The 576,716-nt window shown below is 40.8% G+C and overlaps 3 protein-coding genes and 1 long non-coding RNA gene across 20 annotated transcripts; 2 read left to right on the top strand and 2 right to left on the bottom strand.

The window, feature by feature from the left end:
• The first annotated feature begins 153,032 nt into the window (after positions 1-153,032).
• KCNH7 (potassium voltage-gated channel subfamily H member 7) lies at positions 153,033-484,872 on the top strand. Of its 8 annotated transcripts, none has more exons than XM_065560720.1 (18): positions 153,033-154,287; positions 156,292-156,522; positions 340,794-340,949; positions 364,530-364,562; positions 371,254-371,682; positions 379,339-379,359; positions 379,879-379,902; positions 382,911-383,125; positions 415,885-416,199; positions 425,423-425,822; positions 431,274-431,473; positions 446,211-446,463; positions 448,898-449,112; positions 457,967-458,066; positions 475,692-475,955; positions 479,825-479,993; positions 483,332-483,524; positions 484,551-484,872. In XM_065560720.1, exons 1-18 carry the CDS (start codon positions 154,212-154,214, stop codon positions 484,815-484,817), a joined length of 3,561 nt encoding a protein of 1,186 aa, XP_065416792.1. In that variant the 5' UTR covers positions 153,033-154,211; the 3' UTR covers positions 484,818-484,872. The 8 variants fall into 8 exon arrangements, with proteins under 8 accessions (XP_065416792.1, XP_008176675.2, XP_042716720.2 ...); XM_008178453.4 differs by having other exon boundaries at positions 415,885-416,310; positions 446,220-446,463; XM_042860786.2 differs by having other exon boundaries at positions 415,885-416,310; positions 448,898-449,103.
• Positions 484,873-490,451: 5,579 nt separating this feature from the next.
• On the bottom strand, positions 490,452-494,148 carry LOC135974120 (uncharacterized). The gene is made up of 2 exons (XR_010591295.1): positions 494,015-494,148; positions 490,452-490,761 (listed from the first exon to the last, which is right to left on the bottom strand). It is a non-coding gene; the product is annotated as an uncharacterized LOC135974120 (long non-coding RNA).
• A 4,052-nt stretch (positions 494,149-498,200) lies between these two features.
• Positions 498,201-518,785, bottom strand: GCA (grancalcin). Of its 7 annotated transcripts, none has more exons than XM_005290357.4 (9): positions 518,555-518,736; positions 514,122-514,295; positions 506,942-506,998; positions 505,812-505,881; positions 504,738-504,781; positions 504,299-504,446; positions 501,747-501,860; positions 501,258-501,316; positions 498,201-500,363 (listed from the first exon to the last, which is right to left on the bottom strand). In XM_005290357.4, exons 1-9 carry the CDS (start codon positions 518,576-518,578, stop codon positions 500,337-500,339), a joined length of 717 nt encoding a protein of 238 aa, XP_005290414.1. In that variant the 5' UTR covers positions 518,579-518,736; the 3' UTR covers positions 498,201-500,336. The 7 variants fall into 7 exon arrangements, with proteins under 7 accessions (XP_005290414.1, XP_042716728.1, XP_005290413.2 ...); XM_042860794.2 differs by lacking the exon at positions 518,555-518,736 and adding an exon at positions 518,092-518,207; XM_005290356.5 differs by lacking the exon at positions 518,555-518,736 and adding an exon at positions 517,642-517,950.
• On the top strand, positions 518,786-571,156 carry IFIH1 (interferon induced with helicase C domain 1). Of its 4 annotated transcripts, none has more exons than XM_042860793.2 (16): positions 518,786-519,035; positions 538,296-538,452; positions 541,365-541,547; positions 548,513-548,596; positions 553,127-553,347; positions 554,619-554,832; positions 557,412-557,629; positions 559,149-559,265; positions 560,049-560,172; positions 560,292-560,519; positions 562,676-562,932; positions 565,218-565,367; positions 566,774-566,935; positions 567,871-568,061; positions 569,789-569,882; positions 569,981-571,156. In XM_042860793.2, exons 3-16 carry the CDS (start codon positions 541,418-541,420, stop codon positions 570,161-570,163), a joined length of 2,373 nt encoding a protein of 790 aa, XP_042716727.2. In that variant the 5' UTR covers positions 518,786-519,035; positions 538,296-538,452; positions 541,365-541,417; the 3' UTR covers positions 570,164-571,156. The 4 variants fall into 4 exon arrangements, with proteins under 4 accessions (XP_042716727.2, XP_008176681.2, XP_065416794.1 ...); XM_008178459.4 differs by lacking the exon at positions 518,786-519,035 and adding an exon at positions 530,858-531,750; XM_042860792.2 differs by lacking the exon at positions 518,786-519,035 and adding an exon at positions 537,432-537,563.
• Positions 571,157-576,716: the final 5,560 nt, after the last annotated feature.

Raw genomic sequence — 576,716 nt, 5'->3', positions numbered from 1 at the left:
AAATTGCTTTTGCCCCAGGCACCCTGAATTCTCTGGGTGACCCTGGTCCTAGGGTCCAGTGTGGCTCCAGCATAAGTTATATAGCATGCGCAAGGGCTGCTCTAACTTATGACAGCCCATCCTGGGCTGCCTATGGGTTGCTCTGCAACACAGAATCCATGTAGTGCTCAGCATAGCTAACCCCCTGCCACCCGCACCTTACCACATACATGCCTTTTACATAGGGGCTGTGAGAGGGCACTTGCACGGCTGCTTATGTCAGCTCTACACTGCTTCTGCTCAAGGGGAACTCTGTCCTGGCCTGTAACAGCCTCTTTACTACTACAGAATGATCTATAGGGTCCAGATTGGCCCCACTGTGGCTTAGCAAAAGTATTCTTTAGAAAAATAAACCATTCTAAAGACTGCCGCTAAAGTGCCAAGAAAAGACAACAAACTTACAATTACTGAATAAAACATCGAGAATTTTTAAATGCACGGGCTTTTTAAAATTTGTGTCTGGGAAAGGAGTCTCTCCTCACCTGCCAGTGAAGGTTTAATAGCAGAATGCTGTGGTGAGATTACTTATTACTAAGAGGATGTTATTTTTAACACAATATGCTACTATACATTTAATAGGAAATTAAGAAATATTATAAATAAGTAAAACTAAATGACAACTGGCAAAATAAATGAGTAAAGTACATTATATGATACATTATCCTTGTTTGTACATTTGCTCATTAATTCGCAAAATTTAGTAATTCACTATGGATCCCACAGTCAGTCATTGGTGTAAATTAGCCAGGTTCTACTCTATTTCACACTCAAAGCACTTTCATTATGGTTGGATAATGGTTATATCATCAATAAAGAGTATGAATCCAGTTATGTGGAGACCCCAGCTTAACCTTTCCATATGCTATTGATATTTATAGAGCTTCTGACATAATCAATTAGCCTGAAAACTGGTACTCATGGAAGGTAAACCCCATATAAAGGAACCACTGCATCTGAATTTTCATTAACGTTTCAAATAAATGTGTATGTAGAAAATATAAGCAAAAATAGTCCATGTGTAATGTACCATAATCCCACAAATTTGCAAAAGACAGAACAGGCTGTGAGAAGGACTGTTTTTCAGTGGTGTCTTCTTTACTAAGTTCTGCAGTATGATCTACAAGTACTTTAGTCTTCAATGTGATTTTTGGAAATACAGTGAAAGTGATACAAGAAACCAGCTTTCTTTGTTAAGGTGAAGTTGCCCCAGAAGTATCTGCAAATTTATCAAAGCCCCATTGTGCCTTTCTACTGACTTCAGTGGTGTTAGGATCAAGCCCTTAGAAAGTACAATTTTGCTGCATACCTTTATCAGATTTACTCTGTTAAACACTCCATTTTTGTTGTTTTCATGAGTAATGGCTTGAGACATGTTTCACACCATTGTATTATTTCAACTGCAGCTTCCTACACCCAGGGATCTCCCCTAGATGTTGAGTTCCCCTGCATCCTGTCTGTGCCCTGCCCCTAGAAACTCCCCTCTCCTTCCCATTCTTGAGCTTCACTGATCCACGTGCTTTTTTTTTTCAAGAGGGTGGCATAATTGTTTATTTCAGGGTATCATACCCATAGAATCTTTGGCACCTGGATGTAATTTAAAATACACAAACAACTATTAGGGCCTGATTCTCCTCTCATTTGAACCACTTCTCCACCTTTGTAAAGCTCTTTCATTCAGTGGAGTTAATCTTGATTTACACTGGTGAGAGAAGAGAATCAGGCCTAAAATAGTAATGTAGCCTTTGAGCTACTAAGGAGAAACCAAATATTCTCCCATGTTCCCTTTATTATATAGAAATTGACTCAGCAGAATTCCTTAGGTCATATATTTACCGTGGAAACCATTTTACTGCAGGGTCTTGCTCATATTTGTAAAACCAAATTATAGGATTGCATAGGGAAAAATCAGGATAGTTCCCCTACTTTTACCATTCTTATTTTTATTTCAGAAATTAGCTAATTGTTTGCAGATTTCTTTTTTTCTTTTGTGTGTGCTTGGAGGGGAGTGGGTGGGGGGAAGGGTCAGAGGAGAGTGGCAAGAAGATGTAGTTGCATTATGGGAAAGCAGCATATATCAGGATAAAATAATAAAACAAAATATGTAAAGAAGAATGCCTGTGGGAGCAAACCAAACTAAATTCCCAGTCAGAGTGTTTCATTTGAACAGAGACAGAGCAAGGGCCCAATGCTGCAATTAGATATTAGAAGATATTAGAAGTACTGATATACTTTAAACTGAGTTCCAAATGTGAAAATGTGTATGGAAAGGACTTTTTGAGTTTACTTTGTATTCAGCCCCAAATGTAAATCATACCTACCTGAATATATCTCTGGGGGAGATTAGTGCTCAGAAATATGAGGGAAAAAGAGTGGAAGAGGGCAGTCATGAGGACATGTTGGGAAAAAAATGCATTCGAATTCCCATGAGAAAAGCAACCTGATGGTAGTTATGGTTGTTAGAAAACACTTCTCTGTTATTTTTGTTGTGTTCCTATTTTTGAATCCTTGTTACACATCTGAGGATCAGAAATGTGTACACGGGCAGGTTGTAAACCATTGAGAGCACTGAGTGTTTCTACAGTTAGTCAAACAAATCAGTTGGCTAGTGCTAGCTCAATTTGGCAATTTAGCATCTTGGATGCCCTTCTGCTATTGTGTTACCTGAAAGAATAAATAGTATGGCAGGAGATGTAATCTCATCACCTACCTCATGCTTAAATCCAGAGTCATAAAACAGCTTGCCTTTTTCAAAGTGACTTTGCCTTCGCTTGTTTTGTCAATCCTGAAATTCACTCATGTACATTCCCAAGACTTTCTAAGGTATATGTAGGTCCCATCTGCAGACCAGGAGTCAGAATGAGACTATTGAATCCCCAGAACAGACTCATAGAAGCTTCCCTATTATAGTGTTTTCAATTACCTAATACTTTTCAAACCAATCATTTTCCTGTGAAAATAAATATTCAATATACTTCTCTTGTATCTCTGTGTCTAGTTTATGATCTTGTATAGTGCCTATCACCAGCTTTTTGAAACACTTCCCAGAGAAATGAGATCTGTTATTTGTGTCCCTAGTGGATTTCATGGAATCTTTACTGTTCCCCTTTCCTTGATTATAGGAGGATTTGCTTGGCAATGAATGGTCAGACTGGAAGAAGGCAAAGAGTCCTGTGGCACCTTAGAGACTAACAGATGTATTGGAGCATAAGCTTTCATGGGTGAATACCCACATGCGTCTTACAAAGTGGGTATTCACCCACAAAAGCTTATGGTCCAATACGACTGTTAGTCTATAAGGTGCCACAGGACTCTGTTGCTTTTTACAAATCCAGACTAACACAGCTACCCCTCTGATACCGGAAGAAGAGACTATTATAAGTTTCCCCCTTTACTGCTAATGGTACCTTTTGTGTTGTTAACTTATAAATCTAGGTCCTGATCCAGTTGCCAAGGTGGCTACACTTCAGTGATAGGGGCAGATATTCCTGTGAATTTGGGCTTCAGTCCTGCTCCCATGATAGTAAATGGGAACAGCTTCCTGCTAAGTAGGACTAGGCTCTTGGGGTAAAAATCTGGTCCCACTGCAGTCAATAGCAATATTCCCATTGACTTCAATAAGGCCAGGATTTCACTCATAGTCTTCAAAGTGCTTTGGTATCCTTAAGAATATGAGATGCTGGTAAGTTATTAATTATAGGTTATTAATATATTATTGGAGAGAAACTAAAGAAATTATTACACAGAAAAAAATTCCTTAAAGCATGGAGACCTGTTGGATGGGAGACATAATACAAAATACTTAGAGTAAGATGACGGCTGGCAAGGAAAGTTACATTTGCTGCAGGACCAAATTTAGAATTATCCTGGCAAAAACTAATATATCCTAATGTCATATGTTGATTAAAATATTGCAGTTTTGCTCAAATTGTAAAGCTAGAAAATGTAGTACAAGTATGGCATCCATCTTATCATTCAATAAGGGATGTTCATGCTATAAGATGGTGTACTAAGTAAAGAGCTGGTCTTGTGAAGCACGAGTCAGTAGTCTAGTCCATTTTGTTTCAAATCACATCCCACGCATTTAATGCAGCTGTACTCTTTTATTAAAATGGGAAAATATATTGTTTATAAAGGCTACTCTTGACAAATAGAAACCAAAGCAAGGTGCAAAAATCTATTGTTCCCATAACCAGAGATACACTGTGAAATGGAATAAAGTGATAAATATGTAGTATAATTGTTTGTTGTTGCTATCTATCTGTGCCTAGTGGCAAGGAAGTCTAAATGAATTACAAAGAAATTTTTAATAAAAGAACAAAAAATAATGGGTTCTATAACCTGTGAGAACTTTGGATAAAAAAATCCCCTGAAACTGAAATTCTCTTTAAAATCGTCTCAGTTTCTCTCTGTTCTTTTTTTCCTAGCTCTTACTTAAAAGCCTCTGGGTGATTTGTCCTATTCCCTGCCCAATAACAGCCAAACCATTGTTTTAGGGAAGATTTTTTTAATGTTGTATATTTTATTTTATGTTTTTTTTCCCTAGGACATCTCATCCATACATTGCAGAAAATGTGAACATAAGCAGCTGCAATATGAGATGAACTTTGAACACCAAATAGGTAGGCCCTAGAGGGGAGGAACTGAAATATGAGCTGCTTACTCTTGAAGCCCTTTAAACCCTCCAATCTGTTTTAAATTATTTTGGTGCCTCTATTTAAAGGTTAAATTTTTGTTGTTGTTGTGAGCCATAGTTTAGTAATACAAAACCTGGGCAATATCAGCATAGAGTCAATTCGCAGATTACACACCCAAGGTCTTTTCTGATCCTGCCTAAAGTGAACCAGCATGTTTATACTTAGCAACACATTTTGACATGAATGAACTTTTCACGACTCTTCTTATAAAATAAACACATGCATTCAGCAGGAAAAATTTTTTACTAGCTCGACCATCATGCTTACATATGTTATTGGTAGACCATACATCTAAATCTGAATATAGTTGCAGATATACACAAACAATATATATTGTTTTCTATATATATATAACAGTCACAGTAACACTGTATATTATACATCAAACCTTTTCCACTGAATTCTTTATGTTGCATTTTTAACATTTAATATTTCATTAAAAATGAAACATTATTTTTTCCAGTTTTTTCATGCAAGATCTTGCCACCCAAAGCATTTTTAATGTTTTGCTTTTCTTTCTACAGCATTTTGTTTCAGGGCACTCATAATTTGAGCACTAAGGTTTAGATGTCAGCATGAATGCAGTTTCGATGGCTGCTTTTTGCCTTTGCCATTGCCACTTTGAGTTCAGCTCTAGTAAGTGCCAATGGGAAATTCCTAAAGGCCAAGCCACTTTCAATAAATTAGCATCGAGACACTGAGTCTTTGTATAGCATTTAGGTGTAACTTGATTCAAAATGCATATTTGGGGATTTCTGACAATGCTGTCTATGTTTTTTATGCAAATAGAAAAAGCCTTGGAATCTCTTGAATTTATATGATCAAAGATGACCAGTGTGAATGTATCTGGAAGCATTACCAAATGACAGAAATACCAGAGACGGTTACATTACAAAGATGAAAATAGACACTTTTTTGAATTACGCCTTCTAAAGAACACTCCTTTTTGACAACTCATTAATTTTATGTATTTTTAATCAAACTCATTCTGAGACATTGCATTTGACATGATACTCATAAAATGTTACAGTAGGCTGGAGACTCAGACATCTAAAATATAACACTTAAAGGGTTTATTCTGCTCTCAGGGTGCAAGCTAAGCTCTGTTAGAATTAATAAGAGAATTACACACATACACATTAAGAGGTGAATATGATTTTAGTATTTTAAGAAAGTAGCATGGCATATTTTTCTTTCAATGGGTGAACTATAACTTGGAGTTTAAACAGATCTTTTTGATTCAAATCATGAACGCCATCGCTTGCATGCTGTTGTTCTGTGCTGCTTACTCTAAGTAACGGCAATCCACTCAGTGAAGACAAGGCTTCACAAAATAACTATCATTGCTGTAGGTCAGCAAGTCCAACTCAGTATGAAAGTCCAAACAAAGAGCCCAAGAATTGCTCTGGGAACTCCAGAAGTATGTGAAGATATATTTATAGCCAAACAGAGGATTTATATTAATGTAAAATTATAGTGTATTTTAGCTTTTTTGTATCTGTGCTTCCCAGGATGAGGAAAATAAACTTGACTATGAATTCACGCTCCAAAGCAATTCAATTTTTGTAGCATTTTCAGATTTTTTTAAACATTTTTCTTTTGTGTTGTATTTTAACATTTTTTTGTCAGATTCTTGTCACATAAATTTAGGCTTTGACTATTTTAAGTTTTCAGCTTAGCTAAAGTTAAGAAAAGCAATAGGAACCATCATCTCCTCTTAATGCTGACATAGGTCCTGATCCCTCCTTCGCTTCAACAGGATTTGGATCAGGCCCATCAGTCCACTATAATGTCAAGCAGAATGATAGCAATGTTGTGGAATCACCCTGGGAGAGTATTAATATTTTAAAAATGCATAAAAATACAACTTAAATTAAACAAAGGGAAATTGCAAATTTTGAAGAAAATTATCTGTTTTGCATCCCACATTTTTCAACATTTATTCCTAAAATACAAATCTGATATTACTTAACACCAGTTTTACTGTGGTATTATTTCACTGACATCAGTAGAGTCACTCCTGATTTATCTCACTGTGACCAGAAAATCTGGCCTATAGTTGGTTTATATTTTTGAAATAAAGAACAAGTAAAATTTAAAAGAGAAAGGAAAAGAAAAGACTTTGCCACACAGACTGTGACAGTGGAAGTTACAACAAATTTTGTTCTTATCTGCAAGTTATCTGCCAAAAAAAAAATCTGTTTCTAGTTTGCTTAGGGTCTATTTTGGCCCTTGGAATTAAGTGAAGTGGAATTATGGCAACGTAAATAAGGATGGAGTCAAGAGACTAATTATTTCTATAGAATCAATTCTCTATCCATTTTAAATTCAGCATAGGAAATTTCTGTGAAACTTGCCAAAAACATGGGTGAAGCAAGATTTGAGGTTAGTGTACCTCATTCATTTGTGAGTTCTCATAGAGATGTTATCCATCAGGCACAGCCTATTACAACCTTTCCTACTCCAGAAAAACCTTTCAGAAGTGCACTTCTTTGCTTTATTTTTAAAATCAAATTTGTCTTTTCATTAAGTTTGAGCTCTATTTATTTACTATGAAAAAATTAAGGCCTCTTAATAATAGGACTTGTTAAATTGGGAAACGCTGGAGGTTCAAAAGGAGGCTTTGGCAGGTATTTAGTTTCAACATGATTATTCATTGTGGATCTAATTCAAAGCCCATTGACTTCAATGGGCTTTGGAACAAGCTCAATATCTTCAAGAACTGGAGGAATTTTTCCTTAATTTCTGTTTAGCAATGTTACAGTCTCTTCTGTTTAATTTTTTTTATTGCTTACTATAATTATGTCTTTTTTAAAAATTTCCTATTTAAACCATTGCATGGTTGTCATGGAATTGTTGGTAATGTGTGATTACATTATGTTGTCTTTTGCCAGGACACTTGTAAATGAGGCATTATCCTCAGAGATTTTCTTGGCTGAAAATGTGAGTAATTAAAAATGTAAACAAATATTATCCATTGCATATGCCACAATAATAAATACTTCAGGATAATACAAGTTAATGACTCTTTAGGGATCTAGCTTAATTCTGCTACAGCATGTTTTATAGGTGTACAAACAAACAGTTAAGCATTTAATATTTTAGGCATGCATATTGTATTTACACAGTACACTTCTCAATTCCAAAAAGGCAGCATTAGTGTAAGAGCAACAACAGCAGTAGCATAAAGGCTGCTCTAGGACAAACAGGGAGGGAACATTGTATGGTGTCCAAGCCTAGAAAGCTTCAATGCTTAGGGCCATATCTTGGTCCCCTGTGCAAAGCCTGAGTAAATGAGCATAGGGCATGGGATCACTGCAAATGTGGGGAAAATGCAATTCCTCTCCTTTCTTCTTTCCACCTGTGGAGTCCCAGCTCAGACACTCTGCAACCTATGAGGGCATTGCAGACATGAAACAGCATAACTGTGAAGCCAGTGGACATCAGCCGACCCCACCATTCCTCTTTGTGGTTTATCTCCCTACAGACTATGTAATGAGAAACTGTGTGGTTCTGGTGCTTTAAGGGTCCTCCAGAGACATGGGTTTGGGGAAGAGGCCAGGATTTGGCTTCCAGATAGTTGGTATATTTTGGTGGAGGGTGACTAGGGTGTGAATTCAGTCTTTCTTTCTTTCTTTCTTTCTTTCTTTCTTTCTTTCTTTCTTTCTTTCTTTCTTTCTTTCTTTCTTTCTTTCTTTCTTTCGCTTCTGAAAAACCAAATACCAGAGAAAGGCATGGTCTAGTCCTTTGAGCACAGTACCCAAATCCTAGAGAAATGTAATGGTATTTGGTGCCAAACTCTTAGCCACCTTGGAAAATCCTACCCAGAAACCCTAGAGTTCTAATCCTCATTCTGCCTCTGATGCCTTCTGTCACCTTGGCACAATTATTTAAACAATCTGCTTTAATTTCCCCATTTGTAGAACAGGAATCACAGTACTCACTTCCTTCCCACCTTATCTTTTTTCTAAGCTTCTCTCTTGACTTTATTCTTATTTTCGTGCCACCCCTCATGCTTCGAACAGCATCTCACTTAATGGTTGCTAAACTACCTCCCTAAATTGCCATTAAAAACTCCTAAACATTCATATGTTTAGGAGGCAGTTCAGTTATAATGTCCACTAAAAGGTCAGGGATCCTAGGAAACTGCAAAAGGACTCTACGGTGAGTCATTCATACGTCAGGTGTTTAAATCTTGCATGAAGGTGCAGTTTAATTACTGCTGTCATATCAGCTGGTGGATCTGATGAGCTCCACTCCTGATTTGGAGCCCCTTTCTCTTTTGAGCAGAATGAACTCTGCAGTCATCCAAGTTTAGGCAGACAGCTTAGGCTAAAGCTTTGGTTGTTACAAAGATGGATTTCTTGTAAAGCTGGACCACAAGGAAGTGATAAGTTTGGATGAGCTAGTGTGGGTGAATGTTCAGATGAGTTCACCTATATATTTTAACCAATTATGGGTTTCACCCCACCGAAAAAATAAGGATCTTGGACTAAAAAGTATAAGGGTTTTCTACATTATTTACATAAATTCTTATCTGAATTGCTTGGCACACTAAGTAGATATGTCTTTTTTTCTGAAATTAGTCATTCCAGTATTGTATTACCTACTTTCCTTGATAAGCTCCTTTGTCTTATCTGCAGGAACATATCACTTTGTGTGTCCATGATGTAAGATGTAGGCTGTCCGTAGTGGTTCACAGAAAATGCTATCTTTACAAGACAGGATTTTCCAATGCTTTGATTTGAGATTTTCTCTCTTGCTTTTAGGCTTGTTTGTTTACTACGAGTCTTATTTTCAGTTACTCTAAGGCCCCTTTACACTACCAAAGTGAGATAAAGGAGACAATTACTCTGCAATTATGAGAATCAGGCAGTCAGTATCTTGTATAGCAACAGAACTATATTCAAAGATCCTAAAGAGCAATCAAAAACAAAGAATGAATATGATTTCACTATCTATTCTGTATTGTCATTTACCAAAAACTCATGTTTTAAAATAACAATCAGGTACACAACTCAGTTTAGTAAAGGCTATACTATACATGCTGCACAGTATGGTAAATGAAATTCCTGAAGATAGTTAATGTGCACAGTGATTTCAAGTCAGTTGGTATTGTGTGTTTGCTGGCTCATTTGTTTTGATTAATTATTTCAGTGGGGAGGAAAAAACTTAAACTCAAATCAGAGAAATAAATCATTATTTAAAAAATTCTCTCCATTGCAAAAGCCCATTTTTATTATGTCTACTGTTTCTTTAAGAAGCACACAACCTACAAACCACCACTATTTGTCCTCCCTTTGGCTCATTCTCTCACACTTTGTAAGGAAAATTTGTCATATTTGTTAGATCAACATAAAAGTACCTGACAGGCCTGTAATGTTGTTTTCATTTTTTGTTTAAAGTGGCTTCTTAGCAAATGGGACAATGATTGAAACTACTAACTTCAACATTCTAGAATTGTTGGGTTGATTATTAAATATTTTATCCTCTGTATCCCTGTATTTTTCCCATACTTTGTCTCTTGCCAGCAACTTTACTGCACAGTTCCCAGGGCTACTTTCAGTATCTGACCTCACGTCAATCATAACTTTTCCTCTTAGCCACCAATGCTTTCTTCCCTTTCCATTCTCTTCTGTGCTACACAGGAGCTGCTGTGGAAGAGGCAGTAGCAGGAAACAGCAGAAGAGGTGGTGTGTGTGTAAAATAAATATAAAATGTAACAGTTGAAATTACATATCTTTCTAACTTGGCTTTGGGTAATTTACACCACCGCTAAGCCTGTGGGAATGGAAAGCCTGAGTGGTGAGTTTAGCCATAAACTTTGTTTGGTAGGTTTACCTTTTGTATTCTGTGTAACAGGTTTCTTTCCAGAGTAGTAGCCTCTGGCATTTGTTTGGGGAGATGAGACTTCAGTGACATATAGTACACCGTGACAAATTAAAAAGACAAGGCTGTCTTACAAAACTGTGATCTAGCTGAAATGAAATATTTCTAGTCCAGATAATGCAACGACAACACAACATGGCAATTCAATAAAATTGCACCGATCTTATAGTGTGTCTTCAACATAACTGCGTTTGTCACCATTAATGTCCTGTTGTGTTGTGTCTTTCCGAGGTGGGGATAAGGACCATCTTTATACAAATATCTCCAGGGCATATAGCATGTTGTCTGATAGAAATATTTTCTATTTTTCCCTCTGCTAACCATGTTAGTGGCTGGTGTAAACTGAACCCAAAGAGCAAGTATGAGCTAAGGAAAGCACGCCAGGATAATTTCTTTACAATGGAAGTAGGAATGCCCTCTTACTTTCCTCTTTAATTTCGGGTTTCACTCTTGTGTCAACACATCCCCAATCTGATTATATAAAGATTTAAAACTCAAAAAAGGAAGCTGCTTCTCTGGTTTTCAGGTGTCCCAGGCTCCTGCTGTGCTATCATTAGCAAAAAATGGGAGGTACATTTCAAATTTCTCTATTGTAGAAGTTGCTGTACCATATTTCAGAGAGATGCCAGAAAAGGCCCATTGTTTTTCCAGTGGGTCTCCAGTGTGCATTCCTACAAATCTTGTGCACACAGAATCATCATTAGTACACACCTGTACAAATTAAGTCCTCAGGCAAGTGATGTTTTGCATGCACAAATCTGTCCAAGACCAGAATTAGGCCCCAGAAGTCCAGATTGCAACAGTGTCATTCCCAAAAAGCTTGTGCTTATATTTAATGAAACTGAAATTCAAATCTAGTTTAATCAGACTGGAATTAGTGAGACTGGATCAAATTTTGTAACGTGATTTTAAAATTAGTTAAAATGTGAAATTTTAGAAAGTTTCGGTATTTGTCATGGGATTTTTGTGAAGCAAAAATCAGGAGTTTTTCAGGTATACCTGGGAAAATTGAGAGAAATTATTTTGAATGCTCCTCACTGAGGGAAAGGTTTGATTGTGTTAGTGGATGGAGCAGAGAGACTAGATAGATGTAAAAAAATCACATCATGGGCAAAATTGGCAAATAAAAGAATAAAGATAAAATTTCAGAGGTTTTGAAATCTCTGAAATGTGTTTCAGAGATACAAGTAATATCCAAGCTAAGAATCTATGTAATGACAAGTAAAATAATACTCAATAAAAATAATCCTCTTCAGCCCTCCCTAAATGCAGGCTCATTTACTTTCTACCACATTACAGTTCTTCAGAGTGTATTGTAGGAGATATCACTATTGGAAATTCAAGTGCCTAAACATTCGCCATGCTCTTGTATTCTAAGAACTCCCACTGCCTCAAATGTACGAAGACACACATTTTTAATGAACCAAATGGACTGGTGTTTGTAACTGAGATAAGGTGTTGGGAATGGGTAATAGAAAGTCCCTGCTGAGTAAATGTAAAGTACCCACCTTACGAAATGTGAAAATAACAGGGTCTCATAGATAAATGACAGACAAAATAATCCTGTCAGTTGTAGTTTGTATTCAGTACCTGAGCATTTGTTCGGAGGTTACACATTTTTAAAACCAATATCTTTTTTTAGAAACCTAGTTATATTACTGTTCCATGTGAAATATTGTAACAACAGATGGTACGAATTTACCAGGTCTTAGTGCAAAATATTATATTGATTATGCAATTAAAGATTGTATCATGCTGCATATGCACAAGGGGACCGAATTCAGGTTGCATAGGCAACCTCAATCGTGTCATTTGCTAACTTTTGAGAGGTTGACTATGCAACCTTAATAATGTTCTTAATATTTTTTGTGTTATTTTTATTTTTGAAAAAGAAGCAAACTGAACCCCCCCTCCAAATTTTCATCACATGGTATCATATGGACACCCACATATCGTCAACAGGCTTGGAGCCTTTAGATCTACTGCACAGACATCTGCTGCTTGAGCTAATGGGGTTACTAATAGTATGTTGTCATCCTCTATGTGGATCAGCACTAGAGGAGGATGAGAACCACACTTTGCCATGAACTGTATTCAGAATAGACCTGAAAGCCAGGCCAGAGCCTGGAACATCTGTGCAATGTGTTCATGATGCCCTAACCAAGCAACCAACCAACCAAGAATAGAGATGGTTAAGTTGTTCAAGGAGAATTCAAACAGATTTTGGCCACTTATATATATAATTGTAGATATAATCTGACCAACCCTAAGCTATGAAGGTAGGCAGCCACATTTTTCAGTACGTCCTGTGGGAAACACATATTGTAGCAGTGGTTTACAGGGCCTCCTCTTTAAATTCTGGGTTAAAGAGTCAAACTATGGGTAAAAGTCTCTCATCTGATTCTTGCTGAGAAACTGTTATACTCAAAGTCATGCATTCTGCAATTGTTGGTTCAAATTAATTTCTTCTCTTCTGTTGGCTGCAATTCTGTCAGGATTGCACCTGCTTTTACCAGGCCTGACTTTGGCCCTGTTCTCTCTGACCAGTGCTGGCAGGATGGCTTATATCTTAGACGTGCATCAGGCAATGAGCCACACCCCTTCTGCACACAGCTGCAACATGTTACAGCAATATTTACCTATAACATTTAGTCACACTGGTGTAAGCAAAGTGTATACCGTCTCCACACTAGCTTCACATATGCTGGCATGGAAGGGAGTAGCAGGAGCAGGCCAGAGGAAAAGAAAAAACAGGACCCACTATTATATGCATGATGGATCTAAATACACCAGACCAGCACTCTAGGTGCTAGTCTAGCCCCTGGGCTGCACTCATAGCAATTTGGGGACGGGAGAATGTGTCAGAGGCTGTTCTGCAGCCCTGCATCTTGATCCTGCCCGTGGATAAAGAATTTCATCTTCATGACCCCTATCCAGCTTTACCCAGGTAAAGCCCAGTCAGTCTGAGTTTTTGAGTGAAGTAAACATCACCCCTTCACTTTGGGGAAAGGAATATATTTTTCTGTATGTAAGGTGCTGTAAAAATGTACAGCAACATATAATTTGTTTGTAATAAAACAATAAAAGCAATAAGCCACAAAATAAGTCTGTTCAATATTGGCCAAAAGACAGCTCAATCTGATATAAATTGAATAAACAATTTCATATAAATTCAATTAATTAGTGTGGTCTTAAGTGTGCAAGCAGCCTATTTTGTGAAATTATGAACAATAACTGGTTCCAGAACTGCTGTTATATAATTGCCTAAAGTCAGAGGATAAAAGAGAGAGAAAGCTGAAAATCCATTATGCTCATGTAACAGTCTTACTAAAGCTAATTAGCTGCTATCTAAATTTTCACACCTCTATTTCATGAGCATCTTTGCTTCCCACAAAAGGAAAAAAAATAAACAAAAATAGTATTAGAAACATAAGGATACTAGGCTTGATTCTCAGGTCTGCTCTAGTTACTGTGTGCCACTCATGCACAAGATCTCCCTAAAGCTAGATAAATTGACCCATGGGTATGTCTACACTGGAATTAAGAACCCATGGCGGGCCTGTGCCACCTGACTCAGGCTTGCAGGGCTCAGTTAAAGGTCCGTTTAACTGCAAGGTAGATGTTCAGGCTTGGGCTGGAGCCTGGGCTCTAGGACCCTGCCAGTTGGGAGGGTTCTAGAGCTCAGTCTGCAGCCAGAGCCCGAACGTCTATGCCACAATTAAACAGCCCTTGTGCACCGGCCTTGCAAACCCAAATCAGCTGGCATGGGCCAGCTGCAGGTGTCTAATTGCAGTGTAGACCTACCCTCTCTGAGGGTTCTTCTTGTGGAAGGGAAGGCATGTAGCCCCAAAGCACATTCTATTATATCACAGTTCCAAACGTTCTCTCATAGGTTAATGTAATCATGGAGCTGAGGGATATTTTTATTAATGCCTGATCTGTTTGATGTCACACATTGTATTGATTAAGTATATGTAGACCCTGATGGCTTGAATGTTTAACTGTATTGTGAAGCAACTAGCAGATGTTGGATTTTGTTTGTTTGTTTGGTGAATAGTGCAGTATGTGTTAGCCTAAGAGTATCTTGGAAATGGAGCCCTTGATTAGGAAATGGAATTTTATAATCCCCTAGTAATTTGTTATTGACCTCTCTATACAGTTGTGCAATATTTTAGGGGGCATTTTAAGGTTATAGAGGCATCAGTGAGAATATGCAGAGGCACTTCTTGAAAAAAACCTGTGCTATCAAGGAAAAATATTGGTCTTTTTGTAACCAATGTCTGAAATTATGATCTCACCGCTGGACAACACTCATGCACACTGGGTGTGAGGCAGTGCATCTTGAAAACTAGTGATGCTATTGCTAAGGTTTCCTGTGTCTGTCAGGAAGTCCTTTATTGTATTGAGTGCCCCAAAAGAAGACACACAGTGATTCTCTGTTTTCTGGTAAAATGATATTGCAGGGCTTTATTAATTGTTTCACTAATAATGTTACTTATATTATGACATTCCTATGCAGCTTAACACACATGGGTAAAACTATTAGAACCTTAAAGAAACGCATTTAGCATGTTGAACTTGATTATATGAGGGGACAGCGATTACCCTACAGCTAAACTTTTTATTAATTTGCAGTAGGAAATTTCCACTTTGAAATTCATAGGCATTTAGAAAATTAATCCTTCATGAACAGAAGATAATATAGACAGTGAATTGAGCAGAAGGGAGACCTTTTCACTGAGGACACATTATCCCCAGGAGGTCTGAATGAAGAGCTCTATCTAAACCATTTTATATAAGAATCCTTTCAGTAAGGACGTTCTGCCATTGGCCTCCTTCTCCTCATTATGAACCAATAAATCTTGCATTTACAAAGCCCTGTTTATCCTGGGATCAATAAGTGCTTTCTAAAAACACCACACCTGAGCTAGGATGCAACCACTACCATACAGAAAACAGCAGGGTAGAACACATCAACATTTCTATTGTCAGCAAAAGATAAAGTTACCCTTTTTTATTCCCCAGCTGAAGAAACACTCCAGTTCCCGCACAGGATCCCACTAGGGAAGACTGCTTGGGAGCAATGCTAAATCAAGCCATTCTCCAACTGCTCTGACCATGTCTTATCCCTGACTCCTTTGTTTCTGGAGCGACAATAGATACCTGTAGGGCTCCTAACTTATATACATTGCAACTCCTCTGTATGCATGTGTGTGTAACCTGGCCCCAGCTGAATTTGGAATTTAGGAGCTGAGTGCATGGAGTTATGCTGGCACTCTTGTCATTTTGCAGTTAGGAGTAAATCCAAACCTCATTAACCCAGATCTCAATGGGATACTATTAAAATCCATGTGGGGAATCCTCCCCATGAGGCTATGGAGCAGCAGTAGAGATTCTCTTCAGCCGCTATTTCAGTGATTAGAATGGCGTATAAGAAGCACCAGTAAAGATGGGCTCTTCACACAGCTCCTAGATCCTGTCGTTCCCTAGCACAGGGAGACTGAATGGATTCCACTTGCACTGACCCTACAGAGGTGATAGCAGGATTTTCCCCAGTTTTTTTTTTATTTTGCAACATTTCATTACTTCCTTACAGCACTTTATTGTACGTATATAACACATATTAATTTATTAAAAATGAGGAAGTTAAAAAACAGGACACAATGAATTTTTTAAATAAAAAGCTGATAAATAAGCATGAACCAATAAAAATCAAGTTTTTAAATGTTTAATAGTGACTATAATTGGAAGTGTTTGGTTACATGTATTAAATGTCACAAGTGTTCACAATTATTGGTTTAAATTATTTCTCTATCAATTTTCTTACCTCTGTGAAATAGAAGTCCAGAACATTTTTAACCTAAGTATATACATTTATTAAACAGATAAATGTTGTGATTATCTTTGTTGTATATAATTCCTCTTGAGGGATTCATTTAATTGAACATACCTTTCAAAATATAATCTATGGCTTAATTAAGCTTAGCAAATATAAAATTTGAAATCACATACCCCGTATTGACAGGAAAGTTATTGCTTATTTTTATTTTTTCCTACAATGCTGCTAATGATATTTTACTCAGACCCCTCACTGCATATATGTAGCCCAAGTATATCCAAAAAAACGCTAAGTCTTTGATTTCACTGTCAGAGCTCAGAAGTCAATTCTTCATATACTGTAAGTATCTCAGTAACAAAATAAGAACTTATTGATGCTAAGTACATTTCATTGCTTGTAGAAAAGACACACATCATTGTAATGTGTGAAATTTTAATCAGAAATGTTGTGAAGGATAAAGGTAAACTGACTGCTATAATTAATGTGTTCTGCCACAGAGATTTAACTGGCACATTTGTGAAGTGTGGGCCTATGTTAACTATTCCATTGCTTAAGTTCTGCCATAGCTAAAGAATAGTAGTGTGTCATGGTTTTACATTTTCCTGCTTTCTGACTATTCAAGCTCTTTCCTAACTTAGCACTAGCACTTCAAACACTAACTACTGCATGCAGTGCTTACTATTGTAAATAGTCCCAGTGACATTAAAGGGACTATGCTCGGTAGCATATATTATATCCGGTAGTAAGTGTTTGCAAGACTGAATCCCTGATATGTAGCCTTCTCCCCCTCTACTTTACAATTTTGAATATTTTGTTCATTTATAATTCAATTTACAACAACATGTGGCCATTGTCTAAGCCCGCGGCCATAACCACACTAATAAAACAAATTTTAACATGTTGCCAATAGAACACACTCCAGTATAAATACTATCCCCACCGTAACAATGACATAGGATTAAGGAGAATAATCTTCTAAAAAAAAAAACCATCACATTTAATCCATCTCTGGAAAAAGCCCAAGGCGCTGATTCTGCCACCCTTACTCACAGAGAATGGAACCATATGGTCCCATTGGAGTTGATGGAATTGGTTGGGAGTATGGTAACACTCAGCCTAAGTACGAGTGGCAGAATCAGGCCCTGAATGAACAAATGGGCTCTGTACCTTGCCCTAAAGGTTAACAAACTGGGCTGGGTCAGATCAGTGGGGTAAGGAAATGCCAGGGTTGAGGGACTTCGAGAGAGAGAGTACTCTGACACCAGTTCCTGAAATTTCAGGTCTAGGGACTCTTTGGGAGAGTATTCATTTAACACTCATTTTCTTCTGTACATGTTGAAGAACATACATTATTTTTATATTCAATTTATATTTCATCTTACTTCCACAAGCTGAGTGCTATGTATAACTAATTACTTTAATAAAGCAATGGCAGCCTTGAAAAAGACATGGAAACAGTGTTAGTACTTAATTTTTTATTCTGAAGCAATAGAAGGGTTTATGGTATAAATCACATTTGTTCTAATGACTTACAGGCCTGATCTTGCTGTCCTCAGGCAGTCAATGCTTCTCATGGGAGCTTTCCCTGACCCAGGATGGCTAAATCGGGCCCTTAATGGATATTTTATTTTCAAACGAAATTAATTTTTTTAAATCTTGCTTTTTCAAACAAAAATAATCATTAATATTTTTTGTCTCTTAAAATACGTCTGCATCAGCATTAAGACACGTCTCTAACCGGCATGGATTATGAATATGCAAAACAAATAATTAAGATCAAACTAAAATAGATCATTACATTACATTTACTGCATCAACCCTGCTTTACAGACAATGACATTATTTATCAATAAGATGCTATTAAAAATTAGACACTAAAGCTTCGTTTCATTTTAGTCTTTTGCAGTGTCAATCTACCTGAAAAGATCTACTGTAGAGTCCTCTTACAGTGCCAGTATGGTTGAGCAGCAAGCAAAAGACATACCAGAAAGGGGAAGACAGATATGCCACTTAAATTAAATAGGAAATGAATTGGCCAGCAAGTTGGCATGTCTGCTGAGACAAATCATAGACAACATGTCTCTCAACAACAGAACTTATTTGTTTTCTCTTGCCAAGAGATTCATCACTGCCCAGGCAAAACAGGCAAAATACATTAGTGTCATGGTAAACTGATAAAGAGAAGTGCCTCAATCTAGCATCCTCAATGGTGAAAGTCTTAGGGCTGTATTGATCTGTGTTATATAAATCTTGTTTTCTGTCTGCAGAAGTGAATCAGGAATGACCCTTAAGGTTAACAAACATTGTAATGTCTTTCAGCTGGGGCAGATGCCTATGTGTTCCCCACATTGTGTTTGGTCAAGTCCCATCTTGTCATTTTACTGCCAAGGAGCTTAACTAATTGCTGGCAATCATAAGACAGTTTGATGGAAGCAAAGAATTCCTGCAATTGTTGTGCCTCTCTCTTTTTTTAGTCTTAACAAGCACTCAAAGCCATGTAGCGGAAAACAATCAACACTGAATTAGTCAGCAGGAGTCTTAGCTGAGTTGGAACTTTATGTAATTGGCATGTCATGCTCTTACATAGCCAGGAGCAGGCCTGATTAAGTTGATGCATTTTGTTTCAGAAACTTTTACAAAAGAAGCTTTACCTCCTCTTGTTTTGGTTGCATGTCATAGTATGTGCTTAACATGATTTCCTTCTGGTGGGCATAATCATAGTACAAACATAGGGCTTTTGTAATGGGGAAGTGTTGCTACACTTGAATGTGAAGCAGTATCTGAAAATAGTGCCAGTATTAAGCAAAGTTTATGTATTGATGGTTAGCTTTTAAATAATGCACCTGCAGCTTATGTTTAAAGGTGTACAAATTCATTCATATTGCATAACTATATTGAAAAGAACTCCATTGAGATACGGATTTTTGTATTATTATTTCATGTATGGTTTCATATTTTATGCTAAGTTTGGTAAACATATTCCTATCAAGCAGGAAAGTGTTCTTCCAATCGAAACGCTTCTTAGAGACGTTAATTAGCCCTCCCCATCTGATCCAATACCGTTTTACTATGTGTCTCCCTCTTCCCTATAGGATAGATTTAGCCCTTACATGGAATGCTAAAAATGCCAGCCTTTATGGGAAAAGAAAGGAGCTAATGCTTATCGTTAAAGCTAAAGGCATGCCAGCTGTATTCTCATGTACTAGTGTCCCTCTTGTCATAACCTTAAATCAAATAATATAGTTGAACTTGGCATAGATTATTCAAGCTAAAAGAGAACAGTTTCTGAAGAAGTACTCTCTGCTTCTACTACGTCATAGCTGACAATATAAAGACAAGATTCAGAGAACTACTAGAGCTTCCCCCCCCCTTTTGTCATAGAAAGGTCAAGCCAGTTTTCAACATTTTATATGTATGTCATTCTCAATATAGCAACAGAATCTCTTACAGAAAACAATGTAAGTAAATGTCTCTATGAAGCTACTAGTCACCTGATCAAAAGCCAATGTTGAAAAACACTTCTAATGACTGTCTCTTATGCATCAGTGCACCTACTAATGAGCTGCCAGAAAAGGCTTTGCAAAGCTTTGCTAAGATAGAACAGGAATGTGAAAAGCCTGAGATATAACTTCCCTGCTGTGATCCCTGCCTTTCTACTAACAGGGAGCCCAGGCTCTGAGCTACTAATGAGCATGCTGGATAGTGTGTCCAAACCAATGCTGGCTATAGACAATCCACCTGTCTGCTTTCAGATACAGAGTATGGTGCATGACAGTAAGACACCCTGTTGTATTTTTTCTTTAAATAATTTAGATATTTATTGATTTTTTCACATTTTTATTTTGTCTTTGCATTGACCTTATTCTCAATGGCAACTATCACTCTGGGAAAGAAAGCAAGCAAGTTTCAAGGAAGTGCCCCCCGCCCCAAGGAAATCGGTGCCATTATGTCAGATTATAGCAATCCAGAATTTAGAATTAGTTCCTCTGTAAGCATAATTATGCATCCCAGTGTTGATATGTACAAGATATAAAAACTGAAATAGAATACATTTTAAAATCTTAAATCTCCTTTATTTAAACAAGAGGACTTCACAGTAGAGAAGAACATCTGTTTGACACTAAAAACAGTGCAAATTGCATAAATTAAAGCCCATATTTCAAAAGGCATCTCACTCCATATCTTTATCCATAGACAAAAGCCAGCAGGATACTGGTATAAAACATTTACTTAACTCTGTTTGCAGAAATTCCCTATAAATGGAATAGTTACCACAGGATACCTTTCAACTCCAAGCTGTTCACAGAACATGTCTTGATGATACTTTGGTCCCTTTGGGTTTTTCTAGAGGTTACCCTGCCAGTTAACATTTTATTAGCCAAACACACAAAATTGTAGAAGCAATGTAACGTTGCCACTTAGCAGTAGCCAGTCACTTTTACATGGAAAGAAAAATAGAAACATAGCAACTGGATTCAGTAATAATTATTTGAATTATTTCCTGCATTCTCAGCAGAAAACCTATTTAGTTCACACAAGTCTGCATGAGCTGTTAATTTCAGTTAACATTTTTTCTGTTTTCCACTGTTTGCCATCAATGACCTACATTTGGACATAATGATCAGTTCCTAGCTGCAACATAGTATGATAACACAGGTAATGATTATAGTATAGATCCTACATAAAGTCTTTCTAAGTATGTTGAGAAAATATCTTAGAGATCTATTCTGTTCTTGATACATACGTCTAATTCCCATTGACATTAATAGGACTTGTGTGCACGTTGAGTGTGTGTGTGGGGGGAAACACTTTAATTTCAAGGGTTAATACCCACAACAAGCTGGTATTAAAATACCACTGACTATTATTAGCACATTCTAACCCATACCAATTGGACATTATTTTTTCTGAGTGGCAGCATTAATTTTATGTTCCATGGCTTTTGTTTCAGTTAAAATTTTAATGGTGTTTAAACTTTTTTTTTAATTAACATCCTGGATTTCCATTTTCAAATCATTTCTTAGGAGGCTCTGAAATACTTACCAGTCCAAATTTTGGATTAAAAACATATTTAGTTTTGCTTATTTTTAAATTGTCTAGGTTGCTGGGAGTTTTTTTCTTATAATTTTTTAGGCATTTCAGCAATTTAGAAAATTTTGGAGGGACTGACCAGGGTGCAATGAAAGAAATTAGTCAGATATGTGCATGTGGTTAAAAGCTGGAGTACCCTAATAAACATATTGTACCAGATATGTCAGAGTGGCTGTGCTGCACTTTATACAAGACCTGGTGTGTGCAGGGGGGAGAGGTAGAGGGAGCTGTTTCTAAAACACGATTCTGTTCTCCAGATCATTCCCCTGATGGGGCCCCCACTGGTCCCTGGTAGAACAATCTAAGACTGCTCTAAGATATGCTGGCTAGAGTGGTCTTGTAGGAGCCGATTTGCTGGCTAAGGATGGCTGAAGCATGGCGCATGCCACCCTCTTATGCTCCCATCACACCCAGAGAAGTCCTTTACATTGTGGGAGCAGCGAAATAGTGGCACTGATCTGGTTATGTCTGCTTTATGCTTTCCAGGGATCCTCCCATCTACTTGCCTGCGAGGGCAGTTCTCCGTCCTCTTTGTACCATTACAGTAGTGCAAAAAGGATGTAGCTGGGACCAAGATCTGGCCTCATGATTGCAGAATCCTTCTACTTACACTGGCAGAGTAGAGAAAAACCCAGTGGAAATAAAATGGGTTGCACAATGGAATGGTTCAAATCACTTTACTCCCTTCTCCTCGAGGCAGGCTCTGTTGGGAATAACTTTACCTTTCCCCAGACTTGTGAGGGGAGTATGGTTGCAGAGGGAGGAGTGGAAGTTCTGATATAGGCTCTCTTCATTTTCTCTGCTGTGAAACTGGAGCAGAGGGCAACCAGATTAGAGTTTCTACTTTCTGTTAATTCACTGGCTTGATATCCATCTTGGCAGTTCCAGAGCAGTGTAGGGTGGCATTAGTGTTTAGCGAAGGCCACATACCCTGGGGCCCCTGGAAAATAGAGCCTGCATACAGGACAGAGATGTTTGTTCTCCTCTGTTTCTATGCAAATATTACCCTATTAGAGCCTATCAGGTAAGTCACACAACCCCTCTCTCACTTTTCCTGTAATAACCATGTACACTCCTCAATACATCAGACTCAATGTCTGAGGCCACACATGTAACTGAGGTAAAGAAGCTGTTGAACCATTCACCTATCATCTTCCTCAGTTTGATCAACAGATCACATACAGTGCAAGAACCCACTGAGGCTGCTGCAGTTCTAACGCTACCTCGCCTGAACCTACAGCTGGTCAAAACATTTCAGACTAAACAGTTTTCCATCAGAAAATACAGTTTCATCAAAATCTAAACATTTAATGGGAATTTAATGTTGATTTGGAGAACATTTTCAAAAAGGAAGAAGTCAATGTTTTGATAAGGTAAAACACTTCATTTTGACTGTTTTGATTTGTTTTATTGACATTTATACTACATGAATAAAGTTGCAACTAATTTACTCAAAATGACTATCAAAATGAAATGTTTCAATGGTTCCAAAATTTCAAAATATATTGCCTGCCTGCAGAAAATCCTGTTTTCTGACTAGCTCTAATTTGTGGGTGATCTCTCATAGTAGTCAGTGTTCTAATTGAGTGGGTGCTCCCACTCAGATATTCCTGTGAAGAAATAACTGTTAATTCCAACAACTTTGCTTCATCAGCTAGAGAGTTTGGCTTTTTCAAAATGGCTGAAACATTTATGAATTTATGACTCAGAGGAGAAGACCTCTCCAGGGGTGCTGGAACAATTTGTGGGGTGCAGATAGCCATTGAACCAAACTGTAAAACGTGTATATGATGGAAACCACTTCAAGCCAGGGGGTGCAACAGCACCCCCGGTGCCCCTAGTTCCAGCATCTATGGACCTCTCTTCTTGAGAACAACACTTTACAGGGAGTTCCAAGAAGGCCATCAAAAATGGTTGAGGCAGGAAAACAAGTATACATGTAAATTTACTAAGCCATAAGGAGAGGGTTTGTAGAGTATGATAACAGTCTACATATTTAAAGGGTGTAAACGTGAAAGTCTGAAAAAAATTAAAGAAAAAAATGTAGACTAAATATCAGGAAAAATAGACTTCCTGACTGTGAGCTGTATTAGACAGTAGAATAGTCACCAAAGAAGTGATGGGAACCTAATAGTGGGGGACATTTGTCACTTGACTAAGAAGGCCAGCTGAATGACCTAGTAGGTTTTACTCTTTTCCATCTTTATCTTCTAAGATTTTAAGCAGATAGATAATAGGAAAACAAAAGGAGTCAGAATGAAGAAGCTTCAGATTCAATGCTCCCTTAACATGATTATTTTATCTTTGTTGTAACTTGCAGTTTTCTGTCATCATATCTTAATCTCTTGGTCAACTCTGGGTATTATGTCAATTAGTTTCTGACTGACTTACCTTGGCTGCTGGTAAAGTGAAAGTGTTATAGCAGACTTTATACATGATGATTTATATATTTAGGCATTTTATGTCAATAATTACTGTACATATTATAGGACCACTTCATAAAATTACACATCTCCATAAAATAACTGCTATGGATTATTTAATTTTGAACTTCTAAAGACAAAAAATGGAGGTAGTTACAATAACCATTATTTTCAATGTTATGTAGTTAAGTGGTTTTACAAAAAAAATTAGCCTTCCAAATTACATAGTTATAATGTATTAATGGTAGCATAACATGACATTATATTATACAGCATCATTTCATGGATATTATATAAAGTTAGACATGTTAGACTCTCTTGTCCTTATAGTTATTAGAAGACACTCAGTTTTTCAAACCATATTCTGCGTAACACTATTACTTAGTTTAACCTTTGATGATTCCACTCCTTATCCCCTTGGGCAGATGCACAGATTAGTATCTTTGCCTCCATTCCTTCTTCTGGAATGGTGGTGGTGATCTAGTTGCCTGTGGTTTCCTCTGTGGACCCTTGATGTTCTCCCCTTTATCTTTTCACTACAAATAAAATATATTCTGCTTTGAGGGCTGCAGGAGCCATCGTGCAGCCCATTGTGTACCCCTGATATTCTCCTCTTTTGTGTTTCACTACTAATAAAAGATATTCTGCTCTGAGGTCTGGAGGAGCCAAGGTGCAGCCCAAAGAGTGGATGAGAGTGCGATGCCGTTGGCCTGTCTTCTTTGAAGGATCACTCTTCGGAGTTTGCACATAACAAAGGAATCTATGGTATTTAGACCTTTTGTGATATGATTGCAGCATCTCCTGCTGTTGGTCCATCTGCACTATCTGGGGAGAATGCAAGGACAAACACTGGCTCCTGTGAAATCAAGAGGAAAACCAAAAATTTTATCCCATTAAAAAAAAAAAAACCTTGATGGTGCAGAAAACCACCAGATATCCCAGTGGCTTACAACAGGGATGAAGCTGTAAATTATTCCTCTTCTGCTACATTACCTGGCATTTCTTTACATAAACTTATTCACTCTTCAATCCATCTAATGCCTCAAACTATTCAGACCCCTCTGTATTTTTAATTTACCATTTTCTGTACTTATTCTGAGCCTCTGAATTTTGGCATCTGAAAATTTTAACATGTCTAGTTAATTTTATCCACAAGGTCACTAATGAGTATATTGAATAACACTGATTCCAATACAATCCTCTGAAATGCACCAACTGACATATGCTCCCAGTCAGTTGCAAGTATGTCTATAATCTCATTTTGTTTCCTGACTGTGAGACAGTTGTTTTTCAAACATATTTAATTACTGTTACCCCGATATAGATCTCCAATATTGCAGTGAATTTCTGTGCCAAAAATATTGCTAATATCTGGAAAAATTAGTATTTGTTTATGTTATTCCCTTTAGGCAGATACCTTACAACTCCAAGCGCATCAAAGATGATTATCAGGTTTGTCCAGAGACTCATGCAGACCAGTATTCCAGGATCTCCTCCTCTCCAGTTGCCCATAAAATCAGTTCCACAGCTAGGTGTTAAACTACTGTATATAGCAGAGAGTTAGACTAACAGTTCTTTCTTATTTCTCTTTTCTAGGATAAGACTATTATTTTTAGTTAATTGCATACGTAGGAATGCGCAGAGCACAAGAAGATATGGCCCATACCCGTTGCAAAATAAACAATACAATATAGACATATAGGGCCTAATTCCCCACTGTGTTCCAGTTGCTTTTCATTGCTCGCCCAGAATAAAACAGGAATAAAGTGAATTTCGTTGTAGGCAGATTCTCCTGTGTCAGGCAAATGGCCAGGAAATAGCTGGCATAGCAGGGCCTCTCTGATGCCCAGTGATGTAGGGCTGCCAGAATACCTGCATGGAGTTGTTGGTAACTGGGTTAGATTAGATAAATCTGAATCTGCTCTAATTTATGCTGGTGACTACCCATGATGATTTAAAGTCAATTTAGTCATCCCCTGGATTTATGCTTACAGGCTTTTGGTCACATTGGCCATAATGCACAGAATGAAGACAAGATGAGAAGATCTCTAACTAAAACATAGGGATTTCTCTGTTGGATCAGACCAAAGATTCATCTTGTCCACTATCCTGTCTGTTGCAGTGGCCAGTACCAGCTGATTCAGAGGAAGGTGCAAGAACATCTAAAAAAATCCCCCCCACCCAGCCCCACCATGAAGGTTTCAGCCTAATGCCTACTAATTAGAGATTGACTTAAACACTGAGATTTTATATCCCCTCAAATACTCTTTTTAACATTAACAATTAAAACTCAAGATGTTCTTGTTATCATATATATGGCCAATCCCTCTTTTAATCTTGTTAAGTTCTTGGATTCACAAGTAGATGCGAGTAAATAATTGATTTTTTTCAGTTCAGTGGCTGAAGTAACAAATCCCCCCAAACAGTTTGGTTCATATTAAAAAAAATGGTTTGATTTGAACAAAAATTTTTGAAGATTGAGTCAACAAAATGCTGTTTTCAATCAACACTTCTTGGATGAAATGTCAATTGAAGTCAATAGTTTGATTCAACATTTCATTTAGAAAATATCAATTCAAAACAAAATGTCAAAACATTTCATTGAGAAAATGTTGAAATGAAATGGAACCCAAATGTGCTAATAGTTTTGGTGACCTCAAAAATGCATTTTTTGGTGAATTTCCTATTTGCAAAAAAAAAAAAAAAAAAAAAAAATAATTCACCCAGCGCTACTCACACTCTGCAGCAATGAGTTCCACAGTTTAATTACATATTGTGTTTATTTTAATTGTTTTTGAATATGCCACCTTTCAATTTCATAGCATGTCTACTCATTCTTGTGTTATGAGTCAGTGTGAATAGATATTCCCAGCCTACCTTTTATATACATTTATCGTTTTTAGTCTCTTTATATGAGAGTTTTTCCATGCCCCTAATCATTCTAACCATCTGTCTCTGAAACCTCTCTAATATTGCAATACTGTACCATTTTTGAGATAGGGTGACCAGAACAACACATAGTATTCTAGATGAGGATGTATTATTGATTTATATAATAGCATCATCAATTTTTCCATATTATTCTTTATCTCATTCCTTATGCCTGATATCTTTGCTTTTTTTTTTTTTTTACCACAGCTGCATATTTTTGACCTCCGTTTCACTGAGCTACCCACAATGACACCCAGGTCTATTTCCTGAATGATAGAGTTAATTTAGAATACAGGAAAGTGTATGACTAGTTCAATTTTCCCCCTCCAATGTGCATTATTTTGCACATATCAACATTGAACTTCATCTGCCATCATGTTGCCTATTCACCTAGCTTGGTTAAGTCCCTCTGAAGTGGCTCACAATTTTCTCTAAAATTGACAATCCTAATTCAGTGCAAAAATTTAATAAGAAAACACTTCAGTATTTCTTTTGTTGGTGAACTAACAATACATTTCACAGAAGAAGTGGGTTTAAAAGAGAGTTAGATTTAAGGGAAATTGATTACTTGGATACACCAGTAAAGGGAAGAATTTCCAGGCATAAGGGACAACATGGAAGAAGGCATAAAAAAGTGTGAGGTACCCCACAATACAGCTAAAAACATACAAACACTGCCCGAAGAGCTTACAGATTCAGATATCATTTGTGCAGCAGACAAAGAAAGAGATTTTAGAAGTGGCTTTTTGGGATACGCTGCAAAGTATATCTTCAGTCTTTTCTCTTCTGCACTACGGCAAATCCTGTATTCTATATTCAATTGTATCTAAATCTTGGCACCCATATTGATTCTAGCATGAGCAGTAATCCTGCTTGGCACACAGTGCAAGAAGTATTTATATTTAAATATTTATTAGTAAAGACACCATATATTTCAGTGTCTTATAAATCCCAGGCACTCATGCTCACCGTAATAATAAAGAAATAGTGTGATGTTAATGAAAATTTGTATTACTATATTCACTGCCAGAAGAGGACCTCAAAGTATGTTACAAACATTAACCAGATAAGCACTGCAACTCCCTTTATAAGTAAAGGAGGGATACAGAGGTGAACTTGATTCACTTCTGTGGTGGAACACAGCAACTACCTAAATTGTGTAGTAACACCCTGAGGTCCTGGTCCTGCAGTATCATAGAATCATAGAATATCGGGGTTGGAAGGGACCTCAAAAGATCATCTAGTCCAATCCCCTGCTCAAAGCAGGACCAATCCCCAACTAAAGCAGTAGCGTCTTCTAGCATGGATCCCTGGAGCTGTGCAGAATCCCACTGATGTCAATGAAACCTCATGCAAGTGTAGAGAGACTATTAATAGATCCTTATGCAATGCAGGAGATTAAGAGAATAATTGAAACTTCAAAAGGAAATCCATTCAGATATCTTCACCAAAACATATTCCTTCAACTCACTGGTGTAAAATGATCCTTATTTATCAGCCAAACACTGATGAATCATACACCATAACTGCGTGATACTGTACAAACTGATATAGACTATCAGAAATAGAACCACCTATGAATTTACTTTACATCATTCATCACCTGAATGATTGGCATTTATGCTTTACATCATCAATGTAACTATGCTCTTACAATTAATGTTTTAGAGCACAGTTCTGTGACAAATGGTGGATTGTATGTCACATTGAATAGACAAGGCTCTGCTTATGAGTTCATAATAAGATCCAACCTCGGGGAAAAATAGGGTCAAACCCACATCTTTTCTACCACTTCAGGGTGTGCAAACAAGTTCTGACATACACTAATTTGTCAGCCTGTTTCAAGCCAACTTTGTATAGGTTCAAGCAGTTTTAATCAAAACCTTCACTCATATCAGAGTAAGTAATGGAACTGAAAAATTAACCCATTTTTGGCAAGATTACAAGAATCCTCATTTTGATTCTAAGTGTCTTTTATTGAACCTAAATGTGTCTTGTTATAATAGTGATTTGCTGCCAATATTCTAACAAGTGTTTCTCCTTTTAAACTCGAATAAAGCTATGTCCTATGATTGCATATGCTTGCAGATAGGACAAGTAAGGGCTCTTTTTTTTTACACTATGCAAAAATGCTTTCCCATAACTATAGCCAAGGAAGGAGGAAATGCCACTTGGCAAATAAAGTTATACTAGGTGCAGTTTCTGGAACAGTTTATATTTTGTTCCTGAGAAATATACTGAGTATATATGATAGTATAGTAGAATTGGCATGGGGGGGCGGGGAGGGTGGAGACCTGATAGGGGAAAGAGGTGTTGATCCCACAGGAATTTATTTTTAAAATATCTGCCATTTAGGGCAATCTGGTCAATTCAAAGGGCAAACAATTTACTCTTCAGCAGTACCTATATCAGCCTCAGGGATGGACGTCATTCCTGATGGGGATAATTTAGAAGTATCCATAGAGGGGGGGGAGCAGGCAGAGGAGTAATCTTCTGCTTGGTGGCAGAATTTTAACAAGGGTCTCTGGTGAGCCCTTTTCAGCACATCATGGTTTTATTGAAATATTCTTCTCAAAATACTGAACCACTGACAGCTCCTGTAATCTTGCCAAAAATTGAGTAAGGAATAAAAATAAAATGATAACTTGAAATGTGTGAATAATTTTGATTTGATGATAACATCTATTGGAATCAAGGCCATAATTCAAAGCTGACTTGAAACACGTTCACATAATTCAAATTACACTAAATATCTCAAACTTTTTAGGCGTTGCTCTGATATGATGAGAGGAGGCTATGTTACAAGCTCATTTCAAACTTTCCTCTGATCTAACTGAAGATTAAAGACATCTTAGGTCCTACAACCTGAACCAGGGTAGGTCAAAGGACATACTAGGCTAGTGCCTAGTTGACTGGATAAGGTGGGCTGGGTGGTTAAGGTAACAAACTACAAGCAGATGAAATGTGTAAGCACCAAAAGAGAGAGTAGACTTGCTCAGGGTGACTTCAGAATACATAACTAGAGAGTAAAATTTAGCAAAGGAACATTTAGGCTGAATTTCCTGACAGTATGGTCTATTACACTGCAGACTAGAGTCCCCTAAGGGAAACAGTTGAAGCCCCAACTCCAGGCAGGACAAACACTGGCAGGACAAACTAGACAGGACAAAGCACTGAAGATACTATAGGGATCATTGATAATCTGGTGGAGGGTCAATTTCATACTAGGTCTATTCCACCTCTAATTTCTATTTCAAACCAATGTTTCTTTACAAAATAAACTAGAGGCATTATCTACAGGAAGCTCAGCTGAATTACAGAAGACTTCTCTTGTATTTGCTCTAGCACCTCCCTAATGTTTTAACTAGACTAGGTTTACCAAAGACACTAGCTGAGTACTGTCCTCCATTTCCAATGTGTTTCCTCCCTGCCACCACTAGTGCAACAGATGTTTGCTTTTATGTGAAGTAGGCTCTATTTTACCATTGTTTTCATCATACTGCTGTTCCTGCTCCTGAACTCTTGACCGTGGCTGTCACTTAATGACAGCAAGGCTGCCAGTGGAATCGCTGTCCGTAGTGTTAAGTGATCTATAAATCTATGATCAAAGAACTATAGTCAGGAGAAAGTAGGTGGCCAAAGTTGAAGGTGGCCAAACCATTTAATCAAGACGCTGTGAAAATATTGTCTTCCACCAGGTACAAATGAGGCTCAGCACCACTATCATCAAGGAGACACAAAAATTCTCTTTTAGGATGCACTAGGAGAGTGACCTGGCTGAGGGTTTCTGATGTTGCACCGAGTTTCTTAGGTGCATTTTGACACAAATGCTACAGCTTAAAAAAAAATTACCAAAGAATCCAGTAACCAAAAATGCCTGTGTTCTCACTACATGTACCTTTGTTGTGGACAAAAGAAGGCAATAGCAGAGGTAGTGACTGTTTAATATTTGCTTTTATTAGGAACCATAAGAGCAACTCGTTTCCTAGTCACCTGTGAAGCACACACTCTTACAGTCCCTACAGAGGTGCCACTCAAACTCTGAACTGGACACTGTAGTGAATTGGACAGGAGACAGATCAGTGAATCTTACAAAATGCAGCACTTAATTGGTATCACTACTCTGAATACCCGACTGTAGCATTTTGCATTGGAGCTTTGACAGAGACAGGGTATATCATGAGATGACTAGTTTATTGTACTGACTGGCTGGAAATGAAGTATTTTGTGACAAAGCACACAGAGTTTTTAGGTATTTTTTAATGTTTGAGATGAGTTTATTCTCATTCATTCTTTTTGGAGTCCAATGAGTGAAGTGACAGTGGTCTCCACCCAGAAGCCATAAGTTACCCCTCAGGGCATTTCAGGGTCTTTGCCTATATTTCCTTCTCAACAGGACAAATCCTCACGATAGATAGGGCTGTTGTGTGCCACTCAGGACATTTTTAGAGCAGTTTAGTATTGCCAGAGTGGCCAACTAGGGATTTCCTTAGTGTAGGAGAATCCCTTGATGGCATAAAGCCAGCATACAGGCTCTAAACATATATCTCCTAGAGCCACAGTGTAGAGGGTATGTCAGGGTGTATCTGGGAGGGTAAAGGCACGTTTGGAGCACTCTGTGCTTTGATGATCTCCAACTGATTCAACTTTCCCTTGGGTCTAATTTATACCAGGGAATAAACGAATTCCCAGCAATCCCATGGATTAGAGGAAAATGGCATAAAGACTCTTTTGCTCCTCTTCCCTTGGGTCCTGCACAGCTCGGCAAGACTGGACACTATGTACAGTCTCCCTTGTCTTGATCTTGCAGCCTGCTCTGAGCACACAAACACATACAAGCTCATACTCAGCATGAAAGCATGATTAAAAACTCTTGTTCTGATATTATGTGTTTCCATAACTCCACAGGCTCCAGTACAGAGTGAGCTTCATTTAGTTTATAGTGGGTTTGGGTATAATATTAGAGTTTAAGTACATGCCATCTTCTACCTGCCTAAGGAGGTGATTTCAGGGTGGTAAAGAAGATCAAGCCTAACGGGTGAATGTGAATGGAATTTCAGCATGTGAGCTGAAATTCCAGGAGCCCGAAGGAGTTTGTTTGCAAGAATCTGAAAAAAAGATTGTTTTGTTCTGAAATAGCTAGAGGCCAGACTGGTAAGAGTCTCAGGAAAAAGAGGGAAGGGTAAATGAGGTAATGAGGGACCTATTCTGCCATCAGTTGCTGAACACACACAGCTATTTTCCATTAAATTTAAATCAGAGATCCTCAAAATTGGCTGTCTAGTTTTTCCCTCTTTCACATACACGTTGATTTTAGTTTTGTCCTGCTACTAAACAGATCATAGATAATGCAAATGGGTGAGGAACAAAGAATTGTATCTAGGCTCAATGAACAAGTTATTCCTATTTTCTTTTCCTAAGTATACAATATTTATTACATTATATGCATGAAGCCAGATTAATTGCAATGTTTCAGCTGAAATGTTGGTCCCACCGAAGTTAGTAAATCTGATTAATGCTCCTGTAGCAACTTAAACTCTGTCCCCTTGCATTACAAGAGGGCCTCTCAATTCATGAAGGCACAGTTTATGCAGTACTACAAAATACATTGAAGGTTACAGAAATACATACAGTTTGACTGTACATCAAGAGCACACCAATGTTACATTAGAATTCATACACGTCAAGGGACAGAGTTAAGATTTTTGTCAGAAAATTATCCCGAAGAACCTGGTAGATGAGTATTTGCCCATCTATGCCCTTTCATACCTTTCTCATTTAAGGCCTCAAGAATGCTCCCAAATGTCAAATCCATCTGCAATTCCCTCATCAAGCATCCCATCCTGACCATGGTTGCAGTTACAGAACCCTTGATACATCCTATGTCTAACAAGCACCTGGTTCTAACATCTATCTGACAAACTTAGGCCTGGTCTACACTAGGAGGTTATGTCGAATTTAGCAGCATTAACTCGAATTAACCCTGCACCCATCCACACAACAAAGCTATTTATTTCGACATAGAGGTCTCTTTAAATCGATTTCTGTACTCCTCCCCGACGAGGGGAGTAGAGCTAAATTCGACATGGTCATGTCGAATTAGGGTAGGTGTGGATGGAATTCAACGCTAATAGCTCCGGGAGCTATCCCACAGTGCACCACTCTGTTGACGCTCCGGACAGCAGTCCGAGCTCGGATGCTCTGACCAGCCACACAGGAAAAGCCCCAGGAAAATTTGAATTCCTTTTCCTGTCTGGCCAGTTTGAATCTCATTTCCTGTTTGGACATCGTGGCGAGCTCAGCAGCACTGACAACGATGCAGAGCTCTCCAGCAGAGGTGACCATGCAATCGCAGAATAGAAAGAGGGCCCCAGCATGGACTGATAGGGAAGTCTTGGATCTGATCGCTGTGTGGGTCGATGAGTCCGTGCTTTCGGAGCTGCGATTGAAAAAACAGAATGCGAAGGTCTACGAGAAGATCTCAAAAGCCATGACGGAGAGAGGATACAGCCGGGATGCAACGCAGTGCCATGTGAAAATCAAGGAGCTGAGACAAGGGTACCAGAAGACCACAGAATCAAACGGACGCTCCAGATCCCAGCCCCAGACATGCAGTTTCTACGAGGCACTGCATTCCATTCTAGGTGAGGCCGCCACCACTACCCCACCACTGTCCGTGGACTCTGACGATGGGGTATTGTTGACGGCCACTTCCTCGAAGCTGTTCGCGGATGGGGAAGATGAGGAAGGAGATGAGGAGGACGAGGCAGTCGACAGCGCTTTTAACGCTGATTTCCCCGACAGCCAGGATCTCTTCATCACCCTCACGGAGATCCCCTACCAACCCTCTCAAGGCCGTAACCCAGACCGTGAATCAGGGGAAGGATCAGTAGGTAAGTGTTTTAAACATTTATTTTGAACAGGATAGGAGTGGTATCTTAACAATGGGTTTTTCATGATTAGTTTGCCCTAGGCGCTTTAGTTTTTAGTCCTTGCCAGTGCAGCTACTGGAAAATTCTGTCAATATGTCCGGGAATAGAGCAGAAATCCTCCTGGGACATCTCCACGAAGCTCTCCTGGAGGTCTTGTGAAAGCCTTTGCATGAGGTGCCTGGGGAGAGCGGCCTTATTGCATCCTCCATGGTAGGAAACTTTTCCGCGCCAGGCTAGCAGCAAGTACTCTGGGATCATTGCCTCGCAAAGCATGGCGGCATATGGCCCTGGTGTTTGCTGACATTCACACAGCATGCGCTCTTTCTCTGTCTCCGAAATCCTCATCAGAGTGATATCACTCATGGTGACCTGCTTTGAATTAGGGGAATGTTAGTATTGGGACTGATTGCCTGTTCCTTTACATAACTGTAACCGGTGGTTTACAGCCACGCGGTGGAGGCAGGACAGGAACTGGCCAACGCTAGGAGCATTGCTTGGAACATGAAAGGAGGGCACTGCTATAAATTAAGCTTTAAGCAGCCAAAAGTCTACGGCTTACCATGTCCGCCTGCTAGCCGAATTCCGTTGTCTGGCCCCGATCACGTGATCTGTACAGCAAGACCCCAGGCACTCAATGGGAAGGCCGAAAATTCGACCTTGTACTGAGTGTGCATGTGATAGGTGCTGTGCATGGTCTTGTTCACAGAGAAAGACTACATTGATTGTTCACAAAACTGTATCTTTGTGAGGAATTCACTCCCTTTTTCCCATCCCACAGCTGCGAGTGTCTCCCGAGCTACCCCGGCATTCCCTCCCAGAGGCTGGCGCAGATCAGGCGACGAAAGAGAAGGACATGGGACGAGATGTTCTCAGAACTTATGGGCTGCTCCCGAGCCGAGGCGGCACAGCAGACCCAGTGGAGGGAGAACATGTCGCAATACCAGCGATCACACAACGAATGGGAGGACAGGTGGCAGCAGGAAGACCAGCAGGCGACTCAAACGCTGCTTGGACTAATGAGGGAGCAAATGGACACGCTCCAGCGCCTTGTAGATGTCTGCAGGACCGGAGGCAGGAGGACAGAGCCCCGCTGCATTCTATCGCTAACCGCCCTCCCCCGCCACAAAGTCCCATCCCCCCCTCACCCAAAGTCCCAAGAAGGAGGGGCTGCAGGGGCCATGAAAACAGTCACTCCACTCCTGCAGACTGCTCAAGTAGCAGAAGGCTCTCATTCCCAAAGATTTGATAAGTCCTTTCCTTCCCTCCAAAAGCACCTCACCCAAGCCCCTTCAGTTTCATCCCCTAACTGTGTAGTTGTTAATAAAAAATACGTTTCTGTTAATTACTGTTTCCGTCATGTTCTTTTAGAGGAGAGTGTGTTTGAAGGGGGGGAAGAGGGTTGGTAATTGGAGAGGACAGTCACCTTTACCAGGGTACAGACACGGGGGCAGGTTCAGCAGAAGGTCACACACACATTGCAGTCACTAGGCACCCTGGTCAGTCTGGGAGGTGGTTTTCATGTTCTGTGTGGGGGGGCCTATGTGAGTTTGTGGCGGGGGAGGGCGGTTACAGATCTTATGCAGCGGTCCTTAGCCTGGATGACAGAGCCACGCAGCAGGGGATCTGTAACCGCCCTCCCCTGCCACAAAGCCCCCACACACAGAGTCCCGAAAAGGAGCGGTGGCAGGCTCCGTTGAAACAACCAGTCCACCACTGCGGACCGCTCCAGGAGCAGGAGCCTGTCATTCCTTGAGTTTAGAAGCGTCCTTTCCATCATTACACCCGCTCCCCACCACAGTCTGCGTCCCAGTTTCAACACTTTACCACGAAATCCTTAATAAAGAAAATGATGTTAATGAACAAAGTTTCATTTATTTTATTTTTAAAGGTGTGTTGGACGGGGGGGAGGGGGTTGGTAACTGGGGAGGATAGTCAACATTAACTGGGTAAAGAACCGGGAGGAGGTTCAGCTTCTGTTTAAACAAACTTCATAGTCACAGATTACCCTGCTCACTCTGGAACCTAGCTTTCAAAGCTTCCCGGATGCACAGCGCATCCCGCTGGGCTCTTCTAATCACCCGGCTGTCTGGCTGGGCGTAATCAGCAGCCAGGCGATTTGCCTCAACCTCCCACCCCACCATAAACGTCTCCCCCTTGCTCTCACAGAGACTGTGGAGCACACAGCAAGCTGCAATAACAATGGGGATATTGGTTTCGCTGAGATCAGAGCGAGTCAGTAAGCTTCTCCATCTCCCCTTCAGACGTCCAAAAGCACACTCCATCACCATTCTGCACTTGCTCAGCCGATAGTTGAAGAGTTCTTTTTCACTGTCCAGGGCGCCTGCATAGGGCTTCATGAGCCAGGACATTAGAGGGTAGGCTGGGTCCCCGAGGATCACTATAGGCATCTCCACATCCCCAACAGTTATTTTGTGGTCCGGGAAGTAAATACCTTCCTGCAGCCGTCTAAACAGACCAGAGTTCCTGAAAATGCGAGCATCATGAACCTTGCCCGGCCATCCAACATTAATGTTGGTAAAACGTCCCCTATGGTCCACCAGTGCTTGCAGCACCATTGAAAAGTAGCCCTTTTGGTTAATGTACTGGCTGGCCTGGTGGTCCGGTCCCAGGATAGGGATGTGAGTTCCATCTATAGCCTCACCGCAGTTTGGGAATCCCATCGCAGCGAAGCCATCTATGATCACCTGCACGTTTGCCAGGGTCACTACCTTTGAGAGCAGTAGCTCAACGATTGTGTTGGCTACTTGCATCACAGCAACCCCCACGGTAGATTTGCCCACTCCAAATTGGTTCGCGACTGACTGGTAGCTGTCTGGCATTGCAAGCTTCCAGAGGGCTATGCCCACTCGCTTCTGGACAGTCAGGGCTGCTCACATCCGGGTGTCCTTGCGCTTCAGGGGAGGGGACAGCAATTCACAAAGTTCCAGGAAAGTTCCCTTACGCATGTGAAAGTTTCGCAGCCACTGTGATTCATCCCAGACCTGCAGCACTATGCGGTCCCACCAGTCCGTTCTTGTTTCCCAGGCCCAGAATCACCGTCCCACAGCATCAATATAACCCATTGCTACCATGATGTCCATGGCGCGGGGTCCCGTGCTTTGTGAGAGGTCTGTGCCCCTCTCAGACTTAATGTCCTCACTGCACTGCCGTAACCTCCTCGCCCGATTTCTCAGCATCTGCCTCTGAAAAAGGTGGATGATAAGGTGCGAGATGTTGACAATGGCCATAACTGCAGCGATGATCACAGCGGGATCCATGCTCGCAGTGCTGTGGCTGTCAATCACCAGAAAAGTGCGCGAACTGATTGCCCGCCGGTGCTTTCACGGAAGGAGGGCGGGAGTGAGGGTTGAATGACGACAGTTACCCAAAACCACCTTCGACACATTTTTTTCCCCAGCAGGCATTGGGGGCTCGACCCAGAATTCCAGTGGGCAGCGGGGACTGCGGGAACTGTGAGATAGCTGCCCACAGTGCACCGATTCCAATGTCGACGCTTGCCCCGTTAGTGTGGACTCACAAAGTCGAATTACTGTCCTTAGTGTGGATACACATGTTCAACTTTGTAATATCGGTTCCACAAATTCGTTTTAAGTAAAATCGAACTACTCTCTTAGTGTAGACATACCCATAGTCCTGTCCACCCTCAGGTGCTGAGTACGCCTCTCTCTCACATCTTGTCCAGAGCCAAGACCATCTCTTTGTCCCTCCCTCCCAGCTATCGAAATCCTGTCATACTCCCCTCCCAACTGTAAATCATTCCATCATCATCCATCCCAAAGTGCCCATCTCCCAACAAAAGAGAAGCACCCAGTGCTGGCCTGCCATCTCTCAGAATGCATGTAAGGCCTCAGTCCAGCAAAGCACTTAAGCATGTGCTTAACTTCAAGCATGTGAGTAGTGTCACAGACGTCATTAAAACTCTTCACATAATTAACCACAAACAAGTATGGCCAAGAACCTTCAGTGCTGATTCTGAGTCCATGCAAATCATGTAGCTTCTGGCTGTACGTGTCACATATCATATGACCAGAGAGGCTGCCATAGGCATCACCTGAGAGCTACTGTCAGGGCCTGCACTGTCTGCTTCCAGTAACTCCTATAGCAATAGCAGCTGCATCCACCTTCTCTAGCCATACAGAGGAGTCAAGACAGATCTTGCTGCCCTGTGTAGAGGCACAAAACTGATATTACTCCATCTCCAGGAGCACCAGAAGGGGGAACAGGCAGAGCTCAGGAGATCGGGCAGATGCAATGGGTGCAGAGAAGGAGGCACAAAGGATATGAGTGGGTTGGGCAGTAGAGGGCAGTGTGCATGTTTGAGGGTTTTGACTGAGTCCTAGGGAGATGCGAGATGAGGCAGTGTTTTAATGTGTAGTAGAGGTTGGTGTTTGAGGGTTAGAGTACATGTGGAAAGCGCGTGCTGGTTGGGAATTTTTCAATGAAATGTTTCTTTGCTGAAAAATGCTGATTTGTCTAAAAAGAACTAAACAGGAGCCATAAAAATTTTTAGGAAAAAAAGTTTTGAGATGGTAGAAATGTCCTGTGTCAATATTGTCGAACCAGAAAGTTTTGCCTCATAGAGTTGAAATGACTTAGTTACACTAAAAAAGATTTTAAAGAGAAAAAAAGGTTGAAATCAAAACCAAATGTTTTGATTGACCCAAACCAAAAAGTCTCAGGTTATCTTTTTCCAAAAAAATTTGAGATGGGAAACATTTTCAAAATTTTGAAAGTTTTTGCAGGATAGGAAAACAGTTTGACATAAGACATCAGTGGGAAGGTGAGTGATAGAGTGGAGGAGTAGTTATTGGCTTCTTTCTTTTCCATCAAAAGTAGTGTCCCATAGGCCTCTCTCAAACTTCCTCAGCAAATTGGTAGAACCAGCCCTGAGACCCTGTCTTCTCCACAATCACAGCAGTCCTAGATTTCAAAATATGTTATTGTTCTCTTTCTCTCTCTCTGAGTTTACTGTTTTGTTGATCTTAGACATAGGAGCTAAGGTTTTAGTGCCGAACTAGAAGGGATATTTAGTCATGCTTCTCTAAGGCTAAAATAGAATTAGCATATGGAAATGTTACATACCTGGGTTTACTTTACATTACATATCTAATGAAATGAACAATTTACATCTACTCCTTTCATTAAGCATGTAAGTAAAGTGATTTGGTACAAAACAAGGGGTTCATTTTAAGGCTATTAACTTTGACAGTTCTAGATGACAGACTATAAAACTCTATAATCTCTAACCATTTTTGTTATCTGTCTATGGTCCCCTTCTGTTTCAGCTGTATGTTTTTTTGAGATTTGGTGATCAATATTGCAGGATGTTGTCCATTTAGAAATGATCAAATATTACCAGCACTTCATTCTGAATTATGCCATAATGACAGTGCCACGGGATTAGTTATTCCCTCCTGAGAACAGGCAAGAGTGTCTTTGGAAATAGTCAAAGAACTGAAAACATCACTCATATTCCCACCAGTGCTTATTAATTTTTCCTGTGGATACTCAGAGATTGTGGTAACTTGAGATGTGTCAGACCTGACCACAGGGACTATTTTCTTTGAAACTTAGGACAGAACAGACATGCTATTTGCATCCCAAGTTTGACCCCTACATTGCATAATGAGAAGCAATAGCATGTTTATTGGCTTCTGAGAATGAGACACGGATCTCGTTTCCACCTGCTCATATTTGGATCACCCATGTTTAACAGCTCATCTGGCTGCTTCAGGCTTTGGCTACGGGCCAGCTCACAATGATAGCTGGGCACAACTATGTTATAATTTCAAATGACAATTTGTGACAAGCTGCTAGCAGTGTGATAGTCCTCCTTCCATGGTCCATGCCTACAGATTACTGTAAACACTATGAGACCAGGCTCAGTTCTTCTCTGAGTTATACCTGTGCAACTACACTGACTTCAACAGGGTTTTATTGGTATAACTGACAGCAGAATTTGTCCCATTGTCTTCAGCTAAATAAGACAGAAAGGGATAGGGGATAATATACTAGAAAGAGCTAAAGAGTTTCAGTGAGACTCATTGCGCAATCAGTGGAAAGCCTTCTCTATCTAAGGTGGCCTCATTATGACCAATGCCTTAGACAAACCATTCTTTGAAATATTTCTACCTTGACTTATTATCAGACTAAATGATCACTGGTCTTGCCTATCATTTCTACTTAGTTTTATCAGTATTATTAATCACATAGTGCCAACAATGTGCTTATCCCTTTACATACAAATAGGGTGACAAGGTCCCTGGCTTGAAGAGTTTATAATCTGGATCAGAAATTCTCAGATATTTTCGTAGTGTGGACCACATCTTAATAAATATATTGTGTTTGGAACCACCTCCACTCCCATTCACAATCACATAACTTATTTGTTATGTAGTAACTACAGGGATTATTTACATGGAAAAGTAATATTAGTAAAGTAGTGCTGTATTATTATTATTACTAACATTTTTAACACTGATAACAAGAGTAGACTACCCCATGGGACCAGGCACCTCTACGCAGGCTATGAGCAGTCACTCCAGGGACCACACTTTCGAAAGCACTGATTTAGAGAATCTTACTGTGATGGGTTCGGTCACAGAGATCGCCTTGGGACTGTCACCTGATGTGCTGAAATTACCTCTGAGCCCAATTTCCCTGCCAGCTTGGGACTTGCAGAACCCTGCCTTGTTGAGCCAGATGTGCTAGCCTCCTGCAACCCAGACCCAGGATCTGGTCCATGCCCCCAAAGCTGCAGACTTAACTGAAAACAGCTCAGCACCCAGACACCCAGTTCCCAATGGGATCCAAACCCCAAATAAATCTGTTTTACTCTGTATAAAGCTTATATAGGGTACATGCATAAATTGTCCACCCTCTATAACACTGATAGAGAGATATGTACATCTGTTTGCTCCCCCAGGTATTAATCGCTTACTATGGGTTCACTAATAAACAAAAGTGATTTTATTAAGTATAAAAATTAGGATTTAAGTGATTTCAAGTAATAACAGACAAAACAAAGTACGTCACCAAGCAAAATAAAGCAAAAACACGCAAGTCTAAGCCTAATACATTAAGAAATTGATTACAGGTAATACCTCACCCTCAGAGATGTTTCAATAAGCTTCTTTTACAGACTAGACCCCTTCCTAGTCTGGGCCCAATCTTTTCCCCTGCTACAGTCCTTGTTAGGTCCAGCAGACATCTCAGGTGGTAAGCAGGGGTTTTCTCATGACTGGCAGCCCCTTTTGTCCTGCTCAATCCCTTTTATAGCTTTGGCACAAGGCGGGAAACTTTTGTCTCTCTGGGTCCCCACCCCTCCTTCTAAATGGAAAAGTACCAGATTTAAGATGGATTCCAGTATCATGTGACATGGTCACATATCCTGTGAGACCCCAGCCTCCATTCTTCCTGGGCTGGCCCACAGGTATACAGGAAGGTTTGCAAGTAAACAGAGCCATTTACAGTTCATAGATTCTGAAGCACCCTTAATGGCTTTTACATAATATGTTTATATCAGTAATACAAGTTTATATCTTATTCTCCTAACTCTAGACATAGAAATAAAACATGCAAACAAATAGGATGAACACACTCAGTAGATTATTAGCTTTGTAATGATACCTTACAAGAGACCTTTTGAATAAAGCATATTCCAGTTACATCATATTTATATTCATAAGCATATTTTCATAAAGCATATGGAGTGCAATGTCACACTTTCTTTGAATCTTCGACTATGTAAATAGTGGACCTCAATTTATTTTTTTTCTTATACATGTAAGATATGTTTAAAACAGAGAGAGATGAAGCATATCAAAATAGCAGTATGCCATTTGGAGGCTGGGGCAGAATGTATTAATAGAATTTTAAAAGGAGAACACAGAAGTTATGGGGTTTATCTTATAGGGAGGTCATATTATGCACCATTGTACATTAATGTAAGCACATTATAATAGAATAATAGCTAGTATCCTAGATTGCTGGCAAGGAACTATTTACATGTTGAGAATTTGAAACTAAAAGCCACTTTCAGCAGCAAAAAGCTAAAAAGATGAACTCTTTTTTGAACCTTTAGAAACTTATGATGCAAGCAACAAAATAGAGCAGGAAAATAGCACATTGATCTTCAATTAAGGGACAAAGAAAATGTGCTCACAGCAAAACTTGAGGAGTATATAGTGTACGCAACTTATGAGAAAATTTCTTGAACAGGAAAGGCAATGCTCTGATGTGGCATAAGCATTTTTCTCAAACTTTTGTTTCTAAAATAAATTAGTAACAAAACTGTTGTACACTGCCAGTACAGACAATTTGTTCATCAAAATTTGTTTCACTATATGATATAGCTCAAAGAACAGTTTGTATTTGAAACACCTGTGATTACATGATGCTTAAGATTCAGAAGGCCATACAGTTATCCCTGAGATATTGGTCCTTGGTGCCATCTTGTGTTGATACTGTATGCTTCTCAGTGTTTAAAGAGGCTGATATTCATAGTGCTATGCTGTTCTACATCTACCTCTGAGAAAAACACAGCTCCATCTGTTCAATACCCAAGAATGACTAATTTTTTTTAAAAATAGACCTCTGCCACCACTGCCCTAGCAGCTTGATTGTGAAAATCAGTGATTTTCAAAGATTTTTTTTTTTTAGTAAAAAGGCCTGTAGTGTGAAAAGTGCTTTTTACTAAACTAGGAGGGAGAGGTAATGCTATTGCATTTATAGAAATACCTCCCATTAGTTACTGACCAGTTGGCATAGCTGTATGTCTTTTTAAGTTCTGTAAAAAAAATAAAAAAATCCTGAGCATGCCAATGTTTACTTTATAACACAGGATATCTTAGAAACAGATATAGTTTCTGTATAGAAAATATACAGCAGACAAAAAGGAGACACACAAAATGGATGCCCACATTTTCAAACTTCAGTGCCTAAAGTGAGTGAAAGTGTCCTAAAGTGTCTTACTTTTCAAAGGTGGTGAGCACCTGCAACTCCTATGAAGTAAATGAGTGTTGAGAGTTTGAGTTTAAAAATCAAAGCATTTATTTCAGTGTTAGGGATTTAGGTAACTAATTTACGGCACCCAGGTTTGAAAAAGGTAGCGTGTCTTTAAAAAGGTGATTTTTTGGTGATCAATTTAGGGAAGAGCAACCAAGGAGTGTAAAACAAGAACTTATCTGGATCTTTGCTGTGTACTCAAACTGATTTTACTGTATGTAGAGCTGTTCTGAAGCATGAAAGAGTTGGGTGACATTTTATTTGTATGTGCTTTTAATATCTGTACACTTCCTACTTTTAACTAGGCTGGAAAGCAGAAATACTGTAGTGCAAGCTGAGCTATTCTTGTGGTACTTCAATATGACCCAGGCCAAGAAGTACTAAAGATCTCACAAGAAAACCAAATCTTTTGAAATTACCAGGATGAATTCTCACTCAAATAGGATGAGATAAATTTATCAAAACTTCTGAACCAAGCCTTCAAATCTTTTGACATTCACCCATAAAGTACAGTAGCTTCTATAACATTTGCTACCTTTACTCCCTGTGAGCATGCTTCACTTCCCTCATTGAACCAGTTATTAATCCTTATTTTTCCCTTTCTGAGCACGTAGCTGTGGCCCACCTCTAACTTTGTTAAGTTGCGTTACTTTTTAATCACATCTGCTGCTCATGAAAGGTGCTAGATTGATAACACAGGAAACTGAAGTCTTTATCCAGAGGATGAGAGCAGCAGACATGGCACAGCACAAATTTCTTTATACTCCCGTCTGTATTTAGATTAACACAAAGCACAATCAAGCACTAATCTAGCTGCCTTTGCCATATAGTAAAACAATAGCCACATACACCTCTACCCCAATATAACGTGACCTGATATAACACAAATTCGGATATAACACGGTAAAGCAGTGCTCCGAGGGAGCGGGGGGGCTGCGCACTCCGGTGGATCAAAGCAAGTTTGATATAACGCAGTTTCACCTATAACATGGTAAGATTTTTTGGGTCCCAAGGACAGCATTGTATTGAGGCAGAGGTGTACTACAGTCAAAAACAAACCTAGTAGCTTCCTCAAAGCTAACAAGTGGAAAAAACATCAACACTCCAGGCATTGATCCCATCCATCAGTGCATAAATCCCAGGCCTCAGCACACCTCTCTCTCCCCAAAAGCCTAGGAAGAGATATGGGCTTTGTAGCCTTATCTCCTGCCTATATGCTTTTACCTCTGACCTGTAGGGACCAATCTTAAGAGTGAGAATGTAGTTCAACCTTCATGTACATTTGATCCTTGGACTTTCTGCTGTGTATCAACTAGCCCTAATTATGGTGTCTGAGGTAGACGACATTCTACTCTTAAGTAAACAGAATCCATCCAACTTTTACATGTGATACCAACTATTTTCTATCAGTACAGACCTAGCAAGCTTCAGACCATTGATCTAAAAGAGAAGCATATCTATTAATTATTCTCTCTCTCTGACACACACACACCCCACCAACACCTTGGATTGAATGTAAAAATGCAATCACATTGTCACATGCTGTTATAAGCACGCATTTGTGGCTTATATATCCCTGCGGTCTGATTCTCTATTGTCTTGCACCTACTCTAGGTATAAATCACTGCCAAGTCTGAATTGCAGAATTTTACACCCACTTTGTCAAGGTGTTCATGATTACAAAAAGGGCAAGGTGGAGGAGAACCAGAGCCAAGGTTTTTTCTCTTTCACTCTCATTCAGTTACCTGATTCACCTCAATGGAATTGGTCTGGTCTTATGAAAAAGGTCTAACAGTGTAATCTGCTGACAGTTAGTAAGTGGCACTTATGTAACCAAATCTCCGCTTTAGTCATGAGGTAGATAGGTACCCACTGATTTTGAGCTATTCTAATAATTTTGGACAATCACTATTAAGATTAAGAGTCATCAGTCCACCTGGAGCTGCATTTCTTGTAATAAGACATATACATGGCTCAGCTACATTAATGCATCTGTTAGTCACAAAGTGTTACATGCAAGATGTTTTTAGAAAAATCTGACACTCATACTGTAATGAAATATGTTATATACTGAAATGCACATTCAATGCCTTCATTCTTCTGATGATGCATCTCATTGAGCCTGATTCAAAGCCAAATGGAAATCTTTGTATAGTTTCAGAGGGCTTTGCATCAGGCCCTTAAACTGTCAAACAATAATTAACCTATCTTTCTAATAGGGAAGATTGTTAGGCTTTGTGTATGGCCAGCTCTCTTGCCTTCTATCTAACCCCGTGTGCTTTTCCTTTATCCAAGCTAAGAAAACTTGCATTTGGATTTTGTGAATAATATTAATTAGCATTTCACGTGCTAAAGATGAATTTGAAAGTACACTTAATTATAATCAATTACAAGATTTTATCCAATAAGTGTTTGCATGCTTTTTATTCATCTTTCATGCATTGCAAACAAAATGCTAGAAGTCTGTGCATTATTATTTTAAAATACCCACCATCTCTTAAATGCCTTTACAGAATATACCATTCTTCTGATTTCAAATACTTCATTTCTCATGGAACACTCGAATAAGGACCTAGCTGGCCAGTAAGGGGTGAGTTCTTCACTATAAGCCGGCTATGTCTAATTATAAAAGATGAAGGCTTTGAAAATTTACATAATTGCTAGCTCTGGTAGGGGTCGGTAACATATTTGCATTAGCTACTTATGCTTCATACCAACACTTTTAAGCACCACTTATCAAAAATAAGTCTACCAAGTCAGAGGTGCTTAGGTGTCTAAATATTGTAACCTGTTAAATATAGGTAGTACCTCCTATTTATATCACTAAGAGGTACACAGGCTTTAAAAAAATAAAGGTGTTTGCTTTGTTTTGTTTGGCACTTAGATACGAAGGTAATAGGTACTTCAGAAAGATCACAGATAGGAATTAAAATGTTCTATTCCTTTAAAATAAATTTGTTTTAGCTACCAAAAATGTTTTGGTAATGTTCAATTTAATTCATACCTTAGGATATTCTTCTGTTTACTGCTATGTCTCAATCATTAATCTTTCATTCTAGATACAGGAATTGGTGTAATTTTGTTCCTTAACAATTTACAGGACATTAGCAGCTACCTATTCTTCTGGTCCAATTGTAACTTTATAATACTGAAATATCCACTGCATTTGTCCAACATTAATTTTCCCCTTTTCGTATAGTAGGAAAATTCCACTGGACTTACAGCTACATGACGTACAGACTATACAACACAAAACAATAGAGCAGCACGTACATTTCAAATTCTTTGTGCTTAAAAAAAGAGCAAGATTATGTTACAAACACATCTCTTTCTTATTACGCTCAACGTCAGCAAGCACTCTTTGGGAATCCTGACACTGAATGTTTCTTTTCTCTCATTTTTATTGTATATAGTCATTTGATGGTTTTTGAACTCTGGATCAATTTGGTGACACTGTGGCTGATCTTATTTATCTCTGCTTTGCTTGGCCTCTCTTTCGTTCTGAGGCTCCAGTCTCCCATTTTCCTCCAACGGTTCATTAGACTTGATCTCTTTTAGTCTTTTTACTCTCTCTCCTTTCCCCCTCCCCCCACATTGGACTCCAGGTTGCCTTATTCCATAGGTTCCCCTATAGGTTAAGCCTAAACTCTTATCCCCTCTTCTCTAACTCACAGTCAGTATTTGATTCTGTGTTTTTTTTAACCCTCTCTATAAATAACTAGGCCTGGGTACAGCCCTAACAAGTATTAAATTTTTGAAAGATTGAAGTCCCCCATGAGAACCAGAGACTGTGATCTGGAAACTTCTGTTAGTAGTCCAAAGAAAGTCTACCTCATCCTCCTGGTCTGGTAGTCTATAGCAGACGCCCACCATGACATCACCCCTCTTGTTCTCACCTCTAAACTTAAACCAAAGACTCTCAAAAGGCTTTTCTCCAGATTAATACTGGAGCTCTGAGCAATCATACTGCTCTCCTACATACAGTGCAACTCCTCCACCGTTTTTCCCCCATCTGTCCTTCCTGAACAGTTCATACCCATCCATGACAGTACTCCACTCACATGAGTTATCCCACCAAGTCTCTGTTATTCCAATCACATCCTAGTTCCTTGCCTGTACCAGGACTTCCAATTCTTCCTGCTTGTTTCCCAGGCTTCCTGCGTTCGTGTACAGGCACCTAAAATAACTAGCCGATTGCCCTACTTTCTCAGTGTGAATCAGGAGGTCTCCCCTGTTTCACCCTCCTCCTTGTGTTTCCTCCCGGTATCCCACTTCCCCACTTACCTCAGGGCTTAGGTCTCCATCTCCCTGTGAACCTAGTTTAGAGCCCTGCTCACTAGATTAGCAAGCCTGCCTGCAAAGATGCTCTTCCCTCTCTTGGAACAACATCCCATGGTCAAAGAATCCAAAGCTCTCTCTCCGACACCACCTGCATAACCATGCATTTATTTCTACAATTTGATGGTCTCTACCTGGGCCTTTTCCTTCAACAGGGAGGATGGACGAGAATAGGACTTGTGCCTCAAACTTCTTTAGCCTTCTTCCCAGAGCCACATAGTCTGCAGTGACCCACTCACAGTCATTCTTGGCAGTATCATTGGTGCCCACATGGAGAAGTAGGAAGGGATAGTGGTCCGAGGGTTTGATCAGTCTCGGCAGACACTCCATCACATCCTGAATTCTAGCTCCAGGCAAGCAGCACACTTCTCAAGTTTCCCAGTCTGGACGGCAGATGGATGACTCCGTCCCCCTTAGGAGGGAGTTCCCGACCACCACCACTCATCTCCTCCTCTTGGGAGTGGTGGGCATGGAACTCCCATCCCTAGGACAATACAACCCATGCCTTTCGGTCGATGGGGTCTCCTTCTGATCCCTTCTCTCAGATGACTCTTCCAAACCATTCTCTGCCATAGTACCTGTGCAGAGAGCCTGAAAACGGTTTCTTACCTTTATCTGCACTGGGGGTACATGGATTCTCCTCTTTCTTCTTCTGGAGGTCACATGCTGCCAATTTTCTTCTTCTTAGAGCAATAGATTTGTTTTACGCAATAAGGAAAAACCGTTGTAAACACTTTCGTTAAGTTATAAGGAAGACTAATAGTAATTAAATATGTTCAATGCACTGTTTTATTTGTGCTTCTTTCTGCTCAGTCCATATTACTGCTTGTTTCTCTTCTGCTGTTATAATATTGGGATGATTCCTGCACTCAGTTCTCAGGCAAATCTCTCACTGACTTTAATGGAACTTTTGCCTGAAGTGTGAAATGTTTTGCAAAACTCTAATCACAAAGTGTTTCAAAGGAGCAACTTGCCCGCCTTACAGGTCTCCTCATATTCAATACGTCTGTTAATGATAACTGCTCAGTCTCCAGTTAATTTCACTTGTCAGGTAGATCATGAGCTACTTAGCACAATTTTGGAGAAAATGAGACCCTGGAACAAATTCACCCCTGGTGTAAGTGGGCAACACTCTTCAGTGGAGTTTATGTCATTGGCAACTTTGGCCCTCAGTTTTGGGTCTTTCTGAATCTAAGATGTTTGCAGTGTTGTTGTAGCCTTGTTGGTCCTGAAGAACTCTGTGTAAACTCAAAAGTTTGTCTCTTGCATCAACAGAAGTTGGTCCAAGAAAAGATACTACCTCACCTGCCTTGTCTCTCTGAATCTAAGCTGGATATTTTGAGTTAACACAACAACAGTTGCAAAAAGAATAGTAGCATCATACAGAAAAGCTCCAAATCTAATCTACATACAGAAATATGGCACAGAATAAATAGAAACACAGTAGGGGAACAATGAAAATACTAGTTACTAGGGTAACCAGAATGGACACATCTGGATAATTGTTAACTTTACCATGGCTAACTGGTTTTGAAACTATAGCTGATGCTAACAGGACTTAAAATGGAGATCTCTTACTGTGCCCCCTGAGGATCACACAATACATACACCTTGGTGTGATGAGTTTTTAGTCACTGGGCATATTTTAGGCAGGGCCGGCTCCAGGCACCAGCTGAGCAAGCAGGTGCTTGGGGCGGCCAAGGGGAAGGGGCAGCACGTCGGGCTCTCGGAGGGAAGGACCTGCTGCCGAATTGCCACCGAAGAAGAAAGCGGCGTGGTGGAGCTGTCGCTGATCGCGGCTTTTTTTTTTTTCCCCGCCGCTGGGGGCGGCAAAAACCCTGGAGCCGGCCTGATTTTAGGTGCCCACAGTCCAAAAACAACATGATGTCTATCAAGTTAAGTGCATCCATTAGACTTTGCAGGTTCAGGGCCTGAATTGCCTTTCACTCCCTTGTTAGTATTAGGATGCAGATCATTACAAAGTCAAAAACATTTACAGAGCAGTATCACATTATGTCACCTCCTAGAGAGTTTCCTTACATTAACATCTTCAAAACTCAGCTCTGTTAAAAAAAAAATAAGGGGGGAATTTATAAAAAGATATTTCTTTGAAGTATCTAGGTTCTTCCGAAGATGTGGCAGCTTCAAAGGAGTTCCCAGCAGAGTGATAGAAGTTCTAGTTTAAACTAAAGGTAAATTGAAAGATCCTAAGTACTTGGCCGGCCCAGGGAGGACTCAAATTGGCTGGTTTGGTAGAACTGTCACACAAATATACCGCTTCTCTCCTCCCTCCCCCAGAATAAGAGCCTGGTTATGCATTGCTTATGCAATTTTCAGTGGGAGTTTTGCATACACAAGGATTTGGTGTAATTTTTTTAAAAGGTAGAAACTGCCTGCTATGCAAAAGCCTCAAAAGGAACTTCCTTATATTTAAGGTGTGTAATTTTTTTTTTGATTAACATTTCTGTTACTCGTTTTAGTAGAACTCTGGCTCTGAGAGCTCCCCCGCCAATAGCAGGGTTGCTACACAGGACATTATCTAGCATTGTCCAGTCTAGTTTTACAAGTCTTAGGAGCTGGAGCTTGCCATAGTTCAGTAGCTCTCACTTTTGGGGATTTCCCCCCCAAATATTTAGCCTATAGTACCTTTTTTTCCCCTCCACTTCATAACATTACTGTAAATGAAAGCCCTTTTATGATCCTCAACAACCCATATTTATTTTTATATTGATATTTATTTTAACTGAAGTTTCATCTTGAAATTTTCAGCTTTGTACAGAATGTGGCGTTCATAATGGAGATACTGACATATCTGTATCTATACTTTGGCTATATCCACAGGGAATTAGGGAGGCCAGTGGTGAAAACCAGAGATTGAGCATCAGGATAACTGGATTCCTTTTCTGGATCTGCCATTGACTCACTATGTGACATTGGGCATGTCGATAAAGCCTGTATTGCAGTTTAAGCCACAGCTCTCAGCAAGGGGGTGAGGAGAGACTCTACCTTAGCCCTGGGTGAAATTTTGTATCCGTTGAAGTCAACGGCAAAACTCCTATTGACTTCAGTGAAGCCAAAATATCACCCATTGTGCTTAGGCAATCGTTACTGCTACACCCTTTAAAAGGATGCCAGGTGTCCACTGGTTGAACTTAGCCCCCATACAGGTTTTTAGCACTGCCACCATCAAGGATAAAGACTGTGGCTGCTTCTCATGTGTGAGGTAAAAGGGTAAAGTTTAATCTAGCATTCACCCCTTTCTATGCCTCAGACTGCAAATCTGTAAAATGGGAATAATAATTCGTCTCTACCTCACAGGAATGCTGTGAGCTTTATTTAGTTTTGTGCAAAGTACTGGGGGAGGGAGAAAGAGAGCATGTATTGGAAATTAACTAGTTTAAGGATAATTAATACATTATTTTCTGACTGATAACATGGTGTTGAAGAAAGTGCATGGTACAGAAGCTTTGTCAGATCCTCAGCTGAAAAACACTAAAGAATTGCAAAGTACTAGTCGTACTGAGATGCGGATTAATACTGTAATACTGTCACTCCAGCTTGTTACCCTTCTCAAGTAGTGATTAGATTAAATTTGTTTTCTATTCAAAACTCATTTTCAGAATTGGAAAATGTATATTAACAACAAATATTCTTTTTCAAGGCTAGCACTTTCTGGGCCTGATTCCCTTCTCACTTACAGTTTTACACCAATGTAACTCCAGTGACTGCAGCAGTCGTCCCTGATTTCCACCAGTGTAACAGAGAGGAGAATCAGGCCTTATATATTTCTATTCCATCTGAAAGAACATTTTCTGATGTTAGTTTCCAGTGGTACTGGTCTTTCCAGTACAAACATACGGTACAAAATTCTGAAATGCATGAAATGTTCAAAAATCATGTAATTTTACCTGTTATATTGTTCTGTTTGTGTAAGTAAAGTTGCAGGTATTTAAAATTTGTGTTAGGGAATAGGGCTCTGTATTTCTGTTATTTAGAAACCAATAGGCTTTAAGGGTATATTATTGCATGTGAATGGTAAGCTGTAGTTCATGACCTAGATCTAATGGTTACTTTATCAGTTGCAATGGACAATTAAGTCTCTGAGTAGCGAAACTGACATTGAAGAGCAGATTTTGCCTCCAAGCAGATTTCAGGATTTAGATTTCACTATATCATGTTCAGAAAGGTCAGAGCTCCGGCCAGATGACCAGTATAGAAGTGCAGATGGCACTGTATGTCACCTGACTGCTATGGGCCTCAACAACCTGCTGCAGGGGGCTGGAGTTCACAGAAAGGTTACAGACATATACAACTGCAGTGCATTACGGGTTTGTGAGCAACATGGTACTCCTTTTACTGGGCTGCATGGAATACAAGAAATGTATACAGTAACCAAAGCCAGAGCTGCAATGACAGATTACACTCACAGACACAGCAGGGATGTCGCTCAGACAGAGAGCTTCAAATCCTTACTTCTGATCACTACCCAATATATAAATACATGGTTAATAGGTATACTCTTCACCACCCCAGTTACATAATCTTCCCTTTTCCTTCCCTCCCCCGCAAAATATTAGGGACTCAGTTTTTAAAATGATTAGCAAATATATGTGCAAAATACATGTTTATTTGTGCAGGTGACAAATAGGTGATATTTGTCTATGCAAAACAGATAACTGCACGCAAGTGACCAGCACTGGTCATTTCATTTGTATAATTCCCTGCCACAGTCAGACTTTCTTGGCCTGCTGCCTCTCTATACAGTTGACCCTCTTTCTGTGCCATGACCCAATTTGCATGCTCAATTGTGGTATATGTGCACACACTTTATGGGGGGGAGGGATAGCTCAGTGGTTTGAGCATTGGCCTGCTAAACCCAGAGTTGTGAATTCAATCCTTGAGGGGGCCACTTAGGGATCTGGGGCAAAAATCAGTACTTGGTCCTCCTAGTGAAGGCAGGGGGCTGGACTCAATGACTTTTCAAGGTCCCTTCCAGTTCTAGGAGATAGGATATCTCCATTAATTTAATTTAATTTACACATTTTGCAAGTGCAATCATGCATCTAATCATTAAAAAACAAAACAAAACAGATGTGCTATGGCCCTATTTTGAAATTTCTACAAAATAGCACAGAATAGCTTGCCTCATTCTAAAAATTGATTCAAAGGCGATCCAGCCAAAGTCTGAAAGCTACCTCAGCTAGTTTTGTGGCAATTTTTAAGGAGAGTTTAAAAAGAAGAGCTATTATTTGAGAGCTTCTGCAAGATGACCCATCACAAGTCTCACTACCTGATTCATACTGGCTATAATTTCACGTTAGGAGTCTGGGGAAACCAATTTTCATTTTAAAAAAAACATAATCCTGGCCAGAGTTGGATTAGAAATGTCTATCTTTCAAAAGCGCTGGACAGGTGAAAGATTATTCTTAGCTGATTACTCTGCACTCATCAAAAACAGTTGGTTCACAGTCTCAGAGCCCCCCTTCCCCAAAATAATGAGACTGGCTTAAAAAATGGGTGATTTAAAAAAAAAACTTTGGGGTCTTTTTCTTTGCTCTCTGGGTTCTGAGCCTTTAGGGCATATTTGGGTCACATTTTCAAGATTTTCTCTCCAAGCACAAGGGCTACAAACTTCGAGATTCTCACTCATTTGCTTATATCCAGGACCTGTGGCTCTAAGTAAAAGACCAAATATCAAGAGACTCATGATAATTCATGAGAGTTTAGAACACTGCCTGTCAATCCCTAGCCTCTAGGGAAGACACACACTGGCAGGTCAAAATGAACGCTTTCAGGACCAGTAAGCTTTTGTAAACCATGGTCCCAAATCTATGCTTACAAATAAAAAGGTCATGCCCCTTAGTTCCACACAGCCCATCTGCACTCACTCACCAACACTCACCTGTCCTCCACACCACCTACAATGGTCCCCAGTTGCACGAAGGATCAACACTGATGGGGACTGTCCCCTGCCCAGCAGCAGGTGTCCTGTGCTTTGTGAAGAGGGACAGTGTCTGACTGTGCTGGTCAGGGAAAAGCTAGTTGTCTGTCTGTCTATAATGAAAGTTATATCCATTGTAGCTAGTGTTTGTAGCATAGTATCCTGAACTGTAACTCAGCCAGTCCTTCCAACTCTCCCCACCTCAAAACCAATTGTTTTTGATGAGTGCAGAGTAATCAGCCAAGAATAACTGCCCATCTTTCACTTGTCCAGGCAGCTAAGATTTTTCACCAGATATCCCAAGTCTCCTCCTCTCTCTATCAGCAGTCCCAGTCCTCTACAGCATCCACAATTCCCATCCCCTGCCATTTTCCACTTCTCCACAGTACCCTCCATTCCCTATTTTCACATGTCCTTTTTCTCTCCTAGCAAGCCCAGATCCCTCCTTTGTTCTAGCCATAGCATCCCTCACATCCCAGCTCCACTAGTAGCTCTTTTCTTGCCCTCTTTAACCACAGCCAACCTCTCTCCTCCAAGAACCCTAGGACTGTATTCTGATCCCAGTCCTAACAGAATCTCTCTTTATGGTCTTTGGACCAGACCACTCTGCCTATAATTATCATCGCTACATAGGTTATTTCATTAATAAAAATACACCACTATTTCCCCCTTTCTCGCAATACTTCACAGTAGGGTTGTTTCTCAGAGTTGTTCCAAGGGTGTTTTTACTCCCAGAGAAGAAATGTTATAAATACATTTTATAACTTTTATAAATAAATTCCCACCCTGAAGCTTATGGAACACTATATAAACAAAAACTGGGTAAATCTTACTCTTCACTACAAACCATGTTATACTCTGTAAAATCACTCTCTGACTGCACATGAAGTACTGCAGCAACAAACACTCAGATTTGGGAAGAGGCTCACACTACAGGCCTTCAGTGAGCACTGTTGGACAATGATTTGATGGTCAGAAACTAATATTGGATTGTTCAGAAAGTCACATTCACTTTCATGTAATTAAATGCATGGAGTACAGTGACATCTATAGGAGATTCTGTGTTGCTACAATAAAGCTTGTTTTTCCTTGATGCTTTGTGTATACATAAGTTATTTCACAACAAAAATCTCTGTTATCTAAAATATATCAGGAAAAGGTAAATTAAACATCAACATTTTAAAGCAGGTGAGGTCTCTCCTGGGAGTTAAAATGAACTAGAACACATTCTGTAAAATACACTCAAACTCAGCTGTAAAAGCTGATGGGAAAGAGAACAATTGCTATGGTAACCATATAATGGAAATAAAAGAACATGGAAAGTAAGGAAACAAGAGAAGGAGAAGAGTACACTGTAATGACAGAGGAACACGAACATTTTGACTGAAACTTCTATAGTAAATACTACTTAATGCACTGAATGAGAAAAACATGCACATGGAATTCAAAACGTGGTAAATGAACGGCCCTATTGTAAATGCTGCATTGCTCTGTACCTTTCTGTCGATCTTTGAACAAGATGCTATTGGGGTAACTCTCATATTGAACAAGTGCCCCATTTGCCCCTCCTACAGTGAAACCTGCAGGAAAGGGTGGAGGGGGAAGAAGTCTCTGAAGTTTCCCCTCAGAGAGAGATGTCTCCATTAGTTGCATCAGGGATTTGAGGTTTGCTGCTTTGAGGACAAGCCATGGGCTGGTTCCCAATCTCCATGGATCCAGAGATACAAGTAGGAGGCCATGGCTCTTACACAAAGGCCTTGTGACCACCAGCTCATTGTCTTTGTGGCCCTGCTAGATCTGCTCTGAGAAGACTCTTGCAGTTGGCAGTGTTCACAAAGAACCCCCATTCGTGGATCAGTGGATGCACTCCACATTTTCACCAGAGTAACTGAATACAGAATTTGGCCCCACATCATGTCTTGCTTAAGCAAATGGAAAGGGCAATATTTTCTACTGGTTATTTCCATTATTTCTAACTCCAACATAGCAATGAAATTAGCATGCAGCAAGTTCCTCTAGGAAGCAGTGGTCCAGGAGGGACGTGTGCAATAAAATCACTCCAAAAGGAAACAGCTCATTCTTTTACAACTTATGTGATACAACTTGCTGCTATGGCAATTAGCATTAGTCTTACCGATTGGACAGATGTTATAACAATAGCCTTTGTAGTTCTTCACATTGATCTAAAAAAGGACTCAACTCCATCCATACCGCCACTCTTATTTCCTACTTTACTCCTCTTGCTTGTTCTTCCCAAGCATCCCTCCAAACTGCCTGCTTATATCTTTATCCCAAGCCTCAGATTCATACCTTCTTCCATTATGCCTGCTAATCTTAGAAATCTCATCCTCTGCTCATTCACCAAAAGGCCATCCCTAGTGTTCTTCAAATTTCTCTTCACAAAGCACTTTATGAATGAAATAATTCATCATCAAGATTATGGCACCATGTCATTCCTGGTACTTTAGACTCTGCACTATATTATCTGCATCAGGATTTGAAAAATTCACTTACCCACTAGTCAGTGATATATAGAAAACTTTCCTCTGTGTGTTTGTGTGTATTGATATATAGCGGGAATAAATAAATTTCTGCAATTCCTTCAAATTCTCCTTCTCTCCTGCAGCAGTCAGAAAGAGTGGGAGCTTCAGACACCTACCAGCCAGAAGTTGACAAGGAAGACTGAGCCACTGAGGAGGGTTTAGGGGCTGCATTCTCCTCATAGGAATTGCAGCACCCTTCCTCATCCTATCAAATCTGGGTGAGTGGGTCAGCTTCTCAGTAAGCTTTGCTCTTATTTCACACTGGTTACTACAGTCCTGTTCCCCAAGATCTACAAAACGCTGCCCACTCTATGGGGTTAAATGTCTCATGGCAAAAAACCAAGGCCCAGAACATCAATCATGGTCATTCTGGCTGGCGTGACAGTCCTCAGTAGAGTATGTGCATTTGATGATGATGATTGATGATGAGTAGAGCTGTGCAGGAACTGGAATTTCATTCCCACAGAAAATTTCACATTTCTGAAATATTTATTCCAAATTGGAACACAAAGAAACAAAATGGAATTTTATGAAAAGGTACTGTCCAAGTTCCCTGAGTTCTGAGGCTTCCCAGCAACCCACTAGTCAGGATACCATGAAGCCAGGGAGCTGTGGAGCCCTGGGCCCCAAGCTCTTTGTCAGGTGGGCTGCCAAGGAGCTGCAGAGCCTGAAAGCATGGGCAGTCAGGCAGCCCAGGCTGGCAGGAAACCAGGTTGGCCAGCCAGTCTATTTTCCACCAAAACTTTCAGTGGAATCAACAAGTTCCCAAAGAACATTTCTATTTCATCAAACCAACATCTTCCAGTGAAAAACTGTTGAGGCAGAAAGTTTCTGACCAACTCTATTGGTTAGTAGATACTGGATACATTTGTCTAGTCCTTCTCTGCACTGGAATCAAAATATGATCTCTGTGAGGTAGTAACAGCATCTTCCCTAGAACCCAGATTACTTCAAACTTATAGTTCTGTCACTAGTTTTCCTAACCTCAGTAGGACTAACATTAGGTGTAAGACTGCTCTCGTGAGCATGGTTTGCACAATCAGACCAGAAATTTGTACAAAGCTGTCTTTAGGGCTTTTACTCAAATAACAATCGTACTGTGAGCCTAGGAGTCCAATAAGCAAAAATACCATTTCTCTGAAAGGGGCCTTATCATTTAGTCTTCTTTCAATGTGATTTATTATACAACATGCTCTTCTAGCCTCCTCTATAGGCTATACCATTTAAATTAAGTATTACAAAATACACATCCTGTAACTGGTAAAATCCATTCTTCATCATACACCAGTTGGTCATTATACATATAAACATCCTTCTCAAAGAAGTGACTTTACATCTCCTCACGCAAACCTTTTTTTAAAAGAGAGAGAGAGAGAAGGCATTTTAAGGTACAACCTGAAAATCATAATATAAGAATCATCCATGAAAAATGGAAAAAAAAGTTTAAAATTCTCCATATAAAGTAAAATACAAAACTTTGCATTTTAAGTATGTTGCTATTAAAAGGAAATCTAATTAAATTCCACAGCAATAAGTACATTGTGAATTTCTAGTTGCTATGGTAACAGCTTATTTTTATTAAATAGAATACAAAATTATCTTCAAATACACACTTTGTTGGTATGCAAGTGAAGGGTGCCCCAAGGTAGCCTAAAGAACATTGATGGGGCTGCAATAAACGGCTTTAAAAAAAAAAGAAAAAACAGCTTGTATTTGAGGATATTAATTTAGACAGGTATTTTTCAGACAATCACTTTAAAATAAGAGGTTTCAGAGTAGCAGCCGTGTTAGTCTGTATCCGCAAAAAGAACAGGAGTACTTGTGGCACCTTAGAGACTAACAAATTTATTAGAGCATAAGCTTTCGTGGACTACAGCCCACTTCTTCGGATGCATATAGCTATTTTTATTTTTATTTTTAAAATAAGAGAACAGGGAATAGGATAGAACCCCTGCAGAGTCCACCATTAGGATTAGTTATTAGGGGAAGAAATCTGGAGTTTGAGCCCTTCAGAGGAATAGAGAATGAACAGACCTCAATACAACATTCTTCCCCAAAGATGAACTGGCATTTAGAGGCAGATAAGGAGGGATAGATTTGCTCACTGTGTCACCTCATTAAAGCATCAGATATTTTTCATGCCCACCCTGTACCCTCCCCAGCCCCTGCCAACTAGCAAATTCTCTAGGAAGAATCCTCAGCTAGCACAAGGAGAAGCCTCCAGAGAAATATTATCATTGCCTATTATATCTACAGCAGATACATATATATTATTAAAGTAGTTCACCACTGGATGTCATTGTTATTCCACAGAAATACAGCTAAGAAAAATTTCTTTAGCAGTAAAATCTTTAGCTCTTCAGAAACATGGAACAGCGTATCACAGCTTCAGTGTATACAAGCTGATTCAACATCATTATCCTGATTTCCAAACACAACTTAACTATTTTTAAATTGATGCATATGCTGTGTGTCCTATATGCAGCGTTTAAAATAGCTGACAAAACATTGCATCAAAGAGCACCATAAATTTGTACGGTAAATTATTCATATGCTAAGGTGTTTTGTGGATTTTTAGTGTATTCTGGTTTGAGCTGAACTTGCTAAGTTTGGTGGCTGATAGATTTATTTCCATTTTCTACCCCCAGGACTCTAGAAGCAGGAAGAAAAACTTGTTTATGGCCCCAATCCTGCAACAGTACTTCATACAGCTGCAACATTCTGCTTGCACAAATCAACTGCAGGAATGGGGTCTGTGTCTGTTATGTGTCCCCTTCTGAGCTTGATATACAGAGGATGCAAGCCTGTTCTAGCTGTCATCTTGAGAGCCTGGTACTGTAGTGCAAAGAGAAGACAGGGGCAGCTTCTCCCACAGAGCCGCTGCAGTTGTTGAATGGTTTAGTGTACCTGTAATAGAGGCATGACACACAGGAGTGCTGGGTCTTTATTTCATATCTGTAGTTGAACGAAAGCTTATACCCTTTTCACAGGACAGTGAGGCATAGCCATGAACTCCAGTGGCTAGTGTTACAGCGTCTACTTGTGTGCTTCAATCATAACAGTTTGTAGCCACCAATTGCAGTGAAGAAGCATTTGTATGCTGTCCCATCTACAGGAGCGAGAGAAGGACTTGATTCCTGTCAGATTTTTTCCACTGGACCTCAGCTTCTTTAATTCCTTCCCAGTTCCCATTGCCAAGCCTCAGATACTGTCTGTCTCAGTTTGTCTTGCTCATAGAAGGCTAGATTCTGCGAGTCTCACCCACATGGAGTCAGGCTTTGATGGAATGCTTTGGAACTGCTCACACACACAGAGTTATGCACATATTTAGTGCCTCACTGAATTGGATTTGGACTGAAATAAGGGAGAGAAGAATAAGACCCAGAGTGTGCAGAAACTTCCCTCTGGATTTAGTTTTGAATATAAAATGTTTAGATTCAGCTTTGTATCTTTTGGTTCCACTTCAGCAACAACACAGAATCAAGTACCAAAGCATGATATTAAACCTATGTCCAGTAGTCATTTTCTGGGTATGTAAATGTATACGGGAGATAAATCAGAAGTGGTATACATTGACTATGTAGCTTGGCAAACAGGTATTCAGTTTTGTATCAAACTAGTCAATTGCTGACAGATTTGCGTGGATTGGGAGTGTGTGTGCAGAGAGAGAGACCACAGTAGTTCATTAATCCTTCTCACATCTTCCTTATTCACCCTGGTATTCAGAGGTGTAAATTAGAGAGGCAGATGTACAATCTGGGAAGTTTTCCAGTTTCCTTTTTTAGAAAGTGAAGCATTTAGCACTGTGGGCACTCAGAGATTTTTTGGTCTCTCACAAAGCCACCAGCAGCTGAGTGGCATAATTGGGTGGGGCTCACAGCTCTGTCAGAGAGCCATCATTAATAGAGTCTACCATAGCATTCTTGTACTTCAGTAAGCAGGAGGCCAGGATGCAGGGAGGAATAGAAAAGTTATGGTTTCTCTTGCAGCTACTGGGCAAAGGTGACTTCAGTGATCTCTGGTGGAGGAGGAGGTGGCAGATTAAGAGGGGTTCCATTTCTTGTAAGGGTAGAGGGGCTTGGTATTTCAGGGATCAGGAAGGAAGGAAGGAGTTGGTTGGTTGGGAATCAGCAGAAAGGAAATCTGGATCAAAGGACAGAGAAATCAGAATAATCTGGACTCTGTCATTTTCCTCCCCCCCATGCCCTGTTTACTCATGGGGGTCCTGGACTAAAGCCCATTAACTCAATGACAGTCTATTGACTTCAGTCAGTTTCAGATCAGGCCCAAGGTGTATATATGTGCCATAAAAAGAACAGGAGTACTTGTGGCACCTTAGAGACTAACAAATTTATTAGAGCATAAGCTTTCGTGGGCTACTGCCCACTTCTTCGGATGCATATGCTCTAATAAATTTGTTAGTCTCTAAGATGCCACAAGTACTCCTGTTCTTTTTGCGGATACAGACTAACACGGCTGCTACTCTGAAATATGTGCCATGTTAGCAGTGCACATGGCTGCAATGAAAATTACTCTTGGGTTCATCACCAACCTTTATCATTGGTCTCATATTCCAGCTTTTTAATTAAAAATAAAATCTTCCCTCTTTCCATTACATTTACTTGCTCTTTTACCTCCTGTGCTGAAGTAGCAGAAAGTATGTGTAAATCTTCCCTATGCACTCCCAGCTTTACCAGGACCATCCCATACTCCTGTGATAAAATATTGATACCACCCTGCCCCATCATGTATTCTCTGTCATATATATACATGCATGTGATTTGTACTATCCACCATCATGGGTCACCTCCAGTGCTAAAAGCATAAGCTAGATTCTTCACTGGCTTATACCTTGCCTTGTCATTAACACCTGGTGAAGTGAGTGCTCATTGGCTGTAAAACGCTACTCTTCCAGTTCAATAGTAAAACATAGGCATACACATCTATACAGGGTGCAGGCAGCAGAGAATTAGATTCTGGAATGGGAAGATTCCCTCATTTACAGTGGTGTACCACAGCATTACCTTCTAGTTCTGAAAGATCCTGAGATATTGTACTGTAAAATCATGACATTTTTAACATATGGAGAAGCTCTTCTAGGTCATGGTCAAAAATGTTTCATATTTGACCTGCAGGCTGGACTGTTGCAATTCACTGTACATAAGTAGGAGCACTTCAATGTTTCAAGAGATTACAGTTAGTCCAGAAAGCGACAACCCAAATCTTCATCAACATCAGTCACTGAGAGCACTTACCCTAGTGCTCCACATTCTATGTGGACTCCACATAGAATACTGGGTTGTAGTCAAGAACTTAAAGGCCCTCTTGGAAATGGTCCAGGATGCATCAGAGAGCATCTTGAACCTTTCTGACAGCTGTATTCCTAAGGAATGCTGAAGCTATCAGCCTCATAGGAGAAGCTTGTGAGAGTAACAGGACTCTCTCAACAGCAGGGCCCAGGTTTGGAACTCATTAATGGAAGAGAGAAGAATGACTACAAATCTCAGAAGTAACGATAAAACTTCTTCAATGTAGTATTCCCACAGATGGAACTCAAAACAGATAAGAAGAGAGAAGGAGGGGAAAAAGGGAAGCAGAACCAAGAAGTAAGAAATCTAAATTATATTCCTAGCTCAGTCAGAGACTTCCTGTGGAACCCCAATACTCCATCACTCTGTGTCTCAGTTTCCCATCAGTAAAATGGGATAATAATACTTCCCTACCTCACAATTGTTTTTCAAATTTTATTAAGTTTTTCAACTGGCAATGCTGACAAGTTCAAGTATGGCATGTCCATGGACAACTGTAATAGTAGCTAGTGATCAGTTTGCACCCTAAAGTATAAGATTGGAAGATATTTCTTATAAATGTAGGGTGGGATTTCCAACCATTAGTTGTGAGTGGTACTTGTGTCGTAAGTCACTTAGGTGCTGTTGAAAATCGAGCCTGAATGATTATAACATGAGGATTTTTATTTTGGTTAAGGTAACTACCTATTCATATGTGTTTGATCTTTCACTGAATCTTGCTAGCTTAGAGAAAGAATCATTTAGCATCAACACTGCTGTCCCTCTAATTCCAAGTATTTAATTCAGGTCTCAGCTAGACTACGCCTCTAAATGTGCAAGCATACAGTGGTCTGTCATGGACAATGGGTTTGTGTTCTGCTAAGCTTTTTTTGCTTGAAGCATAAATGGGACAAACATGGTTGTAGAATGTGTTCAAGAATATGTTACAGCAAAGGTTGCAGTCATTGTTACTGCCTACTCATGGACTGGGCTGCCGCATGATTCACTAACAGTATTGCTCCATTCAGATTTGACCATTCAAATTGCCCTTACAGTGCCAGCCAACTGTGGATTGCCACGGCCAAAGCTGTAGTATGGCTAGACCCTTCCTTACACTTGATTCTAACACTTTTTCTAATTGCTTGCTGTTCTTTTGAGCTGCTACTAGATGGCACTCAATACCCTCTTATTTTGCAGTTGTAGTGTTTTAGGTTTAGGATATATAAGACAGGCTGGCTTGTTTATTGTTCACTTTGTTCTGCCTATGGTTTTGCGGTATGTTTCTATTTTAAAACTTTTTACTTTGTTGGTTTCTTTCAATAATGTTTTCCTGCCTAGACATTAAATATTCCTTCCAAATGGAAAAAAGCAACTTTTCAATTATCTTACCGTTCTCCTTGTGTTCCATTTGCCTAGCTCAGCACAATGAGTCCCTTGGAACTCATCAAACTTTCAAGAGGTCTGTGGTCTTTTCAAATAAAAGAACTAGTCCACACTACTTTTTCTAGTAAATTATTACAGCACTTTAGAAATTAATTTGCACTTTCTTCATATTTCATTATTTAGCAATTTTAGAGCACACCTGATCCCAAAATAAAAAATGTCAGGGGAAAACTGACAGCGCCTGTAAATGTCTTTAAAATATTTTCAGCAAAAGCTTTTATAGAATGGAAGAGTCGGTACATTTCAGAGGCAATGGGCCAAATCATACCCTCCATTTTGACATGGCAAATCCAGAGTAACTCAATTAAGGTAATGAATACAGTTGGATTTTAAGTGGTGTAAGTGAGAGCACAAGTCAGCACATAGTGAATGAGAGGAGAAAACATCTACACCACATACTACCACTTGATTTAAAAGAAATCATCAATGCTGTTCTTGGGAAGTATTTAAATCTTGGACCTGAGGAAGTCAGCTGGAAGAGTCATTAGTTCCAATGGTTCTGTAGCAATCAGAGCTTTAACAGTAGAGAGGGATAATACCTAATGAATAAAATACAAATATGTCCTGGTTTTAATTTGATATGTCAGTTTTTTTTTAAATCTCTGAACTCTTTTATTTTGACCATACTTTCTCCACATCCAGCTTTCCCAGCTCTCCATCACCAAAGTCCTATACTAGCCCCCATTAGCAGGAGCTCTCAGCCTTTATGCTCTACAGGCTAATTAAAACAACAGTAGTATCTGAGCCTTTCCCCACTGTCTCCCTGATGCCAGAGCATTTCACTGAGGCATGGAGCTACACATGTAGGACTTGTACACTACGTGCTGTTTTAAGTGCAGATGTAGCCCTTGACTGGAGAAGCACAAAAATGGAATGCTCCCTTAGCTCCTATGCCAACAGTTCAGCCAAACTCAGTGATCGGGACCAGAAAGTACATAGTGACTGCAAAATGCTGCCATTCTGATTTGGTAGTGTTTTATACCAGCTCTGCACAGGTGTAAAGAAGAGCACAAGGTCAAGTGTACAAGAGAATAGGCCCATATGTCTTCAAGGGATTTGATCATGTGAACAGCAAGTTTTAATTGAGATTCTAAAGGAAAAAGAAGGGAGCGCACAAATGAAAAGAAACAACAAGAAATACATTTACAAGGAAAGAAGCAATAGATTATGAGGAGCACACTGTGTATAGAACAACTTTCTGTTGTTGCAGCACCTGAGCTCCGCAGGAGTGGAACTGCTTTCCTCCTCAAAGTATAAACTTGTGAAGACAGAAGAGAAGACATTTTCCATCTGTAGCTCCCCCACACTGGTATGCTCTTGCCCTAGATGTAACTCAGTGTTTATCTATGACATTCTTTAACACATGGCTGAAGATCGCTCTCTGTTCTCTTTTTATTTATATACCATCCTGCTATGCTTGCACTTATGTTGGATAGGGATGTTGGTGGATTTTTTTCACTCTAATCCATTATGTTTCTCATTGTTATTCTACAGCGTTCTGACAGTACAAAGGAGATAAGCTGAGAGCTCTCTTGGCTGTCTTGCCCTGCCTCCTTCTGAGACAGCTCCTCCCACTTTGTGGGTGGTGCTGATTACCTGGGCCCCGGCAAAGAGGCACTTGTAGTCGGCTTACTTCTCTGCAGCTTACCATCCCATCACCCCAGAGTTCTGTACTGTTCTATTCTATGTTCTGTTATCACACTCATCCCTATAGCATCTGTGCACTTTCCAGTAGTGCATTAAGCAACATGACTAATATCTGTCTGTGTTTTGTTCTCTCATCCTCTCCCGATGGGGAGAAAAGTGTGCAGTAGAATGTTTTATTTTGGAATTGTTTTAAATAGAGTAATGTACATGTATACATGTACATATTAAGTTTGTTATAGAAAGCAGGTCTAAGAAATTCACCCTGCACTTAGAACAGAAGGTGGTGAGGTTGTGATAGGGCTTAGTTCCTATGGGAGTTCATTCTAGAGTCTGGGCCCAGCCCTAGAGAAAGCTCTGTGCCCTGCATAGATGAGATTTACCCTTATTGTAGAAGTTCCATTGTGCCAGAGGAGCAAAGTTGATGGAATCCAAAGAATGAACTGGGTCTGTTGTCCCAGAGGCCTTTGCAGAATGTACACCAAAACATTAAAGGCGCCTTACTGTTGTTATAATTCAGATAGTTTTCAGGCCTATTGCACAAGAATTTGACTTTGCTGTCGAGTCAGAATATTCATTACCAATGATTGAAAAACTGATATCTATGGACGGAATCCTGCCAGGTCCTCCGGAATGCCTCCTGAACCCCCATTTAAGTCAATACACATTGAAACTGAAGTTGAATGCACTCGACACCTTGAAGGCTTGGGCTTGCAAATATTAATCAAGTCAAATGTTTATTTTAAAGAGATTAATTTTTAATAAATATGTTTCAGAATTCCCTCCCAGTTAATTCCCATCCATTGGGAGAAATAACTGAATTACTTAACAGGGCATGACTACTTTATAGGGTTTTTCTCTAAGTGTGTGAGTGAGTGGGTCGATGTGAAGCACTTACTGCAGGGATGCTAAGTCACATGAATTTTGCATTTAGTTTCTGACATAGTGAAGCCTATGCTTATTCTTAGCTCTTGCAGGAGTGCCTGAGTCCAGATCCTGTTCTTGAGAAAGTTCTCTCTCCCTCATTCTCTTCACTGGCTAGGTCTAAACACGTGGGAAGCTCTGAATATTAGGACCGAAACCTTGAATTGGACGCTAGTCTCTAGGGAGCCAGTGCAGAGAGTGCAACACTGGGGTGAATTGCTCACAGAGATTCTGGTACCATTTGTTTAAAATCATCATCAGTGGGAGTTTTTTGCCTAGGGTGACTTTCAATACTTAAGTGTAAAAGTCGCGCAAAGGAGATTCCCTCCCCTCCTCCCCAATGGAAAATTTTTCATGGAAAAAATTGATTTTCAAAGAATTTGTATTAGAAATTTCTATAACGGTGCTTCATGGGAGTTGTACTCCAGGTGCCTTGAGCTATCATGTCCCATGAAGCACCATAGTCCGGTTCCCTCTTGGTGATCTTCTGCAGTGAATCGTAGGAATCGCTGACCGTGCTGCATCATGTGTGGTGAAATTTGGGTGGAAAGTCTAACTCATAGCGGGGAATGGGGTCATGAGGTGCCCAAACTGCATCTCAAGAGGTACCAAGGCAGCATTTCCAAATCAAATTTTTTCATGTTTTGGATTAATTTTTTTGATTTTTGCTGAAAATTTCAGTTTTCATGTGTTCGGTTTTTTGATGAAAGCCAAAGTTTTCTGTGGAAAGCACATAACTTTTTTCCCCCCACAAGAAGTGACAGAAAATATTTAACCAGCCCCAGTGACAAATACATAGATCACTCTGGGCAGATGGAAGCGTGAATTTTTGCTGCTATAGCTATTGGACATGTAATGGAAAAGTCCAGAGGACCCAGAGACCACAAACTGACCTAATCAGATAGCAGATGCCCTTAACAGGAGAAAGTATATTCTCTGAAGCTCTTTCTTCTTTCTACCAGAGGTGCCTCAGTCTTGCCTAGATTAATCTTTACCAATTGCTCTTCACCCAGGTACTGATTTCAGCTGGACACGGAGAAAGCTAGGAGATGCTGCTGTGTACAGGTGATATAAAGGAGATGTAGCTCTAGGTGGCTTTGGTGTACTGCTGGCACTTCAGCCTGTGTTGTCTGATCAGTTCTTTCAATGGATTCATACTCCGCACAACACTGCCAGCCACTGTTGTGAGGAATGCAAAGAACCTGGATTCATAGGTTTGCCACTTACTATTTCATGGCTTTACCTCCTCACCAGTGAAATATGTTTCTATTCTTTGATATGTTTCTAGTTCTAATTTACATTAGTTCATTTTATTAGTGTTTCTGATCATATACTCTCCCATATTTCATTTATCTTTTGCCATACTTCAGGTAAAACCTCTTTCATTTAAGGTTTGGGCAATAATACACAAATTTGTCAAACACCTCCCCCAAATTATGTCATTCCAAACAAACATCTTAGCTATGGGACATGTCCAGGTGGTGACAGTTCCTGCATTACTCCTTTGCTATCAACTAACTATTGAAGGAAATGCTGCTATTTCTTCATACATCTTTTTCAGTTTAATTGTTTTGAGATAGCACTGCAGTTTGGAGAACCTTTACTACCCTAGTGTTTTTGTGTTCTACCTCAAGAGAATTCTATACTAGAATGTCTGACTGATACTGCCACTCTCTCAAAACTGCAGGTTTTTACTCATCCTCTGCTAGAAAGAAAAAACATATTGATGGAACTAATGATATCCAAACCACAATCATTAATCCTTATAAACAAGTATTATCTGGAAAGCCATTGTATAGGGCATTATATATATCCACTCACAGCAATACTTCCAGAAGACAGTAATTAATACTGGTGGTATTTATGTTTTCAGGTTTTAGGGCATTTTATCAGAACCTATTAGCAAGTTTCATTGTCTGCCTTATTGTCCCAGGGGCACATGTTGAAATAATGTTGTTTTTTTAGAGGCACAAACATCTCTTTTTATTGCCTCATTTAACCCTATGAATATCATCAGTACATTGCTTGGAAATACTCAGCTTTATCCTAAAGGTATTACTCTTTTGAGTACTAGATATTTAAAACAATATGTTTTACCTCTCCTGACATCTACTATCTTAGATATTAAGGCTGGGGACTGATTGGCTAAGCAGCAGTTCTGCAGAAAAGGACGTGGGGACGGGAAGCTGGATATGAGTCAGCAGTGTACCTTTGTTGCCAAGAAGGCCAACGGCATATTGGGCTGTATTAGTAGGAGCACTGCCAGCAGATCGAGGGAAGTGATTATTCCCCTCTATCTGGCACTAGTGAGGCCACACCTGGAGTACTGTGTCCAGTTTTGGTCCTCTCACTACAGAAGGGATGTGGACAAATTGGAGAGAGTCCAGCAGAGGGCAACAAAAATGATGAGTGGGCTGGGGCACATGACTTACAAGGAGAGGCTGATGGAACTGGGGTTATTTAGTCTGCAGAAGAGAAGAGTGAGGGGAGATTTGATAGCAGTCTTCAACTACCTGAAGGGAGGTTCCAAAGAGGATGGAGCTAGGCTGTTCTCAGTGGTGGCAGATGACAGAACAAGAAGCAATGGTCTCAAGTTGCAGTGGGGGAGGTCTAGTTTGGATATTAGGAAACACTATTTCACTAGCAGGGTAGTGAAGCACAGGAATGCGTTACCTAGGGAGCTGGTGGAATCTCTATCCTTAGAGGTTTTTAAGGCCTGGCTTGACAAAGCCCTGGTTGGGATGATTTAGTTGGTGTTGGTCCTGCTTTGAGCAGGGGATTGGACTACTAGATGACCTCCTGAGGTCTCTTCCAACCCTAATATACTATGATTCTATTTTGGTTCAACTCACTTGGTTTCTAATGTCCTGTCTCTCAACAATTCCAATACTTATCCTTCCCATCTAGGTTAATTTGTTTCTTTTCTTTTATGATGCCCTTTGCTAAGTACTTTCTTCCACTGTGTTTTAAAATGTAATCTGAAGCTCTTATTTATTTTAAAAGCAGACTTGCTTTCCTTTAAGGAGGAGGTTTTCTAATTATCTCCTTTAGGCCTTTAGCCAGTCTTTTTGCACCACTTATCCTTTTATCATTTCAAATGGCTTTATCATTGGCATTGTTGACTCTAGAGTTATGTCTAACATCATTTGTGGCTTTCCCTAGCTAGAAAATAACAAACAAAAAACAAACAGTAAAATGATGGAGAAAAGTTATCACAAGCCACAGAATAGAATCCAAAAAGCAGTTAGGATATAATTAGACATGATTCAAAAAACACACATCCTGTTTTGAAACACCACTGAATATCTGAACAATTTGGACTTGCATCTGAAATGAAACTTTACAACTGACAGTCCCTTCTCACTCTGACTAGACACATTGAAACCTTGGATTTCAACACTTCGAAACTTTAGAAGGGCCTGGATAAGAATCTTTGCAGTTTGGGTGCATCTCTAGACAAGCACAGTGAAACTTTTTATTGATTGGATATAAAACTGATTCAGAGATTCAAACAGAATTTGGTTCTTTGTTCGCCTTCTTCATTTGTATATGATTCTATACTTCCTAGCTTTGACCAATATGAAAAGAACAGAATTAGCTAACTATTCTCAAGAAAAGCTATTCTTGCTAGTTTTGTGATACAGATAAGAAATTTGTTGAAATTCATTATGCAGAAATCCACTCAAATGTGTGGGCTATGGTGTGTAATCTGTAAGTAGATACGATAAGCAGATGATACTGCAAAATGTCTTTCAATCTGAGGAGTCCATCTTTAAAAAAAAAAAAAAAAAGGATTGTCTTGTGATGAAGGGAGTGGACTGGGATTCAGAAACATGGGCAACTCACCTTACCACCCTGTGCTTAGCGTGTTTTGATATATTACATGGATGTTCCCCACCTACCTGCCCTTTTTCTGTGTTTTCAGTTTAAGTTCTGTTGGGCAAGGGCTGTCTGTCTTTTACTATATGTAAGTTCAGCACCTAACACAACAGGGTCCTCATCTCAGATGTGGCCTCTAGGCATTAACATGTTACAAACAATACATAATAGTAACTATAGCAATACTAGTATGAACAAAGGAGCCTTGCAAACTGCATAGTCCATTATGCCAAATTAAGTTAACTATCATGAAATCAACATACTTTCTAAACAAAAGCAGCGAATAACAGTTAGTTTAGAGGGAGACAAAGTATTCATCCAAATATCCCAAAAGATTAATTGCATTTGTCAAACATGGCTTGTATTTACCTAAGATAGCATGCTTTTTGCTGTCCAAAAGGAATTCAAATAGCTCTGTTACTGTGATGCTACAGTTTAACATACCATTGTAAACCGGTTCTGCAAAGTGTACTATGCCAGGCCCATGTAATATATCAAAACACACTAAGCACGCTTGCATTGTCATTGATGCATGTACAAGTGGAAAAGCAATTGATTATGGAATTGTTGCAACTCAGCAAGTCTTGTTCCCCAAAGAATCTGTACTAGGCATGAATGACTTGAAGATCCAATTCTCAATTCAGTAACTTTTTATTGGCACAAGCAGCTACACAACTGTTGCCAGAATGTAAGAAGTAAAAAACACACTGCCCAGGATAAGGCTTCCCAGCATATGCAGGATTTTATTTGCTGTGTCCATTTGTCAAGCTGTTGAGGGTAAAAGGAGAAAGAGATATAGCAGGCATACATAGTTTAGTGGTGGAATGGGCTGAGTGCCACTGAAGGCTTCTTAGGTTTCATGTTCATCTGGACTTTAATTTAAAAATATGAAAAACCAGCAACAAATATTCTCTTTCAGTCTGCAATTATCTAGGCACTTATGGCTCCATTGCAATAGTATCTGAGCACCTAATAGACACTAATGAATTTATCTTCACAACAATGCCTGTGAGATACGGAAATATTATTACTTCATTTTACAGATGGGGAACTGAAGTACAGAGACCTTAAGTGGCTTTCCCAAGATCAGATGAAAAGTAGAAGAGCTGGGAATTGAACCCAGATCTCCTGTGTCCCACAAGAAAGACCATGTTTTTTTCTCCAGTGTCTTCTAATATACAAAAGAAAGGAAGGACAGAAGCTGGTAAATTCTAGACAGATGGATTAGCAGCTAGAACAAGTAGGAATAATAACCTGCCTAGAGAATATAAATAAAAAATCTGGCCACACACAGATTGCACATTGGCAAAACTACACAGGCAAATTTGACCAAAACATTGAGAGGGTCAATCAGATCAAAACGCAAGTTGACAACTTGGAACAGCAGATCAGCACAAGTCAGAAAAATGTGGAGAACCTGAGAGGCCATAATCATGAGCTTCATAAAGCCCAAAGACTGGCCCAGGTGGTGATGCCAGCACTCTCCAAGAGTGCATCTTACACAGCCTCTGTTTGATTTATATTTTTATATCCCTGTTTATTTTCTCTCAATTTCAAATGACCTAAGAAGGCCTCCTGAGTGTCTGCACTAAGGGAACTGGGAGAACTCTATAATTTTTTAGATGTACTCTTCCCCCTAGTATTTCTTCCAAATTCTGCAGCTATTAAGAAAATGGATACTCCCTATAATGGATGTGCTGTGCTGTAATTGTACTGTCATTCTGGCCGGCAGATGTGCAAGCAACATACGTTCCCTAGAAGTCTGTGTGTCAGCTAATAAACTGCAAGAAGATAGCAGTGTTCAAAGGGAGTTCTTTGGAGACCTTTGTGTGATAACTGTTAACGCATCCCTAGATAACTTACTGTCTTTGAAAGTCCATATCTTATATAAAGTATGTGTGAATACATATATGTATGTACCATTATTGTAACAGTCTTACCTTTCCAACATCAGGTCACGTGTCTATGTTTCAGGTTCCTCTCCAAAGGTTTGTCTCAATTTGTCCAACTAGTCTGCAGTCTCCCACTTGCGGAAAGGCTGTTTATGTGGTTTTAGTGTCCTCCAGCCAAAACAAAATGTCCTCCCCTTCTTGCATCCAACAAAAGTCCAAAGACAAAACACATCCTTGGGACCTCCTTGGGCTAAATATTTCCTTCTCTCACAAGTCAGCCTGCATCTCAGTTGATGCAGGGCTTCTCCTAGCAATCATTTTGTGCTCCTCCCCAGATCAGAGGTTTCACACCTACTAATGTTGTGGTGATCAATACCGGTAGTAGTTTGCCCTCCACTGACGAAACAGTTTCTTCACCCTCGCCTGGCTGAACAGTTTGATAGCTCTTTTCACCCCCATCAGGGTGCCTTGGTCTTGCCTTTGATAATATAGAGGTTATGTGTGCATGTGTGTGAAGGAGAGCTTCCTCCCACCCTGTCTGTGAGTTTTGTCATGAGACCCATAATTAGGAGCTAGGGCTCTTGTCCTACCACAAGGTTTCTGTTGCTCCCTTTGCTGTGGCTTTATACTTAATTCATTTCACCCCTCCCTTGGTCTTTCCATGTCCTGCCTGTTTCTCGGCTTCAGCACAGATCTCCTTGAAGGCCCCTTTTCATAGCCTCCATGATTTGCTTCCCCAGCTAATTTAATGAAAAATCCCTTAATGGAAAACTGGAACACTCCAGATTCTGATCATTCTAGGCGGAACATTCCTGATCATTCTAAGCTGAACAAGTAGTTTGCCTTAAATAACCCTGTCTTTCCAAGCCTACAGTGACATGGCTCCTGGATCCCTTGCATCGGTTCTTCTGGACTAATTTTTTCAGAATGCATTTGTTTGAGACTGAACTGGCAGCAGGGCTGTGCCTGGTCCAATGGCCAAATAGGTCGTTCCCACCTCTAATTTCAATGGTTCTAAATGGTGAACAATATACAGTTAGGGCTAATTTGGCTCCTAGAGTACATAAACCAGTCATAGAAGTTCTGAACGGGGAATTGGTGAGGAAAGCAAGCGATGCTAACTGTGCCTTGCTTATCTTTGCCATTTAAATAGCTAACACTTTTATAACTTAAAAAATGTAACTCACATCTACTACTAATTTGACATTTTTGGACATTTTTCATTTTTAACATTTTGACCAGATATTATTCCTCTTTGCTTTAGAACTGAAGCAAGTATGAATTAATCTATATTCATAGCTGGCTTGACTAAAAGTCAAGAGACTTTTTAGTAAACGCACCAGCAACAAAAGTGGCAAGCCAAATTTTGAGTTTACCGAGCTTGTCATTATCCCTTAATTATCATGATAACCTATGAGGTATATCACATTATTGAAAATTTCTGTACCACAAAAGTAAGATGCTCAATTTATATATTGTACTGGATATGTACAGAATACATATTAAAAACTCCCGTTAAAATAGTTACTGTGTGAGTGAATAACAGCTGATTTAAAACTGGAATGATAATTTTTGAAAACTCTGAGATAAAGATATGGTTCCAGCAGGCAGAATGTAGGAGAGCTCTATTTTTACAACTCTAATTCACTGAAATGTGCTAAATAGTGGAACAAATTTGGTCCCAAAGTATCTCTAATTCTTAAGGAAAGGAGTTTGGTGTGCCAAAAAGGAACAAACAAAGGGACAAGAAATCTTCAGCAATTTTCTTCAGGAAGCAAATCCCTGCACTGAAGCAAGCAGGCCTGCTCTCACCATCTTGTACAGCAGGAAGGGAGGAGATTCCCAGCTACATGTACATAGATATCTTGATGAAGGGGAATGAAAAATGGGCAAAATATGTTTTCATTAGTCTATATCCCAAGGTGGGAAAAATGACTCCATAGGTGAAATCTTAGCCCCATTGAAGTTAGTGGAATCTTTGACTCCCTGGTTCAGTAATAATATTAAAGCCAAAGCAGTCACAATAGAGAACCAAGTGACTGAAAACTGGTTTGACAGAAATAATGGAGCCTTGGTGAAGAAATTGATGTATGTGAATGGGCCAAATTCTGCCCAGAGTCACACTGGAGAAATCTGGAGAAACTCAACTGATTTTAAGTTGGATTAGAATTCAGTCCCTAACTTCAAACTTGCTTGAGTGTTGCTTTTGTCTTTACTTTCCTTTACTTACCACAAAATACTAAGATTTATCTATGTTCTCAACAAATTGTCTGCAAAGTGCCATACAAATATATGTCTGAATATACTGGGCTAGATTCCTAGCTGGGGTAAATCAGTGCAGCCCCACAGTAGTCACTGATTCATCCCAGCTGAGGATCTAACCCACTAACTTTTGGTCTGTGTGTATGGAAGGGAGGATAACTTCACAGGTCAGGCGGAAAATTATCCTGGGGAAGTTCCATGGCCTGTGTCATGCAAGAGGTCAGACCAGATGATCACGGTGGTCCCTTCTGGGGTGAAAAGGTGATCACCTAGGGCAGCCAAACGTTTATTAACCTGCTGGGTGAGTGATTCCAGGGTGCTTGATTCAGACATTTGCCAACTAGCCTGGAGGAATGGCACTGGCTCTGCAGTGGGTGAAGTACTTGAAATTATATTGAGATTTGAATTCCTGTGGCTCAAAAAACAGCAAAACATGTCTTCCTGGGAACTGGGAAAGCAGAAATCACTCTATATCCAACACCTTCAGGCGTCAGCAATCTCCTGCAGATGACTGGCATCAGTAATGGAAAGTAACATATGCTGCTCTGCAAAGATGAAACATTGTAAAAAAATAAAATAAAAAAAGCAGGACTTGAGGTAAAAACTCACTGCTACCTGTGAGTGAGGAGAGCATGTGAGAGAGACAATATGAAAACCGAGTGAATGTGTGTAAAAACAATTAGCTATCTGCATGTATCAGGAAGCTCAAGCTGGGGTCAGTGCATTTCTGTTTGTATTCAGGCAGCTGGCCAAAGAATATAGAAGCCATTTTCATCCCATTATCATTTCATTTTCATTAAATTGTTTTCTAGGGAAGCAGAAAATAACTATTTTTCAGGCGTTTTCCATAGGCACATATTCCACATACTTTCAGAGTAAGGACAATATTTCCTGGCTAATTAATTATGTACTTCTCTCTCTTTCAGCCTCAACTAGTAGGAATACTGCAATGCTTCCTGGTCATTAGCCAAGAGGACTCACACATGCTTTTTTCATTGTTAGACTACTGTGAAATTTAACCGTACATGTCTCTAGCATGTTCCCTCATGATGAGGCCGATGCTCATTTTAAAATAGACTTGCTTCAGAAAAGTGTGGAGGGCAGGCCTTTTTGCAATTCATTATCCTTTATTTTATTTTTGCCTGGCTAGCACGTCACGCTCCTTTTTATGGGCCCAATCCTACACCCAGTGATGGGCATTGGAGCAGGATTGGTACTTAAGTGAGCAGGAATTGTTAGAGCACAACACCTCCCGTACATTTTAATAAGCAACAAACCCTGCCATCCTTGGCACTTAAGCAAAACTCCTAACGATTGTGATGGGAGTTTTGCCTCAGTAAAAACTCCAGGATTTGGCTACAAATGCATTAAGGGACACATTAATGCTCTCCCTAGAGTTCTGTCATTGACTGCATTGGGAGAAGGATTTGGCCCTAAATGAGTGTAACAATAAAATTGTGTAAGAATAGGGCTTGCCAAGATTTTATTCCTCTTATGTTTTCCTCAAGTCACATGTCTTGATCAACTCTACAATTTAAAATTAGGACATAAAAACTGGGGAACACACACTATAAGCTGGAGACGTATCTGGCCTTTGCAATGTTAAAAAAAAATCAAAGGCAAAGAAAAGTTATTATTTTCATGAATTCCAATAAGCAGTAGTAGCTATTTTTGTTCCATATCACTAATCTCCCATCACTGGTAAAGCCTTTGTTTAAAAAAAAATAATAATGCACTCACTTCTTCTAATGTGTCAAGATAGCAGATGGCTGGGACTAAGGGACTTACCTTCACCGTGCAGCCAAATATTGAATAAGTAATAGGGTCCCCAATATAACTTTTAGGAGTGCAAGCCAACAACAACCAGGTGTCTGTCCTCCAATCTAATAGGTCACATTTAGGGATGCAATAATAACTGATGTAAAGAGGCAACCCAAGGCTGTCCAACAGGGCTGTATTCATTTGTTGTGTTTCCTCTGATAATAAAAGAAAGTTAAAACACCACTAATAACACTGGTCTACAATTTTTGAGAAGTCGTCTGCTTCAGAGATAAAATGTGCTATTTATTATGTATTTTGATGTGCTGAATTCAAATATGACAATTAAAACACTGATTGGCTACTGTTTCTAAGATATTTAAGTTTTTACATTTTATGTCTATGTATATTGTGTAGATAGTAGAGTTTTAATCATAAATTGTAAACCTAGGGCTTTTCATGTGTTTATGGTTGCTTTACATGATAATATTTCACCTGTCCTGTTTATGTAACACTTTAAAAATCAGCAAAAGGGTTATATAAATAAAATTTATTATGAAACAAAAGTCAAAAAACTATTATGTAGATAGTTTAGTCCTATTCAGTGTCTACTCGGCGCTTCTTGGCTTATCTCTTGTATTCATTAAATGGAGCATCTCTTGTCACTGTCCAGCAATAGACTGCAAGCATTGATGGGCTCCATTTGTCCTGATAGCATTTCTCCATTGTTGCAATGTCCTGGTGAAATCACTCTCCATGCTCGTCGCTCACTGCTCCACAGTTCGGTGGAAAAAAATCTAGATGAGAGTGCAAAAAATATATCTTTAGTGACATGTTGCAACCAAGGCTTTTGTATGCCTTGAGGAGGTTTTCCACCAACAACCTGTACTTGTCTGCCTTGTTGTTTCCGAGAAAATGTATTGCCACTAACTGGAAGGCTTTCCATGCCGTCTTTTCCTTGCCACACAGTGCATGGTCAAATGCATCATCTCGAAAAAGTTCACGAATCTGAGGACCAACAAAGACACCTTCCTTTATCTTAGCTTCACTTAACCTTGGAAATTTTCCACAGAGGTACTTGAAAGCTGCTTGTGTTTTGTTAATGGCCTTGACAAAGTTCTTCATCAGACCCAGCTTGATGTGTAAGGGTGGTAACAAAATCTTCCTTGATTCAACAAGTGGTGGATGCTGAACACTTTTCCTCACAGGCTCCAGTGACTGTCAGAGTGGCCAATCTTTCTTGATGTAGTGGGAATCTCTTGCACGACTATACCATTCACAGAGAAAACAGCAGTACTTTCTATATCCAGTCTGCAGACCAAGCAAGAGAGCAACAACCTTCAAATCGCCACAAAGCTGCCACTGATGTTGGTCATAGTTTATGCACCTCAAAAGTTGTTTCATGTTGTCATAGGTTTCCTTCATCTGGACTGCATGACCAACTGGAATTGATGGCAAAACATTGCCATTATGCAGTAAAATAGCTTTAAGACTCGTCTTTGATGAATCAATGAACAGTCTCAACTCATCTGGATCGTGAACGATGTTGAGGGCTGCCATCACACCATCGATGTTGTTGCAGGCTACAAGATCACCTTCCATGAAGAAGAATGGGACAAGATCCTTTTGACGGTCACGGAACATGGAAACCCTAACATCAGCTGCCAGGAGATTCCACTGCTGTAGTCTGGAGCCCAACAGCTCTGCCTTACTCTTGGGTAGTTCCAAATCCCTGACAAGGTCATTCAGTTCACTTTGTGGTATGAGGTGTGGTTCAGAGGAGGAGGATGGGAGAAAATGTGGGTTCAGGACCAGAAGTTTCATCCTCTTCCTCGTCTGACTCAAGTGAGAATGATTCTGGTGCATCAGGAACTGGCAGTCCTTCTCCGTGGGGTAGTGGGCATATAGCTGATGGAATGTTTGGATAATGCACAGTCCACTTTTTCTTCTTTGACACACCTTTCCCAACTGGAGGCACCATGCAGAAGTAACAATTGCTGGTATGATCTGTTGGCTCTCTCCAAATCATTGACACTGCAAAAGGCATAGATTTCCTTTTCCTGTTCAACCACTGGCGAAGATTTGTTGCACAAGTGTTGCAGCACATGTGTGGGGCCCACCTCTTGTCCTAATCTACAATTTTGCAGCTAAAATAAAGGTGATAGGCTTTCTTAACCATAGTGGTTATACTGCGCTTTTGTGATGCAAAAGTCACTTAACTTCTGCTATGTTTGTGGTGATCTGCACTGTTCACACAAGTACAAGGCATCTCTGCTCACTTTGGCTAAACAGAAATGTGTCTCTTTGCAAAATCAAACACTGACAAATAAGAGAGCACAACACTATATGATTTCTAGAGCTGATATAGGGCAATTTGTTCAGCAGAGTGATTCATAGACTCGTAGACTCATAGACTTTAAGGTCAGAAGGGACCATTATGATCATCTGGTCTGACCCCCTGCATGCTGCAGGCCATAAAACCGTCCCTACCCCTTCCCTGGACTCTGCTGTTGAAGTCCCCAATCCTGTTTTCAGTGACTTCAATCGGCAGAGACCCTCCTGCTAGTGATCCCTGCCCCATGCTGCGGAGGAAGGCGAAAAACCTCCAGAGGCTCAGCCAATCTGCCCTGGAGGAAAATTCCTTCCCGACCCCAAATATGGCGATCAGTAAGACCCCGAGCATATAGGCAAGAGTCTCCAGCCTGACCCCTGTTAGCCATTTTACTATTTACCTACCATTGCTTGGTTTTCCTTGACTACTATGTTTTACCATTAAACCATTCCCTCCATAAACTTATCTAACTTAATCTTAAAACCAGACAGGTCCGTCGCCCCCACCGTTTCCCTCGGAAGGCCGTTCCAATATTTCACCCCTCTGACGGTCAGAAACCTTCGTCTAATTTCAAGCCTGAACTTCCCCACGGCCAGTTTATATCCATTCATTCTCGTATCCACATTAGTACTAAGCTGGAATAATTCCTCTCCCTCCCTTGTATTAATCCCTCTAATATATTTAAAGATAGCAATCATATCCCCCCTCAGCCTTTGCTTTGTCAGACTAAACAACCCAAGCTCCTCTAGTCTCCTTTCATACGACAGGTTTTCCATTCCTCTGATCATCCTAGTGGCCCTTCTCTGCACCCGTTCCAGTTTGAGTTCATCTTTTTTAAACATGGGAGACCAGAACTGCACACAGTACTCCAACTGAGGTCTCACCAGCGCCTTGTACAACGGAAGCAGGACCTCCTTATCCCTACTAGATATACCTCGCCTAATGCATCCCAAGACAGCATTGGCTTTTTTCACCGCCACGTCACATTGTCGACTCATAGTCATCCTGCGGTCTACAAGGACCCCTAGGTCCTTCTCCTCTTCCGTTACTTCTAACCAATGCGTCCCCATCTTGTAACTAAAATTGTTATTAGTCATCCCCAAATGCATCACCTTACACTTTTCACTATTAAATTTCATCCTATTTCTGATACTCCAATTCACAAGCTCATTCAAGTCTCCCTGCAGAATATCCCTATCCTCCTCCGAATTTACAACGCCTCCCACCTTCGTATCATCCGCAAACTTTATCAGCCCACTCCTGCAATCGGTTCCGAGGTCAGTTATAAATAGATTAAATAAAATGGGTCCCAAAACCGAACCTTGAGGCACTCCACTAGTAACCTCCCTCCAACCTGACAGTTCACCCTTTAATACGACCCGCTGCATTCTCCCCATTAACCAATTCCTTATCCACCTCTGGATTTTCATATCGATCCCCATGTTTTTCAGTTTAACCAATAATTCCTCATGGGGTACAGTATCAAACGCTTTACTGAAATCCAGGTATATTAGGTCCACCGCATTTCCCTTATCTAATAAGTCCGTTACTTTCTCAAAGAAGGAGATCAGATTCGTTTGGCACGATCTGCCCTTCGTAAAACCATGTTGTAATTTATCGCAATTGCCATTAACCTCCAGGTCCTCAACTAGTTTCTCTTTCAGAATTTTCTCTAACACCTTGCACACTTCAGATGTTAAACTAACAGGCCTGTAGTTACCCGGATCACTTTTTTTCCCTTTCTTGAAAATAGGAACCACATTAGCTATTCTCCAGTCTAACGGGACCACCCCCGAGTTTACAGATTCATTAAATATTATCGCTAATGGGCCTGCTATTTCCCGCGCCAATTCCTTCAATATTCTCGGATGAACATCGTCCGGTCCTCCCGACTTAGCCCCATTAAGGTGTTCAAGTTTTATTTCTACCTCGGATACGGTAATCCCCCATCCTGAATGCCCCTCTGTAGTGGTGCTAGTATCCCTAATACCTTCATTGGCCTCATTAAACACTGATGCAAAATATTCATTGAGATATTGCGCCATGCCTAGATTGTCTTTAATCTCCTCTCCGGCAATAGTCTTCAGCGGTCCCACTTCTTCTTTCTTTGCTTTCTTCCTATTTATGTGGCTGTAAAACCTCTTACTATTGCTTTTAATTCCCCTCGCTAGGTCCAACTCTACACGGCCTTTGGCCTTTCTCACTCTATCTCTACATTCTCTGACTTCACTTAGGTACATTTCCTTACTGATCCCTCCCCTCTTCCACTCTTTGTACGCTTTCTGTTTTTTCCTAATCTCCCCTTTGAGTCGGTCACTCATCCAGCTTGGTCTAAATCTCTTGCTTAGTAATCTTTTTCCCTTTTTTGGAATACAGGCCTCCGACAGCTCATGCATCTTTAACTTGAAGTAATCCCAGGCTTCTTCTGCCTTTAGATCCATTAATATGTTTGCCCAATCCACTTCCCTTACCAGTCCCCTTAATTTGTTAAAATTGGCCTTTTTAAAATTATAAACCCTAGTCTTTGACTTAATTCTGTTACTCCTTCCATGTAGTTTAAACCGAATTAGCTCATGATCACTGGAGCCCAAATTGTCCCCTACTACCACTTCCTCACTACTTACCAGAATCAAATCTAAAATGGCCTCCCCCCTCGTCGTTTCAGCTACCACTTGATGGAGGAATTGATCAGCAAGCACATCTAGGAACATCTGAGCCCTATTATTGCTACTAGCGTTTGTTCCCCAATCTATATCCGGGAAGTTAAAGTCCCCCATAATTACACAGTTTCTATTAGTAATTACTTCTCTAAACACATTAAATAGTTCCTTATCCATATCCTGGGTCGATCCCGGTGGTCTATAGCACACCCCAAGCACTATCCCCGGAGAGGCTCTAGTAGTCCTTTTACCCAGTGTGAGTATTGCCCAGATGGACTCTGTGTTATCTATTCCATCAACTATTATTTCTTTACAGCTTATTTCACTATTGACATACAATGCCACCCCCCCCACCTTTACCTTTGTTCCGGTCTTTCCTAAACAGCGCATACCCCTCCATACCTGTGTTCCAGTCGTGACTGCCATTCCACCACGTTTCAGTTATTCCTACGATATCCGGTTTCAATTCTTGGACCAAGAGCTCCAATTCCTCCATTTTATTACCTAGGCTTCTGGCATTGGTGTATAAACACCCTAATGTATGTCGTTTAGCCTGTCTCCCATTAGTAGTACTATATGTTGCGGGCCTCCTTGTGTCCGTTCCCCCTGTCCTTCCTATGTCCAATCTCATCTCCCCGGCTATGTCTCCTCTCATTTTACTCACCTTTTCCATACTGGAATCTGGTGTGGAGATTAACTGTGCATCTCCCAACCGTCTCCCCAAACTTCCTAGTTTAAAGCTCTTTTGATAAGATGAGCCAGCCTCCCTCCCAGAAGTCTATTTCCTTCCCTACTCAGGTGAAGCCCAACCCGCGAGAACAGGTGTCTGTCCCCGAAAGCCTCCCAGTGGCCATACATCCCAAACCCCTCCTTATAGCACCACTCCCTTAGCCAACTATTTATTCTCACAATCCTATCAGCCCTTTGCTGCCCTTCCCTCGGAACAGGCAGAATCCCACTAAAGATAATCTGAGCCTCTATCTCCTTGAGCGTCTTCCCCAGCCTGGCATAATCTCCCTTGATTCTCTCTAATGAGAACCTAGCCGTGTCATTCATTCCTACATGAAGGATTATCAAGGGGTTCTTACCTGCTCCTTTTAGGATCCTTTTCAACCGCAGGTCCACATCGCGTATCTTTGCGCCCGGTAGACAGCACACCCTTCTGTTCTCCGGGTCTGCCCTGGTCACAGGCCTGTCCAATCTCCTCAGTAAAGAGTCTCCAATTACATACACCTGCTATTGCCTGGCAACAGTGCGATCTAGTAGTCTAGTCTCTGATCCCTCTAGTCCTGACCTGTGCCTGTTCCTATCTTCCCTTATGCTCCCCCTTATGCCTTCCTGAATCCTCCCGGGGCCTAGAATTGGTGCTGTCTCCATCAACTCCTCCCCTCTCTCTCTTGGACTAGCTGCTCTTCTCTTCTTCCTCACCCTCCCACCTTCAGTCGCCACCTGCTGCCCGTCCACCTCGCTATCCAAACACTCGAACCTATTCCTGAGTTCTATTCCCCCCTCACTGGCCCTTCTTTTCCTTGGCCTGCTTCTCACAGTCACATGCTTCCACCTCCCTTGTTCTCCCCCTTCCATTCCCCTCTCACTGTCCTCTACCTCTGCCTCTACGTGCACCACAGGGCATTCTCCTTCAGCCCCCCCTTGCCTGTCCTCCATCAGCTGCTCAAACCCCCACCTAAACTCCACCAGGGTATCTACCTGCATCTCCAACCCCTTAATCTTTTCCTCCAGTAACACTATCAGGCGACACTTCATACACACATACCTGTGTTCCAGCTCCCCTGCTAGGACCATATACATACCACAGCTTCCACATGCAGCCATCTGCATTCTGTCTGCTGCTGCTGCTTGGCTCATGGCTGCTGTAATCTCTGCCCACAGCACCTGCAGACTCAGAGCACACACCACACCGCGCCCTCCTGCCTCCCCCCTTACCTCCCTCTCAAACTCCCCTGTTAGCCGCCCTGTTTGCTGCCTCCGGTGCCGCTGCTCGCAGCTGTGCCGCTGCCTGGCTGGGCGGCCGCTTTTATGATGTAAGCTTCGTTATGATTGCATCATCCATGACTTCTAGGAATAACATGATGCAATTCATATCATGTATGACGTAATACCAGCTTCAGATTGCATCATTCATTGTTTTGCGTAAAAAGCAAGTACTGTCCAAACCCAGTCATAGATTTATTCATAGATCCAAAGATGTATTTTAGTCATTTCTGGTTTAAATTGAGATCCCTTCCCTTTATAACTCACTTATCCTCCGCCATTCCCAAGTCAAGGGTCGTATATACTGAGCCAATAGCATATCTTGAAAACTAGAGCCAATCAACAATTTTAAGCATCATTTTTGTTCTCAGTGACCCAGAATTAGTAAAGTTTGACTACATTTATTTCAGAAACATTTTGGCTGTAGAGCAGTGTAATAAGAACAATAGCTGGGACTCCACAACTGACACCACTAAGAAACGAATACCAAGTAACCTATTGAGATCTGTTTCCACCTCTTGAATTAAGAGTGGGGAATAGATGATTACACCACAAACATGTTCCTGTCTAGAGTAGGGAAACACATGGTGTTTTAAAACATGTTAGCTAATATGAATTAACTAACACATTTTAAAACAGCACTTAGCACCTAATGTAAGCAAAGTTTAACAACTTTAAAAATGTGTCCTGGTCAAATCTAGTCTCTGTATTCCACTTAAATTTCATGTAAAGTCCAACCAGACATGGGATGCCTTCTCAAAGAAAACATTTTCCAGTAGGTTGCAATCAATAAACCATTACTTCCATGAGCCTTCCTGGCACAGCCAGAAACAGCTCGCTTAATAATTTCAGGTTGAATTTACAGAATAAATTCAAGAATTAGGCTAACTGTAACCCTAATAACACGAGATTTGCAGAAGCGAGGAGTGTGTGAGGCAAGTGGGAAAGAACTGTGTGAGAAGTTGTTGCGACCTTGTGTAGATAATATGGAATGTAGATTATAGTCTAAATAAGTGAGAAAAATAAGATATCATGATGACCTATGTATAAACAAAATGCAGCTGTTGCTTATTATTGTCTGTAACAAAAGGTATAAATGCTTTCTGTAATTGTTTACCTGTAGAGAGACCTGTTCAGCTCTCTCCCTCCACGCAACTGCTAGAGATAATAGAGTTTCTGATTTGCTGCACTCAACCAAAAGAGTGAGAACAAAAAAAATCGAGCAAGGGCACGGGCATTGCATGTCCATTCCTTATCTTTCTCAATCACACATGCATTGCCTAGGGACATACAGCATAGCACAGATGGCCTTTCATGATTTTCTGAATATGCTGATAGAGTCATTCTGCCAATGTCATTAGAATTGCCTACTACCACTGTATTACCTGTATCTTTTACATCTCTACTGTATTACTTGTATCTTTTACATCTTTCTTCATCTTGAGATTTCCTTTGTTTCCTCCCCACATAATGTTGCATTTACTCCCAGTAAATCCCAGTCTTGCTAAGCAGAACAGTACACAGTGCAGCTTGCCCAGAGTGGACAATGGAGGAACCCCCCTCCCACCCGCTTGCCTGGAAGGGAGCATAGGGTAGACAGTACACCATATTCTTACAGCAGATTTCTGCCCCCCGCCCCCAATATTTTGTCCTCCCTAAAAAGAGGGTCTTTTTTTCTTTCCAACAATTTAAAATAAACCCTTTCCAGCAAAGAATGAACACCACTCCATCTCTTTCCCAAAGCACCAACAAAGCTTAGCAAGTGAGGCTGCTGCAGCCCTACTGAGACTGAGTCAGCATTGATTGTCCCTTTGAGAAAAAGGAGTGCTGTATTCTAACCATACTGCCCAGAGACACAAGGCCGCATAGTTAACCCTACTGAGAGCACAGGGCTTGGCAGTTTCCTTCACCCTTCAAGCTTTCTAAAACATTCTCTACTTCCAGACCAACCAAGGCCTTGTTTGGGCCCAATTCTATATGCATAGAGGCTTATCAGTCTGTCACAGTTACCCAGAAAATAGAGCTAAAGTGCTTCAATAGATGAGATCCATGCAAAGCTGTGCAGGAGACTAAAAAAAAGGGGCTATTAAACATTTAAAAACCAACCCAGACCTATTGTTTTGTAGTTCCAGAGCAATGTGAATATTTTAAGGTAATATTTAAGGTATTATGTGCTTACGTGGCAGCCCATGATGTTGGGACCATGCTAAATTATTATTATGAATTACTCTGATTGATATGAATGAATATGGTGAACATGAGTTTGGTATGGCTTGGTACATCTCAATTTACTAGAGGATTCTTGGAGCAGGATTCTCTTAGTATCAGATAGTTGATATGGAAATTTACCGAGAATGCTGAGATTGCACTTCAATGGGTAATTGAAACTCTATCCATGTGTGTTTTTCAATATGAAATTTTTGAACATATTAGCCGACGACCAGCTCACCAAGTAAAGATAACAAAAAAACACGCCATCAGTGAGCTTGGCACAGGCTGATCCAGGTCAAAATGACCCTTTTGGATGACACCAGGCTAAGAGCTCAAGTGAATGATTGATGAAAGGATAAACATCAGCTGATCTTTGGTCTGTGTCTGTTTGCAGCCCCCTTCCTAAATAATAATTAGAAAAAACAGTACTGGAATGCCCACAAGGCATATTTCTGGGACATGTGACTCCTTGGAGAACAAAAGGTATAAATCCTAAGCATCAGTGTTAGTAAGTTCCCCAATTAACATCTGAAGAGGTCTGTGATGCTGTAAAACAGAGGGTCTTGAGGTAGCCAAAACCCTGCTTTGGGAGACATTTGACCGACCAAGTACTTGAGAGCGGAAAAGAAGAGAAGAGAAGAGAAGAAATCTCTATCTAGGACTGGTAGCTATACCTGCTTTGTTTGCCAATCAGGATACTGTGTAAGGCCAACATAGTTATTGAGGGTTTATGCTTGGGGAATTGAGGCTTATTATGGAGACATATATAATCTTTTACTGCTTGTGTGATTCCTTCTCAAATAAACTGCTGTGCACCGAGCAAATTGAATCCGAATTTTCACTGGTACCGGTAACAATCTGCCCAGCTATGGCCCATTAAAGATTTGTTTCAACACATGGCCTCTCTGTTGAATGCAGAATGGTGCTGATCCTGATTTTTTGCTGAGGTGTCTTAAGAGTTGGTGGGATTTCAATCCACTGTGTAAGAAATAGATAGATTGGAACAGTGGTGGCAACCTGCGGCCCATCAGAGTAATCCACTGGATTAGAATCTCATGATTTACTGTATTATATCCTGCAAACTGAAAACAATATTTTTTCCTGATGAGTCCAGCCTCTGTAACCCACAAGACAAAGCAAATGAAGATCAGAGACAGATCTGAAGATATATCAACATATGATTGCAGAATGCCAGTCTCTATACTTATCATAGACTTGAGATGTGCTTCTGACACCATTTTGACTATAAGGACATGTAAGTGATTTTGAAGTGATGTTTTCTTCTTTTCCCTCTTTCAGATAGCTTTATGAAGTTTTCCTTTGACTCCTGTTTCCCTGTTTATGTTTTCCATACTTTCCTGACACAGACCACCATTTGTGGAGCTCTTTACTAAATAACTGTAATATTAGCACCTGGAACACACTTTTTGGAAACAAACTGCTCTGAATCCAGCTGCTCAAGTGTATGTTTTGGCTAAATGGGGGCAGTCTGTAATACTCAAGCGTATGTTCTTGAAGCAGCTGGACTAGAGTAAAACAGCCCATATCATGAGCTCAGCACAAATCTTAACCAAACTCAAGAACTCTCTGTTTGTGTCTTTAAGCTAAAAACGCAACACAAAAGGTGACTGCCTCGTTACAGTGTTGAAGCAAAGGGCCTGTCCTAGCCTCGTACTGAGGAGCTCCTTTCCTATCCCAGGCTCACTCAGCATTGCCTGCAGTAGCATCAAGCAAGCCTTCTTAACTGGCCTGCAGGCTCCCTATTGGTCACTCCTGGCCCTTCTAGGCCTCTGAAAGACTAAATCTCATTGGTAGTTTGGCCGAAATAGGTTTTGCTTATGCAGGTAAGCATTAGTGTGCTGATTCCTCCAGCAAGTGGTAGAGAAGGCCTCATAAATCTGTCATAATCCCCCATGGTCCTCTTGAATATCAGACCGGCTCAAGTGTATGTCATTATGTTGCCTGCTAGAAAGGATACAACCTTTAAAATTACTACTATTTAGCTCAAGTGTTCTTGGAGCAGATGGTCTTAGGCTACATTCCTGCTGATGACTAAGAACTCTATGCAAAGCCCTGGTTGGCATAGTCTAATCAGTCATGGATAATGCTGTGTTTTTAAAAAAGTTAATGACATATTTCACAACATAAGACACATTTAAATATTTGAGACATGCTGTGAAAATCAGATGGCACATTGGACCACAGCATCTTTTAGTTAATTGTAAGTTAAAGGAAAAAGGACATCATTTCCCCTTACTTTGGGCCAAATCTGGCTTGCCCCACTCATGTAAGCCCACTAATATCAATAGGAATGTGGGCGTAAAGTGGGCACATTTACTCATCGATAGGTCTCAGAATCACTTTAATATAACAGCAGTGATGATAGTTGCACTGATATTATGTAGGCAGACCTCCACACACTCCACAGTATTACAATTCTGTTGCAATATTTCACTCAAGGTGCTGCTAATGAATGGTGACTGTCTGATGCTTGTGTTGTTCCAAATTCCTATTTTGATATAGTTTACATCAATGGCATCTCAGACAACCATAGTCAAAATGGCAGTCCATTCAAATGCACATAAGAGAAAAAGAAAGAGAAAAATAAAGCAAGAGAGACAGAATATTGAAAGAAGGAGGAAGCACTGAGGAAGGGAAGAATAAGTATTATCTGTTGTGAAACCAATACAGAATAGTCATAGAAAAAAGTATATATTACTGTCTTTAGAATTTGTTTTCTAAACTGCCAATGCAGCAATATATGCCACACCACACAGGCTGAAATATCACAAGCAAACTGAACATTCACCATACATATGCTGGAGAGTATGGACTTAATTTTGAACAGGGCATCAACTCAGCCTTCTTCCCCACACACAAATCAGTACTCACTATCAATATCTAAACCCTTGATTCAGCATGGGCTTTAGTTCAATGTGTAATTAATTCCCATTAAAGTAAATAGGACTAAATACCATACTCAGGTTCTTAGCTGAATGAAGGCCTAAATGACACCAGCGGTGCCAATAAATTCCAGGTGCAATAAGGGTACCATGTTTTAAAAATTTGACCTCCGCCCACCCAAAGAAATTTCAGAATGGGCCTAGTTATGATTTTCTTTTCTTTTTTTTTTTCTTTTTTTTTTTTTTGTATTGGAGCCAGGTGATCTGAGAGCCAAGACATTCCATAGTCATCTCCTTTCTCATTTCCACTTTTAGTCCTCCTTTAGAAAATAAGTTATTTTCCAGAGTGTGGACAAATAATAATAATACAGGATACATCAGTTTTGTTAAATATAAGCAATAAAATATAAGAACAACATACACAATTGGTAGCCCTTAAAATGTTATAAAATGATGGACCTAGTCAAGAGAACTGTTGTGAAAATTAGCCCACAGTAGTTTTCTAAACTCTGCTTATTCAGCCAGTTTCCCTTTGCCAAAACCAGGCTTAAGCACAGAGACAAACATAATGGACATATCATTGAAAAGCACTTCTCGACCCCACATGCACCTCTCCACACACCGTTTAAATAAGCCCCAGACTCCTGCAGACACTGAAGCTCACAGACTCATAGACTTTAAGGTCAGAAGGGATCAGTGTGATCTTCTAGTCTGGCCTCCTGCACATTGCAGTCCACAGAACCTCACCCACTCCTGAAATAGACCCCTAACCTCTAGCTGAGTTACTGAACTCCTCAGATCATGGTTTAAAGACTTCAAGTTACAGAGAATTCACCATTTACACTATTTTAAACCTGCAAGTGACCTATGCCCAGGCTGCAGAGGAAGGCAACCCCCCCCCAGGGTCTCAGCCAATCTGACCTGGGGGAAAATTCCTTCCTGACCCCAAATATGGTGATCAGTTAGATTCTGAGCATGTGGGCAAGACCCACCAGCCAGAATTCTCTGTAGTAACTCAGAGCCCTTCCCATCTAGTGTCCCATCTTCAGCAGGTGAGGATTTTTGCTACTGGCAGTCACCGATGGGCCTCATGCCAGTGTAGACAATCACATCATACCATCCCCTCCACGAATTTATCAAGCTCAGTCTTGAAGCCAGGTAGATTTCCCCCCTCAACTGCTCTCCTTGGAAGCTGTTCCAGAACTTCACTCCTCTGATGGTTAGAAACCTTCATCTAATTTCAAGCCTAAACTTGTTGATGGCCAGTTTATAGCCATTTGTTCTTGTTTCTACATTGGCACTTAACTTAAATGACTCCTCTCCCTCCCTATTTCCCTCTGATGTATTTATAGAGAGCAATTATATTTCCCCTCAGACTTCTTTTAGTTAGGCTAAACAAGCCAAGCTCTTTCAGTCTCCTCTCATAAGGTAGGTTTCCATTCCTCAGATCATCCTAGTAGCTCTTCTCTACACCTGTTCCACTTTGAATTATTTTTTCTTAAACATGGGAGACCAGGATTGCATGGATGAGGTCTCATCAGTGCCTTGTATAATGGTACTAACACTTCCCTGTCTCTACTGGAAATACCTCTCCTGATGCATCCTAGGACTGCGTTAACCTTTTTCACGGCTGTATCACATTGATGGCTCATAGTCATCCTGTGATCAACCAATACACCCAGGTCTTTCTCTTCCTCTAGCACACTTTTAAAAATTGGCCAGAGGTGGTTTCTTGATAGCCTGGTGCTTAAACCAGGGTATGTTAACACTGTATCCTGTCTTTAACTTTATTCGTAAGGCACAATACATTACATGCCTACATTCTAGCCTATAGATTGGAAAGCATGGTACAGACACTGTCATAAACCAATTGGTCTTGCCTAAGTAGGATGTGTGTCAGACAAATGTTTAACGGGGCAGCAAATAACTGGAAATGCCATTGTTTCTTAAAGAATCCCCGAGAAGAGAAAAAAATCAAGACAAAATTCAAGAGCATTTGTAACTGTCACCAAAAGAGGAGCTACTCTATTCTATTCAAGTCATACTGCATACATCACTGTGCTTGCTGAGTACCTTGGTATTGCATTGGCTGCCTAAGAAAGCCCTTGAAATCTGTTGGTGTGCAACATGGAAAATCTTGTCTACAGCAAACTGTGTGAAAGCTATTTCATGAGTCACAGAGGACATAAAACTGATGGGTGCACCCATGGCAGGGGTGACATAGGGGACAAACTGAAACACAAAGTAGTAAATCAATGGAATCAAAATGACATGTTTTGAAATGGACAAGCAACTATTGATAATTGGCCAAAAGCAGGCTAAATAGGAATGGATGGCCAGGATGCATACCCGTAAGAAATTAACAACCATCATTCAAAACTTTCACCCAGAAGCCACAGAAATACTGTGAGAAAGATACAACCCCAGATACTATGGGAATAGGCACCTTAGAAATACATATAACAAATAATCATATTTCCTAATCTAGCTAAAACCATGAAGTATTGACAGTCTCACAAGATAGCTTGATCTTTCAGCACAGTTTCCAGACCAAAAAGGGTTGAATGGCTTTTGGATAAGCATCCAAACTGAAGAATTTAACACTCATTCTCCTATTTTATTTGCTTATTTTAAAATGTGCTTCTTCAAGATCTAGGGCAAATATACAGATCACTTAATATTACATACAAAATTCCAGCTAATCCAATAGCCACCTTATAAATCCTTCCCAAGCAAATAGTTTCACCTTCCCAAACCATTCTCCTCTTCAGAACAAGCCTGGAAAAAATAGTCAGGTTCTTCCATTACTAGTAGATGGTTTAATGATTGACCTGCCTCTAATATTTTAATGACGTCATATATTGACTCTAATATTGATAGCCTTTTACTTACACGCCACCTTCCCCCATCCTGCTCTCCCTGGAAATCCCTTTTTATCTAGAATAAATTAATCCTGACATCTGATCTTTATCAGCTGTACTCTCCACGGAATTTTCAACTCAGTGTCTGTCACTGTCCTTGCAATGGCCTTTCTTTTTCTTACTCCTGAGGTCTGGTGTAACGTCTAAGACACTGCCACTCTCACTTCTGTCTCCAGTCTTTCCCTCTTCCTCTTTCCGTCACTTCCTTTGAGGATTACTCTACCCTAGGGGAATCACAGCACTTTACAAACATAAAACCAATCTCACAACTCTCTGTGTATATTTTAATGGCAATTTATAGATGAGCAAACACTGATTAAGAGACAGTTTGAAACAAGGAGTCAGTAGCATAGTTGGAGGTAAAAAACAGATCTTCTCAATTTCATTCCTGTTTTCTGACAGTGGCCCCTAGCAATAAGGACAGTTTCTTGCAAAGAGAGTTAAAACGTATCTTAACCTATTTTCAGGTATACTGTCTGCTGGAAAACTATTTTCATAACAATGCTAAAAACCAGATCTGTGGTTCTAAACAAATTTCCCCCTCTAACAGTTGCATTTCTTGACTGAATGAAGAAAAACAGGTGTAGATAAGTCATAACACATTAAAATTAGAATCGAGTCATGTCTCTTCTGGTCCAAGTAACAGATAAATTGCTGTTGTGCTCATATGAGTTAGCATACCCCGTTTATGTTGACAGATTACAGCTAATCATAGAGTTCTGAACTTGAATGATTATAATCCTATTATTGACTTTTAATGTATATATGTACCTTGTTGAACTGAGCAGCCATGCTATGAATATAACACAAATTGCATGACAGTCCATTTTTTCCCCAAAACATCATTTGGCATGTGATCTGCTGCTCCTAAGTAATTTATAATAGTCATCAGTGAGTGTGGTGTGTCACTGAGATTATTCACTACCCGTCAGACAGCTTGTAAGAATTCTAACGTTTTAGGCCAGAATCACTCTGGGTCTCTCCCAGGTTCTGCAGGCCAAGGGACCCTGTCGGTGGAAAGTTAATCTGAAAGGGGCAGCAGAGCAACCTCTCGTCCACCAGGTAGACAGCTTTCATCTGGCCAGTGCAGCCCCATTAGTGGGTACGCCGAGCAGGAAGGGTGAAGCGCAGCCTGGCGAAGCACTGGTTCAGGGCATCCACACTGCTGTCTCTGAAGTTGCATCCACTTACACCAGAGCCATTGTGTTCTCGCAGAATATGCAATCCATGTAATCGACACTTCTTTTCCAAAGCCACAGTGACAGATTGACACGAGTTACACTACTTTGCCATTTACCCTCTTTTACGTGCCTTCTCACCCTCTTACACCCAATGTGTAAGTTACAACATTTGGCTCTGTTGAATTTTTTTGAATTTTTTGATAACTGCTCTCATTCTTTGTCTGTCTCGTTGCCCTATTGCCTCTTCTCTGTTGTTTCCTCCCCCGCCCCCATCCTTGTGTTCTGTCCCATCACTTTTTTCTCTATTCCCTTTTCAGTGACTTGATCCTTCTCCGCCCACAATGAAGTAAGAAGAGAAAAACACTCTGGTTTGACTCTTGCTTGCCTCTACTTTGAGTTTAGTCACAAGAGATCTGTGACTCATCATTTGAACTGAGCCCAAGTACCCTGAATACTGCCACTTAAATCAGAGCACTTCTGGAAGTTTACAACCAGATTCTCTCCTGTGCTCAATATCTTATAGGCACAGCAGGGTGAGGAAGCTGCAAAGGAGTGGGTTGATTCTCACTGATCAGTGGTCTGATTCTATACGAGTCCCAGCATAGCTCAATGCTGCCAGCTCAGGGCAGCTCTAATCTATGCCAGCTGACTATGGCCCTCAAGGTTCACCAACCAGGGATCTCCAGAGTGCAGTATGTTCTAGCCACACACACACCCTTCTCTGACATGTCCCCTATGCCAAGTGCTTGCAGGGGTTTGGGTGCAGGAGCGACACTGACTTTGTTTCATTTGAGTACTCCCCTATTCCAGGAGAATCCCCAGCTGGGGAGACTGGGCTGGTTTGTGGGGCCAGAGTTAGGAAAAGAATCTAACTCTAGATGTTTTCTTATTTTCACCATAGCTCTTTAATGCTGAACAGTGTACAGTGGAACCCCGCTATAACACAATCATTGGGATCCAAAAAATTCAATCGCGGTAAATGCGGGGTCGCATTATAGCAGGGTTCCACTGTACTTTTGTTCAGCTTCTGTGCCCTGGCTAGGGGGAGGGAGGGAGCGAGCGAGCGGGGGAGAGAGAAGGGGGGCGGCCAGGGCTTTCTTCAGCCGGGGCACTCGCCACTCGGCCCCTCCTGCCGCCAGGGCCGGCGGGGCCCAATTCCTGGGGCGGCACTTGGGATTGCGGGTTGGGGAAGGGGGGGGCGCGGGGCTTGCGGCGCTCCGGCTGGAGCTCCAGCCAGGAGAGCGGGGCTGCCGCGCTCCTGCCAGGGTCGCGGGGATGCCGTGCTCCGGCCGGAGGTCCCGCCGGGAGACCGAGGCCACGGAGCTTGCCGCGCTCCGTCTGGGGTCGCAGGGCCATGAGGCAGCCACGCTCCGGCCGGGGTCACGGCGCCACTAGGTTGCCTCGCTCCGGCTGGAGCTCTAGCCAGGAGAGCGGGGCCGCGGGGCTTGCCACGTTCCGGCTGGCGCTCTGGCCAGGGGAGCGGGGCCCCGAAGACCACTGGCGCCGGCCTGCTGCGCCGACTGTCGGGTGGGCTCCACGCCACTCTGCAGCCCGCTCCCAGCAGGGCGCTCACCTCCTCCGCGCTGCTGCCCCCTACATGGTCGGCGGGGAGGGAAGGATGTGGGCTGGAGCCGGCCCTGCCGGAGACAGAGATGAGAACCCCAGGGGCGTGCCAGGGCTGCAGGGAGAGTTGCTCCTGCTGCAGCCGCTGGGGCATGGATCCCAAACGCCCCGCGCCCGCTAGACTCGCCCCGCATTATAAACGAATTCGCTTTATCGCGGGGTTCCAGTGTATGCGGTAATGGCTTTGGAAACCTGCTAGTGAATGATTACTCCTGAAAGCTGCTTATCAGGAACACATCCAGCAACATCAAAAGGGAGGAACGTGTACTGCCTTATAGCATCAAGCTGCAGAGTTTACTTCCAGAGTCAGATGTGTAAAACTGAAGCATTATCATCAATATACTCATGACTTGTGCCTCTTAGTTCCCCACTATTACAAGTGTCATACAAGTACTATACTGCAGCTGTAAGAGGAGCATTTACATTACTTTACAGCATTTCCCACAAACTGAATCCTGAAGATTTAAAAGACTATACATAATCTCAGAGTTACAGCTTTAATAAGTGTTCGGTTAGACGTGCCTTATGTCTAAAAGCCTATGGAAGGGTTTGTTTTAGCCATTTTATAGTTCATTGGGACCTTACATTAAAATATCACAACAACTCTGATGAAAGGCTCATCTATGGAAAGACTCAAATAACTCCTAATTCAAATTGACTGAGAATTGTTTGCCTTATTCCTGAGTGCAGATCCTTTCCTCTAAATACAAAAACACACATGATTATTGTTTGGGTTTTTTTTAATACTGACTGGTAGAACTACAATTCAAACACTAAATGTTGTTCAGTTCAAATATTAGCAAACAAACAAAGAATTTTGATGTGAAAGGTAGGTTCCAAATCAACCAGAGTAACTGAGTTCCAAACAAATACTGGATAGAAAAAAAGGGTACTTTTTACCAGTCAGAGAGAAATATCCAAAATGAGCTGAATGCATCTATTTTTGTGTCTAGCCTGCATATTTATATGCCAATGTTACTAAATTTAGTCATTTCTCTGTCTCCTTTTACCAGCTGTGAGCCAGCACTGTTGGGCCTGGTCTACACTATGAGGTTAGTTCAAATTTAGCAGCGTTAAATTAAATTAACCCTGCACCCGTCCACACAATGAAGCTATTTACTTCGACATAAAGGGCTCTTAAAATCAATTTCTGTACTCCTCCCCGACGAGGGGAGTAGGGCCAAAATCGACATTGCCATTTTGAAATAGGGTTAGTGTGGCCGCAATTCGATGCTATTGGCCTCCGGAAGCTATCCCACAGTGCACCATTGTGACTGCTCTGCACAGCAATCTGAACTCGGATGCACTGGCCAGGTAGACAGGAAAAGCCCCGTGAGCTTTTGAATTTCATTTCCTGTTTGCCCAGCGTGGAGAGCACAGGTGACCACACAGAGCATATCAGCACAGGTAACCATGCAGTCCGAGAATTGAAAAAGAGCACCAGCATGGACCGTACCGGAGGTACTGGATCTGATTGCTATATGGGGAGAGGATTCCGTGCTTGCAGAACTACGTTCCAAAAGACGAAATGCCAAAACATTTGAAAAAATCTCCAAGGGCATGATGGAGAGAGGCCACAATAGGGACTCACTACAGTGCCGCGTGAAAGTTAAGGAGCTCAGACAAGCCTACCTGAAAACCAAAGAAGCAAACAGAAGGTCCAGGGCAGAGCTACAGACATGCCGCTTCTACTCTGAGCTGCATGCAATTCTAGGGCGGGGGCCGCCACCACTACCCCACCTCCGACCATGGATTCCGAGGACGGGGTAATCTCAGCCATGCCTGAGGATTCTGCGGACGGGGAAGATGAGGAGGAGGATGAGGACAAGCTTGCGGAGAGCACACACCACTCCCTTCTCCCCAACAACCAGGATCTTTTTCTCAGCCTGACTGAAGTACCCTCCCAACCCTCCCAAGGCATTATCTCAGACAATGAGGCCATGGAAGGGACCTCTGGTGAGTGTACCTTTTAAAATATAAAACATGGTTTAAAAGCAAGTATTTTTTAATGATTAATTTTCCCTGAGGACTTGGGATGTATTCGCAGCCAGTACAGCTACTGGAAAAGTCTGTTAACTTGTCTGGGGATGGAGCGGAAATCCTCCAGGGACATCTCCATGAAGCTCTCCTGGAGGTACTCCAAAACCCTTTGCAGAAGGTTTCTGGGCAGTGCAGCCTTATTCCGTCCTCCATGGTAGGACACTTGACCACGCCATGCTAGTAGCAAGGAATCTGGTATCATTGCATGACAAAGCCTGGCAGCGTATGGTCCCGGTGTTTGCTGGCATTCAAGCAACATCCATTCTTTATCTCACTCTGTTATCCTCAGGAGAGTGATATTGTTCATGGTAACCTGGTTGAAATACGGGAATTTAATTAAGGGGACAGAGGTGGCCATTTGCCTGTGGCTGAAAAAAAAATCCTTCCCTGCAGTTAGCCAAGCGGTGGGGGGTGGGGAGCATTGACGCTGAGCTTTTTGCATTTGGCTAGCAGGGTTCTTCCCTGATACCAGCCACGTGGTGGGGGGAGGGGTAAAGCGAACATCCCAGAGAATTGGATGGGTGGTGGTGGGGTTTGGTTTGGTTTGGTTTCTGCTGCTGCACGTTAACAGGAAAACCGCAGCACTCAACGGGCTTTGCTTGGTATGGGAAAGGAGAGCGCTGCTTTAATGAAGGTTGCAGAAGCCAAAAGACAATGGTTTAACATGGCTGCATGCAAGCTGAATTCTGTTGCCCGGCCCTGCATCTGTGATCCCTAACACCAAAGCCGCAGGTACTCAATATAAGATGCAAAATGCGATCTTGTACTGAAATCACATGTGCTATGTAATGTGAATAGTGTAGTTCACCGTGAAAGAGTATAAGCATTGTTCTGTAAAATGTATCTTTTTAAATACTTCTCTCCTTTTTTCCCTCCCTCCCACAGCTGCAAATTTTTCAAGCCTCCCTCCTCTGTCCTGAAGGCTATCTCAGATAAGGCAGTGAAAAAAACGCACGCGAGAAGAAATGTTCTCAGAAATCATGCAATCGACCCGCGATGAAAGAGCTCATCTGAATGAGTGGAAGGACATGGTATCAAAGTACAGGAAAGATGCCAGTGAACTTGAGGACAGGAGGGTCGAACATGAAGAGAGGAGGGACGCTCGAGATGAGAGGTGGCGACAGGAATATCAGAGGTGGTGGCAGGAAGATCAGGAGGAGGCAGGATGCAATGCTGGGGCTACTGCGGGATCAAACGGACATGCTCTGGCGTCTGGTGGAGCTTCAGAAACGGCAGCAGGATCACAGAGTGCTGCTGCAGCCCCTGTATAACCGCCCTCCCCCCTCACCATGTTCCATAGCTGCCTCACCCAGACATGTAAGAAAAGAACGCGGGGGTAGGGAAAGGCTCAGTGTACCCGCCCACTCCACCCCAGTGGACAGCCCAAGCAAAAGGCTGTCATTATTTTGAACTTTTGAAGTGGCCTTTTCCTTCCCTCCTATCCTCCTCCCAAACCCCACCTGGGCTACCTTGTCAGTTCTCTCCCTCTGTTTATAATCAATTAATAAAGAATACATGATTTTTAAATGATAGTGACTTTATTTCCTTTGAAAGCAAGCTGTGATCGAATGGGGGAGGATGGTTTGCTTACAGGGAATGAGTCAATCAAGGGGGCTGGTTTTCATCAAGGAGAAAAACAGAACTTTCACACCGTAGCCTGGCCAGACATGAAACTGGTTTTCAAAGCTTCTCTGATGCACAGCGCTTCCTGGTGTGCTCTTCTAATTGCCCTGGTGTCTGGCTGTGCGTAATCAGCAGCCAGGCGATTTGCCTCAGCCTCCCACCCAGCCTTACTCTCACAGAGATTGTGGAGCACACAGCAAGCAGCAATAACAATGGGAATATTGGTTTGGCTGAGGTCTGAGCGAGTCAGTAACGTGCACCAGCGACCCTTTAAACATCCAAATGCACATTCTCCCACCATTCTGCACTTGCTCAGCTGTATTGAACAGCTCCTGACTATATTATGTTTTTTACACAATGGAAAATCTGTGGAAAAATCTGTACCTATATCAAAGATTTATAGGCAACCTATGACCTAATTTGCTACCTCTGTGCAAATCAGGCAGAAAAGCAGTTGGACAAGAAGCCTATTCCAGATTCAGATTCATTCTCATAAGTCATAATGTTGGTTTGCATTCAGATAAGGGAGAGATCAGAGACATTCGAGAGAGAAATGCTCTTCAGAGGGCAGGGGAATGTGATCCAGAAGCAACTCATCCAGAGTGTCCTTGGCCCTGATAACTTGCCAAAAATCCACTGTAGAAATTAGAATACTAATGCATAATGCCTGCACACAAGAAGAGCAATGGCAGGGCCTGGAGATATAGGGAAGAGTGCATTTCAGTATTAGCCAGCGACAAGGTGGTGACTGGATACCCAAGAATACTGGTTTGATAGCCAGATTTACTGGCACTGTCCTTTCAGCACGTGGTATCTGGAATAAGATAATGTGAGCGCTACCACCAAAAAGGTACAGCAGTATAACCATGATACACACACCTATTGGGAAGCTCTCCCTATATGATTCAGTAATTGTGGATCACTTACTCAGTTCATTCTGGAGCTACTAATCATAATATGAATACATGAGAATGAGGGCCAACTTCTCACTCAGGTGAAGCTGGCACCAGATTGTACTATAGTGCAGGGTCTGTAACTCCACGTTGGTTCTCAGAGTAACTTGATTGCTTACGATTGCCTCTGAAACATCGAAGGCCATATATAGTATGGAGTCTAGGCTGGACAGTGAAAAAATTTCATTTATACATTTATTATTTACCCCTTCTAGAAATATTTAACATATTAATATTTATATAGAAAACTGGCATTCCATCATTCTTCAGTTATGCTTTTGACTAGAGCTTCCATACATCATTGCCACTTTAAATTTTTGGAACGTCAGTAGATCTCACAACACAGCAGCCACAAGTTCCTGATAGCAATGACCAAGACTTCATATATCCTCTCAGCACAGCAGCACTTACATATATGTAAGCAACTGAAAACAGAGTCTTATAATGGGATTGTAGGTCAACCTTAAAAACAGCCAATACCTATATATAGCATTGCCTATAATTAAGGTTAACCTACACATCTCATTATAAGACCCTGTTTTCAGATGCTCATAACCTGTAAACTTTAACTGGTTGGGCTAAAATTTCCCATGCAGGGTGTCTGCCTGACGCCAAATCTTCCTGGAAAATTTCAGTTAAATTGGGTCGGCTGTTTCCAAGGAAAATGCTTGGGCAAAATACATTATTATTCCCATGTTAAAAAATTCGGACATCCTTTTCTTTGACAAGTTCTAGCACTCCTATGCTTTGGAACAGGGACAGGAAATTTGGTGGGGGGTGGGGTGAGGGGGCTTTTGTCCTCCTTCTGAAAATCCACCCAAATTTCACGAAGTTAGAAGTCCTTGAAAAATCTCTGTTCTCATATAGTCAGTACAGACTTCTTAGATTTTAGCAGCTAAACTCTCCAAAGATCTGTAAAATGGGAATAATACTCCTCATCTCTCAGGAATGTGATGAAAGTATATTTCATGAATAACAACGAATGCTCAGACACTGTAGTGATAAGCAGCAAAGAAAATTCCCAAGAAAATTAATAATTCTGTCTTCAGAGAGTGCCATAAATAAGGCATGGGGACCACCCATTAAACAATGAGAAGAAAGCAAAAAGCAAACATTGAAAATTTGCTCATTAAATGAGCACCATTTTCCCTGCACACTGAATGAGGCAGGAGCTCAGTGGAATAAAAGAGTATGTGATCATGTAATTAAAGACTGTATCCGAATGGTCACAAGGGGGTTGAATTAAGGTTGCACAGACAACTTTAATTCTGGCATTTCCTAACTTTTGAGTTCTTGATTTTGCAATCTTAATAACGTCCTTTTAACAGAATATGTTACACACACACACACACGCTCTACTATAGTTAAGGTTAAGATCAAGTTTTTGTTTTAAAACTTCACTGTAAGTCCTCTAAAATCTAGACAGTTGCTTGGATTATCTTGAAATTTGGTGTGTCAAATGGGGCAAATTTTGGACCATTTGACACACAGGTTCCCAAGATACCCCTTGACTAAAAAACAGCATTTTTTAAAGTTCAAAGAGTCTGTCAAGCTTTTTTCCCCATTCACACAGATTAACCCATGGCTCAGATCATCACACCAGGGTGTCCAGAGCTTGATTGTTACCCAAGCAGATGCCCAGCATCTATTAACCTTTTGGGGAAAATCAAAATGTTACTTCAAAAAGAATTTGCTTCTCCCATTTAGTATTTTGCAAGCCTCATGTACTGACATAGCAACTGTGTGGCCTAGTGGAAAGACCATTGGACTAGCTCTGCCACTGGCCTGAAGGGTGACCTTTGGCAAGTCACTTCACCTCTGTGCCTCAGTTTCTCATCTGTAAAATGGGGACAATAATGCAAAGATCTTTAAGAGCTACCGATGTATGAACCTGTGTATGAAAAGCACTATATGAAAGGCCTTTTGATTACTACCTAGCTACAGTAAGATGTCTGCTGCAAACCTAGGTGAGAAATACAAATGTCTAAATGAGCACTAACTGTTACCAGCAACCATTTCTTCTTCTGTTTAAAAAAAGATAGGAAATTAAATGGCAAAAAGACTTAGCACAGAGTTAAAGTTGCCCGGCGATAGGTTGTGCCCTTCCAGAATGTAGAGTTCAGCAAAACTCAAACTTCTGAAAACCAGGAAATACAGACATAAGGGAAAGGCTCCTGTAACTTTAACTCAGCCCTTTGAGCGATGCCCCACAACATTCATAACACACATGTTCCCACTCTGCCTTTCCACAGTAATGGATAGGCCCTACCTGAGCTTGCCAGAATAGTGCACTCATAAAATTTAACCACTTCATACCCTTTTACAACCCCTTGACACTTACACACAGGATACCATCTAAACCTATACCTTTCCCTTATCCATCATTACATCCACAGACAATCGTAATATCCTAGCTCATTACTGACAATACCTATACAAGAAGGCCCCCTACCCTGCTACTGACAGCCTACAAAATTCTGTACTGAAATGATGCAGTGAAATTGAAATTAAATGAACCCTCAAAGTATATATAGGACTCACACATAGGAGGACTCAGACCCAGATCTCCTCATGTCAGAGTAACAGCTCTTCCAAGCTTATTCCTCCACCACTCAGTACAGCTATATCTAAGACAATGAATGCAGCTGGAATGCATGCGGATAATTCCCAGCCAGCCCTGGAAATTGCCAGCCCCAGGAAGGTTGTATACGTGTTTACCTGAACTCTGTATTTCCTGGTATTCAGAAGTTTGAGTTTTGCTGAACTCAACATTCTGGAAGGGCATGAGCTATCGCCAAGGAAATTAGCTAAATATGGCTTTGTCCCCTCTTTCCTCTTAACAAATACAAAAAGTTAAAAAAACAAAATCAACCTCTCCAAAACCCAACATTCTTGTTATTCAGAAAATTCTTTCCACCATCCTTGGAATCCAACTTGAAATGTAAGAAACCAAGCATTTGTTTTTGAGAAAAATCTATCAGTCTGATTCAAGAATTCTCCTTAGTCCATTACATAACTGCAGCTCACTTTTCAGAACATACACATTGTCAAAGAAGACTGTGTATGAAGTTTTCATACATTTACACGTTCAGGGGCAGAAGTGGTTAACTAATGTCTCCATATCACCTCACTGCATAAACCTTGACTTTACATTGACTGGATATATAATGTTGATAAAAATATTGCAGTTGGCTGTCACAATGCATCAGGAACATCTCCAGTTTCTGAGATATTCCATGATGAAGTGAAATATGGCAAACACAAAGTAAAAAACAATGAATTTTAAAATTTCACTTGAACTTATCTCCCCATCCTGATCCTCTCTCTGACACAACTGTCAGGAAGAAGGAGGTATTTATTTTCTTCTATGATTATTAATCACTTGGCATTGGAGTTTATGGATCAAACTGTTTTTTTGTTTAACATTATCAAATAAACTTGTACAAGTGTCCATACAGATGCTGTCTTACAGGTTTGCAGTGCTCAGAGCGCTATATATGGGATAAATGTCCTTATGCTTTAGGACTTACATTGATCACTGACAGAGGATAAGAAGCCAGTGGTATGGCAGTAATTTATATCTTTCATGTATCATTTGCCCTCCTCTGAAATATCTGGTATAGGCTAGTGCTGGAGGTATAGATACCATTCAAGTAAAAAGGAGAGCATGTGAGAGATACATGAAGAATAACAGATTAGACAGACCTTTGGTCTCTTCTGGTTCCATACATTATGATTAAATTAAAGACTAGCCTGAACCAGAAACTGAGTTCTGAAACCCCTACATTTGGAGGGAAGTGTATGTGTCTGTGGACTCAAATCTCCAGATCTGGTTCATAGATTCCAAGGCTAGAAGGATCATCTAGTCTGACCTCCTGTATAACACCAGCCATAGCACTTCCCTGAAATAATTCCTGTTTGAACTAGAGCAGTGGTTTTCAACCTGTGGACTATTTCAGGGTCACGTTAACACCATTGACTCTTTGGTCCTATATATTCCATCTAAAATTAATACAACAGTAAGTACTTATAGGCCAGGAAAACGTGGGTGGGTGGGAAAGAGGGAGACAGATCTAAAACTGAAAAGGATGTTATATTTGAGAGTCAGTTCATATGTAGCCCAGGATAAGGGAAATCCTGTGAGAATAGCTGACTTTGCATTATTTCACCTATTGGGGTCAACACCTCACAAGAAGAACTCATGAGTTTTGAGTGCCATCAAATTTGAGCTCAAATCCTAGACTTGTTACAGTCACAAACCCAACCCAAACCCTGAGCCCTATCTTATTCCTAACCTAGATTCGAACTCCTCGTCCTAGGCACGTTCTCTAATTAGTAGTGCAGGCCTGCTATCTATGAAAAGCAGATTCTTTTTGTATGGGAAGGACCACCTGGTATTGCCAACACATCACTATTCTCAACTGGCAACATCTTGGTGAGGATGAGAATAGTGAGATTATTCAATTGTTTTATAACCAGGCATTCATTTGAATTAATTATTGGTGGTTGTATATATGCAGGTTCAATATTGTTTCTTCAATTACTGCTTCATTTGTTTAGATACAGCAAACATTCTTTGTAATCATTGCTATGCTAAGATGTAATGAGTTTACTGTAGGTGGCTAAACATTTGGGTTACTTTTGAAAGGTTTTCTGAGCAAATTTAGGAAGTCAGACTAATTTAATCATTGGCCTCATTGCTAATTAGCTACAACATAATGGCAAGCACTTGAGTATGTGTAACTAGGAAGAGGGCCAGAATTCTGTTTGTAAGAATGGATATTGTAAGGATCAGAAAAGAGAGTCATGCCAAAAGCTACGTAAATACTTGTATGTATCATACAGTGAAGAAGAACATCCACCTGGTCTTAGAATAGTAACATATAATAAAGTTGAAAAGCTTTTTTCCCATTCCCCACTGGCCATATTGGTCAACACAGAGCCCTGATTTCCAGGAGATGCTGAAGTCTGACTGACATAGGTCCAGCATGGCAGGCAGAGAAGGGAGGGTAGATAGAGAGGATGTGGGTGGGCTGGGCCACTTAGATTAGGTTGCCAGCCTGTAGAAGAACCATAGCATTACCAAAGGGAATGCCTCGCTGCTCATAAGCGGCAAACAGAACAATACAATCATCATAATTTTCCTCTCTGTTTGGACAGATACTTGTCCAGCAGAGAAGAACTCATCCTAGCATAAAAAGAACAATGAGTACTTGTGGCACCTTAGAGACTAACAAATTTATTTGAGCATAAGCTTTTGTGGGCTAAAACCCACTTCATCGGATGCATGCAGTGGAAAATACAGTAGGAAGATATATATCCGGAAAACATGAAAAAATGGGTGTTGCCATACTAACTAGCAAGAGTAATCAGTTAAGGTGGGATATTATTAGCAGGAGAAGAACACACACACACACACACACACACACACACACACCCACCACTTTTGTAATGATAATCAGGATGGCCCATTTCCAACAGTTGACAAGAAGGTGTGAGTAACAGTAGCATGGGGAAATAGTTTTTACTTTGTGTAATGACCCATCCACTCCAAGTCTTTATTCAAGTCTAATGTAATGGTGTCCAGTTTGCAAATTAATTCCAATTTGGCAGTTTCTTGTTGGAGTCTGGTTTTGAAGTTTTTTTGTTGGAGTATTGAGACTTTGAGGTCTGTAATTGAGTGACCAGGGAGGTTGAAGTTTTCTCCGACTGATGTTTGAATCTTGTAATTCTTGATGTCTGATTTGTGTCCATTTATTCTTTTGCGTAGAGACTGTCCGGTTTGGCCAGTGTACATGGCAGAAGGGTTTTGGCCCATGAAAGCTTATGCTCAAATAAATTTTTTAGGCTAAGGTGCCACAAGTATTCCTTGTTCTTTTTGCCTAAACAGACTAACTCAGCTACCACTCTGAATCCTGTCATCCTAGCATAGTTATTCTGTCTGCTAATTGTCTGCTAATTGTCTGCATCAGTTTCCGTAAATGTCAATAATGTTTTTATTTTTTGGAAGAACCACACTCTATTCTGCCAAATTGTGTGTCAATGACATAGGAGGCTGGAAAGACATCTGGCTATCAGCTCAACCTATCTTTTAAGCATTCAAAAATATAACCTTACAATTATATGAGATTTTGTTTATATTTCTGTTGATATAGCTATAGGTGTATGCATAGAATTAAAAAAAAATTGAGACTGGAAAGTCAAACAGCCAAAGGCTAGGAAATGCCAGAATTAAGGCAACTCCCCTTTGCACACATTATGTATATGATTTTTCCCCACAGGACTCCTCACTCAGTGCACAGTAGGGGCAGTGCTCATTGAATAGTTAGCTATTTAATATTTCTTTCTTCATCATTGGCCCTAGGCATTATTTACTATACACTGTCCAAACCCCATCTGAACACAGAATTATTAATTTCTGCCTGGGCTTTTTATATGAGGCTTATTGTAATATTTTAGTGCTTTATAAACTTCACAACACCCCTGCAAAGGGAGGTGATATTATCCCCATTTTATACATGGAAACAGATGCATAAAGATGAAGGCCAAAATTATCAGCGGTAACAGCTAATTTTGAGTGCCCAATATGAGAAAGACAAGACCTGATTTTTCAGAGTACTTAGCATTTTATAGCCCTGCATATGCTCAGAGCAGAACTCTCATTGACCTCAATTGCTGTGGGGAGCGCTCAGTAGTTCTACACATCAGACCCCAGCAGCACATAGCAACACTGTGGCTGACGCAGGGTCAGAATCCAGTTCTTAAGGACAGCATTCAACTGCCTTAACCACGAGGCCATCATTACTCTCCTGCAACCCGCTCCTCTTTCACTGCACACCTCCCAGTTTCTGCAACACATGAAGCAGGGGTCCTACGGACCGGAGCTTCACCTGCTGAACAGCTCCCATTCCCAGAGCCCTAGCCACACTCCGCACTGAATGAGGCAGACCACTTGTGAAAAATGTAATTAAAGACATAAGGCATCTACACAGTTTCCTTACTTTTGAAGGCTTGACTTCTCATCCTGAAGATTCTTTGAATGTAGGGTTTTTACAGGATAGCCTACCTTTAAAAAATTAAAATAATTTAATCACAGAATCATACTGACCCTCAATGTGTCAACTGCAGGGTAGATACAAGGCACAAGCCTCTACACCTCTCCCACATCCACTTCTGCACCTATCTTCCACACCCCAGCTCCTGCTTCTCCCTACTGCTATCCCCTCAGCTGCTCATCCATATTTTCCTCCTGTTGTTTTTGTTCCTGAACCCACCTCTACAGCTCTCCTCCCCAGCTGCTTTTCCATCCACAGCCTCTCTAGCTCCTGTCCCCAGCCCATGTTCTTCTCCTCCTGTTCCCACCCCTTCCCCTCTGCTCTTATCTCTCTTCTTCCCCCATTCAGTTCTCTGCCCTCCTCTCCTCCTCATCCCCCTTATTCCAGGTTCCATCCCTCTCTTCCCATTCTACAACTTTGCATTCATATCAGGCTGCTTCTTCATTCATCTCCATGCTGCCTAGGCACAGCAAGGGGAGAACTGGGAACACAGGATAGACAATCCCCCTGCTTTCCATTCTAATGCCTAACAGGAGAAGCAACCCACCAAATGTCCTGCTCAGCCCCTGCAGTTGTGGGCTGGAGCATGCACAGTCCAGCCACTACATAGGAGCTCTGAGGGGATGGACTCTTCAGAGAATTTGCTTACCAAACTCACAGTTCTGCCATAGGGCATGGCTATCCCATAGCATCCCCCTGCTAACAAAGCATTGTTCCACAGGTTCTCCCTGCCTCAGTTTCCTCTCACCAGGTTTCCAGAAAAAAATCCTCAAAGGATTTCCATTCAGTAACTCCCCTTTCTTGAGGTCTGCATTTATTAACAAAAGTCCTCAAAATCAAGTCCCAAAATAAACCAGCCTGAGCCTTTTCTAGCTAATGTCCTTCTACAGGCCTCTATCATCCTTGTCCAACTCTCTGAATCGGAAACCAGCAGGTAATTCCTTTTCTGCTACTTTCCTCAGTCTCTCCTGATTTCTTAGGGTTTGACTCCAAGGCTGCTTTCCTGGAGACCCTTACAGTCTCAGCACTCTAGGTTATCTTTCCAACTTCCAGCCTCTGAAATAGAGCACTGGCTCCCAGATGGTTCACCCTAGAGTCCCCTGTTATTTTCCTAGTGCCTACTTCATGAACTTTCACTAGAGCCCAACTTGCCCGCTAGGCTTCTATTCTACTAGACTGCATTTTCTGCCCTTTTATAAGGCCCAGGTGTTTCAGGCTATCATGTGACCCCAATTAGTCCTGCCATCTATGGCTAAATTGCGGTCAGGTGGGGCTGATTGAACAGGGTTGGCTAACTCCAGCCTCCTAGCCCTTAGAGAGGCAGGTCACCCTGTTGCAAAGTGTCTAGGGAACATGTGCAAAATGAGATTTGTCAGAGGCTCATGCTGGCCAAATTTGAGAAGATTTTCAAAGGAACAACAAAAGGCACATCCCTGCCTCCTGGGGTCTTGTTTTCAAGCCCCTGCTCCAACATATGCAGGTGCTAGAACTCAATAAAATGGGTGTAAGAATTTTTCTTTAATCAATGGCAAACCTTATTTTCTTCCAACCTCATTCCCTCATTTTCAGATACAGCTGAACCAATTTTAGCTGAAATTCTAAAAATAAGTAATAATCAGCCATAAGCATATACCTGACATGGATAATTTCATTACAAATGCTAACACTTTTGCCAATTTATAAGTAATTGAAAATTGGATCTTATAATGGAAAAGTATAGGACAATATTAACTATACAGATCATTACCTATGCTGCCTTTAATATAGATAGAGATGCATATATATATGGATGTGTGTATATCTATAACAAACAAAAAATACAGTAGTTACTTTATGTTTAAATTCAAACAGTAAGGAGAATACTGCTTAATAAACTCAGATGCTTAAATCAATAAAAATTATAGTCATTTTTAGAAACTTCCTACATTTACTAAATTCCAGTGGGAAGGAACGTATAAGTGTTCAGGATAGTTCCTAACAGTCCATGCGCCTTTTGTGAAGCTATTGGAAGAGAAGGAGGGACACAAATTGAAGTAAAAATTAGTTAGTTTTTTTTTTGCTAACATACTGATGTTTCTTTTTGACACATTGTCCTAACCTTAACCTTCTCCATGATGCGGACCTAGATACAACCCAGCTATTGAGCCTAATGTTGTGACCTTCCAGTTGCTGCCTGCTCAACCTCCTTATTGTTTATGCTGGTGTGTCAAAAGAATGCTCCTCTCCCCCAATCCTTTTAACACACCCAAACACATGACTAAAGATATTTATCATCACATATCCATGAGCCAATAGCATAAAACAGAATTAACTAAACTCCAGTGGGAGGGAATTCTGAAACATATTTATTAAAATTAATCTCTTTAAAATAAAACATTTGACTTAAAATTAATGTTTGCAAGCCCAAGCCTGCAAAGTGCTAAGTGCATTGAACTCCAGCTTTGATGGGAATTCACTTTGATGGGAATTCAGGTGGACCTGGCAGGATTGGGTCCATAGCTATCAGTCATTGGTAATGAATATTCTGGCTCTATAGCAAAGTCAAATTCTTGTATGATAGGTCTAAAAACTATCTGAGTTATAACATCAGCACCTTTAGTGTTTTGGTATACAATATGAAAAGGCCTCTGGGACCATAAGAAAAAAGCAACAGACACAGTTCACTCTTCGGATTCCATGAACTTCACTCCTCTGGCGCAATGGAATTTCTACAATAAGGGTAAAGCTTTTTTGTGCAGGGGACAGAGTTTTCTCTAGGGCTGGGCCCAAACTCTAGAATGAACTCCCATAGGAAGTAAGGCCCATCACAACCTCACCACCTTCTGTTCTAAGTGCAGGGTGAATTTCTTTGACCTGCTTTCCATAACTAACTTAGAGTAATGTACATGTATACATCTTATTTTAAAAAATTCCAAAACAAAACATTCTACTGCCCACTTTTCTCCCCATGGGGAGAGGATGAGAGAACAAGACACAAGACAGATGTTAGTCATGTTGCTTAATGCACTACTGGAAGGTGCACAGATACTATAGGGATGAGTGTGATAACAGAACATAGAATAGAACAGTACAGCACTCGGGGGTGATGGGATGGTAAGCTGCAGAGAGGTAAGCAGACCACAAGTGCCTCTTTGCCGGGGCCCCAGCTAACCAGCACCACCCACAAAGTGGGAGGGACTATCTGAAAATGGGGTGGTACAAGTTAGCCAACAGAGATCTCAGCTCATCTCCTTGCACTTTGCATTGTCAGAGCTCTGTAGAATAACAATGAGAAACATAATGGATTAGAATGAAAAAAATCTACCAACATCCCTACCCAACATAAGTGCAAGCGTAGCAGGATGGCACACACAATAAAAGAGAACAGAGAGCGATCTTCAGCCATGTGTTAAAAATGTCATAGATAAACACTGAGTTACATCTAGGGCAAGAGCATACCAATGTGGGGGAGCTACAGATGGAAAATGTCTTCTCTTCTGTCTTCACAAGTTTATACTTCGAGGAGGAAAGCAGTTCCACTCCTGCGGAGCTCAGGTGCTGCAACAGCAGAAAGTTGTTCTATACACAGTGTGCTCCTCATAATCTATTGCTTCTTTCCTTGTAAATGTATTTCTTATTGTTTCTTTTCATTTGTGCGTTCCATTCTTTTTCTTCAATCAAAACTTACTGTTCTGATGGTCAAATTCCTTGAAGACATATGGGCCTATTTGCCACTACTTTTGAGCTTGTGTGGTGCTTTGCACCTGTGCAGAGTGGGTGTAAAACACTACCAAATCAGAATGGCAGCATTTTGCAGTCACTGTGTACTTTCTGGCTCTGGTCACTCAGTTTGGTTGGCACTGAAGTGAAGGGTGTGGTGGGCAATGATGTTAGGGAAGTGCAAAAGTGGCATACTTGTCCAGGACTATATCTACACTTATGGCAGCATGTAGGGTACATACAAGCATTACATATGTAGCTACATGGTGCAGTGGAAGGCTCCAGCAGCAGGGAGATACTGAAGCCTTTCCTCACTGCCACAGCCTTTCACTGAAGCATGGAAATGCTCCAGCAGTGGGGAGGCAGTGGGGAAAGGTTCTGATCAAGAGGGGGGGAGGGGGCGCGAGGCAGCAGGGAAAAGCTCCGACAGCAGAGACATGCCAGAGCCACTCCCCATTGCCAGAGCTTTTCCCCAGCTTTCTCTTTCAGTATGTCTACTCTTACAGTGGTGTGTAGAGTACAGACACTGCACACCCAGCTTGCATGGATATAAACAGCAGTATAGACAGTAAGATACAACTTAGGGAAGTATTATAGAGTAAAGGGTCTACACAGCTAAACTCCCAGGGTAGGTACCTTTTACGGCTCTCTACTCACTCAAGCAGTGCCTCCTCTATTTACACTCATGTTTTTGGCAGTGTAGTTTCCTGCTGCCAGAGCCTTTCCTCACCACAGTGAAAGGCTCCAACTGTGGGGAAAGGCTCCGGCAGGTGGAAGGCAGTAGGACACTACACTGCAAAAAATAGCAAAATAGATGTGGGAGGCACTGCATGGACATGTAGAGACTCATGAAGGGTGTGTATCCTGGTGGTTCAGGTGCGTAAGCACTCTAAACTACTTGCCTAAGCCATGCCTCACTGTCTACACTGCTAGTTATACTCATTCTAGCTAGGCATGCAGTATCTGTACTCTACCTAGTGCTGTAAGTGTAGAAATAATCAAGGAGAGATGGGGGCTGTTTCAGCCCCTAACACAAGAACAACTCTAACTTCCACCAGCTTGTAATGGACTTCTAGGAAGTATCATGCCAATGGGGATCTCAAGCGCACAAGATGCTCCCATCACACTGCTTCCTGCAGTTGACGTGCTTCCTATGCTGGCTGTATACCACCAGGGAATGTCCCACAATCCACAGCTGATTGCTGAAACCAGGTTTTCCACCCCTTTGAGCTGCTGGTGCAGTGCAAAGCAGCTAGAGTGGAGATCAAGATCTGGCCCACTTTGTGTAAGTGTCAATAGCCACACAAGCTGTCAGACAGTGGAGAATCAGGCACATATATTTTGGATTGCTAGTTATGTTTTCTTAATTCCATGAATCTATACACTTGCTAGTCTTCAAACAGACTAATATGGGTTTTATTATGTTTCCAGTACTGTCTCTACAGTATATTTATTTGACAAAGAAGCAGACTTTCCTGGAGGAGTTATACACTCCTACAGGCCTGGCATGTTTATCCTTTTTATTATTTCTCACCATTTATTGAAATATTTTGCCAAATAATTTTATTTCTAAAGATTCCTCTTCCTCCTATATTTGTCTGCATTGAACTATCTCTGTCATTATTGGCTTTTAACTGATCTAAGCCTGTATCCAGATAGCTACAGTATTCTGTATTATTTACTGTTATGCCCATTTATAGTATCATCCATCTGTGACTCTCTTTGTTTTCCTTTTCTGCTTTCTGTCCCTCCCACCCAGCACCAATTTACTGAGCCGATTTTCTAGGAACAAGAAGAAAATTGGCCCAATAAATTGGGGGAGGGGAGAAACAGAAAGGGATAATTCACAAAATTGGTTACACCTACTAAGGGATATAAAAGGAAGTAAGAAGAGGTTCTTTATAAAGACATTAAGAGAGAGAGAAAGACAAAAGAAGAAGGGAAGGAAAGCTAATAATGGATACAATCAAAAAGGTGGAGGTGTTTAATGTCTATTGTGCTTCAGTCTTCTCTATAAAAGTTAATTGTGACCAGGTACTTAACACAATTAATATTAACAAGGGGGAAAGAATACAAGCCAAAATAGGGAAAGAATAGGTTAAAAACTATTTTGATTAGTTAGATGTATTCAAGTTGGCAGGGCCTAATGAAATTCATCATAGGACACTTAAAGAACTAGCTGAAACAATCTCAGAACTGTTAGCAATTATCTTTGAGAACTTCTGGAGGACAGATAATGTCCCAGAGGACTGGAAAAGGGCAAACGTATCTTTAAAAAGGGGAACAGGGCGGACCTGGAGAATTATAGACCAGTTAGCCTAACTTTGATACCTAGAAATCTAGTGGAACAAATTAAGAAACAACAAATTTGTAAGCACTTACAGGATAACGGTAAAAATAGCCAATATGGAATTGTGAAGAACAAATCACGCCAAAACAAAGTAATTTCCTTCTTTGACTGGGTTGCCTAGTGGATCGGGGAAAACAGAAGATGCTATATATATCTTAATTTTTTGTAAGGCTTTTGACACACTTCTATATGACAGTCTCATAAAAAACTAGGAAAATATGGTCTAGATGAAATTACTAGAAGGTGGGTGCATAACTGGTTGAAAGTCTGTACTCCAAGAGTAGTTGTCAATTGTTCACTGTCAAACTGGGATGAGGTATCTAGTGGGGCCTTACAGGCTTCTGTTATGAGTCCAATGCTTTTCAACATTTTTTTTAATAACATGGATAATCAGGGCTGCTGGAACAATTTGTATAGTGGGGGTGCTAAGAGCCATTGAACCAAACTGTAAATCCTGTGAATAATGGAAACCACTTCAAGTCAGAGGGGTGCTGCAGCACCCCCCGGCACCCTTAGTTCCAGCACCTAAGTGGATAATAGAGTACAGAGTATCCTTATATAATTTGCAGATGACACCTTGCTGGGAGGTGTTGCAAGCAGTTTGGAATTAGACTTCAAAATGATCTTGACAAATTGGAGAATTTTTGTGAAATCAACAAGATATAATTCAATGAAGACAAGTACAAAGTATCATACGTAGGAAGGAAAAAATCAAATGCACAAATACGAAAAGGAGAATAGGTAGGATCCGCTGAAAAGGATCTGGGGGTTAGATTGGATCACAAATTGAATATGAGTGAACAATCTGATGCAGTTTTGAAAAGAACTAATATTCTGGAGTGTATTAACAGGAGAGTCATATGTAAAACAGAGGAGGTAATTGTCCCACTCTGCTTGTCACTGGTGAGGCTTCAGCTGGAGTACTGTCAGTTTTGGGTACCACACTTCAATTTGTCCACATTTTTGTTAGAGTCCAGAGGAGAGCAACAAAAATAATAAAAGGTTTAGAAAACCTGACTTATAAAGAAAGGTTAAAGAAACTGGGCATGTTTAGAATTGAGAAAAAAAGACTGAGTGGGGACTGAGTGAGTTTTCAAAGGGCTGTTATAAAGAGGACAGTGAACAATTATTCTCCATTACCAGTGAAGATAGGACAAGAAATAATGGGCTTAATCTGCAGCAAGGGAGACTTAGGCTAAACATTAGGAAAAAATATTAGAAAAAATAGGCTTCCGGAGAAATTGTGGAATCCCTGTCGTTGGAAGATTATAAGAACTGATTAGATAAATACCTGTCAGGGATGGTCTAGGTTCACTTGGTCCTGCCTGAGTGCAAGGGGCTAGACTAGATGACCTCTTGAGGTCCCTTCCTGATGTAATTTTTAAGCTTACAGTACCTTCATTTATGGGGGAAGCATGAAAGAATTCCTTTAGTTGGCATAAGTGAACTTGTTAAACTTTGAAAAGGGGGGAAAAAAGGAAAAAATGTGTGGAAGGGAGGTAGGGGAGGCCAACAAACCCATGAACAATATTCATTTCATTGTACTCAGTGGCAAAAGGTGGGAAGGAGGGGTGAGGCAAGCAAGGGTGAGAACAAAAGTGGGAAATTTTCAAAATTCAAAAATATTTAATGGATTTTTAAAAAAACAATGTTCCATTGTGAACCCTGCAAAATGAAAACAAACTCTGAAATTTTTAAGTTGTTCATGAAATTGATTTTCTATTTTCAACCAACTCTAGAAAAATGAATGACCAGAGAATCCCTACAAAGAGGAAGGCAGGGTAGCATTGCACAGTTTTCTGTTTAATCATATTGTATCAATCTGTGCTGTATGATTATAATTTTTTCTAATATTGTGTCAGAAAAAACTGGGCAAATGTGATGACATACCCAGGCAGTCCAGGCAGGTGTATACTCAGACAGCTAACCCAAGCCACTGCCCAGGCTACCCTGACTACAGTGCTATTTTTAGTGTGCATGTGTATGTGCAAGCTGGGACTCACATCGCCCAGCTCAAATGGAGAAGCTGAATGGAGTTACAGGAGGTGCATGGTAGAATCAGAGGGCCTAGCTACACTAGGAAAATGACTAGCTGTTAACAATGATTGTCAGGAATGGGTTCCTGCCCCACTCCACCCCCCACAATTAGTTTTGATAATTGTTTAGGTGCAGGGGTAAGGAAGGTAGGACAAAAACTATTTTCAGTACCATTTATAGTAAGCATTATGTAGACACCAAGTTTCTATCACGATTTCTGTCATGGTGCAAAGCCCCTATCCTGCCCTCACAGCATAGCATACACACACTGGGGTAATATCCATACCTTACAACACTGCCCAGCATTCACTTTTACTGGTAACTTAAATAACAAAATACAAATCCGAGCCTAAGTATTCTCTAGAGCTTAGCTTTTCCCTAGGAAAAACAACGAGGAATACTTGTGGCACCTTAGAGACTAACAAATGTATTTGGGCATAAGCTTTCATGGGCTAAAACCCACGAAAGCTTATGCCCAAATAAAGTACTCCTTGTTGATACAGACTAACATGGCTACCACTCTGAAACCTTTTCCCTAGGGTTTCTCTCTACAATGCATTGCTCTCCCTTCTCCCTCAGAGAAAGGGGCACTGAAGCATTTTTACACCCTTGATTGGAGCAATGAGCCCCCACTTCCTCTGGGTTCTAGCTTAAACCAGCCTGAGTCGGCAGAACAGTGCTGCCTCTCCCTGTAGAGTCTGAAAGCCTGAAAACCCAACACAACATTCCATCTACAGTAGCAGCTACACTGTCTTCTTATTGTGGGATTGGGGCCAAAGACAATAAATATATATCATGTATTAAGCCATGCAAATTGCAATATCTGTGACTGAAAATACATAATGTTATGTAAGGTTTCGCACTGGGTGTTTTTGTGCCATTTGTTTTATGTTCTTGTTTCATCCATTTATATAATGAGCTGAAATGAAAAATTGGCAAATAAAGGTGTAACAGTTTGCTTTCTAAAGAGAAAAGCAATATATCATTTCAAGGAGACAGATTAAGTGGAGTCTGTATATGAATTATAAAACAATATGGGGTAAGGCAAATGATGCTGCAGTACCATTCCTTTTAAGGAGTCTATCTTTCCAGATAACAGGATGTGTACATTACATCACTGCAGAAATTTGTGATAAAATTGAATTAACATTCTTCTTCATGAATTACCAGCCATTATGCTCAATGACTACAGTCCAGTGACACAGTGCAACACTTCATACAAACAACAAGTAATATTGCATACACCACTCCTTTATTCCAAAGATACACAAAGCACTTTGCAAAAATACATGCAATGATAGATAGATAGATTAGATGAAATCTGGCCCTATTGAAGTCAATGTCAAAACTCACTTCAGTGTGGTTAGGGTTTTATCATAATATATACATACTGTGACAGACCCAGACCAGTGGGGTACAGGAATCTGGTAGAGAGCAAATATACTGGTCACTGGATGAATAGTTTTCTGTTCCCTAAGTGACCAGAGCAGGGGCTGCACTAGAGTAATCAGGAACCTGCCAGAACCAGTTAAGGCAGGCAGGCTAATTAGGACACCTGGAGTCAATTAAGAAGAAGCTGCTAGAATCAATTAAGTCAGGCTAATCAGGGCACCTGGGTTTTAAAAAGGAGCTCACTTCAGTTTGTTGTGCAAGTGTGAGGAGCTGGGAGTAAGAGGTGCAAGGAGCTGAGTGCTGATGTAGGCCTGAGGAGCACAAGTGTTATCAGACACCAGGAGGAAGGTCCTGTGGTGAGAATAAGGAAGGTGTTTGGAGGAGGCCATGGGGAAGTAGCCCAGGGAGTTGTAGCTGTCATAAGAGGCACTATAGACAGCTGCAGTCCACAGGGCCATGGGCTGGAACCTGGAGTAGAGGGCGGGCCTGGTTCCCCCCAAATCTCCCAATTGACCTGGACTGTGGGTTCTTCCTGAGGGGAAGGCCTCTGGGCTGTTCCCCAACCCACATGGTGAATCTCTGAGGCAAGAAAATCTGCCAATAAGCGCAATTTTCACCAAGAACACTGGGACAAATCTTTGTTCTTATGAAAAGGACTGTCCTATTTTAATGTCCGTATGATGTAGAAATGACCTTATGTTCAGGGCTGGCTCTAGGATTTTTGCTGCCCAAAGCAAAAACAATTTTGGCTGCCCCCCCGCTTCTTTAATTACCCCACCCCCAGCCCCGCCTCAACTCCACCCCTTCCCCAAATCCCCAGCCCTGCCTCCTCCCCCCAGGCTCTCAAGCCTAGGAGGGAGAGAGGGAGGGGGAGAAGCGGCGCCCGCTCCGCGGCCACTTGGAGTCTCCCCCCACTTCCAGGTTTGAGAGCCTGGGAGGGAGGGGGAGACTCTGAGTGGCCGTGGCGTGGGCGCCGCTTCTCCCCCTCCCTCCCAGGCTTGAGAGCCTGGGAAGGAGGGCGAGTAGCGGCGCGCGAATCAGCTGTTTCGCACGCCGTGGCAGCAGCAGCGGAGGTGAGCTAGGGCGGACGGGGCACATTTTTAGGGGCGGCATTCTGGCGCCGGCCATGCCACCCCTAAAAATGTGCCGCCCCAAGCACCAGCTTGTTTTGCTGGTGCCTAGAACCGGCTCTGCTTATGTTTTAAGGTGTCATGTGAGTGCCCCACCTCTCTGCACAAGAAACTGCACGGAACTAAACTGATCAACCTAAGAAGGATGAAAGGCTGAGTTGGCTCTGGTATTATTTGATCCTTCGTTCCAGCAGGTGAAAACATTTTCAGTCTTGGATTACTAAGCAATGCAGTACATCAGCGGTGTCATCATTATGTACATTTATTATTCAGATCTCTTATAATCTTACAGATGGAGATAGATTACACTTTAGATGCAGACAAAATCTATTTTTAATAAGAAATAGGTTAATCAAAGTAGAAAGGTCCAAGGGGATGAAAGCCTCAGTTTAAATGAATTCCTCCACTTGGCAGGTAAAACCAAACAAACAGCTATTTCTTCTTTAATTCTGCCCTGGGCTCATTGTATAAGATACTTTTCTAGACATGTTTCAGGGCGCAGTCTCTTAGTGTAAGTTGCCCTTAACACTCACACCTGGCTATGACAGAGACCTGCCATGAAGCTGTCCAGGAGTGATGCACATCACTGGACTCACCAGAAGTTTGACCTTGAGCGCGTGTGCACGTGCACACACACTAAAATAAAATAAAATACAAATCACTTGGTTCCCAAACTCTATAGTTCAGGGGCGGGCCCTTTTCTCTTCCTCTTCCCAGACAATGTAATAGGAACACAATGAATTAATTCACTGCAGGCCCACCAACGGCGGGGAAAAGGGGGCAATCGCCCAGGAGCCCGGCAGGCGATTTAAAAGGGTCCTGGGGGCAGTGCAGCAGAGCTAAGGCAGGCTTCCTGACCGCCCTCACTCCGTGCCACTCCCGTAAGTGTCCAGAATGGCCCTACAGCTCTGGGGGGCCTCCATGTCCTGCCCCCTTCCCCTGCGCCGACTCTCCAGCTCCCATTGGAACTGTGGCCAATGGAAGCTGCGGGGGTGGTGCCTGTGGACAGAAGCACACGGAGAGCCCCAGGGCCCTCCGCCTGGAGCCACTGCCATAGGGGTGTGCCAGCTGCTTTCGGAAGCCACCCAAGGTAAGCGCCACACCCTGCACCCAAATGCCCTCCCAGAGCCTGCACCCTGCACCCCTTCCTGCACCCCAACTCCTTGCCCCAGCCTGGTGAAAGTGAGTGAGGGTGGGGGAGAGTGAGCGACAGAGAGAGGGGGGATGGAGTGGGCAGGGAGCGGGACATCAGAAAAGGGGAGGGGCAGGGGCAGGGCTTCAGGGAAGGGGTGGGGTTGAGGGAGGGGCAAGGGTCTTTGGGTCTGTACAATTAGACAGTTGGCACCCTACCGGGCGGGCATGTGGAAGCCTTGGCAGGGCTGGAAGAGCGTGCCCAGCTGCGCAGCCGGCAGCTCACTGGGCACCAGCCAGCGCAGGCACAGCACCGCCCAAATGTCAGGTGGACTGTGTCTGCACGGGCATGGCTTGTGCATGAGTGGGAGCCCATTGACTGTTCTGCCCTGGGGCCCGGAATTGCTATCAGTGGACCTGATTCACTGGCTCATTAGAACTCTTTCTATTGCAGGTGGCTTCAACTGATGGCTTTATCTTCCCTTCTGGCAGGTAGGCCAGTCCTTGTGCTTAGCATAGTCTAAGTGATAGCATACTTAATCATATCTAGGCGTGGGCACGGCAGGGGGGAAAGCCTTTGGAGTCCATGAAACCAGAGTAGCAACTCCATCTCTAATCTGGTTTCCATGAGACCTACAGAACTTACATTTTGTGCTTTAAAAAATATCTGGCCACTGATGAGGCTAAGCAAGCTCAGCATTTCTAATAAATAGCCCAGAGAGCTAGAGAATCGAATCAGTTTTTTTTTTTTTGTAAAAGAGGTCAGGAGTCATACAACATCAATTTCTATATAATCAGTTCTCCCCCTTCGAGTTCCTTGGCACCAACCCAGCAGGCATCTTTACAGATAGTACTATACATGCAGATTTCTTTGGCATCCCTCAAACCCACTTGACACTACTGTATGTAATTACTGCCTTTTTTCATCAATGGAAGAGTTACTTTCCACTTGTAATTTTAGAACAGAAGATGTTCATGTTGAGTGATGTTCATGTTGAGTCCTTCCATTTACTGCACTATTTTGGGATCCTGCTCCTCATTATGGGTAATGTTTTGGTCTTTCCCACTTACAGAATTAGAAAGCACTTCTGGAGAGCAACGTCCTCATGTAAAGTAAGGCTGAAGTTTTAAAAAACACAAAATCCCAGGGAAGATGGAATGAGGAGAAATACTTTAAGCACCTTAGCTCAATTCAAACCCATGAAATTTCACATGAAATATTAATACTTTAATGACCAGAAAGGAGTTTAATTTGATCTGCAGAATCACAACTCCAGCAGTATAATATGTCCCATGGCCATGCAAAGTGCTGAAGAAAGCAGAATATGCCCAGATTCCTCTGCCAGGAAAATTCTGACCTACAGGCTGTGGAGCAAAACACTTACTAAGCATCCCAAATAGCTGTCTAATGTATATGCCCTCTGGAAATGCTTGGGGTTTTTCTCTTTAGCTATCCATCTATGATCTCAGCAACCAACACAATTTTTCTTTGCTCAGTGACCTTATAAATAGAAGTGCAAAGATCTAGAAAAAATTGCTAACAGCATGCACATTTTTATGAAAGGCCAGTGAAAGTTTAACCCTAATTGCAATTATGTAGACAAATCCAGCCACAAACCTTTTATGTTCCTGAAAACACCCTGTCTGTCATTACAGCAACCGTATTTATTTGCTTTTAAAAGCAGCTCTACTTGATTTATCTGTTGCTCAGAATAACGTCATGATAAATAAATTATCACCTAAACACAATTGATTCCTAACATTTCCTTTTCTAATTATATTTATGACATATTACTAAGGCTCCCATGGTTTAAAAGCTTACATATGTTTCTTCCATTCTCATAATCTAATCTAAGGTGCAAAGCCTGGATTTGTGCCAATAAAACCCTTTGTTAATATACTGCTACACTAGCATGGTCCATCTGGAGTTACTGTTCTGCTTGATGTCACATGACAGATCCTACCTGCACAGAAGATGAAAGGACATTCAAGGCATGTGTCTGGGGATGACAGTTTTCTTTGTGATGAACCACAGAGTCACAGCTTGTTAAGTAAGACTGTGACAGTGATAAAAGACAAAGCCATCATTTTATAGTAGAGTATGGCCTATCTGCACATGACAAGCCATACTATCTCTGCTCACACATGCTGACATCTCATAATGCACTTCCCCAAGTGCCGGACAGAAATAGTCCCTGAAGACAGCACCACTAGAGAGTAATAGCATACTGCTTATCTAGGAGCAAATGAATGGAAAAAACCTGAAGTGTACAATGTGTCCCTATTAACATCACAGATAAAAGTGGCTTTCAATTTAAAATATTTTCTCCTTTGTACCTATTTCATTAAAGGTTCAATAGGCTTAGGACTAAAAAATAATTACAACTAAATTGGCCTCATTTTCAGTAATAGAATGATTTAAACTCTTCCACATCATGTTTTTTTTTTAATTATCATGGTAAGTTTATAAAAATCAATTTAAGGCTCTCCTTCAATCCAGTACTGCAGGCTAGGTGTTCACACTGTGCGTGCATATATTTACACTACATGTAACATACTTCACATCTTCCCAGTAATGTACAAACATTATTAATTAATCCTTATGGGCTCCCCGCAGGCTGAAAGCTAGAAGAAATGTGGGTTACACAGAGAGTTCAAATTAGGGGCAGGGAAGAACCCTCCAGGAGCAGGTGGTGCAGGAGACATGGGAGGTGAGACTGACAGCAGAGCGAGGCCAGTGCACAGCATGAGGCTGTTGCCCTGCTGCAGGGCATGGGATGTACTGGTGGCTGCCTGAGAAGGAGGGGCCAGGGAAGGACTAGGAAGGTAGAAAGGGTCTCTTGGACAGAAAGAAGGATAAACTAACTTAACAAGCTGCCACTCTCAGCTCACCATTGTGTATACAAAATACTGACATTAAAGTTATCTTCCTCTCCTGCTGGTCTAACTATCTCACTCTTCTTTCTGAATCCTTCCACTGACCTCCTCTGGCCTCCTACATCAAATTCAGGCTGGGGAACTGCACATGTATTCCCACTGCCTCCCTTCTCCCAAGTCTCCGTTCCTGAATGACTCATTTGCATCTTTCTCTCACTCTCATTTTCACACCTTCTTCCACATTTTCTCCTCTCTCCCTCTTTTTTAGCACCAGTCTAACTCTCTCTCCTCATGGAAACTGCAGGATTTTTTTCAGGGAGAATTTGTTTCTCTGATAACCTCAACCTTGGTTGCTTGATATTTGCCCCTTCAATCTGCGTTTGAGCCATATAGCTAGCTTGAGGTGGGCCCTGGCCCCAACCCTACAAAAACTAGCACATATGCTTAACTTTAAGCTTGAGTATATGCGGTATTGCCAGCTATTGACAGCATTTTATTGTGAGTCTCATGATACTTGATGTTTTTCTTAAAGCTCCAGCTTGTAGGGTCATGTGATGCACAAAAATCTCAGTTTTCATTAAAAACAAAAGCCAAAATCTTTCTGTGTGTGGAGAAATGCTTAAATTCTGACTCCTAAAAGCTCAAAATCCAAAAAGTAAATAAAAAGAATCCAACATTTATTATTTTTTAAAAACTCCTGATTGCTAAGCCAATATTATGATTTTGGGGCTTTTATTCGTGATTTTGGAATGCTTGGCATTGGTATTAATGGAGCAGTTTGATTTCAAGCATATTGAAACCTTAGCTTGTACATTCATTTCTGTCATGTCCTCCTGTGTATTTGTACCATGCTGAGCACACTACATCAGTGCTCAAATAATAAAATAAAATCCCCAAACACTAAAAATTGATAGTTCCCAAGGTTATGAAGTTTTGGATTTTTCTCTTTTGGAATTTGTCAGCTTAACTGGCTTTTCTGGCTCCATCTACCATGTGAAACTAAATTAGTGATAGGTGAAGTGGTTTAAGTAAGTCAATATCACCCTGACTTCATCTGAACCCAAACTGAGCATTTTTATTTTGAGATTTAAAAGAGTTTAGTTAGCTATTTCCTTTTCTTTTTCTGTTCACATCATAGTTCCAGTCATGACTGGAAATACTACAAAGGTCACAAGAAAGAATGTTCTTACAGTATTTGGGGGTCAGAAAGTGCTGAAAATCTACAAGAAAACCTGATCCGGTGAGTTCTTCAGCCTAGCTTTAAGATCTGAAAGACACAATCAAGCATCTGAGCTTTTGGATGCTTATCCAAACCAAACTGATTTTCTGAAACTACTGAAGTTTACCCATCAGTACTCTAAATTAGTTGAATGCTGTAGGCCTAATAGCAAGTACAATGTGTTATCAATAACAATATTTCAGAGTGTTGTCTTAATATATATTTGGAATGGCATTGCCTAAAACACAAGTGTGCTGTTGGTGGCTTTTCTAGTATGGTAGCTACAAACAAACAAAAACAATGACAACAAAACTGTTTAATATAATACCCTGGCATTGCCACTATTTTTTAGACAAAATTTAATTTCACTGCACCTCCACAAGCTATGCAGCTACCAAAGTCACATACAGTGGTGACAGAAATTAATTATATTGTTTTCTTGGAGTGTAAGAACATTTGATACTGAGGGAGAATGCTGCCAAAAAGGATAGGAATGGATCTGCCTGCCATATGCTGATCCCCTCCCCCAGTGGATTGGCCCAAAAAACTCATCTCTAGCATTGGGATGTTCCAGCCCTCATCTAGGCTTCAGTCTAATGGGAATGAGCAAAAAGGTGCAGAAGGAAGTGCATTGAGCAATAGTATGGGATGCTGAGCAGTTTGTGTTGCTGAAACCAGTCGAATGCCTTCCGCCCCCTTGCTGTGCTCTACCCTCTGGGTTCCAGGTTTATCTCTAGGTTGGAACAGGAAATATTCTAAGAATGGTTGCTATATAACATAGTAACACTTAGGGAAGCTTTACTTAGCCATTCCCCACCTTTGACTTTAGCCATGTCCATTTTCTCTCCAGAGCAATGTTAAATTGCCTGGCATGCAAAAGGTTTAGAGAGGGAGGTATACATTCAGCAGATGGTTCTTCATTATACTGATCAGAGATGGCTGGGAACTTTTCAATTAAACTTTTTTTCATTGAAAAATGCCAATTCATCAAATCCAAAACTTTTCACAGAAATCTGTTGGTTTTCAGTAAAATTTCATTGGGAGGGTTGGATGGAATTTCATTGGAAAGGTCCAGGATGGAATTTCTGGTAAAAACCAGAGAAAGACAGATGGTGACGGCACTCACCTCAGCTATAGGAGAGCTAGGTTCAAGTTCCCTCTCTGAGTCAGACCAGGGACTGGTCACACCTCCAAGGAGAATGTCCTAACTATCAGGCTAATGGCTATTGTAGGTTGAATCTCTCTCTGGTTTTACAAGAAATTTCATTCTGGACCTGAGAAACCTTTCCAACAAGCGATTCATCAAACCTAGAGGGGTTTTAAGAGGATACTCTGCCTGATTTGGAGCAGGAATATGAACCTGAGTTTCCCACATCCCATATGACTGTCCTAAGTACTTGGCTATGGGGTACTCTGGGGTGTCCCTCGCCTTTTCTCAGAAAAAATGTCAGTGTCTCATTTTTGTTTCAAATCAGAATGGAAACAATTTCCAAAACCTCAAAATTTTTCATGAAACAGAGTTCCTGTTTTCCTGCCAGCCCTAATGCTGATTCTCTGCTATTCAAGAGCACTACTGAAAGTGAAACCACAAGTGTGAAGATGTTCTGCATTATGCACATCTTCAGGCCAATGGATCAGGCACTTAAGTCAGAAACTTTTGCCCTTACCCCCATGAGTGCATACACCCTCAGAAATCTTGCTTGTCTGATTCTTTGATTCGAAGATCTTCTGTTGCCTATTTAAATTCAAGTTTACTTGCTCTATATTTTTTTCCTGCAACACGGTTATATATTCTGCAGCTGGTTATGTTAAAAAAATAACATATGCGAAACTCAAGGACATGAAATCAAAAAATAGTAAAAGATTTAATACATCTGGATTACCTACCCTTCAAGTGGGAAATAATATGAATCACTGGAAATTATGGTGCAAAACTACTATATGCCTGGATTCTGCATCTTTGGATCTTCAGCACACTTCAGATAAAACCATTTTCACTAAACCAGTTTGAAACAAGATTTTGGACTGCTTTAGGGTAAAAGAGTAACATGAGTTAGGAAGCCAATGCGCCAATAGCACAGGCACCTTCAAATTGGAGCTTGTCAAGGGCCTTCTGAATTTTGAAATTTGAAATTTTAAAAACATAACCAGGACAAACTTCAAATGATTCTTCCTCCCATCTTTTGACCAACTATTGAGCTAGTCAGTTTTTCCCCAAATTTTGAGAATTAAAAAAAAAGGGAGGAGGGAAATTATCATGATTTTTTACCCCTTTTCCCCTACCAGCTCCATTTTAAACTGAGTCTGGAGAGTATGTTCTAGCTTAGCCATACTCCACATTAAATACCGCTTCATGCACATAACTGATCATATAATCCTGTATACAGAGGAAAAACTCCTTCATTATCTTGCATTCAGTCAATTCTAAAGTAGGAAACTAGATTGGCTTTATTTTTATCTTATCTTTGAGAGCTGTAAATACTGTTAAAGCTTGTAACATGTACCAGCTTCTTTAATAATATGGACAGGGTATTTGAGAAGTCAGCTGCAGTATTTGATGCTGTAAGGGCTGATTTTCAGAAGTGCTGAACACCTGCAGCTCCCACTGACTTAATTTGCAATTGGGGTTGCTCAGTACCTGTGGAAATCAGGCCAGGTCAAGCACTGACTCGCGGGAGGGCCCTATTTAAATAGAAAACTATACAATTTGAAGTCTAGCTTGTTTCTGCTTCATCATGCTCTCTGTTCTGAGGTTTGTGATTCTCTGTGGCAAGGGATGTGGCTCACTAACCCTGCAGATGTCCCAAGATTAGAGATTGGACCCCAGTTTATTTCAGCCAAGCAAGCAAGTAAGGGGATGTAAATCTGGGCAAAACCTGCCAGGATCTTGGGTCTGGCACCTGACTCCTACTGGCTTGATACTCCCTTCTGCAAGCAAGCGGGCAGGGAGGGGTGAGGGCATGAGCACAGCCCTGGCTCTGTCCCCTCTATTCCTTCGCCAGAGTATCTAGTGAGGTGTGGGGTTACCAGCTGCATCCTTTCAAGTGCTGCAATAATTTACTTCTTGCTGGAGCAACACAGGAGTAGAATAGGAATTATGACACTCTCTGAGGACATGTCTTCAGTACAGGGATAGGTCGACCTAAGTTATACTACTACTACGTATATACTACTATACGTAAATAACGTAGCTGGAGTCGATGTAGCTTACGTCGATTTACCATTGTGTCTTCACAGCACTGTGTTGATGGGAGATGCTCTGCCGTCGACTTACCTTACTTTTCTCGGGGAGCTGGAGTATCGGGGTCGACCGGAGACTACTCTGCCACCGATTTAGAGGATCTTCACTAGACCCACTAAATCAACACCCGCTGCATCAATTGCAGCAGCGTCAATCTCCCCGGTAGTGCAGACAAGCCCTGAGTCACAATTCCTTCCTAGAGCTCGCCCTCAGGCAGAGCAACTATGTACCACCCCTTACTCAGGGACGGAGCCTAAATGCTCCATCTAGTCCTATGAGATTTCACTTACACGTGTAAAGTCAAAGTAAAGACACAGAGTTCTTTCTTCAGGCAAGTTTGTTTTTCAGAGTGTAACTGAAGATCAGGAAAATGATTATAAAGTACAAAGAGACGGGGTAGTAAATTACTGAAACTGAAAAAGCTGACTGTGTCAGGACTGAAAAATAATGTTTCCTTGAATTCTCTTTAAAAGCGACCAATTGCTGTCATTGGGTACATAAGTGTTCATCTCACTCTGTGGCCATTTATTGTTTTTGTCTATTGCTACTCAGCATAAATTGCACAGAGCATCATGTATAAAGGAGACTAATGACGCCCTACTTTGAGTTTTGCTATGGTTTAAAAAATCACACAATTAAGGTTTATGGTTTTTTTACCCACAGCAATTTTTGTTTAAGGTATTTTTGTGTTTAAAATGTTAAATGATTTGTTTTGGCTTTCATGTGAGGAATAAACAGTTGTTAATGGCTATAAAAAACACAATATTTTAAAAAATTAAAATAATTGAAATTAAGTATAATTCTTATATAAAATATAAAAATAATTTAGAGAAAACCCTTTGTTCCCAAGGTTCTGCAATGAGATCTGTGTGCTTGGATCCTTGCACCTGAACAAAATTCCACTGACTTCCCAGGGGTCAATGTGAATTTTGTTGCAGGATCAGCACCTTTCTTTGCAAGCTCTGTGTGTGGGCTGATCAAGCAAAAGTGTCAGTGAGCTACTGCTGATAACAATGGGGGAGAGATGAAGCAAGCAGAAAGGTTTATGAATCAGTATACACTGTGAACAATGATCAGAGAGAGTAGCAAACAGGGCAATTTGGAGGGAGTTTCAGAGGAGGAAGGAGATACTGACAAGTCTCAGAAGTGAAAAGGCTCCCTTGAGAAAGTAACAGCACTGGGCAGGGCCGCCCAGAGGGGACAGCAAGTGGGGCAATTTGCCCCAGGCTCTGGGCCACGCAGGAGCCCCCATGAGAGTTTTCGGCGGGTGTTTGGCGGCAGGTTCTTCAGTGCCACCAAACACAGTGAAGGGCCTGCTGCTGAAGACCCGGTGCTCCTTCCGCTCCGGGTCTTCGGCGGCAATTCAGCGCCGGGTCCTTCACTCACTCCAGGACCCACCGCTGAAGTGCCCCGAACATCCAGAGCAGAAGGACTCCCACCGCCGAAGACCCCAGGCCCCCTGAATCCTTTGGGCGGCCCTGGCACTGGGATGTGGACTGGACACATGAGGGAAATAGGCTTGTTGTGATAATTGGGCCTACAGATTTACTCTAATTGTTAGCTCAACTGTAAAAAGCATGTGAAAGTTCATTAAATGTCAGAATAACCTATAATAACAAATATGGATGGGAAAAGGTATGAAAGGACACACAAAGCTGAATTAGTCTAAACAGAAAGGCCTAATGCTATAAACAAGGACTGTGTTAAGATCATGCTTGGTAAACCAGAAAAGGTGGGTCTGAAAATTAATGAACCAAAGTTGTTGTGTCTGATATTAGACCTCATAGGTGGACAAAATAATGAGAGAATGGGCTATTCCATCCATCACTCCCTTTTTGGATCCTTAGAGAAAGAGGCGGTGGGGGGGGGGGGAAGGGGATATGGAAGAGCAGATGAAGGCTACTGGAGCAAGCTTCACTATCATGGCTACCACCCCACCATCACCTGGAACCGTGGACCTTCTTTGTCCTAATCTTGTGGGATGTGCTGATCAGACCAGGCCAGAGAAAGGGATCCAGATGACATAGCTACCTCTACAGGCTTCAGATGGATCCGAAACACCACCTGAGATGAAATATTATCAGACTTTAACAATAGCAGCTCCAGCTCATCTCAGGTAATTTCTTCTCTTTTACCTCAAAGAACAGTTATTACCATATTTGATAGCATCTAAGAGGCTGTCAAACAAAGGGTGTTTTCCATCTAAAACTCCTTCCAGCTAAAGGGAAAGGGAACAAGAAGTTTTGTTAATATAAAAGCCTTACTTAATATTTTACATTTAGCTGTTTTGCCTTCTTTTCTGTATCTTTAATAAAAGGTTAAAAGGATGGTCAATGGTGTGTTTGGCATGTTACGAAGCAGGTTGAACTCTCTGTATACCAAACCCTGACCCTCGTTTAACACTGTTTAATATTGGACAGTGACTGGGTTAACACCTTTGGACCATTTATTCCACCTACATTAATACAACAGGCCAGTCTGAAGTGAAAGTTCATTTGATGTTAGTGTTCCTGAATGGAGGCTAGGGGGTCACCAAGGCAACCTGGTTTCTTGTCTAGATGGAAAAAAATATTAACAGGCCTGAGTAGTTAAAGTGTTGGGGAGAAACTAAGGAAGCAAAATCCAATGAGACAGAAGAGGAGGGAACCCTCACAAGTTGAAACAATGAATGAAATAGTTATGAATGAGCAAAAATATAGGTGGAAGAATAATAAAGACGAACAGGTTGCAATCATTTCTAAAGGGGTTGCTTTTGGGGCCTGATCCAAATCCTATTAACTCTAATGGAGAGACTCCCATTGACCTCATTTGGAGAACGCAGATAATCAGCTGGAGCACTTTGTGAACAGGAGTCGGGCAGCAAATAGTATAACAGTGACCAAAAAAACTATCAGTGAAAGGGGTCATTTGGGGCAGGGGAGGAAAAGTCAGCAAGTAACCCCGATTTTCACCTCATAGTGCACATAACTAATGATTTCTGGATACTTTGGTGAATAAAAGTGGCAAGTAAAATCTGTTGTTTACTTATTTTGATTTGAAAAATACTAACATAACAAGAAGGTATCTCTGTCATAATGAAAGAAACAGCCAGCCCTTTTCCCTATCCTCTATCCTCCACAATAACACAAAAATAGTCCAAGCCACAACACATTGTTTTCAGTCTGCATGTGTCAGGTGGCTGTAGGGGATTTGGGAATGTGTTCGGGATTGCAATACCACCTGACTTAAGCTATCAATCACACACCATGATTAGCAAATAGCCAAAGTGTACAGTATACGAACAACTCAGAGGCTGAACTGTACTCACAACAGCTATCTGTGAATTCTTACAAAGAATCAATACATTCACAGATTCGGAGACTTGTACTGATCTCACTTACCTTGCTATAAATCAGGAGGAACTCTGGGAAAATCAGTGGAATGAGACTAATCTAAAACCAGTGTAAGTGAGATAAGAATCAAGGCCTAAGAAGTTAGCCAGAATTCCTTCCTGGACATCTACTAGCATGTGGCCTCTTACACCCACTACAAGACTCTTCCTTTAAAGGCACAATCTAAGCCCAACAAAGGTAATAAAAGCTTGAGTAATATTGAGCATGGACTTATAAACAACAAATCTTGGCAGAAAAACTTGATTGCTTCTTGACAAAACTACAAAATTAGTGTAATTAAAAAAGAATGTAGATGTAATATATGGGTTTTAATGCAGCATTTGAAAAAGTGTCATAAAATATTACATGAAAAAATCAGCTCAAAGTGACTTGGCTAGAAAAACGGTCATGTGGATTAAAAACTATTTCAAAAACCATAAACAAACGATATCAATAAATGTCAATGTATCAAATTGGTGGGACATGGTGTCTAGATAGGTACTGCAGAGACTGGAACCTGACTGGTAAACAAACAGTATTTCATGGAGAATTTTAGATAACAGTGGAAAGAGGTGGAAATACCATTATGGAAAGAGAAATAATGTAAATTGGCCTAGACAGATCAGAAATTTTTTACAAAATCATTACATGAGATTTAACTTTGAAAAGTCCAAATGAATGATCCCAGGAAAAATAATCCCAAACACATATACTCAATGGGAAGGAGAGCCCCAGGAAGTGAGAGACTTTGGTATTAGTAGGTAGCAAATTACACTTGAATTTTCAATGTGACAGCAGTGAAACCAATGAAATTTTGGGCTGGATACACATGTAGCTCTTAGGCAACTGAGGCTGGAATATTAATTTTCTGTTAAACCACATTACCAGAAAACTAATGAGAAAGTGGAAGGAGTTTACAAAAATGTAACAAAAATCATCTAAGGGCTGGAAGAACTGACTCATAAGCAGAGCTGGCTGACATGTTCTGAATTTCAAAATGTTTAAAAATTTTCCAATTTAAAAAGTATATTTTAAAAAAAATTAGTTTACCCGCCTTTTTTAAAAAAAGCTCAATTTATAAAATGAATAAAGATTAAAATAGCTAAGGAAGAGAATTTCAAAGTCACAAAGGGCAGTTAGGTGCCCAACACCCACTGAAGGTCATTGCCTAACTCTCATTTGTGCCTTTGGAAATCTCCATCTCAGTTAGTACAGTTTGATGGTGGTGACTAAACAGAGACATAATAAAAGCCTACAAATATCTGGAGGGTGTTAACAATGAGGAGGAGAGTTATCTAATGTGGTACAACAGAGCAGGGGTGAAAGTAATATTAAATTTTTACCAGTACAGGGGCCGGCTCCTGCCCCTGGAAGGGGCGGGGCCTTGGGCGGAAGGGGCAGGGTTGGAGGGGTCAGCCTCCCCCAGACAGCCCATCCGTGCTGCCTGGCTCCCACCACCTGGGGCTCCAAAGGTGATTTAAAAGGGTCCAGGGCTCCAGCCACTGTGGCAGTAGCGGCAGCAGTGGCTGGGAGCCCCAAGCCCTTTTAAATCGCTTGCCCCGACATGTATGGGCCGGTACTGGCTTCTTACCAGCACGCCGTACCAGCCCACTTTCACCCCTGCAACAGAGTGTGAAATTCAGAAAAAGAAAATTCAGGCACTTAGGAAGAATCTGAGAGTTGCATTAGGGTGTGGAATAAGGCAGAAGTCCCAGCTTTGGGTCTTTTCAGACAAGAATGGACATAACAATAGAAGGTGGAAACAATTCTGTATTGGCGGAGACACAGGCTGGGTGAGCTAATATGTCATTTCTACCTCTAATTTCTGTCACCCTGTGAATCACTTCTCTTTTCCATTTTGAGCATACAGTTTTGGAGAAATTAGTGATAATCATGGATGCTTGTAGGAAAATGACTTGGCATGGGATTGTTATTACTGCATCATATTGCTTATCAACAATACAGAATTGAAAGTCTATTTTAATCACTTGATCAGGGTGTCAAAACCTTGCCTTTCTCAACTAAAGTTAGTCATTTAATCTGTTACGCATAGAACAATTTATGTGGTATCACATTTGTAAATGACTGAGTGAAAATATGAGAGCAAGAGCCACCTAATATAAAAGCATTAGCAAAGGGTATAGAAGACCTTATAAATGCCTATATTTTCTATAGCCAATATGGTGCATGACCATATAAAGTTCATGAGAGAGGAAAATATACTCCGAAATCTCCACAGATTTTGATAATGGATATGCTGGACCTTTAAGACTATAGGGGGCCAGAAGACCCCATTCAAGGATCACTGGAATTAAGAAAGGCCCTGGAAATCGCTGTGTAGCAGGAAGAGAGGAAGCAGTCCCATGGGATTAGTAGTTGGATGGGAAAAAAACAGGACACTGACCCTTTAAAGGTCTGGACCCAGGAGCCTTGCAGTGTAAGGCTCTCTTCTTTCCCAACCAACTGGGGGAGAGCTCTCTGAAGGAGGGCAGTATATATACTGCCTTCTCCCTCAGAACAGGAAGTATTCTGACAGGGAGAAGGAAGCCAGAACCAGAATGTTGACTCATGCTAGGAAGGACATGATCTGTGGCTCTAGAAAGAACAGAATAAGAGCTCTGTATGTGGCACAGAGCTGGAGATGAATATGAACTTTTGTGCTGTTCTAATGAACTTTATTTTTGGGACATAGGACTGTCTTGAATTGCTTTTGGCTATTTATCCAGCTCCAGGTGGTGGTTGGTGGTAGTCCTGAGAAAGACTGTAGGAAGTTCCTAAGGGATTCTGAAGAGGGGAAAACAGAGTGAGCGTGCTGCAGAGGCACATCTGGCCAGGAGTGCATTCCCAGTAAACGGCAACCCTGCTACAATTGCAAAAATGTGGGGAAATCAACTTATTTGCTCCTCTTGGGAGTGCAGAATGGGCAGTGGGCATACTCCTACAATCCTGGAGGGCCTGAGGATCTGCAGGAAAATCATGCTTAACCCCACAGGTTCCTGTTATATAGGACAGAAAGGCCAGTCCCTCTCACAATTGGCAGCACTCCTCCCTATGGAATGTGTACTGACATGGGCTATCTCCATCTTCTCATTTTCCCACTTCTCTAGGAGCTGTACAAGAGAATTAATGCAGCTTCTAGACTGAGGGGTTCTATATAAGTAAAGGGGAAATAGTCTCCTGCTTAAGCACAGGACTGGGAGATCTCAGTGTGAACCTGGGTAAGTTGCTTTCCCTCTCTGTGTTAATAGATATTTGTTAAGTTAATAAATATTTGTACAGCCTCAGATTCTCAGAAGGTAGGCACCACATATTTGCAAAGTATTCTTTGATTGAATTGATCAACAGGTTTTTTCACACAATAGTCTTTTGACTGAAAAATGATATTTTTACAAAAACACTTTTTTTAAAATCACCCATTGTATTTACATTTTCTAGTTCTTGCAAAATATTTGATGTTGTTTCTTATATTTTACATCATTTTTTAAATAATTTTTGACACTTGTTTGTTGAAAACAATGTAGTCTTATTGAAAACAATGGATTTTCAGTAACCAATCATATTTGAAAGCTATTTCATTACAATAGTGCTAAAAAAATGGGACAAGTTAATTAAAAAAAATGGAAAACTGGTCCATTTAGGACTGTATGAAATGGAAACAATTTTGAAATTTCAAATCATTTCCCCATTTTTAATGGGCTCTCACAGTGTTGCCAACTCTCATGATTTTATTATCAGTCTTGTGGTTTATGGTGGTTTTCTTAAAGCCCCACTCCTGAAGTCAAGAGATTTCATTTTATTAAAAGAAAGCAGAGATTTTATCATAGGGCTTGTCTACACCAGAGCAGTGGACCTGCTGGCATGCAGTAAATGCTTCTTAGTGCAAATTACTGTAATCCCATTTCAAACAGTACTACATCAACATGCAGTAGGGAACATTTGGTGTGTGGCAGCAGGGTGCACATGGTGTATATTTCAATTTACACCCCTCTAGTGCAGACTAATGAACCATGTAGACAAGCCATACGTAGAAAATGGGAACCTACAGAAAGAAATGACAAGAAACCAAAATCAGTTCTTGAAAATCTCATGTTGTCTTAAGTTTTGTTGTTTCTCATCACAGGAGAGATTTTAAAAACATCCCAATGAATCTATTGAATAATTCACTGTACTCTAAAATGTATGGTCTCCATTACTGCATTTCCTTTAATATATTATTAGCTTATTATATGAATAGCTACATTCTTAACTGAAGGAAACCAGTTAAGCAGCTGAAGTTGACAGCATGGTCTATTAGACATGAACTAAGGTTGTTGGGTGTGTGTGTGTTGGGTTTTTTGTTTGTTGATTTGGGGTTTTTTTTGAATAGCAAACTGAAGGACAACAAAAGTTGCAACTGGAAGCCTGCACTCTCAATCATCTTAGATAGGCTGCACATTTCTTTTGAAGGACACAGAGTTCATTTGCCTACTTGTTATCAAGCAATTGATAGCAATATACTTGCCAGGGGCTGGACTAGATGACCTCTCAAGATCCGTTCCAGCTTTACATTTTTATTATTCAGTGTCAGAAAGGTAACACAGCTGCCCTAACAAGAATCCTCTGCTGGTGGAGAACTGATGTAGCTGGCTCTATACTCCACCCCTCCCCACCCAGTATAGGGTGAGTGTTGTAAGAGAAAGGGGATGCCAGGTGCAGAAGTGGATGTGACATTCTCTGATGATCCTAGGTTTGCAGAACCACCCAGGAGACAATTGCAGCTGGCAAATGCTGGAACAGTTCTGAGGCTGAAGGGATTCCCTGTCCTCCCCCTCCCTCCCTCCCCCCCCCCCCCCCCCCCCAACGATCAGGAGAGTACAAACATGCCTTTTGGATCTGGACATGTGTTTTTAATAAAGTTGTCATGATGGTATATTCAACTGGCATGTCTGTCCCTTTATTACATATACGGGTACCTCAATGTGTTTAAAATACATTATATAGTTCAATATGAATTCAGGCCCGAGGGTTAAAATATTATGTATATTGTGATATATTTCAGCTACAATACAATATATAAAATACACACTAATGGCCTGATGCAGTGACAATGAAGTCAATGGAAACACTTCACAGACTTAATTGAAATCAGATCCCAAACTACTTTATTTTTCATATTAGAGAGATAAGATGGGTGAGCTTTTTCATCTGGAAGTTACAATATTTCTGTCTCTAAAGCTCTGAATTTTCTCTTTTTTTTTAAAGTGATGACAAAAACCATTCACTATCCATTAAAGCTAGTTGGATAATAATCAGAGGTAGTGTATTTGATAACTAACTTCACTATTAAACACTGCATAAATTATTCATGGTTTTTGTTTTGTTCACTATTAATCCAGACTCGAACATAACATAAATTAAAAAATGGTAATTTATTTAACAACCTCAAATTATTCACAAATATGTGTTTTAATAAACTAGTTCTACTACCCCTCATGTCTCCAAGGCAGATATTAATTACACCTTCAGGTCCCCTCCATAGTGATTAAAAGCCAGGTTACACAATTTTGCTATGTGCCACAGTTCTCAGATTTTAATATCAATTCCCAAATGAGGTCAAGACACAGGTTGAGAAATATTAGCCCACAGCCTGTTTCTTGATCCATGCCCTAATAAACATTCCTCAGGAATGAATTCTCTCTGCTTAACACATACAAGAAAACTCTGATACATTCATAGTGTATCTTCAGTTCCATTAAAACTAATTATTGTAAGCATCATTTTCAAGAAAACAGACCTGGATCTGGAAGTACATTCCCACTTTCTCCTCACTGCCCTATTTACTCTCTCTTGCTTAAGTTCTTCAATGGATGGTTTCCAATCAACCAGCTTGTCACCATATTGACAGGTCTTTCAAAATATCATCAGATCTGTTTTTAAACGTGTAATAATCAGGGCCAGATTAAGATAATCCAGGGCCCTTGGAACAACATGGCCCCATTTCTACCGCATAACTGTGGACAGCCCAGTACAATGGCAGGGACCCTCCCTCCCCTTTCTGAGATTCATGGGTCCCTCTCTTTCCTCAAGGACTGGCAGCAGGAGGACCCCTCCCACTGGAGGTAGCAAGGAAAGAAACAGGATTTCCCACTCTCTTAGAATACCATGGATGGCAGCAGGGCTCCCTTTATTGCTTACCCCAGCAGAAGTGATGTACCTACTTGTGTGGATAGACCAGACCTGCTGCACTCTTCACCTGCCACATACGCAATCCTCTGCAGGGGTGGCTCCCCATAGAAGTGAGACTGTAAGTCAGCACCTAATTATGATGCATAAGGCAGTTCACTTACGTTAGAGCTATTGTTTCAGGCTGGCTGTAGGCTTAGGCCGAAGTCCTTGCACAAGTTCCACCCAGTTTGTTTTCAAGCTTTTCTTTGCACCCATGAGAGCTAGAAACTTCATTTTTTTAAACGAAAGCTCCAGTTCTGATGTAACATCAGTAATAATACAAAGACAATACTGGTGATGATGTGATTATCACTGATCTATTTCTCGGTGCAGATGACATCACAGAAACATAGAAAATGTAAGATAAGTCTGAAAATTCTAAGACCTGATTGTGATGGATGGGGTCAGTTCACATCTCTCAGAGCTAACCATGCCACCCTTACTTCTGCATTATTGCTGGAGACGGCAGTGCCTTCAGAGCTGGGCACCCGACCAGCAGGTCCCACTTTCCAGCCGCCCAGCTCTGAAGGCAGAGCACAAGTAAGGGAAGCAATATCACAACCCTCCTACAATAGCCTTGTGACCCCCTTTTCGTTTGGGATACCCAGTTTAAAAATGCTGACTTAAGGTCTTTACATGTTTATACTTTGCAGTTTTAAAATACATATTCATGCTTTGTTACAATACCGTGAAATTCAATTTTTAAAAAATGCTATGACCATGAAATTTATGAAAATGGACCGTGAATTTGGTAGGGCCATGCTTACAAGTAATTTTCAAATTGTTGTCTAACTACCAAGTTATTTCCACCCCCCAGGAATAATAAAAAGCAAACAAGTTGTGTCTCTATTTTTTCTTTGTTCCTTGTCAATGTGAACAAAGAAACAATGCTCTGCTGACTATAAGTGAAAAAGAAATTTGGATTAGGTATGATGACAAATACCTGAAAACATTTAATTTAATGCTGTCCTAAACAGATGCCAGAAAGGGCCCTGCTGGATTTATCAGCTTGTGGGGGGGTTTCCCCTAATGCCTTAAATCATGAGAATAATGTCATAAAATGTAAATACTCCCACTTTCCACAACACACTACATTTCACTAGACTGGCATGTCACTGCATTTTTTAGTCAAGTGAATCTATTCATAGGCAAAATTAATAGAAAAACACATAATTATTCACGCTCTTTATTAATTCAGTTCCATTCATTTCTGGTGCCTGTGGTAGGTGACTTATTGAATTAGAGATGGCTTTGTTTATAAATGCAGATCTAATGCACAGGAGCATTCATGCCAATGTTAAGTAAACACTTCTGGTTTCATTTTAGTTTACGGGGTACATGGCATGTATGAATTTAAATACTCTGTAATCAGGTGGCAGACACCATATAAATATGTCAGTACAATAGTCAACAAAATTCTCTGGGATTCCCTTGATGATAGCTAGGGCAATTCAGTGAACTGGAATCTTCAATGCACAATCACTATTCAGGTCTTTCAAACACATTGGCATTAACACTATGCACTAGCCCAGGTGGACTATATTTGCTTTCAACAAACAGATTTTATGGGAGCTTTCTTAACCACACTTGCATTTATCTCAATTTTTCCATTTTACAGGTGAATGGATTATACAAACAGCTTAGTAATTACTGGTATCAGTTTATCCCCCCACCCCTCTACAGTATTTCTTTATAAAGATGAGATCATTAGTTCACACTTTGAAGTCATTTATCAGACTCTTCAACTTTGTACCCTATAATACATTTGGTGTTTATGAGCCTGGATAATTCAAAGTCTGTGAAGGATCATACTCCCTGATTACCCTAAGGGGGTTAGTGTATCTGGGCATCTCTTGGTCTCTCCACTATCTGCTTGGGAAAAGTGTCCTGGGACCACCCTTTTCCTGGTGAGGAGAGATTCTGTCTTCCTTGAAGTACTGACACTGGTCTCATACACACTCTATTAGCACCACTGTTAAGGGGAAACTCCCTATGTGTGCAAGTGTGCCCTTAAAGGAATTCACATTTACAAGAGACATCAGTGTGTTACTTACAAGAAATATATCTATGCCTACCAGTAAAGTACATTTGTATGATTTAATGATGTTTTGTTTCCTCTTAGTTTCTTCCTCAAGGCTACCCCCACTGCATATAGTGTACAGAATGTAGGAATTTCTAGTCCTATTTTCATGTTAAATGACTTTCTGAATATATTACGTTGGCATATCTGTGACAAAAAATTAACTTTGCCTAGTGTTCAAAAAGTTATTTTCACATGAAATTTGCCGTAACATGTGTCTTATAGCTAAAACTGTAGGTTTTCTGTTCAGAAAGGCTCCTAGGGGATTTTCCCTAGAGGCAAGTGAGGTAAGGGCCTTAAAAGGACAAAGCAGGATTTGACTAGAAAAAGGACAGTCTCTTTTGAGAAGAAAACACATGAAGTGAAATCTTGGCTCCATCAAAGACAATTTCAAATCTACCATTGATTTTAAAAGGGAACAAGAGAAATAAGTTGTGAATATCTACAACCATGAACCTTACTATGAATTTATTATTATTTGTTTAACACTCTTATTGCTTTCAAAGTGTGCTCTCTGACCTTTTGGGTGCCAGAACCCAGAAAACTCCTCTTACATTTACTCTCTAGCTACTTAGACATATACCAAACAACACACTGTCTGGGTAACAAGCCTAACATTGCTGTTGGAACCCCCCTTTTAATCTTCCTGACCTTCTACATTTATTTATTTAAACCTCGACATTGGATTAAGATATTTTGTGTACATTTATGACTGTGCTTCCCTTTAAGTTACTGTTTCAGTGGGGCTACTGATTGTTAATACAGCCTACTCCCCCATTCGGTTTTGGCCAGGCCGCCTCTCAACTCCGCGGCGAACCCGAAGCAAGGAAAGAGGCCCCAATAGATTGGATGACCTTATTAGGGCATAGTGCTTATCACAGGAAACTTTTGAGGGATGTATCCATAGTGTCTACCACAAAAAACATTTCTGCAGTTTCTGCATTATATTGTTCTTCCTAATAAGGGGAAGACAGTTTGGGCACTAAAAGCCAATCAACGCGTGCCACATTTATTTTCTAAACTATATACTTAGTCGCCCCTGTATAGCAATTAGAAGTGCCCCGAAACGATTCAACGTCACTGCCAGTCCAGGTCTGATCAACCTGGGCTTGACCCTTCCACTCCTGAATCCAGCCTGAGCGTGCGTCGTGTAGCCGGCTCGAATTCACTATGTATATGTGTAGTAGCTCCCCACTGCCCTGGAGGGGGAAAAGCCCATCCGGAGGCTGGAGTGGGCAGAGCTAGGGAGCTCTGAGCCTGCCCCTCAGAGGGTCAGGTGGCGACCCAGAAGTATAAAAGCTCACCCTCACAGCTCAGTCAGGCCCCAGCCGCCGGAGAGACTAGACGTCTCCGGCCTAGCTCGTGGCTGGGAAGACCCCGCGGCCCAAGGCGGCCGCCAGGACTGGCCGGACCTGCCCTGCGCCTGCTATCCAGAGGAGCCGCCGGACCTGCCCTGCGCCCGCTATCCAGAGGAGCCGCCGGACCTGCCCTGCGCCCGCTATCCAGAGGAGCCGCCGGACCTGCCCTGCGCCCACTATCCGGAGGAGCTGTCGGATCTGCTGATCAATCCCTGCCCTGGCGAACCCATGATCCTGGATCCCCCAGAGACCGACACCAAGACCCAGGTAGGCCCCGAGGGGGAGTGTGGAAGTAGCCCGGGGGCAGCCGACTCCAGTCTGGTTGCAGCACTGCCAGAGCCTATGTCAGTGTGTTGCGGCCAGGATCCCCACTGACAGCAGCGGGTCTTCTGCTGCTGCTAGGGCCCCGGGCTGGGACGCAATGGAGTGGGAGGGCCTGTGTCCCCCCTGCCACCCAACCCGTGGGTGGCAGTCTCCCTCTCTCCCAGGCCTTTTGAGGCTTGGGCCTACTATTGTTGCTCAGCCCTGACTGAGGGCCTGAGCTCCTGACTCAGCGTTTGTTGCCCCACCCTGAGCCAGGGTCGGGCTTACTGTGTCTTCAGGACCGCAAGGGCTGCCAAGGGAGACCCTGCAGCTGGATGAAGTACCCAAGCACCAGTGTGTAGTGAGCCAGTGTGACTCCCCGCCGCACCGGAGAGGGTCGAACCCTGGCAAACCCTTGAGCAATATGCTTTCCCATCTGGCTGTTATTTGCATGGTCATAAATAATTAGTTAAACATCATTTTTTATGTGTTTTTGTCTGTAGTTATCTTGCTCATTATCCCCTATTGTGTCTAATTGGGAAAGGGCTTTATTTTCTTATGTGCTTCCCTCCCCTTACCTTGCTCACTTAAATTTCGTTATATGGCAGCTATAGTTGTTTAAATTTAGTTATATATTATTGTAGTGGTTTAATAAGGATCCATGAAATAAATATTTACCATACTTATCATCTTACAATAAAATTGAGTTGTATCCATTTCTCCTCGTCCTGGGTCATTCAATTCAGTCCTTCACCGAGAATCCCTAAAGAACCTCTAGCCTCAATTGGGCAGAACACTGATGTACTAAAATGAAATCTGGGCATAAGGATTTGCAGGACTAAGGCTAGAATTTGTACTATTTTATATGTAAATGACCTGGCAGGAAGATTTAAATATAAACTCAGATTTAAAATGAAAATCAAAGATTGAGTGAGCAGTGTCGTTAAAGCAGATGAAGGTAAACATTCCAGAAGCAATATACGAGTCAAGAACACAAATGAAACCACCGTCTGATCAGATACTACTGGCCACATGTATTGAAGGGTTTAGCAAAGGGCTCAATTAGCACAACAGATAGTCCTCTTAGTGGTTTTCAAACAGGGGTGCATAAGAAAAATGCTGTAATGGTGGACAACCCAGTTTATTTAGTAAGACTTGTCAATCTAATAAATGTTTAATCCATAGGCGTAGTTTGATTTCTATATTGGGGGAGCAGGGCCCCTGGCTAGTAGTCGCTGCTGTCCGGCTGCGCAGCTCTGAAGGCAGCGCCGCTGCCAGCAGCAGTGCAGAACTTTAGAGCTGGATGGCTGGAGAGAGATGGCTGCTTGCTGAGGTGTTCATGTTGTTTACGGTGCGGGATGACTGCTTTTTAAATCCCACTTCTGTCCCGCCCCACAATACCCATTCCCCTCCCACATGTTCCCTCTTTGTTTCTTGAATTTTTACCCTACTCCCACTATTATGGCAGCAATCCCGCTGCAGGGCTCTACTCTGAAGGCAGCGCTTCCGCCAGCAGCAGCACAGAAGTAAGGGTGGCAATGGGGACTATCCCTGCCTGTACCTGGGGATGGTGGGGTATGGGAGCTTCCCATCCACTTTGCATGATGATTCAGGGGCTTTCCAGCCATTTGCATGCAGGGTTGGAGGTTTCTAATCCCTTTGCATGGAGAAGGGGAGATGCAGGGGCTGCTCATCCCCTTGTAGGGGTGCATGAGGGCTTTGATCCCACTGCATGGGTGAGTTCGGAGGGTTGGGGTGTTCCCTCCCTTTATGGGGCGGAGGTGCTGGTGGGGAGACATCTGCTGACAGCAGCACTTCCAGCCATTGCTGGGACAATTTCAGAGTCCTGCAGTGGGACTGGGATCCCACGGGTCACCCAGGACCTGCTGCCATAATAGCAGGAGTGGGATAAAAATTCAAGAAACAATGGAGCGGGTGGGAGCAGGCATGGGTACTGCATGCCACAAACAATATGAACACCCCAGCCAGCAGCCACCAGTCTCCAGCTGCCCAGCTCTGAAGTTCTGCGCTGCTGCTAGTGGCAGCACTGCCTTCATAGCTGGGCAGCTGGAGAGGGGCAGCTGCTGGCCAGGAGCCCTGCCCCCCCCACTATAGAAATCCAACTACACCTCTGTTCATAATAATAATAATAATAATAATTAATAATAATAGTATCCAGAACAAAACACTCCAGGGCTTGTGCATTGTGATGCATCATGTTAGCCCTTACAGACCTGTTCTTTGCGCTGGGCTACACTGGGGGGGGAGGGGGTCGACCTAAGATACGTGAATAGCATCGCTGAAGTCGGCGTATCTTAGGGCAACTTACCTGGCCATGAGGACAGCGGCGAGTCAACCGCTGCCGCTCCCCTGTCGACTCCGCTTCTGTCTCTCACAAGCTGGAGTTCCGGAGTCAACGGGGAGCGCTTTTGGGGATCGATTTATCTGCGTCTAGACGAGACATGATAAATCGATCCCCAATAGATCAATCTCTACCCACTGATCCGGAGGGTAGTGAAGACCTGCCCTTATTATTTAGCTATATTCTGACCCTATCTCAGATGGGGGTATGTGGTGGACTTCATTATTTGGAAAGGGGTACTCAGCCTAAAAAAATTGAAAAAACTGCCTTAGAGGAAGTTCTTCTGAAACTTTTTTGAGCTAGATCAGTATGGCAGAATAGGAGGGATCTTTCACAGCTGCTGATCTTGATTTACCTGTTCTGTGAATGAAGAAAAATCATCAGTTGGTTAATCTGGAGCTGTCAGTTTCGAAAGAATGGGGGAGGTAAAAAAAGCCTAAGCCATATTTGGCCAGCCAGCTACAAGCATCATTCTGTAAACTGGAGGCATCTGTATCACTTAATCCAGCCAGGAATCTGGATTAATTTTTAATTTAATAAAACTAGTCTACAATTTTGGGACACATTTTGGGCCCATTGAATTCAGATGAGGGTCAAGGGGTAGAGAGAAGCCTTTATTCTAATGGACTGGATCACGTGGCACACATTATCATGTGCAAAAGGAAGAACAGCATACAAAGCTGGCCAAATTTCAAATGAGTAGCCTGGCTGGCAGCCGAGCCATGATCTGTGACCTTCAGCAGCTGCCGTGGGTTTTCATGGATCATTTCTGATGAACAGAGCCCAGAGTAATTACATTCTTGCAGATTACTTGGTCCTGTAATTATACTTGAAGTTACTAAGCAGTTCAAAGATTAATTACTGTGTAACTCTCAGTTTTTTGATCTAATAATAAGGGTTGTTGTGAAGGCAAATGCAACATCATGATGATGCTGTGACCACAGGGATATTAAGTACTCATGTACTTACATGACCAAAAGTGGCCAGAATTTATACTGCACATAGTGCCCTCTAAACATAAATCTGTACCTAATTTGATGTTATGGCTAGAAAGATGGGGAACTGAGACTGCTGTTGCTGATTTGCTGATTTGTTTCAACTAACAACAAAACAAAACTCCTCAGTTACCATGAATTGTATATATATGTAGTCTTTGAAAAAAATATTCTTGCATTGCTTTTACCCCATCTTCACTCCCCCTACCACCTGTCTCCAGATGGGTTGTTTTACCTTTCTTTACATTTTGTCTTCAACTAAATTGTGATTCCTTGGAACAGGGACTGACTTTTACTATATTTCCACAGCACTACGCACAAAGGAGCCTCTGCGTGCTACTGTAATATTAATAATATTTGCACCATTCTGGAAAATGTGAAGTAAAATGGTTTGCTATTTATTTATTTACTGGGTAGCAGAAAGGGATTTTCACAGGTTGTACAGATATAGTTAATTAGAATCAGTCTTATTCAGACAAGGGCTCTTGTGCTAAAAAGAACGTATCATATTCATATTTTATACCCAGGTGAAGTTTGGTGGTGCTAAATTGACTTGGGGCCAGATTTGTAGAAGATGGAGTCTAGGGTCTGTAGAGATTACAGAGACTGAAACACCATTGTTGAGATGAATGCAAGCCTGCCCTTATTACCTGTTTTTTCACAGACCCTTACCTCCTTGCTATATGCCCCCTAATGGACATCCTGAATAGTGGCACTAAACATTGACAACCAACACCACAGAGTCAGAACTCTCACTTCGTATATGTGAGTGTGTCAGCTGAGATGCATGGTCACTGCTTTGGCTAAGAATCACATGCTTGCCACTTTAATGCCCTTGGGTACCTTGGGTAAGCCAATTAATCAAAACATGTTTTTCTTTCTTCTCCAATGCATCTCCCTCCCCCTGCCCCCACCCCTCCCCTCCCCAGTGTAAAGCCTCTTTCATTTCCCATGGTGATCAGTCAACACTTCCTTCCCTCCATGAGCCTGATTCTGCACTCACATTACTTTTATACCAGTGTAACTACATTGACTTCAATGGAATTACTTCTTATTTATACTGGTGTACTGTGTTCAGTGAACAGTGAGAGAGAGCAGGATCAGGCCCAATATTAACATTGAAACATAGGAGGAAATTGCTAGAAGGAGCGAGTAATGTGAGCATTTATGTTGCCTAGATGCTGATAGTAGGTTACTTCGAATTGTATTGCTACACTTTTATTATGTTTAGGCATTAATTTTGTTGCCTAAAGCATTTGAGTGATCTTTTTATTCGCAAGTGTGTATAAATCTAAATTCAAATTTCAGCAAAATGTTTATCTAAGAAAGAGAAGGAACTGTTTTTAAGAAAACATGTAAAAATTTTGCATATATTATTATTATAAAATAATAATAAGACAAGCTGCAAAACGATGCATGGATACATGTTAGGAAAAAAGTTGAATGGTGGTTGCTGGAACCTGACTCATCAGCGTGTCAATATCCAGAGGGGGAAGGAGGATTTATCCACAAGAGTTTGAACAGTAAAGTTCCAGAGAATATTTAAATAGATAAAGCTCCTCTAAAACAAAGTCTGTCCTTCTCTTCCTCAAAATAATACAGTCATCCTTCTGTTTTGTTTTTATTGAATCATTTTGCAGGGAATTGAACTAATGGAAGTGAAGGAAAAATTACAGTTGCTAAAAATTGGATACTGTGATGGCTGTCACAATTTACCACCACTGTGGAACTGTGTCAGTATCCCAACTGTCAGTTATTGTCAAATACGATTTACATATGCAGAATATTTAACTCCGTCTATATTGAAACTAAAGCAAGTTAGAGTGTTTTTCTCAGCAGATGCTGAAGATGTCTCTTAATCACAGTATTCTAATGCTCAATTTGTTCTAACTTTACCAAAGATTAGAAAGATACCATAACTATATAAAGGGGAAAATATACTTATTAGTAAAATTGAGCATCTGCCACGTGGCTATTATTTAGGAGAAATTGATACTTTTGTGGAGAAATATACTTTCCCCATCCTCATCTTCACGCGGCCTCACCTCCCCTTCTCCCTACCTAGCATCAGTCAAACCATGGGCCAGATTTACCGAAGGTATAGGTTAACTGGAGCCAGCCTTGCTCTTGTGGGGATAGGAGACGCACTCCAATGGGTGAGCAGGTCATGGGTACTGCCACTGCCATTCCTCGGGGTCTTCCAGCAAGAGAAAGCAACTTAAATTACAGGCAGGGATCCACTGCAGCCCTGTTGGCTCAATCAACACTTCCCACAGAAGCTGTATGTAGGCTAATGCATACCCATTTTGGGATCTGCTTTGGTCCCTTGGTGCAGTGTAGATTGCAGATGACTTCTGTCACTGAAGTTTCTCTGGTAGACCCTCCAACACTGTGGGACTCTGTTTTCTTATGGAATAGACTTTGGGCTAAATTTAGCTGGGGGCTCATGGGCCGAGTGAAATGAAGTCTAACACTCAATTTGACGAGATGTCTCTGTTTCTCTGTAATGTGATAACTTTGGAACACTCCATCCCATCAATTCCAAAATTTCAGGCAATATTCTAGGAATCAATGGGCTCAAGTCTGTTTATTTTGGTTCAAATAAGGGCACTGGAACAGCCTGCTTCATTTCTTTTGTTCCCTCTTCTTCCACAGTGGTTCCTTCCAGTACTGGACATACTTGGTGGGGGGCCAGAAAGCAGAAGTATCCAGACAAAATCCAGAGGCAGGTCAGGCACCAGTCACTCTCCCTCTTTCCTAGTCCAACAACCCCAAGGATCTCACCAGATCTCTACCAAATTAAATCAACGGCCAGGTAACAGTCACCTGAGCATTAGCAAACTTCTTAAGGATAAACCACCACTGACTAAATTGCTCATATTACTCATGCTTTTTCTATTCAGAATGACTATTCAAAATAAAACTGCTACTAAAACACCTATACTAGAGCCAGGCCCAGGACTTTTTTAAATCCCACCCCCGCTATTATGGATCCCAGTCCCATTGCAGGGTTCTCAGCTACACTTGTGGGGTTGTTTGTGCTCTGGAGAGGCAGGTATGCTGCTTCTCCATCTCCTCCGAATTCTGGCTGGGACTTCACCATCAATTCCCTTTTGTAAAAATTAAACCAGAAATAAGTTAGTCAGCTTTTCTTCTTCGTCATTAATCATCCAGGGCTATGCTGTAATGTTTTTACTTTAAGATGGCGGAAGGGCAATTATAACTGTAGAAGGCAGACTGTACTCAGTTGTTCCAGGTAATAATATCTAGCATTTTGCCATCTGCACTGTGATTCCATTGCTTACTATCAAATTACATTCCATAAAATTCAATTAAACAAAAATTGAATCAAACTCCGTGTGTCTTTATCTCTACTGTAGTTATTTACATTACTTTGTTATGACTATTAGAGAAACTCGTAAAGCTTGTCTCGCTTACCAACAAAAATCTGTCCAATAAAAGATATTACCTCACCCATCTTGTCTCTCTCTATTAGAAAACATATCCATGTAGTGAGGGGGTTAAATTAAAGGAAGAGGGCTAATTTGGTGGCCTAGCTATTATGCTTTGAATTTCCATGTAGGACAGTAGATTAAGATTCTGGTCCTTTTCTCTTGCTATTCAGGAAGAAAAGAATGGTGTGTGATGTGGAGACAGTATTCTCAGACCTTGTGAGAGGAAGGATTGCACAACGGTGAAACCCTCTAACAGATTAAGGGGAGAAGCTAAAAAACATCCCATTCTTTTTAGCAAGGAGGACTGTGGATGCAACATGGGCCCCCCTGAGAGCGAGAATTGGATGATTAAAGAAGAGACACAAAAGATAGTCAGTAAAGGAGACAGTAAGAAGTACAGTATAGTCTCATAACTCTTTTCCCATTTGATCTCCAGCTCTCTGAATTGAAGCAATCCCTCTTCTTTCTCCTCATTTTATTTTTTAATTTTTTGCTACAGTGGGATTACTCAAGTGCTTAAATGGTCTGCTGTACTATGGGGGCTTATAAACTGGGTGATCAAAATAGCATAGTACTGAAAATTGGATATGGAAACATGTAATTTCATCTTTATGCAACCTTCCCACTCCATATTCATGGCTAAAACTATTGGCAGAATGGACCATGTAGGCATGTCTGTGTGGTAGAGGGAAAAAAACATAGGAAAAGAATTTGTATCCCTTGGCTATTACACTCGCACTTCTCTTATGTCCTATCTTGTTTATTCATGGTATTTGTTGACTACTGTTAGGATAAATAGCCTCCCAATAAGAGGTGTTCTAGTATGATGGTAATTACACTTATGTATAAGTCAATGTCAAGGAACTTGGAGAACTCTATTTTCAAAAAGTGCTTAATGAGAGAGGATGGTATATCTGGAGGAAGGAATAAAGCCTGAATATTGTACTGTATTGGCTTTGTCTCTTTTTATGTTTGAACACTGAGTAGGTATTGCCTCAGCTGGAAGAGGGAGAGGAAGATGGTGCATGAAAGGTGCATTTATGTAATGTTATGGAAGCCACAATAGGTGATCTACCTAGGATTTTACATGGCTGCAGTACCTGAGACCTCACAAACATTAACAAATATAATCTCACAACTCCCCTCTATGGTGGGGAAGTTCTGTCCCCATTTTACAAATAGCAAATGGAGTCAGAGGAGATTAAGGGGCTGATCTAAAGTTTAATTAAATCAGTGGAAGTCTTTCCATTGACTTCAATGGGCTTTGGATCAGACTCTAGGTGACTTGCTCAGGTTTACAAAAATAATCATAGCAGACCTGAGAATTGAACACTAAGTCCCAGTCTCTCCTCTCTTAGTTCTTCTTCCTTGTTCTCTGAACTAGTTGCCACAATACTGGTTGTCCAGTGCAAATCTCCATTCAGCACTACTTGTAGCTTAAAGCATTAACTGTATTTGATGTGTGCTGCTGCCTTAAACTATATATTTTTGATGTGCATACTGCATCATTCCTTGGAATAAAACATACTGCATTTTCCATTTTTGTGAAAATTACAGTGGAATGCTGATGTAGGGGTCTCACATGTTTGGAGAGATGTGCATGAAACAAGGTATAAGGGGCACCTGTTTATTTTTTATATATGTAATGTTTAATCTGAAAGAAGCTTTAGATAGTATAAACAGAAGTATTCTGTTAATGAACCATCTATTACCGTCTTTTTAATCAATAATGTATCACTTACGCAGAAGTTCATGACTTAAGAAATATATTTGTAGCTTTGATAAACAGTGAATAGGCTTCAGTAACACAGTAGAATTTTAAGCTTTTGCTTCAGTGAACCATGTGGCTGGTATATAGCCAGTAAACATGTAATTCAATCACAAGTAGAATGTGCATCCCAACTAGTATTTGAAATGGGAAGTTTCCATTTGTTCAGAACAAGTATAAACACTCTGTATAAACAATATCAAAAGTCTATACATTCTTAAAATGGTCTCCTTGTGAGTAATGTGGAAATGACTGTGGCACTAATCACTCAATTGGACTGGATGATCTAGTGGATAGAGCAGAAGGCTGGGAGATTGTTTCCTAAGGACGCAATCCCCCAAAAGCCTGTGCATTGTGGGACTGGGAGTTTTGTCCTGGTTGTGTCACTGATGTAATGTTTACTTTTGACCAAGTCACACTGGGCCTGATTTTCCAAAATGCGTGCATATAATTGCTCTCCTAATTATTAGAGCTGGTCAGGAATTTTCTGACAGAAATTGCCCTTTTAACAGAATCAAAATTTCTTGTGGGTAATTTCCATTTTGCCAAACGATTTCAATTTTCTACTGGGAAAATCAAAATGAGGTCTCTTTGGAAGCCCACTTGGAAGAGAAATTAAGAAAGAAAGAGAGAAATTAATAAGAGCTTTCCTGGAGTGGCGCTGGCAAACAGAAAAATCCCATTTTGGTTCTCCTGAAACTGATTTTTTTCTGGAGATCCCTTTCCACAAAAAAATTCACATTTCTGACTTTTTGTCCTGGTTCAGGATGGAAAAAAATTCAAAAACATGAAAATATTCACAGGAATTGATTTCTATTTTCTGACCAGCTCTATTAATTCTGTGTTAAAATGCCCATCTTTCCAAATACCCGAGTTTACAAGCTGCTGCATAAACAGCATGAAAACTAGGTATGCTTCAGGGTGTGAATTTTTGAAAATCAGATCTTCAGTCCCTTTATATGCTTGCACAGCATGAAATAGGGCTTATACTTAGCTACCATAAAAGACTATCATTAGTATTAATTAGTACATCTGTATTGTCCAAAATTTTCAAACTTGGTTATATAAAAGTGGGCACCTAATCCATACATAGACAAAGTAAAGTACAGCTCCCACAGTACTGCTTTAGATGCCTGAATATGTACTTAGGTGCCTAACTTCAGATACGTAACCTGGCAAATCATACAGTTACAGACACAGTGATGAACACTGATCCTTCATCACCTGAGGAAGTATGAAAGACCATCAAAAGTTGTAGAATGGACATGCTGCTGGGCCTGATGGTATTCCACTCAAGCTGCTGAAAGGTTCTTTGGAACCAGAGAGCAGTGGCCTGCATCAACTGTTTTTAAAAGTGTGGGCATCAAGCAAACTACCAGTGGAATGGCATCTTCGTGTCCCCATGCAAGGATAAAGGATCTCACACTGAGTGTGACAACTATATCATGTCTATCAGTCTCTAGAAAAGTGTTCACTCATATTCTCCTTTCATCTGAATACTATTACCTATGCAGCAAAGTAATCAGCGCTGGGAAAATGGGAAAAAATGAGGTGGTTGGACAAAGCAAAGTAAGTGATGTAAAAGACATGAGTATACTAAAAATGTACATTTTCCTTGTATGCATAATAAATAAACAATTCCTTATAAAATATACATAATGGCAGAGATAGGAAATCCAGGAGAGATTCTTTAAATAGATCCCCTTTCAGCATGTGGAAGACCCTCATCTGTAATTTGTATCTGTCTGTCTGTCATTTTATACTATGGCCAAAGCTTTCAGACCTGGATGCCTAAAATTAGGCTCCTAAATCCAAAATTAGGCATTTAAATATAAGTTGGAGAGGTGCTGAGCACCTGCCCTTCCCATTGACTTCATTAGGATTTGTGGGTGCTTGGCACTGCGGAAAAAGCCAGACCATTCATATTTAGCCATAATATGAATCCAGGAGTTTTACTTTAGACAGACACCCAGGTTTGAAAATGTTGGCCTATATAAATAGTCTTTTGTCAAAAGCAAAGACAATACATCTGCTCATAGAGCAGATTTGTGATGGAAGATGTTGCTTTGAAAGGGTTTCAGCATGTGGCATCTCTTCAGATTAGATGGTGTTGTTTGTTGTTTTTTGCACATAATGGGGCATGCCAGGATATCATAAAAAATGGAAAATATTGAAAGAGAAATACCTGACCTGGATTGTTTCAATTATTGTTGACTGCAATGTGAGCAATGACAGTGACAAATGTTGTGTCAGAAATAGTTATTTTGTATGATTATGTACAGTTAAAAATTACAGTGAGGTATTATTACTTGAACAAGAATACAGAAGAATTAAACATGGAAAAATACAGGAGTAGAGAGAAAATGTATACACCAGGTGGAGAAGACTTCGCCTACAGAATTCAGTGTTAGAAAAAGGCTAATAATAAAAATGTTAATGACTAATTGAGTGCAATGCAGAAACCACAGTTACCTTATTTAAATCAAGTGAAAAAATGAACAAGGTATAGAACACTAAAAATGAAATAGTTCATGCTCTATTTGTCTGGATCTTCTGATTAGCATAAAACACACAGCACTACTAAGGTATATCAGAGAAACCACCTTCATAATACCAGTTGGGGCCAATACTACTAAAAGAAGCTCATATTATTCTCATGTCTTCTTGTGATTAAAATATAATTTGATTAGCCTATGCCAGAGATTCCCAACCCCTGGACCAGAACCTGCAAAACAATGATCAGCATTTGACAAAGCTGTCATTGCTCGCTGATAGTGACATATACAAGCTCTTTGGGTCTATTTAATAATCTTCCCAAAGAAGTAGTGGAAGCCCCATTCCTAGGAAACATTTATAAGTAGACTGGACAAAACATTTGAGAATGGACTGTAGAGCAGTGCTGTTCATCCTGGGGCCTCTTGTGGCTCTCAAAGCTATAGATTTTAATCTGTGTGGGTACCTGTTTTAAAAAGAAAATGTGTATTTGATTGTTAATTTGAAACATCCCTGGACCATCAGCCCATGGTTTTTAAAATAAAGTCTTTGAATCACCCCTGTTCCTACAGGGAGAAGGTAAGGCGCTGCCTCTGCAACTACCTCCCATTGCTTCCCCTGCTGGCTCATGAGAAGCTCTGGTGTGAGCCAGAGCACTTTAAGCAATTGCTGTCCCTTCTGTGCTGCAGCTGTTCAGCGGTGCCTCACTAGCAGCTTGCTGCATCACAGTGGAAGGGGAGAGGGAAGCTCTGGCTGCTCCATCATTCGCTTCCCTGCCAGACTATGGGAATCCTGCAGAGAGCAGGGTAGAGGTTCAACTGGGACTGCCTGAGCCTAGGAAGTATTGATTGAGGCCCCTTGATCCTCTGAGGGTTTTGAAATAATGTTTGGCCCTCGGGATGAAAAGCTCCCACCACTAAAGAGCTGGGTGGAGAAAAGGAATTTGATATCTTCAGACTTAGTTTCATTCTGATTTGGAACAAAAACCAAAAATGTTGAAATTCTCTGCAAAAGGGAATGGAGCCTCAGCTCCAGGGCAGTCTGCCTAGTGGAGAAAGCAGAAGCTGTAGACTCTATAATTGTTGGGGTCCCAGGCACTGGGGCAGTCTGCTTGGCATGCTGCTGTAGACCCTTGAAGTCCAGGTTCCCTGCAGCCTGCCAGACAAGCTGTGAAGGAGCTGGGAGGATGAGCTAGCAGGAATCCAAGCAGGTTTCTGATGGAAACCTACCTGGGTTCCATTGGAATTTTAACAAAATTGAACCATCTCTGTGACCAGCTCTACACCAGTACTATATGGAAATCCCCCTGCACTGGCATTGGGATGGTCCAAGACTTTAGAATAAATTCCCATGAGAAGTAAGTAGGCAGATCTCCTTGACCGTCACTATATAAACACATAGCAGCATGTACATACAATTTTAAAAAATCTAACAAAACTACACTGCACATACAAGTTTCTCCCTGGGAAGAAGATGAAAGAATGGACCATGCTTGACAGATATTAATCATGTCGCTTAATGCACTATTGGAAGGTGGCTGTGGTAATGAGGGCAGTATAAAAGCCTGTATACAACTTACTAGAAATATAATTTTAAATAGATGGATTAGATGATCTACAACAAATAATTTACGCAATAACTTTTTCTGCTTCCGGATTGTCTGCTAGCAGATCGGAATTTCCTTGCATTTTTTTCTAGTTTACTCAACTTTTACAAGGTATTTAATTTTTTTCTATGATGGATTGACTTCATGTGTCCGATAATCAGTATTCAAAACCTAAGATGTGCTGGTTAGTTGTGGTGGATCACATACATCATGTTCTATTCTATTTCTTTTCCATAATTAGACTACAGTTCTAAAATGTCACTCAGTCCTACAACAGCTACAGGTACAGGTTAGATTAGCAAGACTAAACATGTTTATCTTTGATGACATTTCCCTTGTACCTAAATAGAAACTAGCAAACCTCTGGAGCAGGATACTGCATTTATGTGCTTTAAAACCTCTCTATATATCTTATAAGGGAAATAAATGAATAGTGGGGTATTTTTCATATCTTGCCTTATTATCATCATTATGTTTGGATTTCTGACAGATAACCATGATTGTGATTGGTGTGTGAGCTGACTAGAGAGGCACACACCATCTGGAAGCCATCACTGCCCCTCTTAATTGCCAGAATGGGTCACTAGTTAATAATTTGAGGCAATCATTGGCCAAACACCTAGGGAAGTAAGATAAGCATCTAAAGAATGTGAACACCAAAAGGACTAAAAAACAGTTCGGGGTGGGGACTAAGGATTAGACTCAACAATGGAACATTTTGCCTTAATATGATGGAACAAAATTCTATGGTGAGATCATGAAGATGGTTAAAAAGTTCCTCAAAGTAAAGGAAGTTCTATTTCTTGAGTAATTGAGAAAAGAACTGGATAACAGTGGCAAACATACCACAAGAAGCAATCCGCTGGCAGGGACAGACTAGGTGAGCTCCAATAATGTGTTTGTTTCACTTCTATAATTTTCTTTCCATGGCCTATTCACACTGCCTAAGCAGTACTTCCAAGTCATGCTGACTTATGACCTCCAAAACTTATCTCAGATCCCTAGCTTTCCTAATGTATCAAATCAGCAAGAACAATATATTTTGGCATACTGTAGAGTAACAACCTTTAATGCTCAGTAGAGCATTCCAGAGAAAATTATACTAGCTTGCATTTTACTTGCCCACCATGTGACACTACCTTTATTTTTCAGTCTAGGAGACTGAATTAATAAAAGTGAGTTAAGTAATTATAGCCTTTTCATTTATAATCTCTCTTGGCATTGAGCTAGAATGCCACAGCCAGAATTGCATATAAAAGTCATTTGACAATCTAACAGAAGCAAAAGGGATACATATAGGCTGGTATATTTACTCCTATTGAGAAAATAAGAGCATTGTGGGCCATTGCTAATACTAAGGTTTCCAGGTAGGTCCATGAGACCCTGAGAGTATGAATAATTTTGTCGAAAGGTGAACATATACCTTCTCTAGATTGTGCAGTCAACCACCTCCTACTATCGTTCTGGGATCTTCATCCACCAACAGAACCTCCTCACTCTTTTCTACAGTGAGCAGCAGTCAATTCACTTTAATTCAGATCCCTGTCTTGATCAGATGCTGCAAAAATAAGACCATTGACTGTATTCAATGAAACAATCAATCTGTAGATGAATCTCTAGCATTCCAACTGCTAATACTAGACTGCAATACCAAATAAGGGAGACTGGACAAGATTCATATATTTGCCCTGTTTACAAAGGATTATGTATACTTGAACAATTGACCAGTATTGTTCATCAATAAATATGATTTACAATTAGATATTGGGATTCTCAAAATTGAGAAGGTCATTGGGTGGTTGTTGTTTTTTGGACAATGTAATTCACAATTATTAAAGGTCATCATTTTCTATTGCTGGTAAAGAAATGTCTTTGGTGTTTCTTTACTTAAAAGCCAGAAAGAGATCCGTCCTAGCTGTTAAAACTGGACTAGGTGCTATGGTGTTAGGTGTTATGTATACAAATATGCAGCTCTCATTCTGTACATACAAATTCTATTAATGTAAATGGGAACTTTGCATGCATATCTGAGGCAGTATATGTCCCTTCTAACCAGTTGTACAGAGAGAGAAATAGAAAGAGAGAGGGAAATTCAGCTGGCAGCCTTATCTGCTAATGTGAACTATACTAAAAGCAAGGGAAAATACCATATAAATTACACTGCTGTTGTACTGGTCACAGAGCCACAAGAATGTCATACTTCTCCTCCAGAGGGTAGAAATGAGCCCTATATGATTACTATTCCCCTGTTTCATATTTCTGAATATAGAGTGAAACATTTGTCTCTGTAAATAGGTAATGCATAAAAACAATTACAGGGATAATTTAGAAGCATTACGCTTGTAGTCCTCCATTCAAATAAATCATTTGCAATATAAAAACGCCCTGCAAACGTGCATTCAATCCTTAAAAAGACGGATTGTATAGGTAAATGGTTTCATTTCCATTATCTTGTATCAAGTTTTGCAAAAACAACAAGTTAGGAAACAAACTAGCAAACAAGAAAAACCTACGAAGGCCATTTTCTGCCCTTAGTTACACAGATGTAAATCTAGAATTATTCGACTGTGATCAGATGGAATTATTCCAGAATTACACCCTTAAAAATAAATGCAGAATTTGGCGCTCAGGTGATAAATCTCTATGATGAAGCATAGTAACAGAGTAACAAAGGCTACACCTGAGAAAGGCCGTTGGGAGAAAGGAAACACCTGCTAGTATTGCTGGTGAACAGGTGGAAGGCAGAGCTTTGCAGGCTCGATATCCTGTGGTTAGTATTGCCATTACAGAGAGTGGTTTTCAGGTGCCCTCCCCTGCACTCCCTCCAGTGACTTTATAAAGAAACGTTGCTGGTGAACCGATATGTGCGATCTGCTTTGTGCCCCCGTGGAGATGCTCCAGGCAGAGGCAGCACCGCGTGACTGACTCCAACTACCTCTTTGTATTAGCTAACAGCAATCCCGTCGTGCTAGCCCTGCCCTCGCTGAGTGTGCGTCGCGCTGCCTCTTGTTAGTGCAGCCAGGAAACCTGAATTACAGCCTGCGACTACTAGACGCTTCCCCCAGGATCTCCCTGAGCTATTACTGTGGGCTGGGGAGTACTCTGTCCAACTTGCCCGTTACTAGCTCATCAGAGGGCTGCTCGGATGGCGGCGGCTGGTGCTCATCGCCCCTGGTCAGCAGCATCAGCACCACAGACAGCTCCGAGCATTTAGCATCCCCGGCTCAAAGGCCGCCCAGCAGCGGGACTCCTGGAGCCTCCCGGCCCCGCGCTCCCCTGGCACTGCAGCCCTCAAGCCGCTCTGTAAAACCAGGGTGCCCTTAAGGGGAGGGCGCAGCTAACGGGTTGAGCCAGCGGGTGCCCTCCCCCGCCGCGGCTGTCCCGGGAAGGTGCCCGCCTGGGTGGCCTGCACTGGGGCTGGCTCGGGGGAGCCCGGCGGGCAGTCTGGGGGGATCGTGGCCGAGGCCGGGCACCACCAGGCTGCCCGCCCCGCTCTGGCAGCTCAGCTCGTCCCCCTAACGCCGCCTCCTTGGAGAGACCTCGCCCCCCACCCTGAAGGGCGCTAAAGCCCCGGGGCAACCCGAGCAGAACCCGTCGCTGGCGCCCGGCTCAGGGGAGGATGCCCCCACCACACACACACACACACGTTTCCTTTCCTTCTGCTCCCTGGCCTGGGGGGGCTGCCATTTTAGGCCACGCCTCCTGGCCTGGGGGGACTGGGCTGCGGGTCTCCTCCTTATCCCTGCTGCTGGGGCTTGCTCCAGGGCCCTGCCCTTCCCTCCCTGTCCGGGCCTGTGGCTGCCCCAGCCCAGCTGGCAGCCGGCGCTCCGCGGCTCTCCACTGGCGCGCTAGCAGCCATTCATCGGGCGCGCGGGGGAGAACAAATTGGGAGGACTCGGAGGTGCCGCTCTCCCCGGCCGGGGCCCAGCGCCCCTGGGTGCAACGGGCGGGAGGCCGAGGGGCGCGCGCTTGCCCAGACAATGGCCGAGCTCCCCCGGCGAGCTGCACAAAGGGGCCGGCTGGGAGGGCAGCTAGAACGATCCGCGGTAGAGAAGTTTTCGCTGCTTCCTCTGTGGGTGGCTGCGGGCGGGAGGCTCCCCCGGGTCTACCCTCCCACCCGGCGTGGATCTGCAGGGTTGTGCCCCGCTGTCCTCGCACGGAGCTCATTGTGCAAACCCAGGAGGCGCACGCAAGGGCAGGGAAGGCAGCTAGCTGCTTTCCCACCCAGCCGCTCCTCCTCCGGCAGGCCCTGGGTTCTTGTGCTCCTTGCAGCTGCTGCGTTGTGGGGGAGGGGGAGGATGTGGCATGTGGCAGTGGTACCGGGGTGGATCTCCTGCCTGATGTCGCTGTTTGTCGCTGAGTTTTGGAGAGATTTATTGGCTGGCTCCTGCTAAGCCACGCTTGAGTAATCCGAGCTGCTGCGCGCTGTGGTGAAGCCCGGAGGGGGGTGAGGGGGGGACGTCACTCCCTCTGGTAGCAAAGCAACATTAGTCTTCCATCCCTCTAACCATCACTACAGCTTGGGAAACTGCCGGGTCACATCCATTTGCATTGGAAAATTGGCGATGTTTGGTGGTAGAGAAACAGATCGATCACCCTTGTGATTCCCCCTGCTCCTGTCCCTGCTTACCCCACCCCACCCAGCCTAGAGACAATAGCATCCGAGGTCCCCCAGAGGAAGGAGCGGGGATGGATCTGATTCCAGTAGGAAAAGCGTGTGCCTAGAAGTGGTGCTAATGGGAAGAGATGCTGTGATCCAGAGGAGGATGATTTGTCACAAAGGGTAGCTGGCTCAGTGCTTTGGGCTGGAGCCGTGTAGAGATCATTGGAGAAGTCATTGTGCACAGGGAGCCGAAGATCTATACAAACATGCCTGTTCGCAGAGGGCATGTGGCACCACAAAATACATTTTTGGGTACAATCATACGAAAATTTGAAGGGCAAAGTAAGTTCTCTCTCTCTTTCTCTCTCTTTTGATACAATAGTTTGGGTCTGCTTGGGATTAGATAAATAGCAGCTCTAGACTGTTTTAAGTTTATAGGTTGGAAAGGAAAAACAGGAGGCGAGGAAGGGATCCCGAGGAGCCTTGCTGATATTCTTGCTGATCTACATTACAGTTTTCTGTTCCCCCTCATCTTAGGGGGCAGTTGTAATTATTGACTGTATTATATTTTGTGTTGTAGCTACTGTACCTACATTCCAGCTGTTCAGCATATCATACAGCGGGGATGCTTATGCAATATCCAAGGAAAACATTGCTAGCTTTTTTTTTTAACATAAATCAGAGCAGGCAGACTTTGATTTAGAGGAGACAAATAACACCCAGAGGAATTGTTAAGGGAAAAGTACTCTTATTAGCTCGTCTTTGGCACTGCATTTTTAACATATTTATCAGTGACGTTTTTGTTTATCATTAATTTATGGAAGCTTAAAGTATCTATTAAATCAATGCAAATGCATCCCCAGGGATGTTGCTGATCTAGTCTATGTATCCTTCCCTATGCAGTAGTTTACTACCTGTCAAAGATATTGAAGCTTTCATTATTTTTCTTTTAATTCCAATTTACTGTACATCTAACATTTGAAACTTAACAATAATTTTATAACAGCATCCAAAGAAACAGTATGTTTGACACACCTAATTTAAATATTTAGCATGTTTATAATATATCAGGCCACTACAAAAAGAAACTTAAGTTTAGCTTATACACTTTGCAGTTCCTTCTCTAAATGTATCTACAGCAAATTTAATATTCTTGTAACTTGTGTAAGAAATAAAGGCCAGATCCTACAAGTTTTACATATATAAGTATTTAAATCAATGGTACTATTTATGTTAGTACGGGGTTACAGACTCAGGCCATTGAATTGTGTGACTTACTGTTGCAGTGAATAAAGCTAGTGAATAATACAATCCTTTAAATCACTAATACAATATTATTGTGAAAATTCAGCATAATATGAAGGCAATGGGGAAAGTATAAAATGCACTTTTTTCTACAAATGTTTTGATGTGTTAGAGAACAACATATTTAATTAAAAATACTAATATAGGGTCATACAATGCTCACATAACTCATGATAAATCCTATTAAAATTGTGGGGTCTGTTTGTGTGAACAAGACAAGCAGGACTTCATAAATGATAATAACATAGCAATTGTATCAAAGTTGAATATCCATTTGTAAATGGGAGCAGTATATAGTGCAATTGTGAACAGAAATAAGTAGAATCGTTATAAGACAACTTTGATACATTACTCTCAGGTGAAAGTTTCAAGAGATATGTGTGGCTTAAGCATATCATTTTACACATGTAGTTAAGACCAGAATTTGACCCAAGATCTTTTACTATATGACTTGTAATTTCCTCTTGCTGTAATAATTTTAGCTCATAAAAACTACACAAGCAACTGAATTATCATATTACATTTATTTTCTTGGGAGTGTAATTGAAAACCAGATTAATGGCTTGATCCTGCTCATATTCAAGTCAATGGAAAAATTCCCATTGGCTTCTGTAGTGCAGGGTTGAGATCTTTGGTTTGGGCTTGATCCTGGCAAGATCTCATGCAGATAAAACTCCCACTAACTCTTCAGTGGAGTTTTCCTCAGTAAAGACTTGCAGGACTGAGCGAGCCAATAGTTTGGATTTCAATAACACTGAAAAAGCTATTACAAATTTGGAATTCAACAAGAGCTTTGCAAAAGGACTTGTTGGATCTGGTTTTATTTTCTTAAAAGCCAACTATCTTCATATTTAATGTATAACAAGTGTATTGAAGTTTCTTTAAGAGTTCTGGGTCAAGATAGCTATATTGAAGGTCTCTACATCATAGAAATCATATGCAAAAATAGGTAATAGGTTCTTCAACATCTGTCCTTGCAGACAACAGTTCATGGAGTGTTGAAAAAGTACTGAAAAAATGCATCACTTTCTTGTATTGCAGATAAAAAATTCATCATTGCTAATGCTAGAGTGCAGAACTGTGCTATCATCTACTGCAATGATGGGTTTTGTGAGATGACTGGATTCTCCAGACCAGATGTCATGCAGAAACCTTGCACCTGTGATTTCCTTCATGGGCCAGAGACCAAAAGGCATCACATTGCTCAAATTGCCCAGGCACTGCTTGGGTCAGAGGAGAGGAAAGTGGAAGTCACTTATTATCACAAAGATGGTAAAGTTTCTCTATTTTAAAGATTTTTAATGTGTTTGGGGGACCAGTTGTCTTGTAAATAGGTTTTTAAAGAAATTTCTTTGACACTCTGGGCAAAATCCTCAGCTGGTGTAAACTGGTGTAACTCCATGGACTTCAATGAAACTACAGTGATTTATACTATCTGAGGATCTGTCCCTATAAAATCAAATTTTGGTATTTATCAGGCCTTTCTACACAAATCTGTCTATTTAGAATTGGAAGAAAAATCCCTATTTTACTTATTATATGACCAGTGTACAAAAAAATAATGAACAACTTTTAATGGTACTAAAATAAAGAGTCTGACTCTTCTTTCACTTTCACTGGCATAAATCAGGAGTAACTCTTGTGCAATTCTATTGACTTCAGTAGTGTAAAACTGGTGTACATGAAAGGAGATTCAGGCCAGACAGTTAGTTTCTATGGATGGTTTCGTATCATAGACTGTAGTAACAACATACAAGTGCCAGAGGGTTAGACTGCTACCCACACTCAGCTTGAGCAGTATCTTGATGTAAAAAGGATATCTGAATAAAGTGCTACTCATCCTGAGTTAAGGGTGACAGAATCTGTCCCTTGTTAAGTGAAACGTAATTGAGAAAAAGTGAAAAAAGAAGAGGCAAATTCTTCTCCTAGTTGTGCTGTTGTAAATGCTGAGTAACAACTGAAATCCAGAATGATGCTGTTGTAACAAGGAAGGATTTAGGTCCCATCAAAACTGAAGGAAATTCAGTCTCCTCCTTCCCTCCCCAGCCCTCAAGGAAGAATGCAGACTGAACAGAATACCATTTGTATTATGATTGACATATAGAAGAAAGAGTAACACAACTATACTGTTATATATGTACTGTTGAAAGCATGAAAGGAATATGTGTCTGTGTGTTCTGAAAATGATGTATCTGGATATGGGAGTACTACAAAACTAATTATGATTCTTTATAGTTAGGTTTAAGAATTTTTTCTGATTATTCAGCATTATTTACAGGAATGTCTAGCTTCAAAGAGGTCTGAGTAATATTTAAGTATGGTGTTCTATGTTCTGTCCCTCACTGTGTATATACTCAAGAGAGAAAGCAAAGGAAACTCATATATTCAAATGTTGAGCTTAATTTAGTTTTGGAGACATGCCAGAGTACTGTTGGCATTAGTTTCAGAACTGCAACGACAGAGGCTCTCAAGCTTTAAAGTCACAGAGCCAAATTCTATTCTTAGTTATTATTATTCCAGAGTGACACCAATGAAGTAAATACTGTTATTCCAGATTTATCCTGAAGTAATTGAGAGCAAAATATGGCTTACAGGTTACCCCCTCAAATCTGATATTTTAAAAGTATTCTCCTTACCCTTTGGATTCTCATATTCTCTCTAGAGTTAGACCCAACCCCAAACCCTGGATAAGAACATTTCCTTTCTTTGGGGAAGTTCAGATCTTGGTCGAGATCCTCACCTAAGGTAGAGCTGCTTTGCGCAATTGATTTAATTGAGGTTCTGGCCTTCTGTGTCTTGTGGAAATTTTTAATCTGTGTATGTTAACATGAAATATAAAATAAAAGTAGCATTGGAAGTGTGAAACACCATAGCTAACTTTGAAGAGATCACAGCCGACAGAGCAAAGCACTGGCTTCCGGGTATGATCACTCAGAAGTGTTCTTCCTGATTCAGTTTGCAAAAAATGATTAGGGGGGGGGGTGAGAAAGAGGGAAATGGTATTTACTTAAATAATTAGTAAACGATCAGATTACCTTTTTAAAAATAATACATTTCTGAAATGCTGAATTACGATATTATGCAACCTGACTCATTATAGAACATTAAGAGTAAAATATAAACAAGGCAAATGTTTATTTTATTTTCCACATCTTACTTTTTTTTTTCAGTTTGCAACATATAATTTATTAAATTATAGAGCATTTAGGGGAAGATACTGTAAACAGTTATGCACAAGAGTAACCATACTTTCATGATTAGTCACTTTAAACTTAAAGGTGATACCCATGTCCGTATAGCTAATGCTCAGCCATGGGTTTGCAGAATCAGTCCCTTTAGAAAGCCACAGATCGTGTTTTTAACAAATTAGAACCTAAATCCTTCAAAGATTTACTACTGGGCAAAATAATTTACCATGAGCATTAATACACTTCAATAAACCTTTGCACATTTGGGCCCAACTTTTGGAACTTAAATACAGAGAATTAAGGGATTGCTATTGCATCCAAGCTGTACTGAACCATTGATTTCTAGGCAAAACAGCCCATTAGTTCTTAAGAAATCCCCATAGAAATCTATTATAGTCTATGACCCCTTGCTATTTGCAAGCCAGCAACAATCATTTGGAGCCCAATCCTGCATTTTTATTTCATCTACAATTCCCACCAACTTCAGGGCAACCTTTGGATGTGGAAAAAAAAAAATCCAGGATTGGACCATTTTTTGGAGACCACTTCAATAACTTGGCGACAAGCTGGTGGCAATTCTATTTATTACACACATATACTTTTTTGCATTCTTTCTATATTATCTGTAAGTCCTTACTATAAGAAAAGTATGAAAACATTTTAAAAAATCCTAACTAGCAATAGTGTTTCGTAAAATTAAAATGTAGTATAAAAACATGTTCAATATTATGCTGGGTGTAGATACTCTCAGATTAGTATTATAGTGTTTATTAGCGGCTGAAATGTTCTATTTTAGTTTTCATAAAAAGTGTATGTATGTATTTTATATATAAATAAGCTTGGCAGAATTCAATTTTTAAAATAATTTGAATGATAGAATGTTTATTTTAAGCATGTTTTTCAATTAAAATTTTTACAGTTGTGGGAAATTATTGGGTGGGTCAGATTATTTAATGAGAATAGATATTGAGATTTAAAAAGTTAAAGATTTATAACCATTAAAACACAAATTGTCATAATCACATCACATGTCAAATATATGCATAGTAAATATCCTTAAGTTCTCAAACACAGTTTTTCTTACTTTGCCTATCTCTAACTTATGATTATTATTGATGGAAATATCTGTGTGTATGACGAAATCAAAGTTTACTAGCATTACTAACATTACTGCTAAAAATCGAATCCTTTCCAGCATATATATATATATATATATATATATATATATATCAATGAAAGCTTACTAGGACCTTTTTCAAGTTTCTGAAGTGGGCAGCAAGGTAGGGTGCAGAATTGATAGCTCTGATGACTGCTCATTTTGTATTATGCAGGGTTTATTTTTTTAAAGTGCTCAATCCTGTGAACAGTTAGGCATGTAACTTATTCATGTGAGTAGTAACAGTGAAATACTCAATGCTTAAAGGTTTGATTTAATCTAGACACTAATTAAGAAAATGCATATGTGTATATACATGTTGAGTAGCTACACACAGTATACTTCTGTACAAACACAATAGATTAGTGATTCTCTAGCTTCCATTGGTATGAAGGCCACAGTTCTAGCTCAGAAGAGTTGCAAGATTTTGGACTTTAAGCCTGTCAATGATGCAAAACTGAATTTTTTGGGGGGGGAGGAAATTTTTTTTGTAGCAGGCTGATTTTAGGAAAATGATAGCTGTCGGAAGCTGCACAGAGGTTTTGAATACTGAAATAAATCCTGGGATGATGGATTAATGAGCAGAATGCAGGTGAGGTGGTTAAAGGTGCATGACAAAGACTAAATGATCATTAAGTTCCATTAATCAGTTACATGGCTATCACCATGTATCATGTATATTTCCCTCTACAGTATATATGATGGGGAGGAGAATATACATGATAGTGTGTCGTAACAATTTTAATGGCATGAATTTGGGATGACATGTTTATTAATCAAACTAGAAAGATTTACCCCGATTTACCCAAAATTTCAAAGGTTTTGAATATTTACTCCTAATCATCCTGCTTGTATGTCATAGAAATCTGAAAGGTATTTTTATCAGAAATAATTCTGCTAATATAGCATATATTTTCTTTATTTCCCTTTCTTCATTCTTTGTTAATAAAAGTCTTTGCATAATACAATTATTGTTTCTTAAGTCCTTAAGTCCTTAAGGACATTTCTTAAGTCCTTAAGTCATTTGTTCCAAAAGAACCTGAAGAAGAGCTCTGCATAGCTCAAAAGCTTCACCCATGTTGTCTGTTCCAAACGAGACAATTATGAGGTCACCAAAAGGATTACAATTTTTTAGGGAATGATTAGAGGAGGAGATGGACTCATAAAAACTAAGAGCTCAAACATGTATCTCTTACTTACATGAGTAGTCCCATAAATCACTGGAACTACTCATGGGAATAAGGCTGTGAGATTAGCCCCTAAATTCCATTTTAATGCAAATGTCCTCATTAATAAAAAACTTGGGTAGATAGATGCAGGAAAAAAATCACAAGCAGCATCATTTCGAAACAGAACGTTTTTTCAAAGTTGCCTGTGAGGCATTAGCAGTTGTTTAAATTAATAAATTATACTCTGAATTCATAGCAATCTAGTACAGTGTGTTCCTTACTGTTTATAACTTCCTCTCCCCAACTGGTTATCTAGAGTATATGATCTGTATTAGATACATTGGAAGGTAAGATATTGTTTATCCAGAGTATAAATTTTTGTTTTAATGAAGTTATTTGCAGTGGAAGTGTTTGAAAGCTTTTCCTTTGAGGACTCCATTTTACAGTTTAAGTCATTATTACATAAAGCATCCTGACAGCAGTAAAATATTACTTGAAGTGATAAAGCTATAAAGTTTTTGACATAAAAACTATAAATTATACAGAGATTGAGGATGGGCATATGTTAATCAAAGTATATTGTCACTGGATACTATTTTGGCATGTGTTCTGCAGACAACAGTAGGATATAACTAAAAATATAGCCTAAAAAGTCTGCTTATTAGTATGAAGTACAGGAGTTCTTTAACTACTTTACATTGATGCAGATATTTTATGGATAGAAAGCACCAATGAAGGATGTAATAATGACTAAAAAGATGATAGGAGGAAAGTGTGGTTTCAGATAGTTGTCTTGATGTTACAAACAACAAGAAGTACTTGGCATTCATCTAATTTGAGTTATTCAGTGTGCTAGAGCTGACTGCAGAATAAAAATATTTGTGTTTCCAAAACTCACCAAGGTTCCAAATTAATGGTTTCCAGATCTCTAAGTTTTTTAAGTGCTCCTTTTCAAAACTAAGAAAAATAAAATGTACCAAAATATTGTTTAAGTTAAGTATTACTGGTGTCCTGAACCTAGTCAGAAATGTCAAGGCATTTTTGAATAATAGGTATATGCATTCCGCTTCAGCTCCAGCAGACATTTGATCACCTATTCACTTCTGAATTGCCCTGAATTGATCAGTCAATTTAAACAAGGTAAGCGCAATAGGCCCATGAGGGCAGACCCTTACACTTGCATGGGCCTCAGCGTAGTCAATGGGACTTGGCCTTGATGCCAGGATATACCAGAAGGGATCCGACTGCAGAATTCAGAACTGACAAAAAAGGGAAGAGAAAGTGGAAATATGCTAATATCATGACACTGTAGGAGTTCTTAGCAAAATAGGAAACATCATATGACTGCAGTTGGATAAAGGAAGTCTTATGCTTTCACCCCTCCTCCAACTCTCCCAGAAAAACAACAAGAAGACCCTTCTGTAACTATGAGTTTTTCAAAACATTCTAAAAGCTACTTATAAGTGTGTGTACATTAGGATATCATGCAGTGTTCTGGATTGAAAGCAATGGATATGAGCAGCCTTTCTCCACAGAACAGGTACAGCACAACCATTTGTACTTCAGACTTTGGCCTACCCCCACTTCACTATGACTGTACCCCATAACTATCTCCACATCACAGAGCCTTGAGCCAGAAGGACCAGCTGTAGTTCAGTATCCATTCACATTCAATTTTTGGCACCTTTGCTGATAGTAGTTAGGATGAGGGGTGGGTTCCGTCTTTCTTTTCCTTCTTCTCCTTCTCTGTGCTTTGACTGATTTTTTGGGCTGTTTACACTAGTTCACTAGGAACGGGACTGAAATCACAAGACACAGAATGATTAGGAGATAAAAAACTTTCAGTCATCCTGAGCTGTATTGGGATCAAACTAGTTATTTAGAGGTGATGGTCGATATCATTTCTACTCCCCTGAATCATCAAGTTCCTCAGCTTTTACAAAAGAAAATGTTGTTTTAAACAGTTGTAGTTAAACTGAGTTTATTATAAGGATTTTTTGTGGGAGATAAGTTTCTCTCTCCTTTCCATGCATTCCTGCTAACTGGATGTCTAAATGAGGGAGAACAAAAAATTAAATTATCTTCAAGGTTAGGCTTTCTATCAGAACTCAGGACCTGATGGGTATTTTTGGATATATCTGATCTTAAGATATAGAGAAAAGCACAGCCAGTAGCAATTGTTTTCTCAGTGGGTAAATCCACTGGTGATGTTAATGGTTGGTGCAAGACCCTCTCTACTAGTTTAGCGCCACTCAGGTATAAATAGAGGAACTATAGGCCTGGTGGTCACAGAGGAGACTTTTTCATACACTCTGGATTGAGAAGCTGCACTACCCTTGATCAGGATGGTTCATAGAAGAGGTTTGAGCAGTAGACTGGGGAGAAGCCCCTGGGTTCTGCAACTTATACTGATCCAGTAGCCTAAACCTTCCTTGATGCAGGTACAAAGAATCAGTGGTTGCTGTTTTAGCCTGCAGGCTCCAGGAGTGGTGAGACAGGAGCTATACACACACTGCAGCCCCACTGCCTACACTCGTTATGTGCAAGAAATTGTATTTTATCCCTCCCAACCCTTGCTTAGTGCTCCATAGGTAGCCCAGTTATTCAAATTTTGAGCTGGAGACGGGAATTTCAACCATTGTGCAAGTAGTGGGCAGGATTTTTAAATGACACACATAACAGTGCAATGATTCCCAATAAATGGCAGAATTACTGTAATAAGTCCTTCCATGGTGCAGTGGTGTTAAGGTAACTGGTGCTTATGAAGTTATTAGCTTGTGTCCATGAGCCACCTAATGCAGTATCTTGTCTCTGAAAGCAGCAGTACCAGAATCTTCAAAAGAAGGATTAAGAAACTCATAGCAGGCAGATGAGGGGTAATCTGACCTCTATGAAGATTTCATCTTAATCCCTCTTAGTTAGCGATTGGTGTAAAACCTGAAGCATGCAGTTTTATACCCCTTAAGTACTGTTTTTAGCATTAATTATTATAACTTTAGATATTGTTGTTATTCATGAAAATGGCCAACATTTTTTGAAAGTTTCTGTAGTCTTTGCTAGGAAAACATCCTATGGAAAGCAGTTCCACGTTCTAATTAGGCATTGCATGAATAAGTATTTCCTTTTATCAGTTTTGAATCTGTTTCCCTTCCGTTTCATTGAATGCCACCTTGTTCTTGTGTTATGAGACAGGGAAAATAGATCTATGTTTTCGATACCATTTTATATATTTGTATCATGTCCACTTTTATTTGTTTCTGTTCTAATTGCAATCACTTCACTCTCATATGCAGAGAGTTTTTCCATGCCCATAATCAATTCTTTCTTGTCTCCTCAGTCTTCAAAAAGAGGCTCAGACTGGGCAAATAAAGTAGCAGATTTAAAGAGAGACATTGGGGGAGAGCCATTGCTTTGGAAGCGTGTAGCTGTGACCTTAAGCATTGGATGTTATTACACATAAGCTTTAGAATGACAGTTGGATAGTATATGTTTGTAACATTATCACTCTGCACTATGTGATCTCATGCACAGGAAAGGGGATAGTGGTGGTGTTTCTATTGTGCTGAGTTTAATTTGTTTTAGGAATCAGCTTTATAGCATTCCATATAAATTAGATTTATCTGAATACTTCCCCATGTATCTATCAGAGTACTCCATATTCGGACCAGCTTCCAGGCCAAGTATGAACCTGCCTAATCAAGCAACAGAGGGCTAAGAGTAGCAGTGGAAGAGGCTTGCTGATTGTGGGAGTGGCCAACTCACCCTGAAAGGAACACACACCAAACCAATCAGAAGGGCAGCTGTGAACCCAGAGTGCAGAGTGGATACTCTGAGTGCAGAGTGGATACACATATATATATGAGTTCCACTGGCCATAGTAGGAAGCCCCCTCACCAACAGACACACACAAGAGAGGGAGGGAAAATTCTAGGCAGCTGGATCACATTGTATACAGTGGTACCTTCAATATTTGCAGACATATCTTATCACAAGTGAACACATGGACAAAGGTCTTCCGAGTTTCAACAGTTTCATGAGGTAGATCACTACACACTACATTGTCCAAGAACTAACCTGTGTCTACCAACAGCATGCATTGTATCACACACGTTTTTCTCCCTAGACACATGTATACACCAGTATAGCACCACAGTGCATTTTCAGTAAACATAGAAGGATTGGCTGTGGCTGATGTCTTTGAGGCTGCTGCTGTATATTACTTCCTACCTTCACTTTCAGTGTGGCTCGGAGACTGGAGTAACTTCTTGATCTGACTTGATCAGCTTTGCAGAACAATGCATTAGTATAGGTTGTGAAGTAACTGGTAGAGATCCTGGATATACTCTTTATGCTTTCTGTATAGCCGAAGTAACTTAGTCCTGACTAGGAGCTACACAGGTGGCTGCACAGTTTGGATAATAAACATGAAATTGGATTTAGTCCACACAAAATGGCCTATTTGACCCAGAAATACTACAAACCAGGAGGAAAATTATACCCAGACCCAGACCTAGCTCCTCTTTGGAAGGTCCACAGCTGCCATTGCAGTTAGTCTCAGTTCAAGATTTGCTGGTTAGTCCATAATTATAGTCTTTTTGGGGTGACTCCATATTTGAGAGATTATTTCTGAAGTTATAGGTGCAAATGCTGTTTATTTTATGGAGCTTGATTTTTGGTCTCTGTTTTTCTATATATATTTTAATTTCAAAAAGTTTCAATTATGTTACTTTTAGGAAACATTGCACATTATGTAAACATGTTTAAAAGTTAAATGGAAATTTCATGAACTGGGAACCAGAATCCACTCAGCTCCTGACATAAAAATCTGTTTGACCCCCTGCATTTCCACAGGCAACCAAGTTAAAGCTACCCCAATAAGCTACTAGTACTGCACCACTTTTTCATTTCAATTTTCACACCTTTTTGCATTCTGTAACCACAGTGAAGTCTCATTGCTCAAGCTCACCTCACAGGTTAACAGTCTGAAACAAAGCTCAGTGTCAAAAATGTCAAAGTAATGATAGAATAAAATTCACAAAGGGGAAAGTTAGTGAGAAACCTTGTATGTTCTATTAGTTCATCAACTAGATGCAGTGTTAGAGGGCCATATTATAATTTCTTCTGCTGATGCCCTGTACTATAGCACTGATGTATTATCCAGAAAAAGAATATGAGGGTATGGTTGTTTTCAGCAAAGAAAAGCAGTCACTGAAGCCGCCAGATGACTGTTTAAAATGTCAATATTGTTAACTGTTTCACTGCTGATATTTTGAACAGAAGCTTCCAGCTAAGAGCATTTAACCCAGAATCCCAAATTACCTCCCAAACATTCTTGGGTGTTGAAATCTCTCACTACCCAAACCTTAACTTTCCCCCTTGCAACTTCAATGATGTAGCTACACATACTCAATACAAAAATCTGTAGCACACTGAAAACTGGAAATACAGAGATACCGAAACCAAAGTGAATTTAATACTAAAATAAACAACATACATGGATAGTATTTTTATTTTTATTTAATTCAATAAAAATCACCCATATTAAATTTAAGTGAAACCACCACAGAAACTCAAGCCTGCCACACAAGAGAGCCAAACAAATCAGAGGGCCTTGACTCAGAATTAAGGTCCTGCTTCTCTGGTGTACCTGGACCTGTGACAATATTAAAAAATGTTGGGCTCTTTAAACATATTAGTATAGGACGCAGACACTGCCTGATTCTGTTCCCAAAAGTACCACTTCCTGAGGGACATGGGGGCAGCTATCATTGATTTAAAGACACAGGGTCTGATTTCCAGAGATAATAAATACCCACAGTTCCCATTGACTTGAACTGCATTTGTGGGTGTTGGCATTCAGGTGTTTCAAATTCAGGTTCATGGTGTCCGCTAGGGGTCTATGATGATGCAGGTATTTGGAGACAGTGTCAGCTAGTAGTCAAGTGGAACATGTGTTGCCGAAGTTGCTTTTAGATCAATAGCATTTTACATAAAAAAACTATAATCAAAAAGCATCTGGCAAAAGAAAAACCCATTATTTTAATCTACAAAGGTGGTTGTTTCAGATCAAGAATAGACAAGTACCTTCTTTCTGTCTCCGTCTTTGTCTTTTACCCAGTTGCCTGAAAAGCAGTTAAATGTAATGTAAACAATGCTCATACTAAACCACACATTATGAAACATTTACCTTGAGATGTTCCTGGACTTTGGAGCGTGCACCATTTTCAGAGTATTTATTTGTTAGAGGGTTCTCTGCTGATTTTCATTCAAATCAGTGTGATTGTATCTCTGTAAATTTCTCCCTTTCAAAACTCATTTGTGCCAACCTGCCCTGCTCCTTCCTCTCTGAAAAAAAACAAAACAAAAAAAACCACAGGATAATCTCATTAGTATTTTGCATGTTTGTAGCTATTCTACAAGAAAGCAATTTTTTTCTGTTTGCAGAAGAATATGAAATACAGTATGGCACAAATCCTATTTTCATTGTATTTGCAGTAAACTATTGTTACAGTTCTTCTTTGTCTCTTTCCTTGTAAAGGTGGCTTAGGACTCACAGATAGTGACATTTTTAATAACAGTAATATAAGTAAGGAAATTTTATCCTTTTGCAATTCTAAGCATCTGCCAATGTTTTCAGACTATAAAATATAACATGAATCAATTTAACACAGAGATCTATGAAACAAAAATTATATGAGACCTTGCAGGATGTGGAAGTCCATGTATACTGGTTGTACAGTGTGCCACTCTATTCAGGAGAGATGTAAGCTTGACATCTAGGATGTATAAGATTGATATATATGGACCAGATCCTGAGGTCTGGCTCAGGAGTGCGGGACACAGTTCAGGAAGGTGTATGAAAAGATGATCTTAAGCCACCTTTTCACTACCCCATTCCTGGGCCAATCTGTGCTGGTCCATTCTCTTGGATCATCCTCAGGCTTGCTTTAAGTTGTACTTGTTGCCCATGGCAACAGGGACAGGCAAGTAGGGTAGCTGCTGTAATATAACCCAAGGTTCCTCCTGTACTGGGGAGATCTTTGGGACCTTCTTAGTTCAGACAACTGAAATCTAAACATTGCTTGGACATTATATAGTTCTCATACATTGAGAGAGGCGGGTATGGCCATGTAGAAGGCTTATCACCAATTTAGTGATCCTGGATGCTATTTTCTTTTGATTAAGGACTATCAGTACCTCAACTGCAGTACTAGGTCTAAGTAGAAATATCACAGGATTCAGCTAAGAGCGTTATTTTGATTGGAAAGATAGGCATATGATATTGACAATAAGATCTAGATTTGAAAACAGACTTCAGATGGAATGTGAGCCCCAATTATAGATATAGAAAAGTTATTTCACTCTCCTGGGATCTAGGAGGTTCTTTGAGTCATCTACTTGTGAAACTGCCAAAATTCCACTGTCCCAGTGCACACAGACTATAAATGAATCTAGATATACTATAATTTCCAAGGTCTTCTCTAACAAACTTTCATCTTCATCCAATCACAAGAAACCATGAGTCTAACAGTGACTTATATGGACACATATTGATTTCAATGATTAAAGCAATAAGTCTCTGATAACTTTGAAACACAATATAAGTTTATAGTTCCAAGCCATCATTCTCTGCAGCATTCCTGCGCTGTTACCTGCTTTCCCCCTCTGCCTCCTTTCCTAGGGCCGCATAGCCACAATGTTCTGTAATCCTCCCATGGAGGAACAATAGCACTATGTGTGTGTATTTTATATATCGCCAAACTAAAGCTACTTGCTGAGAATGAGTGAGTCCCAGGAATGATGAGCAGAACCAGAATATAACATGATAGTCAGGTGCAACTAACTTTTGCAAAATAGCAATTTGTCATAGAGCAAAATAAGAATGATTTTTCGTCCAACATTTAGGAATTTAGGGTCAGATTCTTGGTGCTTCAATGGGGCCATAAAATGGCTTAACCAGCTACCTGGAGATTCCCTATGAGGAGGAGGAATCCTGATTGGTGCAGTTGTATACTGCTCCCATTTCTAACCTCTGGCGAAGGGAATATTTCCAGGAGAAATGGGGTTTATTGAGGGCACCTCTACACCCTGGTGATCCTCTGCTGCCAAGATAGCCCATTGGGTCTAGAGGCACTTGAAACTAATTTAGTACACTCCAAGACTGCTCAAAATTATACTGGGGGCCAAACTGGTTCTTGGCCAATCACAGGATCAATGGCAATCCAAAAGTGGAATTAAGCCACCTTCATCTCTTCCCCTTGTTTATCCTGTACTGATACAGCTGCATTGGAGGACTTTATGCTTTCAGAATTCCAAACAGAGACTAGGATCCCCAATTAAACAACACAAGTATTTCTGGTGAAAACATACAAGAAGAAACCTGTAGCTACCTGACTCACACTGTATGCATTCTCAGCTCTTTTCAAAGCGGAACAAAATAGTTTTGTCATTTGCAAACTTTTGATTTGCAAATTATTTTAAAGGTTATACTGCTGCTATCTAAAGAGAGCCATGAATCAGACATACAGTAGCTGTGACTCAGTCTTACACTACATTATTTTTTTTAACAAACTGCTTTGTTTTGTTGTGTATTATTTGCCTTCAGCTGATTTTGAATGTGTCTCTTAATTTGCAAGAAGGTTTATTTTCTCCTGATAGATGAAAAAAGACCATAAAGAATAAATGAAGTTCTGAAACACTAGCATGTTGCTCCTTTAACAAATTTGTATAGCACAGTCTCCCCTTACCACACTGTGTTTCACTAGAATTCTGAATGTTAATGGGAGTCATGTACACTCATCAGTGGGTAAACAGACCCCTCTGCCTGAGGTGATATATTCTTTCTGCCTGGGCTGTCTCATCTCTAGTTCTGATAGACTGACAAATAATGTTCTGGTAGGATAGTCCCACACTGTAAATTGTTTTCCATCTCAGATCTCTTCCTTCGTTTATACGTCACTCTTTCTAAGAATTGACATAGTGATACAGCCTAATAAAACTTAGTTCCCTGGTTCAAGTGAGAATCTTCATATAAGTAGTGGTCAGTTTACCTCTGACTTATGCAGGCCTTCTTGCAAGCATGGGACAGGCTCTAACTAATATATGTCACTCTTCTACAGCAAAGTCCCCTTGTAAAAGTGATACACTGGTCTTTTGTAGCCTCATGCATTTATGTTTTAACTGTGTCTCTGCAGATGCACAGATAGGTCAATTGCCTTTTTAAGTTAGCAGCACAATTATGGGCATTCTCTCACATTTTTAATTACACTAATTGGAATTCAGTATTATTGTACTGAATTTTTCTTGCTGGAATTTTGTAAGTTATTTCAAAATATAGTTAAAGATTTCACATGGTATGTGTGAGTGTGCATGTGTATAGAAGTAATTAAGTGTGGTTAATACTAACCACGGAATGATCCATTTCCATCAACAAGGTTTGATGTGTTTGAAATCTCAACCAGCTTTCATGTATAATATACACAAGATTTCATATGACTTGTACATACACACTCGAGCCTTGTGGAATCTTATGGTATTATACATGAAAGCTGGTTGAGATTTCAAATACATTTCTCATGTCTAGGTTGTAGGTTGCAAATGGACCATTCTGAAACATCATTACAACTATCCAACTATGTGGCTATTCTATGGGTTCCATTAAATGAGCTGATGGTTTCAGTTGCAGACCGATAGTGCCATTTGTGATAGAGACTAACTCATCTACTTATTAGCATCTTTACTGGAGGCCAAGGATGGAATGGCTATGCAAACTAACCTGCCCTTTGACATTGAATGAAGTTTCCTCTAGCTCAGACAACGTGCACCCTGCTGGATGTTTAGAGACATCAGCAATGGCAATACTACTACCTGTTACTTTTTCTGTGGATAACTAAAGATTTCTGTCTTTGGACCCCACTTCTTGCAGCATACTGGTTTTTCTTTGGCAGTTTCTCATCCAAATCTATGCACGTGTCAAGGGGAAAAGAGGCCTCCTATTCTGTATTCCTAAAATAGAAGAATTAGAAGAATAAGTTGGGTGGCTCGGTGCATAGTAAAGCTAACTGTGATGTGTATTTTCTTGTAAATCTCAGGCAGCTAATCAATTGTCTCCTCATATTTAGAGATAAACACAATTGCTGCTGACATACAATTATGGTGTCCCTGGTATCCATTATTCATCACTCTATCTACACTGCTGAAGATGTACTGAAAACAGATCTTCCAAGAAAGAAATATTCTTCACACCATGTGGAGTTCTCTTAACAGTATCAGAGTGTCTGGAGTGAGATAACCCTGCCGAAACACTTTCCTGTCTCAGTAGAAAAAGTTCACTGCCAAGGTTTCCTTATCTAGGGCACAGGGAGAAAGGAAAATCTTTGTTCTCTATTTCTCTTCTGCTGTCACGTCTTTCATTTCTTTTTAAGTACACACACACACACACACACACACACACACACACGTGCTTAGTTACTTCTACTCTCCCTCCCCATCACCATGTCCTATGGCTCACTTCCCCTGTCCCTCTGATCTTTACCAGAGGCATAACCCCTTCTCATGTTACTCTCTTGAGGGGCACTGCGGTTACATCCTCTTAGGGTTGCTGCTGCTCTAGTCTGCAGGCACTTACTTGCTGTCCCTCCTCCCCAAACCATGCAGATAACAATGCAGTCTGTCTTTCAAAGTACTTTAATGCCTTGTCACAAGAGCTCTACACCTCCAGATGCCAGAGCTGAGCCACCTGGCACACATCAGGATCTGGTCTATAAGAAGCAAATCCTAGCAAAGAGCAGGGCTTCTTCTTAAGAAAGGAGGAGGGAATTTAGTAGCTTTGAAACCTAGCTAAGTTGCACAGTCTTTGGTTCTTACATGGGAGCTGTCCCCAAGCCCCTCCTGCAACCTGCCTTATTCCCCACACAAAGGCCAGGGAGAAGCACGGACATTGCACTCATGGGAGTGCAGGGATTGTTCCTTCCTAGTGCACCTAGCAACTAAACCACCCTCAAAGCAATTTTCCCTCTATGTTCACACCCTGACCTGGCCAGTAGAACAAGCTGGATGTGCCTGGGGGAGCAGGCTGTACCAGCCTAGTGGCTTGAGCATGGTACACTCACACCACAAATACTGTGGTGCTTCAGGTGAGACTGACACCTGCGACACAATCCTCACTGAAGTACCCCACGGGGCAGGGAGGTTCTGTGCCATCCTGTTGTGCCAAACTTAGCAATTTTTATTTATTTATAAACTGACCAGTATGGGTCTGAGAGATACCATAGGTGAGCTTAAGACTAAGGTGGCTTTAAGCCAACCTTGTGCCCTCCTGATGTTGAGCTGCTCCAGGACTTCCAGTGTAATTTAGACAGCCCTGGTGGCCGGTCTAAGTTAGGCAGCCTCCTGGGTCTGCTCTATCGTCCCCAATGCCACCCTGAATCTGTGCAGATTTAAAAATTTTATTAAGATGATGTTAAAAAAAATAGTGAACAGAGTTTGAGCATAGAAGTTTCTGGTTATTAGGGAATAACATACTACATGAAGCAGCATCACCCTCAACATGCCTCTTCTGCCCCCCCGTTCTCTCCCCGATGAAATCAATGAGAATCTTTCTGTTGATTTCAATGAGCTTTGGATCAGGCCCATAGATCTAGGTGCTGCCAGGATACTGAAGACACTGTAGCCTGACTCCTTTCTAGTGGCCACATATAATACATTGAGACAGAGGGACAGAAAGGAGACAAGATGGAACCTTAGAGAATCCCACATGAGAAATCCCTCTGGATCTCACTTGCCAAAGGGAGCATCATTTACACCCACTCATTGTTGCTAGCCAGCACCATCTCATGATCAATAGCATAAGGTCAGAGGACGGATACAACAAGCTCTTCAGGATTAAAATGAAATTGCAGTGTGTACTTTTAGGAGGCTACAACAGTGTTATGGCTACTCAGCAGATGCAAAGAGCAAGACGTACATAATAACATTGTGATGCTTCAGCAGCCCCACCTGTGGATTCCTGTAGCCCCACAGCATTGCAGTGCAGTTGGAAAGGAAGATTAAATAACATGCTCCCAGAATATTTATAATTTAGGGCTGCAACTCCATCTGTGGGTCGGGTGATATTAAAAAAAACCCCACTACTCAAACCAGACACTCGCAATTTAAAATGTCACCCAAATTCAGTGGAATGACAGCATTATTATGTGCAGTTAGGGGACATTATTCCTTATGTTCAATCCTTTATATTTATTTGGACAATGGCTGTTAAATAAATGTCAAGTGACTATTCAAGCATATTTGATGAGCATTAGCACTGATAAGTTCCTTAGCTGTATGAAGGGGGTCCATAAGCTTCATTAAGTATATTCCCACTAATTCAAAGGACTTTAAAGATATTTTCATATTATTAAAAGCTTTGGCCCCTCATTCTTTACATATTTGACACTTTAAACTAAACTAAGGTCTGTTAGTTTCTTGCTTAATTTTATTTTTAACCATCCCAGTTTGTTGTAAGGTTATACTACACAATCTGCTCACTGATTTTCTAAGAGATGCGGCTTCTCACCCTGTTCCCATCATGTCAAGTAAGAGCAGCTGGGATGATCTAGCAGCATTTGAACTTTCCAAGACTGGTGGCAAGTCACCTACTTCTGAAATTCAATTCACTTGATGACACGCCAGGCCCAAATCTAGGAGATTACACTGCAGTATTTGGAAAGTATTTATTTGTTTGATTTTATTTTTAATTAAGGCTTGTCTGCAAAGCACGTTACTGCACAGTGAGTCAGGGTATAAATCTACAGCACACCAAATTGCTGCATGGTAATGTCCTCTGTGGCCACAACACAGTGAAAGTTTGGAGTGTGGCTTGGCTTACTTGAAAGTGTAGTAAACCAAGTTCGTTTTCTGTTTTTATAAGGTTGCCAAAGAGTATATGTATTAGTTTGTTATTATTGGTCTCCTGGACTGTAACAAAATTGCTATTGTGGTGTTGCTAATTAATATTTGACTGCAAACACTGGCTTGTTAGTTTAGGATGGTTCTTGCATGCTTTACTCTTGACACTGAAATTTGTATAGGAACGCTACAATATCTGATTTTTAATATGACATATTTCCTTGCCTACATTAGTAACACAACCTCAGAATAGTAAAACAATTAAAAAAAAATCTGTTTAATTTCTATTATGTATGCTCTTTGTCCAAGCTCAGAGAAATGCAAAATACACAATAAAAGCAATTAAGTCAGTTTCACTTTTGACACCTCAGGTTTTTAATGCTGCAATCTGGAGTTGCAAGCACTACAGGAGAAAGTGTATTTGTTTAAAACAGAAAGTATTTACTGGGATTTGAAAACCATGGAAATATTTTATTGGTCTTTGGCTTCATAAACGTTTGTTTTTTGGAACCAAACTAAAATGGCTGCCATTTAAATGTACACTGAGGCATTGTTTCTTAGATATGCAGTTTATTAAGAGTTACATGAGTTTTCAATCTGTTATAAGAGAAAATATGATGTGACTAAAATAGTTCAGATAAGCATTATCAAGTGTAGCACTAACAGACTTCACAACAATTTTAAATTTAACCACACTGCATCCTCTCCATACAGAGACCAGTTCTCAAAAATTATTTCCTAGCACGGTCTTTTATTTTGGGGGGATAGGGGAGTGGGGGAAGAGTTGACAAGGCCTAAGTTAAAGCACTGTGTTTCAATTCTAATCACTTTAATCAGCACTTCAGTCTCTCAGTGGATAAACTATAAGGCCTAATTTAAGTGTTAAACTGAGAAAACTGAATCATATATAAAACATACTTGGCCACTGAAGTCCTTCGCTGCTGACCACAGCCCTGGCCAACGTGGCAGTGGCATTTGTTGGTATTCTCTGAAGTAACTGTTGTTTCCCTGGAATGCTGGCACTCATATTCACAGATTCCAAGGCCAGAAGGTACCACTGTGATCATCTGGCCTGACCTCAGGCCAGAAAATTGACCCAAAATAATTCCTAGAGCATATATTTTAGAAAAACATCCAATCTTGATTTAAAAGTTGCCAGAGATGGAGAATTCACCACGACTCTTGTTAAATTGTTCCAGTGGTTAATTATCCTCATTGTTAAAAATGTATGTTTTATTTCCAGTCTGACTTTGCCTAGCTTCTGCTTCCAACCAGTTTCTCCGCTAGTTTGAAGGACTCGTTATCAAATATTTGTTCACCATGTAGGTGCTTATAGACTAATCAAGTCACCCCTTAACCTTCTCTTTGTTAAGCTAAATAGACTGAGCTCCTTGAGTCTATCACCATAAGGCATGTTTTCCAATCTTTTAGTCATTCTTGTGGCCCTTCTCTGAACCCTATCCAATTTTTACACATTCTTCTTTAATTGTGGACACCAGAACTGGAACCATATTTCAGCAGTGGTCAGACCAGTGCAAAATACAGAGGTAAAATAACCTCTCTACTCTTACTTGAGATTCCCCTGTTTATGCATCTGATGATCGCATTAGCCCTTTTGGCCACAGTGTTGCACTGGGAGCTCATGTTCAGCTGATTATCTACCACGACTCACAAATTTTTTTCAAAGTTACTTCTGCCCAGGATAGAGAGTCCCATTCTGTAAGCATGGCCTACATTCTTTGTTCCTAGATGCATAAATTTATCCATATTAAAACATATATTTTTGCTTGTGACCAGTTTACAGAGTGATCTGGATCATATCTGGTTATCAATGACCTGCCCTCCTCAATATTTACCACTCCCCCCAATTGTTGTCATCTGCAAACTTTATCAGTGATGATTTTATGTTTTCTCCCAGGTCAGAAATAAAAATGTTAAGTAGCATAGGGCCAAGAACCAATCCCTACAGAACCCCCTTGGAAACACACCCAATTCCCTCTTTACAATTACATGTTGAGACCTATCAGTTAGCTGGTTTTTATATCATTCTAATTTTTAATCAAAATATCATGTAGTACCAAGTCAAATGACTTACAGAATTCTAAGTATATTACATCACCACTATTACCTTTATCAAACAAACTCATCAAAAAAGGTATCAGATTAGTTTGACAAACCATAAACCCACTTTGTTTGACATTAAATATATTATGCCCTTTAATTCTTTATTAATTGAGTCCTGTATCAGCTGCTCCATTATCTTGCCTGGGATGAATGTCAGACTGACAGGCCTATTATTACCCAGGTTATCCTTTTTAAATATTGTCACAACACTCGTTTTCTTCTAGTCTTCTGGAATTTCACCAGTGTTCTAAGACTTATTGAAAATAACATGTTATTTATTTGTACTGTAATTGTTCTTTGAGATGTGGGTACAGATATGTATTCCACTCAGATGTGGGCACACCCAGCACAACAAAATAAGATAACTTTGCTTAGCAGTACCCATTGGGTACTGTCTCCTCTGTCTCTCTTAATAGGTCCCTCCCAGGGCTATTTAAGGGTGGTGCCATCCCAAAACCCACAACCTTTGTAGAGGATTGGCTCCCTCCAACCCCATGACTGCTCCGCTCTATTGGCTAGATAATTCTATTGGGGAATTAATGCGAGCGGCAATGCTAAATTCAAGCAGTCTTTGAGCTTAGGGGTAAAAATCAATTAACTCCTATTAAGCATGAGCAATCAGCCTTTTTGGGGTGAAGCAGAGAAAGGTTTGGGCAGGCAAAAAAAAAAAAAAAGAAGCCCTCAAGTCAGATTAAGTTCTACAACTGTTACTCTAGTTCATAGGCTGCAAAAAGCAAGTGCAAGTCCAACAAGTTGTTGGATCTTGGTAACTGTGACCAATTTCCCAGCTCATACCCAACTTCACCCTCTGCTTTGGCCTTTAGAGGCCTGATTCAGAAACCATCCCTACAGTGTTAAGGTGGTACAAAGGCCTCTGTGTGCATCTGTACCACTGCTGGCCCACCCGCATAGCTGAAGGATTCTCTACACCAGGAAAAAATTCACCTAGGGAATTGAACAATTAGGACTGTAATTTGACCCTACATTTGATGCAGACTCCATATGACCTTTCTTCTCACTCTTGCACATCTAAACAGGGAACTTCACAAATTGGTTTAGTCTCCTAGCAAGTTTATCACCATCTGCCATGGTGATTGTCCATGCAAAGGTTATAAGAAAAATAATTACTAAATGTGGAAGGAAAGAATAAAGCAGCTGCGGTAAAGAAGAACATATTTTTTGCCAAATTCTTATTCCCGCCTTTTCTGTTGTGTTCTCAATCCTTTCAGCAAAGACTTCAGTGTTATTTTTCTTTCTATAGTACAGAGCATGCAAAAGAAGGTTTTTAACATTGATATCGACTTTTTGATTTGTAAAAAACAAACATTAGTGTATTAATTTGCAAACTGTTTTGCATGTTGCTAATACACAAGACATCAAACAGTGATAGCCATGCTCAAATTTTTGCTCAGTACAATGCGTCAAGTGAAAATAAGAGCTGGACAAGTATGAGAAATCCTGCCTGGTGAGGTTCCAAGTTAGCCCAACATGCAAGGGTGGTTTGAGCTTTCTTAACAGTGCTAGAAATTTTAAAGGGAGAGAAAAAAAGATGGGGAAGGAAGGACGTGGATTCTCTCTTCTAACTCAGCATAAGTGGAACAGCTGGCATGGGGCATATGCTGTGCATGAATCAGTTGGGCACACCTAACAAATAGGTGATTACTCATGCAGTTTGCTGGTTAGCCAGAATATCAGATTTTTTTTAAAGGAGTAGAGTGGGTTTAGCTATAGTTTTAAACACACAATGAACCAGACTATCAGAAGTGCTCAGTTTAATTTGGGTACCAAGGTATGTGGCCAGATTTTCTAAAAAGCTCAGGATGATGCAGCTGAACTCTTTTCAAAACCTGCCCATAAGCGTTTTGGTGGGAGCTGCTGGGTGTGAAAATCTGGCCTGCATTTAGCTGCCTAAATGAGGCCTGGTCCCCACTAAGCCCCCACTTCGGACTAAGGTACGCAAATTCAGCTACGTTAATAACATAGCTGAATTCGAAGTACCTTAGTCCGAACTTACCGCGGGTCCAGACGCGGCAGGAAGGCTCCCCCGTCAATGCTGCGTACTCCTCTCGGCGAGCTGGAGTACCGGCGTCGACGGCGAGCACTTCCGGGATCGATCCGGAACAGTTGAACAGTTTTGACAATCTGGCCTCTCTATAGGTGCTGAGCTCTTGAAAATCTGGCCCAATAAGCATACAAGGAGTTCAGTGGTACATTAGCTTTTATGATCATCATGTAGCATCTCTATCTTTTATTCTTAAGTCTCAGATTTGGTGTCTAATCATTTTTGAGGGAATGGAATTTGGTATGAGGGCTTTGAACAAGAATTGCCTTTTCATCATTTGCTGCATGTCTTTCCACTGTTAGCTCTACAACTAATATCCTTGGATTCAGAACATGGCTCAGTAAAGCAGCAGCGCAGAGACCTTGTTATTGTTCTGTAAAATGTCCTCATTAGCTCAATCTCCAGCATATAGCAGTGAATACATTATTCATTCATGATGGTACCCCTGTTAGATGTGCCAATATCAGCTTCCAGGCTTAAGGAAATTACAGCAAGTGGCAGGGCAAATACACCTAAGTCTATGATGCATGCAATTGTACATATTTATTTTATCTATAGTAATTAGATTTAACTAAGCACCTGACACTCTAGGTCTCAGAGGTGTGTGCAATGTCAGCAAGACCACATGAAAGTCATCTGGTTCTGGGTTTCATTACAAACTCAGAAATCAGAGCAGATCAATCAAAAGATTGGATGCAGCACTTTTGACTGGCCGTGAGCCCTCTTCAGACTACCAGTGTCATGCTTCCAGGGCTCCGTTACTACAGCTATCCATGGAGGGCATCCTATTATTAAATATTTGTATTATTGTAGCACCTAGAAGTCCCAGTCCTTGACCAGGACCACCTTGTGCTAGGTGCTGTACAAACGCAGAACAAAAGGAGAGCAAGAAGACTTCCACTGCACAAAGGAAAAGCAGCACAAGCTAACACCTCCTGAGGCTGTGTTAACAAGTATTCAGCTTCCTGCTTGAATTGTGAGACAACAACAGTGACGGCATCTCCCTCAGCCCTGACCCATCAACTTTGCATAGAGAGTACCCGGTAGAACACTATAGAGGAGCTTTGGTATTGGGGGAAGGAAACACCTTTCTGCAAATGCAGATTCTCTCTATGCACAGATGTGAAGGGCAGCCTAGAGCCTCAAATTACATGGCTAAACCCACTGTGTTAGAATCAGGATTAGAACGCAGGAATTCTTGGCTCCCAGCCCTGGGTTCAGACCACATCTCTCTCCTTTGTAAAAACACTCAGAAAGTGTCCATAGACATGAGAGCTACAGTAATACACCTCAAAGTATTGCAGAGAATGCACTGGACACCAACCTGAATGTACTATTTGGCATAATTAAACTTTGGATAAATTATGGAAGTATAAATCCTGAGCAGTTATGGGAATGTTTCACAGTTTCAACTCTTCTGACTGGACATATTGAAATAAATCTAGACCTTCAATCTGATTTACAACTTAATATGGAAGCTTTTTAGCTGGGGAACACACAAATTGTCACGGAACAGGCCTAGGTACTTCCTGCATCTACAGGTTTAATCAAATCAAAATGGAGCTCACAAAGGTGCCATAAAAAGAAGAGCTGAGTCATAAAAATCTATTTCAGCAGGCAAATTCCTTACAGGAATTTAAGCAAAGTTAGCAATAAACATTGCACTTGGAATCCTTTTCTATATTTTCATGGTACAGACTCAGGGAGCCTGATATTATTATTAATAGTTTACAATTAGAACTGGTCGACTATAAGGACCCCCCTCTCCAATTTACATAAAAATCATCTCCTCATTTTCTGTCTGAAACATTAACAACATATTTTTGACAAGCTCTATTTATAAATGACAAGTCTAATATTTAGAGATGTGTTACTGTCACAAGATTTAGGTCTGAATTGAAATAGCCCAGATTTTGGGGAGCGGGGCAGGAGGAATAGAGGGTGTAGGATCTAGAATTTGGGGTTGGCCCATTCCAGTGGACTATTTTCAAAATTCACATCTATTATAGCTGATTTGGGTATGTTTGAATCTGGAGGCGTGGTCTGAGCCTCTCTCTAATATAATGTCCTCTCCAATTGAGTGGTTTAGACCCATGGAGCTCAATTCTCAGTTACTGATCTGGCTGCTTAGTCTGACAAAAGAGCCAGAAAGAAAATCTAAAGTGGCAGCACAGGAGAATCCTACTGTGGCATAGCAGGAGGAGTGAGAAGAAAGCACGGGAAAAGGAGGGGCAGCACATTGCACATACCACTCCAGCTGGTCATGGACTAGTGTAGTGACCCCTCGTGGACAGGTACAGCCAATGTAACATAGGCTGCTTTAAGTTACACCCATTTCTGTCTCTGATCAATCAGGACTATGGAGGGACAGGGAAAGTTGGAACAGAGTCACGTTCCCCACTCACTCTCTTCAGTTGAGCCAAGCATGAAATAGGCAGAGCTGCAGCTGAAATGCAAGGTTTCCCCCTTTAAAACATTCTAAACTCTGATTTTCTTCCCATTTAATCTTCAAAAAGCTTCCATATTTACAGGTATAACAAAATGTCAGACTAATGATTTTTCTGTAGCGGAGTGAAAATGTAAACTTTGAAGTGGTGGAATGAGATTTTGCTGCATATAGATCATTTAGATGCGGTGGTTTCTTGATGTACTTTTGTTTCTCGATATTTAAATAATTTCATCTCTTTTTTTTAAAGAAGTCATTCAGGAGAAGATAATTACAAATGAAGAAGAAAAGTAACCCTGTACATTTTGATGGTAGCAAAATTAGATATTTATGAAGGGCTGACTTGCTACAGGTACAGCACACAGATTCTGTAATTAGCCCTATAACTATTCATTATTTACCCACAATTGAATTTTAACTACACTGAGCCAGCTTGCCTGGGCAATATTACCCATGAAGAATGTTCAGTCTATACTGATCAGTGTGAAGATACTGAACCCTCTGGGAATCAGTGGGGTTGTGGTCAGAACTACAGCCTACACCACAGAGCAGGGCTAATCTCTGCCCCATTACTCCTTTGCAATAAGATTCTCCTAGATTTTCCATTCCTCCTACCTACAACCCAGTCCCACAGTTATTTTGAAGGCGATATTATGGACCTCTGAATACCATTTATTTATTCATTTTTAAATTAAAAATATTTTATTATCCCTTCACTGAACCTAGCTAATAATGCTGTCTTCCAGATGCAAACTCAAGAGCCTCTCTTCTTCTTGATTGTTCCCAGGTGCAAAATAAACAATAAATATTAATAAAATCACCAACCTAAACAAAACATCCCCACAGCCACTTCATTGTTTTTTAAAAATGCTTGAAATTACTGTCTTGAGAACTCTTCTCTGACTTTCTGTGCCTTTTGGATACATTTTACAATAACACTATTTTACAACCTTTCTTCAGAAGTGCTAAAGCCAGGAACAGATAGTACTTAATTTAACCTTACAATCTCACAAGTAGGTACCCAGTTCAGACCAGTTTCTGCAGACAGACCCTTTGCTACTGTTTGGAAGCAGGGGTCCATCCATCTGCATATGGGATCAAGATCTTGCACTGCAGTGATAAGTGCTATGGAAATACCTCCAACAGATTATATAAAATGAACATCCTATCATTGTGAGGACATCTCCTCAAGAGGGGCAGAGCCAGACTAGAACACAGAAGCCAAAATACACACAAGCTGGGAGGGAGGTGCACACTGCAGCAGTCAGCTACCAAATGGCCATTTTAGGACTATAATGGCTTTGTGTCTCAGATTTAAAGGGCCAGTTACTAAAGAAGAACATGCCAGAAAAAAAAATGTGTTTAAACAAGTGAAGCCAAACTGTACAGTTCAGGCAGCTGAAGTGATAGTAGCTGAATGTTAACCATAAATAAATAAATAAATAAATAAAAGGATTAAATTCCCCTGTGGGTTTGTATGTGTGATGCTGATAACCTTGAGCTGCTCCCCTCTTTGAATGTCAGGAATTTGGGTGTCAGATACCCCCCAGTACAAATCTGGGACTTTCCTGAGTTTGGGAGATGTATGTTCATAAACTACCATGGTTTATTACTGTACTAAGTAAATGCACTGAGAATATGGATTTCTTTAGGTAGCCGCTGCTTCCTGTGCTTGAAGTGATAACCGATGACTAAAACTGATGACTAAAACTAAAAAATTAGGAATTTTTCAATGAACATTTTCACAAATAATTTCACAAAAAAGTACATGTAGCCATTTTATCACCAGCTCTTCAGAGTGGGAAATGGAATCCAGATCTCACTTGAGAATCTTAGTTTAGGTCTCAGCCCATGTTGACCTTCCCTTTGTCTCCAGATACGGGAAAGTCTGTCTTTTTCTATCTAGACATGTGTAATAGAGCTGGTTAGAAAAAAAAATTTCTTCACAGAAAATTTAAATGAAAATAAACAAAAAATATTTTTCTCAATATTTTCAGCAGCAAATTTGAACTTTTTGTGAAAAAAAAAGAAAACCCAGAAAACTCAAAAATGTTGACTCCAAACTGCCAAAAAAACTTTCAGAAACTGATAAAAATGAAAACATTTTCAGTTTTCTCTCAAAATGTTCATTCTTCCAATATTTTTTTTTAAAATTGAAGGAAAGGAAATATTTTCTGCAATAATTTTCATTTATTCAAAAATACAATTTTCCAGCAAAGAAAAATTTTGATTGAAAATTTTCAACCAGCCCTGTTGTGTAATTCCCACTAATGTCAATAGGAGGTATGTGTACGTAGGCACAGGAGAACAGAGATCATTTGGACTCTGGACTCGCATAACCAGTCATCAAGAAAAAAACAAAAACAACAAAACCCGAATGCATAATGAGAGCCTGGTGCAGCACTCTTCTTTTAAAGATTGTCTTGGGGTTCAGCAGTTTCCACATGTTTGAATATCTGAAAGCAAAATTTCAATTTATTCTTATATCGGTGTCACAATTTTAAACTTTTCAGGCAGCTCTTTCATTGTGAACCTAGTGGGTGTGCTATATTCAGCTTTAAAGCAACAGAGAGTCCTGTGGCACCTTTAAGACTAACAGATGTATTGGAGCATAAGCTTTCGTGGGTGAATGCCCACTTCGTCAGACGCATGTAATGGAAATTTCCAGAGGCAGGTATAAATATGCAGGCAAGAATCAGTATGGAGATAATGAGGTTAGTTCAATCAGGGAGGGTGAGGTCCTCTGCTAGCAGTTGAGGTGTGAACACCAAGGGAGGAGAAACTGCTTCTGTAGTTGGATAGCCATTCACAGTCTTTGTTTAATCCTGATCTGATGGTGTCAAATTTGCAAATGAACTGAAGCTCAGCAGTTTCTCTTTGGAGTCTGGTCCTGAAGTATTTTTGCTGTAAGATGGCTACCTTTACATCTGCTATCGTGTGGCCAGGGAGGTTGAAGTGTTATATTCAGCTTTGTGAGTAATAAAGAACAATTCAGCTAAAACGAAAGAAACCACTTTCTGAGGTCTTGTGTACCCTAATGCTGTAAGTCGCGCTAAGTTATGCTAGTTACGTTACGTAAGTTACATAACTTAAGTCGATGTAACTTACAGCAACTTAAAGTGGTGTCTATACCATGCTAGGTTGACGGGAGACACTCTCGCATTGACATAGTTTCCGCCTCTCGTTGAGGTGGAGTACTGAAATTGACGGGAGAGCACTCTCCCATTGACTTAATGCATCTTCACCAGACCCGCTAAATTGAAGCTGCTGCATCAATGACAGCAGTGCCAATTTAGCGTGATAGTGAAGACAAGTCCTGAGTATATAACGGGTTTCCCCTTCTAAGATTGCTTGAAATTTAATGATTTATAGTAGCTAATACAGATTTTAAAAGGATAGATCAAAATTTGGTTTTGTTTATTTTATTTCAATAGACTTGATGTCATGTGCCAATTTGATTTGTTAGTATTATCATTTATGAAAATATTTATTACTAGGAATACAGAGAACTATAAGATAAAGGTTTAGATATGATACACTACATTACAGAATACTCTTAAGGTCTTTCATATTCTAGGAGGATTCAGACCACATTGATTCTACTGGGTTTTTTTCGGTGCACATATTTGTAAAAGTGCAATGGATAGTTTACACCTTTATTTAGAACAACCAATTACTTTTTTCTATGCCTAGCAAAAACTATAATTTAACGATAGGCAGGTTTCACTGTGAGATATTTATAATGATCTTTGAGAAATAAATGAAAAATTAAACATCCTTCCTTTTCCTATCTCTTCACCCATAGCCAGCACTCTGATTATGAACTTAAAATGTTTTTTTATATATTTCTGCTTGCCCTATCAAAAACACTCTACAGTATCTGAAAGCATTTTTACACCAGCAAAGTGGTGCAGAGATTTTAGATTATTTCTTCCATTAATAGTTCAGTTTCCTCTTTTCTCAGTTGAACCCACACACTCTGTTGTTTTTTAGCCTTTTATTTACATCAGCTGTTTTGTTGCTTTGTGGGATAAAGCTTGTGGTCTGCTCAGTTTCCATTTTTTAATTCAGTCCAGAAACAAACTCAGAATCTCCCGAACTCCAGATTTCTCCTGCATGTGCAAACTCCCACTCTAAGATAGGATAAATGACAGTTATTTGACTATATAATAGGAAATTAGATTACCACTAGTATGGTAAGGGCAACTTTTACTGCTTGAACAGTAAATCTACTAATACTTCTTCCACTGCCTGCCTTAACTGAATGCCCTCAGGCTCAGTGTAAATTGCTTTATTCGGTAGTGGAAGCCAAGGGCTGAAAGAAAAATGTATAGCTTTTTTATTAATATTAAAGACAGCAACTGGTAATTTCCCAATTTTTATCTATGAATTACTGAAACAGAGAACCTCAAGGTGAGCAGTAAAGTCACACTCAAGTGAGATATTTGTTTCAAGGATAACTGTGGGAACCAAGCTATTAAACACTGTGTTTTATGCTAGGAATCCTTCCATCAGGGCCTAAGAAACTGAGTGAAGTAACCGGGGTAATGTTTACATTAAAACTCCTTAATATGCATTTGCTTCTGCACAATTTTTGGAACTACAATTAAATAGAGGCACAATCATGAATGTCCCCAACTGCTCCCATTTAGGGAGCCAAACACCTGGTTGCACCAAAAAATGCTTTAGTTGAATAAAATGATTTAATGTAATAAAAGCATTAGATGGAGGCATAGATTGTGTATGCAGTATTGGAGGCCAAGTAGAGGCCTAGTTAAAAACCAGAATCAATATGATTAGTAGTGTAGTTGAGGGTAAACAGAGTTTTCCCACTTCTCATATGGGGAATATGGAACTTAGTGTAGGTTAGTTTACCCACTTCTTTTTTTACCATTACACCATTGAACATGATATGCTCAGACCCTATAGCAATAGGCATCTAGATAGGCTGAATAATATGAATAATAAAATGGTGTCTGGTGTTGCACTTGTTTAACATTGGTACGGGGGGAGGATCCAGGAATCTTTACTATTTTGCAGCCCTATGCAACCAGTTGGGTGGATAAGGTGAGCAGGACAATATACCAACACAACTGAGTAGAAGCAAGAATGCTGTACACCTTTACAGGACTGTAGATCTGCCAGTGCAGTGTACACTCCCCAGAACAGTCAGAACTCTTTCTGGTGCTGCCAGAGCACACCTTCTCCATATGCCCTCCAATGTAGGATTGTACTTCTAAGGCACCATCTAGCCCTATGCGATTTAGGGAAATATATTTATTGAAATAGTAAATAGACTAGAATTTGGTCTGATGTGGTGACATTCATACTCATCTCCAGGGCCGGCTCCAGCATTTCTGCCGCCCCAAGCAAAAAAAAAAAAAAAAGCCGCGATTGGCGGCGGCAGTTCAGCGGCAGGTCCTTCACTCCTAGAGGGAGTGAGGGACCTGCCGCCCCTGAATTGCCCCAGGTGCCGCCCCTCTCCCTTGGCCGCCCTAAGCACCTGCGTTAAGCTGGTGCCTGGAGCCAGCCCTGCTCATCTCATTTCAAAGTGCTTTCCAAAATAAAGAGCTGCCTTTCGTAAGCACAAATGAACAACTATTGTGTGCTCACTAATAGCTTGATTACTAGAACCATTTGGGGATGAAGGGAGAGATAAAATTAATCAGAACATGGGGTTATCGCACACTCTTTATATATATAAGATGCGGATCGATCTTTGGGAGCACTTCTGCTGAATAGCCACTAGAGATGGATCCTCATCTTAATTCTCAGCCAAAGGACCACACATCTTAAAGGATAGCTTCCTTCTAATACTGCATTGCAGTATCAGTTATGGAATTGTGCCCAAATCCTGGTATGGGTCTTGAACTCATGACTTCCTGGCTTGGACACAAGAATGCTATGAACTGAACCATAAAGATGTCATGTTGTGCTGCAAGATATGCGATAGATGCATATGCCTACAAAATAAATAATCAGCAATATATTTATAATTAATGGCTATTTAAATTACAGTAATTATCCTATTAAATTAACTTAAATGTGTTAAATATACATTAAATAACTAATTATTAAAAATGTATTTCTTATATTTCAACAACATGAAGGGTACAGAATTTGGACTTGATTTTGTTCTGACTCACACTGTCTTTATTCAAGTTAATGGAATATCTTATGACCTACACAAGTATGTGTGACGGGAGAATCAGTCCCATGAAGGTAAAGAGTTGCTAATCACATTAATTTAATTACAGTTCCAATATTTAATTTAGTAGCCCTTGTAAAACATAGTTGTCGTCCTCCAACAACTAAACATTCATGTGAATGGCATAACTACTGTATTACCTTAGACTTCAGTTGTAGTTTATGATTAATGGTACCACTGAAATGTAATTGTTCTGTTTGTGGTAAATGCTGACTATTTTGAATTCTACAGAGATTGTTATGACTGTGAGAGTTGCTCAGATATGAAGGCATAGTTTGGCTCTGCATCCCAGCATCAAAATGAAAATAGAGAGATCTCAGAAATGTAATTTTTGCAAACAAAGATTAGAGATATTGTACAGTCTTAAATAAACATGATCTCAACATTTATAGGGCCATTCCTTTGACTCCTGTAAATCAGCATAGTTGCACTGGTCAATAGAGCTACCCCAGTTTATAGCAGCTGAAGATGTGGCTTGAGAACTTTTAATGTACTGTGAATGGAATCCCAAATCCAGAAGCTCTCCCTCCCTCCCCCTTTCATAATGGAACCACAACTCTTCCACTGTCAAAGGGTTCTCAGCAAGTGCCAGGGGTTAGATTCGACTCAAAGCCGTACTCCTTGCCAAATACATCCTTAGATCAGGAGGCCTTCATTTAAAAATCCCTTGAGGGAGGATTCTTTATTAGCAGCATCATTAGCAAATCATTACCTGTACACAGAGAAGGCTCTAAAGCACTCCAAGAGGGAAGGCCATAAAGAGAAAACAAATAGATGTTCCTACAGACCTAGAGGGATTTTGCAAAATTTAAATGTTCATAATTTTAAAAGCACTGAACCAACTTTCTTCAGTTTTGAGATGCTTTTCCATGGTTAGTAATAAGGATGATAAAAAGAAGTCACATTTGAATTTTCTACCATCAGCAATTCTGAGTTATATTTCAGTTAGAACATTTAGTGAAATCATTCTTTAGGTCCACTTCTGTGACTCAAGGACAGCTGAATAAATTTTGTTCACATTATCCAAAATGATCGCCTTTGCCCTGAAACCAAGAATGAAAATGTTCAGCCCCAAAGCGATTTATTTGACAAAATAATGTCAATTAAAATGTTAAAGTTAAAGTTAAAATAGAAACAAGAACTCAAAAAACTATAGTATTTGTTACCCACAAATACATTTTCATCCAATGCAATATGTATGAGATCTTCCTTAGGTGTCAACACCAGTTTCTTGACCTTGCTATTAGGACCAGGATACAAGTGGTCTGACCTTGTGTTAAAGCCAGAATCCAGCCTTGGTTAGAATCAAAGCCAGGAATCAAGCCAAGGGTCAGAACCAAGAGTCAGTAACCAGAGCCAATGGTCAGAACGGCAGTCAGAAGTCAATAGTTAGAACCAGAAGCCAGGAAAGGGGACAGGACCACATTGGGGCAGGAGAAGACTGCAGCAGGACAAGAAACAAGTCAGACCCAAAGGCAGTCACCTCTGCAGACATAAACGTTGACCAGTCAGCAATTTGTTGCTGCAGCTGAGCTTAAACATAGACCTGCTGGCTCCTTTCAACAAATTAGATGGATTGGCCAATCAGGTCATTATGCCTCAGCCCAATTGGAATCCAGATTTCAAACACTCCTAAAATTTGGGAGTGTTCAAGCTGAAGGCTGAACTGACTAGGCTCAGGCTTAACTTAGGGAACTCAGCACCATGATTCCTGACCCTTGATTGGCCAAACTGGCCAATTATAAGTCCCAGAAAGAGAAAAGGTGGTGGAAAATATATTTGACTTGTACATGGGCCAGAATTGAAGCTAGAACATTCCCAAACTTTAGGAGTGTTTGAAATCTGGATTCCAATTGGAATTTTGAAAATGGCCTCCATTGTTATAATGGACCTCTGGATCTGAATACCACAGAACTTTTGATTCATTTAAATATAGATTCATTGCTGAGTTCTGTGCTTTCAATTCCCCTGTACTTTGGTCTGGAATTCTGTTTTTCTATCCCTTAGAGATTTCCAATAGGTGAATTCTACTAGATTTCGACTAGATCCTTTTTGGACCAGTGGGCATTAGCAATCTGATTTTCAGTTGTTGAGCACCTATGGGTTCCTTTGACTTCTGCTGGAGTTGTGAGTGCTGAGAACTTTTGGAACCCGACTCTGAATGGACTTTCCTGCTTAGAGTCTCCAAATAGCACTTTATATTAGAGATGAGCCAAGCTCTCTTGCATTTAGTTTGGATTTTGCAAACTTTTGTTGATAAGGATTTGGTTTTGCAAGCCAAATTGGATTCACTATGGATTCCATTTATATGAGCTGCAGGTTGGGGTAAATTAAAATAAATGGTGCCAGTCTAATAAAACTTTACCTCAAATGCCTCCTTTTTGTTTTACAGCATTGTTTTATGTCTGTTATTTTTTGTCCAATTTACCCACATATTTAGTTTTATTCCCCCACTGTAGTATCTAAGCACCTCCTGAGTATTTAAAAATAACACGCACACTTTCTTCCTTCAAAGCTGGAAGAAGAAATAGCATAATTACTTAAGTGTTCATATTCATTGGTGTATAAGCAGGTATGTTGTGCATCTGTACACCTCTACCCCGATATAACGCGACCCGATATAACACGAATTTGAATATAACGCGCTAAAGCAGTGCTCTGGGGGGGCAGGGCTGCACACTCCAGCAGATCAAAGCAAGTTTGATATAATGCGGTAAGATTTTTTGGCTGTCGAGGACAGCATTATATCGAGGTAGAGGTGTATGTTAATCTGAGTGTGCGTAAGAGAAGAAATTATTGAGGGACAGCTAAGATGAAGAAATTAGTTTTGCATTTAGTTCTGAAAATGAGCAAATTCCATAGTCTAGGTTCAGCTTCTGTGAAAGTTCTGGCTCCCGCACTCATTAGCCTCCTGCAATTGGCTGACATTTTCATTGTTCCAGGTGCATACAGCTGTCATGGAAGGTCATGGTTGCACAGGGAGAGGTGATCTATCAGGCAGCTAGACCCTCAACTGTATTTTGCAGTCGATGGAGAACCAATATGGAGAGCCAAGCTCTGCGTGATGGGTTTATGGCAACTTGTATTGCCAAACAGACGGATTGCTGTCTTTTATACCAGTTGTAGTTTTTCAGGGCATGCAGCTTTAATAATAATTAAGCCAAGAGATCATGAGTTTGTGGTTTGCCATGGCTAGAACTATGATGGAATGGGGAACAATCAATACCCAGCTGCAGGTGGAAGCTGGCATTTTCTGCTGTGATGGCTATTTGGGCATCTACCAACATCACCTTAGACTTGCCTGGTCAGCTTTCGCCAGGGATTGTTGAGTTCTCTACTTGTTAACTATCCTCTTTTTAAAAGAAGGGGCTAGAGGTTACAGCTTTGCCTCAAACAGAAGTGCTGCACCAGGTCAACATTTATTCTTCTACAATATCCCACCTATTAAATATGTTTGCATTTCATAGTTTGTATAAATAAATTAGTTTAATGGGCTGCTTTAATGGAAACTAAAGCTCAGTCAACTTATTTGTAGTGACATAGTCCAACTGCCTGGAATCCTACATTACAGTTACCCATAATCTCATCCATCATTATCTGTTACTTTGTGTCAGTTTTGTCCATAATAAACATGGAAAACATTAATAAAAAACTGATTAGAAACAAAGGAATGAGAACATAAAATTCAATATTCATTGTGAAAATTCAGGTCCCTGCCTGGATAATATGTTAAATAATGAGACACAAACTGCTTATTTGTTTAAGAGTCACTCACAGAAAGGGTTATAGGATTGGGCCCTAAATTCACTGAGCCCAGTTTTCCACTCCTCTACATTCGTGTAACTCCACTGGGGTTAGAGCTGGACAGGAATCTGCTTTCCCAGTCCTGCAGATTGTTGAGATTAAAAAAAAAAAAAAACCCATTCCACACCAGAACTTTTGCAAAAAACAGGTGAGACCCTGGAATAGATTTGTGTTAGGGCACTCACCTGGATAAATCAGGCACAATAGTCCTACAGCTCACACTAGGCTATTGGGTATTCTAAAATACAGCTTTCTCTGGTATTGACCAGTAAATCCATCCTGGACCTGAGATACTTCCTGTTGAAAAAGATATGTTTCTGCAAAAGGTTTCAGATTTCATGAAAAACCATTTAGTCAAAAAAGTCCTGACCAGCTCTGAGTTACGTCAGTGTAAAACCAGCCTAATGGAGCAGAGAGTCAGGCCCCTTGTCTCTGCTTGATTCCTAACCATGCTTCTGTGGAAGTCATTCGTGAAACTTCCATTGACTTGAAAGGGAGCAGATCAGATCCTAATGTCAATCCACAAATATCAAAATCTATGATCAATTTATGCCCTGAAGCACGAAGATTGGTACTGCTCATAATTTCATCGTAATTTCATTGTAGATGCTATTACTGTTCAATAACATCTTTGTCCAATGCTTTATGGAAACTTACTAATCTGTTTGACCTACAGTGATCTTTACCATTATCCTTGGGGCTAAATTCTGCCTTTCTCTCTAAGCTGCATTGAAGAGAAAAGGAGGGGAGCTGTAGCAGCACACATAAGGTTCTCGGGACCATTCTGTCTGTGCAAGAGCAATGCATTCTGACACAGTCCTTGCTGCTGTAGTGCTTGCTTCTGGACACCAGCAGGTGGGTGTACAGGCAGTCCTCCATTTTAAGACATTTGATTTATGATGAACAGTACTTACGATTTTTATAAATTGTCATCGGGTTTTGACTTTACAATGTCGCTTTTGACTTTACGACGCATGAGCCAACATTGTTTCTATGGGAAATTTGAGTTACAACGTTTTTGACTTAAGACACGATTTTCAGGAACCAACTGGGTCATAAGTCCAAGGACTGCCTGTACAGGGTACCATGACCCTTTGTGCACACTCACAGGCCATGCCCCCTGGGGACCATGAACACTGCCATCCATGTAGGGCTTGAAGGGACCTCAAGAAGTCATCATGTACAGCCCCCTGCACTGTGGCAGGATAAGTAAATCTAGACCATCCCTGACAGGTGTTTGTCCAACTTGTTTTTAAACACTCCAGTGATGGAGACTCCATGACCTCCGTTTGAAGCCTATTCCAGATTTTAACTACCCTTGTAGTTAGAAAGTTTTCCTAATATCTAACCTAAATCTGCATGGCTGCAGATTAAGCCCATTGCTTCTTGTCCTACCTTCAATGGACCTGGAGAACAATTGATCACTGTCCTCTTTGTAACTGCCCTTCTCATATTGGAAGATGGTTATCAGGTCACCCCCTTAGTCTTCTTTTCTCAAAGCTAAACATGCCCAGTTTTTTCAACCTTTCCTCAAAAGTCAGGGTTTTTTAAAACGTTTTATCATTTTTGTTGCTCTCTTCTTTCCAGTTGTCCACATCTTTCCAAAAATGTGGTGTCCAGAATTTGACACAGTAATCCAGCTGGAGCCTCACCAGTGCCAAGTACAGTGAGACAATTACCTGCTGTGTCTTACATGCAACACTCCTGTTAATACACTGCACAATTATTTTAGCCTTTTTTGCAGCCAGACATATTAGACTATCCCTTCTCTAATGATCAATACAGTAACAGGCCAGCATTCTGTCTGGCTTCTGTACAGAGACACTAGATGGGGAAGACACTACTTCCAGCTCTTGCCCCTCCTTGCAAGACATGGCAGCCATCACACGAGCAAGTGCTTGTTTGGGATTTTGAACTACAGTGGGTCTTAGATGATCAGGACAAACTTCCTTTGAGCAGAGGAATCCACTTATGTGATAGCCACCCAGTGAATGACTCACCCAGGACTGCACTGGGGTCTCCAAAGTGAAAAGCATGCACTACTACTGCTTAAGCTAAGATCTAGAAGCTGGGAGCTGTAACAACTTGTATCCGCTGTAGGGAGGCACAAAGGGGGATCAGTAATACATGCTGACCAGTAGGTTACACAAATGCAAATAATTAAACTTGTGACTTATCCATCTCTATTTCCCTACTAATCCTGATCAATACTTGTTAACTAGGTCTTTAGACATAGGGATTGTTAATGAAAAGTGCCAGAAATGTGATGGCAGCAGGCAGCCTGGTTGATCAGAGGAATAACAGCAAAACCATTTCTGTGTCAAAGCTTAGGTATTACCACAATTCTGACTGAAATTATTGGCTTGAACTCATCTCCTTAAATTTCTTCTGTCAAATCTCTTAGACAAAACGTTTCCTAGAACACTTCATTAGCAGGAGAAACAGTTACGACTGGCTTCTTGCTGCTAAGACAACGTAGGATTAGTCTCACCGAACACAAGGAAAGGAGTTAGTTAGGGAGGGAGGCCTTTGCAATGCACTGGAACTAACACGAGCAACCATCTGAAACACAACTGACATTTTTAAAGCTTTTAGAAAGAGTTCCCTTTAATTTATACAATTTCCATTCCAAGCTCAAGAAGTGCTGAATATTTTACTGGAATATTATATTCATTTAAAAATAGGACTATTGTGATTTACAATGGAGCCTACAATACATACAAAGAAAGGCCCCTTTCAGTATATTGAGGGAGAGAGAGAGATTCTGATCTGACCTGCCACCCTGCTATGATCTGCTACATTGAAGTCAATGGAGTTATTTTAGGTGTATACTGGTGTAACTAAGATAAGAACCTCATATACTGTACATAATGCTACTTATTAGATTAGAATGGGTCAATATTAAAGGACAGAAGAGAAGGATGCGAGTGCACTCATATGACTGACACCAGATAGAGGTTTTTAATTCCTGTGTGCTTTTATATTTGAGATTAGAGCAAATATTTGTGGGTGCCCTAGTCTTAAAATTGCTATATTTGTTTTTGCATATTAGCAAGCTGAAGTTTTACTGATCAAAAAGTAACTGAAAATCTACAATATCTAATCTTCTTTTCTTTGCTTATATTGCCAGTTTATCTCATACATGATTAATTATTGCTTGGATCTTTGTGTGTGTTTATGTTGATAGTACACTGCCATAATGATTTTCGGTATTACTGGTTTTTAAAATAGCTCTGATTTAACTTTCAGTGAAGGATTTCAGTGAAGGGAAATGGAAAAAAATTTGCCATGGTAATCTCTAAGCTGCTTAAGATAGTAAAGAAAAGGAAAACAAAGTGTTGACTGAGATACCAAATTATACTGAATATTTTCAGCTCAAGTAAAATAATTGTAGGGAAAATATTCTTACATATTTTCTTTTCATGATAGAGTTATATATTTGAAATTGTATTGCTAAAACCAGCAATGATCTCCTCTTGTATAATAATAAGCATATTCTTACATGTTTATTAAGTTACTTTGTTAGCTTAGATATGGAAAAAATTAGTTTTAACTACAACATAATTGTATTACCTAATGACTGAATTATATAACACGTTTAATCCTGATTGATATTGCAGTGAAGCACAAACTAATCCTGCCACTAATTAATGAGTACTTCTGTATCTACAAAAAATGATTTAACTGGTCCACAGTATAGATTTTCTTGGGGATAATTGTTCAATTTAATGAAGCAGATATCACCTACTGAGGCAAGTGCCATGTAGCCTTTGCCCAAGTGACTAACAGAGCTATGAAAACCCATTGTCCTATATCCACAGATACATGCAGGGGCAAATTCTAAACTCTCTTCCACCTGTGAAATCCCACTGACTTTAATGGGAATTTACAGGTAGAACACAGCATGGGATTTGATCCATTTACTAGTTTGATGTTGACTGCTTTTATTCATGTCCTGTGAAAACTATTCTACTCAAAATACTGAAACTAAAATTGCTAGGGTTGTAGTACTCAGTTATGAAACAAATTACTTCCTTTAAGATGAGCAAGAATATCAGAGGTTTGATTTAGTTCTCAGACTTGAGCTTGCCAGTAACTAATGAAGGGCGTGACACCTGCATGACAGGCCAGCAAACACCAGCCACCACAAAAATGCTTTGAGTTCATTAGGCTTGTGGGTCTCAGGCACTCTTAAAGTAATTGATAAATTAAACAGGAAAGAAAACAATTATTAAAACCAAGAAACAGTAGAGCAGCTGAATACAACTGAGGAAGCCAGAGGGGCCTGATATCAGTTGTCATTATCGATGTAGGGGATCGGATAAGTTCAGGATAGCTGATAGGGAATTGTAATGACATGGTGGAATGAGATGGGGCACTCATTCATGAACAGCAGCGCAAACATCATTGATAAAGAACAGTCATTTGCTTAGTCACTTGATGCTTGGTGTTATTGACTGGAATGCCAGTCTTTTCCCACCCAAGCATTACTTAGGACACTCGACTGTTTCTATATTTTAACACTAATGGTGGATTAAAATATATAAACGAATAGAATATTTGGAAAAATAAGCAAACAAAGCCACTGTTTTGAAATAAAGTAACATTATGTCTGGCAATGGGGTGAGTTAGCAAAGTCTGGGATTGAAAGCAGGACTATTAGTAAAGTACCATGGGATTTGTGTTCCAAGGATTCCTTGCTACTGTATCTTTGCCTCTCATCTTGTAAAGATGTTACACACAACTTGTCATCTGCATCAGCCTTAGAAGCAGCAATGTATCAGGAATGTGTTTTTCTGGGTCTTTGGCCCTAACCTTCAACTGGCATAAATTGGCATTTCCAACTGACTTCAGTGGAGCTATGCCTCTCTACAAAAATTGAGGGTATTTATATTTATTTTTAAAAAACATAATTTGTTATAATGTGTATTTTTATTATTTGGATTTGCTGCTCTGAATTTCCTACAGTCTTTCCTAGATGCATTTCCAATGAATGTTGGAAAGAGCATGGGTTAAATGCTTGAGAGCATCTGCAATTAAGTCAGACCATAATTTTTATATCAAAACCAAGTGTCCTTTTGTATAAGTCGCCATCACACCAAAAATCAACTGCGTGAACAAAGTGAAAACTTTTTCTGCTAGGTTTTAATTATGACACCTTTTTTTTCTACACTGTTCTTAATGAACAGTAAGAGGAGTTACAGCTGGAAGGAGCTAAAAACAAGAGAGACACTAGAGAAGGATATTTATTCTCTATCTTTCAGACAGTGTTTGCCAAGGTATCAGACTAGCAAATATGTCTGTCAACACCTGTTCACATTTTTCAGATTGGCAGCATTAGGCAGTTAGGGCTGAATATTATTCGTAAATCTTGGATCCAGTGAAGATGGCAAATCTTCATTCACAGCCAGATTCTGGTTCTGCAGGGTGTTGAGCAGCTTCAGCTCCCACTGACTTCAACAGGAGTTCATCATCAGGTCCTTGATCTAAAGCAGATTGCCTTCATCCAAACATCACTGGCCAGGGCTTAAACAACTCCTTCACTGATTGCACTTACCACCTGATTGGTCTCCAATCAATCACAAATCTTGCCCATCTTCAGTGTCCTCTTGAGGCCTGGTTACTGAGACATCATATTCACAAACCTTAACCTTTGTCTGATCTCTTAAACTGCGTCCATACTTGGAGCTAGAGGTGTGATTCCCAGTTCATGTAGACATACTCGCCTGACCTCTCATCAAGTTAGTGCTCTAAAAATAGTAGTGCATTTGTGGTAGCATGAGCAGAGGTGAGCAGCAACATGGGCTAGCCACCTTGAGTATGTAACCACAGAGTCCAGATGCATCTGTACTCAGGGCAGTTAGCCCGTGCCACCACTTCCCTTGTCCATGTTACTGTAACTGCACTGTTTTAAAGAGAACTATCTCGGTGACAGCTAGTGTGTGTATGTCTATGTGAGCTGGGAATCACATCCCTAGTCCAAGTGTAGACATAGTCTGAGTCATTTATTTGTTCTCTTTCTCACTACGTGACACCAAGCCCACTGGATACCAAATGCAGTACACCTTCCCAGTTCATCTTCTTGGCAGATACCCATGTTTTAGCTTCATATGTAATAGATGTCTGCAGAGATAAGTTTAAAAATGCTAAGCAGGAAGTAAAGTATTCCTTTTATTGCATGTTTTATATCGTGCCAAAGGTGTAGTAAATACTTAGATATTTGGGTAGTTAAGATGTACTTGGAGGATTTTTTCAAATTCACAAGTCTTATGTTTTTGTCAAAGAATTCATTCACAGCACAGGAAAAGCAGTCAGGTGATTTTCTGAACCGTGACCTCAATCCTCAGTTGGGCACAGTAAGCACAGAACACAGGTGAGCGGGACAGCAGCAAAATACCTATTTGAAGTTCCCTGTTGCTGGGGATTATGGCCCCAAGAGACTGGTGTACCAGCTGGGAATGGCTGAAGTGCACTGCGCTCAAACCATGCTTCCAATTATCTATCCCCCTACACTGGGTGGGCCAGGAGGTGAGTGGTTTAGAAGCAAGCTATGCTACTTCTATACCACCTAGTGGGAGAGATCAGCCAGCCTTTCAACCCTTTTCACCACCAAAGCAGTGAAAAGGGGCCAGAGTGGGGTACAGGATTGAGACTGTTGTCACAAGGCATTTTCAGTATGGAATTTCAGGAGCCTAATGAGGGGTACTTTAGCTTTACTAATAAACTTTAAAATTATATAGCCCTTGTCTTCCAAAGACCTCAAAGTGCTGATTATGCTGCTATTGCCAAGGTTTCCCTGACTTCTAGAAAAGACTTTAAAAAAATCTGACAAAAGTAGTGTCACTGTCCAGAACTTAGAACACTATCTTTTCCCATGCCAAGGTACTGCCTATGCTTGTGTGTACGTATGAATTGAATTTGCTGCTCTACAGCATTTGCCAAGTCAAGATCCATCAAATGGACAATTCCTCTTTTAAACTATGTACCATCACTCACTGATTTTCTCCTTTAGCTTTTAAAGTCTCTTGCTGAATGTTTAGAAAATGGCTACAGTTTGGCATTAAACAACTGATGCAGGAGTACAGTGTTTTTGTTAAGGAACTCCTGAAAATATGTCCAAAATGTGTGCGTGAGAATCTGCTTTTTCAATACTAGCTCCATTGTGAGGGATAATGAACCCAAGAGAAAGACCTTGGGAAGTAAGCCATGTATTGATTTGTTCTTGAAGCTTTAATAGTATTTGGATGGTTATCCATGGACTGTAAGACCCAGAGATGCAAAGTGTAGCTTTGTTTTCAAAAGCTTCTGACACAAACAGATGCTGTTTTGGAATGAGGCTGGTGAATTTTGATACTCATATACTATACCTTCAATATTTTTCCACTCATCCTTACATTATTAGTTACATGAATAAGTTTGCCTTTACCATGGTATAGGGCTTACATTATTAATACTGTTGCATTGTTATACAGATGCAGTACTGTCGTTTGAGATGGTATGATAAATTGGGGCATTGCAATGTCAATGAAGCAATTGAACTCACTATTATCTGTCAAACTCTATGGTGAATATCACTTACCACAGTAGTGACAGCTACTGATAGTTCTGTGACTTCCCGTAAAGTTAACAATTTTGGGCTGGATCCTCAGCAGGAGTAAACTGGACTAGCTCTGCTGAAGCAAATAGAGTAATGCTAATTTACACCAGCTGAGGATCTCAGCCTTTGCATATATTTGGCTTGGTTATTATAGTTATTTAGTTCAAGCTGACAGAGTCACTTTTACTTAGCCAAATACATTTCCCATCTCCTGTGTCATAGTCAAACAACCATATTGCAGTGGGTGAATTGCTTGTAAATAGCACTTTAGGGTAGGCGTGACAGGACTGGTTCCAGGCTGTCATGACATACTGTTTTCTTGCAAACAGGTTTTTCTGTATTCATGTGTAGAAAACTCCACATATCAAATTCTGATGGCTTTCAGCACAGTATGGAAGTGATATTAGAGAAAGGAAGTGGAAGCCGATCTACTCCTCTGCTTCTCTGCCACCATCACTTTCCTCTCAAGGAAGGATATATTTTACTTTAGCTTCAGTGGCACTTTTTTACAGTTTTCTTTCCCTCAGACACTTTTTATTTGTTTAATATTCTTTTCCTTTTGTATCCCTCTCTTCCCCTTAATGGTCTCAAATATTCCTCCTCTTCCAGTATCATGTTTTCTAAATTTCCAATCTCAAATTCTTAACTATTCAGGTTTAAGGTTAAGTCTATACTAATAGTCTAAGGGGACCAATATGCCTTAAAAATCCATCCATCTGGCTCCCATTGAAGTCAAGAGGAACTATGTTTGGTCTTTGGACTGTCACGGGGTTTGTTTCTGCTACCAATAAAATAATACACAGTGTTACTTACAATAATGTACTATATGAATAGCTATATAGAAATTCCGTGAAGATTAACACTGAATTCAGTTTCTATGGCTATTATTTTTGGCAGATGAGGTACAGAATTGCTTGTTTTTGACTCCCTACCCACTCCTAGGCGAATCTCTTGCAATGCCATCAGTGATTTCCCTCGTAATTTTACCCCGTAAATTTCTGTATATTTTGGGGTATGTCTACACTGCAACTGAGAGTGTGCTTGTGGCACAGGGTAAGCATACCCACACTAGCTTTAATCTAGCTAGCATGCTAAAAATAGCATTGAAGCTGCATCAGTACTTCAGGCTTCAGCATGGGCTAGCAATGAGATTACATAGCCACTGTGCCACTGCATCTTCACTGCTGTTTTCAGTGTGTGCAACCCTGTGGCCACTTATTGCCTCCTGAGCACCCCTTGTGGCTAAGGTTCCTCTGTGACCATTCTACCTCTATTTCCCCTTCACCTCAGCCCCTTTAAAGAACTCACTCCATTTCTAGTGACCTTCTGAGCTCAAATCCTTTAATTTACTCTTCACCAGTTCTCCTCAGGCTGGCCACAAAGTATGTCAAAAAAAAAAAACTCAAGAGTTCAAAACAAAAGTCTTTCAGCTCATCTTCCTTTCTTTAACTCCCACTCACAGGCTTTATCTGGCCAGGATCATGCTCATGATTAGCTTAGATAAGTAAAGCAACAGGCTCACTTATGGGCTTAAAGTTAAGTATGTGCTTACCTACTTTGCTGGACTGGGGCTTGGGTCCCCAAACATAGACTTAACTTTGGCTGTAGTTCCCTTCTCCATAGCCTGATTCTTCTGGTTTCATGCCTATCTGCGATGTTTGTTTTTGTAACAGACAGCAACTAAATCAGAAGGTATAAGAATATTACAGCTCCTTGGTCTTCCTCTCTAGAGTTACACATAATTAATTCTTTTTAAAAATGAAATCACAATTTGCCTCAAGGAAGAATAAGGTTCCCCTAGAAAAACTGTCCCTTGGGATCTGGATTCAATAGACAGAAATTCCTCCTCTCTCCTCAGGAGGCTGTAACTTTTTCACAGAGTCTGCTTTCCTGCTTTGCAAAACTCATAAGGCCTAATTCATTCCTGTGCTGCTGCTACGCTTGGCGCAGGGGCTAAGGAGTGAGAGGAAAGGAACTAAGGTTACTTAAGCCAAACTTGTACTCAGCTACCCAGTGGGCTTTTACAGCAGCTGGGAATAAGTGGCCTTAGATTCAAAGCATAGTTTTTCCTTAATGGTGGCAGAGAAGACTCTTTTCCACAGATTAGTGTCTGTAGACAGATGGCAACCCATGTAACTTACCCCCAGAGACATGATCATAACTTCACCCTCTCTCTCAGATAAGGCTCAGTAAGGTGTGGAATTTATCATTAGGCCAACCAATAGGAAAATGAAGATGTGACAGCCCAGTTGGCTTGGCGGAGGAGAGGGCTAGGTGGGTTTCTGGAAGTTCAGGATACTCAGCACTGCCCCCTACCTATACCAAATAAAACTTTCAGAAATCAAGATTGCACACTGTGTGTGCATGGGTATGTATGCATGTGCATGTTGGGGGGAATTTCGTTATCTAGTTTGGAATCTTTGTATGATTATTGCAAAGACCGCACTATTTTTCCTGATGATATATCCTGCAGCCAACTGTGCACATATGATCCTTACTCGACCAGTCCCATCTGTTGCTCTTGGCGCTCTTTGCTGCCCTTTTGGCACCTCCGCTGCTCACCCTTTAACTGAAGTGACAACTACATAATAGAGAAACAAAATTGAAACCGTAATATAAAATGTTAAAAATTTGAGGCTAAAACAACCAAAATCTCTTTGCAGATAAAATTAAAAAATTATAAAGTATGTGAAGCCATATGATATCAATGTCAAGTCTATCAGAATTTCTAGAGCGACTTCACCATGCAGTGTAAGAAAGGCAGGTTTTGTCTGATGTACAGAATCGCTTTGTCATTAGAAGTGCAAAACCTTCAAGATTAATTAGAGCTCAAAGGATAAAATGAAACAAGGGGACTTCCCTCCCCTTCTGTCCTCTCCCAATGGACATACGGGATTCCCCTGTCCTTCTGTCTTCTAACCCATGGCCCCTGGGGGATTCCCTTCCTATCCTTACCCATGGTGATGCTTCTTCTTTCCTCTCCCCAGAGGCCATGGGGAACTCTCTATCTTTCTACCTCCTCTTCCCTTCTGTTCTCACTCTCTCTCACTCACTCCCAGTGGAGGGAGATGGGGATTCCTCTGCCTTCTGTCCTCTGCACAGATTTATCACACTCGGCTCTGTTTAAATATTTCAGTCTGGGAGACCTGTGTTCTCTTTCTTTCCACTCATGCACCCCCTGAGTCCTACCCTTAATTGTGCAAAAATATGAAACCACACACCCACTTCAGATTTAGTTACTGGCAGCTGTGATCTAAATAGCACTATATCCACTGAGTCCTGCTCTTGCTGTCTGTCTCCTTTTTAAATGATGATTTATTATTGATGTGGGAAATGTGGGCTTAAAAACAAATAGAAAACCAAGAATCCACTTTCAACAGCAATTATTTTTGAGAGCTTCACTCCAATACTGGTCATACCCTTTAACATTTCTTGCAGTACTCAGTGGAACCTAGCTCGGTCCCGGTAATGATAGACTACTGCATACGGTAAATTAGCAAGCATGGATGAAATTCACCCTCATGCAGGGGGGCAGCAAAAAGCCTATGCCCCACTTAAGTGTCACATAAACCCTAAGGGACTTAAACAGGCCATGTGTGGATTCTCTGTGGAGGGGTGATGTTCACTCTGTGGGAATAAGCATGAATTTATAAAAGCCAGGAATAATGTCTGACAAATAGACTTCATTTTGATATTGATAGTTTTGTTTTAACAACTTAGAGTACTGCAGACCATAGTAGTAAGAAGTATGCTCATATATTTCATAAAAAATAATGGGGTCTCAGTAAAATGATGCCTCAGTACAGAACTATCATATACTGTCTAGTCCATGCTATTAACTCAGTGCTGGGGTGCGGTTGGGCTCTGTGTGAGAATTTTCTGCTCAGCTCAATGAAGTAGGAACTGGTAAGGGTCTAGTGTCCCACACTTTCTCTGATTTTCAATGTTCATTTCACTTTTTCCAAGAGGCATCACTATCCAGGACTAAGTCAACAATAGTTTAAAAAGGGGAGTTTTCAGCAAAAGCAAACTTGGGAAAAGAAAAATAAGTTTACCTGCTTAATATAATTCTGATCTCTCTGATTAGTTGGAAAATATTAATATTATAGGAGGAGTTTCTCCCGCAAGACCCAACTTCTCCTGATTGATACTACAAGAAAAGTCATAAATCCTGTTTGATCTGTAGTCATAGAAATTATTGTAACGTCACTAAAACATCATTAATATTCCCATGTAGGATCACATAAAAACAGATGGTTTCTTAGGGAGCAAATCCATGTTTAAACATAATTATAAGCCTGTTGGGATACTGACATCCCCAATCCCTTGTTCTGATTGGTTATTTAGTACTCCTAATTTCATAGGCAGAGAACCACCAACATAAACCAAAAAACTGCTATTCAGTCTTTAAAACCACTTTACACAAGAGAACAAATTTACTCTAGTGACTTCTTCCACAGAAGCCATTTGCCATAGGCTATTTAAGAATGATAATCTTTAATGAAGTAAAAGAACACTATAGATGGCCTATAACATATATATTTTGAAGTTGTATAAAGTCATTGGAATAATATTAAATCTGATCATTTTGAATGTTTTCATCCTTTAAAAAAGTATTATTTGCATCTCAAATCATGCAGGTAAACTGATCCAGATCTTAGGCTATTAGATCATTAGTCCATATGTACGTGAAAGATATAGCAGTCTAGCTGGATTTCAGCATAACAAGTACCATTCTGGATTACCCTGAGAGGCAGCATGGTCCAATTTATTGAGCACAAGGGAAGAGCCAGGAGCTCCTAAGTTGTAGTTCTGGTTCTGTCACAGACTTGCTGTATGACCTTACAAAGCATTTAATAATTTTAGGTTCCTCCGTTTTTTCACTGCCCAACCTAATGCATAACATAATGCACAATGCAAATTGTGCTATAATTTAAGGGCCAAATCATGCTTTATTCATGTAGGTCATCCATTTAAGTCAATCAGACTACTCATGTGAGTAAGGCAAAAAGGACTTTGCCACAAAACCTCATGACTAACATGTCACCTGTTACCATTCAATCATCTTAATACCTAATGGAGTTTGTATGCTCTTTCATAGTTGTGGACCATGCTTTTAATAGAGAAGTGGTCTCAAGAGATGGCTCACCCTTGCCTACTATAGATGATTGTATGAATAGTCTCCTCTCCTTTGCAATTAAATAACACCCATGTGGCAACTTCAAGGCGCATGTACATGGAAAAGTAACACTGGAGACTATTTAATGTAATTTTAGCTGACTGTCATGCAGTTTAGCAGCTGGAAGTAAGAACCAGCGCCATGTGACCACTAGTTTGAAGCCTCTCTTAATGAAACACATGTATTTGTGTTTCTATTGGATGCAGATGTTTATTGATAAAAGGCTCCCCAGGCCTTCCTGCTATTTTCTCAGGCAAAGCACATACAAATCAGCATCATGTCATTTTCTTAGTGCATCATGGAGGTAAGGAGGATAGATAAAATGGGGAAGAAACTTGTGAGTGTTGCGGGGGAAGAGGTGTCCAGAAAAGCTCCGATCAAATTGTGATGTACCAAGTCTGAAAGTGAACACTTGCAAGCATCAGTAAAGAGAGGCTTTGTCAAAATTAGGTCATGAAAACATTCCATAAATTTTAGTTTTTTTTTTTTTTTAATTAAAGATTTAGAAGTGTCCAACAAAATAAACACCATTGACAGTGTAGCTCACACACCTCCTGGGTGTAGTGTTCTGTCCCATCTAGTGGCACTGAGACCACTTAGAGAAAGAGATAGCAATGAGTCTGCTCTACAGTCTTAGCTAACAGACATATGGCTTTAACTCATGCAGTATAGGCTCATGCACTAAGCTCCAGAGGTCCCAGGTTCGATCCCGACGACCAGAGTCTGTCAGTGATACAACAGCACTCTAATAACTACTGAGTAGACCTTGGTGCTATGATTTGTTTGGAAGGGCAGCCGCCTTTCATGAGCTTGTTATTTCAGTTTGCTTATCTAATGTAGCAGGCTAATCTGCTATGCATTTGTTCATTCTTTGTCACCACATTTTTAACCCCTTGAACGTTAGCAAAGGAGCACTTTGGCATCCAATAGGAGGATACAACACATGGGCACATCCAGCTCTTCTTCGATGATTACCCTCCACTCTCCTAAACAGTCCCTTTAAGAACAGCTGCATGAAGCCAGGAGCAATGTGAATTCAATAAGTATTCATCTTTTATGAACATTCATTAGTCCTTATGCTTAATACACAGCTGCTCCCAAATATTGTGAATGGCATGGCAGTAAGGGATTGAATTCAAGTCAGAGTCTTTAGAAAGGTGTAGGAATTGAGCACATTTAATGTCATATTCTTCTGCTAAGAAAAGGAGAGATGCATCTATAACAATGCCTGGAGATTGGACTCTTCTAGAATGTAAGTTCTGGATTCATTCTCCTGCCTTGAGGACAATTATGCTGCTAACCTGCTGCCTCTAGTATATGAAAATTCCAGGCCTCTGGAACTCTTCTGTTGCACATTATGTTCCATTTCTTTTAATAGGATTTGATATCTCCAAATATTAGAATCATTTTCTCATGAGCTAATTTCCTGCTTCAAAAATTTTGTATTAAGAAATGACAAAGCAGCAAAATAAAACCATGCCCCTCAAACAAACAAAACCCCACCAAACTGGCTTTAGTCAGGGCAGTGTTTCTTTTCCTCAGACACAGCTACACTGTATCTGCACTGCCTGAGAGACAGACTGCAAAGGAGGCAGCTGTTTTGAATATGTACAAACAAAAGAAGTGGTTTCTATAGCAACCGGGGAGCCATGAGAAAATTCAGCTACCCCATCCCTTCCCCCGTACACACACAGGCTTCTCTTTTGTGCAGTGGTTCATCCCTGTTTGGACAATGAGATGCTTAGTCATTTGTATTTGCATTGACATAGTGAGTTATGGTGAATATCAGAGGTACATTTATACTTTGCAAGCCAGTAAAAATTTGCAGGTTTGCAGATAGCCCCAATGCTTTAGAACTAGTTATCTTGGAAGCCAGTACAAAATACCTGGCTACTTTACATACCTAATTTCTCATTAACCTCTGTGAATAATTATGCACAAACATTAACATAAAATATGTTCAAACTATCTTGGACATGTATGAGGGTAGCACAACAGTACTGAGAAGCGGTTGTGGCTACAGGGAGTCATTCACTTTCAGGGTAGGTCTACACTAAGGATCAGCCCTAAGCCCATTCCTATTTGTGGTTGTAATGGACACCTTGACACAGGAGATTAGCAGTGAGGCTCCACAGAGCTTGCTTTTTGCAGATGACATTTTGTTTTGCTGTGAAGATAAATATAAACTGGAAAGGGACCTAGAACTCTGGAAGGCTGCATTAGAAGAAAATGGCTTACAAATCAGCCAATAAAAGACAAAAAAACATATAATGCTTCATTCAGAGGGACAACGAGACGCCTATAAAATTAGCTGGTATAGAGTTTGTTAATTGTAGGTTGTTTTGGGTGTCTTATTCTGAAATTGGATTAAAATTCATACTTTTTGCAGGCCTGAAGAAGAGCTCTGTGTAGCTCAAAAGCTGGTCTCTTTCACCAACAGAAATTGGTCCCATAAAATATATTACCTCACCCACCTTTGTGTCTCATTTACATTGTATATTAATCTTCTTCTTCATCTTATCTTGTCAATCAGGGTCAGCAGCTCTTGTTTTTCATCTTCAAGTGCTCATGTCAAGTGCTGACACCAACCTTCTTCATGTCCTCTGTCAATATCTCAAATCACCTTTTTTGAGGTCTTCCTCATGGTTTTTGTCCTTGGACTATTAGCTCTTCTATTCTCAAGCCAACCTATCCCACATCTTGTTGTCTCACATGACCCATCCATGACTCAGTCAAAATTCCATCAGCTTCACTTGGTTGTGACACTCTGAATACCATTCCCAGACCTGAAGAAGAGCTCTGTGTAGCTCGAAAGCTGGTCTCTTTCACTAACAGCAGTTGGTACAATAAAAGATATTACCTCACCTGCCTTGTCTCTCTAATATCCCGAGACCAACAGACCTACAAAACTGCAAACATAAAATATACATATTAGTTGGAGAAAACCTTGTATGAAGACAAATATTCACCTGCTGAAGAAAAACCTATTGCAGACAATAATCGAGTATGAATTTTAATCCAATTTCAGAATAAGATATCCAAAACAACCTACAATTAACAAACTTGTTTGCTAACTTGCCTCTCTTCTCATTGAATGTATTGACCACACCTTCCCAACCTTCCCCAATCTACAATAGTTTCTAATGCATTTGTCAACCCTTTTCCTTCAAGTTTCCCTTTCCACTGGCAAGAAGCCAGAAAGAAAGTCTCTGTCCCAATTACCATTGTATTGAATGATCACTTGAAATTCATTTAAACAAAAAAAAAACCCTCACAACTTATAGGCATACCACCCCATAAGAGACCCCAAATATGATTAGTCCTGGCTTCTGAATACTTTAGTAGTATTATCATAAACAAATTAATCAGTTATTTCAATTTCAAGAAAGAGAGAAAGTGTTTGTTTGCATACATCAAGTTTAAAAATGGAAGAATACATTTTATTTTGGTGAATTGGTCATGACCATAATTCTTGGGTAGCTGACTGAGGCATAGCTCCCATAGGAAACCTATGTTAGGTCACCACAAATAAGTGCAAATTACCAGTATTGTTTCATTTTTCATTCACTTTGAGATTTTTATTCACACCATTTATAACAAGTGTTTTGCTTTACTGTTTCCTTTTTCTGATGATGTTTGCTACTGCTAACAAAGTAGGCATGAAAACAAGATTCAGAGTCTGAGCTAGGTTAATACGTATCACTTTCATAGCTGCAGTGTTAGCAGACGAGGGAAATTCTAGGTTTTACTGAGCTTTTTATTCTGCATTTAAGTTACACACTATATGCAATGTGCCATGTTCGAACTGAGAATATCATGTTAATTTTTAATTTAGATTTTATTAGGATATCAGAATGAGGAAAATGTAAGGACTATCTTCCAGCACAACATCAGGGACATATTGGTATGAGGTGTAACACTTCTCTCCCCAAAGTTGGGCAGATGAAAGGCTGAGTACTGTGTCAGCTTTCTTCACCCTTCATCCCAGGACTGACATCAAAGGCAGCAACAGAGATGGGGCAGCTGATGTGGCTCAAATAATGTTGCCTAATAAGCAGGACTGAGGCACTCACTGATTCTTGTTGACTGGGTAGACAGCCAAGTATCTGATGCCACCTTTCCTGTACCTAACAAGGTCCAGAATTCAACACAGCTATTTCAATACATATTCATGCTGACTGGGTTTTTGAATGGAAGGTGTCCAACTCTCATTAAAAGTCACTGAGAAATGGCCACCTTACTGAAATGCAGCCAGTTCTGCTTTACAGCGCTTCAAAGTAAGAGGGATAGGAGCATTCCACTCTCTTGCAACAAGATTTCCCCCCCACACACACACACACTATTCACTTTCATTTCTGATTAACCATTCACCATTTCATGGAGTACAGTAAATCTAGGAGAACTAAGTACCCTGATTTCTAGGATCTGCTTCTGCACTTCCAGCAGCTGTAGCCAGAATGTTCTCAGTTGTGGACAGAAACAGACCATCAACTAGATCTCCCTGCATCAGCTCCACAAATGCATTTTGCTGGGGATCAGCAGAGTTTGCTTTTGAAATGAAGATGGATAATGCACAGCTTGGCTGCCTAGATAAAATGTGAGGTCCCTAAAGCCCTTCCTTCCAGTATGCATCAATACACTGAATCTAAAGGCTCTTCTCCCATTTGACCTTTTTTCCTTTAAAATTAATTATAATGCTTATGGACAATGACAAATGTGTCAGCGCTTTTAGGGATGTGGACGCCTTCTTGGGAATGGAGGAGCCTCCAACTTGTTTCAGTTAGGCCATTAAGTAACCATCAGATAGTAACAAATTTTGATTACAACCAACCTGGGACGGATATGAACCAGAGATAAAAAGCTCTATATTCTGTTACTATTCTCCTGAGCCATACAGTCAGTCATCTGGTTACTGTATGTGTGTACACGGTATCTGATGGGTTTAATTTTATGCTCATGCTTTCCTGAGCTCACTAGCTAACAATTACCTGTACAGTATCTATAGACTGAAGAGGTAATTTTTTTATTCAGGCTTGAATCTAGTTTAGATTTTTAGGATTCAAGCTATAAATTGAATCAGGGCTACAACTTGCATTCACACTTGATTCTGCTGAAATTTTGTGAGCTACTTTTGTGAGATTTTGGACTCAGCTGTTGATATTATACACTGGCTAGCAAACATATATTATGCTGAAAGTACTGCCGACACTACATATTCCAAGCATTTCAATACATGTTATTAACCATTAATATAGCAGTTATATAGCCCAAAGTGGTCTTACTTTTATTATATTCCTGTTAACTTATGCTAAGCATTCCATTCCCATTAGCTAAAGTAAGCTTTGGCTTAAGTAGATAAGAAAACTGTCAGTATTGGGATATACAATTATTTCCATATAGCAACAGAAAGGGAGTTATCCTCACAAGCCTATTTACCCTGGTACAAGTCTGGGAGGTGAGTTCAGACCCTTTAGTCCCTAGAATGCATGTGCTCAGAACAAAGATAAGGGTGCATCATGACCTGGAATGCGTGGGTTCGGAACAAAAGATAATGGGATACACCATGGTACCAGAAACAAACAAGGTAAAAAGCGGATTAATTAAATCCAGTTTCAGGTGACGTATACCGTACTTTTTACTGGTAAACAAGTAGGGTATAAAAAATGGCTTTAGGGATATAACTTTAGGGAGCACACCTTCTGCGTAAGGTGAATGGAACATCGCTGCACTGCAGACTCCCTACCTATACTCCGTACCTGGCAAATCAGCGTACCCACAAATATGTGGGTGGTGCTTTCTCTTGGTAAGGTAGGTTGGACCTACCCTTCCGAGGCACTCACAAAAAATCCCTTTTAAAACCACTGTAAAGTACTAATGTGTGTTCATTCAGCTCGACCAAGAGGTCAGCTGAACATCCCTAACCCCCTTATTTTGAATAAAGGGTACATCATTCTGCTAATTTATTTTGTTTTTTAAAAAAGGTCCTGACTAACATTTGTTACCATCCTGTAGCAGAACTGAGCAGGAGGGAAAATGCCCGAAAGGATTACCCCAGTGGAAATGAGAAATAAACCCCTTCACATTTCTGATAACGAGACAGGACACCTTGGGATTTCACTTTCCCATCCTACAGCCGTGTGTGAGCATTGCTAATGAGGAACTCCCGTCATTTCAGGGGTATTTCCAGATTTACAACAAACTAGGATTAAGAGGCAGAAGCCAAATTCTGGGATCAATTACATGGTGCTAGAATGACATCCAATCATGGTTAGTTGCATTCTTCCCTTTAGGTAAATCAGACATTTCTACTGAGTCGAATAAAGCTATGTGCTAATCTTTTTATGGAAGTTGCACTAACTCCTCTGTCTGGAGATATTTAAATGTGTTGATTAAGAAGACCATATTTATATCTTCAGGGAAGCATGTATTTAAATGGGAAAAACCTTGTAGGGCAGATGTTGCAATTGGCTAAAAGATTGAAGCTGAGCTTTGTTTGATGCAAACTAGAGCGTGAACATTTATCATGTAACTTGCATTTAAAGAAACAGAATCAAACAATAAATGGACAAAAGTCAAACATGTCTTTGTACCTCAGTAGTGTACATTGAAGGTATAGAAGTATACCAGAAAGACGTCAGTTCCTAATATCTTTTATCCTGATGGGTGCATGGTTGCTTTTAAAAGATGCTTTCAGCAAACTCTGTTTGAACACACAGGCCACACCAACATTTCACTGATGTTAAATGTCACGAAACTGTACTTTGCCCAATATAATTAGAATAATCAGTCACATGCATTCAGATAACATGGCCTGAAGGAAAATGGATCTTCTGCTGTCAGGGCTTATTGTATATGTGGCTAAAATTGTGAAATGTTAACTCGGCACTGATATGTTTTCCAGATCACCTAATGTATTGCTATTATATTCAAAGGCTATTGGAAAGACTTTTAGGATCCTGGCACTTGGAAATAGAAATGAAATATTAGATCATTGGGCCCTGAAACTAGAGCTCGAGTGCAGGTATAATTCCCCAGGAAGATGCATCAGATAATTTTCTAAATTTCTTTGTAGTTTTCCAAATATGTTGGCTGTCTCCATTGTTAATGGCAGGGAAGCAAATAGCTTTTACAAAATTATGTTCTGGATCACTCAGGAGGAATTTTCATGTAGCAGACAAGTTTGGGATCTGAGATCAGTCCTTTGCCCACAGGGGTGAGGAGCCTGTGGGGGAACCGTGGAAAAGATAAAGTATTCCATCACACCACTCTCTAGCAGCACTTTCTGACTATGTATAGAGTCATACAGACAGGCTCTGCAAAGAGCTGCATCCAGCATAGTTGCCAACTTTCACGTGGTAAATAAGCACCCTGACTTTCACAATAAGCCAAAAATCAAGCTAATCCCATTTCAAGGCCAAAACAAGCCAATCCCTAAGAACCCCAACACTCTATCTGACTAGATCCCCCCTGGCATGCAGTCTGGGACTGTGGTGGGCCTGCTGTGCACCTCTGACTCTCTCTCCCTGCCTTGCTGCTGCTTGCCCCCCTTTGCAGGGCCGGCTCCAGGCACCAGCCCACCAAGCTTGTGCTTGGGGCGGCACCTGGAGGAGGGCGGCGTGGCACTCTGGCTCCGGCCACCGGGGGAGAGCGGAGCACCGGCCGGGCTCGCCACCCTCCCCCCGGTGCTCTGGCCGCCGGGGAGAGCGGAGCCCCGGCCGGGCTCACCGCTCTCCTCCCTGCTCTGGCCGCCAGGGAGAGCGGAGCCACGGCGGGCTCGCTGCCCTCCCCCTGGCGCTCTGGCCGCCGGGGAGAGCGGCGCCCCGGCTGGGCTCTCCACCCTCCTCCTGGAGCTCTGGCCGCTGGGGAGAGCAGATCCCTGGCCGGGCTTTCCGCCCTCCTCCCGGCGCTCTGGACACCGGGGAGAGTGGAGTCCCGGCTGGGCTCTCTGCCCTCCCCCCGGCGCTCCGGTGCTTGGGGGGGGGGGCGGCGGGAGGTTTTTTTGCCTTGGGCGGCAAAAAAGCCAGAGCCGGCCCTGCCCCTTTGCCCCTGCTTGCTAAGAGCTGATAACAAAAAAAAAAGCAACAAGCTACAAGCCAAACAAGCAATAAGCTACAAGCCAAAAACTAGCCAACTATCAACTCACAAGCCAATTAAGCCAAAAACAAGCCCAATGTCTGCGTTTTTTCCACAGGTTTGTCATGTCTGGCATCCAGCCCACTTCACCAAAGAGACAGATATCCCAAGAGAGGCTTTGGAGGTTGGGTGGATGGTGATTAAATGGAGGGGATTCCTGAAGGGGGGGAGGGCTTCCAAAGGAGAAACATGTCCCTCAGTCCACCAGCAGCTCAGTGTGTGTTTCATATGTCTAGCCAAGGGATAAAACCTATGAAACAAAAATGGTGAGGATGGAGCTCTCTTAAGTTTATTTTGCTTATTGATCAAACAGTGCTACATTTTTTTCAGCATTCATTGTATTTCTTTACTAGGGCTATCGGGAAATTGTGTAACACAGGTACAAGGAGAGAAAATGTGTTTTCAATAGATCTACAAAAACTGGAGTGCTTTTGCCTGTTTTTTTTTTTTTTTTTTTTACAATGCAAACCTCCTTTCTCCCTACTAGAAATCTTACTCAAGGGCCTGGACAAGGATTTTAAGATACTGGAGTCAGACCCCCATAGCCCCATTGCTGTTTTAGGCCTATTTTCTGTTCTTTCCCAGTGGTTATATTCAGGCTTATGAGGAAGAAGCTTGAATTGATTGATCAAACTGCTGTGTTTGTCAGCAGCTTTTTTTAAAATCACTGTTTACAACCCAGGTCAATAGTTTGCTTGCATAACTAAATATTAACATAAATAAAATTACAGCAAAGGAAAAACAAACATTCTGAGAAGGCCCTGCTATGAATTTGCCCAACAGAGAAATATAAAAGGGCCAAAACACCCACTTGAGATTTTAACCTATAATTATATTGGAGGAATGTTTATAACGGTAACCATAGTGGCAAATTCTAGGTTCCCTCTAGCCAGAGCCCTGTGATATGAGTGTTGAAATCAGAGCACTGATGATAAGACAGTGAGCACTCAGTTATTGGGACACTATGTCATTCAATTGTCATTATTTTGCAAGCCGGCATATTTAATTCCCTCTTATGTATTATATTGGACACTGACAACCCAACTGTCAGTTACATGTACTCCATAGCACACACATTTAATTTTTGGCACTGATTTCAGTACTTGAGTCAGACTAAACCTTCCTGGCTGAGTGTACCGTGGACTTTTCACTATGAAGAACCCTTACATTCTTGGTACCACAGAGTGTACACATTCTGATCCAATCTGGTGGACCTGATATTTTTATTTAAATGCAGTCAAACTGCTGAGTAAGTAAAATAAGCATTCTATTTATAGACGAACGGGTAAGATTAATTCAACACTGCTCTGGCTGCAGTTTCCCCAAAGTTATCTGGTTTTCTTATGTGGCATCTAAATATGGTTCTCTCTAAAAAAGCTATTTGTTCAGAAAAAAGTAGAAGCCCCTAGCAATCTAAAGGAGAATACAGAACATTCTCAAATACAAGCTGAAATTTTAGTATTTAATATTAACAGTGAGCATAACAAGCCCAGTGAAAGAACAGAACATTTTGAATTAACCGAATGTTGCTGGGATAAGCTTACATTACATAGCATGATGATGGGTGCATTATAAATATTTTAAATAGATAGACTGATAGATAGAGGGACTTAATATCTAGATTCCAACAGGAAATTCATAATTAAGTAATTTCAGTTTCTAACTTCAAATAAAAAATATTAGAATGGTAATGAAGTGATGAATAATGACTGCAAGTTGTCATCAGCTGATGGCTTTTTGGTGTCCCATTTGATATGAGTTTGGTGGTAGGATTTGAGGGAGGAGGCATAGGTATTGAAAAGAAGGAGACCTTGCTGCCGGACAGGGGCTGATTTGGCTTCCAGCATAATTCGCTCTCAGAGCTGGACAGATGAGGAAGTTTTAGTCCATGGGTCGGCAACCTTTCAGAAGCGGTGTGCCGAGTCTTCATTTATTCATTCTAATTAAAGGTTTTGTGTACCAGTAATACATTTTAACATTTTTAGAACATCTCTTTCTATAAATCTATAATATATAACTAAACTATTGTTATATGTAAAGTAAATAAGATTTTTAAAATGTTTAAGAAGCTTAATTTAAAATTAAATTAAAATGTAGAGCCCCCCGGACCGGTGGCCAGGACCCGGGCAGTGTGAGTGCCACTGAAAATCAGCTCACATGCCACCTTTGGCACGCATGCCATAGGTTGCCTACCCCTGTTTTAGTCCCTCATTTAGAATGAACTCATGCTTTTGGCATGCAGACTGATTAAAGGACAGGTGAGGAGGTATACCACACTGGGGTAGCAACAGAAGGAACCAGGCCTTAGAGAATCCCCAGTTCTGCTGTGGGGGGAGTAATTTATTCCCCCATATGGGAGAACAAAGACACAAATCCACCTGTTTCCCACCACTTTCTGGCCAGTTGTGCTAGAGGAAACATTAATTATAGCCAGTCTTAAAACAGGTTACATGAAGGTGGGATGGGTAGGGTGATGGCTTTTTCCTTTCGACTGTAGAATCTTTTTCCAAACTCAGATGTTTCCCCTCAGCCCTCCCTAATTCTCTCCTCCCCATGTCCAGCTTCTATCTAGAACACATATTCATTTGTAGAAGAATCAGATAACTGAGGTGATCTTTTATTACACTAATTATTATTTCTCAGCCACTCAAACATTGTCACCAAAAGTTTCCTGATTACCATTAAAGCACATGCTGAGAGTATTTGCTAGACTGCCAGCTTAAAAGCCTGGGTATCATTAGATAGATGCTAACCTAAAGAAGTGGGGATTTGGGGGTTGTTTGGGGATCTCCCTCTATCTAGTCTCAAATCCTGCCCCCTCTACCAAGTCCAAGTAGCTCACTGTGCTTGGGAAAGCTCTGCTGGAGTGAGGGAACCAACCAGCCAGGGGAGCAGAAGTGGAGTTCTTTTTTAGCTGCAGCTTCAGCTTTTGAGCTGGAGATCACATCTGCTGTGCTGAGGGTCATCTATGCCCAGAAAAGGAAAAGGGTTTGTGCCCTACTGCATTGAAGGGATAAACTTGGCATATATACAATGAAGTTTCACCCCAAATGGCTTAGAGTGGTGAAGAAAGGTAGCTAATTCTGTCCTTTCAATATAGAGCAATGGTTCTCAACCTGCAGGCCACTTGTGCCCCAATCAGCACAAGCTGAGGCCCATGTGACATCCTCAGGGCCATACAAGTAGTGTTGGATGTGGCCCACAATGGTAAATAGGTTGAGAACCATTGGTATAGAGTGAGTTCCCCAATTAAAATTCCATATAGTCATTAATTTCTCTCTCCAGCTCTAGTAAACAGAGGTAATAGTTTAGTTAGATAATAAATGTGCTTGTCATTTTGCTGCATCCCTTCTCCTCCCCCTATAACTATTTGTCTCCATATTTATAGTTGAGAAATCTCATTGTCATTATCATTAGTCTGGGAAGTCTTCCAGGTAAAGGAGGTAGCGAGGGAGGAGCGTGACGTGTCTGCTTCATAACTAATGAGTCCTTAAGATAATCTCATACATTTCCTCCCCAATAATGATTCCCCTACATTTTTCTACATACTGCACCCTTTTTCCTTTCACTACATTCAGTAAAATAAAGAAACACAAACCTTTTGAGACAATAGCTCAGGACATTAGCTCCTGAAACTATTAGATCTCTTCTTAACATAGCCTTTTGAAGATGGTGTCTTTACTGATTATTTTGCCATTACCATTGCTCAGTTAGTATGTAGATTTACATGGGTGAATCAGTATCCTTCTTATACCTCTTTTTTAATGTATTAACAATTTCAATTATGTATCCCATTCTAAACCTCCTGTCTTCAAATAACTTCCCAGTGGGGTAAGAAAAAACAAAGAAAAGTGATATTTCCTTATTGCTGTGCATCATATATGAATACAAACAAATGGAAATTAGAAAAATCATTACAATACACAAGCTTTACCCAAACAGCACCTGAGTAATTAAAAGAAAATAAGTTTTCCCTTTAGTAGTTTCACACTTACTAACAGATGTATGCATGTGGGTTTAGTAATCTGAACCTCCCTCCCATCACTCAGCCTGCAAACCTGTCCTCAAGGTATCACCTTGCCAGGACTCTGAACGTTTTATGTATTCACAGTTCTCAAGTGCTTCAATCATAGATTTATCTTTCTGAGTTAAAGGCAAAACCCAATGCACTACAGCTTTGATCAACTGCCAACTGAACTTCTTAACCATTTGTTCTAATCACCGGACAGTCCTCATTCTAGAGAACATGCACCGGAGATTACAGGAATGGATCCTGGGAAGTTACCACAGTAAACAGTTGCCAATTTTAAAATGTCTTAGGGCTGCACTAGCTTTGTCAGACTATGACAGATCTCGTCTAAATCATCTAGTTTACTCGTCTTGTTTCAGTTCATTTCAATAATCCCATTTCTTGACTTCATTTTGTTCATTTGATCTTTCCACTTCCCAAAACAGATATGTTACCAGTCATTTCACTCTGCCAGTCAAAATGTATATATCAGTGTTATCTGTGAGTTCTTTTTAGTGTCATCTCTCATTGCCTTTAAAATAGCTTGGTATGTGTCTATATATACAAACACACTAGAATAATGGAAATCAGAGAAGAAAAAGGTTGTGGATTAAGTCTCCTATTTAGTTCCCCTTGGGAGATTCATGATTGTTCCTTATAGTATATTTTGTAGAGCTTTGTCCAGCTTTAGACAACCAAACAGATGGGGCTTTACCATCTCCTTTGTGAGGCTATTCAATAGTCAATTATATTTTCCTTATAGAAAACTTTTTCCTATATTCAGTGCTATTTCATTACTCAGAATCATGTCCTCCTGGCCTATTCTATACAGTTGTCACCCCATTACAGCCCTCACTTTCTGCACTTTCAGTGAGTTTTAATGTCTGATGGTATCAGACAGGAGAATACTAGGCTACCAAAACTTAGTCCCTGTATGCAACCTGAAAAATAAAAATTCTCTGGTGGTTGTTGCCATCTTCACCCACCTCTCATCCCTGCATTGTTAGAGCTTGCACCTTTTCAGCAATTAAAAAAAACACTTCAAATGTTTAAGGACAACATATTTAAAGCACATTTGATGGGACATTTAGACAATAATACTAATACATGAATAATTAATAATCCTGCATTTCAAAAAAGGCCTGAGATGAGGTTGGGCCAAGCACCCAAGATTATTTATTAAAACCTTTTAACTCTGCAAATTGGGTAAAATAATTTTTTTCTCGAGAACAGTCTCTTATAAGGTTTCTTCTTTCAATCAGACCTGGACAGGAACTTTTCTTGAAATGCGAATACTTTAGTTATATTCCAATGTGAAGAATATAGTGCATACCTTCAATATCACATACATTGTTTGGTTCATATCCAGCTTTATGTGAAGTTTCAGCTCAGTTTTTATTTTATCCAATCAGTTGACACATCTCTAATGCTAAGTGCATTATTATTAATTATGGTAACACTGGAAGGCCAAACCAGGATCCTATTGTACTAGGCACTATACATATGCATAATGAAAAAAACAGTCCATCTCAAAGAGCATATATTGCCTTCTTTCTATAAAGAATAGTCCTGACCTGATCAAACTATTAATGACAAATAATCTGTCAAATTTTAGCCCCTTTTTTTCTGAATCATTTGTGAAACTATCCTCTCTTTTGTAATGTATTCATAAATATTTTGCCAAATAGTTCAGATAAACAACTCTCAACCTATGGGTTGTTCATTCAGTTCAGCTATTTGTTGTTCCCTCTTCATATGTATGATTGGTTTTGCTCTCTGTCTGAATCTTTTTAAACAGGACAATATTGAATAAGAAATAGTGACTGCTGAATACTCTTGTTCCTGCACCAATACTGTGGATTTTATACATATATGGGTACAGTCATTCCCCAAACATTCCTATGAACATAAACCTATTTGTGTCAATGATCACAAACAGCAAATCAAAAGAGGTGTGATCAAAGCTGAACTGCTCAGCTGTTTGGAATCTGAATGATCTTTGCAAACTCCGCATTTGTCATGTTCAGTCAGTTTTACCTATCTTGAAAACATTGTACTGGTGCTATTAATGTCAAAGAAACTTATCATATTTAGTAAGTGCAGTGGCTGTTTAAGTAAATGAACTAATAGTTCATTTTAAAAACATTGTTGTAATTCTAAAGGATTTACTCAAAAAATTCTCAGCTCAAGCTGGTTTCTACATTACTGGTCTGAAGCATATTACTGTAGCTTCATTAAACACAACTAAGAATTAGAGGAATTCAAAAAAATATTCTACTGCCTCCACAATCACAATCTGGCTCTTAAATTTAGAATCAACTCAGGTAAAACCCTGGACTCATTGATTTCAATGGCAAAACTCCCTTTGACTTTAGTAGGAGGCATGATTTCACCCCCCTAGGTTCCCCGAGATCTAGTCCCATTGAAATAAGTGACAAAACTCCCGGAGGAACAGGAGCAGGCTCCCTTTCAGCAAATGTCAGTTTGAACGATTGTTTCTTTTCTTTGCGTGCCCCCAGGAATGTATTAAATAACATTCAAAACAAATTCTAGATTGTGGTCAAAGCTTAAGTTGTACTATTGTCCTGTGATAAGCTTCTTTACTTCATGCACAATATAATACTGGGGAGTCAAAATAGTGGGTAAATCTTTGCAGGCAGATTGAAAGAGTGATATCTAAGGACAGAGAGGCAGTGAGCTGTTGATTCAAAGTGGTGTATAAGCCTTTTGGGACTTAAAGTATCCAGGCTCAAACACCCATTCACCTGTGAGATTTATACCCAGAGAAAGACTCAGATGTTCAGGAAAAAAGTGCTCTCTTTTTTCCATTGTTTTGACCCCCTTTGATGGGCTAAATAAGCTATTAAAATAAAATTGAAAACTTAGAGATGGAAAAGACTTGTAAGGTCCCCAGGTCTAGGCCCTGTCAATGCAGGGTATATTTTCCAGTGATTTGTTTACTTGGAACGTTTAAAATAAGAGTAATGCAGATTCCAACTCGCCTCAGGTGCTTATTTCACGGTTTAACAGACCTCACTCAAAGAAAGTGTTCAGCTGTGAGCATAGGCAGGAGAGCTTTGTTGAGAACAGTGAGGGGGAAAGAAGAACATGGAGGATAACATGGAAGCTGTGCATAAAAAACTATTTTAGGAAGGGGGACAGGTGACAATACCCAAAACGTACTGGAGGATGGGAATGGAAGCAGAGACAGGTAGGGTGAAGATTATGAGAAAAATATTCCCATCATCAAATCTCATCCAGATAGATTAAAACTGCAATACAAAGACACAGACAACACACAGGGAGAAGCTAGTCCTGTTTCAGGAGGTCCTTATGTATAGGGTATAAAATTTAAATTAAAAAAAAAAGGAGGCTTGAGGCAGCCAGGAGAAATTTAGTATTTTGAAGAGATTCAGAAATTTTGCTTATTTATTTAGGGTGAGATTGAGCCTTTACGGCTCGCCCTAGGCAAATTATGTCAGAGTCACATTTCCTTCTCTGATCTCCCCTGGCTCCAGGTACAAAGAAAGTTACTGCAGCCCTTTATGAAGTGGACCTTAGTTCTATACCTTGTGCTGACTCAGCTCCTCTGGCTGGTGCATTTGGGAGGTAGAGTCAGAGCTCCAACCGCTCCCTGCCTTTATTTCTGAAAAGAGCTTGGCTCCTTGACAGGTGTATGAAAAAGTATTCCCAAATGAAAGAGAGGGGTTTTAGTAAATAATCACTTATTGTTATGAATGAATTGTACTCATGTCGCCTTACTTCACACAATATACCTATTGCTAGTTTTGCTGCAGTGGATATCAAAGGTATAAAAATGTCATTAATACATCTTGGTAGGAATCTATTCTTTGGAAAACAGCGGATTAAGAGAGCAGCTAAGGTATGAGATTATGAAGCTATACAAAATTCTGAAGGAAAAAAGAGGACAGCTATAGCAGGTTTATTTCAGCTATTGTCAGAAGTAAGGACAAGGAACAGTTTTGAAAAGGCTTGGGAAGCGCCGAAGACAGGGGAGAAAGGGCCAGACTGGTTTACTCAAAAGCTATCAATGTTTGATAGTTCAGGCTGTTCAGTCACCAATTTAAAATGAGAATCACAGCCCATCTCCTAATGGATAGATGTGTACAGCACAAGAATTACCTACACTAATTGGCTCAGTACTTTGTCTTAGTGGACAGGCAAATGTTGAATGGAGACTGAATCCCCTTCCTCCCCATAGAGGTAATATATAAAGATGATGCCTAAGGAATCTGATGTCTCCAAAGCTTCCAGATATGCAGAGAAAAAGCACCTGTTCTTAGCCCCTTACATTGGGAGTAGCTTATTCTCTGTTGCAAGGCTGGACAACTCTGATGTTTAATTGGAGCCATGCCCCTGCCAATTCATTGGCACTCCCCACACCCCAACCCCGAATTGCAGAAATGGAGCTGCACAATATTTACAAGCAAATCTAAATTGTCTGTAATATATATATCAATAATAAATATGAATAAAATAGTATAAAGGAATTAAACGATACTATCAAGTAGATCTGATCAACATCTTTGTCAAAAAAGGAGGTACATGTTAAACTAAATGTCTGCTTTAAAAAAATCCATTTTTAACCATTTCATAATGAGGGGAAATGCCCACCTTACCCTGTGGTTTTTTTTTTTTTATTATTATTACTCACCCTCACCTTCCCATCCCTCTACCCTAGGGGCAGGCAAACTTTTTGGCTTGAAGGCTGCATCCGGTTTCCAAAATTGTATGGAGGGCCGGTTAGGGGAGGTTGTACCTCCCCAAACAACCAGGCATGGCCTGGCCCCAACCCCTCCTGTTTCTCACCCCGTGACAGCCCCCCCGTGACTCCTGCCCCATCCAATCCCCCCCCCCGTTCCCTGTCCCCTGACACCCCCCGGACCCCGTACCACCCCATCCAACCACCCCTCTCCTTCCTGACTGTCCCCCGGGACTCCTGCCCTATCCAACCTCCCCGTTCCCTGTCCCCTGACCGCCCCTGGAACCCCTGCCCCTGACTACCCCCCGCTGTCCCATCCAAGCCCCCCTCCTTCCTGACTGCCCCCCTGGGACTCCTGCCCCCATTCAACCCCCCTGTTCCCTGCTTTCTGACTGCCCCGACCCCTATCCACACCCCCGCCCCCTGACCACCACTCCGAACTCCCCTGCCTTCTATCCAAGCCCCCCTGCTCCCTGCCCCCTTACCATGCTGCCTGGAGCATCGGTGGCTGGCGGCACTACCGCACCGCCCAGAGCACCAGGACAGGCAGTCGCGCCGCCCAGCTGGAGCCAGCCACGCCACCGCACAGCACAAAGCACTGGGTCAGGCCGGGCTCTGCAGCTGCGCTGCCCCAGGAGCTCGCAGCCTCGCTGCCCAGACCATTGCACCGGCAGCGGAGCGAGTGAGCTGAGGCTGCGGGGGTGGGGAACAGTAGGGGAGGGGCCGGGGGTGAGCCTCCTGGGCCAGGAGCTCAGGGGCCGGGCAGGAGGGTCTCGTGGGCCACATAGTTCGCCCACCTCTGCCCTACCCCCACACTAGAAAAGTAGGGGAAGTTTTAAAAAAGTTTGTGTTTCAAAAGTGAAAAGTGGCTCTTTCACTTATAAGAGTTAGTGCTGAAAGTGCTAAAGTGCACTGGTAGCTACTCCCCTAGTGGAGGTGATTTTATTACAGCGCTGGGAGAACTCTCTTCCAGCACTGGAGCTATGACTACACAGCCATGTTAAAGCGCTGCTATGGTAGCAGTGCCGCGGCAGCGCTTTAACGTCGGCTGTGTAGACATACCCTTAAAGCTACTACCAATACTCTAGACTAAAACTAGTAGACAGCTACTGTATCAAAGTCATGCAAAGGGATCCATGAAGTTAAGTGTGTAGGAGTGGAGGTGGGAAGGGGGGTTGAGATATAACCATGCCATTGTCTTTCCCTCATCATTAACAGAAAATTCAGCAATGGCCCAAGTGCTAAATGCCTGATTTGTTTCAGATTTTACCAAAATAGTTAGCAGCAATTGGACGGCTAACATAGCGAACATCAGTGTAAATGGGGTAGGATCTGAGGGTAAAATAGGAAAATAAAAAGTTAAGAATTGCTTAAATAAGTGAGATGTCTTCAGATCCACGGGGGTGAGGTGGCTAATGAAATACTTCCTGGAGTACCTAAGGAACTGACTGAAGAGATCTCTGAGCCATTAGCAATTATCTTTGAGAACTCATGGAGGAAGGGAAAGATTCCAGAGGACTGTAGAAGAAGAAATATAGTGCCTATCTATAAAAAGGGGAATAAGGACAACCCATGGAACTATAGTCCAGGCAGCTTAATTTTGGTATCCGGAAACATAATAGCGCAAACAGACAATAAATTTGTAAGCACTCAGAAAAAAAAAATGATAAGTAAAAGTCAACATGGATTTGTCAAGAAGAAATCATGTCAAGCCAACCTAATATCCTTCATTGGCAGCGTAACAAGCCTTGTGGATAATGGGGAGGCAGTAAATGTGATATATCTCAACTTTAGTATGGCTTTCAATACTGTCTCACATAATCTCCTTGATTTCCTTCTTTGACAAGGTAACTGGTTTGGTGGATGGGGGAAATGCAGTGGACATAATATATCTGGACTTTAGCAAGGCTTTTGACACAATCCCACGTGACATTCTCATAAGTAAGCTGGAGAAATGTGGTCTTGGTAGAATGACCATTAAGTGGATATATAATTGGCGAAACAACCACAAAACAAAGAGTAACTATTAAGGGAATGATGTCACATTGGAGGGAGGTCTCAAGTGGGGTTACAGAGGGATCTGTTCTGAGTCTGGTGTTATTTAACATCTTTATTAATTATCTCGATGTAAGAACAGAGAGCATACTGGTCATATTTGCAAATGACTCAAAGCTGGAGAGGATGCAAACAACTTGAGGATAGAACTAAAATTCAAAGGGATATTGATAAGTTGGGGAACTTGGCTATAGAAAATAAAATGAAATTTAACAAAGACAAATGTAATGTGCTACAATTAGGAAAGAAAAAACGATGCACAAATATAGCATGGGGGACAACTGGTTTGGCAACAGCACTGCTGAGAAGGATCTGGGAGTTGTGGTGGATCACAACCTCAATATGAGCCAACAATATGATGCTGTTGCAAAAAAAGCAAATGCAATTTTGGGTTGCATTAACAGGCCTATCATGCAAGTCATTGCAAGTGATAGTACTGCTCTACTTGGTGCTGGTTAGGCCTCAGCTGGAGTACTGTGTCCAATTTTGGTCACCACTGTATAGAAAGGATGTAGAAAAACTAGAAAGGTTCAGAGGTGAGCAACAAAGATGATCAAAGGGATGGAATGCAAGCCATATGAGCAAAGGCTGAAAGAACTGAGTATGTTTAGTTTGTAAAAGAGGAAATTTGGGGTGGTGGTGGGGGGGGACGGGACATGATAGTGGTCTCGAAAGACTGCCCTAAAAAAAAATAAAGATGACAATGGGTTCAAATTACAGCATAACAGATTTACATTAAAATCTCATGAAAGATTTCCTACCTGTAAGAACAATAGGACAATGGAACAAACTGCCTAGGGACGTCATGGAAGTTCCTTCATTGGAGGTTTTCAAAAAGAGGCTGGATAGCTATCTGTCTTGAATGGTTTAGATACAACGAATCCTGCATTTTGGCAAGAGGTTAGATTATATGACTATATAACCCTATGGTTCTATGATTCTGTGATCTTCTCATAGGCCAACCAGGGAAATATAGCCTAGATGAACCTACTATAAGGTGGGTGCACAACTGGTTGGAAAAGCATACTCAGGGAGTAGTTATCAATGGTTCACAATCAAGCTGGAAGGCTGTATCGAGTAGCATCCTTCAGGAATCTGTCCTTGGTCCAGTTTTAGTCAATATCTTTATAAATGATTTGGATAATGGTATAGAGAGTAAAGTTATAAAGTTTGCAGATGATACCAAGCTGGGAGGGTTGCAAGATCTTTAGAGAACAAGATTAGAATTGAAAGTGATCTTCACTAACTGGATAAATGGTCAGAAAGAAATAGGATGAAATTCAATAAGGACAAATGCAAAGTACTAGAGTTAGGAAGGAATAATCAATTGCACAAATACAAAATGGAAAAATGACTGCCTAGGAAGGAGTACTGCAGAAAAGGATCCGGGGGTTAAAGAAGATCACAAACTAAATGTGAGTCAACAATGTAATACTGTTGCAAAACAAAACAAAACTCTATCATCATTCTGGGATGTGTTAGCAAGAATGTTGTAAGCAAGACACAAGAAGTAATTCTTTCACTCTACTCAGCATTGGTAAGGCCTCAATTGGAGCACTGGGTCCAGTTCTGGGCACCACACTTTGGGAAAGAGGTGGACAAAATAGAGAAAGTCCAGAGGAGAACAAAAATTATTAAAGTTCTAGAAAACATGACTTGCAAGGAAGATTGAAAAAAATGGGTTTGTTTCGTCTTGAAAAGAGAAGACTGAGGGGAACACGATGTAGTCTTCACATATGTAAAACATTGTTATAAAAAGAGGAGTATGATAGGTTTGTTCTCCTTAGCCACTGAGGACAGGACAAGAAGTAATGGGTTTAAATTGCAGCAAGGGAGATTGAGGTTAGAGATTACAGAAAAACCTCTTAACTGTAAGGATAGTTGTGAAAGGGGCACTCACCACCTGTGTGCCTCCTAGTGTCTGGGTGTGTTACAGCAATCTTTTCCCCACTCCTGACACCCCCTGTAGATTGCAAACCAGGCTCAGCCCTCTAGTCAAGTTCCACAGTCAACCCTTCTGGAGTAGGAAAGAGTTCAACAAACTTTTGCCATCACTAAAGGCTTCAGCCCCATCTCTGAGCCCTTAAATCCAGACCTTCATTTGGACTGCTAAAGGAGCCTTTTCCCCTTCTCGGGTCTTAGGCCACTTCACCAGTGACCTCTGGGAGGGAACCTGGACCCACTCACTACTTCCGGTTCCAACCTAGTGACCCTATAAATTGCAGCAAGGTACTGGTTCCTTTAATTAGTTGCTACTACATTCTCTGGTCCTCTTTCCACCAGGTCCCTTTATCTTCACCCATTACTTTAGGATTATGTTCTCAGGTCCTCTCTCTCCCAGGTTTAGCAAATGCTGCCCATCAAGTTCCTAGGGCCAGCAAGGAGGAGCATCATCCCTCTGTTCTCAAGTCCCAGACAGAAATGGACTTGCCAAGGCCCTGCAGCTCTTTTTAACTGAGCCTGCTTGGCCCTGACTGGTTGCTTCCAAGCAGCCTTTCTAGGCAGGCCTGGAAGACCCATTTCTACTGCTCCTTCCTGGTGCAGGCTGTAGTAGGACTGCAGGGCCTCCAGCAGGGGGCCACAAGGGGCCAAATACATCCCATCACAGTAGTTATGAAATGGAATAAATTACCTAGGGAGATTGTGGAATCCCCATGATTGGACACTTTTAAAGGACAGGTTAGACAAACACCTATCAGGTATAGTCTAGATAATACCTAGCACTGCCTCAGTGCAGAGGTCTGGACTAAATGACCAATCAAGGTCCCTTCCAGTCCTACATTTCCATGATTTTTGTATCATTAACCAAAGTCTTTTGCTGCTTCCCTATTCACTATTGAAGTGCTGCTCATTAAGGCCCCAATACAGCAAAACACTTAAGCTTGTACCTAATTTACTTGCTTAATTTTATCAGGGGAGTAGTCCCATTGAAAGTTAAGCACATGTTTAAGTGCTTTGTTGGATTAAGATGAGAGAAATTTGGAATATCCATCACATGGGAAATTTCAACATCTGTTTTTGTCCCAAATCAGGATGAAAAGTTGAAATATCAATTTTTTTTCATGGAATAGAAATTCTGAAAACATTCAATTCACAAAAGTGGAAATGTTTTGCTTCAACATTTTTGACTGAAATTAGAAACATTTTGACATTGCCCAAATCAAAATGTTTCATTTCAGTTTGTTGAACTTACCTGAAATACTTTGAATCAGTTCAACATTTTCCCCCACTGTGGCACATTGCCTCCTGGGAGATATAATTCAGGAATCTGATGCCCCTATTTTCCCCTCTGGGCTTGGCTCCCTGGTTGTCTACAATGATTCACCCAGGGTAATGTTCTCCATGGTGTCCCATACACCATGCAGAGCTTGGTCAGAGAGCAATCTGCATTGCATTATGAAAGATTTAGTCCTCCAAGGAGTGTGTTCTATAGGAGAGAAAGAAGGTTCAAATTATAGCTCAAATAAGGCAATGTGTTGATGAAGAAATTAATTTTAATGTTTTATTGAATTGATTTGAAACTAAACATTCTGAGTTAGTTCAAAAAATGTAATATTCCAATACGGGTTGAACTGATCCAAACCAAAATATTTAACTTTGATTTTTCTGAGAGAAAATGCAGTTTCCACAAAATCAAAATCTTCTGCAGGACACTCTCAAATTTGCTGTATTTTTTTTATTTTATTTTCAATACAGAAAATCATTCTGATGGAAAATTCCCAATTAGCTCTACTGAATAATTTGATAGTTAGCAACATTCTCTCCTTCCTACATTTTCTCTGTAGACATACACATCATGGGCCTAACACTACTGTCTTACACTGATATGATTCCATTAATTTAACTAAAGTTATTCCTGATTTACGTTGGTATAAGTCATAGGAGAATCCAGTTGCAAGAAACTGACCAAGTTTCATATTTGTCCATTACATCATTCTTTCCTTTGTTTAGTATTGATTTTAGTTCATCTTTCTCATTTCCTCAAACTCCTTGAAGTTCCTTCACTGATTTCATATGCCTTTTCAATCCTTATTAATTATCCACTTCTTGTTCTACATCTCCATTTTCTTTCTCATTATTCAAATTGGAATTTCATGCCAGAGTTTTAAAATTAAGTGAAATCTCTTCTCTAGCACATTGCTACCTAGTGTAAAGCCTACTTAATACACCCTAATAGTTTTGAACTCAAAGGCTAATATACCATCTGCATAAGAGGAGATGATCTAGACTACTTCTCATCACAGAGGCATTCCAATGCTTTAGGAATCCAAAACAAACTGCAGTATACTTTTGGGCTATCCAACAGTGATTCTCTAATAATACTGGTTTCAATTTCCTTTCTTCATTTGCACTGGAAAGATCTTTGAGAAGATCGGTTGTGTAAATCCTGTTTTTACCTCTCTTCCTTAAAGTCACCCAGTAAATCTATAAAACCTTCTTTCTCTAAGGTCTCTGCTTTCCCCCTCAAATTAAAAAAAAGGAAATTACCCACCACCCTAAAATAGCCTTTGTCCTTCATATCATATTGCTTGCTCTAGTTCCCAGAAATAAGTAAAGTATCTTCATATATATAGTCTGGGCCACATTCTTCACTATTGTATTGAGTCTTCTCCTCTGATGGATCCCTTTCAGTGCTTGCCTTTCAATCACTGGACAGGCTATTATTGCTGCCTTTTGCTTTTTCATCTGTTTTATCTTGTAGCTTCATATAGGGCTGGTATGTACGTTAAGTGTATCGGTAATTGTTTCTGTTCTATTTTCTTTCATCCTTCTACGTATCTGACCCATCCTTTGTCTCAGTCTGCTAAGCATAACTTAACAGTGCTTTCCTTTGTGAATTATCTGAACCCTTTCCCATGTTTCTCTTGGGAGCGTCAGTAACTATCCAGCTCCTTCCACCATTTCCTCCAGAATAAAAAGCAGCTATCATTTTGTTTGAGCTCCATTATCAGAAACAGGAACATTGCACATCTGAATATGGCTGCATTGCTTCCTATGCCCCCACTGAGGTTTCTTACTTCTAGTAATTCCTTCTTTTTTTGTTGGAGCCTGCATGGATCTTGGTCAACTGGAACTCACCTGTTTCATGCCCATTATATGTGACTAGACTCCAGCCCCTGTTTGCAACCATTCCTAAACCCTGCTTGCTCAACCCAGAGGTCCCAAACAAATCAAGATCTGCTCAGAAATCACTCCAGTTTATCAAGCCAGCACATTGCCTCCTTCCTGTTTGCTGTTAATTAAGTAAACTCTGATTTCTTAGTTGATTGCTTTTAGTCCCCACCTCAGTAAGTCACACACAACCTAACTCACAACTCAGATCAATCTCTTTTTTTCTGAAGATTCACTCTGCTTCTTACTCACTCTGCTGCTGCCTGGCTGCAAATGCTCCTTACTCTCTTGCTGTAAAATTACAGCTTGTATGGGGGGGATTTTAGCTATAAAATAAGCAATATGATAGCAGAAGATAAGGTCACCATGAGAAAGCATTTATAATTAGAGCAGGTCAGAAAGATAGGAAGAAAATTCATAAGATGCTTGATTTATGGAGGGTGGGAATTTTAAAATTTTGTCAGATTTCAAAATCTGAAAACGTTTGACCAGTTGTAAAAATGGAGGAAAAATACAAAATTTTGAAAATCACAAAATTTCAACCAGTTCTAGTTACAAGATACATCTAGACACAGTAAAAACAACAGGTATTTAGCAGTCAGTGAAGTCACATGTAGATGTTGACACTCTCAAACTCTGCCTGCCCCAATGGAGAGTGCTGGAAGGGAGAATTTGCAGCAAGTCCTTTTGTTACTAGCACTACCATGTACAGTTTAACAAGAGACTGTAGTCTCAGTCCACATCTCTTAAGCAGTCACTCTAGACCCATCAATGCAAATTCACCCTTAATGTACTGACACTGACTTCAAAAGAGGCCTGAACCTGACTTTGTGTTTATACGCTAAGGCCTAGTTTATACGCTCAGGTCTAGCTATCCCAGAAGACCCTCCTAGAGTAGATGTAGCTTCCATCAGGGGGAAAAAAAGTATTTTTGATGGTATAACTTATAGTGAAATAAAAACTATCCAGTATAACTGCATGTATAATAGGGCTTTTTCCAGGTCAGAAATGTTTCAAAAAATTACACAACCGTGCTCAACATGACTATGTTGTCAAAAGTTTCAAGTGGCTTCAGAAACAATTACAAAATAGACCTGGCATCAGAAACAATTAAAAATGATTGCTCTCACAATGTTTGTTCCGGCATCGCTGTGCTCTAAAATTTAGTGCTTTACAAAATCAAATTCCAGGAAAGAATGAGTGACGGAGTTCAGAGGCCCTGTCAGAACACCAGGAGTTGCAGGGCTAATTAGCATCAGAGAGATAATTCTCTCCTCAGCTCTCCCACACCTGTACAAGATAGAGTCCTGGATAGGACTCACGGCCTAATTCAGCATCCAGGGAGAAACCAGAGATCCCAACAGCAGTTGCTTGTGGGCTGGGTTATAAATTTAATTGGGGTTTTTCTGCTCAATCTTCTATGTACGTGAAAGCCTTTTGATCTAACCTGCCCACACAAACACATTAAAATAAGGGACTGAGTGGCACAAAGGGGTCAGAAAGCAACCAGATCTGGTCAGTGTGGGGAAGGTCTCATGTTGAGCAGGGCTGTCTTACCTGGCTTCTGCACGATTGACCTCACTCTGACCCAGTACAGGGGCACAGAGAAGAATAGGACAGAGTGTATTGTGCTCTAGTTATGCTCTGCTGACAGTCAGTATTCAAGTAACCTATGCTGAGACTCAGGAAAGCCCAGATTTGGACCCCACTTTCTTTTACAGTAAGCTAAGTATTTGGAGAAAAAAAATTGCCTGGACAAAGACTTGTTTTGTTGCTTAGCCACATGGTCTATTCCACCAGCTTACCTTTGCCTGCTGGTTTATGAAGGACATTATGAGAAGGGATCAAATTGTGGATGTAAGATTATCATCCATGTACCTTAGAGTTATGATTTCAGAATACTGCAAGCTGATTGGAGTGGGATTATTCTACAAAAACACAGGCTCTGTCAAAAACAAAGTTGAAAAATCCAAGTCAGTCCAAATTATTGATAGGCTAAGGAACAGAGAAATGCAAAAGAAGCATGTCTCATTGAGGAAAGCATGGAATTAAAAAGTAAACAAATTTAAAATTCAAAAAGATCTATGTTATTTCCCACTCTGAAAAAGCCAATAAAAGCAACTACAGACAAATACAGAAACTTATAGCTGTGCTAAAATGATATTGCACAATGAAAAAATTAACAATCAGAATCAATTCAGAATGAAGTTGGAAGATTGAAATTTGCAGGGCTTACAATATAGTTTATAAATACTAAAATTCCAGCTATGGAAAATAGAATGTAAGCTCTTAAATGAGAATGCCAATGTATGCTAGAAATGGAAGAAAACAAAATTGTCAGGAAACATGAGGATCTGATGATTAATGTTTTGAGAAATAGGTAATACCTACCTAGTAAGAAAGCACTGAGTGTCTAGGGAGAGTTTAATTACCAAAACCATAAAAAAAATTAGAACAAGAAAAAACACTACAAAAATATTATAGAAAATAGAATTGTTGTTTCGTAACTGTACAGCTTTTCTCTCCACTGGATCATTCTTGTAACCCACTTTAAAAGTACGTTGACATGATGTTTACACTCCAATGTGTACCTTCCTTTAAGGAAAGTATTGTTAATCATATGCAGTATTTCTCTTTCTTTCGCTCTCTCTCTCTCTGCATATCTCTGTGTGTGTTTTTTATGTAATGGAGATGGGGCCAAATTGTAAATTTCAGAGCTGGCCAGCGTTTAACAACCTCAGATTAGGGGTGTTTGTGGTGGTGGTGTTTTAGATTTACAAGATAGAGGCCTAAGGAAAGGATATTGTTGGGCCTTAAGTGATTTGATTGTATGTGCACAAGTACAAATACAGTCCTGTGTTATAAAACACCATAAACTGTCATAAAGAAACGGCCCACACCACTACAGCTTCCGTGTATTGCAACAATGTTATGAACTGTTATTGTAGCTGTAGCATATGATGGGATCTGTTTTATAGAAGGACAGAGAAACATCACCGATGTTTAGAATGCTACAATATATCTAGGACCAAAAGCCCTGATATATGAAATCCTGAGATTCAAACTCTTCAAATGTAGAGGTCCACAACCATGTCAAAAATTCTGTACACTAAAGTGTGCTCATAATTGTGCATGCATAACAGGAATTTCACATGTAAACCAGTAAATGCATCTGCTAGTGTCTTAACAAGCGACTCTTGTGTGTGTAGACCCCTTTTGCAAATCCAGTTGGAACTGTGCATACAATGTCAGGTGCACTTTTACACATGCATTTTGTGTTTGTGGATCTTGGGCCTCTACTTTGAAACTTTGGCTCTTAAATTTATTCCATAATTTGTTTATCGTTTTAGATTTCACAGTTACACTATAGGAGGGAAAAAAACGGAGGGTAAAGGGTACAAAAATATAAAGTAAAACACTACCAGGTGCACAGGTATATACACATAGATGGATACCCAGCATCCTTCAGAGATGTTACATGGGATTTAAGGGAAATAAATGTTTAGTTAAAGTGGGGGAAGGGGCCACAAAAGCAACTGTATTGTGCAGATGGCTCACTAGCAGCATATGTGTTTGATTATGTGGCATACAGGTGTCTGATTACATATTTGTTAGCTAGGAAACCATCCAGCAGCCAGGTGTTTGTGGAGGGAGGTAAACATGCACTATTGTTACAATGAGAAAAGGAGAAAAACGCATTCATTGTCATTACCTTATCTCAGGGATTACGCAAGAACCATTGTTCTCATTTCTCTTCCCCTCCCCATCTCCCAACTGTGAGTCTTTTTCCAAGGTTACGACCATCACAACTAGAGAAGACAGGTTTCAGAGGGGTAGCCATGTTAGTCTGTATTAGTAAAAACAACAAGGAGTCCTTGTGACATCTTAGAGATTAACAAGTTTATTTGGGCATAAGCTTTCGTGGGTGATAACCCACTTCATCAGATGCATGGAGTAGAAAATGTACTGGAATTAATTTGAAAACTTGACACCATCAAATTAGGCCTGAATAAAGACTGGGAGTGGCTGGGTCACTACAAAAAATAATTTTCCCTCTGATATTCACCCCTTCTTGTCAACTGCTGGGAATGGCCACATCTACCTTGATTGAATTGGCCTTGTTAGCACTACAAAAAGTAATTTCCCCTCTGTTGATATTCACCTCTTTTTGTCAACTGTTGGGAATGGCCACATCCACCCTAATTGAATTGGCCTCATTAGCACTGACCCCCCCACACTTGGTAAGGCAACTCCCATCTTTTCATGTGCTGTATAAATATACCTGCTTACTGTATTTTCCACTCCATGCATCTGATGAAGTGGGTTCTAGCCCATGAAAGCTTATACCTAAATACATTTGTTAGTCTCTAAGGTGCCACAAGGACTCCTCGTTGTTTTAACTAGAGAAGAGTTTTCTTTGCCTTGAAATATATGGTATTGCACAGGCACAACCACAGCAGTGCGTTAGTCCATCAAACCTGCTACATGTTCTTCATGATGTCTACAACTGCTGCTTCTTGTTCTGTGGGGAAGACAAAGAGCGAGTGGGAATTTGGTGACACTCAGTAGCATCACTGCTTTTCTCTGACTGACAACAGCACTGAGACTTTGCTATTCCTCGGTAAGTTATTGCACACTTCCCCAGAGAATATGTACATAACAGCAACACAGTATCATGGCTCTCTAAATGAATTTGGACTGATGTTACAGAGTGCAGAGAGGCTATGAGAATAGGGCCCTTGGTGTTTATATTTGGTGATACCTTTCCCCCCTTCTTGACATTTTATGTTTCTATCATAACTGAATTAGACAAGTATAATCCTATGGTGCTACGTAAGGAAACTTCATGGAGATTTAGGAAATAGAAAAAATGTATATGAAAAATTGTGAAGGTAAGGTTATATTAGTGAGTTGTGGACATTGTACTGAAATGAAATCCATGTCTAGGGGATCTATAGAGAATCTGGGTGGACAATTACACTACAGTATGTTGGGCAGTAGGAAGCCAATATTTGGAAGCCAGCATTTGGTGCTCTGAAAGAGGCAGGAGGAGAAAAGAATTTGGGAAAGATCTCAAGTGGCAATGCAATAATTTAAGCTATTATGACTGTCCATTTTCCAAATTCTACATGAGATTATCATTAACATCCTTGTTTCTGTTTCAGTCAGTGAAAAGCAGAACAATTACACCATTCCCAAATGAAACCTATGAAACCTTTAGGGCATCCGTACGTCATGAGAGATGATGCTAAGGAGAGATTCGGTCAGAAAGGCCACTTGCTTGATACACAGAGTTCACCCCAAGGGCATACAAGTTTCCCGATAACAAACAGACACACACATATCTGTATGTTCACTGAAACTATGCATGCTAGTACAGCAAGCTAAGTGAGGTTTTGTAAAATTGGGGCATCACTGCAACAAATTTAAAATGAGGCACATGGGTGGAAGATACATCCCATACATTGCAGTTAACATTCTGTGTGAAGAATCGTCATCGGGGCGCTGCTGACCAATGACAGAATAAAATAGAGCACTGAGATGTACTGTAATTTTGTCCTTTGCTGATTAAACCCTCTCATCCTACTACCCCTGTCCCCAAATATGAAATCAATTTTAGAGTATTGTGTCCAAGAACAAAAAAAGCACATGAATTGTAGATTTCACTTGCTCAGTCTGTGTCCCCTCTCTACCCTCTGCATATCACAATCTCTCTCCATCAAAAACAACAACAACAACCAAAAACATACCCAGCATGTTCAGAAAGAGATTATGATGCAGTGATCTCCTGCTGAAGGTTACCTTGTAGTTGACCTGAGTTTAGAGAGGTATCTTTCCCAGAATTTGATTGTGTGGCAAACATTTCTCATTATACGATATTGATAAAGTGTTGTATAAGCCAGAAATTATTCAGGGCTCAGGGAGATCTGCAGGATTAGGGCCCTTAGTGGGGAAAAAAGAGTAGTGTGTTAGTTCAGGGCATTCAGACTTGTAATAGAAAATTATTCAGGCTGAGTGTACTAACGCATGTTTATAACAGTGTCTTTGAGCAATGAAGACAAGCTCAGAGACAACTATGAAGCAAAGTTAGTAAACTTTTGTAGCAAAGGAGTAACAGCTGATCTTAAAATATTTGGAAAGGACAACTTCAAAAGCTGTACATTTAATACATTTTAGAAGCTCTGAAAAGTGACAGTAAAAAGAGCTCAAATATCCTTTTGTTGTTTACCAGCTACCAAATATGCATACAATAAATATTATTTTTGAGAAATTAGTTCAACACCTACTTAGGAATAAAAGTATTGGACATTGATATACTATTATTAAACGCTTATTCAATGCTACCATCATCTCTCTGTTCCTCATGTTTGGGTTGTCAGCCCTATATTAACCCTTTGCATACAATACATTCCTGCGCACCTAAACTGATCATTTCAAATACTGTGCATGAATAAACTCCCAGTCAGTAAATTACACTGAAGTATAGAATAAAGGTGGGTGAACCAGTTCATTTAAAAGTAATAATATTATTGTTTAACCTTTATATTGCAGTAGCACCTAAAGGCCGACCGGGTCAGGGCCCCATTGTGTGAGGTGCTGAACAAATGTATAATAAATGACACTTGATCACTGCCGCAAAGAGCTTACAGTTTAAAAGACAAGACATAACACATGGATGAGGCAAGCAAGCAGGCCAGGGGTGGGTGCCCAAGGAGAGAGGTCACAAAAATACAGTATATTTTCCTAGCTAATTCCTAGCTAATCAGAAGCATTGATCTCCACCTGCCTAAGCATGATCAGGTTGCAGTTTTTGTAGGCATTATGGAAAAGGGAAGTTTTTGAAGGAGGATAAGGTGATGGGAACTTGTCCCCTGCAAAACCTTTTTCCCATTCTAGAAACTGTACCAGGAAAATTTGGTTAAGATCTGGACTTCCTGTTATCACCAAAAAGCAAAAATGGCCAGGTTCTCAGCTGTATCAGAACAATACTCAACAAAGGTGAAGAGAGATATGCAAAGGTAGCTTGAAGCAGTCTTTACAGCTCCCAGATCCTGAGGCCATTTCATGTATGTTCCAGCCCTTGGTGTACAGCAAAGCTGCCTCAGGGATGCCATACATCATGCTAGCAGTGAACACCTACCCTGCCCAGACACACCTCTGCACTAGATGCCAGGAGGGAAGTGGTGTTGGAGCTGCTACAATGGCTCTATAACAGGAAGATTCCTCAGGGGATCATTTAAGAGGACATGTCTTTTTTGTGCCCTCTGAACTTTCTGTGAACATTTTTGGTTTGGATTGCAGGGTCTCTGGACACTAAGATATAAGGTGCAGAAGAAAGGTGGTGGTACTGGCATATAGAGTGGGAAGCATTGTTTAATATTTATGCCTGGGATATAAGAACTGTAGCATAAACTATACAAAAAGTTTTAAATATAAAAATCTGAGTAGAGAAAACATACTAAAACAAGCATAGGAAAATAAGGAAAATGTCCTAAGCAGGATAATTACAAATATTGTAAAAGGAATATAAAATGAAATGAAATATTTAAAAGACATTGCATGTGTCACTGATTTATGGGTCAAAAGCATTTGCATTCATTGCACCATAAAAATAAAATCCATCACATACCTGTATCTTTGCTGATGCAAATGGGGATGGCAAGTTCAGCTGCAAGAATAAAGGTTCCCAATTCAGTTGAGCCTAGCCTAAGCCATGAAGATCACTGGGGTCTGACATTCACCAGAATTCAAAGTAATCTGTTTTGGGTCCAAACTTATTTCCTATTCCTAAGCACTTTAATGCCATATAGGACCTGATCCAAAGTCTTTTGTAATCAATGACAGTCTTTCTACTGACTTCGGTCGGCTTTGGAACAGGCCCTTAGAAGGGTAGAAGAAAGTTTGGATTAGCAGAATAAGCTACTGAAATGGGCTGCCTGGAGAATAGAAGCTTGGGTTAAAAAATATAGGCCATAAGCAGCTCTGTAAGGTTTCTGGAAGCCTGGGCCAAATATATAGACATCTGCATTTGGCTTGTGATTCACCTTTTATATAAGTGGAAGATTTTGTAATCCTCCTACCATATTTTGATTTTAAGGGTCACTGTATAAAGAAATAATTATGACTGCAATAAAAATGCAGACCAATAATTACATACAGTGGAATGAGGTTTGGTTAGACCCTTACATCAAATAGAACCATTAAAAGAGACTAGTGTAACAGCTTCTATTGTTGTAACAATCTGAAACACTGTTTATGACGTATTAATATGATTTTCTGGCCTATTGTCTCCAAGAGGATCTTCTCTGAGGACTAAAGCTACAGGGTCTGAAAGAGACTGACATATTGGAAAGGAAACAAAACACACATGCAAAATAGTCATCATCGTTTATTTTTACCTATGGATGTTTGGCTTAGCTACATATCTAAACCTTATCAGAACTGCCAGAAACTCTTGAGTCTACAAAATTGGATTGGGAATTGCACGAGAACAGGCTACCTGGAGAAAATCCTCACTCTTCTATGTCTGGTGTCAGTCAAAAAATACACTGAGAACAGTGTAATATGGTTGTGGCACTTCTGAGTTTGGACCAGACCAGGAACTGAAAATTCACATACCCAAACATTTCAGAATCTTAAAAGATATTTGGTTCCTGTTCAGTTGTTAAAAAAAAAATACGAGTGAAAGTGCAGGGGATTGGGAGAAGAACTTTATTCCAGTCAGTTCACCAATGAATAAAAATGACTTTAATACTATTTTTATAATGTATTTATTACTATTGAGATCATAAGCTGTTGCCTTCGCTTCTAGATCTTTTACCTATTCAGAATGTACTGTCCTCAAATTGAGAAAAGCCACTAAAACCTAACAGAACAGCAGTGTATATATGTAGTTAGCCCATGTTTATATATAGTTAGTAAACATGATTATTTGGAACCCAGCTCTGTCTGTGTGGTTTCCTTATATTCTTATAGTGAAAAGAGTATACACAGTATAAGCCTATCAGTAGGTTCCCAGCTAAGGAAGTCATAAGAGTATTTATTGTCAGCTGGCAGGGAGTGGTAAGATGGGGGTATGGGTGTCTCTGTTTTGTGGCCAAATAGTGCGTCCATTTCTATTTATTGTTTAGTATGTAATGGGCATAAAAATACATGCTATCAACTTTATCCATGGTTTATTCTTTGCAACACTGTATTTCTCTATCACATGAAAAAGTGCCATTTTATAGCTCATTCTTTTCAATGAAACTTCATGTACCCAACTAAAAATGTTTGTTATAGTTTCCTTTAAATCTAAGCCTGTTCATGGAGCTTGAAATGGAAGCTCTGTTCATTCCATTATGTGCTTTTGCTAGCATGCAATCTATCTCCTGCAACAATAAATCATACCAGCACCCTTCAAAGCAGTGAAACATCACCTGCACTATTCATTTGCTGCTTAAGGCCAAATCCTGCTGCAGGGAATAAGGACACTGGCAAACTTTCCTCTACTGTAAGACTCCAATCCATCCAAACAAGTTTCCATGGGGAAACACCACTGCATACACAATGGGATGTGCTTTGTTTGCACTCCAAACAAGAGTAGCATATACCCTTAAGATCCTTCCCTTCTCAGGGTCCTAGAGCCCGGGCTCCACTCTGAGCCCGAACGTCTACAACTGTGGTTGTCTAATTGCAGTGTATACGTACCCTGCAAGGCATCCTACTTTCACACACACACCCCTCTGCTCAGCAGAGCATCAGAGGGTAGAGTCTACCCCTTTTGTATTAAGGCCATTGCCTTTTTAACTTTTTTGTAGCTATGTTATGTCCAGGTTACAAAAACGATAAAACACTTTGATGTTTTCTCTTTGGTTTGGACAAGAGACCATTTTGTTGCTTTAATTATGTGAGTTCTGAAAGATCTAGAGATTGCTATTAGCACAAAAATGCTTCTGAACAATGAGCTCCCAGTCTTTGGCCCTTAACACAAGTGATTCGAACTCCATGGCAACCCTCCTGAGAGAGTTGTCAAAAAATAGCAGGGAGGGCCATGTCAATCAGTGCATGACTTGTGACTGTTCTCTAAGCAGCAGTAGACAATGTAAAACTACAGAGACAGTATTCTCTGCTTACTTTTCTTGGCAGTAGCCAACAGCTCTTAGTATTGTAAACATGGTTAAAAATATCCACTAGTGCAGAGCAAGATATAAATGGCCTTGGAGTGAAACATATGAGCAGACATTGTTTATCACCACTAGGTATGGGGGTAGGGCAGTATTGACATCAAATTCAGGCAGGATGTATATACAAGCTTGGGTATTTACTGAGCTGGGGATATTGGCAGAGAACCCAGGAGGAGGAATCTGGATTCATGTTTTGGTATTTAGTAACTAACTACAGATTCCTATTTAGAAACAAGCCTGAAAACCCATTTGGTTAATAGGTTCTTCTCCTGACAATTTTGTATATTTGGGGTATGTGTTTAGCTATAATTGTCATTAAAGATTTATTCTAAAAACCTTTACTAGCCCTTTATATCCTGTAAACTCATACAATATTTTATTCTTCAGCATAAATCAGTGAATGAGCACAATTATATTCACCTCATTTGAAGATCTTACAAGGTAATATGAACAAGTTCTACAGCAGACGGGATGAGTTTCATTGCTCAGTTAACATTTTGCTTTCTGAATCCAGCCTTACATTACAATAACTCATTCAGAAAAAGATCCCAGGGGCTGTCAATTCCAACAAGAGAGATGCATGTTTAATATATATTCTGCAAATGTGCTGCACAAGAAGATTAAAATGGGAATGCTAGAGAATCTAATGCAATCAACAACATCAGGCACATTCCTTGTATTTCATAAGAGTGTGTGTGTATACAAGAGTCCCTGGGTTTAGAAAGAACTTCTGATGCCCTTGCCTCCCAAATCAATTAAAAACAATGTGAAAATGGTGCACTTTGGAAGTTCATTGTAAACAGGAGGTGGAAACAATAGTTTATTTGTCAGTGAACCTGGAGGAATACTCCATCCTTTAAAAATGTCCCTATTTTCTTTGTTTTATGATTTTATTTATTTTACTCATAGACTTTTCGGTAGCCTCCAATCATTGGAATATTTGTGTACTTCACATGCATTAATGAATGTGTACTCTCAACACCCATGTGATTTCCATTTTAGAGATGGGGAACTGAAGCACAGAGAGATCAAGGCCAGAATTTTCAAAAGAGCTCAATGCCCATAACGGGGACCAAATTTTCAAAGTGTTCTACACCTAGCATTTCCCATTGAGAACAACAGGGCCTGCTGGCTGAGGTCCTTTGAAAATCTAGCCTCTTCATTTCAGGCTTGTCTATACAGAACCAGCAAAGCTCATTAGAGGTGTGATTTGTAGAGCACTCTAACTTGCTGTGCTCTCATTGCCCCATGTACACTCTGCAGTATCACAAATTAGATACCTTTCAGTTTGCACCAGCGGGGTCTACATGGGGCAGTTGGAGCACTCTACAAATCACACTTCTCTAATGCACTTTGCCAGTGCCATCTAGACAAACTCTGAAATATCCAAATGGGAACTGTGCTCTGCAGAAAACCAGGCCCCCGTTGTGGATACAGAACACTTTCGAAAATCTGGCCTTATGTGATTTACCCAAGGTCACATAGGAAGTTTGTGGCAGAGCCAGGGTTAGAACCCGCATCACCTCCTGATGCCAATTTCAGTGCCTTAACTACAGGAGCATCTTGTTCTCTGTATGATCAATAATTTCCCAGACAGAGAACTAATTTGTCTCCTCCTTGATATTTTACTGTGGTTTACATCAAAAGTTACTAAATATTGCACCAATAATTTGCTATGAGAAAAAGATAGTGGGAATAAACATTATTTTGTAATGTTGCAAAATGGGGCTTTATCGTGGAGAACAACAAAAATAATGAGATTGATAAGGACTCTTGGGTGACTTTACATTTATCATCTGTAATATTATGTACAGTTTCTCTTTTCTAATGACATTATTATTACTATTTGGACACAGCCAGCGTACTTGGCATTGTACAGAATAAAGGGGAAAGAAGTGCTTTGTCCTGAATAATCTTTCAAATGAGAATCCCTCATTTTCAGGTCCTGTGGTTTCAGTTTGACCAGATTCTGCTTCATCTTTGAACCACTATTTGGCTGCACACTGATGAGACAATGCAACTTTTACAAAAAGAGAGAAGAGTTACGGCCAGGGTACAGAACAGATACGGCATGCTGATATTGTTGTCAATATGGGATTGCAACCCAGCCCTGTTGACATAAAAAGACTAAGCGTTTTAATATTTTGTTTTGAAAACAATGATATTAGAATAGGATTTGGAGGAGCACATTTGCTGAAAAATAACTTGTGCTCTTAGCTGCTTTGAAGACAGGTGATGTAACAGGGCATGTACCATTCTCCTTCCATTACCAACCACAGCTTCTTTATGCTGGTCAAGCTGACAATAAAAATCTCCTCCTTGCTTGTTGCATATCTGCCAACATTATTTCTAGCCAAAAGAGTGTGGGAGGGACTCATTTCGATAGTCACTGAGCCAGGTGTGTGTGGTAAAGTGCACCTCCACTTAAAAGAATGCAGCTGTACTCTGCTGCAGCTACACAGCTGCAATTTGGGAAGGTGCACACATGATTTCTGAAGACACAAAGAACACCACTGTAAAGAGAAAACAGGGTAAGAGATGAAAGTCAGAAAGAAGAGGGGGACCCTCCTCTCTTTCTGTCCCTTCCATTTTTTCTCCTTTTCTCTTTTTTCCTTACCTTCTCGTCTCTCTCTGAACCCCCATAATTTAAATATGCTAACAGTGCTTATCTTACACATAGGGTACATTACAGGAATTCCAGCAAACACACTTCATGTTTACAATTCTAATGACTTAACTTGCTTAATATTAAGTACGTTAATATTCTTTTGCTGAAGCAGCAGCTTTCCCTTTTATTCAGCTGTTCTTTCTACCTCAGTGGTGTCAGCATAGCAGAGCAGTAAACCAATGGATTAGCAGTGACATTGAAAACTCCAGTGACAGAATTCTAAGGGCTGGGTTACACTGCAGAGATGTCACCCTGTGGTGGGCCCAGTGCATAGTCATACTGTCTCAAGGAAGCAAAATGTCTCTCAGAGCTCCTTGATGCACAGGGGCAGCACTGTCTCCATATGTTCACCTTCATAGATGGCTACCTCCTGTGAGAGGGAGGAACTGGCCTGGGTGTCACCTCTGCCCCCACCAACCAGCTCCAAGATGGCTTGTACTGATAGAGATGCTAAGCTCACATAGACCTTGCACTCAGTGAACCCAAGGATTGACTGTGCTCAGACATTGCATGGGGGCTCCCTTACCTGTGCACCTGCCTAGTGTCAGGGCAAACACTCATCCTGAAATTACAGTGCAGTAGCAATCAGCAGCAGTGAGACTGGCAGGCGATCAGTGACTTATAGATAATATGAATTCTCAGAAGGGGCCCTGCTCACCTTCCCCCAAAAGGACCCAGACCCAAAGAAAATAGTTGGTTCTTCTCTGCTCTGCAAATTTGCTATATTAGTTAAAAAATTCAGTGGATAAATCCTAATCCCAGCACAAGGTCTGAGTAACTGGGCTGTGCATTGGGGCTTTCTATGGGGGAAAAGTGCAAAAGGAAGAACTCCTTCCCTTCAAGGCTGTGCTTTGTAACTGTCATTGGGGCATAGGGTGATCAGACAGCAAATGTGAAAAATCGAGACGGAGGTGGGGTATAATAAGAGCTTATATAAGGAAAAAGACCCCAAAATCAGGACTGTCCCTATAAAATCGGGACATCTGGTCACCCTATTGGGGCGGGAAGGGCATACAGGGGAAGGCAGAGTGTTGGATCTATGTACTTGCATCATACATACATAGCCATCAGCCCCATCCCCACCCCTATTCTGCCTAAACCCAGCTCACAAAAATATATTCTTCATGCTGTGACAAAGGTAACCAGCCTATAGCCCAGCTCTAAGATGTACTGGGGGTATGGACCCCTTCTTGGATCCCGGAATTGCCCTATTTGTCATATTTGTTCTGTGGCCAGCAGAGCTCTCCACAGGTCTGAATGTATTTACCTTCCGAATGCATGAGCTGTGCACCATTTCAGCAAGTCTTGGGTGTTTCTGTGCAGAGGCAGGCAAGTAGGTCATGTATTTCGCCTTCAGGGCCTGCCTCACAACTGGTGGGTGTTATTGTCATCTTCAATATTATCATTCCCCAGAGCACCATTTCTAAAAGCAGTCTTTTAAGGAGTGTAGTGAAAAGAAGTGTGTACCCACCCAGCATACACTTAGGATAAGATTGTGGCTGGCCACTGAGCAAGCATGCGAGGGGACTTAGGAGAGGGAGGTGCAACAGAAGAATCCTCCCTCTCTAGCACTCAGGGGAGAGTCATAGATGCAGTCTCTGCACTCTCTGTGGCATAGATATTTGCTCCCTTTATTTCTATATATGGCACAGCCCACCTCAGGAGGAGCATAAAGGAGAAGGGACGTGCCCATCCCTCACAGCAGCCAGCACAGGCAACTACCCACTGTCAGCAGCAGTACTGCACTCTCTTAAGGAGCGTGGTATTGGAGTGCTCCCTCTCATTTGTCTAGGATCTCAGAAGCAGAGCTGTGCAAATAACCATTGTTTCAGTTCAGTGGTCAAACTGAAAAATGAATAAAGAATTCAAGTGAAGTTGACCTGAAATGTGTGGGGGTTTTTTTTGTTTGTTTGTTTGGTTGGTTGGGTTTTTTTGTGTGTGGCACTACAAGAAAGTTGAAAAAATATTCATTTTGGGTTGAATGAAACATTCCGTTCAACCCAAAACAAAATGTTTCATTTGAGGGTTTTTTTTAATCTTTTAGTTTTTTTAAATTAAAAATAGTGAAATTTCAACACAAAATAGCTTTTGAAACAAAGTTGAATCGTTCATGATATTTCTGATTTTTTTTTTATTTGATCAAAACAATTTACCAAAATTGACATGAGCTCATGAATTGTTTCGGTTGTCCCAAATCTGCATTTTCCAGCCAAAAAAATATATATATATTTGCATGAAAAATTTTGCCCAGCTCTACTGAGGAGGGCCTTGTTGCTCCCTGAGGCACAATCCCCCTGGAGCTTTCCCGGAGGCAATTTGTCTCCACGCTGTTTTTGCATAACTCCAGCTACATAAGGAATGTAAATAGCACACCTTGAGATGATGGATTGGAAAGGAGCTGCTGCGTGATCTAGTATAACTCGCTGCAGTAGCACGGGATTGCACTATACAATGATCACTTAATGTGTCTATTAGTAACTGGTCTGCTTGGCAAATTCTGCTCATAAACCCACAGTGACACCAAAGGAGGGGTAAATGAGAGCAGAATCTGCTGCATCATTTGTTAAGTTTAGGAAATACACAAATGCCATGTTAGGGAATGACAGAGAGAAGAGCGTGATTTTAACTCCAAACAAGGAACTTTATTAGGATAAAGAAAAAACATTCTTAAAGATTTTTTCTCCCCCATTCTCTGTTCACTGGTGAGTTTGTGCCCAGGAACTTCCCGAGTACCCTCTCCAGTCTGGCTCTCTGCTGTTGATTTAAAGAAACAGAAATATATCTATATCTATATCATAACATGATGCAGTCACAATCAATGTACGGCAACATACATGGATATGTGCAGAGACTAATAGAGGCACAAAAAATAGGAGTAAGCAGAGGACTCAGTGTAAAATACAGTTTCGAAGTGGGGAGAGGAGAGTCTTTACAGATGCCAGTGTTTCCTCTTAGCTGTTTTATTAAGTCTGATTTGAACACCGCTAGTGTTGTTGCCTGAGCAACCTCCCTTGGCAGATAGTTTTGCTGTCTAATTGACCTTGTTGTTTAAAATGTTTTTGTGAATATCACTATTACGTGTTCCTGTGTTCAGTTTCAGGCCATTACTCTTAGTTTGACAAGCCTTGTCCACCTTGCATATTTCCCCCCGCCCCCCATTCTTTGCTATTACCTCTCAAGGGTATTTCAGTCTTGTCCTATCTTTAATAAATATAAGCAACAAGGTCAAAATTTGGATTTTCCAGTCCAAGACCATTACTGCACCAGTTGTCTATTTTAAGCAGGCTACATTCATTTAGACACAAGACCCAGCACTTACAAGCAGAAAATGGACTCAGATTGCCATTCATAACACTCGTATTAGGCTAATGGACCTTTCTTTAAGCAAAACTTCAAAATGGTCCAGCAGAAATTTGTATTTATTTTTCTAAAGCTTTGCCCTTAGTTTCATCCAGACACATCTTGTCAGGGCAAAGCCATGGGTAGCCTGTGTGCACCAGTCAGTTACCAAGTTGCAGTCAGGAGACAAGTAACTGGGTTGGGGGTTGAGCTGAGTCAGGATACTAGGAAGTCAGGGTCAGGCACCAGGTTACAGGGAGCAGGCAAGTAACAGAGTCAGGGCAGGGAGGAGTTCTCAAACTCGGGGTCGGGACCCCTCCTGGGGTCGTGAGATTATTACATGGGGGGGGGGGGGGTCACGAGCTGTCAGCTTCCACCCCAAATCCCACTTTGCCTTCAGCATTTATAATGGTGTTAAATATATAAAAAGTGTTTTTAATGTATAAGGGGGGGGTTGCACTCAGAGGCTTGCTATATGAAAGGGGTCACCAGTAAAAAGGTTTGAGAGCCACTGGTCTAGGGTTCACAGCAAGGCAAGGTCTGGAGCAGAAGCAAGCAGGCAGTCTCCATTGTTGCTCAGACAGCTCCCCTGCTGGCTTCGTGGTTTATATACCAGCCTGAGCCAGTCAGTGGGCTGCGAAGGGGCAGCCACACAGGCTGTGCTTCCCTGCAGTGTCTAGCTTCAGCAGGTCCTTGAGTTTAAGCTTCCAATGGTGATATAGAAGCAGCAGCAGCCTAGAACCCCTGTAGTCCCAGGTTCTAACCATGCAGGTTCTTTTACATTTGTTCTGAAATTTATCTCAGGAAAGGTACTGTTCTTATGGGATTCTTCACTTAAAATCAGAAAGCACTGGAAATCTCATTAGACAGTCTGCTCTTGTGTAATTTTCTTCCCAACAAGCCAAAGAGGATGGGGTACATTTCAGATAAGGATCCACAATACACTTGAGAAGTTTTCAGGTCACTAGTGACTAATCACTCATTGCAACCACTCTCTGTCTATCATGCTATGGAGTTAGCATTATGGCCACAGGATCTGGTATCTAACACTGCCAGAGCTTTAAAAACACACAGCCACAGGGCAAGCTCTTTGAAATAAAATGTACTCTAAGCTTGTGAGTTTAGGACAACAACAAAAATTGGTGGAAAAGAGCTCACATCTTTCAGCCTCCGCCACCCCCAACCAAAAATAATGTGAAACGTTTAAACATTCTATCGATGGGACAGATCCTGAGATCCTTAGTCAGACTTTATGAAAGCAGAGCTCCCATTAACTTCAATGTGAATTTCAAATAAGTAAAAACTGTGTGATGAGAAAGTCCCAGGCTGTCCCCCAGGATCAATGTGGCTCCCTACTTGCTGTATGGAAAAGAAGAGTAATGCCTCCAAGCCCCCCCCCCACACACACACACAACTGCCTGGCATGGATGCCTGTCTGCTAATGCTCTGTGTGGATGGAGCTTTGCAGGGGAGGTAAAGAAGGGGAGAAGCTTCCGTCAAGACCAACAATGAAGTGTTTAGAGATTTCCAGGTGAAAATCTAGATAGGAGGTAGTGCATCTCTAGCTCTCCTAACTGCAGAGATACCCAGCTAGTGGCAGTACGGTTCCTGCTGGAGCTGTGCAAATAGAAAAAAAATAGAAAAATAGGGTCGGGGAGCAGCAGCTATCCCTGCAGGAAGGTTCCTGCCTCCACATGGAAGGGGGCTTCCCTAATGATGGCTTCCTCCACAGGAAGTGCTGATCTGGCCCTGAGTAAGGTTTCCAAGACATGTCACTATCCCTTTGACTGAAAGATATTCTTCCTAGCTAGTCCAGGCTCAGATAAAACAGAGGCTGCCCACAGAAATATATAAATATTGTTCGTTTTTCAAAGAGCTTTTCATCTGAAGCCTGAAGGAAGAATGGCACTGAGCTTGTGAGGTTTTCAAGGAGGCCAGAGGTTGAACTGCTTGCAAACATAGCCTGCTGTACTGTACCTTCTGTCCTTCACTGTTCTACCACGGTTTTGAGGTTTAATGAAAGTTTAGCCAAACGGGGAGAGGGAAGGAAACAAAAAAAATATTGCACGCACACACACACACACACACACACACAATCAGTTGGGCAATAAAGTGATGGAATTCTTTAAACTGCTTGTAACGATGTTCTGTAGGAAAGAATATGAACAGCTCAGTATATTATTTTTCTGGATGACATTTTTCTTACAGTTCTCTCAGGATGAATATTTTATTCCCACCCAGATGTTTGAGATTAAGGCCTATTAAGTTTCCCTCAGAATCCCTTTCATGACAGTGCTCCTATTTGTTCAGGGAACCCAAAAAACATCGCTTGAGGTGATGCGTGGGAGGCAATAAAGAAATGATGGTTTGGGGCTTTAACAATTACTGTGTTGTTTTAACAATGAGACACCAGCTCATGACTGGCAGCCACTTTCTCTCTCCATTTAAATGTAGTCATTGACTAGTTTGTACTATTTAAACGTGATGTGCTACTGAGATGACAATGTGCTGAGCTGTGGTGCTGCAATGTTCAAGCTCAAAGGCTGACTCAGCCATACCGCAGCTGGAAGTCTAGCACATCTCACAGACAATGCACTTGGCTCATTTCTCCTCTTGCTTGCACTGTTTATACACCTATGTCACTTCATTGACTGTGATGGAGTTAACTCCTGATTTACACCAGTATTAGAGGAGAATCAGGCTATTGGTCTCAAGAAATAGACACTATGAAGGGCAGCTGCTTTCCTTAATTTGTAGTCCTGCATGGAGATAGATTGTCCTTGGACCTAGGGCAGATCTACAACCAGCAGGCAGGAAGGGTGCAAAGAGTTCGGTTGCCTTGTTCAAGGTCTGGGGACAGTTGTTGTCCTGGTGCTCAGAGTACCTTAGGAGTGCCCCCTTCAGAGCACTCCAAGAGATGTGTTTTGCTACAAAAGAGTGGTGTGGGAACAAGATGGGGCTGCAGTCCTGCCTCACTTCTGCACCAATTCACGGGGCATGCCTGCTATGCTGCAAGTGCCTCTTTGTATCGAAGAGTTACTGGAGAGTACCTGCTGTCTATCCAATGCTATGCTTTTTTGAAAAGCAGCATTTGGTACCCTGAAAGAATCAGCAGGCAAGAAGAATTAGGCAGGATCTCAATTACCAACAAAAAGCATGCAGGACAAAATGTCAGTTTCTTATAGTGTTAAGGCTCCGTTTTGCATATTCCACCCAAGATTTTCATTAATGGTCTCATTTTGACTTCAGACAGTAGAGTTCTAAAATGCCCCTCTAAACATGTGAAATCTTTAGTGAGTAGATATGACACAATGTGACTTTTCTCTGTGGATTTTTTATTTATTTTCCTATCCTGAAAGAGTGAAACCAGTTAGAGCTTATTTGAGTTGAAGAATGACATGATGTTTTTTTTTAATTTACTTTCCCAGGGGAAAAAATTGGCCTGGACAATGGCTTACTCGGGTAATGCGAAGAGCCCTCGAATTACCCCAGCGGAATCTATTGTGGACTAATGAATACAAAAACACACAAAAGTGCAGGGGGATGTGGTGGCAGGAGGGAGGAGTGGGGAGAGTCCAGAGCAGGGCAAGGGTAGGTAGGGATGTGGATGGGGAGCAGATCCAGAACAGCAGGAGATTGTGAGGGAGGAATGCGGGTAAGAGGAAGTGCTGCTTCTTGCAAACTACTAAACTAATCCCATATTGTTTTTACTGTGGCATTATTGCTTATATGTAGGATTAGTTGTGTTTAAAATTCTTTAATATGAGTATCAGTAACTCATCAACCCCCTAAAGTAATGTAAGTTCTATGTGTGAGTGTGAATCATGAGACATTAAGTAAGTCTGGGTTCTCAAACTATTTACCACCCAGCCCCTCTTTTATCAAAGAAAGTAAACTACGAGGGGAGACAGTCAAGGGGGCATGGAGGTAGGGGTGAGGAGAGGATAGGTGGACTCTCCAGATGAGCAGCCACGGTGAGGTGTGCACTTTTGTATGCACTAAAGATTGACTTTTCAACCCGTAATTATCACACACACACGAGCAGAGGCGTACAGGGGCGATAAGAAATCAAAAGACAGTTAAAATATGATTTGATGGGGTTTTTAATCTCATGATTTGCGGGGGAGGGAGTTCCAACTCATGATTTTTGTTCTCTTGAGGTTGGCAATGCTGCAACCACTGTCTTCTGATTTAACTCCCACTCAGATGAATTGGTCTGTTCTCGCCAGTTTTACAGGTATTGTTTCAGCTTATTTGTAGACTCAGAAGAAAGAGGGACAGTGTCAACCAATGATGTTTTCTTCCTGATACCCATGTCCCAATCCCAGATTTGACACCAATGTGGCCTTTCTGCCATGTAATAGCAGCCATCAAGGGCCTTGCAGGTCCGCTTCCCAGTGGAGGAGAAATCAGGGATGCAGCGTGTGGGTATATTCTAAATATAACTTGTTTTACTTACACACATGCACCAGTCCTTGTGCAGAGGTGATCAAACAGCATGCAGACAATCCCAGAAATCTCAGGCCAATACCAATGCCTAGATCCCAGGGAGCAGCTCTGCCTCAAGAATTGAGTCTAATCAGTCCTTACTGGAGAGGACAAACTCTCCTGCTCCTCACATCGCTCCCTCTCCAAGGACCACTGCCTCTGCATATAGCCCAAAACTAACACCACCACAGCATGTCTTCCTAAGGCTGAACATTTCCTTGCAGGGTAAGATGAAAAACATGGAAGACTAGGTATATGAGCACCACCTGCTAATGTCAGCCACAACAACATTCACTTTGTTTTGAAGGTTATTTTTATAAGGATTTAATCTACACTTTCATTTATTAAAAATACTATGTGGAAGGGAGTGGCAGCAAATTCCATGAGTGTGGCAATCACAGAAAGCACCCAGCGGTGGGAACACCAACATTACAATCTCAGTATTCAGTGAAGGAATCATTTAAACTATTTCATTATCCATAAAAACCTTTTTGAGAATCTTGGCTGAGCAGGCCTACAATTATTCTGTTCTGAGTTTTAAAATAAAATAAAAATTTCCACAAATCAACTGTCAGACATTGCTTCCAGCTGGAGGCGTTCATGATGTGATAAAATTAGGACGCCGAAAAGAAAACACACTCAGTGCAAATGGGCTTGATTTGAAAGCCAGGCTTCACATTTCAGCATGGCCAATGATTCCACACACGGCACAGCTCTCTTGTCACAATGGGTCTCTGTGCCATAAAGAAAACTTTTTGAGTCCTATTATTCTGGAGCGGGATAGGCCCAAGGACACATGCATGATGATGATGAGTGAACCTGAGGCTTTCCTAAAGATTTTTCAAAGTTCATCAGGCACACACAAATCTAGGGGAATCTTCATCAAAGTCAACGAAGAATGGAGAAGCTTAAATGGAGAGAAAAATTAGGGCAGCAAGAAACACACACAAAAAATAAGATGATGATAAATCGACACCATTCTCAAGGGAGACAATGGCCCAATCCCTATTCTTACTGATTTGAGAGAGCAGATTATCCTATGGAAAACAGGTAAACAGAAAAGCATTCACCTGTCCTCTAATGATTCGATAGATAGAGAGTTCCTTAGGGACAGGTTCTTGAAAGAGCTCAGCTCCAATTTAGGATCCAAAATAAATGGGCAGATTTCCAAAATTGCTGAGCTCTTTTGAAAATGTGACACCAATGGGGGTGCTGAGTCCTTGATAATCTGGCCCTTAGGAACTTAGGCCTGAATGCACAAGAGGAGTTAGGGGTTGTGATGTGGCAGTGGAGGAGGGTTTCCCTCATAACGTTTAGCCCAGTAGTTTGGTAACTCCCCCTCCCTATTCATGTCCCCCCTCCACCTGAGGGGAAGAAGGCATTTGAACAGAGATCTACCACCTCTCAGGTGTGGGTTCTAACCACTGGGCAATGGGACATTCTGATTCTTGAACTCTCCTGTTGAAGCTGTTGCACAGTGGATCAATAGAGACATTGGCACAGGATCCTAGGTCTCCAGCTTCCCAGCTGAATGCTTTAACCACCAAGTTACACGGTCATTCTCATGCTTGTGCTCTCTGGCTCTCACAGAGTCATTTTGGTCACTGAAAGAGAGAGCGCAAGAGAGCGCTCATGCTCAAGCCAGCCCACTTGAGGTTCCTACATTCTGAGCTTTAATTATAATTACTACCACTCTGGAAAAAAAATGACAAGTGGTAAAAACAATCACAGAACTATTTCTAGTTAGTACGTATCACAGTTCAGGGTACTGCACCTGTATTCCCCCCTTGTGGTCCACCTAGGGCATTCACTCTAGGTTCCCAATCTGCAACCAACTGGGTTTCCAAACTCAGTCTGTTCCTCTCCAGCAGCTGCATCTCCCACTCTAACTATTGAGCTCTCCACAATTCATGTTGCAGTAGTGCATTTGATCCATATGGGACTTGGTTGTTGCCTCTGTCAGTTTCTTCCCAGCTTCTCTCCAGGTAGTTGGCTCCAAGATTCCTCCCCCATCCCACTGGGCTGGATGTTCCCTGTGAATCTGGGCCATCATTTCTCTTCTGATCTGCAGAATACTGCAAGTTGAATAGCTTCGCCCTTGTCTGCTCCCCAGTGTTGAGCTCCCTTTCTGTGCATAGCTCAAAGCTTTGCTTAGCTGATCTTTCTTCAGCTGTTCATAACTTATTTCCCCCTGTCTCTCTTTTCACTATTCCTTTTCCCAAAAGACTGAGACTTTTCTGTGTGCTTTTTCCCTTCTCTGGTACTTGCTTTCACTACTGATGGTACTTATGTCATAGATCCCACACATGATGCCACTATATTTGTCACACTTCAGGGCAGCTGCCCCTGTATTCCCCGCTGTGGTCCCTTGAAGGCCCATTCTAGGCTCCCACCTCCTTAGCTGTCACCTTTCTTGGGCAGAGATCCATATCTCTCCCTCCTGACCAGTGATTTTTCCAGGCTGCACAGTTCCCTGCCTACACTGTGATATTCTCAGTGAGCCAGACCACCTAAAAAAGTCAGTATCTGTGCTTTGCTTTCTCTGTAGTTAAGAACAGTGTAATTGTCTGCAGTACCACACTGCTCTTTCTAAGCAAGCACTTGAAAGCATTTCAGAGAATACACATTAAAAACAAAAAATAAAAGAACCTACAGTCATGCTAAAAAGCTTACCGGAGGTCACCCCAACTCCAACCTTGGGCTCTGGTAGGTCTGTGTCAGTTTTTCAAAACCCACTGCTGAGTTTTCCCTCTGATTATAAGTTCATTAACTGTCTCAGATTCAGAACCACAACAATCATAAATAGTTCAGTCTCTCCTTTATACAGTTTGGGCCTTTGATCTTGGCCTCATGTAACAGGTGATTATCAAACAAGGGCTTATTCCTCAGGGCATAGCGTCAAAAGGTTGGATTTTTGCATAACCAGAGGTGGGGAATTTCCATTAATCTCCCCCGAAATATTCTCCAGGAAAACCACATAACACTTTTTGTTCAAAAGTCCATTCATGTCTGGTACATTGTTCAGTATAGTCCCATCTCTCCCCTCAAAAGGTTACATACAATCCTGGCCCACAGTAATACATAAACCATTCACTTTATACAATGGACTCCAGAGATACTTGAACTTAATTCAACGAGTCGGACAGGAAATTGTCCTATCATTCACAATATGTTTTTAATCACACCAACAATTAATGAACACAATTTGTGGAGTAAAATCTTGGCACCCACGGAAATCAATGGCAACCACTGATTTCTGTGGGGCCAGCATTTCACCCCTGGCCTTTAAGCTAGTTAACATCATCCCTCAAGTCCATTTCTCTCCTGCTGGCTGTGCTGTGCCCAGCCTCACAATTCTGAGCAATCACTTAGTAAATATGGTGTGGATAGTTTTGGCAACCAGTGGGAGGGGGAAGCTACCATCTTAGCTGCCTTTCCTCTCAGTGGGGCCAGTCCTTGATCGTTGTCACTGTGTAAAGGGAGGGGGTCATATGTCCCCATGTCTGCAAAGCCAGGGCTCTGGCAGAATATGTTGCTCTGCTGCATGAAAGAATGTTGGATGGGATGGATGAATAAAAACTCAATGAGTTAGCAAATGTGTCTGGGTATGTGTTCTGAGGAATGATATAGAGGTATTACTGATTAGTTTATACTGAGTTACAAGCATGTAAGAAAATAGGATCCCTGCTCCAAGGAGGTTTTGATATAAAATAAAAAAAATATGGACAAAGGAAAAGAGGAAAGTATATAACATAAAAACGTGTTTGGAACCTGTCTTGTCATTGTCAAGAGGATTTTATATGGATTTACTTGTTCCTTAGCATCTCCTGGGCTACACTAAGCACTTTCAACACACATTGTGCTCATTAGACAAGATATGTAGATTGGTTCAACTATGTATCCTTGAACGCTTAATTCTATGCAGTGAAGTATATTCTGTGCAGGAAACATATTGTGTACATGAGTGTTAAAAGCTCATTGGCCTTCAAATGTTTTAGTGTATCTATGTGAGCTGACTCCAGCTATGAAATACACATTTATCTGAGGTTCTTGCTGATTAAATAAAAGTTTAAAAACTTATAAACAATAATGTTCATGGCACTTCTAAAGCACTCATTGATATTATGTATGGAGCATTATTATCACACCTTAAGTTACTCATTGATTGTTATCATTAAAATTCATTTTGTTTTGTATTTTGGATGCACTTTTTGTACTGTCCAGAGACCCACACATTTTTGATGGGATTTTCCCTGGGATTTTCTTAAGGAACATATGCTAAGATGTTTATAATGTCTTTGATCCCAAATTATAAAATCCATGTAGCATAGAGAAGTATAGAGACACATAGAGGAAGATGCAAAGATTTTTAAACCTCTTAAGCACTATCATAGGAAAGTTAAAGTGAGCAACAGATCTTCAACCATTTTAACAACATTTGAAAAGGAGGAACAGATTTGTTTAAACAGGTACAAATCTTCAAAAACTCCTGACTTGATGAACAACACTTCTATTTCATCTTCATTTTCCGCCCAAAGCATTTGACAGACTGAAAAAAGAAACAGATTTTTAAATGCTAAGAAAAAAACATTGAAAGCAGCAGTTTTTGAAAAACCTCTGACACAATCACCAAAACCCAGATCTTGTTAACTTAAAAGAGAAGGTGGGAAAGGTTTTTTTTTCTCTTTCTCCCTCTCATGTATGCACACAAACATGCCCACACACTGACAGTCAGAAAGGTCAGAGAGTTGTCTTTTTAGTCCCCAGAACAAATATTTTTATTTCCTAATTTCTGCCAGGACTAAGCTGTCTCAGCCTTTTGGGGTTGAGGGAAACAATGTACTGACCTATTCAGGAGACACTCCCCCTGCACCTTCAGTAGGTCAAGGTGAACAAGAGTTCGTGTGGATGAGGTTTCCACCTCACCTACTTCAGAGATCTTGATTTTTGATCACTCAGCCTCTTCAGTATAACCACAAAGCCTGGCATCCAGATTGTGCCTCAAGAGACCAGATGTACCTCATAGACACAGCCTTGAATAAGGGATGATTCGGATGCTCAGCACACCAGAAACAGCAGAGGAAATGCACCGACTGCAACCTACCTTAGGGTAGCATTAACCTGTTCTCCCCTAGGTGCCCAACCAGTTCTGCCAGCCAGTTCAGAGGGGTTTAAATCATGGGCAGTGCCCATGTGCGGCTAGATGAGAGCAGAGACTGCAGTTTTGCCTAGCCACTCTGTAGAAGGCTCTAGGTGGAGAAGGTGTAATCCGTCCCTTAATATCCTCCCGGTGCACCTGCACAGCCTCTGACTTACGGGAGGTTAATTTGTTTTGTCTGTTTTCAAACGTACAGTGTCTGAGTGTTTTGCAAACTCGAGCCCCACAAGAATTCTAGTGTGTTAATGTAGGAGACTGAAAAAATGGAGCACAGGGGAGAGAGGCAAAGGGAAAAATAGGATTCAAAAGGGGCAGAGAGAGAGAGCAGAGTGAAAAACAGACTATGAGAGCAGAAGCCATGAATGGAAGAGAGACATTCTGGGCTATTAGCTTCATTAGGATTTGTGCACATGCAACTGATGAGTTAATTAGGCTCCTGAAGGAAAATAAATACATTGGCCAAGATTTTCAAAGTGACCAGTGATATTGGGGGCTTAACTTAAGATGCATTGAATGTGTCTGATTCTCAGAGAGTGCTGAGCACCCTGTGGCGGGTTGGGTCACAGAGATCCCCTTGGGACTGTAACCTGATGTGCTGAGACTAGCCATTTTCCCTGCCAGCTTGGGACTTCAGAACCCTTCCTTTTTGATCCAGATATGCTAGCCTGCTGCAAACACAGACCCAGGTCTGAATCACGTCCCCTAAAGCCGCAGACTTAACTGAAAATGGCTTAGCAAGTGCTCTGTCTCTAGCACCCAGACATCCACTTCCCAATGGGATCCAAACCCCAAATGAATCCGCTTTATTCTGTATAAAGTTTATACAGGGTAAACTCATAAATTGTCCGCCCTCTGTGACACTGATAGAGAGATATTCACAGCCGTTTGCTCCCCCCAGGTATTAATAAAATCACTTTTGCTTATTAATTAACTCAGAAAAAGTAATTAAGTATAACAAGTAAGATTGTTCTGTCTGTTATTACTTGGAACCACTTCAAAGTAAGTTATCAAGCAAAATAAAACAAAAACACGCAAGACTAAGCCTAATACATTAAGAAACTGATTACAGATGAAATCTCACACCCAGAGATTTTCCAAGAAGCTTCTTTCACAGACTGGATTCCTTCCTATTCTGGGTCCAACAATCACTCATACCCCCGTAGTTACTGTCCTTTGTTCCCATTTCTTTCAGGCATTTCTTTGGGGTGGAGAAGCCATCTCTTGAGCCAGCTGAAGACAAAATTGAGAGCCTTCCATGGCCTTTTATATTCTCTCTTGTGGCCAGAAACCCCTTTGTTCTTCTGTGCAAAGCCACAGCAATAAGATGGAGTTTGTAGCCACCTGGGCAAGTCACATGTCCATGAATGATTCAGCTTTTTTGCAGGCCAATGCCATTGTTTACATGTTAGTTTGAACATCCCCAAGAAAGCTCAGATGTGGATTGGCATCTCCCAAAGTCCATTGTCAGTTAAGTATTTCTTGATTGGGCACTTACTGAGAATAGTCCTTTCTCAAGAAGCTGACCAAATGCTTCACTGAGGCTACTTAGAATCAAACACATTGAGATACAAGTACATAGCCAATATTCATAACTTCAAATACAAAAAAGATACACACATACAGACAGCATAATCATAACTAGCAAATTACAACCTTTCTATAGACACCTTACTCGACCTCCTTTGTACAAGATTTGGTGCAACTATAGGACCTTGGTTGCCACAATGATCTATATGGTCACAGTTCATGTCAATAAAGTCATACACCCACCCTCTGAAAACCAGAAACCTTTAAGGTTTATGAAGCTGGGCACTCAGGATCACTAGTCACTTCTGAAAATCTAGACCAGGGGTAGGCAACCTATGGCACGCGTGCCGAAGGCGGCACGCGAGCTGATTTTCAGTGGCACTCACACTGCCCGGGTCCTGGCCACCGGTCCGGGGGGCTCTGCATTTTAATTTAATTTTAAATGAAGCTTCTTAAACATTTTAAAAACCTTATTTACTTTATATACAACAATAGTTTAGTTATATATTATAGACTTATAGAAAGAGACCTTCTAAAAATGTTAAAATGTATTACTGGCATGCGAAACCTTAAATTAGATTGAATAAATGAAGACTCGGCACACCACTTCTGAAAGGTTGCCGAGCCTTGATCTAGACCATTTTATATGTCCACATTAAGAAGGTCACCACTTGCACTTGCTGACTCATGGGGCTTTTCTATTCTGTATAGGTTCTTAGAATGCACTCATCACCATAGTATCTGAGCATGAGTGTCTTCCAGTAGTGAATTAAGTGATATGACTAACATATGTCAAGTGTGGTTTCTCTCCCATATATTTTATATATATAGCACAAGTTAAAAAAGCTTATTCTTAAAAAACAAAAACAAAAAAAAAAGGCACATGGGTCCTTATCCCTACTACATGCCTGAAATAAGTTTACAATTGCAATGTTGGGTAGCTCCCTGGTGGGGAAGTTGATGTTTTAAAAAAATATTGGGAGATATACATCCTAAGAACAGCTAGCAGCTTCTGCAGCTGCATATCTCACAATGCCCCCTAGAAGCCTACAAATTTGGGCTGGCTAGAGCTAGGGAAGTATTTTTAAATGAGAGAGAAATTTACTGCAAAATATTGGGAGATAGTATTTGGTTCTTTATCATCTTTCCACTGAAACTATTTTCTATAATCTATGCTATGCAGCTTCATCACATTGTACACAAAAGACTTGAATAAATGGGTATTCATTAAAACCAACCAAGATTTCTGGAAATTGTCTAAAAATAACTGATCATGGCTGACTAAGTAGAATTACATATGCCCTTTGTGAGTGTTTGGTTGGCACACAGTGCCACATGTCATACACAAGGGCACCTTTGGTGTAAGCAGATGCAGCTCCATTGATATCAATGGAATTGTGACCACTTATGCCTGTTATGAAATCGTCCCACAGTTTGTGCATGTTCCAATTCTATAAAACTTAATGTAGATATAGGCTTTTTTCCACTGTTAAAAGAGGCATTTGAAGGAAGATTTTGCAGCTTCTCTAGTTCCTTTATCTTACTTCTTTCAGCCGCTTCTTACATAAATTTGGGCCATATATTTTTTCAGTAACCTACTTAAATGACCAAGTGTGCAATGGAATTCCACAACCAGGGTAGGACAACTTTCAGAAACTGGTAATTCTTAGCAAACTTTTGTATTAGCATTTCTAACTGAAGTTATAAATCTTGACCCTCCCACCCCGCCTTTTTAACTTGCATGATGAAACTAGGTTCACTATGTTTTGAGTTTTAGCAACATCAGTAGAGGGATCAGAGGTAGCACAATGGTAAAATGCACAGTTTCAGTAGCAGTAAATTCTAATGTGTTCTGTTTTGTGCAATATTGTTCTGGCTGTGCTCCATGGACTTGGCAAAATGGTGTCTAGTCTATAGATGGGCCACACTTGATTGGTCTGAGGGTACAGTTTGACCTCAAGAGGAGGATTGAATCTGATGTGCCATCAAAAATATCACCATTTATGTACCTACATCTTAAAATATTTTGTAGGCAGGATCAGTGTTTCTGAGATTAGTAATTTGAGTATTTTTGAAACTCTTCATCCTTTTAACCGACAGAAGCTTCTGGCTTTATATTCTGTAGATTTAATGTATTATTTTACCTTTGCCCTTCTAACACATATGCCACAATAATCAATCCTTCTCTTGGATAGAAACATGCTATTTCTAAGGTTTTATTTTTAACAGCACTTTTTATAATAGATTACATCCAATTCCACTCGTGAGCTCCCAAAAGCCCAAAATAGCTGTAAAAGATGGACAGTTTCTGAGTAAGAAAAATACTTCAGCTGGGCATGTTTACAACTTGGAATTGTTTAGATTCCTTCATAAAATAAAAGCTAGCTGCTGTGAAACTGACAATTAAAGCTCAGAAATATTTAAAATATTGAGATACAGCTGTGCAAATTTTGATTATTTTACAGAATAACTGATTCCAATCTCTTTCATAGGTTTATTTAAGTTAGGAGGCTAAGGTTTGGAATAGTCCAATCTCTATTATGAGTTCCTGTATACCACTGAATGGGAGACAGGCACTGGGGCTTGGCAAAGAAACTTAGTTGGGATAAGAATGGAAAGCCTTAGGGAGCTAATCATGAAAGCCTGTTCAGATCTGCAAAAGACTTCAGTAAGTTGGGTGCCGAGCACTTTTGAAATTTGACCATTTACACTACTCTACAGCCAAAATGCTTCTGAAATAAATGTAGTCAAACTTTACTAATTCTGGGTCACTGAGAACAAAAATGATGCTTAAAATTGTTGATTGGCTCTAGTTTTCAAGATATGCTATTGGGTCACTATATACGACCCTTGACTTGGGAATGGCGGAAGATAAGTGAGTTATAAAGGGAAAGGATCTCAATTTAAACCAGAAATGACTAAAATACATCTTTGACTGGATCTATGAATAAATCTATGACTGGGTTTGGACAGTACTTTCTTTTTAGGCAAAACAATGAATGATGCAATCTGAAGCTAGTATTGTGTCATACATGATATGAATTGCATCATGTTATTCCTAGAAGTCATGGATGATGCAATCATAATGAAGCTTACATCACTCTGCTGAACAAATTGCCCTATATCAGCTCTAGAAATCATACAGTGTCGTGCTCTCTTATTTGTCAGTGTTTGATTTTGCAAAGGGACACATTTCTGTTTAGCCAAAGTGAGCAGAGATGCCTTGTACTTGTGTGAACAGTGCAGATCACCACAAACATAGCAGAAGTTAAGTGACTTTTGCATCACAAAAGCGCAGTATAACCACTCTGGTTAAGAAAGCCTATCACCTTTATTTTGGCTGCAAAATTGGAGATCAGGACAAGAGGTGGGCCCCACACATATGCTGCAACACTTGTGCAACAAATCTTCGCCAGTGGTTGAACAGGAAAAGGAAATCTATGGCTTTTGCAGTGCCAATGATTTGGAGAGAGCCAACAGATCATACCAGCAATTGTTACTTCTGCATGGTGCCTCCAGTTGGGAAAGGTGTGTCAAAGAAGAAAAAGTGGACTGTGCATTATCCAAACATTCCATCCGCTATACGCCCAGTACCCCACGGAGAAGGACTGCCGGTTCCTGATGCACCAGAATCATTCTCACTTGAGTCAGACGAGGAAGAGGAAGAGGATGAAACTTCTGGTCCTGAACCATCAATGTCACAGGACCCACATTTTCTCCCATCCTCCTCCTCTGAACCACACCTCATACCACAAGGTGAACTGAATGACCTTCTCAGGGATTTGGAACTACCCAAGAGTAAGGCAGAGCTGTTGGGCTCCAGACTACAGCAGTGGAATCTCCTGGCAGGTGATGTTAGGGTTTCCATGTTCCGTGACCATCAAAAGGATCTTGTCCCATTCTTCTTCATGGAAGGTGATCTTGTAGCCTGCAACAACATCGATGGTGTGATGGCAGCCCTCAACATCGTTCACAATCCAGATGAGTGGAGACTGTTCATTGATTCATCGAAGACAGGTCTTAAAGCTGTTTTACTGCATAATGGCAATGTTTTGCCATCAATTCCAGTTGGTCATGCAGTCCATATGAAGGAAACCTATGACAACATGAAACAACTTTTGACGTGCATAAACTATGACCAACATCAGTGGCAGCTTTGTGGCGATTTGAAGGTTGTTGCTCTCTTGCTTGGTCTGCAGACTGGATACACAAAGTACTGCTGTTTTCTCTACGAATGGGATAGTCGTGCAAGAGATTCCCACTACATCAAGAAAGATTGGCCACTCCAACAATCATTGGAGCCTGGGAGGAAAAGTGTTCAGCATCCACCACTTGTTGAATCAAGAAAGATTTTGTTACCACCCTTACACATCAAGCTGGGTCTGATGAAGAACTTTGTCAAGGCCATTGACAAAACACAAGCAGCTTTTAAGTACCTCCGTGGAAAATTTCCAAGGTTAAGTGAAGCTAAGATAAAGGAAGGTGTCTTTGTTGGTCCTCAGATTCGTGAACTTTTTCGAGGTGATGCATTTGACCATGCACTGTGTGGCAAGGAAAAGACGGCATGGAAAGCCTTCCAGTTAGTGGCAATAAATTTTCTCAGAAACAACAAGGCAGACAAGTACAGGTTGTTGGTGGAAAACCTCCTCAAGGCATACAAAAGCCTTGGTTGCAACATGTCACTAAAGAGACATTTTTTGCACTCTCATCTAGATTTTTTTGCACCGAACTGCGGAGCAGTGAGCGACGAGCACGGCAAGCGATTTCACCAGGACATTGCAACAATGGAGAAACACTATCAGGGCAAATGGAACCCATCAATGCTTGCAGACTATTGCTGGACAGTGACAAGAGATGCTCCATTTAATGAATACAAGAGACAAGCCAAGAAGCGCTGAGTAGACACTGAATAGGACTAAACTATGTACATAATAGTTTTTTGTCTTTTGTTTCATAATAAATGTTATTTATATAACCCTTTTGCTGATTTGTAAAGTGTTACATAAACAGGAGAAGTGAAATATTATCATGTAAAGCAACCATAAACACATGAAAAGCCCTAGGTTTACAATTTATGATTAAAACTCTACTATCTACACAATATACATAGACATAAAATGTAAAAACTTAAATATCTTAGAAACAGTAGCCAATCAGTTGTTTTAATTGTCATATTTGAATTCAGCACATCAAAATACATACTAAATAGCACATTTTATCTCTGAAGCAGACGACTTCTCAAAAATTGTAGACCAGTGTAATTTAAAGTGAAGTGAGGTCTTTTGAAACTCTAGCCCATCATGATCTACCATTCACTGTGTAGTGAATCAAAAGAGGAAAAAATTAGCTGTTCGGAGGAAACTGGTATGTAAAGTAATAAAACTTAGGATGAGCTAGACCATTTGAAGGGTCTAGAATCTGCTGTCCATCCTCTAGAGTTTATCATAGCAAAACATGGGATGATAAACAATATGTGACTAAATGCAGAAGTGAAGAAACCACCCCAAAGGCGGAAGTAAAGAGGAAAAATAAAAACTGTCATCAAGGAGATGGGAGATGACAGCTTTAGCCCTCCCTTAGGGTACAGAATTCAATTGCACCCAGTTCAAACAACTTTAAAACAACAAATAAAGCTACATATGATATGATAATACTGGACAGAGATTATGTGGAATCCAGAAAACAGTCACACTGTCTTTTCAACTTTCAGTCCCTTCTAGTGTCTCTGACTAGTGACAAAATAATGATGTTGCACATTTCTCTTTATTATCAACCTCTTCCATACCTGCGGGTGTTTGAAGGATCACCTCCTAAGCCTAGACCTTATTATCAGTTGGATAAGGTATAGATGTCCTATAGTATCCTTATAGGTATCCTAACTGCTACATTTCAGCATAAGGTGCAGCGTAAGTCCATGTATTAAAGAGGATATTTTCAAAGGCACCTTAGGAGCACACTGACTTTCCATGGGACTTCTACACCTAACTCTGTAAGGTGCTTTTAAAAACCCCATCCTAAGTTTTTTAAGTGCTTTTGGATCTTATTGTGTGAAAAGTATTGTATCCATTTAATTATCATAATAATGCCATTCCCTTGATAATGCTACATTGGACTGCAGGCCCTCTCAGAGGTCCAGAGAGGCCTGGGCCACTTCCATCTTTTGAGGCCCCTTGCCATAATAAAAAATAAAAAATGACGATACATGAAAACAAAATAAGGCACCAAAAAAAGAGTGAGGCATAATTTAAATATTTTTTTATTTAACAAATGCTTAGGTCTTGTTTGAGCTTTCATCCCTCCCAGTCATGTTCTATTACATTCCCTTAACTTGTAGCTCTGCAAATTGCTTGATTGAGTAAATGCGTGTGGTCATGTACTCTCCTCTACCCTTTACACCTTTAGCAGTGCTTGTATGCTTTATAGAATGATTAGGTACTTCACTGCAGTATATCAGTAGAGTACAATAAATTACTTTTCCCAGTGGTGTCTGCTGGACTTGTCAATAGCAATGGGTCATACTGTAAATAATTATTTCCTGGCAATCACAAAAGCTTTGCAGCATTTAGTAAGCTATTGTTTTTGTATGCAAATGAGGCATCTGGTTCAATATTTTAGATAAATGATTTTTCTTTTGTTGCCTGCCTGCTTATGTTTGATGAAGTTCTTGAACTGACTCTGGTTGCTCACAACCCCTTGCAGTCAAAGGAAGTTGCTTTCAGCAAAGCATGTGATGCCCCTCACATTACATTTACTTCCTTTAAGAAATGCCGATATCATAGCTACAATGATCTATGGACACTGATTGCCAAACATCATGAATCAAATGGAACCACTAGTGTGTCAGCCCAAATTACCACATCAAGCAAAAACATCAAGGGATCAAAAAAAAGGGGAGGCCATTGTGTAGTTAACTTTGAACAGTGTGAGAAATCCACAGAATCCAAAGGATGTAATCTTGTAATGTAGTCAAGGGCAAATATAACATCCAATGTTTTTGTATTTTAGTTACATCATCTAATGAGATCAAATGGCATGTCCCGTCATTAGTAGCAATACAAAAAGGAATGGAGTATAATGAGAATGTAATGGAACAAATTCTGCAGCAATATTTTTTTTCAGAACAAGAAATGGGGCACACTTTACAGGACATTTGCACCAGCCTTGCAATTGCTTCTGTGTTTTGCATCTGGGACTTACGGAACCAGAAAATTCCTCTAGAGAGGTCATACTTCAGCGTTCAGTGGAATATAAAAACTTGGTTTTGTACTTGATTGTAGCAATAATAATTTCCTTTCCAGACACTTTTACACATAGAAGATGACATAAATAATCATCTAAACCATTAATGTGCTATACCAAAGGAAACAACTAGAGGACACATAAACTCTCTCCCTCAAGAGAAAAATTGGAACCTGTCTCAGCCTAGAATCCTCGTGTAATTCATTTTACATTTTTGTAATAGAATAATGATGTCCATAGGCAAGACAGGAACATGGATGGCTTGGGTCTGAGAGATGCTGAGCACCTATAACTCCCATTGCTTTCAGTGGGTATTTGCAAATGCTCTGCAACTCTGAGGAATAGGCTCTGTAATTGTGGACAAGTATTGAGTAATTGAGTTCCAGTATCTCTGGAGTCCATTGTGGACAGCTGAAGCATGCCACTGCTGACATGAGAACTGCATGCATGTGATCGCTGGAACATAGAATTTCATAACCAAGTTGATCAGTCATGGCATTTTTGAGAAGCCCCCGTTAGAAATATTAAACTTGGGAAATTTGCCCTGAATCTTGGAAAAAAATGATGCAGCTTCTCAAAGCCCAAACAAATTCATTACAGTTTGTTCTGAACTTTTTCACAGGGAAAAAAGGTTTGGAGATTATCTGGAAATATCAAAAACTGGTAAAAATTCCTTTAATAAGTAATTATCTACTCTGAATGGCTAAAATGATCTTTCCATGATGCACAGTCCCCATAGTGGAAAATATGCATGTTATGAGACCTGAGAAAAATATATTTTAAAAGTCCTGGGAGCCTTTTTGTCGTTTTCTACCCTATGCCACCCAAATAATCATCTAACTCAAACTGTGTCCTTTTGGAGACATTAGACTAAAATGGGTGTACAGCATGCATGGTTTCACCCTATCCTCTTTGCAGTTCTCTCACATTTCCAGGAATCCATGATGACTGGCATTAGGATCCTGGGCTTCTCTTAGGTTAGTTTCAGTTGTTCTAATGAGCTTTTTTAGTTTTGCTTGCTTGCTATCAGAAGTTTTGTTTTCTCCACCAGCCCGAATTAAGCTTCCTCTTGGCTGTCAAGATGAAATAAAAAGTAACCCATTCTTACGTCATAGATTTTTAAAATTTGCATAATCTTTTGTATGAAATTTAAATATTTTCTATATTATAAAAAATAGTGTGGGGAGACATCGAATGTTGCACTTTTATCTCCTTTTTCTAATTTGCAACCTAAGGTCATGGACAATGAAGGCATTGGAACTGCTCATTAAGGACAGCTCACTTGAGTAAAGATTTTCAGGAGCTCAGCCTCAATGTGTTCTCTCTATTCCCATGTGTTATCCTCTATATAAAAACAATTGTTTAAGTGCTTTAAAAAATCCACCCACCAATTTCCACACTCTGGGCCATATGTTGCCCTTGATTCATAAACACAACTTGCTTCTACCATACTTTTCCATCTTTCCAAACCAGCCTCTCACTTTGTACCCACAATCAATTTGGGCATCAAATGTGATGCGGATGATGGAATGTAGATGTCCAGCTAGCTGATCGGTGCCTGCACATAGCTATCTACCCTATACCATGTGTAATAGCAAAATTGTGGAGTCACAATGAAAGGCTGGTTTGAAGCCTCTAATTCTAGTGCTCCAGGCCCAGATTAAAATTAATTAAGCCATTCTAATTCTTTAGCCATTTTTATACATCTACTTGTTTGATATTATTAATACATGCACAAGGAAAATATTTTGAAGCTCTTTAAAGATAAATGTTGAAATCATGCATCAGAACTGTGAAGAAACTCCTACAACACTGCAAGCTCCACGTACACAACAGCCGTGCGTAGGTACAAGTACAGTCATTATAAACAGTATGCCCTTTCCCCAATTTAGAAAATATAGATTAACAAGAAGAGCAGGGGCAACAATTTCCCATTTAACTGATTAACTCTCATTACTCTGTAGGTTTTTTTGTTTCCCAAACCTCCCGTTTCCCACAGAAGTGAAATGCTTGATAGCTATTTTTATATGAAATAAAAAGGAAAGACTTCATTAATTTTACTGCTGGATGGCAATCTGTATGCTGCTGAGTGAAAAAAAATGAGCAGCGGGGAGAGAGTACACATCTCTACAGTTTAAGTAATATGGGTCAGATTCTGATCTCAATTACATCAGTGAGAGAAGGCACAATCAGTCCTTATGTTTCTTTTCGTACCATCAGCAAAGAGGACATTTTCAGCAGCATTGCTAGTTTCTAAATCATGGGGAAATGGAATTCAAATAAATTTTGATTATTCTGTTTTGAACAGAGACATCACTCTTTGTGTTAATTTAAGCATAACACCAGCTTTACGTTTGTCCCAATAACATGAACCCAAATCCAGAGCATTTCTCCATAACAACTGAAATTCACTGTGCTAAATGATCAGTTTTCTTTTTACCTAATGAGCAGTGCAATTCCTAGGAGATGCTTTTAGTTGGTGCAGAACCATATAACATGTGCAGTGTCTATGGTACATTGTTAGTGAGGAGTCAGGTTCTTGGAAACTATTTCTATAAATTGAATTTGACAATGACAAGAGAACATATGTTCAAGAATAAATCTGACAGGTAGTCACTTTGTTTTTCCTTTTCCAGGTGACTTAACCCGCATTGTTAAAAATGCACAGTTGCTAGGGTTGGGATGGGTGCTCAATAAATCACAAAGTCTTAGGAAATTGGAAAAACACTTTGCATGAAATGCCCTACATGCCCTTATACATGCATTTAGGGAGAAATCCTTCTAATGCAAAACCCAAATAGACCAGGTTCTTAGCAGATGTACAAGGGAACAAACTCCTCTGTAATCTAGCAGACAAAAGCATTACAAAATCCAACCCCATTAAAATCAGCAAAGTCCAGCTCAGAAATAAGAAATAAGAAATATTTTAACATTAATTATTGGAACAGATTAGGATTACAGAACATTCTCCATTTAAATCAAATTGGATGTCTTTCTGAAAGACATGCTCTGATCCCAACACAACTTCCTTGGCTAGATGCAGGGATGCTACGTAAAACCTTTGTCCTGTGTTATGCAGCAGGTCAGACTAGAAGGTCATAATGGTCCTGTCTGGTCTTAAAATCTATTAAACCATCAGCGTCCAGAACACTATCACATTCTGTCTCTACTCACCATTCCCCGTACTTGCCAACTGTCTACAAACTTCACAGAACTAAACCTGTCTCTGCCTACATTTACCCAGCTGTAAAAAAGCGTGTAATTGTATTTATCTCACAGAGGAATTGTGAGGTTTAATTAATTAATGACCTTAAAGTGCTTTGATATTTTCAGTTAAAATGTGCTGTGTAAGTGCATAGGGGGTGTAGTAATTAAGGAGAGATGAACACCCCCCTCTCCACCTAGTTTTAGTGATGTTTAATGCACACTTTCCCCCCTTCTAAAAATGTATTTATAAAGCGATGAATGCTTTCATTATTTTTGAATACAAGAATATTCCAAGATCAAAGCTAAACTAAGATAATAAAATAAATGTATTTCATGTGTCCATTAGTACAGATAGGGCTGAATTTTATAGCTATTTCAGAGTGAGGTTTAAAAAATAGGTTTAAAATGTCCACTGCATAGTTTAGATTCATTTACTCTTTGATAGTCAGTGTTACTACGCAGTAAGCTAAGGCTTCAATATGTTTTTCACTGACTTTTTACTTTGGCATGAGTTCTGCCTGCCCTCCCTGGGTTTCCTGTCACAACCAGGCAGAAATGTACTAGGATCCATTCAGGGTTCATCAGTGTTGGTCCTGATGGAATGGAAAGCTTGTTGGTGGGTCACAGTTTAGTGACCTCTGGGGTTCCTGTGCGGCCTGTACTGCACACTCCAGTGCTTTCCAGAGAGACCAAGAAATGGAAATTGAACCTGGCTCTCCTGTATGGTAGTGTAGAACACTAACCATCTGGTTTTGTTTCTCCTAGAAAAATTGCACCTATTAAAAATCTATTTAAAATCCTTCTAGTTAAGCCAGAGCCTATCTATAATGTAGGTGCATTTAAACTGGTTTAACCCTTGATTTAATTTATCCACCCTTGTGTTGGTAATTTTGCATCTACATTAGGAGTTTGAATCCATTTAACTAGAAAGATTTTAAACTAGTTTTGTTAAATTAGTGTAACTTGTAGTATTGATAAGGCCCATGTCACCAGGGTACCCAGAAGCTTTCTTATCTCTTTTAACCAAAACAATCCATATACCACTTGAGTACATACTAATTATCCAAAATCCTCTCTGTGAATGGATGTAATCCAACATAAAATCTCACCGTGAATTGGTTGTAATTCTGTATAAAATCAACTCTCTTCTTGGTTAAGCATTACTCTTCACCCTATTAGTGGTTAGTACTCATCTAACTGAGCCCTAATCGATAATATACACTCCCCTGTTCTCCACAAAGCAAGCTGGGTGCACTCACTGCACAGGAAGCACAGTTCTCATAATTGTTGTAAACAATTCTCCTTTAAATGTTTTATTTCCTTTCAGTGTTTAAAAATAACTGGATAGGATACAAAATTAATGTAAACTTTCATAAATAATTGATCATAACAGCTTAAAAAGAAAGCACTTTCTTGGCCTTAAAAAATAAAAAAAATAAAAACATGAGGAGAGAAAAATCTTTCTGATGTCAATAATAAAAACACCATATCCTTTTACAGTGCCTTTCATCAAAGGATTTCAAAGTGCTTTACAAATATTATTCAACTAAGTATGTGTGTATTCTAATCCCCATTGTATTGATGGGAAAACTGAAACACAGGATCAAATTTAGCTTTGATATAAGCTGGTACAAGCCCCATTACCTTTGCAGAGAGGTTTCAATGACATGCTCCTGACTCACCAGGAGTTATACATGGCAAAGCCTGAAACACAGCCCAGGTTAGGGTTCATATAGAACAATAGTATAGACTGAAGTCAATAAACATTATTATTCCATATTGAAGACTATCAGATACAAAGATACAAAGACTCCATGCATCTGAAGAAGTGAGGTTTTTTACCCACGAAAGCTTTTGCCCAAATAAATCTGTTAGTCTTTAAGGTGCCTCTGGACTCCTTGTTGTTTTTCTGGATACAGACTAACACGGCTACCCCCTGATACTAGATACAAAGATGTATGTTGATTTCTGGGTAGTCTTTTTCACAAAAAGCACAAGATGTTTGAATGACCATGACAGTAAAACATAGATGATTGGATAAGATTGCACATTTATGAAAACGTAGAAGTACTTTCCTTCCCTTTTGTTCAAGGATGAAATCCAAAAAGTGAGAGAAATGCCACACAGTTGCTCTCCGTTGCCAGTATTTTGCATAGGCAAGCTGCTGTTTTAGCTAAGCTTAATAAAATACATTTTTAAATGTCATTTATTTGGATAATAAACTAGAGACTAGAATTCCAATGTGTTTATAAGAATCCTGTATTGCACTACACGTGTATTGTATGGATGGGTTGGACTAAAAACTGGGATAATTCCTGTAAATTCAAAATCCAAACATTTGAAAATGGCTCTTATCAATATAATGGCTCAAACTAGACCCTGGGATGTGAACAGCCCTGAAGTTTGAAGGTGTTCAGAATGAAGCTCTATACATGAATTTTGCAACTTGAGCTGATCTGTAGTTATGGTTAAACTGGGGTGGACTGGCCAAGCATGTATTTTCCCCCTTAGGCAACGTTCTTTCTACATGCCAAATACCAAAACTTGCTCCCTTTCAGTGTTGATATTCCTTTCTCCACATTGGTACTCCTAACATTGCAATGGGAGTTCATGTTCCCATGTCTAGCTTTAATGTCCAGGCAGGCTTTCAGCCCAGCCTCTGGAAATCATGCCGTGTAGAGAAGCTGCTTTGATGGTGTGGCTGGCCACACCCTAGTTACATCACACATGATCCTCTTCCCGCCAGCTCCACCCAGTAGTTTTTTCCTCTGCCAGTAAATGGAGAGAGGAGCATTGGTCTTATGATACTAAAGATAGGTTGACTTAAGTATAGTAACTGCTGTTCTTGGTGCTGGGTCCCAGGTGGGAGTGGAGCCAAACCACCTGAGGAGTTATTTTTCAAAATTCTAATAATATAGCCATTAGCTCCATTAAGGCACAATTAATTCTTGAATTGCCCATAAATCAGCTAGGAATAAATGCGTAACTATTTTAGTTTTTCACAACCATACCATGTCCTCGAACCACATAGGCAGCTCCATTTGATTATGAGGGATGCGGATCAAGGGCATGAGATGGCCCTAAGTGGTGACAATTTGACAATTATTGTGTTTGATTTGTAACTCTGCAGATATGGTTGGGCTGATGTTTCCTTTATAAAGTGTTTTTAATGTGGTTAAAAAAAACCCTCGTCTCATATCACCCAGGCAGAAAATGACATGTAAGCTAAAAAGCAATATTTTTTCTCAAATTAAAGTGCCCAAAATTGATTAAATCTTAATTAGAGATAGAGCTCCAAAGAAAACAAACCATTCCCCATAATATGTTCTCCCTTTCTCTTTCATCTTATTGAAGCCTCTGTACTCTGAAACTGTGGGACTAAGATTCAATGGATCAGGAAAAGTCAAGGTCTGGCAGGTCATGGCTGCCCTATGTGGTATAATTCCTGCCTCAGACCTGCTGGGATTGCATTATCTCCCATATAATCTCATTCCCCACACTGAGCCTATTCCCCTTCTGGGAGGGTTCTGGGGGAAGCTGTAACCAGAGAGCAGCTCAGCTGTATGAAGAGATAAGCTATGAGGGGGCAGAGAGGGTGTGGTAGTAATTTTGATGGAATATATGGTCCCAAAGAGTCAAAGGTGTTGACATGACCCAGTCTCTGAGCAAGATGAAATAGTTTTAGACAAGATTCAGGGTTTGGTTTACAGAGATTTTAGCCTGCTTAGGACCAGGGCAATCACATCGCTGCAATTTTTTAACCTTTTATTACAGATACAGAAAAGAAAGAAAACGAGTTAAAGCATTTGAAATGTACAATATTAAGTAAGGTTTTCATCTTAACAACATCCCTTGTTCCTTTGCCCTTTAGCTGGAGAGGATTTTTAGAAGGAAACCCCTCCCATTTGACAATCTTTTGGGTGGCATTAAAGGTGGTAAGAACTATCCTTTTGGAGTAAAAAGGGAGTAAGTTAGTTGAGATGGGCTGGAGCTGTCCTTGTTACTGTTGTTAAAGTTCAATCCTATGTCCTAAAAGACAAACACACACAAAAGGAGAGAGAAAATAACAGCAAAGATAGAAAATGCACTTTCTGTCTCCTATGTTGACTCCAATATGCAACCTCCTTGCTGGAAGAGTGAGGCACTCAGTCTTATTAGCCACTTCAAGACCTGTTGAACTTGTACCAGCAGAGGGCTGTTTAGGGCATTGCTTTTTTCTGCTTCTTTGATCACAGGCTTACAGCATCATTGCAAAATATACAGTCTTGACTGGCTAAGCCAGATTTTTATTAGGCAGAAGGCAAAAAGGAGAGGGATAGGAAAGAGAAGAAATAAGTTGGGGAAGGAAAAGGATACATGGGGAGGCAGAGGGAGAGAAAAAGAGACAAAGTCTCACATTTCAGATAGTATTTAGGATTTAGCCAGAACCGGTGGAGGTGGTGATGTCATCTGGGTAAATCTTTCTGGGCCAGGCTGGTTAGGACATCTTTTGGGATTATGACAATGAAGGTCTAGCCGTGTCACGGTAGATCCTGGGGTCCCAGGACACAATGGGGGTGGAAGCCCTGATGGTGAAGCTTGATCTTTTCTGGTCTCCTGTCTTTCAGTCAGCCAGCATTCCCTCATTTTTCTCCCAAGGTCTTTTTCTAATCAGGATCCCCAAAGGGAGTGATGGGCAGAATAGCCCATCCCTTCATTACTTTGCTCACTAATTAGGTCTAATTTTTAACAAACCAATTTTGGGCCATTGATTTCCAGTCCCAAACTTCTATTGTTTACCAGGCATAGTTTCAACACAGTCCTCAGTGATATCACTAGGCCTTTTTATTTGGACTAATTTAGTCTTTTTTGCCTCCCTTTCATACCATTTCCCATCAACATTTGTTGTTTTAGGTCATTGACATTTTATGAACTTTCACTCACTTTTCACAGCTGATCTTACAATGAGGGTTAATTTGTAGGCCAAATTACCAGCACAGGGATATTCAGATTAGTGTGGAGGAATTAGACGTCCTTGCCAAATGCCATTGCCTGTTCTCTCATGACATATCCTAAGACTTTCAGGTTTTCTCCATAGACCTCAGAACATCCATGGGTTTAATGAGTCTCACCCCCTTCCTTTTCTGTTGTGTGAATGGGGGAAACTTCATTCCCTTGATGGAATAATCAGAAAGAAATTCATGAGTTGATAGTTTCCTAACTCCTTCGAATGCTTTTCCTGCATAGAAGGTGACATAACCTTTTGTGATTATCACATCGTGCAGTCAGGTTAATGTGCAATTTAATTTAATGTGTCTTCTGCCTGTATGGTGAAGGACCTGGTTGTTCTCACCAGACTTAGGAAAGGTATCTCATTTACTGAACATTATGACTGATCAATACTGTGAGTAAAGGGAGATTTATGAGGTGTATGTAACAGATATATATATATTGTGTTAGTTCACAATTCAATTTTGAATATGTTAACAGCTTACAGCAGACATGGAACAATAAAGTGACAACTCATGCCAAAGTAAAAAGCCAGTGAAAAACATATTGAAGCCTTAGCTTACTACTTAGTAACTCTGGCTATCAAAGAGCCAATGAATCTAAACTATGCAGTGAAAATTTTAAACCTATTTTTTAAACCTCACTCTGAAATAGCTATAAAATTCAGCCCTATCTGTACTAATGGACACATGAAATACATTTATTTTATTATCTTAGTTTAGCTTTGATCTTGGAATATTCTTGTATTCAAAAATAATGAAAGCATTCATCGCTTTATAAATACATTTTTAGAAGGGGGAAAATGTGCATTAAACATCACTGAAAAATCTGAATGAGATGAACAGGACTGACAATAAAGCATTGTTAGGCCTTATGCAAATGAAACTTTTTGATCCTGCTGTTAGTTTCTTTCAAATATCTTTAAACATGTAGCTCTTTAGATTTACAATATCCTTCCAACTTCATGACTGAGCTCGAGACTTCCATTTGTATCTGTTGATTAGTCATGTTACATGCAATAGGTGTGAGGTTTTTTTTAGATTTAGATTTTAAACAATGGATAAAACAGATCAAACAGCAGAACTGAAACAATGGTTGTTGCACTTTAAACATAAATATATTTATTATAATTTATTACTATAAATACTATACTGTATTACTACTAATAAAGGCCTGGAGTGGAGAAATCCCATCTTTCCTACTGGAAACAAGTATCTTTTTTCACAGGAACTCAGTGTTATTCAATGGAATATAGCCTTCAGAGTGGCAAGTCCCAAGAAGGCTAGGTCAAGTTCTAAGGCTCTATGTGATGCCTTAAGTAACTCTCTGCAGTGGGACAGCTATGCCCTGCATTGGCACTGGATGAGGAGAACCTAAGATACTGCAATTTTGGTCTAAAATTTTTAAATTTGGCTACCATTAAGCAGTCAACACACACCACTGTGACCACAGTTACTGCCAGTGGTATCTGAGATACAGCAATAATTGTCTGTTCTAAATCTCAGGAAACATTAGAGTATCTCAGATAGTTGAGTGGTAACTATGGGGTGTGCTGATTTTTTGATTTGATGCTATGTGACTTGATTTGCTTTATTCTGCTATACCTGTATACGTTTGAATAATCAGAGGAAAATTCCAAATAGCTGCAGAGGTTTACTGTAGAACAGTTATGTGCTTATGTTCTGTTTACTTCTTCATTTCCTTATGTACTTATTTGACATGATTTTCTCATTGCTGTGTTCCATTCTGATTTTTCTTGGCACTGCTAACTGTTCTGATGCCATACTGCAATTTGTTTTGTTCAGTGGGTTCTCTGTCAGATACTTGTGAAGAAGCTCTTTGATTTGCTGCTTCAATTGTCTCTTTGCAATTGGTCATTTAGTTGTCTTCAAGATTTTTCAAGCTGTGCAAATGATGAACTATTCCAAGTGTGACTCTTGAAATCTGAATTTATTCTGATTTCCCGAAAGGGCAAAGAAATCACTCTTGCCAATCAAAAATGGTTTTTCATTGAATAGAAATTAAAGTTGTGCCTTACACTGGGGGGATGGGAGAGAGATGATAGGAGAATAAAATGAAAGTCCAAATCCAGCTTAATTAATCATTTAGAAACAATAAATCCTACCCAGCTAATGAGCAATCTTCACTGTCAAAACACAGCCTTGCGAGGAGAGAGAGTGTTAGAAGAAATTTGTCTTACAAATGCGACAGAAATAATGCAAATCCCTTTGTTCGTTCTTTTGAAAGCTCCTGTTTTTAAGGAAGAATGAAGGAATAAGCTCTTTTTCCGGTTTTTCTTTGTTTGGCAGACAAAGAAGGAAGACGGGAGCTGAGTGAAAGGACTGGCTACAGAAATCTATGGGGTGACATGGAAAGAGTAATATATATGGCAAGGTCACTCAGACTTTTTCCAACTGAGCACCAAATTGGCCACTTGCCAGGTTCCCAGCTGCTGTGTCTAAAATTTGCATACACTGGAGCAAACTGCATCTGATATATCTTGAATACAGAACTGATTCCCACAGGTGTTACAGATTCCAACAGGCAATGCCCCCTCTTCTTCTGAGTGACCCTCCTCACCAATCACTGTGTCGCATTGCCCTCTGAGAATGGCAGTTTCAGTGTGCTTCACTTCAGTATTCAGTATTCAGTCTGAGTCTAGCCAGGTGCTGTACTGTAAAACTCTGTAGGCCACATATGAACAAAAGGCTGTATTTTGCCTGGTGATGGAAAATAAAAACCCACAAAGTGAAAGAGGGCAAAGGAAGGGCAGTTAAAAAGGAGTAAATTAGTTCAAATATAAGTGATTTGCTTACTGGACGGGATGGGTACTAGGAAGGAATAAAAAGGGTGCTGGAACAGAAGGAAGATCAGAATCAATGAGACTGGTTCAGTGCCTACTGGAGTCAATGGAAGGATTCCCATTCACTTCAGTGGTCACTGGATTAGGTGTCATGTGAGGTCCGAGACATAGAATCATAGGTGCTGGAACTAGAGGTCCTGGGGGTGCTGCTGCGCCCCTGGTTTGAAGTAATAATAACAAACACCAAATCCACCTTCAGCACCCCACTATAAAAATTGCTCCAGTGCTACTGTATAGAATAGTCCATCTGAGAAAGAGAAGGTGGGTTGAGGACAAACTTTGGTGACTTTCAACCCCATTCAGCTGTAATTGTTCTCCGGTAATGAGAAGCAACTGAAAATGTTGGTGCTAAGGCTGTTGTTGAGGAATTTGAACATTGTGGTAGTGGAAGGAATCCACGTACTGTAAATGATGCAATTACTAAATACATTCTATAGACACACTGGAGAACCAAGAATAGAGCCTGGGGGCTTCAGCTTGAAAAACACAGGATTCTGCCACCTGAGCTAATGGAGGTCTCCACTGTGTGGCAGCAGTAGTGGTAGGTTCCTCATGTTGCCCGTGTGAGTCAATAAATTTCAATGTGCCACTAATTTATTTCATATTACAGTTCTCAATTGTCTAGAGAATATGTTGTAATCCTTCAGAGAGGCAAAGGAGAATAGAGTTTTAAAATATTATTCTGTTTTACCTATCAGTCTAGACAATCTGATATAAATATTTAGTTAGTGATGCCTGTGAGGACAAAGCTAAGATGCAATTCATGCCTATGACTCTGCTAGTGGAAAAGGCCTTAGATGTGGCCAGTGCAACTGCGTAGCTGCAAATCCACCATCCTCACCTTCCTCAGAAACCTCTGTGCTGGGGCACAGAGAGTCAATATAGATTCTGCATCATACAGGGCATCTACACACTTTGCAGGGCTCCCCTAATCCTGTCATCTCCCCATATTTTTCCTTTTTCAAAACCCACAGATATTTCTGTGCTTAGGGCCTTGTGAGCCTGCAGACACATCACAGGATGCCTTTTGGGGGAAAGAGCAGCTGAGGAGTGATTGAGAAAGATAATTCCTTCCTCCAGACATCCTAGCAGACCTTCCAGCGCACGGGACAGATCACTAATTTAGGCTTTATATTAGAATTTATACCAGAATTTAGACATAAGAGTTTGAACAAGGATACAAAGAGCCCTGCAAGATGACGCTAAATGCATAGACAAAGCGATGACCCCACCCACACCTTGCCTAGCACTAATCAGTCTAGCCAGCGCTTGTGGCTTCCCATATACATGCATGCTGAAAATACAAGCCAACTGTTATTCTAAAAAGGTGAAAAGAAACCAACCCCCCCCCCCCCCCACACACACACACACCAAAAAAACCCCCATCAATAAAAGCTTCATCTTGCCATGGGCATGCATACACTATGGTAGGGAAAGGACCATTCGTCATCATTCGTGTCTATTTACGTAGATCCCCTCTCAAGACTCTATTCCCAAATAGCAACAGCTGCTGTAATGTTTAGTGACCTTCAGCAACAGTACTTTTGTCTTTTGGGACTGAATTGATTTTCTCTGGCTACCAGTAGCGATTCAGAGTGTTCTTATTGACCCAGAGCTTGAAAGTGTACAGTAGCACTAGCAGCAGGGGAATTGAAGTGATTGCAGCAGCTTTTAGGGCATCAGATTGGAACATAAGAGGTGCAGGCTGCATTGAGACAAAGCTCCCTCACTATTCTCTGAAATCAGCTGGTTCTGATACATGGAAGTGTGTGTATTTGTGGGAGGGGGTCAACTGATTTCTAATTTATAGTCTCTGGGTTATTTGATTTTATCCAGCAAAATTGTCTGTTTGTTTATTTAGGGTATTTTTTAAAGTCTGCCAAAGACACCCAGAATATTGGTTGGGACCTCTTTTATTGTCTTTTTCAAAAATCCAAAAGCTATGTATTGGCAGAGGCCATTAATTTATTGATACATACAATTTGTATTAAGGGGATTGAAAGAAGATTTCTTCCACCTGTAGGGCCAAATCTTCAGCTGGTACAAATCCAAGGGACTCCATTACTTCCTTGGAGCTAGGCTGATATGTCCGAACTGAGGAACTGCCCTAAGTATTTTTGAAATACTATGCTAATGCTTTCTTACAATTACTGTAAGAAAAATCAAATCCTTTTTTCTGGGCTACTTGCAAAAAATCTTTCTAGGAATCTTTTTTTGGTAAAATGCTCTAAAAGCATGAGGCATGACCCACACTCATCTCTGATATAACTCCACTGGATATTTACTCTGGTGTTTGCAGTGTTCTTCACCACCCGGGGATGGTCCTACTGTCCATCCTCCTCTGAATACGATAGCATATAAGGTTTCACATTTAGCTTTACGTTTGATTCACTGTACTGAAAAAAATGCATGTCTTCTTTTAAGGCCAGAAACTTTATGATGTTAGTTACCCAGTTCTGTAAGTGACATACAGGGATTTGATATGTGTTTAACTTTGCAGTTGCATTTGCTATCTTATTCTTCATCTCACTGCAATATGTTATGCTTCTTTGCCTAAAAGTCAATAAAAGCATTTTATAGATGCAATAAAGGAATAATGAATAGTTTAGAAAGAAGACACACTTATTTAATGTACTATGAAGATATGTTATGGGGAGATGTAAAGCTCATTTTGTTATTGTTTATCATGATGTATCATTTGTGGTTCCACTTCAGGTTCTATCATAATATAGCACACTCCGTAACATGAATTCTGGAAGCATCTTTTGTTAAAGTTTCAAAGGGAAATATTTTATCTGAAAAAAGGCAAACTCATCTCAGCTCACTCTGAGCCCAGCCCTGCATTGCTTCTGCACTCAGATCTTCCATCAACATTTTAGGTGTGCAGGGAATGCAGGCAAGTTTCTGTTCCTGGAAAAGATGTACGAACCGGATCATCCTCTACAAGGGACAAATCTGCACAGAAAACTGGAAACTCAGGGAGATTTCTTCCATGGAAAGAGTAGAGGTTTAGCTCCCACTCAAGCAGATGATCTCAGGAAGCTGCCTGAGGTCACGGCTGTTCATACTAATACCCTGTGCTTCTGGACTTCCTCAGGTGTCCTGCATAATCAGTCAACGTACCCATCCACTCTCCCAGTGATTGCTGCGCTTGGTTTTACAGCCAATGAAGCTACATTCTGAAGAGGGTTCCACAGAGTGTACAGGGTGCCTCCAGCTCTTCCTGACTCCCGTGCATAGGTCTCCAGACACACAAAGGTCTGTGGAATCCAAAAAAAGAAAGGGGCAAAGCTGAAGAGCTAGCATTCCCCCAGATGTGTCATCCTCTCCGCTGAGAGAGGTGAAGGGGATGAGTGACAGAAAATGGTACAACATAAACCCTCTCTCAGGAGAGTGACATTCCCCTTGTTCCAAGTAAAATGCTAGATGTGTATACTGGACTGGAAGGAGGAATTATTGATATTCATCTGTTTTATGTCCAAGAATTTGGTGATCATGTAAACCAATTGGGCCCAATTCTGAAGTCAATGGGAGCTGCATACAAGTAACTGAAGGCAGTGTGAGGCCCATAAAGTAAAAGCAAGGATTTGAGACGTTGGTTCTAATGAGGGCATTCACATTTGATACAGAGAATAATTACAGAAATATGCATCTTCAAAGGTTAATAAATTATTAAATGTCAGGGTCCAATTCTGCAATCCTTATTCAGGCAAATTTCCCAGTGATGTCAACTCTTGTTTTGCCTGAGTAAGGGCTGCAGAAATAGGTCTCCCTCTTTGGAACTGTTCTTTAGACGTGTAATAGACACACTCAACTTTGCTGTTTTGATATTACTTTATTCCTCAAAAGCACAATCCAGCATATGACACACGGTACTTTAGTGATGTACTCCAGGAAATCCTCAAAGCACTAGAGGAATATAATGCTTCTTAGTTCCAAATCTGCTCATGCATAACGAAGGTTAGAATACACTTCCGCAGCGAATATATTCCTCTTCAATAGGGCAGGAGAGGAAAAGACTCAGGTGAATTTATTTAATAATTGATAGTGGAAATAGACTCTAATGAAATTTCCATCATCCAGAAACATGAACTCTACCTTATATTTACAGTCCTTTATTTGTCTGCTAATACCTGACTTGGCAGCTTCCTTGAATTCTCAACTTGAACAGAAAGGGCCGAAGGGTTCCTCCTGTTATAAAAGAGGGCTCATGAGAAGAAAATTTGCATGAGGTTCTCCTCCCAAATTATTCCATGAGTGGTGGTGGGGGATCGCCTATCCCTTTCAAGGGGCTGCAGGGCATGCTCACAAACCCTGCAAATCATAGGGGATCAGAAAAATTCCAAGGCCATATGTATTGAGGCCCTGTACCTTCCCAATACTTTCTGCCAACAGCAGCTGCTTTGGAAGCCCTCATTAGAAGGGGATTCCTGCAGGCTGCATTGTCTTTTATTTGTAAAGTCTGCAGGGCCTGGGGAAAGAGGAGAGGGGTCGAAATACTCCCTAAATGTGCATCCTGTTGGCCCTGTTCCTGGCCTGCCCCATTTTCTCTTAGCCTTCCTAGTCTCCACCTTCTCCACTTGCACAGATCTTTGGGCAGCCTCTAGGGTGGGAAGATGGTGTGTGGAATGGCACTGATTCACACAAAGTGGGGTTGAAGAAGATGCTGTCATGCCATTTATTGCCATATATCAAATCACCTGAAAAGTTGGCTGTAGGGACTGTGCCTCTTCAAGTTGAGACAGGCATCAAATAAGACATTACGTGTCATAGTCTTCTCTAGCTTGATGCATAGATGCAACTCCCCTTAAAAGGGAGTTGAACATATGTGTGTAAACGTACCCAGAGGAAAATATGCCTGTGAGTGCATACAACAGAATAATACCATGGGATTGCAAAAATGTTCCATATATTATTGTTTTAAATGCAACACATTTTTGGAAGTAGCACATTTACTGGACCTGATTCGCGTCTTACTCGCACCTTTGTAAAACAGAGATAACTTGGGGGATACTGTTGTGTAAAACCTGTGAGAAGAGAATTAGAGCACTATATCTGATTAGATGAGGCCAGGGTTTAATTAAAATAATAGCAATTTTAAAAAATGTATTTTAAATCAGCACAGCAGAAAAATTGCTGGGTCAAATGAGGGGACCTGTAAATGCAGCTGTTCTATCTCCTGTCAGAACTCTGGGACAACCAACTGACCATGTAGGGCAGGAAAGTCATTCAAATGATCTTGCTTCCCCTTCCCATATTCCCACTTCTCTCTGTGAGGGACTCTGTGTGCTTTGCCTTCTTTCAGATCTAGGGTTACAGGATTTAGTGTTCTCCACCCTTGGGTTGACTTTATGACTTTTATCAAATGGGCTGTGTTTCTATTTTGTGTGTCCCACAGCAAGTCAATTAATCCATCAGCCTCAAAACTTTTTAAGGATGAACTGGCTCAGAAGTTCACAGACACATTTGTTTTGCTGGTTTAGGTTCCCTAATCGCGTTTAGAGTCTAATTTTAGGCCCCAAATCCTGCAACACTTTAACCACATAGGTAAATTTCCTTATTGACTTCAATGGGACTACTTATGTGAAGGTGTTTCCAGGATTGGGGCCCTAGATGGTGGTCATATCATGTACTTGCAGAAGACTGATTCTAATACGGTTGGATGCTTTGCTAATAGTTCCCACTGCTTTATAAACACACAGGCAACTCGCAGCTACTGAGGCCTATGCTTGTTACCATCAGTCAGAATTTGGAAACCTTATACCAACACTCCACATGAAAAAGTATTATCTGAAGCACTGAAGCTCACTAATGGAGTCGGTGCCCTGATATTGGTCTGATAGCAGACAGGTTCTAGAGGTCAATGGTGTAGAAATAATGAGACAATTGCAGAACTGAGCTTTAGGAACACACCTGTGGGCAAGCCATGAGTACTAGCTGCCCTTTAAGGAAACATGGCTTCAGGTCTTACCACCAAGACCATGGAACCTGCAGCCCCACCGTCTAGTACATCATTTGTGTAGTTCCTTCAGGCAGTTGTTATAATATAGGTTGATAAGACTTTTAAAAAGTGAAGAAAGGATTCTCAGGTCCAACTCCTATAAGCTACAGGTCTCACAAAATAACATTGCAGTGCACAACTGAGCATCTTCACAACTCTTTTTATCTAAAAAATACATAGATATGAAGCAAAGTCATTTTTAATTTTCTTGGATCAAGCAAAAAATAACTGTTACTGGGGCAGCAGTATGGTTTTCAATCATTTTAGCATCATATGATGGGGCAGAAACAGGTGGCCCACCACATTAATTGAAGTGACAAATCAAATATGAAAAGTACATTTGATATGCTATTAATAGTATGTGAAATGTCTAGTCAACTGCTGATTTTATAAACAGCATAAGTGTATTTGTCTTCTGTGTTGAAAGATACTATACAGTGACTCATCAGAGGGACTGTACAACTGTGGTATTTTCAATAATGCCAAAGTAAAGACTTAATTGTGATTTCCCCTTGCAAAGCCTTTGGTGAAATGTGTGTTTGTGGGGAAAGGTTGTTCTAGGTTGAAAAGTGAACATATTATTTCTCACTCCACTGGTGATTTCTGTCTCTCTTCCCTCCCCCCCAGCAACTGTTAATACATATTGTCAGTTTTGTTTTAGAGAAAAGAGCCTGGTTTTGTTCTGGTTTCACTATCTTGTAAGAAAGGATCAGATTTACTAACTTACTCTGTGAGTACTTCCACTGATTTAAATAGTACTTGAGATGTAAACTACCACCCAGTGTAACTGTGGGGCAGAAACTGATCCAAAATAAAAATGGCTTATGTTTGTAAGAAGAATTTTGCAGATACTTAGGGCTAAATGATCAGCACAAACTCTATAATAGGTGGACATGTGTAGTTGGATGGTTCATCTGCCAGAACAGTTTGATTTTGCTGCCATTTATGGAATTTTAGGGAATAAAACACAAAGTTAAACAAAAAAAAATTCACACCTAGCACTTTCTCATACCTGCCATAATTAGACTGGTTTCCTCTGTCAGCAAAAGCCTGTTCAGATGCTGCAACATCCTTTTAAGGTCCAGGGCGGTCTTTGTTTCTGTAACTGATTAGCTCAAATGGAGTTTAAGCAGGGATGAATTTGTGCTCCAGTCCAAAATTTGGAGTGAAATCCTGGCCCCAATGAAGTCAATGCAAATTTTGTCATTGAGTTCAGCGGAGCCAGGATCTCAACCTAGGTAATGTTCACAGCTTACATTGCTATAAGTGGATTTTGTAGGCTTTAATGGATAACAAAATCCTTAAAACACATTTTGTGTCAGTATTTGATTACCCCAGACTCACAGGAAGAAAGACAAGATGCAAGTCTGGAGGGACACTGTTTATATAACCTCCCCAGGTGCAAGGGGCCAGTAGCTTACCTGAGCCCCATTAGCCTGGCCGCCAACTCAGATGATTGTTTCCCCCCTGCCTATCACACCCCCCCACTTCCCAATCTCTGAGGGAGGGCAAACCCTTAAAGGAGCCACTATCCTTTTTCCCTACCAGATAACACCCCCTTGCCTGGAGGTTGCATTTTGACCATTCTAAAAGCCTGACTAGACAACACAATGGTTGTATAGCCTCACATTGAGGGGCCAGGTTAAAAAGTGGAAGCAAGCTTGAAATCTGCACAAAATTCAGAGTGCATTAGTTATCATTCAGTTTGGTTTATGACTTGAATACCCAAGGCAATGTTTAGGTTGGACCTAGGGCAAGGTGCAGTAGGAGCTTAAGATATGACTTGTACTGTAATTTCCTCTTCAGGTTTTGTTTAAAGGGATAAAAAATTATTTGTATGATCACTATGCTGAAATGGTAGGATCCCAGACTCGTGGGGCATTTCTTTTTAAATTATGTTATAATGTTTTAAAAGCATCTCCTTTAGCAGCCTTTAATCTAGTGTCTGCAATTGATTGTAGACACAAATTTAGTGCCTAGATTAAGACATTTGAGCTATTATGTATGTGCACAAGCAGGATTTTAGTCATAGTATTTGGAAGTTGCTACACCATCTGTAGCATCTAGGAACCACTTTGGTGATACTTAGCAGAGCTATATCTATCGCATATAGATTCATCAATTCTCCATATGGTGTATGCACTTATAGACTTATCTGCTTGAAATAATTTTGGGGGAAAGTGATGTAATTTTATCATCAGTAAGTAACTATGAAATTCATTATCAATTCTAATAAGATTTTTGGACCTGATTTGGAAAGTAGTGATGGAAGAGAATATGTTAGATCATAGTGACATGCTACTAGCCTATCCATATAGAAACTCTCCTGCTGGGTGATGTGTAGAATACCATGATAACCTAGATATCTAGATTACCATGATCATTTATGATATGTCATAGCTATGAAACAGTCTAACAGACACCAAAGGATTTAGCATTTATATTGGACACTTGAAATATCAGCACAGTGCATCAAGCAAGCAAGGCACAACTACTATCAAGACAACAGAAAAGGAACATGAAGCTTCCGCAAAGTTTGATTTCATGTGGATTAGGAAAGGTAACTGGAGAGTGAGCAAACTGAGTGTCTCAAATAGTGATAGTGAAGACAGCAACTATCAACGTCACATTGGCTTTGCAACTGACAGCCACTTGGCAACAGCTGTAACAAATGTCCTACAAGCAGATTGAATTATCCAAGTGAAAGTTCCATCACTAGATGTGACAACTAATGGAGCCAATACTTCCAGCGATAGACACAATCTTGCAGTAAAATGCAAGAGATCAAGCACTTAGTATAAGTATTTATTTACCAGCATTTTCAATGCAAATGTTGGTGATGATTTGGCATGGGGAAAAGGAGTTATCAGACGATAAAGCACAAAAATATAGTTATAACAGTAACCACTGGAGTTAGTGGATACTGAACCTAGTTATGTGACTGAGGGCAACTAATCTTTGGAAAACCTTCTTTGTGTCAGGTGACTGGGGCTGGGAAATGAATGTCAGTCCTTGACCAGCACTTCAGTGTGTCACACCTCTATTTCATAGCACCAGAAGAAAACAAGGAGGCAGCTCCTCAGTTGGTGTAAATCAGTGCCACTCCATGGCTATCAATGGAACAATGACAATTTACATCATCTGAAGATCTGACCCTAAATAATTGCAAACATGAAGCAAATGAAGCCTCCTAAATCTCTCAGTCTGGAAGGAAACATGGGCAAGAACTAGAGGAAGTGACTCAATACTTCCAAGTGTCCCTGGAAGCAACAGGTATTGCAGAGATCTCACAGAGAGTGAAATCCTCCAATCTTCTACTTGGACCAGAGGGATTGGAAATAGTCAGTAATTCCAGTGAAAGCATAGTAAAAGCTTGGCAGTCACTGGCCGTGTAGAATCCAGTGGCTATTGTAATGTAACTTTGACTAGTGCATATCCCCTTATAGGAACACAGTTTTTTTTCTCTCTCCTCCACATCAGACCCCAAGTAGAGTTTGGGTGAGCCACTCACAGAGATGGCCCTGCAGCCTGTACTTAACAGCTGTAATATTTGAGCTCAGATTAATCTCTAGCGGATGCTTGTTCTGAAGATTTTCCAACAGGAAAGTTCTACTCCCATGAGATGTACCCTAAGCTTTATCAGCCACCCTGTCCTAGTTGGCTTAGATTGTTTCAGTGCAGTTTGTATAATATCTAGCAGTGAAGTAGAAGTAGTGAATGTGACAGAGCAAAGCATGTGGCAGTTGCTTTACTTCTCTTTGTAATGTAATGAAAATATATAGAGTCTTGAAGCAGCTCACCATGGAATGGATTCTGAAATCCGGGGTCATGGAAAAGCCAGCACGAGAACTAAATTGGGCATAGAATGCAGGAGTAGGTAAAAATGAATGGGAAACAAAACTGTTTCAGCTTTTCTGTCTGAAGGGACAGCTAAGGATGGGCTACGTTTGTCAACATGACACTGACAGGCAAAAGGCATTCAAGAAGAGCAGGTCTGACTTCTTGAAGAAAAGAACAGAAGTGAAAGTGCTTTACTGAATGAAAATCAGGCTTTTCATATTTATGAATATAAAAAGCAGAGGCAAAAGGTTACCAGTGGGTCACACAGATGACAGTATTACGAAGAAAACTTATGAGCAAGGAGACAGTGACTCCCGGAGCTTCTCAATTCAGATCAGTTCGTTAGGACAGTCAATATGGTGCAGCAGTGAAGACACAGCTCAATACAGACATATGTGTTGTTATCATCCAAAAAGAATTAGCGAAAAATTCAGAGTAAAAGCATCAACTGTCTTCATGAGTGGGTTGGTGCAAAGTAAGAGTTATGGTTCTCAAAGCGGAGAGGCCAGAAATAAGTACAGACCTAGAGAATGTCAGTGCACTGTAGAGATCAGTGGGAACTGCATGGACCTGGAATGGACAGTACAGTCTTGTGCACGGGACTGAGAGTCTGGAAACCTGTCTTCTATTCCCGACATACTGTGTGACTTTGGGAAATCACTAAGGCAACCGGAAAATCAAAGAATTAATAAAAATTGATTGCAAATTTGTATCTCAATGAAATCACATTTTCCTAAGGAAAAATTTTCATATGGAAATTTTCAACCAGCTCTACTTCTAAAACTTTAATTAACAGGTTCTCAGCCTGGGCACAAGACCGTCAGGGGCAAGTCTGAATCATGCGTAGCCTCCCCTTCCTCTCCCCCCGCTTACCAATTCTTTCTGACCAGATGGGATTTATATTGGGAATTCCTTGTGAAACATAAGGCAACAAACCTTCTTTCTGTTGTAACAAGGTGGCATGGTATGGGAATGATTGAGAATACCTCAATGAAAAATACCTCATGTGAAATCCCAGAGTGAAACTGTATAACCCCAGGGCTCTTGAATCCCATAATGTCCTTACCCAATGTTTATTGAAATTGTCTAAAACTCATGATCTGAAAATATTTTGGGAACACGTTTTCTCATCAGATTTCCAGTTCAATATTTCCTGCTTTCAACTGGACCAGAAATATCATGAGAAAGTTTCCACCCATTTCTAGGTAGGATGGAACCAGGAAACAAGGATGGGTAAAAATCAAAAATAAATTAAAAAGAAAACTGTAACCAAACCTTTCAAACCTCTTAAAGGGTTCGATGTGGATTCAGTTCACTTTTGGTCAATTCTTAGTTTATCTGATCTGATTTGCAAATTTCTAGGAATTTCCCATGTTTCATATATAGCTATATAACAATACCATGTTCTTTAAATGCTGCCTTTTTGGCCTATGCAGATATGGAAATGTCCTTGAATCCACTACCTTCCCTGCACCCTCCAGTAGAAATGCTAAAGCCCCATAGTGACCCGAAGAATCAATATTTATTAATACATTGAAATAGCAGAGTAAGAAAGCTCATCTGTCTCAGATAAGAATTTACTGAGAGATTACATTTCTTCATTCTATTTCCAGATTAATAGAATTTAAATAACTTTGTTTCTGCTGTTTATTTAAGACACAAATATGATTTTATTTGTTCAGTTAAAAACTGAAAGTATCATTTGACTTGTCAGTTTGCTTTTATGCTCCATTTATGTTCCATGGCACAATTACTATATAAATTATTCTAAATGTGAAATAATGATATGTAGATTCTATTATTTATACACCACCAATAGCATGCTAAGTTTAAACACTAAATATAGCTTATAGATCATCTATTTATTTTAATCTATGAAAGAAAATCATAAAGTTGCATTTTTATGTTTATTATGCAAGGAGAGTATCAAAGCATAAACAATGGTCAAATGAGTAGCTGATGAAGCATACAGCCATGTCTGTGTCCCTTTCTATTCACTAGTCATGAGCATTTGCACAAATGAGTTTAATTAGAACCACTCTTTAGGAAATGGGTGTTCTTTATATCAATAGTCATATTCAAATGAAACGAATAGTGGGATTTGTTTTCAAATAACAGCACTTGTTATCTGTTGGTCACTAGTGATTATTAGTTATTTATCATTCATTATTCTTCAGGGTTAAAATTACTGTCATCTGATCAGGGAGTAAAAGTAACTGTATGTGACTTAAGTGATCACTCACCTCACCAGAACTAATGAATATATCACAGGCTGGAAATTATTTGGCCAACTTATTGGTCAGTACAAACACACATTAACACATTATACATTATACAAAATCAAGATCAATTTGTGGAGAGAAAAAAGGTCTAAATGTATTAGATAGTTTATTGACAGCAAATAATTTGTCAAGCTCTACAAATATCTATATCATCTATATCTATAGCTCTCTCTATATATATCACAGTGAGAAAAGCTGAGAAAAAAACATAAGGTTTAAGGGAAGAGATCCAATTTTCTACTTCAGTCCGGAAATGTAGCTATAAAGGTACCAGGGCAGCATTAAGAAAGGTCTTTCAGCTGAATGAAACTTATCATTTTGGTAAGTCAGCTGGGTAAATTATTAATCATTAAAATAATTTATCTTTCAAATGTTCAAATGCATTCTCCAAAGCTTCCCTAACCAGAGCCAAAATTCTTTGTACCGTAAATAAATGATTATTTTTTGAAAGGTTCCAGGTATTCACTGATTTCAGCTGAGTCATTAGTATTGTAAGAAAAACCTATTACAACTCTGTTACTTCCATTTCTGGTCCTGGGTGAAATCCAGAAGCAGAAAGGTACATGAATGTATTTAAAATAAAAGGGAACAATATTTTTTTCAAAACTTGTTTTATCTGTCTAGTCTGCCCTTCCTAGAGCATGTGTGTGTCTGTACAATTACCAAGAGAGAAAAGGTATACAACTACCAAGTCCATTTTGACAAATCAGAAGGTAACACATAACTATTAAAACACCCCACAGTAATGAATTTTTCACTTAGAACTTTTCTGATCCTAATTAGCCAACTCCTAGCAAATATTTATAGGTCTATTTTCCTTTCAATTCATGTTTATAACTCTGATTAGAATCAGTGGGAGTTATGTTTATGAATGAACAGCAGAAGAGACCCTCTTAAGTGGAGATTCACGCTATTGCTGTACACAGAGTTTCATGATTAAAGATAAATTGGCCAACAAAAAAAATTTTTTGGTGGTGTGAAAAGGCAAAATTTCCACTTTCCATCTGCTCAGTTTTGTTTAATTTGCCAGAAGCAAAAAGCAGTTTCCACCAGTAAAACTGCTTTGACTTTGAGAAACAAGTTTTATGATCACACTGTTGGGTTAGAGGTGAAGATTTACTGAACCATGGCAGCACTCACGCACAGACACTTTGGACTGGTACATGCAGCATGGCAAAATAGAACATCTCACAACCTTCTGCCCTAAAAACACGTGCTCTTCCACTGGAGCTAAAGGAAAATGTTTCATTAGCTCTAGACCCCTACCCAAATGCACCCTCCCTCCATTCAACATTCCACTGCTACTGGGGCAGACTCTTATACGCTAAAATACTGAGCAGATCTAGCATACCGTATCCTATAGCAGGAGATGGTGTGAACACTCATACATACTTCCCCATTAGGGTAGAGATCTTCCATGACACAAAGTTGGGAGGTATTGCCAATTCGGAGAAGGATCGGGATATTCTGCAGGGAGACTTGGATGACCTTGTAAATTGGAGTAATAGAAATAGGATGAAATTTAATAGTGAAAAGTGTAAGGTGATGCATTTAGGGATGACTAACAAGAATTTTAGTTATAAGCTGGGGACGCATCGGTTGGAAGTAACGGAGGAGGAGAAAGACCTCGGAGTCCTGGTTGACCGCAGGATGACTATGAGTCGGCAATGTGACGTGGCCATGAAAAAAGCTAATGCGGTCTTGGGATGCATTAGGCGAGGTATATCTAGTAGGGGTAAGGAGGTGCTGCTTCCGTTATACAAGGCACTGGTGAGACCTCATTTGGAGTACTGTGTGCAGTTTTGGTCTCCAATGTTTAAAAGGGATGAACTCAAACTGGAAAGGGTACAGAGAAGGGCCACTAGGATGATCAGAGGAATGGAAAACCTGTCGTATGAAAGGAGACTCGAGGAGCTCAGTTTGTTTACCCTAACCAAAAGAAGGCTGAGGGGGGATATGATTGCTCTCTTTAAATATATCAGAGGGATAAATACCAGGGAGGGAGAGGAATTATTTCAGCTCAAGTAATAATGTGGACACGAGAACGAATGGATATAAACTAGAGGTGGGGAAGTTTAGGCTTGAAATTAGAAGAAGATTTCTAACCATCAGAGGGGTGAAATTTTGGAACAGCCTTCCGAGGGAAACAGTGGGGGGCGAAAGACCTCTCTGGCTTTAAGATTAAGCTCGATAAGTTTATGGAGGGAATGGTTTGATGGGATAACGTGATTTTAGTCAATCAATCAACAGCGTGCCATCGCGGGTAAATAGTATCAATGGTCAAAGAGGGTCTGGCTGGAGAATCTTGCCTGCATGCTCGGGGTTCTACTGATCGCCATATTTGGGGTCGGGAAGGAATTTTCCTCCAGGGTAGATTGGCAGAGGCCATGGAGGTTTTTCGCCTTCCTCCGCAGCATGGGGCGGGGGTTGCTAGCTGGAGGATTCTCTGCGTCTTGAGGTCTTTAAATCACAGGATTTGGGGACTTCAACAGCTGAGTCAAGGGAAGGGGGTGGGTCAGCTACTGTGGCCTGCATCATGCGGGAGGTCAGACTAGATGATCATACTGGTCCCTTCTGACCTTAAAGTCTATGAGTCTATGAGTCTATAATTCAGATGAGAGGACCAGATCCTCTGGTCTATTAAAGATGCTCTGTGACACTTGAGTCTAGCTGGCCAGTGAACATGTTTTGAACATAGAAAGTGCTATTTAATTCTAAATGCTCTGAAAATCCAGTCCAAGGTGTCTCAATTAAGACTCCCAACATTAGTGAATACTTTTGACCTTAATTTCTCTGGCTCAGATCCACAAATCCACATTGATTTCAATGGAAATTAGGAACCTAAATACTTTTGTGGATCTGGGCTTTTGGGCCTCAGTTCCCAGCTCTGATATGGAGATAATACTCTTTCATCTCACAGGGTATCAATGTTTTGGAAGCACTCGGATACTACAATGATGAGTACCCTAGAAAAGCCCATAAGAAAATTAATAACTCTGCCTCCAGAATAGGGTTTGAATAGTGTGCAATAAATAAAGCATGGGGCCACATACTGAACAAGAAGATAAAATATTGAATAGCTACTTATTAAGTGAGCACTGTCCATTCTGTACACTGAATGAGGAAGGGGTCGTGTGGAAAAAGTAGTATGTGATCATGTAATTAAAGACTGTGTCATAATGCATATGCACAAGAGTGAGGAGGGAATCATGTTGCACAGGCAACCTTAGTTCTGGCATTTGCTAACTTTTGAGTGCCTGACTTTGCAACCTTATTAATGTTCTTTTAATGTAGGGTAGTGGGTGTGTCTGTAATGTATTATTTAGCTTACAGTAGCACCCTATAACAAACGTCACAGATGACTCTGTTAAACTTAGTCTTCCAACTTCTTTTACTTAGCATGTGAGCAAGTTGTAACACTTGGGAAGATATGCTGCATAATTATTAGTTTAGGATTATGCAAGGTTCTGTGCAGAGACACCTTTGGAAGAGAGGTGCAAGGAGCAGCAGAGTTTGCACTCTGCCTTGGTTTCTCATTAGAGTCAATTCTTGAAGTAGTGTTGCTTCCTGGGAACCAGGCATTGGTGTTGGTCTGAAAGTCCTAAAAGAAGGCATTGCATGCATGCTGTTTGACCACGTCTGTTCTAGGTCTAATGTATATACAGTCTGCAGGTAAAACAAGTTACACTTGTAGTATACCCAGAGCCCATGAGTGTCTTCCACTGGAAAGCTGTCTGGAGCTTTGCAGGTCATCTGTTACAAGTTAGCAGAGGGGTGACAAGGGTGTCAGAATGGGACACTGATATCAGAAGAAGGGAACATTTACTTCCACAGATAAGGTGAAGGAAAATGGCAGGAAGGGATGTTAAAAGGACCAAGGAAAAGGAAGGGAAGGGGGGCATTTGATTAGGTTAAAAGGATAGGGAGAAAAAAAGGGGGAGTCAAGACAGAATGATAGAGGGGTGCATCAAGGGCTGGGGAAATGAAGCAAGTAGTGTAGGAACTGTGAGGGAGAAAAGTGGGAAGAGGTATTGGCAAACAGCTAACAACAGATGGAAAAGACTGGCCAGAATCTAATTGTAAAATGCACTTAGCTGACATCACTTGTCTTCTGAGGGGTTAGAGTTCCAGAGGATGCTGGTTGGGCCTTGGGAGGCCATGTCTACACTTACAAGCTGACAGTGGCACAGCTGTACCGATACAGCAGTGCCACTGTAAGAGCGCTCATGTAGCCCAAATTATGCTGATGGAAGGAGAGCTCTCCCATCGACATAATAAAACCAGCTCAATGAGCAGCAGTAGTTATGTCAGCAGGAGAGCATCTCCCGCTGACACAGTGCTGTGCACATGGGCGCTTATGCCGGCAAAACTTATATCACTCAGGGGTGTGTTTTTTCACATCCCTGAGTGACAAAAGTTTTGCCAACGTAAGTGCTAGTGTAGACATAGCCTAATTCTTGAACTGATGCAATTCCTGTGATTATGAGAGAGAGAAAGGGAAAAAAATCACTGTTTGTTAAAAACTGACAATACCTTGTGTTGCTGACTTTTTTTTTAATCAAAACACTTGGGTTTGACTCTGCAAACACTTTGATGCCAACAGGCGTCTGGACATTCCACCCTGCAGGATTGAAGCCTTGTGTGGATTTCCTTCTGTCTTCCACACAATGTAATGGTGGTTCTCACTGGTAAGAAAGAAGATGTTTTTGTGCAAAAACTGCTGTATGCTCACAGCTGGATTACACACATGATGCATTTCAGGGTGAAATTCTGTCCCTTTACGGAGGGGAGACCCTACTTAGAAGGGGAGAAATGGGGACAATGCTCTTATCAAATTCACAAATTACTCTGTACCTCTGTTCTTTATATGCAAACATCCTGAAATGACAATAGTTGCAACTGGCTTCTACATCAAAGACTTTTAAGAAAATATTATATGAAGTTATGACTTTTCTTTGCAAGATCTTAAAAGTTGTGAGTGTAGCATTCCCCTTTATTCTGCACTGGTGAGGCCACATCTGGAGTATTGTGTCCAATTTTGGGCCCCCTACTAAGGATGTGGACAAATTGGAGAAAGTCCAGCAGAGGGCAACAAAAATTATTAGGGGGTTGGGACACATGATTTATGAGAGGCTGAGGGAACTGGGCTTATTTTAGTCTGCAGAAGAGAAAAGTGAGGGGGGATTTGATAGCAGCCTTCAACTACCTGAAGGGGGTTTCCAAAGAGGATGGAGCTAGGCTGTTCTCACTGGTGGCAGATGACAGAACAGGGAGCAATGGTCTCAAGTTGCAGTGCGGGAGGTCTAGGTTGGATATTTGGAAAAACTAGGAGGGTGGTGAAGCACTGGAATGGGTTACCTAGGGAGTGGTGGAATCACCATCCTTGGAGGTTTTTAAGGGCTGGCTTTACAAAGCCCTGGCTGGGATGATTTAGTTGGGGTTGGTCCTGCTTTGAGCAAGGGGTTGGACTAGATGACCTCCTGAGGTCTCTTCCAACCTTAGTCTACTATGATTCTAGCACAGGGGTCGGCAACCTTTTAGAAGTGGTGTGCCGAGTCTTCATTTATTCACTCTAATTTAAAGTTTCGCGTGCCAGTAATACATTTTAACATTTTTAATGTATAAGTCTATAATATATAACTGAGGTATTGTTGTATGTAAAGTAAATAAAGTTTTTAAAATGTTTAAGAAGCTTCATTTAAAATTAAATTAAAATGTAGAGCCCCGGACCAGTTACCAGGACCCGGGCAGTGTGAGTGCCACTGAAAATCAGATTGCGTGCTGTCTTCGGCACACGTGCCATAGGTTGCCTACCCCTGTTCTAGCAGCTGTCATCTTACCTGACAAACCAGACACTGAACTGGGGACTTGTAGAGCTAGCGTATCAGGCACTCAAGGTAACAGCCCTAAGAAACCCACAGTCTTTGAAATTCAGGCAGAAAAGAAATCATATAACACATTGACCAGCAGGTTACGTATATACATCATCATGTAGGATTTCATGACTTAATAATCAGATGTGTGGATCTAAAGTTGAATTTCCCAAGAAAACAAAAACACTCTAATGAAACTTTCATTTCCAGTTCTTTGGACTTTATAGTGTGGTAAACGTACCACTTACTCTCCCTCTCATTACTATAGGGCTAATTGATGATCAGCACTTGGAATTCTCACTGAAATTGCTGTGAGTAGCAAGTGTTCAACATCTCGCAGGAGCTAGGTCTGAAACAGATAGATGCTGAAATATTATGGAATGAAATAATTATGCCGGATTTACTATGATCATTCAACTTCCCTTTGTGATGTATTACACGAATACACAGCACATCCCTGTGATCAGAGTACATTAAATCTTCTAAGGAGCAGACACAGGAGTACTCTATCCAGGATAACTGTGCTTAGGAATGTCAGCTAATTGTATGAGGTTAATTTAAGCCTTTTCTTCTGTTTCCAAAGTAAGTGGTAGCATACATGGAACAGAATGTTCTCATTTTGCAGAAATAGAACAGCAACCTGTATTTCCTGAGAGAGAAATTAGTCTGGATCCCATTTGCAAAGGCAAACATAAGGAAGGGAGGAAAAAATAAACGTATTCTTCTATATTTTTAGTAGATTTGCCTTAAATCAAATAGTAAAGCCATGAAACAAAAATGGATCTTTTATAAAGAGATATGATGTAATGCAGTAGGGTGTCATAAAGGCACTAAATCATATCCCAGCTATAAACCTGTAACATCAAATTTTGTTGAAAGATTTGCATGTGCATTATAGTGCAGTGAGGCTAAGGCTATAATAAGGTGTGTGAGAAGTTGCCCTGTGCCAAACAAGCAGAAGGAGCTTCAATTTTAAACAGACAAGCTTTATTCATGGTGGCTTCCTCTGTATTGTATAATTACTAATGTATATCCAAGGAGATATATACAATACAAAGGCCCAACCCTGCACATACCTACTACTCATTGTAGAATTCAGTGGGATGGTATAAATCAGTCTGCTGGGTAGTAATCATTTTCAGGACAGAGCTCTATTTCTGTAAATAATTACACATATAATATTTTATGCGTACTTTGCATAGGTTTAGATGATTTCACATGGTAAATAGCAGCGGCGAATCAGACTCAGGAACTCTGGGGCATATCCAGGAATGCATCATTGATTTCTGGAATCCCACTCCTGTGTTTTGCATACAAGCATATCCTACTTGTTTCTGACACAGTCAGGAGCAGCTCAATGACTTGTCTTGTGGGACTCATTATTTTATTATGTGTACTAGTTAGAGGGATGTTCACTGTGTAATGCTCAGCCTTACTGCACATGGACACCCTGTTTCCTTGTGCATATAATGGGTTATATGTTTTGCCTTTTTGCTTGGATTCCCACTCTTGCTTTAACAAAGTAGAAACTTGGTGCCATATCATTGAGGTAGTGTTATTTAGTATTTGACTTAACCAGCTGGTGCAAGCAGTACAGAGCTAATAGCCAGTCCTTACTCTGTTCTTAACTAATATTTCCATATTGTGGAATATAGTTAGGTTAGATTTCAGTCTAAAGGGGTAACACATTCTGTCACCATGAATTAGGACTGTTTTGACCTTTTTATTTAACCACACGGTGCTGTGAGAGTCTGGAGAGGCCAGGTACAAACATAATCTGTGTATATTCAGCTGAATAAAAAAGAGCAAGGTCTCTATTTCCCCTCAAAATCTTTTATGTATGTGTGTTTATATCAGTAACATATGCACAAGTGTAACTCCTATGAGTCTAAGTCCAGCTGAGCACTGACAGTATACTAGATGATACAGGCAGGAATAACTCCATCTCTGGAGTGATGAAATGCAACAATTTTCTGACATCTAAGAAATCGGCATGTGGGATTTCTTGCTATGAAACTATGCCATAACCCTTCATCTTGACTGGATCAATCCAAATAGTTACATTATCTCTGAGTGGAAACTGTTTTAACATTATCCTGAATGACAGTATGCCCAAAGCGTGAGGTGTGAAGGGCCAGTGGAGGGGAGGGATGATAGATATCTCAGTTGTTCTCCAGAGTTTCAGCTATCTTTTTAAAATAAATAAATAAATATTTAGCTGTTGGAGTTCTAAAAAATCCTTGAACTTTAACCTGACTTCACATGACTTTACATAACTTCTGTTCAATGTCTTCATCAATGATTTAGATAATGGCATAGAGAGTACACTCATAAAGTTTGTGGACGATACCAAGCTGGGAGGAGTTGCAAGTGCTTTGGAGGATAGGATTAAAATTCAAAATGATCTGGACAAACTGGAGAAATGGTTTGAAGTAAATAGGATGAAATTCAATAAGGACCAAAGTACTTTGTACTTCACTTAGGAAGGAACAATCAGTTGCACACTTACAAAATGGGAAATGACTGCCCAGGAAGGAGCACTGAAGAAAGGGATCTGGGGATTATAGTGGCTCACAAGCTAAATATGAGTCAACAACAGTGTAATATTGTTGCAAAAAAAGCAAACAGCATTTTGGGATGTATTAGCAGGAGTGTTGTATGCAAGACATAAAAAGTAATTCTTATACTCTACTCAGCACTGATAAGACCTCAGTTGGAATATTGCATCCAGTTCTGAGTGCCACATTTCAAGAAAGATGTGGTCAAATTAGAGAAGTTCCAGAGGAGAGCAACAAAAATGATTAAAGGTCTAGAAAACATGACCTATGAGGAAAGATTAAAAAAACTGGGTTGGAGAAGAGAAGATTGAAAGGGGACATGATAACAGTTTTCAAGTACATAAAAGGTTGTTACAAGGAGGAGGGAGAAAAATTGTTCATCTTCATCTCTGAGGATAGGACAAGAAGCAATGGGCTTAAATTGCAGCAAGGGTGGTTTAGGTTGGACATTAGGAAAAAGTACATAAAAGGTTGTTACAAGGAGGAGGGAGAAAAATTGTTCATCTTCATCTCTGAGGATAGGACAAGAAGCAATGGGCTTAAATTGCAGCAAGGGTGGTTTAGGTTGGACATTAGGAAAAAATTCCTAAATGTGAGAGTGGTTAAGCACTGGAATAAATTGACTAGAGAGGTGGTGGAATCTCCATCATTGGGGATTTTTAAGAGCAGTTTGGACAAACACCTGTCAGAGATGATCTAGATAATACTTAGTCCTGCCTTGAGTGCGGGGGAACTGGACTAGATGACCTCTTGAGGTCCCTTCCAGTTCTATGATTCTATGACTTATATGCAGCAAGGGCGGTTTAGGTTGGACATTAGGAAAAACTTCCTAACTGTCAGAGTGGTTAAGCACTGGAATAAATTGCCTCGGGAAGTTGTGGAATCTCCATCATTGGAGGTTTTTAAAAGCAGGTTAGACAAACACCTGTCAGGGATGATCTAGATAATACTCCTGACATGAGTGCAGGGGACTGAACTAGATGACGTCTCGAGGTCCCTTCCAGTCCTACAGTTCTATGATTTTATGACTTACACAGCAATGTCTCCCTGAATCTGCAGAAAGCATGAAACAATAATTCTGAGATGTGAACTACTCTCATTTGTTTCAGTGACACAGCTGCCAATAGAGATAATTTAAATGTCTATTTCATTGCTCATCCAAGTATTTAAGAAAGGACAAGAAGGATCATATTATGGAAATCTACACAAAAGCTAGAGATCTTCCCTACACTAAAACACAGTCATCTATCGCAGCTTCAGATGTGCTAGCCTGCATCTTGACAAGGCTTTTCAACAATGTTATGCTAACTGAATTGAGCTAACATGATTGAAAAGCACAGCCAATGTAACCTGTCAAGACAAGGCTATAGACAAGGCTTTTATGAATAGAGCTGGCTGAATTTTTTTGCCCCAAACTTCTTTGCTAAAAAATACAGATATGAGACAGTGAAACATTTTGGTAATTCACGTCAATTTTGCCAAACTGTTCATTTAAAAAACAAAACAAAAATCTGAAAAAATATCAGTTTCATTTCAATATTTTCATAACAAAACATTTTGAATTTTCAGTTTGAAACAAATTTTCATTCTGAAATTTCTTTTAATTTTAATTTTAAAAAATTCAAAACATTTTAACATGGTCAAAACTGAAATGTTTCAATTTTATTTAGACATATGTTTCATTCAACCCAAAATATTTGTTTCTACTTTTTGATTCACCAAAAGTTGGTTAAAAATTAATTTTCAGTTGAACTTGAGTGATTTTCTGTTGTTTACTTTTTGAAATTGTCAGTAAACAAAAAGTCCATTATTCACCCAGCTCTATTTCTGAGCACGCCTTTAAAATTACAGGCAGGGCAGGGCTGAGTGGGGCATGACTGGTTTCATTTTCCAGAAGGGAAGCTCAGCTTTCACCAGTTAGGGAAACACTGTTGTATGGAAATACACAAATAAAACTTCCTTTAGCATAGCCACTGTCATCTCCTGATCTGGATGAACTGAGGTTTCAGACATTGTAGAAGAAAACATTTTGAGAATTTGCACCAAGCTCTATTGGATAATTCCACCATATTTCTTAGAAAGTGCATACGGAGACAATGTTTATCAAAACCCTATACAAAGAAAGAATCTGTTCTTGTCTGTGATGTCCATAATTCATGTCAAAGAGGTACTGAACTATGACAAATAAGGTTAAAGAAAATGTAGGTTGCTTTTATGTACTAAAACGATGTACACATATCTTGCATTGATCTTTTTTACCTAGTTGTTTCTTTGCATTTTTTTCATAGCCAAATATATTATAAGTAGCATTAGTAAAATAGAATCTCTAGAAAAATACCAACTAAGCAAACATGTCCACTTCTCCATTTATTCTGAAATCAGTGGTATGATTTTTGAAAACTTTTTTCCCCCTTCAGACATTAAACTTCACAAAGTTTAAAGTGAAAAAAAATTGTACCTGGCAGAGTAAACTGGGAAACCAATAGCATCATTTTATCAGCTTATTTAAAATGTTCATATTCACAGTGTTTTCTTTTCCAGCTGACAAAGTACTGTAACAATATTTGAATCCCTTGTCATTTGCATCAGGCTTTCAGGCATAATTACCAATACTATTTGGAGTCTATTGTAAAAGTGTGTAGATGACAAGCTTGAGTAATCTTTCTCATTCTCTTCTTCACTTGGAAAGGTTGCTATTACATAACAGAGTCCAGGCTTGGTTTTGTGTTTTTCCCCATGAAAACTGAATGAAGTTGGCAGTGCTATACTTTTTAATCCTTTCTGGAGCTGACTAGCAAAATGCAACAACTTTTAAATAGTAGAATTTGGACTTCCCACTGTTCAAGTGTGGTGAACCAAGCATATTAGAATGTAACATGTTAGCAAAGAGCTTGAGTCTGTTTGTTGCATTCAATGTGTGCAATGGGTTTGGAAAGACATACGGTTCCAAATTCTTTGCTGATATAATTCCACTGACTTCAGTGTTATGACACGGAAGAGAAATTGGCCCAAGATTAACTAATATGTGAAAACAGATTAAGGGAAGGAAGACAAAGCAGAAGTACCTATGAACAACAAAGAGTTAGGTTGTGCCAAACAGGTACATAAGTGGGTTGGGGATAGGGCAAATTGTGCTCCTCAGGGGGAGCTCTGGGAGGTATTGCACCTCCTGGGACACAATCACAAAAGCAGATCCTCAAGGCCCAGGAGAAAGTGTTCCTACTGTACCATCCATTTTGCAGCCTGTTCCTCCAAGAATGTCCAACCAGTTCCATAAGAGATGTGGAGAGGGAGGCAAGGCAATAGACCCCCACCCTCACCCCTCCTGCTCACCGCTCCCTAATTTCCTTTGACACCAGGGGACATAGGTGCTGGAACTAAGGGGGCTGGGGATACTGCCGCACCCCCTGGCTTGAAGTGGTTTCCATTACATACAGGGTTTACAGTTTGGTTCAATGACTCTTAGCATCCCCACTATAAAAATTGTTCCAGCCCCCCTACCAGGGGAGGGCTTTTAGGAAGGAGCAGTCCTATGCTCCAGAGACTGCTACTGTGTCTGCCGCTTACACAGGATGAAGGCTCCTTCCCTCTCCCCTCCACACTCAGGGGAGAGTTGGGCACAATCTGGCCCTACATATGGACCAGCAATATCCATTGTGCCTGGTATCCCCAAACCACCATTGTACTAGTATACACAGACATGAAAAACAGAGATTTCGTTTGCAGTCTTGCTTTCATTATAATATGTCTAATTTTGTGACACCTCAAAGACACTTCCTGGAGTTGCACCAGAGAATTGACAAAACTGAGTTTCTGGCACTGGGGTGTCTTCCATCTGAGGTACAGTAGCAAGTCTGCCAGCTTTCTTTCCAAGAATTGCCTTGTTTAATATGTATATCAACCCATACTCCACAATCTATCATTCTGCCAAATCCAGTTTCCCACTGCCTACTCACTGTGACTGTGTTCCAAAGCAAACAATGTATTGCATTTTCATATAGCAGTTGCAGTATTGCAACATTATGTACTCCAGTCTTTTGTCTTGCACATATGGGAGCACAATATTTTATCATGTACTCTTGGTGCCAGATCCACAGCCCAGGTTAAGTCACTCTTATGCTTTTGTGGCAGCACAAAGGGGATTTAAAGCTCCCCTTGTGGGAAAGCTGAAGGGACAGTTGGGGTTTCCCCTTGCACAAGATAAATCCCAGAGTAGTGTAAAGACAGTATAGGTATGCCAGGGGATGGCTGGGGATGGGAAAAGGCATAGCTGGAGCATCCTGTATTCTGGCATTCCCCACCAATGGAAAGGTTCCCAAGGATTCTCTGCCAACCTATCTTGGAGTAGCCATGTGGTTTAGGGTCACCTTTCCCTCTTTCCCCAGGTCCTGCACCAGGTACAGATCAGCAGGTACAGATATATGTCCCTGGATTTCTAGAATTACCTGTAGCCTACTAGGGCCCTGCGTGCTCACAGATGGGCCAATCAGTGGGGAAGTGCCCAGGGGTGAGGGAGCAGAGCCCAAGTGGAGCAGAGCCTGTATGGGGCACCACCTCTGGAAGAAACACTGTGCAAGCCTTAGTCACCCCTGGATATAGCTCTGAGTTTCCCAGAGGTATTAAAACCTTTCACCTGACTTCTTTTAGCGTTTCATAGAGATGTTAGTTAGCAATTTCACCCACTACTGCAGTCATTCCAAACCTAGCAATTCATCCATGACGACCTTGGTGGGGAAACTCTTACCTTCAACCTTGATTTCTGCCATGAATAACTACAGGTGGTGAAAATTGCAGCAGGCCCATGGACAAAAAAAGATTAGAAAAGTGTGAGTGATCTTCAAAGTTTCTTGAAACACGTGAAGTGAGACCATGTTCCTGGTGAACAATCTGTGGACGGTTTTGCGACTCACACTTTTGAGCCATCCTTAACCAATGAGGACATTGATCTGGGTTTGTCAGGTTTGTTGGGTCCTGGAGTATTAAGAAAGTTGCCTATTAGTTGTTAGTGTGATTTTTATGGATGTACACTGAAAGCGGTTCAATTATTGTAAGTGTCAAGCAGAATTTTGATATGACAACGCAGATGTGGCTATTTGGCCACAAGTGATGGATTTCTGTTCATTATTTTTTTATAGGAAATAATCCATTGTTAAATTAGAACAATACTTTTTGCCATGTGTATGCAAAGGAAGGCAAACATTAAAATTGTGGTTCTTTGTCAAAATGCCTAATAGGGAGTTATGCTAACAATCTTGATTGCTGTATAGTTTGACTCTTTCCTCCTTGTTCTGTTTTGCTTGTTTGGTTTCTCAACCAAATTCCTCATCTTCTTGTAAAACTGGGTTCACAACCTTTTTCCGTGTTAGCATGTAGGTATGCCAATATGAATTTTCAAAGGAACATGTCAAGGCAATCACTTGCTGGATGGCACTTGCAGAACAATTGAAAAAGTGTTGCACAATTTACAAAGGTACACAAACCTGCTGTTAGATGCAGAAGGACATGTAGAATAATAACTTACAACATTTCTTGGATATTTTGCTGTACTTAGGAGTGTTGTTTAGCTTTGAGGGGTTCAGATGAGAAATTAGTCCTTGTAATGGTAATTTTTGGAGGTTACTTGAATTGCTTGCAAAATATGAGAATGTTGCGAGATCAGAAAAGTGACATACTTATCAAACCAAATTCAAAATGAATTTTTCAGTTAGGCTCTCAAGAAAAGTACAGCAGTCTGTTTTTGATGAGGTTAGGAAAGCTAAATATTTCTCTTTTATGTTTGATTGCACTCTAGACCTTTCCTGAATAGAACAAATATCTCAGATGTTAAGGTATGCTGAGGTCTTGAAAGAAAGCAAGACGGTTGTTGAGAGCTTTGTAGATTTCATTGATAGCCACACTAAAACAGGGGAGGATATTATGGAGGGTAGTCTACAGAAACTGAAAAAAAGATTGGTTAGATCTGGCTGATTGCAGCGATCTATGGCAACAGAGCTAACAAGGATGCAGCACACAAAGCTATTCAGAATCAAATTCAGCAAGTAAATAAGTGCACGTCTTTCCTCCCATGTGCTTCACTCACTGAATCTTTTTGGAGAAGCTGCTGCAGTGGTTGTTCCCCAAGTTATCCCCCTTTTTTTTAATTGTTCCAAGATTGTATACCCTCTTCTACTAGTTGTTGGTATGTGTTGAAAACGCATATTAGCATTGCATTAAAGTATCAAATCTTGACAAAATGGTCAGCAAGGATAGTGCCAATCTGTCTACTATGAACTCAGGTTGAGGATGTTTTTGATGTTTTAGACATGTTCAAGGCTTCACATAATAGTATGCCAGAATTTGTCAGAAACTGATAGCTTGCAAATGAACGTTTCAGAGTTTTTGTTTCATGTTTTGGCTGAGATATGATATAATATCTTATTAAAAATCAACGTTGTGAGAAAAAATTGCAGTCCTTACTAAAGTCAAGATATACCACATCTACTGCTTCCTCTCTCCACAAGGCTTGTTACCATGTCAAAGAAAATTATTAGGTTGGTTTGACATGATTTGTTCTTGACAAATGCATGTTGACTGTTACTTATCTCCTTATTATATTCTAGGTATTTACAAATTGATTGTTCATTATCTTTCCTAGTACAGAAGTTAAGCTGACTGATCTGTACTTCCCTGGGTTGTCCTTATTTCCCATTTTACAGATTGGTACTATATTTGCCCACTTCCAGTCCTCTGGAATCTCTCCCGTCTTCCATGAGTTTTCAAAGATAATCACTAATGGTCAAGATATCTCCTCAGTCAGCTCCTTGAGTATTATCTAGGATGTATTTCATCAGGCCCTGCTGATTTGAAGACATCTTACTTGTCTAAGTAATTTTTTAATTTGTTCTTTCCGTATTTTAGCCCCTGATCCTACTTCATTTTCTCTGGTGTTCGCTATGTTAAACATATGATTGCTACAAACCTTTTTTGTGAAAACTGAAACAAAAAGTCATTTAGCACTTCTGCTGTTTCCCCATTTTCCGTTATTGTCTCCCATCCACCCCCCTTATTGAGTGATGGGCCTACACTGTCCTTGGTCGTTCTCTTGCTTCTAATGTATTTGTAGAATATTTTCATGCTACCCTTTATGTCTCTAGCTAGTTTAATCTCATTTTGTGCCTTGGCCTGTCTAATTTTGTCCCTATATGCTTGTGTTGTTTGTTTATATTCATCCTTTGTATTTTGATCAAGTTTCCACTTTTTGTAGGACTCTTTTTTGCATTTCAGACCATTGAAGATCTGGGTAAGCCAGGGTGGTCTCTTGCCATACTTCCTGTCTTTCCTACACAGTGGAATAGTTTGCTCTTGTGTCCTTAATAATGTCTCTTTGAAAAACTGCCATCTCTCTCAAACTGTTTTCCCCTTAGACTTTCTTCCCATGGGATCTTACATCCAACTCGTTGAGTTCGCTAAAGTCTGCCATCTTGAAGTCTATTATCTTTATTCTGCTATTTTCCTTCCCATCATTCCTTAGATCATGAACTCTATCATTTCATGATCATTTTCACCTAAACTGTTATAAAATCATGGTCCCCAACCTTTCCAGGAAACTAAACCTGTTTACCAAACATTCCTATGTGCTAATCATTGTCCAATGGCTTCTATTGATTTATGCCCTCTCAACCACGGAAGATAGAAGCAGCAGGATACCAGAACCCAGAATGGAAGCTCATCATTATGGTCAGGAGAAAACAAATTGAAGTTCCAGGGTGAAATCCTGATCCCATTGAAATCAGTGGCAAAACTCCCATTGACTTAAATGGGGCCAAGATTTCACTCCTAGTTTTTGAGTACTAGTACTCTCATACGTACTGGTACCAGTACTCTCATATGTAATCATCTGAGGACCTCTATTCTAAAGCCAATTTGGTACCTACCTATGTTTTAAAAAGATACCAATGAGTAGTTTGGTAGAGAAAAAAATTTTAGAACTTCAAATTTAAGAACCTTTCCTCCCTAAGTCCCTTAATTAATTAAATCTCATAGAGCCTTACTGTGGCAGGTAATTATTATCTGTTTTAGTATGGGTGGAAGTGAGCTGCAGAATTGTGATTTGCCCGAAATCATCAGTTGAATCACTAGAAAAGCTTTGACTAGAAACCCAGGAGCCCTGACTCCAAGTCCTTTGCAGGTAACCATTAGATTACATAAATTAATCTTTATGCAGATTTCTCCCACTGTAAGAAAAAGATTCTCTGCCTCTTTATATATTCTAGCTCTACAAATGCTTGGTAATAATAATAATAATTAATAAATAATTAATGTTAGAATGGTCTCTATAAGATATCACAGAGCTGGTTGAGATTCTCAGAACACCTTGATATTTGTGATTCTGATCGGTTCAAATCATGCTGGACCAGAGCATGGATTATTTATTGTGCCATTTTAACTGTTTGTCTATTACTCACTTTCTTTTACACATTCAGAATTATAATTCATGTGCAATTAGATTTTCAAGCTGATCAAAAAAGAATACCTTTAAAAACAAAATTGTATTTGGTAAAACTACAGAAATGATTCCTCAACCATAAGTGTCTTAATTTCAAGCTGCAGCAGGACCTGGATATAGCTGTTATATGATTCTTCTTAAATTGGGATTGCAACTTTGTATTGAAGCTGTCTGAAATCATTTGAGAACCTTTGTAAATTATTAACCAAAGAAGGAGCTGCCAAAGAATGCACAAGCCAACTTGGCCATAAAAGCAAATCCTAGATGACTTCAACTTGTCAGCTGAGTCCCTGGAGTTATATATTTTTAATGGTAGTGCAAAATTCTTTTGTGTAAGGGGTCAGGAAAGTACAGCATATGACCATCTTATTTACAATTAACATATGTTTGTGTAACCAAAGATGTTTTGCTTGCTGGACAAGAAATAGAGTTTTCAGAGAATGTAGGATTTTGTTTTCATAATAGAGTCTGTATCTATACATGGCAAAGTTATGGAAAGGGAGAATATATCTGAGCAAATTGCCCACCCCAGTTTAAACAAGTGAACAGAAGCTATTCTTTTATTGCCGAGTGCTGAGCCCACATTGCAAAATTCGGACTTGGATTTGGATTTGAAACTTTCCAAAGATTAGGAGTGTTCAGAGCTGTGGGTTTGGTTTTACCCAGTGTAGATATAGGGGCAAACTGTTACATTTGGATCCAGGTTCACACTCCGAACATCTCAGTGTTTGTTCGAAGGGAGGAAAGCTAATTCAAGGCTCCAGTTTAGGCCCATGTCTACTACAAACCTTTTGGCCATCCTGTCTCCTGTTCTTGATGCTCTCCTCACTCTTGCCAAAAGCGGATTACAATGCTGCATAACAAGAGAAATGTGGGTGGGAACACAGGCCAAAGAATATTTGACAGATAATTTATTTGATTGATTTCAACAGTATTTTTCAATGACTGTACATTTTTTACAAAGATAATTTCAATATTGGCCCAGCACTAGTAATACATTTAGAAAAGTTAACAAATAAGAACTCTATATCTTGATAAAAATCTTTGCTGTAGACAGATGAGTCTACCTGAAAAAAGACATTGCTTAGCTGCTATTTCTTGGAATGTGTCACGCAATTATGTAGTTATAGCAGCATTAGAGCAACTTGTGTTAGCACCTGGTTCAGATCAACCATGGAGGCATGTGATTGTTGCTGTTTATAGTCTAAGAAAGGGAAAGTGGTTTTGAATGTTTTAGATGATTAATTATATTTGTCTGTCCTTATTAACATTACTGCTACAAATCTGAAGGAGATAGGCATGTTTGTACATTCTCAGATCCTTCATGTAAGAACTTCTATAAGCATTTCCTGTCTGTGGGGGGTGGGGGGAGGTTGGAATGGAGGGAAGGGGAAGCAGAAGTATAACAAAATGCAACTTGTAAGGGGTTCAGTCACTGTAATGTGGTTATGCAGAAATTTATACACCCAATACTGGAGTTGTAATGTGACTTAGAAGTACATTGTTTAGTTTAATTTAGTACATAGATATCAGGCTGTGATATAACCCTTCAAGAGAATAAGCACAATGGACAGAGTTATCTGAATGATGTCCTCATCCCAAAACAAGCAGATATTCAGAGTATGAGATACAAAAGGATTGTCCCTAGATGGAATAACATTTATTGCACCTAATTGTAAAGGCAGAATCTTCTTCACTAACTGAAACCTTTTACCACCCACTTGCTTCAAACAGTAGAAAAGATAAATCAACACCTAAGCTTCTTGTATGAAATCCTGTCTATATTTAGGTCTGATTGTTCAAGAGTAAAGGTCAGATTTGAACTTCCTTCTTACTTTGCTCCCAGAGCTAAAAATACAATATATATCTCAAGAGAGGGAAAAGATCTTCAAACTTGATACTCATTTACCCTTTAAAAACTTCTGATACTTTCTTCAAGTAATTATGAAGTTTGTATTTAATCTCCTGAGCATACAGAACCAAATGTACATGATTTACTTTAAAAAGCGAGTGACTAGAAAATACGAGATTTGAATGTTCAACAAAGAGTGGACAACCAAAACCTAGCCTAACAAATGGAAAGAGAAGCACAAAAATGTGGCAGTGGGAGACAAATTCTGGGTAGACTTACCGTATATACTCGTTCATAAGCCAATTTTTTTTAGTAAAAAAGGGAAGCACCAGAGAAGGGGGTCAGTTTATGAACAGGTATAGCGAGGGAGAGGTCGGACACAGCCCCTCCCCCCAACAGAGAGAGCCAGCAGAGGCAGCACAGCCAGCAGAGACAGAAGGGAAGAAGCGGAGCCAGAGTCTCTCTGCTTCTGGCCACGCTGCTCTCCCCACAGCCTCCGAAGCAGCTGCAGCTCCGGGGCTGGCAGGCTGCAGCCGTGCCGCTCGGTCCCGCCCCCCAGAGCAGGCTGTGCCCGCACCGTCCGGGCGCCGGAGCACGCTGCGACCATGCTGCCCAGCCCAGCCCGCTGGAACATACTGCGGCTGCGCTGCCCAGTCTGCCAGAGCAGCTCCAGCCAAGTCAGAGACATCCTCCCCGGCCCTCCCCAGATAAGGTGGGAAGGGCTGGGATGGGGAGAATGTGGGGGTCCCGGGCTAGGGGTTGGGTCATGTGGGGGAGTGGTCACAGGGGTTACTCCCCTGACTCCCAGCTTCTCCCCCCCAAAAAATTTCCCCACCAATTGCTGTCCCGGCTCGTCAGGGTGAGCAGCCGGCAGGCTGGGACACTTTGTTTACTTAGGTTTACTTCTGTGCCTGCAGACGCTCGAGGTAAACAAACCATCTTGGCCCACCAGTGGCTTATCCTGATGGCCCGGGAGCCAAAGTTTGCTGACCCCTGAATTATAGGGTTGGCTTATGAATGGGTTATAAAAATTTTCCATTTTTACTTATCCATTTGGTGGGGTTGGCTTATAAACGAACCAGATTATGATCAAGTATATACGGTACTCTAAATGGTCTGCACAGCATCTTAGTCAGTTTAGAATTTGGCCCTATACCAGTAACAATACATAGATAATGATATAGCTCTTTCCAAATCACCAGCAAATGGGATTGCTCTCTTCAATTCCAAAAAGTCTTTAGTAAGTTAAAAAGCAATTGACTATCTTTGTGCCCAGTAGCACTACTGCCAGGAAATATTTATTATGCACTGTGCAAAAGGCAACATGAATGAAAATATTGGATTATTTAAATTTAGCAAGACTGTTTGTGATTGAGATTTCTCAATGGTTTAGACTGTAGAAGTCATCAAGGTCTGTAAAAACAAGATATGGCGTTTCATACCTTTAAGGCCTGTATGATATCCCAATCAGATATTTCTGATCTAAAAAGAATGTTTTAAAAACTGACAAGATGTGACCAATAACAAGACAAAGAATTCATTATTTTGAAGAAAAACACACACACATTACACTAATTTTCCATATTATGTGCTTTTTAGAAGTATCCATGTTAGAGACTTGACAAATCAGACACCTTAGGGCTAGAAATGTTAGGGGGAGACTGAGAATTTCCTCTCAGCCCATAGTAAAGGATTGTGCACAATTCCCACCCCGCTCCAGGGGGAAATTAAACTACTATTGCTCTATATCAGTATATAGGGTCTGTGCTGGCTCAGCTGTATGGTCTAGCATGTTGTAGTGGGGGGTGGCATCAGAGTTCTACCTATTCCTCAGCCCTGCCCACCTATCCCCTGCCCACAGGAGTGGAAAGAATAGACCTATCGAGATTGATCAACCCAACACATTATGTAGCTCACAGAGAAGGTATCCCCCAGGGCAACAAAGGAATATCTTCCCCTCACTCCCCTACATAGGCATGGAGGGCAATCCATGGTCTTGTCCTTACTGAAGTCAATTTCTCACTGACTGAGAATAGGGTAAGCATGGAATATTTTAAAGTCAAATGTTGCAGTGAAGTATAATAGTCAGAGCGGAACAGCAGTGATATTGTATAATGCTGTAGATGTGTTTAATCAGCATTGACACATTGAAGGAGAGGCAGATGGAAATAGCCATTGACCTGCTATTAATACCAGAGCTAGAGATAAAAATAATCCCTTAACTTTATATAAAGAACATGAAATGTTGAGAGACAGAGAAGTTGACTGCAAAATAGATCATAGAAGGGAAATCACTTCCAGTGTTGTTTAAAACTCAAGATGGTTGCTAGATTCCAATAGGGCCATCACTAATATTTTACTATAGACTACAGAGGACACACAGAGAACTGCTCTTTATGTCTAATTGTTGTTTCAAGGCCAAAAAAAATCATTTTTGAGCAGTGTGCTTTCCTTAGCTTAGTAGTGTTACAGGAGGCCTTAGTGAACAATGCTTCCTCTATGCCATTTAGTTCTCCTTTTAATCGTTTTATCATCCCACCATCTCCCTTCACAAACATAACAGTGGGAAAATCCCAAAAATCCTAGTTGGGTCCTGCTATAGTCAACATTGTTGGACACTGCCATAAAACACTGTTGTTTGGGTAAAATCAAGGCCACTGTACATCGTAGTTTAAAACTTTACTATGAACTGCATCTGAAAATGATAAGAGCTATCACTAGCTCAGATAGTAACTTATTCCAGGTAATCTTTGTCAGTAATGATCATTATCTTACACAATAAACTAGGTAAGAAAAAGTCATCTACATGGTATTTCTTAATTAGAAAATACTTGAAGATGGTAAAAGCTATAATACGTACCCTTACCAAAAGTCCATAGATAGCAGGAGAAACATAACCCTGCTTATTGTATTGCTTAATAGATGTTGCCACAACTTTTTAAAGCATATAACACATTTATGATGTAGTTATTAAATACTTTTTTATATAACAACATATAAAAATTTACTATTTACAGTCTCTCACCTCTGAAGTACTGTCAACACACACACACACACACACACACACACACACACACACACACACACACACACAGAGCAGGAACCAGAAAAAGCAAATTCTACAAGCTCCTTAATCTCCAAACATGTTTTTGTTAAGAGAAGCAGCAGCCTGAGGAACTCAACACTTAGTTTTCTAGTCCAAATAAAACACTGCAAAGCAAATCACTTTTATGCTGCATTTCACTCTAGAACACATTAGTCTGTCTCTCGCCATTAGCTGCTTCTAAAGAGTTTACTAAAGTCTCCTTCAGAAGCTTTGCACAGCTGCTAACAGGGTTTATCAAAGCCTCCAGCAAGTCAAAAATCTGTTTATCTTCATAGATGGGACAATTATACACAGAAAGGGCTGTATTTTATCACTCTTACTCAGGCTTGGTCATATGTTTATGGATGCTATAGCATTGAATGTGGCTGCTTGTGGAATAAAGTATTACTTAAGATGAGTAAGGGTGACACTATCGGGCCCAAAGGTTGGTTCTTTTTTTCTAATCATTTCAACAACAAAACTATTTTTCTTAGAATTAAAGATTAAGGGCACCACAAAAGGTAGATAGCCTGTTGCTAAAAGAATTGAATGTGCCATCTGGGGGGAAACAAAGACATACTTGGGCGTTACTATGTCCCTGAAATCTTCCTTCTTTTTTTCTCTTTAACCACTTTGCTATTGCCTCACCTACCCAGTATGTCAGATACAGCATATCTTCATTGTCACCATCTTCCACCATTCTTTCATCTTTCCGAAGATTGGTACCAGTGGGCTGCAGCAATGAGGACCAGCCATGCAAGTGTTAAGTAGCAGGCAGCTGCTCATGTCTCAGTTACACTTCCCAGAAGTGCCCAATTCCAGGACTGGAGAAATTAGCTGAAATACAGCCATCCCCACCCATTTTGGTGCATTAAACATTCATATTTTTGAAAAAAATACTATAGGAAAACGTAAACCAAACTGTATACAGGGTTTTTCCCCAAGGCAACAATAACCTAATCATTGAGGTTCACACGGTTTGTATTCACATTAACGCTATTGTTCACAACAAAATTCAGGTATTCTAAAGAGATTCAATATATAGAGGAACTCCCAATGAGGAATTAGGGTGGGGTATTTCCAGTGATCTGATGGACGCAAATATTTTCCTGTTTCAGCTCCAACTTGTTACCTTTTTTCAAATTAACTAAATTGTAGTTCACATAGGCAAAAATTGATTACTATTAAAATGGTTTTAAAACTATTAACATTTTCTTATTCTAAAATTTCCTCTCCATTCAGGGTTTAGGAGATTCTTCAGTACCACCCATCATCGGGCTATCAATGTTGCTACTTCTAACTCCCATGACATAGACTGAAAGTTCATTTGCTCAGCTTAGCTGCAAGAGCACTTCTTCATCTTTTAGTTCCTAGTTCAGTAGAGGAGGAAAGGAAGGAGGAAGGGACAGCTTGCCTATGCCACCATTGTTGCTTTTCAGTAGCATGACCGGTTTTCTCACATTGGCAGAAAACACAGATGCTATAGCGTTCCTCACTAAGTGTTCCCTCCTCTATAAGTGGCAATGCTTCATTGTATCTTGGCTGTGTAAGAATGTCTCCTTGTGTGTCCTTAGGGTGTAAAAGACACAAAGGAAAGCTGAACATTTGTGGCAGATAAGGGATGCAAAAGAAGATATTCTAATTCAGGATGATTTATTAAATAGTAATGTATGAAATGAAAAAGCCCTGCTCAGTTCACAGAAAGAACATAGACAATTCTGTGCAGTTACTCGAATGCTGTGTGTTTTGTTGTGTGATATAGACACAGTCACACAATATTCTACTCAGGTGCAGCAAGAAAAAAATCAATCAAGCTCAGAAGTATAAGGAGATCTCTCTCTCTCTCTCTCTCTCTCTCTCTGTGTGTATATATATATAATTTGAATTTCTACTGGAGTGGTTTAAATTTGTCCTTTCTTGCCTTAGCTATCATGCCAGCTCTCACATAATATACATAGCTAGCTTGAGACTGTAAGTGACTCCCTGTGGACATTTCATTTTCACACACAAACACAGATCCCTCCATGAAAATTAGAGCTCTGTTTGTACCATGAAACTTTTACTATGCATCAAACGGTGGAAGATGATACCAACGTTTTATACAAAAAAAAAATCTAGGCTGCAAACTCAGCTAAGTAATGAAGTCCTAATACCAACCTCTTTTTATAACCTTATATCTGAAATCAGTCCTAAAGTATTACATAAAATTCTGGTCCATTCCAAAATCTTCTACACTGTTGTGTGTCAGAAGTACTGCCACTGACTTCTATTAGAGAGACAAGATGGGTGAGATAATATCTTTTATTGAATCAACTTCTGTTGGTGAGAGAGACAAATCTTTTGAGCTTACAAAGAGCTCTTCTTCAGGCTTAGGAAATGGACTCCGAGTTCTGTGTAAGCTCAACAGAAGTTGGTCCAATAAAAGAGATTACCTCACACACCTTGTCTCTCTAACATCCTGGGACCAACATGGCTACAACAACACTGCATACAACAATGGAAGATACTAAATCTTGCTGTCTGAAATGGAAACCATGACATGAAGAAAAAGGAAGCAAAACTTAACAGTGACAACTACTTCCTCAGCAAAAGCAAGAAACAAATCCTCCTCCCCAGAGGTCTCTGACTGCACACAACTCCAAATGTGCTGAACAGCTGTGCAGAAAGACTTTAGAAAAACTGAGGAATCACTTACTGCACCTCCCATACTTGAGAAAGGGACCACCTCAAACATGCAGAGTACATTTCCCAGACCTGAAGAAGAGCTCTCTCACCAACAGAAGTTAGTCCAATAACAGATATTACCTCACCCACCTTGTCTCTCTAATATTTTGGGACCAATACGGCTACAACAACACAGAATTGGTTTCTATGGCATTAATCTAGAATTAAACCAATATAAGTGAGATCAGAATCTGGCCCTATAAAAATACTTTACCAATTAATAAAATATTGAATTGAATTTGCAGTTTTCTTAATATATTATTGTCTGAGACATAGCAATATGTTGCAGACACATGACACCTATAAATAATTGTATGTATTCCAGTTTTATAAGTGCTTTACTATAAAATCTGCTGCAATGTATTGTTGAATAATTTAAACAAATCTCTAAAGCAGACTGTGATATTGAATAATAATTTATTGGGGAAATCATTTTCTATTCATCATTTATTAATTATTATTATTATTATTAAAGTATTTATAAATGCTCCCTTCATTTAAAGTGCAACGAGGATTACAAACTTTGTCCTGACAATCTCTGACAATCTGTTATTTTAATTTTTGCAAACCATAAAGCTCCAGACTTTATAATTTATATGCTTTTAATACTAATCATCTGTTCATGTACTGTTCTTCCCTAACTTCAGGATTTTATGAATCCCCTTCTACCAAATATGTGGTAACTAATGATCCAACATCATAATTACGACAGAAAAATAAAACTAAGATGACTTTCTTTTTAAGTTTAACATGTAGCCCTACACTATTGTGTTTAACATGATAGCTGCCATAGACATAGAAATACTTTGTACCCAAACAGGGATGTACCCATATTACTATACCAGGCAACAATCCAACACAATATAAAAGAAAAGGAACAATGAGAAAAGACATCATTACTATTGTTGTTATTATTCAATAATGACATAACTGTAGTGCTCAGAAGAGCTGAACCAAGTGCTGTACAAACACATATGAAGATGCAGTTCTTTAATTTCAGTTTAATGGAACTTCATTGGCGAAAAATACCAGCCCTTCCCAAACAAAAGGCTATTTTTTTTTGTTTTCAGTTAGCCTTCCAACTCTAACCTTTACTCCACCAGTCCCAGCTTCCTGTCTGAGTCTGATCCCTCAAACCTTAAATACTAACATACACACAAATAGATAGATAAGGTATGCAAGAAATCTCAAGTACATATTTCAATGTACATACTGAGTTCATGGCTTGTACATTTCTGAATACTCTAAGGTCCTGATTCAGGAAAGCATTCTAACTCAAGACAGCAGTTAAGCTACAGGATTTAAGCAAATGCTCAAAATTAAGCATGTGCTTAAGAACTTTCCTGAACTGAGCCCTAAGGTATCTTCCATTCGATGAAGAATGACTCTTTTAAGTTATAGATCTATATAACAAAGTGACATTTTCAAATGAAGTGTGCCGTGCATGTTATTGCTAAGGTCACCAAGTGACAGAACATATTAAAACAAAGGGGTTCAGTCTGAAGGCAGTGAGTGGGAATTGAACTTTGCAGAACTCTAAACACAGCAAAGATCCCAGCCAATCAGAGCAACAACCTTCAGTCCACTGCCCTCAAAGCAGAGTGAGAAGAAGAAGTACAGACAGAAGACTGGCATAAAGGACAAGGAGGGCATCAGTTCTGTGCCAGAGGTTAAAGAGTTGCTCTTGTCCCAGTCCATGATTGACAGTTTTTATAAATGCCTAATTGCTCAGTACCAACTACCAAAAGACAAGAAAGTGCATTATATTTATGCCACTTTAGAGATACAGTGAAGAGACACCAAAAAGTATTTATTATTTATTTAGTAATTGTTTATGTCCATATTAAAATACTTTCATACAAAATTAGACACATAAGGTGTTATTCTAGTCCTACTGACGTGAATGTTAAAACTCCCATTGATTTCAATGGAGCCAAGACTTCACCCATAAAAACTGAAAAGCTACCTGTAGTGGGTAGCATGCATACTGCCACTACTGTTGCAAGAAAATAAATGTGGTATTTAAATAATAATGACTTCCACAGAATTTTGAAGCATCCCGCCCTCTCGGACAATGACAGAGCTGCTGCACGGACCAACAACAAAGCCATCCCAATTTCTAGGAGTCAAATTCTGCCCTGGCATATGTGTGAAATTCACCCCTGCTCAAAGCAAAGGGCTTACGTGGTGCAAAGGCCTTCTGCTGGTGCACTGCACAGAGCTGAATTTCATGCGTGTGTGCATGTAACTCCCACTGAAGTCATCAAGAATAATGCACACCTCTCTAATAGTGACCCTAAAGCGTGAAAACAATGGTGAAAATAATGGCACCAGGCACAAAACCTTTAGTCGATTATTCTATAACAGAAACTATCAGAACAGGACAAATATATGACACAATGCCAAGCGTGCTGAGATGTAAAAGCTGGTCACTGCACATGAGAATTATTACTTTAACATGAAATTTAATAAGAATTATATACTACTGAGTGCCTAAATAAGGAAATTACAATTTGCACTCCAATGGCTCAAAGGTAAAGAACATCCATTTCTAACTCATTTCTATATCTTTATTAAGAGATCATAACGAGGGCACTGTTATGTTCTATTGTGTTAATTCTCAAACACTTGTATGATGGAGTTTTTGTTGTTTGTTTAAACTATAAAAAAGGGAAATTAAGCTCTGAAATGCTTTAATACATTAATGTAACATTACCTTGCCACAATGAAATCTAGCAAAGCATAGAAATTATGAGTCAGGGCATGGTGTTGTGCTAGCTTGAGTAACGGCTGGATAAGAAGAATGAATTCTTAGCACTAGCTGTGAAGTGCCTTTTATTTGTATGTTTCAGACAGAGCTTTAATTTTCTTTAGTGCCTACTTTGTCTCAATGGAGGAAGGTCTTCATCAGCCCCCTAGCCATTTAACGGAGTGTCAGTCAAGGGTGATTGCTAGGTTTTCATCCACCTTTGATTTTGAATCCCTCTGGTACCTGATTGGCTATCACAGCCCACCTTTTCATCCAGGTGGAGGTGAAAACAAACGTTTTCTGGCTTGGGCAGGAAACCATTCTGCTCCCAACCTCTAATTCCTTCTCCTCCTTCTGCTGACTATGGTCATACAAATACCATGGCAGTGTGTGGCAATACATTTTAATAGGGTTTATCGGGGCCAGCCTTCCTGGTTTGCTGTGGTACCAAGTGACAGTTTGGTAAGGAAAAGGCATTTTCCTCAATGCAGATTGGCACAATTCATGGTATTTTCAACTAACTTTGAGCATTCAGTAGGTTTGACTAAGCCAACATGACAAAAATTAGCATGTGCTGGTAATATAGATCCATCAAGCCAGGTGTTATTATTTAGTCCTGTCACAACAGAAATTCATTGTGATAATGGCACATTACCATGACCAGAGCTCACTGAGGAGCTCTGAACACAGAGAAGTGAATCGGTGAGGCCGTGTTACTTTGAAAGTGTTGAAAGAAGGGATATTCTTTAACAATGAGCACAAGTTGGGGCTCCCTGATGGAGAAGGGATAGGTTGTGGGATTCCACCCCGGAACAAATCCCAATGTTATTACTATTGACTTGTGGTCTGTTTGACTCTGGGACTGTTAACAAAGAAAGCAGTTTGATAGGTAGGAGATAGGTTTTACTGTCAGAAAGAGTAAATAGTTTTGGTTTTATATATAATATTACGGGTTTATGGAATAAGTTAATAAAAGTTGCAGCCATTCATTTAAACCTTAGAAGAGTGTCTGGAGTGTTTATTTCTAAACTCAGAAGGCCATGACAATGTCATTTTTGTAATTTCATATAATAACGTAGTCTGCAGTGGAAAGATTGAAGTCAGGCATTTTGTGTTTTGACATGTGATAGCATATTTTATACTGTGTATCGTTATTCAGTGCTTCATATCATTTTATTATATAACATACTTGTCAGGATGTATTTTAACACATATTGGATTTCTCCTTCAATGACAAATGTTTAAGAGACTGAAATATCTTACTGGTTTCCAAAAATATATAACGGTCCTGATCCTGTACCTGCTAAGTTAATGGGAGTTTTGCCATTAACTTCAAATTGAGCAGTTTGAGCCTGGAAGGTCTGATTTTCCTTTCACTTACACATGTTTTACACTGGTATAATACTTTTGACATCAGTGCTGTTACAGCCAATTTACACTGATGTAACAGAGAGTAGAGTCAGCTCCATAGAATTTAATGATGTAACTGAATTCACAGCAATATGCTGTTTGTTTGCTTGCTGTTAATTTATGCTAAACAACCCTCTGTGTCCTTTTTTCGTTTAATGTTTCATGACCACCTTGTATCTGATTCTGCACTCCTCACTCAGGAAAACACACCCACTGAGTCATTTCCCTGTGTAAGGAGGGTACATATGGACTTCTATTGGCAAATCTAGGGCGCAACATTGTTCCTGTTGCAGTCAGTGGGAGTTTTACCATTAACATCACAGAAGCAGTGTTGGGCTCTATTGACCTACTTAATATACCTCAAAGGGACCTGATTTTCAGAAAGTGTTGAGCATCCCCATCATTTGAAAATGAAGCTTGTTTAATGAGTCCCAAGTAGAGCTGGTTGGAAAATGTTTATTTTTCTATGGAAATTTTTGATGAAAATGAAAAAAAAGAAAAAGGTTTTCTTGAAAAATTCCCATAATGAATTTTAATTTGTCATCAAACCCCTGAAAACTGAACTTTTTAATAAAAAATTATGTTTGATTGATTGTCAAGAAAATTGAAATGAAACATTTTGTTTCTGGTTGGGTTCACCCACATCAAAATATTTTAGTTTGTTTAACTGAATCAAAACATTATGCTTTGGGGAAGTTGCCCTATGGTCACCTCTCTTGTTGACCTGTCATAGTGCATTATGGGAGTCACCTGTGTTTCATGATGGGGGATGTAATCCAGCCAGGACTCTGATCCATAGTGAATGGGAGTGTGAGGCACCTGAACTACAACTCCTGTGCAATACTGTGGTAGATAAGGAGGATAAAGTTTAATGTTGAACTGAGCTAAAATAAAATATTTTCATTCGGGAATGTTAAAATGTATCTTTTTGATCAAAATGTTGATACAAAATATTTCAATATTTCCAAATTGAACGTTTTGTTTGAAAATGCAGTTAAAAACTGAAAACTTTTGGGGGTTTGGGTGTTCAATTTTCCAAAGAAAAGTTGAAAAATTTCCTGGAAAGCAGATACTTTTTGTGAAAAATTTCATTTAGACAAAAAAAAATCAATTTTCTGTTGAAAAATAGTTATGATGGTAATTTTCAGCCAAACTTGATCTCAAGTTAAACACCAAAAATGGAAGCAACCTTGATCCCTAGTCACTTCTGAAAATGTATGCCACAGATCCAAAACCACCTTTCAAACATGCTGGTGTAAATCAGGAATAACTCAACTGAAATCTGCTGGAGTAAAGAGAATTAGGCCCATGTATTATAATCTGAAGTCTTTCTGTGTTATACAACTGATTGTCAAATTGTAAACCTTTACCTCATACTGATGAGCCATTAGTCCTGAAATTAGCTCATTGACTGCAGTGGGCCTGTTTATGTGAATAGCTATTCTTTAATGGTCCTCTATGAGTTAAAATAAGGTGCTTGCATGGAGTGATTTGAGATATGAGATAACATACTTAAATCCTTTCTTTTTCATGTTTTATTTAAACAAAAATCATAAACATTTCTAAAGAAGAATGCAAGATTCCAGAGTGATCTAAACTGGGCATTAACTAGATGAACTAACAGGTCTTTCCCCTCTCTGATTTCTATGACTTAACTATACTACTTAATCCCATTGCTTTTTCACTGGGTATGTATTTCCCTATATGTCTTCTGTGCCAAAAAGCAAATACACATTGGCAATCATTTCTACAAGGAGTGGTGAAGTTCCTACTTCAGGATAGGATTATAATTCAAAATGATCTGGACAAACTGGAGAAAGATCTGAAGTAAATAGGATGAAATGTGATAAGGACAAATGCAAAGTACTCCATTTAGGAAGGACCAATCAGTTGCACACATACAAAGTGGGAAATTACTGCCTAGGAAGAAGTACTGCAGAAAGAGATCCGGGGGTCATAGTGAATAACAAGCTAAATATGAGTCCACAGCATAACACTGTTGCAAAAAAAGCGAACATCATTCTGGGACATATTAACAGGAGTGTTGTAAGCAAGACACGAGAAGTAATTCTGCCACTCTACTCTGTGCTGATTAGATCTCAACTGGAGTATTGTGTCCAGTTCTGGGCACAACATTTCAGGAAAGATGTAGACAAATTGGAGAAAGTCCAGAGAAGAGCAACAAAAATGATTAAAGGTCTAGAAAACATGACCTATGAGGGGAGATTGAACAAAATTGGGTTTGTTTAGTCTGGAGAAGAGAAGACTGATAACAGTTTTCAAGTACATAAAAGGTTGTTACAAGGAGGAGGGAGAAAAATTGTTTTCCTTAACCTCTGAGGATGGGATAAGAAGCAATGGGCTTAACTTGCAGCAAGGGAGGTTTAGGTTGGACATTAGGAAAAACTTCCTAATTGTCAGGGTGGTTAAGCACTGGAATAAATTGCCTAGGGAGGTTGTAGAATCTTCATCATTGGAGATTTTTAAGAGCAGGTTGGACAAACACCTGTCAGGGATGATCTAGATAATACTTAGTCTTGCCTTGAGTGCAGGGGACTGGACTAGATGACCTCTCCAAGTCCCTTCCAGTTCTATGATTCAGGGTCCAATCAGTTCCCTGTGTACTTGTGTAATCTGGCTATAGGCAGAGGAGTCAGAATCCTTCCAATCAGGTGGCAGAGCAGCATTAGTGGCACTCCATAGCCACTATTTAGGAATGCTGTAGAGTTTCTGGCTCGGGATGCAGGGCTATAAAATTGCAGTATAGTCATTCGGGCTCAGACTGGAGTCTGGGCTTGGAGACCCTGCATAGGCAGAGGGTCTCAGAGCCAGGACTCCAGCCTGAGCCCAAACGAGTTCTGTCAGTTGACCCGGGGTCTCAGACTTGGTGCCAGGGGTCTTTTATTACAGTGTAGACAAATCCCTAGAGGTTGCTGTGACCCTGGATGGTTAACTGGCAGATCACATAATTACATGTTCACTGGTCACACCCTCTTGCTACACTGGCTCATCACCAAAACTCTCATTCGTGCTGGGACACATACTTCTGCTGTCTATCTGGCCTCCTGTTCTGTTCCTTATACCGTCCTCATCACTGTAGTATCTGAGCACCTCCCAGCGCTGCATTAAACAGCACAACTAACATCTGTCACATGTGGTTCTTTCTTTCTATCATTCTCTTCCCAAGGGACAAATTGTGTAGGTAGTGTAGTGTTTTGTTTTGGTAGGCTGTGTATTTGTTTTCTTATAAGTATATACTGCTATGTGTTTATTGAGGCCTGAAAGGCAGGTTGAGAAAGTGACTCTCACATATGAAGTGGAAGGTGGTGAGGTTTGTGATGGTCCTGAGTTCCTGTTAGAGTTTGTTCCACAGTCTGGGACTAGCTTCCAAGAAAGCTCTGTCACCCACACAGACAAACTTTTCCCTTATGGTAGAAAGTTCCATTGCGCTTGAAAAGCAGAGTAGTCACCTAAAGCCTCTGGAAGGGCACAGGCTGTTTTTAGCACTGTACCAAACAGACCGAAGTCTGTAGACCCTGACTGAGATTTGCTACAGTGGGTTTTTAAAATGCAGTGTAGACAAACCCTTCACCAATTGACATCATAAGCACTGATTTGTTCCTCAGTAAATGGGGGACTATCATGCTCTGACTTACACCCAAACATGTAGAAGACCTACAGAGAAATAGGATAGCTACTATGCAGACAAGGAAAAAGGACAGAATTGATCTTTTTAGGGCCATGACCTAGCATTCAGATACTATGGTGACGGGCAGGGTAAGAAAAGTAAATAGAATAGAATTTCAGGGTGGCAGAACTCCTGCTGATATCAAAAAGTGTAGCAAACGTGCACTGAGGGTAGAATACAGGATTCCAAGGTTGAATTCAAATTACATGATTGCATAGATGAATGTATTATTTTTCTTAGATATGCTCTAAAGTCTTAATTTTCTCTTAAATATGTGAACAGCTTGATAGATGATTTTTTTTCACTGAATTCTTATGTGTCCAAAACAAACACATAATTTAAACTCTAGTATCTAAGCAATGTAACAATATTAAAGTGAAATAATACTGAGGCACACACACACACTAATGCACACATTAAGGCCCATATTCTACAATGTACATAAATGAATGGGACTTTTCATGAGCTTAGAGGTCATCACACTCTTAAATACCTTGCTGCATCAGGGCCATATACAGGGGGCATCATTATTTTTTATAGTCTTGGGGGGGGGCTGTTGCTGAGCAGTAAATTTTACCTGTTTTGTGGTGGTTGCAATATGCACTATGGTGTGCTAGGGATGGCGACTACCAAAAAGATCAGAGTAAGTTTTAACTGCTGAAATTAGTAAAGGTTAAGATTTTAATGTCATGCACTGTATACCCATTTACTCACATACTGTATGCATTAAAAGCTCATTAACATTTATTTAGTAGACAGGGTTTTTAAATTCTTGGTTTTAATGATAGAAAATAACAAGACGATCATATAATTTAAAATTTTTGGTTTCTTGAAAGAAAGATGACCTATCCTGCATGTGAGAGAGACAAAGTAGGTGAGGTAATATCTTTTATTGGACCAAGTTCTCTTGGTGGAAGGTACATGCTTTCAAGCTTCACAGAGTCCTTCTTCGGGTCTGGGGAAGGAAACCAGAGTGTCTGAGCTAAATATAAATTGGAACAGATTGTTAAGCATAAGGGGTAAATGCACATTGTGAGAGAACACTTAAAATAAATTGGGCATTTGAGAGTTAGATTGTTAATCACAAGGGGTTTACACATGCTGCAGAAGGCCACTTAAAATAAAAGGATAAGCAGGCAGTGGGGTGTGTTATAAATTGTTGTAATAGTCATAAAACCACTGCCTCTGAATCCATGGTTTTAGAGTCTAGCAGAGTTATGAATTCAAGTTCCCAGACACATCTTTTGAAGGTATTATGCAGGTTTCCTTTGAGGACAAGGACTAACTCACTGATATGGAGTGATCACTTTGTGAAAAGAGTTCGAAAAGGGGTGATATGATGTTTTTTGTCTTTTTTTCATTTTTCTGTGTGAGTTCATTTGAGAGTGTAGTGATTGGTTTCACCCACATAGCTGTTGTTGGGGCATTTGATGCACTGGATGAGGTACACCACATGCTGTGTTAGGCAGGTGTAGGACCTATGGATCTTGAACGGTATGTTCTGGGGGCTGCTCATCTTTGCAGCAGTGGAGATATGCCTGCAGGCATATCTGTTGTTCTGGCAGGTCTGGTGCCACTTTGAGTTGGTATGTCTTGGTCTGTGGGGAGCTTGTTTCTGATGATGAACTTAATGAGGTTGGGGGTTGTCTGATGGCCAGAAGAGGAGTTCAGGAAATTTTCTTTCAGGCTGTGGTCTCCATCAAATATGAGTTGTAACTGTTTGATTATACCCCATGTGTGTTTCAATATGGGGTTGTAGATGACAAATAGGTGTATATGGTGGTAGCAATCAGTGTCCAGACACCCCAAGAGGAGACCGAGGGATTTGAAACCCATAGAATAAACAGTTGAATCAACTGATTATACACAATATTATTGTGCTATAAAAATATGCCATGGAAGCTTGTAATGTTCTGAACTTGGTCATTATGAGATATGTACACAAACTGGGTATTCATGTATATCTAAAACTGTGCTCATAATTTGTGCTGCAACATTAAGCTCTACCTCACAGCAGGGCAGGGGATAATGAGGTCAGGGTCTGAGGGTAGGCTGCTTCCCCAACCAGACAAGACTAGCTTCAAGCACCTAGCATTGTACAACCCAGAAAAAGATAAAAGGTGGATCATTAAAGTTAATGGGAGAAGATTAAAATGTCTTGAAACTGAAAAGGAAACCCCAATCTTGGAAAACGAAGAAAGGAGGGAGTTTTCCCACTTTTAATATCTAGAGTGACCGAAGGAAAAAAATCCTTAAAAATGGAAGGAGGTTGAACCCCTCAAGGAGAACGTAGGCTGGTGAAACGCAGGGTGAGATCTATGTACCTGTGGGCTGGCAACTGGTGCCAGGGCTCTGAGCCATTGCAGAACAGCAATAAGGCACCCAAGATTACAGGACAGGCAGTGACAGAACCCTTTAGTAATCTGGGTGATCCCAAAACATCACAGTGGCTGCCTCTCGCCCCACTGAGAGGTGGAGCTGAGTATTGCAGCACAAATTATGAGCACAGTTTTAGATATACACAAATACACACATTCAGCAGTCTTTGTACATATCTCATAATGACAATCAAGTTCAGAACATTACAAACTTTCATAAAAAATCTTACTCAGCATATCTGTATCGCACAATAACATTGTATACAATCAGCTGATTCAACTCAGTTATGCTTTGGGATTCAGACCCCATTCTCCACTAGACAGAAAGGTCAGTGGCAGGGCTGGGACGAAGGGTTTTGTATTGAAGCAGGTTCTCCTCCGGTATTTGGGTGGCCCTTTCCATGATGCATATGAAATTTGTGCCTCCTGAATCACTGTTTACTCTTTCATTTGGGAAAAAATAAGGTCTCAAGGACTCATGGCTCCAACAGTGAAGAATTAATTTTAATCATTCATTTTTCTAGCTATTAAAAATACCTCTTTTAAAAATTATTTTATGGGATGATGCTGAGACACATGGAACCCCATTTTCTGCATTACTATTTTGTATTGTTTTTCACTATCCCTTTTTTCATGCATTAACTGCATCCCACATGTAGTAACTGAATTGCTCCCAAGACAATACAGTTTCTGTTGAACATGTGCAGAGAGCTCTAACTGTCTAAATGCAGGTACATTTTCAAGGGAATGGCAAAAAGCACATCCCTGAAAGTAGGTCGACCCTCTTGCCAAATTTCAAGTCCTTATTTCAAAGCATAGAGGTGCTAGAGCTTCTTGACAAAACAGTTGTAAGAATTCTTTTAATATAGGCAAAACAACACATTTTTCCCTAACCTCGTTCTTGGAATAGCTGAACCATTTTAGTTGAAACATCCTAAAATATTAGCCTTTTGACAGACACCCAGCATGGAAAATTTCAGCCTGAACAGCTTAACTTTGGCAAAATTATAAGTAACTGAAAAAAGGGTTTTATAATGGAATCTTAACTATAGATATTGTGACTTGCTACCTGTGCTGCCTATAATATATATCAAGAATTTAAAAAGTTTATAGAACTAAGTTACTGCAGTCCTAGTGATAGGCAGATATTTATATACCTGATTCACCTGGCTGCATGTAAGTCACAGTTGTGTAGATTACCAGGTAGCTGCCCTATTTTTATGATACCACTCATGAAATAGCCAGTCGAAAATTTGATTCCTGGATGGTACTTGTAGGAATGATATTATTCAAGATGGGGGCACCAGTAGTTTGGCAAATGGAAAGACAAACAGTGGAGTTATTAGGAATCAAGCATTGACAAAAGAGGGCTGACTGCAGTAAATAAACTATTATGGGGAAAATATTTTTGTATTTGACAGGGCTCTGCTAAAGGACATGTGCAAGACTGGATTTGTGACGACTTTGTGTCATTCCTTTTTCCTCGTGGGCTACTAGCCAGGATTTTCAACATAGCTCAGCACCCACAATCAGGGCCAGATTTTCAAAAGAACTCAGCTCCCATTTCAGCACCTAAATAAATGACCAGATTTTCTGAAGAGACAGCACATTGGATGCTGAGCACTTTTGGAAATCTGGCCCTTTTTTGGGTCCTAAATGGGAACTGAACTCTTCTGAAAACATGACCCCAGTTTTTAGCATGGAGTATGTGAACAACTTGTGCTGGCCTCTTTTGATACTTTCACCCACTATTATTAGGAGAAAGGTGATCAACCTATTTCATGGCAGGTACAGTATCTTACACTAGGCCCTACACAATCAGCAGTTTTACTGGCAGACAAACATATAATGAACTTGACCAGTTGATCCTGTTGGCTATTTTCAGAGCAAATGCTCATCTTGTGGCTTGAGGAGTGTTAACTCCTTTCTGGTTCAGCCTGTCCCCTATTGTCAATGTCTGATAAACACACACAATGCCTGTGGGCAATGCTTTGAGATATATCTTGACTCTTCAGGTAACCATGATACTACTTAAAAAAATGTTCTTAAAGGCACCTGACTATGCATTTCATTTAATTTTAATAGCACACTGGTTGTTTATCAAACTAAGTGCTCACTAAAGATACATTTATTAAGATGTAATTAACAATGTAATCAGATATATATAGTGCAGTTATATCTGTAAAACTGATGTTGAATATCAGTTAATTTGTGTTGTTGTTAATAAGTGGTTTATTAAGTTAATATTTCATAACTAAATGTAAAGATGTGTTTAGCTAAACTAAGTAGTGAATTTAAGATGAACACAATGTAATTAGTTGGTACACTTTTATATCTGGCTTACTAAATAGTTGATACATCTGAGTACTAATGATCCCATTCCTGCTCTCATTAAAGTCAATGGCAAAACTTTATTGAACTCAGTGGGAGCGGGAGCAGGAGCAGGTGCCAAATTATTAATAGTTAGTGGGTGTTTAAAAAAATCACTATTAACTGTTTTATTATATCAAAATTAAAAACTCATTAGACATATCATTTAAAATGTCACTGTAATAGTAATAGATTTCTTACCATGTCCATGGTGATATAAGCTGTTAGAATGCTGCCTAGGCAGAAGTGCTTATAAGCTCTCTTCTGACACTTTGCATTAACTGCTATGATTTAGCACAAGGAGACATAGTGACAATGTACAAACAGGAGGGATTGCTGCAAAAGAGATGGCACATTTAGTATTAAGTAAACATCCAGTATAAACTCCTCATCAGTGCCTGGCAGACATGACCTGTGAAAGGGTCCAAACAACTTGTGGGAGGGTGCCTTGCCAGTCTAACAGATGGACATACATATGGGCAGCCTGGACATCATGTGAACCCATCAAGTACATATACTGAGGGCATGATTCCAACCTAAAAACATGAGCTTTCTGTGAAGGTTAAGGGGATGTGTCATTATAATCCATCTGACCTGGATCGGATTTCAAAAATAAAAAATAGATTTCAATGGCATTTTAGGTGAGAGTTTTGGTCTTCTTAAATCAGGTGGTGATGGAGAAAATTATTATGATGGAGTAATTATGATGAGAATCCTAAATATGTCAAAGGGGACAATAATTCTGAATGAACAGATGCATTTTTCCAGCATTCAGTGGATGTTAATGATCTTGCCCTTATAGCACATTTCATTCTAGTTGATCTTGAAGGCGTTAACAAACGTTATTAACCGATTGTGCAGAGCATAAATATAAGATTACTTTACCCACTACTGAAATGCAACCAAACCCAGAGCAAGAGGCAGTATATGTTTTACAATGCACAGCAATATTACGCAACAAATTTGTACCAGGACGTGAAGAATACTGTATTCAAATAAAATTACAAGGGAAATCTTAATAGTTGTGTTAAAACCAAATAGGAAATAGATAGCTTCAGTGCATTCAATGGTCTTTTGTTTTCCAGAAGACTATAAATATGTAATATATACATACAGTAGGACTGGTTGAAACTTTCAATAAATTTAATGCACAAAAAGTTTCCAATTTTTCTTGCATGATTTTTGAGTCCTCAATACAATGTTTTCCATGGCATTTTATCAGGTCACAAATTGCTAAAATATTTTACATTTCTGGGTATTACATTAAACTAATAACAAACACAAATAATCCTCTCCCCTCCTAATATAAAATATCAGAATTTCACCAATTTAACATTTCAAATGAAATTATCATGTTGTTCATCTTTGGTAAGATATCTTTGTAGGATAGAGCAGCAAGTAGATAACTTTTACTTTATATATACAGACATGCACAGAAATTATGGCCCTAAATCAGCAAAACACTTGGTCATGTGCTTAATTTCAAGCACATGAATAATAAATGAAAAATAAGAATATGCTTTAGTGCTTTACTGAACTGGGGTGGTCCTTAAGCATGTATTTAAAGTTAAGACTATGCTTAAATGCTTTTTCTGAATTGGGGCTTTACAGAGCAGGTCATAAGGGGACAGAATTGATGAAGAATGTGTACCTTCTGATTCTACCTCCAGAAGTAGCAAAAGGTTCTGTATTGGGTCCTGCATATGCCAATTGCAGAAACATGTAACTTTAGACTGCAATTTTGGGCAGCTGGTGTGAAAAAAATGAGTGGGAGACTGAGAGACTAATGATTATTGCTGCTGGCATTGTTATGGCATTGTTATGGTAAGGAAGCAGAAAAGGCTAGCCTGATTCCCATCAGGATCTCATAATGTACCCATATCATTAATTCATAGATACATCGAGTTTAAGGCCAGAAGGTACCATTACATCATCTAGTCTGACCGCCTGTATATCACAGGCCATTACATTTCACTCAATTACCCCTAAATAAGCCAAATAACTTGTGTTTGACTGAACCATGTCTCCCAGAAAGGCATCCAGTCTTGACTTGAAATGGAGAATCCACCACTTCCCTTGGTATTTTTTTCCAGTGGTGGATCATCATCTCTGTTAAAAAACTGTGACTTATTTCTAATTCTAATTAAATGTGTCTGACTTCAGCTTCCAGGCATTTCTGCAGCCCCCAAATCATTTTTGTGTCTCTTTTCTGCACCCTCTTCATTTTTTTCAAATGCATTTTAAAACTGCGAACTGGATCTTGGTAATATAACCTCCCTACTCTTACTACCCTGTTTATACATCCAAGGATTGCATTGGCTCTTTTTGCCACACCATCACACTAGGAGCTCATGTTAAGGTGTTTGTCCACTATCATGCCTAAATCCAGCTTTCCAGGATATAGTTCCCCATTCTGTAGATAGAACCTGTCTTCCTTGTTCCTAGATGTGTAACTTTGCACTTGCCTATATTCAAATTCATTTTGACCCAGTCTGTATTACTGACCTATCCTCATCATTATTAACCACTCCAACAATCTTTGTGTCATCTGCAAATCTTATCAGCAGTGATTTTATATTTATTTTCAGATTACTGATGAAAACATTGACTAGCATCTGGCCTAGTGCCAATCTCTGTTGAATCCCCCATTTGCTGATGATTCTCCATTGTTGACTACTTTGAAATCTGTTAGCCAGTTCTTAACTCACTTAACAGGTGCTTTATTGATATTTTATAGTGATATTTTTGTAATCAGAATGTCATGCAGAACCAAGCTAAATGACTTACAAAAGTATATTACACCTGTGCAGTTACCTTTATCAACCAAACTTGTAATCTCATCAAAAAATAAAATCAGTTTTTTTTTAACAAGACCTATTTTCCATCAAATTATATTGGCTGGCATTAATTACATTCCCATACTTTAATTCTTTATTAACTGAATCCAGTATCAACTTTTCCATTATTCTACCTGAGACTGATGTCAGGCTAATCAGCCCATAGTTACCCAGGTCATTCTGTGTACCCTTTCTATATATTGTCACAGCATTAGCACTCTTTCAGTCTTCTGGAATTTCCCTAGTATTCCAAGATTTATAAAAAATTAATGTCAGCAGGCCAGTGATCTCCTCAGCCATCTCTTTTTAGGACTTTGAATGAAAGTTTTCGAGAGGCAATGATTTAAAAACATTTATCCCTAGTAGATGTTGTTTACTAATGGACTGGAAAGTACTTCAGCATCCTTATGTGGTACAGTACATCATTCTGTTTCCAAATACAGAAAAGATTAATTGAACTCTTCTATCTTTTATGCATCATTATTAACAATTATAGCATCTCCATCTAATAATAGGGTCTATACCATCGTAAAAGGATTTCTTTTGTTCCCAATAGACATGAAAAACTCTATCATCCTTAGCCCTACTAGACAAGGAATTTTATCTGATTCCTTTAGCTACCCTTATCAATTTTCTATACTTCATAACTTCTAATTTATATTAATTGCTATCTTTCCCCTTTTTTACCATTTGTTATATGTTGCTGTTTTATTTCTAATTGCTGCCTACACTTTGCCACTGAACCAGGATGGACTTTTTTTAGAGTTGTGATTTTTTATACCTCTAATAAAGTTTTCTTAAGGAACCTCCAGTTTTCATTCAAAATTTTCTGTATAATTTTTCCTACCAATCACCTTTGATCATATTCTAGCTCAGTTTTGGAAATTAGTCCTTTTGAAATGCAAAGTGTATATACATATTACTGGATGAGAATATCCTGTGCTTGTCCATATTGAATGTAATCAGGTCATGATCACTGGTCCCTAGGCAGCCACCAGCTTCCTTTCCAGTGATTAATTAATCTTTATCCATCATAACGAGGTTCAAAATGGAGTTACCTCATGTTGGGTGCAATGCCTTTTGTGTTCAGAAATTAATATCCAAAATATTTAGAAACTCTAGTGATGTTTTACTACTGGCTGCATGAGATCTCCAGCAGATGTCTCTCAAATTGAAGTCCTCAACTGCAACACAATTGTGCTTTCTATACACTACAGACATGTGCTTAAGGAATAATTCATTCTGTTCTCTGGTTTGATTTGGTGGTCTCTAACAGGACCTCAATAGGACCTCCTCCTGGGCTTTGTTAGTTAGCACATTGATCTGTTTGCATTCAAGATCCTATGGTTCAGATTTATCGGTAACTCTGAAATAGGAATTGGTGTCTTTAACATAGACTGTCACCCCCCCATAGACACCTCTTTTTACCCATTCTGTCCTCCTTAAACAGGTTATAACCAGTGTTTTTATCTTTACAATCATGCGAATAGTCCCACCAGATTTCAGTTAAGCCAATTATATCAAATTTCTTCTCATCAATGAGAATTTCCAATTCCTCTTGCTTGTTACCCAGATTCCTAGCATTGGTATATAAGCAACTAAAAAATGCCTTCTCTTCACATTCTTTGCCATATCAGATCAATTTGGATTGCTTTTGCCCCCTTTGCACCCTTCCCATGCATTATTAGTTTAACACCCTCCTGGCTGCTCCAACCAATCTCCAACTGAGATAATTAGCCCCCTACCTCTGAGATGCAGGCCAACCTATTCATATAGTCCCATCTCCCACTGGAATGTGGCCCAAAATTCCACAAACCCAAAACCTTCAGTTTCACACCAGTCATGCAACATGCGGATCACTTTCAGCATTTTCTAGCTTCTGCCTTTTACCCATGGGACTGGAAAGATCTCCAAGAAGATTACTGGTATATCCTCTTCTTCAGCTCTCTCTTCTACAATCTGTGTAGTTTCACATGATGCCCCATCATTGGTTCCAATGTGTATCATCACCAATGAAGACTTGTCTTACAATTTCATAATCCTGTCTGATCTTGCAGTTACAGCTTGTGTCTTTACTCCATGGAAATAGAACACCATTCAGTTGTCCTTATATCCCTTTCTGAATTCTCTGTCCACTCTCCTTAATATGGAGTTGCTGATGATGATTGCTTGTCTTCTTCAGATGGTTGAAGATCCTTTCTTGATAGTTTCTTGCTTCATATTACAAGGATGCCCATCAGGTGTGTTCCCTGTAGCTTTCAGTTCTGTTCTTCCAGAGTCAAGTTCCTGGTTTCAAGGCTAATGATACTTATGATCTGTACAATGTGAGTTTAATTGTGCCCAGCCCTGCATAGTTGTCCATAATGAAATACCCCTTTGCTTTCCATTCCTGCACAGAGTCTGAGATTTTTGTTCTTCTGAGTATAAGGAAACATCCAGTGCCAGCCCCCATAGAGAGTGTTGGGAGGAGCCCCAGTAGGGTGACCAGATGTCCCGATTTGATAGGGACAGTCCCGATTTTTGGGTCTTTTTCTTATATAGGCTCCTATTATCCCCCAACCCCATCTCAATTTTTCACATTTGCTGTCTGGTCACACTAAGCCCCAGACTTCATGCATCCATAAGTATAAGGAGACATTTGGTGCCAGCTTCCTTAGACAGTACTGGGAAGACAGTACTGGCCAGCAGAGTGCATGTTGCACTTACACTGAGCACATGATGCGCTTGTGAAAGGGTGCAGTAGTGGGTGCCGTCTACTTCTGTGTCTGGAGCCACTATGCCTGACTGAGTTTTGCAGTTCAGGCCCAGATCTACAAAGCAATTAGAATTGGTTTATCATATTGGTCATCTTCATAAGTTTAAAACTGTTCTGCTTTTTGATACTAACAATTAAATCACAAAAGCCTTGACTTCAATGGAGTTGCACAGGGCTAACAATAGAATTTGGTCCCATACTGTACAGCCCACACTGCTTCAAGACATTGGGTGAATTGAGACAAATTAAAAGGTTGGCGTTTCAGCCTTAAACTTTTCCCCTTGTTGCTTTGGAGTGTTTTTAAATCAGTGCCTAGAATATTTAACATGGTTTAATTTGGGAAAAGAAATTAGGTTACTTTCACATAAATGTCTTAGTCTGCACTTTTTCTGCATGAAGGACAATATTTGACAGTCCTGCATTCCTTTTCCTCCTGAACATAATGAGACATTTCTCAACTGCATACCTGGAGGTGCAAAATTTCTGATAAGGGTGTAGATGGGGATCAGCTGAAAACAAAAAGAACATTTCCAGATTTAGTATGTAAGATTAAATAAATGTTAAGTCTAAGCTATCTAGTTATAATGAATGTGTAACTATTTCTGTTTGTCCACATTTTTTTAACATATTTTTATGTTTAAGGGATATTTTACCTTAAAATAATCTCATGATATTTATAAACAGGCACTAAAGTTTCTGTAATTCTTCATGTTTCCATTACGAAAATGTTCTGAAAGAGGAAGTGTCCCATCATTGTTTTTTTTAAAGAGAAGTTTAATACCTGAATCTACACTTTTGGTATCTGATTGTAAGTGGATAGGGCTATTGCTTTTAATAAACTTTGTGGAAATGTTTACCAAAACCACAAAAACTGTGTACAGGCACAGTAAAAATCCCTCCGTTTTTGGAAACTATTTCAACTACATGGAATTACAAGAAATTAATGTAATTCCAAACACTTTGACCTTTCTATTTAACAAGTCTCTCTCTTTCACAGACATTGAAAAATTAATAGAAACCTAGAACTGCAGAAACCTGATTACCAGAGATTTGCACACTCACAAACAAACCCCTGTTAATTCATATAAAAACATAACTTCAACCCATTTGCACTCAATATATCCTGCTTCTTTATTACTGGCTGGGTTAAGTTATTACTGACTGAATTTAACCAATTGCTACAACTAGGTGCAACTGAAAATCTGTGCCATTTATTCACAAGCCATTCATAAGCAACACTGACCTCATGTAGAATGACAATTCATTGGGGATATTTCACACACACACACACACACACACACACACACGCACGAGACAAAGAGTGTTTTTTGTTTTATGGTGTCCAACTCCAGATCCTCTCTTGCAATCGCTATAAAATGCAATTCTTGCCAAGGATCTGACATTTTGGTACCCCTTAGATAGCTCTTATTTCAGCTCCTGCTCAGCTTGACTGTATTGTGGATGCACTAAAGTAAAAGGGCATGTTCCCGTATGAGTATGGGTTTAGAAAAGATGAACTCTAGTAAGTTTGCTGCGGCTGGACTTCCACAATCTGTAACAGATAGAGTCATAATAAAGAAGGGGCAAAGAAAAACCTCCCCAGCCATTCAACAGTCAACATGCAAGGAGTTAACAGATTTAACAGTTAAAGGTTTTCCTGAGATGTAGTCATTTGAGCAATTTGCCCAGGGTCTCCCTGCCTGGCTGCTTAGCATTTGCTGGAGCACTGTGTGGGACACAGACCCCAAGCAATCAGGCAGAACATACTTACTGCATATGCGGAGACAGGAACATGCATGTTGACAACCTGGAAGCATTGCTAATGAGAAGTGCTCTTGCTTGCTATGTTTGCAGACAAAAGACAATGCTTAGTAGATTCCTTGTAAAGTTTATAGGCCAGGTCAGTCCCTAACTACTTCCAACTAGTACTGACACATCATTGCTGCAAAAGCATCACTAACGTGAGCTCATGTTCAGAGCGGCTGCAGCCCCATGCACTGCCCCAGGCATGCTCCTGGCAGCATCAGGCATAATCTGTGTGAGTGGCCAAGTCAGGAGGCATCCACACAGAAATATGTGAATCGAGCTCTCTGACTATAATCCCCATCCCAGAACATCCCCTCTGAAGCTCTGACAGAGTTTGAGTTAGAAATTTTAAGGAAGCCTAGACAGGGAGAAAAATTCTATCTTGCAGTTCCTCTCCCAGCCACATCTTTTTAGGCATGAACTTATGTGAAGCCTGGAGCCTGATATGGCCTTGTATCCTTGTTTCATAGATATAGTTCATCATTTTTTTATATGTCGATATTTATATTGCTTTTCTTATAGTCCATGTTCTACACACACATACAGATCTCTATGCTTGATTTTTTTATTTCACAGTTTGATTCTTTTTTCCTTGTAAAATATTTAATCACTCTATATTTTCTGAGAGTTTTTATGTATGGTTAAATAACACAGCACCATGAAACTATCCTCTCATATAAAATGTACTCAGCATTACAATTAATCACCCTGGTTCTATTAGAGTGTAGGCGTAGATATTAATAATTATGAGTTTAGCAATAATTGTGTCTATTCTGTATTATAAGAAATGCTAGGGCGGGGTGTAGCGATTAAAATATACTATAAATGGGATAAATGTAAAAGAAAATGAAGTCTTAAGAATGCTGGGACTTTTCAGACTGCCAGATGATTGCTGGGAGCTCCACAGTCTGCAGGGGGTTAATTTTATAGTTGGCTAACTCAAAATTTATCCCCCCTCCAACACTGTAAGCATATGCCTTACTTACACTCTCTACAGCAATCATGTAAATCAGAAGTCTTAGTATCAGCAGTCACATCAGTAATACACTATTTGATATGGAGGGTGCAGTGAACTGTCAAGGGGAGCAGGTCCCATTAAATCATTGTAAGTTCCCTAATAAATACCAGCCAAATATATTCTTCCTCTCTTTCCCCATCCCCCTTCAAATGTAGCTCCTGCAATGAAGAGGGACATAATACATTTCAACCTGCCAGCTATTTTTAGTTGCTCCTCCGCAATGAATCTTTTAAAAGAGACAGTCATACAGATCCATCTGCAGCAGTTTAATGGAAACTTGTGAATTCCCCATTCTTGCCACACAAGGTAGCTCATTTTCAATCAACTGGAGCTTGAAAATGGTTATGTAAAGTCGCAGCCCCAATTGCATAGGTTAAAATGATGGGAATTATACAGCCCATTCCCAGAAACTGTGTATGGAAATAAACTATGCACAGTTTGATAGAGTGAGACTGTGGTGTAGCAGATAAAGCCTGGACTTCTGGTTTCTGTGCTTGGTTTTTTCATTGACCTGCAGTGTCACATTGGACAGGTCATTTAGTTTCTCTGTTCTACACTCTGACCACATGTAAAATGAACAGACTAATACCTACATACTTTGCAGCAGACTAGTGAGTCTTAATTAATGTGTGTTATGTTTTTTGAGGTTCTTGGAAGGGATGCACTATACAAGTGCAAAGGATTCTTATTCTCAGAGTTTCCTCCTGTTTCCAGTGTATTGCAGTGTAATGAGAATCCAGGAAAAAGACATAGACATCTTGTATTTGAAGGCCAAATTTTTGACATATTTTGAGCAGAGTGTTCAAAACTCAGCTGGCTCAGAAGATATAGGAGCAAACTGAATCCCGAGAGCAAAAGGGCAAAAAGCAGCTACTGACATGTAGATTTGTTAGATCTTTCTTTCACGCAGGTATTTCTGAATCATCCAGTTAGCTCCAGTGTTCTTGCCCAATGTTCTGAATTTGTTTCACTGAGAAATGGGGAAATTTTCTAGAGGAAGACTGTGCTGGAAACGTTGGTGGAAATGTTTCACTAATTTTCCTATAAGTGATAATGAGATAGGCTGGCAAGCTTGTGGAGAGCCCCTTATTCTAATACTATCAGCGGACTAAATGGGGTTAGAGGCAATTGGGGTAATTTTCCTGATCTCTGGCTACTACTAAAAATTATCCCTGGGAGAAGTTACTCAACTATAAGGTTTATAAACATGCTACTGAAGAGCTTTTTTTTTTTTTTTTTTTTTTTTTACTTTGGAAATGGCCAGATAGCACCAACTGTCACAAATTTACAAGGACATTTTTCAGAGAGGATACCTTCAAATTTTACCCTAGATTATAGAGCTTTCATCCCTTCAGCAACAAGCTATAAACATCTCCAGCAAGGACACTAAAGTTTGTTTGCAAAGTGATGTTGCCTCCTGCCTTGCTTTTGAGAAATCACTTTTGTTTGAATGAGAACACAACTTAATAGATCTCAGTCCTGTATTATTCTAGATGAGCACCCTCCCCCACTCAGTTTATCACAGATTAAGGAGCAATACTTTTTTTCCCCTCCTTTTTCTTTTTTTACAAGCAGCCTTTGTTTAAATATTAGAAGAACATCACTGACATCATAGCATACAGCAAAAGCCAGCAGAAGCTTGGCAAAGGGTTCTGCTTGCTTAGAGTAGACTTCAAGAATCAGGGAGTTCATTTACAAATGTTTCAGGACAAACAATAAGGGTCCTGATTCCTGACCTTTAGCCTAACCCATCAAAATAGAATTTTTTTTCCTCAGCCAGAATCTGAGCTCAAAGCACAAAGTAAATGGTGTTTTTTTCCCCAGCAGTAGCTCTCAGAGATCACACAGGATAGAACACCCATTTGTTAGATGATTGTGCGTTTGGGTTTGTCTGGGTTGTTTTTTTTTTTTTAACAGCTGCGCCTTTACTCTCTTTATATCCCCTCTCTGAGAAGGCGGGGCTTTTTTGAAGAACAGCTTCTTCACTAGCCTTGTTAGTAAATGACAAGCTATCACATTGTCAGGTGTCTTCATTTCACTGCAATCTTGGCAGCTCTGCAGGAGCATCTGGCTGCTGAAGCAAGGTTTTAACCCATTGCCTGCCAGGGTCCTGTACCCTTCTCTGGTAAAAGATATGGGTATTAAGATTAGAACCAAAAGGTCTTGTATTTATGTTCATGTATGAATAGTCTGGACATGATTATAAAGAAAAATATTGCACATATGTTTAGTATAATCACAAGTGTGGATCTTTCATAATTCAGCTCTCCGTGCCTTTTCATGATTGTTTAGTCTTTTTGGAATATATGAGCCAAGAATATGCAAAATGCTCTTTGCAACCTTGAACAGTTTTCATCAGGAGACTAGCATGGACAGAATATCATAGAGGGAGGATGTGAACTTGTGTCACTCACTGTGGAAATGTTCAGAATAAAATATATCTGTTATGCAGTATATCCCTCACAAGCTTCTAGCCAGCCATTGGTTTGAAAATGAAAGCAGGTAGAAAATCCTGCTCATGGAAACCTCTGTTTCATTAACTCTTAGGGTGAACAGATAGCAAATATGAAAAATCGGGATGGGGGTGGGAGTAATAGGAGCCTATATAAGAAAAAGACCCAAAAATCGGGACTGTCCCTATAAAATCGGGACATCTGGTCACCCTATTAACACTGCTTTAGTTAATAAATAATGTAACCCAGGCTGGATTGCTGATCACCAGTATTGTTTGCTTTAAGTAAAGTGTACATATGCTACAAAATGGAAAAGAAATAAGTGTGTAATACCAAAGTAAATAATGTGGAGACATATTCAAGGAGGTAGCATAGGCAGCTAAGGTGACCACACACATTTCAGGGAAATGAAGGAGAGCTGTAGGATAAATGCAGGACAGAATCTATATTTTAAAGGACAGCACCTTAGTTTTTTATTCATGGTAAACTCTTATTAACACAAAAGCATAAATATTTAAAATAGTGTATGATTATTTGCACTACTGCTGTAGAAGTATGTGACAATAGTGTATCCTATATTGATTTTATGTGGGACAGGGGACATTAGGCAACAAATAAGGAGTGTCCCTTTAAAAAAAGTACAGAATATTATGCAGTGAGAGACAAATGTACCCATATGTTATTCTTCATTCTGTGCAGTACCAGGCATATATTCTCAAGCTGAATCTCAATTGTCCAGACCCTCTCTAGCTAGATAGACAAAAGATGCCATAAATGGTGAGATTCATGCCAAACAAATAAACACTGTAGAGAGTTGCAGCTGCAACTGAGGCACATAGATGCTAGAAATTAAAGTTGTTTCATTCATTCTAGTCAGTTTGCCTAAATAACAATGATGCCCAACCTTCAAACCTGCTAATGAGTGACTTGAACAAAAAAGTACAAGGGACTGAAATGTGAAATACCCATGTTTTGTTGCAAGTAACTTATAATTTATTTTAAAAGTTTAAAATAATCTTTAATTAAGAGATTATAATTTTTTTGCTGAGTTTCCATCTCCTTGAGGGCATGTGTTTTGAGTATGTATCTTGAGGACAAAAAAATGGCGTGAACGTTTCAGGAAAGAACAGGCAGCCTTCCCTCTTCCCACCCTGCTTCCCCACCTCACCACGCCTTCCCCATTCTCTGTATTATAAAGGATTTATGTTATGTAGTTGTTTGGATTTTCCCCTGAAACAGTCACTCACGTGTTTCATTCAAATCTTTATTTGGAGATAAAAATGAGGCAGATTCTGGAAATGATTTGCCTAGCACTACAGCCTCCACTCTCTCACGGACAGCCCATTTACTCTCCCCGGTGTTTGCTCTTTCCATTTCTCCTTCCCTGCACATCTCTCATCAGCACCTTCAGGCCAGGAAGGAGCAGCTGTGTGGATTGTAGCAGCAGCCACGCTGGGTTTTCCGGGAATTGAAGGCCACAGCAGCTGCAGCAGGAGGGTGTCATAGCTCCTCTTTGTGTTTGACGGCATCAGAGTGGGTGTAGTTGGTGTATGGACACACCGCCATGCACACACAGGAGGCATAATACAAACAGAGCTGGGCGACATTTTTTGGACAATCATTTATCAGCTGAAAAATGCAGCTTCTGGGCGACTGAAACTTTGTGGTCAAATAGTCAGGTCAAATTTGGTGTCTAGTTTCAGCTGAAAAAATTTAGAAAAAGTCAAAACGTTTCCTTCTGACATTCTTGTATGGAAGTGTTTTGATTTTTCATTGCAAAAAGAGGTTCCCTTTAGAAATGTAGTTAGATTTATTTTTTTAAATAAAGGGGAGAGGGGAATAAAAACCACACAAACAATTAAATGAATCAGAATGACAAACCATTTTGTTTGACCCCAAATGAATGTTTTTCTTTATTTGGTTTGTCCATTAAGCCAAAACATCAATGATTTGCTCAGCTCTGCATACCCCTATGTTTCTGCCTCCCTTCTCAGCTACCCAGAGCAGCAGCAGATGTGAAAAAATTGCCTGAGAAGTCAAAAATGCAGCACAGGGAGACAAAATTGATTTCAAAGCATGATGGGTGAAATCCTAACCCACTGAACTCAATGTGAAACTGTCATTGACTTCAAGGGGCAGAATTTCTCCTGATGTTCAGTGAAATGCAGAAGTGGGGAGGCCTGATAAAAACTGTCACACACTTTCAAGCAACAGTGATGAACCCTTTCAAAGTGACATAATGGGTGTCCCAATACAATAATGATGGCTGTGTCTCCCACGAGTGAAATTCTGGCTTCCTGCAGGATTAGGGCAATTACTTAGATGCCGCAGTCTCTCGTTTTTCAGAGATTCTGTGAGCATGGCACATGTAATGCTCTGTGAAAATCTCAGTCTCAGACAAGCTGAATTAAAATAGCTGTTTGGCGTATGTCATTTTTCAAAAGGTGGCTGGTCACACTCTTGCATGTGAGAATGGAGACAGTTTTATGATTCAGAATGCACTGACTATTGTGTTATTGTTGCCATTAGTTCACTTGCAAATGTAAAAAGTAGCTACTATCATGTGAATGAATGAGTGTGGCTTTATCTGAAAGATGGATAAATAGGGCTCTACATACTGAGGAAATCTTTCATACAAAGCTGACTTAAAGTCACCTGAAAGGGAAAGAGATTTTAATGGGCCAGATTCATCAGTATGCTTTGTGCATCACCAGCATAGTACAAAGCAAGCAGATTAGTTATTTATCAGTAATAACATGTGTCTTTGTGACAGTTCTCAGGGCACCCAGGACTGTAAGTCACCCTGTTATCCCCTGCCTCCAGTGAGAGGGAGTCAGTTCCAGTCTTTCAGTCACTCAAACACTATCCTCTGAGCTATGCCAACCTTATCTTCACCTTGGAGGACAACAAGAGTTGCCCCCAAGTCCTTTTAGATCATTCCCTTGTGATATCCACCCCTGACAGTGGCTATTCTCAGAAATTGCAGGTGCTCTGCATCCAAAGATGCAGTGGACCCCAGTTTATCAGTTTTCCTTAAGCCACCACTCCTGTAAACCACACAGCACTTATGATAAAAGCCAAAGGCTTAGAAAGAATAAAGAAAGAATAAAGCTTTATCTAAAAAGGAGAGAAAGTGGTAGAAACAACTGGTTACAATACTAAACAAATTCATAAAACGCCAACACTTATCAATAGTTACCTTTCCTATCTAATAAAGTATGTCGTCCCCTCTCCCCCCCCCCCCCCAAGTTCAGTCAATTGCAGAACTGGCTGGTTTCACAAGAACCAGGATCCAAACATTCATAAAAGCCTCCTACTCTTTAATGGATTTCCACCGTGAATGGATCCAGGGTGCCTGTCCCTTTACTCTGTTATACTTGAATAGTCTTTTGACTTTATTCATAGCCAGGGTGATCTCTTGCCTGCTGTAATGTTCCCTTTAACCTCCAAGTAGTTTCCATCATTTGAAATTGCCTTTGATGGTTTTCCATTCACTGTTTTAGGATGGGGCAAGGGTAGACTATAGAACCTTGCATTACCTCACCCGCTGACTAGAGAGGGGTAACAACTCCCTTTTGCTTGAATGGGTCACCTCTGAGACACATTACCTCCTGGGGACTAATTTCTACTCCAAGTCCATAAAGAATACTTTCAGTATAATACATTTTCCCTTAACTATTCTCCATACACATCTCACAGTGATTATGAATCTCTACAAGTTATGAGCTTTCTGTAGATACCTTTTTTGTTACTCTTTGTGGATAAATGTTTGTAAGACATGTTTAGCAGTGTGAGTTTGTTAGATTTGAGGTGAGAGTTATTTGCAAAGAACATGGGACCTTTTGCTAAGGGGTGTCTGGGTTACAGTATTTCAGCAAGGGATTGCTCCATCCTAGCCCATCTTCTCTATAGGATCCTGTTGTGAAATCATAATGCTGGATTTCTAATATCAAATTAATTTCCACGGAAGCGTATGGACCTAGATCCTGTTCTCATTGAAGACAATAGCGTTTCTGCCACTGATTTCAATAAAATGTCAGACACCCATGATTTTGACTTAAATTCAGGAATAAGCAGAAGGAGATACTGGGCTACTGTTTAGAAAGAGCTTTTCTAAACATGGAATTCATACTGCCAAGGAAATTTCCAACTTTTCTCCAGCGTCTCTCAATCTACTCATATAGCGTCCATCACAGAAATAATTTTAACTATATATGCTTAGAATTGTTTTCAATGATAAAGTAAATGATCATATTTCATGACAATTCCTGAATAATATTCTTTAAAAAGCTGGGAGAGTGAAGTTTTGGTCTTTCAGCACACTAATCTAATTTCAAATACCACTTGGATATTTAATCAATTTGTTAATAAAGGTGTAATTTTAATAATTATTCTGATTACACATCTTCTGCTTTCTCAGTGGCTACAGATAAGAATTGCAAATTCCAGAAACTTCATTAAAATTTTTATTGCTCATCAGAGGCATTTCCTACTTTCAGAATGTTTCAGTAAAGAGGACAATCATGGAAATCATTCTGAGTGCCATGACAAGTAATTGAATGACTAGGAGTGCAAATATTGGATAATATTGTTTATAAACAAGTTACTTATTACTTCCTTCATTACTGTCAGCTTCATTAGAGCATCAGCTACTTTTTTCCCCAGCCACGTATTTATCTCTTTACTCTGGCTTTTTATAGTCACAGTTGCATTTTGTCTTATTCTTACATTACTTATTTTCATTTGGATACAAATAATCTAGCTTTTGTGATATTGACATCATAACGAAATGTTACTTAAGAGTGAATTATGCTGCTTAGCTGGTACCATAGCCCCTTGTGCTCTGAGGCTGTCAGACCTCATAAACTAGAAGGGGTTTGGTTTGGTGAGGTGGCTCTGGAAGCAAGGCCTTCACTAATGATCAGCAAACTGGGTCTAAATTCTACTTTAAGATTTCCTGCATACTGTGTAGTCCAGTACAGCAGAATGGAAGTTTTTGGTGATAGTACAATCAATACAATAATCTCTGTCATATTTATTTTGATATTAACTTCAGTTTATTTTAGGCTGTCCCCACATTTCAGTTTTCAATGTGCTGCTAATTTTTATATCGATCACACTTAGTTGCATTGTAGAAGCTGTCACAGGGAAACTAGAGATTTTGGCAGCTAGGTAAAGGGCAGAGACAGAGTTTGGTACTCAAAAAGGCTTGAGTGGTGGATTGGAATTGTGGGATAAGCATATTACCTTGATGTTTCCACTAAAATGATCATCTGTGAACTATTTAGACATTTAATTTTCCACATGGTTTTCCTTAACTTTCAGAGTAAACTCCCTAGTTAGATGAATGGAGGCAGTTCTCAGAGCTATCTTTCAGGCTGTCTGCACACTCAGGCAGAGATCATGGCGTCACCTTATATTTGGTTCACATTATAAGGTTTAAACACAACCAAACTGGCAACAAGTGTATATTCCAGTGGAATCATAGACTACCTTGAAGCAACACCTATATGGTACAGGAAGTAGTGTTATGGAATTTGTTAGCTGGCACACCTTTCCCTTAAAGGTGGAGTGTTTCTGCAGGTGCTATCTCTTGGATGAGATGTAACATGTAGACTCTGATCACTTGTAGTCATTAAATACCCCCTGGCACTTCTTAAAAGCCCTGGTGTGGTGGACAAATTCTAGCCTGGTTAAATTCATTAGGCCAAATACTCTGTTGGTGTAAATGATATAGCGCCATCAACTTCATTGGACCTATGTTGATTTACACCAGCTAAGGATCTCTCCCACTTTGTGTTCCTAAATTCCCCCTGCAATTTCCTTTGGCCACAGTATTATTCAATTTCTGTCATGTTCTTGTGCTGTATTTCTCCACAGAGGTGAATCGCTACCTATGGTGTACATATCTTTTGTACATGCTTGGGAGTGAAATCTTCTCTGTAAATGTGAAATAGCATTAATACTTCATGTTGTTGGAAGACGTCAAAAGCTAAAACTCCCTTGTGTGCAAAAGGTAGCCTTGAGCATGTGTTTAGTCAATGCTGTGGGTCACTGTCATCCTTGTTTCCCAAAACCATAAACATTTGATCCACTGGAGTTTAGCATTCTTCAAATCCATGTGAGTTTCCTCCCAAGACAATCTCCTGCCCTTTGATTTTTCCATGAGGCAGGAGGTGGAAGGTTGCAGGATCATCACTTGATTAGTAAAACTGCATGTCACAACAGAATCCACATGCTGAAAAATTCAAAATAACAAGCTGTGACTCGAAAGTAACAATGTCTTTCAAATTGAATCAAGAAATGTAATTTTAAGTCTTAAAAGTCAATACGTATTTTGGTTAATTAGCTGAAAACATAATGGTTATTTCTAGCCTCTCTTCAGACTCTCTGTTTAGCCAGTCTATGTTGCAATGCTTGGCCTGCAGCATTTCTATTTATAGCTCTCATGGAACAGTCTTAAATTGCTTATTTTCTGTTTACTAAAGTCATCCCCTTTGTTACCATGGTAACTGTGGCAAGTGCCACAGCTTAACTGTTTTATTAAATGGATTGAAGGTACAGCTGCAAAACTTGAAGGGGAAGCATGTCCGTTTTTAGCCATAGCTCCAGCTGCCTTAAATACCACATTATAGCAAATGTTACCTTAAATATTAGGGGCCAGGTTCTGATTTCAGTTACAATGGTGTAAATCTTGAGTATTTCTTTTTTCAGTGGCGATACTTCTGATTTATTGTGGTGAGACCCAGATCAGGATCTGGCCTTAAAAAAATTACACTGCCTGTCGAATTTCACTGATTATTACATTCAAATGGATCAATTACAGATGATGTTCTTGCTCATCTTGGGAAGACACTTGCTCACAGTTGTATTTGTGTGAAGCTTTTAGGAGAATATTATCTTATTGCTTACAGCAATCACATTATTATTGGGAAAAGAACAGGAGTACTTGTGGCACCTTGGAATCACTGCATTCCACTAATGTAACACCAGGAATCAGAGGGAAGCTAATGACTTTGTCCAATATCAGTTTTCCAAGGAAAATTATAATGAAGAACATAGGACAAAACTTTTAAATCCCTACTAAGGGATATGTATGTAAAAGGGCACCGAATTTCAGAAGTGCTAAGCAATCATACCTCCTGTTGAATTCAGTAAGAGTTGTGGTGGTCAGCATCTCTGAAATTCAGGCCTCGTGAATTAGGTCTGTCACCGTGGATTTGGGTGCTTAACATCAGTTACTCAAGTTAGAAAACCTTGGCTATCAAGGTTTGGAGATGTGTTTGATGATAGAATGTGAATCACCAGTGAGTATGATCAAGTTAAAAACAAAGGACTTGTTTCCATGAACATCATTTTTAATGCAAAATCAAAATGCCATTGTGAAGACCCCAAAATAATAATAGCTATATATTTACACACATAAATATTTCATAAGTGATTCTCTCTATTGTAACCAAACCAAAAAGCTTCAAGAATTCCTGACATTTAGGAAGCGAATGTGGCTTTGTGTTCTCCAGTAAGCATTGTGGTTGATGGGGTAGCTTGCTGGTGGCATTTGATATTGAATACCTCCACAATGTGATGCTGTGTGTTTATGTTCAAAGCATTTCCAATGAATAAAAACCAGGGCACCAAAAGAAAGTGGCAACTTACCTGAGAAGTCTATTGGAACAAGTTCACATGATAAGCTATTAGAAGACACATTTAATCTGTGCCAACAATGGCCTTATTTAAATCAAAAATTCTTCATGTGTTGGGTGAGCAAAAGAAACAATCTGCAGGATTTTTGACATTACTGGAGTTATCGGTGAAAGAAAAAAAGACACTATGCAGATTTCTTTGACTTACATAAACTTCCTTTCTTTTTCTCCCTTCTTAGGGTCCACCTTCATTTGCAACACCCACATAATCCCAGTGAAAAATCAAGAAGGAGTAGCTATGATGTTTATTATTAACTTTGAGTATGTAACAGATGATGAGAATGCGGAGTCTCTTGAGAAGTTCAACCCGATATTGCCAGCCAGACTTGTAAACCGTAAGTGGGGGGCAAGCGGAGGAGGGAAGGGGCAAGAAAGCTATCATATATCGCTGTTATTTTCATTGCGGAACAGTTTCATCCAAGTTATAATTTCAGATATTATGAATTAAAAATATATCAATGGAGCTAATTGCAAAGAGAATTTGCTACTCTTGACAATACTTACTGCTCGTATAACTGTGGTATAATTTTAACGTACATAACTTTTTAGTTGCAGGTTTCCACTACAAGTGTGTCAATTTTGACTTATTGCTAAAATAGTGTATTTCAGTTTTTGACACATTTCAGCAAAAAGTGATCAAAAATATGAACTAAAGTTGAAAAACAAACCCAACGAAAACCACAACGTTATCCTCAAATATCCTAATTCTATTAAGAGTTGGTACCTTACCATAAATCTAGGCAAATGTAAACTAAACCTCAGGAAACACTTCCTAACTAGAGCTGAGTGTGTAATGCAATAAATAAATAAATAAATAATCCATTCATATTAGTTCAAATCTTTAAGGGCTTGATTTTGTGCCCAATGAAGTTGATGGCAACTCACCTGTTGATTTTGGTGGTACAAGGATAAAACCCTACGTTAATTTACATTGGCCATTCTCACATACCTTTTATGTTTTCATTTGAAAACATTTGAATTTTACGGAAATATTCATGGAAAGTTAATTTAATAGCTGAATGCACAAATATTCCCCGAAATTAAATTTTAAATTTGCATGCAAAAGTATTCAAACCAGAAGTACCTGCATGCTCATCTAATCAGGAGATAAAAACAATCCATAAAGTAAAACATTTTAAAGATGTACATGTGAGAAATCATGAACCACTTGCAGATTGCCTGTGAACACAAAAAAAGGTTAAATTCATCAAATAAAATTATTCATTGGGAATCATTTGCTTATTCCTAACTGTGAGGGCTATTAGATTGTGAAATACCTGTGCAAAGGAGGCAATGGAAGCCTCATTGCTTGACACGTTTAAAACCAGACTTCAAAGCAATAGGAGATACACTGTAGAGAGCAAACCTGCTCAAATAGAAAGATGCAATGGATAATCTAATAGGTTTTTAGTCTCTCTAACTCCTAGGAATCCATGAATATTGTTAGTTCAAACTTTTATAGGCTAAGAAATCAGAGTCCCAATCAGTTCCACAGTTAGGGTTCATATATGGCAACTCAATGTATTGCTGAAACAGCACTGGGCTATATGCATAACGACATGTTTTACTTTACAACCATTTAAATGTATTCTTCTGGCAGAGTATTTCAGGCTGACCCAGCGTTGGATAAATAAGTGTAGTTGCTATTCCTCAGGGAGAGTGTATTGAGTGACTGAAAAGGAAGGTTCTAGTAAAGCAACAGCAAAACTCTTTGTTTCTGCTACTCAATTATTATTGTATTTTGGGGAGCTCTATGCTCCCCTTCCCAAATGGAAATGCACACAAGGGTACTCGAGGAGCCACGGTTCCACACCATCCTCTTTCAATATCATCAGCCTGCTCAGATATCCTTAAGGAAAGATCATAAAGACACAGCAAATCTGAAGCCCTACTTGGTGTTCCCTATTACCCCCACATTATACCCACTCCTTGTTCCAGCAATATGGATACTTCACCACAGCAGTGATCTTGTGACCCCTCTGAGTAGGGAACACACACTATGTAATAAAGAGTGCTGCTGCTCAGAAGCATCGGCCACCAGTTATGCCTTTTCCAGAGTGGAATATGCTGCAATAGAATGATTGCTCCCTATTCCTCTCCCTTCTATCCAGGCCACTGCCCTATGAAACTGAGCGTATGGGTGTAGCAGGGATCCAGCAGCTAGGGAGTTGGAGGGAACTTCTCGTCTCTATGTAGTAGAGCTGGTCAGAAATTTTCCAGTGGAATGTTTCTCTGTTGGAAAATCCTGATTCATCAACAGTGAAATATTTCATGAAAATTGAAAACAAAAGTTTTGGTAAGGTCAGAATATTCCATGTCAACCTTTTTGGAAAAGAATGTTTTAATTTTTCATTTCAAAATGACTTCTTTTTTTTCAATTTATATTATAAAATGATATCGAAAATGAAAAAAAGTTGAAATTCAAATGACATATATTGAAATACTTTGAATTTTGTTTGTTCCTTTCTGGAGCAGAAGAAATTTTGAAATTGCACCACTGTCCCAAAACAAAACAAATCTGGTTCTGGTAGAGCTCTACTGTGTAGCTTTCATGGCCCATTTTCTGCAGAACCTGCATACATTTGCTCACCTTCACTTCGTACAGTCACTCCCTGAAGAGTTTCCTCTAACATAGTCAGCTCTTACTGACAGATTTCCCAGAGCAGATCCATGCTAGTACCTGCTCTTAATGAGCCAGAACATATTCTGGCAGTGACCATTATTATTGTCCTCATAGTCTGGTTGGTCCATTAACACTTGGAAAATTGCCTTTAGCATTACACTTAACGTGATAAAGGGACTTGGAACCTCAGCCCTCTGACTGGCAAATAACCTACCCAACTCTTTCTGGATAGAAGGCAAATAGGGGCCGGAACATCATTGCAAATGCCCAGGGGAGAGCTCCCCCAGTCTACGCACAGCATAGGAGTGTCTAAGTGGTCCAATGCTGCTTCCCCACCCCTGCAAACCGCAGTGCAGGGAATTAGAGGGACTGTAGTGCACAGCGCTATAGCAAGTCTGGATTGCTCCTGATTAAAGCTACCTTTGATCCCTCCCCATAGGCTGTGCCCTCTGTGCTGCACCTCTTGGAAAGCCAGCCCCGAACCTCACCCATTGTCTGCCATGCATTATGTTGTGGTTAAAAAGTACAGAAAGCATGACATCGCTATAGTACTTGCAAGTCATTTCAAATGCAAAAGAGATTTCAATCCCCCTTTGGTGAGATGCACCCTGAAATAAAGTGTTCATTAAGATCTGAGGAAGAACACTTTGTGGGTAATGCAATAATTGGATGTAAGTGCACAGAATGGACTAAATTCTTCCCTCTGTTACACTTGTACAACCCCATTGAAATCAATAGTGTTGTTTGGGTATTACTGTGGAGAGATTATTGCCCATCATTTAAAACTAGCAGAATGCCTATAATGCGGCCTGCTTATAATGTAGTGCAAATTATTTACAATTTTTATGAAAAGTATTTTCTTTACTCTTCCTCCTTTTAAATACAATCAGTCCAAGCTGTATTTTTCCTTTGTTTTTTTTTTTGTTTGTTTTTTGTTTTTTTATATATAGTACATTTCAACAGAAGGTTATACTTTTCTAGAAATATTACCATTAAAATCCCATCAGGAGGTACAGTAATAGTGATACAAATTATGTCTGATAGCCTCCAATACTATTCTGCGTCCATTTTATGCAGGGTATGACTTTAGGTGTTTTGAATATTCTTTGCTTTACTATTAGTTTTCAATTGCAATTTTGTATTGTCAGAATAAAACAGGACGGTTGAATTTTCCCTAGTGTGGCTATAAAGGTAACATTGGCTGGGGGAGTGGGGTGGAGGACGGAAATAGAGTGGTAGTTAAGAAAAGGAATGTCCTTTTCCCACCCCCTCATCCCCCAAGATTTCTGGCCATCAGTTCCTGTTATCTATCTGTAATACATCAGCACGTATACTTGGAAATGTTCTGATGCCCCACCTGAAGTCTCATGTACATTCTGTGTGTGCTTCAGAATCCCAACACCCATTTGCCTGAATTGCACTTGTCCCAGATTCAGCTGCTGGTGCCACTCCAATCCTGAATGAGTAGGAGCCAAATTTATGTGCAGGAAGCCCAGGGCCGGCTCCAGGGCTTTTGCCGCCCCAAGCGGCAAAAAAAAAAAAGAAAAAAAAGCCGCAATCGCGATCTTCGGTGGCAATTCGGCGGGAGGTCCTTCGCTCCAAGCAGAAGTGAGGGATCGTCCGCCAAATTGCCGCCAAACAACTGGATCTGCCGCCCCTCTCCGAAGTGGCCGCCCCAAGCACCTGCTTGGCAAGCTGGTGCCTGGAGCCGGCCCTGGGGAAGCCCCAACCTTGTCAGTTCCCGTCTTAAAACTGTAACAAAGGGGTAGATTGTGAGGGGACTCCCATCACTGTGAATCAAGAGGGCCCATCTCTCGCTGGTCTTATTGCCATGTATGCCCTCACAGCCTCCAAAGGGCAGATCCCAGGCTCACCACACCTCCTGTAAATAATGGTTTGCCCTGGCCTCCTTGATCCATCTTTGACCTCCTCAAGATTATTACCACTGATTGCCCCTCCTAGTGTATAACCACCAATTCCAAAAGAGTCCCTACAGGACCCAGGTACTAGTTTGCTGATTCAAAAAGCTCCAAAAATGCTACCAGAAAAGCTGCCTTGAACAAGCCCAACTCTTGTCCACAATGACATAAGGGCTCTAGGATCCACACCAGATCCCTAAGCATATTAACAGTGATGAGGCAACATGCATCCTCCCTAGGGTCGGTGCTTCAAAACCACCCCACTGGAAACCTCCAAACTAAAAGCCCACTACAAGGATCTGGGTAACCATTCAGCCTACTGACAAACTTAAGGGCCAAAAGGTGAGTGGAAATGGTAGATGACACCATTTGCCAGGTTACTAACGACACCATGTAGTGCAGCAACCATTCCTCTATAATGGGCCATACTGTTGACAGGCCCTCCCATTCCTGAAATTGCACAAATTCATTAATACTTCTCTCATAGCTCTGCAATGTTCATGGAGCCACCAATCTCTGTTCTATAGGAACAGCCGACATCTGCCAAGGTTCCACAGTGCTAGCATCATCCATTTGGGTTCCTTGCTGGCTCCTGGTACCAGCTCATGAATTCTGTCCATCTGACAATGAGACAATGCATCTGCTATGCCATTGTCAACTCCAAGCACATGTCTGGAAGAGAAACAGATGTTAAAGCTTACACATTGTAGTACAAATGCCCTCACCAGACTCATAACACTTCATGATCTGGAGGACTGGCAGTTGGTAACATACTACTGCCATGATGTAACACCAGAAATACAGCCTTTTATTAGCAAACTCCATTCCCCAAATGACTACTGCAACTAAAATGGGGAAAAAATCCAGAAATGTTATATCCTGCACTACCCATTTTTTAATCCAGGTGGAGGGCCATTGCTGGGTGTGCCACCTGCCTTGGTAAAATACCCCAAAACCTGTACTTCCCAAAGCATCCAAATGGATCTTTAAATCAGCCTCAGGCATCCATTCCTCCCTCTACAATCCATTAAAATGGCTCAGCAACTGTCCCTCCACCTCTACCCCAAATCATCCTTCATCTCTCTAGTAACTCTTATAAAATGGTGAGGTTGAGTTATGCCTCTGGTGACCTCTGCAAGCCAGGAACAGAATGCCCATCCCCAGTGTTACCACTCAGCAGGCAAAAATAAGATGCCCAACACTAGATTGCAGCTCAGCGAGTGGAACTTTCCTGGCCACTCTTCCTCCTCTAATCAAGCCCTGTAGCTCCTGAAGCTTTTTCTGAGGGAGGCACCATATACCCACCAGTGTGTCTAGCTCAATCCCCAGGTAGGTCAGTTTAAGGTTCATCCATTTTTAACTCCACGAGGACTGTCCTCAATCTTTTAGCCAGGGCCTGAAAGGTGTCTTATCAGGCTAATACACTGGTCCGAATTCGCCCTGCCTGTGAACAATAAGTCATCTAAGTAATGCACTACCTGCCATAAACCAGCTTCCCACATCACTGCCCAGTGAAGCACTGTGTTCAATTTCTCAAATGCTGAACAGGATATTGCGCATCCCGTGGGCATAGCTTTGTCATAATAAAATTGTTATTTGAAAAAGAAACATAAAAGGTTAAAGTCAGAAGGATGCACTGGCAGCAGTCGAAATGCAGACTGAATATCACACTTGGCCATCAGTGCCCCTCGGCCACAAGACCTAACCATGCACACAGCCTCATCAGAGGAGGCACAGCACATAAGAACAAAATACAGTCTATGCCATTGTTAACTGAGCTATCATGTGGATTTGACAGGTGGTAAATTAAGCGATATTCACCCAGCACTTTCTTAGGGACCAAGCCTAGGCGAGAAGCCAGCCAGTTCTATAGAGATATGTGATTGAATGGCCCTGATGCCCTATTCTTTTTTAATTCTTTTGTAATCTTTTTCTTTACAGTATGACCCATTCCCACAAAGGACTTCAAATTTTTGTACATCACATGATTTCTTTTCCCCCAACAGAGATTTCAAACCCCACAGTAAACCCAAATATGCCCCATCTGTCTTGTCAAGACACTACCAAAGGAGCACCATTAACACTTCCAGCGTAACTGGACATGGTGCTCTTGTCCAGCCCCCCACTTTCAGCTTACCCCCCCATCCCCTTCCTGTGCCTTTGCCCCCATACCCTGCTTCCACCCCCCTGGGTCTGCAGGCGGCACCTGACTTAACCATCATTCTCTTTCTCCACTGTGGTCTTCCCTGACTGCTGTGGCTGTCTGGACCCGCAAGCACATTTCACAAGCATGCTTAAATTTGCGGATGCTACAAAAGCACCTGCTTTCATTAAATGCCCAGCAAATATCAGTACAAGCCTCAGGCCTCTGGCAGGCTTGGTGCAGAATGAACAGGCCACTGTCGGTGTGGAAACCAGGTCCCCGTGGTGTCATCCACTCTAACCACAGCGTACAATGTTATATTTCCCACCAGATTCCAATTTGTGCTGCTGCCCTCAAGCTAAACAGTGAAATCAAGCCATGCCCCCAAACATATTATATGCCCGCCTGGTTGTATTTGAACAATGCTGGGCTTCTGTCTGGGAAACCTCTGCAATAACACTTGCAAAGGTCAATTTTCCCCATTTTCTAGCTTCCCTTGGCCACTTGGACATCTCAATTGCCTGCTTGCTTTCCTCCAGCTTACTCTCTGTCAGTACCGCCCTGTGCAACAGTAATAATATGTCAACATAGTCACCTCTCAAAAATTTATCGTTAGTGGTACTGAGGAGAGGAACTCCCATTGAGGGTCAGCCACCCCACTCATGATTGATCATTGGGGCACCCTCAATGCCCTGTTGCCCCCAGCCACTCCTGGGGTGGCAATTCTACTGCATGAGTTCACATTCCCTATCAGTGGGTGAGATGTAGGGTGCTCATAAATTACTCCATCAAGGGCTCGTACCCCCTGGTGAGGAGGCTGCCCCACCTGTCTCCCAAACTCAGGCCCATGCTGGGTTTCCATTATTACTACTTCCGGCCCCTTCACCCATGGAAGCTCTTGGCTGCTGCAACAACTGAAAGTTAGTTTGCAACAGCTGTGTAATGCCATTAGCTTCTGTAGAAGGTGTGTGAACCCAAGACATCCCTGACACAGCTCCATCCCTGACCCCAGATCCCTGTGTAGCCTTTTGGCTAGTTCCACTACCCCATCCTCCCCTACCCCTCCCCATAGGTCCCCCAAGATGAAAAGTGGGCAAGTTCTCTGAACCTTACTGAGGTCCACCCTACAGAGACCTGATGCAGCATTGGATTGAAGGGACTCACTTTCAAACCTTGCCTCTGCAACCTCCATTTGGCACTGGTCACACTCACCCCAGCCAGCTGTGTCACTCTCCTGTTGCAATCCAATTGTTCAAATGTCCTGGCTCTGGACAACCCCCTGCACTTTGTAAGCATTGTAGTGCAATGGCAACAATTCTGAAAGTAACTACCTTAATTGCTTTACCTCATTCTCTGTTGGCTCTGCCACCCCCAAACACAGCTATTTCACCACTCGGTGTGTTTGCTTCCCAGGAGCCATGCCATTTGGTAGACTGACAGACCACCCTGGGATCCACTAGCCCGAGTCCTGGGTTCAACCCCGTACCCATGTGGTGAGGATCCCACCCCCGGTCTTCTCCCTAGAGCCCCACCCCATCCCGAGCTGGGTTTGGAACTCCCACCCCTGTCCGCTCTAACACACCTGCTGTGGCTGGCTGGAAGGAGGGGCATCTCCCCCTCCTCCAGTTCTCCTCAGTCTACTATGGCACTGCACCAATGGGTTTGAAACTCCCTCCCCTTCCCCTTCTGCTACTAAACAACCACCTCTGCATCTGTGGGCTGGAACTGGGGGCTCTTCCCTCACTTCTCCCTGGTCTGCTACAGCTGCCAGTTGAGTTTGAAACTCCCTCCGCCTCCTTTCTGTTATCAAATGCCTGTGGGCTATTCCAAGGGGCAAAAATATGGGAGGAAAGATTACTTTAACCATCTTTATGGTCCCCTGGGTGCAGCCAAGGACCAAATATACACATGGCTGCTCTAATTAATGCCTGGATGCTCATAGTCTCAGTGGCCATTCTGGCAGCCAGAGATTGCCAGAGCATAGGGTTGCCCAGCTGTGACCCACTTTCCTTTGACCACACCTGCTACATGGTTGGGCCTAGGAGGTGTAGAAGCTGCTACATCACCCAAGAATTCCCCCTAAACAGAAAGAATTCTTAGGAACCAGGTAGGTCCATTTGCTGAAGCTGCACAAAGCCACCAGATGGATGTGGTGGATGAGAGCAGGCACAGAGCTGAAGAAAAGAAAACCTTGGACCTTAAAATTTAGAAGAGACAGATGAGGAAGGAGTAGGAGTAGGAGAAAAGAAGATAAAGAGCAAAGAAAACTAAATAAGGGAGAAGATTAAGAAAGAGAATGAAAAGCATAATGAAATAGGACTATAATCAATTATATTACCTTGTTAATTTTGGATACGCTTAGGCTCTTTCCTATTAGTTATAGTGGTAGGCCATTTCTCAATACAAATACCTAATTTAAAGTTCAGTCAAGCCCAAACATTGGAAGTGAACAGCAAATTCTCTGAGAGCAAGCTATTTTTTCAACAAATAACCCTGCATAGAAGGTATAGCACCAGATACAAACTGATGAGTTATGTTAATTGGAACACACAAGGAATATACATTAATGGGAAAGTGGGTGGGTGGGGGAACAGATAGGATTAACATTTACTAGAGAGAAGTACCAGCATCTTAAGAGGCTCCTTTTAAGTGTAAGTTTCCTTAAACTGAATTTTCTTGTATTAAAATGTCTTTTTATACACACAAGAAAATATAGATAGCAGATATAGACAGTCAAACTGCAGGAAGGCAGCGCTAATAAGTGAATGGGAAACAAAGGGAACACAGTTCTTTGCCAGGTCCCAGGAAACAAGACAATTCATCGATACTGTCACTCATCCTCCGATGCCTAAGTAAGACTTGACATAAAATATATCAAATGCAATTTTGGAAATTCCTTCCCTTTGCCTGAAAGCAATTATACTTCCAACTGCCACCAATAGCTTTGTAGGTGATTGGTGTAAACTGTACTGCCACCAAATGTTAAAACATCTAAACAGTATTTTGTCGATACCTTCTAAGGTCCTCTTAACACAGTGTTGCACACAGTTGAGATCTAATATAGTAAAAGAAAAATACACTGGTTTATGCTGTGGAGATTGCACATTGCTTTCAGGTGCTTTGCTACAGAGAAAACAGGATCTGTAAGATCTTCAACTTTTATGAAAGACCCATTGAAGGCACTCCGCACACTGCAGGATTGAGCCCAGATTGTCTATCCTATTGTGATTAGATAGAAAAATTAAAGGTTTACTGAATGTATATTGGCAGATGTTTCATATTAGATTGCTAACTTATTGGGGCAAGGACCCTCTCTTTGTTTTGTGTCTGTATAGTAGTTGGCACAATTGGACCCTAATCCATGACTGGGGCCCTAGAGTAATAAAACAATAAAATAAAATAATAATAATTGATAATTAATAATAAAAATAATAAGATGAGTGGACTGAGGTTAGATAAACATAGCTCAGTCTTTTAAAAGGATTGCCCTCAGAAGCATAAGAACATAAGACTGGCCCTACTGGGTCAGACCAAAGGTCCATTCTAGCCCAGTATCCTGTCTTCTGACAGTGGCCAATGCCAGGTGCCCCAGAGGGAATGAACAGAACAGGTAATCATCAAGTGATCCATTCCCTGTCACTCCTTCCCAGCTTCTGGCAAACAGAGGCTAGGGACACCATTCCTGCCCATCCTGGCTAATAGCCATTGATGGACCTATCCTCCATGAATTTATCTAGTTCTTTTTTGAACCCTGTTATGGTCTTGGCATTCACAACATCCTCTGGCAAGGAGATCCACAGATTGACTGTGTGTTGTGTGAAGAAATACTTCCTTTTATTTGTTTTAAACCGGCTGCCTATTAATTTCATCTTGGTGACCCCTAGTTCTTGTGTTATGAGAAGTAGTAAACAACACTTCCTTATCTACTTTCTCTACACCAGTCATGATTTTATAGACCTCAATCATATCACCCTTTAGCCGTCTCTTTTCCAAGCTGAAAAGTCCCAGTCTTATTAATCTCTCCTCATACGGAAGCCGTTCCATACCCCTAATAATTTTTGTTGCCCTTTTCTGAACCTTTTTCTATTCCAATATATCTTTTTTGAGATGGGGCGACCACATCTGCACACAGTATTCAAGATGTGGGCGTACCATGGATTTATATAGAGACAACATGAGATTTTCTGTCCTATTATTCTGTTCCTTTCTTAATTATTCCCAGCATTCTGTTTGCTTTTTTGACTGCCACTGCACACTGAGTGGATGTTTTCAGAGAACTAACTATCCACAATGACTCCAAGATCTCTTTCTTGACTTGTAAAAGCTAATTTAGACCCCCATCATTTTATATGTATAGTTGGGATTATGCTTTCCAATGTGCATTACTTTGCATTTATAAACATTAAATTTCATCTGCCATTTTGTTGCCCAGTCATCCAGTTTTGTGAGATCCTTTTGTAGCTCTTCGCAGTCTGCCTGGGTCTTAACTATCTTTAGTAATTTTGTATCATCTGCAAATTTTGCCATCTCACTGTTTACCCCTTTTTCCAGATCATTTATGAATATGTTGAATAGGACTGGTCCCAGAACAGCCCCCTGGGGACACCACTATTTACCTCTCGCCATTCTGAAAACTGACCATTTAGAATGTGGTGGTCAATAGCTTCTAGCACATATGCAGGAACAAGTTCAGCAACCAGCATTGTGAAAAATAAGGATACTAGCAGCACAATAGCAGTGGAAGAATCCTTTCAACTTAGTATTTTTTCTATATTTGTTCTTGTAAAGACTCATCACCAGTTCCCTTTGTTAGGATGACCAGTGGTTATACTGTGGGCATGTTGAATTTTGGAACCTTACATGTACCGTATTAGTACATAACTTGCAGTGTTTTGCAGATGGGCACTATAGAGGGACATTCTCCACTCTGTTGTCTGTAAGACTACTTATGTTTTCTACCAAGTTTTTTGTTCAAGAACGCCTGTACACTAATAAATCAAGGCAGCCTTTGTTTGTATATAATTCTTTCCTGCTGTGCAAACGTTTAACTCAGAGTTTTGCTTCTTAACCTTCTAATCAGCTTAGACAACTCACTGTTGTATACTTCAGAGATGAGGAAGTTTTTTCTCCAAACACTTATTATACTGCTAGGTGTATATTTCTCTTTTGAAATATGTATATATTTTCAATCTTAGGGAAGCAATCTGATTTTTCTCTAGGTGGTCTGCTCAGTCATTCCTTTTATTAACTTTTACAGAAGCTGGTTTCTAGATCTAGAAATATTTTTAGCCAGTTTTGTTTCAGAGGCTTGTTTTAAGGAGCTTCTCTTTTACTGTGGCTTTTTGTTAGTTAATTTTAAATTTAATTTTGTCCTTTGATGTTATCATTCCAGAAATTTTTGGGGCTATGGAAAAAATACTTAGTAATCTTTCTATGCCTCACTTACTTTCTCCATATGTAAAATGGATAATAATAATAAATAATAAATAAATAATAATTAATAATTAATTAATACCTACAGGTGGGGCCTAAAAATATTTGTAAGGCATTTTAAGATGCTAAGATCAAAGGAAAATCAATTTAGTTAGAAGGCTATGTGGACACTCAAATCAGTATACACCTGGCTTATATTAATTTAGTTTAAGTCGAGTAGGAATTTAGTTTAAAATGACTAGGAACAGGTTTAAGCTAACCAGAATAAACCCATCTTAATCTGAAATAAGAGTATGTACACTAGGGTTAACATATTTCTACAAGCAAAAAAGAAGAGGACACTGGGGGGAGGAGCCCCGCTTTAGCCCCGCCCCTGCTCCACCCACATCCACTCCCTCCCACTTCCCACCCCCTGATTGCCCCCCTCAGAACCCCCAACCCCCCGCTCCTTGTCCCCTGACTGCCCCCTCCTGGGACCCCTGCCACTAACTGCCCCCTAGGATCCCACCGCTTATCTAAGCCCCCCTGCTTCTTGTCCCCTGACTGCCCCCTCCTGAGAATGCCCTACGACCCTACCTGTCCCCTGAGTGCCCCGACCCTTATCCACACTCCCACCCCATATTCACACCCCTGCCCCCAGACAGACCCCCGGTGACTCCCATGCCCTATCCAACTGCTCCCTGCCCCCGACAGGACCCCCAGAACTCCTGACCCATCCAACCCCCTCTGCTACCTGCCTGCCTCGACCCCTCTCCACAACCCTGCCCCCTGACAGCCCCCCCAGAACCCCAGACCCATCTAACCCCCTCTGCTCCCTGTCCCTGACTGTCCCAACCCCTCTCCACACCCCTGCCCCGCTGACAGCCCCCCCAGACCCATCTAACCCCCCTCACTCCCAGTCCATGACTGTCCCAACCCCTCTCCACACCCTTGCCCCCCTGACAGCCCCCCCCCCAAAACTCCCGACCCATCCAACCCCCCCCCCCCCGCCCTGTCCCTTGACCAGGGCCAGCTTTAAACAGCCCCGGAATCGGGCTGCGCTCCGGCCGGGGTTGCAGGGCTTGGGGCCGGGCCGGAGGTGCTTGGCCGGCGCTGCTGGGGCCCGAGCCGGGCCGGGGGTGCCGGGGCCCGAGCTGGGTCCGGTCCGAGCCAGGGGTGTTGGGGCCCGAGCCGGGCCGGGTCCGGGCCACGGGTGCTGGGGCCCGAGCCGGGCCGGGTCCAGGCCCGGGCCGGCGCTGCTGGGGCCCGAGCCGGGCCAGGTCCGGGCCCGGGCCCGGGGTGCTGGGGCCCGGGCCGGAGCCGCTGGGGCCGCCGGTCGCCGCTCGGCCAGGGCCGCGCCTCCCCGCTGCTCTCTTCCTCGCGCCCCCCAGCCCCAGCTTACCTGCTGCTGCCGCCCGCCTGCCCCTGCTTCTTTTCACACTTCCCGCGAAGCTCTGATTCGCGGGAAGCAGGGGAGGGGGAGGAGCAGGGGGCGGAGCGTTCAGGGGAGGGGAGGAGGGGGAAGACAGCTGCGGGGACGGACGGCATGGTAAGGCTGCAGGGGATGGGGGGAGCCAGGAAGGGGCTTTGGCTGCCCAGCGGCGCTTGGCCGCCACTTTTCTATCTATAAATAGCCGACCGGGGGGAAATCCCGGACATTTTTAGATTTTTAAAAATCCCCCCCGGACAGCTATTTTATAGAACGAAAAGCCGGACATGTCCGGGGAAATCCGGACATATGGTAGCCCTAATGTACACAAAGTTTTGTGCTGGTTTAATTAAACCAATTTAAGTTGCACCAATGCAACAGTTGTTTCTAGATAAGATCTTTAAAAAAATGTATTGGGAAAGGAATTTTAGGGGCCTAATTCTGTGCTGACTTACACCCCATGTAAATCAGAGTAGAATTTTCCCTAAACATCTAAAATTCATTTAAAACGTATTATTTGGGTAGCCACAATCATTACAAAACACAGGCTTTGGATAGGTTATTATTACCCACCACATACCCCACCTACTCACCCACTTGACAGGAATCTTATACAGGAAATTAAAGGGGTCAGTGACATGATTTATAGCCCAGTCCTGGCTTCTGCTCAGTTCTTCACATTTGAGGCATGCTGAATGTCTGTGAAGCTGCAGCAGTCTAATAACCGTAAAAGATCAAAATCAAAAGTGACACAGAATGGACATAGAGAAGATATGCAGGCAACAGGATGTCATAGATCTGAAGATACCAACTGTGATATGAAGAACACAGGTATAACTTTTCTACTCAAAGTCAGTGTTTTGGGGGCACTGCTATATGCACATATACAGTAAGATAATTAAAACCTCCTGCTGCTATAGTTCTGGGTTCTCCTCACATGCTGCATCATATAGATCATTGTTTTTTAAAGCTGTGAAGTCTGTTTTTTAAAGCTGTGTAAAGCAGGGGTGGCCAACCTGAGCCTGAAAATGAGACAGAATTTACCAATGAACATTGCCAAAGAGCCACAGTAATATGTCAGCAGCCCCCAATCTGCTACCCCCCTCCAGCCCCGAGCACCACCCGCCCACTGGCAGCCCCGCCAATCAGCGCCTCCCACTCCTTCCCCACTCCTCCTGCCCGCCACAATCAGCTGTTTTGCAGTGCGCAGGAGGCTCTGGTGGGGAGGAGGGAGGAGCGAGGGCATGGCAGGATCGAGAGAAGGGGCAGGGGCCTTGGGGAAAGGGGTGGAATGGTAGCAGGACCTGAGGCAGAGCAGGGGGTTGAGCAGTGAGCACCCCACAGCACATTGGAAAGTTAGCATCTGTAGCTCCAGCCTCGGAGTCAGCACCTATACAAAGAGACACATATTAACCTCTGAAGAGCTGCGTGCGGCTCCAGAGCCACAGATTGGCCACCCTGGTGTAAAGGTTAAGGAGTTAGACCGAACTTTTGCTTTTGGTAACACCTATACCAGACACTTCTAAGACAGACAAAAACAAAAACAAAAAGTATTCCAGTTTTCCACTTATTGATGCAAGTTTCTACAGATACTAATAGCATGATCCTTCTAAAATCCTCTGCTTAGGGAACCAAATAATTTGCAATACAGAATGTTTATGTTATAAGACAGATGCTTATAGTGTTCTTCAATGGAGCTGAAAGCCAGGCAGCTCCAGCTTTAGGTTAGAGATGAAAAGCTACTGTAGTAATATAAAGCCTTTCAGCAAGAGTGCATTCCTTTAAATAAAACAACCCATAACCCATTCCATTATTCAGGTGACTTTAATGTAATGTTACACTGTTCCATGCAACTAACCTTTACTATCAACATGGTTTTGTAATGGAGTTTAAATCTGAGCAAGAAAAGCAAGTCAGTATACTTTGAGCCAATTGGATGTAAGCCCAGAGCAACAGTCCTTACTCAGACAACGTTCTAGTCAGAGTTAGCAGCTTCTAAAAGACTGCAAGATCTTGGCAATATGAAAGAAACAGCAAAATTGTCTGTTTGAAGGATTCATTTTTTCAGACTATATTAGTTCCCAATCTGCTTGCATCTGAAAATTGAAACAAAATGTCAATATTTGCTAAAAGTGAGGTGTAGTTGGCTACATTACTTTTCTTGTTTTTAATTTTTATTTGTATCTATTGGGGAGACCTTACATTGTTAAAGTCCTGATTAAAAAAACCTTTTTATTTAATGGTGTTTCTAAGTTTCCTAATTTTAATTTAATTTGCAATGTCAGTTCTATGTGCACTGTTGCTGTTCTTATTATTCGTATGTATCTACACAGTACCATAACTTGTCATGGTATTTGATATAGACTCTTAAAAGACAGAGCCCCTGCCTTGAGGAGCTTACAATCTAAATTAAACAAAAATAGAACAGGAAAAGATGCCAAGGAAGGTGACAGGGATAAGAGTGAAAGGGTTAAAATGAATAATAATAATGCTAATCATATTATAATTCTTACTTTAAGAAGAGATGGATGTAACACAAGATGGGAAAAGTAAAGGGCCCAGGAGTGGAAGTCCACAATGGAAAGCAAAGTGAAGTGCGTTCTGAGGGATTTGAAGACAGAAAGTAGGGACGTTTGATGCACAGGAAAAGGATATTGTTCCAAGCATGGAGAGCAACATGAAAAAGGGGATAAAAGCAAAAGTGGGAGGAGGGAGCCACAAGGGAAGAAGAGTGGACAGTGCGCAGGAGGTGAGGAGTGACAGGAGATTAGAGATGAGATGTCAGCAGGGGCAGAGCCATGTGGAGCCTTGAAAGTAAATAGGAGGGATCTGAACTTTATGCAAAAAGAGACCAGGAGCCAGAGAAGGGACTCAAGAGATGTGTGTGTGAGAGAGAGAGTAGCAGGAGAGGAAAGGTATTTTAGCTGTTGAATGTTGGAGAGACTGAATTCAGTTGAAGCTAGACAAATTCAGACTGGAAATAAGGTGTATATTCCTAATGGAGAAAGTAATTAACCATTGGAACAATTTACCAAAGGTCTTGGTGGATTCTCCATCACTGACAATTTTTGACCCAAGAATGGATGTTTTTCTAAAAGACATGGTCTAGAAGTTATTTTGGGGCAGTTCAATGGCCTGTGTTAAATGAGAGGTCAGACTTGATGATCTGGCCTTGTAATCTACAAATCTAAGAAGGAAGAGGGAAGAGTCAGAGATGCTGAAGAGGAGGAGTTCACAGTTGTCCGTGTATGTCTTAGTGGGCAAAAATGGTGTGTTTATCTATTGTGTTAGCTCAACTGAGTTAGCTTAAAGTGATTGAAAAGTCCTGTTAAGCTGTAGACTTACATATTAGCTGGCCTTGTTCTTACTACCCCAAAAGCAACTGATTGTCTAGAACAGCTATTCAGCTGTGCATTAAAACAGTATCCGTCTAGTCCCAAAACCACAGTGGCTTATTTCCCTACTGGAAAGACAGTATTATCCCTTTCAGGTCCGTCAGAGTATCTGTAGAAAACTGATCAATAAAGAAGTTAATTAAATTTCTCAAATGTGTGTGTTTTGGGAGGGTCCTGTATCATTTTATCACTTCAATTTATAGGCCTGTTTTGCTACCTACTGGATGATTTCTTGGTTCTCTTCTCCTGAAAAGGACTGAGAGAAATTATTATTCTAGTCTTATTTTCATATTGCCATAGACTGGACAATGAAGAAGTGTATTAGGAACATAATGCTGGTGTAGCCTGGGTAGATGGCAAATGTTTAGAAGACCTAAACTTTGCTGATGATATTGCACTACTGAGCAACATCCCTGATAAGTTACAGACAAAGACAGACAGCCTGGCAAAATAAAATAGCAAGCCAAGTAGGGCTCAAAATTAGTTATACTAAAACAAACATCCTTGAAACCCAGATGTCAAGCTGTAACATCACATTAGAAGACAAATATATCAAGACAGTAGAACAGTTCACCTACCTGGACATCACCATATTGGCCAATGGCCATCTCAAGAAGAAAGTGACATCAAGGATAGGAAAGCCACACCATTTACTAAACTCAATAACATATGGAAATCAAAGCTATATAGCTCCAGAACAAAACTCAGAATTTTCAATTCAAACATATTCTCAGTGCTAACATGCTAAATATCCTGCGAGAGCTGGATATTTATGTTAAATAGAAAACTAGACCCCTTTGAAAATAAATGCCTAGTAAATATTCTGGGAATTAATTGGAAAGACCTCATTACTAATGAAGGGATATAAGAAATCCCCAACCAGTAGCTCATTTTCACCAGAATCAGAAGGAAGCACTTATTTGGGGCATGTACTCCGGATGCCAACACACAAACTCCCACCTGAAGCTGTCAAGTGGAAATCAACTGGTGTGAGGAAACAAGAGCACCCAAGAGAAACCTTAAGAACTGTTAGCGGGGAGGGTAGAACAGTTGATCTGAACACCACAGAGCAGATGGAAGCAGCAGCAGATGACAGAGAGGAATGGAAGAGACTAGTATCTGCCCCATGTGCTAATATTGACATGACAAGGATTTAATAGTAAATAATTTTCATATTGAGGGACTGTTTGGTTTTTATAATGCAGGCAGAATGCATAAGGACTTGCAGATAATACCTTTTCATATATTTTTCTGAAATCCTAAAACATTTCATTATCTTTGTGCAGGGAAAGATATATCTTTTTTCTATATCCTACAAACACACATGATGGGGTGATTCTCCATTAAAATGAGCACTGAACACTTCATTGTCAACTATGTTTTAGCAGCAGAGAGCTTGTAGAATTTGTTTAAAATTCACAAAAAATGCTAATACTTTGGCCTGATTCTGATCTGGTGACATAGGTATAAATTGGGATAGCTCCACTGAAGCCAGTGGAACTACATCAAGGTAAAAAGGTATAAAAGAGATCTGAAACAGGTCTTTTCTTTCTAAAATCCATGGATTAACTTCACTTTAATTAGATAAAGTGATTACTGTATACGCATTGGGTATTCATACATTGAGTTTCCTATATGCAAATTATTTGGTTGTATGAACAGGCACAGCAGTTTAGCATTAGATAAGCATTATCTATGGGCAGATAAAGTATTATATTAAAAAAAAGCTTACTATACAACTAAGCTGTCATAAAGAATGGGTCAAATAATGTACCATGTGAAACATGAAGCATACAAGCAATAGTAACCATCTGACCTTGCACAAAATATAATAAGAAATTTGTCCGGAGTATTATTTTTAGACATGCCACTGGGAGCACATTCATCATGAGTGAGGGATAGTCAAGAAAAATTGTGTCCAGGAGGACAAAGATTTCTAGCTAGCCAGACCAGAAGCCTAATTATGACAAAGCCTATGTTATTCTGTGTATTTGCCTCTAAGGTAAATTAAACTGAATGTTAGGTGAACTGAGACATCGCTGAGTCCTTGCTGTAGTAAAGACATAATACTGGCAATAATAAATAAATAATAATAGTAATCATCATCATCGTCATCATAAATTATTAATATATGCCACTTTTCATCTTCAGCCTGCTTTTACAAATATCATCTAACTGATTAATTAATATTCACAACAGCCTGCAAGGCAGGTAAATAAGTATTATTATTCCTATTTTATAGTGAGGAAAACAGAGAGAGAGTAAGTTACTTTTACCCCAGGATAGTCACAGTTGAGGCTGGAATTAGAACTGAAGCATTCTTGGATTCTATCTATTATTATTAGCTGTTTTTATTACAGCATCTCCAAGAATCCCCAATCAGGATCAGAGTGCCATTGTGCTGCATGTTGTACAAACAAGCCATTTTAAAAAGGCAATCTCTGCTCTACGTAGATTGCAGACTAAACAAAAATAGGATGTTACATGTATGTGTAGCACTCAGTGGAAGGAACTGGAGAAAGAAAGACAAGGAAAACAGGGACACATGATGACATAGACAAATTGCCTACAGTTAGGGGGAATGGCTCCTCCCGCTCCGGGTCTGTGGGTGGCCAATCTGCCCCAGCAGGGCGACGGGAGACGTGGGCTTGGGCCTGTGATCAGGGCCAAACAACAAACATAGTTACGGATCCCCAGCCCCTGGCCGAGGTGGGGCAGCCAAGAGTGTCTGGCACAGGCAGCAAACAGTCAGTTAGCCCAGGCCCTTGGGCAGGGCAGGACAGTAGAGAGTCTAAGGGGCTCAGGCCTGCACTCAGGCAGAGCAGCAAACAGTTGGGCCTCCTAGCTCTAGCAGAGGGCTGACAAGCACAGGCTTCTTGCCTAAGAGAGGGGGAGACTGCCACCCACAGCTTGAGATAGCCGGGGGGACACAGGCCCACTCACTCCACTGTGACCCAGCCCAGGGCCCTGGCAGTGGCAGAGCAGTCTGCCACTGGGTCAGCAAGGATCCTTATGGCAAGACGCTGACTCACTCGCTGCCAGCATTGCAGCCAGTCAGGGGTCGGCTACCCCCTGGGCCACTTCCCAACTCCCCCTCAGGGCATACCTGGCTCTGTAGAGGGTTGTTCTGGTCGTCGGGGAAGAAGGCCTCTGTCAAGACTTGCAGCTCCTCTGTGTTTGGGTCTGTAAATGTCCCTGGTGGTCCAGGTCAGTCCTCAGCTTCCTCAGGATCTGCAGCAGCCTCCCAGCTCAGGAGTTCACAGGAGGCATCTGTCTCCTCCGGCAGCTGCCTCCCAACTGAGTTCTCCGGCCTGCCTTTTGTACTTCCGGTCCTGCCCACTGACTTCCGGTGGGAGGATTGAGCATGGCATGGCTCCATCCACCAAGGTTTAATATGGGGCTCCTCCCTCTCTGGGTCTGTGGGTGGCCAATCCACACCACTACACCTACATAGATCATAAATTTACAGATTAAGATGAATGATTTTTTAAACACCAGGCTGGCCATTATTTTTAGGCAGCTTACTGTAGATGTGACAGTAGAGGGGAGGTTCTGAGAGGAGATTTGAAGGACAGGGTAGTAGCTTTACAAATTGACCAAAGAAAGTCACACCATGTTATAGGAAGTAGCACTGAAGAAGACGTGATGGCAGTTAGCAGTGTGCCAGACAAACCCATGATGGAATGTCTCACTTACAAATTTATGACCTAATTATTTTCAATAATACCAAGCGGTAATATTGAGTATTTCAAATACCAGTTTCATTTGCAAAATGGCAATGCTGGATTTCATACTCAGAGAAAAAATATAGTGGAAACATCAAGCTACCTCTTGAGTTTGAATTGAGTGGGCTGTATTAGATGATAGGAGAATACTAATTTGGATTGATTTTGGAAGATTTCATATTTTGGACATAGATCCTAAGAGATATGAGGAAATATCTGAGCCATTAGTGATTATCTTCAAAAAGTCATGGAAGAAGGAGAGATTCCAGAGGACTGGAAAATGGCAAATATAGTGACAATCTATAAAAAGGGGAATAAGAACAACCTGGGGAATTGAAGACCGGTCAGTTTAACTTCAGTATCTGGAATGATAATGGAGAAAATAATTAAGCAATCAATTTGCAAACACTTAGAAGATAATATGGTGATACGTAACAGTCAGCATAGATTTGTCAAGAACAAATCATGTCAAACCAACCTAATAGCTTTTATTGACAGGGTAACAAGCCTTGTGGATAGGGCGAAGCAGTATATGTGGTATATCTTGATTTAGGAAGGCTTTTGATACTGTTTCACATGACCGTCTCATAAACAAACTAGTTATCATGCATTCACATTCAAGTGGGGTCCCAAAGGGATCAGTTCTGAATCCAGTTCTGTTCAAAATCTTCATCAATGAATTGGATAATGGCATAGAGGATACACGTATAAAGTTTGCAGGTGATACCAAGCTGGGAGGGGTTGCAAGTGCTTTGGAGGATACGATTAAAATTCAAAATGATCTGGACAAATTATAGAAGTGGTCTGAAGTAAATAGGAGGAAATTCAATAAGGACAAATGCAAAGTACTCCACTTAGGAAGGAACAATCTGTTGCACACAAACAAAATGGGAAATGACTGGCTTGGAAGGAGTACTGCAGAAAGGGATCTGAGGGTTATAGTGGATCACAACCTAAATATAAGTCAACAGTGTAACACTGTTCCAAAAAAGCAAACATCATTCTGGGATGTATTAGCAGGAGTGTTGTAAGCAAGACACGAGATGTAATTCTTCTGCTCTACTCCATGCTGATTAGGCCTCAACTAGAGTATTGTGTTCTGTTCTGGGTGTCACATTTCAAGAAAGATGTGGACAAATTGGAAAAAGTCCAGAGAAGAGCAAGAAAAATGATTAAAGGTCTAGAAAACATGGTCTATGAGAGAAGATTGAAAAGACTGGGTTTGTTTAATCTGGAGAAGAGAAGACTGAGAGGGGATATGATAACAGTTTTCAAGTACATTAAAGGTTGTTACAAGGAGGAGGGAGAAAAATTGTTCTCCTTAACCTCTGAGGATAGGACAAGAAACAACGGGCTTAAATTTCAGTGAGGGCAGTTTAGGCTGGACTTTAGGAAAAATTTCCTGTCAGGGTGGTTAAGTACTGGAATACATTGCCTAGGGAGGTTGTGGAATCTCCACCACTGGAGATTTTTAGGAGCAGGTTACACAAACATCTGTAAAGGATGGTCTAGATCAGTGGTGGCCAAACTACAGCTAGCAAACCACATGCAGCTCTCTTACAGTTAAAGTGCATCTCACTAAGCTCCCTACGCCCTGCCCCCCATTCTCTGCCTACCAGACTGGGGGGAGAGCTCAGGGCTTCTGCCCTCTGGTGGGGTGGGGTGGTGGGGCTAGAAGCTTCTGGTGCCTGATGAGAATGGGGAGGCACAATTTAAAGTTTCAGCCCCCCAACAACTTGAGTCATCCCCCCAGGCACATGCACCTCTGACCCTGAGCAGCCCCTCCCTGCATCTCCCAGGTGGAAAGGCATCAGCAAACATCTCGGAGCTGCAGGGAGGGGCTGCTGCTTTAGCTCTATGGGGAGAGGCAGCAGCAAAAGCAGCGGTTCTCCCTGCAGCTCCCAGCTGTTTGCAGGTGCCTCTCCCTACTGCCGTAGCTCCCAGCTTGCTGGCTGAAGCAGCTGCTGAGCAGGGATGGGGTCTCAGCAGCACCATGTGACCAAGCAAGGCCAGCAAACCCTGGCAAAAATCTGGGAGGGGCACATGACCCCCCAAGCATCACTTCTGGCCTCTGCCCAGTGGGGAGGGAGGTCTCAGAACTTCTACCCTGCAGGACATGCCTGATGGGGCACAGAACTTCAGCAAAAGCAGGGCTTCAGCCCTGAGCCCTGGCAAGCACCTCTCCTAGGGCTGAAGCCCTGAGCCCCCTCTATCTGCAGGGCTGAAGCCCCGAGCCTGGCAGGTGCGCCCCAGCTCTCGAACTTTTGAAGATCGTCGTATGCAGCTCAGATGGTCAGTAAGTTTGGCCACCCCAGTTCTAGATAATACTTGAGTGCAGGGGACTAGACTAGAAGACCTCTCGAGGTCCCTTCCAGTTCTACGATTCTATGATTATTTATTTTTACACAGTCCCAGACTGCTGGATAGGCATGATTTTAAATAAATTAAAATAAATAAATGTACTACTTTATGAAACAAAATTATTACAATCACTACCTCTTATTTTTCCAATCTATAATTCTAGAATTGTTTCCCTATTTTATTAAGGAGTGTAGTATACACACATGTTAGAAGTTCCTCACCTCTTAGTCACACTATCTGTAGATCTCAAGCACTTGACAAGGGTGGATAGGAAATGTGATATTCCCTTATACAGATCGAATAACTCAGGCTCAAAGGGGTTATGTGACTTTTCCAAAGTTACATGGTAAATACATGTCAAATACAGAGGGCAAAACCTTACCGCCTACCCCAAGGAGATGCCAAATAAATCACTCAGATTTTCAGCGTCAAAGCTTTCCTCTTTTTAAAATGGGATAACAATCATAATTAGCACTTCCATAGCACTTTTTCACCTAGAGTTCTTAAAGTGCTTGACGGAGGTCAGTAAACAAATATAAATAGCTCAATTTGACTGAATGTGAGCTTGACTGTAATATCATTTACTCTAATTTTATACCAGAGCCATTCCACTACTTAACAAATTCTTATATGGAAAATTGACCCTATTTTATGCAACAAACTGAACAGTTCTTAAATTTTGCAAGTAGAAAAAATAATGTGTTTTAGAACAGTTTTCCTGTAAGTCCCATATACAATCTATTATAATTTGCTTAGGCAATGTGTAGAAAAGTCATGTTCTCCCTCATTTTCCTCCATAAACAAACAATCTCAGTATTCACATTTTTACAGCTCTGTTAAATGTTTATTTTCTTAATATGTTTTAAAATTTTAATGCTGTCTGTAAATCTAGTTTAATTGTATTTCAGATGGCAACAACCTTTCAAGTGGCTCTTCTTCAGGTAAATCTATCTGTTGTTATCCTGTTACTTCTTGTGTTCTGTGTATATTATTTCAAGGTCTTGCCGAGTTTTACATTACCCAGCCAGAGAGTAAGTTAAAATTCAGCTCTTGCCACAGCTCTCTGAATACTCTTTTCAGCAAAACTGTAGCTATAACACTTGAACTATTAAATCTGAGATCAGCTTGTATGAAGATAAAACCCAGATGTAGTGAAGGCTGTCAGCTTATTCTGACTATAAGTCCTGAATACACAGAGCATAGAAGTCTATATATCTAGAGGTGAAATAAACCATATGATGGAAATCATCCAGCTGTATGAATTAGTGTTTGGAACATGACTTCATAAAGAGACCCTCCTTCTAGGGTTTTCACTTCCTGGTCTTGCAGACAGAACAAATGCTATCTACTCCATAAAGTCCAGTGATATAGTTAATGGTAAAGGCTGGCAACTTCTTGCAAGTTTCCAATGATAAATAGGATAGATTCCTTCTCAGATTTCAAGACTACTGTACTTTGTGGTAGAAGACTTTAAAAGATAGTGCTGGCCAAATAATTCATTGCATATAATATTAATTATGATTGACATTTTTTCATTAAATAATTATTTACAAATAATTGTGTTCATTTTTGAACTTAATATGTGGCTAAGAAAGAAGATTACAATAAGAAACGATATTTTCTGTTTGAGGGGAACAAAAACACATTCTTTTCCAGCTAGCACTTTAAATGACATGAGATGGATGGAGCTAAAGTTGACACCTAATATAACTGGAGTCTCCTATAAATACAGCTTACCTTCCTTTTCACTGATTTTGAACCAGAAATGACAAAAAAAAACCTAAGATGCCAAGTAAATTTTAATATAGCAACAGGGAACAATATAATAAAATCTGGATAGACAGATAGGTAGAGAGATAAAATAAACATATATGTTTATAAACACATAAACATATAAGCGCTTATTAATGTCATACACATAAAAATGCCATCTGTAGTTTGTCAATGTGTTGAGACAGCCAGAGAGATAAAATAACATTCCCACATGCAAGGAGGAATAAACAAGGCAGTTATTGTCCCAGAAACATGGGAGCTGCAGAAGAATTTAAAGTGGAATAAAAGTTCAACTTAAAATTTCCCAGAAAATGGGAAGTAAAGAACCCAAAATGCCAGGTCCATGCTACTGAGTTACAATGGATGAAGAAATACTCAGAGGAGGTAGCTGAGAACTAGTAGAAGTTAGGGGGTCCTTTATCTTGCTCCAGCTTCCAATCTGGCACCTGGAGATGCTTTCCTCTTCCTGTAAGGAAGGAGAGAAAAACAAAGCAAGCAGAGGAGATAATTAGGGGACCAAGAAAATGACTCACATGTGTACATGCCCCTATGTTTGAGTGTGTGGAGAAATAAGAGGTGGGAAAAACATAGAGGTGATCATAACTATCATGCCTTATTTTCTGGTCTGATAATACCAGGGAAGTCAGAGGCATGTAGTGCATTTAAACACCTGCTATTACTTTGGCCATGGAGTCAGTGTTTAGGGATTTTATTCCTGAAAAGAAATTGGCTCCTCTTGATTCTGAGTCTGATGAGATCCACATAACAAAACCCCTGTACACTTTGTTGTATGAGTGGTTAACTGTTTTCTTCCAGCCTGAAAACTGGCATTCAACAATAGCCTGCCTCTGCATTTCCGATAACCTGCGTTTTGGAATGATTCCCTACATGCAATCATCAGTCCATCACTGAAGAGGAGTCCCTCTGCTGCTCTCACAAACAGATCACTTGGCTCAGCTTCAGGGAAAGTCTGAGAAGACTTGCGTTATTGAGTAAATTCATGGTCTGGATAGTCAGTCAGGGATGTTTGTCAGGGAACTGTCTATCCTGACTATTACTTTCATCAGCACTTCCTGAAGAACTGGACATTTTGAAGTGCTGTGATTGCAAGAGCTGGTGAACAGACCCATCTGTGGACAATGCAGTAACTATCACATCCTGTGTCTAGAAATCCTGTTTACTTATAAGCGGGCAGTTATTGTGATTAGATAGAAGCCAGGCAGGCTGTTTTCTTTGCTCTGACATAACATCCAAACTTATACAGCCAGATCAGTCATTCACTCTGATCGACTTAGCACAAGTTTGGTCACAGATGATGCCACACTATTGTTACCTGACAACACCTGGACATAGGCACCCCATGGGCATCTGCAGTATAGTTTTGGGGCTCTCCAGACTGGGAGAAGCTCTCACATTTGACTCTTTATTGTGCAAAGGAGGCATTTTGGCTCCTTTGAGTATCTGTCAAGTATTTCTGGAGTGGGTAATCTATGAAAGAGTGAAGGCTTAGGAGGAAGAAACATCACATGAAGTCCAGGCAAGTAGCCTGATAGAAGTTCACACTTCTTTCCCAGATAGGCACTTTTATTAAAGCCTCAGAAATCATCTTTACAGGTCCATGTATTAGAGAGTGACTAGAAGGAAACAAAGGGAGCATAGCTGCCAGAGTCACCATGTAATCTGGCTAAATACCTGTGATGGGAGCTGATACTGCCTCCCAGCACATATTTGTTATGGATGCCCTTTTGCAGAAGGGAATGTTAGGGTAAGAGACCAGGAATCCACTATGTACTGAGAAATACTAAACAGAGAGAGCAAGTTAAGGTAGAGCTTTCTGCATCTACCAGAAATCCCAGTGCCTTCAGCAAGTGTACTGAAATTGAGATATTCAGCCTTAGGCTCATCTCTAACTCTGCTGCAATGAAGATGTTGTGTAAGCAAATACGCATTTCTGCCCCTGGAGAATTTAGGAGATGTATAACTGGTGCCATCACCATAGTAAAGACCCCTGGGGCAGTACTCAGGCCAAATGCCATTACCTTCCATTGATACAGAACTGTAACATAGGACAGGGCTTAGGAATTTCTTGTAACTTAGGTGCATGAGGTTACCATGGAAACCCTTGTTCAGATAATTTTTTGCTGGAATGTCCGCTTTACAAACAGTAACTTACATCTTTGAGACTATGAGAAGCATCTGGAAAGTCATAAGATGATGTAGGAACATTAATTTTACAACTTGGCACTAACTCCATCCCTTAGTGACATGAAAACAGCTTTTCCAGCCACCCCTATATGTTTCTATTCAGCACCACTCCTAAGGTCTGATTAGGGTGACCAGATAGCAAGTGTGAAAAATCGGGACAGGGGGTGGGGCGGCGGGGTAATAGGCCTCTATATAAGAAAAAGCTCCAAATATTGGGACTGTCCCTATAAAATCGGGACATCTGGTCACTCTAGGCCTGTTACTGTTGGCTTTCTATAGTTTCCTATCAATGGCCCAGGAAGGTTATATCTCTCTAAGCCTATTTAACCCTTCGCACAGAATCACAACTGAAATACACTTTTAACCTACGTCAGGTCAGATAGCAGAAGGTTCAGCCTTTCCCGGATCCGAACACAGGGTTGTACCACACTCTGTCTGCTATAACTCTGCCTCTTAGGCACATTTGAAAATTCCAATGTGGAGACAATCTAAGTTCAGGTTCTCCACGAGCTGTTGGTGCTTTTTTCATGATGCTTCAACACAAGCTTATGGAAGATCGAAGGCTTCCCTACATGTTGGCCTGGAGCCCGTCTTTTCCTCTAATGAAGAAGAGGTTCCTCACCAATAATTATCCAGCCCATTCCAAGCACTCTGTGGACAATTAAGGACTGGCGTCAGGAAGCTTGGAAGCATGAGAAGTTTCCACCATCGTGCATTGGAGAGCTGCATGCAGAACTCTGAGGCTGAAGCCAGGAGCAACCTTCGATGAAATTACCCAAGCACTAATGGGAGATCACCCAGAAAGGAAGGGTATGCAGGAGCAGAGGAAATTGTACTGTGATAGAAAGCCTTACTAGGAGAGGAGGGGACAGGCTGCATTACCTACCGTGATAAAGTTCGTGTGTTCCCACTGCAGTCCTGTTGTAGGAGTCCCTGGGGAATGGGATCTGGAGGGAAAAAGGTCACTATGAGGTCTTTTATGTTCACACCAGCGCTTTTGTTGGTGAAAGTTTTGATGGTCGGGGTGTGTGTTTTTTTCACTATGTACTGAGAAATACTAAACCGAGAGAGTGAGTTAAGGTAGACAAAAGTGCCAGTGTAGACGTAGTCCAAGTAAAAGTACCTCAGCCAGCATACGTATCTAAAACAGAGGCTTCCTGCTTTACAAAAACTGATCCTGTAGTCTTTATGTAAAGAAAACTCCCATTGACACTTTTGTCTATATTGGGACTTTTGGCCTGGGCCATGAATGTTTGCATCAGGCTATGTTATATTATTGAACTAAGTGAGAATGTGCTGTGCAACTCAGACAAATTGTGGATGGTCTTTCTGCTAGCTTCAGCTACAGTATTGCAAAAGGGATCTGACTTTTTTTTTTTTTTATAATGAACACTCAGCACATTATAAGGCTCATTGTCCATACTTTGAACATGAGCCACAATCCTCCCATTTTAAAGGATATTCTAGTTAAAAAGCAGAAAATGGGGACTTTGTTAGAGAATTTATTTCAGTTTAAAAAAGAATAACAAAGAGATATTCATATGGGTTTTCTATTTCATGCCTGAAAGTCTTAGCAATGAGCAAAATTCTCACTGTGTATTCTTTCCAGCTGAACTACAGTTAGACAGCTAACTCGGTAATGCAGTCTAACATGGTCATATTAACCTAGTGAAGCAGAAAAGACCATCTGCATCACCATGAATATGACTAAAATAGAGCACGCCAGCAAAAAGCTTTTAACAATATCTAATGCAAGGAAATCTTATGAATGGTATTTTAAAGGAGTACAATGTAATTGATGAAAAAGTAGTATAGTAATTGTTTGACCTTCAATGTAATAAGCCTGCAAAAATGATTTATAAACTGCTTTGTAACTCAATTTCATGTGCATTAAAAAACCATATAAAATGATTTTATGTACTTCACTAATATTTTAACTGTGGGCAATTTACTCAAGTATTCATAATTTGTTAGGGAAAATATATAAGAAAGCTTTCCAAACAGCTCCCAAGATGTACTGTTATTGAATCCTGATTGCACAGATTGAACATTGGCATCTCCAGCAGCTGTCCGCATCACGTTCTTCTCTTGATTTATGTAATGGAGATTTTTGTGTGTACAGTACACTGGATATGAATGGAGGTTTCCCATGGAGTATAGTAGGTAAATCTCACATACATTTATTTTGTATTAAAAATCAGAAGTTAAATACTGACTGTATAGTACTTTAGTTTCAAAATTAAATAGGCTAAGCTGTGCTATCATTTGCTGTGCATTAGCTATTGTGCATATGCTTCCCTGAAAGACATACTATATCAAAACATTTCAGTATTCTGTCTTTTGATGCGTCAAAGCATGAGCAGATTAATCTCAGTGCTATAGATTAATAAAAATTAACTATCAACAAACACTGCTAATCAGAATAGACTGAAAACAACCAAAAACCAATCCCTAACCCAAATGGAGTTTTTACCCCCAAAAGTGAGAAGTATCAGAGATTCTATGACATCCACTAGGAACTTCACTATTGCTATTGATTTAATTGAGGAGGTGCTCAAATTCTACAGTGACAGATGGCAATATAAAATCCTAAGAGAGAAATATAGATAAATATTAATCACAATGCTTATTCAATGAAATGTGGCATTTTTCATCATTTTAATTATTTGATGATGGTTTTCACATTATTCAACTAGCTTTTATAGTAATTTCTGTTACTGTATTCTCTGTATGTCAAGGCATTAGAGCTTCCATTTGTTAGTTGGGTTACATTATACTTGAAGGATTTGCTGTTGTTTGTTTGGGTTTTTTTGCAATTCCCATCCCCACTCCATGCCCACATTTTTGTGTACTTCCACTGCTACTTGTATTTCTTATTGTGGTGCATCATCATCCATTCATCATCACACAGCCCACCTTGAGATGCAATATGTTATGCTTAGTTATGTTATCCGTGCAAATGAACTGAAGGTATTTATGTTGAATGGGTGTAACTGAGGGTAAAATTTGGCTCTTTTCCTTTCTATTTGTAAATGTCTAGAGAAAAAATACACAATTTAAATGTACAAACATGAAATATGTTTGTGATGGACTGGGATCATGGTAAAATTGAAACTCAACTTTAGTTTTCCTGTTTGGAAAATTAGGATGTGTAAGTTTCCAATTTAAGTTATAGAGTAAATAAATGGATTTCAGTGAAATAGCAAAGGTACATTTTTAAGTATATGAAATTTATCTGACAATAAAAAACATAAATATGTATTTAAGGACATGGTTGCCTAGTAATGTGACAATTACATGTTATATCATGACTTTCATGAATTCATAGATTTTTAAAGCCAAAAGGAACCATTAGGTAAGTCTAGTCTGACCCCTTGTAAAACAAAGGCTATCATATACCACCCTTGTACTGAGCCCAAAAGCTTGTGTTCAACTGAGGCATAAACCTGTCTAAAGATAACTAAAGCAATATTACTTGTATATAATATTTCTTAGTTGTGCATTCTGTTGCTAAACAGCACACACTATTAGATTCGTGTTAACAGATTACTTATGACTGGTGCTTCTATACACTATTCTGGCATTGTGAAAGAAAGATTTTATCACAAGTAACTAATTTTAGTAATTAATCTTTCTTTTTTAATTTATATCTAGGCAAACTTTTTGGATTCAAGTTACCTGGACTGAGACTCTTAACATACAGAAAGCAGTCCTTACCACAGGAAGACCCTGATGCAGTTATAGTAGATTCATCTAAGCACAGTGATGACTCAGTGGCTATGAAGCGCTTTAAATCCCCCACAAAAGAAAGCTGTAGCCCTTCTGAAGTGGATGACACAAAAGCACTGATACAGCCCAGCAAATGTTCTCCTTTGGTTAATATATCAGGACCTCTTGACCATTCTTCACCTAAACGGCAATGGGACCAACTTTACCCAGACACGCTGCAGACAAGTAAACCACTAACTCATTCCAGATCAAAGGAAAGCATTTGTAGTATAAGGAGAGCATCTTCAGTACATGATATAGAAGGATTTAACGTCCATCCTAAAAACGTTTTTAGGGATCGTCATGCAAGTGAAGGTAGGGTTGAAAATTAATAAATATTCTGTGATATATCTGAAGAGGGATTGTTGCATTGTTTTTAATTATCACTATTTCTTAAAACATAAGAGATTTTACAAATGTGATTAAAAATGATACTAAGAAAACAGTAAGAGTTCAGTCTTCTCACCCGTATATATGCTGAGTTAGTACCTATCTCATGGGGTGGTAGCTTATATCTTAGTTCTTAATGGAAGTATGGCAAAATCAGAGTCAGTGGTTGCAAAACTGCTGTAAACATTTACAAGCCAGGAAATAACTAAGTTAAAATTGCATGTGTAACCTTAATTCTGCCCCTTTTGGTCACATGCATTACAATATAGCCTTTAATTATATGAAATGCTATTTCTCAGATAATGCAGTATTATATCATGCAATTTTTCTTACAACCCTTGATACATGTATAGTATTCTCATTGTCATAATAGTCCAGTGTTGGTGGTTTACTGACACTGGTACAAGTCAGCAATAACTCCATTGAAATCTATGGAGTTACACCAGTGTAAACCTGGAGTAAATGAGAAATGAATCAGGACCTTTCACTTTTTATACTACACATGTTCTCTTTCAACCAGAAGAATCTTCCATGGGCTTTTCCTACTGTTCTCCTGAGCTAGTCACTCCTAATCATTCAAAGAGTTTCTGGGGAATGGGCGCTATGGTTTTCAGTTTCAGGAGAGAGGAAGCTTGGGAGATCTGGAGCCAGAAGATCTTGGAGAATCAGAAGTTTGGGGTCCCTGGGAGCTAGGGAAAATAGAAAATGTGTTTGCATTGAAAACACTAAGACCCATGCATAAAGTTTTCAATGACACTGACATTCTTATGCATTGGTGTATGTAGTTTTCAATTCCAACTACTAACTTATCTGGAAACTTTTACACACTCAGCTCAAGAAGTTGTGAATATCCTGGACAATGTTGTGTGCAGGTGCATAAAACTTATCATGAAAATGCATTTTCAATTTTAAAGACTTCCAACTAGTCTCCTTCTCCTTAACCCCAAACCTCTGCAACCTCAAGCTTCTCTGGCTCTTTTTCTTCCTCTTCTGTGAATCCTAGCAGTTCTGCAGGAAGGAAACTCTGCTTCTGTGAACCTCCTGAGAAATCAAACCTCTGAACCATGCACTGGGGTTAACAATAAGATTAACAAAATGTTGACATTATTCCTTCTAATTACTCCTCCTGCATTAAAGTCAAACAGCACTTGCCATGAATCCACAGCTATTTATATATAAACATCAGCTGTGGAATTAGAACATAAGGCCCAGATCCACAAAGGTACCCTCAAGCCCTTTCACCCCCCTCCAGGGAAGAGCTGAGAAAGAAAAACAAAGGAAATCAGCTGTTGCCACCAGCTAATTAAACAACATATGCACAAACCTCTTAGGACACCAAAAATCCAATCTTGTTCTTAAAAAAGGTCAATTTTATTAAAAACAAAAAGAAAGAAAATACACCTGGAACTTAGGATTTTGCTAGATTTAAAAAACCCACTTACAAAAATAAAACATCAAGAATAACCTTCTTGAGGTCCAGCTTAAAAGTTACAAGCAAAACGAAAGCATTTGGGATTAGCACAGAGGTGTCCACAAGCCAATAAGAAATAAAAGAAATAACCCTATTCGCATCTTCCTAGACCTTCCCTGACTTACTTACATATTTGGGGTTTCAGATAAGCAATCTCTAGGTATAATCTGATGGTTTTTCATACCTGGCTTAAAGCTTCCTATATCATAGTTCAGCCCGGTTCCCGCTCTGCGTCTCCTCTCTCCAGAGAACAATAACAAAACAGACAAAGGGAAAGTTTTTTCTCAATTTTTAAACGTTCTAGCCCTCCAATTGGCTCTTTTGGTCAGGTGCCCACTCCCTTCTTTTTATCTATGGGCTTTTTTAACCCTTTACAGGTAAAGCAAGTAGAGAACAGCTACAAGAGGGATTCTATCACTAACTGGCTGGCTGGGTGCCCATAAAAGGAAGCTACGCCCCCCCCCCTTCATTTATCACAGGTGCCTAGACTCATATACAAAAAATAGGGAGAAATAGGTGCTGTGCACTACAATTCACAAAGCCTAGGCAGGGAGTCACCTAAGCTAGCCAATGGGAGATGCCAACCAGAGGAATGTATGCTAAGCCCCACCCCCTCTCTCAGAGTTTGGCCCCTCAGTCTGGACTGCCAGAAGGCACCTAGCTCTGATTACTATCCATGAGGAAATACAGGCATTTGGCTGCCTAAGTTGCATTTGGGGACCAAAATAAAGCAGAAGGAGGCGGCTGTCCTCCCTTATAACTTTCAGCCTAGTGAATAGGATACTCACCCAGGAAACCTCTAGTTCAGGGGTAGGCAACCTGCGGCACGCAAGCTGATTTTCAGTGGCACTCACACTGCCCGGGTCCTGGCCAGCGGTCCGGGGGGCTCTGCATTTTAATTTAATTTTAAATGAAGCTTCTTAAACATTTTTAAAACCTTATTTACTTTACATACAACAATAGTTTAGTTATATATTATAGACTTATAGAAAGAGACTTTCTAAAAACGTTAAAATGGATTACTGGCATGCGAAACCTTAAATTAGAGTGAATAAATGAAGACTCGGCACACCACTTCTGAATGGTTGCCGACCCCTGCCCTAGTTCAAGTCCCCCCACATACAGAGGGAGAGAGAGAATTTGAATAGGAATCTGCCACCTCTCAGATGAGTACCCTAACCACTGGGCTATGAGATATTTGATGTAGGGCTCCCTCAGTCTCTGCTGTTGAAGTTGTTCCACAATAATTGAATAAATATTCATTGGGTCAGTGAAAGAGTTAGAATGAGTCTATAGCCTAGTGGTAAGGGCACTCTCTCAGGCAGTAGCAAATCTCTTTTCAAATCCCTTGTCATCATTAGGGGGAGGGGAAACTTGAACTGGGGGGGTCTCCCACATTGTGGGTGAGTACTTTATCCACCAGGCTTAAGATTACAAAGGAGGTCTCCCTGCTGCTGTTTGGTATGAACTTGCCTGAGAAGCCCAATTCAATAGGCTTCTGAGTATGCCTGTGGGATCAGGCTCTTGCATGGGATTAGGTGGCGATAACACCTATCTTCCCTGGTTTGTGAATCACTCAGGGGCTTAGACAGGAGACAGGCCCTTCTAGAGTGAGGCTGCAGTGCAGTCTCAAAAACTTAGGTGCCTACAGGTTAGGTGGCAGCCAATTGGGGATTTTATAGATAGCAGTGGTACCTAAAAATGGGACTCAGGTGCCTAAATACCATCGTGGATTGCACCCTAAGAACCTGAGGTTAAACCAACAGTCTTTCCAAACAGAGAGTGCCCATTGGGAGTTTTATGTAGGAGAAAACTTCAGTCTGAGGTTCTAAGCCAATAAGTGGCAAGTAAGTATAAGTTTAAGGAGCAAATTCTGGTCTTATTCTGACCAGTGTAATTCCAGATCAATTCCATCTACTTCAGTGGAGAAAAGAAGTAAAGAAATTTCAGAAATTCATTATTTCTTACAAAATTTTAAAAAATACTTTATTAAATTTATTGATTTCAGTTTGCTGAAATGTTCATGTTAACCTTCCTTTTCCATTTTTGTTTCTCAAGGACTTACACTAAGCTTTGTGTTTGAAAGAACCTGAACATTCAATTTAACTCACCCCAAACCAAAACATCTTGCTGGGTTTCATGTTACAATGCAAGCCGAGGCACAAAGATCAGTTCAGAATCTGGAGCCAAACAACTCCAAAATTATGAATTTTAATTTTGGTTTGGCCCATTATGGAAATGTCAATCTGGATCTTAAATTCCCCATAAGTTAGACAGGTTTTGATTTGGATCCCCCAAAATACTTTGGTTGTTACTTTCTATTTTCAGAGCTTTGGCTGATTAAAATAATGCTCAGCTGGTATTAATAATATGGTGTAAATATGTTAAATCAAGTTTAATGATACATTTTCTTTGGCTGTGAATGATAAAAAGTTCTTGCAAAAATATTGATATAAATTAGTCTTTGGCATTCTGTGGAGGAGCTAGATTTCACAGAATAACTACTTTACACATTTAAAATACAAAGCAAAAGAAATCTTAGTAACCTACCTGAGACATTATACAGTATATATATATATATGTGCTATGGATGTTGTACCTGATCACAGCTGCAAACCATAAGCCTGATTCTCCATTGTCTTGCACATTTATATCCAGGCCAAGTGCAAAATGGATATAAAACGGACCTCTTTTATGAAGGACTATAAGATCTACTAATGAAAAGTGCTATAGAAGAGTTATGTATTATTGTTACCATCATTCTGATTGCACTTGGCATAGATGTAAATGATGATATAAGGTGCAAGTGCAACAGCTGCCCTCTTGGCCAGCACACCAGGACCTCCAGAGATAAATGCATTATCTGCTCCAGCTTGAGCTAAAGAGCCCTGTAGGTAGGGGCTGTAACAACTCATATCCTTTGTGAATTGGCACCAAGGGGGACCTGTAGCACACTCACCAGTGGGTTACAAAGGCCGTGGAGAATCAGGTCCTGTATCTTTATACAGAACATGTGGATGTTAAATATGCTGTAGAACAGTTCCAACAGCAGGATAAGTCTCAAGATTGTAGGGAGCAATAGCAACCATCCCTGGTGCCATCTACTGGGAAACTTATTAGAAAATAGCAACTTATGCGGTAAGGATTTGTTAAATTTTTAGCCAATGAGTCTAAATCCTACTCACCTTATTCACACAAATAGGCAAGCAGGATTTGAGCCAACAAAATTTTTTCATGGCACTCAATCCAGATGTTTTAGAAGGCATGTACTATAGCTGGAGCATATAAAATCCTAAATAAAGGCAATTAATTGCAATCATACAAGGACAAATTCTGTAGTCCTAATCAAGCAAAACATCTGGCCCAAGGGAGGCACATAGCATAGGCCAATACATTTCTTTTCACTATTCTATGTGTTTCTAGATCCTTAATAATTAGTAATTTTATGCGGAAGTCCTGATTGAAATTGAAACGTAGCCTTCAGATTTAAAACATTTTTACATTTCCTCAATCTGAAAAAATATTAATGGAGCCTGTTTAAGAGGATTCTAACAGAACTAGAATAAGGTAATTTAGTTTGCTGGTAACTGCATTAATTCAGCTGGATTCAAATTTGCTTACCATAGAAGGCAAGGGTCATTGAGAGTATCAGTTATTTCATGTGATACAGCTACCTATTAATATATATGTCAAAAATATTGAAGCTGCAGTTGTCAGCTTGTTTTAAAATGCAGTTCTGTGCTGAAAAGTGTGACTCAGTAAAAATGGCAGTGTGACTTTCCAAATTCAGTTGTGTGTGTTTCATTGGTTTCCATATCAAATTTACTCTGTTTGAAAGTATGAAAGTAAAAAGCCAGGGAGAGGCTATATTATCTACCTGCCCTATGCTCCAAACGCAAGATGGGTTTTTTACACTTCAGACACCAGCACCAGTATTATAACTTCTGGGGGCAGTTTAGGCCTTCATCTACACCTGGGCAACCTTAGTGGCTTCAGATTATGCCCTCCGTAACACCTGTGCAATGTACCGAAGGCTAAAGAGATTTTGAATAGGTGTTGCTGAGATCCTAATTTAGCCTGCAGAATCTGTATTACTGTTAATGAGGCATGAGACAGAAAGAAAAATGGGCCAAGTCCTTGGGTATGGCACAGCTAAGGAGAGATGTATACTGCCTTTGTGCTCCCTAAGTCATCCCAGTTCCCAACAGCCCACTAGGAGCCAGGTGTGCCATCTGTATCCAGGGGACAAAAGCAGGTTGTGCAGAGCCAGCTCCTTTCCAGGTGCCTGCCATGGCAGTTTCCCACCCCCGTTGAGCTGATCCAAAGCCCAAGGAGGTCAGTAGAAATATTTCCATTCACTTTAATGGACTTGGATTGGGTCCTATGGGCCACATTTTAAAAAATATTTGTAGGCACCTAAAGATGTACATGGGCACCTAGACCCAGATCTATGAAGGGATTTGGGCATTGTGATGCTGAGCATTTTTAGCTATCTAGAAAATCACAAGAACAACAGAGTAATGCACAAGGCTGAGTTAGGCACCTAGGCTCCTAGTGGGATTTTCAGAACCACCTAGCTGACAAACTCCCATTGAAATCAATGGGAGTTAAGTTGGAATTCACAAGGTGCTACAACACTCCGCACCCCTGAGGAAGGTGCCAAGCTCCTGTACAATGCAAGGAGAGAATGAGGTGCCTAAGAATAGGATTCTCAAAAGCCCAAAATGCGGATCAGAGAACCGCCCAAACTAGCCACAAGGAAATGCTGAGAAGGGGGATGTGGTCTAAACCCCACCACTCAAAGTTACTTAAGTGTCTAAGTGTGGGCCAGAGGGAGGCCCATGTCTCCATTTGGGATTCAAAGTCTTGGACCCTCTCCTGGAGTTAGGCATCTAAGCCAGGTCAGCCCTTTCTCAAGAAAAGAGGAGGAGGAGGTGCTATTGCCCTCTTGCACAAAGCCCAGTGATTAGAGCAATCACCCAGGACATGGGAAACCCAAGTTCAATTCCCCTTCTGCCTGATTTGGAGCAAGGACTTGGATTTGGGTTTCCCACCTTTCAGGAGCATTCCCTAACCATTGGGCTATAGGGTAGGTCTCTCTCTCCTGTTGATGCTGTTCTAATGTGTATAAATAATTAAATATTCATTGGAGCAGGGAGCACTGGAACCTGAATCTCTCACATCCCACGTGAATGTCCTAACCAGTGGGCTAGAAGTTATAAAGGGGTGGGCGATGGTGGGGGAGGGGGAGCAGGGAAGACGAGAAGCACAAGCACAACCACCACCTCTGGCTGTTTTATGTAGATTTAGGCATGCCTGGGGCATACCTACTGTATCTGGCCCAAAAAGCAATTAGTGAATCCTGCTGGGGCTTAGGCATGAATGAGGTGCCTAGACATTTGGTGCCGTCAGGACTGAGACAGCTGTTAGTCTGTTCAGCTGCCAAAATGTAGGTGCCTTGGGAACTTTAATGGTGGAAACGTGGGTGTCTAGAGATTTTAGGCACCTGCAGGTTTAGGCAGCCGCTGAGCAGGGATTTTGTGAATGCTGGTGGTGCCTAAATGTTGGATTTAGGAGCCAAAAGAGGCAGTTGGATGCCTATGTCCCCCTTGTGAATCCCACCTATGTGCCTATCTGCATCTGTAGGTGCCTAAATCAACCTTTGCAAACCTTTGCAAACCTGGCCTTATGGTGCTTATTTAGTTAAAATTTACCATTTTGCCACTTCATGAAAGGATAGTTTTTTTCTTCAAAGTGTAGAGTTGGAGGATCAATCTCAAAATCAGCATATTGAGGGGAAAATGTATTGGAATTTTGCTACTGAGGTAAGGCATATGGTGGAGATTTTTCACTGTTGTAAATTGTCATAGGTCCATTATGGAGTTATGATAGTTTACAACAGCGGAGGATCTACCACATGAGTTTTAAAAGTTGTTGAACATAATCAATTATCAAAATCATTTCATCTTAATTGGCAGTCAAATTGATGGAAAAATCTAGTAATTCCAGTCAAATATATATTTTAACCAATATATTGTGCATTCTCTGATGTAGATTTTAGTTTTCTTCTTTTCTCTTCTCTTCTTTATTCTTATTATGCTGAAAACCAGACAATGGTCGCAATGTCAAAGGTAACGTATGAGTATAAAAGGTACCACCCAGTTCTTCAGCTGCCACACTCCTTGGCATGTTAACTTGCCTGCTGTATGAAATGTACAAATGCAACATTCTCATGCTGACCTCTGTAGGGCCAGGTGCATTACTGAAATGATCTTTGTTTTAGTTTGTTGGAGACATAATTAGTCCCTCAGCTATAGCCACTACATTAGCTACCACTCCTTGGAAGAAGTGAAGGAATGGTTAAATAATAATTATGCTTGTTCTTCTTAAATGTTTGTTAACAAAAAGAGAGGAAGAGAGATTTATCGAATTCAGCGCTGCAGTCCTTATACAGGCAAAACCGTTATTGAAGCCACTGGGAATTTTGTCTATGAAATGAGTGTAGAATTGGATCCTTAATGAACAATCAATAGTTAGGAGGCATTTCGTTGTATTTCAGTTACCATCTTACAAGTGAAGAACATTAAATAATAATCAGGACCCATGTGGCAGTCTCTTCATTTATTCCTCTTTTGTCTCCTTAAAACTAGTTTCACGCTCCTGGATGGCAGGGGGTATGGTTTCAAGCTTACTGTAGTATTCAAATGGGCATGCATGAACTTCATTGCCAATTTCACATTGAAGTAACTCTTAATCATGTACACTAGTATTCAGAAATAATTTCTATTCAGCAGAACAATGACAGGAAAAGGTGGCTGAGCTGTGCCGTTTAAATGCCATTTGGATTTAATTCCATAGCTCCTTCTTCTGCTTCTGGAAAACACTTCTTGCACAATGCATCAGAAAACTGAATTCTGCAAGAGAAAACAGAAAACTACAATAGTTGTAGCTAAATTTGGGAACTGTTTGGTTCATGATTTCATGCATGCTGCAAAAGTGTGTGTACCTGGTAAAATGTCTCCTTACTAAACTGCATGCAGTGCATGAGCGAAATTCTGTAAGCAATTCATCACCAGTGGACTATGAAGTCACTACATTTGCTTCTTGTGTATGTCAGCAGAGTTTTAAATATAGTGCAATGTCTTTTTTCTGTAAAACAAGTTTTGTAAGTGAATTTCTTGCTGGTGAAAGATTATGGATTGACATCACAGGAGAGTGAAGTCCTCAATTAATCTACAGAACAGGTACAGCCCAAGCAGTGGCAGTGCAACACTGCCCCACCAACGTGCCTCACATCTGATCTAGAGGGATTTCTTTTGGGGAAAAGGGAGGCATATTTCATTCTCCATGTTTATTCAATCCCTGGCCTCTCTGCTGAAACTGTCAACAAGGGGCCAATTAGTGTCAGTTGTGGTGGTATTTTGTTTTTTTCTTTTGTTTTTTCCTCTCCCTGGTACAGACATCTGTCTACTAGGAAATGAATACAGAGCAGCTCACAGTTGGGAGTAATTTTCAGTCATTGTAAGCCAGACATTTGGGATTAACCCACTAATGTCCTTTAATGAAGTAACGTTATTAACTCATTGTCAATAAGATATTTTAAACCTTGGAATAACTTTTTTGAAGCCAAAGGATAAAAAGCAAGGTTTTAGTCTTGTGTGCTGTAATACTAATACTATAGAAAGGGAATCACTAAATCTCTAGTTTCAGAGTGGTAGCTGTGTTAGTCTGTATCAGCAAATCTCTAGTGAATCACTAGTCAAACAAATAAAGCCATTTCTTAGAGAGGGGTAATTAATTTGATCTCTAAACTTCCTTACAGTCCTCCAGTCCCATTCCCCTCTTTAAAAAGATTACTCTGTACCAAGCACATTTTTTGGCTCCCAGACCAATGTTATAAGATGAGCGTAGAGTAATGATCAGCTATATAGATTCAAATGCCTCTGTGCAGTATTGGAAAGAGCTACCTTTAATGGACATCCATTTCATGAAGCATTTGAGTTGTCATTGTTATTGAACAACTATCATGAATCTTATTAAAATAACACAAGACTCTGAAATATATATGGAATATGATAAGAAGTCCTATTTCTCCCAATAATTTGTTGAGAATGATAACTGTAACAATACTTCTTGAAAATTAGCGCACCATATAAGAGGTTTTTCAGGAATATTCCATAATATTCACATGAGTCAAATCCTAAACCCCTTATTCAGCTGAAGTCAATAGGAGCTTTGTCTAAATAATGTCTGAGTAAAAATGCAATAAAGATCTTGGGTTTTGGTCCGTTGTTGGGTGCCTAAAAAAACAAAATGTAGACCAGATGTTAATGAATACTTCAATTCAAAGAACAGTTCTAAAATTCTTTTAGTAGTTTTACATATGGTTTATTGGCTCAAATCCATCCCAGGTATATTTCTATTTGCTCTAGTAGAATTGTATCATGGATGAATTTAACTCACTGTATATATTTAAAAATATTCGTTAGAACCAGTTATGAATCTAATTTTATTTAGAATCTCTATACACTGGAACATTGCCATCTGAGACTGGAGCACTACCAAAGCGGATCAGATTATAACATTGGTTAAATGACCATAAGACAAATTACATGAGTAAAGCACAGTCTGTCGAGAATGCAGTAATAGTAAATTGGTCCTCTATGGAGTAGACTTCAATAAACAACATGAGAATGAGATTACTGATTGAAAACTGTTTGGTACCATTTTCTCTCTATTATAGTCCTGGTCACATGAATGAAAAAAAGAGATTTAGAATCTATGTGCAAATAAAGACACAGCAGGCATTAAGTACCAGGGTATCACAATAGATACATCATGCTAAGGGACCTAGATGTCATAGCTGATTAATTAAACCAAGGGAATGAAGAGAGACACAGGTTATAAAATACCTTAATGAGGTAGATAAATACTTGTTTTTAGTAAAATCACTTCAACTTTTTGCATTTAAAATTACTAACGTTTCTCCATCTCCACTGTAATTATTTTGCAGATGGATGTCAAATAATTTTAAACCATATCTGCACTCAGTTATCTAAATCAGACTGTTATCTAAAATACCTGAAATGATTTAATCAGCAGGATTTGAAGAAAGGGCAAATATTCAAATAATATTACTCAATTTACCAAAATATGCTCAGCTTTTATAATTTATGATTTTACAGACATAAGCAACACAGGTGTGTTTAACCAGCAATAGTAAAATAACCTTGTGACTTGGCCATTAAGTGAGTCACAAGACTGAAGACTAAAACTCTTGAGCACCCAGGCAGAACAGCCATTCCTGTACAAAATCAGTTCCTGTGCCCTTCTTTCACTTTTATATGTAAAGTAAGGACATTATATTTCCAATCTATAGTGTGACTGGTTCAGAATTTTTAGGGACATATGTACACAGCATCCATTGACATGGTTTATCCATAGACTTCATGTACAGTACTGGAGGCTGTGGACAAAGGGAATTATGTATGCACATTCAAGAGCAAATTTGTCCCTTATTGGCCAGTAAAAGTCCTCTTTTTATACAGACTTTTTTATTATAAACAAATTTTAGATTAACTATTTTAGGTACATATTTCTGTGGTTCATCAGTTAAACATCATGGACAACGTCTTTAGTTCTCTCCATTTGTCAAATATTAAGTATGCTTTCCAATTTTTAGGGCCTTTCAATCATATCAAGTCAAGTCTATTGGGATCCACATCGGATTCGAACCTCAACAAATATAGCACCATCAACAAAATTCCACAGCTCACTCTGAACTTTTCAGATATCAAAAATGACAAAAAGTCTTCATCGCCTCCTTCTTCGGAGAAAACAATTATTGCACCCAAGGTGAAAGATCGAACGCACAATGTAACAGAGAAGGTTACCCAGGTAGGATCTGGTTTACAATCCAATACTTTTTGTTCTCTGAATTCCTAGTCTATGTTTTAATTCTATTAAATTCATTTTTCACATTGTTTATTCTGAAACCTTGTTCATCCTGAATGATTTGGATGTTTCCAAAACATTTTAAATTATTGAGGTTTGTGCTTTCTAGTTCAATTATTATCGATGCCAGCTGTAAAAGGTGTGGTTTTGTTGATATTGCTAAGCTTCTCCTAAAATGCCCTATTATACTCCAAAGTGGTGTAAATAGTAAAAAACTTTTACTATTCAGTGATGATGGGACGGTAGTCTGTTATTTATAGTGTTTGGGCATTTACTTTATTGCAGCTCAGTGTCCACAGTGACTCTACATCAGTGATTGCTGGCATTGCCTGCTCAATCAATATGTGACTTATTTTGTGTAGCTTCTCATTATGTATTCCTTTTCCTCAACCAACATTCTGAACTGTTGGCCACTGCAAAATACAATGTAGCAGTAAATGTTATGTGATTATGCTACTGCTATTGGTAGCATAATGATGCCCACTAATTTATGTTCCAGTTTCTTATTTTTTCATATTACCTTTCTTTGTGGGTCACTTTTTCACACACACATACAAAAACAGCTGTCAAAATCAGATATGAAGGCCCTTGGACTTAATTTTTACAATTTTGATGAAAGCAGACATTGTCTCTGTTGTCCACTGCTTTTCAAAACAGGGTTTCCGTATGCATACATACAAATATATGTTGGCACCTTCTCTCTGTTAGCATCTGTGTATGCCTGTGATAACTTCTGCCAGCACTGGGGATGTGATGTGTAATTTAAGCCAAGTTGAGCACTCTGAAAATTTGGCCCATTTTGAAGGACATTTGTTTTAATCTGCTGAAATATGTACACAAAGCAAATCTGGCTGGTGTAAGATGAACCATACTCTAACAGCAATGTGTACACTAAACTGAAAGTCTAGAAAATTGTAGCATAAACATTAATGGCTTTTATACCATAGCCTTTTATATGTGGAGGAGCACAATCTCAGGAGTGGGACTGGAGAGCTTTTGCCTGGAGTGGACACCATCTCACCAGAACAGGATAAATATGATTGATCCTTTGGTGTACATGCTCTTTCTGTGCAGAGTGGGGATTGGCCCATGATCTGGGGGAAGGAGTAGGAGATCAGGAACAAGCAGTCCCTGTGTTCCCTACAATCAGGAAGTACAGGAACTGTTACTGTGAGAGTTTCTTTTGTCCCTGACGCCTGTGCCTGAGCACAGGCGCTGGTCACAATTTGTCCCTAACAAACTGATCTGCATGCTGATAGTGTGGGTGAGTCAGGGTGTGTATGTATAAAATACACAGTAAAGTAAAGGGGGGGAGAGAGAGAGAGACTATATACACAAAATTCACACTTTGTGTATTAAGGAAAGTATAGTGCAAGAACAGGCTCTGATTAAGTATTGTCTGTTCTGTGAAAGTATCTGACGTATAAGATTGTGCTGTAAATGGTTGTTATGGAGTTATCTGAACTTAATTTATTGCACACAGGAAGACACTGAAGAGTCCAAATACAGAGACTACAGAGGCTGGAAAGGTCTTCATCCATTATTCAATATGATCTATATCCAGTTTGTCACTATAGGATGCATTGCTCTCTTGCCAGACTGATGAACAGAGTAGAATATAGATAAATGGAATATGTTTTCATTTTTTAAGCCCCCAGAAGCAGATAATGGGAACACCAGTAAATTTTCATTGCACACTTAGGAAATCAGCCTACTTTTAGTGGACAGTGCTAGTTAATGGCCACAAGAACATCAGCTGTTATACTGGTTACTGGCTGGATTGAAGGCTAGAGCCCCAGGAGTTAAGAAACCAGTGATAGATGAAACTCTAGGAGCCCGAAAGGTCAATATGGATCAGCATGCAAAAGTTGGGGTGTTTATTTAAAGCTTACCAGAGCTGCTTCAATCTGTAAATATCACAAGACTTTGCTTTCTTGTGAGTTTCTCTGTGCTTGCTGCCATCATATGGACAGGAAAACTGCTAGAACAGCCTTTCTTTTAGCATTTCAGTGACTCATAATTCCAGTCCCAACTAAAACAGCAAGTGCAGTAGTGTGAGAACACGTAAAAATCGAGTTGAGCTCAATTTTAGCTTAGGGTAGAAGTCCTGATTCATTCTTGTTTTATACCCTATCCACTTCAATTATCTAGAGTTCCAACCATCGAAAAGTAACATTTTTTTCTTGGCCTCCTTTTTATATTCTAGGCCTACTGAGTTCCACTGATTTCTAGAGAAGTATTATCAAAAATTTTTGTGGGGTCTGACCATAACAGGAGACACACAGATACAGCTGGCATGCACCACTTTGAAAATAGACCACTTTTGAATTTTGTAGGGTATAATAAATTATTGTATTTGTTTGGAGGAACAATCAGCCTCTTGCATGAAAAGACTGACAGTCATATCTCCAGTGACCTAATGAGGTTATTCTCCTGTATACAGGGTTACAGTCATAAGGAACATGAGTGGAGTATAAAACCAGGAAAAATTCTCACAAAACATAATGATCCATTAGATTTCAAGCTTTAATGTTTATAGTCTACCAAAAGAGATCAGATTCAGCCTCTGCTGGTTCAAAGGTAGAAGTTGCACTGATCTTTGCCAATGGGAGTTGCTGCACCTAAGGGTAGGTCTACACTACCCGGTAGTTCGGCGGCAAGCAAATCGAACTTCTGGGTTCGACTTATCGCGTCTTGTCTGGACGAGATAAGTCGAACCCGGAAGTGCTCGCCGTCGACTGCAGTACTCCAGCTCGGCGAGAGGAGTACCGCGAAGTCTATGGGGGAGCCTACCTGCCGCGTCTGGACCGAGGTAAGTTCGAACTAAGGTACTTCGAACTTCAGCTACGTTATTCACGTAGCTGAAGTTGTGTACCTTAGTTCGAATTGGGGGGTTAGTGTAGACCAGGCCTAAGAAGATTCTGCCCCAGTGAGCAGGGATGCTGTTACAACACCATTCTCTGGGGGAATGGACAGTTCCATCAGAGGATGGCAATTTAAATTCTCTCAGAGGCTCCATAGGAGGGCCACTAGTGGAGTCTAACGTGAGAATGGCTTGTGAATCCATGTGCCCAGGCTGCCATAGTCACGTCATCTTTGAAGGCAGCACAGCCCCCTTTTGTGTCTGTAATGTATCTCTCAGTGCCTTTGGAGCTCTATGCTATTAGAAATAATCCTGTCTCATACAGAATCTCTACCTGTTCTGCACAGGCATAAAATGGTCTTCTTAATTCTAACCTAGCCTGACATTTCATACAGTAGTGGCCCTTAAAATTTGCCAGTTGTCTTAGAAAGTTAAGTAGGATTTTTCAGTTTGATAACCCTCATGTTTGCAGCTTTCAAGGCATTTTCTGTAGTAAACACTGAGAAGGACAAGTGAAATCTGCAGATACTTAGACCCCGCTGTTTATATACTGTGTCCTAAGTAAAACCAGGAGGATTTTAAAGAGCTATCACGCCACCACAACATATTGTACAATCTATGGCATAACATAGAATCATAGAATATCAGAGTTGGAAGGGACCTCAAGAGGTCATCTAGTCCAACCCCCTGCTCAAGCAGGACCAATTCCCAGCTAAATCATCCCAGCCAGGGCTTTGTCAAGCCGGGCCTTAAAAACCTCCAAGGAAGGAGACTCCACCACCTCCCTAGGTAACGCATTCCAGTGTTTCACCACCCTCCTAGTGAAATAGTTTTTCCTGATATCCAACCTGGACTTCCCCCACCGCAACTTGAGACCATTGCTCCTTGTTCTGTCATCTGCCACCACTGAGAACAGCCGAGCTCCATCCTCTTTGGAACCCCCCTTCAGGTAGTTGAAGGCTGCTATCAAATCCCCCCTCATTCTTCTCTTCTGGAGACTAAACAATCCCAGTTCTCTCAGCCTCTCCTCATAAGTCATATGCTCCAGACCCCTAATCATTTTTGTTGCCCTCCGCTGGACTCTTTCCAATTTTTCCACATCCTTCTTGTAGTGTGGGGCCCAAAACTGGACACAGTATTCCAGATGAGGCCTCACCAATGTCGAATAAAGGGGAACGATCACGTTCCTCGATCTGCTGGCAATGCCCCTACTTATACAGCCCAAAATGCCGTTAGCCTTCTTGGCAACAAGAGCACACTGTTGACTCATATCCAGCTTCTCGTCCACTGTGACCCCTAGGTCCTTTTCAGCAGAACTGCTACCTAGCCATTCGGTCCCTAGTCTGTAGCAGTGCATGGGATTCTTCCGTCCTAAGTGCAGGACTCTGCACTTGTCCTTGTTGAACCTCATCAGGTTTTTTTCTGCCCAATCCTCTAATTTGTCTAGGTCCCTCTGTATCCGATCCCTACCCTCTAGTGTATCTACCACGCCTCCAAGTTTAGTGTCATCTGCAAACTTGCTGAGAGTGCAGTCCACACCATCCTCCAGATCATTAATAAAGATATTAAACAAAACCGGCCCCAGGACCGACCCTTGGGGCACTCCACTTGAAACCGGCTGCCAACTAGACATGGAGCCATTGATCACTACCCGTTGAGCCCGACGATCTAGCCAGCTTTCTATCCACCTTACAGTCCATTCATCCAGCCCATACTTCTTTAACTTGGTGGCAAGAATACTGTGGGAGACAGTATCAAAAGCTTTGCTAAAGTCAAGAAATAACACATCCACTGCTTTCCCCTCATCCACAGAGCCAGTTATCTCATCATAGAAGGCAATTAGGTTAGTCAGGCACGACTTCCCCTTCGTGAATCCATGCTGACTGTTCCTGATCACTTTCCTTTCCTCTAAATGTTTCATAATTGATTCCTTGAGGACCTGCTCCATAATTTTTCCAGGGATTGAGGTGAGGCTGACTGGCCTGTAGTTCCCCGGATCCTCCTTCTTCCCTTTTTTAAAGATGGGCACTACATTAGCCTTTTTCCAGTCATCTGGGACCTCCCCCGATCGCCATGAGTTTTCAAAAATAATGGCTAATGGCTCTGCAATCTCACCCGCCAACTCCTTTAGCACCCTCGGATGCAGCGCATCCGGCCCCATGGACTTGTGCACGTCCAGTTTTTCTAAATAGTCCCGAACCACTTCTTTCTCCACAGAGGGCTGGTCACCTTCTCCCCATGCTGTACTGCCCAGTGCAGCAATCTGGGAGCTGACTTTGTGCGTGAAGACAGAGGCAAAAAAATCATTGAGTACATTAGCTTTTTCCACATCCTCGGTCACTAGGTTGCCTCCCTCATTCAGTAAGGGGCCCACACTTTCCTTGATTTTCTTCTTGTTGCTAACATACCTGAAGAAACCCTTCTTGTTACTCTTAACATCTCTTGCTAACTGCAACTCCAAGTGTGATTTGGCCTTCCTGATTTCACTCCTGCACGCCTGAGCAATATTTTTATACTCCTCCCTGGTCATTTGTCCAATCTTCCACTTCTTATAAGCCTCTTTTTTGCGTTTAAGATCAGCAAGGATTTCACTGTTTAGCCAAGCTGGTCGCCTGCCATATTTACTATTCTTTCTACACATCGGGATGGTTTGTTCCTGCAACCTCAATAAGGATTCTTTAAAATACAGCCAGCTCTCCTGGACCCCTTTGCCCTTCATGTTATTCTCCCAGGGGATCCTGCCCATCTGTTCCCTGAGGGAGTCAAAGTCTGCTTTTCTGAAGTCCAGGGTCCATATTCTGCTGCTCTCCTTTCTTCCTTGTGTCAGGATCCTGAACTCGACCATCTCATGGTCACTGCCTCCCAGGTTCCCATCCACTTTTGCTTCCCCTACTAGTTCTTCCCTGTTTGTGAGCAGCAGGTCAAGAAAAGCTTTGCCCCTAGTTGGTTCCTCCAGCACTTGCACCAGGAAATTGTCCCCTACGCTTTCCAAAAATTTCCTGGATTGCCTGTGCACCGCTGTATTGCTCTCCCAGCAGATATCAGGGTGATTAAAGTCTCCCATGAGAACCAGGGCCTGCGATCTAGCAACTTCTGCTAGTTGCCAGAAGAAAGCCTCGTCCACCTCATCCCCCTGGTCTGGTGGTCTATAGCAGACTCCAACCACGACATCACCCTTGTTGCTCCCACTTCTCAACTTTATCCAGAGACACTCAGGTTTTTCTGCAGTATCATACCGGAGCTCTGAGCAGTCATACTCCTCTCTTACATACAATGCAACTCCCCCACCTTTTCTGCCCTGCCTGTCCTTCCTGAACAGTTTATATCCATCCATGACAGTACTCCAGTCATGTGAGTTATCCCACCAAGTCTCTGTTATTCCAATCACATCATAGTTCCCTGACTGTGCCAGGACTTCCAGTTCTCCCTGCTTGTTTCCCAGGCTTCTTGCATTTGTGTATAGGCACTTAAGATAACTCAATGATCGTCCCTCTTTCTCAGCATGAGACAGGAGTCTTCTCCTCTTGCGCTCTCCTGCTTGTGCTTCCTCCCAGGATCCCATTTCCCCACTTACCTCAGGGCTTTGGTCTCCTTCCCCCGGTGAACCTAGTTTAAAGCCCTCCTCACTAGGTTAGCCAGCCTGCTGGCGAAGATGCTCTTCCCTCTCTTCGTTAGGTGGAGCCCGTCTCTGCCTAGCACTCCTTCTTCTTGGAACACCATCCCATGGTCGAAGAATCCAAAGCCTTCTCTCCGACACCACCTGCGTAGCCATTCGTTGACTTCCACGATTCGACGGTCTCTACCCCGGCCTTTTCCTTGCACAGGGAGGATGGACGAGAACACCACTTGCGCCTCAAACTCCTTTATCCTTCTTCCCAGAGCCACGTAGTCTGCAGTGATCCGTTCAAGGTCATTCTTGGCAGTATCATTGGTGCCCACGTGGAGAAGCAGGAAGGGGTAGCGATCCGAGGGCTTGATGAGTCTCGGCAGTCTCTCCGTCACATCGTGTATCCTAGCTCCTGGCAAGCAGCAGACCTCTCGGTTTTCCCGGTCAGGGCGGCAGATAGATGACTCAGTCCCCCTGAGGAGGGAGTCCCCGACCACCACCACCCTCCTCCTCCTTTTGGGAGTGGTGGTCGTGGAACCCGCATCCCTAGGACAGTGCATCTTTTGCCTTCCATTCGGTGGAGTCTCCTTCTGCTCCCTTCCCTCAGATGGGCCATCTAGTCCACTCTCCGCATTAGCACCTGTAGAGAGAACATGGAAACGATTGCTTACCTGTATCTCCATTGCTGGTGCATGGACGCTCCTCTTTCTTCTTCTGGAGGTCACATGCTGCCAAACCTCCTCACAATCCTTCTGTCCCTGCTGTGCCTGCTCTGAATCTTCAGAACATTGTGGCCGTAGAAGCATCTCCTGACGTCTGTCCAGGAAATCTTCATTTTCCCTTATGCAACGCATAACAATCCATGAAGAAAAGTTTTCTTCAAATTCTATTGCACATTTGCCCTGACAGAATGCCATTCAATGTTATGTGAAGGCTTTCCAGTTTATCTGGATTCCAATCAAATTTCCAGTTAATCAGTAAGTATTAACACAATTTATAGGTCACACATCATTTCTTCACAAAACCACTCAGTCCAAGTGAAAACATGACCAGACACTTCATATCAGTTTACAGTAGAGATAACAGCTGGTTTTAGCTTCAAAGAAAATTCTTTCCCTTCCTTTTAATATGTATTAAAAGTAACCACTTCATTGTGAGAAGTCCATAGCACCTGCTGTGAGATCAATGAAATAGGGCATACCTCATATATTCAGCAGGCATGTTTGACCTGAATATACTTGGTACGTTCAACAGCAGTCAAAGAGGCAACATGAAATAGAAATCAGTTGTGACTTTAGCCCAGTTAATCAATCTCAAGAACCTTTTAGAGATAATCCTAAGTAAGCCTCCCTCCTTCTGGTCCTCATGCAATGCCTTACCAGAGCTGTAGTCCTTGCTTCCTTGTGAGTACAAGGAATGCTCTCTGCGTGCCAGGAAAGCTGGCTAGCTGGAAGGGTTCTCCCAACACATTCGCTTAAGGGGTGCAGCAATGTCCATGCGCCTGATGCCTATTGATGGAGTGCCAGTGGCATTGAGCTCCCTACATGCACAATGTGTCATCGAGTTCCTGTTGAGAGCTCTGCACTTACTCCACTGCCTAATAGGCAAGACTAATGTCTAAGGGCCAGATTTTCAAAGGCATTTAGGTATCTACGATGTAGATAGGTGCCTGGTGGGATTTTCAAATGCACCTAGACCTGCATCTTTAGGCACCCAAATACCTTTGAAAATCTGACCCTACTAAATTTAGGGAAATTATATAAGGCCTGGCCCAATGGCTATGGAAGGCAATGGAAGTCTTTCTATTGACATCAATAATAACAGCTACTATTATTATTTGTATTGCCCCAGTGCCTAGAGACCAGCCAGGCTAAGTCCACAATGTGCTACTTGGCCAATAGCAGATAGCTGAAGATGAGAAGAACTGTTTATAAGCCTGCATGGAAATATTAATGGCATAAGGAGCATGTAATGTAATTTAGCCTTCTACTTTCCATAGATCTGATTTATTCTTACTGCCTCTTTATACTGCTGCCATGCCAGACAGTTTCCATACTCCTCTGCCCCTTGACAGAAATATGAAATAACACACTGTCCGTCCTACTGGAGAAATAGAGATACAAGTTGTATTAGTTCTATCTTAAAATCAGTTGGTGCCTAAAATGTAATTGGATTCTTATCTTTCCCATAGTTCCCTTTAGATAGTTAACTTGTGCCTTCAACCATTGCACTTTCTTCATTGGTCAGTCGTGAAGGATTTTATCTCTTCTGGATCCATTTTCATATATTTTAAATTATTCAAGTTAGTTTTACAGAGAAATCTTTTTACATCTAATATAGCAAAAAGTCAAGTTTCATTAAAAAGCCTAGGTTTTATAAGTTATGCAAGCATAAGTCAAGCTCAATTGTCTTTTTCTAAACTCTGATGGGCTAAATTAGTGCCAAAATGCACAATTTCTATCTGCTAATGAGTCTATGTTATGGGCAGATTTTTTTTAAATCTACATTTATTCCCCAAATAATTTAGACATTATGAAAGCTCCAACAGAAATGTCTCAGATCGGCTTGACCTGCTGAGAACATTAATTCTCCCTAAATTTAAAATTAAATTTGAAATGCTCTGAAAAATGCTTCATGGAACACTTCCAATTTAATTTGACATAATCTTATGTCTCTATTAACTTTGTGTCTTTCTAAAAGACTAATACAGAACCACATCGGAAATATACCATTTACTGTAATGAGAGAAAAATCTAGTAGCAGAAAGATATTCCTTCCTGCCTTATTACCATCACTTCCCAGCCTTTTCCTTTATTCCTAAACTACATAAGTAGGTACAGGGCCAAATCCTCATCTGGTGTAAATAGATGTAGTTCCATTACAGTCAATAATAGTACGCCTATTTAAACCAGCAGCGAACCCTGCCAATAAACTAGATCTGTCTGCCTTTTGCAGACAAATTTAGTTTATCCAGGAATAAGTTAAATTTTATTTCCTGTGCATCAACAACACAGCTACTCATGGGGAAAAAAACTGACAAATGTCATTTTTTTGGTGAATTTGACTAGAGGTAAAAATTTCAAAAGTGAATTTGGGATTTTCAAAAAAAAAAAAAACTCCAATGGGAGTTAGACACATAGGTGCTTTTGAAATCCCACTGGGTCCCTATCTGCATCTATAGATGCCTAAATACTTTTGAAATCTGGCCCGAGGCCATTTGTACTCTAGGAAGCTCACCATGTTTCTAGCTTTCTAACACAGCAAAGAAGTTTCTATAGCAGGTTTGAAAACCCAATGCAGAGATTAACCAACAGGATACGAGAGTAATGATACAGGGGATAATGATAGGTCAGTGTCATGGTCAGGCTGAAGCAGTGCTCCAATATTTTGTTCTGGACTGGAATGCATCAAACAATTCCTCTCCTTCATTCCCCACACACAACATACCCTGACCATTCAACTTCTTTCTTCCATCCACCAGAGCCACATCTCTCTTCCCTTGTTTTCCATTCCTCGGCTTTATTGAAAAAAAAAGCCACTTCCCACTGCTGTGGTCTGGCATCTCCACCAGGATGGCGGCTGTCTCTATAACCCAATGCCATAGAGGGTTATCAGCTCATGCACTGCATTGAGTTGTCAGAAAGCATGAGAGTCTCATTCTGTGGAATTTGGGATCTATGTGATGCATCACTAATAGTGGATCTAGTAGCGGCAGAATAAGAAAGAAGGCAGAATGGGTTCCTTTTTCAGAAAGTATCTAGGGGAGGGAAGGAAAATATTTGCATCACTTCTATCACATTCTAAAGCTGGATAGGACATTCAAGGAATGAAAAAGAGAAGGGGAATGGTACAAAGAAGGTGAGACAGAGAGAAAGGAAATTAATGGAAGTGATGATGGGAAATATTATCATTTTAAAAGGCCAGAGGGGAAGTAAAGGAAAAATAAGGTTAGCAAGCTAATAAGAGCAAGTAGACGTTTGGCTGAGGAAAAGGTGGGGGAGGAAGAATCCCTGAAATTATAGCAGTGATTACAACGGAAAAGAAATACTAATTTAAGTGAAAAGCAAAATTGGGGAGAGGAGGAAAATAAGTACAAACAGTATCTTCCAACTGATAAAATATGGAACCCAGAACATAATTCTTGCCCTGAAGTGTTTACAGACAGTCTGACGATATGAACAAGTATAAGACAGTGAACAAGTATTAAGTGGTGAATGATCATTGTAGTTATACTATTTCATAGAACCGGTGCACTTTGGAATTTGTTGGAGAAAAGCCTAGGATCTAGAGGTACTAGCATGTTCTTAGTGCTATAATATGGGGAGTGGCAAAAAAAGACAAAAGGAGGTTTCGGGAGAGAATCTTGGAAGGACAATAGGTGTTGAAGGGAGAGATAATGGCAGAGATGTCAATAGTGATTGAATCGCAAAGGTTTTTTTTGAAAGTGAGCATGTGAACCTTGAAATGTACATGGAAGAAAATGGGACATCAGTGCAGATATTCTGGAAAAGGCTTTCAGTTATAAGAGTTTCCTTCTCAGTCCTCTACTGAGAGGGAACATGGGTCTTGCATTCACTGTGGAAAAGTCAGAGAGAGTAGAGGTCCTTAAATCCACAGTACAGCCCCCTAAATCCAAGTAGCTTCTACAGTTTCAATTGCCTTCACTACTCCCCTGGCTCCTTGTGGCTTCTAGTAACATGGTTCCTGCAGAAGCTGTGCTGCCAGGAAATCCCCCAGACCACAGTTTGTCTTAGAAATTTGCTCCCAAACCATGGGTCCTACGAACCAGAGAGAGAACCCATACAAGTAACTGTAGACTTGGGCAGAGATTGTAGCATCATAGACTCATAGAAATGTAGGGCTGAAAGAGACTTTGAGAAATCATCAAGTCCAGCCCCCTCTGCTGAGGTAGGACCAAGTAAACCTAGACCATCCAAGAAAGGTGTCTGTACAACCTCTTCTTAAAAACCTCCAATGATGAGGATTCCACAACTTCCCTTGGAAGCCTAGTCCAGAACGTAACTACCTTATAGTTAGAAAGTTTTTCCCATTAACTAATCTAAATCTTCCTTGCTACAGATTAAGCCCATTACTTCTTGTCCGACCTTCAGTAGACATGGAGAACAATCGATTACAGTCCTCTTTATAGTAGCCTTTAACATATTTGAAGACAGTTATCAGGTCCACCATCGGTCTTCTTGTCTCAGGACTAAACATGCCCAATTTTTTCAACCTTTCCTCATCAGTCAGGTTTTCTAAACCATATATATTTTTTGTTGCTCTCTTTTGGACTCTATACAATTTGTCCACCTCTTTCCTAAAAGTGGCACCCAGAATTTGACACATTACTCGACCTGAGGCCTCATCGGTGCTGAGTTGAGACAATTACCTCCCGTATTTTATATGACACTCCTGTTAATACACTTTGGAATGATTGTAGCCATTTTTGTAACTGCATCACATTGTTGGCTCATATTCAACTTGTGATCCACTGTAACTACCATATCCGAGTCTACCATGTAGCCAGTTATTCCCCATTGTGTAGTTTTGCATTTGATGTTTCCTTTTTAAGTGTAGTACTTCACATATGTCTTTATTGAATTCCATCTTGTTGATTTCAGATCAATTCTCTAAGTTGTCAAGGGTGTTTTGAATTCTAATCCTGTACTCCAAAGTGCTTGCAAACCCTCCCAGCTTGGTGTCATCTGCAAATTTATAAGCATATTCTACATCCATTATGCAAGTCATTAATGAAAATATTGACTAGTACTGGACCTAGGACTGACTTCAGCGGGACCCCACTTCAGCGGACCCCTGACTTCAGCGGGACCCCACTTAGATACACCATCCCAGTTTGAAGAACCAATTAATTTTTGAGTATCATCTTTCAAACAGTTATGCGCCCACCTTATAGTGATTTCATCTAGACCACATTTCCCTAGTTTGCTTATGATTCAACTCAATAGAGGATGGGAGCCTAAATAGCTTTGAGGATCTGAGCCTTGGTGACATACTCTACTTTGACTTGATAGTTTTTAGGGTAGCAAGAGCATGCCACATACAACTGTTGTCCCACCATTCATGGTTCCACTCTCTACCTCTCAATATGTGGGCCTGGCCCCTTCTGGAGCTTCCACAAAGGGGCTTCTGCATAGTTTAAAGGAATGGTGGAGATTTATGCTGTAGAGACAGTACTCCTTCTTTAATAAATACCTCCAGCTCGGATTCCTTATCTCCCCTCCAGTGAACAGTGAGCATGGGGGAGATGGGATTTGCAATTAAGATGGGGAAAAGGGACTTGCTTGGAGAAAAATAAAGAAGGGAGATTTTGTTAATGAATTAAAACATAAAAAAGTATGAGGAAAATCCAAGGCTGTTAAAAACACTGAAAGGGAAACAACACATTAAATTAAAGAAGCAAAAAGAAGGAAAAAAGAGAACTTAAATCAATAAAGACATAATAGTAGAATGTTCTTATTTTATATATACAAACAGTGTTGTTATAACGTATTCTGGAGGCTTTCTGTAGATGATACATTGGAGAGTATGTCTTGAGCAGAGAAAACCAGACAATGTATGAGCGAATCAGTTCATTTCCTCACTGGTAATGCTGCTTCTCCATTCATTTTTACTCTTTTGTATCCTAAAATGGAAAGGTGAAAGGAGATCTCACCCTCCTCAGATTACCATTATGTCACTGCAAAGGGTGTCTTACCTCACAGAACTATGGAAAAAAACAATGACATCACCTAGACTGTTGCCAAGCCAGTGCAGAATTGTTTCTTCTTATGTATTTTCCAATGTTTCTTGAATTTTAAAGGAAGGCAATAAGGGCTCAGGTTGAGTAGCATCTTACTTCTTGACTCGCCCCATCAGAATAAATGGAGCTATTCAGAGTGGGGCAGGTTGTGACACGCTAACTCCCATTGTGAAGCACCTCCCTTCATGCGACATTCCATTGAACTTAACAGGAATATCTACTGAGTAAGGTACTGCCAAAGATGAGTAATGGTATCACAATCTGGGTCAGAGTGGAATGCTGTTCAACATGAGGAAGAGGGCCAGAATCCGGACCTAAATAAGCAATCTCATTGGACTCCCACATTGTGATCTTATCTGGCATGTTCAGCTGCCAAGAATAGACTCCATGCATAAGGCACATTTGGAGCTATATATGTTCTGACCATATTTTCCTCTGGATGCCCCTCACTGTATAGCAATCTGAATCTTCCTGGGACAAATAGACATCTCAGCAATTTTGTCAGATTGCCCTTCCTTAAAAAATTGGAGCTGTCATGTTCCATTGTAGACATCTATCACTCAAATTAGAGTTTTGGTAATACTTTCCCTTACAGCAGTTTCTTATCTTCTGAATTATAATTTCCAGGGGTGCTAAAGGAGACTATCTTCTTTAGGACAGACTCAACGTTTTTTTTTAAATTGTTTCTGATGAGCTGTTCAGGAGAACAGTCCCATTTCTACACATTTTTTGCACTGACAAGTTCAGATGGGGTCTTGACACTGATTACCAGAACGAGACAAGTCTTCCCATAGGCACAAAAAGTTGATTTTATTAAAGAAAGCAGCAATGCAAAAATCTGACATCTGTCCTTTAACGTTTTTAATGAATACAAAAAAGGGCTTCTAGTCCTAAAATTACAGCCCACAGAGGTACAACAGTAAACAACTTAATCTTTTCCCTATCTTGTTTTACTGTAAACTCCTCATAGGCATCCAATTCACACTAATGTTTGACTCTGAAGCCAAAAGCAAGCTGTTAATTCTACTGTGAACAGAGTCAGAGCTGTATGGAGACTGTAGTAACCTGTATCTATCGTCCATTGGAAAAAAAAAGGGAGAGGTAATTTCTGAATATCCACAGCCTAGGCTTGGTAACAAACCAAACTAACCAAATAATGAACATACAAGCCGGCACCCCTTTAGTCATGTTTCTTTTTTCGTAAATAGAGCATATGGCACCAAATCAGCAAAATTCAGAGATTGCCAATCCCACTCAAATCAATGGAACTACCCACGTGTTCAAGTAAGGCAGGTGCTTAAGTACCTTGCTGAATTGGGGCCCGTAGGAATTTAAAGTGTATGATGTTTCATCACAATAGTCACCTTGCAATAAGGCAAAAATCTTCTGGGTTTATAACTTTTAAATAACACTTTTCCAAACAATTTCACCATTACCCTTCAGTGAAGGAGATGAGGAAATATGTATTCTGTTTTCCTGGACAATTGGACACTTGGGTCTGATTTCCAGAAACACTGAACACCCACAGTTTGAAAAGCAAGCTCTCAAAGTTCAGACATTCCCTGACATGCACTGGTAGATCCTATATATTCACTACATGCTTTTATAATCTTGGCCAGACTCTGTTCTGTCAGTCCCAGAAGATCAAGAAATAAGTAACAATAGCCCCCAAGGCCAGTCACAGCTGTTGATATAAAAATAACTATTAGCTGATCATGACTTCAAATTAACCTTCAGGTTTGTAGGCTAAAAAAAGACTGGTTAGCAGCATCTAGGACAGACAGGGGCAATATAAGAACTAAAAATAAACCAAATTATTGAGCTGTATATTTTCAGCACTCTGATTCAGCTGACACATTGCGTTGTTTACAACACTATACAATAACTCTCACACACAAACTACATTTCAAGGCTTTTAGTTTTGGAACACACACTGACAAAAGCTAGGAAATTCTAAATTAAGGGGGAACATACCTTATGATATGTCTTCCAATTACACATGTCACACTAATAATGCTTGTGGTATGGCATTTATCTGGTTACTGTATTGAACATGTTGTTTATTTATTTCCCCTTAAACTGTGAATTTTCTTAGTTTCATCAGTTGCTATCCTGATCTTAATGTTCAATTAGTATCGCTCATACAGAAAGTTTTGTTTTTATTGCATAGTAATTTTTAGTAAGTAACAATGCAATATAATTTCATCTTTTAAACTGTGTAGTTACATAACTGAGTTTCATAATTACTATGCATTGGCCTAATTGTATAGATAGTATAAGTGCATGTAATATGATCATTTAAAAATGTAATTTGTATGATGAGCATGTGGAAAAACATCTGCGTATGGGAGAGGGAACCCTGCAGTGATGATAAAACCAGTGAAAATCAATGGGCTTGATTTTCCACCACTGTGTACCTTGTGTAATCATTCACACCTGTGCAAAACTGCAACCAAATCTCAATGATGCAGTCACTTTGCACAGGGATAAATGACTGCCCCAGTGGCTACTACTATAGGTTGTAATACTTCGGCCTCATTTTGGTTGTTAGGTTAGTGTGCAGGTGCTGGGTAGTGATGGTGGCCTGTGCTGTACAGAAGGTCAGACTGGATGATCTAGTGCTCCCTTCTGTCCTTATACTCTATGACTACATGAGGTGCAATGTAGTGAAGAATCGAGCACATTGTTTTTAATGGATTTAAGAAAAATGAGGATTTTTCGGCATAGAATAAGGTAAAAAAATAATGGTCCTTCCTTCTGGTGTAAAAACAACACTTGGTTCAACCCTCATAAACCTGGTAATCACAGATCCACAGAAATGATGTTTCAAAGCCTCCTCTGAATAGCCGTGTTTCCTGTAAGGTACCTTCCTTCTAGTCCATCCTCTTTGTGATGGATGAATCCTAAAAGGGATCGGAAGTGCTGCAGTATTGTCTGATGAGATCACAACATACGGTGGAAATGCAGCAATCAGAGAGCCCAGCTACTTTAAAGCATAGGAACTGAATCTACATGTTCATCCTTAATTTGCCAATGCCTTTCCCCCGGATCCAGCCTTTCCAATCAGGAGATTTCCCAGCCCCCTGCTGCATTAGTAGGGAGTATCTAGTGCCTTAAATGTAATTGTCACCAATCAATCTGTATCTTAAGGGAATGAACAGCCTCCTCTCACTGTAACTGTCCTGAGCTGCATAGTCTTTGATTTACTTGAGTGCATAATCGGTGATCTAATCTATGTTGTAGATCTTGAATGCAATTTGTACTGGTGATAATACTGTATCACCTCCCACAGAGAATCACCCATTTCTCAGTTTTAATATAGGAAGAAACACAGAATGGGTGTCTTTCTACTCACTTCAGTGGGATCTGGATCAAGCCCATGAACTGCATTGCAGTTTGCTTTGAAGAAATTAGATGATTTACTGCTTCAGTGAAAATTGTTGGGGATATAAGAACTGAGCTCCTCACTTCAAATCAAAACACAGGGCTCAGATCCACAAAAGATACTTAAGGACTTTAGGCATCTAAGTCCAACATTTAGGTGCCACTGAGATCTTCAAAACCCCTAACTTAACCTTCTAGGCACCTGAAATCCCTTGGTACCTAAATTTTAACTGTAAAAGTCCCCTAGGCTCCTAAATTTATGCTGTTAGTGACATGCATAACGCCTCACTCTAGGCATCTCGTAGCCTACCTAAGCTGCAGTGGGATTCTCCAACCAGGCAGAGATAGGGGTTCCCACACATATCACACCTGAAAGGCCCAATCTGGGTTCTGAACATGCCTAAAACAACCCATATGAAATCCCACCAGAGAAGGAGACACCGCCCTTGTAACTTTCAGTCCAGTGGTTAGAGCATTCATCCAGGATGTGGGAGATCCAGGGTCAGTTCCCTCCTCTATCTGATGGGGAAAAAGGATTTTAACACACATCTCCCACCTTTCAAGAGAGTACGCTAACCACTAAGACCTGGTCTACGCTACACTATGCCTTATGTCCACCTAACTATGTCAGTGTACACACTACAGCCTTGCTCCCACCAATGTAAGTGCCTTACTACACCGACATAATAACTCCACCTCCACAAGCGGCTTATGTCAGTACAATCAGGGTGAGGCAACGTCCATGTAGACACTGCATTACTTACATCAGCTGTTGGCTGTCAGCCTGGAGCCATGAAATTGACAAGAAAGTCCTCCCACCTGGGCTGCTGCCCCTTGCCTGGGCTCTCCGCTGGGATCCTGACTGCACCGAGGTTCCCGGCTCCCTGCTCCCCACTGGGAGAGATTCCATGTGGCTGCCCTGCTGCCAGTGGAGAGCAGGGAGGTGACAGCCCGTGCAGCTGCCCTGCTCCTTGTGGGAAGTGGGGAGGTGAGATTCCAGGCGGCTGCCCCACACCCAGTGGCAAGCCTGGAGCTGAGAATGGAGGCACCAGGCTCCCAGTGAGGAGCAGGGAACATTGGGGGGAAGCCAGCAGGGAGCTGGGTGCCTGTGGAGCACCCAGGCTCCCAGCAGGGAGAAGTGAGGAGAGCTGAGAGCAGGGCTGCACACCACTGACCGAAGGCAGACATGAACCACCACTATAATTACTGTGATAGCTGTGATCCAATATAGGTCACCTTACGTTTTTAGTGTACGCATGCCCTAAGATATGGGATATTCAGGAGGATCTCCTAGTCTCTCCTCTTGAAGCAGTTCCATTGTAGATAAATATTTAAATAGTCATTGGAACAGAGAGAAAGTGAGTGTGAAAATGACTCTGGGTATGTCTACACAGCAATGTTAGCTCAGGTTTGAGTCTGGGTTCAAGTCTAATCTCCCTTGTATCCACACACCAATTGTCAAGTATCAGAGGGGTAGCCATGTTAGTCTGAATCTGTAAAAAGCAACAGAGGGTCCTGTGGCACCTTTGAGACTAACAGAAGTATTGGGAGCATAAGCTTTCGTGGGTAAGAACCTCACTTCTTCAGATGCAAGTCTTGGTTCTTACCCACGAAAGCTTATGCTCCCAATATTTCTGTTAGTCTCAAAGGTGCCACAGGACACCAATTGTGTTAACCTAAGGCCTGCAGGGTCCATCCAAGCGCAAGTTAAGGTGGGACTTAGGATCTGAGCCCTATTGCTTTCCTGTGTGCACGCGTCCCCAGCTTGACTCAGGTCCCAGAAGTCTTCCCAACATATCCCGGAGTTCCTTGGGGCAACTTCCTTTAGATCTCTCAATGCTGACAATCTATGGTGCAGTCTATTGCAAATGGAAGCCACACCTCTGTTTGCAAAGGACAGCAGCTCAGATCTGCAGTAACCCATTGTCTGCTGATCACCAGTCTGAAAGCACACTATCAGAGAGCCTGCAAGGTTTTCAATGGAAACTGAACAAAAGAAGCTTTTTGCAAAGATTGCTGCTTCCTGGTCACAAGAGCACAGCCAGATTTTGGTGCACGCTGCCTGGGTGCCCCTGCAAGTGCAGAGTGGGGACTAAGCAGCTGCCCTGTAGGGAGAGGGAGCAGCAGAGCTCTCAGGTCAGCATGGCTGGTGGAGGGTTGACCCCCAACACCCAGGGCAGTTGCCTGGTCCCCTCTCTGTTCTCTGGATCACCTCCTCTCCCCTGGCCATCCCTGGGGCTGCATGTGCAGAGATGCCCGGGCAGCGTGCACTGTGATGGCAGTGAGGGGGAGCCAGCCCCAAAACTTCCCCACAGCCTCCTAGGGATCCCTTATCCCTGCCTCCTGGGGTGCAGTGGGGGCAGGGATAAGGGATCCCCAGGGGGTGCTGGAGCACACTACAGCCCAAGCCCTGGGAATGCCGTTCTCTGTGCCACAGTGGGCAGCTGGGGTGTGTGTGTGTGTGTGTTTCCTCTGAAACCTACATTTTATGTCAAATTTCAAAACAAATCAGAAAAAAATAAATAAAACCCCAACCAAACAAAAACACCTGCATTGAACATCCCAGTTTAAAAATTTAGAATTGTAACATTTCATTTTAATAGTTTGATGGTCCTGGAGACTGACGTCTTAATTATCCTCAGAACAGGTGCACATGGCATTTTCCTGCCACAGTGACTCAGCTTAGAGCTGGGGAGCCCAATTCTCAGATTAGCTGGTAGTTCGTTATAAAGCCTATCCCCCACTTAGGACATACTCCTTTAATCAGCATCTGCTATTGAATAGGCAAAGATGTGTCTTTTGTAGATCCCATTCTTAAGCACCTATCTCTCCTCTCCTCATTCATTGTATAGGGAGCCTGGGCACCTAACTCAGGTTTAGTGGATTTCAGTGATTCTATATAGCTAGATCCCTTTATGGATCCAGGCCAGTATCACTAGTACTGTGCAAACACTACAACTTTGCAGTGCTGTAATGGGGGCATATATTTACTCTGTTCGGGGAACCACCTTCTCCATATAAAGGGATACTGACTTGTTTAGCTGATCTATCAGGTTAGCACCACTTATTGCAAGGAATGAGAGTTTTCACTGTTTAGTACTAGCAAATACATGAACTGGAAGGTCAGTGGGCAAAAGTTTAATTGTTTACTGAAAGGGTTGAGTTCCTACTTATTGCTGGTGAGAAAAAACTGAGAGTATGCCAAATGGACAAGATAAAAGTTCCAGAGATCTGCAGATGGAACAGGTGATGGTAACTAATGGTAACTGAGAGCCAATTATCGTCAACTGGTCTGAAGCACATAAAAGGAGAAGCTGGGCTAGCCCCTGAGAAAATTTTCTTTTGGTCTAGCTAGTGGGTAGGAATAAATGTGGTAGGCTGATCCTGAAAACCTAGGAGACTATTTTCTGTTTGTTTATTTTTTTATTGAGTCTAAGGTCTGAAGCCGTAGGAAAGGGCAAGAACTAGCCAACATTGTTGTCAAAATGTATAGAGTGAAGGCCTTCTGATTTCTTTCTTTTGTATTTCCTCAATCTGAGTAAACCAGAGGAAACAGTACATATCTCTTGACTATGTCTATTGTCAGGAAGTGGTTAATCCCAGCCCTTTACGGGTAGCAGAAGTATTAAGGGATTGGGAGACTGGGGCTCCAGACAGCATTCTTTTTTTTTTAAGAAAGAAAGGGAAAGTAACTTTAAAAAAATTCTATTCAAGCACGTCAATGAAAAGCATAATGCGGGGGGGATCCCAGATTATCTGAATCTACCAATTATTTTAAAAGTATAATTAAATCTTAGGGATTCACTCAAACAGTTATGGGTATTTACTGTGATTTGTGGAAGGAGGTGGCTGTCTCGGGGAGCTAATTACTGAACAGGAGCCTGCACCTCAAATCTCTGTAAAATTAATTTATTATGGATGGGTAGTATAAAGGTAAGGTGCTTTTCTAAGAAGCTAAGTGATGTACAGTATTTATGCAAATCCAGTTAGCTACAATTTATATAAAATATTTATATGAAGAGTTAGTGTAAGACTAGTAATCCTGGGACAACTGATAGAGTTTCCTCTTTCCAAGATCAAAGGGGCCTTGGATTAGCTATTGTCTTACATAACAGTCTGTGCAGCCTAGTCCACCTCTCTTAGACACCTGAATAAATCTTCAGTGTGATACAGGGCTGAATCTGAGATTCACTAAGATACACTATACCTTCAGGTATAAGACTATTCAATGAATTGCCAATTTGACATAAAATCAAAGTTGGCATTTTTTTCAAGGGAGAAGAAAAACTATGGCAAACTCCACTCCTTTCAGTTGATAGAAACTTACACTTCTTTGTGACTTCTACTAGATGTATTTGTATTGTAAGAAGTGCAGTGTTGTTCAGAAGAACCTGCTCTGATTACTGATCTCCAGAAATGAAAGAGTCCTTGATGGCAAGGAAATAGAACATTGTTATTCACGTCTGAATTTCCTACCTTTCTGCTCTGAACTTCAAGCACCTGTAGCCTGTGAATATGGTCCATTTTCAAAATAAGTTGAGCATATAGAATCATAGAAATGTAGAATTGGAAGGGTCCTTGAGGTCCTCCAGACCAGTGTGTCACAGCCTTTTTTGATATCAGGGAGCTTTCAGAGACTGGCTCCAGTCCATGGATCAGTTGTTGAGAACCACTGATCTAGACCCATCCCCCCACATATAGGCAGAAAATAGTGAAGAAGCTTTTTGGAATCACATTCTCTTAATATTTAAGTAACCCATTCCTTTATCTGAAATAAAAAAAGATTGTACAAGTTCTTCTCTCATATATTCATACAACCCTCTGAAGTTCAGAGGGTACGATTTTCATTGGGGTTGCCAGGGTGTAAGCAAGGGAAGAGTATAACCTGGTGAACTTAAGTAAACCACCTCTCTCTGGCCTAGTCCGTAAGGCTTTCAATTAGCACCTAGGTTTTGGAACAGAGCAGTAGATGTATTAATCTGTTTTCTGTGGCTAATGTAGAAACCATTAGAGACCAGTTGATTTGGTCTAATAGACTCTTTTTTGCTAAGAAAGCATGTTGACTACAACTCCCTCCTAGGGCTGTGGATGTAGCCTGAAAGAGAAGCTTTTTATAGGACAATAATTTCCCACATGTATTGTAGGGTCTATTACATCTCTGTTACACCTTCTGCAGCACTAGGTAAGCCCAGAAAGCCATGATGATCGATGATTTAGTCCAAAGATTTAAAAAAAAACAAACAGTAGCCTGTATTATAGCTAGAAACCCAAGCAAACACTAGCAGAAGAAGAGTGTACAAGCAAAGGGCCTATTCCTGCTAAAGAGTTGTATATTTTTAGAGGTTACTAGACTGAGCTATGTTCTAGGGACACTGTACATATCTGTTATGTGCTTTTACTGCTCTGATCAGCTACAGTACCTAAAAGACTCTCCTCTCCTTGGAAAATGTTCCTAAATATAGGGCTGAGTTTTCCCATGTGTTTGAGCTCCATTGAGCACAGGAGTAGGGGTGGGCCCATCAAGGCGCCACTTATGCTTACTGATTCAATGCCAGCCCAGGTGCAGCATTAGAGTAGCTTATGCCAGCCGAGAATCAGCACAACAGAGTTCTACCACATTCCTGTAGTGTTCCCTTACCCCACAGGTTCCCTCACGCCACAGGAACTGCCAGTCATTAACTTTATGCTAGCGGCAAGTTCCCCCTCTATAATTCTCCATTGTCTGTTTCCTAATGGAAATCTCCACTGTGAGCTGTGTGAGCAGTACAAAGTGTACAGATCACACTAGAAAATGTAGGCCATATTTTTTTATTTAGCATAAAACTGAAGACCAAATAAATGCATTGTAGGGGGGATTCCTAAACGTCTTTTCACCCTTCATTGGATGCACGAAACTTTTTCAGTGTTGTCAATGTGTATTCTGCATGCATAGGCCCAAAGCATTACCATAACGATTTAACTATCTTTACCATATATATTGCATATTTCCTTTTGCATTTCATTTTTATACTCAGTTTTAATCACATCTGAATCTTTTTCATCCAGCAAACCAGTTTTAAATAGATCTTACTAAATATAGGATTTTCATAAATGGCCGAATACTTTACTTTAAAATAGCTAGCCTGGAAATACCACCACCAAGTGCGGGAGTACTTCTTTCCACTGACAGGTCATCAACTAATGATTGTAACTACAGTTTGAGTGACTAAAAATGATAATAATTGAAGCCCTTGTTGCAGATGTGGTACTTAATGGCTAGCTGGCTGATTTATAAATGCTTGTTAACAGCTTAGAGGTTTTGTAGTCGATAGAACAATCAATAACGTGCTAATTTTTTCCCAATTTGTAGCCTAAAGTTTTTAAAGCATTTGCTTGAAAGGCTCCTTTAGGTTAATTAATAAAGAATTGAGTGATACGTCTCTCTTAATGCTTTTTCTGTCATTAGCACTTGCTAAAAATAGAACAGTAGTTAACATCACCTTCACTGATAATCCACTAATTACTATGGTAAGATTGAAATTTCATTAAAGTACATTCAACAAATCTGCTTATAGGTGTTGCTCTGTTGATGCATTACACACTAACATGAAAGTAACTGCAGACTGGCTGGCAGGAAAAGACTCCTAAGGCTTAAGATCTAAATGTTCCATTTTAAAAATAATGCCCAGAACAGCTTTGTAACTCTGTTCAAATGGAGGATCAAAATACTTGGATGAGACGGCCTGCTTGTGTCTGTTTTCCACTGCAGAATATTTTTGGATGAATTCTCTGATCTAGTGATTCCTTTTCTGGGGATTTCAATGTTCATAGATACCAACACATCTACTATGCAAACACCAGCAATATCCAGCTGGTTCTTTGTCACCCATGGGAAATTTTCTCAGTCAGAGAGCTCAATAATTGTTTAGTACAGCTGCTGTAATTTCAAGGCACTAACCCATCTGCAGTAACGGTATGCAGGCAGCAGATGAGTCATGTTGCATACACATGCGTGGTAGGTGTGGGTTTCAAGCTTGGGCTCAGATTTTAAATTTGCTCTCTGCTTCATCATATATTTTGGGGGGGATGATGTAACAGATTATTATTTAGGAATCCAAATTCCAGACATTAAATGCACTTTAATAAAAGTGTTATTTTAAAAAAAAAAAAAGCTTGGAGTGTGGAGGATGAAGAAATAGAAATAGCTTCTCTATTGTACCAAAACACAGAAATAAGAACTTAGATTACCCTGAGATAGAGACATACAGGTAAAAGCTCACCTGCTGCTCACGTCTACCCACACACATCCCCTTTTACCAATCTACCTCTCAACCCATAAAGCTGTAGCATTGTTCTGAAGTCACAGTATGTTTAAGCATGAGGGTACAGAATAGTGCAGAACAAAGAGTTGCCGAGTAGAATTGGCAGGTGTGGAGATAATAAAATATCCACCTAGTACTTGTGAATCACCACAGAAAGCTCAGACAAATGATTACAAAAAATTTGTATTTGAAGCAGTAACATATCTTCGACCAAATGCTACTTTCACTTCCACTGGGTAAATCTGGAGTGAAGGCAATGGAGTCAGAATGTATGACAGGTTAAAATCAGCTTCCATGTCTATTCTTTCTGGGTTTGCAAATAGCAATTTAGCATAGCTTTTGTTGTAACTTATATGGTGCAATTTCTCTATCAATTGGCCTTTTTTTTTTCTCTGTACTGTATCAATTTTTGTTAAAGATCTACCCAGCTCTGTCATTGCACAGTGTTGACTACTGCCTATGGTCCTGTCCAATTAACTTAAATCTTAAATATATGTCATTTAGAAATGTTTAACTCTAACTAGGAGTTGGAGAGCATTAGCTAGCCAATAATCAGATGCTTTTCAGTTAAGATAAACAGGAGTGATTATTATCAGGCAGCCAGTCTTAGTAGTAATAGACTGCAGCCCTATGTCTTACTCACTAAGCAATTAATCATACTGATGGGGTTGTAATAAATCAAAAAGGTGACAATTCATGTTCTGAACTTTCTAACCCAAAACAGGTCTAATACAAGGATTGTAATGTTGCTTAAAAATCCAGCAACACAAACTAAAGCTAACATGGAACATCAATGAAATGGTTTGCATGTTTATTATATGCATAACTGTTAACCCAAGATCAGATAAAATAAGAATCGACCCAACAGTTAGTACATACTTAACTTTTTTTTTAGGTTCATAAAAGTGTGATTTATATTTGGTTCTTTGCATTAGCACATAACTCATTACCTCCCAAATTTCAGCTAAGGCCAGAAAATACATTACTGAAAAATAACCAAAAAGCCTGTTCTTGTGGTATTCCCAGCGTAACTGAAAATTTGAGTGCTGGATAGTCACTAAATCTTTATTTCATGAGACACTGTAGCAGTCTGACCTCTAGAATAAAAGAGATTCAAACATGTTCATATAAGCATTGTGTCTTTTAGGTTCACCCATCCATAGCATGCCATTCGTCATCTGGTGAATATGCAGGTATATTCAAAGAACACTGTGCTATTTCTGGTCCTGCACACAAAGAAATATTGAGCTCATTGTTTAATGCTTTAATGAGAAATGTTTATACCTAACCTCCTGTATCTGAAGTCCCAAATGGGAAGCATACAGGCAGATATGCAAAGAGGTCACACTTTATTGTGGCAACAGATTTGTTATTGCAATCATTAAATTAGAAAGCTTAACATTAAAAAGTAATACTCTTTCAATATTGGCTTACGATACCTCAGATGCATTTTATACATTCCGATAGCAGAACATAAATGTGAGCACTAGATATAAATACGCAACATTCTGCTGTATAGTTCTAATGTAGTGGAACAGATAAAAAGGGGTAAATCAGACGGGTATAGATAAATCCTCAGTAGTGGTATTTTCTGACTGGGAAGCTGTGCTTTAATGGCCAGCCTTTGAAAAACAAATAAATTGGGTTTGTGCTGACATTTTAAAGCAGTGTAATACATTTTCTGGAGCATTAAAATCAAAAAGGAATTCAGCTATTTATCATTTCAGAATTGGGGTAGCCTTATTAGTCATCCATGTCAAGAAAGAAGATATCAAGGCAATTGAAATATGGTCATTGAAAGCCCATAATAATCACAAACTAAATCAGAAGTTCCTGAGGACATTGGTAATGCTTGTCATCAGGGGGCAAATGTTGGCTTAATTGTCATTTGTTCAGTGGCATGTGTGTAATACAGTATATTTTCAGATAGTGATTTCTGAATTCAGTCATCTCCTAAGGATGCTCAGGTGGTACTGGCTTCATGGTGATATTATGAATAGAGACAAAAAGGGAAGAAATTGTCCTTGTCGGACATAGTTTGATAGCTGTAATGGAGATAAAACACAGGAGAACCATGCACCTAATGCAGCGGTTCTCAAACTGTGGGTCGCCAGTTCATTTTAATGGGGTTGCCTGGCAGGGCCAGCATTAAGGGTTGGCAAGCAAGGCAACTGTCCAGGGCCTCACACCACAGGGGCCCTGCAAAGCTAAGTTGCTCAAGCTTTGGCTTCAGCCCTGTGTGGCAGGGCCAGGGTTAGACTCACCGTGGCCCAGGGCAAAAATTCTTAAATGCCTGGAAGTACCCACTAGATAAAAGTGTACAGTGCAGGTAATTCCATAATCATTTCAGTGTATACCTGCGAGGGCCTTTGTCAGTCCTCCTCCTTACCCATCCTGGTCCCCAGCCAACCCACTGCTGGGACCTCACCATCCCCCCCCTCAAATAAGGTTTGGGTGGGCTATAAAGGAGAGGGGGTTTGGTTCCCTGTAGTACGAGTCATAGGAGCCCTAAACCCTCCCCCCACCGCTCATTTCTGCTCCTTTAAAGAATACCTCTTTTTTAAATCCTTTACCAGTCCATTTTATCTGATCACCACATCCCTTTGCTACAGAGTATCTGCACTGGACATCCGCCCCACATTTATATAATGAGTTGCAACATCATTGCCTAACTCCTGTTCCATGTTCTCCCCCAACTAAATCCCCCCCAGCTGCTATGGGGAAGGAGAAAAAAATCCACTTCACTTGGCCAATCTGGCGGTGAGGGAAAAACTCCTTCTCAGTCTCTTCCCTCCCGCCCCCCGCTGCTGAGAAAGGAGTGACTAGTGCAATGCTGACAAAATCCAGTATTTTACCACTTCCTTGGGTGTGTGCCCACCTGATCCAGGCAAAAGAGGGCTTTTCCTGCACCAGCATGGACTTATATAGTAGCCCTTCTCTTCTGGTCACCTGGGGGGAGATGGGTCAGTGTTCACATTCTAGGGTGAGCATATTTCCCTAAACTGAAACCGGCACACCAGGTAAGTGGTGACACCAGGTGGCCTGAGCCCCACTGCGCCTCACCAATCACCTGAGCCCTTGTTATCCTTTCTTTATGAAAATGAAAATATAGAAAAGAATCCAACTGGTCAGTGTTTTTGACAAGATTTCCTAAATCTTAGTATTTCCCTGGAACAACTTTCACACAGCAGTATGGCATCTATGAACATAACCTGCCAGGCATAAATCAACCACACAGTATCAATATAAAGCCAACTGGCACGCTACACAACATCCTAGTGTGTCTCCTTGACTCTTCACCAGGAGACCCCACCCAGGAGCAGGATCTCCTTGGGAAGCCCAACACTAGAACTGCCAAGTCACAGAAAGGCTCTTCATGAGGAGACAGGCATGAGAATTCCCCAAAAAGTGAAAGATCATGTTTGGGGAGCCCAGTACTGGGACTTCCTCCTCCAGTAATTAAATCATGTTTTAAACAGTAAAAGCTGACAGGATCATTTTTTCATTTTATTTTGGAAACCCGGTCTGTTGTGGTACCCTAGGTAGCTGTCCTCTTTGGTACTGCTTAACAATGGCCTTGCTATCACTCCCAGTCCTCCATTGCCTTCAAATATATTAATTTTTTTTTCACTGTAGCAGAGGAACTACTGTGTTAATCTCAGAGAGACTAAAAACAGAACTACAAAAAGACAGAAAGGCGGCAGAGAAGGGCTTTAACCTCTGGGATAAACTCACTTACATGACTTGAGATGTTATTGGATCCTGACTGCTCACTCATTGGGGAATGTCAACTGCAGATTTGCTGCACTGCTGTAATATATTCCATCTTGACAGTGGCTATTACCCCAGACGGAAGATATAAGGGGGAGATACCTCAGAAAGAGGTAGGTAGACAGTCTATCATTAATCCTACCAAGTCTAAATACTTGAGACAAGATTCTCAGCTGATGTAAATTTCCATAGCTCCATTTGAGTCAATGAAACTACGCAGTTTACCCCAGCTGAGGATTTGGTTTTCATCAGCAATAAATGGCATAAGCTGACATGAACAAAATTCAGAACTAGGCCGTGATGAAGCAGAGAAACTGCCAGCAAGCTCAGCAGGGGTAAAAGAGAGACTTTGGGCCCAGCTAGCCCCGCCTTGTTATGCCTGCAGCCAAGGCCAGGCTTGGAGGGAGGAGAAAAGGAGGGAGCCTGGCTCAATTTGTGGCTGACTGGTGAAAGGGCAGGAAGTAGCTGCTTTCCTAACTGAGGGGAAGGATCACTAACCTGCTTGCCACCTGGCAGGAAGCACTATCTCCCCAGCCATGGGAGACTGTGGAGGAGACCTAGGAGCCTCCAGCCCTGGAGGTAACTGAGTGGGTGAAGCCCAAGAACATTGTAGAGTTTGGCCTCACCAGCTTGGGAGTGCCCTGCCTGAAGGATCCTGGACCCATGACCAGATGCCCCTACGAAAGGCAGCACATTGTCCAACTAAATTATTCAGTTTGGGCATTTCCCCTCTAGTCCAGACACTGGTGAGAAGTAGCCTAGGGCAGTGGGTTTAGACTCCCTGCCAGGAGGGCTGCTCCTGTTCAGGGGCTTACAGTCACAGAGCCCTTGGCTGGGACATTGTGGAAAGGGAGGGTCCAGGTCCCTCTAACACCCCCCACCCTTAAAGACTGAGGTCACCCACTCAAGCAAGGGGCTGGAGGCCTTTCCACTCTGGGGAAAATACTTCTACTGTGGATGCTCAAAGTCTAGCAAAAGGTATCTTTCCAAATCAAAAAGATACTTTGCAGGTAATAGTGCTGGTTAATTGTCAGCTGAAATTGTGAGTAGATTTTATTCTTTTCTGTCTGTCATTTCTTCCTTGTTATCCCCAGCAACCCACAAAGTGAAATGATATTTTCTTCAAAGTTTCATAATGACAAGTATAAAATCATTTTTAAAGGCCATCTCATTTCAATTTAAGTTGTGGCTTTCATTAATTAGACTTGTGTCCTCCTATTTTGGGGGCGGTTCTGTGGCCTATATTGTACAAGAGATCAGACTAGATGATTACAATAGTCCTTTCTCACCTTGGATTCTATGAATAAGTAGCTAGGAAAGTGCCAATTATGGTGTGCAGAGTCTTCATAGAGACCTTTGAAACTCTATAGACACTTTAGACTTGTTCTGGGCAAAAATATCCCTTGATCTCAGTTGGTGCAGGATTGGCACTCATGGTGTAAAGCAGCATTTTCAAAACATTTTCATATCCAACTAATCAATTTGTATTTCTTTACATCCTGATCAATTGTCTCAGAGTCAAAAAAAATTTGGTCACCAGACATTTATTAAGGATCTTTTGCTATGTGGTGGAGTTCATTGTTAGTATTTTACTGTAAAGAAAATGTGCTTACAGCCACTGAATGCAGTGAATCTTTGTTTGGGCAGCAGGGAAAAGAGGATGGGGCTCCTTTAAAGGTCCTTACTGCATTTGGGTTATAAGGAGGGATGCACATACCTGAGCAGAGCCAAGGGGCAACAGAAAGTGGCTGGTCCAATTGGGGGCTCTGACCCATCATGTGCACTTGGGGGAGGAAAAGGTATTTATACCTTAAGCAATCCACAAGCAACTCATTCTTGAGAGGGCTTCAGTAGCTGGAGCTGTCCATCCATTTAGCCAAAGAATAAATACAGACTGGACAAAGCAGTGCCTCCACTTTAGAGGGATGGTACGTAGAAGAAAGAAGATAAATTAGTCTTAATTCTTAGTCACAGTCTACTGATACTATCAATACAGGTGCTGGTAGTGGGTGAACACCTGTCCATTTTGACTGGCTTGAGAAGACAAGATACCCACATGGCCATCAAACAAAAATCAGATAACCAATTTCAGGCAATAATCAATTTTGTTGTTCAGATAGCAGTGTAAAGTTTTATATTACATTATCTATTAAGCACACAAATCATCCAGTCACCCTGTGTCTAAGAAATTGTACTTGAAAACACTGGATCTGTTTCTGATCTCACGTCACTTGTACACTACAGTTACTTTACTGTGCCTGATTCTGCTCTCATACTCTTCAGTTCCACTGAAGTCAATAGAAATAAACCAGTGTAAGTGAAAAGAAAATCAGACCCTGACTTCAGTGGAGAGTTATTCCTGATTTACACTAGCATAGGAGAGAAAAGAATAGAGCTTGATTGTTTCTCCAGCAATACAACACATTGGTTGGAATTTTCATATAACTGACAGAAAATTGTGAAGAAGGCTTTATTGTTCTCAATGTCTAATCCATTTCTTTCATTATCTCAAAACTCTAGCAGGAGGGCTGTGTTATTTATAAAGTGCATAGCAGTTTCTCCTCCCCTCACCTTCCCGCCCCCGCCCCGCACGCGCAGACACACACACACACACACACACATACACATTGTTCTCTAATACTAGGAAAACAGCTGATTTATTCTTGTCACGTCACATGCTGGGGGTCTGAAAGGGTGAAGACTGCCTCAGATGCTGTACAATGTCTGATTCAGTTTACTATTGACTAATGTCTCTAGTGCATAAAAATACAACTAGTCCCATTAGTTAAGTGCAATTCCCAGCTACAAAATAAATAATACATGAACGTCCTCCACCATCACCTCAGCATGGTGTTTAGTGGCTGCTTAAAGGTACCATATAATCTTGTGGATGACTTAATCGTTCCCTACTTCACTTTTCAAAAGAGAAGAGTGGTTATTAACCCTAGTGTTCTCACAACATTTTCACAGTAGATCTTTATTGAACAGCTAGTGCTGCTTAGGTGGCTAAAGAGAGGATCTGAGTGTTATAAAACACTTGCTGCTGGAAAATTAAACAAAAATAGATGAGCTAATAAGGATTTTAAAAAGATTATAGTGGGAAAGGGTGTCTCGCTTTGATCTTGTACCAGCTAAAATTTCAAATCTTGAATAGCTAATCAAAAAGAAATGAAAGCACACAATGATTATCACACAAGTATTACTTTTTCCCCTAAGATTTCATTCTAGGTAGCTTTTTCATTTTTAATACATATTTTTGTAATATGTACCTATTTAAAAGATTCAGTACTAGGCAAATTGGTTGAAACTATAGTAAAGAACAGAATTATCAGATGGCTTTTGTAAAGGGAAATCATGCCTCACAAATCTACTAGAATTATTTGAGGGGATCAATAAGAATATGTACAAGGGTGATCCAGTGGATATAGTGTACTTAGATTTTCAGAAAGCCTTTGACAAGGTCCCTCGCCAATGACTCTTAAGTGAAGTAAGCTGTCATGGGATAAGAAGGAAGGTCTTTTACTGGATCAGTGACTGCTTAAAAGATAGGAAATAAAGGGTAGAAATATATGGTCAGGTCTCACAATGGAGAGAGGCAAAGAGGTTATCTCCCAAGGATCTGTACTGGGACCTGTACTGTTCAACATATGCATAAATGATCTGAAAAAAGGGAAGTGGCAAAATTTGCAGATGATACAAAACTATTCCAGATAGATAAGTCCAAAGCAGATTATGAAGAGTTACAAAGGGATTTCACAAAACTGGGTGACTGGGCAACAAAATGGCAGATGAAATTTAGTGTTGATAAATGCAAAGTAACGCACGTTGGAAAACATAATCCCAAATATACATATAAATGATGGGGTCTAAATTAGCTGTTACCACTCAAGAAAGAGATCTTGTAGTCAGAGTTCTCTGAAAACATCCATTCAATATGCAGCATCAGTAAAAAAAAACAGAATATTGGGAATAGTTAAGAAAGGGATAGATAATAGGACAGAAAATATCATGTTGCCTCTATATAAATCCATGGTACACCCACATCTTGAATACCGTGTGCAGATGTGGTCGTCCCATCTCAAAAAAGATGTATTTGAATTGGAAAAAGTACAGAAAAGGGAACAAAAATTATTAGGGTACGGAACAGCTTCCATATGAGGAGAGATTGATAAGACTGGGACTTTTTAGGTTGGAAAAGAGATGACTAAGCGGGGATGTGATAGTGTAGAGAAAGTAAATAAAGAAGTGTTATTTACTCCTCATAATACAAGAACTAGGGATCACCAAACGAAATTAAGAGGCAGCAGGATTAAAACAAAAGAAAGTATTTCTTCACACAATGCACAGTCAGCCTGTGGAACTCTTTGCCAGAGGATGTTGTGAAGGCCAAGACTATAACGGGGATCAAAAAAGAACTAGATAAGTTCATGGAGGATAGGTCCATCATTGGTTATTAGCCAGGAGGGTCATGGATGCAAAATCATGCTCTGAAGTGTCTCTATCCTCTATTTGCCAGAAGCTGGGAATGGGCAATATGGGATGGATCACTTGATGATTGCCTGTTCTGTTCATTCCCTCTGAAGCACCTGGCATTGGCCACTGTTGAAAGACAGGACACTGGGTCAGATCAGGGGTTCCCAAACTTGGTTCGTGGCTTGTTCAGGGTAAGCCCCTGGCAAGCCGCGAGACGCTTTGTTTACCTGAGCGTCTGCAGGTATGGCCGCTCACAGCTCCAGTGGCTGCGGTTCGCAATTTGCCAATGGGAGCTGCGGGAAGCAGTGGCTTATGTTCTTATGATCTAATTTCCAAAAATGTAATAAATATTACTTGACAGTAGAGTGGGATTAGATGGAAATTTTGACTGCATAAGGACTCTGTAATCAGGGCCTAACCTCCAGATCTAAATAACACAATACAGTTTAACTGTTTCACTATATTTGTTTATTTTTTTTAAATATGTACAGATTGTTTTACTCTGATTTGTTGTTTCTTTACATGGTATATTTCTTGTTCTAGGTTCTATCTTTAGGAGCAGATGTTCTGCCAGAATATAAACTCCAGACACCTCGCATCAACAAGTTTACTATATTGCACTACAGTCCCTTCAAAGCAGTCTGGGACTGGCTCATCTTGTTGCTGGTGATATATACTGCCATATTCACCCCTTACTCTGCGGCCTTCCTTCTGAACGATAGCGAAGAACAGAAGAGACGAGTGTGTGGATATTCTTGCAGCCCACTGAATGTGGTAGACTTAATTGTGGATATTATGTTTATCATTGACATTCTAATAAACTTCAGAACAACATATGTAAACCAGAATGAAGAAGTGGTAAGTGACCCAGCAAAAATAGCAATTCACTACTTCAAAGGCTGGTTCCTAATTGACATGGTTGCTGCAATACCTTTTGACCTGCTGATTTTTGGATCTGGCTCTGATGAGGTAAGCTAAAATAAAAAAGTAGCCTTTTCTTCCCAAGTATTGACTTTGATAATCTGCTATATCCACACATAACATTTCCCTGACAGTGAGCTCAATTAGGCTATTCAGTAATCTCCCAAGGAAAGTGATGAAAGCCCCAGCTCTTGGGACTTAAATTTAACTGTACAAAACACCAGTAAAATGGTAGCGGATGAGCCTTCTCTGACAGAAAAACAGACTGGATGCCCCAAATCAATTTTTTCATTCTTTGACACAATCTGCTTTACAAATAACAACATAAACATACCAGACACACAGTGTTGCAGAATAATCTTGGTGTTCTAAAGACATTTCTCTCTTCCTGTCGTTAACCATGTGTGTGAGTGAAACTGTTCTGTGGATAGGTTGAGGGAATCACTCATCAGGGCTGTCAATCTGGCAAGGTTAAACCAAAACTATTACTAGGTTTGTTTTTTAAATCATTTTAGAAGTTCAAATCCTTGCTAAAATAACCTGGGCCAGATCCTCAACTGGTATAAACTAACGTAGCTCTATTAACTTCACTTGAGCTGGTCTGATTTATACCAGCTGGGGCTTTGGCACAAGAGATTTAGTACTATGGTATTTAGGTTTAATATCTATGCTCAGATGCAAAACTTAAATGTGTTATATACAGTTTAGGTAGAGCAAGTGTAAACTTGACTTGCACCAGTTTTCAAATATATACATTTGAAAACTGTCCCAATATATGTAACGCACACACATTTTGTGGATACCTGACCCAGTTCTGCCTCCTTCCAAACAGTTTTTATTTAATTTAAGAAAGGCTAAAGTTATAATGTACTTTGTGATGAAAGCTGAACTGACAAGTAGAAAATTCTTTTTTGAGGGTAGGTAGAATTAGAGCAGTTTAAAAAAAAATAGCAGCAGCAAACCCAGCAAAATATGATGATCTGTGGGTTTCACAAAGGACACAATGAATCCACTTTTCCCCAATACCATTTTGCACATTTTGAAATAAGGGAAACTGAAAGTTTTGTGAATAATGTGTTGTGAAGGGAGACGAAGGTGAACATTAATGCTGAATTGATAATCTTAGCATGAAATTTACTCATTTCACTAGGTACCATCAGTGTCGGAATGTGGAGACTGTCATGTCTACATATACAAAGAGCAAAAACATACATTCCATCTAAAATGACTTTTTATTAAAGGAAAGCAACAAGAAGAAGGAACAAAAATCAATTCTTTGTGAAAGAGCACAATTAGTGTGTTGTCTTTGACAGACTGAACTGAATTCTGAGACCAAGATGGCTATGCTCAGAAGGGCAGTTCTTAGAAACTCAAGCAAACAAGTATTTAAGGGCCTAAAGCAAACAAATGACACATTTAGTAGCCATTTGCACCTCAGAGACTAGTGATAATTTATAGTCTTACAAAAATTCAGAAAGAAGGAAATGTGTAACCTACAGTTTCTCTTACTTCTGCTTTTTCAGTTGTATGTAATGAGAAGGGCTTCCCCTCCCTCCTTCCCTTCCATTTTCCCTCCTTTTTGATGGATAGATACTATGGTGATGTGGACCATATAAATACCTCGGAGGGAGGATAAGAGATCAGGTCCATAGGGATCCTTCTGTTTCCCACTGAAGTCGATTGAAAGATCCCCATTGCTTTCAATGGGCTCCGACACTTATAGAAGGGAAAATGGGGAGTCTGAAGATATGTGCAGGGAACAAAATTAGTGGAAAGAAAGTCTTGTGAAAGGAATACAATAAAAAGAAAGAGATGGTGCATTAAAGGGATGAGGAAAACATGAACCGTCCCCTCACCAACAAAGAGCTTTTCTCTGCAAAAGAAGACCAAAAGGCGCAGAGGCAGATACAGCAATAGCAGTATCTTCTTATCTTTTGCATTTGTCACAGTTACCCATGGTCAGTCTCCTGTATTTCTTCTGAGTCAAGTACTAGCTCCTAACTGGCACCTGCAAGGAAAAGAATACAAAAGGGGCACCACTGATAGCACTACCATGTGGTGTTGCTATTAGCTTGGACCAATTTGTTCCTACAATGTATGGAGAAGAAGAGAACAAATCTAGGGTGGAAGCTGCAGTGAGCCTATGAAGAGGGGCTACATCACTGCTCCTCCACCTTTCCCCCTCTGGAAATTATCCACCTGACCCCTATATTGTGAGGGAAAAGTCCATAGAGTCAGGGAATGGAGAGAAGCCAGGAAGGAACCACTCTTAAGTGGCCTGATCCAAAGCCCACCATGGTTAATGAAGACTCCCAATGCTCTTTAGATGTGTCCCTAAGTGTCATGGTTCTCCCCTCCAACAGACGTATGGCAGGAAAAGGTGTGGAGTGGTAGCTTCTATAGTGATGGGCACTTTAGAAATATGCTAGGTAGGTAGGTAAAATTTGCAGAACAGCAGCAAAGAATATTCTGGCAGCTGAATTCCCAAATAGCACAAAGTTCAGCAAAAAAATGGCTTGTTGCTTATAGTGGATATAAAGAAATCAATTTATTCATTTTATCCCTCTCTCATAATTGAATATTTCTGCCAACTGTAGAATCTAGTTAGCTTTGTCTGAGGAACAACCAGTCTATGGACTTTATGACCAGTTCAGCATATCTTTTCAATAAACTCCTCTCTCTCTCTCTCATTTATAGCATTAGATATAGAGTTACGTTCTAAAGCTGCTGGGTGAAAGTCTAAACTTCACTTTTATTGTAGTTTGGTTTCCTATGTTCCTGAGTATAATATTTCTACTATGATCCCTTTTTAATAGCCCAGTGAGAGAGAGTGAATGTAAAACCATTACAATGAAGTGCCTGTCATTTCATAGACACTTTCTGTCATGGGGGTGCCTTTCCCTGAAAAAGAATTTTTCATTACCTAGGGGTTCTTCAGATAAGAGCCCCTGCTAACAATTGTGCCTGGACATCCTTTTTATTAGCCAACATCAGTTCTAAAGAGAGCATCATGTGTGCTCACCCAGCTTTAGCAAACCTAGCTATCCAACTGTGCCTAGAAAGGGCAGGATATAATCAAAATGCCACATGCAGCATTACTTGAATACCTCTATTTGTACCTTAGTTTGTCAATACAGGAAACTAATATAAAGAAATCAATGTATTCGTTTTATCCCTCTCTCATAATTGAATATTTCTGCTAACTGTAGAATCTAATGTAAAATAAACCTTTTCAGTTTAAATAGATTTTTAACACAATACTATTATAGCTGTTTGTGCGCTGTTCTCTTCTCTGTGTGTTTTGACTGTTGAGTGACATCCGTGAAACTTTGGGAGGTTAGGGGATGACATACATTATCTTTTTGCCTTCTGTTACTCTGATAGTTTATTTTGAATCTTGTTGCTAGAATCTGGCCTAGATTTTCAGAAAAATGTACATGCAGTTGCATAGCTAAGTGTGTGCGCACACACAAATAAATCATTTGCATGCACATTTACGATTGGTCATGATACCTTGATCAAAAATTAAATATACTTTTTTTTTTAAGCGCCTTATTTACCTACCATCTTCCCACTTCAGGTCCCAGGTACAGTGAAAGATGAGGACGGAGGGATCTGCTGATAATCAGAGTTTTTTCTTTATCATATAGGCCCCAGTTCAGCAAAAGACGTAAGCACGTGCTTTAATGGCTTCAACAGGAGTGCTCACGTGCTTAAAGTTATGGATATAAGTGTTTTGCTGAATCGGGGGTAGAGAGGGAAAACATCATCCTGAAAGATACAGAAGGAAGTAAGATCCTGTGCTATTTCTATTTGTACAAATAATAGAAATACTGACCAGTGTTACTGTATAAGGCATTTTCAAACCCTGTATCAACAGGAAAAAAAAGTAGTCTTAGGAAATGGGGGGGGGGGGCACGAGAACCCAGGAAATGGGCAGCAGGTTTAAAACAAATAAAAGGAAGTTCTTCACACAGCGCACAGTCAACCTGTGGCACTCCTTGTCTGAGGAGGTTGTGAAGGCTAGGACTATAACAGGGTTTAAAAGAGAACTAGATAAATTCATGAAGGTTAAGTCCATTAATGACTATTAGCCAGGATGGGTAAGGAATGGTGTCCCTAGCCTCTGTTTGTCGGAGGGTGAAGATGGATGGCAGGAGAGAGATCACTTGATCATTACTTGTTAGGTTCACTCCCTCTGGGACACCTGGCATTGGTCACTGTCGGTAGACAGGATACTGGGCTGGATGGACCTTTGGTCTGACCCAGTACGGCCATTCTTATGTACAATTGAATGGTCCATTTTAAATTGGTAACAATGTCAGAAAAAGGGATGACTTTGTGGTTAACATGAAGGCATATGAATCAAATACTTCTATTCTAAGCTCTGAATTAAGTAAGTCTCACAATGCACATGCTAGGTAATATGTCCATTTTACAGCTTGGCAAATGTTATGATGAAACAATATGCCCAATAGCAGCCCTAGGGATAGGACCGAAGAGTCCTGACCCCCATCTACTGTTCAAATTGGTAGACTCCTGTGTCTCCCTTAAACTGTATATTAAAACCAAGCTCCAAACATCACAGAAACTGATATCATACATAGTTTTCACTTCCCACTTTAGCACTTGATTTACAAATCAAATTTTCAAACTTTCATATCATGGACTATGTCTTTTCATATGAATCATCTCCCCTTGCATTTGCAATCCTAAGGACCACCTCACCATCCATTCATGATCACATATTATAGTGGGAACTACAGAAATCATTTACACGAATAAGCAATCTCAGGAAAGTCTTCAGTGTATTTTTAGCTGCCTTTAAGTCTATCAACTTGAAACTAGGAGGAGCTCCAGTACTGATTGCCCAGTCAGCTGTCTGTGGACCTACAGCAGTGGTCCATGGACCATAGTTTGAGAATAAATGTCCTATTGTAAATTACTAATATTCATTATTAAGATGTTGGTGTGAAGGACAATGATGACACATACAGCAGAAAGATTTTCAACTACAACAAAGTCCTCAGAAGAGGCTATTTAGCAAACTGAGAAATCACAGGGTGAGAGGCACAGCTCTATCATGGATTAGAAAATGGTTTAAACCGAGAAAGAGGTTAATAGGGGTTTTCCTCAAGGATCTTCAGTAGGCTTGCTCTTATTTTATATATTTATTCATGATCTGGAAAAGAGATGAACAAAGAGGTGCCAAAATTTGCAGGTGACACAAAATGAATTAGGCTAGTCTATTCTAAAAAAAAAAATTGAGGAACTTCAGAAAGACCTTATAACGCTAGGAAGCTGGGAAACATGGTGACAGAGGAAATACAGTGTAGATAAATACACTGTTAAGGATCAGTTTGAGCTACGCATACACATCTAGTGTTATTTAGTTTTAAAAAGAGACAAATAAGAGCAGACATGATAGAAATATATGCATTAATAATAATAATGAATATTTTGAAGAAAATAAAACCACCAAAACAAGATGAGGGATCTGACCATCAGGGTTTGAGTTATAATGGCTGTTAGCTCAGAATGAACACCATTTGTGCAGATAATTAGCTAATCCCAACTCAGTCTTCCAAACAATTGAATACCAGTAATACCTTCCAAATGATGCCTCTGCAATCAGACAGACTAATGGATCTTCCTGTTTCTAGTCATTCCATCATCAATTGGCCTCCAACAAAACAGCCTCATGTCATAAATCAGTTCAACATCAGGGCCCTGGAAACTGAGGATCTAAACTAATCTCAATAGTGAGGAAGGAGACAGTAATCAGACTTGAGGAAAACCCATAACTAATGGGTAAGGATTTTATAAGATATACTCAATGTCATACTCCCAGAAGATAAACTAACTGTGAACTAATGTGATTAGCAGGATTTTTTCTAAATTGATGGTAGGCAGAAGTTTATAAACATTTATCTCTCTCAAGCTTCTCAGGAATGGTATCAAATAATCCTTCCTAATAATCTGAACCATTACAATTTGGGGGTGAGCTCACATAAACCCTTGTTGTTGGCAGACCCATACAGAGATGGTCTATGAGTTATTACCTGAATGTTATGATCATGCTTTTAAGCATGGATTTGAGCCATTATAAAAGTTAAAACTTGATTTTTAAAATGTATCGCCTTCTGGATCAGGAAGCAATGTAATTACTGCAAACCTAATGGCAGAAGCTGTCCATGAAGTATGTTGGGGTTCACCATCTTTTTTACATATAGATCAGTGGTTCTCAGACTGTGGGTTGGGACCCCAAAGTGGGTCTCAACACCATTTTAAGGGGTCGCCAGGGCTGGTGTTAGACTTGCTGGAGCTCGGGGCTGAAGCCTGAGCCCCACTGCCTGGGGCCGAAGCTGAAGCCCAAGCCCAACCACCTGGGGCCGACGCCCAAGGGCTTCAGCCCTGGGCAGCAGGGCTCAGGTTACAAACTCCCCTGCCCAGGGCTGAATCTCTTGGGCTTTGGCTTGGCCATGGCCCCCCACCGAGGGGGGCAGGGCTCGTGCGGGCTCAGGCTTCAGTCCCCGCCTTGTGGGGTCATGTAGTAATTTTTGTTGTCAGAAGGGGTTCAAGTGCAGTGAGGTTTGAGAACCCCTGATATAGATGGTCTCTGTACAGACCTTTGAGAATGAAAAGATATTAATCAGTACCAGAGAATATTTACAAGTATTGGGTACAGTACAACCATTTGGTTTAGGTAGTGTGTTTGGAATATGTCCATTAAAGTAAAGTTCTTAACATAGTTGACTTGTATTAAGGTGAAGTGATGGCATAGGGAGAATGAAGTGTTGTTTATTCATTTAAGAAAATCTCTGACTTCCAAGATATTGATGCACGAAGTGAAACAGTGATTTTTACTACAAGTGTCTTGTACTAGCTGTGATATTTCTACTAAACATCTGTGCTTTTCAAAAATATGCCACTTAGTCCATTGACCAAGTGAATCAAAAGTATCAAGACTATACTAGATTTATTGGCTAATAAAATGAATCAGTTTTAGCTCAGCCTAGCTGAATATAAAAGTAGCTCACTATCAACAGCAAAGCTGCTCTTTAATCTCTGATGGATTTTTTTTTTTTAATTTGTAATCAAAATGTGAATTTGCTTTCCTGAAGCAAGGTAGCTGAAAAACTGGTGTTGCCTATTAAGGGCCCAATGAAAAGCCATTGACTTCAAGGGGCTCTGGTTCAAGCTCTAGCTAATCCAAATCTGTAACCTCAATAGCTGTGCATGTTGTAACTGTATTATGCTGACCCACAGTGAACCCTAAACAGCTGCCAAATAAAAATTAAGTGGTTATCCGGCAAATCCTTATTCTCACAGGGCCAGCCTGTGGCCCGGTTTGTGCAGTCATGCAAGATTTTAAGAAATCAGATAGCAAGCAGTTCAGGGAGGAGAGCAGCCTCCACAGTGCTGCTACATCCTCTGGGTAAACTGGTGGGAACGGGTGTCCTGGGGCAAGCAGTGTATCATTGGCATGATGAGCATACTGGGGGAAGTATACTGTACTAGGTGCTTTCGTCTTGGAGCAAGGGGGAATGAAGGCTGACAGTCTGCCTTCTGTGTGTTCCCGTGGCAGTACAATGGGGCAAAGCCATGATTGCACATACAAATAATTTCATTGAAATAATAAAAAAAATCAATGATGCTATTTGCCTAAGGATTGCTCATCTGTGTAAGTGGGACAGGACAGAGTACTAAACCATTAGACTCTGATATTGCAAAGATTTACACATGTGCTTAAATTAAACTCAATATATGCAAGGTTAAGCACATGCATAGCTTTTCACAGGATTTGGGGTCTCAGTGAACTTCTCAGAATGTTGAAATCACTCTCAGTTCAGCCTCATCCATCATAATGCAACTGAGGTATTGACTGAAATTATTCTCTGTCAACAGACTCATGCAAAAATTAATTATCCTACACCATCTTCCTTCCAATTCCTGTAATCAGAAAACAATAATTCATACATCGTTTTTTCTTCTTCTGTTTATTGCGTCATTATGTTCTAATTCAAGTGTCCTTCATATAATATTTCATGAATAACAGACTGCACAATAATTACACATTTATTTAGTCCAGGAATAAGTCTAAAAGAAATATGATGATGTTATTAAACTGTTTGCACTGATTTGTTACACCCACAATGGACTTTGATTCAGCTGCCAACTTTTTGGCATTACCATCACATAGCGGTAGCTTAATCAGCTGTTGTTACTCAATTATCACAATGTAGTGTTGTAATATAAGAGTAGCAGATTTGTTACAAACATACTATACTGTCCTTTTACAAATGCAACACATATTTTTCATGTAAGGGTTGACCATATTGTTGTGATCTCACGCTGAAACACATAAAATAGAGAAAGGTTTAATAAAACATTAATAACTAGTTTAGTACTTTGTGAGAAGACATTTTAATGTGCAGAGTATTCCCATCAGAACCTTTCATAAAGCTAAGAGAACTTGTTAAATGCATACAGAAAACTTTCTTCTGACATTTACTATACTTTGATATTACATTCACAGACTTAATGGGTAGCCAAAATATTTGGTGCTAAGTTCTCTATTTGAAATTCTAAAGTTACTATTTATAGTGTTCTTGATAATCTATTTTAAAGGGCACTAACCACAAGCATATAACATGACTCAATAGTGGATAGGACCTGGTAAATGCCAACTATAGAATGCTGGGTAATTGTAGAGTGAGGGGCAAACCCCACCTTTCTGCCTAGGGCAGCCGTGGAACTTGGTGCAGTTCTGCTGCACAAAAGGTGGTGCTAGATTTCACATGCTATATACCATTGGTGATATGTAGCATTCTAATATTTTGCTGCCTTATGGAGTTAGGAAAATAGATCAGGTACAATGTTCAAATGATTCTAGACATCACAATGATGATAATGGTTAAAGATGACGTAACTTAACAAAACATATCAGACAGTTCATTTCCTCAGTATATTTTACATTATAATCAGGTAGGAGGCTTTGAGAGGAAATGAAATCAACATTAAATTGAAATAGGTTGCTATCTCTTAAACTTTTTTGCTTCTTTACCCACTTCAGGCTGGCTTGTTCATGTTTGCCATTTTGAAGTATGCTTGCAAGTGATGAAAATCAGTTTATAATGTCTGTGTCTTATTTTCACAGACAACAACGTTAATCGGTCTTCTGAAGACAGCTAGGCTGCTGCGTTTGGTGAGGGTTGCACGGAAATTGGACAGATATTCAGAATATGGTGCTGCAGTTCTGATGCTCCTTATGTGCATATTTGCACTAATTGCACACTGGCTTGCTTGCATTTGGTATGCCATTGGGAATGTAGAAAGGCCTTACTTGATTAAAAAAATCGGCTGGTTGGATTCTCTAGGAGAACAATTAGGAAAACCCTACAATGTGACTGATCAAAGCTCTGGACCATCCATCAAGGACAAATATGTTACTGCACTTTATTTTACCTTCAGCAGTCTGACAAGCGTAGGGTTTGGAAATGTATCTCCTAACACCAACTCAGAGAAAATCTTTTCCATTTGTGTCATGTTGATTGGCTGTAAGTATTTTTTATTTTATGTTATTTTATTTTTAACTCAGTATTTGAACAATGGGTACAATAGAGTTTAAGTTTGTTAAATTATAAACATGGAGGGAGGAAGACAGATAAATGAAAAAAATGACTATACATAAATATATATTTATAGCATATCATGCTGAGTCATGGACTCTCAGATATGGAATTGTCTCCCTGAAATATATATAGATATGGAAATACAAAGGCTCCAATTCCATAAGTTTCTGAAGAATGTGCCTGACTTTAAACACATTAGTAGAACCTTGACTTCTATAAGACCAGTGGTGCAGAAAGTCCCTTGCTGAATTGGGGCCAAAAGGAGAAGGTCTCTGAGTGTTTAAAAAAACAAAATACAACCTTTTCTCATTAGAAAATGCTTATTTGAGCACTTTCTATGCTCAGGTGAGATTTCCAAATGTGCACAATACATTCATTAATATGTACAGCTCATATTCCTACTTGCATCTGTAACACTGCACAATCTGCATTAAAATGTCTGGTATTGGCCACTATCCATGTACTGTATTACGATCTGAAATTACTTTTTTCAGAATAAGCAGCTTCCATCTAGTTGAAAACAGTTGAGTCATGACAAAGAAAAAAGCTTTTTAAACACATAGCACATTGACAAATAAGTCCCAATATCACCAAGGCCCTCAAGTGTCAAAAGTTGAAAGACGTATAAAAAATTGAGAGGACGGATCATCTGAGTATTTGCTTTGCTCCTCTCCTGATTGTGGGTTCCAGTTCCATGTTTTGACAGGTGATAGCTGAAAAGTCAGAGATTCCATTGATCTGCCTGTGTTGTGTGGACATTTGCCCTGTTGCCTGGGAAGTGTTGTCAGGCAAACACACAGGAACAGATCCAGCACTATTTGGGTCTTGGTTCTGCCAGCCCTTGCACCGTGTGCAGCTGTGAGAGGGTAGAGAGCGTTTCTTTTGCTAGTGTGAGCAGATACTGTGGACAGGCACCAATGAGTCTGCATACTAGACAGAGTCCTCAGTACTGAGTAGAAATAAGTTTCAAGGCCCTTGAGCACCCACTTCCTGACTCTCAAGAGCAGATGATAAAAAAGGGCCCTGCTGTAGGTGGAGGATAGGTGACTCTGAGGAGTCTGAGGCTAAAGAACAATGTTCCACATATCAATGATATGACTCTTTGGCCTTACTGAAGGTTCAAAGCAGAGGTAGCTTGGCATCCAAACAACATTTCTCTCATTGCTGCAGGATCAGGTTCCATATGTTCTCTGCCCTGCTCATCACTTTTTACATTGTGTTTATAAGTGCATCACTCATGCAGAATCAAGGCCTTTATTGGCAAACTTCAACAGCCTGTAAGAGCCTGGCACCACCAACAAATTCTTCCGGAAATTCTCTGGTTCCCTTTTTCTAGCAGTTGCCTTACTGAGACCACATCATTCATTGAGTTATGTTTGATCATGTAATAGTCTCATATTCTTTACTCCTTCCATTCTGAGCCACACTCACCTACAGGGAATGTGCTAGACAGTTTGTATCAAATACAAGAAGAGGAGGACAAACATACACCTGGTACTCTCAGCACTTGGCGACAGAAAGCAGCAAGCAGTATAGAATTGGTCTCACTTTATTCCTCATGACCTTTACTACTGTAAACAGTTGTTGCAATGCACATGAGAACTGTTGAGTATGGCCAAATCCTCGTATCCCTACTCAATTCTTTATCAGAAAAAAATCCATTTTGGCTTCAGAGGGAACTTTGTCTGACGAGGCTAAGAACAATAGTATTTAGTCTGATGTGAACACATGAAAAATAGGGTACATGTTACGACACGGTACTCAGTTAAAAACTCTCAGGAAAAAAAATTTCAAGTGAGGTCTCTTTGCTAAATGTTTTCACATCCCACAGAAACTAAATGCTGCTGTTTTTTAAAATGGAACCGCCAAGGTTCGGTTCTCCCTTTAAAAAGTCTACAACTAAAGAACTGTAGGAACCATAATAGCATGGGTCTTTTACAAATATAATTATATTTGTATTTTCTGAATATATATGTAGATTTTAAAACAAATTGCTTATTTAAGTCCGACCTCTATCAGACCAAATAAAGCACTTTAGTTTTTGTGTTTCCCTGATAGCCCTTATAAAGTTGAGATAGACAACAAGAATCATTTGAAGCCTAGATAGACTTCTGTAGGAGAAGAGAGTGAAAAGATTGGACTATTTAATTTAGGAAAGGTGACACGATAAATATATACCAAAAAAGAACGATACCAAAAAGGCTTACTGGGTTACTCCTATTTACCTTTTTCATAATGTACAAACAATGGAATAGTCAATGAAGTTGAAAAGCATTATATTTAGAGCTGATAAAGGAAATACTTTTGTTTTTACTGAACATAAAATTAATCTGTAGAATTCATTTCTACCACGTATTGTTTCAAGTCTATAGTTTAATGAGACTAGACATTTATATGGCAAATGAAGTTATGCTAAAAATGATAAAAACTATTCAGAAAGGATATAAGTGCTCCTGCATCAGGGCATAAGTCAAGCACTAACTGATGGGGGTTAGGAAGAGACTTCCCCACTGGATAAGTTGTTCCATGATTGTCCAATATAGGTTTTCTTTCACCTTCCTCTGAAGTATTTGGTACTTTACTAGAAGTTCTGTTGTAAGACACAGAATACTGGACCATTGGTCTGATTCATATGGCAGTTTCTATGTTCCTCTGACTTGCTTTTCTGATCCATTAACCTGCCATAGAGTCTCTCCTTCTGTTAATGACAACTGCTAAAGGAAAAATACGTAATGTTAAGGTATTCCTCATGTAACCCTCCTGCCCATCTAAGTTGGCAGCAACAAGGGCTGGGTTCTGTATCTAGGGGTTCTGTTTCAATAACGCAATGCAAAACCGGATCGAGCCCCAACCCAGTGACCTGGGACAATTACATACCACCCCCTGGGCACCTCTAAGAGGCAATACTTCCCCTCTCGCAAGCATGGAGTCTGAGTATAGCAGAAAATGTTTAATAACATGAGGTAAATGACATCAGCATTAAATTGGAAAAAACACCACAAACAGGATTCATAACACAAACCATGAGCAAAAGACCCACCCCAGCAAATTGGGCCGTGTCCTTTCCCTTTGGTTCTTGAATCCAGCAACCCAAAAATTACCCAGAGTCCTCAAAGTCCAACACCCCCAAAGTCTCTTGGGTCCAGCAACCACCCAAAGTCCCAAAAGTCCAACAACCCCCAAAGACTCTGTCCCTGGTCAGTGCAGCCCCAGAGTAAAAGGGGGGCACGCAGGGTGTTAAGGGGCACCTTACGTGATCTGAGGCCAACCGGCCATCTCTCCGTGGGGTTCTGCCACAGCCTTCACCACGAGCCAGTCCACTCCTGCCGTCCCACGAACTGCTCTGCGAGCTGCTCCGCTCCACTCACCAACCTGTGAGCCACTCCAGCCATCCCCGCAAATGGCTCCGCTCACTGACCTGTGAGCCGCTCCAGCCGTCCCCGCAAATGGCTCCGCTCGCCATTCCTTGGGCCACTCCAACCATCCCCGCAAGGCTCCGCGCCGCTCCTCCAGCCGTCCCTGCAAACTGCTCCACCAGCTGCTTAGCAATATAACTTCAGGCTCCCCCACTAGTTAACACAGCACTCAATGATCTCAGCTCTTAGTAACTTTAGCTCTTTTGTGATTTCAGCTCTTATTGAGTTCAGCTTGTAGTAGGGGAGCCCCAGTGCTGGTGCACCATTGGCCCAAAGTGAATTCAGCTCAGCAGCCTTTAACTAGACTTCTAATGGAATCAAAGTTAGCTCTGACATTCAACAGTGGAGAGAGAAGGTGGTGCAATTGGTGTTTCAGGCCCATACCATCAGGTACAAATACCTGTCCCCATCCTCTCTCAATTCACTAGGTTTTGTAACCCATGCCCCTTGTCAAGCAAGTGCTACTTAGTTAATGGTGAGTCTTTCTGTCATACAACAGTTCCACTGGCCTTGATTCACAGAATCAGGATAACAAAACTTTATTCTTCCTGCCCCAATAACAGAGAAACTGGGGATCCCACACCAGCCAAAGTAACCACTTTCAGTTGCTGTTGTCTCATGCCAGGTGGGTGGGTGTGCCTATGCAAACAAGATCAGCCCCTGGAGTTCTTTTCCACACTCGCCATAATTCACCACCAGATGTCAGGGTAGAGCTCATCCTGACTCTGCTTACACTCACAAAAATTGAGACTTCATAGCAGCAGTAGCCAATGCCTTTAAAGATAGAACCACCTTTTTATGGAAAACTATTGTTTTAGTGGAGCTTAATTTTAAATCAGATTGAATTTGTTTAGGGATTGGTAATCAAGGTGCAGCTTTGAAATTCTCATTGAAGTTCTAGAGCTTTGATGTAACATTAAAGGAACTTACATCACAGTAGCTTTTCTCCCTTAGATGAAAGGAACAGTGTCTTCTTTGTCTTTCCAGGAAAAAAAAATCAAAATGAATACTATAAACTGGTGGTGCTGTGTGTCTCATTTGGAAATTTTACAAAATCTATTTAGTTACCAAAAACAGAAATTTTAAGGAGTAGAAATCGAATGCACTAAAACCAGCCTTAGATTCTGATCCTGCAAAGGAGCTACAGAGTCCTATTTATGTCAGTGATGTGCTATATAGGCATGTCTCCTTACAAGCAAATTGCTTTACAGGATAAGGAGCTGAATTTTCAGTGAGTTATTGGAGCTATTTAACCTAAAGAGACTTACATCTGATTCTGCTTTTTACTTATGTCAGGAACATGTGTCCAGAATGGCTTCAAACATTTCTCATATTATAACAGATTTTAAAATACAAAATTGAGATTTGGCTGCAAACATCCAACAGTCCATCCAGTCTCCATTATTTCAACCTATGTTATTTAAAACTCTACGTTATATGAAACTGGATCTTGTCCCCCTATAACATTTAATTAGATTGAAAAATAATCTGTTACTCAAACTAACCTCCCAATAGTCTTTAGATAATCAAGGTCACACTCTAGTTCAGTTTTAGGCCCCAATCCTGCAAAACCTTCTGTATCTGCTTACTTTTACCCACTGCAAGCAGTCCTGTTGAAGTCTATATTGGTAAAGGTAAGCCACAGGTGCATAATCTTCACAGGATCAGAACTAAAAATCTTCAAAACCAAACACTGCAATCGTGTTTAGCTAATATTTTTAAAACTTCTTTCAGTGAATGTTTCTTCTGTGAAACTCACCATTAACATACTCAGACAATTAACAAGCTATGAATGTCTTTCTTACATCAGGCAATATCAAATCCAGTTTCTGTTTAGAAGACCAAAATGTCACTAAATCTGATCTGAGCTGTTTTCCATACTAGTCTCTGCAGCAATAACAGCTGTGTTGTGTGCAGAATGTAGTGATATTAGCTAACTGTTTGTTTCTATCTAATCCAGCATTAATGTATGCGAGTATTTTTGGAAATGTATCTGCAATAATCCAAAGACTGTACTCGGGAACTGCACGGTATCACATGCAGATGCTGCGAGTAAAAGAGTTTATACGCTTTCATCAAATCCCCAACCCTTTGCGGCAGCGGCTCGAGGAGTACTTCCAGCATGCGTGGACATACACCAATGGCATTGACATGAACATGGTATGTAATTCTACTTTTGGAAATTAATATCACAATGTCCTAGTGGTTTAGAATGAAACGATTCTGATAATTTCGGAGATGCTAGATTATGTTTCTTTCTCGCAGGTTTACTTTTTGCCCTAGAGACAGGCCCAGGTTCCCAATCCGTGTCATCACATGGTATTGAAACAAGATGTCACATAGCAGTGTCCTATTATACAGTGCAATGTAGCATAGACCCATAAGACATCACTTTCCCCCTTTTGGAGAAACTGTATCTAGTCAGTAGACTCAAATTCTTGGTATTCTCCACCACTTCTAATTTGGTTGTGCGTTAACCCTTCTCCAAATCCCAGTCTCACAGACTTTGGAACATAGCACACCATCAGTTTTTACATTGAGCAGCTCAGTGAAACCAAAGGGAGTTCTGCATAAATATTTACAGCATGCTATGGCCACCTGAAAGTTTGGAGCAGCCCAGATTCCATTGTTAACATGGAGTTCCATGATTAAGGAGGGGGGCAGCCAGTGGTGTGGCACAGGTGGTGAGGAAGAGACAATGGCCAATATTTTTTTTTAACGGTTAGTTATTGTGGTGAGTGCTTCAATTTTTGGGTGCCAGAGTTGGGATGTTTTAAAGGTACCTGATTTTCAGAGAATGGATACTCAGAACCAAAGTTGGGCATCCAAAAACTGAGGCATTCCGAATCACTAGTCACTTTGAAAATCTTGCCTATAGTACTGATCATTGAACTCTTAGTGTTGATACATGTGGCACAGGTTGGGAACCACTGCTGGGTGCTATGGACTAAAAGAAAGAAGTGGTGAGAGAGAATCTTAAGAACACTTGCTCCAAATGCAGCTTTTTTCAGGAGTTCTTTTAAACATTTGGCTTGATCCAGACACCTCAGTTTCACACCAGTATAACTCAGTTGGAATATACAGCATTACACTTGCATAAAATCAGTACAGAATGAGGACCTTTTTCAGCATTTCATGACACAGCACTAGTACAATCTAGCATGTACTTTGGAGGTGGGGAAAGTGGATTAGTTGGCATCCCAAAAGAGAAGAATTCTAATCAGAAAATAGCCTGATTAACAACTGAGCTCCCACCCACCAATCTCCATGTCTTTGCTGAAAGCCATCACAGTATTAACCATTCAGCAATTCAGAGTTCTTACTATTTTAGAAAGAAATGCCAGGATACTTTTTACCCATGACACTTGATTATAGACACTGATGGAATCTTGTAAATAAGGCTTATCTCAAGCTACAGACTATGGCATGCTAAAAGGAAATAACATCATTAGCAGAAGTAGGCATCCACTTGCTTTGCTTCTTTTCCAAAAGACAGAAATCTCCTTTCTGATAAGCTGAACCACTCAACTTCAAGCCATCAATGGCATAATACAAGCTCAGATAACTTCCTAAGCTATTCTAAGACTGATGGATCTGAGACCTTGCCTAGCTTTCTAAATGGTTGGAAGGAAAAGAAACTCCACAAGTTTCAGTACAATGTAAATAGAAATTAAACCCTTACTAATGTTGCCTTAAATATAAAATCTTCCAGAGGGGTGGTTGTTTCTCTGTGAATAAGTTGGAAGAGTGCACACCTTACGTCAGTAGATAAGGGCAGTGATTTAATAAAAGGCATTTAGGGCTCAATCACTGATAGCTTGACTTCTTGGTTACTGTGACATAAAAGCAGATTTTTATGGGCAACAACCTATAATCAATCTATAAACAATTCCCCATTGCCCACACGCACACAGTCAGACACACTTGTGCAGGCATTGCTGCACCTCAAGGGAGAATTCATACCCCAGAACAGGCGGTGTTTGCACAAGCCTCTCTTGGAGGTTACACTAGTGGAAAGGCAGCGTCAGAGCTTGATCCTATATGTTACTGAATGGCCCTAACTCTCATTGAAGTCAGTGGGGTTTGAGATGCTCGGCACTGTGCTGGATCAAGCCCTTGAGTTGGAGTAGGTCTGATTCTAGTCCATCACAGTATGTCTGAAGGTATTAAATAACAGGAGTGCACCTTAAAAGGAACTCCTTCACCTTTGATTACTGGATGTGACTGCTATGGAGACATCTGTATGAAACAGTACCCACAAATTGGATGTTGTCTGGTTAAACTTTGCATAATGCAGAAATTGGTATGTTGGGAGTTGTCTTAGATTTGTCATTTATGTGAAATACAAATTAAATGGATTAAACATCCCCACCTACATCAATATGATTGTGAGGCAGTATGAAGGTTTTGTTTTAAATAAAATATGAAACAATAACAATCCAGATTAGTGGCTTGTTTTGTTATATTTTATTTCTTACTCTCTCATGCTAGTCTATCTCTCAAGTCTATGACAATCATTTAATTTACTTTTAATGTGCGTTTGTTTGAATATATTACACATCAATTCAAGGTTGATATGCCAGTTGTCTGATTTATGTTGTACTTATGAAAGATTTATCTCTTTCCTGTCTGCTTCATTCCTAAATACATGGAATAACACCATCCACTGGTAAGAGCAGGAGGTATTTGTATCAAATTTAATTCCAGTGTAAAGTGTGGAGAATATCCATGTTATCTGTTGGGTTTAGAGCTTGTTTAATGTTTTCTATTTTTAGTTGTAACCTTTTTGCATGATGAACTGGTAGATAACAAAGAGAAACGCACCTAAATTGAATCAGGGGCAAAACAGATAAAACTGCTTGATGTTGCCACATTTATTAGACAGTTTTATCCCACAATTCTAATCAAACTTCTCTGTCGAAAAAAGGTCATGTGTATATGATATTCATTAGATAATTGCTCTGTAGAAATGTCACACTCTGATAAACCTGCCATGCTGATCATTCTGCATTTTCCTTTTTATGTGAATGCTTTTAGTTCAAACCCCATATGCATGTTAGCAGCAAGTACTGATGAAGCTTTCCAGGCTCTAAACCATGTCCATATGCAATGGACTGGCATGTGGTTTTGAGAGTTTGAACTTGCATGAAATCTCTATATTTACATCCAAAGGGATCAATTCTGTCCTCAGGCAAGTGTGTGACTCCTGCCAACTTCAACCGGAGTTCTGTGTGAATATCTAAGGGCAGAATTTGATCCTGACTTTCTCCCTCCTCCCCCATCTCATCACTGAAATCTGAGTAAAAATAAAGTCTAAAATAATTTTCCTTCTTTGAAACCTGAAATTTATGAATAATTTACATCATATACATAAATAATATGAATTTTGTTTCAAAAAATGCTTTTACATGTCAGGACTAATAATTTAAGAATTCAGGGAAAACAAACTAACTTTTCACTTAAGAAATAATACTGTACTTAGATAAATAAACTTGCTTTCTTTAAAAAATCCTGCAGTTTTTTTTACTGAAAATAAGGTGATATTTCATGTTCGTCTTAGATGACTAACCATAAAAATAACCTTAAAGCTCTGGTGGTGAAATATGATAAGAAAATGATTAATTTGTTCCTCTCTGCTTCACTTCTACATCTCTTTGATTTTGATGCATTGCATAATGTATTTTGATAAAACAGTTGTACTGATAATATAATTTTGCATGGATTGGATAAACAGTATTTAGGATTTACTTTAATCTGGATCAAATTCTTGAGTCTACAGAATAAGCATAATTTAAATCATGCTGTTATTTTATTCACTGGCAAAGTTAGTTACAAAAGACGATTTATAATGAAAGCTCCTGCCAGTCCTTGAGATTTAAAAGGATTGTTTCATTATGTTATAGAATTTTTCAAACTATCCTGTTCTGTTTTTCTTGTATTCTTTTCTCCTTATGTTTTCCACTTCCTTCCAATATTATCAGTCCAGCACCCACTGATAACAGCATGACTGTACTACCCCTTATAGAAAGAAACAGTACTTAATATCCGAAGATCCTTTTTTCAATTATGCATGTGTTTCTTCTAACCCCTACTTTCCCATGGATTTTTCTTTGCATCACGATAGATGTATTGGTTTATTTTGCCTAAAAGAAAGTCCAAAATAAGTGGGCCATGCTCTGGGAAGGGTTTGCCCAAACATGTATTTTAATTAACATTTCAAATATAGACTGAAAGAAGTTTTACTTTTTATTTTTGGATTTAGTACTATAAAAGGGGATAACAGGTCATCATTTCTTCCAATATACATTTTTAGGCTCTTCTCCTGCAAGAACTATGAATATGCTTAATTTTGACGCATGTGACTAGTCTCATTTGGCTTCAATGGTGCTAGTTGTGTGTATAAAGAAAAGCACCTGCATAACTATATGCAGGATAAGGGCCATAAATGGTACTGTACCAAAAAGGCAGCTTTCACCAGCTGGTAGTGCACAGAAGTTTCTCAGTTTTATATTCTGTGGTACAACTGTTTCAACACAGTCTACATTTGCTTATGCTCCTCATACAATCACTTCCAAATTGATGTTACCATCATGTGCTATCTATGTACACCCCAGAAAGTTAAGAGAATAATTCACATTTCACAAGCCAAAGTGAGGTTACTTAACTTAACTCCATCCTGACCAGAGCCATTAACTACATTGATTTCTCTATCACATCTGAACTGTACCCAGATTGCAAGAGTTTGGATCATTAACCTGTAAATAAATTGGCTGAGATTAGAACTGAGTGGGAATTTTCCAACAGAGGTTTTTTTTTCTGAAAATGTCAATTTGTTGAAACTGAAACTTTTTGCAGGAACATGCCAGCTGTAATGAAAACTTTTGATGCAAAATGGGAAATTTTCTGAAAATTTTCAAAATAAAATAAAATTGCAGGACAATTTCCTACTCAGTTTTACTTGAGACATCCAAAAAGTACTTCAAATATGAATAGATTGGGAATTGGGACGTTGTTTTTTCCTTGTCTATTGTAATAATGGCTAATGAACAAAAAAACTACAGCTAATCGAGAGATCCAACAGAAGAGACTTATGAGACTTGAGTATATGAATAAACTAATCTTGTATCAATAGTTCATTGCATTGTTTTGTGGGCTAAAGTCTCACATACAGGATAATTACTAATCTTTCTACTATTGATTGCCTTCATTCCATAATGAAGACAGGATATGACTCACCACTAAACTGGCCATGAAGTAAAAAAAAAAGAGAGATGGTCAGCCACATTCTACAACAGTTGACGTTTCCAAGAGGTTTTCAGGAGTGAACATTTCAGTGATCCATTATGGAGGTCACAGAGACATGAGGAGGTCTTGTGGTTAAGGCACTGGACTGGAACTCAGGAGATATAGCTTCTGTTCCTGGCTCTCCCATGTGTGACCTTGGGCAAGTCATTAACATCTCTTTGTCTTATCTGCCACTGGGACAAGGATAAAATCATACTTCCCTACCTCACAAGAGTGGTGTAAGGCAAAAATAATTGTCTGAAAGATTTCACAATGATGAAGTCCCTATACATACTTAGATAGACAGTGATAATCAGAAAAAAATCTGCATTCAAAAGAACAGGTCACAGCCTGAAGCCTGGCCTTTCACTCTGCCCATCTGAGAAAAGAGACCATCTACATTGTCCCTGGAAACCTCATGGACCTTGCCAGCTTCCTAATTTTTATAGTAGTAAAAAGTATTCTCTCCTTGATTTAGGGGATCAATGACCTAATAAAACATTCAGACCACTTGCTGTCCACAACACTTAAGCTCCCAAACACTGCAGACCACCATCCAGTTCACCACAGCTCTCAGATAAACTCACAAAGTTAATAAGGAAGCTGGCATGTGGATGGAGAATTCCAGCAAAAGTATTTCACACAAACTTGTGCATAAGTGCTGATTGAAGCCAAAAGATTCTACTTCTCCATGATGATAGCAATCCGCAAATCTCATCCCAAGGAGAATCACATGAAAACCCAGATTGCCTCCTCTGACTGCTATCTGTTTTAAGGAATTCTTTCATGTTGTGCCAAAATCATGTGAATCCATGACAGTTTTTTAGGCACAGAGAAGAAGAATCTCATATTTCCACCCATCGCGATAGAAATGTGCCTAATCCTATACATAGAGGCACTAGATGCACTGAAAGGATTTTGTGCCTCCACCTATGACCTTGCCCCTTGTCCTTTTTAACTGGCCAAAGCCATGTGAAATGCCATGTGAAATTCCCACTGCTCACAGAAACCATTAACTCCTCCTAGAGATGGAACTTGGCCTTGTGTACTAGTATCCTGAAACATGCTCTAAATGGCATGTTCTTAAGAAAACTAAAACTCAGACACCACTGACATAGCTTAACTATTGTAGAGTCTAGAACCTCTTCTCCCTGGCAAGGTTATTATGTAAGTGACTGATGGAAGCTCTCCTTATGATGAGCAGTGGCAAAAGAATGGTGCTGAAACTTCTAGAATTGTCAGCAATTCTGGATACTATCAATCACAAGATATTATTGCATGACCCTGTCAGTTTAAAAGCATCCCATTTATTCTCATTATAACAATCTATTCTTTTTTCTTCTCAAAGATCCTAAGAGTCAGCTGTTTCTCTCCTCCCTGTGAACTGATACAGAACCCATAAAATAGAATCTTTTGATTGACTTCATTGTGTTTTGGATCAGGCCTATAATGAGATGATGAGGGGTACATTGCCAGTAATTTCACATAGCTCTATCATCTTTTTATTCATCTTAGAAAGTGCGGTCTCCCTGATATCTTACCACATAAAGTAAATTGGAGTAAAGAACAGCTGGCTCTAACTGAACCCAGGAAAGACCAAAGAAAAGATAGTTAGAAGAAAGAATCTCTAGCTATATCTGAGGGTTTAGATGTTTCTTTAGTTGCTTTACCAAAACTTTCTCATTTCTTTCCATAAAAACTGGAGATTTCAGACAGAATATTAACTGGTGAGATTGCTAGCCATAAATCACCCATCTATCACCCTGTCCTTCTAAAAGGAGGAATTAAAATCTTCTCCAAATATAGACAAAGTGTCTCCTCACTGGACTTCTCAAAAGAAGGGATACATATAAGTCCAACTCATAGGTTGGAGCCTGAAGCTCCCTAAGTGTCTACAGAATGTAAGTCTTGAAACATTGTTACATGCCTCAAAGACTTATCTCCTATAGTCATATAGATAGGTTTAAAAATTGCCTTTTTCACCGTAGATAGAAGAAAATATGGTGGAAAAATATAAAATATCTTTCTCCATTCTGCACATCACTCTGATCTATAATAAACTGGCTAAAAACCCAGCCAAGTAAATTGTATTAACTTTAAAAGTTCTTAGAAGTTAGGTTGACATAGGCTGGAATAGCTATAACATAGCTAACTCCCAGAGGAAGCGCAGCTATGTTGATATAGGAATGTTTCACTTGATGTAATTGCCATTGCTCAGGGAAGGGTATTCCAACACCAACAGAAAAAAAATTTCCATTGGCGTAGACTGCTTCTACATACTAAAGGATTATGTCAGAATAGCTATGATGTTGTAGCTTTGCATAGTGTAGACATATGCTAAGGCATGTACCTGAGTATTAAATAGGTTAGTTAAGGAAAAGCATGTGGAGATTCCCTCAGCAAATCTCCAAGGGCTTAATTCTGCATCTATTGAAGTCAATGGAAAAAATCCCATTGACTTAAATGGTGAAGGATTAAGCGCATAATGCATAAATGTTCTCTTACGTGCCTACACTTATCCCTGCCTCTTCAATTATTGGTATACCTGCCTGCATTCATAAACAGGTCTGACTCTTGCTTTAGGGGAGGGATGCCAAGCAAAAATGAGTTTGGGGTGAGCCATCGTCCAAATATAGTTAGTGCGATCTCTTCCGCAGAAATTCTACTCTGATTGTCAAGTGCATGCCACTTTATATTTGATCATGTCCGTATCAAAAGAGACAACTTGAACCATTGGAAGAAAGACAGACACAGAGTACAAGGAGCACCACTGACTGCCACCAGGACCAGTGTACTGCAACATGTACTGCTTGTGGAATCAAAATATATGTTTAAAAAAAAAAAAAGGGATACTGCATCCCTCAGGGTTTCCATCCAAAGTCAAGCCTATGCCTGACAGAACAAAAAACTGAATTTCCAAGGAGTGTGAAAGCAGTACCGCTGAATACGAAACACAAATCATGTATCACGCTTGCCCCAATGAACACGCAATATGTAAAAGTAATGTAGCTTGAAATGGTCGGCAAAAATACATGAAACATGACACTGTGGGCCAAGTAGAGCGAAGATAGAAACAAAGAAACAAAACACATTGCCTCACATGATCACATGAGCCAGAACATATTAATAAAAGGCCTGTTAGCATGGTGCAAAAACAGCCCATGCATGTTGCTTCATGATTGCTCATTTATAGAGGATTTATTGTGCAATAATCCTGACCAACCTGGAAAGGAGACTCAGTTAAGGGATGCAAAAGACCTGTGAAATAGTGGTTACCTTGAAATACTCATCATTAACTACACAGGAGTCTTTGACTTTACTGATGTATTTGTGGGTTTTTCATGAGTATAATTCCACCAATAAAGCAATGGAAATAACTGCTGTAGCAGTATCCTGATTTGCACCTACTGGAGTACTTCCCTAGTATCTTGTAAGGGATAGAAGTTGATGGAATATCAAAATACTGTTCAGAAGTTCAACAGAAAATGCAAAACCCACATGGCTCATCATATACATTATTATTGACTAAGACAGTAAACAAAGGCCACTTTTCCTAATTATGAATTGTATCTTTCAGTAGCCAATATAAAAATAAGATGGTTGCCTGAGGTTAAACCTCATAGATATTGCTCATTCTACTCCCATAAATCCTTGTGCACCAAGATACATGTGAAGTTGACATCCAATAGAATATTCTTGGAAAAGCTTTCAATACCAGTCATCTCAGGGTATGTCTTCACTGCCATTAGACTCATGCCAGCTGGTGCAGGCTAACAGGCTGTTTCATTGTGGTATAGGTGTTCGGGCTTGGGCTGGAGCCCAAGCTTTGGGACATAGCCCGAATGGCTACCCTGCAAATAAACAGCCTCTTAGCCCAAGCCCTGTGAGCCCGAGTCAGCTGGCATGGGCCAGCCACGGGTGTCTCACTGGAGTGTAGACATACCCACAGTAAGTTATGCGGCAAGAATTCCTCACCACCTCCAAAGAACTAATCTTCTAGCCAATTTGAATAATCTCAATACCTTCCTTTCTAGGTTGCTCCTGATCATGACACACAGCTTGTCATAGAGAATCCTCCCCTGTGTATGAGCTTAACTTTTCTCACTGAGGATGCCAAATAAGATCAGTGAAACATTATGTACCATACAGTGGGTTACAAAGATGAGGAATGAGTTTGTGTCCCATGACTGCCAAAGAACAGAGCTAAAACCCATAGTAAAGAAGTACAATAGCATTGTGCGGAGAGCGGAGTCTCCTGAATTACACTCCAGTACCATGGTGGGGAAGCCCCTACCCCAGGGGCGGGCAAACCTTTTGGCCTGAAGGCCGCATCAGGTTTCCAAATTGTATGGAGGGCTGGTTAGGGGAGGCTGTGCCTCCCCAAACAGCCGGGCGTGGCCCGCCAACACCCCCTATCCAACCCCCCCTCTCCTTCCTGACTGCCCCCTGGGACCCTTGCCCCCATGTTCCCCACCCTCTGACCACCCCGACCTCTATCCACACCCCCGCCCCCTTACCATCACCCCGAACTCCCCTGCCCTCTATCCAACCCCCGCTGCTTCCTGCCCCCTTACCGCGCTGCCTGGAGCACCAGTGGCTGGCGGCACTACAGCCACGCCGCCCAGAGCACCAGGACAGGCAGCCACGCCACCTGCTTCGAGCGAGCCATGCCACCACGCAACACAGAGCACCAGGTCAGGCCGTGGCTCTGCAGCTGCGCTGCCCCAGGAGCTCGCAGCCCCGCCGCCCAGAGCATTGCGCCGGCAGCGCAGTGAGCTGAGGCTGCGGGGCAGGAGGAACAGCCAGGGAGGGGCCAGGGGCTAACCTCCCGGGCCAGGAGCTCAAGGGCCAGGCAGGAGGATCCCATGGGCCGTAGTTTGCCCACCTCTGCCCTAGAGGTTCAGCTGCAAAAAACATGAAAATCTGTGTTTTTGCTGAACAGAGCCCAGTGGGAAGAGATTACTGAGAAATGTGAGGTGTCAGAGTGTGGAGGTAGAAACATGAAGGGGAAGAATGGAGAAACTAAAACACACACATTTAAAAATCTTCTCCTGATAGACCCCCCAACACTACTATCTCAAAATCTGTCACCTAGAATGATGCTGTTTTGAGAGCAGTTCCTCTCTCTCTTGTACTCAGTGTTGTCAACTTTCATGATTTCATCACAAGTCTCACAATTGTTAGTGTTTTTCTTAAAGCTCCAGCTTGTGGAGTCAGATAGCTACAAGAGCATCTCAGCTTTTATTTTTTAAAAGAGTAAGTTTTTAGTCCTCCTGGTCACAGAGAAACTTGTAAATGTGACCAGAGTGTATTTAATGGCCTAGAAACTAGATGATAGATCAAAAGAACCCTCACTCTATTTAAAACAAACAAACATAATTTTTAAAGACCTGACTCCTGATTATTGAACACTTTGGGCTGGCAATTCTGGGTACTCTATAAATATTAAGGCCTGGTTTCCCAATTCACCAATCTAACAGGAGTTATAACTCCATTAATCTGAATACAGTTATTCTGGATTTACAGTGGTGTGAGATCAGAATCACTCTTCATTTTTTTTTTTTTAACATCTTGGTAAAATTGCTGAACCAAATATTTTCATAAAGACCAGAATGGATTAGAAAAGAATAAGTAAATTTTATGGCAGATTGTGTTTTAAATTATTCTGTCAATTTGCTAATATTTAAAATAGGATCAAGTATAATATAAGTGGTGAGGCAATTCTGCTCTTAGTAGTACTGTATATACCAATGTTCTAACAAATTTTAACTCTACTGACGTCAAGAATTTAGGCTGTGATTTTTCAAAACTGCCTTAATGGAGTTAAGCACCCAATTCCCATCACAATTAAATGGACTTTGGGTGCCCATTTTCCTTAGGGACCATTGAAAATCATAGCTTCAAATCATAAATGCTTTTAATACCTGATTTATGGTATTTTAGGGTATAATCTGTCTGGGGCAGGGCCTATCTCCTCATACATGTTTGTACAGTGCCTAGTACATTTTGGGTGCTATTGAAATATGAATACAGCAACTAACAAATATTAAGCAATGGTTTAGAATATCTTCATAGTCAGAACAAATTAATGACCTTTATACTTGTTTCTCTAAATAAACCAAAAATGTGCAGAAATATTAACTAAACCAACAAACATACTCTGCATAGCTTTTGTTTAATAGTAAAGTACAATTCTTTGTTAACTAATACAAATAAAAACAGAAGTGAATCTGATTCGTGTTAAGGCTGTGCTTTTGTGTGTCTAACAACATAAAAACACTTCACTTTTAGCACATCTGAATTGAAAATATGTTGGTATTTCATGTCATTTAAAACTGGGGCTCTTCTAAATTACATTAAAATGGGAGCATAACAAAAAGAGAGAGGAAAAAAATAATTAAACACTTCAAAATATTATGTTCTTTTCTTCAATCACATGAACAGAGACCAAAATAATTTAAAAGAAAATATTTCCAACTTTTCATCCCCCAGACTGTTGATTTAATATGTTTAGATATCAGTTTTTCTGTATTATTCAGAACATGGTAAATTTTGTAAATGATAGCAACTTGTTAATATGTTTGGATATAACCATATTAAAATAAATAGAATCAATTGTACTTTAAGCAGTATCTGGTTATATGTAGTTAGACATTGGTAACAGAGTGCTAAAATAGGAGCTTTTCCTTTTTTATTTTTTTGTTTTCCTTTGCTTCTTGTTGAATTCTGGCTTCTTTGAAGATGTATGACTGGTGTGATAGTGTCCAAAGGCCATAAATTGTTAAACTATTTGTATAAATGTGTGTTATAACATTGTGTTTTCTGTTATTTCACAGTAGAAGCTGTATTGATTTCAGTTAGCAATCATAGAAATATTTCAAAAGCAATTAAAGGTACTAATGTTTCATTTGTAAATCATAGCTTGGCTTTGGTGGACAAATAGCCTCATGTCAGAAATGTACACATCCCTCTTCTCTGTTAACAAGGCAAGAGATAGCAGTTAAGAACCTATTTATGGACTGCACAGAGCTTTATTGTGCTGAAATAAGAAAATATACAGTGAGGATTGAATACTGTTATGACAGGAATTATTTTAAATTGCATTCTCTACAGAAATACCCATTGATATTACTTATGTCCGTGTGTACACACTGTAAAAGAAAAAGTAGTAGATCAATAGACTGTGTTAATAGCAGGAAGGCAAATCCTGTTCACATTACTCATTAGATTAGTCCCATTGTGTCGAATTCAGATAGGTATATGCAACTCCCCCTGAAATCAAAGAAAACTGTGCAATAAAAAAGAATTTGGCCCATTAACTTCAATGGGATTCTCTGCATAAGTGAAAAATAAGCAGGATGTGGTCCAAGAAGTGGACAGTTCATAGTAACTTATGTGTGAGTCCTGTTTCTGAATACAATGAGTTTACTCAGTGGGTGGGCATTGTTTCCATTGAAATGAATGGTAAAACTTCCATTACCTTCAGACGAAACAAAGGTTAAGGCTGAACAATTTAGCAAATCTCGCGCCCATAATGACCAAGTTGTAAGCAGAATCCTAGTCTTCATTCTATGAACAAAATTAACATTGTATCTTTGGGGAATCCTGAGGTTCTAGTTCAGGTAAACTCCAGTGAACCTGAATAACAGATGAGCAAGTACCTGCAGTTTATGGGCCAGATCCTCAGCTTGTGTAAATCTGGCTTGAATGGAGTACACAGATTTGCTACGGAGGATCTAGGCTATACATTTCTAAATTAAATATATTTAACAATACTCATCAATTGAAATTTTCACAGTTATGCAAAATTATAGGTTTTAATCTTTTTTCCCTATTTTTATCTGTTTAAATTTTCAGTTGTGGGAAATAATGGGGGTCAGACAATAATTGTTGTAGACCTTGAGAGTCAAAAAGTTAAAGCCTTGTAATCATTAAAACACAAATAGCCAACATCACAGGTCAAGATATACAAAGTAAGTGTACTTAAACCAAACTCTAAGTTCTCAAGCAGCATTTTTCTTACTTCACCTACTTGTAAGTTTTGATTATTATCAATGGAAATATTTTTGTCAGAGTGTGTATGGTGAAATCGACATTTAGTGACCTTTACCTATAAAAATCTAATCCTTCCAAGCTTAGTTATATCTTATCGTTATCCTGTTGCAATATTTTCATACATGTTCTGATTACATTTCCTGTAATGCAAGAAATAAAAAAAATCGTGCGTGGGCACTAAATAGGGTGACCAGACAGCAAATGTGAAAAATCGGGACAGGGGGTGGCAGTAATAGGAGCCTATATAAGAAAAAGACTCAAAAATCAGGACTGTCCCTATAAAATCGAGACATCTGGTCACCCTAGCACTACACTTTTAAGAGACCCTGCTAGTATTCAAATTAAATGATATTGAGAACACCTATTTGAGCCCATATTTTGATCAAACTACACATTCATTAAATTGGATGAATTGAAAATACAGTAACTCCTCACTTAAAGTTGTCCCGGTTAACGTTCTTTTGTTGTTTTGTTGCTGATCAATTAGAGAACATGCTCATTTAAAGTTGCGCAATGCTCCCTTATAATGTTGTTTGACAGCTGCCTGCTTTGTCCATTGCTTGCGGAAAGAGCAGCCCATTGGAGCCGGGTGGACCGGCAGCATCCCTATCAGCTCCCCCTATCAGCTCCTCTCTCCCCTAAGTTCCCTGTGCAGCAGCATCCCAGCAGGCTATCAATTGCCTGCAGTTCAGCTGTCCCTCCCCCCCACTGCCCTGTGCTGCTCCCGGGAGGCTCCTGCTTGCTGTGCGGGGGGGAGGGAAGAGGAGGGCTAATATCAGGGTGTCCCCCTCCCCCCCTGCTCCTGCACCCTGCCTACCCCATCTCCGTAGAGCAGGGGTAGAACATGACAGGGCTCAGGACAGAGGGAGGGAGGGAGCGTGCTGGCAGCAGCTGCTGTCTCAACTTCCTGCTCTACTTAAAAAGGCAATCTACTTAGAGTGGTTCAGCGTACTTAAAGGGGCATTGTGCATCTCTCTCTCTCACACACACACACACACACACACACACACACACACACACACACACACACAGGGTGTGTGTCTCTGTCTGTCATGCTGTCTCCGCTCCCTCCATTCGTGCTGCCTTGTAGAGTATGAGGCTACGTTAACAACAATGTGTTAACCCTTGAGGGCTCAGCTGAGTTCTAGTTCATCATTTAGCAGTAAGGCATTCCCTGGGAAATATCCCACCCTCTGACTCCACCACCTCAACCAAGTTTCACAATCATCATTGTGTACAGTATTAAATTGTTTGTTTAAAACGTATACTGTGTATACATTTTGTGGTGAAAAAAATTCCCTGGACCCAAACCCCTCCCCCCCCATTTACATTAATTCTTATGGGAAAATTGGATTTGCTTAACATAGTTTCGCTTAAAGTCGCATTTTTCAGGAACATAACTACAACATTAAGTGAGGAGTTACTGTATTCTGAACAGCCTTCTACTTACCACTATTTTTATGTCAATGCATTCATATTGGGAACAAAGAAAACATTACAAGTTACTTAAAATTATTTGCATAGTATTGATGTGAAACTCTTTCATTTTTCTCTTCAGGTCCTAAAGGGGTTTCCAGAATGCTTACAAGCTGACATTTGTCTACACCTCAACCAAAACTTGCTTCAGAACTGCAAAGCTTTCCAGGGGGCCAGTAAAGGTTGTCTCCGAGCTTTAGCTATGAAGTTTAAGACAACCCATGCTCCTCCTGGTGACACCTTAGTCCACTGTGGTGATGTTCTCACCGCTCTTTACTTCCTGTCAAGAGGCTCCATTGAAATCCTCAAGAATGACATTGTTGTAGCCATTCTTGGTATGTATTTGCAAACTAAGGAGATGGAATGTCATCTTTCTGCTAGCACAAACTACAGAACAGCAGACTGAAAAGGTCCATTGCCATATTTGGTTCATGTACCCTGTGAATGATATAGTCACTTTAAAATCAAGCTTCTCAATGACTAATTTAGCAGCACCACCTACATAATATCCTCACCTCATGGGCAGGAAGGGGGCCTGTCCATATCACAAGTGACTTTGCTGTACAGGGGAAAGGATAGGATCTGGAGAGTCCATGCAGGGAGTGGAGAATCCCTGTGCACCGAAGAGCCCAGCTGCCTGTGCATTTAGAATTTTCCCCGATCAACTCCAACTAAATCCCTGCCTAAGTTAATATTATTGAAACAGCATTAATGTAGGCCCTTCCCCCTCCTGTGAGTCAGTCCTATGGCATTGGCTGGTGACAGAATCCTTAGAGGTGAGGTTACAATTGGAGATGGGTGAACAATGGATTTTTCCATGCATTGGCAATTCCAAAAAATTGGGAGGAAAAAGTGTTTTGCATCAAAACACAAATGAAATGTTGAAAAATGTAAAAGTAAAAAAAAAAAGTATTTTGAGTCCAACAAAATGTTTCATTTCAATTTTGAGCATTTAAAACATTTTTCACTGGTTTTTTTTAACAGAATTAAAGGAAATGTTGAACCAAAAAGTCATTTTGAATTTTAAAAGTGAAATGTTTCATTTAGAAAATGTTGAAATTAAATGTTTTGATTTTGGGGAATTTTGGAGGGGAGGGGTCAACTGAAGCAATTTTGACAAGAATTCATTAAATGTTTCAGTGTTGCCAAATCTGCATTTTTCAACAAAAATTGTTTCCTGCAAAAAAAATGTCACCTATCTTTAATTACAGTGGAGTTGTGTTGAACAAAAAGTTTTAACCTTCCTCACAGGAGTCAATAGAAGTTTTGTCATCTACTTCACTGGGAGCAGGATCAAACCCCAACAGAAAACACAGAGGGGAGAGAGAGGCTAGTGCAGAGACAAATGACCTCCCTATATTACCTGAGTGCCACAGAGGTTTTGTGGTATAACAGACTCCTACTCTTATTTGGACTGCTCCCAATTCCTCCCTCTCTGGACTGCCATTCCCCACAAATTTTCAGAACTCCAACCATGCAGTATATTGAGGGGAGGAGGCTTTTTAGCATTGTTGGTTGGTGGGGGGGAGCAAGGTTTGTATGATGGTTCATTGCTACCTCTTTCCAGGCCAGAGCTGAAGGGTGTTTGTGAACATTTTGTCCCCTCTGTGCCTTGCAGGAGAAGGGATTATAGGGAAGAAACAAAGGCCAAGATTTCCTAAATGGCTACTGATTCACTGAATTTGGGTACCCAACTTGAAACACTCTGGGCCCTATTTTCAAAGGAGCTGAGCATCCACAACTTTGTTTTGAAGTAAATTGGAGCTATGGGTGCTCAGCACTTCTGATAACAAGGTACAAAGTGTCTCAAGATGGACACCCAAAATCAAAGTTCATTCCTGAACATGTTGGCCAAAATCTTTATACATTTTTGAAAGATGGGTAATGGAGATGAATTCTGGACCCATTTCAATCTGAAGGCCTGATCCCACATATCTCACTGCATGCAATGGAGATTTTGCCGGAATAAAGTGTGAAGTAATTACAGAGTTCCTGGTCCTCCACAGCTACCAGAGATCAGGATGCAGCAGGGATCTTAATAAACAAGTTACTGCTTAAGGCATGATTCTTTGTGTCTATGTCCTCACACTACATATGCTATGAAAGATCAGACGCAGATTTTGGAAAAACAAGCATTTACATTACTGATGACAATGTTAGTAATAAATACTGTAAATGTGTCAAGGTTGAAGGAAAGCAGAGTTGTAAAAGTATCAGCATGAAAACAGCTCTGTTTACGGGGCTCCTGTCTCTTGAGGTATTGAATTACTGTTCAAAATTAATTCTAATATTGAAAATTGAGTCAGCTTCTTCCATTGCAGATCTTTGGGGAAAGGACTATGTCATCATATATATTTGTACATTTGCTAACACAATGTGGTCTCAATCCAGATTGGGAACTATGGGCACTACTGTAGTATAAAATATCATTATCAAGAATATTATTTACTACTCTAGATTATATTTTTTTTACAAGAAGGGGCTAGCAGAAATTCTGCATGTATTCTGTTATGGCAGGAATAATGCAGAACTGATTCAAAACAGAGTTTAAAAATTTCCAGGTTTTCCTCTCACTTAGTCCAGTTTTATACCAGTGTAACTCCATTGATTTTGATGGAATTACTCCTCTTACATACATTAGTGTAAATCAGGATAATCAGGTTTTATAACTTCATATCCCATAGTATAAGTTTCTTAAAGAGTTATGGGTGCATTCATTTTAATGGATTTCTCATAATTAAAATAATCTGTCTGATTTTGTTTTTGCAGGTAAAAATGATATTTTTGGAGAGATGGTACATCTTTATGCAAAACCAGGAAAATCAAATGCAGATGTGAGAGCTTTAACCTACTGTGACTTGCATAAGATCCAGCGAGAAGACCTACTAGAGGTTTTGGATATGTATCCTGAATTTTCTGATCTCTTTCTCACCAATCTAGAACTGACTTTTAATCTGAGACACGAAACTTCAAAGGTACATACAGTAGGTGTTATTTTTTTCTATGATTTTCTTTCGAGTGTATGTGTTAAGTCACAGAAAAGAAAGACATCCCTGGAAAATATAAATTCTGGCTCTTCTCTTACACCAAAGTTAAATTGACTAATAATGGTGTGAGAGTGGAATCAGATCCATATGATCAAAACTGGAATGAAATGAAAAACAAAGGTTAACAGAATTAAAAGCAAAAGGCTTGAGGCCAAATTCTATTCAAGAAAACTTATCTGTGTGGTCCCAGCGAAGTCGGCTAGACCTAGCAGAAGTGAATGAGATGACTCAGGTGATGTTAAACTACCAAGATTTGGTTCTATATTCAAATACACCACTACCTCGATATAACGTGACCCAATATAACACGAATTCGGATATAACTCGGTAAAGCAGTGCTCCGGGGGGACGGGGCTGCGCACTCCGGTGGATCAAAGCAAGTTCAATATAACGCGGTTTCACCTATAACGCGGTAAGATTTTTTGGCTCCTGAGGACAGCGTTATATCGAGGTAGAGGTGTAGTGTTAAGATTTCAACCAGGGGGATTTTGAATATTTTTATACACCCATTAAAAACTGTTTTGAAATAAACAAATATAAACTGAAATATATTGACAGTGTCAAATTTCTCTCATTATCAGAAATACAAAATAAACAAGAATCAGGCTACCCTGGTTCCATTTATGACTAAAACTACAACAAATGTAATTGTCTTGCAAATCTTCTTCCACAGTTCTGTCCTCTTGGACTACATTTCCTATATTCAAAATTAACTAATAAAACATATGAAGCACTCTTGGTAGGACACCCCACGCTTGTCTTCTCTACTCTGAACCTGCAGAACCTCCGTTTGTCTCTCCTCCCACCAATGACTTCCTTACGATGCCTCCCTGCCCACAGTGTCCCCTTCAAGAAAGGAGAAGGAAGTGCAGCCTGGGTAGGGTTTACATCTCCCTGGAAGTTTGTCAATCTGGAGTTGGAAAAAAAATTGAGAATTGAACATTGGCTGAAGGGGAGGATGCTTCTGGCTAACAGGAGCGAGAGGTGTTGCATTAGTTTGGATGGAATAAATGGGCCCAAAGAGTCAAAGGTGTTAAGATATTGTCATAGTCCAACATTATACAGTGTTAAACAAGACTTGGGGTTTGATATACAGAGACGTCAGCCTGCATAGTACCATGGCAAATACATAATTAAAAATCTTGTTAACCTTTTATTAAAGATACAGAAAAGAGTGGAGGGAATTTGCATTATTTGAAATCATAGAATATCTGGATTGGAAGGGACCTCAGGAGGTCATCTAGTCCAAAGCAGAACCACTCCCCAGACAGATTTTTGCCAGAGATCCCTAAATGGACCCCTCAAGGTTTGAAGTTACAACCCTGGTTTAGCAGGCCAATGTCAAACCACTGAGCTATCCCTCCCCCCTAAAGAAAATAAAAGAAAGCATGGGCACTTTTAATAAATTACCATCCGCCAATGGATAACCCAATAACAGTTCAGGAGACAGAAATGTAAAGTATTAAGTAAAGCTTTCATTTTAACATCATCCCTTGTTCTCTTTCCTTTTAGCCGTAAAGTTTTTAGGAGGAAACCCCTTGTCTGACAGTCTTTTAGATGGTATCAAAGATAGTAATCACTGTCCTTTTGCGGGAAATGGGAGGAAGTTAGTTGAGATGGGCTGGGGTTTTTAAACAGATGAGCTGTTGTTGCTGAAGTTCAACCCCATTTCCTAGAAGACAAAACAAGATACAAACACACAAAAGGAGAGGAAACAACAGCAAAGATAGAAACCGCATTTTCTATCTCTGATGTTGAATCTCACTTGCAACCTCGCTGCTGAAAAAAAGGAAGGCACAACGCACAGTCTTATCAGTCACTCTGAGACCTGGCAAACTTATACCAGCATCAGGCTATTTAGGGCATTGCTTTTAACTGCCTCTTTCTGGTCACAGGCTCTCAGCAGTGTTGCAAAATATACAGTTTTTGCCAGCTAAATTAGACTCCTCTTCGACAGAAGGCAAAAGGAGAGGGAGAGGAAATAAGGGGGGGGAAGGAAAAGAATACACAGAGTTGGAGGAGCAGGGTGTGATAAAGTCTCACATCCCAAGTAGTGGTTGGGATTTAGCTGGAGCCAGGTAGAGGTGACGATATCTTCTGGCTCCCTCTTTTTTTGGCCTAGTCTGGTCAGGACACCTTTCAGGATTAGGATGAAGATCCAGGGTCCCAGGAGACCATGGGGCAGCAGCTATGATGCTGAAGCTCGCTCCTTCACCTTCTCTCATCTTTCAGTCAGTGTTCTGGCACCCAGCTTTTCCCCTATGGTCTCTTTGTTTTTAAGAACCCCAAAAGGGACTGATGGGCAAAATAGTCCGTCCACTCATTATTTTATCTACCAATTAGGCCTAATTTCTAACACACCAATTTTGGTCCATTGATTTCCAGTCCCATGCTTCTCTTGTTTGCCAAGCATGATTTGAAACAGAGTCCTTGAATTATCTCAGTAGTTCTTTCTGTTTGAACTAAGTCAGTCTTTGTCTCCCTTTCGTACCTTTTCCCATCAGCATTTATTGTAAGTGGCTATTGTGACCATTTATAAACATTCACTCACTTTTTACTGTTGAGCTCCCAATTAGGGTACATTTGTAGGCCTAATCACCACAACATAATCCCTCTTTTTCTGTTAACCAGTTCTGCCTACGATCAGACATTTGTTCATAATGTCACAAAAAACATATTTCAATTTAAGCATATAGAGGAGGATGGGGCAGGGTACTTGGTTATTATTTACCCCACAGCTGGCATTTACAAATCTTATTTGATTAGATCTTACCAAAATTACAGTTAAACCTTCCAGATGTTAACAAAAGCTAAGAACTTACCACTTACTTCTTTTGTAGCTAAAACAAATCTCAAACAGCTGCTGTTATATGACTGTAAGATGTTTAAAAAACAAACCAGCTGTTATCAGTTCTTTGGCTGTATGCCCAGAATGGGTAAAGATGGGGGTGGGGGGGGAACTTTCCCCTTCTTTTTGCCGCTTACACATTCAAAGCTGCATATTTACACAAACTGTGAAAATTTATGCACCAATGGTTAAACTTTGTCACATGGAAAAATTTATTTAGCCCTGATGGCATTTTTACCCAAGCATATTGCCTTCTTTTACAAAGAAGCAACAAGATGATGTTCTTTAGGAATCACTTCTGCATTTATGAGCTATTTCAGAGGTGGGCAAACTATGGCCCGTGGGACCATCCTGCCCGGCCCCTGAGCTCCTGGCCTGGGAGGCTCGCCCCAACCCCTCCCCTGCTGTCTTCCCTCCCCCGCAGCCTCAGCTCGCTCGCTCTGCAGCCGGCACAATGCTCTGGGCTGTGAGCTCCTGGGGCGGGGCAGCGCAGCTGCGGTGCTCTGTGCTGCATGGTGGCGGCGGTGTGGCCCAGCTCCAGCCAGGCGGAACAGCTGTAGCGCTGCCAGCCAGCAGTGATCCAGGCTGCGGTCAGGGAGCAGGGAGGGTTGGATAGAGGGCAGGGGAGTTTGGGGTGGTGGTCAGGGTGGGGGGGAACAGGGGGATTAAATGGAGTTAGGAGTCCCAGGGGGGCAGTCAGGAAGGAGGGGGGATTGGATGGGGCAGCGCGGGGGCAGTCAGGGGCAGGGGTTCCAGGAGCAGCCAGGGGACAGGGAGAAGGAGTGGTTGGATGGGGCAGGAGTCCCGGGGGGGCGGGCAGATAGGAGGTAGGGTCCGGTCCATGACCCCCTCCCCTAACTGGTCCTCCATACAATTTACAGAACCTGATTCGGCCCTCGGGCCAAAAAGTTTGCCTGCCCCTGAGCTTATGTAACACCCAAAGGCAGTAAAAACTTAGCAGGCATTTGTACTCTATGACAGACGTTGCCCACCTTTTTCACCGCCAATATTTGTGAGGGCAGCGAAGCCCACCTTGAGGTCTAACCTGTGGAACAAAAAAAATTGACACCACAAACAAAACAGAAAAAAAATTGCAAAAACATAAAACAAGAATAACCCCAAAACATTTCAAAAACAATAAGGAAAATATATTTTAAAAACAAAAACAAAAATTGCAAAAACACAAACAATCACAAAAGTCTTTTAGATGGTATTAAAGATGGTAAAAACTATTCTTTTTGGGGAAAAGAGAGGAAGCTAGTTGAGCTAGACTCAGGGCTGGCCTCAGGGGTGGGCCACCTGGGCAGCTGCTCAGGGTGCTCAGTCAAAGGGGTGCTATGCAGCAGCGCAGGTTAGTGTCAGAAACTGCTCCCTGAGGAGGGCATCCAGATTTCTCCCTGCTTCCTCCTGGCAGAGGAACATGGGGGGAGTGGTGACACAGATACTGCATGCACCCCCAACGTTCCTCCGTGCTTCTCTAGAGAGCTGTTGGGGGAGGGGGGGAGAAGCAAGGAGCAACACCAAGAGCTCCGTGCATCCAGGTCACTTTCCCCACTTGGGCTGTGCTCTGAGGCAAGCAGCAGGAGCTGCTGCTGTCTGCCTTCCCCTTACGTAGCCCAGATGGGGAAAGTGACCTGGATGCAGGGAGGTCACTCCTTGCTCCCCCTACCTCCACACACACAGCCCCCTAGGGGTGCATGGAGGATCAACATTCTAGGGGGGAGCAAAGGAATAAAGTCAAGAAGGAAAGTGATACTTCCCCCGCCCCCGATGTGTAAAGTCTTACATCCTAGGTGGTGGTCAAGATTTACCCAGAGGCAGTGGAGGTGGCAATGTTACCTACCTCCCTGTTTTGGCCCAGTCTGGTCCAGACATCTTTCAGGATTAGGATGAAGAAGGTCTGGGATGTTAGGAGACAGTGGGGGTGACAGCTATGGTGGTGAAGCTTGCTCCTTCCCCTCTTTTTGTCTTTCAGTTAGCCAGTGTTGACCTAAGTTCCTTTTTAAGGACACCAAAAGGGAGTGATGGGCAGAATAGCCTATCCTCTCATTGTATTGGAAGTTAGGCCTAATTAGTGGATAAAACATCAATTTTGGTTAATTGATTTTTAGTCCCACACTTCTCATTTCCCAGGCATGATTTAAAACACAGTACTTGAGTTAGTGCAGTAGGCCTTTCTGTTTGGACTAAATCAGTCTGTCTCCCTTTCCCTTCAACATTTATTGGTATCGGTTATTGTGACATTTTATAAACTTTCACTCACTTTTCACAGTTAAGCTCACACTTAGAGTAAATTTGTACGCCTAGTTATCACAACACAGGAGGAACAAGAGAGAAGCACCTAGGTAGCTTTGCCTAACACATAATGCGGTAGAAGTGCATCTAGCCATGTCCAGAAAGTATGGGCTATACTGCACGGTGGATCTATAGTTGTATATTTGAAAAACTTAGTTAAAATGTAGGTTTTATTATTCCTCATATACATCACAGTATTCCAGGTTTTCCAGTATATTTTAAAGCAGAGATAATAAAGCCTTAGTATGGAGAGATCTCCCTGTAGCACTCTGATCTTGAATCCATGCTGAGACACGGGGAGACAGAGACCACTGGGATTTTGTACGCAAATGCCGGGCACGAGGGTTGCCGATCAGCAAAGTACAAATCAGGAAGGTTCTACATATGTTTTAGGTTTTTGTTGTTTTTTTTAATAGAATATATTAAAAGTCACTTTATAGAACAAATCATGTTATGTTTAATGCTGAGCCTTCTTTCATAAAAATTGTATTTTTTTTCTTTACAAAATTATCCTTTCTGTGCCATATTTTAACTCTGCTTTGGAAAGGTCATCACTGTTATTTAAATGTTAGATATAATATACTTTACTGATACATTGAAGATAGGCCTGAAACTCTGCATATTTGAGAGCTTCTGGAGGATAGAATTAGTTCTACATGATGGTTGCTCACAAGCCCCTATTTCCTGTACTTTCATTATAATAATGTTTTATAATTATTTTTCTCCTTGGAGGCTCATTGTCAGTTAAAATGAAACTCTATCCATCATGTGTGTCAAAAATCCATGATGTAGAACCCAGAGACAGTCCCCTTACACCCATCCTCTCCACCTATTAGTTCCTTGGGAGTGGCTCCTGATTCTTACTGCCCCACCCATACACACCCAAGTGAAGAAGCAACTAGAGACACCTTTGGGGCTCCACACAGTGGGAAGACACCCATGCCTATGAATTCTCAGGAACACGGTCTTCACTAGTAACTCACTGACTAACACAATGTTTCTCAAATGCGGCCACTGTGGCCGCATGCAGCCACCGGGGGCTTTTCATGTGGCAATGACAGCCTCCTAGGTGGTGATGGGGGGAGGCAAAGCATCAGCCCTTCCCACTCCTCCTTGTTGCTCCTGGAGAGAGGACACAACGCTGCAGGAGCAAGGTGAGTTCTTGATCCACGTTGGGGGGTGGGGCAGCAGGCTCCAGCGGTAGGACTTCAGGAACCTGGCTGTGCGGCCCTGGGCTCCGACTGTGGAGCTTCAGTCTCCAACCCCTCGTTCCAGATGTGGGGCAGCAGGCACTGGCCCCCGGCTCCAGTCCCAAGCGATCGGCGGCAGTTCGGCAGCAGCTCTACCGCGCCGCTTCATTCTTTGGCGGCAATTCAGCGGCCGGCCCTTCCCCTGAGGGACCCTCTGCCGAATTGCCGCCGCAGACCCGGACCTGCCGCCCCTTCCCATTGGCTGCCCCAAGCACCTGCTCGCTGCGCTGGTGCCTGGAGCTGGCCCTGCGGCCTAGGCTCTGGTGTTGTTCCCCTGCCCTAACTACATGGCAGCAGGCACCAACCCACAGCTCTGGCCGTGCGGCCCCTGGCACTGATCCCCTGCCCCAGCTGCGTGGCATCAGGCTTCCCTGCACAGCAGCAGGCCCCAGCCCACAGCTCTGTTCCCACGTAGAGGCAGGCACTGACTCCTGGCTCTGGCACTCAGCTCTGGCCCTACAGCAGCAGGCACTGGCCCTGGGCACTGACCCACAGCTCCAGCTACGCAGCAGCAGGTTCAGATCCCTGCCTCCAGCCACGCAGTTCCTGTCCCCAGCTCCAGACTCTGGTTGAGGGCACTGAGCCCCAGCCCTGGCTGCATGGCAGCAGACACCAGGCCCTGGCTGTGGCCACGTGACAATGGGGCTCATCACCCATCGCCCTTGGCCACTGCTGCCTCCTACGGCCCCGTATCCATCGCTCCTGGACCCCGGTGCCTTCCTGGTCTCGCATCCATCCCCCATTGCCCGAGGTCCCCACTGTCTCCCCCGGCCCCGCATCCATCCCACCATCACCTCTGGCCCCTGCTGCCTCCCCCTTTAGACCCCGCATCCAGGGCTTAATGGGTCCTGGGGCTTGCTGAGAAAAGTGATATTAACAAACATGCAAGTATCACTTTTCACAGCAGACTTACTAGGTATCTGTGAAAAGTGATACTTGTATGTTTGTTAATATCACTTTTCATAGCCTCCCAGGTAAGTGCGCTGTGATATTAACAAATATACAACTGTCACTTTTCACAGCAAGCCCCAGGACCCAATAAGCCCTGGGAGGGGGGCTGAAGGGAAAGGCAGCATTATTTTTATTATTGAGTCTGCCAAAAAAAAATACAAATACAATGACTTGGATGTGAATCTGTGAATTTTTAATTGTTTTTCCTAAAGTTAATTAAGTATTTTAGGAAAAAGTGTCACTGTGGCCACCAGTGAGAGTTGGCGTCTGCACTGTGAGGCCACCAAAAAATTTGTTGGGAGAACAACACTGCACTAACATAACTCTCAAAATAATATGTAAATGATGCAATCAGCACATTTGTGACCAATGTGCTTTTGGAAACTCCAGGAGGTCCCATTTTTTTATTTAGCCGATAGATGCCTGTGCCTGGCTATTCCTGAGCTATTCCTACCTTCTTTTCGCTCCATTATTCCATCCGTGGGGCACTGTTGTGAAGTCCATATAAATCTAAACCTCATCCTTCAGGACTACAATGAGAGTGGCAGCAAGAGCAGTAAATGTTTCACCGTCCCTTCTTCCCAGCCCAGTCACATGACCAAGCAACTTACCCAATTGGCATGTCCTCTCTCACCAGTAAGAGGAAGGGAAGTGGGTTCAAAGCCCATGCCTTGTGCATATTCACACACAGCACTGCCTTCATGCCATATCATTTGTTTTTAAATACATTATCAGCATGTTATTGCTCAATTTTTTGGCACTAAAAACAATTCAAATGTGTTAAATGCTTCTTGAATCCATTTCTGCAACAAAAAGCACAAGTTAAAACTTCATGTAGACAACAAGATAAGATGGATAAAAAGAGAAACCACAATTTTCAACTACAGAAAAAAATGTTTCAATGAGGTGAATTGGAGAGGGAGGAAGGGAGGGACTGGACAGATAATAAAGAGTAAAATGCATGGTGTTTATCAACCTTATATTTATTGTTGTAAAACTTAACCTTTGTAATCATTACCATGTAATTAAACATCACAGCTAATTATAATCAGTTACCACATTACTGCCTGCAATAATACACATCTTTTGTAAGAGCTTATTTTAATTTTTTCTCTTATTTAACTTCACCACGCTTTGTTACTTAAACACTATTCCAAGAAGCTCAGGAGCTGATGACAACACACTCATGCATTATAGTGAACTAATTTGTCTGGACATTATTATTTCACCATCAGATGGTAACACTGCTGGTATTATTCCATCCATGTGATCATTTTAATTATTAATATTGAGCTATGTCAATAGTGTTTTCATTTGATCCTGACTGAGTAGTGTAATCTTGCCTTCCTTAAAACAGGAACATGATTAACAGTCAATCGCCTATTGATAATATGCTATTTTCAAATGGGACTAATCTGTCATTGCATTACATGTTTCATTAATCAAGGCTGATCTCATAATAAGATCACAAACCACTAATGATTCGGATGGAGATAACTGCAAACTTCGAAGAAGGAAATTGTCCTTTGAAGATGAAGTAGAGAAAGGTAATTAACTTCATGTCTTATATTTAATAGACAGCACTGGGACATTATTCATTGATATTTAAGAGGGTATTCTTTTCACTGGGTAACAGAGATACATTAAGGTTCCATTGCAGCAATTACTTGTGAGCTACTCAAGGTTTTGTTGCTCAGCAGGCAGGGAGTTCTGTGCAGTGGCTCTCAAAATAATTACACACGGACACTGGATATCAGCTTCACCTTAACTCCTCAACCACCACTACAGATCCTATTTCTTTATATGTGTATATACTTAGACAACATCATGTCCTGCAATATCCTATTAAAATATTTGGAGATTCTAGTCTGTTAGATTTTTATTAGTCGTATTAATTGTATTCTCCCACTAAGCAGCGATTTTGTGCTTGATGCAGGCTAGTGTTTCTCAGTTCCTGTGATATCCCTGAAATTATAGCATTTTGTTTGCAGTGTACAATATATAATTATATGTGTGTGTGATATACACACACACACACACACACTAGTAAATTTGTGCCTCAATTGGCAGTGTGCAGATGGGTCTCTTGGCAGGTCTTCAGGTGGCATTTTCTATGCTTACATGTAACAAAAGGCCATTGGGAGTAGTCAGAATGGAGGGGAGCATTTGGCCAAATATTAACTCATGATACCAGCATTAAGAGCTCACAAATACCAAGGGCATTGGTTAGGTACTCATGAAGGAAGCTAAATTAAAACTTGCATGCCTTTCTTTGGAGCTGGGTGAATCCTGTGTGTGTGTGTGTGTCCAATGATTTGGCAAATCAATGTTTCTGGCATTTGCCCCACTCTGCCTTTCATGTTCCACTGTTAAAGGCCAATCCTAAATGCAGGACAACACTTTGAGAGCCAAAACTTGCTGATGATAAATGAAGGACAGGTGGAGTGCTGGAAGAAGAAGAACTTTAGACCAGTATGTTCCTGGTTAGCAGAATGGCATTACCATTTCATCAAAGAAGCATCTTTGAGCCATGAAGCCACAAGTGACAACACATCTGGCAGGAAAATGCCCCCATCAAATATTGAGTCTGCTCATCAAAAAGAATCTGTTGACAGAGGTGCCTTACTTCTGTAACCTTCACATTTCTTATGAGAAAACCTACCCTGCCACCTAGACTATATGGAAGTGATTTGTCAGCCTGTGCTTCCTGCTCAGAATAGCCTGCTAAAATGCCAGGAGGGTGGCAAAAACTGTGTTTTGTTGCTCTTACCAGTAGTTCTTGCCTGCTAAATTATGAGTCTCGCTGAGCAGTCTTCTGATTGCTGGCATTCTTTCACATTACTTTTGACAGGATGTCATTTGCCACAGTTTTGTCAATGAAAATAGCATGCCTTTGTGGGAGAACAGAAACGAATGGTAGCCTACCCCTAAATTCTGGTAATTATAATATGTTATCTGGCTGGCTGAGTCACACCAGAGAGAGAAACTCCACTTCCGGAGAGAGGGTAACCAGTGAGTGTGTAGAGTTTTGGTCCCAACGGCACACTTCTTCCCTGCCCTAGTCTATGCTGCAAAACTCTGCATGCGGCCATAGCTGTAACGGAGCACATGGAGTTGTTTTTCTGTAGCCTGTCCCAGGGCCTGTGTTGTTCTGTGAAGAACCATGGCAGTTCCACTGATTTCAAGGCCTTCCACACCTGTGGGAGGGTGTTAGAACAGAATTTGGCACATTCTAACTTAGACCACAATCAATAAACAGTTTGGGACAGACAGTACAGCAGTTTGAGAGGTACAGCACAAAAGACACAGCCCTTGGCTGAGACACATATTTCTGGTCAGTCTTGTTACTGTTTAGATAAAAGTTATCTTTATACAACATTTTAAGTGTCATATTTTCGCTTCATAAATAAAATCTCTAAAAATTAAGCAATCCGTGCATGTTCTTATGAGGCTTCAACGTTTTAAATCTCAGTAAAATCTTAATGACTTATACAAGTATCAGAGGGATAGCCATGTTAATCTGAATCTGTAAAAAGCAACAGAGGGTCCTGTGGCACCTTTAAGACTAACAGTCTTAAAGGTGCCACAGGACCCTCTGTTGCTTTTTAATGACTTATACAGTCAGTTGTTCATGTTGCCTCTCTAGTGCGGTACCTAACTTACATTCTTGATCTTGATTCAGCTGTTGACCAACTGGTAAATTATACTGTTTGAAATTGCACTTGTCCCTTTTTGGTGTGAGCCTACAGTAGTTTGAGATTTTCTCCCTTGTGGACTGTTAAACATGGGTTTGTATTTCTCTCTTCCTTCAGTTCATGTGAGCCTGATTTGGACCTTGTTGCCCTGGTAACTCATTGTGCAATAGTTTCATCAGGGACTTAAAGAGCTGTGAGATATTGTCTGATTTATCTGCAGTATGTACTCGCTTTCTTTCCTAGAAATGGGACAATTAATTCAGTCAAGGTAGTTTGTGATTTGCTGAACAAGCATTGCACTCTCGTGTGGTGATACAAGACTGTCTTATTCTACCCCAGATGCATTTCCAGCATATTCTAGATGATTCACCACATATCTGATCTTAGCTTCAATGTATGGCTTATTCTTTAATGGCCAAACCCTGGTCCCAGAGAGCTATGTGGTGCAGAGCTAGCTGTAGTTCTGTAGCCCAGCCTGACTCTGTGGTTGCCAAGAACAGTTGGAATCCTGAGAGAGCCCTCGTTAGGGGTTGCCACATGTCCATTACCTGGCAGTTTTACCCTCACACTTACCCAGTGGGATTCCATGACTGTTATCCCATCCTATCTTTTGGGAATAGTGTTGGGGGGTGGGAGTCCTCTGTGCATATGCAGAGCACCACCACAGCCGTAGAAGCCAGTTGCCACAGATGACTGACAGTCATCCACAGAGATTCTTACCAAGATTACTTGGGCCCAACAGTGCTACTGGCTGACAGTTTGTAAGCAGAGCTGTCAGCCAGGGTGAAGTTTTCTCCTCAACCTAAACAGGTGAGAAGCAATGGGGTGGTACAGTGCCTTCACCTATACTTTTGCCTCCTGGCCCACACACAGGGAAACATTTTTTTCCTTTCTTCCCCATTTTTCCCTCCCCCCCACTCTCTCATAACAGGTCAGTAGGAGTTATCCCAACCTCATGGCCCACTGGGTGGGGAGAAGGGGAAAAGTAGTTAACCCTGAATTCAGATGTGCTGTGGAGCCCCTCTACTCCACCCACCTATGCTGGCCTGGCCATCTTCAGGGTCAATAAAGCCAGCATAAAACCCCCATATGTGGCATAAAGGAAGTCATGGCATTGAGGTAATGGTCAGAATTTAGCCCTGACAGAGTAAATTCATCTGTAGCAGGACTTTGAAAACACTTTTTTGGTGAGCTCGTCAAACTTCCTGCATCATTACTCACTCTGGTGTCATATTTAATTTTTTGTTAACATTGGCATTGCTGGTATCTAAGAACTTCACCTCATTGGGTCTATTCCAGCATATAATCATTCTTACCATGAAGAGATGTTCTCCATGTCAGCCTGGAATTCATTTTGTCCTTAGCTGAAAGCTATCAGATGCACACAGAATGCACACTGAAGTATGATGAACCTCAAGAGGCAATCAGATGTGAAGACTATCCATTCCAAGCAGAAGATTACTTCAGGAAGAATGAGGTCAAACTGTATTGGTGATCTTTCAAACTCCTTTGGACAGGGCATGTAAAAATCCATTAGCCACATCCAGGATAGTTGTTTTAAATACACCATCTTAGATGCAGTAACTTGAATGGAATGATGATGTAGACAGAATTACTCTGGATTTTCATCAGTGTAAAAGAGAGCAAAATCTGACCCACGCTTCTAGGGCAAACAGAATCTAGTGAGAGGCATATTGTTCTGTTAATACCCATCGATTCAGTGAAAATAGTTGTTTTGTCAACTTATTGCCAACTAGTCCAGGACGAGACACTTAACTCTTGACAGGAAATTTTTATTTTCTTGGATTTCATTTTAGGAGCCCACAAAAGAAAGTCCCTATGAATCCTACTGATTGCATTTGCCCAGCTTGAAAGCAAGAAATGTGTTCCTCAAATCCTACATTTTGCAAGGACTCCCTGACAGCAAGTATATAATCATCAGACAGTCCATCACTGCAGTTGTCCATCTGCTCCTATTGCAGCCTGTCCCAGGGGAGCACAGCTCCTACAAGAGCCTTGTTTCCAAGGGTAACTCCTACTGAAGCAGTTTTCCCATGAAATGTGGCCTTCTGGAAATGCATATGCAGTCATACATATTGTCAGCTATCAGAGAAAAATAATCTTGTAGTGGAAGATAAGCTCTGAGTATAAGAGACTGGAATTCTATCATTGGAGTCAGAGATCCTTCGGCCTTCACCCTGCATCATTTTGCATTACCCTCACATTGTCATCTCAGTAACATTAAGATTGTGGCAAAACCAGACAAAGCTCAAACTATTCAGAGATCAGGCTCTCACTCCATCCCTAACTAATGCCATTGTGCTAAAAATGGCACAAAAGAATAAGTTAAGGATTGAATGTTTGCTTTAACTTTGAAGTTTCTGGCTTTGAATTTGACACACATTTACAGTCACTCAAAATTAGCTCTTTTTTATTCAATTTAAAGAAAGGAAAATAAATCTTTATGGAAAGGTTATCTAGCCTGTATTTGCCTGCTGTCCCATTTGCTAGAGTAAATACACTTAAGGTGCTATAAAAATAATTACACACAAAAAAACTACATTAAAAGAGCATTATTAAGGTTGCAAAGTTAGGCATTCAAAAGTCAGGAAATGCCAGAATTAAGGCTCTGTGCAACTTTAATTCAGCTCCCTTATGCCTATACATTATGACACAGTCTAATTCCATGATCACATACTACTTTTTCCAGAAGTCCCCTGCTTCATTCAATGCACAGAATGCATGGTGCTCACTTAGTAAGCAGCTATTCAATATTTTGTTTGCTTCATTAATGCAGTATGTAGATGCTCAACAAGGTAAATTAGCTGCACAAAGCGTTGTCCTTGGTGGAGTTCAAAGTGGATTCTTCTCTCAGGTTCAAAAAGCTTTTCTAGGAGTTCTTATGTGTGTGCACAGATGTTAGTGTTCTTTTCTTTTCTGCTATGGCATGGTTGCTTTGGCAAACACAGAAGAGTCTAGCAATGTATTCTTGAAATGGCCAGGCTTTGGCTTAGTCTTCCCTCTTTAAATATATTGTTCCAAAGCCAAGCAGTCCTTTCTGGGAACGCTTTTTCTTCATTTCTCATTAATTTTGTCTGAGACCTTGTTAGGTGCAAGGTCTCAGAAGAGCACAGCCACTTAGTAAGGTAGTAATAGGTCAAGGTCACATCATATAATGGGTCATAAAAACAAATATGGCATTGTTGTAAAATTCAGCTATGAATGAATCTATGATGATTTCAGGAGTCTTCACATCAGTCATATTTTATTTCAATTAAAATCTGGAATCACTTTTAGTTTCCCAAAATTTGAAGCTGTCTGTGGAATGACTTCAGCACCATTCATTAGATACAGTGAACTTTAGCACGGCCTTTCATTATGGCCAAAGACTGTCACTGTAACTTTCCACCATTTAAAGAAAAGCAATTTCAGAACAACAAAATCCCACATTAAAACAACACTATGAGATGCTTTAAGCCAACAAAAACAAAGAGGCTGCCAGTCTGTCCTTAATTCTCATTCTGCTGAGTATAGTGTAGAACATATGGGATATAAAATTGCCCACTGTTCAGAGACCTTTGCAGTATTCAAGTGCATTGAAATTGGTTGACAGAGTTCGAGGCTCACTTCTGAATTTCACAGCTTTTGTCAGCTTGTTTCAGAGCAATACAGCCAAATGTTCTGCCTGGCCATAACCAGTTTTCCATTTTTGCACTCACAATTTAGGTCATTTGTATGTCTAAGAACCAAACTGCACCATCAGATACTTACACATCTAAATTACCTAATTAGTGATCAGAATTGGTTTGGTAGAAAAACTGCAGATGTTTGCATTTGCAATTTGTGTGTGCAAAAGTGGAGGCTGTCATTTAAAAATATGGCCCCTAAATTTGTGTGTACATATTCTACTTTGGAATATCCAATTGGAAAATAAATCTACTGAAGCCCTCAGAAATAATGTCGTCTTCCGTAATAATGCTTTGCCCTTCCATGGTGTTTTCCATCTAAGGATTTCAAAGCCCTTTACCAAAATGAATGTGTTAAAATTCAACAGCCCTGTGAACTACGTTTGCATTGTCATCTCTGCACATTGTGCTTGGCTATCTGTGGATGGAAGATGCTATAGATGTATTGTATAATAGTACAATTATTTCTGGGGAAACAGACACTGAGGGTATGTCTATACTGCAGCTGGAGCTCTAGGACCCTGAGAGGTGGGACGGCCCCAGAGCTTGATGTGCAACCCTAGCCTGGATGTCTACACTGCAATTAAACATCCCCTTAGCCTGAGCCCTGCGAGCCTGAGTCAGCTGGCATGGGCCAGCCACCGGTGTCTAATTACAGTGTAGACGTACTGCGAGTTAAGATACTTACCTAAATCAGAACAGAGATGGGAACAGGAACCAGATCCTGTAACATACAGTCTAGGATTTGGCCTTTATAATAATGTAATCCGAAGGATTCCAAATTACTTCTTATAACTTTCCTTTGATGATTTCTTATTGTTTACTTGGTAGGCTCTTAATATTAAAGGCATATTTTAATCATAGCATAAAATTTGGATTGAATCATCTTGCACTGAGTCATTCTCATCTGGAAGAAAAGACAATCTTTCATCCTCACATTCACCAGTACTCAACTTCTGCTATCCCCTCTGATGTAGGACCCAGTGGGACCACACACAATAGTGAACACTACCCCAGGGTTTAAGTGTTTGTACCATCTGACCAAACTTAGCTGGGCATATGGAATTGATCTCTTCTCCACTTGCTTTTCCATCAGTGACTATACCAAGCCATAGTTAACATAATACAACATGCAACTTTCCCTTATGGTCATAGGCTTGTCTAATTAAACACAGAGCAGACTACACATAAAGGGGAGTAGTGCTTACAAGTCATATATTGTTCTATGAATATTATATAGTATTCATGTTCTTTTTGGTACTACTGAGTGAAAAGTAGTGATTACAGTAGTTAGGAATAAAAATTCACTAGTTTTCTTTGGCCTGCTCCTAGTCTGTGCTAAAGAATCATTCACATGTCATGACTATAAAGGGATGGAAGATATGCATGTCTTTGTGCAGAAAAGTACAAACTGTGCATCAGACTGATTTTTGCAAACATATGGCAGGAGGGGGTGTTGTAAGGAAGTGAAGCAGTGATCAGGTGAGCTCACCTCATGCAAGATAAGGCCCAAAATGTATTTAGACAGTGTGACAGTGCAGGACTCACCACTGTGGCACCTCCTGCTTGTCATCTCAGTGAATTAGCATTTCCAGCCTCTGGAGCGCCCTCTGCAGGCCAGTGTCCCACTGCCGCTGGCCCCCATGTCCCTCCCAGGACCCTGGTGCCCTTTTATCTGAGGTGCTGCCCCCTGGCAATACCCCCACACTCTGCCTCTGGGTCTCATCTCTGGAGAACCCCCAACCCTCTAATCCCCACCTTGCCTCAGTCGTGGGCTACTGCCAATCACCATCTAGCCCCCGCTCACTGGGGCAGACTGCAGTGTAAAAGCCACTCATCATAGGCAAGGGGGGTTTGAACCTGCTGCCTCTGCCTACCCGTGGGCTGCCCCCTGCAACTGCAGTACCTAATTGGCCTTCTACTAGGCCACAGTCTGGGGGGTTTCCAGGCCATAGCTCCTCTGGCCTTCCCCTAGCCCTACTCCACTCCAGGTACCTTCTCTCAGCTCCCTGAAGCCAAGTCCCTCCCTCTCAAAGCTAGAGAGAGTCTGTCAGCCTCTGACCCTCAGCCCTCTTCTAGGGCCAGCTATGGCCTGATTGGGGCATGGCCCCAGCTGTGGCTACTTCCCCCAATCAGCCTAGCTGTTCCTTCCCTGCCACAGACTCTCCCCCGGCTGTTTTAAGCCTTTTAAGGTAGTAGCGGGTCATTACAGGGGTTGTACGTTTTAATTTTGACATTTTTACAAAATGTATTTGTTCAAACCATTTTTGTAACTGTTTGATAGAGAGTTTATTCTAACTGGCAACTGTCATTTGCAGGCTTTTCACTTAACTATGTGCTATTCTTGGTGTGTGATTAGTCACCGAAGACATTATTATTTCTGCTTTCTGACTAGATGGCTGACATTTTTAAACAGGAGACTTCTGTTCACTAACACCTTTGTTTGCATATGAATATGGATAATCATACAGAAACTATGGACAACTTGAAGAAACACTCACTGAAATACCAAGTAAAGATATTACCCTTGTGTGACGAACTGGAACTGTTCTTACTGTGGTCTGTGAATGCTGACAGGGGAGTGTGGCTAGGATAGTCTGCATTGGGGGATGGTAGACTGCCCGGAGGAGAATACCTGAGCGTGTAACATGAGAACCCAGGAAGGGGTTGGAGGCCAGGTGACACCTGAGCCCGGGAAACGGAACAAAGGCTGTGGGAGGGGTCGCTGAAGGCAGAGTCTTGGAAGCTGGGTGGTGAGATGGCTGGGAGGCAGAGATTGCTCTGACCTCCCAAGGGGGGCTGGGATGCCCTGGGACCCCCAGATGGACCTAACTGAGGGGGGCCCTGTTGTCTGTGCCTGCAAGACCTGTCTTGGACTGTATTCCTGTCATCCAAATAAACCTTCTGCTTTACTGGCTGGCTGAGAGTCATGGTGAATCGCAGGAAGCCGGGGGTGCAGGGCCCTGAGTCCCCCAATACTCCGTGACAACTGGTGGCAGCGGCGGGATCTACTGCACCCCGTGGACGGCGCTTCCTGCAGTAAGTGACTGGGGAGCAGTAAAACGAAGGGGGATTGACGGGGACCAGGCGTGCTGAAGAGTGAGAGAGAGACGGTTATTACCCCTGGGAGTGTGTGACCAGCGAGAAGGACTTTTGCAGTAACAGGGTCCCCCGGGGGGATCACAGCGAGTGGTCCCAGGGGCGGAGGAGTCTGCAGCTCGACCCTGGCAGAGAGGTGGTGACCTCGAGAAGGGCTGGCACACTAGGGGTCTCCCTGGGAACTGTGGGGAGCTGTGAGCACACAGGCCGGTGAGTGGCCAGCAGGAAGATGTATGCCAAGCGGCTTAAGAGCGACCTGGTGGAGCTGTGCAAGCAGAGGGGGCTGCGCAGTGGGAGGCTCACCAAAGAACAGCTCATTGCCCAGCTGTAGGCGGAAGATCGCGCAAATGAACTGATCCCTGTGTCTCAGGGAAGCAGCCTGGCAAATGCAGTGCAGGCACCAGTGTCTGTCCCAGCTGGGAGTGGTCAGCCGGCTGCTGAGGGCTTCCTGAGACCCCTCCTTCCTATGCCTAGGGGAAGGGTGGGGAGGAGCCCAGCAAATACCGAGGGCGCCGTGACCCCCCCGGCCAGCAGGGGATCCTCCCGGCGAAGCTCGCCGGCCAGCAGAGGATCCTCCCGGCGACGTTCGGCATCCGTGGAACGGAATTGGCTGGAATGGGAGAAAGAGCTAAAACTGAGAGAGCTGGAGGATCGTGAACAACAGAGACAGCATGAAGAGAGACAGCATCAGCATGAACGGGAGGAGAATGAGAGACAGAGACAGCATGAACTGGAACTGGCGAGACTGAAGGGCAGCGAACCCCCGGCTGCGGTGAGTGAGGGGGGACCCAGGACTGCACGGAGCTTTGGTAAGTGCATCCTGGCCCCACGCAAGGAGGGGGAGGACATGGATGACTTCCTGGATGCCTTTGAGACGGCCTGTGAGCTGCACCGGGTTGATCCTGCGGACAGACTCCGGGTCCTTACCCCCTTACTGGACCCCAAAGCCGTGGCATTGTACCGCCAACTGGAAGAGGCAGAGAAAGGGGACTACGAACTATTCAAAAAGGCCCTGCTACATGAGTTTGGGCTGACTCCTGAGATGTACCGGGAAAGGTTCCGGAGTCAGGATAAAACCCCTGAGATCTCATATCTGCAACTAGCCGTCCGCATGGAAGGATACGCCAGCAAGTGGGCTGATGGGGCCCAGACGAAGGAGGACCTGGTCAAACTGCTGGTACTGGAGCAACTGTATGAGCGGTGCCCATCCGACCTGAGGCTGTGGTTGGTGGACAGAAAGCCAGAGAACCCACGACATGCAGGCCGGCTGGCCGATGAGTTTGTAAAGAGCTGGTCAGGAGATAACAGGGAGGAGTCCCAAAGGAACAGTCCCACCACAACGCAGAGAGAGAGTCACCCTGGGACCTCCCCGTGGGAAAATACAGAAAAACCCCATCAAAAGGGAACATCCGGTGTCAGGATTATCCGACCCACTCAAGGGGACCCATGGGACATGGGCTGCTACCACTGTGGCCAGAAAGGCCACATACGGGCCCAGTGCCCCAGGCTCAGGGACAGACGGAGCAGACCGAACCCACAGAGGGTTGACTGGGTAGAGACCCAGCCCGGCGAGAGGCAGCATTCCCAGGGAAGGGGGGCTGGCAGAGTACCACCTGCTAAGGAGGGAGGAGAGCTCCAGGCCAGCTCCTCTGGGGGGCTGGATGCTCCAGACTCAGGGTTTTTGGTTTATACGGTAGGCGCGGGGCTGTCCCTCCGGAGACAGTACCTTGTTCCCCTGGAGGTGGATGGGAGGAAGGTCAATGGATACTGGGATACGGGCGCAGAGGTGACGCTGGCCCGGCCCGAGGTGGTGGCCCCAGATCAGGTGGTGCCCAACACCTACCTGACCCTGACGGGGGTGGGCGGGACACCAGTCAAAGTGCCCGTGGCAAGGGTACACCTGAAGTGGGGGGCCAAGGAGGGCCCCAAGGATGTGGGGATACACCCGTATTTGCCCACTGAGGTGTTGATGGGGGGGGACCTGGAGAACTGGCCAAGCAACCCCCAAAGGGCACTGGTTGTGACCCGCAGTCAGAGCCGGCAAGGGGCACTGCGCCCTGGCCTTGGGGGGAGGTGCCTTGCCTGAGGCGCAGGACCCTAACCTGGTGGGGAGGGAACGCCCAGGGACACGGCTCAGGGAGGCTGCAGCTTCAGACCCAGCCGGCGAGAAAGAGCAGGTGGCCATCCCTGTCCCAGCTGCTGAGTTCCAGGCCGAGTTGCAGAGAGATCCCTCCTTGCGGAAGATAAGGGACCTGGCCGACCTCGATGCGGTACAGACCATGGGACGAGGTGGCCGGAAAAGGTTCCTGTGGGAAAAGGGGTTCCTGTACCGGGAATGGGCTCCCCCAGGGACAATGGAGTCAGGGGGGATCAGGAGGCAGCTGGTGGTACCCCAGAAGTATCGCCGCCAGCTGCTGTGCCGGGCCCATGACATTCCCCTCTCAGGGCACTAGGGAACCTGGCGTACCCAGCAGAGGCTGCTACGGAGCTTTTACTGGCCTGGGGTCTTTGTTACTGTCCAACAGTACTGCGGATCCTGTGACCCCTGTCAGAGGGGGAGGAAGGCCCGGGACAAGGGGAAAACAGCTTTAGCACCCTTGCCCAGCATAAAGGATCCTTTCCGGAGGGTGGCCAAGGTTAAAAAGGCGGCTCTAAACCAAGAGAGCCCAAAGCACAGACCTCCAGACTGGAGCGCTGGGAGAAGACCACAGCCCAGTTGGAACCCCAGGGGTATTGGGGTGGGAAAAGGGCACAGGCCGCATAAACCTCCCCACATGCGAATGGCGAGTGCCATCAAGCACCCCCGACCTAAGGGGGGGCGTGAAACTGGAGGGGCCTGGTGTAATTCTCACCAAGGAATGGGAGGGATGCGGGGGCATCCATGGGAACGGGGGTAGGTTCGAACTTCCCCAGGTCACTGGCTAAAGTGACCCTGCTCAGTTCGGTCTCAAAGGGGGGAGAGATGTGACGAACTGGGACTGTTCTTACTGTGGTCTGTGAATGCTGACAGGGGAGTGTGGCTAGGATAGTCTGCATTGGGGGATGGTAGACTGCCCGGAGGAGAATACCTGAGCGTGTAACATGAGAACCCAGGAAGGGGTTGGAGGCCAGGTGACACCTGAGCCCGGGAAACGGAACAAAGGCTGTGGGAGGGGTCGCTGAAGGCAGAGTCTTGGAAGCTGGGTGGTGAGATGGCTGGGAGGCAGAGATTGCTCTGACCTCCCAAGGGGGGCTGGGATGCCCTGGGACCCCCAGATGGACCTAACTGAGGGGGGCCCTGTTGTCTGTGCCTGCAAGACCTGTCTTGGACTGTATTCCTGTCATCCAAATAAACCTTCTGCTTTACTGGCTGGCTGAGAGTCATGGTGAATCGCAGGAAGCCAGGGGTGCAGGGCCCTGAGTCCCCCAATACTCCGTGACACCTTGTAACTGGGGACTTAAATGCAAAAGTTGGAGCTGCAAGATCTCATAAAGAAATAATGGGAAACAATGGTCTGGGTTCGTAAAATGAGAGAGGAAGGCATGTAGTTGAATTCTGCAGCTCTAATCCCCATTTTCACTCAGCAGGTGGAGGTCACCTGACAGTATGGCAAAGAACCAAAATCACCTATGGAATAAATATAACAATGCTGGAAATTGAATGGAAAATGGACAAAGACTTTCATGAGTACAGCCTGGGTCAGCCCATCAGCTGTTAGCCTCAAACATAAATTGCAACTTTAAAGATACCATGTTTGACAGGTCTACTGCATTTGGACTTGTCCAGAATCAATTAAAATTATGGGTTTGAGGAATTGGCACAGATGAAAGAGGAGAATAACCCCAATGAACTTTGGAATAAAGTGAAAACTGTTATGTTTAAAAGGCCAAGCACACATTCAAAAAGTCAGTGTCAGACTACACCATGGTTAACTGAGAATGTGTTTGAGTTGGCAGAAAAATGATACAGAGTAAAAGAGAATGGTTTGGAAATGGAAAAATATAGGAGAGAATATTCAAAGGCAGACTAGACAAGACAAGAGCAAATATATAAGGGCAAAATGCATGGAACTTGAGAAATGTAAACAGAGTAATAATATAAAAGATAGATTCACAGTGGTCAGACTTCTCACCAAAAGCTTTTCACTGTGATCAAATATAATAATAAATCATGATGGCAGACTCCTGACTGAGGGTAATGATACTAAACACAGGTGAAGAGATTACTGTGCCAATCTGTATGCCTCACCAGAGCCACTCATAATACAGGCTGGCAGAAAAGAGAATATAGAACTGGAGCTGTCAGTCTTATGAGAGAGAGAATGAAGCCTGGAAAAAGCACCAGGGATAGATAACAGGCCTGCAGAATTGTTAAAAGTGATTGGCGAACACAGTATTGATCTTTTGTGGAAAATTTGTAAAGATGTACAGGTGACTAGAGGCAGAGGACTGGACGAAGGGCATTTTTCTGCCTTTACCAAAGAAGGGAGACATAACCAAGTATAGTAATTATTGTACCATCTCCCTGATTTCACACATGAGCAAAGTTCTGGTTTATATAATCCAAGATTACATGATAGAGGCAGAACTACCACCACCACAAGTTGGTTTCAGAGTTTTTGAAATGTGATGCTGGCAAAGGTTCTTGCATACTTCATGGATGGGGGAAAAATGAATGCCTAGGTTAAAAATATTATTGGAGAGAAGCAGACTCTGATGTTGGAAATGAACAGATGCAAACATATGTACTGTGATCACACTAGGCAAAGAGATGAAAATAATCTAGAGAAAGATATGGAAAAAATGGTGGAGGGTCGTCATAGTAGGAAACAATCAATGAGGAGATGGATGGTGTGCAGCAAATCACTGGAAGGTCAACTGCTGAGTGCTCAAAATTAGCAATGGATTGTGGAGCCTTCCAAAAATTCTGCCACCATATTCAATATTTAGACATGAATAAATGGATTTATCTATACAGAAACCAGCCATCCTACCAACATTCCTGCAAACAAAATTCCCTTCATGTGAAGAGATGTGACTATCAAATAAAAGGGGAACAATGATGGCTGGACCAAACCACCATTGGGAATATGAATGAAAATTTGTAGACTGTTTTACAGCATTTACTTCACACTCAGAATGTGCCACGCCTCAGCAAATGCCTTACCTGGTGGTGTTTAAAATGGTGTGGCAGGATTTTATAAAAGGGGCTAGAAAATGTCATGTCCAGTGATGAGGTTTGTAGTTATACAAAGTTAATTATAAGGATTATCTGTCTCATGATGTGTGGTGTAAATTGTTTTCTGCAAGGGTTAGTAAGGTAGTCACCTCACTTCCTACGCAAAATTGAATGTGTCTAGACACACTAAGGTTTTTACTTGGAGGTGGGAGAAAGGAATTAAAGGTTTGCCTTCTTCTGAAGCAACAGACTAGATAGCTGGTCCAATTCTATAAGCAAAGTCTAGTTGACCAAATTCCACTAATAATAAAAAAGCACCTGTTGCTCCCTATGTAATATATTACTATGCCACTTTTATTGGTATCAAAATTTGCAGTGGTATTGAGTATAAAGAAATCCCAGTTCACATAGGCTGCCACTCACTGAACTGAGCCAATCTTTTTTATTACTGAATTAGCATGACAAAAAATAAAAAATAAAATCTGTTCTCTAGTAATTGTCACATCTGGAAGACTCCGAAAAGTACTGGAATAAGAAGTCATTTCAAAGGCCTGATCATGTCCCTAATTCTTCTTGCCCGTCTGCCTGAAAGGGGGGGATACAGTCTTTCCCATAGTTAGAAGTCAAGGGCTTTGTTATTTTCAAGGCTGAAAAGTCAGACACTGTTGCTCCTATAAATCAGGAATTCCAGTGTCATCATGTTCATTTGTGCTCTTTGGCAGACATATAAAAAAAATCACAGACTAAAATGAGTCCCATAAATGGTACACATTATGTTTGAAAGGATGTTTGGCAACGCAGGAGGTTACAGAATATTCAGCCTCTGAAAAATTGTTTCTAGCAATCTGAATCAAAAAGTGAAACGCATCTCATTGGAAAACAAATGGAGGAGGGAGGATGAATCTTTAGTGAAGATGATAATCAGTTCAGAAATCAAGCTTTTCTTGCAGTCAGACAGGGGAGGGAAAGAGAGGGGAAGAGCTTATTTGGAATTGCCAGTCTGTATAATGGACAGAGAACTTAAGGAATTTATTCCTGCACAGAAAAAGCCCAGCCAGAGAAAAAGCCATTCCTGTCATCTGCAATGTTCATTCCAACCCAATACCGTGGATTCATTAGAAAAAGCAGAAATGATCAAGCCCTATCTGAATAAAGCATTACCTAGAGACTGCTTGTAATGTATTTCAGCTGAACTGTCCTGTGAACTCCATTAGCTCCTACGGTACAGAGCCAAATAAAGAATGCAATTTCCATTTTTAATTCATATTTTAGTCATACAACATCATAGGATTATTCTCAGTGCTAATGTTTTTGCTACATTTCCTTACAGTGAAGATTTCGTTTCCAGCCTAAAATGAAAATCTTCCTGGAGTAACCGCATAATGAAAAAGCAATGTTAAAATTTCTGAATACAGGAAGAGAACTAGCAGATGCAGAAATGGCATTGAACACATGTTATGAGACTGATCAACTAGTGGGCAAAAGTTATCTTCCTTCGATTTGGAACCCAGATAATATCATTGGAAGGGACTTCCCTTTCATCTGTTCCTTTGTACTTGGGCCTCTAGCTATTACAGTGATTGGCACTCTGTAAATATGATAGATCCGTCCTCTACACACACTTCAGCCATTATGCGATCTCTCCTGTCTATGTTAGAACTGTCTCTGCGTGACCTCTCTTTGCAAACTAGTTCATTGATCAATCTTTCTTTTATAAAGTGCCTATGACTGCTATTTTTGATTCACATATTCCCATGAGAATACAAAATTGTTCAAAAAATGTGGACATATAAATGTTTCCATTTCAAGTCAATGTAGCATTGAGTAGTTAAGCCCATTGTCTTTGTAGGACTGCAATAAAACAGTTCCATCACCCAAGAGTGAGGACAGGGGAAATTGCTGCAAGAATCATCTCATGGAGCTTTAGCCTCCATTGTTCCATCAGGAGTGTGGGAGGATGGGAATTGCTGGCCAAAGGGCCATCCCACAAAACCTATGGATCCCCTGCAAGCCACACTATGCAAGCCCACCTTCATCTGTGCTGCGCCACAGCACCATCCCTATTCCACTTGCCATGTGGTTTCTCCAGCAAGTGACAGGGATCCTTATTAAAAGGGGAGCCTCACTGTGGAGACAAGACCAACAGAAAGTGAATTCAGCTCAATGCTGTATTAATTTCCCGCAGGGACTCCAGTGAATGCAGGTGGGGATGATGTGCATAAAACTTGGCCTTGCCCCCAGCTTGATCATTGCTACCACTCACCACTTGCAGATCTCTGAACTCATGGAGTCAGTGCAATAGAGGGAGATGCTACTGCAAAGGCAACAGAGCCTCGCTTTCTGAGCAGGAGGAGGTTCACTCTGTGTGCAGATCATGGGGGTATGATCAGGCCCACTTACATCATTGTAAATGATGACCGGGAAACAGTGTTAGAAAAGAAGAAACCTGGGAATGTACAGAATCTTGTATTAACCATTGCTGTGAGGATTACATGCACTCTAGAATTATGTTGATTAGTAATTAGCTAAAACCAGATGGGGAATCATGCTACCTCCCCAGGAAGTTAATGCAAACTAGTTACAGTATTTATATCTAATTGAGACTCCCCTGCTAAAATATGTTCTAAATAAACCTTCAGGACTGGAATTATCTTCACATTTCAGTTAAAAATAGGCAAGATCAAATATTGGATTTGAAATGATACAATAAAATACACTTTAAATGTTACTCTAAAGGCAGTTCAAGAGGCCTCCATACTCACCAGATGATCACTGTTGGTTTCTTGTCCTTATTTTATTTGTTTCAATTTGTAATACGTTGCTGTAACTGCCAGAAATCAAAAATACAGCCCCAGGAAAGTATTGAACCAGTAGCTGCTCCTCACTCCGGAACCTAAAAATATTCGAAGATGAATTCAAGATTCGACCAATACCCACCTTACCACACACACCACATCAGCCCTTGTCATGTACCTCACTCCCCAAAAACCTGGTAAAGAGATGGGCCTTGCAGAGAACCCTAATGGTCAACAGACTGGGGCTATTTTCAACCAAGTTGAAGGCAGTAGATTCCAAGCTTGAGGTGCTCTCAGAGAGAATGCCTGCTGGCAGCCCCCTTCTCTTGTAGACTGAGGGGGCTCCAGCACAAACACCTGAGATTGCTATATAAATGAATGGTAGAACCTGCATTAGAAGGAATATCTCCAACATCTCTACTGTGGTCCTTAATAGAAGAGACATTAAAGTTATGTTATCCCTGACAGACAGTGAACTTGCTAATTGATATAAATTCTACTCTGCCCCTGAGGCCAGTGCTGGTGCTAGCCCATTGGGGATCTAAGCAGGAATATTTTGGGCCCCTCCACACACAACCACATACTAATAATTAATGGTGGGGGGCTTGAGCTGCTTGGGGCCCTAAGCAATTGCTTAGTCTGTTTATGCCTAGCGCCGGCTTGGCCTGAAGTCCAGGATAAATTGGAATAAGATCTCATGCACTGCACATTATTTTATACAATTATTTCTATTTGACAGTCTATGATAAAGAAAACAATCAGAATGATCCTGAAGACTCCGCGGATAATACTAGACATTATCAGTGTACCAAGAAACACTTTGAAGAGAAGAAAAGTGAGTCATCATCTTTGGTATCATCCATTGAAGATGAGCAGAAACCTCTCTTCTCTGAAATAATCAATTACCAATCAATGATAGGAAAAACTACAGGGCTGGACTTCGAAGAAGTGGTGCGTGCAACAGAAAGGATCCATATTGACAAAAGAAGCCATTCTTGCAGAGGTAATCTATTCCATGTTGCTATTTTGTAAAGATGGCCTATTCATTTTTGCTCTGATGATCAGTGGGAGAGAAATAAACCTCTTCAGAATGCTTCCATTGACAAATAATACATTAATTTACCTTTTAAGGGTTTCATGAAACATTGACAAAATAATCTTCTTTTATGTCAAATGTGGAATGTTCAGAGAATTATTTCCCTTGAGAGGCACTATGGTTTGGTAGCCTAGGAATGAGATTGGAATCCAGGAGCTCTTAAATTTTAGTCTAGGCTTTGCAAATGACTTCCTGAATCTTCTTGGACAAGTCATTTAAGCCAACATTTTCATTTCATTTCATAATGTTGGATGCCTCTATTTTTTGGATGCCTAAAATAAAGGGGCACCTTTGAAAAGCTGGGCCTTACTGTCTGTGGATTAAATTTTACCTTAGTTAATGATGGCTTTCACTATTGTACACAAAGCCAGAGGATTCACAGTTGTGGTGAGTCCATCAGATGGAGGTTGGAGTGAAAAAAGTTGACTGCCCATCATGCTACAGTGTTGGGTGGCAGTACAAAACCCTAGATAGAAAGCTAGATAGGGATACTAAATATGAGTTTCACAAACCCAGTCTAGTTAAAGGGGATAAATAAATATTTCATTTAGAAAATGTTGAAAAAACATTTTGATTTTTTTTTCCAAAAAATGTTGAGGTTTGTTTTTGACTTAAACAATTTGGTGAAATTGACATGAATTCATGAAATATTTTGATATCATCAAATTTCCATTTTTTGCACACACACAAAAAAAGTTTTGCTCATAAACTTTTACCAGCTTAACCCATTTTCTTCATATTTTATACTATTGAACATGTAAAATAGTGTTGAAGCAATGCATAACAATGAGATTGAAAGACATGTTATCTAGTTCTGTAATATTACTTAAGTTAAAATGATGAAATATCACACAGGAACACATCTTGACTTCAGTGGGAAATTTGCTTGAGTAAGAAGAGCAGAATTTGGTTCTTAATATATGTCATATGGTTTACAGTGATTAAGCAATCTCAGTTAACTTAATATGGAATGAGTGTTTTATATCATCTCATCAAACATTCTTTTGTCTTTCTTTAAAGCCTTAATTTTCTGTGATAGGGTGAACTAATGAAAAGTCTATTTATACAACATTAAAGGTTTTGTTGCTGAAGATGCATTTACAGTTGCTTCTGTTTTAAAGGACTACTTCTATGTTTAGTGCTTATTGCTTTTTTCCTCAACAATTTATTTCCTGGTACAATAAATTTTGCCACACAAATTCAGGATCAACTTTAGGTTTCTAAGATATTATTTTAAATTATTCTAAAAACTAATCCAGCAGAACAATATATTTTGATAGTCCAAAGGCCAAACTATGTGACATCTGGTCTTCTCGGGGTAAGGTTAAATGCTGATATAAACGTGTTTTGTACATATTGCTGTTTGAAAGCTTACCTTGCCCCTGCCGGTAGCCAGAAATGTGTCCTTGCAGCTATAGCAACGTTTTCCAAGGCAACCTAGTGCAGATTTTACTCTGAGCTAAATTTAGCAAGTCTAAAGGGTGTGCATTTTGATTAAGACCATATACAAGCCAACATTTTGAGGGGGTGAATGGGTGTCTTTGTAATCCTGCATTTTTAGTGGTGTATTTGAAAGCTGATCACCTTTCTTATAGCTTCTATAAAAAGTCAGATTGGTTTTGATTGGTTTTAAATTAAATTCTCATACCTGATATCAATTAGAAATTGATTTTATGTTCTCTAAAGGCAGTTGTAAATCTAATCTGACTCAACAAGTATAAATCTTGTAAATATACATATAAATGAACTTCTATATAAGCTTCCATAACTCATTACCATTACAAAAGATATATTTTTAGCCTAGTCCTTATTTTATTTTTTGTTTTAAATGTTAGCAGTTAATGTACTGTCCATGAAAGGAAGGGATTATTAACCTTGAATTGGATAGGGTGGGACAGGCAGTCTAAATGTTGCCAGTGTAATCCTGACCTGCAGCACTCATTTTATTTCAATCCTGAGCCTCTCTTAACAGCACATGGATAGCTTCTATGTAGCTGCTGCTCCCCCTTCCCCCTTCCCCCTCCCCACTGCAGAACAATCCCATTTTCCACTCTTTGGGGCCTCCCATGGCCTTTATTCAGGTCATAGGATTTCATCCTTGAACTGTTTAGATTAACCAGGCCATATATTTATTAATTTAGTTCACAGCTTGAGAACAATCCTCCATTCTTCCAAGGCCTTGCTGAGTAGTAATGTTTTGACTGTCTCCTGGCCATGGCTTTTGTGGCTGTTCATACATGTGGGACTACCTAAGAAGATGCACAGAACAAGGGGAGTGACTTATCCCTTGAAGGATATGTCTAGATTAAAGTTTATTATGGTCCTGTTTTGAATTCAGGTTAATTGGCAGTTGCATTGTAAACATTAAACTAGATACTCCACAAACATTTATTCCAGGACACAAACAACTGTCATTCAACCCAGGGCTGACCAAGAGACACCAAGACCAGGTACAGGAAAATATGTGATTTTAGTGGGTGATTTATATGTAAAATCTAAGGGATTTTACAGAGCAGTAAAGAAGAAGTGTAAACAAACAGCATTTATTGTTTACATTTCATTCCTGATAGTCATTGTCTATAATCAATGAGTTGCTTTTCCAATATCCTGCAAACATTCTACAAACAGATATGGATTAAGATTATGCTGGGTCTGAATCTGTCAGAATTTTGCTCCCTGCCCCTCTCAGAAAGCTCTCCAGTTTCCTCAGAAAACTGTAAATTGTACCATGCATGCTAGCTGAGTCAAAATTACACAATTCTCACCCATTCCCTTTCCCGTGGGGCCATGTAGTGAGTGGTCAGAGAAGCTGAATGGGCCACCATGGAGCCAAGGTGAAATCTCCTCCTCCTTCAGCCCTATTCATACTATCAGGTGCCTATTACATCCTATGACATTCACAGACTCACTATAGCCCTAGGAAACCCTGGGACCCCTCAGATCCCAAAGATCCATTAATCCAATAAAGCTCATCTCCCCCTTCTCTTACTAAAAGGAGAGGAAGAACTCCTCCTCCTTTTTGGTTTATGTGGTGAGAACTCCCCTTCCTGATTCAATCTACTTTAACCACTGTATATAACTTTGGGAGGGACTTCCTTTCTTTACTATGGAATATGCTCCCATCTGGTAAAAGGATTAGCTGGGGGCATTTGGACAGGTCTCTCTGGTGTCCTCCAGAGGCCCTTCTTTCTTATAGGTAAGTCTCTAGCTGTTATGATTGCAAAGAAAACCTTGAAAATATGAAATGAGTGTAATTGATGAGGATGGAGTCATCTGCCTGGGTTTGAAGAGAGTGAACTAGTAGCTCTGAGAAGTGATGTGCCTCACCCTTTTCAATGGGTGCTAACATTAATGTCAGTTATAATTCTTTAAATGTCAACATTGTTGATGATTACACTGCCCATCAAAGTATGTACAAAAGGAGAGGGAGTATATGATGATGCTCTACCCCAGCATTTCCCAAAGACTGTGCATAAAGGGTGCACCAACAACTGCTGGGGCAAGCATGGAAGATGTACAGACTAAGATGTTGGCCTTTAACAACATAAGAAGGAATTGCAGGTCAGAGCTGTGATTGGTTTAATTTACCTTACCTGAAGAGGGAGGGCTTAACTTTCAAAGGTTTGCGAAACACTGGTTTATGTTCACTTGGCTGAACACTCCTAAAAATCAAGTGTAGAGACTGTAGCTCTAACTCAGTCATGCCATACATTCCATTAGTGTCTATTCTTAGTGCATCTGTACGTTTATACTTCAAGAGATTTGTTTTTTGGCAGACATCAGTGATAAAAGAAACTGGGAGTGGGAAAACACCAAGGGGCACCAGGACGTCTCCAGACAGTCAGCATTACCTCATGTTACATGGGGCATCTGTGAAACTGAAAGTGAGCTGACCTATGGGGAAGTGGAGCACCGGCTAGATTTACTTCAAGAACAACTCAACAGGTAAAAGCAATTATGTGACAGGATCAGATTGGGTTGATAACAACACCATTGATATCAATGGAGCCACAAGGATGAATTTGGTGGGAGATTTTCATAAGCACCTAAATGAATCTAAGTCACTTAGGGCCAGATTTTTTTTAAAGTATTAAGGCTCCTAACAATGCAGATAGGTGCATAGCAGAAATCGGAAAAGTGGCGAGGCACCCACCTGCATCTTTAAGTACCGAAATACAAATCTGGCCCTTAAGCCCTTTGAAAATCCTATCCTGGGATGGGTAGGTGCAGGTTTTTGACTCTCTCCATCAACTGTCTTTCCCCTGAACTTTTCCTCTAAAAGCAGTTCCTGGCTTTCTACACACAGTTCCTGTCCCCAGAAAATGGGAGGTGCTATGCTTTCCTGGGGGTGTACTGAGCGAACCAGCTCTCTTCCTTGCAGAAGCAGCATTTGTATGATAGGCATCTTCACTTTTTGATGAGTAAACCTCCTTCTGCAGCTGTCTCTATAATAAACAGCCATGGGAGTATCACAAGTGCAAAACACACGTACTACAATAGAAAACAGTCATTTTCTTTGTCAAAAAATGCATGTGTAAGTTACCTTTGCTAATACATCTCATCTTCCTTCTCCCCCTCCCTATTGGTGTCTAACATATATAGTTGGTGGCTAAACAGAATAGCTTATGGAATCTTAAAAATATGGTGAAAGTATTCTGATCAGTCATACACTATAATTTATACTATAATTTACCATGTAATTTCAGTTCATTTTAAGTTGGCCTGTGCTCGGGTCTTTGGCTTTTTATTATTTTCCCCAGAATTCCATTATTCTCAACATTTTTGCCATGACAATTACACAATTTAACTCCAAATTTACCATGACACAAATTCAGCCTTAATTATACTTTAGTACATCTTCATTGGCACACTGTATTGTACATTTTAACAAGCAATTGAAAGTGAGTGTAAGGACGTCTTGCCCCCTTTGCATTCTGTGAACCAATCAAACTTCAGTATTCTCATTTCTAGTGACATGCTATATGCTACAAGATACATGTTTTAACATGTAGGTTGAAATTCCTGTAAATCATGAATGAAGTAGAACTATGTAGGTATTTATCTACCTATCTAATCTAACTAGGCACTTACTGGGCTCCCATCACAGCATTTGAGGACATAATAATGTCTTGCTTATTATTCTTTCCTTTTCTTGAAATCCTAAATGTATCTAGAGCTATTGCTCGGTGCTGGTATTAGGGTTATTGATGCCATAGACAAAGATTTTGCGGCAGGGAGTTTTCTGATGAACTGCTGAGATTTTAGTTTTATTTATTTCTTTTTCTGGATTTTATCCACATCCCACTTCATTTATTAATTCTTTTGGTGCTTTTTAAGGTACCTTTGTGCCTCCTGGATTCTGGACCTGGCTAGTCCCTGGCACAGGTCAGATCAGCTGCAAGGGAACTATTCTAATTTATGCAAGCTTTGAACAACTATTATGGTGACCCAGAAAAGTCAGAAAAGTCAGAGAGCAATGTGCCCTGGGCACACCTCCCTGCCTCCTCCTACCCTCAGCCGTGTCCCTGATATGATGCTAAACTGGGGGTACATGGTGGACTGGTATAGGGTTTTATACAAGCTGGAGAAGCCCAGTGATCACCTATCACTCTCTTTCTGCTGCTTTTATGCCCAGCCATAATATGGCTGTTTTTTAAGGGTTTGTTTGTTTGTTTGTTTGTTTGTTTGGCTGTTTTTTGTGGGGTGGTGTTAAATGGTCAAGTGAGAAAGAATGAAGAGTAGAAGAAATTAGAACTCTCTGATTTGGAGTGGAGGGGAACTGAAAGGAGGGCCATTCTAAAGGCAGGGGGGGAGCAGGGGCAGAGAGGTACGAGAGGGCAAAATTATCAGCCAAGTTCTCAAATTCTTGCACATCTTCTATTCAAAAAGGAATTATGACAGTTTTAGCAGACATGCTCTTTGGATGGTGGTGCTGCTGCAGCATTTTTTCCCTGTGGTATCGGCAGGATGCTTACTCTGAGGTCAATATTGGCATATTGGCAATCAGCACACAACGTAAGGGAGCTGAGCAGAGGATGAATAGGACATGAATGGGTATAACCCCAGGGCTTGAGCTGTGTATTAGGTTGCTTTTATAAAAGCTGATGCCACAGAATCTATGGCAACAACAGCTGACCTATGGCAATGTTTCCTTTAATATCTACGTGAGGAGCAAAGGCATCTTCAGTGTCCATTAGGGGACAGAGATCAGGTGCAAGTTTAGGGCTTAGTGCACAGCAAAAATCTGCTAGAGCAGGAGTAATTCTGCTGCTGCAGAGCTGTAGTTGGGACGTTCACAACACTGAGGGCTGTTGACATAAAAATTTGTTTACAGTGAAAATGATTCTGTCAGGAGATGAGTTCCAATACAGGAGGATTTATATCCAGATTACAATCTGTTATAACACATTGTGTGGTCTCCTAGCAGCTGGGGAGGCACAATAGGCATTACCCATTGCTGAGTCTGTTAATTATGTTGGCAAGACAACTTAAAAATCATTTCAGTGCCATGGCAATGGAAGTGTGGAGAAGATAAGCAGGCTCAAATGTTGTGACTTACACCAAGGTTTATTTAAACTTTCAGGATTCATGCACCAGATCATGAAGAGTTAGTCAATCAGTCAAACAATCAATAAATATACCACTTTTGAACATCAGCTATGTTGAGTTTAGTTCTGAATTTTGAACACAGCTTCAGATCAGTTCTTCCCACCCACCCCCCAAATCCTACTTTAAATTCTAATAATTCACCATGCACCTAAAGAGATGACTGTTTTCAAGACCTTTACTTAAAACAACTGGGAAAACATAAATTATGTTGCCTTGTTGTGTTGTACCCCCTTAGAAGTAGCTTTGGGACTGTCAGAGTTTTCTGTTGCTTTAGAAATCCTGGACCAGACCCTCAGCCTGTATAAATCAATACAGCTCCAGTTAAATCAATGGGGGCTATGCCAGTTTATGTCAGCTGAGAATCTGGCCCCCAATATTCATATTTATTGCAAACAGAAATGATAGTAATGTATTATTCTTAAATTAAACTCTTAACTAAGGTCTGGAGCAAACATTAGAATGTATATTCTGTATGAGAGCGTGAGCTGCTAGCCCTGGAATGGCTCAATGCTCCCCCTTCTGTTCTTTCCTATTCAAAACATGATAATACTGTTACACGTAATGGCTTGCTTTGTTAATAAGCTGCAGATCCCTCTTGAATGCATTTGTAATCGGTGTGTTAAAACATAATCATCCATGACCATGTGTTAATTGATTTCATATTACTTCCCTAGGCTTGAATCCCAAATGACTGCTGACATTCAAACCATCCTGCAGCTTCTGCAGAGGCAGTCAACACTCATTCCACCTGCATATAGTATAGTGACTGCAAGTGCAGAATATCAACAGCCAGCTATCCGGGTGATGCAAAGCCTTCATCCTGTAGTATCTATTAAAACAGATAGAAGCTTCAGTCCTTCATCACAGGTATGGATGTGCCCAGAATCAGCTATAGTGATTGATTAACGTTGTTACCTATTGCTGGAAGACAGCATTTGTTCTGTAGTTTTCTGAACAGGAAATTGTAACTTGGCCAAATGTCTCCACAGGATTCATCTAGTTATATTATTTTGGAAGCGAATCTCTAGAGGTCAAATTTCCTGCTGTGTAGAAGCCAAATATAGGTCTCAAAGCTACAATTGTAGTCATCATCATGCATTTAGCAATGGTTGTGGACCCCACAGAAAAATATAGAGGAAGAGGGGAATAAGAGGCAGGCCCAAGTCACAAAAGGGTAGATTGTGGTTAGCCCGGCAGGGGAGCATGTGGAAGGACTCAAGAAATTTCCAGTCATGACCCAAGGTTTGCCTTGAGACACATTTTGCTTGCACCGGCCATGCAGAAACTCAACTGATGCACCAGGGAGTGTATGCTGCCTAAGTGGGTGGGGGAGGATTACACTTCCCCAGCACTCCTGGAGGTAAAGTGCATGTGCCAGAGAGTTGCCACCAGGACATCTCTGCACACTTTCTATCACAGGCTCTGACTTAAAAGATACAGAATAACCCAGTGTTTGGATCTGTATCCAGATCCACACTGCCCCAAAGTTAGGAATTTGATACAGTCCCAGATTTTGATTCTGAACTGCCCCAGATTTCAGAGGTGTTCAGAGACCCAGGAGCTCAGCGTTGGCCCATCTCAAGACAGCTCAGTCTCTGACTGAAAATTTTTGTAAGATATAGAGCCAGGAACAACTAGCCTGAGGAAGAAGGGTGGGATTTCCTGGTTTATCCTCCAAATAAGTCCTGGGCAGAATTGCATTAGACTACAATTAATTGAACACAGTATTTAGTGAAAATGGTTGATTTCTCTGCTCATGTTTCAGATTTGGTTTGCAAAGAATGGTTTGGGGTTGGGAGGGGGTTTTGATTTTGTTCATTTTCAGTAGAAACAGGAGTATCCATGAGACTGTTTTAAATATATTGTCACCTTATTTCTTTTCCTTTCTTTCAGTGTCCTGAATTTCTAGACCTTGAAAAATCGAAACTTAAATCCAAAGAATCCCTCTCAAGTGGAGTGCATCTTAACACGGCCTCAGAAGACAATTTGGCTTCTTTTTTAGAACAAGAACATGACCAGTCTTTAGAGTTTCACCCACAGCATTATAAAACTTATCTTCATTCCATTAGGCATCCTTCCTTGCCAGATTCTTCCCTAAACACTATAGGAATCTTGGGTCTTCATAGGCATGTTTCTGATCCTGGTCTTCCTGGGAAATAATCCTTTTATACTATTACTTCACATAAAATGTAAGTGCTTTTAATGGCTGTTTTCCTTTTTTTTTTTTTTTTTTTTTGTATTTAAATCCTCTATACTTGACTCAGGGGCTACAAGGATATACCATTATATGCAAAAGTACTGTATATTTTCCTAAATTTGAAGCTTGTAAGGTAAAGTTGAGCAGTTATGATGTAAATATATATATATATATATACATATATATATATAAACTGTATGTTCCAAATGTAAAACTGCCAGCATTCTCAAGGCACCTTATATTTTTTAATTTTTTTAAAACACATGCATGTTCTGAAATTACAATTTATGTTGCATGGAAATTACCATTTACTGCTTTCACTGAAATGGTACTTTCTTGTGGATAAGCCTTCAAAGCAAATAAGAGACCAGGTGATGATGATAATCCACACGGTCGTAACTCATACTTCGCTGAGCTCTTCTAGTTCAAACCGAAACCTTCTTCCAACTCACATTTGAAAAGATACAATTATCCTTCTTGTACTGAGCATTTTACAGTCAATAGCCATCATTCTGCTGCTTAGAGAAAGAATAAGAGAACAATGTCTACCAGGTTCTAAAACATTAAGATATAGTACAGAAAGCAGCCGCTTCAAAGCAAATTGAAGTAGGTCACTATTTTAACAGGCAGAACAACAGTACTACACAATGGGAAAGTATTGTCACTGATTGCATCTTCAAGACCACGCTAACTGAATAATTTATCGGATTTTTATTTAGGATTTTTATTTTTATCCTCATCATGACTAAAAGGTTGGCTGTCATAAACAGGCAGGTAGTTCTCATCTGTCACCCAAACATAATCAAATGCAATAAATATAATTTCTATGTAATACAGAAGACTGTGTTCCTTTTGTTCAGTGCAAACTACTAACAAGCTGTATAATTAAAATATTTTACAAGTTTTCTTTTTATAATTATCAAAATTGTTGTTTGTGATATCTCTTTTTACCTACTGGTCCCTCCATAGAGAGCTAGTGAATATATATATATATATATATATATACACACACACACACATACATATCTATGTGCATATGTGTGTGCATACATATATACGTATATGTAATATATATGTATATACATACAAATATGTGTGTATATAGCTACACATGTATGTGAGTATAGATATATGTATATATACATATGTACATATGTAAAATCACTTTAAAGTACAGTTGTAAACTTTCTTATTACAAAACAAGTAATCTTGTGTCCACAGCTGACTACACTAGAATAAATTGAGTTAAGGTCCATAGGCTTTAAATACAGTATGTACTGTATATGCATAATGCTTTGTCAATACTTAGATTTAATTTTATTAAAATATTATACTGCTTCAAATATTGTGTTTGTTTTAGGAATAACTGACCTTTTTTATTCCTGTTTTTAAATATCTAAAGGTGGTCATGTGATTTTCTAATCTTAAACGAAGCTTTAAAGTAGAAATCCCCTTGGAGGGGAACTCTGCTGAGTTCTGAAAAAGCAGAGACACAGGCAAGTTAATGGGTAGGCATATATAATTTAAACTATAACCAAACTGAAACGTAGGCTCTAGAAATGCTAAGGACCCTCACATGTACAAGCACTGGTTCTGGCAGGTCAGAGTTTATAGTAGTGTCCTCACAGATTTTGTATCTTGATTCATGGCAGCTTTAATCATAACTAGCCAGTAGATAAACACAAGAGACCCCATTCTCCTCCCCTTATGCCATTGGGTTAGTCATGATTTTATTTGTGTGTACAGAAATCAAATTTAACTTACTAATTTACACTATTGCAAGTGAGAAGAGAATCAGGCCCTTGGCACATGGGATCTGATTCTCTTCTTGTTCACTCTAGTTTCACATCAGCAGTGAAAGAACGCAACCCTGAAAGGTGTGGGGCATCCTCATCTCCCACGGTAGTCAGGAGGTGGGGTGGTGGTTTCACACATCCCATGACTGGACCCTAAGTGAGCTCAGAATCAGACCCATTAGCATTCTCTGCTAAGAATCAATGAAACGAAACAGAGATGCTGAACAATCAGTAAATATTGTCTACCTTCACCTTTTTGTGCTGTAAGAGTTCATTGTTTCTGTTTTATCTTAATGAGGCAACCATCTGCTAAATGTTAATGCCTATTACCAAGTACAAAACAGCACAATTTCTAGCAAAACCACAAATATTTTTGTAGATTAAAAATAGTCTGATTTAAATTAAGCATTACATTAAAGTAAATGAAAGAGATAGAGTTTAGCAAGTGCATTTCATACTATAGCTTTCCACAATCATGCAGTGGGACCCACTGTAACAAACAGGCCAGGGACAGCTCAGAGGAGTACAGCTGCTTCTCCTCTACTATATGCAGAGGAAGCGCTCCTCCCCTTATCCCTCTCCTGGCTTATGAAATGAGGTCTCCCCAGGCAGTGGACTCTGAAGTGGGAGCTGCTGAAGGGGATGGTACTTGGCTAAGGCGTTTCTGAGGCTCCCAGCCTCTTGCCAGTAGATGGAGCAGCAAAACATAATGAGGGAAGTCATAATATCACAGCTAGGAGACATCCATCCATTCTCCAGTAATGGGGGAAAGATCAGTCCACCTTTCAAGTGGCAATGGGGGAGCCTGCTGCTCTTTCTCCCCTCAGGGAGCACATAAAGTAAGATTCTATACAAAACTCTATCTTTGGAACAGTCTTAATCTTCTACATTGCATGAAATGGCATCAGGCACTTCAAACATTCCTGGTCCAGTCCCACCATTGTCCCGCATTCTTGTTTTTGAATCAGTAAGATGGCTCCATCTTGGTGACGTTTACATTTATAGAAATGGGGATGGAACACCTACTGTCAAGGCTGAATCCCCACTCTGTCACTTTGAGTGCAGAAGGTGGGGGCCTGCAAGGATTCTAAAAATTAATACTTGCCACTCCAGGCTTGTATTACACTCCCAAGGTTACAGCTTCTCTCTGACCTTGGCTTGGTAAACGCTGACACCACCCAAATGCAAAAAAAAAAACCCTTTGAACATAGGAAGGAGCACTTGGGAATTCTTCCCTGTGGGGTATCCTCAAGCCTTTTCACACACACACCCCTCCCAGGGAAGAGCTGAGAAAGAAAACAAAGGAAATGTGCTGTGACTACCAGCTAATCAAACAACATGCACAAACCTCTGAGGACACCAAAACTCCAATCCTGTTCTTAAAAAAGGTAAATTTTATTAAAAACAAAAAGGAAAAAAATACATCTAGAACTTAGGCTTTTTGCTAGATCTTAAAAGAAATAATTACAAAAATTAAGCACCCAAAATAGCTTTCTTGGGGGTTCAGCTTAAAGGTTACAAGCAAACAAAAGCATCTGGGGTTAACACAGAGGAGATCCACCAGCCAAAAAAAAAAACAAAAAAAAACATGCCCTGTTCAATAATTTCTTCTAGGTATGGAAGGTGATTTTTTATACCTGATTCTAGCATTACACAGTATTCCTGCTGCCCTCTGTTCCCTCTTTCCCAGAGAGACACAACACACAAAGGGAAGTTTTTTTCTCCCATTTTAAAAAGTTCTAGCCCTCCCATTGGCTCTTTTGCTCAGGTGCCCACTCCTTTTCCTTTACCTGGGGAACTTTGTTAACCCTTTACAGGTAAAGCAAGCAGAGAACAGCCACCAAGAGGGACTTTATAGCTAACTAGCTGGCTGGGTGTCCCTTCATTTATCACACCAACCCAGCTCCATCCATGGCTGAAACACACCCACCTACACACACACCCTTCTTCATGCAGCTGGCTATGGTCTGCCTGAGCACAATGCCACTCAAGTACATTTCTTGTCTTGCTCCCATTCTCTCCTTTGCTGCTTCTATGGCCACCTAGTGAAGTCATGCCCCATTACCCTATAACTTGAAGAGTTGTGACCAGTATTGCTGTGCACTTCCACCTATTTTGATTCACTTTAACGACTGAGAGAAGAATTTGAGAGGTAAACTAATAAAGGAGTCTAACATGGCTATTTGCATAAAGAGTTTGAAGGTGTCAGCTGTTTACAACTATTCTTAAGAAATGTTTGAATTCTCTCACGTATTGGCACAGATTCATTTCTTAGCTGGTCTCTGCACATTCTTAGAGCCCTTTGTACAAACTAGATGAAAATACGGTGCTGTCTGTAGTTAATATCAACAAGCTGGAGCATCCTTTGCATTATTTTAGCCACATACTACTAATTGTGTGGCTTGGGGAACCAGTTTATCAAGTTCAAATCTCTCTGAGTTGGAAGGGTGGCAAGGGACCATGAAAATTGTTTCTTCCCTCCCCAGCTACCTTCCTGGGAGCCTGGTGGTTAGAATCCCTGTGTTCAAACCCTGAAAGTGAAAGTGTCTAGCATTTGGTCCAGAGACTGAAGCTACTTTGGATAGGTTGTAATGCCAGCTGAACACTAAATGTGCAGAACATCCCAGCTGCACATGTATGTAGAGTGGCCTCCCGGCAGACAGATAGCCATGTCCATGTCCCTTGCAGACCCATTGGATTGCAGTGTAGGAATTGAAAGGTTGTTAGTCTCACCATGGTGCTGTATAAAAGCCATGGTAAGGGTGAAGAAAAGTCAGTGCTGCTGCATGAAGGGTCAACTGACTCCACAATCCCTGGGAAGAGCTAGTCCCATCTAAACTCCACAATCCCCTATCTCCCTTCAGTGGGACGATTCCTAGGAAATCCCAGTTTCCCTTGCAGAGATTTCCTGTTGCTCTGTCCCCTCCCAGGGATTTCTCCATAGGATAGAGCAGTTTTCAGATCTTTTCGTCACTTTACATAGTTTTACTTTTATTTACTACGTCAGTCACCTCCTGGATGCTCCTTTATTGCTACTTTCCCCCTTCTATCTTACTTTAAATTAAACTGTGCTGTAGTGGCCTGCTTGATTCTTCCCATGCTGAAGGCAATGAATGTTTGCCCCTGACTTTAATGGGATCTAGGTGAGGTCATAAATGTGCTTTTTTTTAAAGAAAGATAAAACGTGGCCAACTCTAACTGTTATTGAAACCCCAATCTGCCTAGCAACTGGAGCTGGGAGAAGACCCAGCACTTGTATTCAAATGAGCCCATCCACTGATTGGTTTAAGTGGCACTTTACTGGGGCCACATTTATCTTTCACATTTTTATATAAAAATCTCAATTATATTCTGTCTTTTTAACTTTTTTATATATGAATTAAAATATGGCAGTTGCAAGGAAGTATCCGAGAAATTCACAAATGGCTAATGCAAGTTAAAGCAAAGGGTGTTTTAAATATAATGGGCCAGCTGCTATAAATCAGCATAGCTATCCATGACTTACATAATCTGAGGAGCTGACACACAGTTTAAAGATATCATTCACAGCTTGGACACCAGGCAAGGGTCAAAAACTATGCACAAAAAACTGTTAAAAGAACATTATTAATATTGCAAAGTCAAGAACTCAAAAGTTAGAAAATATCAGAATTAAAGTGTCTCATGCAACCTTAATTCTCCCCACTTGTGCCTATGCATTATGATACAGTCTTTAATTGCATGATCATATACTATATTTTCCACAGGATGCCTGCTTCATTCAGTGCACCTTTTCTGAGAACTAAATCCAAACAGCAAGACTTCTTCAGTCAATTTTTATTACATTAAAATTATTTTGCAGCTTATATATATAATGATTATTCATTTAACAGGTTTTACTCAAAATGAAGGAATTTTGATATTTTTAAAAAAAAAAGGCAAGAGCAAAACTTGCTGGTGTCTGAAGCTACCGGTTCCCTTGAGAAGAACCTTAATTTTGTAGCCTTCTTATGCTTTATAATATGTGTATACTTCAAAATTACATGGCAGCTCCATTTTATTTTATTTTTTGTTCTTCCTTCAAGGCCCACTCTTTTCATTCCATCTTTTCTTCTCCACTCCTCCTTTTCTTCTGATACCAAGAAAGGAAAAATAATATGTCCATTTTAGTTTGTGAGAGTGAAAATGTTGGCCTGGCTTATTCTTTTTGACTACTATAGATGTCAGCTGATACCTACTAATAACACATATTGGTAGAGATGAAATTATGCAGCAAAGTTCAAATCTGGTTGAGACCTAGATTTGAGGATTTTGGTTTAGGCCCATCTTTGTTTAATGAGCATGGATGGAATATTACTTGGCGTCTGCAACATGGCAGGAGAGGGGAACAGCTTCTATAATGAAAGCTGGTGTAACATTCCATCATAAGCTTTCAATTATTTACAATATTAGTTATATTGACCATTCCTGCATTTTGAACATGAGTATATACTACTATTTTGAGCCTGATTCACCTTTCTCTAAATTGGGAATAAGTAATTCCAGGGACGCCTACAGAGTTACAAATACCAAATTTTACACTAGTTTCAGGCTATGTCTGCACTGCACTTTTGTCGGTAAAACTTTTGTCAGTCAGGGGTGTGAAAAAACAAACAAAAAGCACTGACAAAAAGCACTCCGCTGACAAAGCTACCGCCGCTCGTTGAGGGTGGTTTTATTTTGCCGGCAGGAGAATTCTCTGCTGCCGGCAAAGAGCAGATACACAGGAGACTTTGCAGCTGCTGTAAGGTATGCAGTGTAGACATAGCCTACGAAGAGAATCAGGTCCATCATGTGTGTAGATTCACACAAAATCATACTTTGTGTTTACATGTATAACGTTTATTTATGCACATATTCTGTAATCTATAACTCATTAGCAATTTGCCATTTTCAGAAGACATTCAGCTTGTCCATTGTTTGACTTTTTGATGTCATTATGTCTTTGACAATGTTTTGACTGGAATTTTGCAGTATCCATAAGATTGGTTTTATTTCTTTAACCATGAAAAGTCAAGTGGTTTTTACACTAAGAATTTTCCTTATTTAAAAACATGTATGCTCTCCTCATATAGAATCATAGAATTGGAAGGGACCTCGAGAGGTCATCTAGCCCAGTCCCCTGCACTCAAGGCAGGACTAAGTATTATATCCACCATCCCTGACAGATGTTTGTCCAACCTGCTCTTAAAAATCCCCAGATCATTTTGAATTTTAATCCTATCCTCCAAAGCACTTGCAACCCTTTCCAACTTTGTATCGTCTGCAAACTTTGTAAGTGTACTCTCTATGCCATTATCTAAATCAATGATGAAGATATTGAACAGAACTGGACCCAGAACCGATCCCTGCGGGACCCCACTCATTATGCCCTTCCAGCATGACTGTGAACCACTGATAACTACTCTCTGGGAATGATTTTCCAACCAGTTATGCACCCACCTTATAGTAGCTCCATCTAGGTTGTATTTCCCTAGTTTGTTTATGAGAAGGTCATGCAAGACAGTATCAAAAGCCTTTCTAAAGTCAAGATATACCACATCTACCGCTTCCCCTCATCCACAAGGCTTGTTACCCTGTCAAAGAAAGCTATCAGGTTGGTTTGACACGATTTGTTCTTGACAAATCCATGCTGACTGTTATTTATCACTTTATTATTTTCTAGGTGTTTGCAAATTGATTGCTTAATTATTTGCTCCATTATCTTTCCGGGTATGAAAGTTAAGCTGACTGGTCTGTAATTCCTCGGGTTGTCCTTATTTCCCTTTTTATAGATGGACACTATATTTGCCCTTTTCCACTCTTCTGGAATGTCTCCCATCTTCCATGACTTTTCAAAGATAATTGCTAATGGCTCAGATATCTCCTCAGTCAGCTCCTAGGATGCATTTCATAGGCCCTGGTGATTTGAAGACATCTAACTTGTCTAAGTAATTTTTGACTTGTTCTTTCCCTATTTTAGATTCTGATGATACCTCATTTTCACTGGCATTCACTATGTTAGACGTCCAATCACCACCAACCTTCTTGGTGAAAACCGAAACAAAGAAGTCATTAAGCATCTCTGCCATTCCCACATTTTCTGTTACTGTCTTTCCCCCCTCATTGAGTAATGGACCTACTCTGTCCTTGGTTTTCCTCTTGCTTCTAATGTATTTGTAGAATGTTTTCTTGTTTCCTTTTATGTCCCTACCTAGTTTGATCTTGTTTTATGCCTTGGCTTTTCTAATTTTGTCCCTACATACTTGTGTTATTTGTTTATATTAATCCTTTGTAATTTGACCAAATTTCCACTTTTTGTAGGACTCTTTTTTGAGTTTAGATCATTGAAGATCTCCTGGGTAAGCCAGGGTGGTCTCTTGCCATACTTTCTAACTTTTCTACGCGGTGGAATAGTTTGCTCTTGTGCCCTTCATAATGTCTCTCTGAAAAACTGCCAACTGTCTTCAATTGTTTTCCCCCTTAGACTTGCTTCCCATGGGATTTTACCTACCAACTCCCTGAGTTTGCTAAACTCTGCCTTCTTGAAATCCATTGTCTTTATTGTGCCGTTCTCCCTATCATTCCTTAGAATCGTGAACTCTACCATTTCATGATCATTTTCACTCAAGTTGCCTTCCACTTTCAAATTCTCAACCAGTTCCTCCCTATTTGTCAAAATCAAATCTAGAACAGCCTTCCCCCTAGTAGCTTTCTCCACCTTCGGAAATAAAAAATTGTCTCCAATACATTCCAAAAACTTGTTGGATAATCTGTGCCCTGCTGTGTTATTTTCCCAACAGATGTCTGGGTAGTTGAAGTCCCCCATCACCACCAAGTCCTGTGCTTTGGATGATTTTGTTAGTTGTTTAAAAAAAACCTCATACACCTCTTCTTCCTGGCTTGGTGATCTGTAGTATACCCCTACCATGACATCACCCTTGGTTTTTACCCCTTTTATCTTTACCCAGAGACTTTCAACAAGTCTGTCTCTTATTTCTATCTCAACCTCAGTCCAAGTGTATACATTTTTAATGTATAAGGCAACACCTCCTCCCTTTTTTCCCTGCCTGTCCTTCCTGAGCAAGCTGTATCCTTCTATACCAATATTCCAGTCATGCATATTATCCCACCACGTCTCCATGATGCCAAGTATGAAATAGTTGTGTTTATTTACTAGCATGTTGAGTTCTTCCTGTTTATTCCCCATACTTCTTACATTAGTATATAGACCTTTATGATACCGATTTGATTCCCACCCCCGCTCAGTTCTGTCTTGTCTCTCCCTTATTTCTGCTATAACAGTCCACACTCCCTCCTCCCCCAGATTCCGACCCTTCTCCCAGGTCTCCATGTTTTTTACTTACCTGTGGGCTTTTGTCACCTGCCCCAGTTGAACCTAGTTTAAAGCCCTCCTCACTAGGTTAGCCAATCTGTAGCCAAATATGCTCTTCCCCTTCGATAGGTGGACCCCATCTCTGCGGAGCAGTCCTTCTTCCTGAAACAGGAATATGCACTACATTATCAAAATAAATGATAATATGGACTACGTTATCAAAATAAATCCAAACCTAGGTATATTTGGAGAATAATAGTCTGACTTCAGTTGCTATATAGTAGTTCTTAATTTAAAGGGGCATTGTAAAGTTAAATTTTTTCTGTCTAAACAATTTTATCTACTGTTGTAATATTGCTGAAATTGCTTTTTTAAAATATTTTAAATTGATAGTGTGCCTTTATCAAAATGAAATGTTACCCCAAAACTACATTTCCCAGAACTCATAGTCCCTAGAGGATATTATTCACTTAAATATTCAAAACCCTGCATAGTGTTTTGATCAAGTATTTCAAATTGGTTTTGAAGTCAGAAAGACAATACATTATTTTGAAAATTCTGAAAAGAAGAGAACCAAACCCATATTTAGAAATATGACTGATGTTTTCATTCCTTATGGGGTCACTCAACTGTTTTACTCATATAAGGTGTGGAACCTTGCTGCCTTTTGTAATGTAAGTATGAGAGAATCTGCGGTGGTTTTTACCGATAATGAATGACATAACTGACCAAAGCAGATTGTGAGCTCCCTGTGTTTATCCACATAATGTTGCATGCAGGTGATTTTTAAAGTAATTTTCTTTGTATGAACAAATGTTTTTCCAAGATTGTGTTAAGGACAATGTAATCTGCCTACATAATCAATTTTTGCAATAACCTTCTGCAAATAACTGTAAATGATAAATGTAAACTATAGAGTAAAACTGGTCGCAAAAATATAATAATTAAATAATTGCAAATGGTGTATTAAACACATACAAGAATTTAAGGGGGGAAACCTGATCTCTGTTATTATGTTTATAATAGAAGATTAAATATTTGAAATTGCCATATTTTCATATATGCTCAAGACTTTTTGCCAGTACGGAGCTACCAACTATCTAAGATACAGAAGTTAGAAAATGTCAGGTTTTTTTTTTAATTAAAAATGTTATGAGGGTCTATACCCTTTAACATAGAGGTTATAGACCCCTGTGTTATAGAATGGTGATGCGCTCCTACAAAACAGCTCCACACAGCATGGCATTAACAGGCTATTTTACCAGGGATGGCTATACTTGCAGAGAGGAAGGTTGTGAGTCTGGAATACCTATTCATTTATTTGCCCATAAAAAAAAAATTCTTTTCCATAACTAAAGGGGCAGAGAACACCACTGTGCAAAAATCAGACTGAGCACTTCCTGGCAATGTAGGATGCCCAGATGTCCCAATTTTATAGGGACAGTCCTGATATTTGTGGCTTTTTCTTATATAGGTGCCAATTACCCCTCAGCCCCTGTCCTGATTTTTCACACTTACTATCTGGTCACCCTATGGCAATGTGTGCACTAGATTTTGTTCCTGAAAATATATGTATATCAGTTGGTATAATAGATGTGGATAAGAACCTCCAGCGGGAGCTAGGGGCATCTTCTCCTGTGAAAGTTTTTGAAAAGAGTTGGCATGTGTTGCAAGCCAAAGGCAAAGAATTGCTCTTCAGAATAAATGTTTGTGTGAGCCTCGGGTATCAGTCATTTACAGTAGGGATGATTTATCCAACAGGTGGAGAAGAGGTGATTGTCACAAACTGGTAAATTACCCAATCTGCCCTTTCATATGGAGGCAGAAATTGAAGACTGGTCAGAGGTGACCTCATCCAGTACATTACTAGCATAGAGCATTTCACTGGTAGTGTTGTCTCTGGGCTCTAATGAGATGTTAAGTGATCCCTTCTAGACTCCATTAGGGGAAAACAGAAATAATAATATAAAATGCTTTAGCCAAGTAGGGTAGTCAGTGAATGAAGTTCCAAAGCCTGCCATTGTGGTGCACCACTTCTGATATATATTTACATTCCCCTGAATTAGTACCACAGAAACATCAGGTTGCCACCCCAGGAGTGGTTTGCCCTTTAATCCAACTTCACTCTTTGGGTATGTCTACACTGCAGATTGGCGTGTGCCTGCTGGCTCAAATCAACAGACACATGCTACCTCTGCTTGAGCTAACACGCTAAAAATAGCAGTGTAGCCACTTGAGTACAAACCCACCCATAGCCCCTGGGTACCTACTCAGGCAGCTACCCCAAGCTGCAACCCACGCTACCTGCTATTTTTAGCATGTTAGCGTGAGCAGAGCTAGTGCTTGTGCAGCTGAGAAGCATGCTCCCACCTGCACTGTGTGACTGCTAGGAAATCACTGCTAGGGTTGATTTCTCTCACCTACAAATACACAGAGAGGGATCCTAGCAGATCGGCTCCATTAGTGTAGCATTCACCCCACCTTGCATGAAAACACGGAGGTTCCAATTGTATCCAGAATCTCTACAAGAGCTGCCTGAGACCTCACAGCGAGAGATCAGTGGCACATTACTAGGAACGTTTTGCTCCCTAATCTTTTGCGGAAGTAATGTCACAGCACGAAGCAGACCTAGCCACAAAGTTTAGACTAGAATAGCAAATCATGCAAGTGGTTAAACAGCTCTAAGTGCTTTATATTGAAGATTACTCAGCCCACACTAAAATCAGCCACTCACTGAGCCAGGGATGGTCAGATTTTCAAGAACTCAACATCCTGAGCTTTTTTGAAAAACTGGCCCCACTAGTGGTTGTTAAGCCAAGCCCTGCTGACAATTCTGGCGATATAGTCAGTGGAATTGGAAACTGTTACAGAATAAGGAGATCTTGCTTATAGGAAAAATGCTAAGGTAAAGCCAGACTCAGCTCTGACATACACTGTGGTAAATCTAGAGTAATTATATAAGTGAATGAAGTTACCAGTACAGTGGCTTTACATTGGTGTAAACACACCAGATTTAGGTTGACTTTACACTGGTATCAGAAGTGGCTCTAGCTTTTTTGCCGCCCCAAGCACGGCAGGCAGGCTGCCTTCCTTCGATGGCATGCCTGCGGGAGGTCCACTGGTCCCGCGGCTTCGGCGTACCCACCGCCGAATTGCCACCGAAGCCGCGGACCTCCCGCAGGCATGCCGCCGAAGGCAGCCCGACTCCCACCCTTGCAGGGACCGGCAGGCCGCCCCCTGCGGCTTGCTGCCCCAGGCACACGCTTGAGTGCTGGTGCCTGTAGCCGCTGCTGACTGGTATAACAACAAAAGAACTTGGCCCAGACTCATAACTAGCATTTTGCAAAGCAGAAAACATTGGGCTGGTCTTTATTCACTAACAAGGATGCCCTTTGACTGATTTAAATTTTGTCTCATCAGCAAGAGCAGAGTAAAGTGAGTTTGCTGTATACACTGAGCGAAGTGGTAGTCTGCTATGAACAGTGACTTCTGTATACAAAAGATGGCCACTTCATTCTCACTGGAAGCAGGTTTGTCTGTCACATCTATGCACGTTACTCCAATTTTTGTTACTTTTTACACAGTAGTACTGTAAACAAAACAACTTTGAGCAATGTACAGTTTCTCATGCAGCAACACAATTAACTACATTTTACTGCCAGAGTTAAATTCTTCTCATTTACCTCCAAGCAAACCCCACTTAAAAAAAAAAAAAAAAAAAAAAAGTTGTGCAGATGTAACTGAAGGCAGAATTTGGCCTATTTAATTCACACTGAATCTTTGTGACCATGCACAATAGGAAAGAACCCAGCCTGGCTTTCTGATTCCAGGTAGAAGTTGTGGGGAGTCAGAGAAAATTCCCTTTTTTATTTGCAAGCTAAACAAAAGTGATCCAGATTTACTGAGACGTAAATAGACGTGAAATGCAGACATGCTACACTTAGGACTTTCCAGAAGTATGAATACTTTAAATGGATAGTTTCTTGCTGACCTAAAATAAGACTGTGTAGGATGTTCCTGGCCCATGATCACACCGATTTTGCATTTCCTTTATATACAAAAATTTCATTAGCAAAAACTAACATTTTCTTTAGATTTGTGTATATGCATGTATTTCATTTGACCCTCTAGGATCTGCTAATCAACTATGCCTATTTAGTGTATACTGATTTTTTTGAAAAAATTATGCCTGGAAAAAGGAAGCTACAAGAAAAATATTGTCTGTAAATATTTTAGTTTAATAAGGGCAAAGATAACATACAGAAATAAAATCCACTGTGGAATCATAAGTGATCATGACAAATTTTACTACTACTGTTCAAGAGGAGCACATCCTGGACCCTGTAATTGCATGAAAAACATTCTGGAGAAGTTGCTTTCCTCACTGTAGAGCTATGTGCGAGTAGAAGATGTAATTGTATTATTCTTATGAAAGTATTTGCTACTTGACTTTTCAATGCCCATTTGGGATGGTTTTGGATCATTAACCAACACAGTGTGGCTATGCTCTTTGTAATGGAAGTTAATTTAGTCCATCTAAGACTTCCCCTAGAATTGATTTGCCTCCCCTGTCATTTAAAATGTACTATAATTCCACTTTAATATAGAATTGTAAAGCTGGATTTTTAAAAATATATTTGGCAGACTTTTTAAACCTAGATGAAATGCATCATTTATAAACCATAGCCTCTCCTGTAACATAACAAGTTTTTGTACAACAAATGTATGGCAAGCTATTTGAATGCTTATTTCTTTAAAAAAAAAATCTCAAAGATGACTTGAAAAATTGTTCACTGTTTACAAATAAAAGTACGTGTACACAAATGAGTATATTCAGTATCTTTACAACATGAATACTTATTGGCAATAGGTCTAAACCTGCACAAAAATTGTTTACTTATTTCAGTCTTGAACAGCAGGATATGCAAATATTTAGTTCGATACAGATCTGAAAATTTACTTCCAATAGTTACTATAATGCAAATACAATTAAGAGGGATCTAAAAAGGTTGAATACATTTCAGTATCAAAAATATTCAGCAAAATCATTCTTAAATTGTTATGTTTAGTAGTATACTTGTGACACTATGGGAATAGGTGTAAGAAGCACAGAATTACATACGACACTGCTCATTGGCAAAATGTATACACGCGCGCACACAACAGAACTACAAGACTAAAAGTGTCTTGTTTGTCATGAGAAAAATATTTCCATAAATTCTTAACCACAGAGCACTCTCAATGCATCACAGTAAGTCTCCACTTCAAGCATGACATGAGCATAACTTCCAATTTAACCCCTGCTAAGGTTTGTTGTTGAAGGATTCAGAACCTAGAATGGCTGTGGATTACAAAATTTGGGACTGAACAAAACCAACAGAAGTTTGATGAGATGTAGAGTTGATCATGGTTGTGACCCACTCATTACTTCTCTGTTAGAAGCACTGCTGAAATATCCTAGCAAAATAAGGACCTGCTTGAGTAATCCCTTAAATCAGACACTTCTGTTCACTGGGTGATTTTCTTAAGAGAATTTTTTTTAATCTCAAAATGGAATAGGTTCACCAACTTGAGGGTCTACTGGGAGTCAATTTTTACAGAATAGGTGAGGGCTTGAAAGCTTTCAAACTGAAAGGAAAGTGAACTCTATGAAGACTCACAATAGTTCCTTGAAGATTTTTGTTTTGGCTTTCTGCATGTTGATTAGCAGAGAGGATCTCAACTATTACTCAACAAGCACTGTCCAATTCATAAATAAACCAAATAGAAGAACAATTTGTAACAGTCTGCCTCAGGAAAAAAAAAAATCTATTGCAATGAGTTTGGAGAGTTTTACGTAACAACTTGTATTAAGTTGTTTCTGGTGGAATATTGAACTAGTGTCACCAAGCAACTAGAATTCCTCAGAGTATGCCAGCTGAAACAATGTACTACCACTTTGATGGTCACATGCAATACTTAGATAAGATTAGATTAAAAAACAGGATGTCTGATATTCTGCTCATGTGTGCAGTCTAAATACATATAAAAATGAAATGGTCTATGCTTGCAACTGTTACAAGCAAAAAGTTTGTTTAGTCTTCATTAAGCTTGAGTGCATAACAATAGGGTACGTGTCTGGAATTATGCATGTACATATAAAGAGTATGCTTCTGAAAAATAACTAAAAATGAAAAAAAAATTTATTGCTCTTAACTGTGCACTAAAATCAAAACATTTATTCAAAGTGGATGTCTTAACAGGCAGAAAGATGGGGGAAGTCTGCTACAGTTTCAATTCACAGCAGGTTCAGTTAATTTCTTCTCAGCAGAAGACTTCACAGGTCGGAGTCTATATCCTTTAGCAGCTTTCCATCAGATTGCCATGGTGCACTGCAAAAACTAGAAGGGGAAAAAAAAAAGGTAGCTAACATTCAGCACACCACCACACTGGGAAATGAAAACAATTGGAAGACTACAAATTATCAGATCTAAAGAGTGCCGGAATTGTCTGTCTTGGTTTTGTCAGATTTTTTTGGGGTGGGGGGGGGGTTAAGAGAGGAGAACAATGAATACCTAGAAGAAACTGTGGGAACACAACTTGGGACTTGTCTACTGGATGAACAAATGCTTAGAAGTGTTCACAGAATTAGAAAGGAATAAAATTTAGAGATATTTATTTTGTTTTTAAATTTTCAGCATTAAAGACTTTCAAATTGCTAAATTTGTACTATTAATAACACATACACTATATAATGTCATGTATGCTTATGATGCTAAGTCAGTGCCATATAGGTAACAGATGACTGTTACAATCTAAGAGTCTGATCCTGCAAACACTTCCTACTGGATAGTAGTCCAATGAAGTCAATGGGCATACTCTCAGTAGTAATTACTACCCAGAGCCCATGAATAGACTACACAAAACATATTAAGCCCTCCGCTCTGTAAAGATAAGCATGTGCTTATCTTTAAACATGTGAGTAGTCCTACAGAGTTCATCCTGTGCTTAAATCTTTGAAGGATTAAGGCCTTGGATTACAGAGTGGCCATTACAGGGTGGCTGCTTTACAGGAGGGATGTTTTTAGTCATTTTTTGGAGGTGAAGGTACAGGAAAGTTAACATGAATGCAACCAAAGAGTTTATTATAAAAAACATTTCTGAGAAGACAAAGCATAATGGAAGATAAGATTTTAAAATCAAATTTAAACATGCAGATCTAGTCAGTCATTTGCAACAAAAATGTTTTCATACAGTCCTGACAAATTTGAGTATTTTAATCTGGAGATACTTACATCATCATATACAAAATTCACATATCCCTGTTGCATGTTGTCTCGTCTTCTGAAGAAATCTTAGAAAATAATAAAATAAGTAAATTGGAGCTTTGCAAAACTCCAAAGTATTTAATGTAGACACTAAATGTAAATTTGGTTGGCAGTATTACTTTGTCAAACATTTCTCGTTTTTTTCCCCCATGGCAAATTTGTCACTTTTGAACCAGTTTAACATTTCATACTTCTTTCCTTCCACATTCTATCTAAACTTACAGTAAAAAAGCAAAAATACTTTCTAGGTATCCTGAATACTGAACTATTACTCAAAACACTGAAGACAATTATTTACAAAATAAACTTTTAAAATGTAATCTTAGAATTGTAAGAGATTTAAGAACTTGAAGAATAATCTTTACACTGCAATTACAATTTTTAGATGAGGAAAAATTAGAACATAACACTCTGTACTGCATTTCTATTTCAAAAAATAGAAAACCCCATACATACCTGTCAATGCCCGTAATTTCACACAGCAAGCCACATAGTCATCAAAAAAGATTTTGCCATTCTTGCTATAACGTTTTACAATAGCAGTTAGTGTTTGAGGGCTTAATCTGTAACCTAAAAGACCAAAAATAGGAAGTTATAGCCTGTAATGTTGTCAGTTTTGCAACAGTTTGCTGGATAATCTTTGGAAAGTATGACTACTGAAATAATAATTGCTATACATCCTGTATTGCAGTCAATGCTGTTTATAGGGCACAGTGAAGAAGTATTCATATACAGCAGTGAAAAAGTTCAAGTTTTCTGACATTAGAACAGTTCCATTATACATTGTGTCCCCATCCTGAAATTCATCTGAAAGGACAACTCCAGACATTATCAGAAACAGTCAAGACATTTAATCTTTCACTTAAAGCAGAGATTAAGTAAATAAACATATTAAACAGAGATACTAATTCTGTGTAATCAAGTCACCCTTGACTTTTTTGCATGGTCTTAGCAAAAGTAGCCAGAGGCTGGCTTGTGGACATTTCTAACAAGGCCCAGCAAAAGGATGTTTAGCATCTACTGCCTGTTTGCCAGTTCACCTGCCAATTGCTTTATTTGGAACACACTCTGCACTAGTATTATTAGAGTGGTTTAACTGAACTCAGAGCCTTCTACAAGTAAGAAAGTGCAGCATGCTCTGACAGCATGACTCTCCACTGTACAAAGAGGAGTTTCTGTGCTTTAATGCTGTTTGACAGGTTGAAGAGAGGGGAAAAGTCAAACACAAAGGCAAATAAAGAAAAGATGAGCGGATTACAAAATCAGCCTGCCAGAACCATCGTGAACATGAAATTCTGCCTCTAGAAAAGTAGGTTCCTGTGCCTGATTGTTGCAGGAGCAACACGGGATGTTCTAGACCCCCTTTCATAACTTCAGAAAGTGTAAGAAGAGAGGGAAGAGAATTTTATTTAGGTATATAATGTTTTCCAAATTGCATACACTTTAAAAAGTAGTAGTTTTCAAGCAAGAGGCCAGAGACATCTCATGCAGGATTCAAGTCTCTAGCAAATTCAGCTTCCCTTGGCATTTATTCTTCCCGGCCTCCTGTCATTCAGAATCAAGCGTGGAGATGTCTATACTGCAATCTGAGCTGTGACAGGCCCATGCTAGCACTGCTAAAAACAGCAGCGTAGATCTGGCAACACAGGCTTTCCTATGGGTTAGGTTACATTGCTGAAGACCATGTCCCTACATCTACACTGTTACCTATGGTAATACTTGTGTGGGATGTCTACCTGAGCTGCAATCATACCCCCTAGTAGTGGAGTCAATGTCTACCTATGACTCAAGAGTAACTAGGAAGCTACTAACTTCCACCCACTACCTCTATTCAATAATTAACTTAGCAGCAGCTGCTAAAAGTTGCAGCCCAGAGACTTAAGGATAGTCTGTGCATATAAAATCCCATGCACAAAGTAACTATTGCTCCAAACACTTGCAGCACTTTGATCCACAAAAGCATTAGCCTCTCCCACTCAGAGGGAAATGGAACAGGCTGCCTATCCACCAATGTTCCAGAAATGCAGTTTAACAGAAAGCCTTTTTATGTCAGTGAAATGTCTGGTACTGGTTCCTGATTTACTATTGTTGGCTAGCAGCAGCTATGATCAAGATTTGTATAACTTTTTTACATTGGGGTATTCTAGATGAAGAGCAACTTTTAGTCACTAATCTTTAATGACCTACTATCAAAGGGGAAGCTCACAGGCTTGTGTACATCTGCCCTATAAGATGGTCTAGGTTCATCATAGTTTCTGTGTGTATCTTTATACACCTCTACCCCGATATGTCCTCGGGAGCCAAAAAATCTTACCGCATTATAGGTGAAACCGTGTTATATCGAACTTGCTTTGATCCGCCAGAGTCCGCAGCCCTGCCCCCCCCGGAGCACTGCTTTACCACGTTAAATCCAAATTCGTGTTATATCAGGTCGCATTTTATTGGGGTAGAGGTGTACTCTGCTGAAATGCTGTGCCCCCAGGACACATTTTGCCTCATTAGGAAGACATATGCCCATGACTCCTCCAGCGACAGAATATACTAAAGTCTTCCTTTCCCTCCTGTACCCCAAATTGATGCATTAGCCCTGTGTATGCCAATACCAAGAAGTGCTGCATCTAAAAACTTGTTATGAAAATTAACACTGTGTTCCATATTGAACATGGCATTTCCTGTCTCCTCCCAATCTTCAAGAATGTGTGTCCACATGACCAATCTTTCCTTCAGAAGATAGCTATATACAGCTCTCTATGAAGCTTATCGACACTATTTCTGGGCTAGCCAGAAAGGGAGGAATACTTAGTTGATAGTTTGGAGTTCCAGAAACGAAGCACGGTACCCGTACAACACTGCTGGCAAGTCCTATACTTTGACCCAATAGGTAGCAACACAATCCACTGCAACCTTCCATATTCTACATGCTGCATCCTTATAATTAAAGTAGTAATATATATTGCAATAAATAGAACAAACAGGAGGCTGCAGAAGTTTTTCAAATGCTATCTTACCCATAGCTGCAATGACTTGACCCAATTCATGAAGTTCCACGGTTCCACTTCGGTCTTGATCAATCATCATGAAATTTTGCTTCCAAGCATTAAGAGCTGCCCAGAGTTCTTTGAATTCATTAAATCCCATTTTTCCTGTATAATCTCTCTGATGTAGTTTTGTTAACAAAAATAACTTAATGCATTAAAATTAATAACTTAATAGGGCAACCAAATTACATATACTTTCAAGTCACATAAGGCACCTTGACTTCTAACCACCCTGACAACACTAATACAATCAATTACTGTGCAACATTAAAAATTAATGGAGCCCAAAGATAGTGTTCTAAAACATATTAGTTTAAAATGGTTCGAAATTCTAGTTTCTTCTCAGGATTATTAATTGGTTTAAACTGACTTTAAGATTACAGTATAGTCTAGATTTTCCCAAGGATACATCCATCAGGGAGATCATAATTCTGCAGGTTTCCAAACTGAATGCTGAAAAATAGTCAAAGATTGATTCAAAACTAGATTAATTTTACTGTTGTAATTTCTAGTAACCAGTGATGTTTCAGTCACAATAGTCAACACATGAATTAATTTGTTTTTGCAAGAGGTTTTGAAAGCTCACCAGGAAAAACAAAATCAAGTAGGAGATGGCTAAAAGGACATGAAGATATTTGCTTCTACATTACTAGTTATTTAAGCCATGGGTTAGATGTGGATAAAATGCAGGACAGATTGCTTTTTAGCATCTACTGAGCCAGGAACTGGTGACCCAACTCCTGTTCTTAATGGAGAGTATTAATTCAGTATCAGCCGGGAGAACAAGGATTAAACAGGCATGGAAACCAAGTTACCATCTCAACTCAGTATCTCAAGGTGAAGGCACATTTGGCAGGCCAGTATAGGAAAGCTTGCTCTACTACTAGGCTACGCATGTCAAATACACAGTAATACCTTAAGAACAGTAAGATTTGGTATTAAAATCATAACCTATAAAGCAAAGATACTTTATTTTGATTCCAGGAGTTATAAGGATTTAATAAAACAAAATAAGAGACTATTTTGCCTTCCGAATAAGCGTTTTGGAACATGTTGCACTCGAGATCCTACCTGGTCTCTAACCATATGCCATTTCATTCAAAGGTATTAAAAAGCATGGTACATGTCTTGGGAGGGGGATAAGCACCCACCAGAGCCCAGACCCTGTGGTTGCAACTGTTTTTATATTCTGTTGTGTAAGAGGGAAAGCGTGAAAGAAAGTAAAAATAAAGTGTACTGGAAACACTGTACAGATGAACTAGCACAAATGCTGATCTTCAGGATTGGCATTAGCAGGGCTGTACCATTTATTTAAGGTGCATAGAAAGGACATATGCCAGCACCAAGTGGAAATCTGTGATAAGGAAGGAAATGAAAGAGGTACACATGGGAGAGAGGGAATGCTCCTTGAAGAACAGAAATTCCAAAATATCATCCACAGATTAAAAAAGAAAGTGTACAGTAGCAACATTCAAAGTCTTACGAGAATAGGTCCCACTGATTCCAGACTGTGTTAAGCATCTCTGTAGTTCCTCTGCATCCACTTCACCATCCTGTAGAACAGAGTGCATAGGTTTATGGTCATGGACACTTATCAATACAAATTCATGCAAAAATGAAGTGCCAGTGAATAATCTAACTGAAGACAAACTAATTAGTTCATTATAACTAGGTAAAGATATTTAATACTTAAAAAATTAAAAACAAAACTACAGAATGGTGCCTCGTCTAAATCAAGAATCTGCAGCACTAAAGTTAAATAGAATTCCTTGCTTACAGCAATTACATGGAATCCTTCTATCTTAGCAACAGTAATTAAATGGAATCTTATCTTAGCAACAAATACCTATTTAAAATGAGCCTTCAGCAGTAATTGTTACAGTGACATTTTCTGATAATCAATATAGAATTTTCATAAAGTTGCAAACAATTCTATCAAATAATTGGTTAAGACGTTTTCTGCACTTATTTCTATTTTGTTCATGATTTTAATGAGAGCCTTCTAGAGTATCAGAGCCTCCATTTTGAAACAAATTATTAAAAAGGTCCTTTTCTTTTGCCCATCACATGTCAAGGGTCCCCCGAAGTTTTGCTGCTGTTCCTTTGGTTGATGTATACAATAAAACTGACATTTTGACCATTTTGTGGTCAAAGAACCTATGATGCTATTAAGAGCAGGGATGTTATTCCCAGTGTGCTGGCTAAATTTCAATTTGTGTAGTTATATTCTAACTACCGAAATCTTTCTATAGTTCAGTGGATACATATTCCTCACTTACTGTGCTAAACTATTGTACTGTGTGGCTGTGCAGTTTTAAACAGCTTGCAGATGTTTCTCTTTTTAGAAGAATGCGAACTCTTCAAACTGAAAAGGAAAAAAAAAAAGCTGCCATGTTCCACACCGAAGGCGGTGATAGCTACATTTTAGTAACGGGTCAAGTTATTCCAGAATCAATATAGTCGATTGTGCTGCACAGTGCTTTAGAATCCTTCAGGTTGAAAAGCAATAAAGAGGGATATGATGCTGTCTGATGACTGACTGTTGAACATAAAGGACATCTGACTATACTAGATGTGCTTTTTCTGTCAGCCAAGTATCACTGTGTCTGTTACCTCGTGTTCCTCTGCTCTGTTCCTAGCATCCTGTTCTCTCAGCATCTCCACAGAGCACTTCAAAAGAAGGATATTAAAATAACCGAAAAGCTTGCTTATTTCACTGCCAGTACTGATTATAGCTGAAGTAGAACGATGCAGATAAGAGCAACATAAAAAGGTGAATCTGAAAGCTAAACATCCCATATAGACATGTACAGATCAGCCCTCTGAACACCCAAGACCAAAAGGTAACAAGCTCTCAAAACCTCCACATTTGATCCTATAAAAAGGATTCTCCAAGAACCAAGTTCTCAAGAAGCAAGTGAGTGTAACAGGAAAATCATCTTCCTTGGAAAAACAACAACAACAAAACACATGACAAAGGACTTTAAACAAGATTCTCTAGGCTTCACTGACAGCTTTGTAGAAAGGTCTAATCAGCTGGGCTTCCGCTCTCTCTTGGAACTAGAAACTATAGCAGCAAGCTAAGTTTTGTGGCTAGTTAGTAAGTATAAATAGCTGACACACTGAGCAGATCTGGTATCGGGTGGAATGACATCTCTATGAAAGGACAAGCAGCACTTTACACTGTATTTAGGTATACACTCTAAGTAACTTTTGGAAGAGCCATGTTACAGTTCTAGGATATTATGATTGGCCAACATAAACAGTTAAATAAGGAAATCCAGCATACAAGTCAAATTATTTTACTGCTACTGTATCTTACACTAAAATGCTAAAATTTGGTTTTTATAAAACAAATAAAATTAAACATGAGCTGTAAAATAGGAAGAACCAATTTTTGGTGAGCTTGTCCCATGAATAGATAGAAGTTAAATGTGAGAGAAAATATTTTAAGACCCATTTTTCTTGTTCCTTGCCCTGCCATTCTTTATACTGCCTTAAGGGTAAAGCCATGAGGATAGCGCATTCAGAGGAACTCCCCAGAAACAAAGCAAAATTAGCCCATCCTGGTAAGATTCATCTTGTTCCTGCTTATATCATTGGATTTCATGCAGGAGCAGAGGTGACACTGTCATCTTGAAGGGAGTAGGAAAAGAAAAAGGTGTTCTGTTTGCAGCTCTCCATGGAGGACTGAATTTCACCCATCACTGTGTTACAGCAGGGGCTAGTAACACTGTGTAGACTACACACAATCACATGCTCTTCATCAATCCACATCTGCCTGACTGAGGAGCAACACTGGCAGGCTCTAAAGTAAAAGTGATCAGCTCTATTAAGCTGCAAGAATCTCCACAGTATGGAGCCTTTATCCTCAAATAGGAAAAAGGACATTTTTCAATGGGTAAGCTCACACAAAAAAAAAAGAAGGGTGAAGAAAAAGAAGGGAACTGAATAGCTTAAATTTTAGTGAGGTGAATATTATATTTCTGAATCTCATTTACTAGTCATATCAATAGTACAATGAAAGTCAGAAATACAATTTTCCCCTTTTGCCCTCCACCCAAAAAGCAATTCAATCCCCATGTTTCTGAATTTCTACCTGCTCAGTTCTTTGAGAGTCAAGGCCAGCGCTTCCATCACCCCACTGGTCTTGCTACATGGTAGATGACAGATTGTGGTTATGTGCCTCGTACTTCAGGAGTGAATGTGTATTCCCCCTACAAAAAACTAAGTTTACTATAGTATTATACTTGAGAATTTAAAAAAAAATAAGTAAAAGGAAAAACCCCTCTAAAAGTCAGCAAGAGCTCAGTTAAGATTCCAAAAGGAGCTCACAAAAACTAACTCAGCTCCTTACCCACACGTCTTACAATAAGGGCTTTTGTTACATAGTTACACAAATACACATGCATGCAAGGAAGAGAGACCAATATGTTTCAAGGTTTGTCATATTGCAAAGCATACTGCACTTAGAACAGAGATATGGAAAAGAGTGGACAACAGAAGACCTTTGTTAACTGTAATCTACTTTTACTTACAGATGTAAATTTCCTGAAGATAAATTTGGAATAGAATTGATTTTGACAGCAAAGACAATGCAGGTTTGAAGCTACAAATTTTCTCACTATTCCTTGGTAGACAACAGTGAATGAACCAAGCTATTTCTGAGTTATCAGACACAGACAACAAATAGGAACATGCTAAATCTGTTGAGTTCCATAGCTCAAAACCAGCTCATCCAATAGTCATGAAACTGGAGACCACACTTTTAGGCCGATACTAACCAGGAGACACTTCCACTGAAACACATTTGAGAAAATTAGAATGTGAAAAAATAGGGAATGGAATGGCTCCTGCAAACTTAGCTAGGAGTTATTCAGGATTTCGTAATAAAGCATGCTATCAGAAGGAAAACAGGTGGCTTGCACGTAGCTCAACCAGGTTCCAACACACATCCATCAACCTCTCTATTTTGGAGTTTGTCCACTCTGATAAGGGACTATGTGAAACTGCGTCTTTCACTAAGTGTGATCTTCGTCTCCTCTGAGGCAGTCAAGCTCACCTCATGCATGTTATGCCTATAAACCAAAGTCTTGATTTAATCTAGCTTTGAATTCACTCTAACATGCTGGAGGACACTAATCCTACCGATGAGCTTGGCTGACAAAACAAGAAATGATCTTTAGCAAAAGTTATTTATGGAGACAGATTCCTGAAAGGTAGAAAGAAATCTTTTACACTAAAAGTTTGAAATAATTTCAGCTTTGGACAGGGCCGGCTCCAGGGTTTTGGCCGCCCCAAGCAGCCAAAACAAAAAATAAAACAAAAAAAGACGCGATTGCGATCTGCGGCGGCAATTCAGCGGGAGGTCCTTCACTCCCAGGCGGAGTGAGGGACTGTCCACCGAATTGCCGCCAAATACCTTGAGAAGCTGGTGCCTGGAGCCGGCCTTGGCTTTGGACAAACATTTCCTTTGCCTAGTTCAATTTCATATGAGCATCAGGATAAAGGGAAACCCACAATTTTGGGAATGGCAGAGTTTTAATTCTGAGTTTTTCCTCAGCTGCCAGTCCAATTAACTGTATAACTAAACTGGTAACTGAAAAAAACCATACAATGTCCACTCTAAAATTAAGCAATGACCTTTTCTCCCCCACTCTTTAGGTTGCGTGCATTTCTTTTGTGTAGCAGGCACTTATCTTACAGTGATACTGTGTAAGAGCCTATACAGAAGAGAGGAATATTCAGTCCCTCTTTCTATTTCTCCACTTTTAGGGGAGAAGACACGAGCACACAGTCATATCCAATTTTTTTTTTTTTTTTTTAAACCTTTTCGTTTCTTCCCTTCACCACCACCACCACCACAATTACTCACTGAGGAGTCAGATGCAGATGCTTCTCCTACTCTGTTTATGCCTCATCACATTCTCCCCCACCTTTTTGGGCCTCTGCCTTGAATCATGTCTCGTACCTCTGGAACAGTGTGAAACTCATAGAATCGTAACTCGTGTTACTGCTGCTCCTGCTGAAGACATGCTATGGGTTGAATCCTGCTCTCACAAAAGTAAATGGCAAAACTATCATCTCTCTATAATGGCTATTATAAAGTCACAAGCTATGCATTTAGACCCCAATCCTGCACCTGGATCTGTGTAGGTATGGATCCCTATGCCTGAGCAAAACTGCTAATAATTCCAGGAGAGCGAAATGGAAAAGGCCTTTCTGAGCAATACCTAGAGTGGTTTAAAAGGATAAAAAATTTATTTTTTTTAAATTCAGATTTTTTTTAAAAGTATTTAAAATGATGACAACTTACATTAAGGTCTAAATGTACTATAAGTTATTAATCATTTCAATTAAATTAATATTGTGAAGTTTTAAAAACAGTCAAACTAACCACTGATCTGATGAAAGCCACTAGCTTAGCACCTGCAACCAGATTTAGCATTTGAAGAAACTCAGCTTTTGACACCAGTAGTCTCCACCGAGAATATTTTCTTCATTTTAGCTTATTCAACTAGTTCAGTTCAATGACTAGTTCATTCAAAATTAAGAAACCAATTAGGAGTTGAAAAAGCAATCAAGCTTATTTTCCTCTTCCAATCTATGAATAAAAACTAGGTGTGAGGACGAGTTCTACTAGAGTAGAACCTCAGAGTTACAAGCACTTCAGGAATGGAGGTTGTCATAACTCTGACATGTTCGTAACTCAGAAAAAAATATTATGGTTGTTCAAGTTTACAACTTAACATTGACTTAATACAGCTTTAAAACTTTATTATGCAGAAGAAAAAAGGTTGTTTTTCCTTTTCCCCCCTGTAGTTCACATTTAGCACAGTACTGTACTAGATTTGCTTTTTGGTCTCTGCTGCTGCCTGACTGCATACTTCCAGTTCCAAATGAGGTGTGTCATTAACTGGTCAGTTTGTAACCCTGAGGTTCTACTGTAGTTCTAAAATCTTGAAGGACATGGTGACCAAAAACAATCACTTCAATTCACCAAGGATAATACTTCCTAGTTTTAAATGCAAACTGTTTTGATAAAGTTTTTCCCTTATGTATCCAGCACATTTAAGGTTCAGTTTTACTGAACTAGTCAAGCAATTTTACATATTTTTGGACATAATTGAATTCCAATTTCCATCCAAATACAGCTGGACACATTACTAGTAAATAAGAAATACATCATTCACCATTTTTAACATAAAAGTGTAAAGTTAGGAATATGAATGTATGTTAAGCTACATAATTGCTTAAATCCTCCTGGTCAGCAAAAGAGTATCAAATTTAGTGTAATGGCTATATTTAAGTGCAAATCAACATGTTTTAATGGCTACCAACCAATGAGAATCAAAAATTTCTTTAGGAAGATAACCATAAAAAGCACAATTGCAAAACAAGATTACCATTGATGTAAATCAAGGTTTCCTGCTTGCTGATTTAAATCAATCCACCTGGTTATACCAGATCATATCAGTCCTAGTACTAATCCAATGACCAGACAGAAAGTGAGTTTTAGTTTACTGTTCCTAGCAGCACCAATTTATGTTGCATGCCCCAACCAGTCAAACAGTTCAGACAGGTTTGCAATTCAGAGGTAAACATGTGGGTACTTCTGGCCTGTAATCACTGAAACTGAATGTTTTTGCAAAGGAAGTCATGAGTGTCCTAGTTGAGGCAATTTAATTATGAAGTCTTAATATGCCTTTGCTAATACCTTTTGGATACGTTTTATCCTCTTAGAAAATGTCATGTCTTAAGCATGTTTGAGAAGGAAGAAAACCAACGGTGATCAAGTATTGCTCAGGGATCACATACAGCTACACAGCAGTTAATATAATTTGGACCCTTTACTCAGGAATGCATTAAAAATGTCTGTGTTGCTCTAAGCGCTGCAGCTATTTCACAGTGTATCCATCTGCTCCTGCTTCCACAGGTTAGTAGGGACAAAGGCAGGATATGACTCATCACAAAACAGAAAAAGTGGTGTTCTGCACCAAAAAAGAAATAAAGGATAAAAGATGATTAGGCAAGCAGAGTCAAGGCAGCACAATGCATCTTAAAGCAGAAGTCAATAGACAGTCTGAGGTTCACAGCCTCAATCTGTAATGACTGTGTGACTTATGCCAGACAGGGGGGCAGTGGGGTGGGAGAGGAGATAAAAAACAAAACAAACAAACAAACAAAGCAGCTCCTGTAATCTAGAAGAGAAGATTACTCACCTGGAACTGGAGATCTTCAAATACATTGCCTCTGCAGATCCACGTTCTTAGGAATGTGCATGTTGGCAGCACAAATCCCAAACCATCTAGTGAACAGTAACCTGTGGGGCCATGCACATGCCCTCTGTGAATCCTTGTCAGCCCCCTTTCCCTCCCTTCCTCCCCCCACATTTTTCCCCCAGATCACACCAAGAAACTTCCCGGTTCTTATTCCTTACATCACTTGATCATAGGTTGTGCTGTTGCTGCCATTCCCATTACAGAAACATAATGCAGATTGGGACATGGTATCTATTTTCACTCCAACCCAATACAATCGTCATGTGTACATTATTCTCAGTGTTTAATACCCTTATTTTATACTACACCTCTACCCAGACATAACACGACCGGATATAACATGGTAAGGCAGCGGTCGGGGGGGAGGGAAAGAGGAGGAGGACTGGGCTGCACAGTCCAGCGGATCAAAGCAAGTTAGATATAATGCGGTTTCACCTATAACGTGGCAAGATTTTTTGGCTCCCGAGGACAGCGTTATATCAGGGTAGAGGTATATATAGCTCTTCAAAGCCATTCAGTAGCATGCTGGCACAATAAGCAAGTTAAAAAAACGTGACTAGATTCTTCTACCCTCCATCACTATCTTACCAAAACATACTATGCAATCCTGTATCAATAAGAGATACTGTTTGGATAGCAATATGTGACTGAGGAACTTAAATATCAGATTTAGGACCTCAGGTTAAAAGAAGCACTTTAAAATGGATGCTGCCTGAATTGTATTAAAGACCCAAGTCCCTTGGGATTTTACTTTTAGATGCCATGTTCTTGCACTGTCTTTCCCTTTCTGCTTTGTCCTGTATGAAAGCACCAAAATTAGTTTCATGAGAATCCTGGTTTGTTCTCAGACCCCACTTGAACAGGATTTTAGTGTTTCCCTTTACTACCTGCATAAAAAACTGTGGCACAATACTATGAAAGTGCCCTGGAGAGAGAGAGAGAGAAAAAGAGGGAGAGAGAGATTGAGGAAGACCATCACCTTCACTTCAGTAGGCAGTGAAAACATGAATATGGAATATTTATAGGTCTACCTAAATTTTTATCTTTATTAATAGAGTAATAAGACTACACCAAGTCTGCAAAGGTTTAACAGGCTCTTATTATTATTTTGGGGGTTGGGGGACACAGTAATTGGTTCTTCCTTTAGGCAATCACAGGTATTTTTGAAGATGTCTATATTTCAAGCATGTAAAACTGTAAAGTTTGTTCTTCAGGTTAAGAAAGTATTACTGAAGGATGAAAGCTTGTTTACAGCTCACCACTGACATTAGGCTTTATACTATTAGTCACAAACACTGTTCAATTAACTGAGGAGAGGGGACATCAAACTCAAATGCCAGTTTTAGTTACCATTATTGTTAAACACAATCCAATTTTACTGGTGAGACACAATTCTTGAGAGCTTTAATAATATTGTACTGAGCAAGCTAAGTGTTCTTTCACAGAAAAAAGCAGACTTTGCTGGGTAAACTCATAAGGCTTACTTAATTACATGACATATACTACTGTACCTGTCCAGCGATAGCAGCGAAGTAAGTCCACATAGGGTCAGCAGCAGCAGAGTAAGTACCAGAATATGCAGAATATCCAGAGTATCCTCCATGAGGCATATTTGGTACTGCTCCTGGCATTGGCTGTCCCACTGTCATTTGCATTCCTGGCATCTGACCACTGTAACCTCCATACTTTTGTGAAAAAGAGAAATATTTCAGTGTCTTCACCAGCTCAATCTATAGTAACAGACTTCCACTTACAAACAAATGCACTTTTATTTAAATGCCCATTACACAGACTAATTCAAATAACTATACCACTTCAAATTGATCGGTCATATATCCAAACACTGGCACCACATTATCTGCCCCCCCCCCTTTTTTTTTTTAAAGAAGTTACGTATGCTGTGATCACACAACACTTTCTAATTCAGAGTTTTTAGAATAGTTCTAAAATGAATACACCTCTACCCTGATATAACGCGGTCCTCAGGAGACAAAAAAAAAAACCATTTCACTGCATTATAGGTGAGACCGCGTTATATCAAACTTGCTTTGGCGTTCCTTGCTCCCTGACCGCCGCCTCCAGAGACCCCTGTCCCTAATCACCCCCAGGACCCCACCCCCTACCCAACCCCCCTGCTCCCTGACTGCTCCAACCCCTATCCACAGCCTCCGCCCCCTGACAGGCACTCACCAGCAGTGGCGGGAAGCGGAGCAACGTGGCCCCAGCCCGTTCCACTCCGCCACCTCCCAGCCGTGGCACTCCGCTTCCCACCGCCGGTGAGTGCAGGGTGGTTGGGGAAAGGATGCCCCACATACTCACCTGTGGCAGGAAGCGGAGTGCCGCAGCTGGGAGCTGGTGGAGTAGAGCGGACTGCTCTGCTTCTCACTGCCGGTGAGTGCGAGGAGGTTGGGAAAAGGACGCCCTCCGCACTCACCTGTGGCGGGAAGCAGAGCAATGCAGCCCCAGCCCGCTCCACTACGCCACCTCCCAGCCACGGCACTCCGCTTCCTGCCGCCAGTGAATGCGGGGAGATCTGGGAAAGGACGCCTCCCGTACTCACCTGTGGCGGGAAGCGGAGCACTGTGGCTGGGAGCAGACAGAGTAGAGCAGGCTGGGGCAGGGCTGCTCCGCTTCTCGCCGCCGGTAACTGCGAGGAGGTTGGGGGAAATGTGGCCCCAGCCCACTCCGCTTTCCTTGCCCCAGCCGTGTCGCTGGGGGGCGGGGGGGGGTGTGGTTGGGGAAAGGTCCCGCACTCACCTGTGGCGGGAAATGGAGTGCCGCGGCTGGCAGCTGGCGGTGTGGAGTAGGGTGGAGCTGAGCTGCTCCGCTTCTGCTGCTGAGTGTGGGGGGAATCCCTTCCCCCAAGCCCCCTCCCCCAAGCCACACTGCTGGGACCAGGGAAGCGGAGCAGGCTGCTCCCGGCCCCCTGCTAATCCCCCGGGCCACTCTGGGACTGCAGGGCCCCCAAATCCCCCCCGCTCCTAGACCCAGGGGGTGGGGGGCCCCCTGACCTCTCCCGAGACCCTCTGCCCCTTTTCCAACCCCTTGGCCCCGGCCCAGCCTGGCCCCCTTAACACACTGCTCAAAGCGGCAGGGCAGAGTTTTACCACGTTGTATGTGAACCCGTGTTATATCGGGTCACGTTATATTGGGGTAGAGGTGTACTTTACTACATGATTGCAAAAGAATAAATTGCACTACCAAAGAAATGTTATATGAGCAATTAAATTATTTTCCAAAAAGAAATGGCGGTTGTTAGTGGTTCTCTTTTAAATGGAGGTATAAAACAGAGAATATGGACACGTTTTTGCAGAATTTAGTAACTAATTCTGTTTGGATAAAGTCTAACCATCTAATCCTACCTGCAGTTTCCATTAATTATATTATATTCTTCACTCCTGTGCTAAACTGTTTAGTTATTTAAATCAGTCATACAGACTGTTTCAGCAGTCTTGACAGGTTGAGCAGAGAAACTGTACTGTGATGTTGAAATGGGTGGGCCTTCAACTACTAAAATAATGCTTAGAAGTGATTTTTATTTGTATATAGCAGAGGACCTCATCCTCCAATAAGCACTTATTTTTATCAGTACCATAAGGACAACCTTCAAAATTTGAAGGTTTTCTTTCCCCTGACTCTGACTTATTAAAAAGTGGGAGGAAAAATATAATGAACATGCTAATTGCCTTTTGCTCATCAACAGAAACTGAAAGGATTTTCCAAAATAATTCAGCACCAGATCAGACACAAATGCCAGTGCCAAGGCAACTAGTGTGTGAGAGATAGGAGACAGAACTGGAAGCTGAACCATAGCTCTACTGAGAAGGGAATGAAACCAACTCTGCACATTGATGCTTCAACAGAAAGCTCTAGAATAAAAATAGAAGACTCTGCAGAGGCAGCTGCCAATATTGGATACTTCTTTAAAAGGCAGCTTAGAATGGCCCCAAAGAATCCATCCTCTGTATAATATTTCAAAAGTAGTATCAGATCCAAGAAAGCAGTGAGGGTACCCTAGCCTTCAGAATCCCAAGAAGTAGATCGCGTAGCTATAGTACTACCTGTGTTCCAGTATTAAAAATGAATACTTTTCAATGTAGCTTTAAGGAAGCAGAAATGGTCTCAGGGGACAAATGCTCCAGGGGAAGATGGGACCCATGTAGCTACTCTTGTCTAAGTAAAGCTGAAAGAAGACAGCGGAGCGCCTAGTTACACCTGAGCCAATCTGTGCAGCTGAGACTTGTTTTATAGTTAAGGAATTACTGAAGGACAATCTCAGAGGAGCAACCTGGAAGTCTCCATAGACAGCCTGTTTTCAAAGTTGATAAATATCTGGGCTATGGATCCTGACTGATCAAACTTCGTATTTGCTTAATTTGATTAGCGGAGAACATTTTAGTAGGTCAAGGCACTGCGTTTATTTTCCTTCTGCTGTGCCACAGTTATAAATACAAGAATAGTGTCTCTTACCTAGAAGAAGAAATTGTATTATTGAGGACTGGATGCTAGTTAGCTACAAGTGACCTGTGCTGCTATGAAGTGAGAAGTGCCTTACAGTGGTGCCCGCAGCTGTACACATTATGCATGGTGCACACCGCTGCGGTAGCAAGGAGGAACAGGCATAGCTGCTACTTTATTGCCTACTTAGGTTTAGTTCTGCTGATCCTCTGCTGTGACACAGGGATGGAAAGGCCAAAATTAAGTGATTGGTGCTGCGACTCCCATGCATCATGTCATAATGCCACTCATTCAATCTTGGTCCCACTCCCTCATCATACCAGCGGGGCTGTGGAACCAAGCCTGAGTGGACAGCTCCTGCACCAGAGCTACTGGCAGGGGCATGCCTTGCCCCACTTCCAGCTGCTCCTGTCCCATCTCAGGAATGGGGAAGGGCACTGCACCAGGCTGGAAAGTGGGGGCAGAGCATGGTGTGGTCTCAGCAGGTCAGGCACTGGGGTCAGCAGAGGGAATGGCATCACAGGTTTATAGCACACACCACGGGAAAAACTACTGAGCACACTACAAACTCACAGAAGTGGCTCCATATTTGTACAGGGCCATTTTGTAACTGGGTGTGCCTCCTGTTGCAACATCACCACTCTCCGTGGTGGTTTGTGAGGACAGTTCAGGCTCCATGATTATTCCAGCCCAAGACCAACTAGGACCGTCAGAAAGGCACTCCGTGCCAGAGCAGTCTGTGGCGATGGCCACGAGAAACGGAAGTCCCAACTGCTTCCCAGGATAATTTGGACTGCATTTAAAGAGCGGTGACGCAAAGGTTAGAAGCGCCGCAATCCCAGTTCTCCTTCTCCGCCAACTACTCACTGAAACTGGCTCTGCTTGTTCTGAAAGAGCCAAATTTTCTGTGTTTCACACCAGGGCCCCGGCCAGCACTCGAGCACTGACTTCATTCTCTTGACCCCTCCCGCGTGCTCCACGCCACGAGTGGGTGCGAGCTGCCGCTCTAGGCAATCCCCCTACCTGGCTTCCCGTGCCACCGCTAGGGCCGCCGCAAGAGGCCCAGGGCCGCGCCTGCCGGGGCCTACCCGCGGCGGCTGCTCACTACCGGGAAGTGCACGAACGGGTGACGAGAGCCCCCTCGGGCGCCCCCCACATCCCTCCCACACAGGCGGCCCCCAGCACCGCTGGGAGCCTGCCACGCCCGGCCGCCGGGGCGGGGCCTGCCCGTCACGGCTCGAGCGATCGCTCCCTCCCACGCCTGCTGCGCCCGCCCAACCCCACGGCAGCCCCGAGGAGCTGCTGGTCCCGCCGGCCCTGGTGGGCTGGGAGGGCCCAGCCCAGCTCAGGCCTTTGTCCCGTGCGGAAGCGCAAGGCCCCCAGGCGGCAGGGCCTCACTCCGCCCTCTCCCCGCGGAGCCCGCAAGGGGCGACGTCGGGGCTTTGTTCAGGCCGCGGGCGCCGGGCCCCGCGTCGCAGCTACTCACCGCTCCGAACCCCGGGTAGGCCATGGCGGAGACACGGGCCGAGCCGCTACCGTCACAGTTCACAGCCCGGGAACCTGCTGCCGCTGCTACGCCGCCGACTCACCCCGCCCGATCGCGGAAGCTCGGAGGAGCCAGAGCCTCCGAGCCCAGCCATTGGCTGGCGGGCTCCCCGCCCCCTCGCCGTCAGGCCGCGTGAGGGCGGGGCGCAACTCCCCTCCCCCCAGTTTGTGCAGGGCCGGCGGCAGGAAGCGAGCGAAAGGACACGTGTGGGGAGGGGGGAAGGCGTTGATAAGGAGGAGAGGGGCGGTGTGTGGGGGAGGGCTTCTCTCTCAGTTGTTATATTGCAGACACTAACGAAGTGAAACTGGAGCCAGGGCAGAATCCCGCTCTGGCTGCGTAGAGCAGGCAGGCCGCTGAGCCACTGCGCTAGTGTCAGTCCCGGCAGAGGGAGAGGGAGAGGCTGCGCTGGGGGATTTGTAAGGTGGGTCGCAACAGCAGCAATGGTTTTTTGATTGGTACTTAAACAAGGGCGGGTGATCTGTTACCCTCTTGTGCGGAGATGCTATTGGAAGCATTGGGGTCTAAAACCCTCAATTTCAAAATCAAAGGTTGGGCTGGAAATGTTTTCCCTTCTGTTATTTCAAATATGATCGTTACTGAAGCCAAGAGAGAAAACAAAATATTATTCTTCTGAATTTAATTTTTGCATGTGACAGCACTTTGTACTTAGTCAGAGGCCCCGCTGTTTATGTTGGCCTTTCAACCAGTAATAGGGAAGAGGAATAATATTTTTTTTAAAACATGGAAATGTGTTTCTACAACCATAAAAACTGACTGGGGGATTCAGGGACTTGTTTAGCAACTGAGACTATTTAACTTTTTTTAACTGACTTGATTTCAGGTGTCCTTTAATGTTTGTAAACACTTTGAACCCTTACAAGTAGATGTATATTTTACACGTCAAATACTCTGGGCCTAATTCTCCACAGCTCTACACATTGCATAGTCACTATCTGCAAAATAGGCATAAGGCCTAGTCTAAATATACAAGTTGTGCCAATGTAATTCCTTACTCTGCCGCACTTCCCAGCCTGTGCAAAAGGATGCACTTAATTGTGCAAATCCCCACCATAACTTCTCCCTGCTGTGGATTTCCCTACACCCAACTGGGGCCTTGCCCTATTGACCTGGAGCAGTCTTGGATGGCAGGCTTTCTTATTGCCATTGCCATCACTTCTCAGCTCTGAAAGCAGGTCTCACTCTACTGTTATGGCAAGGTAAGTCGGGCAAGCTTGGCACACCAATGTGGAATGTGGCCTTTCAGGTCCTGACATTCAGCAGCCACTGCTGATTGTCCCAGGTCTCTATAATGATTCAGCTCTTTTTGTACTGAGTGCAACTGCTCTGAAAATAGATCAAACACAAATTCCTAAACAGCTTCAAAACATGGAGTTCTCCTCAGACGATTCCTTCCACCTCCAAATTCATTTAGTCAGCACTTCTGGATCAGTCAGTGAGAATTCTGTCCAGTATAACAGGATCTGCTTTCTTGTCACAATAATGAGGTACTGCATTCCTCTGTGCTTAGGGTTGTGAGCTGTTTGGAAAGGGAATGGGGACCAGCTGAGTTCTGGGATATGGTGGAAAAAATAATAGGTGATTGACCACAATTCACTCAGATGCCAGCAGATATCCTACAATATACCATGAAAAAGAGATCCATTTTGCCCTTACCAAGCAGGAGTGATGTTCTTTAATTTTCTTGATTTTTTTTTTCTTGGGGATTATGCACCTGAATCAATAGATGGAATTACACAATAGAGAGAAAGTTCGCAGGGAGGGAAATTAAACAATTTATACATTTACAAGTTTCTCAAGAGAAAGATGTCATGAAGAAAAATGAAAATTTGTGGGAAAGGGAGAGTGAAGAGCTTTAGAATCTCATGAGGAAAAGGGAAAATTGACAAAAAGGAAATGGGCAAAGTGAAATGAAAGCAAAATACTGAATAAGGGAAAGAGAAATAGAAAATGGATCATGATCAAAGAAAAGACACAAAGCACTAGATGTGTGTACTTTTGAAGATTTTTGCTGTAGTGCAAATTTTTTTAGACCAACAGAAGGTCAAGTCATTAGCACAGTTTTCCTGCCCATGTAGGATGCATAGATTGGAACAGAGATCCTGAGGGGCTAAATGGAGGGGAGACTGGGAGTGTCATAGAGTTTAAGGCTCAAAGAGACCACCAGATCACTAACCTCTTGTCTATCACAGGCCACCTGCACCACTCAGTACTAAACCCAACAACTGAAATTAGATGAAAATATTACAGCCCACAGGAGACTAGACTTATGTGCCAAAGGCAGTGAATAGGAGTGACTGAGATGTACCAGTGCCCAATCCCCCAAGGATGACAGGAAAATGAGTAAGCGGCTAATCTTGGGCAAGTGAAACCCCCCGACACTGCAGTGGAAGGAAAAAAACCAAGGTTACTGCCAATCTGATCCGGGGGAAAATTCCTTCCTGATCCCACGTAACAGCAATCAGTTAGCAAGAAACAGCCAGCCAAGCACCTGAGAGAGAGAGAGAAAATGCTCTGTACCACCTCAGAATCCTTACCTTCCCTGCCCAAGGTCCCATCTCCAGTTGTGGCCATCCCTGATGCATCAGAGGAAGATTTTTTTTTTTTTTTTTTTTAAATTACACTGAGGAAAAAAATCCCTTCCTGACCCCTGCAGGTGGCTGGCTGAAGTCCTAAAGCATAAGTTTGTAGGAACATAACATTTAAAAAAAAAAAAAACTATTGGGAGACTGTTCCAGAAGCTCACTCCTCTGATGGTTAGAAACCTAATTTCCAGGCTGAATTTGTTCATGGTCAGTTTATATCCATTTGCTCTTGTGCCAACATTATCCTTTAGCTTAAATAACTCTTCACCCTCTCTAGTATTTATCCCCCCCCCCCCCAAACACATTTATAAGGAGCAATCGTATCCCCTTTCAGACGTCATTCTACTAGACTAAACAAGCCAAGTTTCTCTTATGTGTTGGGCCCTCCTTTCTCCTGATCATCCTAATAGGCCTTCTTTGCAACTGTTCCAGTTTGATTTCATCTTTCTTGAACACGGTTGACCAGAATTGTACATGGTATTTCAAATGAGGTCTTACCAGTGCCTTGTACGATGGTATTAATACTTATCTATTGCTACTGGAAATGCATTGCCTGATATATCCTAGGATCACATTTGCCTTTTTCACAGCTGCATCACATTGGTGGCTCATAGCATGGGGGGCGGGTATAAGAGGCGTGGGGAAGCTAAGCCTCCCCAAATGGGGTAAGAAATCCTGGGTGCGGCACACTTCCTTTTGGAAGCCCATCAGCCCACTGCCTTTGGAGCGCCTTGCCTTGCCAGAAGTTCCTGCATCGGCCACAGGGAGCTGCTGGGGTCCCCGCAGTGGCTGGGGGAGCTGCTGCCGTCCCCCCTGCTGACGCTGGCAGCTGGGAATCTGCAGGGGTCCCCACTGCCTGTGGCGGCTGGGAATTTGTGGGCATCGCTGCCTCAGGCAATGGGGGTTCCTCATGGCTCCCTGCTGCTGGGAGTGACTGCGGGACCCTGCAGTTCCCAGCCATCGGTGTTGAAGTCACGGAGGTCATTGGAAGTCATGGATTCCGTGACCGCCGTAACTAAATCGTAGCCTTACTCATAGTTATCCTGTGATCGACCCACAAACCCTGGTCTCTCTCCTTCTTTGTTTCTTCCAACTGATAAATCCCCAGCTTATAGCAGAAATTTAATATTATTAGACCTTAAGTGCATGACTTTACTATTGGATTTTATCCCATTTCTTTCACACCAGTCTTCAAAGTCATCCTAATCTTTTTATATACTGTAATATTCTGATCCTCCTCTGTATTGATGATGCTTCCCAAGTTTCTTATCAGCAAATTTCATTACCACATGCCTGCTTCTTGTGCCAAGGACATTTTAAGAGATTGAGGCCTACCTTGTAGCACCCACTTCCTGCTGGTCCCCAGCTTGCGCTTGCTGAGCCAGCAGCCTCTCTGGGGAATTCTGCCTGAAACCTTCTCACCAAGTCCAGGGAAGGTAGTTTCCAGCAGGGTCAGTTGTTGGGTTTTTCATTATTATTATTATTATTATTTCAAGTCTTAACAAACAAGATCAAAACTTCCCCCAGTTTGTCCTTCACCCCCCATAAGTTTCTCAACCCAAAGTTCCTGGCTCTTATCTCAGAGCCTTTTCATAATAGGACTTCCTCACAGTTTCCCTTCTGTCCATTTTTGTTTCTGGAAGTGGTCCCTCCCAACAGTAGCTCCCAACCTCTAGCAGGAATTACAGCTCCTCCTCTCCATTTCCTGCTCCTCCTTTTATGAGGATCACCCAATAAAGTTGCAGGTCTTTCCCCAGGGGTAAAGCTTGAGGAAAAGAAGCACAGAAGTCTGTTCTCACTAGAGCATTTTCTCCTCCAGAGCCTGGAATGAAACCTTAAGACTCCTGACTCCCACCATTCCTCTGCTGTCAGCAAGTACCTAAGAAACCCCTGGCAAAGTGTCTCATTGCCCTGCAGTGCTGGTCCACATAGTGGATGACAACCTACTATTTCTATTGTTTAGCTCAAGTGGCAAGGATCTAAAGTTTCAGCCGTGTGGATGACCTATATGGGTATTAATATGATGCCACATGATGGAATTTTGGGGGAGAGGGCATTAGTTTGCCTTTTTTAAAACCCAGGAAATTACACAGACAAAATTACACTAAAAGAATATTATTAAGATTGTAAAAGGCTAGTAATCAAAAGTTAGGAAATGCCATAATTAAAGACAGAGCAACCTTAAACAGCCCTCTTGCATGTATGTATTAGGATTATGCTTGGAATGATTCAGTTTTTATCAGTAAATGTCAATTTCACCATACGCACAAAAACCAATGAAAAAATATTTCCATCAATAATTGAAATTTATGGATGGGATTTAAGTAAGAAAAATGCTGCTTGAGAATTTATTAGACTTTGATTTAAGGATATTCTATTTTGTATATATTTTGACATGGGATGTTGACAATTTGTGTTTTAATGGTTATAAAGCTTTAACTTCTCTAATCTTGACATCTACTGTCATTAAATAACTATTGCTTGACCTCCTCCATAATTTCACACAACTGTGAATATTTAAATAGATAAAATTTGAAAAAATGCTTAAAATAAATAGAATTATTCATTTAAATAATTTTAAAAAATTGAATTTGGCTAAGTCTAATTGTGATACAGTCTTTTCATGATCGCATATATCTTTCCACAGAACCGGTGCCTCATTCAATGTTCAGAATGGACAGTGTTCTTAATGTTTCTTTAACAATTTTTTTGTGTGTGTAATATTTCAGTTACCTATCAGTTTCCAATATAAAAGATTTTTGTGACCATTTTTCCAGGAACTCGATCGCTTATGTTGTTTACAGCAGGCCTTTGAAATGTTCTGGGCAAAAGTCCTTGGGCTAGAGAAGTACTTTTCCTTTGTCCCACAAAATTCCATTCAAGTCTAGCTGAGTTATAAATACTAACAATCACTATTTCCTTTCTGCCACTTGCATTCCCCAATGTGTTTTGGCAGCATGTCAAAATAATAATTGAATGTAAACATTCGAAAGAGCCACCCCACCACTGGAGCCAATGCAGCAGCAGCAGTAGCAAACTATACTCGCATACGTGAGAGCTGCTGGAGTAGCTGTAGTGGCAGTGAGGAAAGAGCCAGACAGAGCTCCAGCCCCTCCCTGACAACACCCCTGGATTCAGCAAGAGGTCCCAGCAATCCATCTCCCCAATGTAGGGGCAATCACCTCTCTCCAGTGTGAAAGAGGAGACAGTTGGGCCATCCCCCAGATCTATCCCATACTATCAGTGGTCCTTCATTGTCTGGGATAAGTATTCTCCTGCCATTAACTAATGTAATTAGTCTATAGGTCAAATTGTAATAGTCTGTGTTGAAGTACTGAAGGTTCAAACTCTGCTGTTGATGCAACATGAGGGTGTAAATAATGGAATTTGTTTTTACCTCCTTCCTTTAAAACTAGGAAATTACTTACAAAAATATTCCATTCAAAGAACTCTAGGTTGCAAAGTCAAGAATTTAAAAGTTTATGATTGCCCATACATTCCTCCTTGTGTGAGTGCATTATGATATAGTCTTTAATTACACAATCCCATACTGTTTTTTCCCTCTGGGTACTTGACTTTCTCAGGGTACAAGTTGGATGCACAATAGGGCATAATTAAGTTTGCCCAAGCAACCATAACTCTGGCATTTCCCAGCTTTTGAGAGCTGGATTTAATTTAATCTTTTTTCTCTTTTTACATAAAATCATGTATGGATTTTATGCAAATATGGATTTGGTGGAGTACCTATGCCAATGGGAGGAAGCATCTTCAAAAAATACTTAGGGTGTCTGCTTCCAGGAGAGGGTTCCTGGCTGTGAATCCCAAGCAGAAATAGGTTCCTCCCTCCAGCCTAGATTTAGGTACCCAAGTTTGTGTGAGGAATGGGGTTTAGGACACACCCCTCTCATCAGTATTTCCCTTTGGCTAGTTTACACAGGTCCCCACTTAGCATGCTGGCTGTGGCAAATCCCGTTCTTAGGCACCTATCTTTCCCCATTCATTATATAGAGAGCCTAGGTGCTGGACTCAGATTTTGGGGATTCCAGTGCCTTTTTTTCTAGGCACCTAAAAGTTAGGTGTTGTAATGCTTACTGTCACAATGCCTGAGTCCCGTTGTAAATCTAGCCCTCCGTGTGTAGTATCAGTCTTTCCTGGGTTGGGGAGACAGGCTACTATGCTTATATCTGGTTTTATCCTAATTTACAAATTAAAACAATGGATCTTAACCCAAGAAAAACAGGGTTATAATAAAATGTTGTAGTCATGAACTGTAGCTTTGCTGTCAGGTGTGGCTGTAATGATACCTTTGTAAAACTCCATATATATGGAATGGATTCCAGCATGTCTTAGTTTAGAAATTTAAACAGACAAACTCCCCCTTTTACTAAAATGAAAACATTTTTAATGTGCTTTTGAAAATCCCATGAGGTACTAGGTTATGCACCTATCTGAATCTGTAGGTACCTAAATAACTTTAAAAATATGGCCCCCACTCCTACCATCTATTTCCCTATAGCCCTGTTCAAGGAATAATGACTTGTGCTTGTGCTAACCAAAGGTGCCATGGCAACAAGGATGCTCAGAAAAAGTAAGGGTGGGTGAAGACGTTACTTAGCAACAAGGATCTTTAGGTTGGAAAGCTCTGTTCCTAATTGTGAAGGAGAATGACATTCAGAATCAGAAAATGTAAAAACTCAAGGAGGGAATGTGCAGTGACTAGTGATGGTAATGTGTTGGAAAGAAGTATCAGAGGAAAGTCAGAGGGGCATTATTATGAAATCTTAGGAAATATAGGAGCTTCTGAACAGACCTGGAACAAACCAGAAATAAAAAAGGAACAGTAAGAGACAACAGTCGAACCAAACAGCACAGAGTGAAATGAAACCAAAACCCAGAATGGAAGTACAGAAAAGGGAAATAGAAAGCAAACAGTGTTGAAAGAGAAAAACAAAGAACTATAAAACAGAAGAGAGAGTTTCTATGTACATATCTAGTTACAGCTCTACTTAAGAACATAAGAATGACTGGGTCAGACCAATAGCTCAGTATCCTATTTTCCAACAGTGGCCAGCACCAAATAATTCAGAGAGAATTAATAGAACAGGTCTATTATCACGTGATCCGTCCCCTGTTGACTGGTCCCAGCTTCTAGCAGTCAGAGGTTTAGGGACACCCGGATTATGGGGTGGTGCTCTTGACCATCTTGGCTAATAGCCATTTATGGACCTGTCCTCCATGAACTTATTTAATTCTTTTCTGAACTGAGTTATACTTTTGGCCATCACAGCATCCCATGACAATGAGTTCCACAGATTAGTTGTGCATTGTGTGAAAAAGTACTTCCTCTTGTTTGCATTAAATCTGATGCCTATTAATATCATTGGGTTTTTGTATTGTGTGAAAGGGTAAAAAATAACACTTTTTCTCCACACTATTCATGATTTTATAGACCTCTAACATATACCTCCTTAGTTGTCTCTTTTCTAAGATGAACAGTCCCAGTCTTTTTAATCTCTCCTCATATGGGAGCTAATCATTTTTGTTGCCCTTATCTGTACCTTATCCAATTCTAATATCTCCCCTTTGAGATGGAGTGACCAGAAAGGCATGCAGTATTCAAGGTGTGGGCATACCATGTATTTATATGACATCATGATATTTTCTGCCTTATTATCTATCCCTTTCCTAAGGGTTCCTAACATTCTTTTGGCTTGTGCTGCTGTACATTGAGCAGATGTTTTCAGAGAACTATCTGTGTTGACTCCAAGCTCTCTTTCTTGAGTGGTAACAGCTAAATTAGAATCCATCATTTTGTGTGTACAGTTGGGATTATATTTTCCAATGTGCATTAGTTTGCACTTATCAACAATGAATTTCCTGCCACTTAGCAACAGAGGGTCCTGTGGCACCTTTGAGACTAACAGAAGTACTGGGAGCATAAGCTTTCGTGGGTAAGAACCTCACTTCTTCAGATGCAAGTCTTGCATCTGAAGAAGTGAGGTTCTTACCCACGAAAGCTTATGCTCCCAGTACTTCTGTTAGTCTCAAAGGTGCCACAGGACCCTCTGTTGCTTTTTACAGATTCAGACTAACACGGCTACCCCTCTGATACTATCTGCCACTTAGACATGTTTTGAAGTATTTAACACTTTGCCCTTTTGGGGCCAAAGCCCACTGAAATCTATGGAAAAATCTCTTTGACATCAATGGAATCTGTATTAGGTCCATAGAGTCTTTCATCAAAGATTAAAAGTCACAAAGACTAAATAAAACATTACAGATTTATGTCAGTATAACTACATCACTCAGGGGAGTGGAAAATGGGCTTCTCAAATTGACAGCTACCGCCTCTCCTACGCTGATAGGAGAAGCTTTCCCATCGGCATAGGTAGTGTCGTCACTACGGTGGTACAGCTGCATCGGTACAACTGCAGCACTGTGAGTGTACACAAGCCCTAAGACACAAAACTTCCTTGCACAGCAGATGAGAACATTATTTGACAACTTTACAGAAGGGGAAAACAGACAGACACAGAAGAGTGAAGTGACTTCACAGAAACTAATGTAATTTAGCAAGTTACTACTTGGATATTTGGAATGCTGATTTGAGTGCCCAAATGTAGAAGCGGTTGCCTTAATTTAGGCACCCCAATTTTGAAAGCTCCACCCACAGATTATACAGGAAATGGGGCGCTATAATGATGACACTAAAGATATGTCTACACTTTGTGTTGGCGATATGAGTCCCAGCTTGAGGAGACATACCCACACTAGCGCTCACTGAGCTAGCATGCTAAAAATAGATGGTAGCCATTACCGGAGGAGCTAACCACACCATGTACATACCCGTCTGAGGCACCAGGCACATACTTAAGGCACTGAGCACCACCCATCCCTTGCGCTACTGCGACTACACTATGTTTAGTATGCTAGTTCAAACAGAGTTAGCAAGGATATGTCTTCTCAAGCTGGGAATTACATCCCCAATTTGGAGAGTAGATCTATCCTAAGCCAGGTTTGGCCAAACCTGAGTGACATTGTGACCCCATATGCCAGGTTGCAACACCCAGAGTGGGGAGTCAGAACCCCCACAGGTTCTGCTGCTGCAAGGAGAGTACAGGCTCGCTCTCCAACACCTCCCTCACCCAGGGCCTTCCCTCCACACCAGGCCAAGATTAGGGTTGTGGTGCGAGGGAAGAGGGTCCTGCTGCAACTGGTCAGTTCCCCCTTGGCAGGGAGAGGAGGAGGAGGATCATCACCTATGATTTTGCCATCCCTCTCCCCCACCCCCACCCTGCCGTGAATTTGGATTCTGGATGGGTCATACAAAGGAAAAAAGTCCCCTTAGTATAAAGTTTGGGAACCACTGCCCTAAGATGAAGTCATCAGGTTGATCTGTGGCGAGATCCTCTCCTGAAATCTTATTAGAAGTGCCAAATTTATTCTTTCTTGGATTAAATTTATCATGCCTTTCCTCACCAGCAAAAAAACAGTTTTCTTGAAAGCAGTTATGGATTTTTGTGATTTATTCATTAAAAATAAAAACATATTAAAGGACAGATTCTCAAGAAGTCCACTGTTTGGAGCCACCTGCACATATGTTAAAGCCATCTATAATAGTTTAGATTAAGCAAAACATTTAAGGCCTGCTCCTTTGAAGGGATCTGGATTAATTCTCTTGTGTTGGCTGTTCTTAACAAACTGACTATTCCTTAGTGAAAGCCCTAACCGTATGTATATGCACAATGCACATGTGCAAAAGTGAAAAGAGATCTTTGTCACAGAGAAGTAATCTACACTTTGTGGCAGCAGCTGCCCCTCACTTTCGTGTCTCCAATCTGAATTTGATAGGACAAGAAGCTTTTGATTTTTTTCTTTCTTGAAACTAATGATATTGGCAAGGAATTATTTTAAACCCCAAAAACATTTTTGGTGGAGAATCATGTTTAATCAAGCCTCTAGCAGGCAGTCGCTTTCAGTTTTTTCTGACAGAAGAGCTGGATTATCTAGACCTGCTAGATTATGATTTTAATACCACAGTCCTGTGTAGGTAAAACTGAAAAAATTTATCCTTCAAGGAGAAGGCTCTAGCCCAGTGGTTCTCAAACTATTGTACTGCTAACCCCTTCCACATAGCAAGCCGCTGAGTGTGACCCCCCCCCCTTATAAATTAAAAACACTTGTTTATATATTTAACACCATTATAAATGCTGGAGGCAAAGCGAGGTTTGGGGTGGAGGCTGACAGCTCATGACCCCCAATGTAGTAACCCTGAAACCCCCTGAGGGGTCCCAAGTCCCAGTTTGAGAACCCCTGCTCTAGCCCATGTCTTTGCCCCTCTCCTCCCATATTTAGTGTTGTCAGTTCTTGTGATCTGATTTTGCCAGAAGCTGGGATTGGGTGACAGGGCATGGATCACTTGATGATAACCTGTCTGTTCATTCCTTTTGGGGCACCTGCCATTGGCCACTGTCTGAGGACAGGATACTGGGCTTGATGGACGTTTGGTCTGACCCAGTATGGCTGTTCTTACGATTGCAAGTTTGTCTTGTGATATTTAGTGGATATTTTTACAATCTCCAGCTGCTAGAATCAAGAGATCGCACTATTGCTGCAAATTTAAGCAATTTACGTTTAAAAAAAATACAAGAAGAGATTTTCATTCACTCTCGGCTAAAATACATATACACACAATTGGTCAATGTAGTCTGCAGTTTAGGAGCGCTCCTCAATTCCTTGCTTCCTACCAGGCTTCCTACCATTTTTAGTTAGCTGAGATTCCATCCTATCCTAATTGGATGATGACCTGGCATCAGCAATACATGCTTTTGTGACCTGCTGACTGGGGGGGAAAAAAGCAATGCATCATCCCTGGTTGTCAAACCATCAGCTCCTAGGAAACTCCAGCCCATACAGAATGTTACAATGTACTTCCTCAGCAACATTGGCTACCTCCAGTATGTCTAACATGTTTTCTGCTTTCTACACTGGCTTCCCATTGAATGTCAAGTTCAAGATGCTCTATGGGCTGAACCCAGGATATCTAATATATTGCTTAGACCTGCAGGATAAGGATTGTAGCTGACAACTCCTTCTACCATAAGGTAAAGATTGTCGGACAGAACCATCTCTAGATCTGTTCTGATATTGTGAAGCAAACTCCCTCCGGAACTAAGGGCCCTCACAAATCTCACCTCCTTCCACTTCCAGAGCAAGGCATGCTTCTTCAAGCTGCCTTCTCTAACATAGACACACAACAGCATGGACATTTAAAAACAGCCAAAGACCTTCCAAAACAGATGTTAGTCTGTTGCTTATTGCAGGGGATGGAGGATACACAGCTACTACAGTATTGTGATGTGGGTGGTATAGGAACCTATACAGAACCGGCCCTTATGGTTGTAAAGAAAAGCTTGGAAAGTGAAGAGTGTGGGACCTAATGGCTCAGAAAACAGAAGGCAAATCAAATCCCACACTTAAAAACTCCTCATGAATTTTAAACCAATCTCATGATTTTGGGGGCCCTATTGTTTTGTGCTGCATATATGACTCCTGTGCCCCCTCTGTATTCTCTTCCTTTCTCCCCCTCCGCCGCCCCCCTCTGCCGGCAAGAGTCACTCCCGTGCTGGGCTGGCCACCTGGGCTTCGGCGGGGGCTGGCTGCAGGACTCAGGAAGATGCCTCAGTCAGCCCTTTGCGTTTGGAAACCGAAGAGCGGGCAGGAATCGAAACCGAAAGCGGCCGGCTGGGGAAGTTTAAAAGCGCCGTGCGCGTCCCCGCTCAGCAGAACCTCGGAGGCACTGAGCGGGGCACCCCGGAGAGGCGTGTCCAGGCCAGCAGCCTGCCCCTAGCCGGCCCGCACCGACCCCGAGAGAAGCGCAAAGGCTGAGGGTTAGCTACACCCTTCCAGCAAGGGCCGGGCGCAGGGGGAGAACGGCATCCACCCGCCCCCGTCCCAGCGGCTAGGACCTGAGCCCCGGAGAAGCGCAGGGAACCTCCCCCTTCCCTTGACACTAGGGACTCCTGGAGCAGGGGGGAGCGCCGTGACCTCAGCCCTGCCACGGTGACTCCGGGCGCAGGAGAGATGGCGGCCCTATCGCCCGACGAGCAGTTCCTCTATCTGCTCTCCTGCTTCAGGGCCCGGCTCACACAGTCCATACGGGTGGCACCGGTGCTGGACTGCCTGGTCACGCTGAGCCTGCAGGAGAAGGAGCGGATCCGGGCGGTCGCTGCGCAGCAGGGCGACCCGCAGGCGGCTGGGGAGCTGCTGGACGCGGTGGCGCGGGGCTGCCAGCAGCAGGGCTGGATCCAGCAGTTTGTCACTGCGCTGCAGCAGGGGGGCAGCGACCTGGCCGCCTGCTACGTGAACCCCAACCTGAGCGAACTGCCCTCCCCGGCAGAGGAAGCCGAGCACGACCTGTGCGTGCACCTGGTGCAGCTGCTCTATAGCACTCTGGTGGACAAGCTGAAGAGCCCGCAGGTCGCCAACAAGTGTGTGGAGAAGGGACTCTTCCAGGGCGATGACCGGGAGCGGGTAGGTAGCGCTGCCCCCTCCACCCCCGGTGCTGGGCCTGGCCGCGGAGCTGCTGCATTTGCACACACCCCTTTAACCCACAGAGCTGGAGAGGCAGGTACCGTGGCATTGTTTGCCCGGCAGCAGGGGTGCGGGGCAGGATTCCCGGGCAGGGTGGACGAGCCTCATCGTCTCCCTGTCAAAGGAAAGCTTCACCCAGGCCGAGCGCTGCTCGCCTGATTCCCGCCCCGCCGCAGCAGCCGTTCGCAGGGGAGAAGCGCTGCATCTGGGATTCCTTCCCTCCCTCACCGGGCAGCGAGCCCAGGAGAGAAATACAGAAATGGGCCTTCCCGGCCTCTGGTCCCACCGCCCACAAGCCGTCAGGTGACCTGGGTGGCGAAAACGCCTCTGCAGAACTGATCTTCCTCTCCCATTGCTCATAACTGGCGCTTGTGCAACATAGGGTGGTGACCAGACCGCAAATGTGAAAAATCAGGGTGGTGGGTAATAGGAGCCTATATAAGAATGCGGGCAGGGGACTGGACTCGATGACCTCTCGAGGACCCTTCCAGTCCTAGAATCTATGAATCTATTAAAAAAGACCCCAAAATCGGGAATGTCCCTATAAAATCGGGCATCATGTTTGCTCTCCTATTTCCTGCTCTCCTATTCCTGCTGCCCCCCACCCCATAATTGTTAATTTTGTACCTTTTTTTTTCTTGCTGTGTCTTGTGCTTGGAACAGCCCCTCTCTGATAATACACCTGATGACCATCTTTTCATACAAATTCCTCCTCAGAATATGTCTGCTATATCTTTTAACAATAATCCACTAACCAATGAATCTCTCTGTGTATGGTAAAAAAGGTACCATTTTGAGGTTGGAATATTTTGGGTTCTCTGGTATCTATTATAAGTGATTGGCTTACATAGATTGTAAGCCTTTTGAGGAGAAAACCATGGCTTGGTCTACACTACAGAGTTACAGTAAGGCAGCTTATGTGGACCTAATTAAGTCAGTGTCTACACTAGAATGCTACTTCCCTGGAAGTAAGTGGCCTGCTACACCAACATAATACCAACCTCCACAAGAGGTGCACCGCTTATGTCAGTGTAATTAGGGCGATGCAGGGTCTGTGTAGACATTGCCTTACTTACATTGACTCTTGGCTGTTGTTCTTGTCAGTTTCAGGGCTCAAAGTAGAAGTGGGGCCCTCAGCTGAAGCTGTGAAACTGACAAGAATGTCAATTTCACTGCTGGTATGCTGCCTGCTATGAAATTGAGCTTTTCATTGGGCTCCAGCTGTGAGCCCAGTCTGGCTGTCAGTGCCCCATACTTGGCTATTAGTGCCCCTCAATGCCCCACGTAAGTCATTGCCAGTGCTCCTGGTGAGGGCACGCACCACCAGCAGAAGGAGTGTAGTGCGAACACCAATACCTGACTGAATTACTGTGGTGGCTGTATGTCAACCTAAATTGTCAACCTAATTTTGTAGTGTAGATAAGCCCCCAGTCTTTACTCTCTGAATTGTACAGTTCTGTGCACACTGTGCTAAATAAATAAGTGTGGATTTTATGGCCAGTGGTCTCATAAATATGGGAAATACTGTGTATGGTTTGGGAACTCAACAAATGATCTGAAAGTGAAAGCTACAGAGAAGTTCAGTTGCATTCTTTTAATAGGTTTGCTTTTGCCTGTTTATCAGTCGATGAATTACTTAAATCACTAGACTGAGCATCAGGAGATATTTTAGTTCCTAGCTCTGCAACTGACTTCCTGGGAAACCTTGCACAAGTCGCTTAATTCCTCCACATCTGTAAATTGGGGATAATATCTCCTTTGATTGTCTTGTCTGCTTAAGCAGTAATTTAAGAAAGTATCCTCATTTTTTGGCAACCATCTGCCTTGAAAGACAGTGTAAGCACCAAAGCAGAACAGTTATTGTGTGTTATGCTGTAGCATTGCAAGTAGCTAATTCTCGAGGTACAGTCCTTGCCACAGATAAAGCACAGGGTCAGAGGATGGCACACTGCTAGGTGTAGCAGTGCAGGACTCACTCCTGCAGCACCTCCTGCTGGTCTCTGTTGGGAATTAGCTCTGCCAGCCTTGGAGCGCCCTCTGCAGGACGGTGATCTGCCTTCCCGCTGGCCCCGTGTCCCTCCCAGGACCCCGGTGCCCCTTTTCTCTGGGTGCTGCCCCCTGGCAGTAACCCATCAGTCTTACAGTCTCGTCTCGTCTCCCCGGGGAACCCCAACCCACTATCCCCACCTCGCCTTAGTATACGGCTACTGCTAGTCATTGTCTAGCCTCCACGCCCTGGGGCAGACTGCAGTATCAGCCTACGTATCACTGGCAAGGTTGGGTTTGGACCTGCTGCCTTTGCCTACCCCTGGACTGCCCTCTGCAACCACCAGTACCTTTTAGCCCAATGCTAGGCCCCAGCCTGGGGCTTTCCAGGCTGGAGCTCACCAGCTCCTCTGCCTTTCCCCAGCCCTGCTCCACCCAGGTACCCTGTCTCTAGATCCCTGCAGCCAGGCCCTTCTTTATCTGAACGCAGAGAGAGACTTTTTATGGGCCTCTGGCTCACAGCCTTTTATAGGGACCAGCTGGGCCTGACTGGGGCATAGCCCAGCTGTGGCTACTTCCCCAATCAGCCTAGCTTTTCCCTGCCACAACCCTCTCCCTGGCTGTTTTAAGCCCTTCAGGGCAGGGACAGGGTAACCACCCCACTACATAGGACTTCAATACCAGGACCTCCTCCAGACCTGGAAACTGTTCTCAGCGACCAGGTCCGTGGTGGCCACCGAAGGGGCTGATCTCCTCGCGGAGCCCCTGCTACACAATCCCCAGCTCCGTGTGCAGGTGGCGGAGTCCCCCTCGGTGCGCCAGAGGTTGGTCCTGACAGAAATCACCAGAGTCGGAGACCTCCTGGATTACGACCGGGGAGACTGGCTGGATCCCCTGACCCTTGCTCGGCGTATGGGGCTTTCCAGGCCTTGTACTCTCCGGTGCGTACTTCGGGAGGTGAGGGCTGCTTTGCCGCCCGCTGCTTGGGCCTACCTTGACTGGGTCCTGCATGAGGGCGAGCCCCGCCCACCTCCACTCCGGACCTTTTCATCGGGCCCTCCCCGCCCCTTCTCTGTGAGCCGGCTACACAATCTACAGCTGGTCCACTTCCAAACCGTGCCAAGGAAACACCTATACATGCTCATGCTCCACACCCTTCACTTCCTCACCCTCGTGTCCCGCCCCGCGCCTGCCACCTCTAGAGGATGAGAAGCCCCGGTGGGCCAGCCTATACTCCACCCTGGTCCCGAGGCCCGCCGGGGATATCAGCTGGCGGCTCCTTCATGGGGCCGTGAGCATGAGTGTGTATTTGGCGCGGTTTACCCCTGTCCCAGACACCTGTCCCTTCTGCGGCGTGAGGGAGACCCTGGCTCACACATTTATTTGGAGTGTGCCAGGTTGCAGCCCCTATACCAGCTCCTCAAGAATATTCTGTTATGTTTCCCCTCACCTCCTTATCTATGCACTCCCCAGCCATGGCCCCACAAAGCCACGGGACCTCCTGGTCAACCTCCTCCTGGCTCTGGCTAAAATGGCCATCTATAAAACCAGGGAGAGGAGGTTGACCAACGGAGACTCCTGTAACTGTGGGGCCTGTTTCTGATCCTCTGTCCATTCATGTATCCGGGCAGAGTTCCTCTGGGCGGCATCCACTGGCTCCCTTGACGCCTTTAAGGAGCAGTGGGCGCTGTCCGGGGTTCTCTGCTCGGTGTCCCCGTCAGGTTTCCTTCTTTTGACCCTCTGACCTGACTCCCGTCCCTGTTATCTCATTAGTTGTCCCCCCAAAATCAGTTGGGTTTCAGGTCCTGTAGATCTTCCCCTTAGGCTGGGGGGAGGGGAGGGGGGGAGATCCTTTAGCAGGAAGCCCGCCCACTTCCCAGAACCCAATAGGTACATAGAACTTCACCTCTAACTCCCTGGTGCAGCCCTCTAGCGTAACTGCATCTTCCCAGCTTGCGGTGTTGATGCTGAAAGTTTTCACGTCCCTCTTGCAAATGTCCTTGAATCTGAACCTAGGTTGTCCCAGTGGCCTTGGAGCATCTGCAAGTTCTCTGTACAGGAGATCCTTTGGAATGTGTTCATCCAGTGAAGATAACTAAGCCAATGAAGACATCTGTGTTGGATTATAATGATTAGTCTTGGCAATTTTGCTTTCTCAATTATTTTGGTGTGAGGAACTTTGGTTTCTTACTTGATACTTAGAACACGGCAAAGACAGCAGGTGTGGAAGGTATTTAGCTTTTTCTCATGACTACTTTAAGTAGTCCAGGTCTCACCACCATACTGCAGCCTGCTCAGAATGCACATTTAGTGGACCCATATTTTGGTGTTCAATATTAATTTCTCACTATCCCACATACACTTGCTCAGTTGCTCAAATGTGGTGCCTGCCTTCCATATGGGAGAATTAACCTTGTCATCTTGAGATAAGATCTCTGATACAGTTGATCTCAGAAAGCAGAATTTGTGTACAACTTCTAGTGTGGTGCTAGCTATTAAAACTTCTGGTGCAGTCAATACACCTTGTGTCAGAATCATTATCTTCTTTAGACTGTTGGTTAGTCCAAATTCATCATAAGCTAGTGCAAAGCTACAGTAGAACCTCAGAATTACGAACACCTCAAGAATGCAGGTTGTTCAGAACTGAACAAAACATTATGGTTGTACTTTCCAAAGTTTACAACTGAACATTGACTTAAGATGGCTGAAACTTTACTATGCAGAAGAAAAATGCTCCTTTTCCTTTATTTTTAGTAGTTTACGTTTAACACAGTACTGTACTGTATTTGGGTTTTTTTGTCTCTGCCGCTGCCTGATTGCCTACTTCTAAATTAAGTGTGTGGTTGACTGGTCAGTTCGTGACTCTGGTGTTCATAAATCTGAGGTTCTACTATATTCAAAGTTGCTGGAGCGCCTCTTCGCCATGTGTGACAAGTATTCCATCATCAGCTAAAAAGTTCTCTTGTAAGCAGGTGTTTAATTTTGCTAGATGCACAATGTTGTAGAGTTTTCCATCTGATCTTGTATGGTGATGTACACCCTCAGTTTGCTAGATGAAAAAGCATGACAAAGCGGCAGAGAGAAGAATATACATAACATAAGAACATAAGAAAGGCAGTTCCGGGTCAGACCAAAGGTCCATCTAGCCCAGTATCCTGTCTACCGACAGTGGCCAATGCCAGGTGCCCCAGAGGGAGTGAATCTAACTGGCAATGATCAAGTGATCTCTCTCCTGCCATCCATCTCCATCCTCTGACAGATAGAGTCTAGGGACACCATTCCTTACCCGTCCTGGCTAATAGCCATTAATGGACTTAACCACCATGAATTTATCCAGTTCTCTTTTAAACTCTGTTATAGTCCTAGCCTTCACAACCTTCTCAGGTAAGGAGTTCCACAAGTTGACTGTGCGCTGCGTGAAGAAGAACTTCCTTTTATTTGTTTTAAACCTGCTGCCTATTAATTTCATTTGATGACCCCTAGATACCAAAGAGTGTTGGTGCCAGAACACATCCCTGTTTGCCACCATTGCAGATTTCAAAGCTGAGTGATCACCATCAGACTGAACTGTAATCTTCATGTGATCAGACTGAGGAGGATTGGGGGGCAACCAATTCTCTCTAGCAAATGGAAAAGGCCCTTTCTGCTGGCTAGCACAAAAGCCTCTAAGATCTACAGATGAGGCTGGGGAAAAGAAAGGAAAAGAGTAACGTTGGACATTATGATTAACTTTCACCCACCAAGCTAAAATGCATACATTGTTCCATGTAAGCAATTGCTTTAGTTGTGATGGAGATGTTATACAACTGTAAATGGGAAGAAATATGGCCCCCCAACTGTGAAAGAGGAGAGGAGGTCCATGTGATCCATCTCTCAGTTAAGGGGAGGGGTGTGTGTGCGTGCACGTGCATGCCACAGAATGTGGTCATACCATGGGTTCAGCCTGCAGCCAGTAGGATCTGCAACTTCAGTACCTCTTTATTTCAGCCTTTATTTATACCACCTACCTTCAAATATACCACTAGTCAGACAGTTGCAAAGAAATCATTGTTTGATGCCGGACCTCACAAACTAAGGCCTGGTCTACACTGGGGGAAGGGTGGGGGAGAAATCGATCTAAGATACACAACTTCAGCTACGAGACTAGCGTAGCTGAAGTCGACGTATTTTAGATAGACTTAGAATCACTTACTTCACGTCCTCGTGGCGTGGGATCGACGGCCACCGCTCCCCTGTTGACTTTGCTTCTGCCTCTCGCCGAGCTGGAGTTCAGCAGTCGCTGGGAGAGCGATCGGGGATCGATTTATCGCGTCTACACTACACTCACCTGTTTTGTATTTTTATCTATATCTGTATGTATTCAGACTTCAAGAAAAAAAACAACAGAGTTCTGTATATTTTGTCTTTACTATGTTGTTTAAGCCTTCTTTTTTAAAAAAAATTGTTCTGAGGTTTTAATCTTACTTTGAGGATTTGTTTTCTCCTTCTATTTTAACCAGATCTTAGCTGCAACTGAAAATCGTGGAGATAGGGAAGGTGCACGGGAGTTGTTAAGTAGAATAATAAAGAAGAAAGATTGGTTCTCTCAATTTTTGGCTGTCCTGCGTGAAACTAAGCATGGAGACCTTGCAGATGAACTAAGTGGAAATGTACCAGGTAATTGTTATTTCACTAGTTTAAATTATGACTTTTCGCCAGCTTTGCTTTTTGTGCCTGTACTAAGTCTTTGGGCCCAATTCCAGAATTCACTTCAGTGGGACTACTTATTTAAGGATTACTTATATAAAGGTGTCAGGATAAGGCTCTTAATTTTTTACTTACTGACTGATTTTTCAACACATAACCAGACAAATGACAAATTTAGTGAAGATTAACTACTTAAATTATAATTCAGTTGCATATTTTCCAGCCAACTTTTATTAACTTTGTTTTGAATACAGTATTTTTAAAATCCATGTAATTTTCAGCACAAAGGCATTCTGAAAATGGTTTTTGATAAACACAAACTGACAGTTTCAGGTTTCTTGCACAACAGAAAGGTTTGTGTCTTCCTAAGAACCCCTAATTACAGATGCATGTACTCTTGAAGATCTCCTGTATGGGTAAGACAATCAGAGGTTTCAGATGTTAAATACATTAGAGTAAACAAATAATTCATTCATTCATGTAAATGACACAATTGAGAGGGCTTTAGTGTTTCAGCTGCTATTAACTATTCGTACTACCACAGAATGATTGTCATGTTTTAAGATCATCCTTTCCAGATTGCTGACCAGGATTCTTCAACAGCTAAAAAAGAAGCAGCATCTCAGATATCTGTTCCAGGATTTAGATCAGTACTCAGCACACGCTGGGACATTTTAGAAGTTTTGGGGACTTTTAGAAGTTTAGTACCAGATTTGTAAAGTCTCCGGTTCAGCCAGGAAGGTCCTGTTTTTTCATCAGTTTTTTGAACTGTCCCCCCATGGCAGCTTCAGCTTCCCCGTTTGAAGAGCTGAGGAGACACTGGCTCAGGGGGTTTGTCTATAGTTAGCACATAGGACTTCACCTGGTAAGGCTATGATTAGAATCTTCTAGGCCTCTAAGGGGCACCTCGCTACTAATAGCAGGAAGCAGCCAGATCCCCCTCTCAGCCCAGGGCAAGCAGCAGCTAGTATCAGGGACTAGCAACCCAACCACAGTCCTGCCCCCAGTACAGGACAGGTTGCAACCAGGACAGAGCATCAAGGAGTCAACCCAAGTTGATGCCAGAGCCAGCTAGCAGCATATTTGTTCCTGTGTTCCTAAAGTTCATTCTATGCAGCAGCTTTGTCTGACTTAACTTCTAGTAATCAGGACACTTGCTGTTGTTTATGTAAACAATGTAATGCATATTCCTCAAATATGTAAATTAGAGTATTAAGTTGTTTGTGTACAAACTGCAGATTTCTGAACCTTCAGCTTTAACGTTGCTCTGTGCAGATACTGTGCAAGGTAAAAAGTTGAAAAAGGCTGTTATTCGGTGCACTGTTGAGGCCAGTCTACACTACACACTTTGGTATAACTACATCGCTCAGTAGTGTGAAAAATCCACACCCCTGAGCAACGCTGTTATACTAACTTTACCCCACAATGTGTACACAGCACTATGTCAGCAGGAGAGCTTCTTCCGCCAACATAGCTACCGCTTTTCCCACGATTTGAGGACTTCAGTAACTGAGACATAGGTTAGGGGTTTGTTACAGGAGTGGGTGGGTGAGATTCTGTGGCCTGCGTTGTGCAGGAGGTCAGACTAGATGATCATAATGGTCCCTTCTGACCTTAAAGTCTATGAGGTGGAGTTACTAAGCCAATGGGAGAGCTCTCTCCCCTCGGCTTAGAGCATCTTCACCAGCAGCACTACAGCTGCATTGGTGCAGCTGCACAGTTGCAAGTTTATAGTGTAGACTTGCCCTGAGTCTTAGCGCTTTATTCAGTAACCTGGGCTAATGCAGGCCTCAACAAGACATTACACAGAATAGCATGCAGTAAGTCCATCATGCTGCTATCACCAAAAAAATATTTTCCCATGTCAGGAATGCTGTGTGCATGTAGGATATGGTGAGAGTGGATGATGGACCCTCTGAGGGGGTTGACCTGCCCACCTTTTTGTATATGTCTCCACAATTGTAAGGACATCCAGCACTCTAAAAGGCCCTCTGTCGTTGGTGTGTAGTCAAGAACATTGTAAGAAAAAAAGAGGTGGCAAAATTTTGTCTCTCTGCTCTCTGATCCCAAATGACTTGTTAATGGAAAATGGCTTCTTGAAGTTGTATGCAGAAAAAGACAAGGTGTGAAAAAAAACTCAAAATAAGAGAAACTTAGTAATTTGATAATCCTGCAAAACAAGGCCACTTTTTAAAAACAAAAATTTAAATAAATGAACAAAAGTGGAAAACCCTGGAGTGCAGTTTTCTCCAGTGTTTCTGTGTAGAGCACTCATATGTAATTTATCTAACTGCTTTGTTATTACTGACGAATATTCCAACTTTTATGCATTCAGTGTACCCACACTGAAAACTAAAAGTACCGCAAGGGTTGAGTCTAAAAGAGGGATGGTCTTTGCATTGAAAAGAATGCAGAACAATGACAGAACATTGTTAGGCCAAACCCTCTATTATGTTTTCTGGATTTATGGACCCACATTATAACACAGGATGAATCCTGCTCGCCTTTATGTCCATGCAACTCCATTGACTTCAGCAAGGATATACAAATATAATAGAAAGCAGAATCTGGCCCATTATTTTATTTTCAGACCTAAACAGATCAAACATTTTTGTTTTTTTCCCCCCTAGAAATGGTGGCATTAAGTATTATAAACACAGTGAGTCCAATTTTCCAGTGTAGGTATCTGAAGAAATCATCTAAATCCTATATTTTGACCCTCAGGTCAACACTTAGGACGTTTATGCCTTTATGTGCTGACTCAGACGTGCAAATATGAGATTAGACTTTCTGTTTAGTTGCCTGCGTTTGGAGAGTGGGCTGCACGTTTCAGTGAAAACAGCTTGTTTTGTGATGCAGTTCAAATTCTATTACTTTTCTAGAAACAGAAAACAAAGAAAATGGGATCAAGCAGCCAGCTACTACAGATGAGGCCATGGAAGCTGAAGAGCCGTTGGCCTCTGAAGTGGGAGAGGAGCTGAAGCAGAGTGATGAAATGAATGATAGTCTGGCCAGTGAGAGCATTATATTAGGAACATCTTTTGAAGACGCTTCTGTAGTTTCAGGTAATGTAATAATGAGTATTTTGTTCTAGCATGTCACATGACATGACAAAACTTCAGGAATTAGGAGTAGCTGAAACCAAGATCTGTAAAATATCAGAGATAGAGTTGTTTCAAGTAAGTTCTCTGTAGGTTAGAAATTTCAGTTTACTGAATGTATGCTATTAGCACTGCTGAGGGCATAAGTGAAAAGGAGAAAGTACACCCTGGTGGAAGTGGTAAATTCCCACCCTACTCCCCACTGCATATTTACAGTAATATAAACAACTGCTTATCCACTTTGGGCCAAATTCTGCAGTCTTTGTTCTGTCCTTAGGTAAAACCGTCACTTGAATTCAATGAGAGATGCAGTGGGCTAAGGCATGACTAAAAACAGCCACACTTTAACTGATTAAACACAACTGGAGAAAAATCTCCCTTAAGGCATCAGTAGGGGGTCCAGGAACCATCTTGCTTGCACAAGACAGAATGGCTCAGGGGGACCTGTGCCAAAGCAATCTGCAGCACTCCTACCTGCTGTTCCCATGGAGCAGGGGTCACTCCCATGGAACCAGTGCAGGTTTATAGTGAATATCTAGGATTTGCTACTTTAGCATGGCCTTCGTGATTTGCTCACATTTAATAAAAAGAGCATCAGTATTGGTCTTCCTCCTGTTTGTAATAAAATATTTTAAAACTATTTGAAAACCAGTGTTAAGATGTTGTTTGAATAAATGTATAATTCTCATATAGGTTCAACAATTATCACAGATTTCAGGTTAAATCAGGCCAGGTCTACATTAGAAAAGGTTTGCTTGTATGGTTATACTACTGTAACTATACTGGAAAACCCTCCTGATGTAGGGGCAGCTTATACTGGCAGAAGTACTTTTATGCTAGTATAATTGTGTCTCCACTAGGGCTTTTGCCAGTAATTGTCTAACAGCTTTTTAAGGGCAAATGTTTTCTTTACACCAAAAACAACATAATCAAACTTACCTTATTAGATCATGTACAAACACAGAATCAGAAATAACATTTTTAATTACTTATATTCCCATTATATATGTGAATTCATTTTTGAAAAATGTGCCTTGAACCATAAATAGCAGCGGTACAGGTCCATATGGGATCTGATTATTCAAACGTAAGCTTGTGATCTTGGAAGACTTTCACATCTGTTACAGGTTCAGATAGAGCCCATGTTGATAGTAATGATAATGGTCAAGATAAATCCTGCCTGCCTTGCTCCATATGTGCTGATCCAAACAGGGATTTTAATGGAGCTTCTCATATGAGTAAGGCAAAGAGGGACTTGGCTCTGAAAACTGTAACCCTTGGACAAGGGTAACAAAACAGCTACTTTTTTGTCTAACATAATATAAACAATATATCACAAAGTGTTTTGTTTTAAAGTAACTGGTAGATTGACCTACTGTGACAAAGTTCCTCCTCTATCTTGGTGGGTCCTGCGCTTATTGGCAGATTTTCTTGCCTCAGAGATTCACCATGTGGGTTGGGGAACAGCCCAGAGACCTTCCCCTCTGGAAGAACCCACAGTCCAGGTCAATTGGGAGGTTTGGGGGGAACCCAGGCCCACCCTCTACTCCGGGTTCCAGCCCAGGGCCCTGTGGACTGCAGCTGTCTATAGTGCCTCCTGTAACAGCTGCATGACAGCTACAACTCCCTGGGCTACTTCCCCATGGACTCCTCCAAACACCTTCCTTATTCTCACCACAGGACCTTTCTCCTGGTGTCTGATAACACTTGTGCTCCTCAGTCCTCCCACAGCACACCCTCTCAGCTCCTTGCACCACAAACTAAAGTGAGCTCCTTTTAAAACCCAGGTGCCCTGATTAGCCTGCCTTAATTGATTCTAGCAGCTTCTTAATTGGCTCCAGGTGTCCTAATTAGCCTGCCTGCCTTAACTGGTTCTAGCAGGTTCCTGATTACTCTAGTGCAGCCCCTTCTCTGGTCACTCAGGGAACAGAAAACTACTCATCCAGTGACCAGTATATTTGCCCTCTACCAGACTCCTGTACCCCACTGGTCTGGGTCTGTCACACTACATAAAAAACATGCCAAGTACTGAACTGATCAGATTGAATTCCCTTTCACTCTAAGGGTATGCCTACACTGGAAACTTCAAAGTGCTGTCATGGGAATGCTCCCGCGGCAGTGCTTTGAAGTGCGAACATGGTTGCATGCGAGCGCTCTCCCAGCGCTCTTGGTAATCCACCTCCACGAGTGGATTAGCTCCAAGCGCTGAGAGTGTAGTTCCCAGCGCTCGGAGCCTGTCTACACTAGTGCTTTAAAGTTGAAAAATCACCCCCCTGAGCCAACAAGTTAGAGCGCTATAAAAGTTAAGTGTAGACAAGCCCTAAGTAAGGGTCTTTCCCGAACAGGGCCCGGACACAACGACATTCCCTGAGCCTGGTTATGTTTCCATGCAGAGTTAGCCTTTGCTCTTTTCTGGGTGTTGCCCCTAACCTCCCTTCCATCCACACACAACAACCGCTCTCTTTAGTGGTGATTTTAATCTGGGCTATCTGACCCAGATGAGGGTGTGGGTTACAGCCTGGGTTTCGCTTTCACTCAGGCTGGTAAATGACCCACTTCACAGTGAGGACACAGGCTGAATCACTTGAGTGGTGATAGTTTTCCAGTGTCTGCCCTTGGTTCCTTCCCATGTTCCCAGAAAGACAGACAAATTCTCCCATAATTAATTGGAAAAGAATCATAGAGCAGCTCCATTTAGTGCAGCACAGAGAACATGAGATGTGCCCCCAGAAGTCCTCGTGACTCACGCCTGGTGGGTGCAGCACCAATCGTGACCGAGTAACCTTGGTAGGGCTTTGCATTGTAGCATCTCTCACCCAGTCTCCTTAAAAACAATTTCAGTTTTGTTTGACAAGATCTATTTTCCATACAGTTATGTTGATTGACATTAATTATGCTATAGAAAGATAAGTTCTATAAGACACTTCCATAGGGATGGAGAATGGGGAAGTAGCTACTGTACCCTGTTTTCCACCCCACCTTCCCCTCCACACACAGATTGGAACCTATACATCCAAGTTTTGCACTATGGGCCAGATTTTCAAAACTAATTTCCACCCAGCTGCTCCCATTGTGACATATGGCCATTGAGCATTGAGCTCTTTTGAAAATCCAACCTTACATCTGAGTTCACTATAAATTGATTCCACTGCATTCATTTTGAAAAGGGAGGTTTCAAATATGTCTTACAAATGATTCTCTGATTCCCTCATGTTAGAAATGCCTCACATTGTTTTAATATTGCAGTCCAGCTAATTAGGTTTACAAGATCATTTACATTTTGATTCCAATACTTTCTCCATTATGTTTGTCCATGTGTTCCACACTTTAGGTGTATTTCCCAGTATAATGTAGCACAAAGGGGTGCTCTTTTCCATTTTATCAAAAGCACAAGGGACCTTATTCTCCACTGTCTTGCACTACATGTGCAATCATTTCTGTCTGTGCAAAGTGGGTGTAAAAGGCTTTGTAAGGAGCAGTGAAGAGTAGGGCACAACAAGCACTCTGAGGGAAGGATAACAAGGCTGATGAAAATGGTCGAAATATCAGCCTCTTTGTTTTGATCATTTGGGGAAGGTATACTGTTTTTTTTAAAGTAATTTATGAAAATGACCACAATTTTAAAATAGAGAATGTTACTCTTCTTTCACCTGAAAAACCCTCTTTCATTTTGGAAAATGAGTTCTCTTTCATTTCTCTTCTAATGGATTCTCTTGAGGGAGGGTTTTATACTGTAGCTTGCGATTTAAATGTTAGCACAGAGAATATATTAACATTTTTTTAGGGCCAGATTTTGGTGCTGCCCTTAGGGTTGTGCCAGAAAACCTACACCCATAATGGAGCAGCTGATCTCTTCACTGGGAATGTAGAGCCTTTCTTGTCCGGTCACTCACTAGAAGTTAGACCAGATTATAGTGGCCATTTTGAACGCCTGAATGGAGTGGTTGGTAGACTCACTCCAGGCCCCAGTGACAGGAGTTCACATCACAAAGCAGCCATCAGTGCTTGTGCCCTTGGTGGTGGTCTCATCAGAGAAGACAGATCAAGAGTAGATATTGATGGTGGCTCTCCAGGACAAAGTTAAAGATTGCTCTGCAGTTGCCTCTATTTTATTTGTTCTGTGGACAAATAAGAGGATTAATTTCTGGTAATCAGCCACCTTTCAAGGGCACTAAAACTTGCTTAAAAGAGAGCAAGACCAAGCTGTCATGTAGTCCCTGGGACATGCTGACCATGAAACAGATTACTTCTCCCCCTACACATTTCTCACCAGTATGCTTGTATCATATATTTAAAAGGTACCATTCTCAGAAGCAAGTGTAACTTCTCTTTATCCAGGAAGTGCTAGATCTCATTTTTTTAACAGAAGCTTTTATTATTAATGATCATTTTGTTATGTGGATTATTTGTTGACTACAGCAGGACACATGTATATGAGTAACAATGGATTATTCATTGAAAACCTACTAATAGGTAGTATTGGCCTGGTGTTCTACTGCCTTGCATCTTGACTACTGCCTAGTCATTTAAACCTGTGCAAAGTAGATGCACACACTACCCTCTGAACTTGGTAGTTTTCTACACTTGCTTTGCACTCACTTTGCACAGATGGAAATAACATAAAAAAGCTGCAAGGCAGTAGGGAATCAGGTCATGTGGGCTAGATGTTTCAGAAAAAGTTCTTCATCCATTTAGACACCAAAATAGTTGAGCCTTTTTGAAAATCTGACCATACTGTCAAGTTTATAATTTAATTCTGCCATATCGTTGTCCTCCAGCAGAGGGCGTGCTAAACATTGAAATGAGTCTGTCATACCAGAGATTTTCATTGCTACTCTGAAAACTTTCATTGCAGTGTTCAAGTCTTCTAGCAGGTATAACATAATTGTCACTTTCTAGTTTTATTTGGAAATTGTTTAGTAGGTTAAATGTTACCTCTTTGCCGTTAAACGACATGAAAAGACTTTTTTAGTTGTGCTACTTAAAAGGCACCAATGTAAAAGTCACTTCTGGCTGAATTTTTTTTTTTTTTTTTTTTTTTTGCTTGCTTGTTTTTAAATCTTCTATAGATACAAATAATACCTAAGATTACATTGGCTGAAAAAGAGTTGAAGGGAACATTTCTTTTCCTTTTTTCAGTTTTCATACTTTATTCATTTGGCAGCCCTTGGTATATAGTCGTTTTCACTTTTTTTCCTTTTATGGCTATTGTTAGTCAGTGTCCCTACTCTTCCATGCAGAAACAGATAGGTATGAAATATGATTGTTAAAATACAACCCCCCCCCCGCCCAAAAAAAAAGCCAGGGGGATTCAGGTGCACATGTAGTATCAAATTGAGTTAAATACAGTTTCAGAAACGTAGATTTCATGTTGAAGGAGTCTCTTTAACATTTTTTTGGAGAAAATACACTTGCCTTAACAAGTTGTAGTATGATTACAACTACAAAGTACATTTAATTGCTAAGGCCCTGATCCTGCAAACACTTGAGCACATGCCTCTATTAGAGTAGCAACAACATTATTTTCAGGAGTCAAGGAAAATGAGATGAACTATTAACAATCTTTGGTATAACTTGTATGCTATCACTGTAAGTCAGTGGTGTTGTGTGCTGTGCTTTAGCCATGTTTCACCTCAGTGGTAACCAAAGTGACATGGCCAGATATAAGTGTAGTCAATAGAGTGCTTTCGGACCCTGTGGAACAATACTGTGTAAGTATAAGATTTTCACTTAGTTTTTAGACTGAAATTTTAGGTTTAAAATTAATAAAATGAAATTTTGTCTTAAGCTCTGTAGGAGAGGAGCCATGTCTTCATATATGCTTACATAACTGCAAGCACAGTGGGGCACCAGACTAGATTAGGGCCTCTGGATGGTACTGTAATAGAAATAATAGATTTTTTTTTTAATTTTACTAAGTTCCAATCAGTTACACCTGTAGAAGTCAATTAAAGGCAGTTAGGTTGTAGTGACTGAACTGACCTATGTAGCCTTTCTGACTGGTAATAGTAATACCCAAGAAGGAAAGCTCATTTTGTCTCTTGATACCTCATTGTTTGGCAAGCTGGCAAGGAAAAGCAAATCCAGGTATTGAGTTTGTTAATAAGAGGCTTACAAGCAAGTCTTATTGGAAGTTAGATTTGTCACAGTAAACTTCTGTAACTTGTTAGTCCTTGCTGTTTTTATATTTATATATTTCAACAAGATAAACCCCAAGAAAAAACATTAAGAAATCTGACAAGATATGTTGTGTCAGCTTTGGGAGTGCAGGATACATATGTAAATGATTTTTATGACTGTCAGTTTTGAAAGTAATAAATTAGACCAGAAAGGGCTGGTGAACTTCCTGTACACTTTAAAGAAATTTGAGGTCCTAGCACATTCATGTTTAACTTCAACTTTCTGTATTCTGTTATTGTCTGGTTATGTCTGTAGCCTAAAGTGTCAAAATAGGTCTCCCAAGGAATCATTTTTACGCCTACAGTTTGCAAACCACAAAGTCTTTAGATTTATTGGGAGATGGGCATCTCTACAGGTTACCACAGCAGTTCTTCTTCCAGTTCACGCAAAGCTAAATGCTGGGCCTGGGTCTGGCCACTTTGGACTCTTAAAGCTGGAAAATTGCCCTATAGGGGTAGGCAAGCATTCCCTCTGACAGTATGGAATCCTCCTATGGCATAGCTGATTCTATACTATCTACACCTCTCCTTCCTGCGCACCACAGCCTTGGTATAGGGAGCAGGACTGAATGCTTGGTTCTCCTCTAGATTGTCAGCCACCACAGCCTGTTGCTGCAGCTAACATAACTTGGAGCTCCCCTCAGCTTTTTGGCATGCCTTTGTTGAAATACAGTGTTAACTACAAGCACGCAGGGAAATATTCTTATGTCATAAAACATTTAGATTTATTTTTAATGTTATCTTTTACAGAGTCTGATGTCAGTTTGCCAGATGCAAGTGTCAGTTGCTTAAATGAAAGCATGGGACACAGTAGCGCCACAAGTGGTGATTCAGGTACGATTTCTTTATATATTCTAGTAAGCGTGAAATAAGATGTATCGGAGCAAGCACATGGAGTGTTCTGTACCAAGAATGATGGTTTCATTGTGAGCTCCAGCTTAGTCCGTGAGCTCTTTGGGGCAAGGACTCCAGTTTCACGTAACACAGTTGGATCCTGACTGGGTCCTCTGGGCTCTTCCATAATATAAATGCCTAACAATATGCGACGTGCCATAAAGTAATTCATCACTTGCCTTTTCTGCAACTTCCGTCAAAGTAAAGTGCATCCCGGAAAAGAGAGTCAGTTTGTGCTCAGCCCGTGAATAAGGCAGTGAGAGGGAACAAGTTTTAGCAGCACTTTGACTGGTTATGTTTTGAAGGATCTAAGGGCTAGAGACAAGATTTTTCAGGAGCAGCTGTGTGACTTTAGAAGAACAAGTTCCACTGAAAATTAGAGAGACTTGTGTTCCTAAATCACTTAGAGCCAGCTACACAAAGGTATTTAGGCACATACATCCAACATTTAGGCACCACTGACATTCACAAAATCACTGCTCAGCTGCCACCTATGTCCCCTAGACACCTAAGTTTCTGCTAGTCAACGTTTGCAAAGCTGACTAATTGCTGACTCCACCCCACAGCTAGCCAGCTCCTCAGCGCCCTAGTCCCAGAGGACCCACAGCAAGATTTTCAAACTAAGAGGGGGAATGCCTTGGGCAGGGACTTGAACCAACACATCTCTCACATCCCAGCTGAGTGCCCTAACCAGCAGACTGTTGAGTATTCTGAGGGGTGGCTCTCTATCTCTCTTGTTGGGACTGTTCCATTTAGTATAAATAACTAAATATTGATTGGGCCAGAGAGAGACTGATTCTGTAGCCCACTGGTTAAGGCACTCGCCTGAGAGGTGGGGAAGATAGGTTCAAGTCTCTGCTCAAGATCAGACAGAGCAGGGATTTGAGCTTGGGTCTCCTACATCCCGGTGCCCCACTCACTTAGCTCTTGTGCATATGCACTCTCTCACTCTCTCTTCTTTGGGCTCCCCCTCCCCCCTGGATTTTTTTGTGAGAAAGGCCTCTGTTTTGAGGGCGGCACCAGCCTCTGGCCCATCCGTAAGGGACTTAAGGCCAGGATTAATAGGAATTAGGCACCTAAATAACTTTGAGGCTCTGGCCCCTAAGACCTGTCCCTTTCCTGTGCATTTCACTCCCGGCTAGTTTAGATGGCTCCCTGCTCAGCTTGCTGGTTTCTGAGGCTCACCTCCTTAGGTGCCTCACTCTCCCTATACAATACATGGCCTAAGCACCTAACTCAGGGGCTGAGAATTTCACAAGGCAGCCGGGTGGCTAGGGGTTAAGCGCTGCAACATGAGCAGAGCAATGCCTAAGTATCATTGTGGATCTTCCTATGCAGAGCTCGGTTGCCATCAAAGGGAAACCTTTTGTCTTCAGGGATCTAACCCTAATAAAGATTGCCCCCGGCTCCCCTTTGTGTGGGGGCTGGGAACAATCTGGGTCTCCAGATATAACCAGCTGACACAATCTGTCTAATAAAACCAACATAAGGCGTTTATGAAACCAATATTAATAATATGAAACCTTCATATAGGGCCTGGTCCAACACCAACTGAAGTCTACGAAAAGATTCCCATTGACTTCAGTGGGCATTGGGTCAGGCCATCGTGCTTTATATGTTCAAAATGTACAAACATTAATCACTCAGGGTATGGGATAAAAGGGGTTTTAAATATTTTATTAATGTGTTAACTTGTTGAAGGTGAGCCCTGGGGTTCACCAGGACCAGTTAACACATGCTAAAATACAGCTTGCTCTGTCTACAGTTGGGTTTTAAAAAGATGTTCATTAAAATATGTTTGCTAACACAATTCTTGATAAACTATGGTTTGTTTGTTTTTACTCATCTAGCAAATCTAGTGAAGGCCAATATTAGAGCTAAGGAGAGAGAAAGGCCTCCTGCTAATGACAAAGTTTGGTATTTTACATGAGTGTCAAGGGCGCTGTAATACTGTCATCAGTGGTTTACTAGTAGTGTCTTACTGTACTGAAGTTTTTGTCCTTCACTTAGGTTTGATGGCAGTTTGATATTCAAAGATAATTTTTCTTTAAAAAAAAAAATGGAGGTTAGGAAAAGGATGCAAAGCAAGAAATATTGATCGTGTGAGTAGATCCAGCACAGCAATTCATATGAGCCTTTCAGGGAAACAGCTAACTGGGAGAAAAGGACATTGCATAAAGGACATTCTTTAAAAAAAATTAAATCTATATGTTTATCAAAAGAGAGGAAAAAAGATACAGAAGAAAGAGAAATATTTTCCTAAAGCGGTTAGGTTAGTTTGAGGATTTCAAGACATTGAAAGTTAACCAAACAGACAGGTGATACAGTGCTAGTTTCAATATGATTAATCTATTGGATTTAGCCAAGCAGAAAGCAAACAAATGCACTTCCTCAAAACGGAGCAGTAATAGTTAGATGACTACTGCCAAGCACTCTCTGGTGTGAATTTTCCTTTGCTCAAATAGTACTGCACTCAGACTAAAAGATAAAACAAGCGAAAAACACTTAGAAATGGAACCCGGATGTTTCCATCAGCAGTCTTTTCTCAAGGTTCATTAAATTCTGTGAGTTTAGTTTTATTTAATGGAATCAGATACAAAAAATGGGACACATTATACACAAAATAAGTAACAGTGATGTTAAAAGCCCTGCAATTCTTCATCCAGTGATCTCATCAGACAATGAGAGTGGGATTTGGGGTTTGTTTTTTGTTTAGTGAAATAGTGTCTTTTTCTTTGCTGTGGAATGTAAGCACTTTGAGAACATATACAGGGAGTTCTATAAAATATGGTTGAAAATAAAATAAATCTTAAATAAATGTTTATACAATAGTGTAGAAATAAGTTCTGCCTTTTAAAATGCAGTAAGTTAATATGCATCAACTCAGGGCTTGATCCTGTTCCTGCTGTCTTTGTGCTGCGAGATTAGCATTGAGCCCATAATGTCACTCAGATTATGTCTACACTGCAAACTGAGGTGTGGTTGCACCATATTCGCATTGCTAGCTGCATCTACTCTACTCTTTTCAGCCATGCTAGCATGGATATGCCTGCCTGTGCTGCAATCACACCTCAGATTGCACTATAGACATACCCTTGGGAGGCAAGTGAAGATGGGATTGTAGCATGGGGAAGCATACCTGTGCTAGCTTTAATCTAGCTAGCATAGGTAACAGCAGTGAAGGCGTGGCAGTAATGTAATTCATGTGTGATTATACATATCAATGAAAGGTTAGCAGTATTTCAGGAGACATAGATTTCCAGAATCTGGACTACTTCAGGGTTACCATATTTTAGTTTTAAAAGAGGAGGACACTCCATGGGGCCCCCTCCCCTGAACGCTCCGCCCCCTGCTCCTCCCCCTCCCCTGCTTCCCGCAAATCAAATGGTCACGGGAAGCCTGAAACAGGGAGGCAGCAGGTAAGCTGGGGCTGGGGCAGGGTGCGGCGCGGCCCAGTCTGGCCCCCCTGGCCGAGCGGCTCCCTTCGGCGACCGGCCGGCCCAGGCCAAGAGGCTCTGGCCCCAGCGTCTCCCGCCCAGCTCGGCTCGGGCCCTGGGCCCTGGGCCAGCCCCGGCCGAGCACTGCCGGCCCCAGCCCGACACTGGCCCCCGGCCGAGCACTGCTGGCCCCGGCCCCGCACCGCCGGGCCCTCCCTTCCTATTTTCCCGGACATGTCCGGCTTTTGGGGATTTCCTCCCGGACGGGGATTTGAGGCCCAAAATGCTGGACATGTCCGGGAAAATCCCTAGACTACTTATTATGGACCAAATCCTTGGTCCCGCACAAAGCCCAAATAAATGATATGTGAGGGGGGGGATTCTGTGGCGGATGACGAATAAAGAGCAGCAGTAGAGCTGTACAAAGGCTACAACCGCCCCCAGGCTGCCTTAGCGTCTCCAGTCACTATACTCCCTCCTCACACAGTGGTTTTGGTGGTGGATTCTCAATTTGTGGATCATGTACCGAAAAGCTTTGCTTCATACGTAGACAGACAGTCCTTACAGAGCCCTATGGTATGCAGAGATTGTTTCCTTTAACATCCATCAATAGAACTATACTAGCTCACAGCATTCGAGGACTTACTTCCACTGCCCCTACTTGTGTTGGAGGATTTGGCTCTCTAGGTGTTAAGTATAAATTAACACATATAACTAGCTTTGCCTATTTCCTGATTGTTTATTCTGAACAAGCCTCTGACTGGGCTGTTTTTCAACCCAGGAAGTCCCTTAGATGAATTAAAGTAAAACTTTTGGACATGTCCAGTTATCTACTCCAGATTTTTCTGTTAGTATAAGGGAAATTGTTCAGATTTGCACAAGACAAAAGCAGTTACATGGAGAGGCCTTCATTTTACTCGGAAAACATATGTCATATTTAAATTTGTATTATATTTAAACTTTTCCCATGTTATTTGTAGAATTTGCTGGTGATTTCCTCTGTTTGACTGTTTGTATTTTTCCATCCTCTTAGATGAGGACAATATGGACAAAAGAGCTTCCCCTGAACCAGAGCTGATTCTCCGAGATTACCAGATGGAGGTTGCAAAACCAGCACTGAATGGGGAGAACGTTATAATATGTCTCCCTACAGGCAGTGGTAAAACCAGAGTGGCTGTTTACATTACCAAAGAGCATTTGGATAAGAAGAAAAGAGCATCAGAGCCTGGAAAAGTTATAGTACTTGTGAATAAGGTATCCTGTGCCATTATAACAGGAATAGTAGATTAAAGCTTTTTGCATTATCAGAAATGTGGGGCCAGAAGGGATCTCGAGAAATCATCTAGTCCAGTCCCTGAGCTGAGGCAGGGCCGTGTATACCATGTTAATATTGATCTTTTAAATTAAGCACAAATCATTATGCCAATAAACTCTTTGAATCGAGCTATGTTTAAGAGGGCAGTGATCCAGATTCTGATCTCCATTACGCTGGTGTAAATCCAAAGGACTCCCATTTACATCAGTACAACTGAGAAGCTAATCTGCCCTATCAATTATATAGAGAAAAAAAATTACCATTATCTGTGTTACTTAGAACAGTTTAGATGAAAATTGAAAATATTATTTAAAAAAATCAAAATGTATGTTTCATCATTATGATATTTTTATACCTGAGTTTGATAATGAAGGCCATCTGCTGGGTTTCGCTTTTCTTTGTAGCAATTTTTAGCCAGTTTTTCTGAGTGGTTCTGTTGAGGAAGAACAAGTTTAAGTTTACAGCACTGCAATGGAATGTATAAATTAAAACTGTTCTCACTGAAATTTTAAAATACTATACAAATATTTCTATTCACATTAGAATTGTGTAAATAAACAAAAAGTATAGCCTATACCCTTAACTTAAAAAATATTTAAATTGTCGGTGTGTCTTTAAGATCTATTTGTTAAAATATTTCTCTAGAGTTTAATAAAAAAAATCTGTATTAAAAATTTTGGTGAATAGATTTTTTTACCACATTATTAGGGGCATAGGGTGGGGGGGACATGCCCCTAAATAACTAATTAATGAAACCTTTAGAAGATTTTTCATTCTTGATGTAAAAATCCAGTAAACCCACTCTCATAAAAATACAGTACAGTCCTTAGTACAGTACTTTGCCATTGGGCATTTTCCACTGTCTCTGTAGCACAAAATACCCAAGGTCTGTAGTATTATAGACATTAATAATTCTGTCTAGATTGAGGTATATTCTCTCACAGTGCATGTACTCTATATTCCATTAATGCCAATGGGTATTTTGTATGCTTAGAGAAGAAATTTACCCCAAAATATGTAATAAAGGTATGTGTATCCAGTGTGACACGCTCATATAAAAGGTCTGGGGATACTGTTATAGAATAAATACTGGTTTACACAGAATGGAAGTTTGTTAGCTAACAGTCATTTGATGTGTGATATGCGTTTAATAGAATTAATTCTGCGTGTCTTGTGTAGTTCAAATTCTTCTCTGGAAACTTTTATTCAGGTACCACTGGTGGAGCAGCATTTCAGAAAAGAGTTCAACCCATTCCTGAAGCATTGGTATCGGGTTACTGGATTAAGTGGTGATTCTCAGCTGAAAATCTCATTTCCTGAAGTTGTAAGAAAGAATGATGTCATTATCAGTACTGCCCAGATCCTTGAGAATTCACTGCTGAATGCAACCACAGAAGATGATGAAGAAGGTGTCCAGTTATCAGGCAAGTTTTTCACTCTTTTCTTGGGGGGGACTTAACGTGTGGTTCCTCTCCGGAAAGTGTCAGTGTGAAAAAGGCATGGTGGGGTTCCATGCTCATTGTTTCTTACTGCTGTTTTTCTAATAGTTAACCTTGCAAACTCAACCTGAGCTGTGAGAGTCAAGATGAATTCTTGCCCTCTTGCGCACCATCACCAGAAATAAAAATTTTGACAGCCAAATTAGACCGAGTGATACCTTTGCATCTCCATTCCCTTCAATGTGTTTGCCAAAGTGAACTGACTGGAATCTAGTAAACAATTATGTGGATGATACAAAAGGGAATAGAATCCAGCTGATGCAATCTTAGCTGTGTTGATCCAATAGCAATGATGGACAAAAAACAGTAAGAACTTTATTTTAGTTAAGTAGATATGACTGAATACAGAATAGGAACCACTTTGTTGAGTAGTAAGATATCATTTTTACATAGTCACTTTTCAAAGCCGAATTGTACTTGAGTCCTTAGCTGTTATATTCCTTTACACACACACACACACACACACACATACACACACACACACACACACACACACACACACAAATGGGATTGCTCAACATCACAACTCTGTGAGGTAAATGGGATTGCTCAACATCACAACTCTGTGAGGTAGGCAACTATAACAATATCCCATTGTTGGAGAAACTAAGGTCCACAGAAGTTAAACTACTTGCCCAAATTAATAAAGGGATCTGTGAGGGGAATGGGAAGGAATTCTCCTATTTCCCAGTAATAGACCAGCAGTGGAGCTACAGCGCGTGCGCCTGACTCCATTGACTTCAGTGGGGCCACGATTTCACCCAAGCTGTGGATCCTGCCATGTGTAGTCTCCAAATCATGTGTCCCATTTCCATAGCGGAAATGCACCTATTCTGGTAGGTTAGGCCCCTCTGAATAAGAACAATAATGTCTTCCAAAATATACAGGTTCCAAGTGGAAGGGCAAAATAGGTGTTATAAGAATCCAATTCAGGAGACTCTGAGAACCTGCTGGTACTATAGCAATAGTCCTGCAATACTTTGGGACAAAGCAAAATGGGCTGTGCCCATTCTGACGTACTGGGGCACTGTGTGTGGACATACGCATCTCCTCAGTGAATATATAGCACAAGCTAATCTCCTTTCCTAGCTGTCAATATTCAGCCCTAAGGTAAAGTGCCCGTTGTTCATTCTCCACATCTCCTCCCTTGCTCCTTATCTTTTCTCATGGCCTTTTTAAACAGGAGTTTTAAATTTCACTCCACTGCCTACATATGCAAATAGAACAGGGAGATGTTTTATGTTTTTGTTTGCCACCCTGTGATTTTAAAATAGTATAGAGCATCCTTGACACAGTCGCTTTTCTAACTGTAGAGTACTGCATGCTTCTGTTTTGCATTTTTGTGGCAGGGTTGCCAGTTACGGAGCACCCCTTCTTGGCCAGGGGTGCTTCTGCAGCATCTTCACTCTGTTCCCTCTCTTTTGGGTCCCCTCTGGATCTCCCCGCAGCCTTTCTCTCAGGACTTCCACCAACCCCCTCCTGGGGCTGAGTTAATAGCGAAAAGCAGGGCAAATGGTCTTCATTGTCCCAAATATAAAGTCCATTACAGCAACACGAAAGTTCATACTCCTCTCCAGTTATTCTGCCACAGGTGGAGCTCTTACCCTGCCCCAGACTGTTTTTCTTGGGGCTGCCAATCATGTACTTCCTAGTGGGAGCTCAGCATTCTGGGTCTGGCTTCCTTCTCCATGGTGGTGCATTCTCTCTTCCGAAGGAGAAGGCAGCATATATACTGCCCTTCTTCGGAGAGCTTCCCCCCAATTTCCTGGGAGGGAAAGGAGCCCTGCCCCACCCTACATTACAGGGCTTCTGGTCCCTGCCCCCAGCCCCCCCACCCCAAAGTCTCTGGAACAGGGTCTTCCAGCCACCTCTGGTCTTGGAAAAACAAGCAAACAATATCTAATTATCCTTAGTTTCCCCAATTACAAGACACTGGTGATGATACAGTAACTTAACATTTCTGTATTCTTTCCAGTGGCTTTTGTGTATCTCTTCTATATATAGCTTGCCTTCCTCCCCATCTTTTTTTCTTCTTTCTTTCTTAAGGGAAAAAAACTCTGTCTGCTTAGATTGTGAGCTTCTTGGGCAAGGCCATCCATTCCTGAATGTCTGGAAAGCATTTAACACATCATAGGTGATCCCATAAATAAATAATAAAGCACAGTTTGTTGAACACATGGTTAAAAAAGTGTGTTTCTGGGGTTCATTCTTGCAACAACAAAAGGCAGTTTAAATAATGTAAAAAAATACTTTGCACTTTAATAGTGTTGTTTCAAACAGATTTCAAAACACATTGCAATACATACACATGCATAAACACAACCCTCCAGGGATATTGCATGAAATTTACTTTCTTTTACAGCAAATATATTTTAGATCCCAAACAGATTTACAGGGTCCCTCTTCATTAGTGGCATGGTATCCTTTGCTGTAAGAAGATTGATTTACTCCAGTACTGCATTCAAAGGAAATCTTAACCATTTTGTACTGGGTGTGTTTTCCAGACTTTTCTCTCATTGTTATTGATGAATGTCATCACACCCAGAAGGAAGGCGTCTATAACAATATAATGCGACGTTATTTAAAAGAAAAGATGAAAAACAATAGATTCAGAAAAGAAAACAAACCCCTGATTCCACAGCCTCAGATCCTGGGACTAACTGCTTCACCTGGCGTAGGAGGGGCAAGAACTCATCAGAAAGCTGAAGAACATATTCTGAAAGTAAGTAGCCCTTAAAGTTGCAAATCACCAAGGAATATTATCTTATTCAAGCAAAATTCCTATTGAAGTCAGTATTTTGCTGTAAATGAATCCCCTAATTTTTGGTGAGTACATAGGCCTGATTCTGTAAACCTCATAGGTAAGTTGTCCCTTTGAAGTTAGTGAAATCATTTGCATGAGTAAAGATTTGCAGGATCTGGTAAATAGATAGGGTTGGCTTCACTTTATTATTAGAAACCTACAAATCCCATCAGTGCTCTGGAAATTGTAGAGTACTGTCATGTCCTGCAGGAACATGTTGTTTTTTAGATGTGTTTTTTAGAGCTGCTGATATTTTAGAGCTTCAACATTTGTGTGGGTTGAAGAAGGTGAGAAACAATCCAGTAATACTTAAACAGGCAGAAATTGTTGTGGATAAAACAATAAGCAATCAAAGGTGTAAATTTCTAACAATTAGAACTTCTAATTAGGAAGGAAGAATGGGTAATTTGCATAAGATGATTCTGGAGACAGTGGCCAACTTCTGCTCTTATCAGCTGTAAATCCCGTGTAACTCTATTTTAAATGGACTCCATTGGAATTATATTGGTGAAACAAAAAGCAGAATTTAGCCCAATGCCTTAGTGCAATTTCTAGATGAACCAATTACTGTTGAATAGGCATGCCCTATAAGAAGAAGTTGTGTTGTCTCAAGCCAGTTAGATTAGGAAGAATTGTGATGTACTTTTAAAAATACAGCCACTTGCTGTCTTAAAGAAAACCAGAAAAACTATATTCTTCATCTGTATTGAAAACTTAGTAAATAGGATGTTTGTTTTTGGTTTAATTTTTGATGAAGAAATGTTGCAATTCAGATTTCTAGACTCTTGCAAATAGATTGCTACTGCTGATGTCATATACCCTTTGTTTTCTACATTCATGAAGATATAAATGTTTCCCTTTATCGTCACTGAGATTAATATAATAGAGAGAAAATATTTTCTTACTGAAAACCTCAAAAGTGAAAAAAATCTCTCAATCTGTGCAGTTAACAGGCAAATGTCTACATGTTTCATGTTCCAAAAAGGTCCAGCTCTTACTTTTATAATTACTCTCTGAAACCCAATTTCCTATATTCCACTTTATTATCCTACATGTATCCAAAGTCTTTTTGATCTAGATTTTTCATGTCTAAATCTTGATGTACTTTTTTTTTTCTCATCTCAAATTCCCATTTTGCAATCTAAGCTGATAGTTACATTTGTTTGTTTCCTCTATACAGGAAGGCTCATCTTCGATTTATGATGTGGTTTGATTAGCTTATCTCAGATGCTTTTTCCACACTTCTTTACATTTTGCAGAACTATATAGGATACATAGGATGTGCACACTGTCTTTTTAAGGAAGAACTTAAATTAGATCAGATACCATGTTAAAACATGTATATAAATAAAGAAGGCACAGTATACTCATCCAACTGTTTATGTAGAATAACTCATAAAATATATGAAAAGTAAAACAAAAATCTTTCTCCTTCCAGATTTGTGCTAATCTTGATGCATATAGACTCATGACTGTTGAAGAACATGTCTCTCAGCTGAAAGATCAGGTGAAGGAACCATATAAGAAGTTTGTGATTGCAGATGACAAAAGAAGGGTATGATGTTTTGTTTTTGTTTTGTTTTTGCAAAATCTAAGCAGTAAAGTATGTTCATCTTTAAAGAGGTATTGATTGGAATCAAGGTTTTTTAGGCCAACACTATTGCCCTGCAGGTTGATAGTGATCCATAGTATTTCTACTCATCCAACAATAAATGAATTCTGGAAAAAGAACCAAAATTTATATACACCTCTACCCTGATATAACGCGACCCGATATAACACGAATTCGGATATCACATGGTAAAGCAGTGCTCCGGGGGGGTGGGGCTGTGCGCTCCAGTGGATCAAAGCAAGTTCGATATAACACGGTTTCACCTATAACGCGGTAAGATTTTTTTGGCTCCTGAGGACAGCGTTATATTGGAGTAGAGGTGTATGTTGAAATTAATGACGCACTGTATTTCTGTAGACCAATGTCAAGCTGAATGTAAAATGTTTCTTTCCTTTTCAAAAGGGCTTTGGGTTGCTCTTATATTTTTGAGATAACAGAAAGAATAGTATTAATTTGGGATCATAGTTAAGTTTGTGTTGTGAGGAAATTTGCATTACTTTATACTCATTAGAAATGTATTATGTGGACGGTATAATATTTATTATTTCCTTGGCTTTAAGTGTTTAGATAAGCAAGTACCTTCAGCAACCTTAATTGTTTTCTGAAACAAATTTTTGTTTAAGGAATTTCCTGTAGACAATATTAAACTGAAAAGGTCAGTCCATTTTTGTTGCTGGCAGAATAACGATTGTAAGTTTTAATTACTTTTTATCCATGTGCTTTTAGGATCCCTTTAGAGAGAAAATTACAGAAATTATGACAGAAATTCAAAATTATTGTCACCTCAACCCAACATTTGAATTTGGAACTCAGCCCTACGAACAGTGGGCGGTTAAAGAGGAGAAAAAAGGTATTAAAAAATACTTTAACATAAATGCATCATGACTTTGGAGGTGTTTTAGCCATCTGTGTGTGCAGCCATACAAACAGACACAGATACAGATGTGTATATATATGTTCTGTTTTTAGCTGCAAAAGAAGAAAACCGTAAAGAACGTGTTTGTGCAGAACATTTAAAGAAATATAATGATGCCCTGCAAATTAATGACACTATCCGAATGATCGATGCATACAACCACCTCAATAACTTCTATAAGGAGGAGAAAAGCAAGAAAACAACAGTAAATGAAGACGACGATGAACCAGTATCATCAAAACTAGATGAAACAGATACATTTCTGATAAAGTTATTTTACGGTGAGCATGAAATATACAGTGATACTTAATAAAATCTGAAATCCATGCAGCTGACTAGTATACACTACTGACATTGTAATATGTGATTTGCATTGGTACTTGTTAGTTCATAGACACTTCTATGGCATTCAGTGCTATAGAGTTTGTATGTCACAGCATACTATATAAAATATATTAAACACCCTGTCAGCATCATACGATATTTTCATATCTAATGGTATAGTCCTTTGTACAAAAGTGTATTCTCGTATTCAAGATTTTGCATATTTCTGATACAAGCTCAGGAGATCATTTATCACACGTTAACCAGTCTGTCAGGTACTTGAAGTTTCTGGGGATTGATAATTGTGAGACGCAGTCTCTCATGTCTAGGTCACTGGTGTGAATCCAGTCTAGGTTGATGACTGAAACTTGTTTCTGTCAGATGGTTGTTTGATGGGCTATGTGAGGTTCTTCAAACATGATCATTAAATCCTCTGCCCTTCTTCTCAGGCTGCCAACAAGAACAATGCTAATTGTAGGAGTGGTTCTGTCATGTGAATAGTTGTTTGGTAGTCTCGGCCTATTGCAGCTAGACTAACATTTTTTAGTACAATAAATAAGGCAAGCTATACTTCTGATTTGCTATGGCTCTTTTAATTCAAACCCTTGCGCCAAAAAAACCACACACTATATTTTTACTTTTCATTCAGAGGAGAAAGTTCTGATTATTGTTAATATAAATTACCATAGACCTCAATGGGAACAGGATCAGACCGATTGATAATTTGGACCAAATCCTAGTTGCCTTCTAGAATTTAGAAGTGCGTGTTGGGTTCTTTGTTGCTATAAATACAAACGCTCTGTGCCTCCACCACCACATATGCACACATCATAGAGAGCCAGGAAAAATAGCTTCCTAATAGAAATGGCTTTTTACTAAAGATAAAGCGTACTGGAAACCTGGGGGATATTATAAAGAGAGAGGGCCCCATCAAATTAGGTCACAAAATTTAAGTTTTGTGAAACCACGCTGCAAAGCCAAACTTATTATAAAGATTTATTGTAAAATATTTAATAGCATCTTAAATATGTCTGGTCCTTACAGAATATAGATAACATACGTTATTGTAGATAAGCCTCAAAGAGATAATAGGCACAACAGTCTCAGTAGAAATGTTTGATATATTTTTTTTTTCAACTTCCAGTGGAGGAAGGTTTATATTTAAAGGAAATCCCTTCAAATGTTTGCAGCCTGAACATGTCAACATCGGGTTAATGTCTGAGAACTAGAAAGTTAAACAGCTCAGAAAGTAAAACTTAGTAGACTAGCCTGTTTTTCATTGCCAAAAGTGAATGAAATTCAAAGAGCCTAATGAGGGAACAGTAAATTAAAAATCTATTCCATTTTATTACTGAAGGTGGCATTAGTGACACTGGGAAATACATTTATTTTTACATTAATGTTTCTCTGTTGTTTAAGACAGGGGATTGCCTATGGGAGGTGGTCCTTACTGTAGATATCACTATGTAATGGTTTTAACTAATTGGAGTACCTAAAGAAACTTGTCACACCTCCAATATTTGATTACATTCTAAGATAGTATTAATAAGTCTCATTCCCTCAAAAAAGCACATTGTGTGATGGAATTCACTATATGCTCCTCCCATGCTGTGGCAAACATACAGTGTAATAAACGTGTCTAAGGCCATTCAGCTGAAATTTGCATTCCTCTGTAAGGCACTGAATGTATAACGTTTTTTTCAGACAATAAGCCAAACCTGGTGCTTCTTCCATGCAATGGAAATTGTTAGTGCGGGGCATCCTTACAAGGGTCTCTCAATGGGCATGGCCTCTGTCCTCTCAAAGCCACCACCCCACAAATGCACTCCAGTTGTAAGGTCCAGTGTGTCTTAATGTAGGGATTTTTAATATAAAGCCTGCCAACACTTCTCAAGCTGTTCGGTAGATTAGTGTAAGGACTAAAGTATTGTTTATTCTTGAGACCCCAAAAATGTTGTAACATAAAGTAGTTTGTAAAGTAAATTGCTGTGTCCCAGCTCTTCATACTGTGGTGTGAATTAGCTTGTATGGGGGAAATATAAATTCATTCTGCTTTTTCTAAAGCATTTATTTACATGATGGCATCTCGTTGATTTTATATTTATTTTTACAGCAAAAAAGAAGCAGCTGAAAGAGTTGGCTGGAAAGCCGGAATATGAAAATGAGAAGCTGACACAGTTGCGAAACACCTTAATGGAGGAGTTCACAAAGACTGATGAAGCTAGGGGAATTATCTTCACAAAGACTCGGCAAAGTGCATTTGCCCTTTTTCAGTGGATTAAGGACAACACAAAATTTGAAGAAGTGGGAATTAAAGCTCACTACCTTATTGGAGCTGGGCATAACAGTGAATTTAAACCCATGACTCAGGTAACTCTAACAGAAAATGTAATTAAAGGAGTGGTGTTAAAAATGTGTTTATATTTGAAGGAGGCAGCTTGTCTTAATTGTTAGAGCAGAGGACTGGGAGTCAGGAGACCAGAATTCTAGTCCCACATCTGTGTCTGACTTTGTGCGATCATGTTCAAATCACCTACCTGCTTTGTGTCTCATTTCTCCATCTGAAGAGTGGGGGCACTCATAGCCACCTTTTGTAAAGCACTTTGAGAGGCTTAGTTGAAAAGCATTACATAAGTACAAAGTGCTATTCATATTTTAAAATACATTTGTTGAAAACTAGACCATCCCGCCCTCACTTATCAGCTAAGTCCTGAGATCAGAATTCTGAGCTATGTCTTCACTGACAAAAAAGGGGTGTTTTTACCATGTTACAACTAACACTCCATTAGCTATCATGCAGTACAAACATAGTGGAGACAAGGCACTATAGCCAAGGAGGCGGAAGGTATAGTGCTGATCGTGCTACCTCCTGGTGTAAATTCCAAGTGCCTGGTCCTCTCTTCATTATCTCACTGTAAAATTCTATCATGCATTAGTTATCTCATAACAAAACACCTTTGTGTCAGTTAAGACAAGGCCTAAGGTTCCTCTAGAAGAGATGATCTTACAAAGGCCAAACGAGCAGGGATTGTTGGGAATTTTCTGCTTTGGGTGTTTGTAATGTTCTTCCAGGGAAGAACCCAAAACTGTGTTAAGGTTCCCTCCTGCAAACACCACCGAGATCAGCACTTAATGGTCCTACTCACAGCAATTAGAACTATCCCCAATTGTTTCCAAAGGATTGGGCTCACAGAAGTAAGGTAGATTTTCAAATAATGGGCAGAATTCCACTTGACTAACACTCAGTACAAGCCTACTGACATCAATGAACTGACTCCTGTCATTTGTTACATCTGTACAAACCCTTGAGTTCAGTGGGGCAGCCTGGGCAGGACAGACCTGGGCCCTTTATATTCTGGCACTAAAGTGGGATATTAAACTAATTTTTGTAAAATACAATTTATCCTTAAAAATTGTATTTTAAGAGACAAAAATAATACCTATTGTCATATTTAGTATTAAATTGAAAAGAAAAGAGTTGTAATGTTATTGACCTCTGTCTGTTCTTTGTATTGCTGTTTACTTAATTTGCATAGGCCCATATGCTTCACACCAGGGCTGGATAATTATTGAATGAGAAATTGCCAAAATTCACAATGAATATTATTCACAATGAATCACTCAGTTTGGTTTACTTCATGCTATTCTGTTTGTTGACTGTGCTTTCTGTGTGACTTTCTGCAGCCAAAAATTATTCAGATTTCAAAAATGAATGTTCTAATTGGCTAAATTTTCCCCTTGTATTCCTGTTCTAGCTCCCAATGAGACAGACTATCATTTCAGCACTTTAAAAAACAAGTGTGGTTTACATGCTAGACAGAACCAATTTACATCAGGGTTTCTCAGATTAAAAATATGTTAGGAATTGTTCCCTCAGAGACATGATTCTGGTTTAGATGAAGATTTTTTGCAATATGGTATAATGATAAAAGAGCAAACAGAGCTTTTCCTTGAAAGCTGCTAGAGTCTAAAGTTGAACAGAGCATGTAGAAAGATTTCAAAAGATGTCACATGTCCCTGCACACAAGATTGTTTTGTTCTAAAAGCCTGGTCCGTGCTCCAGTTTTTTCATTGCCAAGTCACTATGCTGTTTATCTAAGAGGAAAATTTTACATTAACATATTATTATTATTATTATAGGGAAATTAAAAAACCTTTTGGGCCTGGTTATGGAGGTGCTGAGCCCCATCACTCCAGTTGAAATCCGCGATAGTGGCAGATGTTCGCAGCACCTCTGAAAATCGGGACCTTATTTATTTTTTTTTCTATCAGTGCTGCTGTTCATGACAGAAAAAGAACCGGTATTGTCCAACCCCTCTGACACCTCCTAATTCGCTAACATTATAGGGTGAAATTTTCCACATTTGGGCACTTAATATTAATATTAGGTGCTTAAATAAAAGTGACCTGATTTTTTTTTTCTTTTTCAAAGGTGTTGTGCATCTACAGCACCCATTTAAGTCAGTGGTGTAGTTTCTTATCCCCTTAAAAAATGCTTAAATATGGTGCCTAATAAATTAAGTGCCCAAGTTTTCAAACTTTGGCCATAATTCACTGCACTTTTTAAAGAAAGGAAAGGGTGACTAGTTTTAGGTGCTAGAAGTTAACACTGAAAGTTAATATATTGAATCAAATTCATGGAATTGTTTTTACAGAATGAACAAAGGGAAATAATCAGTAAATTTCGTGCTGGAAACGTCAACCTACTTATTGCTACCACTGTGGCTGAAGAAGGCCTGGATATCAAAGAGTGTAACATAGTTATCCGCTATGGTCTTGTCACCAATGAAATAGCTATGGTGCAGGTATGTCAGTTTACAACACGGGTCTTTTTTTTTTTTTTTTTTTAAATATGGTTTGTATTTGGGGTTGTGTTTTTGTTGTGGTTTTAAATAAGGTCAGCATTTCTCATTGTCGTGTCTAAAAACCAAAATAACTTTTTTCAGTCAGGAGGCGGATTGGAGGTGATACACAGGAGCTATGCACTCTCTGATGGTTGTTTTCAAACCAGTTTAATACGAATGATGATTTTTTTAGAATTGTACGTATCATATTTGGAGCAAATCTTGGGACCCTTGTGGACTAAAGGGGAACATATACGAACATAACATAAGAACATGAGAGAGGCCGTACCGGGTCCGACCAAAGGTCCATCTAGCCCAGTATTCTGTCTACCGACAGTGGCCAATGCCAGGTGCCCCAGAGGGAGTGAACCTAACAGGCAATGATCAAGTGATCTCTCTCCTGCCATCCATCTCCATCCTCTGACAGACAGAGGCTAGGGAAGGTGCTCAGAGAGGTGTTCTACACAGTTGTATACTAAGGCCATTTCCATGCATCATCCTCTGCCTGTGCACAGTGTGAAATTCACCCAGGTGCGAAGTGCCTGCTCAAAGCTCTTCACAATATTTAAGATCTGTGGTGGCCCTTTCTGAAGATAGGAGGGAGGATGGGCAGAGCAAATGTGAAGGGCTGGCCGTTACTCCCTTGTATCATGTTGGAGAAGGGGCTCCAGAAGGAGAAGTGTACCCACCCCTTCTATTGATTTAATGAGCTTTCATTTACTAATTCTCCCCCGCCCCCTCATGAAAATAAATGACAAAGGCTTTTAGTGGAAAAAAATTCTAAATCATTCACTGACAATATTAATTATTTGTATTGCATCGGAATCTGGAGGCCCCAGCCCTGTTGTGCTAGACACAATACAAATAGATAACAAAAGACACCCATGCTCAGAAAAGTTTACAGTCCAAGTAATAAACAGAATATAGAATTGTGAAGGCATTTGCTATGGTAAATAACACACATGCAAAGGAACACTTGCATCCCAAAATACCACTGTGTCAATGCTAGAATTTTATGTGTGAACTAATATGGGGTTTGTGTGTGCAACACTTTTTTTTTTTTCCCCCGGCCAAAACTTAGGTTCTGAGTTTCAAAGATTTTTGTCTCATGATCCCTTTAGTACCATATCTCCTTAACACCCACGTGCTAGGTGTTTTATCTTTAATGGACTACAGAAACAGCCCAGGGTATTAGAATGCTGCTTATCCAAGAGCCAGGTGAATAATCTTTAACTGCAAATATGCTGCACAGGGATTCTTATTCTCTTAACTTCAAGTAAGAAACACTGAACATCTTTAGTTACATGAATATGGCCGAGCGAAGGGCTGTGCAGGATTTCTAAGCCTATGTTTCTTGCAAACTGCAGGCCCGGGGTCGAGCTCGAGCTGATGAGAGCACCTATGTACTGGTGGCATCTGGTGGATCGGGAGCTGTTGAACGTGAAAATGTTAATATATTTCGTGAGCAAATGATGTATAAAGCTATTCAACGTGTCCAAAGGATGCGACGGGAGGAATATTTAAATAAGGTATTGCCTCTGACTCCTACTTAGAATCATAGAGTACCAGAGTTGGAAGGGACCTCAAGAGGTTATGTAGTTCAACCCCCTGCTCAAAGCAGGACTAATCCCCAGATGGATTTTTACCCCAGTTCCCTAAATGGCCCCCTCAAGGATTGAACTCACAACCCTGGGTTTAGCAGGCCAATGCTCAAACCACTGAGCTATCCCTCCCCCTTGTCTTATAAAGAGAAACAGGTGTGTTTCTTGAAGAGTAGAAGGAACACTGTCAACACAAAATCTTATTTTTTAAAAAAAAGTTATCTGGTATGACAGTTGCCCCCAATTCCTCATGCCAATATTTATTGATTTACAACCACATTTACCTGTTTTTAAAAGAACATTTTCTCTTTCCTGTTGATGATGATAGAAAAAACCACCTAAACTAGGTGAAACTGACTATGAACAAAGTAAAGTAACTGAAAATTTAGAGAAAAATACTGTTCTCAAATCTCTGTGACAGTCGTTGTAGGAGTTACTTGTAACAAGAAGAGCCAGACATAAATTGTTGGGCAAAAGAGTGATTTTAAAGTTGACCATGTCCTTTTAACTGTATCCATTTCCAGAACCTGTATTCATTGCAAATGTCTGGAGTTTTGGAAGTAAACTTGGAAATAAATCAAGTATCAGAGGGGTAGCCGTGTTAGTCTGAATCTGTAAAAAGCAACAGAGGGTCCTGTGGCACCTTTGAGACTAACAGAAGTATTGGGAGCATAAGCTTCTTGCATCTGAAGAAGTGAGGTTCTTACCCACGAAAGCTTATGCTCCCAATACTTCTGTTAGTCTCAAAGGTGCCACAGGACCCTCTGTTGCTTTTTGGAAATAAATCTTTCAGTTCTATAGATCTGCTGCTGTAGCTTCAGCAGACTATGACAGTGTTGTTGTTCTTGTTGTTCTGCTTCTAGATTCAGGGCTTTCAGATGCAAAGTATAATGGAAAAAAAAATGAAGGCGAAGAGAGATCAGCTTAAGACATACAAGGAAAATCCATCACTAATAACTTTCCTTTGCAAAAATTGCCACAAACTGAAATGTTCTGGGGAAGACATACAAGTTATAGAAAACATGCATCATGTCAATGTGAAAAAGGAGTTCCAGTAAGTGTTACCCAACTACTTGTTCTCTTTGAGGAAGGAACCTGTTTTACTGTCAGTATGTCTGCAAAGAGCCTGTAACATTGCAGCTGCTATAAAATAAAATATCAAAGTATTTTTGGAGATATCTAAGCCAAATTCTGGCTAGTAAGAAATGGAGGACTCATTCCTCAGCTACACAAGGTTTTGGTGCAGCTGAGGAGGTGGTGGGGCATGGTGGTCCTAAGCTGAATATAGGATGAAATATCAATAAATGAAAAAGATTGGGTTCCAGTTGCAATATTGACTAGGTCACTTTGTATAGACTGCATGTAATTAACAATCCAACCAGCAACCGAAAATGCTAAGTACGTGCAATGTTGCAAACTGCAATACAGCATGTTTATATTTCCTTTTTTTTCTGTTTTAACAGTTTTTTATATTAAACTTGCAACTTTAATGTTAAGCTAATTTTTAACTTCTGTGTATCTTCAAGAGATAGAAAAGCGAAAAAAAGTTGTGCAATTATTTTTGGAGTCAGTTTTAAACATTACGACTTTATAGATTGAAGACAATAAAATAGCTATTGTACTATGCAGTTATATAACTATAGCTGTAACACTGTAGTTGCTGAGCTCCATAATATCATAAGGTGAAACTAATCCAATACAAAGGGGGTCTACACAAGGCCTTAATGCTACTTAAACATTGGTGCTGAGTGTAGAACAGTGATCCTAGGATGTTGCATGGGCATGTGGTGTGTGTTGGGGTAAATTTCACCCACTGATCATAATGTAACAGAAATACTATTAGAAATGTCTTGCTACAGCTGCACAAAATAAATTGTAATTGCTTACAATGGAGTGTGTGTGTGTGTGTGTGTGTATTGTATTTCCAATTTGCCAATCAATTATTCTTCACTGTGAACTAGCTCTATATCAGACTCTTCCCGACCCTTGAGCACTCCCCCAAAAGTTACTTTTGGTTGAGACCACTTGCTGTAGGTTTCAGTCTAGGAGAACGTTTGAGAATGTTTATGAGAAAGTGAAAATGGGGAGTTAGAGAAAAGTTGAGTAAATATTAGTTTCTATGGTAGCAAAATGATAAGGAGGCCCCACAAAGAGTTCAGTAAGCAGCATACCACTTTGTTAGCATAATGTTGGCAGCTGCCTACCCAAGCACTAGATTAGTAATTCTTTTAACACTTCCACATAGCCTAGGAACTCCAAACATCAAGCACTCAGTAGAATAACTAGCAGAATGAAGTACATGCATTCTGTAGCTTTGTATTTTCAGAATCAGGCACAGCTCCACATTGAGAGGAAATACAGAAGCAGGGCCACACACTATTTCTCCCAAAGCTCCACGGCACATAGAGCAAGCCAGCTGCACCACCACGTCTGAGGGTGTAGCATGCTCTCCTTTCTAAGGAGGGTGTGCTCTGATGGCCAGTACGTAGAGAAGGGAGGGTCAGTTATGGCACCACTTCTCCCCTGTCTCCTAAGTAGGAGCTACCAGAGAGTAGCTTCTACACTCAGAGGTGCATACAGAGTGTAGTTGTCATTGTCTTGCCCTTACATTGTCTTGTACACACACAAGGGTCAGTCGGAGTTTATGGCAGCAGCTCTAGTATACCCATTTTACACCCACATCTTACTTCAGCAGTTATGGTCTCAGCGTACTGTATTTAAGGCCATCTCTGCTGTAAAAAGTATAACACAATCTGATTAATCTTTCCTGTCCATTTTCAGGGACCTTTACAGCATAAGAGAAAATAAAACACTGCAAGAAAAACATGCCGATTACCAAATAAATGGTGAAATTATCTGCAAAGATTGTGGGCAAGTAAGTGTGTGTTCCCTTTTTCTATTTTCTGCCAATATATTTCTGTCTGATTACACTGAATATTTTAACTGAAATATAACCTTCCTTACATTTTTCAGGCTTGGGGAAATATGATGGTGCACCGAGGTGTAGACCTGCCTTGCTTAAAGATCAGAAATTTTGTAGTTGTATTCAAGGATAAGAAAACCTCAAACAAAATTTTCAAAAAATGGGGAGAGCTACCAATCAAGTTCCCTGTCTTTGACTATGCAGAGCATTATGTTTCCAGTGACGAAGATTAAAAATTCATTCAAGGATGTAAAGAAATGCAACTATTCAGCATTATTTTGACTGCTATAATCAGACTCCTCTTTTGCATACAGAAGGCCAAATTTTGCATCCTACAGACTGTGGAAGGCCTTGAATGCAGTAAAACTATTGTGTGTGAAGAGGAAGGACATGGAGAGGAGAGAGGACTATGCTGTCTGGCAGCTGTTTACGCTCCAGCATGCAGTGGAGGTTTGGGATGGGTTGAGGAAAAAGAAGACCTCATGGAGCCAGGCCTAGTGTGGGTCCACAGAACAAGCCTACTCTACCTACACAGCAGAATCCAGTCAATTATCAAGGTCTCCCTTATATTTTTTTAATTGCAGCTGTCATTTTTATTATTGCAATGAGTGCCTTTCGCTGGCTGAGACTTTCTTCAAATACTTTGGGGGTTTTATCTCAAGAGACGCTTTTTAAAAAATAACTTGATTGTAGTTCAAATGTGCTGAAAGCAGGGATTGGGAATCAGTTTTTGGTGACACAGCAGCAGAAGTGGAGTACAGGGTATGCAAGCATTATCCCAGTGCAAGAGTTGGTTAGGGCCACTGACTCCTAGAAGTGGTCTAAGCTGGTCATTTTCCTCTCCTCCTTCCTCATGCTCACATTGCTACTACTCAGAAGCACAGGTGACCTTGCTGTCTCTACTTCTACACTATGTCCTGAAAGAGGAGGCCGGTGAGGGGAGTAGATTTACCTAGTGTTGTCTCCCAGAATGCTCTGCTTCTCTCCCTTTATGCCATCAGCTGGCAACTCCCAAATGTGTTATGTGGTCAGACTAAAACTAAACTACTATTAAAACATGGTTTGAAAAATCACTGTATTTAAACCCATTTAAATATCCAGCCTCTCAAATTCCAGAACTTCGGTGACAAATATAACTTTACCTGTGCAGTAATACGAAAAGACTGTGTAAAATGTTGGAGATAAAATAATGTAGCCCATTAATAAATAATCTCTGTAAACTGTGATACAGCTTACTTCCTGTCGCCATTAGTGCATAGACATTCAGATACAGTAATTGTTGAAGCTTCTCTTCATGACATATTTTTTTAAACATGTGGTGTAAAATCCTGGTCCTATTTGAAGTTGATGGCAAAACTCCTATTGACTTCAATAGGGCCAGGATTCCACCCTTGCAATTTAAAGTGCAGCTCTGCGCTAAAAAGTGACTGCGAAAATGGCACCATGTGGTTCCATATTTGTCTCATTGACCAATTACATATTTTCTCACCTTACAAGTAAGATAACTGTGGTTTTGTCTTGTTTTCCATAATGTCAGTGTTGTAAACTCAACCTGGGATCTCTGAAAGTAAAGCTGTGTTCTTTCTGGCTTGATCTTCATTGCTGGTAACCCTGACCTGCATAGGCGCCGACTCCATGGGTGCCCCGGGACTGGAAACCCCCCGGGGAAAAAAAATAGTGGGTGCTGAGTACCCATGGGCAGGCTCCTCCTCCCCTCCTTAGCACCATGCCCGCCGATCAGCTCGTCCCCGTACCCCGCAATGCCTTCCACCGGCGGCCATCAGCTGTTTGGCGGCGTGCTGGTGGAGAATCGGGGAGTGGGCCTGGGCGACACATGGCCCAGATGTGGGGAGTGGAATGGGCAGGATCAGCCCCTTCCAGCCACTGAGACGCTGCTCTGCAGCCCTGCACAGCGGTTGCCTGAGAGAGCATGGCTGAGGAGGTGACTCCCGCTGCCTGCCCGGGCTCAGGTGCTGGGGTCCCCAGCAGCCGAGCCAGGTGGGGAGCAGAAGCCACCTCCTCCCCAGCCAGGCTTTCTCAGGCAGCTGCCAGGCAGGGCTGCAGAGCAGCAACCAGGAGGGGCTGGCGTTAAAAGTGGGGAGGAGGGAGAGCAGCAGAATGTGCCAGGATGGCAGGCGCAGCGGGAGGACAAAGCGTCCCCCCCATGCAGGTAACATGGGGCAGGGAGAATGCGGTGGCCCAGGGGCTGGGCACGGGGGGACACACACATGACCTGCCCTTTTGCTCGTGCCCCCCCACTATGAGGAGGCACCAGTTCAATATGGGGAGGGAGCAGGGCAGGCAGAGGTTGGGCAGGGGTGGGACATTGGGGGGAAGGGGTGGAGTGGGGGCGGGGCCTAGGACGGAGCAGGCGGTCAAGCACCCCCCCGCCCCGGAAAATCTGGAAGTCGGCGCCTATGCTGACCTGAATGAGATCTGCAAAAGTAAAGTTGAGATGCAACTCCATTGCTCTGCAACTCCAGGTGAAGATCCTGCAGTTGAAACATAGCTAAAAATTCATTTTGATTATGCACAAGACTGAAAGTAATCCAGCTCACACTCTCATATGAATATCAGCTTTAGGTTGCTAACAGGAGTAAAAAGTAGTATGAACTTGTTTTTGTTATTAAAGAGTCAGTGTCCACCAGGAGCAGCTCTGTTGAGTTAGGACTTCTGACAACACTTTAGGCATATTAAATTGTTACATAAAAAAGCAACATAAATTATGACTGGCAGAAGACAGTAGCATAACACAGATATCAACAAACTGGTATGGAACAATGTTAAATTTTAATTTACATATGTCAATGTCTATTCTGATAGGCTCATCTGGGGTCTATATTGTTTTATTTAAATTCTTGCCTCGGTCATTCAGATAATTCATGGGAATCTCTGCTCATTGACTCAGGAGTCAATTTTAGTATTTGCCCCTTTAATTTCATTGTGGATTAAAATGTTAATATTTAAAAATACTACTAAACTAAATTTCATGATAGATATGGAGAAATATCCAGGTATTTCTTATGAAATTTCTTAGATAGCATGTAGTAATACCTGCCTACAGTGGTGCTGTTTCACTGAGCATCAAATTTTTTATTGACACTCAAGATAAATGCTGAATTTGGCTTCACCTCAATCAGTCTCTACCATATTTCCATTAAACTGGATGTTCTGCTCATCTGAAGTGATAGCAGCTCATTTTTAAATGAATAAATGGGTTATAAAAATAAATTTGTATTCTGATTATAAGTTTTCCACTACAGGAAGACTGTAGATTACAATGTGCATAAACTGTATAAATTGTGGCCTGGATAACTGGATAATTTAGACCTATAAATAACCCAATAAACTACTACTTTGTGGATGGAAATAACTTCCTTACATCAAAAGTGTGAAGGCCAACAAATTTATATCCACTCAAATGTTCTGAGACGGTACTTTACAGGTCCTTTATTGATACTGTTAAAACAAAAATGGTAGTGGGATATTAGAGGATAAATAGAACATGGCACATGAGGGTTGAATTTTACATGTATATAGCTAATCCATAATGATATTCCTCTTCTTACATATTGTGTAAAGTATGATACAATACAATTTATAAATGAAATCTTTATTCATTTCAATACACAGCCTTATGTCCTTATTATTCTCTTTTGTCCTTCTTTAAAAAAAAAAAAAAAAGTTACAAACCAATGCCTCTCGTACATGTCATCTCTAGAAAGAAAGATGTTGTGTAGTTTTACTGTAATATTGTTAGCGGTTAGAGTGAAGTTGATCCCGGTTCAGCGCTTTGACTACTACTGGGAGCTGTTGGTTATTCTGCACTGGCTGAGATCACATTTTACAAGCCCAAATACACATATATGCATGGTAATGAATGGAGGCTATGTCATACACATATCTTTGGCTTCTGGTGAGTAAGTCATCTATGCTGTGCCATCATTCTTGTGATTTATGGTATGGCCCTTGCTAGCTGTTCTGTCATAGCCAACTAAGCATGTGTGCCATCCTCACATCATGCATAACCTATGACACCAAATACTGAAGCTCCAGTTCACATATTGGCTAGGCAATTTTCACTCCAGTGCATTTGTTCACATATGGTGTTGTAAAACTCATATTGCTCATCCAGGAAGTGCAAAGTTGTAAAGATGGGACTAAATTTTCATATCTGTATCTGCTAGTTTTATCTCCATTTATTGCCTTATGGTCCCAAAGTCCTCCAGGAAAGTGACAAATCCACACAAGGTTCCTGATTGTATTTTGCACTTAGAGCTCTGATTTTACTGACAGATGTGGAGAGGAAAAAAACATGTATAATTATTAGGAATTTGTCTAGCTACGTTTGTGGATTCTTAAGAGTGCACAATAGTTCAGCTAAGGGTTAACTGTAAGTTAGGCTTCCATTGATTTCCTTCTGCTCTAGATTTTCGTTGTATTTTGTATTTTCCCATCCACTTTTGGTCATGTGTCCTGCACACAACACACCTCTATGCCTCCATTTCTTCATCTGTAAAATGGGGATAATGCTTTACCTGCCTAACTGGCACAGGTGTTGTGAAGAGTAATTAGCTAATGTCAGTATTATACTTTGAATGTGAAGAGAGAGTTACAGGTGTACAGTCAAAATTTTGAAACGCTGGTATCTAAAATTAGGCATCTAAATACACAGGTTTGGGCAACTGATTCAAGAGGGCCTGTGTTTACAGAGATGATGAGCCTCTGCACTTCCAAACGATATTTGGTTCCCCAAGTTTCATATGAACCTCACCCTATATAGAGTAATGATACCACCTTCCTTGGTTTCACTGCTGCTGCATTTCCCAGTGGTACTGGCTGTCTACTCCCTCCTGTTAGGAAGTAGCTAACAGCTAACCGCTACTTCCTAACTCCACCCTGAATGGCTTGGGTGGATGGTGACTCTACTGTCAGTTAAGTACCTTTCATATCTGCATGTCCTAAAGGGACAGTGTCAATAGGTTCTTTCTTTTTATTTTAGCTGGATGTTACAGTAACTAGAAGCTTTGCAAGCTCACCTCCTAGGCTCCGAGCATGTGAAATTGCCATGGGGTGGAGCAAACAGGCCTAAGTGACTAGAAACTACATTGAAGTTGTTACTCATACGGTGTGAGGTTCCCCTTTGCTCATGCCCTAGTACAGCAAGGAAGAGCCAGGCCTAGGTTTTCTCAGCAAAAGGGGGCTGCTTACATAACATTTTGCTTATATAACATTTCTCCAAAGCTGTACATATGGTAGGGTTACCATACGTCCTCTTTTTCCCGGACATGTCCGGCTTTTCGGCAGTCAAACCCCCGTCCGGGGGGAATTGCCAAAAAGCCGAACATGTCCGGGAAAATGGCAGCTCTGCTCCTCCCTGACTCTTCGGCTCTGTTTAAGAGCCGGGCTGCCCGAGCGCTACCGTCTTCGGGCAGCCCCCGTGCCTCCAGACCCTGCGCCTCCAGCCGGGCACTTCCCCTCCCGGGCTCCGGCGGCGCAGGGTCCGGAGGTACGGGGGCTGCCCGAAGTCGGTAGCGCTCGGGCAGCCCGGCTCTTAAACAGAGCCGAAGAGTCGGGGAGGAGCAGAGCTGCTGCGGCTGGAGGCTCTGCTCCTCTTCGGCTCTGTTTAAGAGCCGGGCTGCCCGAGCGCTACCGGCTTCGGGCAGCCCCCGTGCTTCCATACCCTGCGCCGCCGGAGCCCGGGAGGGGAAGTGCCCGGCTGGGGGCGCAGGGTCCGGAGGCATAGGGGCTGCCCAAAGCCCGAGCGCTACCGGCTTCACGGTTTGCCGGGCAGCCTCCAGACCCTGCGCCCCCAGCTGGGCGCTTCCCCTCCCGGGCTCCAGCTGCGCTGGGGAAGTGCCGTCTGGGGGCGCAGGGTCTGGGGGCTGCCCGGCAAACCCTGAAGCCGGTAGCGCTGGGGCAGCCCTTTCCCCCTGGCTGGGAGTGGGAGGGAGGAGGGGGCGGAGTTAGGGCAGGGTTAGGGGTGGGGAAATGGGCGGGGCCAGGGCCCGTGGAGGGTCCTCTTTTTTTATTTATGGGATATGGTAACCCTAACATATGGCATGTCAAAAATGTGATTCTAAGGGCAAAATTCTTCCTTTGTATTTACATTGATTCAATTCATATGTGTTCTCCATAAATATGTACAGCTCTCAATGGCATATGCAGGGAGAGCTGAATGGTAGAGTCCAGATCTATTGATCTGAGAGAGTTTTGCCTTGTGTAGTGAGATCTCCAAAGCTGCTCATTTGTGTATTACTCAGCAGTCTGTACATGCAAAACATTATTTCTGTTTTAACTAACTTTTGATGTAAGAGCCCATGGGCCTAGACCCAGAATTTGCAGGATTTGTTGCCTTCAGGGGTCCAGGCAGGGTTGCCACCAAGAATTATTGAGGGGGTAAGTCCTGCAGGAAGTCCTGCCATAAGAAGCATGAGCGACAGCCATCTGTGATTCCCTGATTGGCTGGCACTCCACATATAAACCAGGAAGCCATTTCTGGGTACTTCTGCCTTTGATCCCACTTGCTGTGACTTGCCTTGATCCAAGACTTGCAGCTCTCAGACTAGGCTCACCTCCTGACCCTGGGTTTACCGTCTAAGACTTAAGACCATTGCTGATCAAGGCCCTGGCCTGTCCCAACCCTGATTCTCACCTCATGCTCTCAGTTTAGTAACGGACTCTGACTTTGTGTTTGTGATCTGGGTTGGCCCTGGATTAATCTTTCCCCACCCCCATACTGAGCAGCTCAGACCGTGACCATAGGCTGCCCATGACCCAGCTCTA

This window comes from Chrysemys picta, chromosome 11 (assembly GCF_011386835.1).
Source record: "Chrysemys picta bellii isolate R12L10 chromosome 11, ASM1138683v2, whole genome shotgun sequence".
Taxonomy (NCBI): Eukaryota; Metazoa; Chordata; order Testudines; family Emydidae; genus Chrysemys; species Chrysemys picta.
Note: the sequence above shows the minus strand (reverse complement) of the source record. Positions and strands in the feature narration are given on the sequence as shown.

Excerpts from the sequence above, each read along its gene's own strand:
- KCNH7 (XM_008178450.4), top strand. The coding sequence starts at position 154,212 with ATGCCTGTTCGCAGAGGGCATGTGGCACCACAAAATACATTTTTGGGT. Across the intron at positions 383,126-415,884 it reads TAACAGAGAAGGTTACCCAG|GTTCTATCTTTAGGAGCAGA; the intron begins GTAGGATCTGGT and ends TTCTTGTTCTAG. Across the intron at positions 475,956-479,824 it reads AAGAAGCCATTCTTGCAGAG|ACATCAGTGATAAAAGAAAC; the intron begins GTAATCTATTCC and ends GTTTTTTGGCAG.
- GCA (XM_005290356.5), bottom strand. The coding sequence starts at position 517,746 with ATGGAGCCTGAACTGTCCTCACAAACCACCACGGAGAGTGGTGATGTT. Across the intron at positions 514,296-517,641 it reads ACAAATATGGAGCCACTTCT|TATGGAGGTTACAGTGGTCA; the intron begins GTGAGTTTGTAG and ends TTTTCACAAAAG. Across the intron at positions 506,999-514,121 it reads TCGCTGCTATCGCTGGACAG|TGCTCTGTGGAGATGCTGAG; the intron begins GTACAGTAGTAT and ends CTTCTTTTGAAG.
- IFIH1 (XM_008178459.4), top strand. The coding sequence starts at position 531,301 with ATGGCGGCCCTATCGCCCGACGAGCAGTTCCTCTATCTGCTCTCCTGC. Across the intron at positions 560,520-562,675 it reads TCTGATAAAGTTATTTTACG|CAAAAAAGAAGCAGCTGAAA; the intron begins GTGAGCATGAAA and ends TTATTTTTACAG. Across the intron at positions 566,936-567,870 it reads GGGAGGAATATTTAAATAAG|ATTCAGGGCTTTCAGATGCA; the intron begins GTATTGCCTCTG and ends TTCTGCTTCTAG.